General features: G+C 37.5%; 3 protein-coding genes across 5 annotated transcripts; 1 reads left to right on the top strand and 2 right to left on the bottom strand.

Annotated features, from left to right (window-relative positions):
* Positions 1 to 2207: 2207 nt before the first annotated feature.
* Positions 2208 to 46537, bottom strand: LIN7A (lin-7 homolog A, crumbs cell polarity complex component). Its single transcript, XM_050907230.1, has 6 exons — positions 46258 to 46537; positions 26596 to 26714; positions 12157 to 12228; positions 9585 to 9794; positions 4685 to 4893; positions 2208 to 2804 (listed from the first exon to the last, which is right to left on the bottom strand). The coding sequence occupies exons 1-6, from the start codon at positions 46535 to 46537 to the stop codon at positions 2762 to 2764; spliced, it is 933 nt and encodes a 310-aa protein (XP_050763187.1). The 3' UTR covers positions 2208 to 2761.
* A 51741-nt stretch (positions 46538 to 98278) lies between these two features.
* Positions 98279 to 195815, top strand: ACSS3 (acyl-CoA synthetase short chain family member 3). Its single transcript, XM_050899937.1, has 16 exons — positions 98279 to 98637; positions 105831 to 105975; positions 116395 to 116583; positions 124702 to 124836; positions 125111 to 125251; positions 130085 to 130165; positions 130250 to 130345; positions 142701 to 142852; positions 150614 to 150717; positions 171695 to 171790; positions 176064 to 176127; positions 188699 to 188780; positions 189758 to 189880; positions 194369 to 194468; positions 194548 to 194723; positions 195022 to 195815. The coding sequence occupies exons 1-16, from the start codon at positions 98324 to 98326 to the stop codon at positions 195085 to 195087; spliced, it is 2064 nt and encodes a 687-aa protein (XP_050755894.1). The 5' UTR covers positions 98279 to 98323; the 3' UTR covers positions 195088 to 195815.
* Positions 195816 to 204204: 8389 nt separating this feature from the next.
* PPFIA2 (PTPRF interacting protein alpha 2) lies at positions 204205 to 537352 on the bottom strand. 3 transcript variants are annotated; one of them, XM_050915641.1, is made up of 30 exons: positions 537104 to 537352; positions 329190 to 329291; positions 318948 to 319112; positions 307888 to 307962; positions 281895 to 282011; positions 270274 to 270495; positions 267883 to 268029; positions 265815 to 265949; positions 256683 to 256766; positions 256191 to 256322; positions 255160 to 255222; positions 252757 to 252848; positions 249009 to 249144; positions 248294 to 248514; positions 245299 to 245536; positions 242573 to 242602; positions 241547 to 241677; positions 240819 to 240973; positions 235934 to 236027; positions 226718 to 226726; positions 219677 to 219758; positions 215708 to 215908; positions 213512 to 213574; positions 212034 to 212063; positions 210205 to 210380; positions 209253 to 209350; positions 207238 to 207413; positions 207075 to 207143; positions 205957 to 206116; positions 204205 to 204263 (listed from the first exon to the last, which is right to left on the bottom strand). In XM_050915641.1, the coding sequence occupies exons 1-30, from the start codon at positions 537350 to 537352 to the stop codon at positions 204205 to 204207; spliced, it is 3711 nt and encodes a 1236-aa protein (XP_050771598.1). The 3 variants fall into 3 exon arrangements, with proteins under 3 accessions (XP_050771598.1, XP_050771604.1, XP_050771612.1); XM_050915647.1 differs by lacking the exons at positions 213512 to 213574; positions 226718 to 226726; positions 537104 to 537352 and adding an exon at positions 438125 to 438205; XM_050915655.1 differs by lacking the exons at positions 226718 to 226726; positions 307888 to 307962; positions 537104 to 537352 and adding an exon at positions 438125 to 438205.
* Between the last annotated feature and the right edge of the window lie 39364 nt (positions 537353 to 576716).

Below are 576716 nucleotides of genomic sequence, written 5' to 3'. Positions count from 1 at the left end.
AACAGAAAAACTACGGCTAGCACAGCAGATCCATCAACGTAGGAAGTAAATGCCACCAACCCTGAATCTCTATTATTATTAGATCTCACATCTGGATCTTTGGCATAAGTGAACATGATGCAAGACCTTGTAAAAATCACGTGGCACCCCTTTGGTTACTGTAATGAAGAGACAGAAAAGACTTGTTGGATCTCCTACCTCTGTTTGCTGCCAGTGCAGAGAGACATGAGGGAGCCCCAAGGGTAAAGGTGAGCAATAAAACTCACGAAGTTGACTGAAGGAATATCAGTTCAGTGTAGTGAAACATGAAATGTCAGGAGACCAATCAGTTAAAATATGATGCACAAGTACTTGCAGACCTGCACGTGGAAAGTATTGTCCTCTCTGCACCTCTTTTGGGTCCTAATTCAGCAATGCACATGTGGAAGTGCCTTACTGCATCAGGACCAAAGACATTTAAATTACAAATGAAAAGACTGTCTACAACTAAACGCAGATGATAGGTTTAGGGACACAGGTTATTCTGTGGTGAAGTGGCTATATGTTTTATTGATCAGTAAGGGGCATGAAAAGTGACCCTTAAAAAGTTATTTCTTCCTGCTTCCACTTCAAATTCATTGACAGTTGTATTTTACTTACATTTTTCTTTCATCTTATTGTTGATGTTAAATGTTGGCAAAGACTAGAATGTTAATTTTAGTGAGTATAAATAATTTATTGAGTAATAATATATGAAAATGAATTTGATATGCTTCTCTAGAATGACACTCTATTACTGAAATTTATTAATCAGCACATTCCACTCCATCAAACCTAAATTTTTTGAGGAAGAGGAGGGGAGGAGGTGGAGAGGCGGTTTGGAAAAATGCAGTACAGTGGGCTGACTAAATCTGAATACTTGGTCTCTGAAAATGCAGCTATCTGTAATTCAAATCATACTGATGAGATACAGAACAGTTATATGCAGTCATAATAACAATTTATATACTGTCAATATTAATAGCAGTGTCTGTTTGAGAATACAGTATTAAAATAGGTACGTACAATTTTATTAAGTATAAAAAGACACCGTGCAGAGCACAATACAATATATTTCATCTTTAATTCTGGTAGTTCTCAAACTCCACTCTCTTAATTGATATTGTCACCAATGACCACTGGATAGAATTACTTCTCTGTATAAAATGAGGCTTCTCTGGATGAATTCATGCTGTTTGGTTTTAAAAATACAGTAATTTCCTTTCAATGGCTACTTACACTAATCAAACACTGTCAAGACTGTTGGCTAGCCTGCATTTGGTTTTTAACATATGCTATGATACTGCCAATTTCCCCTGTTTTGCTTTGCCTCTCCCTGTTTGAGAATAGATCCTTCAAAATATTGTTTCTGACTTTGTTCCAAGTTCACAACCAGAACACTGGTTCAGACCATTTCTACATTCCTCACGTTACTAAACCTGCACTGACATCAGCTGGAGTTTTCAACATACACGGGTTCTCCCCTAAGCTCCTTTTCTCCCCCAGTCTTTTCTAATGAAGCATAGAAGGCATGCTGAAAATGATTATATTTTAGAATTTGGGGGTTCCATTTTCTTATTTTCTTGAAAGTAGATGACATTTATAGCCTTCCAGCTTTGACTATTTTCTTTGGAAAAGCAGACATGTAAACTTAAGAACTTAGTTATATATTTTGTTTGCACATTCCAATTTGGTTTGATTAAAAAAAAAAGTCAGAACTCTAACTTCAAATTGATTTAAATGATAATGTGCGAGTCTTAAAAGAAACAACTTACACTTCCTCCTCTCTAAAATATATTAACATTAGACTGGAAAATAAATTAAAGAATACAGAAAAGCCGAGATTATGCTATCACAGTAATATCTGCCAAACAAAGCTTGGTCTTTTGCTAACATTAGCTTACGACATTTGCAATACATGCTAAGCAAAGACCCTACTTCTCTAACAGGTACATTCAGACAATATATATTTTATGGAATAAATATATAATATATCCAGTTATAGATTTCTGAATAGTAACTATAATAGATACAAGCAATACCTACGTTTAAAAATACAGTTCTAGGATTCCCTAACTTTACTACTAATAAAATTAAAATTGACCTAAAACTTCCTCACTCTGTTGATGCATAATAAAATATATGGAAACACCAAGAGTAAAAAGCCAATTGCTTCTACAAATGGAATACTTTATAAATATAGTAAATTGCTATTTCCAGAGGGAAAATTGAAAATTATAAACAGGAAGTTAGGTTAAAACAGCTCTACAATATATAGTACAAAGTGGCTATGAAGCGTGACGTATGAGTTTGATGTCTGTGGCAAAATTTTGAACTGATGTAGTTGTTCATTTCTGGAGATAACTGTAGAGAAAGATTCTGTCCCCAAAAGCAGCCAATCTTGATCTCCTTAAAACAAAACTTTCAGACTAGAGAAAGCCAACTGGCCAATTTGTCAGAGTAAGGAGTGCAAGATTAGGTCAAACAGAATTATTTGGAAGCCCTGGACTTCTCTGTTTCATAGGGTTTACCTATCATGCTGTTCTCATTAGGAACAGAGTCACAGAAGTACTATGTATCTGTGACTGCCATGTGCTGAAAAGTCTTATCATGAAGGTACCCTCCCTATGGCTGTCCTAACTACATTATTCTTGCACTGTACATTCTCCAGATGAATTCTGTTTCATGTTCCTGTAGTTGTTTCCTTTTGCTGGAATACTGCAGTACAGCTCTAGTTGCTTGATTACTGAACTCTTGATCGAGGCTTTTTTTTCCTTGAGAATAACCTAGAATTAAAGAAACACATTTCTCAGAGCAAGCACAAGGAATTGAGGAATTAAATTGCTGGCTGTCTCTGCCTCCCTTTCTTCCCATTCAGTTTAAAGAAAAATTTAAAATCAGTAAAAATGCCTTACTTGCTAATGAAAAGATTTAGGTAACTGAAAAAATGAAAAACTTCACGTGAGACTGTGCTGTTTGTATGTCTCGTGCCATGCCCCTATTTTACACAGAAACCCAAAACTTATTTCATGAAATACTACTGTTTATACCTCCTGCCTGAGGTGAGGCCCTGACATGGGATTCAGATCCCACTCAGAGCCTTTGTATCAACAAAGCTGGAATTCTGGTGGTCACAGGACAGGGGGTCTACAAGGTGGGTGTTTTCCCCTAAATATCAACAGAGGTCAGTGCCAACATTAATACCAATGAAACCATCACTGCGAGCTTCAGTTTCTGACCATTTAGGGACCTTCTGAGTCACTTCTAGACTTTTACTGGTACAAACATCCTGTTTTGGAAACACCTGGTGTGAGATGTGGAGGATTGGCATGTAAATCATTGGGACATGCTTCCTACTTGATTTCATTTGGCCAAATGGAGCATATCTAGAAAAGTATTCATGTGTCCTGGTTTCGGCTGGGACAGAGTTAACTCTCTTCTTAGTAGCTGGTACAGTGCTGTGTTTTGGATTTAGGGTGAGAATGATGTTGATAACACTCTGTACCAGCTACTAAGAAGAGAGTTAACTCTGTCCCAGCCGAAACCAGGACATCATGTCACAAACTCTCACTGATTTCAGAAAAACTGCATATATGGAGAATCTCTGTACCTCACATGCCATGTGTTTTGACTACACTGGGAAACTTGCAAGCCTCTTGGAAGCTATTGTAATATTGAATATCAGTCAAGAGTGAATGAAATACTTCCTACCAAACTGGAGATGAGAAGTAAGCACTTGTAGGTTCCCTGCAGAGTAACCAGAGAGTGAAGTTTGGGTTCCCTGTAGCAGGGAAGGGACTAGGAAGGCTTTTCTTCACGTACCAGCAGCAAATCTCGATGTTCTGTTGCAGAGTGGTAACAGACTAGTTGAAAATACATTAAACTGTGTCTAAATCTGGTAGCATATTCTTGTCACAAATGCTCTGGTTTTTAATTAAAAAATGTTCCCAGGAACTACAGACTTCCTATGCAGTCTTGCTTGCAGATAAGCCGGAGCTGCACAGTGGCTATTGATCTCGGGGTTATTAGTTGGAAATTGGCTCCGGAATTTGTCAGGGCCTTTCACCTATTTTTAAAACTCATTTTTACTGGGACAGACCATGTGGAAATGCAACGAAGAATGAACTCTCCTCATCCTCACCACAGTAAGTGCTTGCTGGGGCCCCGAGGGTACCTCCAGCCCCCTGACCGTCCCCTTCGAGGCTCCCCCCACCCTGCCCACAGCCCAGGACCCCGTGTCAGCCCCTCGGGGCTCCCCTCACCCTGCCCACAGCCAAGGACCCCGTGTCAGCCCCTCGCGGCTCCCCTCACCCTGCCCACAGCCCAAGACCCCAGGTCAGCTCCCTGGGGCTGTCAGCCCCTGCCCCCAGCAAACACCACAGCAGGGCCAGTCTCCAGCTCCCCGCAGCCCTGCCCTGTCTGGCCATGGGCCCCACCAAGCCAGGCCCACCCGCGGGCCCACATCCCGGCCCGGCCCTGTCCCCAGGGAGGTGCCCAATGCTCAGGGCTGGGGCTGCCCCGGTGCCCCTTGGCTGCACCGCTCTTGGCTGGGACGGGCCCTGGTGCCAGGCCCTGCCCCGATGGACCCCTGGACCTCCAGAGCTGCTGGCGCAGGCAGGGTGCCATCAGTGGGCTTTAGGGAAGACCAATGAATCCTCTCACCTACGACATATGGTTTTGCTGTGTAGTTTGCTGCTGTTGCTGCTGCTGAATGAGCAATTGCTGCTGTTGCCGGCGCCGGGCTGTTCTCAGTTTTTCAAAGCGAGCCTCCATCTCGTCCAGCACCTTGGGAGTGTAGCGTACCACCAGCTTGACGCTGTCCTTAGCCGCCTTCAGTAGCTCCACCGCCTTCTCGTGGTGTTCTCCTTCCACGCTCTGGGAGCAGGGAGAACAGATTTAATAACGAAAATGCTGCTTTGATCTAGAGCTCTGTCCTCTCTTTCATACGGAAAGGCTGTTGGGGTTTTAGGAAGTTTCCACACCTTAAATTTTTCAAGAGACCATTAAGGGAAAGTGTTGAGTTAAGTAAGATTTATGCACTGCTTGGAATGTATTCATTTTCATATTTTAAATAACCCAAATCTGGTTTAGGTTGCATTACAAACCGAATTTCTGATCTGCATGAAAAGGAGGGGAAATACTCAACAAGCTTTATGCAAACAAAAATAACGTTAAAAAAACCTCAAACCCTGCAGTAAAAACCCAAACAAACTGTCTGCAAGGTACAAAAATAAAATCCTATTTAAATGTTGGTAAGAAATGAAGAAATTGCAAGTTTGAAATGGTAATTCCTTTCTTACACCCTGGCCCTGTTTGGATCCCACGGGGAACGACATGTGGTGATTAAGCAGTCGCTGAGCTGCAGGCGAAGGAGCATGCCCCCTGCTCCCGGGGACAACCTGCATCTTAGAGAGTTAATGGCATTGCTCACATGTTTAACATTTATGTGATATGGGTTCTCTACTGGAAATAAAATAGTCTTTATCTGGTTAGTTGTAAGCAATCAAACACTAACAACTGAAACATTGCAAGTTCTTGCTGAAGGAATATATATTTTCCCTCCCTTTCTGGAAAATGTTTTATAGTAAGATGATATCTGCTGTGAAATCAAAAGTATTCCCAAAGGAGCTCAAGCTCTGATTTCTGTGCTAACATTGTTTGAAACAGTGAATTTCCAAAAGGGGAAGGTGACTTGGCTGTGAAAAGAGTATTTAATTTCTACCATTAAGTGGACTGACCAGAGTGCTTTTCAGGCATGTGGATTGTTCCACATCTTAAGAGAAAGGAAGAAATTTTCTAATGGTGTATGATTGCCCACGTATGTTGTAGGCTATATTCCAACAAACAGAAGTATCTCTGCACAGAAAAAACAAGCCCGCACAACTGAGATCTTCACATGTATTTTTTACCATTTAAAAATAAGTAATTTTCTTCCCACATAAAATAAATCAAAGTTTTACTACATGCTGTGTTTTAACAGTCTTATGTATACCATGCTATTTAAAATGAAACTATACCCATAGGCTTCCAAAAAGAAGCAGCAGCATTCAAAATATTTGAAGTTCAATTCATGCTAAAAGAATAACTCAGCGTCATTATAGCAACTGTCAGAAGAAAATTCTTTCTATTTTCATCTCTCCTATTTGACTGAGCAGCATTGTGCAAGAACAGTGAGTAAGAACTACTTCTGCTGTGGCACACTATGAGCTAGAAATAATGAGTTAAGTATTAATACAAACAATTATTTCATGTCTGGGTCAACTGACTGGACTCAAGAGTTTCTACAGAAACATTAAGATGCTTCGAAAATATTAATGCAACTTGAATAGTAATGATACAGAATTAAGCTTAAAGCTCTGTACCATTACCAAAGAGGGAAAAATAACAAAGGCAAAGTAAAAGACAGTGCTGCTAAATACGAATCCTACTTTCCAAATGTACCTAACTCAGGTCTTAACAACTACAGTTTTCAGCTGCTATTAAAATGATTGCTATACTTGCTCTTAATGTCTTCATTGCTGCTTGCACTCATATTTCTAAGGCATTACAAATGCTTCACCTGCATAGCGGTAGCTGCACACCTGAAATAGCAGAGCACCTTGGAGTAGGGAAAAGGGCTTATACCAGCAAAGGAAGTTGTTTTGCTGTTTGAATTCTTCCGCCTCTGCAAACCTCTGAGGCTGTGCTGGCAAAGGACTCCTGCTGGTATCAGTCATGCCTGTACAAGGGATTTTGCTGACTGGATTATACTGGTTGGGGACATTGTGATGATCTGACACTAATGTTACTTTAGAACCACTCATCAAACATGGGATTTAATACATTTGTTTTGGAATGTATATCTTTATTTAATATGTAATTTTTTAATTTTAATTTTTTTTAATTTAAAAAAATTTTTTTTACATTTTAAATATGTAATTTAATATGTAACTTTTTATTACATATATCTATATATACTTATGCCTTTATTTCCATCATTGCATTTTTGATTTTGCATCAAAAAGAAGGATGCAAAATACTCTAAAGACAAGAACAGCTGAAAGAACTGCAGATATGGTGTGGGAAACACCAACCATTACTGTATCCAGGTTCACAGACTTGTCGTAGATATAAAATAAAAAACCCACACTCTCTTGCAGACAAAAAAGAGAATCTGACTGTTACCCCACAAGTTGAGAAACTGAGGAGAATATTTCTATTAGGTATCTGTAAACAAATGCTTGGGTGACAGATTAGCCATTATAAACCTGTTTTGCATCCCTTTCTGTATCTGACTCACACCAGGTATCTGACAAATGCAGAATCTTTGCCAGATATGAAGAGCCACCAGCAAGTGCCTATGCTGAGCCATCTGCAGGGCTTACTGCTTTCAATTTCCTTTACTTTTAGGGTGTGTGGGACAAAAGTATGTAACAAAATCCCCAGCATAATGAGAAAACACTTTTTTTAACATCCGGTGAAACAGCTCAAGGAACAGTCATCCTAGTCATGCTGAGATAACGAATCTGGATTCTGAACACACGGCTCTAATTTTATGTTGATAATTATAAAGTTGGATAACCACCAACTGCTGAGCACAAACAAGTTACAGATATTTCATTTTCATTTCGTGTTCCACTGCTGAGCCGTCTGTTGTATTGTACATACTGTATATTATTTGCTTTTCTCCAGCTAAATTAAGAGAAGCACAGAGTGAACTAGTCCCAGTGAACAATGTTAAATTTAGACCTTTTTCCTCCTGTCTCAAGCTGTCTGCAAACAAATTACCACTTCTATAATTTTGCCTTTTTATGAATTATATCGTATGGGCTTAATTCATCCCAAGATTGGTTTATGAACAGTTGCTCATAGGCATTATTTCAAGTATGCAAATGCAATTCAAACTTCAAATTCTGTTGTTTAGACTCTGAAAACAAAAATATTTCTGTTGCATCTCTGAATCAACTTTCTCATGTGCCTACATGCAATTGGGAATTTTATATTGTGTTCTTTTGCTACATCAGCTTAATATATATTCTAGAGCACATTAATGAAATTTTTTGAACAGAGTATCATGAAATAGAGGTGACAACAGAGTCAAATTCAATGTATCTTGACATCTGAAGGTTCACCCCTCTTATCCCCGGTATTTGGCTAGACGCTGTTGACAGTAAAAGGATTTTTCAATAACCGTCCATCAATTAGTGAATATAAACTCTTTTTATCTGCCTTTTTATTCACATGTTGAAAGAAGTGCTGAACAACAACAAAATTATTTGATCTACTTCCAATCAGTGAAGTTCAGGCAATTTACTTTATTAGATGTTCAGCTGATTCCTTCTTCCCTGAGACCAAATAATCTTTTCAGTGGGTTTTCTTTTTTTTTTTTTTGTCTTTTTTTCTCATTGTGTACTGGGGCAAGCAAGCTTCCAGACCTATTATTTCTCTTTTGAGAACATGATGGTTGATAGAAGAAGTGGTAAAAAGTCTGTCTGAAGTGTTGCACTGATATTTTGTTTCAAGAGAAAGGGAATAGCTATTGTTGAGAGAAACAGATGACACAACATGAAAGCATGTAGAAAACAGCCTTTTTTTCATTCTTTATGGGCTTGCAACAAAGAAGAAATTTAAGTTGGAAAGCCGTATATTTATGACTGGATTCAGGAATTGCTCCTACGTGCCCTTGGTGCATTTAAATACGAGGTTTATATGGAGGTTTTGCATGAAAAAGGATTATGTTTTCATTAAGAGCAGTGTAGGGTTATATGAATGAGTATGCTTACCTTTTCAGTACTTTACATTCCCTTGTAAAAGGGAACAAAAAGCAAAATGAAAGGCAGAATTTATGAATGAAAGACATATGTAGTCGGAGCCTTGTTTTTCCTCTCTATTCCAACAGCCCTTTTATTTTTACCTCCATATTGACATTCACAGCGAAACTACTGAAAACACTCCACCCTGAACTATTGACTTATATGAAAAATGACTACGTAAAAAATGTACCTTTTTACTGAGAATACATGCTCCCTGTATGTATACATTTGTACAGCTGATTTCTCTGACAAAGACATCATAGCTGGATGAATGTCACTGAAAGAAACCTGGAATGTACCTTCCATTGCAAATCAGCACTAAATGTGCTTAGCAAATTTCTTCTGATTTTACGTTCAAAGGCTCTGAAGGTGACAAGACTACACAAGTGCCACTGACGCATCACTGTGCTTGGAAAGGGCTGTGTGCCTCAGAGGCTATGAAGTGCAAGAACGACAAAGTCTGTTACTATGCTTTTACTGCAAAAGGAATTTGCAGAATTATCAGCTAAGAAAGACATAGCTTCCTTGGAAATTAAGCATGTGGTGTGGATTTGAAATGAAGCTCTTCAAGCACCCTCCATTACAACAGAAATTCTACTGGCAGAAAGTTGTCGATGCAGCTTTGCCTCACTGCACCACAAATGCACACTGAAGGTCTCTCACAGAGCTAATTCTTTTTGTTTCATGTGGCTGCATTTTGAACCGCAGTATTAGAACAGCTGTGAAAAATGAAAATCCAGATGAAAATGAAAGCTCTATCAAATTTCCACATACCACTCCATTAACCGAAAGCAGCTGGTCCCCCCGTTTGAGCCCTCCATGCCTTTCTGCCACTCCTCCAGGAATAATGCGAGAAATATAAATAGGTGAATTTTGTTCCTTTCCTCCCATGACATTAAAGCCCAGGCCTTCATCAGTCTTTGGCAGCTCCACCACTCGCGGGTGTGAATGGCCTTCGCTTGCAGCAAAAGCAGCAACTGTTGCCTGGAAGAAAAAAATGAGTGATTTGGCTATGTAGGGAGAACACTGATATACACTCTGTTGTTCATTTGCAGGAAGAATTCATTCCTGTGAAAACATTTCAGTATCTTACTCTGACTTTTTCTGATTATCTGAAACCGTTTTAAAAATATTAAGTTGCATGCTTTTGAAAGAAAGGAATAAGCAGAGGAATAGAGAGTTTAGGTGACTTGTCAAAGATAACGTAGAAAGTTAGCAGCAGAGCCAGAAGTAGGCACCAGGAAGCCTGATTGTGTGGTGGTGAACACTTATGATCACTAGTGCATTTCTTCTTTGCCTTTTCACAGCGAGAAAATTTATTACTGTGGGATAAGATAATGTGAACTCTACTGTTTTCCTAGTTGAAATAAAGTGGATGAACTGAATTGTTAACTCTCTGCTTTCAGAGGTACAGAATTATTTATTTTATTCTCTGGGCACAGAAAAAAATCCTAAAAGGATATTCTTATTTTAAAAAGTTTAATTTATAATCTTTATGAAATCTTGCAAACTAAATAACTCCTGAAACAGGAATATGAGTTTTTATAATATAACTGGATCAAAACTTTTATTGAAAAATTAAATCTTAAGACAATGGATTTATAAATCAATTAGAAAAATCCTAGACTGTTAATTTTACTTTAGCAAAAAAACCCACGTAACAAACTGTAAAGCTTGCATCCAGCAAAATATTCCATCTTATACTTCATTTTTCACTACAAGTATTTTCCTACTTACAGATCTTAGTAAGTCATTAAATAAACATTAAGAAAATCTTTTATCCTTTTCAACGTGTGTCTGTAGTCCAAACTGCTTGAACAATTCTGCATTACACTAATGTTTTTTGAGCATCCTAATAATGCTTATGCTTAATAGAAGCTAGTGGATGATGTGACATAATGGATCATTCTCAGTTACATGTTTTTGCACATGCAGACCTTGTCATCATGCATACGTTTTATGTCAGATGTGAATGCACTAGGAGAATGCAATGCAGACAGCCCAGAAATAACCAGGAATATTGCGATATTGAAACATTGCTCTGTAACCCTGCTGTTCTATATGAATAAGAAATGAGAATGGCAAGCACTAATTGGATTTCTCCCCATTTACTATACAGCACAGCAATAATTTCTATGTATACCTGCAGTGTAGACAAATCAGGATTTCATATACACATTTCCCTATATAGAACCATAGACCTTACAAATTTACATTGCCCATTAACTTTCAATTAGAAGAAGGTTAAAAACAGAACAGCCTACAGAAAAGAACGTTCTATTTAGTAAGGAAAATACACTGCAATTTAGTGTATATTAGGTTATTTGCTGGCTACTATACAGCTTGCTTCTCTAAAATACGGTAGAAATCATTTTGTAACACACTCCCAACCTCCATCTTCTGATACAGCTTTAAATTAAAATCTCTTAACATATATACATAACAGCAAGATCTTAGTTCCATTAGGATTTCAGGGAGTTTTATCACTAACTTCACAGGAGTTGGACCATAAAGAAATATCTCTAAAAAGATTCATGGCTTTTGCAGGCTTACCTGTTTTGCATAGTATCTGCTTACAACCCAGAAGATAGTGTTGAGTACAAAATGATAATGGGAAAATGAAAGCCATGGCGGATCTCCCTGTTTGGAAGCATCTATCTTTGTGCATGTTATGAAAATACAGAGCATATTTCATACTGGCACATAGAATGGGTTCTTTCATGGTTGTGTGAATTCCCTCAGAAAATTATCATTTTAGTAGTAACAGTAATGTAGCTGTCATGGTCTAAGGATATGAGAAAGGCAGATCCACATGGACAAAGAAACTATTTTATTAAAATAGGTAACGCATCAGAAAAAATGGGCTTGCGTTTGGCTGTGGAGTCTCTTGATCAGGCCACTTCTGTCCCTGTTCATCCTCACCACTTGCTTAGTACCTACAGTTCCCATTAGTTAAAAGTGGAATTTTGACTGTTTAGTTTCTATCTCCCAAATCATTGTGTCCTCTCTGGATGAGCTGTATGGGAAAATAGTCCATTAAAATATTGGTTGTTGCAGGCAGACTTCTACAGAATGAACCAGTAGACTTGCTTTTGCAAAGCAACTTTTCAAAAAGCATCAAATTCCATAAAATCATTCTCTTTTCTTAAGCTACAGAAGCAGCATAAAGGTTGAAATTTTCCATTATGATTGTTACCTGGGAAGTAGCACTGGTTCTAGACTCTGGGCTGCCACTGATGTCTAAATTTTCTTACAGTGTACACACGAATACCTGCAACACACACGCGCACAGTCAATTACTAGGTCACTTTGGTAACACGTATTTCAACAGTTGCACGTATCCTACCTTTGCAGTGGCCCTGGCTCGGAATTCGGGGCAGCCATTAACAGTTATGGTTTCATGCATGTATTGATACACCTAAAATGTTCATGAAAATAAAATGAAATTAATTATAGAAGCAAAACAAGGACTTTATATTAACCCAGACAGGACAGTCCCTTTCCCTCATAAGAGTATGTTTCATTAATGCTGTATTCATGCAATCACATAGTCAAGTGTCTGCTAAACTTGTGCATGCTTAGGTTTAGAGAGAACATCAATCCGTGTTTCTCATGACACTTTGCAAACTGAACTGTACATCTTCCAACACGATTCCCTTCCCACCTCTAGCACGTCATTTCCCAAAACCAGGACAGTTAGGTTCTATGTTATCAAAAATTGGTGTCTCCAGGCAACTGATTTGAATGCAAATGATCTGATCTGATTTGAGTGGTGTCTTAGCCTCCAACAATGGCTTCTTTGTTCTCTGAACTTTCCTATGAACTAAAGACTTAGGAGACTGATGTTAAAAAAATATGTAAGTTGCTCAGCATACAGATGCTGAAGAATGGAAGTGAAAATTAAATTTTGGAGAAAGGTCACAGTACTGGTTTCCATCAACCATAGCTAGGAACGGCAAAAAGGGCTGACAGTCTGGTAGGTCAGACATGGACAATGGGTAAGATTATCCTTTAGAAAGAAATTGTACATTCACATAAATGGCATAAAATCAACATTGCCAGTATGTACAACTTTCTGTCTGTTGTTTTTTTCTTGTATACACTCTTGGCCCGCTTTCTCTGGTCCGAAACTCCCTTTTAAATATCTTCAGTAAGGAGAAAGGAAAAGGCTCTCTCACACTGCCTTTGTTCTCTAGATTTGTCACACTCTTAGATGAAAAATATCAAAAAATGCCTTGATACTAGCCAGTGATTTTGAAAGCAAACTTAAAAAATAAAAATATTTGTATGCAACATATGGAAATTTTTTTTAAAAGACAAAGGTGAATGCAAACAAACAAAACATTCTATTTGTTTTTCTTATAAAACCACCAAATCTAAAAAAATGTTCCTATATGCCACTGATTTACTATGGGCATTTTCTTGACCTACTTCATCAGGAATTTTGTCTTTTCATGTGCTTTATATCTCAGGCTACACTCCTCAGAGAGAACCTTTGCTGGTAAAGTACATTAGGTTTTACAGCAATCTCTTCCTTAGGGTCCTTGAGGAGTGCAGATTCAACTGTACTTTCCAAAATATATTTACCTTTCACTGATTTGGTGATACTTTAGCAGGAGTGCCAAAACTTCCCTCTTTGGTAATGTAAATGTTACTTTGGCAGAGAAGGTGTCAGGTCCTTGACCTGCCCCTGGAGGTATTTAAAAGACGTGTAGACGTGGCGCTTAGGGACATGGTTTAGTGGTGGACTTGGCAGTGTTAGGTTTGTGGTTGGACTCAATGATCCTAAAGGTCTTTTCCAACCTAAATGATTCTATGATTCTACAAACAACAGCTTGTCCCATTGATAGGTAAAACTTCCCTGTCCCGATGACTTGTTATGCAGTATCATCATGATGTATCTCTCCCCATTGAGCCTGTTATTATAAAACTTATACACTGACGAACATATCGCTACAAACATCTAAATGGAATTAAGATGTGTGGCTTATTTCTGATCTCAGTGGACAGACATAGTGATAATCAAACACTCTTGAGCAGTAAAATGTTTGGGATGACTGATCCCCAAACCTTTTTTGAGGGACATCGTACACACAGGAAAGGCAAAAAAGGAAAGGAGATAACAAATGCAATCCATTTTAGAGATCTAAAATATGCTAAACACTTTCAAAGTACAGCAAAAAGATTATTTGCCTTGACTACTGTCAGCACATAAGTCATTCTAGGACTTAATTCAGAAAAATTTGGGCCAGTGAAGAAAACTGAGACAAGGGGAGCACGCTGAAAAGTTTCCTGCCTTCTCCATTTGAAATGAAATCTTGTTTCTATTGGTAAAACTGACGTTGACCTCAGCAGAGGCCAGGATTTTGCCCTTAATTTTAAAAATATGGAAAAAGCAAGCTCTTTTATAGCCTCTAGAGGATCTCTGGTTTGTTCTATCTTTGTACTGGATGAGGCCATCATAAAAATGGGTTGAGTCTACATACTCAGCATTATCCCACACGGATCAGTTCAATGTTTATTGTATTCTGTTGTAGGACATATTCTTATATAAGAACAACTACTGCATTATATAAGAATACTGTGTAATTGCAGTAATGAATCATTAAAGGCTTGTTACTTCAAAACTCATACTGTATTGAACCACTGATAATGCTGTATTTTCTTGATATCTGCAGGTTCCCCTTCACCTTAAAGCATGAGAGCAGATTGTACATATCGTTTTTGCTTGCCCAGCTATAAATGCTGTGGCTGGCTATGATGTCTGAAAGCATATATTTGATTGTTGAACTATTATGACATTAAATTGTTTTGAAAGCAGGTCACAATATTTCAGATCTAGGAACAGTTACTAAGAAGTTCTTTAAAATATTCTTTACTAAAGCAGAATATCACAAAGGTGAGCTGATAATGATATATTCATGTGATTATTTGCTAGGTTTGATGTCATAAAACTCCATATTGTCTGCATCCTACCAGTATCTAGCTGGTAGGCTTCATAATATCCAATATCCTGCTAGCTAATTTGTATACTGGTGAAAGAACAAACTCACTAGTGTGTGATTAAACTAACATGTTAAAAAAGAATCAACCGACTCAAAAACTTGTGAAAAATATGATCAATAATGTCATATAATCCTTGGGATCATTTGTAAATTCTCAATGGCAACAGATTTAAAATGGTGTTCTGCAAAGAGTTATCAGTGATCATAGTATCTATAGCACAGTTCTTAGGAAAAGAAGCCTTGCATGTCAAATCTCACTCTCTATAAGCAACAGATGCGACCAGTCTTGAATATTTGCTTGAGCCATTCGTAAATCTAATTCTCCCATCTAACTGTTACATAATGTTTAATGTAATTTGAGTTTAAGAAGCATACACCTATATAACTTTCTTATTATTAAGTCGGTTTAACAACCAAACACAGATTAACCGTACCTGTTCCACCAAGCCCCTTAAACTCTTTGTAGGGTTCAGATCTAATCATTGCTCATTCTAGAAATGCACAAAAAGCACACTGAAGTCCATAAATAATCATTGTTTGCCCGTAGCCACACTAACCCCTTTATCTACGCTGTTCTCAGAACCACCTTAGCCATGATTTGTGCACAACGAATCCATTCTGCTGCCTCTTCTATGTACACAGAACAGATAAACTGAAAATCTCTTTGTTCTCAAACTAAATAAGGTGGCATTTAAATCCTCCCATAGTGGAATATAGCTTCTTGTTCAATCCATTGTACATGACAAGTAATTGAAATGGTTCTATAAAATCTTCCCTTTCAATGCCTACTATTATCTGTACATCTGATTACATTTTTAACATATAGCGATTGTCCTGAATCTAACAATGTCATCCTTAAGATGTCCTTATAAGATCTTCTGTAGATTTCCTTATTTGGACAAAATATCACTCAGTACAGAAGAAGACAAAGGTGCAGAATTTAATTATAAGTATTTGAAAAGCTCCTTTAGGATATTTACTAAAGAAGTCTTTTAAAACAGTGACCTTTGGTGACCATGACAGATGAATCATTTCAAAAGACACCGTTGTGTAATATGAATGAGTTGAAGAAAGACAATTAACATATCACAGAATCACAGACTGGTTGAGGTTGGAAGGGACCTCTGGAGGGCATCTTGTCCAACCCCCTTGCTCAAGCAGGGCCACCTAGAGCCGGTTGCCCAGGCCAGTATCTAGACACTCTATGTTACTAATTTGAAAAAGAGCTGCATATCTATTTTTGTACGTACAGCTATTTCTTTTTAGACTGTCTAAAAGACTACATGGGTGTTTAGTATTATTATTTGCTGACAGACTCCACACACAGTCTGATGGTCTAGTGCCTAGGGAAAAGAGTTTCCACAATTCATTAATAATAGAGATTAAATTACAGGTGAAATGTCAATGTTTCAAGACGCAAGGCTGCAGCTGTAACATAAATGGTAATGTTTCAGATAATTTTCCCCCACAGCGATTTCTACCAAGATTGTCAGTGTCTGTATGCTGAACGTTCATCGGGTAAAAGTGTGCTGCAGGCAGGGATTTGTTCACACAGCTCTCATTTGTGCTGTGGAGCTAGACGTACTCAGCTTTGTTTTCTCTTTCCCATGGTGCAGAGAATACAACATTCCCATCAAGAAATACTCCTGAAAGCATGAATATATATCTCAGACTTTTTCAGCTTCTGCAGGTAGTCTCCTTAGACACCATAATCTAAAGTTATTCTCCCACAGTACTCAAAAAATACAAAAAGAGTGAGGAAAATTACAACTAGAAAATCTGAACTTGGAAGTGAATCCTTGTACTGTGGCAGCTCTTGCTGGCACAGAGAAAGGTACATTTTATTACTTCTCCCAGCAGGAGCTGTAGTGAGTCAGATGCAGCAGGTATAATTGTTATGACGATGGTCCTCGTCCCCACGCATTCAGCTGGGAGGCAAAGCAGCTGGTTTAGCATTACTGTAGCACAGGAAGGGGGACTGCCTTACAGGTACTTTAGGAGCTAGCTTCTTAACAAAAAATTACTCCATACGGACTCATAACAAAGCAGCACATACTGGGCTGGCCTGTTTAAGTCAATGCGAAGCTTTAGGAGGAGGTCCAGAAGTAACAGTGCACTTAGCAGCCTGTTTTATAAAGGTGGCTAGAAGCAGCGTTCTGTTTACAGCCTGAATGATGCAGCATCTTTTCTGCTGAATTCTCAAAGTTACAATTTAATTAAACAGATTTTGTTCCATTAACTTCTGTAAGAGGTATTCAATGCTTCATCCCCTGATGAAATATTATGTAATTCTAAGTGCAACTGTACCTACAATAATGATGCTGTATCGACTTTAGGACAACTTGGTCTGAACATCAGAAGAGAAGAGGCATGAGGCAGAAATCATTTTACAGCAATGAACAAGTGTTCAAAAAAACCCACAAACAAAACCCAAGACAGAGTACATTGCAATTCAGACCTGTGAAGTAGCAGGCCCAGATGAACATGTTACTTCCTGCAGCTACTGAATTTGAACAACTCGTAGAAAAAACTGCTTTGTGACAACTAGTCTGTATTAATGAGCTATTTATATCTGACAGAATGTGGTCATTCAAGATTGCTGGCATTCTGTATATTTTTAAAACTGTTGGTGTCTATTTTCAAAACCAAACACCTGTATCATTTTCACAATTGTCATAACAATTTCTTTCCATGAAGTAACGCTGCATGGATGTTGCCACATGCAGTAGGGATGCTAACCCATTAAAAAGCTCAAACCTATAAATGAAACTCAGTCTCGTTTGACAACCTGAGGAGATGAGACAGTTTTAATTTCAGAACATGTGGAAGAAATATGAATGTTGGCGTTTACATTTTCGTAGAGGCTATTTTATTTAAAAATGTCCTTCTTTGGGGGGTGGGGGTTATGGAGGAAACTAGGTCAGTTTTACCAAAGTGAAAAAAATGATCCTAATCTTGATGCATTATTAAGCTGTCCTTAGGCAGCAGGAAAAAAACAGCACAGGCCTGAAACATTGTTAAAAATAAATGAAGCGTAATCACTGTAAGGGTATAATATTTTAATTTAGGGTGGAATACATTATGGAGGCTCTAGTTAAAATGCCAAAATATTACTTGCTCCGGCATTTTTTCATTTTTTGTGTGGAAAAGGGTGGTGCTCACTCTGCTCTGACAGTATCTGTGTTGTTGTCTGAAAGCTGAACCAAGTTTTGGTCCCTGAGTTCTTGCCATATGAGGCTGTGCCTGTCCAAGAAACAACCCAACAGGGGTTACAGGCTGGGGCCAGAATCTCTTTCCTCCCTCCTGTGCGAGCAGAAGAACATAGCAGATGTACCAGGAAATGCATGCTGTCACATCCTCTGCACATATTGGATGAGTCAGTTGAAATACTCCTGGTGTTGCTGTTAGGACACACAAGACCTCTGTGTGCCCCCTCTTCTTCCCTCCAATGTCGATTCTGTCTGGAAACATCACCCTGACACTGTAAAGTCAATAGGAAGTTGCTTGGCACCCTCTTAAGAATAATGAAAAACAGACTTTTATTTGCAAATAGAAATTATATGTGAGGAACAATAAAAATATGATTGGGTCATTTAGTTTGTTTCATGTCCCTTACACACTGTTCTATACTCTGCTCTAAGTCAATGGCAACTATGATCTGGTGTCTTTGAAGACAATGTTACAGGTGTCTCAGAACTCATATGCTTTGCAATCACTAAATCTTAGCAAAATACTGTCCTAAGTGTCTCTTTTGCTGCTTCTACTGCAATACACTGGGATCAAAAGAAATAGCAACATGTGTGATTAGTTAATTCCCATAAGACCACTTGGAATTCATAGCTTATAATTTCTCTCTTAGCCCTCACTGCCAGTTACTTTTGAGTTCAAAAATATGCCAAGCATTAATAAACACTAATTTCCTCCACTTTATCAGTAAGTCTGTATATGCTGTTGGGGCTGCCGTATGCAATAGCCATATTCCAAACTTTAACAGATTTGGCAAAACCTTGCCAAAACCAGCACCTGGATGAAACATGACGTAAACTGAGCCCATCATGCAAGTTCATCTCAAGTGTTCCTATCGAGCTGTGAAGGCAGGGAGAAGGAAGGAAAGTGCTCACGTTTCTTGTTTTAAATACCAACAAAAAATGTAGCTAAAATGGAGTTTTGAAACAGTTTCACAATTTCTTTTCTTTTCTGAAGGCACAATTAAAAAATGGAGATTGAGCAGCATTTCTCAGGAGTCTCATCAGTGACATCAGTTAAGCAGAAGCAGGGGGATACTGAGGCTCCATCAAGGCAGAAACAGGGGTGCTTCCAACAACCTGTCAGCATAAATATTCCTTGGTAGTTCACCTTGCTGCTGATTTCTCTCAAGAGGAAGAAGCAGGCTTGAGATGAACTGCAGCAGAGGCTATTCTGTTTATTCTTAACAGTTTTATGAAATCAAATATCATACTGCAACAATAAACTAAAATGATAACGTGAGGAAAACAAAAAAGATGCTGAGATGCACCCCCCATGTTCCACTGGAGTCACCTTCTGCAGCACACGCAACTGCAGCCGTGTGCAGAACTAAGAACATCACCTGAGCACCACTCATCAGAGTGTTTTAGTAAATACGGTACAGCTATCCAGATAAACTGTAACATGAACAAGATATGTCATTGCTTTGCTTCTATACGTGGCAGGACTCTTGCAGCACTAAAATATTTATCTTTTGTGAAAGGCATAATTACGCAAGCAGAGCACAAATGTGAGTAGATATATAGCCATCAGCCAACTCTGAAAATTGATCTTTCATCAAAACCAATGGGAGAAAGCACTGATTAAAGACCAGTGATATGGTCTGGCCTCAGATTCCGGGGTACTACATCTGTGAAATCAATGTATTTAGCTCTAGGCAGCTAAAAAAAAAGTGACAACAGCAGCTGTTTTAAATCTCCTGCAGTGAAGTCATGGAAGTCGTAGGGACTTAGTAATTGCACAGAGACTTAATAATGCCTTCTCTCAGATAATGCTTGGGCAGCTTGGTAAATTCATATAATTGCCATTAATGAAGGCCATCTGCTGACTGACAAGGTAATCATTCCAAAAGTTCTCATTCATGCCATCCAGGGCTTGCAAGCAACAGAGCAATGCTTCAATCACTTATGGTAAAGTGGTAAATGAAACTTCATTGTTTTTCAAAATTTCTGTAATTTCTGGTTACATACACCCTAAAAAATAGCACGTATTTTAACACAGTAGGGTAATTTTATTAAAAAAAATATTTTCTGTGTTTACTGCTAACTTACGCTTTTCTGCTGAACTTTCTCAATGCCTAATACAGCATGGTGGCAAGACAAAAAGCAGGCAGTCCATCTTCTGAAATTTGATTCTTTTCTGCCCTAATTTACGTACATTACAAATCCTTCTCTCAACTCATCATTATAGATACAGTACTGGTGGGAGAGGGAAAGCACAACTCTGTAAAACATGAAAACGTTACTACTTTGCCAGACCGTCATCTTTGAATGAAGCTAAGTAATGCCCTTTCCAAACAGTGATGGAGGAACTCATTAAGTGGAAATTTTTATCACTATTTTACGTGGCTTTTCATTGCTGGGACAATGGTAATGGAAAAGGGACGGAAAGGTACAGCAAAAGATTCTTGCAAATGCTACACAGCTCCAGAATTCAGGTAAGCTGGACTGGTTCAGCTGACATTATAATCCACCCCAATATCTAAAAAAAGATAAAAAGCTGAAACTTTACAATTAGCATCCAGGAATGCAAATCTTAATGAAAAGGTACAAATCAATCCATGCATAAGCATGTGAAAATCTGAATGAATTTGGTCACTTCGCACAATTCTGTATTTGCTACTGCATGAGTGCTGCTGCTAAATTAATGGTGCAGTAATTCTGAATAAACTATCTGGAATACCAGAACAAGGCATAACAAGGTATCAGATTAGCCTAAGGAGAACTTAGCTTCCCAGCCAGTCTAATGGGGCATCATGCTAACATAACCATACTGCTTTTATGACCTGAGTTATAAATCTGAGCTGATAAATCTTGCTCGCTTTACTCCTATGAGTTGTCCTATTGCCCTTTTGTTTACTAATTGCCTTATTAGTAAGTCCAACGTACCGCTTTTGCTTAATCCTGACCAACACCTCCGTTTGCACAGGTAAATGTGACAGTAGGGGACTTCAGATGTCAGGCTTCCTACTGGGCCTTAATCACAGCTCTGTGCTGAGAATTATAGCAGTAAATCTTCTCGATACATTTTTTTTTTTTTTTCCCCGAAGTTGCATCTTATAATTTAAAAACATCAAAAGCTGGGCTCACCCTGTGGAGATGAGAGACTGACTGGGATTGTACTTCTCCTCCTGTAACAAATACTCAGCTCCCAGCAAAAAGAAAGAGCAACGCAGGGCAGGATTTGAACTCTGGGGCTGCCTTCGGTGCCAACCAAGAGAGTTTGGCCTGGTGAACCTCTATTTTACCAGGGAATGGAATTCATCAGACAGAAAACAATGGAACTCTGCTTTCAGAGGCTAGGTCTGGGAGGTGGAGGAACAGCATTATATTGCAAATTGAACAAACAAATCCCGAGACTCTTGAAACACAATGAAACCAGGACTTTAAATGACTCCTACGTTAAAATCCTAAATGAATCATTTTAATAAAAGAATTAATGAGAAGTTTCGCCCGAGTCCAGCTAATACCCAGATTGTTATATTTAGTACAGCCCTTTAAAATGGAGTACACCACCGTAGTGGGATATCTGAAGTGAACAGCTAAGGGTTCCAGCCAACCTCCTGCTGTCACACACTGCATCACAGTAAAGTAATGAGTACAGTATCACCAGACTCAGCTTTCACCACCCAGCAGCCTTCTTCTGGTTCCCTAATATTTGCAAAGACATATATCAGGGTTAATAACAAAAAGTGCAGGCAGGCAGCTTGAGGAAATGACCAGATAATAACACATTGCATATTAGCAGTGCTGGGATTCCAGGTGTTCAGATTGCTAAGGCACGAAAATGAAAATTATTAATTAAAGGAACTAATTCCAACATACTGACTAGGCTTGCTGAACTATCCTACCTATCATATAGTGAAACTATGTTTTTAATATTATAGAACATAATCAAATATATCTCTAAAGTAACTGGGGGGCATCCAGACCTCATCAGAAACGGGTCAGTGTTCTGCCACTGCCATTTTTTTTTCCTGTAAGTCACCAGTGGTCTTTAAATGTCCAGGATGCTCTGCCCACAACATAAGTTTAAAAGTTTTAAACTACTGAAGTAGAAACTGAACTATTTTCAAAGACAACATGCTGTTCCACAGACTAATTTCATACAAAACACACAACAGAGAGTATTTTGTGTTGACTGCTCCTCCTTTTAAGAAATGATTGTCAGTGACCTAGTCCTGCAAAAGTGCTCTTCTGTGATGACCTGGTATTTTGGTGGGAGTCATAAAACAACAGAATGAAATAATGGTTATTTTTCTGTGTCTGGTTGCCACACCACATTTTTATAAAGACTTTCTGATCTGATTACTTTTGGTATTGATAAATGTTTCACCATAAGTATTTACCAGTCAGATTTTCTTTTAAGTAATATCCACGCAGAAAAACATTAGATTTAATCTTGAAATGGAAAATGGAATAGCGAAGGAAGGCTGGGAGGAAAGCGAGATACAGCTAAATTTTACATATTTAACGTACAGAAATAGAAACTTCAGAATCAACCTGAAAGAAAACTTCCACTCATCAGGAGATGCATGGGTTTATCAAGCTGTATCGTTACTCTCCTGGCGTTTCAGTACCGACTACCAGATCTTAACAGTAAATGAAATTCTCATAATCTGCTAAGGCATGCCACATCTTCTTGTTGATGATTCAGTGTTTTGCTCAACTGTTTATTCTATCTTCTATGCCTACAGCTCTTTAAGGTTTCTTGCCAGACCAGAAGTTCACCTTATCTTACAGTTCTCATAACGTCCTTTTTACTGACTTACAACAATTAAAGTAACTTTATCAATTCAGGTTGCCTAGTTTTATGTTGCACGTGAACAGATCTTCTCAGTAGTTCAATTATGCATTCACTTTCACAGCCTTGCCCTTCATCTATTCCAGTAACCCCCTGGGGAATCAGAAGACTATAACATAGCAACAGCTTTGAATAAACAGCAAAAACACATGGAAGGGTAAAGGACTTAATGGTATAATGGACAAGATTCATGCATGTTTTGCCAGGTGACAAGGCTGTAGAAGGCTAATTAATCTTCATGTAGCTAGGGAGCTTTTGAAACAAGTAATTTTAAAACAGAGTTAATTTTTTTTTCAAAACTCAATTTTAATGTGATCAGACTTAGGTTAACTTGTTTTCTGGTCTAGGGGTCTTCAGGTGAAAAGGAAATACTGAGACCATTACATACTTCAATTATTTCCATTATTTTCAGAGCTAATACGTATTCTTGCCTAGTGCCAGACAGTATTTCAGTTGGTGGTACTTATATTTAGCTAAGTGAGAACCATTAATCACCATTTCCTGACATAGCATCCTAGAAAAATGCCGAAGTACTTCTATTTAAATTTCATTCATTCAGTCACTTTAAAAAGATTTTATTTCTATGGGATATTAGTGTGGGGATTTGAACTGGCAGGTTGATTTACTAAATAAGTTCCCATAAATACAATTCATTACAGCCATTTAATAGATTCCTACACATTAGATTGGAATGTATGCCATCTAATAAAATATCTCATACTTTTAAAGGCTAATTGATCATAAAAGTGACCTCCTGCTTCTGTAGTTAAAGAATTCCTACTTGTAGAAGGGACAAGTCGCATTCATTCAATACTGTGTGGATTATATTTTATCTTTGATCCTTTCACCTGCACTCAGCCTAATATTGAGTTTCTCTGGGACATATTTTAACAATCAAACTCACTGGATAGTTAAGTGTCCACAATTTCTTAGACTGGAAAAGAAAAATGTTTAGTTTCCAAAGCTCCTCCATTATGGAGTTTATAGGACTACAGGAGTCAGCCTTAACCTCTTTTACTAGACTTTCTGATGAAAGAAAGTTAGGCTCAGATCTTGCATTACACAATGAACACACCACACTGCAGATCTGAATCTCTGCATACATACAATAAGCAGCCTCTTCTAGAATTTGCATACTAATACAAAGCCTGCCACTGCTCCTCATCCCATTTCGATTACTCCTACCTACTGCTCACACTTGGTCTGCTTCTCTGTGTTCTCCAGGAAGGCTCTTGTGTTCCAAACAACTCCCACTTTTCTCGTTACTTCCAACTGACTGTCATGCCTTCTCTTGTCAGGTCAACAACTTTTCTCCTCTAGTCTATGTAGGTGCTAAGAGAGGGAATTAAAAGCTAGTCGCCACACTCTCACATCTTGCACTTGGGATAAGAGAAGATAAACAATGGGAGGGAGCATTTGCAGGGAGATTTCTGTCTAGCCTCAGCTATCTCAAGCTTAAATATGCTCAGAAAAAACTGTGCTGTTCAATAAAGTAGCTATCAGTCTTTCTTAAACTCCAGTGTACACGAAGGACATGCAAGAAGGGCATCCCTGATTAACGGCAAGACCCAGCTCAGATATCCTCCAAGCCCTTGCTGCAGTGCTTGGAAATGTCTAACAATGTAACGTGACCAAAATATTCCATGCTTTTCTTATTAGCTTTTTTAAAAAATGGAAGAAATTATTTTCTGCAATTTTCCAACAACTCCCCAACCAGTGGGGAAAAAGAGAATTAGTCTAAATATTTGCCAAGGGCTTAATGTAAGTAACTGAAAAGAGGAGCGACATGTTGAACAACCTTAAGTCCCAGCAACGTATATATGTCAATTCTCCCACTCTCCCTAAATGAAAAGATTTGTTACTGGGCCTTTTCTATTTGAAGATTTCTTCTAAGAAAAGATTTACATACATAGTGGTGAATGGTATTAATAATTTTTTTGGGTGTAGAAATTTTGTTCTCTGATAGTGATATATTAGATAGATAGGTTATACTATATATAAAATGCATTAAGTATTTAAAAAGAAATAAATGTTTTTGTTTATGAAATTGGTAGAACTGATCTAACCGCTCATTCATCATCACTCAATTCTTGTGTAACAACTAGCTCCAGGCTTCTTAAAGTGGCTATTATTTGGTTGTAAGAATCTAACAGTAATTAGATAGTCTGTCACGTGCAGGTTGTCTTTACACAACACTCTATAAAGACCTTTTGTGCCACTGAGAAGATATTGTCAAAATCTACTTTCAGTTGACTGAACTGAGAGTGCATTTGTCTAAGCCATTTTCCTACTTCCTAGGCTGTGTACCTGTTTCAACAAGCTTTGTGTTTGCTTCTGCTAAGACTATTTTCCAGACATGAATATGAATTTGGTAAGATTTCACTCATGATGCTGCAAAGATTGAAAGTTGCCTTTAACAACTGGAGTACCAGGCTCTGCTATCTGAAAAAAAAACCCCCAACCCCACAACTTTTCAATGCTCCGTGGTCAATTAAAGAAGCATTTAGTCAGTTAAATGAAAGGGCTAGTCAGAATATCAGCTTTTCAGGGTACATAGTGTCATTATTTATTGTCATGGAACACTATTCCCTTTAAAAAGCCTTGAAAACTGCCATTTAATTAAGTGGAAGCCTCTCTCTGTTTCTCACATTGAAGAATATATTCCATAAAACAAAAGAGTGTGTTGCATTTTGCTTATTAAACTAATGTCTGTTCCTCTCTTCCTTCCTTCCAGCCACCCAGCAGTCCACTCAATCAATATGCTGCTGTTGCCTAGTTATCAGGAGTTCAATTCTGCTACCATCGAGGGAACATTAGATTCCCCATTGATTTCAGCGAGGGAGGATTAGTTCCACGCAGTAGACAGATAAACTGAAACAGAAGTTCTTACAGATTTTCTGCTGAAAAGATGTTGCCTTCATTAGGGCATTTAGAGCTGCTTCTGTCTGACAGGCTAACAGCACTCAGTTTAGTAGGTAAGAAGTCTGACACAATGTTGTATTAACTCATGGTTTCTGTCTAAGAAACTTTTAACACAAGTATTTGTAATTTAACTGCTTTAAAGGTACTGCCTGTATGCATGTGGGAAGTGGGGTGCTTCTTCTCTAGCTTGACTAGAAGAAAACAATCATCATTTATCTACTGTTGGGCAGATCTTAGGAAGGCCCTGACCATGGCTGACTAATGATCACAGTTCTTAGCAATCTGACAAGGATTTCTGACACGTGGAGCAAGGCCCACTGGGACCTGACCACTGACTTCAACAGCAAGATCCTTGTCAGCTTCAGTTAACTTCAGCGCTTGCACCGTTTCTCTCTCACAGCATTCTGATTTTATCAGCACATCCCCATCACACACCTGAGCTCAAAGGAGAGGCATTTAAGCTTGCACTGACCCAACTTGGCATGTCCCCATACCCCAGCACAGTGCTGTGCAGGTTAGCACAGACCCTGAAACAGCATGAGCAGAATACTAAAGTCCTAATTAATCATCCTTTCTCCTTAGCAAGGCTAATTGCCTCAGGCTTGATGCCTTGCTGATGCAACTGTTCTGTGTTTGCTTTTCAGTAACTTCAGCATTCTGCATGGTAGCAGGCAGCTACAGACACATCTCACATCCATCATCCTTTATACAAGGTACTCCTGCTTCTCCAGCACTGCAAGGCAAATATACTTTTCTTTTCAGGAGACGGGTGTTATTCTAAGAAATAACTAAAAATCTCAATGTCATACCTCTCTGATAGCTGTACAAAACTCACTCTGCAGCACCTTCTTTAGGGACTGTAGCTTGTGTACTGGTACTTCTCCAGATTCTTGCAGTTTCTCCAGTAACTCAATTGCTCTCGCAACATCTGAGTAGGGAAAAAACAAGGAATACAGATCAGTATAAACAGTGACTAAGAAGTGACTAAAAGGGGCACACTGATGGTCATTTTAAATTTAAATTCAGCTTTACCAACACATACTGTATTAATCTTGTGTTATACCAGCCTCAGTTAGGCAACAACACTGCTGTTCAAAGACCCAAATCCCGAAGTATGGACAAACCGTGCATGCAGACGTACAACAGACACACACACAGAGGTTCAGTCTTAGTTGTAAGCACTCTTTGGAACAAAGCTACCCATTCAAAGCGGCTAATCCATATTAGCAGACCTAAAATATTTCTTACTTTCTCCATAAGAGAAAGTAGCACTGGAACAGTATGGGGCCTACTTTCTGAAAGTCTGAAAGAATGAAGCTGAGTCCTTATGTAAGCACCCTCAGGATGACAACACCTAAGAAAAATATTTGATCTTTTTTTCTCATAAATCTAAATCTAATCTCAACTACTGATAAAGAAAGTCTTCTAGAGATAAGTAAAGTCTGCTAGGGAAGAATGGGAAGTCTGCTAGAGAAGAGTAAATGTGTAAGGCTCTTGTCTAGGTCTCCAAAGACCTGATCTGCCACACAAAATCTGTATGACCCACAGAAATACATGGAATAATATTTTTGGTGGCCTGAATTCTCCTTAAGCACCTGTGTATTGTCAAGGGAAAGATCAAAGTGTCTCTGAAGAGCAATCCAGAGGGCTTAAGTGAGTAGCCACATAGAGGGGTGAGTGGGAATTTGGTCCAGTTGAACAGTGCCCATACCCTCATTCTCATAATATTTTTCCTCTTTAACACTAGTTCCTAATTTACACAGTTATTACTAAGATACATACATACAAAAAAACCCCCAACCCATGAATGCCCAACAATCCTTTATGGCTAGGGACACAGGGGCACAAGAAATAGTGGCCAGTCTCATGGAGTCTAGCCTAGACAAGCAAGGGACACACTGACTTACACGCAGGAGTGAACTGAGTGATACGTATCCTAGTCAGTCTTCAGGATGATAGAGCTTAAATAGAGGGTTTTCTCCTCCTGTGTCATTTAATGCTACCCTGCAGCTTTTCCTGTAAATTTGCTGGTATAGTTGAACCTGGCAATGCTATTGTCTTGACTGTGTGGTCATTCTCACATCTTCTAGCATCTTTTGCATAGCTACTAGAGCCACTACTGGCCAGTTACACCACTCTACTAAATATAGGTCCGCATCCTACTGATGAAATGAATGCATAGTACTAAATGATAAAACAATATTTGAGGCATTTTAAGCTGCGCTTTAACTGCACAAAAAAAGAAATAAACACCCTCCCCCCAACCACATAACTCCAAAATTACTACAATAGCTAGAAGCAACCTTATATAATTCTCCTTTCTGATGACAAAGATTGTACTGTTTGTGACTGGAAGATTATGCTAATTGAAACAGTTCTTACAATCCTCGGCTTGTAGCTGAGCTATACTGACCAGATGTCTTATACAACAAAGACATGAGAGGTTTTCTGGAAATAGAAAAGAGATGACAGTAGATGAGCTGCAATAGGAAAAAATCATAATCATATATTTGCATATATAAAAAATAATTATTATCCAGCTGCATCAGTGTTAGGAAAAGAGAAGATGACACCTCAAAAAATTTACAATTTAATTAAAAGAGGCAGGCAACTGGTCAGCATGGTAGGTTGTACCCTAGTAGATTAACACTCAAATAATTCTCAAGCTTTTTTATAGACATCTGCCAAAAGACAGCTCTAAGTATGAGAGGAAGCATGGCAGAAAGCACGCAATGTTTCTTTCAGAAGGATGTTTCCACTTACTGGGCTGTAGTTTGCATCACAGAGCAGTCTTGGAGCTCGTGAACTTTCAGATGAAACTAACCCTAACCCCATGTTCAAAGACTGCACCTGTGCTTTTGCTCCAAGCAGCGCTTCAATCATTAGTGGGCACCCAGTCCACGTTACTAGATCACAGCTAGTCTGAAATGACCTCTCTGCACAATGCGCACAATGTGGGCATGAGCTGATCTGCCCCTGTTTCTCCACTCCACACTATCTGCTGGTAGAGACAGAGCCAGTATCGTTCAAAAGGGATCATCTGAGACAGAGACCTTGGTGTGACGGGAAAGAGAAGGTCTGGATTAATGAAGCAGGTTTGTGAGCTGCATGTACAGAGACAGCAGTTGAAGCTGTATTTGCAAATAAAAAGGGAAGAGATGATGTGGAGGTGTTCCAAGAAAGATCCCTCTAAAGTACTTACTGAAGTGATGATCAGAAAGCTAAGAGGAGATCTGGCAAATAATAAGGCCATGGAAACCAAGAAAAAATGAGATTCTAGAAAGAAGAATATGATTGATGGCAACTAATACATCAAAGAGGATGGTTTTGATATTTAAGGAGAGGTAAGTACACTCTTTAGCAAGAACCATTTCAATGGAGCACAAAAGAATGGCAATGCATTAAATAAAATATGATGCAACAGACAAACACAATTTTTAATGTTCTCAATAATGATAATGTCACAATGATTTTCTAACAAAACTATCAAATCATTTACCTTGGAATTTTCTTTTAAAGTCTGTATCTGCCACCCAAGACTTGCAATTAGCTAAATACTAAACTCACACTCCCCAGTTATCAGTACCAGTTGGTGCAAACTGGTATGTCAGACAGCACAAAGCAATTAGACGATTTATTCTGAAGAAGCTTCAACAGCCTACCATAAGAGATCAGATAAGACCTCTGAAATTCATGTGATACACGATAGCTATTCAGATATTCTAAATCAGACTGGGGTCTTTTCCAGTGCCAGTTCAGGTAACTTTTGAACTGTCTTTCCCTCTGACCAGCTATACTTGTAGAAGGTCAGTGCCACACATGACAGATTGGTTGCTATTTTGCAGTTGCTTAGAAGTTTGATCACCACACCTGAAAAGTCTGTGAATCACCCCACATTTGCTATGGTCCTGAACTAAACGATATTCAATGAAAAATTTGTACTGATTGAGAAATCTGTTCTGATCCAGAAGGAAACATAAATAGCTTTAGGTACATTAATCAACCTAAAGGAGTTAAGTACAGGTCTAAACATTTCCCTAGGGCATGGACTAGACTCTAGATGATAATCACTTCTAAAGTGACGAGTGTTACAATACAAATGATAAATTCATATTCTGGTTGAAAAGTCTGGCATGGGTGTTTAGTATGTATTCTCATAGGCAAAACTGGGCACTAAGCTGTTGTTTGCCAATACTAGATTACTTAACTTTGTGATTAAGAAGTGGTTGGGGGTAAAGAAAAAATAGATTATCCCAAGAGCATTCTGATTTTCCACACTTCCAAATTCATCCAACATGCTAAAATACATGAATGCTCTTGCCCAAGTTCTTGCTTTGATTTATTATTCACCTATCATATCTGTTAACAATAAGCAGTCTTTCTCGTCACAATTAAGCCCATAGCTGGCTCAATTTGGGAATGACTTGTGGGATATTGCTCACAGTAGAGAGAATACAGAATAATAAAGAGCTTCATGGCATAAAAGTACAGAATGAAAATGAGGCATGTGTTTAGGGCCAAAGCCGTTTGTTACCAGCTGATGCTTTGTCAGGAGCAAAACATAGCAGTTGGTACAAAACAGAAGATTTTGAGCAGACTAAAAATGTATGAACATGAGCATATAAAATATGACCTCATGAAATAGGCTGTATTTCCTTCCGTTAATAACTCTGAAGGGCAGACGTGAACAAACAATTGCTTTAGGACAGGTTAAAAAGTTAAATTTATCAGTGCACGAGAACTTAAGTGATGCATAGGCTTTTTGCTGATGGTTCACTCAAGGTGAGTTCCAGCTAAAACTAAAGTAAGTACTTGCTCAAAGAAGTGATATGACTGGCAATGAGGAAGATTTCAAAGTTACGTTGAAAAAAAAGCATATAGCAGGGAATCCACCCCTGTTGAAGTCAATTAGAGTATTGTCATATGTTTGAGAAGGACTGGTATTCCTCTGCTGGGATAATTTTCTTGTCCCCAATCCTCCTTTGATTACAAATCTAACTAGCTTTGCTTGTAAATGTTATCACCAAGGAATTGTTCTTAAATACCATTTTCTTACATACTTGTGGAAAGTGCAATTTGATGAAAAGAGTGTGTGTGTGTATTTATATAGATACATGTTAAAAAAATTCCTGGAATTATGTTAAAAACAGTTAAGTTCTATGTAAATAAAATACCCTTGCTTTTTATTTCTGATTTGTCCTTCCTTTAAGCAAAGATATTTTTTAAACACAGCTTCCGAAAAGGATGGTTTTGCCTACTCTCAAACATTTTCCAAAATATGAACTCCATTACACTAAGATTAAACTTATGCTAATGTCATCGAAATCTGTCTTCATTTCCCACATTCATATCCCACAGAAATTGGTGGGAATTTTGAGTAACGATGTGGGTAGAATTATTCCTCTGTATTCTATGATGCATACACTTTAAAAGGCATATGCACTTATTTCCCCCCCTATCCTATCCAACTCTAATCACACCTTTTTTTTCTTTACCATTTTTTTCTGATTTCCTCATACATATGCACAATTCCTTTCTCTCCCATTCTGTTTAACATTCAATTCCCTTTTTGTCTTCTCATCATCATGCTTGCCTACAGCCTTTCAGGAAATAATACTATTTCAGTGTGGTGGGTCACATTATCAGTGAAACACAGAGAAGGCAGGGGGCTGTGGGTGGGTGGAACACATTTTATCAAGTGCACTCATCAAAAGAAAAGCATGACTCTCAGAAAAAAGTCTCATTTCAAGTGTTCTTTCTGTATTTTCATTTGAATGAAGTTTCATTTGCATTGCTAGTAGGACACAAGCAGGAGGTTACTATATAAACCCTAAGCAAGAGAAGAATCACTACAACATAGAACTAGCAAGATACCATCCTGTGATACAAGTAGAACATTCCCATGCTATACTAAACAAAGTTGAATCATGTATATATAACCATATAGCACAGTGCAGTTGAAAAAAAGGTTGTCTGGCTTAGTTATCACTTTGTTCTGTTATATATTGTTTTCACTTGCTGATTTTTGTTCAAATAGCTAGCAATGCACAACGTAGACTGATCTGTTTAATTTGCTGGATGTTTTGAAAAGTAAACGCTATTTCCAATACTCTGCAATTCAGCTTTTACAACTCGAAAGCAAATTATGAATCCACGGAAAGAATCCTGGCTGGTCTGAACTTGGTGCTCTTTCACATTACTGTTAAAATTGGGTAGACCAGGCTTCAGCATTTTGTGAAAGCTGTCCAGTCTGGGGTTTCACTCTGGTAGATTTTATGCAGGGTTTATGTTTGTTACAGTTTAGTCAGATAGATAGGTTGAAAATTATTAGCAAAAATGTAGCAAATGATTTCAGCATGCTACATGTGTCCCATTTAATACCAGAGTGACTCTTGAAAAAGAATGTATGTGCATGCTTTATACTGCAAAATGTGAAAACTGTTGTATATATACCAGTGTCTAACCTTCCTCTCTTGTGTTACTCTATGAGTGAGTTGGTTTGCAGACCTTAAAATAAATATATTATCCTCTGACTTAAGAGACTATTAGGCAGTTAAATAGTAGCTACAATGCTGTGTAATGCTAGCTTGGGTTCAAAGAGTAATTAGTCAGAAACATAGTATTTCTTTACTCTGGTAACTACTCTAGAATCATGTTGTTGGGTTGTTCCCAAAGCCAAAATACAGTGACCACTTGTTTATTAACAAGATATTAGAGAACAGGTTTCTCATCTTCTTGAGGTCTTTCTATGCCTCATTCCTGTTAATTCTGGAGACCTTCACTGCATTAGTATGCTGGTTACCAGGAAAAGTAAATGTGCTGCATAAACACCACCCTTTGGTACCTCAGAGAGGTGGAACATCACTACAAATTGACAGCAAGGATACTCAGTAAGTCTCTAAAATATTCACTAGCTTCACCATGGCATTACAGAATTATAATCCCGGCAATTTTCAAGCTCTGTTCCGTCGTACCTGAAGACCTTTAATCAGGTTGAAGGTGAAGAATTTGCATGACATAACAGGTCCTTATAATTGTCAGTAGTTTTTCATTCCTCCAATACTGTCGTTCAGGTTTATTTATTCCTTCAAGCTCATGAGAATACATTCCAGAATTCTTAATGTTATTCTGTCAACTTTTTATCATAATTCCCAAAGCCTACATGAGATGCTTTATTATATTTAGCAATCTTTTCCAAACACTATCAAATGACAGCAGGCAATCAATGGCTGAGCAATCAGAATTCTGAGGTGATTAGCAAAGTTCATTCATAATTCATAGCCAGTAGCCCTAGTACATTGTATCAAACTATTTATGTGACTTCATGGTTAAAGCACCAGCTTTGGAAAATTTTCAGTGTGTATCTTTTGAAAATTTTCTGTATTACTAGAGCTCGGCTGTCAGTCGCTGCTTTGTACAACATGGCAATTCTTACTCTGATGTCAAATACCAGACTGTGCAGTATGGTTCCATTCACCTCTTTGGTTCTTTACTATGAGCACAGTGCTCTCCTGAAATACAAAAGCTCTTCCATTAATTTAACATATTTATTTAATCTAACCTGCAGAGTTCAGAAACATTGAGGCAAAAAGCAGCCTTTTTTTTCCCAAAATTTCATGCTAACCAGTAAACGTAAAGGTGTACTTCACCATGGTATATCAGACTCAATGTGCAGGGAGCAATGAACTAAGCTGTTAGAAAACAGCAATATTATTCAACAGTTTATAGTGTGTATCTGTGAGGTCTATTCAAATTAATTATAGCAAGAATAATACTACCAGTGCTTTCATACTTTAGTTTAGATGATATGGGTAGCAGTTACAGATTTAATGCAGTGTCACTTTACACTCCTGTGGTTAAACATTACTATGAATGCACAAATAAATATAACAAAGAACAACCATACAGAGCTCTCATGATTCATCTTGTGGTGAGGGTTTCAAGCTGCCACACTTCTGATGTAGACATCGACAGCTCAGCGACTCACCCTGGACTGCTGTTACAGTCAATGAGGAAAAACAGACACTTTGCGGCTACAATTCCTCTGACCTATTTTAGATGAGATGAATCATACTCTGGGAGTGCCTGTTCCCTTTGTTGACTATAAAGGGAGACTAGATGATTAGCTCAGATGTAAATGCCTGCATCCTACGTATTAGACATCTACATCAGTATGATGAAACCCACGCTTACTGTCCAGATATATAGTCAGTGACTCATGGAAATTTATCTCCATGTCGTCCAGGAGACACCATACTTCAGAGCAGTTCCAGTTGACAAGAACAGTGTCGTTAGCAGGCAGGCCAATGCGTTTTTTAAAGCTTTTAAAAATGCCTTAACCAATGATTTTATGGATTTTTTTCTTCTTAATGTATGAGAAAAATCAACCATGAAATATGATTGAGTATATCTCTGTCTCATTTGGCCTGATGTGAGACAACTGCCCCCAATGACATTAATGGCATATCCCCATGGGTTTCTACGTACATTCCCCCACTGCCTGGGGCAGGCTCATCTTCTTTGGCTACTCATCAGACCGTGTTTTGGTCTGTATGTTTCTACATGTTTGAGCTGCACCCAGGTTCTGTCTGGCTCTAGCTTCTCAGGCACACCGCAGGCATCCAAGTTCTCTGCTTCGCTCCATTTCTCAGACACAGAGCCTGTGACCCAGCTGTTGCACACCCCAAGGCAGTGTTATATACCATGAGTTTTCCCAGCAGCTTTGGCAGGAACACCTGAATATGACAGCAAAGGTCTGAGATGTTTTGCAAAATAACTTATAGAAAGGACACAGTTTATTGGCAGGGAAAGCAGTGCCACCTGTGATCCAAATACAGACAGCAAACTGTGTGGAGACCCCTCCATCCAGCATCCTCAACACCAAAAAAGCCCTTCAGGGCTCTCTTCAGCAATTTCAGTCACTTTTGCTGTTTCAGGCATTCTGCCTGAAATACTGCCATTTCAGGCATACTGCTCCTGAATACTCTGCTTAGCTTGTCCAAATGCAACATTCAAAAGGTTCTCTTAAATGAAAAAATATGCTCCTCTGTGTTCTCTGAACCTCACAATGTCTACAATGCCTTGAGTAATCTCCCTCCCCTTCCCACTCTCCTAAGTTTTAACTAGTGATTCCTGTTCTTCTCCTCAGCTATGGATTTTCATAGCCTTAACCTACCATGAAGGCCTACTGGGAGAACTGGATTTGCTTTACTTTGGTCAATCTTCTTAGCATATTCATTACTGTACATAGATAGAACCAGTCCTCAATTTTTTCCTTGAAGCCTGCACATAACTGATGTACGTCACAGGAGCATCTTTGTCAGCAATTTTCAGATTTTGTTTGCTTGTGTGTGTGTGTGTGTGTGTGTGTGTGTGTGATCGATCTATAGAGTTCCTAAAACTATTAAGAGTTCATCAGATACTTAGAGAAAGTGGCTTGATACTGTCACATTTCCATTGTTGCTTTTTAAGGGAATAACAATAAATCACAAAACAGTAAAGACTGAATTAATGGGTAATTCAGGATCATCTCAATAAGATGAGTTTCACTGGCTTAATTCGAGGCCTGAAGAGTAATAATGCAATTCAGAATTTTCAAAGATGGGCATTTAAAATTAACCTTAAAACCTAATCATTTTTAAACACTGATATAATTTTTATTCTTCCAAATTATTAGTTTCATTGCAATTTCTAAAGCAATCAGGATGAGGAGGTGCATAAATATGAGTTCAAAAATTTTCACCAGAAGATTTTGCCATCTGTGAGAAATCAAGAAATTGCAGATACACCAACCCTTTACATTTGACAGCACCCACTGCTTTTGTATAGAAGGCATTGATCATAGCATCAGTGTGAAAACAAGTTACCAAACTATCCTTTAAGAGAAAAGATTAAAAAATAAAGCTGAAAATGCCAACAATGGAAGAGCATTGAAAACTATGGTATTTTCTAACACAGTACTTAAAACAATGTCATGATTTTCCCCCTGCATTAGCTGTAGAGAAAAGGGAAGTGAAGGTAAAATTCTGTTTCTTCCCTTTTTATATAGTTTTGACTTTATATTGCTTAATCATACCTGCTCTTTGTGATCATAACTATGATTTATAGCTAGCCACTCACTGTTGAACAGAACAGATGAGACATGATTCTGGTCTTTTTTTTGACTAGGGACAGTCAGCTACAAATATGATACAAAAAGACAACAGTTTTTTTAAAGTTTATTTTGTATTCAAATAAATATATATTATATATATAATGAATATATAAGTATATATTCATTCCCTAAATAAAAAAAATTAACCCTTGTTTCCTGCAGGAAGCAGGATATTTTGTAGTTTCAGACTTTGTGTTATTTATTTTAATTCTCAGTCTTTCTGTAAGTATTTTTTTTAAAAAAAGAGAAATCTCAGGTGTTTAAAGCAGTTATTTGCCTACACAGGACATGTAAAATGGTGTTCTGTCTGACTTCCTGAAACTATGAAATGACAAAAAGAAAATTCTTTGAAGCAAAGCTGTAAGTCCCTGAGAAATTCAGTATGGTGAATAGACCTGGCCTTAATTAAGTTCCTACAAGCTGAACTATGTGAAAGCAAGGAAGCTGTCTACTGCCTCCTGTAGCCATAGATATCTTGTAAAGAGATGCCTTGATAACTGTCCACCAGCCTCATCTGTCTCCTAATCACAACATCACTTGATCTTGTAGGATCAGTTCCGCCTCAGCAGACACCGCTCACCATGCTGGAGTGGAGCTGCTTTAAACACTAGACAAAAGCACACTGGACACTTTGCTGAAACTGCAAACGTAAACACTTTAGAGGTTCTGATCCCAGATTAAAAGAAAAAAAGGCCAGTACATTAACATACCCCAAGGACCCCACTTTACTTAACAGAATACTTGCTTTTGTGTTTTAAACCACAAGCATATAGAGAAAAACATTAAAATCAGTGAAGGAATTCAAAATTTGACTAAGCTAGAGAAGTAGAAAATGGAAATAATTACAAGGAATAAGCTTGCCTGAACAAAGAAAAACAGGATGAAAACCAACACACTTTTCTCTTAGCTGAAATCCATTCCCTCGCTCCTCTGTCTAAGCAAAAGCAAGTATTTATGTGTCCTATGTGTACATCACAATACAAAAGTTTTGGCCATATGGGCAACCTCATGCCTTTCTCACACTGATACTTTCAGCGTATGTTTTTAATTTCCATCAGAGAGATTTTTATTGGCAGGGAAAAAGACAGGAAGAGAGAAAAAAAGGCCCCAACAGGTGTCTCGCAAAGGGAGGTAAGGTTAACTTAGGGATGCTAATTCTCCTTCACAACAGGCACCGTGTTTGAGCCAAAGCAGTAACTCTCACTTTCTTCTCTGCTCATATGTCATTACTAGAGTCTCCTGCTGCCTCTCCTCAGTTCTTATCTCTCCAGCTAATCTTAGTCTTAAATCTTTTTCTGTTATTACCAGAAAGATGAGAAAGATGGCTGTGGGCTACTGGCAATTGTACATAGTGACAATACAAACTGTCACTTGAAGCCTAGCATCATGATTTTATCTTCTGTTTTCCTAGCTGGTTTGAGACTCCGGTGAGACAACAGTGAAAAGATGGCATTTGTGCAATACAATGGTTGCGACGTAGTTGTTACGTACACATACCTAACATGACTTTATCTGTAGGCTCTGGTAACAAGAAGAGAGTTAATATTTTCTCTTCAATTTTAGTGGATTTAAGGATATTGGTTTTTGCAGATTGAATTCCTCTGGTAGCTGGCTACATAGTAGTCATTTCTCAGGAAAGGAAAAAACCTGTTCTTTGAAAGCATGTATGTGAAAAGCTACAACAGCAAGAAGAAAGCAATATAAATAAAATCCTTTGTTAATAAATCCCTGCAAAACTACGTAGTGCAGATATGCTGCTGGTAGATGTCAACAACTGACCACTGTTAACTTTCAACTTTGAAACAAGTATGATCTTAGAAGAAAGCTGTGACTATGCTGAATTGCTGCTGCAAGTTACGAACAAAACTTTGAAACAGAAAACCCCTGTGAGAAACAGAGAGCTCACTGTCACCTTTGCAGTCCTGCTGCTTGGTGTCCTACGTGTTGAACGATGCTGAGAATAGAAGCAGGAGAACTGGAACCCATCTCGGGTTGCAGCCTGTTTTCACAAGGTATCTACCTAAGATACGAGGGACACACCTCGCATACTTTGACATGGTTGTACCGTTAGGATGCAAAAGGTGCTGTATAAATTAGTAGAAACTCCAGAGCTGTTACTATTGGGTTACAAGACTATCAGGCTACAGAGGGGATCAAACATACAACCACCTGTTTTTCCAAAGACTGCTTCATAGATTTTAAAGCCATCATGCCCTTTTCAAGTTTCTCCGGTCTCGCTCTGTATAACAAAGAACAGTTCCTGTGCTGATTCAGTAAATACCATTTGGCAAAAACACTGCTGCCAAATCTATTGAAAAGTGAAGAGATGATGGTACATAAATTTCTGAGGGCTAAAACTGCTGCTGATGGCCATGGTCATCCACCTAATCTATTTCAAGTACATTCTTCCCCAATGCTTAACTGATTGTAGAGGGATTGATACCTTAAGGTCTAGGAGATTTAGTCTTTTTCAGAAAACATGGTTGAGAAAGAAAATTAAAGAGTTAGTGGATGTGAAGGATTAGTGATTAAACATGGGCTTTTATTGAAAAGAACCAGCAAAAAAGTAATTTTGGTTCAGAAGAAATAAATTAAGAGCCTGTTTTGGGCAACATTCTTCCTTATACAATTATCCATGTTTACACAGAAACAATTAAAATCAATGCTTTGATGCTCTGTGTATTCATGAATACTTCATTGTTCCATCTTTTAAATAATAAAGAAAAATGCTCCTCCAATCTCTTCTTGAGACACAGTTTTCTGATCAAGATTTTTTCTCTCTTTTTCTTACAATTATTAGTAAAGTAGCACTAGGGTAACAATGCATTATGAGAAGCTGTATGCATTTCCTGGTAACTTAACTGAGTTGCATTTGAGAAATTTGGGGTTTATTTAACCACTCTGTTTTGGACCCCGGTGAAACAAGTTCCCAAATATGTACGTACATCTCCCTCTGTATTTAACATATGTAAGATCCAAGTTTGTGGTTTAAATATTCAGGAAACTATTGTTAGCATGTAAATGTGCATTTCTGAATCAAATCTTCTCATCTGAATAGAGAATTAACAGTTGAATATTTCTCATTCAGAAGCTGACTCTCCAGCAAATGTCTCAAAAGAAGATTAAGCTGCCTGAGATTAACTTTGAAAATGCCTGGATTTATACATACATGTACAGTTTACAGCACATTAGTAAGTATTACTTTTAAAATGTCAAAAATGCATCATGTGAAACAAATTAACTGTGTGTGATGGAAGGCAGACTTAAAAATTTACAGTTACATGCTTCTCAAAACACTATCTATCTGCCTTTGCTTGGTTTCCTCTTAAATCCTCAACTTCTCATTATTTGTGCATCTAATGAGTAACTAAAATCAATAGTTTTACATAATTCATATTTCAGATTCTATTGCATTACCTACAAGAACGTTATCTTGTATCTGAGTAACACAGGTCAGCCAAAAGCTTGTATTTATATCTTTTTTCACTTACATGAGTGTCATCTTTGTTAAGGAGAGATGTGCATGTATGTGTCTGGAAACAGCAAACTTAAAGGACAAATTATCTTCTGCACAAAGCTGATGACTTCAGTAATTTGTTGCATTTTTAAAAAAAGTTTCTGTCTGATAACATCATCAGAGGGGTCCAACTCAAGCAATAGGATGGAATTAAGCAAATTGTTTACTTACAATTACATTAAGAGGTTAATCCTTTTTTCTGTAGTTACACAAATGTCTCTCGGACATCAGTGTGAAACTGAAGTTTGTAGGATCCAGCATAGGGATGTTATTTATAAAGCAAATCCTTCTTTTTCAACATTATCTGTAGATAGAGAGTATACATTTACTACATACAAAAATAGCATCCCTTGTGCTTTCTAATCATTAACACTCTTGTAACTTGGTGCAAATGGTGAATCCTGTACCTATGCAGGGACTTGTCAAAGCCTCCATCCACTTTCACCCAGCTGCAGAAGCAGGTCCCCTTTGAAGGACCAGAAGCAGGACACATACAGGCAAGCTCAGCTTACCACTTAGCTCTACACAGGATAAATTCAGATAGACTAAAATGATTACTTCCCTGCTACCATGTCTAAAGAATATTTTCAGCCTGACAGAGCAGGAGGAACACAAGGACCCTGCATAGCCATCAGTCGGCCATGAGCCCGGTTACTCTTTCAAAGGTGCCTCACAAACATTTCCTGACCGCGCATCCAGCTTCTGCAGAGATACACCTTATTATCAGTTACGTGTTTCTGAAGGAAACGTGACTGGAAATTTAAGATATTCCCCCTCTACACTCCACAAAGGTGACAATGTTAAAAGATGCCATGACTTTTGTAGAAGACATTTCCATGTGTCTCTGTACAGGCGCAGCTCTCTCTTAATTTCCACATCACCGTGAGTTGCTTTCGGCTGGAGGTCGGGGCCCTCTCTGGGAGGGCGAGGCCGGCCGAAGGGGTACGCTTCCATGGGCGCCTGGCCCACCTCAGGCGCGTCCAGCCTGGCACAGAGCTCCCATGTCGCCATGTGCCCCAGCACGTCTTCAGGTCAGGCCTGTACTGCCAGAGACATTTAAGCTGGACATGTGCATTCAACTTTTCAAACCATATATTTTTACACTGCTCATGAAAACCAAAGATGACATGTAGGTAGGTACTTGCTCCTACTCCAGCTCCGGAGCTCCAGGAGGCACGGCTGAACTGCACACTTAACTAACTAACACTTCAACTGCACAGATCCTCACAAAATGTCCCAGTCATCACCCATAAATCACCAGTTCAATCCGCTTACCTTACTCCATCACTTCATAAAAATGCATTTAAAAAAATCAAATAAATGTTGACACACTGATGTAAAAAACCCCCAAACATTTCAGTCTGTGACTAGAATTGTCACTTTTTTCTGTTCCTACAAACAACAGGGCTTTTTTTTTTTCTTGGAAGAATGAATTTGGTTATTTATATGTCCTCAGTTGGCATACCAAACAGAGAAATGTTAGACTTAAAGTGTGCAGCACTTGCAGAAGTATTTTTCAATTTTAGCATGGTAGACTGAAGAGCAAGAGAAGACATCCCCGTGACAGACAGGGAACCAGGCGGGAAGCAGCACATCGCTTAGCACTGCTCCACAGGGCTTCACCCTGTGCGAGAGAGATTCGGCCTTACGCTGCTCCTCTGTCAAGGACTGTATTTCACACTTTATGAATCTGTTTTTCTCTTCCTGATGAGTACGTTATATATTTTTTCCCAAGATAATATACATTATACTAATATATGCACAGTCTACTGCAACTTATGTTTGATACAATTTGTTATATACATATATATGGGCACAGATGGGAAAAAATCCCCATTTATGTAGGCTATGAGGATGTAATGAAAAGAAAATTGACAAAAGGAGGAGAGGAGGAAGGAAGGAGGAGTACTCTAGCAAGTACCGATGTATATTAATGGTCAGGCGCCATCTGGTACCACATCTGACAGAATTTGTCTACCACCTCTAACAGCCGACGGCAATTCCAAGCCCATTCGTATTCTTATTTATCGACACCGAACATGGTGCTTTATAAAGGATTTTCAGGAAGTTTTAGGACACTCACTCCACTGGAAAAATATTTGCTTGAATTCATAAAAAACCAACAGAACTCAGTTATGCGTTACAGCCAAACAGCAAGAAGCCTTTCCAGTTTCCAAGGATATGTTTGAAAGCAAGAGAAATTTGCTTGTCAATAGCCAATAGCCATGACCTTGTTATGAAACTTCACAAGGATTAAAATATCAGCACTGTATATTCAGTCTATTCAAATTTCTTCTTTTATCCTCAGTCACATGAAGAAGTGAAACCATTAGTGACACGAACACTAACTATATAAGGAAAAGCATAATAGGACACGGATTATTAACAAAAGACAGTTGAAAGCCCCCCTTCACATGAAAAGATATTCCCTTGCTCTTAACCATGAGATGGTCTTTGCACAGGCTAATTGTATAATATCTTCAAAAACAAGAAGAACTTTTGAAAAGTGCCCTTTGAAAGCTGCCACTTTCATGGTCCTATGCAGAGAGGAACCGGGACTGAGGTTTTGCAGCAATCTGAGCAAATACATGGTCAGTTTTCTTTCAAAGCAGATATTCGTCTTGGAAGGAAGAGCACAAGTAAAATTCAAAGTAAGATAAGCTTTATGAAAAATTTGCCAGACGTTTAGCAAAATAAAAAAGTTCAGATAGAGAGGAACATCTATTATGCATAGCTAGAAAGATGTCTGCTTCAATTTGCAGGCTTCCACATGACCACTCCTAAAATGAGTGCCAAGGGAAGCACAGAAATGTATTCCATCCCAACATATTTCTGGGAGCATAATGGTACTTGCAGAAAATGCTACCATCAGACTGTGCTAACACAACCTTTAAGTGATCCCACCCACAACAAGCTTCCTTTAATTTCCAATTGCTCACAATGTGTACCTGCGGTACACAGGAACTCACAGGAGGTCCTCGGAGAACCACGAGGAGGTTAAGGTGGCTGGGGGAGATGACACCGCACTTGGAGAAAAGCAGAACATTGCCGCTGGATGCGTATGCAGCATTTGAGACAATGTCAAGCTGGTGAGGTGCCGACGGTCATGGGACAGCAGAATAACAGAGGATTAGAGGAGGAAATTGGGTTGCTGAATAGTGAAAATGCATAAGGGTTACAGGCAATGCACAGAGCGATGGAGTTAACTGCATTGAGGCTTTGAGAGGAGCAAGGCAACAGAAGACGGCATGCAAGGGAGACATGGGGCTCTGGATAACAAAGAGGAAGGCAGCAACTGCTGGTCATGGGGCAGGCTGAGGCAATGCCTCTGTGGAAGACAAAGGATATTGAGAGGAGAGGCAAAGGCAGCACTGCCTGTCCCATACAGAGAAGGACGAGATGCAAGATGTGACAAGTGGTATGCCAATGCAAATAAATACTGTTGGAAAATGCCAACTAACTGCAACCAGAGCTCTCTGTAACCAAAATCAGTGTCAACCAAGTTCTTACTAAAGATACACCGGTGGAAGAAGTAAAATATAATTGTATAGGTGTTTTTAAACATTTCCCTTTTGGTTTGGAGTGACCACTTTGGTTTTTTTAATGGAGGTAAATTAAGCTGGGAATGTACTTAGAAATCCATAACCTTGAACATAAAATGAAAAAAAAGAAAAAAAAATCCCAACCTTACTTTTTTTGCTTGTCATTTTATGAAAGACAGCACTGTAACTTTCTGTCTCAACCTGGAACAAGGTATAGTTCCCTACACCTTCAGGGTTTAAGCTTTGAATTGGCCTAAAAAATTCCCTCAGTTAGCTCTGATGGACACCGGAGATTACTGATGGGGTGATATGGATTCAGGATGTAAGACATTTGCAATAAAGACAGGAAGGGTGCACTTTTTTACAGAAAAGACTTACTTGGCTGTTGGAAGATGCCTGGCAAGCAGGCTCTTCCCCCTCCCAAAGCTCCCAAACACTGGGGCCACCCTCCTTAAGCTCCCTAAGTAGCACCCACACATAGATCCACTGCTTTACATTTCCTCCCTGAAACAGTTGCTGATTCCTTCCCCTCCTCCCAGCAGAGCACCACACAAAGGTCAGGCAAAAGCCTTTGAGATTAAATTGTAAGTGATTAAAATTTCCATTATTTTGTGAACTTGTTCCACATATTAAAGAGCCCTAATGGAACTTGCACACATTTGTGCAGGTAGAAAGGCACATGATGACAGGAATTAAGGAAATTAATTCCTGTGCTTTGGACTGAAGTAATCTTCCACAATGTAATTGGCTTTCAATCATTCACACACAACATGCCCTTCACCTTTAAATGGTAATTCATTTTACCATACAGGTTTTGAATTCCATTTAGGTCAGGCTTTAAGAAAGTTCCCATCTCCGTACTAGAATACAGTGTATATGTTTTGTCCAGGAGGAGACCACGTCAGAGTGTAATTCAGATTTCTGATGTATGTATCTATATGATGTTTTACCATTTCGGTGACCCTTAGCAGGGGGAAATGCAGAACACTTCCTGGCGAGAGATCAAGCAGCAATTCCCTCAGCAATGCAAGGTTATTAATGCCACCTCTCCTGAAATGCTCGCTATTTTCTCGCTGCGCTGAGCTCTCCGTGGGACATGGCAAAGCGGATATGAGTGCGAAAGGCTTTTCAGGGCTGCACCTAGATCACAGCAGAGCTGTGCAAAGCATAGTGACAGTAAACATAGCTGCGTCTGCTTTAATAAAAGCAACAGAAATCTGGAAAATCTCACCATGTAGCACTTTCCTTCTTCCATGGCTGTGAAAGAAAGACTACAGAGGAAATATCTGGAAGCACTGGGTTTGGTCTAGTTGCTTCTGGGGTTGCTTCAGCCCACCCTCTTCAGTTGATGTAGCAGCAACATGTTATAGGTGACTAAGTGTATCCCTCTGATGAAATGGCCTTCTGCAGGCCAGGTGCAGTATTTAAATCTATTTCTTCTTGTCTGTATTTTCCTTTTGCACATCACATCCTATCATTCTGTGATGTTTTATCTCACTCACACTAATATCAGCCCTGGCTGACAACCAAGGAGACTGTACTGTTGGCACCCCTGCCAAATGGTTAGGCATATCCTGGACACAGACAACAGATGCTTATATTTAAATTGGGACTAATTTGCATTTTTGTGTATTGTGGATTTTTTAAAGCATAGTTTTAGTAATGAAAAAGAATGTGTAATTCTGAAATAGTAATACTTTCCTTTGAAAAGCCAGGTTTGCTAATGGATTGCCATCTGTTCAACCCTTTGCCAGGAAATAGATCTGTCCTGCTTACTGAAAACAGTATTAGGGTGAAACTGTAGATTACACAGTGGATTTCTGAGCAATTTAATTTAAAGTGCATGCTAGCACTTTGTTATTTCAGTAAAAATAACTTTAGATTCTCCTTTTCTACTAATGTTGGAATTTAAGCCATCCAGCAAACTGTGTTTAGAGTAGTTTGTGGGTTGTTTTGCTCTCACTTGGGTTCCAGAGAAGGTGCCTACCTCTCCTTTATCATTTTGAAACCAAGTTCATCAGGTTTCTTTTGCATAGGATTTACAGCAAGAAGCTCTCTATCTTGCTTTGAAAGCCCATCTTAATCCTCTGGAAAAAACACTGAAAAAACCAAGGCACTGGCCTCAATCATGCTTTCAAGAGTGCAAGATTTATATGTGCCTCACAGAGCCTCTGGATGCAAGTTAGGAAGAAGGACATCTCAGCAATTCAGGATGCTGTATCAGGAGTTGTTGGACCTCTCTAACCAATGGAGCCAAAGGAGCAAAACAAATTGGAACGGTAAGTTACTCTCTTGTGTAACCCACAGAAATCTAGTAACGTTTCTGCTGAGCTTTGTTATGGGCACAAATGCACTGTGAGGGAGAGGTCCAATTTTTACAGCCTGGAGGCAAAAGTTGAATTTTAACATAACTTCAAGATTTCAGCACCCTCTTACATCACCTCGGTAAGGTTACTGACACAGTCTCAAGGCTAGCAAAACACCAACCGCTCTCCCTACCCGGACCGAGTAGCTGTCTACAGGAATACGCAGACGCGCTGTTTTGTCGGGCAACATCATTTAACGCCAGCGAACAGAGAAGTTGCAATCAGACTCCTTCCCCGCACCCCCCCACCCCCCCGCCCCCGCCAGCCCCCCAAAACGCCGCATTTTGCCAACAAACGACTGTCTCCTCGGGAGGTGCGAGCTCCCAACTCGCTGCCGGGAACGGCCGGCCGGAGCCGCAGCCCCCACCACGGAGCACCCCTCGCCGAGCCACCTGCAGGGGCGGCGGCGGCGGCACAGGGGGGGGGCCCTCGGAGCCGAGCCACGGGGGCGGGCGCCCAAGGGGGAGCCCCGCAGGGCGGAGGCGGCGGAGCGGCAGCCGGGAGCGTCGCCGGCGGAGCGGCGCGGAGCGAAGCGAAGCGCTGGCCGCGGAGCCACATCCCGCGCCTGCGGCACCGCCGCGCTCCCGCCGGCGGGATGCCAGCCCTGCCCCCGCCCCCCTGCCCGGACAAAGTTTTATTTCCTCCATTTCAGCCCTTCTCCTGCCTCCCACCTGAGCCCCGCAGGGAGGCGCCTCCCCACCGCCCTCCGCCACAGCCGGCGGCGCCGGCCCCACGCACCGCGGGGCCGGGAGAGCCGTCGCGCCGGGGCTGCGGGGGAAGACCCCGCGCTCCGCCGCGGCTGACCCCCGGGCAGGGCGTAGGGCGGCGGGGCGGCCGGGGCGGCGCGGGCGGGGAGCGGCGGCAGGGCGGCGAGCGGCGGCAGCCGCGCTTACCTCTGTCCAGCGTGAGCGGCTGGACCGCTGTCAGTGTCGCCATGTCTGCGGCGGGGCTGCAGCCCGAGTGACGCGCGGCTCCGGCACCGGCGTGGAGTGCGGGGAAGGGCGGGGAGGAGGCTGGCAGGGAGAGGGGGCGGAGGAGGAGGGTGGCTCCGTGGGAGGAGGAGGCGAGCGGGGCGGAGAGGGTGCCCAGGGGAGGGCGGCTCGCCACTGACGGGGCGCCGCGATGCTGCGGGCGCAGGGCGGCCCGGCGCGGCCCGGCACGGGCTGCCGGCATGGCTGCGTCTCCGGAGCCGTGCCTGGCGGGAGGCCCCCGCCTCACCGCGCTCGCCTCAGGGCGGAGTCCCGGGGCCCGCAGGGGCCGGAGCTGCCCGGGCCGTGCGCGGGGGTGGGAGGCGGGTCGCCGCCGGTCCCGCCGCCGCGGGGATGCCGCAGCGGCCGGCGGAGAGGGGAGGGAGAGAGAGGGGTGAGGGCGGGGAGCTCCGCAGCGCCGCGGGGCGGGGAGGACGGGCGGGAGCCGGATCCGGCGGCCCGGCCTCGCCTGGGCTGGGGCGGCGCGGCGGGCGGGCCGTGCCGCCCCGTCCCGGGGCTGGGGGTCTGGTCAGAGGCAGGGGGGGACGGTGTGTCTGGGTGGGCCCTGCTCTGAGGACTGGCCGCAGGGGATGAAAATCCGCATGCGAAGCCGGGAGAGGAGGTACCTGGCCCCTGTGCAGGGCCTCGGCCGAAGGGACGTGTCCCGTAGCGGCCCTTTCGGATGGCCCAAACTGTCGGCCTCGCCATCAGTCCGGCCATCACCTCTTCTCTAACTGCTGGGTGCAGCCCGGCCATCCTCAAGAAACCCAGCATCCTCTCATAAAGCACACCCAACACGTCTCCACAGCGTGGGGTTGAGTCCTCACATTTGCAGAGCGAGAGGGTGGTCACAGGCGTGTGGCGGCCGCCTCTTGCAGGTCAGCTGCAGCATGTGTGAGCTTGGAGGCCTTCGCAGAAGACCATCCGCGAAGGTGGAATTTCACACTGGAGCTCTGCGACGTTTGCTGGCAGCACTCTGGTTGTCTGCCCTCGTCGTTCGCACGAAGTCAAAGGAACTCGGTCAGCTGCCATCCGAGAAAGGTGTGGCAGAGTCCCACAGAGTTTCTGCTGCCTTCCCTACGGTGGACAACAGTGTAGAGGAATGGCTGAGTGAAGAATGGCATCCCCGTTAACTATTGCCCTGTGTAATACCTGTGGTCTTGTGTTTGCCCAAGGAGTGCTGGGATGGGGTGGAGCGTGACTCCAAAGGGGAAGGTAGCACTCTTCTCCTCACCCACCGGGGATCTGACAAACCACAGGGGACTTGAAAGTACAGCAGTTCAAGTTTGCACATCAAAAAAAGCTTTCAACTGCAAGGGTATTTAAGCACTAGTATAGATAATTAGGGAAGCTGTGGAAATTTTGCCATTAAAAGTTTTCAGAGCAGATTAAAAATACATTCAGCCGTTTTAAAATTAGAGAAGTTTAAATAATATATATGAACCACCCACTTCTTCTGATAAACTGAACTCAGCACAAATTTGTCTAATTAATTAACAATAAACAGTAGCCCATTTGGGTATCTTGACAAGAAAATGTTTCAATTGGCTAAAATATCAAAGTCGAGAAATCAGTTCCTGGCAAGCAGTCAGTTTTTAAAATCAAAATTAACATAAGGATTTTTATTATGCAGATTTTATGTACTTGCATAGCAGCTGGATTGACATAAAGTGTAACAGCTCCTCTTAAGTAGTCACATTACGGTATATTGGATTCATAGTCCTCAACAGAGAAGTACACATTTGGAGCTATAACTACGTAATGTGACAACTCTCCAACTGTTATGACACTTGAAAAAAATCTATTACAGATATAAATGTGTGTTTAAATAATATTAAAAGCAAGGTGTCAAGTTAATTAGCCAATCAAGTTGCGTTCCATATAGGACTTCATAACCCTCAGACTTGCTCATTTAAACTGCCATCTTGCAAACAGACATTTTGAAGCAACGTACAGTTATAACAGTAACTTTTCTATCAATAAATATGTAGTGTTAATGCCAACTATGTAACTTTTTAGAAACACACAACTTTAGAAAAATCAATGTTTGGGCTTGAGCAGGGTGCCCGTGGAAAGCAATAAGCTTATTCTGGGTTTATTCTTTTTTATCTACCGCTGGTCCGATTTCGTGTGCTCTGCCACAGGGGCTAATTGGCACTTGGATGAGAGACTTGAATGGGAGTATTAGCTGCACTCAAGGAAGATGAAAAGCAGCATTTGCTGAAATTAAACATTTCCTAATCAGCATAGCTGCATAGTTAATGCTCAAGAACGTTAAAGACCTAGCTGAGGAATACTTTAAGCGGCTGAACTGGGAAAATTGCAGAAGTTGTCCAGCTGAATTCAGCAACTGGAGAAAGGGGGTGGAATGAGGCAAGGGAGCTGTGCAGTGGCTCTTGCTTTGCCAACTCCCAGGAGAAAGAGTGGACTCTAATAGCAAAAGTTAGCAGTCAAAAAGAATGAGTGCCAGCCAGCCTGCTGTCTTGGAAGGTGGATCTTTTTAGACAGAAGCAACTGGTCTGACTCTCAGTCTTCTTGTTGATTCCCTGGGCTGTATTGGAGCTTTTAATTCAATGTCACATGATGTTTACCGAACCAATGAAACTAGACTGAATTAACAGATTTTATATTGTATGGACTGGAAACTGGCTTACTGACACATCTTTAACATGTAGTCAGTGGTCAGGTGCCCATGAACAAGGCTATGGCTAATAAGATGCCTGTAGACTTTTTCTGGCTATATTTTAAAACAAAATTTAGTATTTTGTTCAAAGATCTAAAATGTGGATATAAAGGCTTCAGTGGCTATGCTTTCACATAACACAGGTTATTAAAAAAAAAAAATCACCATGAAAGTGGGTAAACCTTGAAAGATGTTGTCCAGAGAGGCTGTGAAATCTCCATCCTTCAAGATTTTCAAATCTGACTGGGAAAGGACCTGGGCAACCTGCTCTTACTGTGAATTTAGCCTAGCTTTGAGCAAGAGGTTGGACTGGGTATTTCTCAGGTCCTTTTCAACCTAAATTATTCTATGGTTCTGTAATAAACTGTCCAAATTACTGGTAAGAATTATCTGAATAGCTGGATTAAATTGTTACATTTAAAAAATAATGTGTTTTAATGCTGCTGCAAGCAAGCGATGAAGAACGCAATGGTTACTTCCAGGACTGGAGATTGTTTTGGGGAGGGGTGTTCTTACGTAGCAGGCTCAGTGTAAGTTCTTGGTGTGATGTTGCCAAAAGGGCTAATGCAGTCCTTGAATACGTAAACAAGGAATGACAAATACAACTAGGGAAAAGATCTGTCTTGTGTACTTAGCATCCATAAAACAACTGACTGGAATATTGTGTCCAGATCTGGTGTTTGCCTTTCAAGATGGAAAATCAGCTTTGACTTGAGGTTTAAGGACCTCAGTCAAAGCTTATGAAAGAAAAGGGTAAGAAGGAACTGAATCACTGTGTGTAGGTCCATATATATGGAAGAAGTGTAATAGTGGAGGGATTTATAGTCTTTAAATTTATAGTCTTATGACATAAGGTGATCCCGTGACTGGAAGTTTAACAAATTCAATCTTGAGTAAGATGTACTATTGTAGCGATAAGGATAACATAGGGACCAATTACTCACTGTTGCTTTAAATCTTAACGAAAATCAGAGGTCTTTCTAAAAGGCTTGCTTTGATCTAACTTCTAAAGAAAAATAGAATGGTTGAGGTATTCAGGAGGTTAGATGAGATAATGATTGTGATCTATTACTCTCATGACTTTTATGATCCTTTGGCTTCTCTCAAGAATTCGTGCTACAAGGGCCAGAGAATTATTTCTACACAGCACAGTGCAATGCAATGTGGGAAAACCCAGTACCACTCTGAATGCACTCATTGACTGCCAGAATAGCACATCTCCCCTTGGCCTAAGCTTTGCATGGGATAATTAATTAAGATGCTGCCCCATGACTGGAATACTGTGGTAAATGCAGCTTTTCGCCTCAGTACCAGAGCCACCCCTACCAGAGGTGGAAGTCCTGTTTATGGTGGCTACAGAGGTGTGTGGCAAGAGGTCATACCACAGTGGCACAGCTAAATCTGTGTTTGGGTTACACAGCACTGTAGCCTTATATTAGCTGTATTCTGGATATTAGTCATTGGACTAGATGTCTTGTCAGGGCTAAATTTCACCTTGGGTACTTACATTTGGGTTCCTACCTACGTTTCCCATGAAATTTCAGTTTGCTGCAGGGATTTTCACATCCAGCTTTACATTGGAAAGTTTGTTGGGCAGCTGCTTTATTTCACCCCGAGGTGAAATATTTTTTATTATATGATATAGTTATATCTTGTTTATGCCCCTTTTTGTTAAATGCAACCTGTTATTCCGCTGTTCTTGTATTGACTTGATGGCTGTGGGGAATGCCACACACTCAATTTGCAGGATGATCAGCTGTGTCAGTCATTCCCCCATTAAACATAGTTTCGTTATGTTTGCAGATTGCGTGAAACTCCAGGTTATTTCAGAGAAGATTCCAGGTACAGAGAACATTCAAGACCCTAGATCACCTCTTAGGACTGATTCAGAACATGCATTCAGCATTTTCTCTTTTTTGTGTTTCACTTGTGCCTTGCACTTCAGCACAACTAAAAGCAGAGATGGTGGTAGTGTTGTAATACGGGCTGTGAATTCTCAGAAGACTGAGGATTTTTGTCATCATTCAGATTTGCTTTTTGAGTGGCATTTTGCATCTACAGGGGAAAGAATCCTTCCTTTTTTAAAATCCATCGGTTATTTCCATGCAGTTTCCATGGCAGAACTTGCTATTTGAGCAATCTAATGGTTTAACAGTAGTTTGTTTATTGGGCAAAGAACTGCATCAGTTACCCGTAAGAAATGTGATTTAGTGCTTTCTGAGAACTATATGCATTACTCACAGGTACAGTTCCTTTTGTCCCAGGAGAGCCATGCCATCTCAAATAATATTTCAGGTGAGCTAGAAGGTCCTACTATGGGTGCATAGCAGTGTATAGTTCAGTATTTCTCCACTATACTACCCTGTACCACAGGACTGTACTTTCCTACAGGACTCATTTTCCATTCTAATATCGTGTAATGGATTACTTTTTGTAAATAGTGCAATTACTGTTTTCCCAAACACTGAAACCAATTTGGCCTTTAAAAATACTTTCTTTTTTCTGGTTTTGTTAAAGATTCAACTGCAGTTGATAATAGGGAGAACAGGATCAAGCTTTGTTGAAATTCTCCTTGGGCTACGTTGAAATTCAGGTGGTGGAGGGTCTGCTCAGTCCAGTGAGTTTCTATCTATAGTCTATAGAAGCCTGTAAGTCTATGTAGTCTCTTTAAAGATAACTACTGCAAAAGCTAAGAAAAGCAAACCTGTTGCTGGTAGGCTTACGTTTGCTGTTTGGAGAAGTGGGCTGTGCCTTGGTGGGCAGGGTCCACCCTTTCTTTTAGGCAGCGAGGCAGTTTAAAAGCAGTTACAAATCAGACCTTCAATCCATGATCACCTTTGGATACCCTTGAAATCTGAAACTTGAATCTATTTCCCTTTGTTACCATGACTTACTTATTTTGACTGTTTTAAGGATCGGATCTCGACTTAAAGTTTGTCAGTACTGAGGACCTTTGAGAAGAGTGCAAGTTATCCTCTGTGAGGCCACAGACATCTTCAGTTAGCTAGTTTAATGCCAGTTCAGGCTTCATCTGCAAGCACTGTACCTGTAGTCTTAACATACCCATAATGCATGAATTCACAGTGTTTTTAGTTACTTGAACAACTGAACAAAAGCATTGATGTGCTCTTCTCATAGACCAGCATAATGAATCATCCACCTACCTTCTTTGTCCAGTCTATTAATATACATTTTGGATAGAATTTTTGGATCAATGTGATTTCTTAACAATAACCCTTTGGAAAAAAAAAGAAAAAAAAAGTAGACTTGTCCATGGGAATATGTTTATTGATTGTGCTTCACTGGGTTTCTCATTGTTTCCATCAAAACATCCCTATACAGAATGATGACAGAGAAAGAATATGTGGTTGTGAAATAGACACTTACCTTCAAAGGAAGTTAAAATGGCAGAACATACAATTTTAAATAGTTTTAGAATTTTCAGTGGTGAACTAATAGTGATAGTTACAAGGAGGTGCATAGTCAAGTATGTAGGCGTAGGGAAAAAAAAGAAGTGCAAGGACAAACCACAGTTCCATAAAGTTGCCACAGCTAATTAATTTGGGAGTGTGAACAGTGCAACAGATGACACTATCAGCCTTGTATTTCCTGAAACTGTTAGTCCTGTGTTAATTTTCATGTGAGATCAGTGACATTATGATATGCATCTGAAGATGAGTGGGACCTTGATTGCAAGGAGTTACTGTAATTAACTCTGATTTTAGTATACTCTGTAAGTACCTTTTTGAGCCATAAAAATTAAAATATGATTAAAAAGTCCTTTTGGGATCTAGAGTGCATTTTCAGATTTTAATTGGGAAGTGAAAAAAAGCAAGCTGCTTGCAAAGCTGATGTGTTTATAGACATATGAGGTTTAAGTTAAGCTTAAGTATTATCTGAAATCATCGATTACCTGATTAAGCTACACAGATAACCAGGTTTGTCAATCTGAGGATTAAAAAGCACAAACAAACCAGTGAAGAATAAAAAACCGACAACTTGGAGAAAAAGTGTTGTGACTAAAATGAAACTCAGCAATATTTGTGTTTCAGTCCTGCTCTTTATTAAAAAATAAAGGGAAAAGATTAATTTTATTTTAGCTTTCAGAAGACAGATAATGATTGTACTGAAGCTTTCCTCTGCTTTTTTAGTGACATGCTCACAAGACATGACAGTATTTAAGTACTGCTGGGGACCAGAATGTCAGGGCTACTGATGATTGTTGTTGAGAATAATACTTTGTCTTCAGAATGAGAGAGATCCAAGGGGAAATATCGTTAAGTTGTCTTGGTCTAAGAAGTTTAATGGTCATCGCTGCATCTCCAATCAACATAACTTCAGAGCTGATCTGTGTGTCATTGTGAACAATTAAATCACATCTGGTCACTGCAATGCAGTCACGCTCACTTGCCAAGTTATTCTATTTCCTTGTGCATCCCAGAGGCAAAACGAGCTTCAGGGCATGTGTGCGTTTTAGATGCGTACAGATGCTGATATGACTGTGTGTAGTCCCAGTACTCTAGTAAACTTGTTTGTCTAGAGGCAGTTTGAAGTCTTAGTTCCTGAGCTGGAGAGTCTGCAAGACTAATCCTGCAAACATCTAGGCATACTCTATCTTTGCTCTCATGGCAAACTTACTTGCTTCAGTGCAGTTAACTAATATGAGAACACGTGCCTGAGTCAGTTCAGAATCTAATTAAATGACACATGCAATATTTTCCTCATGGAAGACCTTCAGGGAAGCCTGAAATGTACAGATTCAAGGTTCTTGGCTGATTTTTTGGATAACTTATTTTTAATATTCAGAGGAACATTTCCTTTTGGCACTATACTAACAGTATTCTCCAACACTTGCTGTTGTCCAACTGCTGAGAGCCTTCACATGACACCATTCTGGTAAATTTGCTCTTCATTCACATTCAAAGCCATCAAATTTGCCTTCAAGTTGACCCATGTTCCATTCCAGGTCAGAGAACAAATTCTCAATTTTTTTCACTCTAATGGCTGCAGCACTGTCAACAGTTTATGTCTAACTTTTTAAAGAAAAACTATTTAAAGAAATGGACAAGTACTGCTGGGATTAACACCAGGTCACAGGGGTCTTCTGCCCTGCTTTCTCCACAGCCACTGATGATGAACAAGGCCCACTGTAGCAGCACTCCTGTCACATCAACAGCTATCAAGAAACAATGAGACTCCAGTTTTTCTGCAGGTCTGTCTCAGTTGCTGCAGCGATGGTCAGAACTATCTTACCTAGTCAGTGGCTACAATGAGTCTGTAAGTGCTTCATACTGAAGCTCTGATGGTACCATCTCCCTGCACTGGCACAAGAAGCCACCTTTTGTTGCATCTCTTTGCCTAGTCAAGCAATTCCCCTCATGGACATATAGTTAATTGTGCCCTACGAGCAGCCCTTGGAGGCAGTGGCTCTGAGCATAGTGACCACTGGACAGTTGCGAGCTTGTTCCTGATGATAATTCATGTGAGGGCATTCCAGAACGCACACTGTTTGTATCTCTCCCAAGAACCTGCTCACTCTGGCAGATTCCCAGGCCTCTTCAGCGTCTTTCCAGTAATGCCCTTCTGCTGTGACCTACTGTGAAACTCTAGATTCCTGACACTACCTATATTGAGACATAGGAGACAAGGCAGTCACTCCTAACTAAGTTGGTGTTACGTGAGTTGGGGAATTGTACTGGACTCAAGTGTGGGCATAGGGACCAACTTAGCTTTACCTTGTGGTCTGTTCCCTGCAGTAGCATAGGAAAGTAAGAGTATCCTTAACCAAGATCTTCTTCTTTGCCAGAGAGTGAGGTGGCAGGGTAGGGGAGAGAAATTATCAGAGAGAAATCATGTCCTGGCTTGATTCTGCTCTGCTTATTTTTTCTGAATCCAACTTTGTCCTTTGACTTAAGTAATACTTGTTTCTGTACAATGCCCTCCTGTACCTTTACCCTGGCCAGTATATGCACTTCATGTACTGAATTGCCCTAGATGCGTTGAGGATCTGTCCTAAGTGGTTGATTACATATTACATTATGCAAAGATAGCTGAATCTACTTCTGCTGGTCCAGCCATGAAGCTAATAAAATTAGCTAATAAAATCAGCAAAGGAACAGGACTGATTATATGGTAGGGGAATGACTCCTCACAATCCTCGAAAGGATTCGTCTGAGGAGAAGCAGAAGTGCTGCTGATCTTTATTGTCACCTTTTCTTTACCTGGAAAATTTCATACCCTGAGAGCAAGCCTTTCATATCTAGCTCTTGTCCAGCACCCTTCCTGCAGTTACACTTGCATTTCACTCATCTGCATCAGCGGACTACATTTAGTTTCCCTGTCCAGAATCCTCTCCACTAGATACACCCATTGACCTCATCTGCTATCTGCCAGTGAGTACTGGAGGTGCACCGCTGAAAATGTGGCAGGATGAGGCCCCATATGCAATAACATGCAGCTACAAGACACCTGCACCAGCCTAATACTGTTACTATAGCGTATTACTGCAGTTCCTCCTCTTATCATGTAAGCTGTTCTTTTTATCACTTGATGATATCTCATGTGCTAGGAGAGAGGGAAGAACTTGATAAGTCTGGGTGATGAGAATAAGTTTGGGTCCAGCAGCTCTACCTCCTGTCTCCGGATCCAGTTCAGCCGTGCCAGCTGGGGAATGTCCCCTGACCTTCCCTACCGTTCTGAGTTACTAACCAGAATGGAGCATGAGACCTGTACGATGTTTGTCATTTACTAAGACTGAACTAAATAAGCTTTGCTGAACCCAGGAGGGCTTCATAGGGTTGAACATCTCTGTGTTGCACTCTCCAGTGCTGTGTGTGAAATCTGCATGGGCAGTCAGGGTTTGACTTGGTTATGCATCACTAAGGCAATGTCAGTGGATTTCAGATGGGGAGAACTGGGTATCAGAACACTGGACAGCCCAGAAACTAAGTGAGGACAATAGCAAGACAAGGGCACTGCTATCAGCAGGCTGTGGGATGGGAATTTGCTAGACTTGTCATTTTTTCTTTTCCTCTCTGCCTGCAAAAGGTCTCAGTTTTGCAGTTTATTCATTTTTTTTCTCCTCCTGAAGTGAGACTGAACAGAGTATTTTGAGCTCGAGTTCTCTGGCAGCAAGAAGGGAAACTCTTTATCTCACAGATGGGCCAGTGAGGGATTTAAAGTCTGTTTTCTTTTTTCCCTCCAGAGATACCTGTGGATTCTTAGTATCCATGCAAAAGAAAAGCTGTGTCTGTTTTCCTAGCTTGCGAGGGATTTCGGAACTGTCTTTATGTAAAACTGCTGAACCTGGCTGTACTCCAGGGTATTTCCAAGAGAACAGGACTATTATTATGAACAGATAACAATTTCAGAAGAGCAGGGGATTTCAGGATCTTGATTCAGATTCATCTTCTGGTGCGGGATTAGAACCATAAGGTGTGGAGCTGGAAGGATTTTCCCCTCTATATCCAGACCTTGCAACACCATCCCCCATCAATTATGTGTGCTTTACATTTTCACTCTGTGTAGCTGTTGAAGGAGAAGCTTTTCCCACAACACACTGCTCATCTTCCAGGCCGATAATGTAGAAGCAGAGCTGGCTTCAAGCATAACCAACTTGGGCAACAAAATAAAGAGAGCAGAGCAGCACACAGCGTATCCCTGCCCTATGGCTGCCTTCCTGAACTCCACCGTCATGCCGAAGGTGAGCACTCCCTGCTTGCGGGGAACACTGCCACGCAGTGAGAGACAGCAGTCCTGACAGGGCTCTGACAGCCCCTATCTGTGTTATATGACAAAATGCTGTCTGCTGGCAGGGCAGATCCTTCCTTTATTTAGTAGGAGAAGAAAGTGTGGGACCTCATCACCTACCCACAGCCCCTGGAAGCGTTCCTGGCCACTTGGACCTGCACTGGCCCTGTCCACTTCTGTGGCTGTTGCTCTGCTAGTGCTGTAAAACTGAATACTGTTGCAACGCTGGGGGCTGCAGACACCAAAATTATTTTTTTTTCAGCTGTGAGCAAGCTCTGTATTGAAGGAAATGGCTTGATACAGCGTAACATGGTAGCCAGTATATGGTCATACCGTACGGCTGTATGCACAAGGGGGCAGAGCTGAGCTGCGGTGGGACCCCTTGCTTTTGGTTCTCATTAGGAGCATCCTAAAATTAAAGGAGAATGTCCCTAAACAATTAGGGAAAGCCCGCAGGAGTAATGAAGCAAGCTAAATTGCTGTGTCATAGATCACAGAGGCTCCTCAGCTGGTCCTGGCTGAGGAGCCCAAAAAGCAGTAATATCCTCTTTGCTCTATGAGATGACACCTTTTCACTTCCTGAGACCATGCTGCTCAAAATTCATGTGTTGGCTGGCCTTCCCCTTTGAAGGGGATTCCCACCAGGAAGGAAGAGGGCTATTAGTTATCTCCTTCTCTTTCTGCTGAATCATGTTTCTGGGCTGAGGAGTAGGATGGTCTACAGCTGGTCTGGGCATTTGATACGACGTTTGATAAAACAGGTACGTGTTTGTCCTGGTTTCGGCTGGGACAGAGTTAACTTTCTTTTTAGTAGCTGGTACGGTGCTGTGTTTTGGATTTAGTGTGAGAATGATGTTGATTGATAACACTCTGAAGTTTTAGCTGTTGCTAAGTAGCGCTTATCTTAAGCCAAGGACTTTTTCAGTTTCCCATGCTCTGCCAGCAAGCAGGTGTGCAAGAAGCTGGGAGGCAGCATAGCTGGGACAGCTGACCTGAACTAGCCAAAGGGGTATTCCATACCATGGAACATCATGCCCAGTATATCAACAGGGGGGAGTTGGCTGGGAGGTGGGGATTGTGGCTTGGGAACTAGCTGGGCATTGGTCAGTGGGTGGTGAGCAATTGCATTGTGCATCACTAGTTTTTTTCTTCCCCCCCTTTTTTTTTGTTGCATTCCTTTTCATTACTATTATTATTATATTTCATTATTACTATTGTTAGTATTATATTTTACTTTAGTTATTAAACTGTTCTTATCTCAACCCATGAGTTTTACTTTTTTTTCTTTCCTTTCCTCCTCCTCACCCCACTGGGAGGGGGAGGGGGAAGCGGCTGTGTGGTGCTGAGTTGCTGACTGGGGTTAAACCATGACACTGTTAAACCTTGAAACATTTTGCAGGTTGGAAAATGGCTATGGTTTAAAAGGTCTGGCAACAACAAGTGAGCTTAAAAACAAATGCTTTCTTATAAAGAAGTAAATTCTTCATCTGTTTTTGTGTCACAATAAATATCCTTTGGCTAGCTCTGTCAGGTCTGACGACTTCATGCAGTACGACTGTCTCTCTGGAGACAGACTATGAAAGTTTGATACCCCCCCCCCCAGTTTCTTTGATAGTCAAGCTATTATTCCTTGCTCCCCCCACTTCAGTTAAAATACCATGTTTGATATACCTAGAGGTCTCAATGCTACTGTTCTTAATGCCTGTGTTGGTATTTCTGATAAAGGCTAAAGGATATTTACATCCATAAATCTACTATAGTGTATTCAATAGAGTAATTAAGTGGATTTTGTGCTGTGAGACAGGTCTGCTATGGGACTTTGTTAATAATAAGTGCAGAAAATGCTTTTTAACTGTGTTTCTATGGCATTCAACCCCTGAGAAATGAAGTCTAAAACCACTTTCAGTGATACATGCAGGAACTGAGTCTCTGTGTACATATATACTCAACAAATGAATTGCAGTGAGGCGTGAAGGGTATTTTAGGATCCAGTGCTGCACGATATTGAGCTGTGCTAATTCCCTGGAAAGTTGAGTAGGGGAATGCTTCCATGGAGAACTCTTGGGCTTTTGAACTTGCATTATTCAAAGCCATTCCTCCTGTTCCCCCATGCAAATACAGATTACATGGAGTGCAGCTAAAGGAAATACAACAGGCATTATTTTACAGGCTAGCTAAACAAAACAGCATTGTGGACAAGTGAAGATGAACAATTAGCCTTTATGCTGAGCATAGCAAGTACTATTTGAGACATAGTTTATCAATTGCATTCATTAGTTTATAGGGTTGATGTTATTAGTAATGGATTACATTATTAGCATCCACAAGGACAGAAGAAGCACTGAAGAAATCAAAGAGACAAGGCAAAGCAAAGCAGTGTTTTGCTCATCAGTGGGTTGGTAAGTATTTAAATACAGAGATGGTCAATACTCTAGGGCAAAGCAGAACTGCAGGTGTTGAGAATCTCCTGGATGAGGCTTCCATCACCAGCTGTTAGGCATTTTAAAGGCATTACTTCATTTTTCACTAACCCCAAAACAAAATGTAGCTGGCACTGGAAGGCATTTTAGCTTTGCATCACTGAGAATTAAAAAAAGAGAAGAATGATTGTTTTGTTCAGACCAAAATGAATGTTGTGGAGCCTTCTTAAGCCAAGCTTCAATTATCTCAAAAATGGGAATTTAAATATTTCTACCAGTGCAATGTCAGGACACTGCAGGCATTAAACGATATTCATTAGGGACTTGGTTTCAGTCATGTAGAACAGCATAAACAAAGATGGGCACATTCAAGATGTTAGATGTAGCAATTTAAAAGTGAAAGGGTTCCCACCCCCATTTTTATTAAGACTACTTTCCTAATATAATGAAGTAATTTCAGGGAGTGGGATTATGAGTCAGCTACAAAGCTGGCCTTGTTGCTTAGACACGTGCAGAATATAAATATTGTAAAGCTTTAGAGAGCAGATGGCCAGAGATTTCAGAAATGATAAACATCAGCTTTCTGCTTTGGACTGGTCAGTGTTAGGCCTAAAGGTCACATTCAAGCTGCTCTGAGTTTTCCTGCAATATTTGGATCTAGCATGACTCTTCAGTCTCATAGGATTTCCTGTAAGGATCCATCCTTGGTCATTCAGCAATCCAATGGAGCACCATGACTATCTAGTTACAGGAAAGCGTTGCTGCAGAGGGCTCCAGCACATCACTAGCAAAGGAATGAGACAGCTGTACCGAGATGAATTTTGCTTACTTTGGGCCTTTGTTTCTACCTGGGTTGCAGGGATGAGGCTTGGTTATCCTGATTGTTGGCATCACTGTGTCAATGATAGATCACACTTGATTACAACCTTCTGATTACTCATACTTTTTTTTTTTCCCCCTGACTGATATTTGGGGATCAAGAAACACTGAATGAATCCAAAAGAATTTTTTGGGTGCAGACAGACTTAAAATATGACAGGAGAGATCATCAATATTGGAGGATGTTTCAAAGGAAGCAAATTCTTCGGCACTATTTCCTCTTCTTTTACTCCTCTCTGAACACAGCAGAGCTTCAGCTTTAGCCAACTGCTGTAACATTTGAGACTGTCAGACTTTGGGATGTATCAAGAAACATGAATTATACTGCTGTCTTCACATAGCTTATGGGAAGCAAGGAATGTCTATGTGAACTGCTATGTATTTCATCCTGTCAGCAGTCCGACAAGGTTCCAGAAATGTGAGACTGGTTGGGGAAAAGTTGAGCAAAGACTTAAGAAACTGCATGGATGAGAGCTTTGGAAGTGAAGGGATCACTCAGGGTTCATTCTGAAAGGATCTGAGTAATTTCTGAAGTCTCCCAGAGGAAAAAAGAGAAGTATCTTGTGACCTGTTACAGCAAAAATTGCAAGGAAATGCTTGTGGGGCCTTCTCTAATTGTCTTTGGAGTGTCTATTAGCAACATACATATGTTCACAATCTCAGGCAATAGCAGACTGATTGGGTATATGCACCTTTAAAACATATTTCGTGTTTGTAGCCTTTTAGCACTGGATGATGTCATCTTACATGTGGCTTGTGACAGCAGCTACCTGAATTGGTGTGTTTTCTTTCATGCTCTGATCTGTTTTCCACAGGCAAGAGAGATTCATCATAATTAGAAATTTAAGTCACTGCTCTCACTAACCACTCACAAGATTAGAAAAGACAGCAACAAAGACATAAATTATTTAACCATAATTTACCTTATTGTGTCCAGAAGAGCTAACTACAAAGAAAATGCCATTTATTTTTCAGTAACACACAGAATAATTTATGCATTGCATTTGAAGTGTGTGAACTGCAGTGATAAGTTAACATAAATATTCAGCATTTGAGGAGCCAGGAATCCCAGCAAAGGAACAAACTCCTTGTCCCTACCTTTCACTGCCTGTAATCAGTTCTCCTTGCTGGGTGACTGCTGCTATTCTCAGTGATTGGCAGAGCAGGCTGTAAGGCTGACTGTCAGCAAAATGACACGAATTATATTATCACCTCTCCCTTTCTTACAGACCCCTTTTTATATCTTATCTTTTATATCTTAGTTTTGAATGTTGTTACTAGGCCTGATGTTTTTCTCTTCTCCAGATCTTGAAGAAAAGGGTACTTGTTACTTTGGCACACTGTATAACAGTGTGTGTATCCTTAATACAGGGATATATACGTAAAAATTTCTTTAAAATATGTTTATATAAGTAATAAAAGTTATTTCTATAAGTTTGAAAATGGCCAGCTATACTTTTCTTCCTTTTAATCTGTGATGGTGCATTGATGCAATTTATCTTTCTTCCAGCCATTCACCCTTTTGCAATCTCAAACTGTCTCAATCTGTTCCCAATCTGTTGCATCTGAGTTACAGAATAGGTCCTTGAAGTCCCACCAACTTGTTACACTCAAAATCTTGTTATGGGAAAAAGGGAAGACCTCACAGGCAAAGCCAAGAAGAACTTACTGTTAATCTAATTGAAGTCTTAACAGTCCAATCAGCAAGGTATCAGCATCCCAGGTCTTCTCATAGGATGAGTATGATGCTGATGTTAATGGCTTCTTTCTTCTCACTCCTGGGCTCATTTTCATGTGTTTGCTAACACACACTACACCTTGCTTTTTCTTCATTAATCTCCAATGTGGCATTACATCTGGGTTTGCAATATATGTTGGGGTTTACATATGCTGGATATGCATAAGTTTTGTTAAGCCTAACGCTGGTTTTGCACAGCTCCCAAGGTTGCATTCCTTCAATAACCAGTAGCTGACTGCTGATGAGTTGTTTATAGCCCTGGGGCCTCCAGTATCATCCTGTGCCTACACTTTCCCTGCTGTCATCTCATGCTTGTACTCCTCCATACTAGATCATTTTAGTATAAAAAGTAGTTCACCCCCTACAGTAACTATTTGTTATTATCATCTATTAGTTACAGAAATATATGAGAAATATATGAGAGTATTTCACCACACAATTGTACAATTGTTGCACCAGGGGAGGTTTAGTTTGGATATTCGGAAAAATTTCTTCACTGAAAGTGTTGTGAGGCATTGGAACAGGCTGCCCAGGGAAAAGGTTGAGTCACCATCCCTGGAGGTATTTAGGCACTTAGGGATATGGTTTAGTGGTGGACTTGGCAGTGTTAGGTTAATGGTTGGACTTGATGATCTTAAGGGTCTTTTCCAACCTAAATTATTCTATGATTCTATGAAATCTTAGCAAAAACTAGAAGAATAGTAGTCACCTGTTGTTCAATAATTGCTGTTACAGCTAAACAAACTAAAACATGGCTCCAGACAGTCCAGGAGAAGACCAAAGCCTCACAAGACCTGAGGTCTCTGTCGGTAGCTTAGCATGATGACTGTGGTCTACAAGCAGGGGGAATCCCATATTTCATGGCCTACAAGGCTGCAGACCTGCTCCCAGAAGTTGAGAATAGAGCCACAAGGAAATCATATCCTACTCCAGAAAGGTAAAAGCAGTGTTTGGGCATCATGAAATGCTTAAAGTCCCAGTTCTGTTGAACCTTTCAGGTGCCCAAGCCTCTGCTACTTATCCTCAACATGGCTATACGTGTGCTGTTGCTGCCTCGCTGCTCAGAACACGTCTGAGACCTGAGAGGGATCTCAGATCAGGTGTGGGTCAACCTCTTGCTTCCCAGGTCCAGTTCTGCATGTGTGTTTTGAGAATATCTACCAGATTGGGTGTCAAGCCAAAGACAAGTGAGAAAATCCAGTTTAGGATGTGGGGAGGACTGACTGGATAGCTTGATCTGTATGTTACAGGATTGCATATGTGTGCCCGATTCCTGCATGATTTTAAGTCCCATTTAATCTGCCATTTGTAAACGTCTTCCCTGATTGTAGAAGTCTTTGTTAACAACAAACAAACACAGCTATTCTAAAATGTCTGGATCATAAAATAACTGGATCTCTTGCATAGTGTATTGGGGTATTATTTCATAGTGTAAGGTGGATCTTGCATGAGGTTTAAACTAGAAGTTCAATGGTACATTGGTTGTGGTTGTGCAGGTTAATGTGTTCTTTCTCACGTGGTAAAGCAAAGTACAAAAGACTGGAACTAGTTCTAATTTTCTTTCAAATGTCATTTTTTCATTAATATATATTTATTAAAAATAATAACATATTTAATATTTACTGCTTGCTAACTTTCCCTCAGCTTTCAATATGATTTACTTTTAGGATCAAAGTTACTGCTTTTCCTTTTATTGTCAATTCTGGAAATAGAAATTTGGTAGCTTTACCTTTTCTGTATTCACTGAATATAGGTCCCTCTAAGTCCTGATCTGCAATTCAGTTCCTGTTATGAGGGAGCAAAATGTCATCTCCTTATTGGTCCTATTTATATTATTTTCTCATAACAAGTACTTGTATTAATTATTGTGGTGTTTTTAATCTTGGGTATTTCAGATGAATGCTTCGTTGAACTATTCCATTACCAAAGTATTTAATTTTTAAAAGTAAAGGAACTTGTAATATAAAACCTCTGTATGCTGTCTCTGCTTAACATTCAGATCCTGCCTGATCATTTCCTGGCAGAATTTATTATTATATTAAAAATTAGTGGTTTTTTAAGTTATTTTATTAATATAATCAATGCAAAGTAGCAAATATCTGAAGAAAACCTTCTGATAGCAGGGAATTTTCTGATAACAGGATGAGTCCTATGTATATTTGCATGGCCCTGAAATCAGTATGAATAAACTGCTAGTAAGCTTGTCTCTTGAATATATCAAAATTTTGTGTTCCATCAAACATTTATCTCATATAGAACTGATGTAATAAAGAACATCCGTTCACCACAGACAGGTTGATGCAGTACGTATTTAAAAATAAAACATTGACAGATGTTTAATCTGAAATATATAAAATTCCAGTTTTACCCATTGCTATATTTACTGACACATTGCTGATAAAGTTTTATCTCGGTGATCTAAATGTGATAAAAATCAGCAAAGCATTTTTGAGAATTCTGAAGGTACCTGTCAGCTTAAGTGTTTGCAGATGGCAGGAGGATATTGAAACCCTGATTCATCATTTGAGGGTGGTTACATTTAAGTGCATATCATGACCATTTGCCTGGGCACTTATTAAATGACATAGATGCCTGACAGCAGTCCTCAAAGAAAAAAGTCTCAATGTTGTTTGTTTTTCAGATCACTTACTTCCTGAGAATTGCATAACACTCACAGGGCTTCCTTTGGTGGTTGTTTGTGGAAAGGGTTAAGCTTTCTTTGTACACAAGGCATATATTATTTTACTTGTTTGCTTACATGTTAATCTTGCAACCCTTTTTAAATTGTGTCCAAGAATTATGAAGAGACCTCTGCTGGGCTATGCAAGTGTGAAAGAGAAGATATTCAAACTCAAGTAAGTACATGATTTTATGGATCAGCGGAAAAAAAATCTTACAGGTCTCTCATAGACCATTCCTTGAAGTTCAAGAAGCATGGTTAAATAGAAACAGCTGCTGGAGAATGTATATACCTGAAGATGATTTAAGTAGTTACTGGCATGAATCTTCTCTAAAATTAAGAAATCCAAGAAGTAAATGTCAGGAAAAAAGTCTTTACAGAAGGAGAGACAAGGGAAATGATATGCATGGTTGTCATGAGCACTGGGTAAGAAAATAAAATTACTTCTCCAGATAAGAAGAGTTACAAGGACCATAGCTGTCTGTCAGATGAGAATAGCAGCATAAGTGAAAGTTCCAACAGTGAAAAGTATAGTGTTGAATTATTTAACAAAGACTTAAACCCTATGGTAACATAGACGAAGCTGAGACTCTGCATAAAATGATACTAAATTTAGCATAACTGGGGTCTTCTGAATATCTCTTTCCTGTATGAAATATAGATGTGTACGTACGCACAGTTGCACGTAATAGGTGAATATACCACACAGTCTGTTTTATTAAAATAATTGCTGTCAGTGTATCTAGTACAGTAATTGAAAAATAATTTAGAAATACTGGTCCTGAGACCTGGAAGTACCAAAACAACTTCAGAAAGTGCCGGTATATGTTTGAAGTGTAAAGTACTGTATAGTGGCACATTTCTCCTCTACTCAGTACTGGTGAGGCCATACCCGGATTACTGTGTCCAGTTCTGGGCTTCCTAGTACAAAAGAGACATGGACATACTGGAGAGAGTCCAGTGAAGGGCCACTAAGATGATTAAGGGACTGGAACATCTCTCCTATAAGGGAAAGGCTGAGGCTGTTCAGCCCGGAGAAAAGACGGCTCGGGGATCTCATCATGATGGGAGGGTCTAAAGAAGATGGAGCCAGGCTCCTTTCAGTGATGCCCGGTGACAAGACCAGAGGCAAACTGAAACACATGAGGCTCCCTCTGAACATCAGGAAACACTTTTTTACTGTGAGGGTGATGGAGCACTGGCACAGGCTGCCCAGAGAGGTTGTGGAGTCTCCATCCTCGGAGATATTCAAAAGCCACCTGGACATGGTCCTGGGCAACCGGCTCTAGGTGGCCCTGCATGAGCAGGGGGGTTGGACCAGATCCCCTCCAGAGGTCCCTTCCAACCTCAACCAGTCCGTGATTCTACCAGTTAAGCATAGCTATACGTGCATATCTTTGTGAATTTGCATATATTCCCCTGCAGAGTATGTTAATAGTAATGCTAATGCCAATTTGACTAGTTTTGCACTGTTGAAGACACAAAGAACATTCAAAGGAAGACTTCGCAACTGGTAGTCAAGAATTATGAAGAGGATGCAGTGTAATTTAATACATACACTAGGAGTGTTTTGAAGGACATTTATATGTGATTACATGAGAGGACAAGTAAGAGGAGACATGTCTGATGTTTTTTAACTTTCTAAACAAGGCAAACCAAGGAATTATATTAGAAGATGACAATAAAATCATTGCATTAGAAGACATCCATTTGAAAAAAAATATTCTTCATACAGCCAACTGTCTCACTGATTTGTCATCTAACCTTTAAATAACTAGATTATGGTATATTCAGCAATAGGCTTCTGAAGTCCATAAGGCCCTCGGAAACCATGGTAATTTTCCTGAACTGTGAAAGAGACACACCTACCTGTCTTTATTATTAATAGGCATTTGCATGTCTGATCTGTCTTGCATTGTGCTGAGATTTCACTCTACTGGAGTGGCAAAGTGTAAAACCTAACTGTATTTTGGAAGAAAGATTCTAAGGTTGATCTGGCAACTCAACTAAATTCTTTCAGCTTCTGAGTAAGAGGCTCAGCCTGATCCCAAAGGCTGCATTTCAATCTTTTGATTAGCAGAGCTTGAGAGCACTTCTTGGCTGGCAAATTAAGCCACCATGGAGCAAACTTTGCATTTTGACTCATAAAGGCTCTTTGCAAATATCATTAACAGGCTCTGGAATAAATCCTGCCTTCATTTTTTTGTTGTATTTTTTTAACCCCAAAAAGCATTTAACACAGCAAGACATTTTGTACACCTTATCAGTTGTTTGATGTGGATAATTTCTTATGGGACACAACTATCATGCTATATCCGGTCAGTTTTTTGAATAAATTTCTAAATTTAGAAAAATTGTATGCACTGGAAAGGTTAGTTTTCAATGTCTTTTTTTCATTTATGGTACAGCACAACTGCAAATCTGCTGACCTGAGTACTGCAGGGAGACCTGAATACTGCACAGGAGACCTGTGCCATGGGCAACACTATTTACGGCACATGCTAAGTTTAGAAACCTAACAGTATCAAACACAATCAAACTATATAATGAACACAATTAAAGGTGAATGCTGTAGGACTGACAGATTGGTAGACTTAATTAAATACATGCAGATTCCTGCCTGCTTCATTATGTTCTATACAACTGTTAAGTCATATGGAAAAATACAATTCTGCTTAAAAGCACTCCTCTTCATTGCAAATCCAAGGACAGCTTTGCAAATTCTGGGTAATAGAGAATGAAGCACTTGTATAGATAAACACCGTAATTAATATTTATTTAATGGAGAAAGAGTAAAGTAATAAATAAAAAAAAGCTACTCTTGACAATAAAGCACTAGTTTTGTGCTGGGAGTTATGAATTTCATTAATTTCCTGTCAGGATTTTATTTTTGTAGTAGTCATTTTTACTCATGAGTGGGTGGCTTTTAAGATGAACAGCTGAAACAATTTAACTGAGAACCTTGAGCTGGAAATTTCAAGTGTAAACTATAAAAGAAGTTGATAGGGAGCAAGAGTTCACCAGAAGTGCTGCTTTGACACACAACCCCTTTGAATTCAGGGTAGTCAAGTTTTTTATCTGTGGTAAGTGGCTTGTTTTGTTTCTAAAGGAAAAACTAGAAAAAAAATCACATGAAGATGGTAGTTAAGTACAGGTTAGGCCTCTAGCTGCTTTTGACACTGTAATTATTCATGCAAATTGTCTTTGCTAACCTGTGCAGTCAGGAAGATAGGGTTACAATCTATTGTGAGTAGTACTGTGAACCGTCATGTTATACACTCAGGTTGGGTGACTGTCATAGGAAAATGGCAGTCCTGATCAGTAGCTGAAGGAAAACAAAAAATAAAACACACAGGCAAAAAATAATGACATATACTTCCACTTAATGTTCCCGCTTAATCTTCCTGTTTGGAAGGTTGGAATGGCCTTTTAATAACAGTAATGTTAGGTGGACAGATGCTAATAATAAAACCCTAGACCACCCCAGTCATACTGCACATACTGGTCTGCTGCCAAACTAAATAACACAGAGCAGGAAAGCAACCTTGTTTTCTAGTCTTCCAGAAGAAAGATAGAGGAGTTTCCCATAACATGCTCAGGGGTTCTGTCTTCATTTCCCATCTTGTTTGTATTCAACCTCCCTTTTTATGGGTTTCTACTTCCAGATCACAATATTCTTAAAATCTAGCTGACTATTTAAAAATTCTTGTCATGGAAAAAATCCAGATAAAATTATTTTGTTCACTGTTTATTTTTTCTTGAAATTCAGCATCTGTAATGTGTTTGTCTCTTCTTTATCAGAGTATCACTTATGCTTTTGTTTTATATTGTCTCAAACCTATTTATTGTTCACTGCAATAGTAATCAAGGTGTGACTGCATTTGTATTGACATGGAACAGGTAAGAAAGAGAGAATTTAGTATCTGACCTGCTCATTGCACTAAATGCTGTTACCTTGTTGTCCTGGTTTCGGCTGGGATAGAGTTAATTCTCTTCTTAGTAGCTGGTACAGTGCTGTGTTTTGGATTTAGTGTGAGAATAATGTTGATAACACGCTGATGTTTTAGTTGTTGCTAAGTAGCGCTTACCCTAAGTTAAGGATTTTTCAGTTTCCCATGCTCTGCCAGCAAGCAGGTGTGCAAGAAGCTGGGAGGGAGCAGAGCCAGGGCAGCTGACCCGAACTAGCCAAAGGGATATTCCATACCATAGAACATCATGCCCAGTATATAAACTGGGGGGAGTTGGCCGGGAGGGGCAGATCGCGGCTCTGGCGTCAGTCAGTGCGTGGTGAGCAATTGCATTGTGCATCACTGTTTTTTTTTCTCTTTTTTTTCCCCTCTTCTTTTTTTTTGTTATATTCCTTTTCATTACTATTATTATTATATTTCATTAGTATTATTGTTAGTATTACATTTTACTTTAGTTATTAAACCGTTCTTATCTCAACCCACGAGTTTTACCTTCTTTCCCGATTCTCCTCCCCATCCCCTTAGGAGCAGGGGGGGAGTGAGGGAGCAGCTGCGTGGTGCTTAGCTGCTGGCTGGGGTTAAACCACGACACTTGTCTATCCATAGAAAATGCTGTTTCCTTACAGCCTTTCTCACTGTCATTCTCCCTGTCCTTCACATCCTTGGTAACTGGGAAAGCAGAGGCTTCTTTTTCTCTACTAGAAATGCATTCTGGTGATGCTCAGACATAGCAATGGCCTTTGTGCCCACTCAATCCCCATGTTACTGTATATGTTGCACAGATTATAATGCTGTGCTCTCCTTTATATGTCTGTTTCATGTTCCTCTCTAAGAATTTCAGTGGAAAAGCTGAGTAAGCATTTTTTTGTCAGTACTATGCTACTTGTAACAACTTTCTAAGAGATGCTTTCACAGATACTGTATTGACCTTTCTCTGCAGAATCTGATGAGAAAGACCCACCGAGGACAGGCTAGTATGATGTCCAAAGTAGGCAAAGTTGGCCTTTTGCAATGGGCAATGTTCCTTTCATGCACCATGCCTAGACTAGAACTCAACCCCTTAAAAGTGTGACAGGGAAGTGAATATTTCATCTCTGTGCAGATCTGGTTCTGAGGTAAAGAAGGTGTATACATCACATGCTATTCTGCAGTAGCCATTTTGGTTTGGTACTTCTTGAGTATAAATGTAACAACACTGGGTTACAATGTTTTCTCAATGAATAGGGATATTCCTGCTGTAATGTATGTGATCAGTAAAATAATACTGCCTAAATCATCTGGAACTGCTGTAGACATGTCACACCCAAGATCTTAGGTTACAAGACTCAAAAGAGCACTCAGTAATACGGAAGAGCCAGAAAATAAAAAGCAAAAAGAATAGATGATAAACAATGGGTGTGATTTCTGACTTAATGCAAACAGGGGAAATCTCTGGCACAAAATTCTTATCGAAGTCTAAACTAAGATCTAAAAAATAGAGAGAAGAAATGCATTATTTGAAAAATCTCTGTTTCCACTCGAAGAATACGGCAAATCTCTGCTTACTGGACACTTCTGCAACTGAATGCATGAAATAATTTGACAGATTGATAGGTTGACATACTGTTACGACCCGGACCGGACAGACCAGAGGGTCGTAGAGGTTCTGGGATCCCCCCGGGCTAAATTAAGGTGAAACGACACCAAACGATCACTTTGAACGCTTTATTCGAACAATCCAAACTGTGGAAGGCATAACGGTGGGCAGCGTGGGTTGCAGCAAAACGTTCACAAGAAGAGAGAGAAGAGAGGAATAAGGAAAAAAAGAAAGGGGGGGGAGAAAGAAAAGAGATAGTCACCACCCTTGGATCCCGCGGTGTCGGCGACGAGCGTGGCAATCCTCCGGTGATGGGCGCGCGCAACGTGGCTCTTTGCAATTGTGTCTTTTATAGTCTACATCTCCGTCCACAGTCACGCCTCTTGAAGACTTATATGGGTTCATTCGAGACAGTTCTCAACATATATAGTAGTGTTCCAGAGAGTTCTTTATCTACTGAGCATGTGCGGCTTGCTGGGGCGGTGGTCTTAGGGACTTTCCAAGGAGCTACAAGCCCCCTCCTCAAATAAGCTTTGTGTGGCCTCTGGCCATATGTGGTGGGTCACCAGGCTGGTTCTGCCAGAACACAGGACTGCACACCCTCCGGCACACCCCCTGTGTCCAAGCCAGCCAACTTCTTGCTAATGGCCCTCTTTGTTATGCAGACCGCACCTTGGTTGCTGCAATGTTTGAGACATTGACAGACGTTAACTCTTTCAGTCCCTCACACATACAGATAACTTTGCACTGATACAGAATTTTAAATGAGTTCAATATTCACAGTCATAGGAATAAAGTGAAAGCCATTTATGTGGTTCTCAGCAGAAGTGAAAAGCAAAACAGAGAGCATTTTCTGATAGTAATTTTTGAACTCACAGAACTAGTACGAGTAACGGAATCAAAAACAAAGTTGTAATTGCTGTCCTTGAAAATGGCCCAAAACAGTCAGATATTTGAAGCACAAGAGGAAAATATATTGTCACTACCTGAGGCAAACTCTGGCGTATAACACGCCTTCATGCCCTTTCATCTTTATGATTCAAGATTTTTCTAATTAGAAATGAAGTCATGAAAGTTATTGTAGTGGAAGAAGAAATTTCATGCAAAATTTTAAATTTCCTGCATTTATACTTTTTTGTAGCCTCATATTGAGTTTATGATCTGTTGTGCTCCATCATCGGGAACTGCCAGACCCAGCAGTAAGGAAATACTATCTCTGAATAAAGCAACTTTTAATATTTCAGGGATCTGTCTAAGATTATTATTGATTTTGGAGCTTTTCACTTTGAAACAATGTTCAGAAATCCTAGAAATTAAGTAACTTGATGTATTCAGGTCATTAAAGGGAGTTATGGTGGGGATAGAAGCACCCAACTGTTGATCTGGAGCTGAAAAAGTCTGCCTGTATCATCGTAGATTTGTCTAGACAAATGGATGACTAAGCATTTGGTGTGAGGTACTGAGTTATCTAGCACTTCTCAGCAGCAGTGCAATTTCTCCCTTTAATACATTAACAAGGAATATTACTTTTTGTTCATCATGAATACACTTCCTATCTAGGCTGACCTCATAACTGTAGCCTAGATTGAAAATGGTCCCTGAACAGCTGGAGAAAGGTAAGCTTTGCTGCCCTGAATAGGCACTGCTTAAAATGTTTCTCTTCCATACGCAGGCTGAGGAACAGGCACAATTGAGCTTGATGAGAGTCTTTCCATGAGTTTACTCTGCAAGCTGAAAAAAAGTATGTAATGAAAATTTTAGGAACTAGTATGCACTTTGCCCAGTGGCCTCCTTGAACCTTTCTTTTCATCTTTGCATCACCTACACACTTCCATTTTCCTTGTTTCAGTGAGAGAACAGAAGGGTCTTGACTGAGTTACAAAATCTTCCAGCTTCACATCTGTGTGGCAGGGCCTGAGTGCTTTAAAAGACCACTTAATGTTAGTTCTAGATGCTTGAAGTGGAAATACCAATCTTTAGGGAAAAATGGTTTCATTTTCTTTTAATTTCAAAACAAATGAATGTCGTTTAGTCAGTCCCCTTTCAACACTCCTTATATCATTACTACATCATATTGCCTTCTGTGAAAGGACTGAAATTCTTTTTGATGTGTATTGTGGTGTTTGAAATTCTTTCTTTCAGTGAGTGAATGAAAATTCAGTACTTTCTTGTTCGTTTGTTTTGCAGAAATTTGCTTTCCTGATAGTCTTGTAGTAGGATGCCAGAAATTACCTAAAGGTTATCTTAGTACTGCAAAAATATTTAAAAGATTCAGGTGTTTGAGTATTAGTAAGATAAACTGACAATACAGAAACAGCAGAATGAAGTAACTCAACTTATTGTGTTTTTGATTGAAAGGTACTATCCTGTGCTTGAATTTTATTATTAAAAGTATCCAGTCTGTATAAGCCTGTCACTTTTGCATAAATCCCACAGAACAGTGATAGCAGCAAATACATTAGACTGCCATTTCAGCCTACACCCCATGTTAGCCATCAAAATCCTTTAGTAGGTCTGTGCTATTGCTCCTGTCTAAACGTTCTCTTCCATTCACTCTGTATTTGATACCTATATGCTCAAATAGACCTAAAGCTGTTCATGGAAAGCCTCCATAATGAAACATGAATAGGTTTTGGGGGAGAAAATCTATGTTACAATTCCATTTTCTCTTTTTCCAGCTGAGAACATCTATAAGCAATACTCTTGTTGGTGCTATTACAGATATCTAGATTCAAAAGAAGCGATCTTGCTTGTCCTGCTTTTCTCCCTTATGCTTTTGATTTTAATAACTTGTATTCCTGCATGGGCAATAGTGATACTGAGGTTGCAAAATGTTTTCTGCTTTAAAACCTGATTTCAAATAATGATTTTGTGACTCATTAGCTCTTGGGTTGTAATTTTCTATTTCTGGTTTCTAAGCAAAGAAGAATCTTGTCAGTCTGCATTGAAGGAGTTCAATTATTTTTGAGTCAAGACCATGTATACAAAAATACTGTCCCAAAATATAAAAATCCTTCTAGTCTTCAACAGGTGCTACCGGGGGAGACCAATGTACTATCACAGCGTAAATATGATAACTGTATGAGACTGTTGAAAATACAGAAATGAGCTTTCTTTTGGGGTTCCTTTTTTTCAATTCTTTAACAAAACTGGAGATGTCCATCTAAAGAGTGTTATGGTTGAGAGGTATGTGAAGCAAGGTGAACAATGAAATACCTGGTCCTCAGGCCAGCTGTAATTTGATCAAGTTGCTCTACAGGATTGGATGAAAGGGTCCCTTGTGCTGTTACTGTTGCTTGCCACAGAAAGAGCTCTCAGATCAGGTGCAGCGGGCAGCCCTTTCACTGCTAAATCTTTCATTGTAGTCTTGGAGCTAATGGTGATGTGTAGGTGTGTGGATGGGCAGAACTGAGATAAAGTATCAAAAAACTGGCTTTGCAAGAGCATGTGAAAAACAGATATATCATAGGACTTTTTCCATCCTGGAAAAACTGTCCTTATGAAGGGGTCAGAATGAAAAGGATCCTTAACAAGATAGGTGTTTTCTTTCATTTTCAACACTTATTAACTACCTTTATACTCTGAGAGTGTACATAGGAGCATCTAAGTGACCTACTTACACTATCCATTCTCTTCTATACTTCTAACAATTTTCTTTCTTTTCTTTCTCTTTGAATTATACAATTCATATCTTTTTAGTATTACATCATATGGCACTCTGCATTCATTTCTAGTATCTTTTGATGCTGCTGATATTGCAGGTGAAAGTGTATGTTTTAATTTACATAATGCCATTTCATTCGTAGTATTTTCTTTAATATTTTCTATGTATTTTTATACATGCTAGTACAACACATGCTGACCTTGTTTCCTGACTCTGCTAAATATATGTTGAGACTTAAGTTGCAGGACCCCTGCCACTAGACTCAACCAACAAAAAAAGGGAAAAAAAAAAAGCTATTCCATTCCTTATTTCACTTTGCTATTGATTAAAGAATCACACATGCTACTTTTCCATTTTCTGTTTGTGTAAGTTTTCTGACATCTTTTTCAACAGCAGAAGTTCAATGGCTAATACACAAATCTACACCCAATAAGAACAAACTTTGGGCCTGTTTCTGTAATGCTTATCTTCTCAGCAGTACTACAGAATTTGCTGGACAAATCCACATTTTCTCTGTTTGACATAAAGATATCCTTGTGTTTTGCAAAATTGCAGCCATGTCTTTTCTATGAATTTATTTATTGTGGTACCTGACAAACTCTAAGTGCTAAACTAAACAGAGAACCCATATTCTGAACTTTAAAAACAAGAATAACATTTGCAATTCTATTACCAGGACAACTGATTACTTTTACCTGGGTGTCTGGCCATTCTTAGACCTCTGAAAGGACAGAAACTTAGTGGAGCTCAAGTTGTTAAGAGAGCAAGTGAATTCTTTCTTAGTCCAGCTGAATACTTATTTTGATTTCTTTTTTGTCACTACAAAGCAAAAGGAAAAAATGCACACATTTCTGAATCCTTCACCCTACCACAGTAAAAATACTGGGCAAAAGTGATAAATAAGAAAGTGGATTTTCTGATTTTTCTCTACAGGCAGGAAAGACCATCCCATGTATGTGTTCAGTGAGATAAAAGCATTGTGGATAAAGGTGATGCCAAGCTCTTTCCTAGGAGATGCTTCAGGAGGTCTATTAAGCTTACTCACCTAGGTGAATGAATGAGAGCATGATGAATGGGAGGCCATGGCAGCTTCTGAAAAGTTGGCTTGGGGGCTCACATAGAGTATTATTTTGATAAAGCTAGAGAAATGGTCTGAAATCAACAGTGCAAAGATGAGTGTCCTTCATTATATTGGCAGCCTTGCAGAAGACATTGTATTTGAGGAGTTAGTGATCTTGACTAGGCCACGTCTGCTCTGTTGGGTCCTGTGCTTAAGGCTGGAGCAGCCCATACATTAGCATGAGCAGCTGCTGTAAGGAAATCTGCTGGAGTGCCCCATACCAGCCTGTGCTGCATGCTAGTGGATGTTATGACAGAGATAACAGTCCAGCCTGTCAGGAGAAGATGCATGGTTTTGCTTGTTACACAAATTTAAAGGCACTGCAGCATGGGAGGGGGGAGGAACCTACCCATGGACAGGATCTGTGCAATGTGCTGGGGGAAAATCCATCTGCAGTCTGTCTGATGCTGTGTGAAAGTGGGCTTCCCAGCATCTGATGGGATGCAAGATTTACTCACTGTCTATACTCCTCTTTTTATTCTATCTTATTAAAGCAGCTATGTTATTATGCCATTTTTTGTTGGGCCTTTTTTACTAAGATCCCACAAAAAGCCCTTCACCATCTCTCTCTGCCCTCCCCACCCCTGGTGCAGAACATTCACATTTGTAAAGTATGACTTCTCTAAAACAAAATCCTACTTTCAGACAGGGAATGGAAAATAATTGACCAAGTACTGTACAAAAGAATCAGACTATGAATTACTGTATGATATTGATGCAAAGAAGAAGGGAAAAAAGACATGGATGATAAATATTTTGCCCTGCTTGATACAAGGAAGTAGTCCTCACCTGCTCATCTGAAATGCTGTAACTAGTTTAGACATGTAAACTGAAGAGAGTTTAAAACAGGCCAACAAGAATAAAAGGATTATAAAACATGAAAACAGGTTGAAAGAGTTGGACTTTTAGTTTTGAAACCAGAAACCTGTGAGAAGATGTAAGAGCTGTCTTCAAATACGTGGAAAGTTGTTCCAATGAAGACAGCGGTCATACATTCTGTATGTCTGCTAGCACGGTGAACAATAATGAGCTCAGCTTGCCATAAAGAAGTTGTAAGCAGGATACGAGGGAAAGCTCATTAGCTATGGAGAACAGGAGGGGAGCACAGGGGGAAATCCTGGAGCCAGTGGTGGTGGACGTTCTGCAGAGCAGCCTAACAAGCTGTGTCTCAGGTTCAGGCACACTCAGTAGTCTTTGTGGTGAAGGGATGTGTGACTTGCTGAGGTCTTGGTTGTCATTACATTTCCATGCTCAAGACTTCCCTCCCCCAAGGCTCTGGATTGCAGTGTTGTATGTAGCAGGGAGCAAAAGGGAAAAGCTAGCATACCAGAATATGTAAGCTGCAGCAACAGTCCTGTTATTCTGTAGAGTATTACATCCACCATTCCCAGGAGGGAAACTGAGACACTTTGAGCAATTCTTGTCTTTACTGTCCTACCCTAATTCTCAGGAACTGTCTGTGATGGAAAGGAAATATACATTTTTTATATTAAAATATATTAAAATATATATTTTTAACAAATTTTAGTTCAGCAAATTAAATAACAGAGTGGAGATGAATATTAAACCAGGTTAGTTTTTGTACTGGGTTTGCATGGCAAGGTTTTGGTAGCGGGGGGGGGGGGGCTACAGGGCTGGCTTCTGTGAGAAGCTGCTAGAAGTTTCCCCTATGTCCGACAAAGTTAATGCCAGCGGGTTCCAAGACGGACCCACCGCTGGTCAAGGCCGAGCCCATCAGCAACAGTGGTAGCACCTCCGTGATAACATATTTAAGAAAGGGAAAAGAAGTTACAGGGGAGTAGCAGTTGCAGCGAGAGAGAGGAGTGAGAAGATGTGAGAGGAACAACTCCACAGACACCAAGGTCAGTGAAGAAGGAGGGGGAGGAGGTGCTCCAGGCACTGGAGGAGAGATTCCCCTGTAGCCCCCGGTGAAGACCATGGTGAGGCAGGCTGTCCCCCTGCAGCCCATGGAGGTCCACGGTGGAGCGGAGGTCCATGGTGGAGCAGATATCCACCCGCAGCCCGTGGAGGACCCCACGCCGGAGCAGATGGATGCCCGAAGGACGATGTGACCCCGTGGGAAACCCGCGCTGGAGCAGGTTTGCTGGCAGGACTTGTGACCCCGTGGGGGACCCACGCTGGAGCAATCTGTTCCTGAAGGACTGCACCCCGTGGATGGGACGCATGCTGGAGCAGTTTGTGAAGAACTGTAGCCTGTGGGAAGGACTCACGTTGGAGAAGTTTGTGAAGGACTGTCTCCCATGGGAGGGACCCCACGCTGGAGCAGGGGAAGAGTGTGAGGAGTCCTCCCCCTGAGGAGGAAGGAGCGGCAGAAACGACGTGTGATGAACTGACCCAAACCCCCATTCCCTGTCCCCCTGCGCTGCTTGGGGCGGGGAGGAGATAGAGAAAATCGGGAGTAAAGTTAAGCCCGGGAAGAAGGGAGTGGTGGGGGGAAGGTGTTTTAAGATTTAGTTTTATTTCTCATTATTCTGCTCTGATTTGACTAGTAATAAATTAAACTAATTTTTCCCCAAGTCGAGTCTGTTTTGCCCATGAAAGTAATTGGTGAGTGATCTCCCTGTCCTTATCTCAACCCACGAGCCTTTCGTTTTATTTTCTCTCCCCTGTCCAGTTGAGGAGGGGGAGTGATAGAGTAGCTTTGGTGGGCACCTGGCATCCAGCCAGGGTCAACCCACTACAGTTTTGAATGAAGAAAAATATGTTTGAATTGTCTGAGTTGTAGTACTTGCACTCTTGATGGAGGGATTCGGTCATTATATATGCATTTCTGGGCTTTGTGTTTCTATCTTAGATTTTTCCATAGCAAGACCATCTGATGTTTTGTCAAAGAAACTCAACCAAACCAAACCAAAATAACCCCCCCAAAAACCTCCCCTAAATTTCAGTGCAATGGAATTGTTAGGAAATTTGAAAATGAGACTAACAAAAATCAAGAGGGTCAATTTTTGCTGACGAGTGTTTACGCATCGCAAGTGAATCAGAAGGCATGAACCACTGCATCTCTATTCCAGAAAGATTTTTAGAAAATATTGTTTGAATCTGACAAATATTGCTGCTATGCTGTACTCATAAAATAAGGCAAAGAGCATAAATAACTAGAAAATGACAAACCCAAATAGGGCATCTTGCTATTTTTCTGATGGCCTTAAATAAAAGTTTTCAGACACTCATCTCTGTAAAAAGAACATGGAGAGAGTGCAGCACGGGAGCTTATAATTAGGACAAATAAGTCACCAGCAAAACATAATACACAAGAATTAGAAAAAAACAGGAAGAAAACAAATATGAATTTGTCCAATACCACTGAATAGAAATGAAGTACAGTATTATGAAGTCAGTTTACTTTGACCTTTCTTTAATGATTTGAGAAAATACTCTCAAATAATTTCTATATTACTTTTCTTGTAAGTCTTTCTGGATAATGGACTATATTTTAGAAATAAGCCAAGGCTATTTTTAAATTTTGATTTGTTTTCCTCTTTAATGCTGTGTTATATTATAAAAAATCTCCTGCATTAAATTAAAATCGCAATATTTTTTTTTTAAGTTATTATACCATTAGTTTTAGAGAAAAACAAGTAAATTTTTAAGGCTTGAGTTTTGATAATTCTGTGAATAAGTAGCAGCAATACCAAAGCAGCAGGCCACTCCATCCTTAGAAACACTTCAAGAATTTCAAATGAGAAAAACAGTATCTCAAAAGTTTTTATTCTTTTTAAATGCAAATAAATGAAAATCTAATTAAAGATGTATGGTTTGTTGACACTTCTTATTTCAAAGTTAGGGTTTATGCTATTTTTAAATTAAAATCTTAAATAATGCCTGGTCTTTGAGATAACTTCATTTTTTCATATGGAGAATGATGATTATACTTGTATTGATTTGGTATGTGACAGTTTTCTATTTAAAATAGGAAAGGAAAAGTGCATTTTTTATATTATTAAAAATGTTGTAAACTAATTTTGATAGAAGTTTGTATATGACAATTCTTTTTAAAGGATCTACAGCTGTACAACATTTACTTTTAAAAGGAGCTACTCCAAATCCCTTCCTGTATCCTGATTACCCTAAATAGCAAGGACTGAAGGGCTTCTGCCAGCAAGGATGTTACAGTGTTTCTACTCCCCTCTGTCCACCATGCATGCATCCTATTCTTGTGCTGAACCAAATCTAATATATTTATTTCACTGATTTGAAAATAGACTCTATGGATCATTACTGGTGTAGGATGGTCCTATGTAGGCAGATGGTCTTCTGTAGGCAAGACTCTCATTGACGCAAACGAGCAAGACCAAAATCATAGGTGACCCACCTGTGTGTCTTGCATACATCTACAAGTAGATCAAATGCAGCTCCCGTAACTGGCAGTGGCACTATGGTAACTGAGAAGCTGCTGAATACTCTGAACCCCCAGGTGAGCATCCAATGGCTGATATTGGTTGCCCTAAGACCCTACTGCTCAGTTCTGTCCCAGCTCTTAGTGGAGCAATGGGCTCTATGGTCCTCACTCACTCATGTGCAACTCTGAGTTTTCTCTCCTCAGATCTCCAACATATGAAGTATACGTTTTATGATTAATTGACCATAAATTTTTTGGTTTGTGGTTCAGAAAGCTTCACACATTCATTAGAAGTGCTCCTATCAAAATTATCATGAGAATCAGTGATTTTTAACTGAGACAATGCAATATATTGCCATGAAATGATGAAGGATGCTCAAAGAAAAAAACAATAGGAGATCTAATTTGGTGAGAAAGGCACAATAACATCTCATTTTCACACTGGCAGAACTCTACAAAGTAGTATCCTATATACTGCTAGTGCTGTGGCCATAAAAGTGAGCAAGCTGGAATGCATTAACAGTTTTGACCATTAGTAATGGGTGATAGAAAGTGGACCTCTATGGCTAGCACAGTGCACCGTAAGTATTGCTGGGGAAGTGAGTTAGTGCCTTGGAAAGTGCTCAGCTTTTAAGTTGGGTCTGAGAGATGAGAGGAAAGATTGTGACCTCTCATTCCTCATGTTATGGAGAAATGTGAACTTTTTGCAGCTATGGGCTCCACAGAAGTCTTGTGTTTACTGACTACTAGGACTCACCTTACATTTGAATGTCATGTCCAAAGTAGAAAAAGAGATTACTTTTTGTAGACGGGCAGGCTTTGCATTTCTTATATTTGGATTAAATGAAATCTTGCAGATACTAGCCAAAAGCAAGCTTGATTACATAAATATTCTCCTGGCCACATCACTTCATCAGGACTTTTTTTAGGGATTATAAATGTTTCCAAGATAGCCTACAAAAATGCCACGTAGAAAAAAACAACAGCAGATGATTTAATGTGAGTGAAATAATTGCCATGATTGGCTATAAAGCTATCTTAATATAACATTCAATTTTGCAGTTAAGCATTTCCCTCACAAATAGGAATCAAATTACATCAGCTTAGACACTAAAATCATAGTTTGCAACAAAAAAGTCATTTCTACAAAGAATTATTTGAAGTTTATCTTTCTATTTGAAAGTGTGTTTCAGAAAAAAGATCTATTTCTGATTGCGCTAATTTTCATTGTGGTTGGACAAATTTTTGTGGTACGTGCTGAAGGGCGACTAAATTTCTACTCCTTTCTTTGCTCTTAGGAAGGGAAGTCAGATGTGCTGCCTCTGATTGCCTCTTGTTCATATCTGCACAAGATTCACCAAGTTTCTCCTCTGTATCAGTCCAACTCAATATATTCAGTTATCTGTTCTCTTAATTACTGACTTCTTGAGCTTTAGCTGCCTGATTTGTCAGAAAAAGTTCTGTTTCTCGCTTCTTTGCCACTTTCTTTTGTTCTTCCATCAGAACTAGAAGGGATCAACATCTCTTGTTTCTTGCATCGTTATCAACACTAGGGCAGCTATCAAATGCTCTGTTACTGAAAAGAGCACTGGGTGATATAAAAACAGCTTAGTATTAGTAAGCAAGAGGAAAGTGATTAATAAATTAAAACCACAGGAAGAAACTGCCTTTTGTTATCATCAGTCTCCTTTTAAAGAAGTGCACTGAAATAAGACTTTTATTTACTAGTATTGTAATTCATGTTAAACAAATAACAGAAAATGCACGCTTTAAAATTAACAGCTGTTTTTTCTTTTGTTTGTCAACCAGAAAAGTATTTCTTAAGAAATCAGTACATTTCAAGGCAGTGTGCCTTCTCACGTTGCACATTTGAGCAGTGACTGAGCACCAGTTGGCCAGTAGTGCATTTAGCCGTGGTTCCTGGCCTTGGGAAGCACTTCTGTTCTGTTAGAGAGAGGAGGTAGGCTGGTACCACAAAACCTTTAAAGACCTTATTTTAACATTTTATGCAAAGCCACAGTGTGACGTTCAAAACTTCTGTAACATGTTCAGAAAGAAATTCAGCGTGACATATTCTGTGACAATCAATTTCTGGAATTTCACATGACAGACCAGACCTTGGGCAGGCAAGTGGAATTCCCTTCAGATGATGATAAAGCAGAAGATGTGCTCCAAGGTGCACTTAATGCATTTCAGCTGTTAATAGCAATTTAATGCTTGGGATCAGATTAAAGGGAATCCAAAGTAAGATTTCTTAAAAAAATGTGTATTTTAGCCATTAAGGTTCTAAGCACCAACTTTTTCCTTCTATATATCCATTCCCATTGTGCCCCATGACTTGCTAATTTAAATATAACCTCTATTGCCCAAGACAGGTTGTCCTAGAAACTATTGTAATAATGCATTACTGTTCGGGATATTTATATGTATAGCCCTGCACACATCTTATGGCTGGTTGCCTCTATAATTAAAACAATTGTGATTATAGGTTATGTTTATAATTTATCATGTGACTTATAAATATCCGTTTAATATCTGTTAAAACTTCCTGCTTCCCAGATGAGAAATAGAAAAGAATTTTGGAGTGAAGCTTCATGTAGAAGTTTTCCTGGGCTGTGCAAGGAGAAGGCTGTGTTCTTGTGACACTCACCATATTCTGACTATTTTTCACTTCCTGTTATTTAATACAGCTGCTTCTGAGGAAAGCGATGGACCTGCCATCTAGCTTGTGATTGAATCTTCTTGACTTAGATTTTTTGTTGATTGCATTAAATGTATGCAGAAGCAAAAGCCAGTTAATATGACAACTGAGAAATCACTTGTCATTACAGTTATCCCCAAGTCTGGCTGCATTGTTGTGAGTAGCGTGGAAGGAGGGGGGAAATCGTGTATCAGAAAGCACTATTGATATAAAACCAGCATGAAGATAGAAAGCAAAGCAGCCAGACGTGTCTTAACTTTTAGCATGAACTTATTCAAATAGTCCTGATGTCAGTGGCCCACGGTAACTAGGGGAAGTGGCAAAGAAACTCAGGATGTTGAAATCTGTAGATAGAGGGCACAGGGATCGCCATGCTGCTGCACAGAAGCAATGGTTAATAACTCAGCTATTACCAATTGATCTGAAAACACTTTCAAGGGAGATAACTGTCAAGACTGCATTTTATAGAGGAAGAGGCTAAAGCACAGAGTTTAAATGACTTGCTAGCAGCTCAGGGGTAAACATTGGTCTCTTGAGTCCTATCAATTGTCTGTTTGTTATACTACTGATATTGCCATGTCTCTTCTGGAGCTCTCCAAAGGCTTACCACAGTGTAGGAATCCATGACAAAGTTTTTAGATGTAAGTCTGGTAATAAAAAACCCTTTTCAGGAATGCATCTCACACAGTTCTTTTCATAACCACTTCCAACAATGGTAAGGGGCCCTGGGGCTTGAAATCTTTGTATTCCCCCACACAGTGCAGGAAGTCCTTCAAAAGTCATTCATCTGGGTTTGGATGAGGGGGAAGTATCAGAAATTCAAAAGCATGGTAGATGCATGACATTCCTCTGTGGATGGCTATTAGCTTGCTAGCAATTTTGTGAGAATAATTCAGCTTGTGGATTCTACGGCCCTGGATTCATTTTATGTGGCCATATATAGCAATCCTGCAGTGGCAATAGATGGAAGTAGCACCCCTGCTGCCAGCTTTCTTCCACAACTAGAAAACTGGCATTCTGTTCTGAAAGCATCTTTTCACAGAGATCTTAACTTTTTTGGGGGGACTGTGAATGGATCACTGTACAAATACTGTACAAATCCAGCCTGTAAATTACCCAGCAAATGGGGTAGTGGATAGGACCCTCCATGTTGTGCTTTTCTGTTGCTAAGCTTTGGCTATGGTGCCTCTGCTATACCTTTATCTATAGAGCAACACGAGCTTTTCCAGATCTACTTAAAATGGGAGGTGACAGATTATATGACACGTATGTCATTACTTAAACTGATTTTCTTTATGTTCACTTATGTGAGTTATTTTTGTTGGATCAATATAATTATGATATGGAATAAAGGCCTTTCTCTGCTGCCTCTAGATGCATAAATATCCAAACCCTTATTATTGGCCAGAAAAGATGTGGTGAAAGTAGCACATTAGATCTTTTATCAGACTCAAGTGTTAGCCAAAACTTCAATTTTTTCTTCCAGCTTTTCATGACATTGTTTCTTTCAGATGCATAATGCCTGCCCCTGCTGTGCAAGGGGGAAAGAAGTATTCAGTGACCCAGGACAAGGGATAGGGTAGCCTCAATCTCAAGGTGTTTTACTGAAGGATTAGAGAATGCAAGAAAGACCGTGTTAAAATAAGAAGAGGTAGGCAATGAAATCAACAGGTGGTGGATGAGAACATTGTATATATGATTCCATTCTGTTCATTTTTGTTCATTTGCAAAATTGTGGGTCAAAAGAAAACAGGAGAAACTGCAGCGAATTTAAGAAGAGCTGAAGATACAGCATGCACTGTGAAGCTTTTTGTCTAGCAGTCAGTGGAGATAAACTTTACATTTCAAAGACAGCAGGATGAGAGGCCAGATTAACAGCAGAGGAAGTGAAAAAAATTTTTTTTGAGCCTTCAATAATGCAGGATCAGAAGAGTTTGCTGTGATAGCATATTTAACATACTTTAGAAGCCAATTGCAGGATACTTTGTGGCACTACCGAGATTAGAGAAGACTTCAGGAATCCTAGAGGAGAGCAGAAATAGAAAAAACTTCAAGAAATCTCAAAATCCTTGTAGGTGAGTGAGAGAAGGAATTAAACATGAAATATAAACCACTGGTGCGAATATGTAGATTTTAGTTTTGTGGCAAATTGGACACCCTGATTTTGCATTTTTTAGCCAAAAAAAGTTATTGAGCTCTGTGAAAACACAATTAGATAAAATGTTGTGAAGATTAATTATAAATTTAGCACTGGGAGAAACAATAGGCATATTTTACCAAAAGAAATAAGTAGCTAAGTGAAATCTGTGTTTTTCTGAATAAAAACAATTGAAGCAAACAAATTATGGGATTATGCGTCTAATTCAAACATGAATATGGCAATATTGGATTTCATTGTGGCAGTTGTCCATTGTCAATAGGAGTCACTATGCTGAAACAGCTGAATTTTCTGAGTCAAAACGTGAAACAGAAGAGCCTGCTAATACATGGAGCTGTTACATGTAAAAGATTCAGGGTAGGGGCAACCATCTCAGTTTTAGGGTGTGCTTTGTTGAAATGCTTATCTACAGTGTGGTTCATTTAGAAAGACATTAGGTAAGGAGACACTGTACAATTAGGAATAAAGGTATCCTATTAAAAATGAGGTACATCATGGGAGGACTGTCTATTATCATAGGCTTGGATGATAAGTTTTAGCTAGAGTCTTACATTAGTATTCAGGCACTTGTTTTATATTTTTCCTGTTTTTACAGTGCTATCCCCTTGAAACTCATTAAAACTTTTTCCGCAGTAGGCTAGCCACTCAGGCATGAATAATCTAAGGGGTAAACAGAATATTGTTATAAATACACAAGTGTCCATTACAAGAAGGAGTAAATTTAAAGATGATTAAAAAGCAACAACAAAGCACAAATACCCTCTCAAGCACAGACAGCTATAACATAACCAGTATGTGTTTTTCTTGTAAAGGATTCATTAGAACATAAGTCTTAGAATTTAGTGAAATAAATAACTCGGCCTGATTAATGAGCTACCATTAATCATCTCTAGATCACAAGTTCAAAAACAAAAAAGAGGATTATTGCTTTGTGCTTTATGTTATCATGAGATCCGTGCAAAACAGGTGTAAAAATGCTGTACTGTGTATAAATGAGGACACATTCTAACATGACTGTGTTGTACACCTTTTTACAAGGCTGTTAAGAGTTCCTGTTCAACAGACCATCTAAACATACATCCCCCTATTTAAAAGTCCTCAGGTTCAACTGACTGAAGTGCAACTACATAAGGGCTATACGGGTTTAAAAAATTGAAAAAAAGTTTGAGATGTCTAAATCAATGTTTAGGTAGATGAGTGTCGTGGTTTAACCCCAGTCAGCAACTCAGCACCACACAGCCGCTTCCCCCTCCCCCTCCCAGTGGGGTGAGGAGGAGGAAAGGAAAAAAAAGTAAAACTCATGGGTTGAGATAAGAACATTTTAATAACTAAAGTAAAATTTAATACTAAAAATAGTAATAATGAAATATAATAATAATAATAGTTATGAAAAGGACTATAACAAAAAAAGGAAGGGGGGGGAAGAAAAAAAACCCAGTGATGCACAATGCAATTGCTCACCACCTGCTGACTAATGCCCAGTTAGTTCCTGAGCCACAATCCACACCTCCCAGCCAACTCCCCCCTGTTTATATACTGGGCATGATGTTCCATGGTATGGAATACCCCTTTGGCTAGTTCAGGTAAGCTGCCCCGGCTCTGCTCCTTCCCAGCTTCTTGCACACCTGCTTGCTGGCAGAGCATGGGAAACTGAAAAAGTCCTTGGCTTAAGATAAGCGCTACTTAGCAACAACTAAAACATCAGAGTGTTATCAATCAACATCATTCTCACCCTAAATCCAAAACACAGCACTGTACCAGCTACTAAGAAGAGAGTTAACTCTGTCCCAGCTGAAACCAGGACAATGAGGCAATTAACTCCAAACCTGCAGTCTGAACTTCCTCTGTTTAAAGGCTGGGGGAACACTGCAGGTGGTGTAATTTGCAAAGTGAACCAAGAACCTCCAGCATGGGTCTCATACACATGAGTGTGTCTTTTGTGGGCAAGGCAGCAGGTGAGGAATGGCTTTGTCCCTTTTCCCTTTTGTGGATTTTATATAAAACCCATAGAATAAACCCAGAAATCTCCTCCTCCAAGCTCAAGAGAGTTCTAGCCCAAAGAATATCAAGGCACGCAAAAATGCCAAGAAGCCTGTGTGGATAAACAAGGAACTCCTGGCCAAACTCAAAACACAAAAGGAAGCATATAGAGGGTGGAAGGAAGGACAGGTAACATGGGAGGAATACAGAAACATTGTCCCAGCATCCAGGGATGAAGTTTGTAAGGCTAAAGCCCAAATGTAATTGAATCTGGCCAGGGATGTCAAAGACAACAAGAAAGGCTTCTGGAAATACGTAAGTGACAAAAGGAAGACTAGGGAAAATGTAGGCCCATTGCTCAACGAGACAGGGGATCTGGTTACACAGAGCATGGAAAGGACTGAGGTACTAAATGCCTTCTTTGTCTCAGTCTTTACTAGCAAGACCGTCCTTTAGGAATCCCAGGTTCCAGATACCATGGGAAAAGTCTGGAGCAAGGAAGATGGACCCTTGGTGGAAGAGGATCAGGTCAGAGAATACTTAAGCCAACTGGACATACCTAAGTCCATGGGCCCTGATGGGATGCACTCACAAGTGCTGAGGGAGCTCATTGATGTCACTGTGAGGCCACTCTCGATAATTTTTGATCAGTCACGGCAACTGGGAGAAGTGCCCGAAGACTGGAGGAAAGCAAATGTCACTTGTATCTTCAAGAAGGGCAGGAAGGAGGACCCAGGGAACTACAGGCTCATCAGTCTCACCTCCACCCCTGGGAAGGTGATGAAACCATTTCCAGGGTCATCAAGGACAAGAAAATCATGAGAAGTAATCAGCATGGTTTCACCAATGGGAAGTCATGCTTGACCAACTTGATAAAATTCTGTGATGAAATGACTGGCCTGGTAGACGAGGGGCTAGCAGTGGATATTGTCTATCTGGACTTCAGTAAGGCATTTGACGCTGTCTCTCATAAGATCCTCAAAGACAAGCTGTTGATGGGTGAATGGGCTGAATAAGCAGACAGTGAGGTGGACTGAAAACTGGATGAATGGCTGAGCCCAGAGGGCGGTGATCAGCAATGCAAAATCTAGTTGGAGGCCAGTAACTAGCAGTGTACACCAGGGGTCAATACATCTTCATTAGTGGTCTGGATGATGGGGCAGAATGTACCCTCAGCAAGTTTGTGGATGACACCAAACCAGGAGGAATGGCTGATATGCCGGAGGGTCGTGCTGCCATCTGGAGGGACCTCAACAGGCTGGAGAAATGGGCTGACAGGAACCTCATGAAATTCAACAAGGGGAAGTGTAAAATTCTGCACCTGGAGAGGAACAATCTCATGTACCAGTACATTCTGGGGACCACTGAGCTGGAAAGCAGCTTGGCAGAAAAGGACCTGGGGTCCTGGTGGACACCAAATTGAACATGAGCCAGCAATGTGCCCTTGTGGCCAAGAAGGCTAATGGTGTCCTGGGCTGCCAGCAGGTCGACGGAGGTGATCCTTCCCCTCTCCTCAGCCCTGGTGAGGCCACACCTGGAGTGCTGTGTCCAGTTCTGGGCTCCTCAGTACAAAAGAGACATGGACGTACTGGAGGGAGTCCAACGAAGGGCCACTAAGATAATTAAGGGGCTGGAACATCTCTCCTCTGAGGAAAGGCTGGGAGAGCTGGGGCTGTTGAGCCTGCAGAAGAGAAGGCTCAGGGAGGATCTCATCAATGTATATAAATACCTGAAGGAAGAGTGTATAGAGGATGGAGCCAGGTTCTTTTCAGTGGTGCCCAGTGACAGGACAAGAGGCAATGAGCACAAACTGAAACACAGGAGGTTCCTTCTGAACATAAGAAAACACTTTTTTAATGTGAAAGTGACAGAGCACTGGTACATCATTGGAGATATTCAAAAGCTATCTGGACATAGTCCTGGTCTACTGGCTCCAGGTGGCCCTGCTTGAGCAGGAGGGTTGGGCCAGTTTCCCTCCAGACATCCCTTCCAACCTCAACCATTCTGTAATTCTGTGAAATAACCCTGAGAGCTAAGCCTGGAATGCAAACCCAGCTCCTATCTCCAAGTCACTGTCCCCTGGACAACATAATGAGGCTTCTTCTTCCTCCTGTCCCGACTCCCCTTTGCATTGCACAGGTTAGCTATGGCAATTAGGAGAGAGGAGGTATGGGCTGGAGCCGCTTCAGACTGACAAAGGACTACTTTAGTTATTTTTGATTTACAGAAAATCAGGCTTCTTTAAGTGACAAAGATTTTCCTTCGTACTTATATCTTTACTTTCTTCAGACAACGACAACAACAAAACAGGTTCCTACAGAGAACCAAAAGGAAATAATGAGTAGAAACCTGTGTGTGAATTCCCTTTCCCGCCCTGCTCCTGGTATTTAGGCACCCAGGTCAAGGTTGTGGCTTGATGCTGCCATTGTTTTTTAACCCTTGAATCTTGTCTTGAAAAATCAATGTGTGCAAAAGTTCTTTCAAGTAACTGAAGAGGCCTCACTGTTTGCTGTTAACAGTGGAAGACGAGGAGGTGGTAGTATTGTCTGCAGCCTGGTTGTGTCTGATTAGCCTGCTTATACAGCAGGAGATAAAATTAGGGAGCAATTCAGATGCCCAACTTAGGTTACCCAGTGCCTTTGAGAAGGGTCTAGGTATCCCATATGTTCGGTGTCATCAGTAACCATACTGGGCAATGTGGTAGCATAGTTTACAGTGCCTCAGGGCTTTCTTTGATTGCTCTCTTGAATTTAGATGCAGAGATTCTGCCTAAATATTTATTTGGATACATAACTAAATGCTTGCTTAGACATAAGCCTTCCTGTTTGATTTTGGCTAAGGAGCAGTGCCCGACTTGTTTTAGTTTGTGATGGTTGTAAATTGGGAAAAAAAATCATGGCTAGTGGAGCTATATTCATATAACCCTGGAGTATTTAATGTTTTACTTTACCCTAGGGTAAAGGTGGTTCTAATGCATACTAACTCACAGGGTTACTGAGAAAATAAATTCATTAATGTTTATAGGATGGTTGTGGTCCTCAAATGAAGGCATTCAAAATGCAAAGTTATTATCTAAGAGAATCTTGACATTTAAAATTCAGCTGGCAATATTTTGACATGTCAAATATGCAGTTAATTTTGCATATATGGGAAGTGTTCACAGGCATATTCAAGCCTTTGTATTTTTCTCCACACTGCAATGATGACCATTTGCAACACATCAAAAGTCAGAGCTCCAGAAGTGAAACTGACTCATGGAAACCAAAAAAGAAGAAAACAGTTTGGACTTGACCATGAAATGCTCTAAAGAATAGTGTATATACTAGCTCAATGAAAATGAGGTGGTCTTTAAACCCTCAGAGGACAAGAAAATAATGCCAAAACTGAACTCTGTCAGAAGAGAAGACCCAAAAGGTTAGGGTAGCTGGAAAAAAATGGAAGATTAATAACTGAATGGGTGAAATTGGATCATAAACAATTCTGTCATAGGGAGCTTTCTGTCCATAGCTTCAAAGATGTAAGGAACATGGAAAGTGGAATTGGCATCTCTTTGCTTTGTTGCTAAGTTTGTGACAGAGAATGAAATTTCGAGTTAGGATATCTTGTTAAATTGAAGTTATACTAGAGTCTGCTTTTTATTTTTTTTAATTGTTACGTGACACTACCTAATCCTTTTGATATAGAAGTACAGAAAGAAACCAAAATTTGATGGCAAATATCTGTGAAGACATGTTATACTGGAGTAATTCTTCCTTTGGCTAAGATGCAAACAAGTTATTAAGAAAAGTAATGCTTGTGATTTTGTCACTTGTTTGTATTCTATGTATTACAACACCTTTTTTCCCTCATCAAAACATGCTTTTGCAAAATGTTCATAGATCTAGAGGTAACCTTGCAAAAATTCCAAAAGCCTTGAAAATGTATGCCAGAAATATTCAGCATATGAAGAGGAAGAATTTTTTTTTTTTCCCAAAATATCGTCATTGAAATTACAATGGAATTATCAGGAGCCTTTTTACTGAGGAGTAAGGCTGAGCATAATGATTGGTTTTCAGCTGTTTAGTCTAGGCAAGCCTGTTGCTTGAATTGGCACTACAGGTATTGAGACAGAAATCAGAGGGGATTGATCCTTACCCTAATCTGACATCCTTGATCTGACAGCTGGAAATAAATCTATTGGTTGATATTGAGACTGTGATTTTGTTCTTATGTTTGGAGCTGCTAGGAAAATAAGACTGTTACTGCCACAAATTATCAGACAAAGTTTATGAAGAAGTATTTGTTTCTTGGATTAATTTATTTTAAATGAATTTAGTTCTTTAAATTCATCCATATATTTTACTATCCTTTGTGTTTAGTCAGGCTGTTTTGTTACTAAAATGTAAAGAAATGTGTATGATTGGAATGTTTTCCTATACAGGGGGATCCTTGGATCTGAAGATTTTTAAGACTGGTAAAACCCTGTAACAAACTAGGTAGTGATGATACAGAAAACCACCCTGTAGTTGTCCTAAAAAAGTTAAGCATGCTGTTAGCTTTGGAAGGACAGATGATTTGGTATTCATCATTTTTCCTAGTGTTCAAAACTCTTGATTGCCAGACATAGAAAGTAAGGGCTGATCAAATTAGACTTGGAAAATATCCACAATAGTTTCATACTCTTTATAACAAGTTCTTTCTTACAATTTAAAAAGTAGTTCAGGTTGGTCAGAGACTGTGTAGCTCACAGGGTCTAGATTGTTTGTATAGGTATTAATACTGAACCCTGTGATATTTGGTTATGGTGCAGTTAGCAAGCAGAAATAGCAAGCTTTTCTATTTTATTCATGATGTTTTATCTCCTGTCACGTCTTTGTTAGTGCCAGAATGAGAAGGGATAGGTTTTTAGCTTTTGTTTTCCACATTTACCTATTATTAACTAAAAGGAAAGAAGACCTTTAGTAGCAAACCACAAATGGTGTAAAAAGGGAGCAAATATTGTTATTGGGAAAACAGAATCCCGTGAGTTCATTTTTCATTAAATATGTTAACTGTCAAGAAAATAGGTCAACTTTTTGGGAATTGAATTTTACAGAAGATGCCATCTGGCTTTTCCAATTATTACAAAGAAGGATGCTTTTTTGTTTGTTTTGTATGAAATATGATAGTGTTCTATAGAGGGAGAGCAGAAATATTGAGTATAAGCCTCCTAAAGCTATTACTGAAAAATAAATCCTGAAGAGCCAATATTGTGCACTATCTAAAACATATACCTAGAAGTCATTGACTACTTTCCTTTAACAGGAGTGAGCAAATATTTGAATATGCAGTGTGCATGTTGAAATTCCTTCCTTTGACCCTGAAAAAGCAGAACTGTATAGGTACTTTGAGTAAACCTCAGAGTGCTTGGAGAAGGAAAAATAGGACATCGGTGATAAGGCAAATGACCAGGTTTCAATTTGGGATGTCTGCCTCATTGAATTCCACTTCTGTGACACTGATTTGACAGAGAAATTGGTTTTCCTGCCTTTTTTCACTTCCAGAGAGCTTACTTAAATAGGTTATCTCATGGCAGAAGATTCTTCACTGCCTTTTACCTTGAATTTCTCCTTGATGTGTGAAAAGTAGCATAAGTGTCCATGAATCTGTTATACTCATTTTACACTAGTATAAATAACTATAGAGACTGTAAATTAATAAAAAACAGTATCTTGAGGGTGGGCATGTAGCCTCTGCTCTGTTATAGTCAATGACTTTTGGCCTCTAGATTTAGCAAGTCTAAAATTTTACCTTGCAATCTAAAATCCCCATAGCCATGAAATTTAATTCAGGAATTGTATTTCTGAGGGTGCAAATGTAAATGTCTGGCAGCCTAGTTCAGCACCATAAGAGAGTGAGGCCATGAGAAAATGTGGACTTGAATGTACAACTGAATGTATTTGGCCATATGGTTTTGCTGCTGGCTTACCAGTAAGAGTTTTTCTGCTTCATATAATGATTCTTGGGCCTGAATTCATGCCTATTTTTCTTATTTAGATTCTTCCAGAATCCTGTGACATGCTAATTTGCATGATGAGCTATAGAAAAAGCTATTTCCAGAGATTATTACTGATGTTATTTGGGGCAAACTGAGTGACAACTACTATTTCTTCCCTAAGCTGCTGTGAAATTTCATCCATTCTTCACCAGTCTGAGCTGCTCGAAACTGGGATCATTCAAGAAATTCACAGAATTATTTGTTGTATGGCTCTGGATGAACTTGCATTCTTAAAAATATAGCACACATTAATAAATGACTGTTGTAATGAAATATGCTATTGACTTTGCACTTAGTCAATTTAGGTGTTAATTTCTTGTTTGCTTGCAAGATAATTCTGCAGATGAACTAAACCAGCACATTGCCACAGTGTTTGAACATTAGCTTTTCTTGTCATGCAGTGAATATAGTTATGTATTGGAATAAGGATCATGAAATATGTCACAAGGACAAAATCCAGCAACTGTTGAGAATGGGATTGCAAGAATGAAACTTTGGGAGATAACCAGAAATGGAGCAGACGAAGCCAATGTCAGTTATACAAAAGGAGGCCCTTCAGTATCTGGCAATATGCTGAGCCATAAGTTGCCATGGGGCAGGCTCCTAGGCAAGTTTACTGCTCTTGCAATATGACTGATAGCTTCTTGCAGAGGGATGTGACAGGCGACGAGATAAATACTAAAGCTGTGCCAACTAACTCTGTGCTCCTAGGAGTGTCCTAGGAGTCTTTAGCCCAGCCAATAATGCAAATTCTGCACTCCTCATGCACCCAGAGCTCTTGTGTGAAACGCAGAGCTTTGAGTGCAAAAGCAGCCCAGTACTAGATTTTAGGTATTGTTTTGAAAATCTCAAGCATATGTCTTTTTCTTTCCATCTTCAGCTACATACAAGCCATATCCCCCTCACCCTCCTCAACCCCTCCAAAACAGGAGACAGAATCTCTGTACCTTAGACCCAGGCAAGTCTGGATATTCTGGGAAAAATCAGCTTTCCTGTTTTATCTTAGGCAAGGAAGGTTGAAAATAGGACTTAGAGTCATTGCAATTTTTAAGCATAGAGTTCCTCCAGTACTGGCTAACTTCTTCATACTTCTTGGGCTGTATTCTCAATTTGAGAAAGTGTTGCTGATAAGAAACATTGATATACTAGGTAATTTTAAAATTACTTTATTTTTATGCCAATAGTGACATTAACACTTAGGTTGAGGGCTAATGGAATCTTTCGTAGTTCTGTGAAAAAGACAACTTTCTGGGTAAAAAAGCAGTTGCAAAATCCATGGTTATTTTTGTTATCAAGTTCAAAAGGAACATCAATAAGAATGCCAGCGCCTGAAGTCCTTTTGTCCCCTTCAAAGAATATGTATTGCATGTTGAAGGTTTTGTAATAACAGTGCTTGTGCCTGTGATGGTTCTGATGCAGTGATCTGGAAAACAGTGGTAGAGGCGTATCAAAGAAACGGGAATAGCTTTGGATAAAACAGCAGATTTTACTCTTGTAGAGACAAATAGTCAATAATCCGCAATTTCAGGAAGCTGGGCAGCTCAGGGACATGGGTTACCTAAAAATCAAAGTTCAATGACAGTCTTTATACCATTACATCATCAAGTTTGTAAGTTAAATCCACAACAGCAGAAATGCAAAGTAGAAGCTAAAATTCTACTTGTCCTCCATGGAATTTACCATGGACTCTTTTCCTCAAGTGTGCCTAAATACTGAAGAACATATCATAAATTTTGCTTTGGCATGAAAGTATTTTGCTTTCATGTTCTTGATTTGTTAGGTGGTGTGTTGGCTTTTTTAGTGTTTTTTAAAAATTAAGAAATCCTCCTTTTTTCATTGAGGTTTTGTTTGAAAACAATCCTGGTTTTGCTTCTCACATTTTCAAAGTCTTCTTAGAACTTAAAAGTATGAAAGTTCATTGCCCAGCAGAGTTTTATCAAAGTTGTCTGGATATTTGACTCAGATTTAGCAGGGTCTGATGTGAGTAAGATTACTTACATGAATAAAGCTCAGCATACGCCCGAGAAGCTTTCTGAAACAAACTTAGATCTGGAAAAATATGGATGAAATACAGGTTGTCCTGAACTGTAAGACCTCCTTGGGGAGGAATCAAATGATAACATCAGTAATAATTGATACTAAAATCACATTTTCATCCCAGAGGATCTCTAACTCATTGTCACCTGGATTGAGTCAGACTTTCATTTCATTTCAGCACTTTCCAGAGGTCTGTAAAAAGTGGCGTCTGCCTGCAGAGACAGATATTTTAGCATTTTTGTAAGTTCTTATCATTTGTCTCCCAGCACACCACATACTCATTTCCAGAAGGCAGAAATAAACAGAAGGTCATGAATTCCCAGCACTTCAGCGGGCAGATGGGTGGTCCACCATGGACACATTGATTTCAGCACTGCATCACTATTCTGAGTGCTGCAAAAACTAAGTATACCTAAGACCTCTGACATGAAGGCACCTTTAGGCTTGAAGGTAGCAGTCAAACAAAGAAGAGTGGTGAGTACAGGTATTTGTGGGGTTTTTTGTTTTGTTTTTGTTTGCTTGATTTGGTTTGGTTTGGTTTTCCCTATGACCAGGTCTTACTATTGCAGAACAAACCATGCCATCTTTTATATTCACTAAAAATAGTCAAAATAGCTACTTGAAAAGTTCTATCAAAATATGATTTTTTCAAGTAATAATTGAATTATTTTGAATTTTGTACAAGATTTTTAGTGGATTCCAAGTAAAGCTGCGATATGTTTAATATTCTAAGACTGGATATTAAACTGGAAGAATAATTATATCTACTAATGTACCTTAGAAGGTGCCGGTTACTACTACTACTTCCATCACTTTTCAGGAAAATGGAAAAGTTTATTTTGACTTGAACTTAACTCTGCACACTACTGCATATTGTAGAAAACTGTGACTGCCTCTATTTTTTAGACATCAATGCTATACAGGACTGTGAAACTTATTCATACAAGACTGGCAGTTCTTTGGGATAAATACAGTCCTAAGAGTTGGACAAAAGGTGGTATAGAACCATAGCAAAGTGATTTAACATATGTACTAATTCGTTAACTACAGTTTTACTTTGTGCTTACAAAAGGACTCTGACTGAAATTTGAATTACCAAAGTTTGGAAGTCTTGTACACTCGGACAGTCAGAGCATTTTGTATACAGATGATATTTGTAATACTTTTCTGCTAATCTTTTTTCAACATACATGTATCTTCAAACATGCATGCCTTACACTAAAGGATACAGTTGCAGAAAAAATGCTTTTTTAAATGAAAGAAAGGCTTCAGATAAATTATTTTGCAATTGCGGAAGTACCCAGGCCATGTTTCACAGTTTGTTCTTTGCTAGATCTATGTCTAGAAACATACATATGTTTTTCAATGAAGTCTACAGCTACAAGGGTAATTGCTACACGGATCACTTGACATTATTTCAAAATTCTTTGTTGAGTGTGAATTTCAGGAGCATCAAGTTTTGCAAAAAAGAAAAAAATCCTTAGAGGGAAAATTCATCAGTTCAGAAATCTGCTATAATGGCATTTGTAAGTGAACCTTAAATTACTAGCATGCAATTGGGAGAACTAGCAATCCCTTCTTTACTCTTTTAGCTATCAGTATGGGCTGTGATGAGTTTAATCAATGATGTATGTTCCACAGATACTCATTAGAAACATTCCTTCAGGAAACAGATATTAGGATGTTAGCTAAAATAGGAATTTAATGCATTTCATGTTCCGATTAAGTTCATTTGTATCCCATACACCTCTGGTGTATAATTTCTAGCAGGACGTATATTCAAAATGAATACCAGAGCATTTACTGTTGCAATGCAAATTCCTTTGCCAAATGCTTATACCTTCACATTAAACACACACTATGGACAGAGTGGAAAAATGGTTAGCATTGCTCTTCAACACCACAAGAAACGTTAGGCATCACCAGACACAACCCATTAGGTGTTTAAATCTCAGGATACTTCTTTCAGTGTTAGTGCCTACAACTAACACCTTACAGAATACACATACTTAAATATTTTAGCTAGCCTGGCCTCGACAGTTTTCTCCCCGGTAGGAAAAAGGGAGATGTTGTTCCAGCTCAGAAACAGGTTGCTATCACCACCCAGAGGCTGGCTGCATCCAATTGCTATAGGTCCCTTCCTAACTAGACAGGCATCAAAGCGTCGGTGATCCAAAGAAGGTACCTTGTCAGGCAATTAATGTGAAGAGTTACTCCTCGGCAGTGGACATAATGTACCTCTAACAACTTGATTTGGGGGAATGGGCTTCACAAATCGGGCTGAGGCAATTGATACCTCTCGTTAAGTCCACCAGTTGCATGCCTCAGGTAGACAGTCCTTGCACTGGATTCAGCCACACAGTGGGCTTGCGAACACCCTCAAGTCTAAGGCTGCGTGTGCCGATTTCTGAGCAGGCACCAAAAAAAATTATTCATGTTTCCACAACAATTTTCAGTCAGAATGGTTCTCTTAAGTCAAAAGTAGCCTAGCCATCGTAAAGGTCGGAAATAAAAGATACAGTTCTGGGAATATTTTTAAAATTCTAAGATCAACTATACGTGACCTGACCGGGAAGTTGTGTTCTTCAGGCACATTTGTACAATGCATGCAATACTAGCAGGCATCCAGCAATGGCATCTGATTTCAGGGCTGTCATGGTGTCACAGTGTTTACAGTCTCTGCAAGCTTCTCTATTTTTATTTATTTATTTATTTTTTAAATTTTGGCTAGTGGACTCTATTGACAGCAATTGTCCTGTCACAGTGGTGAAAGTGTGTGAGAAAGTGATGTTCTCAAATGTAATCATAAAATTATTACATTTGAGAACATGTATTTTTTTTCTTTTTTTATGAGAAATGTATTCTTTATTTTCTTGCTTTGTTGGCATGCTGTAGCCTTTACCCTTGCAGTAGGGAAGTTTTCATAAAATGTCCACTTAGTCCTTCAGGTGTTTTAGGTTTTGGGGATATTAACTTCTTTTTAGAAATAAGTCTCTGATCCTTAACTTGGACATTTTAGAAATCACATTATACTACTCAGGGCTGTATGTTATTGTGGCACTGATGGGGAGGAAAGAGAGGTGAACTGCAGTGCAGTGCGGGACAGGTAGTTCATACAGCACTGGGCAATGCTAATGGCCTCTGCAAGCCATGGGAAACTCTCAGTGAGCTAATTATATTTGCCTCAGAAACAGAAGCAGCAGCGAGTCTTTATGCTGAGACTATTAGTGATTTTGAAGGTGACCTAGAAGTTCTGATGAACTTGAACTCTACAGGCCAAATCCTCCACCCCTCTTGTTTTTTGAGCCAGGATAAAAAATTGATTTCATTTATTAAACCTACTGCAGTGTGTAAACAGTCTAGTTCTTCTCATCCCCTTATTCCTTTACATGCAATGTGATATATTGTTATGTTCCTATTGCACTAATTCAAGAACAGTTGGGCAACAGATGCCTAAGTTAACCATGAATATAAAACATTATAGCGTTCCCCTTAGCCATATGACATTTTTATAATGTGTTTGTAGGAAGAATTTCCTGAGAGACCTGTAATGGATAGACCTATTATAGCACTAAAATAATTTCATAAGGGACAAAATAACATCTTTGAAGCTGGTGTATGTCTTAGCTGACTTGTGTATTATAATACTTTGAAACATTACCACCGAAACTCAGGACGGTTTCTAAATATATGCCAAGATGTGCAAAACAAAAGATCCACTACAGATGATGAAGGTCTTCTGGAAAAGAGAACAAACTTTTCTTCCGGGTACAAACAGTATGCCTCATTTATCACAGGGAAGTTTTCTCAAAGCAGGAATGTCTTTCAAAATAAATACTTGAGGAGCATTATGGCTACATCTCATGCAACTCATCAAGTCAAAAATAATCCGCGGTTTTCGGTCTTTCCTTTTTCGGTCTCTCTCCGCCGTCTGTCGCAGCCAGGCGCTGACAGGGCCGGGCACCCCGACACGGCACCTGCCCCGACCCTCCCGCAGCTCACGGGGCGCAGCAGCGGCCGCCGGCCCCGACTCTCCGCCTTGCTCCGAGCCGCTTCCGCGCCCCCTGGCCGAGGGGAGCCGGCATCCGGGGGCAGCGCCGGACGCGGGGCGGGGGCGGTTCGGCCTGCGGCGGGGACAGCCCCGCCGTGCCCCGCTGGCCCCGCGGAGCTGCCGCCGCCGCTCTGTCTTGTGCCGTCCGAGGGCTTTTTGGAGCCTTAACGAAGCCTGTGCGGCTCCTCTCCCCTGAAGGCCGCGGAAAATGGGTTTCCTGGGCAGGCTGGCGGCGCTGCCAAAACTTGTTGGGGCGGCGGCGGGCCGGGGCGGCGGCGGTGCCTGGCGGCGGCCGGGACGGCCCTGCGCGGAGAGCCCGCTCCCGGGCTGGGCCGCCGCTGCCCGCCGCCCGCCGCCCGGCGGCCGCGCCGCCTCCTCCCGGGCGCTGGGCGGGTACGAGGAAGTTTTCAGGTCCTCCGTGGCGGAGCCCGAGAAGGTCTGGGGAGCCGCCGCCGAGCACATCCACTGGTACAAGCCCTGGGCCCGGGCCCTGGAGAGGGGCCGCCCGGGGACCGCCTCCTGGTGAGTCTGCCTGTGTCCGCCCGGTGCGGTGGAGGAGCCGAGGCCGGGGCCGGGGCCGGACGGGCCCTCGCGGGGCGCGGGAGAGCACAGCTCAGCTGTAACCGGGAGGGCTGCCTGCCGAGGGGGCTGCGGGTGTGCTGGGTGTGGAGGTCGTGTGGTTAACACAAAACTACCCCAGCACGTATTTGGGGTGGTCAGTGTGCCGTAGCTGATGAAGGAGGTGGCTGCGGAGCAGGGAGGAGTTTAATGATTACACTCGGTTAAGCTTAATGATTAAAAGCAGCGTGGATGAGTGTGTTGGGGTGCGAGGGGAGTTAGCCTGCACTGTGACAGGTGTGACATACACGTGTGTCAGTCTGTGTGTGTCTGGGTGAGGCGGGTGAGTGCGCCTCATGCTGCCCCATCTGACCCCTTTTGGGCCTGGATTGGAAACAGGCTGCTGTGAGCACCGGGAACCGGGCATCAGGTGCCAGGGGAGGCAGGTGCATGAAAACATGGGAACAGTGGCTTTCAGAGTTGTTTAATCTTATAAACTATCTAAGTAGGTCGTAATTTAGAGGATGTGGTTAAGGTAATGTTTGGCAAAAGCATTGGCATTGTAATATATACATATCCATGTGGTGAATGGCAAACTGCCCTGAGACAGAATACGTTAGCTGCCTTATAAATTACCGGATAGGATTTTCAGTACTTTCTCAGTGGCAATTTACCTGTTAAAATTTTGTGTTGAGCACCATCACCTCTTTTTCAGCAAGTTTACATCATGCTCTTTGATCTTTTCTCAAGGAGAAGCTGATATAGAATAAAAAAGGCAACGCAGGATGAGGGTCATCTTTGGTACATTGAGATTCTTTGCCATTTTTATATTTTTCTGGTTTGATTTTACTTTAAAAATAATTCTAAAAATATAATTAAAAATATTAATCATTCTCAAATCTGCCTGAATAAAGAGATACAGAACCAGTAGAGTGGAGCTTGCTTTCTTATTGGTGTCTGATGTTATTGTTTGGCACCTCTAGTAGTGAAAATTGTTTATATGTCTTAAGCTGAATGTTAAACAGCACCCAGCCAGGATAAATCTCTTTAAGTCAGCAGGGCTGTAGAACAGTCAGAAGTCCTAAAATGGATGGATAGGGTCCACTGACCTTGATTTCTAGGTCATGGCACTATTCAAAAAGGGCAGGTAGGATTGCCTGCATAATTAGGGTCTAGAGAGCAAGTCCTATGAGGAGTGGCTGAGGGAAGTGGGGTTGGTTATTCTGGAGAAAAGGAGGCTCAGAGGAGACCTAATCACTCTCTACAAGTACTTGAAAGGAGGTTGTAGCAAGGTGGGTGTCGGTCTCTTCTCCCAACTAACAAGTGATAGGAGGAGAGGAAACGGCCTCAAGTTGCGCCAGGGGAGGTTTAGATTGGATATTAGGAAAAAATTTCTTCACTGAAGGGGTTATCAAGCATTGGAACAGGCTGCCCAGGGAAGTGGTTGAGTCACCATCCCTGGAGGTATTTAAAAGGCGTGTAGACATGGCGCTTAGGGGCATGGTTTAGTGGTGGACTTGGCAGTGTTAGGTTAATGGTTGGACTTGATGATCTTAAAGGTCTTTTCCAACCTAAATGATTCTATGATTCTATGATTAAAGACCAGTAAAGCTCACTGGCTCTGGCATTCCTGAACAGAATAATGAAGAAGTCAATACAATGGTTACTTTTTAAGAACTAAGGAATGAGAATATAATACATGCCAGTGAGCATGGGTTTGCTATCAGATTCTGTCAAACAAATGTGGTTTCATTTGCTGAGCGTGATAAGCTTGCTTGCTGAAAGTAACATGGTTAGGTCTTTGTAAAGCATTGTGACTGCTCAGGTGGAAGTTATTTGGCCTTACAACAGGGAAAACTGGATAAAGCTTCATGGGCTGAAGTCAGACTTATCTTCCAGGAGTCTTTTCTGGCCTCACTTCTCACTTGCATCTTTCTCCCTCTGGGGATGCAGATTGCTGCAGACTGAAATTATCTCGTTAATGTGGGCAAATACCTGAAGGGAAGGTGTACAGAAGATGGAGCCAGGCTCTTTTCAGTGGTGCCCAGTGACAGGACCAGAGGCAATGGGCACAAACTGAAACACAGGAGGTTCCCTCTGAACATCAGGAAACACTTTTTTAATGTGAGGGTGACTGAGCACTGGCACAGAGTTGGTTGTGGGGTCTCCATCCCTGGAGATATTCAAAAGCCATCTGGACATGGTCCTGGTCTACTGGCTCCAGTGGACCTGCTTGAGCAGGGGTGTTGGACCAGTTTCCCTCCAGAGGTCCCTTCCAACCTCAACCGGTCTGTGATTCTGTGGGATTATACAAAGATGCAAGTCGCTGAAGACTCAACATCAGGCCCTAATTATTGTTTGGATGTCAGGTATCTGTTGCTCTGTTGTGGATAATAAAACATTAAGCAATTCAAATTTGTGTAATCCTCTTTAATGTCTTAATGTGCAACATGCAGTTTTATTTCTTTTTTTATTTAAGTTCACCTTAAGTGATAACAGGCTGTGTGTGATACTAGTGTAGTACTATAATGCCTCTGAAGTCCCAGATGGTTACCAGCATTCAGTGTGCTCAGCAGGATGACAGATAGATAAGTTCTTTGAGGAAAAGAATGAATATAAGAGAGAGAGAGAGGATACAAGAGGCGCTTTCAGAGGACATGCTGAAGAGAAAACAAAGATGGAACATAACTGAGGAAGAGGCGAGGCTTCCAAGAAAAACATAGCTTGCTGGTCTAACAGCGTAAAGATGTAGTTCTAGTTCTGAGGTTTCCCTAGGAAGCAGTTTATGGAGACCTTAAAAATAGAGTTAAGAAGTTCGTGTATGTGCTTCTTGAGTTAGAATTTGTCTCCTGTTTCAGAGACATATTATTAGGTCAATTAATAAATATCCATTTTTTCCCGTATCTTTGTTTTTGGTTGCTAAACCTGAGACTTACAGAAACAGATACTTCTCATATATTTTCCAGTCTCATTTACTTCGGTTGAAGAAGTTGAAGGAGGTGGTTAACATATTTAAAATGTAGCTATAAGGCAAATGGCTATTCGTCCTCTCTAAATACTGTAAGAGCATGAAAGAAATATGCAGCATGCCCTTGTGCGTTTTCTTTAGTCTCTGCCATTGGAAATACCAGTATTATGTCAGTGAGATGCAAAATGATTTCCAAAAGGTATGTGATCAGTGTCACCATCCCCTGGCTGTTTTGTTGAAGGAGTAATCTCAGGTACCATTGACTGTTCTAACCTGCATCAGTGGCTGGTACAGTGCAAAACATCATCTGGCTTTGCCCACATCAAAAATAATGAGAACAGCAAAAAAGCATGATTGGTCAAGAAAAGGATGAAGGAATTGAAATTGTTTGGTGTAGAAGCCAAAAAGGAGACCTAAGTTTTAAAACACGTAGAATTTGGCTACAAAGTTGAAGGAAAAACTGTTCTCCGAGTTTGCTTTGAAGGGGTCAAAACTGGAAGTCTTAAATTGTAACAAGGGAGATGTAGATTTTAGATGTTAGAAAGAAAAATCTTTTTAATGCTAAAGATAGTGAAATATTTGAACAGATTATTTTGAGATCTTGTGGAATTCCTGTTAGAAAGGTAAAAGCAAGTACTTCTTTAGGAATGTGGAAACAGTTTTTCCTAACGTGCAGGCAGAGGGCAATTTTGCAAGTTATGTTTTTTCTCTGACTCTAAGACATAAGTGCAATATAAAATCCCCTTTGAACTTTAGGGATGTTGCACAGATTGCTATTCAAATGTTGCTTACAGTTTTAAAAAATATGACTGGATCAATTAACATAATATTATCGTGGTTTTGTCTAACGTTTTATTCAGCGTCTGTTCTCACTTCATCTAGAAAAATTAAAAAAAATCCAGTTGATTCCTGGGAACCCAGCTTGGAGAAGTGTATGTACCCTGCATGACATAAAAGGATTTTAGCAATATGCTTTTTTTACAGTAATGGTGCAAAATAATTTTAATGTAGTTTTTTGTTTTGCATCTATGCCAGCTTTATTCAGAGCCTTTACTTTCTTTTTTTATTCTTAATTATCTTTGCTTCTGAGCTGTTGAATGAAGACTGAAAATTGTCTCTGAATATAGCTACTTTGATTCTTAAGATAGCAGATAGTGTTGGAAATTAAAGCATAACTTTTGAATATTTGAGTGAATTAAGGCATAATTATGTGTTGCCTTCTTCACTACTATACTTATTTCATTACTAGCAAGTAGGCTGTTGTCACGTCCAAAAAAATACTGACTACAGTAAAAAAAAATTCCAGGCCGTAGATGGTAGATATTAAGCTGTATGTAACAGGAGTCCTGCTATGGAAGACCTAACTAACTGACTTGCCAAGAGTAAAACATGAACAGAAGATCAGTGCTTTCGTGCCCTCTTCTACCCTTAAAAGGTTAATAAAGTAGTCATTTTAAAGTATGATTAAAGAGGTAAGTGCATGTGCTTGAGATTCCTGTTTGTGAAAAAACAGAAATTCTGTGACACCTCAGGGCCAAGGTGAGATGGGAGGTGCAGAGCCCCAGTCACGAAGAGGCAGTAAGTCCTAGGTGGCTGCTGTAGGCAGCTTTAAAGAGGCTCAGGGGGGTCCTAATGTGGGTAACCACACTCAAATTATTAAAAAGATGCCTTATTAGATCTAAGTTATGCATAATGTGGATTATCAAAGGCTGCTGCGTTCATGCACGTATGGGAAAAAAGACTTATCAAAAGGACAGGTAGATATTGTCAGAATATTGGTTTAAAATGTTGCTATGAAGCAAGCTGTGTTGCTATTATAACCAGTTTTAAATTCTGTGATTTTTGACAGGAAGAACCCTGTCATTTTTTTTCCACCATAGCACCAGTGGATGGTAGATGAGCTCTTCAAAGAGACTGCTAGTGAACTGAATGCAGTTTCTTTTATGTATTAGAGTTGTTACTGTTTACTTTTTGTTTTACTCTTCCTCTGCTCCATTTGTTGAATGTTACTAATTTCTCAGCATTAGGAACACAGCCTAAAATAAGGTTCTTCAGACTTGGATGCAGTTGGCCAGCCGCGTTGAGATAATTGTCTGGTTAGCAACAGATTAGCATTTTACAGTCCTGCTTATTATGGCAAGATTTACTGGCAGCTCTTACAAACATCCTGCAGATCCTCTGATCTTTCTGCAGTCTATTGGAATATTTTCTTTTTGATTCTAGACCTCTGTTTTAAATAGGAGCATCTCATTGATGTCCTTATTCCAAGACTGGGTACTGGTTTCATGCTGCTGTTTCTTTCCAACTAAAGCTTATTCAAGCAAATCAAAGTTCTTCACAGGTATTCAGCTCCTTGAGAATCACTGGGTCAACAGAATTTTGCAGCGGCACAGGGCACCTTTTCGAAGCCAAGCACCTTTTATTTGTCAGCCGGAATGAGGTATTTGAGCATGTCCTTGGGTGACAGTAGGGGAAGCGAAAGTCTTGCAGTTGTGGTCATGTTAGGTGCATCTCTGCTCCTCTGATCCCGTAAGAGCCTGCCTCCTTCTGAATGGGGTAGCAGAGCTTTCATCACACTATCCAGATAGTCTTGTTTTTTGTTTCAACCTGCAGTCACACCTTTTTCACATACTTGTTCACAAGCGATTGTTAAAAATTTATGTGGCAGTGTTGATGATGCCATGTATCTTTAGAAGAATCAAAGCTCTGGTGCTTGCTTGTGTTTTGACCATTCTTAAGTGGTTATGCATAGTAGCCCAGGTACTGCGCTCCCTTGTTCCCTTATTCATATCGTCCTACAGTGATTTGATATAAAATCAATGGATGACCTGAATCCTACACAACTTTTATGACGGTAATACAGAGTTTCTCTATGTTACATGAAACAACTCCCAATCCTTTATTGTTCATACAGTTCTTCTTTTATGGACTGGAGTTTGTAGTACAGAATGTTTTTGTTACTTTCCTGGTCCCCCACTTTCTCCTTATTAATGGCATTGTAAAGGAGTCGCAATAAAAGATAGCTGCATCCTAAACATCCTAGCTGGTTTTGGTTTAATAATTGCCATTCTTTGACAGTAAAGACTATCCCATGGCATCTGTGCATATGGATATATGAATAATATATAAAATATCCTAATTTAGAGCAGTCCTTTACTAGACAGGAAAGGTGAAGAAGGAAATACTTTTTTATCTAGTAGTGGGTTACTTTAGGCCATCTGTTTTTATTTCTAGTTACATTATAACAATACATTATCACAGTAGAGCATCCCCATAGAACTTTTTGGAAACTCTCAACTGTGTTTTTTCTGTGTGTTGCTCTTCTTTTTGCTGTAGAGAGATACAGGCAGATAGAAAAACAAACACAGAGAGCATTATTTAGTGTGAACTTTAATTTTTAGATTCTGTGTCATCTTTCAGTTAGTAGAGTCATCTTTGTATCTGGTACCTTCTGTATTTTCTTGAGGATTATGCTGCACTTGAATTTTCTTTTTTGGGGTAAATGACAATAAAAATGAAACCTGAGTTTGTGAAGTGTTGTTCTTTAATTAAAAGATGAGAATTTTCTGTAAATGTCTGGCTGTTGAAGAGGCTGTGACTCATCGCTTTACAGGGGATTTTGAGTCACTGATGTAAAACACGGTAATGTCAAATGCATTATGAATGTCAGACAAATTTATGATTTTATAACTGTTGGGATCAGTTTCATTTAGATACAGATGCTTGTATGCTTAACTGTTATTGCCAAGAGATGAATAAGAATATTTTGAGTCCTGAACCTGTTCTTCGTAAAAAGGATATGTGTGCATGCCAATACAAAGTAGTATAATAACATATTTTCATAATGTCAGATTATTTTATGTGAATGTATGCTTTTTCCGTGAAACCTTAGCTATAAAAATCAGAATGATTGATGCAAAGTAAGTTAAATCAAGACCAAGTTTAGCAGATTCTTAGTTAAGTCAATTAAGGTACAGTACTTTCACTATTTTCACTAATAGGCTTATTTAGCTTTTTGAGTAAATTGTGAGGTTATAGAATAAAAAATGACTTCCTGAACTGAGCATAATGTTTTATGAGCTATATTTTAATTGAATGCTGTCATTCCTTAAAAAAAACATAAAATGCAAAAAAATAGTCTTATTAGTTTGGAAGGCTGGCTGTTACATGCTTCCAACTTCTTTTTTAGGTTTGTAGGTGGAGAGCTGAATATCTGTTACAATGCTGTAGATCGTCATGTTGAGAATGGACGAGGAGACCAAATTGCCATTATTTATGACAGTCCTGTAACAAATACCAAAGAGAAAATAACATATAAGGAACTTCTTGAACAGGTATGTTTGAGAATAACCTTGTTACTGAAAACAGGCAGTAAATATTGCACAGCAGATAGATACTAGAGAGGTAGAAATGGTCTGCCTTGCTAGTTCATTCCTTTTGCTGTGCTCAGTATTGATTTATAAGCTTCACTACCTGTACCCAATTGTACTGCATCTAAGAGGTTTTGATCTTCCTCTAGTTCTTCTCTTTCTTCTGCAGTTTAATAACTTTTTTCCTGGCTGGTTAAATTTTGAACTTTTCTGTATTGGATTTCTTTTCCCCTCCCAAACAGTTCTTATTTCATATTTCAAAGGTAAAGCGAAGTATTAGTCAAGTCACTTGACAGTTGCTATGATGAACAAAAATACAGTTCCGTAGAAATGAAGACGTGTACCTTGGCTACTGCTGCACATAATTGAGTGTAAAACCAAGTGAAATTTAACAAGGAGGAGCTCTAAAGAAAGCTGTGTCGCCTGCCCCATTGTAGGCGGTAGTGGGGGTGCTGGTGGCCCTGAACTAGTTTTCTGTTTGGAAAGTCTGTGGCTTTTGACTTACCTGTCGGCTGAGGTAGCTTCCCTGCAGCTGGGGTCTTGGATACCCGGTTCTGCATCAGCCCATTCAGGTTTACTCAGTGCCTGACTGCAGGTTGCTGCCACCATGGGTGTTTGCAGTCTTCCCCATTCAAGGTTCTCCTCTTTTCACAGCTGTCAGCTGGTGGTTTGCCCTCACGCTGCTCCTCTGTTTAGCTGGCTTTTTTCTTCCAGTTATGTGTAGCAGTTGCACTTAACACTGAGTACAAAGAAATGTCGGAGTCAGACTCATATTCTTCCTTAATGTATTTCAATGTGCAAGATGCATTACAGTGAATGGAACACACTCACTCTACTTCAGATATGCACGTAGTGTCTGGAGTAATGTGAACCTACGGTTTAAAATGTGAAATGACATTCACAATACAGTAATTCAGTTTGTGAGGGTTTTATTCCACTGTTGCAAGAAAAGAGAAGTCATACAGCTACAAAAAATAGTAAACCTGTACTGCACTCTACCTTTTAAGGAAAATAGAGAAAACGTTTACGCCTCACCAGTTTTCTGTTGATTTACCAAGTCCAAAAAAACCCTTGGAAGTTACCATACAGTATGCTGGAGCTAGAACAACTAGCTTCAGTATTTTAAGAAATCAGAAGACTTCAGAAACGCCCAGCTCCTTATCTAATTTTATTTATTATTTTATATATATATATTTTATATCTATATTATATATAAAATTATAATTTTGTATATACAATTTTATGTGTCATGTGCCATATATAAATATAGTATACACATAATATATACACATATATATGTATATATGAAATCAATTTATACATAAATATACGTATAAAAATACATACTTGTTTTATTTTAATGGAGCAATACGACATTTTAATGTAAATTATCTTCAGTGGACTCTCTCTGTAGAAATTTCCTCTGAAAAGCACTTGAAAAGTAGCCTTTGTTTTGCTTTTTAAGATTGATGTTGGTATTAAGTCTCCTAAGTTTGTGTGTCTCTGTTCTCTGTAAGTGTATTAAATGTTCTAGGATGTGGCAGATTTGTGCAGAATGAGAAAATTTTGCTAGTTGACATACACATCCTTTCCTCCACGTTTCCTCTTACAGGAGCTTTACCAAACTGAATGGAAGAACTGGTTTAAGTTTTCTGGGGGTATGTAGCAGAACTCATTCAGAAGTTCATTATAATCTTGCTGGTAGCTGAGTCCTATCTAAATACTGTTTTTGAATTCTCTACAGTTTGCTCTTCTTAATCAAAAGGGAATATAAGTGAAAGGCAGGATTTGAGATTAATATCTTGTCTGTTGAAGCTTTCTAGTCCACTCTTGTGGAATAAATTTAACTTGGTTTACCTGGTAACTACTGGACACCTGATAACAAAGGTATTCACAAAGAGAACTGCTGAAAATGGGAGACACGTGGGCTGGTGTATTTTGTGTCATGGATCTTGTAGGCGCTAGGAGAGACTTTGAGAAAAGGCCTACGAAAACCACTATGGAGTGTGAGTGATGACGTTTGGCTCACAGCCCTCAGTCACTGCTTGTCACTGTGTTCTCAGTCTGCTCAGTGTAAGCTAAAAGTACTATATCTTGTCATTTTAAAATAGACTTTCAGTGCTCTGAATGTTTCATTATAGATCAGTGTGAGTGCAGATCAGACAGATGACCAAAGTTGATGAACCTCCTGGCAGGGAAAGAAGCCTTTTGCCTTGTTTCCTGAGTTCCTTTCCCAATTTAAAATAGTCTGACAGTGTGTATCTGCGTTCAGACTGTTGTTTGGACTGTCCGCATCAAACGAATGTTTAGTAATCTGTCTGGCCAGTAAGCTGATAGTGTAATGAGGGTGTCTTTTCAAAGAGGCTGCTTGTTCAAAACGTCTCTACAAGAGATCAGCACTTGAAGTGGTGGAATTCTTTCTGGCTTTTGGTAATAAAAGTGGAGTTTATAGATGGATTCACCAGAAGTTATGTAGGATAACTGTGGGTCACAGGATGGGAAGATACAGAGTTTTGTAGCAGGTTGGATCATTTGTTCCAGGATCAAACTCATGGTAAGGATGAAAAAAATGACATAGGTTCTTGGCCGGAGATAATAAGGCTCCTTAGGGAGGGTAGGATAGCTTGAGCGATGTACTCAGGAAGCCTGTTGTTTTCAGATTATCCCTATCCTTTTTACTTATTGCACTGCTGTTCAGATCTAAGAGCTACAGTGATGCTGCAATTTTGAAGTTAAGCACCACTAAACTACAAATAATTGAGAGAAATGTTGGAAGCCTGTGGATGTTTAGTGCCCAACCTGTGGGAAACTTTTTTTTTGGCAGAACTGGAATAGAAGGATTGCAGGACAATTTCAGCAATTCTTTATTGATGTGAATAATGGCAAGATCAGTTTGTGTTGATATTCTGTACAACTATACTGTCTTCACACTTGGAAAGTCTTGAGAATTACAGTTAGTTAAAGTGAAGTTGTACGTCGTGCATACAGTTACATTTTAAGCGTGTTATTTATATGTTGTTACAAATGAAGTCTTCCAAATGCAGAGAGAAGGAATTTGGCAAATTTAAGACATAACAGTCTTCCAGAATGTACTGATTGGACTTTTTTCTTTACTGGTGCCTGTTATAGGCCTTTAAATGAGGATTACAATGTTGGACTGAAGTCAGTGAAATGAGGATGTAGGTGAAAGTTTTGAGTATGCCTTGGGAGATTCTCTAATTCCAGTAGTGAGATGGCGGGAAAAGATAAGGGAGACACATATTCTGTTAGAAATATTACTGAATCTGTGCAGTATTAGGGAAATATAAAGATACTCAGAAGAAATAAGGAGCAATGGCTTCTGCTTGTTTAAAAACAAATTTTCTGATTGTGTTGGAAAATACTACCATTTTCAAGTTAAGGCAAAGGTTGTTAGGTAGGTGAAAAAACCCTTCTGTTTACATCATTGGGTGTATTCTCTAGAATACCTCACTTGCTAAAAAGAAGTCTCAAGAATTTGAGAGTCGTATTATTTGCACTTGTTGATGCTTGACAGATCATGTACACAAAAGCAGTATGATTTCTCTCTGTGATTCTTTTCAATAACAATGCACAGTTAACATGTTGAATTCAGTGCTGTAATAAATAATTTCTGAGTGCGGTAATGTGACGGGATTAGTAAAACCAACCCCCGCCCCAAACCTCTGACAGCACTGAATGTTACAAAAACATGAATGAGAAAGAAGGGCTTGAGGTTATCAACAATGGGCTAGGATGTAATTTCTTCTGTAGGAAGTTTTTTTCCATAATTACCCACCATAAAAGCATCTTCTTCCAAAATAGCTGTATTAGCCATAGTCAGTTTGGATTTGTGTGTGTATCTGTCTTGCTCTGCTCATATCTACTGTGTATGACGAGGAATTGCCCAGACTGTTCTGTTTCTAGTAGTCTTTCTCATTCTTCATGCTTTATTCCATCTTCTTTCTTTGCCTTCTGCCTTGAAAAATGACCAGTTCCTTCTTAGCTAGAAATAGTGACTTTCATTTCAAGATATTTTTTCTCAGAGTTGATTTAGAATCAAAATTAGAATACAGACAGAAAATCCTACTCAGACTGACAACCCAACTTTTTAATCCTCTTTGTCTGGTAAAGCAACATTATCTTGATAAAACTATGTATTAGACTTCTTTAATGCTGGTTTTCCTTATCTTATTTAAATCTCAAGTGGCATTCTTCAGTGCATGTCCTAGAAAGATTTAACTGCGATGTCACTGGGGTAGCTCTTCAAAAATAACGATATTACTATTCTTGAAAGGATGAGACTAATCAGGAATTTACAAAGAGTGGTGTCTTGGGTTTTTCACATTCCACACAAAAGACTTCCAAATGACACTAAAAATCTGAAGAAGCAGCTGGAACTTGATCTCCCCTGACTGAAGATAGTTATACTGCAGCATGTAAACGTCAGCGATGTCTACAGTAATGTATAATTTGGTGCAGCTTGGACAGATGAGTGAAGCAAAGCCATGCTGAATTAACTGCTGAGGCTCCTGACATTTCCACTATATGTGGTTTGTGAGTTTTACTTTGGACTAGGTTTAGTTTCATCCTTTGAACTGAATGTCCCATAGCTCACTTCAAAGCCTCCTGAACATAGCTATCCCATAAATCTGTGCTTCCTTGACTTGTGGATTCCTTTAGGAAGTGCCATGCTCACCCTTCATCTGTCTCACTGCTGCTTGATTTCTCTCCCCACTCTGAGTGGATGTTGCCCAAACACTGGCCTTTTAGGGGAACATATATGCTGTAGGGGTTGTGCATAACACTATGGGCTATCCTTCACAAGTACCAGAAATTCCTTCTGAGGCAAACGGTTGTCTGGAACCCATCTCTTCTGTGGAGTGAATGCCATGGCATCACTTCTGATCAGCTTGGCATGGATTTAATGTTTGATAAGTATTACAGAATCCCCATCTCCTCCCGGTCCCTCCTTGGAGACACACAGTCCACAGCCGATATCCCAAACCAGGAAGGAAAATGGCCCTTCCTAAAAATCCCCAGCTTCCTCTCAATCCAAAGAACTTCTTGGCATCTGAAAGAAGGAAGGAGAAATTACTGCAACTAACTGCAATCCCAGCAGCTGTCTGGCTGTATGAGAAAGAAATATATATCATCCTGATTTATATTTTCTCTTGTTATTTGTAGAAGAGTGTACCAGCACCACTAACCACCACTGGGTATGTCCTTTATACACTGCATTGAGACAGTGTGGCTGAGTTTTTGTGCAGAAGCCTGGGAGGGCTGTGTTATCAAGGCATGCCATGTCCACGACTTGTGGTTTACAGGACTGTGCCTGGCACACAGGCAGAGCTGGGATGGAGATGTATGGAGCAACAGCTTGTTAATCCACAGAACTTCCCTCACAGCTCACGGCCCCTGGGGAATTGTCTCTCAAGGCATAGCAGCTCTCACAGTCAATCTAGAGACTCATAGTGCCTTTCCACAGCTCTGCGACCAGTGCCCTAATTCTACCAGAAACCTCCTAAACACAGTCCCACGCTCAATACATGTACAGGAAAGGAGTATGCACGCTTACTCAGGCGGGCATCTGGACCACTGATTTTGCAGTTCCCATTGCCTGCCATGGCAGAGAGCGGGCCAAGGGGATGTTCCTGCATGTTGTTTCGCAGGGGTCCTCTGGAGGTTGCAGGCATGTAGACATGTGCAGCATCATTGCCATGGTTTTCCCTAGACTGTGTCCCAGGACTACTGATCCTGGGACCAAGGGCATGGATGTCGTTGGATGTCTGTGGATGTCCTTGGATGTCTGTAGATGAGCAGTGGGCTTGGTGGAGTGCTCTCCCCTCCCCTGACGATCTGTTCAAGATCTGTGTGGTAGGGGCACACACACTGTGCCACCTCTGAAGCATGGTTTTGCCACCTCATCAAGAACATGGTCTTCATCTATTTGAAATGAATGCAGCACCACTTGTCAGTCCTCTCCCACTTGGCAGCAGGCTTGACATTAGCAACAAGGTGGTGCATCTGCTGGAGAAGCTTTTGCAGCAGTAGGAAAAGGAGGAAACAATAAATAAGAAGAGTAATAGAAGAGTGAAGAGGCTGATCAAGGGGTGAGGGGGAGTAGGAAGGAGTATTTTCTTTAGTAGTATTGGAAGAACGACACAGTGGAGAAGCTAAAGAGCATAAGGCAACTTGCTGTTTTTGGCTTAGAGGAATGCATATGTGACATGGCTCTTTTTACATCATGAGATGCACTTCAGGATGTTTCAGGAGCTCTTGGTATTTGAAGAATCCTTTTGTGTTTAGCTTGCATTGAAGGACTGGACACTGGTGAGACACAGTCTTTGTTCAACCCAGGAAGGTTTGAAATTCCTCTTTTGAGCGTTTTGAGTGGAATTTCTGTTGTACTATCTTCTAAGAAGATTTTTTTTTTGGCATGGACCAAAACTGCTTCTTGTAACTACTAGGGACAGCCAGGTGATTTACTTCAGAACTGCAGTACTTCTCCAAACCTGAACTGCTAATACAAATATAGTATTTGTTTGGTGGCTGGGTAAAAATAAAGCCATGCTCACTGGGGGCTTGCATTTGATAGAAGTGTAATTTAAGCCCAGATCTTCAAAGCTGAAAGCCTACTTGAGTTTCTTATTATATCACTTGGTCTCAAGTGATTTTATTACTGAAGTGTCAAATATATTAAAGTGATAGAGCAATCTTAAACTTGAAGAAAAGCGGAGAAATAGCATGCTGGTAGGAAAATAACAACTGTAAAATCTTGAGTGATAAAGTACTCTGTCTTAGTGTAAACCATAAATGACAACACACTGTTACAAAGTGGAAGGTTTCATGGCTTTTAACAGTTTAATGAAATGTCACTACTCACTCTTCCCCTCTCCCTCCCTTTTTTAGAAAGACTGATTGCTTGGATGTTTCAGGGTTTCCACATCAATCTTAAGGGCAATGTAAACCTGCTTTATGATGTTCCCTAGTCTTCCAAATAGTTGCAGATAGAGACAGTGTTTTATTATGTAGTCCAAATGTTCCCTGGCTGTTAGAAGGATGAGGGAAAGGGCATAAGGAAAATCACAGATACCCATGTATTGTATTGGCTTATTGTCTTCAGTGACATTAAACTCTCTAGGGTGAGGAGGTTAAGTGCAGACAAGTGATTACTGGGTTTGCATGGAAGACCTGTGGTTCCTGTCTGCAGCATGCTACATATATTCTGCTTTAAGTACAATTTACCTATGATAGGTTTCAATAAAAATGACTTAAGTACATGCAGATCTCTTCATTGTCTCCCTCCTATGCGCAAGTACCGAAGTTATATAGCTTGTTTACAGGCACTGGGAGTCTTCTATTACAGAATTACTAATTATGATCTTTAAATGATGCCTTTTTCCTTTAGCAGGCAAACATTGCCTTTTTCATCATCATTAGTAATTATAAAATAATAATGAATAATAATACTTATCCATTGTGTTTAACTACTTATTGCCTACTATCCACACTCACACTGACCATAACGTTACTCATTAAGTGTTGTTTTTCATGGTCTCTGGCCCTTTTGTCACCACTCTGCTTGAGAGTCTCACAAGCAGCAAAGATAAGGATTAGTTTTCTCAGTTCTTTGAGATAAGGTGATATTAGCTCTGTGTTACAATGAGTTTGCAGATTTTAATGTTTTCACAGTAGGAAGTGTAGAAGAGGAATTTACCTTTGGAAGTAGAGTTGTTATCCTTACTTACAATTACTTTCACCAGTCCTATCTAGAAATGACTGTAAATGCCAGTGGTATGGCAATAAATTCTAGATGTGTACATGTCCAGGCCCTGTAGATTTTTGTTGGGTTTTGATAGCGTATGTCAGTTTCATAGAGTATTGATAGGTATTAATAGGTCTAGAATTAAAGATGTTATCTTTTGATAATCAGTAACATTTAATATAAGAGGTCTGTTACAAATAAATCATATACATACCTTAGTTTGTGTGAGTTTTCAGCTTGGTATGGTGATGACTTTGCCTTTTAAACATATTTTCTCTTGCGGTTGAAAATAACAGCACGGATTTATGAAATGTTTATAAAAAATGGAAGCTATGCTGTTATCTTCTCATGCAAGCATGCATGCTTGGGGCTTATATGTTTCCATTTTCTTAAATCTTCAGGCAGAAGTGTAGAAATATGCATAGTTTGATTGTGGATGAGCGTGTATCTAATGCAAACACAAGTCAGATGCATCTGGAGCTTCTGGATGTTACTGTCTCAGGTTGCTTGAAGTCTGAACATGTGTTCCCACTAAAGAGAGAAGCAGTGAGTAATGCTATATTATCCTCCTCAGTACATGTATCAGATAGGCTTCTAGGATTGGATGTAATTGCCCCAAGTTTTCTTGAATATGACCATAAAAGAAAGAGCCTAATGCCTACAAATCTTGGAAAGTAACAGTGGTACTAGAATTTGAAATATTGAACTGGAATAAGGTGACTCTTTAAATAGAGAAAACTAAAATTTGTTGAATAATATAAATGAAAGGAAAACATTTCAAACAAAATCTACCCTCCTGACTAGCTCATCCTTGAAAAAGAGGGTCCTTCCCTCCTGTCCTGCTTGCACAATGTGTATTATTGGCCTAGGCTGCTCCCATTGCTTGCATTATTTGCTGGGTCACTGAGAACATCTCTTACTGCTTCAGAAGCTTGAGTATTTTCTGTTCTACAGGCAACATCCCTCTGCTGCTCTCCAGAGTTTGTCTCCCCTTTCCTTTCTCTCCAGTCTGATAGTACCTGAAGAAAAGAGTCTTTCACGAGACTAAATTTTACTTGAAACCTTATCTATGTGATATAATGAATAAATAAGGAATAATGCAGTACAGGTAAGATGTGAGGAATTCATATATGAGTAGATTCATGTTACATTGATAGTGAAAGAAATTAGAATGTTTAAACTTCTTACGTTTATTGTAGTATTTTCAAGTGAATGGCTACCTCTTAAAGAAGAGTTTTGCTACTGTAGGTAAGAAGAGTTCCCCAGTAAGACAGAGCAACTCCTTTGTTCTGAACTTAGGTTTATGTGTCTTCAGATATCCCAAGAACTTCCTAGAGAATTTAACTTTTTAGTCTTATCACTAATGTAGAACTATTGCAAGCAAAACTCCTGTTCTTAGGTCTGACAGACATGTAACCATGCTTATGGAGTATTCCAGCTCACGCCTTCCTGGGATGTTTCTACTTCCATCCTGTTTCCTATTAGCTTATTAGTCTACTTTGTTTCTTCTTAGTCTACAGTTTTTCCTGTTAACCTATTAGCCTATGTTTTGTGCACAGTTACATGCAGTTTTACCTCTATTACTTAAGCACCTCTGCACACTGATGTCTAATTGAAAAATTTGAAGGCAGTGAGCAGCTTTAGATACTGAGTGTTACACAACTGTCAGCCCCTGGAACTTGAGAAACCTCTGACAGCTGAGTTCATTCAGTTGCTCTTGGGGAATTAGTAATTTGCTTTTCCTTCAGAAGATGCCACATTTCCATGCCGCAACAAGCAGGTCAGGACAAGTGCACAGTGCTTATCACAGGCTCCCATGCTCACTCTAACAGAACTTACTATGTGGTAAATTGTCCATCCTGGTGTACTAATGAAATATTCAATACTAGTTTTGTGACAGAATACTGTACACTGTCGAGGTAATAAATATTTTCTCATGGTGATACAGATGGCTGACATTGCTGCTGATCTATTACATTTCTTGAGTTCCAGTCCTTTGCTGCCATGCATCATCTGTCTTCAGGCTTCTGCATACCAAAAATGAAAATCAGAAAATGAGAGGAAAAATGACTTCGTAAATCTAAATGTGTTTCTCTGAATTTGTATTTGCATTTGGTTCAGTGTGTGAGATTTCTTGTCTCAGATTCCAAGAAGTTTACAACACTGTGGTAGAGAAAATATTACTATATATTGATTTGTGTTTCAAACTTAGCTAGTTAGGACAGAATTTGTGTTATGAAATGCCCTGTTTACATCCATTCTTAAAAGCTAAAATTGAGAAATACAAGCAGTTATCTGGATAAAAGAACTAGTGGCGAGAGTGTAATTTAACAATTTGCAAAACGTTGCTATTGATTTTTTTTTGTTTAATATGTAAAATAATTAGCTTCAGTCCATTCTCATTTTACAAAAGAAAAATGTATTACAGTGTTTTTTTGCAAAAAGGAAATTGTCCTAAATTTATTAAACCTGGATTACATTGTTCATCAACTTTCCATATCATACTGGCTTGTCTCCTTAATGTCCTGCAACTGTTGATTGTGTGAAAGTTGTTTTTTATGGGGCAACAGCAGATCTGGAGAAACTTTTGATGAGTTGTGAATGTTTTGTCAGTACAGGTCTCCAAGTTAGCTGATGTCATGGTCAGACATGGTGTGAAGAAAGGAGATCGTGTGGTCATCTACATGCCCATGATTCCACAGACAGTGTACTGTATGCTGGCTTGTGCAAGAATAGGAGCCATCCATAGCCTGATTTTTGGTGGATTTGCGTCTAAAGAGCTTTCTGTTCGCATTGATCATGCAAAGGTAATACGTATTTGTAACAACAAACACCACAGCAGTAGTTACTCATATAAGTCAATGTCAAAAACCTGGTTTTTTTTCTGGAGGGGATAACAACATTTCTCTTTGTGTGGCATGCAGTCTCAATTTGTTTATAATACCTGACATTGCAATATGAACAAAGTTTGACTTCTCTTAAAAAAGCAGGATTTTAACACACTGCTGTCTGTTTAGAGCATACTTTCTTCTCCCATTTGTCAATCTTTTTCTACAAAGCATGACCTTAAAATTGGCTTTTCGCCCAGCATTTTCCTCAAGTGTATGAGGAAAATGCTGCCAACCCTAAATGACTTCATTGGTTTACTTGATGTTTAGGCATATTTAGTAGTATATTTTTTCAGCTATAAATCTACTTCATCTGATTTCTACATGAATCAAGACAGCTAGGGAACCAGTTGCCTTAAGTAAGTGACTCTGCAGAGAACATAATTAATTGAGGTGAATGCTTTAAAGGCTTCCAAGTTCGGCAGAAGTTGAGCTTGTTTATGAAGCATTATGTAAGTCTTTGCAACTGAAAATGCAAATAGTACTTTAATAGTCTACTTAGTAGCTTATATGTGCATATTAGTAGCTTGTGTATGCATTAGTTTCAAACCAGTTAACAACGTTTGCACTGGAAGTTTCTGTTCTTGTTTTCTACCAGTGAATAAGACAAAAGTCTTCGTCATCTCAATCAGTCACCTGGATCATTCAGACCATCTGTGGTAGCCATCTATCACTGAATCACGTTGGTTAGATGTATAAGCCAAAACATTATGCAGGGTAAAGTCCACAGGATTTGTGGAACTTTTACTTAGATTTTTGTGTACAGAAGTGCTTTTCAGATCACCAAGGCTTGAATTTTATGAATATCTGTAAATAGAAAGTTGAATGCATCCCCGCTCCCTGCCTTGATGTTTTAACAAAGAAGTTGTTAAAATGGTTGAAATGCTTTGTTGGAATTGTGAAAAAAACCTGGGGGAAGGCTAACAACAGCTCCTTAGTTTTCCCTGTCTTTCTTCCCACTCCCCCACTTTTTTAACAAGCTATAAAAATTAATTTTAACTCATAGAATTAGGGAAAAATAATGTAGAAGAAAAAATTATAAACTTTTAAAATGAAGGTTGCTACAATACAAATCATCTAGCATATTTACTTTTAGAGTATTTTGCAAATATTAACTAATTAATCCCAATGGATTTTCTCTGAGGAACAAAGGGAGACAACACAGTAATCATAGTCCTTGCTTTATGCATTAAAAAGAAAACAGAAAAAGTTTAAGTGATTTACCCAAGGTCACATAGCAAGTCTTTCGAAGGGTTAGCTATAGAATTACTAGCTGCAGGCCATGGATTAAATCCTAATTTACATTGCTTTTTTGTTTCTTTAAAAGGCAGATTAAATATTGTGGATGTCTTTTGGTCCATCTGATGTGTAATGAAAGTGTAAGTAAAGAGGAAAGGCACATCCTCAATCTAAATTTCAAAACGTCCCAATTTTGCAACACAGTAAAGCTTTCTTGATAAGTGAATTGCATACCACTGAGATTATCTTTAAGATATGTATATAAGTAGCTGTGATAGATGGTATTCTGCTGAACTCAGAAGTTAATTGAAGCTGTCTCAAAAAACCCTAACCTTTCTATTAGGCTTTTATATGAGTTTGTTTCGATGCTGCAGTACAGGACCTAATGTTGGTAAGATTAATTAGAAGGAGTTAAAGATATGCAATGGAAAGCTGGCTGTGAGATGCCCTTGTGGAAGAAAGGTCAAACTTAACATTTTATTGGAAGATCTAAGTGAAAGAAATAACAAGCGCTTTCTAGTGACTATGGGAAGGTACATATACTTTACCAGCTTACCTTAATTTATCTTGAATTTTAAATAGGTCTGGGAACACTGCAAAGTCCTGCAGCTGATAATTTCTACTCTTGTCAGGTATTGGCAGTTACAGACATTCTGTGATGGATTGTGATGAGGTGATACAGTGCATGAGAACAAGCATTTCTTGTCATCTTTCCTTTCACCTGCATCTGGGAATATATATTTTGCAATATCAAAACAATAGATACTTTCATAGAATCATACAATAGTTTGGGTTGGAAGGGACCTTTAAAGGTCATCTAGTCCAACCCCCCCTGCCATGAGCAGGGACATCTTCAACTAGATCAGGTTGCTCAGAGCCCCGTCCAACCTGACCTTGAATGTTTCCAGGGATGGGGCATCTACCACCTCTCTGGGCAACCTGTTCCAGTGTTTCACCACCCTCATTGTAAAAAATTTCTTCCTTATATCTAGATTAAATCTACCCTTTTTTAGTTTAAAGCCATTACCTCTTGTCCTGTCGCTACAGGCCCTGGTAAAAAGTTGTCATCGTTTAACCCCAGCTGGCAACTAAGCACCACACAGCTGCTCGCACATTCCCCCCTGGTGGGATGGGGGAGAGAATCAGAAGGGTAAAAGTGAGAAAACTCGTGGGTTGAGATAAAGACAGTTTAATAGGTAAAGCAAAAGCCGCGCGTGCAAGCAAAGCAAAACAAGAAATTCATTCGCTACTTCCCATCGGCAGGCGATTGTCCAGCCATCTCCAGGAAAGCAGGGCTCCATCATGCGTAACAGTTACTTGGGAACACAAACGCCATCACTCCGAACATCCCCCCCCCTTCCTTCTTCTTCCCCCAGCTTTATATGCTGAGCATGATGTCGTATAGTGTGAAATATCCCTTTGGTCAGTTGGGGTCAGCTGTCCCAGCTGTGTCCCCTCCCAACTTCTTGTGCACCCCCAGCCTCCTTGCTGGTGGGGTGAGGTGAGAAGCAGCAGAGGCCTTGACTCTGTGTAAGCACTGCTCAGCAATAACGAAAACATCCCTGTATTATCAACACTCTTTTCAGCACAAATCCAAAACATAGCCCCATACTAGCTACTGTGAAGAAAATTAACTCTGTCCCAGCCAAGACCAGCACAAAAGTCTCTCTCCATCTTTCTTATAAGCCCTCTTTATATACTGAAAGGCCGCAATAAGGTCTCCCCAGAGCTTTCTCTTCTCCAGGCTGAACAACCCCAACTCTCTCAGCGTTTCTTCATAGGAGAGGTGTTCCATCCCTTTGATCATTTTTCTGGCCCTCCTCTGGACCCTCTCCAACAGGTCCATGTCTTTCCTATGCTGGGGACCCCAGAGCTGGATGCAGTATTCCAGGTGGGGTCTCACAAGAGCAGAGCAGAGGGGCAGAATCACCTCCCTTGACCTACTGGCCACGCTTCTTTTGATGCGGCCCAGGATATCGTTGGCTTTCTGCGCTGCAAGTGCACATTGCTGGCTGATGTCCAGCTTTTCATCCACCAGTACCCCTAAGTCCTTCTCTGCAGAGACTCTCTCTGCTTTCAATCCCTTCATCCCCCAGCCTGTATTGATACCGGGGGTTGCCCTGACCCGTGTGCAGGACTTTGCACTTAGCCTTGTTGAACTTCATGAGGTTCACATGGGCCCACTTCTCGAGCTTGTCCAGGTCCCTCTGGATGGCATCCTGTCCCTCAGGCATGTCAGCTGCGCTGCTCAGCTTGGTGTCATCGGCAAACTTGCTGAGAGTGCACTTGATCCCACTGTCTATGTCATTGATGAAGATATTAAACAGTACTGGTCCCAATACTGACCTCTGAGGAACGCCACTCATCACTGATCTCCATCCAGACACTGAGCCGTTGACCACTACTCTGTGGATGTGACCATCCAGCCAGTTCCTGGTCCACTGAAAGTCCACCCATCAAATCCATATCTCTCCAATGTAGAGAGAAGGGTGTTGTGGGGGACTATGTCAAAGGCCTTACAGAAGTTCGTATAGATGACATCCGTAGCTCTTCCCTTGTCCACTGATGTAGTCACTCCATCCTAGAAGGCCACTAGGTTGGTCAGGCAGGACTTGCCCTTGGTGAAGCCATGCTGGCTGTCTAGAATCACCTCCCTGTCTTCCATGTGCCTTAGCATAGCTTCTAGGAGGATCTGTTCCATGATCTTCCCGGGCACAGAAGTGAGGCTGATAGTTCGGTAGTGCCCAGGGTCCTCCTTTCTGCCCTTTTTAAAAATGGGTGCAATGTTTCCCTTTTTCCAGTCACCAGGGACTTCACCTGACTGCCATGATTTTTCAAATATCATGAAGAGTGGCTTGGCAACTACATCAGCCAGTTCCCTCAGGACTCTAGGATGTATCGTATCAGGTCCCATAGACATATGTATGTTCAGGTTCCTCAGGTGGCCACAAACCTGATCTTCTCTTACAGGGACTTAGCTCCCCCAATCCCTGTCTTGCGGTCCGTCCACTGGAGAGGTGTGGGAAGTGAGGTTGCCAGTGAAGTCTGAGGCAAAAGGTTATTGAGTACCTCAGCCTTCTCCTCGTCCGTTGTTACCAGTTTGCCAGTCTTGTTCATCGGGGGGATACGCTTTCTTTGACCTTCCTTTTCTGGCTGACATACCTGTAGAAGCCCTTCTTACTCTTTGCATCCCTTGCCAAGTTCATCTCCAGCCACACCTTGGCCTTCCTGATCCCATCCCTACACAACTGGGCAGCATCCCTATACTCTTCCCAGGATACCTGTCCCTGGTTCCACTGCCTGTGCATTTCCTTCTTGCCCTTTAGTTTGACCAGCAGGTCTCGACTCAGCCATGCCGGTCTCTTGCCTTCCTTTCCTGATTTCTTACACCTGGGGATCAAGAGCTCTTGTGCTCTATGGAAAGCATCCTTAAAGATCTGCCAGCTCTGTTCTGCTTCCTTGCCCCTGAGGGCAGTTTCCCAGGGGGTCCTATTGACTAACTCCTTGAACAGCTGGAAGTTTGCTTTCCTAAAATTCAGGGTCCTGACTTTACTCTTTGCCTGAGACATATCCCTCAGGACTGCAAACTCCAGTGCATGATCGCTGCAGTCCACGCTGCCTCCAATCTTGACGTCACCAATTAGCTCACTTGCGTTGGTCACCAACAGGTCCAGTATCGCATCCGCTCTGGTAGGGCTGTCTATTACCTGGCTTAAGAAGTTATCCTCAATGCATTCCAGGAGTCTCCTGGATTGCCTATAGCTTGCAGTGCTACTTTTCCAGCAGATGGAAAAGGACATTATCTGTATTTTGAGAAATTAACATGACATCTGTTTAAACACTTCATCTTAGTAAAATAGGAAAACTGAGGAGGCTACTTAAGAACAACATTATACACCTGTTTAATAGGGTAGTTGCTATGTCTTCAACAATCAAATTTTCTCGTGTTTTTTGAATCACAGTAATTGTATAGCAATTCCAGAGGACTTTTTAGATTTTAAGTCCAAACTCTGTAAAATAAAATGCAAGTAATGGAGTTTTTCAGACGTGTTTTTTGAAGATGCTTCACCAAAGCAGTATTATGATTTGCAAGTGCACAACAATTCTTTGAAATACAAAATGTACGAGACACCCAAGTTACTCAAAACTGTTACTATTTTTCATTGAGGCCAGAAATACTGTATTCCTCACTTATTTACTGTTGACACATTTGGAAATTTTAATAAGACCTCCTTGAAAAAATGAGCTTATATTTTGTAATAGTTTATTCTGAATAAGACATGGTTCCTCTGTACAGGTATGGTTATGAATGGTTACCTGTACTCATCAGAAGATGATCAAACCTTTTGAGTGATTAGGCAGCAAGTTCAGCTGCTGATACTTAAGACACACAATTACCTTTTAATAGTTGCAGTCGGGTCTTTTCTTGTCTTGCACTGTTTATTTTTGGAATATGTATTGTAGATTAGAAGGCACTGTCTTGTGTTTTATTTTTAACTACTTGTATGGTATGATTCCAGTCTCTTTCTTTAGAGCACTGTATAATATCTGGCAGAACTTAATGTGCATGGCAGTCTGACATGGAACATCTAACCACAAAGCCAGTGCAGTACCAGCAGGTGCAGCAGAGCTATATAATGACTGCATAAGCACTGGATTTCTTTAAAATGCTTGTCACTTTTTTTAAGGAGGAGTGAGGCACAACAAAAGTGCAGTAAGTTTGAGCATAGGCTTGTGATCAGATGTGTGGCTGGGGCATGAAGAGGAAACAGCTTTGTGTGTTGAATAATGAGGGCCTGAGTGCTGGATCTCTCAGTAAACATCTTCATGACGCTCCTGACATTTTGTGCCCCAAAGCTAGCTGGTTTTCAGTTTGGGCTTTTTGCAGCTTTATTAGCTGGCGCAATAAAATGTATTTATTGCTTTTTCTAAACTTTGCCTTGTATGCTAATAGAGACTAAAGAAGAATTTGTAGGAGGAGTCTTTACAACAGAATGAAATTGTTGGTCTGATACTATTAAGCCTTGCTTTATCTCAGTTCTACTTCTTCATATTTTATTTTTTTCTACAGCTCACTATCGCTGGCATTTCTTCTCCAGCAAATCTTTGAACTTTCCTGGTTTTCCTTCAAAGTAGTTATATTTCTATCTAATCTTATCGTGCAGAACTACATGAAGCCACAGAAGAGGTGGGAAATGGGTGTATAAAAGCAATATGGGAGCAGAAATGCAGGGGAAGTAATGTCAGTAGGCAGAGAGGTAAAACGCTAGAAAACAGCAGTTAAAGCCAGTAATGGACCTTTGATTTGCACAGAGTGATCCATGATGCTTCCAAGTAGCAACCCTCACTTGGGAAATACATCACCGTAGCCAATTTAGTATTGGTTATTTTTAGACTTCCTTACTGCATACAAAGCAGTTGATGAGCAGAGGTGGCACCATTTACAAATGACTGTAAACCTGGTGTTGACAACAGTCTTTCATCTTAACAATTGAATAGAACTGTGTTAATATCTTACATTAATTACAGTCTAATTTCAGGGTAGCCTCCAGATGAATTTTCAGTTTAACTGCATTGTATTGTATCATCTTTTATTAAAATCAGTGCATCCCAAAAGAGAAAGATGACAATGCTGAAATTTTAAAGCTCGTCTGAAATCTTTGTTTTGAATACAGACTAATTACCAAACTTCCTTGAATAGCAGATTTGGACAGGAAACATTTTATTATTGCAGAAGAAAACAACTTAATCTGTGCTTTCTGTGCTGAGTTTAATGCAGCCTTAACTGTGGCATTGTATTTTGTGCCTACTTAATGAGATTTATGCTAATGCATACAATTAGTAAACTAGCTTGATCAAACTGAGGGGCATAAGATAAATACACCTCTAAAACTCCAAAAGCAAGGAGATTGAAGATTCATTCTTCTCCAATTAAAATGTGTTCTAACACATAATTTCTTTGGTGCTACCTTTTATTTCCTGAAATACAAGAAGTAAAAGTACTGATCTTGGGACCTAAGTCAAAATAGTTTGTATGCAGATTTCTTGACTTAGGAAATCTTACATAAAACCTGAGGTTAATTTAATAACAAAGATGCTAAATCCACTTTTGGAAATAGAAATTATTCTAAAAAACCCCAGAACTATGGAAATCTGATTTTTAGTGGTTTTGTGTCCTGAATCCTGCAACCATTACTTGAAAGACTCTAGCTTTACTTCCCTCATGCGCCTTATGACTTCAGCTTATTCTCTTCCTGTATTTCTAGTTTCCTGTCATCTCTGTTTGCCTTCTTTTTCCTCCTTCTCCTATTTCCCTCCTGTGCCATTTAATTGCAGGCTGGAAAAGAGCCAGCAAAGTGCTACAGCTAGTTTTGAAATATGCCGTTGGGTGCAGGCAGATAATTAGAAAGCAAGCTAAACAGGACAGATAATTGTTGACATCACTGTACCAGTTTTCCTCAATGGAGGGGCTAAGATGGAGATGGGTTTTTTTCTCTGTTCATTAGTTTTTGTGCAACTTACAAGAACTTAACACTGTTAAATTTGGTTGAAAATGGTGAAGAGTGTCAGAAGTTATTAGTGTGCTCCTGAAAAAAAACCAGATGCTTGTACAGTAAGATCACACAAGCTTGATTTCCTTAGAAAACTGATCTAAACCCCTGTTTATGATTATGTGAAGATAGATTTTATACATTGGGCATCATTAATCAAAGAATTTCATGGAAAACATGTTATTAGGTTACATATATAAAATATATTGCAAACGTATATATTAACAATCTAACTTCTTTATTTTAGCCCAAACTTATTGTAACAGCAAGTTTTGGAGTAGAACCGAAAAGGAAAGTGGAATACCTATCCCTCCTAGAAGGAGCACTGGCAAGGGTACAGAGCAAACCTGATAAAGTTCTCGTTTACAAGCGACCTAATTTGGTGGGTGTACAGTTGTGCCTTTATGTTAACTTTCAGATTTGTATGTAGTGCACGTGCCTTTTATCTTTTACAAGTAAAAGTTTTAGTGTATCTGTTGTAGTTTGTTTTTGAATTTTATGGGAGAACTTTATATTCATAAGGTTTAAATAGTAAATAGAACTAACACAGCAGAGAGATTACTGTACAGCAAATTGAATAGTACTGCACAAAAAAATTGAATAGTACATGTTTTTTGACCCAATTCCATTTATTCCATCTGTTTTTCAATGGGCAGGGCCATGTTCCTCTTGCCCCAGGTCGTGATCTTGACTGGGAAGAAGAGCTTGCAAAAGCACAGTGTTATAAATGTGTCTCCGTTCCCTCAGACCATCCACTTTATATTCTGTATACATCTGGAACAACAGGCTTGCCCAAGGTAAAGGACTGTCTGTAGTCTAAGTGTCTGTGACCAGCCTATTTGCAGTTCCACTTGAGAAAATATTTAATTGAAAAGGTTGAAAATGTTTGCTAGAGCTCAGTGCTATAAATGATAAGCATTGCTAGAAATGGTTTAATCTCATTTATTCACATTTCACTACTTTAAAGTCAGTGTCTAGGAATAAATCATGTTTGTTTAGTTAAACAGTAGTAATATAAAGATAAACTGCATTTACTTCAAAATGTTTGTACGGTATAAACTTTTGAGGACAGCAGAATGTCCTTTATCCTTTAATATCTTCTGTGTTTTAACTGTTTTAGATAAGCATAGTATAGTCACTTAATGGCACGATTAGTTAATATATCGCTTGTGTGATAGCATTTATTGCTGAATAGTCTTTGCTTATTAATTATTTACATATTAGCTAATCTTCCCATAGATGAGATGTAGTGAATGACATTATAGATTAAATGGAATTAAGCATGTTCTGAAGGCTTGTGTTACTGAACAGTTCTGAGAACATAATTCCAATGAAAATGAAAGTTCAGATTGAGTAAGTGAAAATTAACATAGGGCATTCTTTGTTTGCTTTCAAATGTCAATTAGTCTTAATGATTTATTTTTAAAAGATCTTATTTTAAAAGCAAACTCTTTGAGTGTTTGCTTCGTACTTGTGCAGTTCTCTTTTAAAGTGTAGAAGGCAAGCTGAATATAATTTTCTGGCGGTGGTCTTACCACTACAAATTCAGAGACAGTATCACACATCCCTGGATATGGCAGTGCTTAGACTACTACTAGAAAATTATTTAATGATGTGGCCTATAAAGTTCAGAATCTATGGGGAGGTAAGGAAAACAAACATCAGTTTTGCTGAGAAAAATGTCTTCTGCTTTTGTCTTGAATGTGGGCACTTTAAAGCAACATACATAGCTTGAATTATTTAATTATATTGTCAAAAGGTCCGAGATAAGATCCTTTGTTACAACAGGTATTTTCCTTGACTGTTAGTTTCAAAGTATAGTATCTCGGAGATAAAAGTTCTCAGAAGTTTACTTCACTGTGTTGGCTCTCCAGAGAAACGGTCACCTTGAATGAATTACCCTTATAAGAGGGAGATTGTCAACTAGCGCTAAGGTACAATGAGTAACTTAATGAATAAAATACCTTTTTTATTCATTGAAGGAACTTGCTTTTAAATGGTCATGCAAGTAAAATTACTCAGTTATGACCTTCATAACAAAACTTTTGTTAATCTCAGAGCAGGGACTAAGTTAGAAGCTGAGACTAACAAAGGCAACCTGCTTTCTGAAATTCATGAACCATTCTCTGCTGTGGCAATCTCCATTTTAATGAGTTAATATGTCTCCACAGTCCCTCATTTCTTGGACAAGGCCTGAAAGTGCCTGTTTCATTCTATTAACTACATAAGAGAATGTATGGTGCCTAGCACAGACAGATAGCTGCATTGTAATGTCTGCACTGTAGACATTTGTTTGGTCCGATGAATCTCATCGGAATTTTAGTTTGGGACATCAGGACATAGTTTACTTAATTCTTTCTTCTAGAAACAGTGTACTCATGGGGGGCTTCAACCATCCTGATATCTTTTAGAGGAACAGCACAGCAGAGCATAAGCAATCCAGAAGGTTCCTGGAATGCATTGATGACAACTTCCTTCTCCAAGTGATGGAGGAGCCAACAAGGAGAGGTGCTATGCTGGACCTTGTTCTCACCAACAAGGAGGGGCTGGTGGGGAATGTGAAGCTCAAGGGCAGCCTTGGCTGCAGCGACCATGAAATGGAGGAGTTCAAGATCCTTAGGGCAGCGAGGAGGGCGCACAGCAAGCTCGTTACCCTGGGCTTCAGGAGAGCAGACTTTGGCCTCTTCAGGGATCTGCTTGGTAGAGTACCATGGGATAAGGTCCTGGGAGGAAGAGGGGCCCAAGGAAGCTGGTCAATATTCAAGGATCACCTCCTCCAAGCTCAGGAGCAATGCATCCCAACAAAGAGGAGGTCAGGCAAAAACACCAAAAGGCCTGCGTGGATGAACAAGGAGCTCCTGGACAAACTCAAGCACAAAAAGGAAGCCTACAGAGGATGGAAGCAAGGACAGGTAGCCTGGAAGGAATACAAAGAAATTGTCCTAGCAGCCAGGGATCAGGTTAGGAAAGCTAAAGCCCTGATAGAATTAAATCTGGCCAGGACATCAAGGGTAACAAGAAAAGCTTCTATAGGTACATTGGTGATAAAAGGAAGACTAGGGAAAATGTGGGCCCTCTCCAGAAGGAAACGGGAGACCTTGTTACCTGGGACATGGAGAAGGCTGAGGCACTCAACGACTTTTTTGCCTCAGTTTTCACTGACAAGTGGTCCAGCCACACCGCCCAGGATGCAGAAAGCAAAGGCAGGGACTGGGAGAATGAAGAACTGCCCACCATGGGATAAGATCACGTTCAAGACCATCTAAGGAACCTGAAGGTGCACAAGTGCATGGGACCTGATGAGATGCATCTGCGGCTCCTGAGGGAACTGGTACATGAAATTGCTAAGCCACTCTCCATCATGTTTGAGAAGTCGTGGCAGTCTGGGGAAGTTCCCACTGACTGGAAAAGGGGAAACATAACCCTCATTTTTAAAAAGGGAAAAAAGGAAGACCCGGAGAACTACAGGCCAGTCAGTCTCACCTCTGGGCCCAGCAAGATCATGGAGCAGATCTTCCTGGAAATTATGCTAAGGCACATGGAAAATAAGGAGGTGATTGGTGACAGCCAACATGGCTTCACTAAGTGCAAATCGTGCCTGACAAATTTGGTGGCCTTCTATGACGGATTTACAGTGTTGGTGGATAAGGGAAGAGCAACTGACGTTGTCTACCTGGACTTGTGCAAAGCATTTGACACTGTCCCGCACGACATCCTTGTCTCTAAATTGGAGAGACATGGACTTGACGGATGGACCACTCGGTGGATAAGGAATTGGCTGGATGGTCGCACTCAAAGAGCTGTGGTCAACGGCTCGATGTCCAAGTGGAGAGCAGTGACGAGTGGTGTTCCTCAGGGGTTGGTGTGGGAACCAGCACTGTTTAACATCTTTGTCGGTGACATGGACAGTGGGATTGAGTGCACCCTCAGCAAGTTTGCCGATGACACCAAGCTGTGTGGTGCGGTTGACACACTGGAGGGAAAGGATGCCATCCAGAGGGACCTTGACAGGTTTGAGAGGTGGGCCTATGTGAACCACATGAAGTTCAACAAGGCCAAGTGCAAGGTCCTGCACATGGGTCAGGGCAATCCCAAGCACAAATACAGGCTGGGCGATGAGTGGGTTGAGAGCAGCTCTGAGGAGAAGGACTTGGGGGTGTTGGTTGACAAGAAGCTCAACATGACCTGGCAATGTGCATCTGCAGCCCAGAAAGCCAACCGTATCCTGGGCTGCATCAAAAGAAGCGTAACCAGCAGGTCGAGAGAGGTGATTCTCCCCCTCTACTCTGCTCTCATGAGACCCTACCTGGAGTACTGCGTTCAGCTCTGGGGCCCCCAACACAAGAAGGACATGGACCTGTTGGAGCGAGTCAAGAGGAGGGCCACGAAGATGATCAGAGGGCTGGAGCACCTTTCCTATGAAGACAGGCTGAGAGAGTTGGGTTTGTTCAGCCTGGAGAAGAGAAGGCTCTGGGGAGACCTTATAGCAGCCTTCCAGTACCTAAAGGGGGCCTACAAGAAAGCTGGAGAGGGACTTTGTACAAGGGCATGTAGTGATAGGACAAGGGGTAATGGCTTTAAACTGAAAGAGGGTAGATTTGGATTAGATGTAATGAAGAAGTTCTTCACTGTGAGGGTGGTGAGGCACTGGAACAGGTTGCCCAGAGAGGTTGTGGATGCCCCAACCCTGGCAGTGTTCAAGGCCAGGTTGGATGGGGCTTTGAGCAACCTGGCCTAGTGGAAGGTGTCCCTGCTCATGGCAGGGGGCTTGGAACTAGATGATCTTTAAGGTCCCTTCCAACCCAAACCTTTTTATGATTCTATGATTCTATGAAATGTGTATTAAACATACAAATATTACAAAATATTTCAAAATTTTTCCTCTAAACTGTGTTCCAGAGCCGGTTTTTGGCTTACCAACATGCATGATGCTATTGATACTCTCATTCTAATTTTCAAATCCCTCTTTTAGACTAAGACTGGGATGTTCTTTGTTTTGCATTCATATATATACTTCAGGCTAGATATTAAACCTTTCAAAAATAGACATCTGATTTAAGCCAATTTTCTGACATCTTTAAAAAGTGTCAGTGCAGAAAGAGGGGTACATTTCAGGGAGTAATTCACCCCAGTTATTTTGGAGATCAGCTACTCCACAGGTGCTCCTCTTTTCCAGTGATGATACAGAGAGACTAGGCAATGAATTTAAAACATGCCTAGCATTTAGATGGCCACAGTTTAGGTGAGGTAAATACTCAATCTCTTATTTTTTGTCAGCATATGTTGACTAAATATTTGTATATCTAATTTTAATGAGAGAATTCTAGTTTTATTAGTTATCTTCTGAAAACCATTGTCATCTAGGCCTTGGGTTGGGTTTTTATGTTTGTTTTATTGTATGTTTTGTTTTATTGTATGTTTTGTTTATTTGTTTGTTTTCCAAAATTACTTCTTCAGTGGGAATGCTAGCATAAGCATGTACTTGTTGGAATGAATCCTTTTCTTAAGTGAGGAGTATTGGAATTAGACAACTTTGAGTCTATTGCTGCTAAAACCCCAAAATTTCATTGAAGACAGGAATATTATTACATCCTTCAAATGATCTTAAATATTCAAATTTTCTCATTTAGGGGGTTGTCAGGCCAACAGGTGGCTATGCAGTTATGCTGAACTGGACAATGTCAGCTGTATATGGACTCAAACCTGGTGAGGTAATTCTGTTTAAATGTCACGTAAATGTTTTTGAACTCCTCTTAAAAACTCCTCACTATATTTATGTTTTTATTTCATTTTAGGTGTGGTGGGCAGCTTCTGATTTAGGCTGGGTTGTTGGTCATTCCTACATTTGCTATGGGCCTCTCCTTCATGGCAATACTACAGTTTTGTATGAGGTATGATCCATTCTAAAAAGCCAGCTTTTGAAAAGGCAGCATCTCCTCCAGTTGATGATCCTGATGATCCTGTTTATGCCTGTCTATTCTTCATGCCACATGTTTAAATTATGCATATATCTTCAGTGTTTATACTCTCCCGTCTATTACAGTAATTCTTAAGGAAAGCTTACTTCACTGTCATTCAAACTTGTCTACTTCGTCTGTGTGCCTGGTGATGGTCAGCAGGGCAAGGAACTCCAAAACAACAGACCTATAAATGGCAGATGGTGGCGTGTACCTGTGTTGCTTCAGCTGCAGGCCGTTAGACTACCTTTATTACGGATCTAGGAGATGATGTTGTGTTTTGTGTGTCTGGAGATGACAAATTCTTACGGGATCTGAGTTGGAGGCAATTGGAAGCTCTATGGTTGGAGCCAGAACTTTTAAGGAGACTTGTCTCTTCTTTCCTCCCTCTACCACTCAAGGCACCTGAAGCCAAGGCTCAGATGACATTCACGGCTTGGTCCTTCTCCTTGGGGGATGAAACTCAGTGGGATGGAGAGGAGAGTAGTCCAATCCGAGTGGCTTGCTGCATCCTAACTTTGGTGCTCAAAAAAGCAATGAAGCTGCCTTACATTGTTATTTTTTTCAGAAGTTGGTTCTCTAATCACCAGGCAAGAAGATACAGTGTTGCTTGAGCCATCTTTTTTTTTCTTCAGGGAGTGAATCCAGTATCCATCAGTGACAATGAAAGACATTCTGTGTAAAAGCACCGACATTGTTATCTCTTAAGCATGCTGAGACTTGGTTGTCTGCATTCACCTGACTTTAGGAATTCTGGGTATATCCCAACTTCTCTGACACTGTGCAGCATGACGCCTAGTAATTGTTCTGTCTTTTTCAACGGTCCTAGAGGCAGAAGTTGTTTTAGCTCTGCCATCGTGGCATGCTGATCACCTCTCTTGATTTGTAGTGGTAATTAGAAACATGTGAACAATTAAGGGAAATCCAGTGGTAGCCCAGAGCATGCAAGAACTGCAAAAGTATAGTGAATGTACTGGATACTGAGGGCATGAAAAAGCACATGAAACAAGCTTTGATGACATTGTGAATATAGCAATTGTTAGAGCACCATCTGTACCCAGTGCTTCTGGAGCAGGGGAGTCAGCATGACATGGTGGAAACATACAGACCATCATAGGTGCAGAAGTTCTGCATAAGGAAATGGGTATTACAATTAAACTTGCTCCATCTTCCTGCTATTACACTGTACAACTGAAGATGACCATACTAGAACAGAAATGGGTTGTTACTGTTTTCAGGTACAAGCATTACCAAAACAATCCTTTGGTGTTTGCACAACCATTTAAGTTGGTATTGGTTGAGACGTGCTTCACTGTTATGAACTTACACACTGCTGTTGGTGGGTAGCTGGTGCTGGTACCTGAATCTTGAGTAAGTATGTTTCTGAATCCTGGGGATACTGAAGAAGCATGGACAGTTGTAGTAAGGTGAGGTTGCCTCCAAAATTGTTTGGATGCCGCTGCATCACACTACAGAACTGACTATGGCTTGCTGCATCCTGTTTTGGAAGTTAGAAGTATACTTCACTGCTCAAAGTTCACTCTCTTTATAAACTTATAAGTGAGATTCTCACAAGCAGAAGGCGCCTCTCGAAGCGGGTCAAGAATCCTCAAGTCCAGAAAAGCGATGGTCATTAGGGTTGCATCTACTTGATATTTCAAATCACAGCAGTAGTGCATTTCTGAAATAAGTCCTCTGATTGTCCTTGCTTATTGATTTGGTTCACAGAGTGGTTTTAGATATATGAATGACATCTTTACAGAGAAAGCTAAGACAGAAGCTTTGCCACTTGGGATAAAAGGGAAGGATCCAATGAGTGGGACTGCACTGAAGTTTTCACTGTTCTGAAAACTGAAGTTTTCCAGAACAAATGAAAAGTACATGTACCAACAGAAAGCTTTAAAACTGCCAAGAGCTCCCACCTTATTCTGAAGTACTTCTCATGCTATGCAAAAGGGCCAGATGCTATGTGCCACTTCATATTTGCTAATGACCGCCAGATATCTGCTTGTTCTGACTTTCAGCTGCTCCTTTATTTCTCCCAAGCTTTTGCTTCTGTCCTCTTCACCAGCCCTATTTCTTTTGCTCTTCCTCCTTTATGAACAACATCGTTCTTATAACCTTATTAAAATTATTCCTCCTTTCCTACTGCTGCATTTTGCAATAGTGACAACTGTTGCATTGGCCTCCCAGAATATTGAGTAAGGGGCAACCTGGAGCTTGACAGCATGTGCTCTGAAAGGCCCAAAAGTTTCTCCAGCAAATGCACCACCCTGTTGCTAATGTCAAGCCTGCTGCAGAGTGGGAGGGGACTGACAAGCAGTGCTGCATTCATTTCAAGTAGATGAAGACCATGTTCTTGATGAGGTGGGAAGACCGTGCTTCAGAGGTGGTACGATGCATGTGCCACTACCACAGAGATCTTGAACAGGTCTTCAGGGGAGGGGAGAGCACTCCACCAAGCTCATGAGGACATCCATGCCCTTAGTCCTGGGACCAACAGTCTGCGAGAAAAGTCCAGGGAAAAGTGTGCCTACAGTGCTGCACACATCTGCATGCCTGCAACCCCTGGAGGAGCCCCGCAAGACAACGTGCAGGAGCACCCCTCTCTGCCATGGCAGGCTATGAGAACTGCAAAATCAGTGGTCCAGATGCCTGCCTGAGTAAGTGTGTATACTCTTTTCCTATACATGTATTGAGCATGGGACTGTATTTAAGAGGTTTCTGGTAGAGTTAGGGCACTGGTCGCAGAGCTGTGGAAAGGGCTGCTATGCCTTGAGAGACAATTCCCCAGGGCCCGTGAGCTGTGAGGGAAGTTCTGTGGATTAACAAGCTGCATCAGAGACCACCTGACCTGCCCCAGCTCTGCCTGTGTGCCAGGCACAATCCTGGCAACCACCTAAGTCGTGGACATGGCATGCCTTGATAACACAGCTCTCCTAGGCTTCCGCACAAAACCCCAGCCACGCTGTCTCTTCCTTTCGTCAAATGCAGTGTATAAAGGACCTACCTTGTGTTGGTAGTGGTGCTGGTACTGCTGGCCACATGTCAGATCCTGTCCCTGCCCTGCAATCAGCTGCTTGTACAACAAATACCATTCAGGATGATACCATTTATTTCAAATGCAGCGGTTAAAGTAGTGGTTGTTGGCAATATATTGTCTCTTCCTCTGCCCCAAGTCACACTCGGGAAAGGCCGTAAAGGGAAGGGCAGTGCAAGCTGGGGTAAGGCATAGTTGAATTAGCCAGGTTTACCCAAAACAAATGGATTGAATGCAGCAAGGGAGTGTGTGAAGCACACAAGTGTGGAGGATGGGAAAACTGAGGACAGGGAGAAGTACTGAGAATCAGTTCCTTTTTAATCATTGTATAGCGTTTGCCAGATTGAAGGATATTGATGTCCAGTGGTATTCCTCCCATCCCACTCCATGCACTCCTGAATGCTCAGTGGGTTGATGACTGCCTTCAGTGAAGGAGCAGACAAAATCCTGACGCAAGTGCATTGCTGGATGCCCCACTTACGACAAAGAGAGCAGACAACTGTGCATACAGGTACTGCAGAAGCTGTGGTCAGTGTTTCACTCTGAAGGAAGGTCTCTCAGATGTCCTCACAGATGGTTCAGACTAAAAGTGTGTCGTGGTTTAACCCCAGCCAGCAACTAAGCACCACGCAGCCGCTTCCCCCTTCCCCCTCCCAGTGGGGTGAGGAGGAGGAAAGAGGGGGAAAAAAAAAAGTAAAACTCGTGGGTTGAGATAAGAACAGTTTAATAACTAAAGTAACATATAATACTAACAATAGTAATAATGAAATATAATAATAATAATAGTAATGAAAAGGAATATAACAAAAAAGGAGGGGGAGGAAGGGAAAAAAACAAACAAACAAACAAACAAAAAAACCCACCAGTGATGCACAATGCAATTGCTCACCACCCGCTGACCGATGCCCAGTTAGTTCCCGAGCCACGATCCGCCCTCCCAGTTAACTCCCCCCAGTTTATATACTGGGCATGATGTCATATGGTATGGAATAGCTCTTTGGCCAGTTTGGGTCAGCTGTCCTGATGGTGTCCCCTCCCAGCTTCTTGTGCCCCTCCAGCCTTCTTGCTGGCTGGGCACGAGAAGCTGAGAAATCCTTGATTTAGTATAAACACTACTTAGCAACAACTGAAAACATCACTGTGTTATCAACATTCTTTTCCTACTAAATCCAAAACACAGCACTATACCAGCTACTAGGAAGAAAATTAACTCTGTCCTAGCCGAAACCAGGACAAAGTGATACCCTGAATTTGGAAGGTCTTGGGAACATTTGCACAGTGTCTGTCCCACATAGCCCAGTGTCTTTCAGATGACCAAATGTAGATTGCAGTTCCGTTATGCATTCAGTAAAAGCACAATTAAATTGGGCCTGTGCTGCACCATTGTCAGAGTGTACCTTATGGTGTGGGGCACAAGGATATGCAGCATCTCTCATGATGCTCATTGGCATTGAGGACATCATGAATAATCCTGTCCCTTCTTGGCAAGAAGGCACTGGCATATGTTTTGGTTCTGTGAGCAGAGATATGAAAGATAGGGGATCTAGAAACTTTATGGTGGAGCCTACTGGCTATGTGTGAACTGACATGCTACTGTCATCTGCATGAAACAGATGAAAGGGACAGCATGACACTTCCTAGAAGACAAGTCTCTTCAGTCAGGGGAGCAAAGATCTGTAGGATAGCTTTCCGTCAGAAAACTCTGAGCTGCATTTTTGGTCCAGTGAACAAGGCTAAGCCTAGTCTAAAATAAACCTCAAATAACAACTAATGGAAGAGGTAAAGAGCATTGGCATTAAATGGTTTGATCTACTAATCTGCTCTAATTCACCTCACTTGATATGTAAACAAAATCTGTGACACCATATGTGCTCACATTCATGTTTCATGTTATTATTTCACATGGTACTAAGTTTATTTTTACCAGTGCATGTAGTAGGAAGAAGATTGATAATCTCTTGTAGAACAGCAGATTGTGCCTAGGTGACACCTGTGTATGTTGCTTTGTACAAAACCCTGTTGTTTATAATTTTTGTAATAGAAAAATGTAAAATAAGAAACAAAATGCAATGTTTAAAAGCAGAGCAAATCTTGAGGTCTTAAAAATGTGTTTTGGAATGTGTTCCTGTCTGTGGTTAACCTTTAACTTTGTGGTTAACTTTTAAAAGTGTTAACTTTTTCTTCTTTTCATGGAAAGGCTGTGGGTAGTGTGTTAAGTTGTTCTATGAAATAGAAAATGGGCTTTTCTCAGGATGTTTTTCTTCCACATCATTTTGTGATCTGTAGGATCTGAGGCAAATAACTTTGTTTTTTAGCTTCTAGGCATTGGATTGATTTTTCAATAATCTCTCAAAAAAGCAGGTTTGCAAAACAAGAATTTTTTATTAAATATTAAAGTACACAAAGTGACAACAACAAGCACAAGGGTTTTTTTTCCCTAAATGGCTAAGACAGAGAAGCTCATATGCCTTAATGCTCCCAGCCAATGATTGCAGCAGCTGGAGAAAACTTAAACGAATGGTTATTCTTAATTTGAATCTCAGTGTACCTTCTGCCCAGATAAAGTTTACTGACTTGCTTACTTTCAGTGTTCAGCATGAAAGCTTGCAATGAATGCGTTATTGAAATACATGATGGAGAGAGTATCTACAGTGCAACTATGGCAATAAAAATCAGCCATTCGTTTGGGTATTGCTTATGCTTAGCTCTTTTTTGAAGAGTCTCCGATGTGCTAATCTGGTGGAATCCACGTGCTTCTGTGAATTTACAAACCAGCTCACTGTGGAACTTCTGAAAGCTTTTGAGTCAATAACAAGTGTCAGCTTGCTGATTGCAGGAGTGACGCTTGGTTCTTAGTGCTCGTACAAGTTCTGAGGGACATTAGGAAGCAAGGTTATTTATAGAACATTGCAAATTAAAAGTAATCAAGTAGTTTTAAAAAAAGGAGGAAGGCCTTTGTTTAAAAGCAGTAGGGCAAAATCCTAGGAAAAGAAAAAAAGGCAGAATTCAAGAGGTACAGGTAAGTGAGAGAATGTGTTAAATTCGTGAGGTAGACTCTTTTGCAGAAAGGATTCCTTAGTAACTAAATATATCTTTATGTGGAAAAGGGAGTACAGTAAATTTACCGCAGTTCATATATTCAAATACATACATTTGTATAGATGGATAAAAATGTCCAGGAGAACTAGCACTATATACTTGTGTGCTTGAACTTGCAAATAACTCCAGATGCAGAGATGGATTCGTGGTATTTTGTAGTACATGTGCACATACTGTACAGCTGTCCTATACCTTTTGCTCATCCCAGAGGTCATGCTTGTCAGATTCTTCCTGTGTGGTGTTCGTTTATGTAAGGCAAGCATGGATGCATCTGCGAGAACTTCTAAAGGTTCACTAAATAACTGGGGGATTGATTTTAGTATCTTGAGTTAAGTCATGTAGGCTCTCAATTAACTACTTTTGAAAGAAAGAGATCACTGCAATGTTCTTTCTATTGCGTGTATATATAGATAATTTTTCCTGTGAAGAAGAGCAACAGTCCAGACACTCTTCTGCATTATTGTGGTGGCAGAAGAGACCACTGTGAACAAGAGAAACAAGCTTTAGCTCTGAAAAATTACCTGAAGTATGCATGACTTTGCATACTGAGGTATTCAGTGTGCATTTTTCACTTGCCTTTTCCTGAGGTGAAAGGGTGAGGAAGAACAGTCTGTGTGCTGCACTTAAATCTCACAAGACTCCATTTGTCCCTCTTCTGTCAGGTGGTAACAATCTTTGCTGTTACATTAAAATTGTTGCCTGAGTTTGGCAGAAGAGAATCACTAAAATAAATACTGCAATGAAGAGGTTTCATTCTAGCAAGTGTAGAGTAAGACAAGAAGGAACGGGGAGGAAAGTGATGAGTTCCTTCAGCAGTCTCTGTTACATAGTCGTCTTACAGTGAAGTTTTATCTCTGTGTGAATGTGTGGGGATGAAGATGGTTATTGTCATTATAAAGGCACCTCTGAATTTAAAATGTGTTGGTTTTGGAAAATAAGAAGAGTAAAAATCCTATTTCTTTAACAGGGAGTGTTAAAGAAAAATCAGAGTTAATATCTGGTTGACCTACATGTCTGCTTTGTGATTTTTGCTCTTGGTGAGAACATTATTAAACATTAATAGTACATTTCCCATTTTTCTTTCTCTGAGATGCCGCCAGTCGAGTCTTCAGACAGTGTTCATGACATCAGTGTCATCTTTTTGAGGATTAAAAATGGGAAGAAGAGGAAGGCTTCTGTACATACAGGGAGAAAAATAATGTTTACAAAGAGGAATAGTGTATAATTTTTCCTCTGCTCAGAAGACTGTCTTAACGGTGAATATTCATAAACTTGTAGTCAAAGTTTTTCCTAAATGATTGCCTCATGATGGGTTTTGGGTTAGGGAGTATCAGTATGCTGTTTAGGTATGGGGAAGGAACAGCTCATCCCCTTTGCCTAGGGACAACCACTATTGAATATAAACTGTGCTGACTTCATACCCTCACTTCTTAAAGTGATTTGTTTATTTTTAGATTACTTAGTAGGTGACAACATGTCATTTTAACAATTGCTATGGAAACTGCATGCTTTCAATTTTCACTTGCTGTAACACCATTGTCAGGAATGTGAAAACAGTAATGAATTCCTTTGAATACAGCAAGGTTTGTTTCATTTTTTTATAATCTGTCCTGGATTGTTTTTCTCCAAGGCATGACAAACTTCAGCTATAAATAAGCTAGTTGAAGTCTCACAGCCCACTCTGGGTTGCTCTTGCTAAGGGGATAGCAAGCTGTAAGCAACAGGGCAGCATGAAGAGAAAGTCTAGCTACTACCTGTGATGTCAGGAAAAAGGCAGCATTGTAGTTCCAGTGCTTGGGACTTCGAGTTGGAGCTAGGGTAAGGAGGAGGATGCCCACACTTGCCAAGAAGCCATGCATTAAGGACTTCATTTCAGTGGTCTAGGACAGAGAAGGAGATATTGTCCCACACAGAGCTGTAGCAAAACATTGCTGTACATGTGGAGCCTTCCTCACAACACTCACTGGGGTCCTTCCAGTCCCTGCTGTTGCAACAAATCTGCAGGGTACACAACAGCAGCAGCAGGTTTAAAATTACTCTCATTTGGCACAGTTCTTGGAGGCATCCAGCCTTTCTACAGTTCTTGTAAGCCATTATCATCAGCTTACAAAGCAAGCACTGTCTCTGAAGTTTGCTGGTTTTGTGATCTTTCTGCCATCATCCATACTGATTGTATATGTGGAGTGAATTCAGTAGGACGTATCATCTCAACTCCTTAGTGGAGGTTTGGCAGCAGGGTCAGCAGCAGAAGGATGAATACCTCTATGAACATATTCTTTTGAATCCTGATATGTCAGGATTTTGTGTGTGCTTTGGCGTCAGCACGTTTTAGTGGCAATGAGTTCCAAGTATAACATTTGCTATGCAGAGAGAATTTCCTCCTCGTAATTTTGAATTTATCTTTAATTGAAGAACTCCTCATTGTTAGGAGTCAGACAGAAGGGGAATTGCTGCACTGTTACTGATGCATTGTTGGTTATTTTATTATAGCTCCTCTTATATGTCTTTTTCCTTGAGTAATCCATCCTGGTGGCTTCTGACTTTCTGCATAGGAGAACTTTTCTGTCCCCTTGATCATTCTTGCTGCCTGGCTATGAATCTTCTTTCATAATCGTGTATTATCCATCAACACATTCTGCCTCAGGATGTCTGCTCAGCTGGTAGACATCTGATAAATTACATGCTAAATCTGGGTACTTCCAGAAAGATGTTCCTATCTGTCTGTCTGTCTCAGAATCTCGTGGTAGGTTATTAAAAGAAAGTCTTTTCTACTTGAATCCTCCTAGCTGATACAAGAAGTGTCTGTTTCTACTTTTTTTTAAATTAGGTGAGGCAGATCACTTTCTGACTGCCTTGTTCTTGTTTACCATGCTCTCAGTTTCTGCCAACCACAGATATTATTGCCAGTAACTTTTAAAATAAATTTTCATCTCCAGTATTGATGCAGATACTGAATAGCAACAGGTCTTGAACTGATCCCTGCAGAAGTTCAGTGGAAGCATCTCATTTGCTTATAGTCCCCAATTGACTCAGCAATCTGTCAGCATATGCTGAATTCAATTACCCTGTGCTTTATTGTTTATATTGCTAACTCTTTAAAAATAAAAATTGCATGTGCCTCTCATGGCATCTTGCAGTATTTCTTAAAATTTTTGTATAATAAATTAGAACTGTCTTTGGCAATGTTATTTGTAGTTTTTTGGGCTCTGAAATTGATTTGCACTGTCTCAGATTTGTTTTGCTTATGTCAGTTTTTGTTTATGCATTTGCTAAACTGTGAACAGCTGCAGCTGCCAAGGCACCGGGGAAGTTTTTCTGCAGAATCACTAAGAATATTTTACAGCTGGGCCAGATTTTTTTTCCCTAAGTGAGTATTTTAAGTGTTGCCTTATTCTTTGGGTATTATTTCCTATCAACTGTCAGGTGAATTTTCTGTTCCTTTCCTTCCACTGTTTGTGTTTTATTTGTTTTTTTTTCCTAGATCTGAGAACAGTACTTCTCCAAACCAAAGCTGCTGTAGCTTACCTGTGACATCAGTTAAATATCAACCTGTCAGAGCCCTGCATGCCTACCCACGCACTCCTGAAGGTTTAGCTGCTTGTGTTGAAGATGCTCTCAGGCTCAGGCTTGCTGGAGGTGTCAGGCACAGGCACGGCTGTGACGTAGCTCAGGCAGGAACCAAGGGTGAGGGCCTGAGGGTAAATCATCTCCTGAGGAAGGGGAGGCTCCTTTCAGGTCTTCTCACAACTCTGCTGTTTTCCTAGTGGTCTGATCTAAGGTTACACAGCTGTGCCATGGCAAACCTGGCCTTGAGTACCGGCAGCCAGGCCCCTAGAAGGGAGTGGGTGTGCTCAGGGCCAGACACAGCCCTTTTATGGGCTCTGGACATTTCCATTTGGTTAAAAAATAACAGCCTACATTATTACTGGCAGACTAACCGATTTCAGATTGCTCCACAGCTAGGTTTTTTGCTGTCCAAAATGATTGATACCAGTTCAATTACATAATTAGTTAATGAGAAGTTTATGGAAATTTGGAATTTTTCAGAGTCTGAGACCATTTGTTTTAGTGTTAGTTAGTGATGTGGGCTTGAACTCCTAACCAGATGGTTACAGATCTGCAGGTATAGTGAACATTATAGGGAGATGACATCAACTTGAATAAGTAGGTTCATGAACAAATATTGATGAACACATGAAGGTTGTGATGAAGAAGTCTGCAAGGATGATGCTTAAAGACAGTCTGGTGAAAGATTTTTCTTTGGAAACTGTGCGTTATCTGACAGAAAAAAGGACATAACTCACTTTTTCAGCAAGAAAATAGCATTCTTCTGCATTTCTTTTAGGTAATTTAGGATAGGTTATTGGCAAAAAGAGGGTTTTTGGCATTGGTGATGCTCATCCCTGCTACTTGGGCTGGGAACTGTTTCTTTTGTTTATTTTCTCTCTATTTGCTTCTTACCGCCTGCTCCATCCTTTAAGAAGAAAAGGCTTTTCAATTGTGCATTCTGTTTTGTCTTGTTTTTTTTTACTTTTACGGTGATCCTCTGCTCCAGCAGTCCTCTCACCAGCAGTATCTCTCCATAGGGCTGCAAAGCCAATGGTACATATCTGACCTCAGGTGCCCTGCGTTCTTTAAATCTGCCAGATGGTTCATCAGTGGTCTTGCCAGTGTTCAGGCACAGCTGGATGCAGAGCAAGCCTGGGGAAGACTGCAGGGGGGAGGACAGATGGGAGAGAGGGAAAGGGATGAATTCCTGTGAGCCTGCATCACAGTCAGCATGCTGATTTTTATGTTGGGATGGGGCAACTAACTTGATTAGTGTGTGCTTTCATAAAGGCATTTACTGTGTTACTAGTGCCTCATTATCAGAATAAAAATACTGAATTTAGTAAATTCTTCAAGGTATTCAAATGCCTCTGTTCCTTTTGCATCTTGGCAAAATGAAAAGTATTAATTAGAGTTTCGTATACTGTTTTTTTTCCAGTGGACCTATTAATCTACCTATGCTAAATTTGCATTTACAAAAGGATGGTGAAGGTATGAATTTGTCTTGTGACTGGTGAACTGCTGTAAAGATGGTGACACTTCAGTAGTGAAACTTTCTCTGTGTTTGTGGCTTCTTGCATAAAGCATTGACAAAGCTATGTGCAGTATGAAAAGTGTATCTCTCCCCTAACTTGTGTGCTCTGTCAAAGTTCATCTTCCATATGTGGCCTTTCTAGTGAAAAGGTTATGGCAATACCTGTAGAGCTAAAACTCATTCCACATTAACATCATCTTTTCATAATTTCAGAATATGTATGGAGCAGTTCATGCACTGTGGTAATTACATACAGTAAGATTGTGATTGTATGATCCTGTGCCGACCGCTTTTTGTATTTGCAGCACCACAGAAAAGTATTTTTGATTTTTTTTTTTATTATTGTTCTTATTACTTACCATTGGACAATTTGTCACATCTGATTACTTCTGTTTACAGTTCTCTTGACTATGCCCCTTAGCTCAAGACAATGTTTATTTTTAAAAAAAACCCCAACCACAAAGCAGACCACAGTCTGGTAGCACACTAAAACAGAAAAGGGCTTTTCAGCTTCTCTCCAGGCTTCATGTGGGGTAGCAGCACAAAGGTTCCAAGAAGCCAGCTGTGAGCAGCTAAGTGGGAATTTTTCCAGAATTGAGAGGAAATTTCTAGGTAGGAAAAAGCTGGCATTATGTCCCGTAGGCCTGTGCATGGGGATATAGCTGCAGTGCCACTGTGTCCAGAGACTCCTAGTTCAGTGGGACTCTGGGTGTTTTACAGGCTGCTTTGCAATAAGGGTGAATGTAGGCATGACTCCCTCTGCTGCTAGTGTAATAACAGCTCTTTGTGGCTGTCTTTTCATTCACATGTCCATTTGTCCTATTTTTCTAAGTAGCAGCTAGTGTGTGCTGTGTTCATGTGAGAGATTGTACCCAAAGCTCGTGAATTTACTTCTACAAGTGAATATGCTCACAGTATTATTATTTTTAACAAAGCCTTCTTTAAAGTCTTACTTGAAATTACTTCTGTTGCTGTGCTACCACTACTGTTATGTGTTCAAGCCTTGAACTGTCAAGGAATTATGAGGTATTTTTATCCTGTGACATTTTAAATTATTCTCTCCATAGGGGAAGCCTGTGGGAACGCCAGATGCTGGTGCCTATTTCCGTGTGCTAGCAGAGCATGAAGTAGCTGCCTTCTTTACTTCACCAACTGCAATTAGAGCAATCCGTCAGCAGGACCCTGAGGCAGCCTTGGGAAAGCAGTACTCTCTGAAAAGGTGAACTAAGGATACACTGGAAGCAGTTTCTTACAGAAACAGGCTGGATGAACTAAGAATAGCAGAGTGTCTGGGGCTTTGCCCACCTCTGTATAGCAGAATTTAAATGTATTCTTGACAACTTAGGTGTACATGTATTTGCTTGCAAATTTATATTGATAGTTTGGAGGAGAGGAAAGCTGTTAAAAAGATTAAAACTCTAAGGTTAAGAGCTCTTACTGAGTTAGGATTGCTCACTCAACCTTAATTTTACTCCACTGTGCTTATGCTCTGTAATACAGTCTTGGATTACATGATCCTGTACTGTTTTCCCACATGACCTCTCATTTCATTGAGTGCACAGGATCTTTAGGGTTCATTTAATCGGCACCTAGTCAATGTTTTATCTCCACATAACTTAGTTACTGTTTATGGTTATGTGCTCCAAAGACTGAGCTGTTTGCTATCTCGTACTGTTTTTAAGGTGTTTATACTATCAGCATGCTTCAAAATCATGACTGAGTTCATCCTCACAAATCCCCTGTGAGATGAGAGTGGTATTATCTGTATTTTGCAGATGGGAAGCTGAGGCACAGAGAGATTAAGGTCAAAGTCTTCTATTAGTCCGAGCCACTGAACTACCACTATTTCAGAGTTCTTAGCATTATGTGGTTAAAAAGCGTTATTAGCATTATATTAATAAAATGCCTCTCACAGTGACTTGCATCTGTGAGCATTTAGTACTCGTACAGACCAAGTTTCTGTATGTTATGGTAAACATTCTAAAAATGAAAAATATGTGGTTTTGGACCACGTCTAATCTTGAATAATGTGCTCAGCATCAAACAAGGACTGTGACAGACTGTATGGGCAGTATTCAGTCATAAGAACATCTTTTATCACACTTGTCCAAAGAGATGGGGAAGATGCAAAGCCACGTAGCTTCATTAGACCTCCACGTTCTTAATTACTCAGGAAAGTTTTATTTATTAGTAAGTTGGATTTATTCCTGAGGTATTCATTACAAGTTCATCATTACTTTCTTCCATCTGTTTGGAGTGCTATCATCAGTCCTTACCCCTCCTTGAAATAGGAAACAAGCTCATTTGAGACCCTAATGCACTATTCTTTTGTGATGTTTATTGACAAGAAAGTGATTCTGAGGCTAGAAAATTTGATTGCTGTTCCTCTGCATTTTTTAGGCAATGACTAAAAAGACTTAGTCTGTCTTTAGAGTATTCATTTAATGGAAAATCTGCTAACCTGCTCTGTAAGTTGTCACATTTTCTGGCCAAATGAGAATTCCAGATAAGAGTCTTCTTGCTGATATCAGTTGCTCCAGATGTAAAGAGGTATTTCATCATTCCTAGTCAGTGCATAGTTAATGAGCTTCTCCATTTGTCTGCAGATTTAGTTGTCTCGTAATTCACTCAGCTTTGGGCCGTATCATGCCCTGGTACATGACTTCTCTTTACTACACACTCTAGCGCAGCATTTAATATCTAGTAGGTGCAGTTGTTAAGAAATGGAGTCCAACAGGTGATTAAAATTTCCATTCTAGGAAAATCCTTGCTTTTGAGTGTTACTTGGGTGGACTTTTCCATCCAAGGTCAAGTGAATTCTGCCTGTTTCAGTTTGAAATCAGTTTTACTTTTAATTCATTTACTTGATCTATGATGCTTTCTTCTCTGTTATATAGTGCAGAATCTTTGAAGAGAGATGTCTTTCTGCTACCTGGGCTAAGATGTATCCTTACTTACTCTAGAGACTCCAAAACACATGTCCAGAAATGCAGTCCTGAAAGAGGTTTCCACCATGGTACATTTCATTCCTGAAAAATTCTGTTAGAAAACTGATAAAGGTCAATGTCACTTTTTAAAAATCCTGTTAAAAAAGACAATTACTGGTAAGGTACAGAGTTGATAGGCAAAGCCAGCTGCCAGTATACAAGGGAGTGCTTGATTTACAGGAGTAAATTGGATTATAAGCAGGCTTGTGTTCTTTTGAAATGATGTAAGTTAAATAAATTTCTGTTAAGATCTGATGTTGGTGGCATCACTGGCCTCTGCACAAAATTACGTGTGACGTTTCCAAAGGTGTGTATGCTCATGACCAAGGTAAAATCTATTCAGGAAGGAAGCCGACCAAACACATCAATGGAGAAAAATCGGAAGACCTGAAAATATTATTTATTCATTTTACATATTTAAGTGTCTGCAGTCTCCAGGTGCATTAAGAATTAGTAAGAGTTCTTTATTTCCATTTTATGTTAAGAAGTGCGAATGAACCTTCCTCACTGTCTTTTCAGGAAAAAAAGCTTATTTAACATGATGCAGATAGACTTTTTCTTTGCCAGAAAAAAACTGGTGTATGCACTCCAGAATTAAAAACACTTCCGTGATCTTTTACTTTGGAAAAGTGCAGCTCAGATTATTACCCATGTGAACGCTCCTGTTTTGGGGAAATGGTTTGGAGATGTGGTTGCTTTTGTGCTTGGAGTGACACCAAAATGTAAATGCTGTGTTGAACAATTTAGATTGCGTCAGGGCCATTAGGGACCTTGATCTGTCCTCTGTATCAGGTGATACTTCAAGTCCACTCTGCTGGACTCTTGAATAGGGCCTAAAAGCTTGATTACACTGAATTTTATGTTAGGAATGTTGGTTTTCAGAACAACAGCTTAGGACATACATATTTAACAGAGGGGTTTTAAGATTTTTCTTCCCCATTAACAGCACTGCAGTGATAGACGATTGCAGTAACAGGTGCATTGACATGCTTTGAAGTTTTAAGTGGACTGTTAAAAAATTGTTCAGTGGGACATTTTATAACCATTGCCATCTCTCTCTTGCTATACCGTTTGATAGAAGATAATTCCATAGTTCTTATGCTTTGTTAGGCTTGTGCCACTTTGCTCTGATACTCTTTTTGATGGTTTTGTGCTGTAAATTTGCCAAAGAGCTAATCCCTGTCCTTCTCGCAACATAAGGTTGCTCTTGAGCCTGCAGATTATTAAATCTGATTATTAAAGCTGGCAATTCAGAAGAGAGGAATTTTACTTTAGGCTCAGGGGATAACATGATGTCTTAACTTTTTTGTCAAGTCTTTTAAGTTCTTGGTGTTTTAATAGCCATATTTTTAAAACAAGGACACTTAACAGAATTTTTCAGCAGTATATAAAGTTAATGAATTCATAAATTGAATTTTTACATCATAGCTGAAATGTGTTTAACATGCCTAATTACAGAATATTCCATATAAGGCAAATTGAGCAGTGCTTAACAGGAGTGCCCTGCATGTGAACATGAGTCTTAAAAAACTTTCCATAAAATACGTATTTGTGGTTTTTACTTATACAATATTTTGTTCTCTTCTATCATAAACTTCTATCTGTGTTATAACTTCCAGTTACCTGCTAACTGTAATTATCAGCAATGGCTTGTGCTTTACAATAAAAAGCATTCAGGTGCAAGATATTGATTGGGGTCACACTCATTATAATCATTATCTTCTAATGTGGGAGATGTGCTCAAAAAGCAGTTTACCAAAATGATGCTGTGTATTTATGAGTCCAGAAAACTATGCTTATTTGATGTGAAAACTGCTTATAAATTTGACCCCTTGCCTTCTATTCCAAGAAAGAAGCTACTCGAAGCCATCTTGGTGTGTCAGCAAGGAGGGCTGGCCGAAACGCTGTTCTGAAATTAAGGAAGTTAAATTCTTTCATCTGCGTTTTCAAATTCAACATGGTAACATTTTTCAAGATCTTCTGACTTTCATAAGTTTGTAACTAGATGTGCAGTAAATTGATTTTCATATATCAAAGTTTTTATTATGGCTACCTCTATGATTGTTACTTCTACTTAGTTCACAGATGAGACCATTCTCAGGTGGTTGTATTTGGCTGGTGCTGGGGTCCCTACCTTGGTGATTAGAGTTCCGAATATCTCTTGCCTGTGGAAGTTTCTTTTCCTGTGTTCTATCTATGGATCTGTAAATGGATCTAAAAGGCAATAAACTCATCAGATTTTTTATGTCTAGGCCAAGTGTCACTGTGAAAAAAAAACTGTTCAATTTTAGGGCACATGGCTTATTGCACTTCGTGAAGTTTCATCCCATGTTTTACTTATGTTGTCTCCAGATGTAGCTTTACTCTGTACATTCTCCTGCCTTGCATCTACACAGCAAGTAGGTCACTAGTCCTTACACTGTGAGAGGCTCCCTTTTATGCTAACGGGATGTGCCTATCCTCTGGAGAGGAGTGGAGTCTGAATATTTGAAGTATGCTTTTTGGTTTGGGCAGCCTTGTTATGAGATGTCTGTGGCCTCTAGATGAGAGGTCAATCTCTAGGTTCCCTCTTAGACGTATTCCCAGTTCTGTGGTCAGACAGGCCGATCTGTGCGTTTTCTCTTTCTCATTTCTGACACCCTTGAGTTATTGGTCTGATTTTTCTCATAATTTCCTAAATCACTTTCTGGATTTCATCTACATGGAAAGATGAATCTTGTAGTTTTCCTTCTAAATTACATGCCTCTGAAGTGAAATTTTTTCATGCCTACCATATCTAATAATTCTCTTTTTGTGGCCACAAGTCTACAGGTTTTACAAAAACAATGCAGTTTGTGTCCATTGCTGAAGGACAAGTCAAGTCCTTTGTTCAGCAGTTGTCTTCATTCATAATGGACTGTGTGAAGACTTGAAGTGAAATGAAATGTCACTGACATTGATCTGGCTGTGGTAGGGCATGCTGCAATCCTAACAGTTTGGTACATTTTGGAGAAGTATTTTTAATCCCAGGGTCTGATGTTGGGCCACATGAAGCTCCGCTTATATCTTAATTAGGCATTCTGTCATCTCAGAAGCCTTGAGGATTGATGCAGTACTTGGTAGAGTGTCTCTGCAGTTTCTCTTGGCATGGCAGGCAGTTTGTGAAATGTTTAGTCAGTTGTAGTGTGAGTATACCTGTACACTTTCACTCGAAGAAAGAAAGAGGTTACTTGCTAGTAAACAGAGTCCTTCTGATGTGGAGTCTGAATTTGTGTTTGCCTCTTATCTTTCCTCTCTTCCCTCAACTCTTTGAGGTTCCAAACTGCATCTCTGGGTAAAATGAAAGTGCTGTCTTTGTTGGTCATATGCTGAGTAGGGAGGATTTGGGAGATGGCATGAGCCCACCCTGTGCGGATACTACAGAAGGGAAGCAAGTTCTTTGGTCTGTAGCGAGAGGGCATGTGTGTGGCAGCTCTGCATTCGGAATTCACATTATACCTTGTGGCAGGATTGCACCTGGTAGTTACAAACAGGCATTGATGTGGCTAAAATGTTTCAGATTGCCACACCAGCCGTCCAGGGAAGGAAGTGCAGTTTTCCATTGTGATTTATCTGTAAAATGAAACCAGAAATGTTATGTCTTAAATTTCCCTCTGGTTTAGATTTTATTTCTCAAATAGATGATTTCTTTTTCAAAATCTTGCTTAAATAGGAACGTGTTTAAGTGTGCAGCAAAATAAGAATGTCGAAAACTTTCAGACATTCCTGTTGTCCTTTTTCTGAGATTCAGGAACATCCCTTCCAAGTTATAATGCAATAACTTAATAGCTGTGTCTATTGCTATTTTTTTAAACAGTAGCTTAACAAAGTCTCCATACTGTGGCTTAGTCATGTGTTAGTTAGTGTTGCTCTAAGGCCTTGGATTTTGTTTCATTTTGGTTTTCATTTTGTTTTTGTTATGTAAAAAATAAACCTTACTGGTTTGAGTGTCTTAAAGGTAAATTACTCTCTAAAGTTGCCTCTTGTTCTTTGTGGACTATAGAAGAAGCCTAGAGAACTAGTTCAGCATAGATGTATTTTTTGGATAATAAGAGCCAAGTAAGGTAAATACCATGCATTGCTCTCAGTAGAAATAATGCTGTCACAACACAGACTATAAAACGTAATGACAAAGTATTGAATATAAATCAGCAGTTCATCTGAGTATAGTTGGCGGTTCATTTTCATCTGTACACCATGAATCTGAATTAAAAGTTCTGTGTTTCTACCTGAAGAGGATTGCTTATTTCTTTGTTGGAAGTGTGGAGACAAGATCGTAAGTGGTTCTTCTCTTTAGTATCTTCTTATTAGGTGACAGTATCTGGCCAGTGTCATGAGTATCCATGACTATAGAACAGACTAGACTATTTCAGTATATTTCAGAAGGGACCTACAATGATCATCTAGTCCAACTGCCCGACCACTTCAGGGCTGACCAAAAGTTAAAGCATGTTATTAAGGGCATTGTCCAAATGCCTCTTAACCACTGACAGGCTTGGGACATTGACCACCTCTCTAGGAAGCTTGTTCCAGTGTTTGACCACCCTCTCGGTAAAGAAATGCTTCCTAATGACAAGTGTGAACCTCCCCTGGCACAGCTTTGAACCATTCCCATGAGTCCTGTCACTGGATAACAGGGAGAAGAGATCAGCACGTCCCTCTCCACTTCCCCTCCTCAGGAAGCTGTAGAGAGCAATGAGGTCGCCCCTCAGCCTCCTTTTCTCCAAACTAGACAAGCCCAAAGTCCTTAGCTCCTCCTCACAGGACGTTCCTTCCAGCCCTTTCACCAGCTTTGTTGCCCTCCTCTGGATGCGTTTGAGTACCTTAACATCCTTCTTAAATTGTGGGGCCCAGAACTGCACACAGTACTCAAGTGAGGCCGCACCATATGCAATTTAACAGGGTTTTAAATTGCTCGTTAGGAAATAAGTGCAAAAAATCTGCTATGATATGAATAAAGTTACTATGCAGGCGTTAGAAAGATCAAAACCTTAGCAGCATGCAGTAATGTATGGTAATGTCTAGCTTCTGAGTACTGATAGTCATATTTAAGAAAGCTACCGTTGACATAGAGGACCTTATCATTCTAAACAGGGTGTGAAGTGAATTTGTAATGCTTAATGAAGGACGATAAAGTGTGACTAAACATCTGATAAAAGATTCTGAAGTTAGTGTGTGGGTTTAATACCCAGTTATATAGCACTACCTAATTTCATGGTACAAACACGCAGATCACATCTGTCAGGACTGCCAGGCGTTGTATCTCTTCTCTGCCAAAGTTGGCTGTGGAATGTCCACTGAAATGACCTGAAGTCTAGTATTGCGATCAGGGACCCAAGGCTGCTGAATGTTGTTCTGATTGGCATTATCTAGTAGGATTACTTTATTTTTTTTATTTATGTATATATAGCCTGCCTCTCCACAGGAAAATGTCTTTATGTCCCGTTGTTTCCCCCAAAACTCATTTCCAAGTGCCTATAAAAAGACGACTCAACAGTTCAAAAGACACTAAAGTCTGTTTAAATGGAACATTATTAACAACTTAAAACTAAGAATTATGCTACAGGTATTTCCTTTTAGTTCTGTTTATTTCTTTAGTAATTTTTCTCATACCTCTTTCTGACCTTTTTTGGTATTTCATTCTTATGTTTTGCCTAATGGATATCTACCTAGTTCCTGTGTACAGAGCATTTAATTATTTTTTACTTCCATTGACAGTTGGTTGCCTCTGGTCTCCCAAGGTCTTTGCATTCAGAAAATAAAGCTTCTTTTACATGTTGTATTAAGTAGCATAAATTAATATTGCTGAGATTCTAATTGTTACTTGGTAGGAAGGAGCATACAAAGAGTAAGAGTCCTCCCTCCCCTTTTCTCTTTATCTGGGACACTGACCAGAGATATTTATTGAATTTGTTATCTTGTTTTCCTTTCCCCATCCAGATCAAGATATATACTTCTTTCATTTTTATTTAAAGGTTCAGAACGTTATTTGTAGCTGGTGAGCACTGTGATGTGGACACGCTAGAATGGTCAAAAAAGGTCTTCAAGGTACCTGTCTTGGACCACTGGTGGCAAACTGGTGAGTGTTTTAAAATACTGTTTGTAAAATACTGTGAGGAGATATTTTCAGACTTGTTTCCTGAGTCTGCAGGTGGAACTGGTTTCTCTTTCCATGAACATTTAAATAGGCAGGACCAAGTGTGAAAATAAAGCAGGAGGAATTTTTTTTGGAAGTGGTCTGAAATGTGACTTCAGGGTATATTTAAAACACAGCATTTTTAAAAGCTATACAGGAAAAAAAAAAAAGGTATTTTCTGATGCCTGTGTTTTAAAAAAAGAAAGAAAGAAAAAAAAAGTTTGCATCAGTATTTTTTCCAGGTGTATTTTTATATTGTTTGCATGTGTGACTAGTTTGTGACAGAAAATTTGGTATTTAGGGAAGCTTTCAGGTTTAAGTTAAGTTTTTTGTACATATATTTTGTGTAATTAAAAACAAATAATGTGCAGCACAGACTAGACTCCTTGGTCTTTAATATTGTTCTGTATGGATCTCATCCAACTTCTCTTGATTATTTTGGAATGTCTCCCATTTATTTCAATGGAGGAGGATTAGATACTTAGACTGCAATGAAGGAATCAGAGTACCAATCTATGTGGAACTTTGCAAAAATCCCAGTTGAATTCTGGATTAAGGCTTGATCAAATGTATCTCCTTATAACTATGGACTAATATGTTTTTAAATTTCACTATTACAAGGTCAGATTCGGATTTTGCTTCTTACACACATTATTGCTATTTAAGCTAAGGAAGTGTATTACAAAAGCTCCCTCTTCCCCTCCCTCCTTCGCTCGCTTCCAAAAATACCTCTTCTATTTTCTGTGCATCATTGTTTTGAGATGCAGATTTTCTCTGGCCTCTCTCTTTGTGGAGAAAAATGTTTTCATCCCCCATGATGGGTCAGATGGCAGATATACAAGATTAGAATAAAAAGTGGAAAACTCTTTAGTTCATCTATAATATATGTTATGTAATGAAATCAGTTCAGGAGGTTTAAAATGTATCATTTTTATTAAAACCCACAATCTTAGATAAATACTGAGAAAGTACTGGAAGATAGTAGGGTCATTTTTATTTAATCTTGATTTAATCTGCTAATTAATTGATAAATATGAGGGACGAGACCTATATTTTGCTCACTTCTCTATGATCCTAGTGTCTGTAGGCAAGAACAGGCCTCAGTGGTGCAGAATGAGCAATTAACTGAAAAAGGTTAAAAGATCAAATAATGTCTTTACCTACTGAACTGGCAGTAAGCAATATTACTGTATGTAATTTCACGTATGTTTTTATCTGTCTGTGTCTGTGCACATATATATATAATCGCCTATAGCTTTGACGTATATTTAATGCAAAGGTTTAATGTTACTGCGTTCATTCAGATGTATCTCAGGTATCAATGAGAGATCTTAAACAAGCATGTGGATGTAATTGTACTCATAGTGTGTAGAGGTAAGACTGTGTTTGAGAGACTTTTCAAAGAAGACCACGAGTCCAACTCGAGTACAGTACGTTTCTTGATTTTTATATTCATGGCATGCTCTTAAATTAAATTGTAGCAGGACTTAATGAGCTAAGGCCATTTCAAATACAGTGTTTGAGAGCATTTAATAATTTGAGTAGAATGAAGATCCATTTTTATTTCCAAGTGATTTCTGTAGAAATGTGTGCTGTTGAATGTAAGCAAGACATTCAGTCTGATGGAAAAAATTTGCTAAGTCAGAGTTCCTATCAGAGAACTGAATTTCAAGGGATGAGGAGAAAGAAGGAAGGAAGAATCACAGAATCATTGAGGTTGATGAGGACCTCCTGAGGTCAGCTAGTTCAACCCTCCTGCTCAAGTAGGGTCGAAGAGAGAGTTGTGCAGGATCCTGTCCAGTTTTTAATATCTCTGTGGATGGGCATTCCGCAACCTCTCTGGGCAGCCTGTGCCAGTGTTTGACTGCCCTCACAGTAAAAACGCTTTTTCTTGTGCTCAACTGGAATATCATGTGTTTTGGTTTGTGTCTATTGCTTCTTGTCCTGTCAGTGGGCACCACTGAGAAGTCTGGCTGCCTCTTCTTCATTCCCTCCCATCCAGTATTTATACACATTGATAACATCTCCCTTGAGCCTTCTCCAGACTGAACAGTCCTAGCTCTCTCAGCCTCTCCCAATATGAAAGATGTCCCTTTTCCCAGCTGTTCACTGGATTCTCTCCAGTAGGACCATCTCTTGTACTGGGGAACCCAGAACTGGCCCCTTTAGATGTGGCCCCACCAGTCCTGAGTAGAGAAGAAGGGTCATCTCCCTCAACCTGCTGACAACATTCTTCCTTTTGCAGCCCAGGATGCTGTGCGCCTTCTTTGCAGCGAGGATGCATTGCTACCTCATGGTCATTTTGCTGTCCACCAGGATCCTAAGGTCATTCTCTGCAGATTCTTCTCTTTCCAGCTGGCTGGTCTCCAGTGTGCAGTGGTGCCTGGGGTTATTCCTCCCCAAGTGCTGGACTTTGCACTTCCCTTTGTTGAACTTCATGAGGTTCCTGTTGACCTGTTTCTCCAGCCTGTCGAGATGCCTCTGAATGGCAGCACACCCATCTGATATATCAGCTGCTCCTCCTAGTTTTACGTCATCTGCAAACTTGCTGACGGCACAGTGTTTCCCATTGTCCAGGTAATTAGTGAAGGAATTGAATAATATAGGCCTCACTCTCAACCCCTGGGGTACACCACTAGTGATTTGCCTCCAATGGGACTTTGTGCCACTGGTCACAACCCTCGGGGCCTGGCTGTTCAGACAGTTCTCAGTCTACCTCGCTGTCCATTTATCTAACCCATACTTTGTCAACTTATCTATGAGAGTGTTGTAGGAGGCAGTGTCAAAAGCCTTACTAAGGTAGAGGTAAACAACATCCACTGCTCTCCCCTCATCCACAAAGCTAGTCACCTCATTGTAGAAGGCAATCAGGTTGATTAAGCATGATTTCCCCTTCATAAATCCATGCTGGCTATTCCTAATCACCTTCTTGGCCTTTGTGTGTTTGGAAATGCTTTCCAGCATTAGTTGCTTCATCACCTTCCCAGGGACTGAGGTCAGGGTGACCAGCCTGTAGTTCCCTGGATCTCTCTTCTTGCCTTTCTTGAAGAGAGGACTGACATTTGCTCTCTTCCAGTCTTCAAGAGCCTCTCCCAGTCGCCATGACCCTTGTAAGGTAATTGAGAGTGGCATTGCAATAACATCAGCCAGCTCCCTCAACACTCATGGGTGCAACTCATGAGGCCCCATGGGCTTATGTATGTCCAGTTTGTTTAAGTGCTCCCTAACCTGGTCCTCTTCCACCAAGGGTAAATCTTCCTTGCTCCAGACTCCCTCTGATCTCAGGGGTCTGGGAATCCTGAAAGTCAGTCTTACGGTAAAGACTGAGGTGAAGAAGGCATTCAGTACCTCAGTCTTTTCTGTGACCTTTGCCACCAGATCCCCTGTCCTGTTCAGCAGCAGGCTCATGTTTTCCCTACTCTTCCTTTTGCTGTTTATGTACTTGTTAGAATCCTTTCTCATTGTCCTTCATGTCCTTTGCCAGATGCCACTTCAGGTGAGCCTTGGCTTTCCTAACCCCATCCCTGCACAATTGGACGGCATCTTTATACTCCTTCTGGGTCATCTGCTGCTGCTTCCACCTCTTGTACACTTCCTTTCTATGTCTGAGTTCAGTCAAAGCTCCTTGCTCATCCATTCAGGCCTCCTGCCTTTGATTTCCTGTTTGACAGGATGGACTTCTCTTGAGCTTGGAGGAAGTGATCCTTGAATATCAAGCAGCTCTCCTGGAACCCTCTTCTCTCTGTATTCAGTGGGATTCTTCTAAGCAGATCTCTGAAGAGATTAGAGTCTGCTGTCCTGAAAGCCAGGGCTGTGGCCTTGCTTTTGCCTTGCTCCCTCTTTTCAGAATCCTTAACTCCACCATCTCATGGTAACTGCAGCCAAGGCTGCTCCTCACCATTTCTTCCTTGTTTGTAAGCATGAGGTCCAGCAGAGCACCTTTCCTTATTGGCTCCTTGATCACCTTTGTCAGGAAGTTGTCATCAATGCACTGCATAAATCTGGATTGCTTGTGCCCTGCTGTGTTGTCCTTCCAGAAGGTATCAGCGTGGTTAAAGTCCCCCATCAGGACGAAGGCCTGTGAATGTAAGACTTCTTCCCTTTGTTTGAAGAAGGCCTCATCTACAGGCCTCATCCTGATTGGGAGGTCTCCAGTAGATACTCGCTACAGGAGCATGAATGTTGGTTTTCACTCATAAGTTGTTGACTGGCTCCTGACCTGACCTCTAACAAGGCAGAGCCCCTCTCACGTGGAGTGCAACACCCCCTCCTTGCCTCCCAGGCATAGGAAAAAGTGCTTAATAGAATACAAGCTAATAAACTAAATTTGTATAACTTTTAAAATAGAGAACGGTCAGGTCTGGTAAGTGAGATGAAGTAGGAATGTTTCTCCCCACAATGTCCTGTCTTCCTGAACTTCCCTTGAGATCAACATGCTCAGATGCTCAGGTGGAAGAAGCAGGTCCTCCTCCCTCTGAAATGCTTCGCTTGCCCCAGAGCACAGCAGCCAGGGCAGCAGATGAAAGCAGCCTTCCCTTCTGCTGTTCAGTCACCTCTTTTTTAGCAGAATACAAAACGTATCCCATTAACTGTGAAAAAACAAGCAGTTATGTCACATTCAGCTGTGTCTGTCACTTGGTAAAATGTTGTTGAAAATGGATTTCTGTGCTGAAAAAGCCTTTTCAATCCAATAGTACTGGATTTCAGTACACTAGGTTAAAGCTGTATGTGCTGAATGTGAAATATTTTACAGAGTAGATAACTGGCTGTTTCACTTCATATTAGAAATATGCAAGGTTAGTGACTGATGACAGAATAGAGGACCCAAAAATTCAGAAATAACAATTTTCCGAACTATCTCTAAAATAAAAAATGATAACTAAAAGCACAGAAGAAAAAACCCTAATCACTTCTAGCAGGAAGAGGTTGAGACAATTAGCTATTTTATGTAGAGCTACTAAGTTTTTAAAATGGAATTTTTTTATAACAAAATTCAATTCAAAATAACAAAATTATTGAAGTTGAAGAACTACCTTTTTTGTAATTAAATTGCAGCTGAAGTTATAAATTGCTGTTTTGTTATGCCCAAGATTGAAAGCTTCTGACTTACTTCCAGATATGAAAACACTTTTGACCTTTGATAATCTGGCAAATTGTTACTTACTCCCCGATTTGATATTTGTCTGCATTCTTTCAAAACAAGAGCATTGCCAAACTGTGAGAAATGTTGGCATCTTAGTTTTATCTGAATACTGTAGATCTTACTTACGCAGTTATGTCATAGTCGTTGGCTCTTTCAACTGATGCTAAAGCAGAAGATGGAGGAGGAGGGCAATTCAGTATCTGGGTAATTAGTGTTTCTTGTATGATGGGGTAATTTCTATTCCCGTGTTTATGACTGAGAAAAGGAGGGAAAAGATCAGCTTTGTAGAGATGAAGGGTGACTGAGTCATTATTTGGAGATGGAAATGAGTACGAGTGAAGGGAAACAAGAGGCTGACAAACAAAAGTATTATAAAAAGAGTGTAAATCACTTGCTGCTTCAGGTTCAGTAAGGTATCTTCAAAGCTCTTGGCCCCTTTGCCATATATTGAAACTAGAAATAAATGAGTATGGACAAAGAAATGTAGATAGAGTTTTCTTTCATTTTGTCTTTGGAAGATTTGTGGAGTATATGAAATCACTGTGAGCTGAAACAGTACTTTGAAACAGAAGAAAGCTTTCATTAGGGGACTTCAAAACAGCTACACCTGGAAAGCCTGATTGATTAAAACTTTGATTTGTGTCAATACACCTTCATCAATAACACTTACTTTAAATATTAATATTTGTTACAAGTATAGTAAGCACATCTTACAAGCTGTGAAATGAATGTCACAGGATCAATGAGCAGCAAGTAGGATTTGAGGCAGTAAGAACTGATAAGCACTTGCTGTTTTCTTTGGAGAATGGCAATGGATGAAAGAACGGTACTTTCAGCTCCTGTGCTCATCTGTACATGGAGAGAGGATAATCTTGTTTTGGATTTGTGCAGATGTTTAGTTTTTGCTTATATATACGAAATGACACTTAGCATTTAAATATCAATTTTCATCTTCAAAGTAATTGTGCAAACACAAGCAAATGAATTCTTTTAACACCCCTGTGAAGTAAGTAAAGTTATTCCAGTCTTGCAGACATTAAATTGAGAAAGACAAGTATCTTGCCCCAAGCTATCCAGGAAGCCATTGCAAATTCAGTTTTAGAGAACAGAGCTTTTCTTGCTCAGAGATAAATTTTCTTGTCATATTTACATATATTTTGTGATATTTTGTCTGAAAGGGAACAAGAATGCACATTTTGGACCATGTTCTGTCTCTGTGTGTAGTTATGTTTTAAGGAAATGACACAGTGGCTCTGTTTCAGTATTCCAGGTAAGTACGTTACAGGGCACCTTGCCAAATCTATTTGAAATAGCCTAAACAGTGTTTGGGTTGTACCTGCTGTGTCACATCCTTGGAAGAGGCCTCAATACACAAAGAAATGTGAGTTTGGGTTACCTTGGTTTTGGAGCTGGCTTTGAATTCTAGAAGAAAAAAAGGGTAACAGCCATGAGGTTGTGACGAGCTGTGGAAGCACGAAGGCTCTGAAAGCTCATGTTAAACATCGTCAACTGCTTTCATGTTAGCTATTCAGTATTTTGTAGTAAAAAGAAATAAAATGAAACTCTACCACATTGTTTTTGACATTTTAAAAAAAGTTAAGTAGTCAGATTTCCATTTCTTCATAAGTATAGGATGTAAAGAGTTTTTTTCTCTTGATATTTTTAAATAAAACCATTTTGAGACTGTGTCTTTGAGGATGTATAGGAAAATTCAGATGAAACAGAACTGAAACTGAAAATTCAGTGTTAAAATTTGACATGCATAAAATCTCAGTCAAGAGACATGTTTCCATACAACTTTTTTGGTTGTATACTATGGGAATCAAAGTTACAGAGCATGCAAGTGTAGGAGGTTCAAGCAGGAGATATCTGCTGTGTCCTGAGTGTCAGCTCACTAGCAGGCAGACCTATGAGAAGATTGTGCACGTTTTCTGTTTTCATGGAAATAAGCTGCCTTATCCAGTAAGGAATGGGTGTCTGCAGCAGGCATTAGGACAAAAATCACGTAGTGCTTGCTACATTATGGCTGCTGAAAAAGAAGGTTATAGCATGTGCACTTTGTAACAAGATCTTGTTTACTCTGAGACATAGCGTGATAAAATTTACTGGTAGGAATTCCCCAAGTTCTGTAGCACGATTGATGAATATACTCTATCACTTTTAGAATTGTTCTTGTTCCTTCTCTGTGTTTTACCTCTAAAACATGCAAATGCTATGTTGGTAATATTTTTATTAGCACATACTATTATTGTGTAATTCCACTTAGGGGTAATGGTTATACATATCTTTTATTAGGACTATACAAACAAAACAACTGTATCATTGAATTCAGTGTAAAAAATATGAATCGTAGTTAAGTGTACTCACTGTAATATATTTCAGTGAAGTACTTCCTACCACAATCATGTATGGGGAAGAGTTTATTAATGTTGTCTTGAAGCAGCATGATGTGGTCCCCAGTCTTCAGTTTCCATTGTGTTGTCTTGGCAACATTGTGCAGAATCTTCTTCTTGTGAGTATCCGGAAAGATGGATTTTGCAACTCTATTCTGTTAGCTAATCTTTCCAGGTTTCCACTACAGAATTGTTCTTCAGGTGAATTACCTGTCAATCTAGACCTCCATCTCCCCACATTTGGCAAGTGGATTCCAGATTTTGTTCTTCAATCATCTTCTGCTTTGTCCTATTCAAAACTGTGCAGATCAGTCCAGTGCATTCCTTAATATGATGCATTCCAGTCTAGTGCATTCCTTTAATACGGTGAAATTTTCAGACCAAGAGGCAGCAAGAAAAGTAAACTAAACAAAGGGTGCTGTTTAATTTGCAGCAAAAGAGTCAATTCTTGGAATTTTTTTTCTAAGTGCCAGAAATTCAGTTCTGGAGTTACAGAGCCCAAGAATCTGGAGCTGAGATGAAAGAGATGAAACAAATTTCTTCCAAAGTCCAGGCTACTGGTTAAGTTATCAGGTGGTGCCTCAGTGTAGATGCAGTTCATGCTTTTTGAAGACGTGTGTACCCTGTCAAGACTAGGATCATATTTTTTTAGTGGAAGCTAATATCCTGCAGAACAGTTCTACAGAAGTGGGAATTACTCTGCAGAAAATTCTGCAGCTCTGCAGCCCTGAATTAGAGAGTCCTCTCAGCATAATTTTCTGGATAACTGAACTTATAACAGGTGTTCATGTAGAGGAAGAGGAGAAAAGTGGTCATTTATCATGTCTCTACCTGGGGGCTTGCATTCTGTCCTTTAAGGGTATGAACATAAAGATTGTTTCAGCCATCGTTTGTTGCGTAGTGATCAGACTTGTGCAGATGTGGACTGCGTGTCATTCGTTACAGTAGCTTGTCATTCCTTCAATGTCATGTTGGGACACCCAGTTCAAATAGGTTTTTGGTTGTCCTTATTGGAGGAGAGAGAGGAGGAAAATTGTAAGGGGCCATGGGCATTGCCAAGGCAGAGACTGACCTTTCAGTAGTGTGTGGCTGTCTCATGCTGTACAGTGGCTTTTACCATTAGCTTCAGAGAAAGGAAAAAGGACAGAACTTGTATGTATTTTTTTTTATTTGTCTGTTTGGTCAACCTGTGTCAAAATCAAGGAGCTCTTTCCTAACTCGTCCTGATGATTGGCTTCTCTCTTGAGGTTGGAGCATTCATAGTTCTTGCAATTTTTTTCTTATGATAATTTAACATAACTTAAAGGAGTGACATGGATTTAAATTAGGATTTGACACTCCTGTTTTCTAATGAGCCAAGAAGTTTGGACTAAATTGCTTTGGAGGAGCCAACCAGTCTCTTAAACCTGTGAAGAGCAGTTGTGCCTCTCTGTCCCAGTATTTCAGTAATGTTACCACTCAGATGTGGAGGAAGGTGGGGGGAAACCTGCCCCTCCTCAGCGTGGGACATCGGAGCCCTCAGTCTGTGTCTGCATCCCAGGAGCGTGCTGTAATTGCAGACACAAAATCTCCTCAGCCTCATTCTCGTTCCACCTCACCTTTTTTTTTTTTTGTTGAAGGTGTTTCATTATGATATAAACTACTTGGGCCTTTATATGGGCGGTCACAGGGAACATTAGAATTACAGAAGTTTCTTAAATGAGCGTTTATTTGTAAACGTGGTAGAATTGCTTACTTGTGAAAACCTTACCTCGGAGCACCCTGTTTCCAGGCAGGTAAAGAAGAGAGTTAAGCGTTGAAGACTGCCGGTGCTCAGAACTGGGCATTTTATTGGTGTAATCCTTGTTAATCTAATGGTAAAATATTGAATCTCTGCTCATGCTAACACAGTTTAGCATCTCCATCATATATGATTTGTGACATGCCTTAGTAAAATGGGTGACGTTGCTTCCCTGATTGTGTTGCCCTCTGTAGCATTTCAGTCTTACAGTCATCTATCTATACTCATCTTCCAGTCTTGAATTTTTGAGTTTTCTCTGTGGAATCCATGTGAAGAGGATTCTCCTTCAGAAATCTAGGCTGTATCTGCTTAGCTGAGAAATATTTTTTACAAAAATGTCTTGTTTATTACTATGTACTGTTTATGTGTGTGTTGGACACAAAAGAATGTATGTCTGGATTATATACATATTCTCTAAGGTGTTTTTACTTTGAATGAATCATTACAGCTGCACAGGTTTATTGTGGTCTTCGGTGCTGTTCACTGTCTCCCCCATTTCATGAAGCGTGTTTGCTCCCCCAAAAATGTTTCTCTTTTGAGGGTTATTTCAGATGTGCATTTCACATGGCTTTCAGTTCTCTCATGCATTTTGGGAAATGCGCCATGTTGCAAAGATGATACCGGGTCAGAGATGGTAGGAATGTTGTGGCTTGAAAAAAAGATAGATCCCTTTTGTTTTTATTTATGGAATTGATTACAGTTTGGGCATGGTTAAGTGAGTAAGCACACTAGGTCCTTCCAGTAAAAAAAGCATGCACCTCTGTTCTTTAAATTGCTGGGAAGGTTCTCTCTTCCTCCTGGCTATACTCTTTTCTTCCCACTGGTCAGCACCTCCTCTGTGTTGATACAAATTCAGTATCAGCTGTGCCATTGCCACTCTGTCTCATTTGCACTGACATTTTCTAACTTAGAATTGATGGAAAGTATGTATTAAGCTTTTCTGTTCCCATTTGACTTCAGTTTCTCAGTGCTTATTAATCTTAATCTTTTCTGATTGTCTTTCCACATGCAGCTGGGGACATGCATTAATATGAATGAAGTATTATAAATGTTTTCCTCCTTCTAAAAATTTCATTGATGTGGTTTAGATGACTGAAAATAAAAGAACTGTAAAGCAGTCTTAAGTTACGGCGCTTAGCCATGAATGATGTTTAGTGTGCACTGAATAGGCAAATGAAGAAGAAGAGGGGACACCTTTAGGAATGGGTATGTTAAATAAGAATAGTGCAGTCTCATCTGCCTGAAGGAGACAAGCTGTGACAGCACCTCCAGTTTGTATGTGTGTGAAGATGTTACAGGTTGCTGATCTCATTCGTGTCACATGGCAACTGCTTTTTTTGTTGCTCAGAGAATAAAGTCCTCATTAGTGTAAAGCAGATGATTTTCCTGATGATTTAAGAACAGGAGAGCTAGTAGTAAGCCGCATGGATCTAGTGCATGGAAGGAATGATTCTTTGCAGGATTTAAGGCTGCCTAGTGAAGGTAGAAAGAGAGAGAACAGGAGTTTCTAAGATGTTAGACCCTGATACAGAAAAAAATATTTGAATTTCACAGTAGTAATTTTGTCTGTCTTTTCTATCTTGGCAGTATTACTTTGCATACAATATATTAAGATTCCCCAAAATGATTAAACAGTAAATGGTTAGCACTGAGATGTGTAATTACTTTTTATAATCTCCATTTATCTCTTAGCATTTCATCATGTATCAGTTAATGATGTTACAGTAGGAGGAAAATAAAAATTTGAAACTCATTTTTAGTCTGAAAATATATTATAATTCAATGCATTGCCTGACTTAATGCATCTTTAAACATGCCATCTGACATCTTCAAAATATGACCAAAAAGCTTTCTAGTCTCCTCTGATTATCTTGGCTGTCATTTTGCTATAGGCACCTTATAAGATGTACATTATAAATTACCATTTGGAGGCAAAGGAGCCTGGTATACTGTCATGGTTTAACCCCAGCCAGCAACTAAGCCCCACACAGCCGCTCACTCGCTCCCCCCTGGTGGGATGGGGGAGAGAATTGGAAGAGTATAAGTGAGAAAACTCGTGGGTTGAGATAAAGACAGTTTAATAGGTAAAGCAAAAGCCATGCATGCAAGCAAGGCAAAACAAGGAATTCATTCGCCACTTCCCATCGGCAGGCAGGTGTTCAGCCATCTCCAGGAAAGCAGGGCTCCATCACGCGTGACGGTTACTTGGGAAGACGAACACCATCACTCCAAATGTACCCCCCTTCCTTCTTCTTCCCCCAGCTTTATATGCTGAGCATGATGTCATATAGTGTGAAATATCCCTTTGGTCATTTGGGGTCAGCTGTCCCAGCTGTGTCCCCTCCCAACTTCTTGTGCACCCCCAGCCTCCTCGCTGGTGGGGTGGGGTGGGGTGAGAAGCAGCAGAGGCCTTGACTCTGTGTAAGCACTGCTCAGCAATAACGAAAACATCCCTGAATTATCAACACTCTTTTCAGCACAAATCCAAAACACAGCCCCATACTAGCTACTGTGAAGAAAATTAACTCTGTCCCAGCCAAAACCAGCACATATACTTACAAAATGAATGCATGAACTTCTGGTGCTTTATGACTAGCTTGCCAGTTCTTGATAACTGAACTTATTTCCTTCTTTGGTTTTAATATTTGTCATGGCCCACCAACCTTTAACTAAGCTAGTTAGAGCTTCTTTACAGTTACATTTTGTACACTTATTCTGGAGATTTTATTTGGATGTGCTTTGAAATCTTCAGAGGCCTTGTGTATATGTATGATACCACAAACAGCACAGTTTGTAAATCTGTTCTGTGTTTGGATAGGATTGTGAAAGGGAGCCTTGGGGGAATTTTAATGGTTTTGGGGATTGATTTTGTTTTCAAATGAGTGGATTGAATATAGCAATAGAACTGTTATACAAGAGGTATTTGGCTTTCACAAGTGTAATATGTATTCATGGTAATAGATGCATTATGACTACTGGTGCTTTGAAGCATTTAAAAATACTAAAAGAATTGCTGGTTTCTCTTCTGACGTTAAATTCTACGAATAAGCATGGAAACTCAGGTACTTTCAGAAAATATATTACTTTATAAACAAAATGGATTTTATTTTGAGAAACAGGCTTCAGATTTTCAAATACCTTTAGCTTATTTTGTGATTTTTTTTTTCCTGTGCTTCTGTACATTTGCAAGAAATGAGGAAACACTCTGCTTCTGGCTAGCTGTACACAGCTGTTGTTGTACACATATTAATATGGCTCCACAGTCAGGTTAATACTAACATCATAATTCCTAGATTGTGCAAACAAGCTTGAAGCTGTCATTCTCAGTGCTGTATACGTGCATAATAATATGGGAATGCTTGCCCATTTATTTAAATATGAATATACTTTAGTGCAACACTGAATATAATGCAGTATTTTTACTGCATTATTCCAATGCAGTAAATCCAAATCTTTTAAAGACTGGAAATAGTGTCCCAGCTGAGGTGGGAGGCATTCATCGATACCACTGCAGGTTAGGATCTGATATAAAGTTAAACCAATAGAATAACTACATAGATGAGCTTTCAGAAAGCTATTTGTCGCTAAAGCTCTGTTTCAGAAAAATGGCCTGGCTTATGAAAGCACTTAAATGTGTACCTGTGTTGCATTTGACATTTAAAATGTAAAGTGATATCCTAAACCATGAATTAGACTAAATGGACAAATTGATTATGGGGGAGGAAATACTTGTGATACTATTCCTGTTTTAAATGAAACGTACTGAGATAAATGGCTCAGCAGTGGCGGTGTGTAACTGGATGTGTCATTTGTGAACGGTCTAAGCTTATGTAAGTGCAAGCCACCAGTGAAAGAGGGAGTGGAGCATCCCTCCTTCATCTCTGGCACTGCCTTTGTACCCCTGCTCTTAGGCCAGTCCTACCATGCATGTGGCTGCATGGTGAGCAGAATCAGAGCATTGATTTAGGCAAAAACTAACCTGGCTGAAAGAAAGAATAATAATTATTTTAAAAATCTGAATCGGTTCAATCCAATTCCATGTAAAAATGGGGGAAAAGGAAGATGGGAATGTACAGCCAAGGTGTAGAAGGATAATGAGACCACACTTTTTTTTACAGTTTTCTTCACTGATGTGCATTTAAATTAGCTCAAGTCAACTGTTCAGTGTCTAGTTGTGCATTTTAACTACAAAATCATCCTTCTTAATATAATGGATAATGAAAATGAATATTGCTGTCACATCGTTGTCCCTTTTAGCTATTGTCTATGCTGTCTTTCAGACAATAACCACTTTCTGTGGTGTCTGTAGTGTATGGCCCTGTTGTTGATTGAGCACCCTTGGTGCTACTGTACAATAAAGAATATAGAGAATAAGGAGAACTTCAAGTGGAAGTGAGTACCGAACAGCAAGTAGTCATAACCAGAAAAAAAGCAAATTTTTGTGCAATGCGCTGGTCCTGTTGTACAAATACATCTGTACTGGAGAGTCTGTTTAATTAACAGATCTTTCTGCTTTCCTTAGTCACCCTCTAAAAAATGGATTGGTTTATTTCCTATTTATATCTCTCTTCCATGTTTTCTGAGTGAAGCTTCCACATTACAGTTTCCGAGTAGAGAAAGGTAAGCAGTTGAGTAGAAGTTTTTTTAAGGCTCTGTATACAATTTGACCAAGTGAGAAAGGTCAAATTTAATTTCACTTGGATGTGAAGAATAGGTGAAAAACACTGTTGGTTTTCAGTGAGGCTTACAGTTAACTTGTAGAGGTTTTACACTCTTTTGTAGAGTACTAGTGGGATGAATGAACACGTTTTGCAGCCATCCCACCTCAAGGTAACAAATTGTTCTGACCTTCTGCCAAATAAATGTAATCTAAATTGTAAGCAGCCTGATGGACAAGGTCATGCTTTAGATGTGATAGTCTCTCTAAATAATATTCAAGCAAGAAGGTCTTAACTGAAATTCTTTCCATTTGGTTTACTGCATATTCTTTACCCTAGCTTTACTTAAGTTTGTAAGGAGTTGAAAAACTCCTTGTAAGACAAGTATGAAAATCTTGATTACAAATCAGTCAACTCGCATACCTCACCTAAAATTTGATACTTGTGGGTTTTGCTAAGATAGACCCCTGCTACTGACTTACCATATTTTTGCATTCTGTATGCACCTGGTATTTATTGTGTTGATGCTGCATGCGCTTAATTCACAAGAGGAGTAAGTTAAGAATGCAGTCAGATGGAGGAAAAATAAATGGTAATTATCATCACTGTTCAAGAATTTTTCTGCTACATCTGTCATATTCCTCAGAAATAAGGGGTGAAATGAAATACCGAACGATGCATGAGTTTTTGAAGTTTCACTACTAGCCAGCAAAGCCTTTCACAGTTTAGGATGACAGATTGTCTTTAATCTAACCTAATTGTGCATAATGTGTGAATTGGATTTAATTTCACACTTGCTTTCTGACAGTTGGTAAAACCGAATCAGTGGAATCCTTAAGAATTTAGAGTTCTCCAGATTCTTCAGTCATTGTTGTCTCCTTGTGGCTTGTCTCACTTTTCTGTTATAATTTGCTGCAGTACCCTGCTAAATATATTAGAAAATGAAAATTTCAATGAATATAAGCGGTCATTAAATTTTACTTCATTTGATGACAGGCTTAAGCAAAATGAAGAGGAAATGAGTAAAATGGATAGGGAAGTTCATGATATAATTATCATAGATCTGAAAAGTAATTTTCACTAGTCTTTACCCTTAGAAGGCAATAAAAATCACGGCATATCAACATATACTAACAATGTGGGTGCAGCTGTACTGTGGACTTTTGTGGCAGTCTGCCAGCTGACAGCCCAGCATCACGCATTGCATTGCATTGGGATTATCCAACCTGTTCTCCTCTGTGCCCTTTAGTGCCCTGGGATAATAATGGCCAGGTGTCATCTTCTTGTTTTAGTGTTGATGGATAATTAGCATCAGACTGTTTGTAGTTAAATACCCAGCAGTAGGCAGGTGTACTTGGTCTTTGTACACATTAATATTTCATCATGTCTCGTGCACCAATGTGGAGCTGAGCAGAGAACATAGATCTCTTCCAGGGAAGAGATGAAGAAAACTTAATGGCAAAATTATACAGTGGATATTTTTGAGTCTTTGCTGAAGGCATGGCTGAGCTGTACTGTACAGAGGCTAAAACAATTATCTGAAATTATTTTCCAACACCAGTAAACATAAGACTAAAGTGGTGCTTGGGCTACCAGCCTGCAGCATGGCTATCTAGACAGAATTTGTTAGGGTTAACAGTGCTAAATGACAAGTTGTGAGTGAGGCCACCTACTGCTAGTGCAGTCAGAGACTTAGAAACTGGTTTGGGTTTTAGTGATGAAGAACTGACTGGGAAACTGACTTCTTTGCTCTGCACAGTCATATCCTGAAGGATGAAGGAAATTAGGTCTGTATGAATACTTGATGATCTGGCCCCTGAATCTTCAGGACCTTCCCAGTACATATTTCTGTGATGTGTTAGATTTGGTTTTATTATAAGCAAGCAGTATGGTATGCTGTGATGCAGATTTCGAGTGCTATAATTCATCTGGTATTGTGGTTTTCTGTTCCTGGATGCCCAGTAGTTGTTGCCATACTAGAAAGCATGTTGCTGTTACTTTATTGAATTCGTCATTCCACCCTTTCTGGTATAATTAAATGACTACTGTGTGGAGGGAGCATGTGCAAGGAGTCTCATCAGAGCTGCATTCTTGCTGTGTGGATGGATTTGTTATCAGTTGGTGCCCAAGCTTTCTCCCTTCCATAGACCCTGCTCTCCATTTTATCAGTGCTGTCTTCTGCTGTAGTAATTCCTTTGATTCTCCTCAACCAAAATGACAGCTTTGCTAGGAGAATGGCTCAAAACAGCACTGCCACAGTGAGAATTTAGTGTATTATATTTATTGCATTCATTAATGTGTTAGAGGAGCAATTGCTCCTTTTTCTTCTCTTTTTTCTCCTGCTCCATAACAATTTGCCACCTCTTTTGCATGCTTCCAGTGTCTATCCATTGCATCCTAAGAAATTCAAAGCAGACAGCCTTACATTACTCACTTAGTGCAGCCCAAACTCAAATATTAATGTCAGAATGCAGTGTATTTTCCCTAAGTACTTCCTACCAGAAAATACAATATTTCAGCAGTGTGACAGTCTATTATGTTGAGGAACATGAGACACGGTCTAGAAATTATAATGTATCAGGAATGTAAGTGGTACAGGGCATTTTTCATCTTTAAAGTCCCAAGTTATTTCAAAACTGTTTATTTTGATTGAACTTGACTGTTGACTGTGAATGAGCAAGACAATTTTGAGCACGGAACTTACTAGCTGTTGCTCTGCATCATTTGGCAGAGCACAGCTTCTGCAAGTCAGGCACACAAGTCAAGGGAAGCTTTCTGATGACAGACTTCCCTTGCTACTCGTGAGAGTGCACTTTTTGCTTCTGCATCAGCAGCACCTTCTCTGACATAGGAATTTCTTTCAGAGGTGCAAATGCAACAAAAATGCCTGTATCGGACTATTCATTAACTGTCCAATATAGCTCAATAATATTGAAATATCTTTAAAATAAGGTCTTTCACTTACATGTAGAGTGGGACAAAACAAAGAAGGTCACATCTTTGAATTTCGAGCGCTATTTCTTTATATCAGCCCTTATCCTGAAAGTAAAAATGTAAGGAGGGACTTGGGACACTTTAACAGCTATGATTTTAAGACAATCTCTCACTAACTCTCTCTTCCAAGTCTCAGTGAAGTGCTTTTCATTATTCTCAGAGGTATATATATTCATTCCATTATAACTCAGACCAGACATTGTATGTAGTTACCAGATTAGTTGTGAAACATTGCTCTTCTGGTGTAAAACATTGCTCTTCTAAATAGCTGTTTCATTGTCACATTATAAGGTGTTCTGCAAAAAGGAAATTGGTTTTATGACCCAGTTGTCCCTGAAAAGCCTTCCACAGCCGGAGGGCAAGCTAACTTGCTAACGTAGTGAGTGGAAGGTTAGTGCCTAAATGTTTGCAGAAGGGACTGACTGGAAGACAGATCTACTGTTCTGTTCCTTACATTAAAAATATGCAAGTTCCTAAAGACTTCAGCGTTGGGAATCTGTCTAGACGCTGTGCATTAATTTCAGAGAATCTGCAACTATAAACAAGTGAGTGTCAGGTAAGGGATGCCTGTTTGTACATTCAGAAACCTGATGTAAGGGGTAGGTGGAATACAACGTCCATTTGACAAGCGTTATCCTTCAAACTGTTGCTGTTTTAACTTTCAGACCTGTGTCTTGTAACCTGCATATAGGTCCTGACTTGAATTGTGAAGAAACCAACCTTAATTCAAACCAAAGATTCTTAAGCAACTTTACTTATTGAAAATATATAAAAGGGCCACACAGTACTTGTATTACATGTAATTGGTAAGGAAAATTTCTCATGACTTATTTTTCTGTGTTCTTCTGAACAGTGATGATTTCTTTTTAGTAGGATTTTGAATTGAGTTCCACTTCCAAGTCAGACTGTTTTTAATGTGATTAAAAAATGCTGTCCTAGAAAGGGGTTGCAGTTTTCTGATAGGTTTAGGAAATTGGTATTTCAATCCAGCATCCTGTTTGGAAGATACGCATTAATTTTCCAAGAAATGTACAGCACAAAGATTCATGCTATCCTTTGACAGTATTCCTTTGTGCATCTACATTGTAAGGGAATCTTTAGCATTCAGGAACTGTTAACCTAACACAAAGAGCAGATGCTGTTGGGATTCCCTCTCTGAATTAATATCTGGTCCAAGCACCAAAAAAACATATTTTTTTCATGTATATAAAAAGTCTTATTGACCCATGGGAACTGAATGTACAGCTTAGAGATTAGAGCACTGGGTAAATATGAAAATGATGTATCCACTGGTAATTGAGAATATAATAGAAGAAATAGCAGCAATTATAAAGACCTATTCACAAAGTTTTAGAAGTTGTGATTCTTGTTTAGAATAAGCGGACTTTCATTCAGTCTTATTCACTGTTGTCCAAAAAGCAGGGACAAATACAGACAAATTAATGTGATGAAGTTTCCTTTCTAGTTTATATTGTTTTCGTTAGCAGTGTATCAGAGAGTCAAGCAAATCCAAGCTAATTTTCAGAAATTTCAGATTCTCCCTTTCCCCTCAGGGTTTTTTTGATTGAGAGCTCTTGATTAGAAATGTTTGTCAATTCCCAGTTCATGCAAATCTTACTGGTACATCAGGTTAATAGTGATGCTGTGTTTCTCAGTAGCAAACCTAATTACTATGTTTTGGTGATAGGAGAATACTTTTCTTACCTGATCTGTTACAGTATGGTTTTTAGCTCTTGCTGTGCAATATGTAAAGCAAGATATACTCTGTGCTACCACTTCTTTTCCTCCTAACACAGTCAAAAAAGAAACTGTCCCTTCCACTGTCTTTTCCAATTCACTGTTCTCTAAGAAAAATACCATTTTTCATTCTGTTCCGAGGAAAAGAGGAAAAAAAGTCTTCAGTATAGATACTGTGCAAAAGTGAAGCTCCCAAACTGTTGAATAAATTGTGAGTTTCTCTTCCTGAAACTTTCAGTGTGATCACGGGATGGGGTATGTTAGATCATTTTGATACTGTGTCACCACTGTAATTGTAGCTCAGGTGTTCTGCTTGTTGGAAGAAAAGATCAGGATCCGCAATTGTGCGGGGCATGTGCATTATGTAGAAGAAGGAACAGGGAAAGATGGGGAAACAACTAAGCAAACTTTTTAGCCTGTCTTTATTAGCATTGAGGGTTGATAATTCTCATTCTGTGACCCACAGCTGGAGTTAGGCCCTAGCTTAACTATGCTATGTTAATGCTAATTTTCAGCCACTTACTAACACCTAATGTAAAACCACTACAAGTTTCTGTAATTTTGTTCTTGTTCTTGCTTCTTTTAGCACTTGAATAGTCATTTAACAACTTCTGAAGTCACAGATGAATGCTAGGAAGCTGAGAAAATTCACAGCAAAACCAACTGTAATTTCCTAATGCAAGAGAACTGAAAATACTATTGACCATACAGATACAAATATAGAGCTGAAGACAAACCTGGTTCGTTGTGCTGACACTTGAGGGTGGCGTGGACTATGAATTCCAGGACAAGTGACCTGAGACTTGGGACATCTTCAGAATGATAAAGCCATGTTTTTAAAGCAATAGTCTCATACTGTGTTCCTGCTAATATTTACAACCACCTACCCTTTGTTTTCTGTGGCTCGGAGTTACAGCAGCATTTAAAAGTAATTTCTATAGATTTTTTTCTTAGAGGGAAAGAGAAGAGCAACTGGTCTTTTTTGAAACTTAGACTCTGTTATATGACTTGATAGTTTTTATTCCTCTTCTATAATAACAACTCTTGTAGTATAAAAAAGTTATGTGAAGTTGAGCTTTCTTAAGAAAAAGAGGAAGGTGAGGAGGGAGGAACTTCTAGCTGCCTAACTGTGGGGATAGTTAGGAAGGCGTAGGCATTACAGGGGATATTTGTGCTGTCTCATTTGGAAGGTCCGAACAAGGTATTTTACGTTGGCACTTCAGAGGGGATTCCAGACCTGCCTTCTGTGAGCCAGTGTTCAATTCATCTGTTGGCAGTTAGATGAATGAATATCTTGGTAAGATTCAAAAACCAAGAGACATTTGTCTTCTCACATCTCCCCCGCCCTCACCCAAAACCCCACTCCATAATGCTATGGTTAGTAAAATTTTAAGGTTTGTAGGTGGAGGAGGAGAAAACATCTGGATTATGATCACAAAATCTTGCAGCAGTTTGATTGCCATTCCTTTTGAGTTTATTTTGGCAACACTGAAAATTTAGGTCTGACTTTTCTACCCTGTTTCTTTTTGAGCCTTTTTGTTATCTGAAATAGTTCTCACCAAGAAATACTAGTGAGATCTCCAGGATTATAAAGGAGGTATTCCTGACTTCATTATTTACAGTAAATTTTTTTAGGCACTACCTCTTCTCTGATCTTCCTGACCAATACTGTCATGGAGAAGATTTGGCATTTATTCACCTTCCAAACCTCTGAATGTGTAGCTCCAGAATAGAACAGCAGACACTTTGATATTGCTTTGCAGGGATAAGATAATCAACCAAGAATGGATTGATGTTTTTTTCTGGAATTCATTCTTCCCAAGGATATTGACTCATGAAATAACCCTTGAAGTACATCTGCCCTACACAGTACTTCTATCATGGCGTTGCTGTAGGCAGTTTCTTACTGGTGTGGTATAATCTTATATGCATAGCAGAATAAACTACAGGTGTAATGCAGAAAGTGTTTATTTCTGACTGTCTTCTATGGAATGGAAAAAGTTCCCTTTTGAAGAATGCAAATTTCTGTAATGAACTTACATTCATTAGATAATACATAAAAGCTCCTGAATTCTAAATCTTCCATTGCTTGTCTGGAATTTTTATTTTATTTTATTATTTTGATGTGCTGAATTAGAAGCAAAACTTAGAACTAATAAATACTCAGTGACACTAAGAACAACCTTAACTGACAATATTTGTGTTCTCTTAACAGAATCTGGTTCTGCAATTACTGCTTCCTGTATTGGTTTGGGGAACTCTACAACACCTCCACCTGGACAGGCAGGAAAACCAGTGCCAGGATACAATGGTAAGACTGTGCTAAACATGCTACTGGAAAAGGATATTGCTTATATTCCTGAGTAAGTGCTCTTTAATTTTCATACCTCATAGAGAAAGCAAATTACAGTCTTATTGACACATTTTCCTCCTTCCCGTAACAGGAAGCTCTGCTTTTTTGTGTGTTGTGGAATGTGGCTGTGAATAAGAAATTCAGAGTTATGTTCAAGAAAATTGATCAGCTACTCCTACCTTTATTACATGAAAGGGCTAGCACATACTTCTACACTGGATATACAAAGATATTATCATGGTTTAACCCCAGCTGGCAACTAAGCACCAGGCAGCTGCTCGCTTGCTCCCCCAACGCAGTGGGATGAGGGAGAGAATCGGAAAAAAAACCCAACAAACAAACCTCGTGGGTTGAGATAAAGACAGTTTAATAGGACAGAAAGGAAGAAAATAATGATAATAATAATAATAAAAAAATTACAGTAATAATACTAAAAGAATTAGAATATGCAAAACAAGTGATGCACAGTGCAGTTGCTCACCACTTGCCGACCGATACCCAGTTAGCTCCAGAGCAGCGATCTGCCCGTCTCGGCCAACTCCCCCCAGTTTATATACTGGGCATGATGTCATATGGTATAGAATATCCCTTTGGCCAGTTTGGGTCAGCTCTCCTGGCGGTGTCCCCTCCCAGCTTCTTGTGCCCCTCCAGCCTTCTTGCTGGCTGGGCATGAGAAGCTGAAAAATCCTTGACTTAGTATAAACACTACTTAGCAACAATTAAAAACATCAGTGTGTTATCAACATTATTCTCCTACTAAATCCAAAACATAACACTATACTAGCTACTAGGAAGAAAATTAACTCTATCCCAGCTGAAACGAGGACAGATATGAAAAAAATACTGTGCGTTAAGGCTTTATCTACAGTTGCACTGTTTTAAATGAAAGCAGCGGTAAAATTTGTATTGGCAAATTAGGAAGAAGAATGTTAGTAATAACCATCAACAAAAGAGGAAATTATAACTAGACAAATAATTGCTATAACTTGCACTTTGAGTGTTCTGTTGTACCTGTGTGTTCAATTTTCAGAGCCTAAATAGTTTCGGTTTGGGAGATATACATCGAATAATTATGTCTCAGAGACACATTGATTAGATTGAGTAGATTTTCTTTTGGCCCTACAATTTTACATGATAAGTGTTCTGGAGTGCATAAAGAAAATTCTTACTGAGGTCTGTGTCTTCCACAAATACGTCATAGTGAGCTAACAAGCAGCTTGGCAAGGATATAAATCTTCTATTTGAACTCATTTCATACTTTTTTTAAAGAAAATCAAAATCAGTTTTCTGCCTTTTTGTGCAGGTATATGGGCTCATATTTGAGAGACTTGTTAAGCACATTATCTTTCAGTACTTGTGGAGCATTTTTATTTCCAGCTGGGAGAAATGGTAGGCTATGGACCAATATTGAAAGGATGAGCACTCATTGTCTGGAAGGTATTTGCATGCAGAGGGTGCAGCCAAAGGATTAAGAAGGCAAAAATATTTTCATACCTCGGAACCCTGATTTTAACACAGTTTTCAAGAATTACTTGAAGTCCGAAAAATAATTACATTAAAGATCAAACCATCTTCAGGAAAAGTTCTCACATCATTGGGCAGAAAGGGCTAAGCTGTTTTTTCTTCTAATACATACAAGTGGAAGTGAACATTAAAGAAAATAAACATTTTCAGCAGCTCTGGGTTTTGGCATTTACAGTTATGGCATGAAGACAAGCAATAGCTTAAAAACAACATTAAAACAAAGCTGTGAAGTTTGTCTGGAGTTGTAATAAATAGGGAAGAGTGGAAGATAGTAATTGCATCACACATGCTATCAGATGATAGTCAGGCCTAGAAAAAAGTAGGAGTAGCAAGAATATAAAAATTTCCTATGAATTTTTTTTAACATTGGGCCTAGTGTAAGTAAAGAATTTCTTCAGATAGAATGAAGGAATCATCTTTAGCATGCCTTAAAAGGGAAACATAAAATGAGCACTAAAATTCACTAAAGATTTATGAAAGAACTTTACCTCTTTCACTCTTTGGTTTGAGGCCAATTATGTCCTGTAATGGCAGCCATCCATTAAATAGTGGATCTTGAAATTACTCTGTACTGGCAGCTGTCTTGCTGTCACCCACTTCTGTTTTGATGTTGTTTTGCTGCTGTTACTATATTAATTAGAAGAGATCCTTATGCCATTTAGAAGATAGATTCTGTATTTTTAGATGTTACATGCAACGGTTAATGGTTTTGGACGTTGCTGAAGTTATGTTGTATTTATGCTGCAATATAAATAGAAAGTTACAAAATCTACTTCTTTTTTTTTAACAGCCAAATTCTTTCCTGTCACAGTATTGCTAAAATAAACTGATTTCTTTGCTGATTTTTTTAAATATAAAGAATAAAAGCAGTGTTTAGCTATGATATCAAAGTGCAGTGGCACAAATTGCATTTAAAAGTGAATCAAGATACCATATTAATTTCTAGCTCTGTTGCCTTAAATCAGACATTATATTGTGCTTTCCCTTTGATCTACTTGAACCCTTTCCAGATAATTTCATTGCATTGTTTTCAAACTGAAGCAAGTCCTACATTTCGAAGAATTAAGTCAATTCTTCAGTAATTCAGGAGTTAGCTGTATAATCTCTCCCTTCCTCAAATTTTTGTACATTGAAATACACTGCTTGCAAGGAGAAGAATAAATACTGGACTTGCTACCTTGATAAAATAGTTACAATAAACTGATAAGGTTTTACTTTAGTATAATAAAAAGAGGAAAAAATAGGAGAGAAAGCATTGAAAGCTACTTGTGAGTGGGTCTTTTTCGTTGTGTGTTCTGAGCCTAAATTCTCCAAATCTAACGATACTATGTTCTTACACATGTTCTTAGACAATCTAAAAATATATAAGAAAAAAATGTGTTTACAGATTATAAATAGGTTTTATTTATGCCATTCTTGCTGTTTGTCATGTGTCTTCTATGTGTCCATTCATCTTTTGATTTCGTATCCCAGTTACTCCTTCCATGTCACTGATTTGTAAAACTGGCCTGGGGTACTTGCTTGTGTCTGTGTGCTGAGCCATTGCTTTCAGCAGGCTCTTCAGTTACTTAAAAATTGCCATCCTCTTTGAAGGAGTGGCTTCAGGCAGAAACAGTAAATTACAGATGTTGGCATTCTTTGGACAGATAGGATATGATATTACTCATAAGAGTCTTAGCAGAGTTTTAGTCAGAAGTCTGTCATCTTCTTTTCCCGTTTCCTCTGAAACTTTTTAATACAGAATGTAAGATGATTTGTAATAATTTAGATCCAGCTGAACATTGCTTTCTTTGCTTGGGCAGGCTTCAAAAAGCATGTTTTTTAAATCCATGTCAGCCCAGTCTGTCAAAACCTTCCCTCGCTGTTTTTCCATGGTTTAGTCATTTCCCTTTGTTTAATTCCATTTATCACAGGCCAAGTTGATATCTGCCATTCCTTCCTTATGCCCGCACCTTCAGGTGGAATGGGTGGTTGTAGTAGATTTCCCAGATGACTGCACGGAAGAGGCTATTTCAGGTGTTTTTCCTCAGAAACCTCAGTACCAGGATATGATGCTTTCACTGAAGGTGATGGGCCAGTGTCATCCAGGGAAAGGGCTTCTGTTGGGAGGTCTGGATTCTTCGCTGTACTCTAGCATTACCCTGCTATGCGGCTTTGGGTAGTTCACGAGTTACTTTACCTCTTTGTGCTAGACTAGAATAAGCCTTGTCAGCTGGGGAGCGTCTTTCTGGGTCTCCTGAGAGCCTTTGAAAACCAGACACACTTATTTACTGCTAATAGTATTTCTCACATTTACTGGGTTAGCCTCCAGTAATCTTAGTTGTTATTTCTTACTCATGGTACCTGCACATTTTTTCTTGTGTTTATCGTGTATCTGAAGGGCCCTTTGCTATTTGGAAGTTTAGATTTTCCAGTATGAAGGTGTCTTTTAATTTTCAGTTCTATATTTTTCCCTTTTGGAACTTTGTGCTATTTGTACTCCCAAAGCATGAGTATTATTTAAGACTTTTTATACTTAAGACTGATTGTTGTTAAGGTAATGAGATTATCCAGTTTGGTGCTCTCAAATTACTTAATTCCTTTTGTTGCTTGGTGTATTGCCATTCTGAAGTGTGACATAAGTTGATATCCATGAAGAAAGACACTGTCCTCCACCTAAAAATACACTACTTAACAGGAATTCTCTTCCTATATTACTCTTTTACAGTGATGATTCTGGATGAAAATAAGGAACCAGTGAAGGCGAAGACTTTGGGAAATATTGTGGTAAAGTAAGCAAACTAAGTATCTTACAGTTAAGAGAAGCTTCCTACATGGGTTGATTGTCTTTTGACTGAAGATTTTTTTTATGTATATATATATATATAACAACAATTGAAGTAATGAGGGTTCAAAAGCATGTCTGTCTCTGATATTGATACCAAACTGCCAGAACTTTGTATGTCCATTAATGTTTACAAATTGCAGATGAAATTGTGTGAGTGAATGAGTGTGGATTGCTGTTTTTTTTCTTAGACTACAGCAAAGCTTACCATTTTCTTAATTACCAGCCTGTTGGCACAGGGTGAAGCCTTCCTGCTGTGATGTATGAGCAAGATACTGAATTACTCTCTTCACTATTTTATCTTTCAGTTTAGTGAAATAGTACAGCAGTGCAGATTGACATGCTTTGTTTTACAGGTGTGATGCTGCCTCCTCTTTCACTATCTCTGAATCCCAACTGATGCACATTCTTAGAGGGATAATGTGTATTTTCTCTTCTCTGTAAAACCAGCAAGATGTCTGTGTGTGTGTGTTTTGCATGAAACAAACAGTGTTCAGTTGTGGTAGTACTTGGACAAAATACATACAGGAAAAGACTCCAGCAAAAAAAAGAAAGAAAAAAAAAACCCCTGCTGTGCATCATGGAGGTGATTTTTAGTACCATTTATCAGACTCCTGTCAGATGAGTTCCATAAGCTTTAATATTCTTTTTGAAAGTACACCTTTCTTAGCACCTTTTCTTAGATAAAGGGGGCGTCTGTTTAGATAACACTGTGAACATCAGTTACATTTCTCTTGTCTTACCTGCTGCCGTCTCACTGTTGCCAGAACCTTTCCTTGCTTCTGTAAAGCTTGATAGGCTACTGCTCCCCACAGCCCATGCCAGCTCTGGATTCTGGATGTTTCACAGGCTTTTAGGCAAATGGCATTTTTCTCAGACAGATACCTACTTTGTGATTAACATGTTGGCTATAATCTCTGTTTTCAGTCACAGAAAATCCTTCAGTTCTGAACACTTCCTAACAGCCAGCAAATACAAGTCCCAAAAGAAATGCATTCATCCAGTTCAGTTGTGGTAAAATTTAGGAGAGTTGTGATTAACTCACGCTTCACTGCTTGCTTAGATGAATGGAAGGAAATATAAAGATTAGCATTAACCTTCAGTGAACTGAAATTCTGTCAAAAGCCAAAGCCTTGGGACAGATGTACTGAGTTTGATGAGTTGTTAAAGAGGGAAGTTAGCTGAGGATTGAGGCAGTGGCCACGTGAGCTGGAGATGAGACATGCAAGAGCTACAGGCACTGGAGCGTGCTGCAGATGTGCAGCGCTAAAAATGCGGGCGGGCTGGCTGCATAGTGCTTGCTTGGGAGTTGGAGTTGCCGAGGTGTGAAGGTTTTTTCCTCAGCTGTACTACTGACCTAATGTAACTAGACCACTATGGAGACTAAGGTAGTATCACGTTAAGTTCTTGTACTGTGTGACACAGATGTTTGTTTTCAGGATGAAGTCTATACCCTGCCTAATTTTCAGCATCTTAGGCTAGGCCACCAGGACACACAGGCATGTGTTTAAGTCTACACACGATCTCCCCTGAAGCAGCAGACTCATATTTAGACATAGTTTTCCTGTGACAAATGTAAGATTGTGCATTCATTCCATTGCTGAGTATGCATAATTAAAATTACCGCAGCCTTTAACAGACTGTGGCTTACAGTATCAGTAATCCAGGTCAGAGTGGAAGGCTATCTTTTGAAGCTCTGTCCTGGTTTTGGCTGGGATAGAGTTAATTTTCTTCCTAGTAGCTGATATAGTGCTGTGTTTTGGATTTAGTGTGAGAATACTGTTGATAACACACTGATATTTTAGTTGTTGCTAAGTAGCGCTTATCTTAAGCCAAGGACTTTTCAGTTTCCCATGCTCTGCCAGCAAGCAGGTGTGCAAGAAGCTGGGAGGCAGCAGAGCCGGGGCAGCTGACCTGAACTAGCCAAAGGGATATTCCATACCATGGAACGTCATGCTCAGTATAAAAACAGGGGGGAGTTGGCCAGGAGGAGCAGATCGCTGCTCGGGCATCGGTCAGCGGGTGGTGAGCAATTGCATTGTGCATCACTTGTCCTTTCTTGGGTGTTATTTCTTTTTTTTTTTTTTGTTATGTTCCTTTGCATTACAATTATTATTATAATATTACTATTATTGTTCTTAGTAGTGTATTTAATTTGACTTTAGTTATTAAACTGTTCTTATCTCAACCCACGAGTTTGACTTTTTTTTCCCCGATCCTCCTCCTCACCCCACTGGGAGGGGGGAGGGGGAAGCGGCTGTGTGGTGCTTAGCTGCTGGCTGGGGTTAAACCATGACAGCCCCCCCTCCTAGTGGGGTGGGGAGGAGGAGGAAAAAAAAGTCAAACTTGTGGGTTGAGATAAGAGCAGTTTAATAACTAAAGTAAAATAAAATACACTACTAAGATTAATAATAATAATATAATAATTGTAATGAAAAGGAATATAACAAAAAAAAAAGAAATAACACCCAAGAAAGGACAAGTGATGCACAATGCAATTGCTCACCACCTGCTGACCGATGCCCGAGCAGCGATCTGCGCCTCCCGGCCAACTCCCCCCTGTTTATATACTGGGCATGACGTTCCATGGTATAGAATATCCCTTTGGCTAGTTCAGGTCAGCTGCCCCGGCTCTGCTGCCTCCCAGCTTCTTGCACACCTGCTTGCTGGCAGAGCATGGGAAACTGAAAAGTCCTTGGCTTAAGATAAGCACTACTTAGCAACACCTAAAATATCAGTGTGTTATCAACAGTATTCTCACACTAAATCCAAAACACAGCACTGTACCAGCTACTAGGAAGAAAATTAACTATCCCAGCCGAAACCAGGACAAGCTCTCACCTCTGTAGTGCCTAATGCCATAATAAAATGTAAGCTTGTAATCAGTGGAGTGAGAGAAAGGTATTTTGTAAGAAAATTGATCCTAGCTGTCTTAGGCATTTAGCTAGGATGGAATAAATTGCCTGCCAGATGTGTTCATGTCTCTCCACTGACTGCAGGGGTGACACAGCTAGCTTAGGGTAGGTGCTTAGCAAAAGTGAAATGAACTCCATCCTTAGCAACTCTGCCAAACAAGCTGAATGATATCTACTAACAGGTAATGTTGGTAGATGTGTGCACACATTTCTGAGTCATTACTATCTTTAAGTGCCTGTCAGGAGTGGATATTGCAATATTAGAAGAGCCTGTTTGGGGTTATTGTCAAACTCTTAAAGCCAGAATTTATCTTTCCTAATGTGGCCCCACGTTTAGGCATGTATCTTAAGGCATTACAAATGTGTTTATGTATTGATTTTTTTGTTGTTGTTGTTTGATTTGTTTTGTTTTATTTTGACTTCTGCTGCAGTCAAATAAATTGATAGGAAAAAAGGGGGGATTTTTGTTTTGTTTTGGTTTTTTTGCATTGGATCACTCAAGAAAGAGTAATGGCACAGGGACACTATTATTTTATCATGTCCATATGGATTGTACTGTCCCTTCTGAAATAGGGGGGAGAGTAGGGGGCAAAGAAATTACATTGTGTTGTTAACATAATCGATATGAAACCAATTCTGAGGTAGGTTAACTATCACCCCTCTTTCTCTTCCAGCCTTTTTTCTGACTTAATCTTTTGAGACAATAGGATCTCTTAAAATTCGTTCTGCAGCTTAACCAAAAAAACCCCCAACAAAACAAGGCAAAAGTATTGATGAGCTTTAGGAGGCCAATTGTGGATTTTTTAACGCTTCCAACATTTCAGTCTGTGGACTGTTAACAGAAGTTGGTTTTAGGATATTATGGTTCGCAGTGTTTTAATATTTTGTTCCAGGATTCATTCTGGTATTTGCTGCAGTGTTTAGTTGTTTTTTTGATCATAAAAATCTGTGGCCGTTAGGTTAAGGCATCACGTTTTCTATCTTCTGCTTCATTCAGCTAAGCAGTTACTGAGGTGTAAACTTTTTTCATTTTTTTATTAGGGCTAGTTTTCATAAAGCGCTCCTGCAGAGAAGCCTTTCCTCTCTTCATCTCTTCAGCAGCCTTCTACATGTACAGACCCCTTAAAAATAGTGGGGATGATCCTTGTTGCTAGCAGTGTTTGTTTGTCACCCAGGGACATGTCCCCATGCAGCTAGAAGAAAATGGGGGAGTCAGGATAGTTTCGATTATTGCTCTGTCATGCACTCAGCAGCAAAATATGGTGTACCATTTTAGAAAAAAACACAGGTGTTTGCTTTATCTGCAGCGCACGTGAGTTGAGAAATATTCTTCCGTATTTCTTGGAGAGGAGAATGGCCACACACTGCCTACAATACCAGCTGTGCAAAAGCGGTATGCTGCTGCTCTTGGTGATTTTTATCCCAGTCTTAACTCCCAGTAAAGACTGTTGGGGGCTGCTTGAGGCCTGCAGTGCTCATAAGTATAGTTTTTAAAATATCCTTGCAACAGAGTTTTGAACTTTAATTTTATCCTGCAGGAGTCAAATACTTTAGAAAGGTAATTCTTACACCTAATTACTCTATCTTTCTGCCCCAAGTATGTTCTTTTCTTTACTCATCCACCAACTGATACCTGTTTTTTTTTTCATATAACCATCATCTATGCCCTTTGGAAAGATTTTTGCTGTCAAGAACTCTCATACAGGCTAATTTACTTGAACAATGCGATAATCTTTTTGACTTCCCAAGTCTTTCAGGATAAAGTAATCAAATGCAGTGTCACAACATTTGTGATTAAGGGGCAAGGGAAAATGAAGACAACTGCAGCTCATGAGGATAGGCTTGTATGAATTGTTTCTAAATTTACATTTTTTTGAGCTAGAATCTTTGAACATAAAAGATAATTAACTGAGGATTTATTGTGAAGTGAAAATGATAGCAGCAATGACCTCCATTTCCATTAGCAAGACCAGCCTGATTTGGTGACACACTTCTGTTTGCATTGTTCTGACCTGCCTGTAATTAATACACACTGTGTGTATGTGTGTATATGTAATCATGATTAGCCATGAGAATTTTCAAAGTTGTCTGTTCTCATTAGGAACATCAGCAAAGAGAAATCCCATTTAAATTCCAGTGCAATGGGAAACTCAGTTTTGCTCTTGTACATTATAAAGATTGCAAACCTATTATGTTTCTTTTATGAAGCAGTTGTCAGCACTATCTCATTAACTAGCATTATTCTTTATGTTCTCTCACAACAGCAAGAGGACTACATTTGCCATATACTCATTCTATCCAGAGAGTAATGCCTGCCAGTAAATTTCCTGATAGATCCTCGTTACATTTCCTCTAGTGTTTGTATAGTTAATTTTGTGCCATAATAGTGGAGGTTTATGGGATAAGTATTTACAAATTCGTTTTATCAATCTCCACTGCATAGAATCACATAAATATTTCAGTTCCATATTCAGAAAGAGGTGCGACAACATAGTTACATCGTACAGCAATTCTGAACTGCTTTGGTTGCGTTGGTTAAATTGCATTTAAGAATAGTGTGAGAGGCTCTGCAGACCATTCATGTTGTGGGGTTTTTTTCATGAATTTGGGATTAGTGGAGGAAGAGGGAGGAAGGAAAATTATTATGTTCTGTCAATAGTTAAAATGATTCAAATGATGACCCACCCCATTATATAAAGTAAAATCATGCAAAACTTTATGTACAGTGCTGTAAGAGTGTAAGGTATTGAAAAATAACATTTATTCATGAGGTCTTATAAAGAAAGGGTCATGATAAATTTACAGCTTTTTACAATTTTAGATTTTAAGTTAGCTGAATATAAATGTGACAGGACTTTTGAAGCAAATACCATAAAGTTAATATCCTTTGGTAGAAGAGATGTTGTTCAGAAGCAAGCAACCCATTCACAGTTTCACTATTTGTGGTACTGTGTTCAATCTTTATACAGTGTTTATAGACCAAATAGATGTTCAATAAAAAGCTTATTCATTTAATATTTCTTATAATGCATTGAAAAAAAAATCAGTATCTATATGGAAGTCTGAAGCAACCTGAAGCCAGGAATGTAATCATTAAGATGCACAACAGAAATGCTAACCAAAAGAGCCTAAAGGGAAGAAAAGGGAAAGAAAAAGATTTAATCTTTCGTAGCACACTGTAGTATCTTGGTATCCCATTAAAGAAAATAAAGAAAAATCTTTTAAGACTTGATGGATCAACATTGGGGCATTCTAACTTGAGATACGCACATGAGAAAGGTCACAGCTCTCGTTTGTGCTCTTCCCCTTGCCAGGAAGAAAAGGAGGCCGGGAGGCGATTGCAGTGGTTTTAGATGGTGAAAGCAAGGGGAGACTCCATTTGAAGCCGAGAGAGAAGTATATGGCCTTAGCTCAGAAGAAAGACAGTTAGATAGAAGCTACCTGAGATGCCATAATAGCTGCTGAAGATCTTATCGTTACGTAGTGTCTCAGTAATGAACGTTGTCAATTTTTCTCTTTTTTGTAAGTGTGTGACACTATTGCTGTTCTGTGCTTTTAAAAGAATATATTCTTTTATCGTTAACTTTCATCCAATGATAAAAACCAATACTTGATATTCTGAAATTTCCTTCTATGAATGTAATAATCCCCAAAATTCAAGTACTTAGAGAGACATTTCTTAGCATATCTTTCTCATATGTGATTGTGCTAGAGTGTCTGAAGGGGATCAAGCTATGTCTCCATTGCTTGAGTTGTTTTTATTTTTTGTCATTTTAATGATGTGCTTTGCCATTTTGGAAGCGGTGTTTAATGTTTTCCTATTGATTTTATAAATATAGAGTAAACAAATAAAAAATTACATAAGGTAGCAGAAAATGAAAGGCAACCCAACAGAGGACATGTTGCAGACCAGTCTGAGTGTCTTGGCCTTAAGGAAGATTGTTGGAGGGAGAAGTGTTGCTTGTAGAACCGTGTAAAGAAAGTGTGTCATCCTGCATAGACCACTTGCAATATGTTCTTGTAAGTAAAGGTCATACACGTAGGAACAGTGAACATTTGCTAGATTTATAAGATGAAGGACTCTACCCTGGAAAGCAGTGACTTTCAAGGGAGCTTTTTATGTTACAGTGGATAAACCTCTGAATGCACAAGATCTTTGAATGAAGTGTAGCTGCTAGTGTAACTAAGCAGGCAATATGATCCCTTGTTATTCAGTAGGGAAGCTGAAAAGGAGCTATTATTACTATCTGTGGATATGATGTTAGTAAAACCATTAATGCACTATGTTCAGTTCTTATGTCCATATTTCAAAAGGCTATTGAGAAACTGGCTGGGTTTTGGAGAAGATATGAATGAGAGTGACTTGAGTGCTGGAAAACTTGGCTTAAAGAAACTTACAGTTTAACTTGTGGTATGTAGTTTATCCAAGATCAGTTAAGCGATAACTTTATCAAGGTCAGGAAATACCCACAGGACAAAGACATCTCTGAGAGACTGCTGTTTAATCTAGCATAGATTGGAGGCTGAAGCTAGATATAGTCAGATGAGAAGTAAAAGACATTATTTTAACAGTGAAAGTATTAAACCATTGGAACAAATTCTTGGGAATATGGTGGTTTTCTTTGGCACCTCTAGGTCAAACCTGGCTATCTATCTTAAAGATACACTGTTATTTAACCAAAAGTTACGGGCTTGAGACAGGATTTAGTAGATGACAACCTTTAAGCTGTGTTATAAGGGAGGTCAGCTTAGATGATCGTGATGAATCTGTGCAAAAGATTTCTCTCCCTGCCAGCCTCCCACGTTTTTTTTATCAGCTTTGTCTTTTCCCTTTACAAGTGAAACAATGAGTAGGACTTTCAATGTGGGAGCAATTTGGCCAAAGATGGGTTTTCTAACAGATTGCTGGCTGAGTACACGTGAGTAGCATTTGAACTTTCTTTACTTTTAACCTTTTCCAAGCACTTTCACTGGTTTTTGATGCTTTCTCTTTTCCCCACTAAACTATAGGGTTTTTTTTCTGCAAAATCCACACTGAAACCAACTACTTTTGTGACCTCTTTCAGCTAATTAAAGGAATATTTCATGCAGACTGATGAATGTTTGAGATGCTCTCTCTTCTCTTGCCCCTTCTCCACCCTTTTTCCAGTGTTGTTCCAGTGCTCCTATCTGAAAAAGCTTCTAGATTCCAGATGGCTTTCGAACTTGCAATCAAAAATTTTAAGAGTGATGTTTATGCACAGTACCACATAAATGCTGAGTAATAATATAGCTGCCAGTCAAGATGATTTAGCTGCATTCACAAGCCCAAACTCGTTTAACAATGGCTTATACTTGCTTTGACTGGCTGTAATGAACAGCCTGGGAGTACCATTGTCTACCATAAAATAAAAGGACGTCTTTTCTGAAACTCAGCAAGGTAGCATCTCTAATAGTTTTTTGACTTTCATTTGTACTTTCAGAAATCTGCTTTTCTCTGTAAATTATGTTTTGAGTGCTGTGTCTATAATTGCTTTGTTCCATCAACAAGGAATCTTACATCATTTTGATGAGCGGCATCCTGAAAGGATGTGACACACAGAGTCAGATTTTCTTGGGCTAAGCTAAAGGTGGGCTGTTCTGTGTAAGGTCAGCCCCCGTTGTATGAAAAATAAATGAACTGTGAAACAATGCTTAAAAAACAGATAATGATTGTCGTTTAAAATTCTCTAGCAGAAAACAGTTACTGTGAAAGTACTTTAGAGTTTTTTTGTCATGCTGCCAAGCTCACCTAATCTGTCTTAGTCTCTCCAATTTATAATGAAATTACTTTCTTATCTTTGTAAAATGTAACCAGAGTGGATCTTTGTCAAATGAACCCATATAATTTACGTCATTAATTCACACAGTTTACCTAGTTTTCCTGATGCTGTTCTAAATGTATTCAACCTTGAAATGAGAAATGGGCCTGGATCTGTATTCCTGTAGTTCTACAATCGTCATCTTAATTTCACTGGAGTAAATGGGGAATAACATCATTTGTATTGCTGTTGCTGTACCAGTGAAAAATTGGCATGAGTGAGATCAAAATTCAGACCTATACATCTTGTTTGAGATTTGAAATCCAAAGGTAAACTTTTCTCAAGTTTACGTGTTTTGATTCAGCTCAGTGTAGGTTTTTGGCTTGAACCTCAATTTGGGTTTGAAACTGTGCCTGTTCTTTGCTAGTTAAATGGGATGAGTTGACTGTAGTTAGCCTGATCCACTATAGCTGGTAACACATTCATATTTTAGAAAAAAATGTCAAGCTTGTCTTGAATTTGTATTTGTTGAAACTCATGACTGTCTTCTCCAGAAGGAAGAAGCAATGATGAGGTAGAAGACGCTACCAGAGTTATGACCATATGAAAAATCAAAGCAAGAATAGTGTAAGGGAGGGTTTATCTTTGAACTGATAGCAGATGCAAAGGCTCGACACTGGCTGGTTTGTGGCTTGGCATGCAGGATGAGAGAGAGAAGTTAACAGATAGCTAGAGAAATACAGTAAATATGTCCTAAAGGGAAACGAAGCAAAGCAACTTTTTTGTATATTGTGGAAATTATGATGAAGGAACCTACCTCCTCCTGTCTTGGTCTTCTGTGGTCCTGTTGCTTGTGAAAGGAAAGCAGGACCATCTCTGGGGCAATCATGCTTGTTTATGCATACCTGGCATTTTTTGGTCAATATATCCTCTTAATAAAAATAACCCCAAATGGCCTCAAGTATCAACTCGGTGTTTGGACAAAGAAGCAACAGTTTTTAAATATAGAACTTTTGTTGGTGTGTGTTATGTTTCCTAGTGAGAACAGATCCAAACCCAACATCTCAAAATGTCCCTTTTTTTATGGAGGGATTGAGGAAAGGAAGAGATGTTTGCTTTCAGGTTGGTGTTATTTTCTGACTGTCTCATTTTCTCTCTTCTGGCTCCACGCACATAGTTATGATCCAGTTCTGCTCCCTTTGGAATTCATGGCAGCATTCCCACTGACAGCAGTGGGATGGAGGTATTTGTGGCTCTGGGCATTTTAATTCTGATGTCCTGGCAAAATTCCAGTACACGTAATTATGTTCTGGCAAGCTGAATTCTACCTTTATTAATTTCATTAATTATTTGTGTTTGCACAGCACCTAGAAATTCTAGTCAGTCATGATGCTAGGAACTTTACTATCATGGAAGAATTGTATGTGCCCATTGCTCTGGAATTATTTTGCCTGAAAGATGGACACATGGAAGACAGCGTTCAGTTTTTGCTTGGTAGATGGAGTTGGAGTCCTAACTGCAAGTAATCTTTTACAGAAAGTCATGGAAGCACATTTTCAGATTGTGTCTGTCTTGTGCTATGATTTGCACTATAGAGATACCTGCAGTAGCCAGTAGTTTAGCAGTTTGGTTTCCATAGACTCACAAAATATGCACTGTGGATGTACTTATCAATGCAATTTTCCTTTTAAAAAAACCAACCACAAGAAAAACAAACACACCCCACTACCCCCTCAAATAAAAAAAACCCAAACCCCAAACAAAACCAAATGGTGAGAGCAGAGCTTATATTTTTAGTGGTATGTTACATACTTCTGTGTTTAGATTTCTGAACAATTACAGTTACAGAAAGGAAAATGCTTTTCTGATTTCAGCAATAAAATTGGTTTTTCTATTTAACACCTAACTGCAAAGTACTGAATAGAGCTGTGGAGAAATTAAGGACTTTGTCAATATGAATTGTCCTTTCTCTCCCATCATAAGGATGTTTCAGACTGTTAAATAAATTTAAAGTGCAAAATTTGCAATGAGTGAAGCTGTTATGAATTGCTATGCTATTAGCAACCAGGCAACAACCCATAATAACTGCCATTCTCTAGTGGTTTTTCTTGAATCCAAACAAGAGATTTTTCTTTTAAACTCATACATACACAAACACCAGGATTAATATATAGTTTTTCTAAATGTTTTTTTTTTTCAAGGGAAATACTCTATAGGTCATGTTTGTGTATCACAAGGATGCTCACTAAGCTTGAAAGGCTTAAAATAGGCCAGTGAATTCCCTCCAGATGGGCAGAGGCCAGCCTGCCCTCCTGAAGCCTGGGTGACTACCTTGGAAGTGTCTTGGCATTTCTGGCCTTACCTTAACCATACTTTCAGAGAATGTGATTTATAGGACGTGTTGAGCCAGAACCCTCAGAGAAAGTAGTAATATTTATAGTAGTATATTCTGTTATGCTAATCAAGCTGAATTAAGCTGAAAATACCTGGGATTGTAAAAAATCAGGGATTTGACTCATTACTAGATGATATGGCCTTTTCAATGTAGCTTGTACTATTTATACAATATTTAGGTAAAAAAAAGTGTGTGTGTAGAGATATATATATATAAAAAACTATTCTTTTTGTAAATGTAATGTTAGAAATTTACATGTCACTGAGCTGGTAGCACCTGTTCTTGTGACCTGAACATCATAGGAGACTTGTAATGATACCAGTGTTGCTACTTTCATTGCTAGAGATGTTGCCTTCTGGTGTCACACTAGCAGAGCAGAAAATAAAATACCCCTGGCTAAAGATGCTGGTTAGGAATGCAGGCATATGCTAGTAACATCTGTATGAGGCATTTATGATTTTGTCTGTATAAATATGCTTGCTTGCATGATTGTGCTCTCTCTGTTCTAGGGTTAAGCTTCGTAAAACTTGTGTTGATATGCCCGAATAGGTATCTCTTAGGCAGCTCAAGTAGCCTTTGTTTAACTCTGTCAGAGCTTTGAAGGAAGGAACAACCACTTTGTTAGCTGAGACTTCTGTAGCTTCTCTTCTTCTGGTAGATATATATGTGAAGTGTCCCATACTCTGTAATGCCCGTATCCTTGACTGAAGAATGGGTGTATAGTATGCATTGAAAACTCAACTAATAAAGCAATCCAGAATTTTGCAGCTTCACTTCTTAAAAAAATAAAAATAAGTCCAGTTATTTTAGAAAGTTCTAAAAGTGACTTTTATCAATATACTTTCAAAGAACTCTTCCAATAATTCCAATAATATTATGCACAGTTTAAATAAAAAAGAAAAGCATTTTTATTCAGATTCTCATGACTGAAGTCATTTGAGTTATATCTTTTTATAGAAACGGAAGATCTGTGTGTCTAATAATTCAATTTATATGTCTATGCATGTCTGAGTGTGTATGTGTGTTAGAGAAAGAGATACCTATAATAATGAAGTTGTCTATCATAGCATATATGCACACATTTCTGATAGATACTTAATGCTTGGAAATGTTGAAAGCTGAATGCTGATAACATATTTGTAGTACAGTATATAGTGTTTACTAGACCAAACGTTATTTTACTGAATGCCAGAGACGCTTATGTTATATAAAATGTATGGTCTGGATACAGTTCAGAGCTATATGCATGTGATCACAACAAATATACGGTCTTTTTTCATCTGTTACCAGCATATTATTAAGCTGAACTGTTTTCTGATTGTATAGCCAATGATTATTTATCTGAAGATAAAGTATGAGTGGAGAGCATGAGCCGTACTTGTTATATCTGTCTTTCTTACTACTTCCCTCTGCTCTTTTTAATTTAAGGTTGCCTTTGCCTCCTGGAGCATTCTCAGGTCTTTGGGAAAATCAAGAAACATTCCAGAAGTTATATTTCCAAAAATTTCCAGTAAGAATTATGAGATGAATTATATAAACTTTTGGTAATCCTGCAGAACTGAATGATAGTAAACTTAAACTGGATAACATACAAAATCATCATATCTTATTTTAATAGGAGATCTTTGATATATGTGTTATACAATTAAAAACATTTCAAGGTAAAACTTTCTTCATCCATACTTTAAGCTTTTGGGCACAATGTTTTTTTTTAAGATCTGAAACAGAACAAGTAAACCTCAAGCTTCTGAACCTAAAAGTTGTTTTATGTCATTTAATCTAATAAAAGATATAAGCCTCACAACCTTAGACTAGCATAGCTTCAAATATACTACTGCTGTCGACATGCAGTCATTCTAACTTAGTATCAGTCCAAAATATACACTTGCCCACCGTGCACCTAAATACATTGGAGGCTCCTTACTGCATTAGTTGTTTCCATGTCAGATGAACTACCCAAGGACTGGCTTCCTCCTTTCCTTACAGAAATAGATAGATTGGTCCTATGTGAATGTCCAAAATGGAACGTTTGGTTCAATAAAAGTAAATGAGTGAATTAATCTGGTAAATTATTTTTTGTGTGCACTTGCATCATGATGATGATGTATGTTTGGATCCAGCAAACAGGAATATCTTTAGGAGCAATTTGACAACTGTCATTATATTGTAACCATTCCATTCTCCTTGTGTAGATTCAGGCAACATCATTCTCCAAGCTGTCAGTGATCAAAGTAAGCAGAGTTGGAAAAAACCCAGGTTTATGTATTGTCTTCTGTTCTGTCTTAACAAAGACTACAAAACCTTTCTGGAAAGGGAGCTGCGTGGTATATTATGACGTAAGAATGGTGAAAAATATTACAGAATTAAATCTTTCAGGCACCAAAAATGTATTTCATTTGAAACAATCCGTTTTGTTGGTTTCATGGGAGATGAATGGATGTTCCTAGTACTATTTCTGAGTTTATTTTTGATTGTGTTGTATTTTAGGGATATTATGATACTATGGATGCAGGTTATATGGATGAAGACGGCTATTTATACGTCCTGTCTCGAGCTGATGACGTGATCAATGTTGCCGGACACAGAATTTCAGCAGGCGCGATTGAAGAGGTTAGCATTGCCTGACCATAAAATAGAAGAGTGAATGATGAATAAAGAAAGCTGAGACTGAAAGTCTCACAAAATCTCTCATTTTCTTTCTGTTTTTTTTTATTGCATTTCCATTGGTACTTTTAACCAAAACATTAATTGTTTCAGGTCCTTCCTATTAAGGTGCTTTCCAGGACCATAATAAATTTAGTCAACAATAAGCAGTTTGTACCATGGGATTGATAAGACAGGCATGGTTTGACATTTGAAGGTGGGTTTAAGGAGCAATAGGGTAGCACAGGAAGCATTCCTGTAAGCTCTGATAATGTATTTATTTGGGAATACATTAAGATAATGTAGGGTCAGTGTGCCAAGTAGTTTCATCAGCTACTGTAGTTACTTAGGAGTAGAAACTTTTATTCCTAAAATACAGTTTTTAGTTGTGGTTTTTTAAAGTGCTTGGTGTTGGCTGAATTCTTTTCACATAGACTTGCATTCAGTGCATTTTCTTGATTTAAAGTTTCCTTCACAGATTCTTGACAGCTGTTTTGTCTCTTACTGTATGAGCAGTGCTAAATGAACAATGAAAATTTCTGTAAAAAAACCCCTGCTGTTAAATTGAAAGTCATTAATGTAATACCCATGCAACTCAAGAAGTTGAAAATAGTGCAGTTCATAATGGTATCTGAATTTCATATCATTGTTCAATCACCTCTCTGGAACCACTGTGATTGATTGCCAGTTACAAATTTCCCTGATGACATATCAATTGGTTATTCAGGGAGTATAGGAAAAGGTGTGCTGGGCATGTACAAGGGAAAAATACACTTTTAAGAACTCTGAATTTAACTGTTCACTGAATCACAAACTAATCTGTTAGTCATTTTTTGCTTTATAATGTCTGTTAGTGTAATGACTTTTTTAAAAGGCTAAAAAACTTAAAGAAGAACAGAAGAAATTCTGATTACACACAAGTGAACAAATTCAGATGAACACAGGCAATCCTTCAAGCATCGGTCAACCAGGGAGCTGAACCAGCCGCTGCCCTGACTCGGGTCTATGGAGACATAAAGGTGGCTTACAGTCCGCTTAAACCTCTTTCCCTTTGAAGTCAGTTTTTTGTGTTGCTCTACTAAAGCGCAGCAGGGAATCTCATCCCCACCCCTTACTGCTCAGGGGCTGAGCTGGGCATTGTTTCTTCGCTTCAGGCTGAATCTGAAGCTAGTATAACAAATGACGAATTGAATTGCCTCCTTAGCTGTATTACCTTTGTATCCATCATCCCGAGCTTCGTCCAGGCTCAGTGCCTCTGTTTTTCTCCCTGCTAGTTCGGTCTTTCCCCTAGAAACAAAAAATGTTTCATCACTATGAAATTCTAGAAGCTTTTCAATTCACCTTTTGAACAAAGCTGAAAAAGAAGAGTGTTGTTAATGCATGCACAGCAAATTGCTAGTTAAATGGGAAAGGATTAACAAGACCACAATTAGCTCTTCAGTAAGATCAGTAAATACAGAATTAGAGGTTCATTGAATCGGCATCTAATTAAGTGACAGTCACCTTGTTGAGCAAGTATGTTATCTGCATTTACATTATAGCTGCATTACAAGCTTAACAAGTTTTTCCTTAGTGCTTTGACTAAGATTTTCAGCTTTATTATGTTAACATTAGTTAACAATTAGTTTCTTTGTCTAAGGTATCTATTAGTATCATTGGAGCTCCATCTTTACTGCAATGCAGTAGGTGTTACTGTTTACCTTGCCAATCAGTGAATGTTAGCCATTATGGTAACCTCAGCTTGTGTTGATACATCCATCTCTTTCGTCTGTACATCTATGGTGTCCCTGCTTGCCTGGACTCTTTCTGAAAAAGCCCAAATCAAATCTTGCCTATCTGAGGCAACAGACTGGAAATGGAGGAATTTAGCATGAGAAATCCCCTTCCTGATGGTGGGGTTTCTGTCTGCTGCTGCATCCTTGTGCCCAGTGATCATTCCAGGCACGTCATTTCACTTTCTCAAGATTTTGCTTACTTTTAAACAGTTTTTAAATGTCTGGTGCTGATTCTGTTCTTTTTTTTAGCTGTTTTACAAAGTTTGATGATTTTTAAATTAGTATTTACACTTTCAATCATTTGAAATTAGCTGTCCCAAAGTCAAAGGCATGTTGATAGGATTTTGGATAGATTGAAGAAAAATATTACAGTAATTGCAATATTCCAACTTAACATAAGACTTTTATGAACAAATGACAGACTGGATACTACAAAACAAGCTGGCAACACTTAAATCTCCACCATAGGGGTCCTGTTGATGCCTGATAGGTAATTATGGTATTGATGGTAATGTCAGGTTACTGCAGACTTTTGTCCTATGTTTCTGTGGAAGACAATAGTTAGTCTGGTTGTAGACCTTACTAGTCTACTTTTCCATAATTCATTGCCTTTTCTTCTTCTTTTTTTTTTTTTTTTTTTTTGTTATATATGGCAATCAGGTTGCTGTGGTCATGGTCAAGAAGTCAGAGCAGGAAAGAATGGGTATTTGTAGCAGGAAATGGAATGCATTATTGAGGCTCTGGACTAGAAGTGACTAAAGTGCGTAAGTGTATGTGATGCATTGAAATACCATGGAGATTTGGAGTTGCATAAGATTCATTCCTGTATGATTTGTCGGTTTGGATACAATGACTTCTGGACAAAGTAGGCTGCATCTGAATTCAAATGTACTTGTGTATATTTAGCTTCAGTATTTTTGCAGCAGGCTCCTCTGCCCTTCTAGTTCTGGGATGAGCCCAGCCAGAACTAACTCCAGTCTGTTGCACTTGCTGTTCTATACATGGCTTGTGCGCATCCCATTTAATTCCTGTGAAAAATATATGGTTTCAGAAGCTGTGCGTAAATGGTCATGCTTTTGTACTTTGATAGAGCATGCCTCTAAGCTAACTGTTTCCCGTTTGCTTTTTTGTAGCATGGGACATTTCTAGGATCATAGTTTGTGAAATGAGTATAGCTTCTGTCAAACAAAGTATGCAAGAAATGCCTTGTGCAGATTTCTTTTGCTAAAAACTGCTTGGTGTGTGTTGTAGTGACCATGGCACAGAGAGCCAGTTTCTCCTTCCTTTTGGACTACAAATCTTAAGGATGGTGAAATCTGTTTTGAGGATGGGTTATGGGACACCCTTTGAATTGTTCCTTCCACCATCGGTTTCACAACCAGGTCACACGAGAGCCTCCCATTTGTTAATTGGAGCGGCAATGATTCAGCTTTCCATTCCTTCAGGTTTTTTTTCTCCCGTTTTCTCTGTACCTTTCCTGTCTTCTTCCTCATGCTCACGCCATTGTATGAGTAGCTGATGCAAATGTGGTGTTCCTACTTAAAAAAAAAAAAAGCCTTTATTCTTAAAACTTCTTTTAGTTAGTCTTCCTTTCGATCATCCCACTGCCTTTGATTTTGACAACACAGTATGTGAAGATCTGGTATTAGCAAACACATAGCCCTTGTGTGCACAGATAAATTAATATGCCCAGTCACATTATGTGGCCTCTGTGTGGCCTTTGTGTAGGGTCACATTAGGTCCTCTTTGTGGTTGAGTACAGAGGACGTGTTGAAAGCACTGTTGACAGCAGGATGCCCCAAGGGACACTGATACCTACATGAAAAGAGCCAGTTGCTTTGGAAGAGGATTCACAACTGCTGGTATCTTAAGTCCAATTTTGTCTCAGACTTAGTGACACACATCTCAGTATGTCCTGAGACATCTTGGTGACTTTTTCCCAGGAAGTGAGAACTTTAGCTGGCTAATTGGAAAGAAAAGAGAATCTCTCACTTTTTTTCCTAAAAGAAAGTTTGAGATATTAGTGCTACTGTCTATCACTTGTATAATTGTGTAAACGTGTAGTAGGAAGGAGGGGACTCTGGTTTAATTCCCTTTTTTGTCTAAGGAGGCTGAGACCTAATGTTTCCAAGAGAGTTAGCTGAACTAGGCTGGCTGCAAGCTGAGATTGGGCCTGTATTTGGCTTTGGTTGAAACTATGCCTTTGTGCAGCAAAGAACAAAAAAGATAAGAGTCAGAGAGAATGAACCGATATGACTTTATAGCCCTGTAGTAGGAGTGCTTCTGTGGTTTTGGTCCTTACTCCACGCGCTTAACTCCATGTTATTCATAATGTTAGATTAATGTTATTTGTTCCAGCAAAGATCTCACTAACAAAACCAAAGATGTGATACTCTCCCAAAGCTGTAAGGAAAACACCTTTGCTTTGTTCTATATTTGTATCTTGTGCTGCCATAGTTTTTATTTCTTAAGTTTGAAAACTACACGTAAGTGTGTATGAAAGTATACACACATGTGCATCTGCAACGTGTAATGGGAACCCTGAGGTGTACTGACTAAATACTTTTTGCTGTCAAAATATAAGAAATAAGTCTATTTTTTATGTCCATGCCTATGGAATTTTTTCACTGAAATGCCCAGTTATTATTAGCTAAGATTAGTTTTGTTTTCTGTCCCTCAGTGTGTTCTCTTCCATCACGCTGTGGCAGACTGTGCTGTTGTGGGCCAGGAGGATCCTTTAAAAGGACATGTTCCGTTTGCGCTGTGTGTACTGAGAGAAGGTGAGAGCTTGCTGATACTGATGTTACTAAGACTTGCAAAAATCCCAGAAAAGGTAAAGGACATGAACTTCTTCATTAGGTATAAAGACAGAAGAGGAGAAGATTTTGGAAGAGATTGTTAAGCAAGTTCGAATTAACATTGGCCCAGTAGCAGCTTTCCAGAAGGGAGTGTTTGTGAAACAGCTACCAAAAACACGCTCTGGCAAGATACCACGTTCAGCTCTTTCTGCCCTTGTCAGTGGAAAGCCATATAAGGTAAGTTGGAGATGTATGCTTTAATGAATTAGGCACACGTGCACATCCAAAGACACAACATCATGGTTTCGATTCTCTAGACCGTTCTGCAACTGGTCCGTGACTTCAGCTAGTACATTATATTTTATTTCTACTGTAGCTTACCCAAAAGATTTTCATGTTCCAGAGCTTTCCAGATACTTTTTTTCTTGATTGTTTTTGAAGGCTAGATTTAGAAGATTCTCTGAATGAAATTCTGTTTTACTGTTGAAGCACTGCAATCTTCTGTCACTTGCTTCTATATATTCTTCCTTTTCAGATAACACCGACCATTGAAGATGCTAGCGTGTTTAAACACATTGAAGAAGTGCTAAAGAAAAATTAAATGGGATAATACGTTGATAACAAACGTGTCAGTTACTGAAGTATACAAAGAGACTTTCTGTTAGGAAATACCACATTTTAAAAACTAGTAATGATTTGGGACTAATTTTTTTTACTTCAGAAATGTTACTGTGTTCTTTACCATATTGTCACAGCCAATGAAGCATACTAAAGTCTCTGCATGTTGTCATTATATGCTGGATATTAAGATTGCTAAGAATTGCAAATAGAATTTATACATTTCTATAGCCTTAAAGGGAAGGAGTCACTGGATTGTCTATCTCATGTGATGTCATGTAACCTTACATTTCAATCCATTATTGTATAATGTGACCAGTAACTTGAGTTTGGCTAAAACAGCTTACAAAAGGTAAGCCGTGAACTGAGGACAGCAATAAATAGTAATTCTAATGTGAAAATTATTGCAGACATAAATTGTCCTCACTCGTAAATTATGAGTGACTAAAAGATACTTTATGTCTTAGATTTTTATAAATTTTAAAATTTTAAAATTAGTTTTCTTGATGCCACTGATTTTTTTTTTCCTATGTCTTTCTGCTATAAATTAGATTCCTGTAGGTTTTTTACTCAATAACTTTCTGAAGTGTCTTTTTTTGTAGAATGATAGATAATTTCTGGTTTTCAAATCTGTGAAAATCTTTATTTGTCCATAGTAATATTCCATAAAAATCATGTATTTTAAATAAAGGCAGGCATTTATCCTTTGCATTTTCTGATGATTTTGTTGTTGTGGTTTGTATCACTTATAAGGATAACCAGAATGTGCTTTTGCTGACATAATTAGACATTTCAGGCTCACTGAGATATATATAACCAAGAAATTTAGCACATACAGATCTAGGCAGCCCATTCTTGACTTTATAGGCCATTTCAAAATACTTACAGGGTTCTCAACAGGCGATGAAGGATACGCTCTCTAAATGCATTACTTCTCAAGCTGCAGGTTTTTAATTGAACAATAAATGTAAAAATCCTTTTTAAAATATACGTTCACAGGAAAGTTTAAAAACAGAGAAGTTACTCAAACTCAGCAATGCGTTCCAGAGGAAGAAACAGTAAGCAATACGCAAATTCAGATGATGTTGGTATAAAAGAGAGGTTCTGCACTTAGGCTAAGCTAAGGTAGAAGTTAAGTCCAGACATATTTTGCTATGGCAGTGTGTCCTTGAAAGAGTCCAGAAATGCTGTTATCTCCTATTGGGTAGAGGTAAGGATGTTAGCCCTGTTAAGTGATAAAATAAACCAGCAGATTGATGTAGGAGCTAAAAGGTGATAGATAGGTGCTAATTAACATGAGCCATACCCTGATGTTGCCTTATGCCTGTGACCTTTTTTGTAGAGTCAGTGTTACATAGGAAATAAATAAAATGTCCATGTGTTTTTTTCACGAGGGACTGCATGCAGCTGAGCCAACGGTGTTGAACCAGGTCATACAGTCATATCATAAAACAGCCCAGTTTGAGTCTGTGCTCAGACTCATTTGTTTTTTGCCAAATAATTGCATAAGGTAGCCACCCAGCGCAACTATTTGATTCAGCTGAAAAATCACAATCTGAACAGGAAGTAAAAGCATTTAAAGAGTGAGTAAAGGCTAATGATGCTTTATGGTAGATATGCTAACTATACAGGTTAGTAATTTATATGTGGGAGTAATTTTGCTCCTCAGAGATGTCTGATAACTTTCCTGAAATACTCTTATGTAAGTTGCAGTTAGTTGAAGATACTATTTTATTCTGGATGGATTATTCAAGTACCAAGGCTTTAATAGGAGGCCCATGCCAAATAATGGAGTGCCTTGCAGAGGCTGCTGAGTATTTTTCAGTTTCACAATGCTGCAACTTAGCAACCTATGCTGAACAGCTACAGGGCAAGAGAGAGATCTTGGAAGTTATCACTGATGGTTTTTTTTTTTAAATCAGAAACTACAAAGGTCTTATCACAGAGAAACTGTGGCACGTTCACGAGGTGCGTGGCCATTACTTTTTTGTAAAATGAAAGCTGAGATGTTGTGTATGTTTGCTGCTGTTATCCCAGCTGCAGCCATCACGTTGTAATTGCAGAAGCAGGGGAGGGGAACTAATTAGTCAGAGCACAAGCCCTCTAGTAAAGATGCTGCAATAGAATGTAGGAGAAGAGAATTTATTTCCTAGATCTTGTATAGTTTACCCAATGACATCTCATGTTCCTACACCAGTTTCTCCATTTGTAAGGAAAGGTAAGCTGTTTTCTAGTTTGGGGCTCTTTTTTTAAGGAAGAGAGAATTAATGCCAGACTTTTTTTTAAAAAAACCAACATAAGTAATGGATATTTAGGCACTTACCTTTCTGAGGGGCTATTTGCTCATATTAATATTGAAAAGAAACAATTATCTGCCCTCTGAACTGTTTCTGAAGAGCTTGAATAGTTAGTATTCTTAAAGTGTCTCCATGACAAAAATATTTGTAGCAAGTTACTTCTGCTTTCTGAGGAAGTCTGAGCTTTTTTTATTATTATTTTATTTTTTTAATTTTCTTTCTATTTTTTTCTTTTTTCTTTCTGTTTTGGTGGGAATCATTTAAGATCAAGACTGGGATAAAAGAGAGGGGCAGAGTGGTCAGGTGTATTCACTCTGCTACCGCCCTGGTAATGTGGAGGATTCCAGAAATGCCAAATGTCTCATTCATCAGCATTCAGAAAACCCAGACAAAGCAAGCCACCTTATTGCAGCAGTACAGTATGGAAAAATAGTTGTTTCCCGGGCATTGCTTTTGTTTTCCAGAAGAGCCTTTTGCTGAGGAACTGTGATTGCGGAATGCTTTGTCTACAGCTTTAGCTTTGTGCCGAGCTAGAGAAAGGGAGAAAGAGTAGTCATTCTCGTGCACAGCTCTGGTGCTGCCGAGCAACCTGGTTATACCATCAAGGAAGAACAAGTCCATTTAACAAGTGGTAGGAGAGCACTGATTTTCTTAATTTTATTTTTAGAGAGAAGCAGCATGTGGGTAAATTTGAATGGTCAGGGAGGTATTGAAACTTGGCTGGCAGAGGTCGATGTAGTAATTATTCCCAGTGTACTGAAAGCATTGGAGCCAACTAGACAACGTTTAGCATAGCCACGATTTCTAGCTGTTGTGAGTAGAGCTTCAGCTCATATAGGGGAGACAGGCACGTACTGGGAGATTTTATATGTTAGCCTTAGATCAAAACTGAAGTCACAATAATACTCTTTTAAAAATACATTTTTAATTCTTCTAGTCTGTTTTCTTCCACTGTGAAATAAATAATTTGGGGGTGCTGCACTCCTGGAGCAGGATACCTGCAGCTTTGGTCGCAAGATCTTGCTCATTCTTTTCCTCAACACACCTCATTCCCCACCACCCCCTGAATTTGAGCGTGAGCTGTGACAACGCGGGCTGCAAAGGAAATTCTTTAAAATGGGCGCTGGTGTTTACGAGGGGAGGTGTATTCAAATGATACTGCAACCGCTGAAAACGGTGTTTGCATTGCTTTACTTCGTGACATTCTGGACTAAAATAATCCAAAAGGAGATTGAGGGAGGAGAAGAAGGAACATCAGCAATGATGTCGGTTAAGCCCGAGGAACTGTACTTAACAGAGCCATGTCTTTATACAGTTGTGTGCTAACCCAAGCCATCATATCGCACCCATCAGCAAGTTCAGTGCTCCCTCTCGTGGCAGACCCTGACCAGTAAATCCATCGTAACTCACCTGTTAGTGGCAAAATGTGCTTATGCTTAGCTATGAGAAGTATGTGGCATCCAAACTATTTTAATGCCACTACGTAGCAAGCTTAATAGACTTATAAACACAAATAGCACTGAATTCTTTTTTATTGACATTGGGGAGAAAAATCTTTCACCATCTGATTGACTGAAGTTTGCCAAATGAAAATAGACAAAACAAATGTTTATGTACGTGCAAACATTGCAGATCAAACTGCTAAAAGAAATAACTAAAAGACAGGTCTTGAGCTAAGATCAAGCAGCAGAAAAATAGCAAATAGGTAAATGACTATTAAGTAGGTCTTACTTTGAAACTTCCCATTTAAACAAAGAATAAACAACAATAACACCACCAAATAAAGCCACAGCAGGTAATAGTTGCTCTTCTAAACTTTTATACACTATATATTAATCACTCTGTCTTTCAGTTATTTCCTCTGATAAAACTGACTTCTGTGAAGTCTCAGCAAGGCCATCTTGGCTAAAAACAACGTTAGACAGGAGCCTGTCTAATGCCCTGTTATAATGAAGAAATGGTGGGGTTTGGCTTCTCTTTTCTTTCTTTTTCTTTGTTGAATATATCTGGAAACGAGAATCTGATTCTATGCAAATATTAGATTTAATTTTCCAATGCTGGCTGGTGTCTGAAGATCCTGGAACGAAAAGGTGGCTCTTGGTAAAGCAAGATTCTTCTTGGTCCGCAGGTAACATAGAAGAAAGTTTTTGATTTTTTGTATAAATCATGTTTTATTAAATTGCTTTTTTTTTTTTGTAAACAGTTCTTCTGGGTTTATTTGTTTGTTTTTAAGAGGTGAGCCATCATGGTGCTTCTCTGTAGAGATCTAACATTTCCATTTTGTCTTTAGAGGTCCATTTTGGCTCCAATTCCAGGTTATGTCATTCTATTATACATCATCAGAGGCAGGTGTTCAGCTTTAAATATTGACAGATTTTTCTCAGTAGGAACATGTTGAAGCTTCTAACTCTGCTAAACATATTCATTTGACTGTTACAATCCAAAAACTGTAAAAATGGTGGAATGGAAAGATACAAACAGTATTATTGACACTGTATTGTCAAATGTTTGCACTGAGACCCCATGTACCATAGATTTTATTTTTAAAAAATCATATTTATATCCATTTACATAAGACTTACACATTTTAAAAGAAATACATACACAGTAAATACGTAAATGTCTAGTATTTTACAATAAAACAGATGGAACAATGTAAAAATGAGTGGCTTCATTTGATAAAAGCTTTGGATGTGCACTACTGCCAAATTTCTGATGACAGAGATGCTGAGAGGAAAGGGGGAGGTTGTTTTTCTTTTTTTTCCATAGTAATTTAGGTATTTTTTTATTCTTGTTTTAAACTAACCAGTACATGAAAGGAACATCATATCTGTTTGTCTATAAACCTTATGTGTTCTCTTCCCTATTACCCTGTTCTTGCAGAGAGTTTTAATGCTCTTTTTCCTAAGTAGTGGTAGTGCACTTCAGGTAAAGTAGAAGAAAGAGATGACATCTAAGGGAAAAAATAAACAAACATTAATTAGCGAGATTCTTTGATTCTAATTTGGTCTAGGATGCAATGACACCAGAAAATATTATAGCACTAAGCAAGCTGTTGCATGTTTTACTAAAATATGGGTTTTGAGTATCTGAGGGAGACATGCATTTGTTATTTAATTTTAGATCTGCAACATACATCTATTAATAATGCATTTTAATCTTTTACTAATGTATACTGATTTTTGTTCTAGATCAAAACAGACTCCTGCTCATGTTCATTTTATAGTTGTTTTCTTGCTGTTTTGATTCAGCACTGGGGTTAGTTTCCTGCATCTGGAGACCTTTGCCTGTTTGGCACAAGGCTGAACACACATTTTAAGTGTATAGACCTTGTTGATGTACTCTGTGATTCTCCTTGTTCACTGCAGCTCGACAGCATTTGCCTTTTTCACCCTGATGATTTCTTTGCTGTGGACCAGCTGTTTCCAGATTATCATTCACATCTTTTTGGAACTCCTCTTCTCCATCTGTCTTTATCAATGAAGGGTTCCAAAGAGGATTTGTGAAGTACATCATTGATTTTGCCAAATCCCCTTTGACATTTAATTAGAATAAAAGTGAAACTAGTATGTTCTGTTGCCCCAGCCTGTGGCAACGAAACAGTCCTGGCTGAGCCTTCTGACTTGGTGACAAGTATTTCATAAGAGAAAAGTGTTGGGAAAGCTTAGACGGTGTGACTGCCAAATCCACTGGCTGTGTAACGGCATTGCAGATGCTGAGCTGGGCAGCATACAGCCACCACAGCAGAACGCTTGACCTGTCCCACATGCTCTATGGTAAACTTCTTTGCAAGATTAAATGGCCAGACACCTGCAGTCTTAAATGTTCTTAAATTTCTGATCTTGAGAGTGCGCTCAAACTGTGCTGCGCAGAGTATGCTCGTGTAGCTGTTCTGAGAATGTCAGTTCATGGTTGCTGGCAGCTTGTCATAGTAGTTTCAACAAATGTTTAAAAAAATACCTGAAATGCAACTTGAAAGCATATGAATTGAACCCAGCTGTTGTGAAGAAACACCGTAAGACACTGTAAGGTTGTACCCAGTTGGTGGTGTTGGCATAAACTATTTTGAAATATGAGGCACTGACATTCTCTGTAAGAAAGGTGAGTAGCAGAATGCAAGAATCTGCAGCCTGCTGTGATCACAGGCCATCTCATTTGTTCCCTGTGCAAACTGTTTGCAGCTCTCTCTTCAGTCTGCTCCTCATATGTATATTCCCCTTTACAATATTAAAAATTCTTTTATATTGCTATTGTGTGATAGCTCATCCAGCTATCCATCCCCTCTGTTTCTTAGTTAGAATCAGTCCCTGGTTCTATGCATGCGGATAGTTTAGTCACCAGAGTAATACAGCTACTGGTGTATTCTAGGCAGAGTGTTAGAAGCCTGGGTCTCAGTCTGACCTGGATCTGGAAAATTTCAGGAGGCATGTTGTAGTGCGTAGTCTTCCCTTTTGTCCAAGTATCAATCAGTTCCTTCCATGAAGAAGCTGTTACTCAGGAACTGTGATCACAAAATTCTGAAAACTCTTCTGTTGCCCTTCAACCAACTTCACATCCCCCATATGAGCAGTTTTTGTTTATGTGTTCATTCTTGAGGTTCAGGTAATTTGTTTAAGTTTTCAAGTTTGATATAATAATGAAGGAAATCTTGTCCCTGCATATTTTTTGTATAATTTACTGAAATCCAAAATTATTTTAACTTGCTCTTTGGTTTCTAATCTGCATCACAGTTTGAAATTCCACTTATGAACAGTGCATATACTAAAGTTCTAGTTCACACCATCTTGTTGCTTCTTTAAAAGGAGTATATGGTAAGTGAAAAGAAATTGTAGTATATTAGTGTAAGTCATCCTCATACGTTAGCCTTTACAATTTACATGTAAATTTGATATTCTTATAGAGCTCTCAAGCATCTAAGATTAGAATGTAGTTGGCAGAATAGTGGACAAGCAGCAATATGTACCGATATGACACATATCGCTGATACTTGAAACACTAATACTCCTATAAAAATGGAAGTTAACTTGTATAGCTTGTATAACTTTGTATAAACATCTTTTTGCTCAAAATACTTAACTTCCATATACATATAGTGCCAGCAAAGTTTGCTACTTTACTTCTGTTTGTGGATTGCTACTGTTTAGACAGTTTTTGAATACAGTGGGAATAAACAGCTTGGATAATCTTAAGTTAATTTTTGTTAATATACCAATTTTCAATTTCTGCCCTTGTTGCACTCTGCAAACCAAGTGGAAAATATCACCTCATGTGCCTGGCCTATTACTGTTGGCCTAATAGATAGCTTGGTGTTTGAACTTGATTTTTTGGTCATACTTTATTGTTTTCAACAGTGCAATTCTGAAGCATATAGGAGAAAAGATACGCATCTCTGCTATCAGTTTCTACCCCCACTGAACCCACTGAGAGTATTGTCATTAAATTCACTGATATAACACCATACATACGTACACATTAAAAGATTGATATAGTTTACGTGCTTCATCATCATCTTTGTAGGACTAGCTGCTAAACTTACCTATTTTAGAAAAAAAAAATCTCCTGTGCTTATTTTTCAGTGGTGGCATGAAAAGTTCCCTTTTCTACTAGATTAAGATTTTATACTCTTGCAGTCTCCTGAAGATCTGTGAAGTAATGCTCATATCATCAGTAGGATCCCGAGCAATCTACATTTTCCACTGGTAACATTTGCTGTTCCTAAGCACTTTTTGAACCTGCCCAGAATTAGTAAAATCTTGATGGCCCCAAGCCTCTCCCAGTCTCGGGAATCTAAAAAAAGGACTTTCTTGCAGGTCCTGGCATGTCTTGCCTACAATATGTAACAGCTATCAAAGCATGTTTAATGCCTAGTGAGGTGTTGGTGCTATCCAGATATTCTTTCCAGCTCCCCTACAATCCCCTGAGTAACTAAATGGAAAAGAAAACTGTTTTACTGAGAAAATATTAGCATGAAATGGTGCCATATTGATGAAAGCGCTCATCATGTTAGTATTTTTTGCAAAACTTGTGATGTAGCAGAAAACAGTGTATTTCTGCAGAACTCTGGAAGAGTGAATCTGTGAGATTCATAACCATATTCAAAAGTTGTGGTGAGAAATGCAACTTGAATTCCAGTACTAAATGTGATCCAAAGTTGCATCCAGCTCAGAATATCCTTTCTTAGTCACTGGTCAATTCTGAATGATTTGAGAAGTGCAAGAATCTCTGTAATAGATAACTTCGGAAGATTTTCTGTATAGGGGGAGTTTTGTTCTAGCTTTGTGCAGCTACCTGATGTTCTAAATTGAGCCATATCTCTCATTTAAAAAATAAGTAGTAAATCTCTTCTGCTTTACGAGCTTTTTTTTTTTCCCTCTCTCCCTAGCTCCTGGTAGAACTCCTTCAAGTTCTCGTAAAGTAAATTCACTCCCTGTGCCTACTGCTGTCTCCCCAGTTCTAGCTTTAAGTTTGAGAGCATACAAAATACGTTATGGTTGGTGAGCTGTCATCTGAACAAAGTTGTCTGAAAACTTTTGTCTTATCTGCTAAAGTGGTTTCAGCAGAAAGAACCTGCTGTTTGAGATGGGGAAAAGAATAGCGTAGCATCTCCTGGACTGAGCTTGAGACTGTTGTCATGATCAAATGACCACCCTAGTGAGTCTGAGTTAGGTCCTCTCTTCCATGCTGGCTCTTGCTTGAATAATGCCAAGGAATATTGGGTGTTGTGTACAGTTATAAAGAGCTTTCATGATGGCCCCTTATGAATACTCACAACAATTCAGTGCTGGCTTCTTTGCTAGGCCTTGTCAGCATGAGTATGTGCGAACTGTTGAGCTGTCTAACCTCTGCAGTCGTGATGAAGCAACTGCAAATTGCAAAAAAAAGAAACAAACCAGAACCTCTTTAGAATCATGAAGAAAATAAATCAGTCTGTTTCTCACTGGAAGGGTGGCTATTAAATTGCTCTACGGCTTTCTATGAGATGATCTGGGCATGGTCTAGTTCAGAACTCAGAGGTTCTTCAAGTCTGGTGTACTATTGAAATCTGTCTTACGTGAATACAGTTTAAAATTCAGTTTTGTCTTTATATTGTTGGAAGTCCTAATACTGTACCTATCATGCTGTTTAAATACTATAGTGTTCTTAGCACTGGGAGATAGGAAGCCAAGTCCTGGATAAGATGTAGGTCTTCAAAGCTACCTACCTTTAAGTCTACTGAGTTCAGTACCCAGCTCAATAATAAACTGTCTGGAAGACCTCAAGTAAGTCACTAAATCTCCGTTGTGCCTTAGTTCCCCATCTGTAAAATGGGAATAATGTCTTCTACATCATAGTATGGCTAGAAGATGAAATCCATGAATGTTTGTAACGTTCTTTAGCTACTACAGTAATGTGGGCCATGGAAATGCCTAGGGAGCTAGTACATTTATTTGTATGTGGAATTTGCCTTGGAATGGATTCTTGTCTTACAGCTTCATCGTTGCCAAAAAGTGCAGGATTAAAAGCAAAGCGTGCACATGAGCAGTGGAGTCAATGGAATTCAGTGATGCAATCAGTAAATTATTCCATCTGTAACTGCAACTATAAAGTATTGTTTTTAAAGGTGAGAAACTTTAATGGAATTTAGATGGCTTTAATGGAATTTAGATGGCAATATTGTCACACCAAGTTCATTCAACAGTTACAGAATGTAATCACTACAAGCAGTGTATTAAATTACTTCGAGACAAGTCTATTCATAGACCTAAATTCTCTCATGAGGAAATAAACAGCAGTATTTGAAATGGGCCGATCTGTGTACTGGTACTTCTCAGAACTGCAGGCAGGTATACACAGCTTTATCATCCATATACCTGAAGGAACAGCTGCAATGGGATTTGTCCCTTCTCCCTGCCCTCTTACAATGATTTTTAAATTTTACTTATTTTTTAATTATGATCTGCTTGTTACTTTTCCAATCATTGCTGAGTTAGTGCATCTTTTGGAAATTAAAAGGTTTCCAGAGGAAATGAAGACTAGTATACAGTAACTGAATTAGTACCTGAAATTCAGTATTTGCTAACTACACTACACATCTGATTGTGGTTAATTATCAGCAACTTGAGTTATTTGATGGTCAAGGCTAAGCTAGTTAGTTTGGAAGTCAAATAGGAAAGGTGATAGCCCTTTCTAAGTTCATTCTTTAAAATACACTCCACCTGCTAGAGAGGCTAATGAGCTGAAAAATTTGCTTAGATATTATATGCAATCTTAGATGAAAGTCAGTAAATTAATTCCTCTCTTTCTGAATGTTTCCTTTGCAGATCTAGGATGGCTAGATGGCCTTTTTTTTTTTTCCTTTTAATAAACACTGACAGTCTGAAGCAAACCTGAAAAAAATCAATATTGTGCCAAGTCAGTGCTTCTCCATTCCCCAGTTCAACTCTCCCAGACTCCATTCATCCTAGTTATGTGAACACAGCCGTTCCGGCACAAGACAGACATGCACTAAAAGTCAATTTAGCATGCTAGAATAAGCCTCTTGCTTTTCAACAGTAAGTGCAGAAATGACTGCATACCATCAGTCGCCATCTTCCGTGACTGCCCTGATGTTGTGGTTAATCTGAACCCAGCTGGCAGCGTTTCCGAGGAGCCCGGCATCATGCTGATCCCGTGAACCTCACGCGGAGGAAACTGTCGTCGCCAGGAGGGGCCACGTCTGAAGTTCTTGTCATCGCTCTGTCAACACAGAGTTGTATTTGATAAAGCAAAATGAAATTTTTTGATTAATTATGCTGCTGTCTGCCGCCTCTCCCACTGTCAAATGTATTCCACAACAACTACCCTGCTCTGTTGCACTGCCTCTGGTAACTGCAATGTGTTTGAGACACTCTTGTAAAAGTAAATGCTTTAGAAATATTAAATGCTAGAGTGGAAACCTCTTCTTAAATCTCTGGCTCAATATAGTAGAGGGTTTCAGCTAAAGCAGAACTTTCTTAAAAGTCAGATCTCTTCCAAATCCAGTGACAGAAAGTGCAGTGGTTTGTTACTGCATTAGGAGGCTTACATAAAGTGCTAATAAAGAATTAAACACTCATGTGCATGCACAGAATTCATAAGCATCTCACATTTTCAGCAAGTCCTTAAAAGTTTTATTCCTCCTCACGTGCAGAAGTCCAAGGCTTTAACATTTTTGCAGTGGACTCTTACCGTAAGATATTTTTCATAATATCCGATTCCCCATCCTAGATAACTGCCTCAAATCCCACTCTATTACATATGGATTAACTTTGAAGAACCAAAAAAACCCCAAACCCCTCCAAAAATCTACTTTTCTTCTTTCTTCTTTATTTTTAAAGAAAGGGTGTAAGCGTCCTAAAGAATAGGTTGCACAGGCATCCGCCTCCCCGCCACTTGCTCTGGCCCCTGAAACTTCCACTCCTTTCTGCATGTTTCCTCTATGGCAAATGTTCATCTTAAGGTAAGAGTGCAGTGCCAAATTTAGCATCCAAAATGACATGAATATGTAGCCATACTGAGGTTACTTTAAAAACCTTCACTGGCATTTCCTAATTTTTTCTTAAAACGGTATCTGACTCGTTTTAACAATGTGCGAATTAACATGTCTTCATGCATTCAATTTAATGTTTATCTTTTACTGTGATATTTTATAAATACTGAAAATAAAATCAATTACTTCCTCAAGTCGTCTTTCAGTTCCTAGTGCTAAAAGGTTGTTGTATTCTCTCTCAAGGATCTGCCGTGCCTAGAGATACCAAAGTAAAAAATTAAAATGATTGAAGATGAATAAAAGGCAATAATGGGTACAGATTAACCAGAAGTAGCATGAGCAAACTTGCCTGCGTGTTTTGTGTTGGAATCTGTAATAATAAAGCTAAACTGCTGTAATCAAAGTTTTCATCCAGTGCTATAAGTGAACCATGTACACCACTTTCTAGAATATTATTTGCATATTCTCGGAGGCCAATAGCTTGTATCCAGCGTATGACTCGATCATTGCTCCATACCAGCACATCTGTAAGGACATAACACTGGTTCAGTCTCCTGATACCCAATAACGTCCAAACTGTACAGGTGCATGCATGTAGTTGTGTATGCACTGTGGACATCATACTGTTGTATTTCTTAAATGAGGAATGCCAGCAAACTATTCATATAGCTTTAATATCTCCTATTCAAAACCCTGTGTGATTTTAGCTACCTTCAAATTAAATGTTTATTCTAAATAATGTTTCCAAAGGAGAAAGGTGCCTCCAGAGGGCATCTCCAGAAGGCAATTCCTCCCACCTCCTATAGATACCCTTTTCAATTTTTAGGCAGGTTTTTACAGTTTAACAGTGCAAGGGCACGGGAGAAATATCCGTTCCGCAAGGCTTCACTTGAGAGTTTTGTATTAAACATTTTGAGAGTCGGGTCAGCACCTACCATTTTATAACATGCCATAAAGCAAACGATGAGTTCACAGTTTTAGAGACTAAAACTATTTTTAGTTCAGAAAGCTGGTTGAGCTGTTAAGGTCCATGCCAATTATTACAAAGCTAAGGCAACAAAACCATCTAGGAAACCATTTTTGAGGATTTGGCTATTATAAAAAAAGTATCCTATCCTGCCTGTAAGATTAAAAGAAAGGTACTTACACTGATCTTTATACTTGTGAGCGGGAAACGTAATACTGAGTTTTGTGTTGCTAAGTGATGAGGCTTTTTCCTGAACCCGTAGCAGTCCAGCTAATGTAGCTGTTCTGGGAGCAGGCGTTCTCCATCGCCTGACCAAGAGCATCGCAGACTTTGGGGTCAGGAGTGGCTGAAACACAGCATGGCAGCCAGGGATCGCTGCGACCAAATCCCACCTGGGACCGTGTCTAACTGACCGATGCACGACAGGGTGAAGGTTTGGTGAAGGAGGCTATGGGTTATTACCCTTGTCCTAGCAGTGACTAGCATTGAAGCAACACCAGAATTCGAGACCAATACCCAATTCCCCTGCGACAGTCTCCAGCTATGCCCACTCAGGCTGACTGACACTGATGCCTCAATATCCAAGGCAAAGTCTTTGCATTAGTGCATGCCATCATCTGCCTTGAGCAAATGCATGCTTTCACTGTAGCCATTCCCCCTTCTAATTCCCTTTTTTTTTTTTTTAGCTCTTCCAATAAGCATTGTGCTTGAGAAGTGTTAACTGCTGTATTCGCTAGAGCTGGAAATGCTTAAAGGAATCAAAGGATTCACTTCTGATAATGGAAAAAAACCCAATAACCCTAATTGTTATATATAAAAGGAACCGTGCAGTGAGCCTGCAACTGCTCTAGAGAGCTTTACACAGAAAAATACTTTAAAATCGGCTGTTAAATCTTCTAATAAGGCCAGTTCTGTTAGGAACTATTCTTATATACCAACCAACTGCCTCAGTGGCCACCCCTCCAAGCAACGTTTTCTATGATACACATTTTGAAGTAAGAAATCAAAGGCAAAGGTTTTCAAAAACAGGAGCACAGTGTTAGGGTCTGAGTGCTCCCATTTCCCAGTGTTGCCCCCAGCACATCCCATTGATCTGCAGGTTATTTGGCCTCCTGCTTCTGAGACTGAAAGAGGCTAGGATAAGATCTGTCCCCAAAATCCAATTCAGCAAAATATACATATCAAACCGCCGTTCGGAACTGCAGCCCCAATTTAGCAAAGTACTTAACTGTGCCTAATTTAAGGAGATATCTTGTGTTCTGAAGACAGATGGACTTGCGTTAGTTTTACTTAAAGCACATGCTTAAATGCTTTGCTAAAATGGCATGACAAGGGGTTAATAGTGTCAAGCTTCAAAAGAAGAAACATTCCCAGTATTCATTCCCAGGAACTATCACCTTTTATTTCATGCTGACTCATTTCTCTTCGCTTTTCCAGTTCTTTTCTGTCATAATTCAACCTCTTTAAACACATGATTCCATATTGCAAGCTTGTTCTGTTATTTAAAGAGAAACATTTACAGAGTTAATAAAGATAATTTTGAAGATAGCAACATAGGTAGGATATATTTCCTGCATTTCACATGAGGTGTTTCATGGTGCCCATGTAGCAAATCTTGACGACAGAGGGGAGAGCAAAACCATTAAAAAAACTCCACAGACTTAAAAAATGAAATGGACAAAACCAAAATGAGTATGTTTGAATAAATATTCTAGCATAAGAAACCCAAAACATTAAAAATCATATTCAGAAAAGGTCAGCCCTTGTGAGCCGTGAAATGTTTTGTCAAATTAGGCCTCAAAAAAGTGACAAATCAGACAGTACATTAAAAAAAATCCACTTCTTGTCACATAAACATCATTCTCCCTAGAGTCCAAACACCTTTATTTCCTTATTTCCAATTTAGCTTCCTGGCTATATCCCTAGATAACCCGAACAACTGTCAATTTGCTTGTACTGTTAACAGCTTTTATGTGCTACACACAATAGCTTTTCATTATTATGAGATCTCAGGGCTTCAAATCTTAGTCTACCACTTTCTGATACTTTAAACCACTCAATAAGTTATTACTGTTTCTGTATTGTCAAGGCTTTATTTATATATTAATGGTTCCCCGCTCATTACGAAATGTAGCTGTACCAATATCTTAGTTTTGAGAGACATAATTGCAATGCAGTTGCTATTACTAAAGGCATCTCTCTCAATTCAGATTTCTGACACTCAGCACTCACTTTTCTGTGTAGTTTTGCACACTAGAACAGAAAGTAAGTGTTTTTATTCTGTGCAGCACTGAGCACTATGTCAGACACATAAACGTCTTTATAAGTGTAGCCTTTATGCCAACATACCGATGAAAGCTATCCACCATTTTTAAGTGCACACGCAGATCTTTCTTTGTCAGGTGATCTAACATCCTCGCATCTACCAGGCATTCCATAAAATAACTTCGGTACTGAGGTAAACCCAGACTGGGGAGCCATTCGTTACCTATCCATTCGTGGTTCATATCACCATAAGCCAGGGTCTACAGGGGAAAAAAAGAGGGAGAGGGGGAATAAAGTCTTGAGTTTGTTCAAGGTTGCACCACAGACTGAAGACAGAATAGCTGTCTGCTATGCTCATTTCTAGTGAGACTTCCTAGCTTAGAAATCCCATTTAAAAAAAAAAAATTTTTACAACGTTTTGACATTGGAGGTGGAAGCCACTGTGAGATATTTGTTACTGATAGCAGTTTTGCCTGTTATGTCTTGTTTTCTATCTTTGTAAATTTCAAGCAATTTTTTGTAATAAGAAATCGTGGTTTTGAGTTTTAAATACAGCAAACTTATTACACAATCAAAATGTGTTTGTTTCAAAATCTTACTTGCTTTCAGTTGACCACCTAGAATATTTATGCTAGGCAAATCCTACATTGAACTTGGTAATCCAAACATGGCCCCAGGGAATCAACCGAAGTTTGTGTCACTGTTTAGTGAGGGCTAGGATTTCCTAAATAGGATCTAATGACACTTCATGGTTACACACCTGTAGTCCTTTCGAGACTAAAAGTTAATTATTTCAGCTGTTTGTCAGCCAAGCTTACATTCACCATCAGTCTTCACCACCAGTAAGAGCAGGTAACCAAATACATTCTATTAATGAGATATTTTCAGCTGTGAACAGCTTAAACCTAAGTGCAACATATGTGGAGCTCAATAAATTAATTCTTTAAGACAGGAGCAAACCAGATTCCTCCTAGAAGCTAGCATACAGGCATTAAGCTACTTCACTGTTCAGCTGAAATTTCAATAGGGTGAGGAAGAAAGTATACAAAAAACACACATGCATGTTGTGCCATTTTTATATGGGTCGCACAATTAAGATGCAAAATAGATAGATTTTACACCTCACTATTGGCAATTATTTTGTACTACTAAAACTTAACAGAAAAGAGAACTCATAAATTGCAAGATTAACACCTCCTCAACAGGATCGTGCTCAGCTTTGAGCATCACTTTCAAGCCTAACTATCTTTTTGGTTTTATTTTTAATGTCTCCTGTCATTATAGATAAAAAGATAACACAGTGCAAGCCGGATATATTTTCTATGGGGGAAAATATAGTCCCCTCGTCTCTCATTCTTGTGAGATTTTGAAGAGAAAAGGAATGCCATAAGTAAAGACAGTAAGATTGTGTAAGAGTGTGCATATATTAGAGAGAGAGAAAGAAGTTGAAAAATACAAGTAATTGATAGTCTAACTAAAGTGAAAAATTTTGTTCCTAATTATACAAGACTATTTGTAGACTGATACTTGGGTGTGATTTATACAATTGTTCTAAAAAAAAATCTGGTGTAATTTTAGAAATGTGAGATCTCAAACTCTTGGCATATTTTATCAGCCTATTCTCAAAAATGAGGAAAATATTTTTTCTATATTTAGCTGGGAGGTAGAAGATGTCTCTGGAATGTAGCCATTTCTTTTAAGAAAAATATTTACAGCATATGTACCTCTTTGTGCTTTACCTAGCAAACCTGTCCAGAGAATATTTTCTTTGTATTAGAACTCTAAAATGTGTAAATCATAATTCAATCATTAAGATACTGTCACAATACTATACTCCTCTATGCATATTGATACAGTGTTAATTACATTATTATTAGATTTCCGTTCAAAAAAATCATGTGAAAGGGTCATACCTGAGCCCAGCTGCCTTCTTCAGACTCTTTCTGTGTTATCAGCAGGAAGCAATTAGTACAGCAGGTAAAAAGACAATAAAAATGAGTTATAAAAAGATGTGATTTTCATGTGTATGTTAACCGTAGTACAAATGAAAACATACATGTAAAATGTGCCAATAAAATAACTCCAGTCAGTGGCAATGCCTTGGGCTAAACTACCTTTAAAAATTGCAAGAGCAAACCATAAAATCTTAGTAGGGTAAATCTAGTTAAGTTTTCAAGATATAAAATCATTATAGCTTGGTGAAACTTTACAGCATTATCTTAAACACTTTTTATGGTTTCACAATCAAAACACAACCATTTACTTACAAAATTGGGCATTAGAGATGCCATTTTTTGTTTCTAGTTAGATTTTGCAACATTCACAATAAAAAGCTGTCTTCTTGTCAATGTACTGTAAAGGAGCTTTTTATATAACATTTTTTATGGCAAAACTATATTTTTCTGGCTGGCCAGTTAAACAGGAGCAACTCTACTTCTGGTCAGTTGAGTGTTGTTATATTTGTATTTATCTTTACCAACAATAATAAAATTGAAAATGAGCTCAGTTGTAAAAAAAATTATTGATGAGAATCTGCTTCATGAATGTTCATGAAAAAACTTGAAATAGTACAGCAAGCATAAATTTCTATGAAATAAGTCTTTATTACATCAAAATTTAGCTCAGTACCTCCCCCACCATTTATGGATTGGGCTGACTATAAAGAAGTTTTCCAGACTGAAGATAGGTTTTTCAGACATTTCACTGTAGGATTGTATCATGTTTTATAAGCACTGTTATGGAGTTGTTAAGATGTAATGCTAAAAACAAAACCTAAAATAACATATGTTCCAAGTAAAAGAAAAAAGTCAGAACTATTGAATAAAATCTATTAATATTTATTTATGTCCCCCCAAAGCCGGTAGAGGTTTGACAAAAATCAATAAATAAATGACACACTCCATGCACCCTAAATCAAAGAGCATGAATATACAAGTATGGACATGAAAGACTCAGCATTAATGAAAATACTGAGTTGTGCAGTGCACCATTCTCAAGCCTTTTCTTATTTCTTTCTATTTCAGTAGATATAAAACTAGATTTAGAAGAGGCACTAGGGAGTAGAATATAGGGGAAATGTTGCACATGTAACCGTGACAATTTCATTTCACTAAATGAGGTTTCACACTGGCAGTGAAACTATTATGTACTGTAAAACTCCAATACTAGTTTTAGATTCACACAATTTTTGTGATCGCATTACAGTTTGTAATTTCTTTTGCTGAGAAATGACGTAACTGTTCTTTAAATTCAATATCACTACTCCCTGCGACTTTCTAATGGCATGCTTGGGAAGCATCCTACAGAAGAGACGGCATCTGTGTTAAAGCAGATACATCCTAGTTCTCTTTTGAGCATTGAAACCATTTTAAATGGAAGTGGAAAGACTAACCGTTTTAGCTGGAGCAGCAAGATTTTCCATTTCTTCATGGGTCACCCAAACATTGCCTGAGGGCTATGGACAAGGCCCGCAGGAAGGCAGGTGGGATCCACATTAGGTAAGCAGTAGTAAAGAAGAAAGGCAGCACCACTGTAAGTTAACAGCGTATAGCATCACCATCAGCACAACCACGTTCTTGCCTCTACCGAGCTGCAACTAGAGACAACTTTAGACAACTTGTTTTGTATCTTTCGTTAGAGGATTCTGAACAGATGCGATGGAGTATTTCAACTAGAACTGATGGATGAAATCCGGCAGAGCACCGTCACAAAGGAAAGAATAATAATTAAAGCTGCATTTCACACACAAGTGGCAAATACAACCTTTAGCTCATAGCTCTGTCTGGAGGTAAGCTTCAGTTCTCAAAGACTTTCCAGCCTAAATATTCTGCATGCATCACATGCTCATATTGTAATCTAAATAATGATTACTTCCGCCACGTTTCTGTAAATCAAAAATGTCAAGAGAATTCACTTGTAAAACTATTTTTCCTCATCCTATTGTTTTCAGTCAGATTATTACTAGGACAATGAGATGAGGCAAGGAGGGGGTGTGGAAGTCTGCTGTGTTTTCTTGAGAGCTGAAGTAAATTAACTCCTTTCCTGAGAAAGAGAGGAGGCAGAAAGACTTGGGACTCAGAAATGCATTCCAGGGCAGGGCAGCTTTGTGCTGCCAATTACTCAGGGAGAATTAAAAAAACAAGGCAAAATTATTCCCAGTGTTTCTAGCGTGAATGTACTGTTTTCTCATTTCTTAAGTGTCAATGCTTTTATGCTTTGAAATATGCTTTTATACTTTTAAAATCAAAATGAATTTTGTTTAGTAATTCAACTTCATGCTGAGTCTGTACTGCTTTTCTTAGGTGAAATCCATTATGACTCATGGTATTACTATGGTTGTGACATATACAACTGTTCTGAGGGGAGAAAATACCAGATGGGGAACTATAATACTTAAAGAACCTTAGCAACATGAATATAAAAGGCCAATCAATAGGAACATTAGAGTCCTGTTGCCCAGATGCTTATGTAGCTCAGTGGATCTGGTACCCCTCAAAGTTATCTCAATTCTAATTCCACCAAAAGATTCTCCATGAATTCCACGAAGATAAGAGATTACAAAATATAAATATTATTATTAACATCATTATTATTATTATTATTATCTTACTATTAGAAGTCTGGGCTGCACTACTTGAGTAGTAGTCTTTGTCCTTTGCTTCTATGCCATGTTTCCCATCTGATCAAGCCTCTTTTTTTTTCTTCTTTTTTTTTTTTTTGTTACAGTCTCTGTTGCCTCTTTCATAGCCATCATCATCAGCCTCTCAGCATGAAACTCCCTCTTTGTTATCTTGTTTCTTTTTCTCCTCATCAGTTTGGCCTGTTTTTCTTCATTTTCCACTAAAAGGTGCTTTTTATCTATAGCACATACATTCTTACTCTCCCCTAATCTACTTTCTTGCTCTTTTTGATATATTCCCGTTTCCTTTCAGACTTGTATCTCTGTATTTCTTCTTTACTTGCTTCCTTCCCATCTGCTGCCACTCTCTCTCCCCTCCTCACCGAATGCACACGCTCCACTTCTCCCTTCCAGACTCTCCCTTCACACCTCCAATCACTGCTTCTCTTAAAAGCATGAAGAACCTAAAGCCAGCCAACTCAGATTAGATAACAGCTGAAAGGATGCAAAAAAAGGGGAATGGGAACAAGATTCAAAAGAGCTGTGTTCCTACATAACCTCTCCCCTCTCCTGCCTTGCCCCGCCCCCCCCCCAAGAAAAAAAAGAAAAAAAAAGAGAAACAAACAAAGAAGAGAAACACAACCTGATTTGGTTGGGAGAGATGACTCGAAGGAAGAGAAAGGCAAAAATACAGGCAAAATTACAAATAAGATGCTCAATACTGATCATTTAGATAACATCAAGGTTAATCAAAAGCACGACTTAAAAAAAATAAGAATATCTGCTGAAGGAAAAATATCAGTGATCAACAATCAAGCAAGTGATGAACAGGTCCTTCAAAGTCTCTACAGGACAGTTCCCACTGATTGTGAAGTGTGTGTTACCATAGAGCCACTTGTACTACAAAAGTCTTTCTGCAGACTCCTGCAGGGTGAATGGGGAAGAAAAAGTTAGCTGAACAGGACTCACTGTTCTGGATGTTGGAGGTGCTGATGGGCTTGTCAGTGATACCATCTCCTGGATTGCTAATCGGAGCTTTAAGCGATGAAGAGGATTGCTGATTCCAATTTCTCTTTGAATCTCAGTATCGGACAAAGCAGACATAATAGCTCCGCTCTTCACATTGGCACGGCAGGCAGCAACATACCAGGCTGGCATGCCTAGCCAGAGCTGTTGAGAGAAAGGACACAGTCATCCAAAGCATTGCTTCATTTGTCAAACGAAATTAATCATCAAGGCACCTATCAATCTGAATAAGCATAGTAATACACACAAATGAGTATGAATATTATAGTCTTTAATAAAACCTTTCAGAACCTTTGAAATTGCCATGGCTTCATGTGAACTCTTTTTGTTGCTTTTATTGTAACCAGAACTTTAAAGCAAGGGATGCTTTGAATTATTTTTAGAGCTGTGCCTCCATCACCTGGGCTAGTCCTTTCCCAGGCCTTTAATGAGCAAGTAGTGGCACAAGTCAGTGTTATTGCCCATTTGATAGTCTTATCATATTCAGAAAACAATCTAAGAGGAATTGATTAAGTAATTTTTTCACTTTTGTACTAAAATGGCTTTCTCTCTTTTTCCATGTTAGTCCCCATGGTGTACTCATGGGGCACAATCTTACACTTCTCAGCTTTTATTTTCCTGGTAAAAATAAACCAAGCACAGTTCAGATAACCAACCTAGTGAGGACTGAGCTTACTGTAAATTTGGGAACAGTGTGGTATGGTGTCACATCCCACCTAGAAATACTGGTTAGAATTTGCAGCAAAATGTGAGCACAGCTACATCACCTGTGGATTTAGAAGATACGTACTTGCGACTTCACGCTTGCCCTCTCCTTATGTTAGTCTTACCAGCCTAGGTCAGCAACAGCCCCTTGCTTCACCACTTAGTGTTTCCTTGTAAGAGGTACTCTCCACTCCTAGCAGTCTTTCCTGGGACCTACTGAGTATGAATTCTTCTCGGTTTTCTCAGCCTTCTCATTTTGTGCTGCCTCATTAATATGCCTGTCAGTGTCTACAGCTCTTTGCTCCCAAAGGAGATAATTCCATAGCAGGGATACATACATGTGGGAAGTTTTTGCCACAGTATGAAATACATTATGCTACAGCAAAAACTGTGAGAAGGACATAAGCTGTGAATGCTGTAATGTCTGAGAATTTGGGGATAACACAATGGAAAACAAAGACAGACCTAGCTAGGTGCATCTCAAATAGGCCATCAGAATTAGCTGATTTCATTATTTTATTTTTTCTCTTAATAATGGCTTACTAAAAGAGGACACAAGGTCAAAGAAATGAGTGAAAATATGCCATCAGTAAATTCACCAACAAATCTGGCAAGCAGAGACAAATTGCAAGGATTTTTATTTAATTTCTCACAGTACAGGGAAGTACTGTGTGGTTATTAACAAGTCTATACCTCATCTGGGAAATATTTACTTAAAAGACAGCTGTTAGATCACTTTTATGTCACAGAGAAAACAGACTTGAACGTGATTCCAAAAGAGCTCAGTCAGGCTTTTCTGTGCTGACTGCTGATGTATCACAGAGCTTGAGGAATGACTGCATCATGTTTCAAAAAGCCCTTCCACTGATGGGATGAGCCCTCCATCCAATGTTAGTCTGAACCTTAAAAATATGGTCTCATTCCAACTAACTGTGACGAAATACAAAGTTTCATGAAAGTCAAAAAATGAAAACAAAAATTATGTAGATTACACCCAGCTGCGCTTAAACAAAGGGCCATGAGGAAACTACACATTGCCTTAAAATGTATTTAATATTCTCATTTAATTTGACATTAATTTTTTTCATACATGCACTTGAAAAGCAGGAAAGCATAAATACTGGGAGTTATTCACCCTGCAGAAATAGATTCAAATGTTTGCCGCTCATTAGGCAAATGAGTTCTTTAACAAACAGCTGTCTCTACCAGAAAATGCAGTTAGATGAAAACAGTCTCTAAAAAGAGGGCACAGTAACTGTTCTAGGCAGAGAACCCAGATATCAAGATTGATATACTTTTCCAGAATTAGTTAAGAAAACCGACAGTTCTTAAAATATATCTTAACTATGTCTGTGCTATATACAAATGACCAGAATAAATGCTAAGGCTGAAAAGTTAAGCCCTGAAAAGTTTGGAAATGTCGCAACTGCGATCATATATACTTCTTTAATTTGGGCCTTTGTCTCCTTTAATATTAATTTCGGTTTTTAGTCGAAACGTTACATACTATATTTTACCCAAGACAGTATGAAATGCACACAGTGTCCATCTGCTGACTGAATGCACTGATGCTCACCAAATAAATACAGTACTTCTACCCTCATATCTTTTTATCATCAGTATTCAATCTGCACTGAATACTGCAACATAAACTTCCTCATGGGCTTTCTGTGCTACTCTCATCATATTTTCCAAAAAGTTCATAGATATCAATTTGCCTTTACATCCCCTCTCTGAGACAGTGGGAAGCATATTCTATTTTGCAGCTAAGAATCAAGGGAAAAAAAGATTAGGGCTTAACTTGTCAGAAATGTCTTCAAATTTTGGGTTACCCTGGAGGACATCAAGGGCAGATTTTTCTCAGTATTCAGAAATGTGTAGACCTTTGTATGTTCACGTTTCCAGCAAATCAGCTTTGATTGTAATATTGAATATTTCCGACTGATACAAATCTGGTTACAGAACTCTCAAAGTCATATGAAAAAGTCAGGTAGTGGCTAAATTAATGAATGTTCCATATTAACAGGGCTATTTTTTGGGAAGGAAGATACCATGCCATTCTCCCAGGTCATGTGCAAATGCTTGAACTGCCTTTCTGCAGTTTTCGTTTCATCTTTTTCATTAGGTACCTGCAGAAATTCCAATATGAAGTAGAAATTTTGTAGACATTAGCTGCTTTCATTCCTTATCCTTAATTTATTCCCTGAACATATTCCTGTTAAAGCTTTGGAGAGGGACCTTTTTTTTTAATTGAAGGGAAAAACTCTACAAATTCTCTCTGATAATCAATGGATGACACCCAAGGCAGACATGAGAATAGGTGGGAATACACAGAGACGCTTCGTATAGACAAGGAATAGACACCTTGAGCCAACAAAGAGCTTGTATCTCCACTGAAGTGATACAGCCTTGCCATGTAAAAGTGACTATTTGTATAAGAACATCTTTACTTTCTGCCTTTTCCTCCCCTCAGCATCTGGGTAAGTATTTTTTTAATAGTTCCTTCACCTAAAACATTCATTGATTTTTGTCAAAATTGATGGACAGTTCTGCTGAATGTTTCTCCAGATAGGTTCCAAAATCCATTCATTTAGGCTCTCCAAATAAAGGAGAGCTCTCTGCAGATCGGATTTCAGAGATGAAGGCACTGCTTGTCAAATCAGAGAGACTTCAACCTGGATCTCCCACAGCCCAGGTGAAAGTGCCGAGAGGAACACCTCTTTTTCCTGTTCTGAGTGATATCTAGGTAAATCAGTCTTTTCCCATTATATTTTTAGAAGACAGAAAGTTACAATTCTTTAAATTTATTAAAAATTCTGAAGATGTAGCTTCTGTGTTAAGCTCAAATAAAATTTGATAGCTAATTTTTGTTTTCTCCTGAGCACATCATCCTACATAAACTCTGCCTGTGGAGTTCTTAGATATTTAGAGACTGAGAAATTGCAAGATTTCAAAAATTTGGGGTTGGAGTGCATTTGATAAGCCTTTTTTCCGGTCCTCATTCCCCTGTGTAATCCTGTCTTACTTTTATCAGCTCTAGTCTCTGATTTACCCTATCCAGTGTCAAAATCTGCTTAGTGCTCATGGCGCAGTGCACAGGGGAGAGAGGAGGAGACTTTAACAGTCTCTTTTAGAATTTGTAAGGATGAGCACACAGAAGCAGTCTACAAACATGACTCACATTTCCAAGTTATGGCCAACACTTACCTCCAGCCAGGCAACCACAGTTGGCCCATCCCACTGTGCAAAAGGCAAACCCTTTCTCCGAGCTTCTTCCAGAAGTTCATGTCTAAAAATGGATCAAAAAATGTTAAGTATGCAGAGGTATGCGTAGGGACAATATAGATGCAACCGTGCCTTTTTGTTAAGGGTAACAACAGTGAAGCACGATGACAGGCATAGAAAAGGCATAGAAAACATCAGTGAACAATGCAGCTCCTTCCCCTTTTTGAATGTATTCCTTAATCTATTCCCAACTCTTCTTTTTTTTCTTGGTGCATTTTGACATCCCTTTAAACACCTAACATACAAAAGGCGAGGTTTCTTTCTGTTCTTAGCTGAAGCAATACAGAATTGGGATACCCTATATAAAAGGATCACCCATATCATAGAAGACATTGGTGAAGAGAGAAAACTGAGGGATTCCTCCCAAGACTAGCTTAGCTCTGGTCTGATAATGACCCAGAAAGGCCCAAAACTGCCAACTTCTAGACCTGAGCCCAGCATGGATGTAATGCAGCCGGGTCTGAGAGGTCTCTGTGTTTGAAACCCTAAACCCTGCTGGACCAGCTATGCACAATTCTTGGGTTTCTGGACTACAGCTATTCTGCATCTTAAATAACCCATCCGTGGCTAATTAAGAGTTGGTTGCATCTTTAATAGTTCCATGTTAATTCTTTTTTGTTATTTATATACAAAAGAAATCCACGTGGTTTACTGATGCATACATTTTTATAATTACAGAATTGATGTGGTTTCTCAATTTTATACATATATACATAGGTATATTTCTATTGAGTTGATCAGATACCAATCCAACTCCTGCATCTGCAGCTTCTCTGGACTGCAAAGAGTGTGTATGTAAAACACCCTTCTCAAAGCTTAAAATATACTGTTAATACAGCGGTATTAAATATTTGGTAAAGTTATGTATAGGCCAGTCAGCTAGACTATCAGGAAAATGCTCTATATTAAACACGTTCAACCATTTGACCAGACATTTTTAGTCATAGAGCAGGAATAAAGAGCCCACTGTGGTGGTGGCATAGAAAAAGTAGTCCTTCAAAAGTTTTTTTTTCTGGTATTTAACAACATATTTTCAGCTGCCTCCTACTCAGTGAAACACAAAAGAATGCTCTCTGCAACAAGCTGTAGTGAAAAACAAATTAGACAGGGACTATGCTAATGTAGTATTAAAATTTGCTTACATTCCCACATAACAAGGAAATCTTGGAATTATAGCTTCAATTTTGCTCTGTCCTCCTTTATAACTACAGCCTTTGTGGTTCAGTTATCCCTTGGCAATTCTTCACTGCCTTAGCAGTCTTTCAAATATATGTACTACAAAATCACAGCAGATAAAAGCGATAGAGTGATCTTACTTGTAAGGAGTACTCCTTTTGGGATTTTTGCCCTGCCGAGGGGCCAGACTGAGAGAATTTGGCTTCAGTAGAAAATGGATTTCAAATAGTAATTTTGCATACATGTTTAAATCCCTGGCTCTGAATATTAATAGAAAGACAGCTGCTTTACTTTCTATGTTTCTGCTCTAGTAATATATAACACTACAAATACTTGACAGCGTTACTGAAGTTTATCTAGCTTCTCCTCCCACACATCCTTTGCAGCATACCTTATCCTTTGTCACTCAGATGTCCAAAGACATTGTAAAGTTATCCTTGCTTTCTGTGAAAGCAAAATACTCAGTAAAATGAGAAGAAGTTGCTCTCTGGGTACACGAACACCATGTTACCTTCAGTAGCTGGTGAAGGTGCAGGAATCCCATATTCCCAGGGAGACAAGCAGTGAAGGCCAGTAGAGACATACACACTTGGCTGCTTAGGAAAGCAGAATTAAGGCATGGCCAGACACAGCCACCTCCCAGCTACCTGTGGATGAGGTATTTGGGTTGCAGCCTTCCCTCGGAGCTGATTCTGCGGGGTGCCTGGAAGCTACAGCAGCGCTGTACCTCCCTCAGGTGCCACAACGGGGTTGCACGGCTCCTGCTGCCACCAGGGCTGTGAGCTGGCATGGCTGTCCTCAGGGAGAGCCAAGCTTTCACGGATGCCTCCTCCTCACCTGGCCAGTTTTGGTGTCCCATGGCAGAGCATGGACTCTGCAAAACCCTGGGCGACTTGTTCCTTCCCCAAAACCAGCCCAAGCCCAGGGAGCAGCCCCTTCTGCAGCTGGGAGCCCCGTGGAGACACCATCCTTGGAGGAACCTGATCCCAGATTTTTCCTTATCTGGGCTATTCTCTTCACCCATCCCAGCTGAAAGAGCGGGACTGGCTAACACAGTAAGTAAAAAAGGAGATTATGGCTTTGAGGGCCACTGGCCTTCCTTGCTTGTGTTGGTCTCCTGCTCCAAGCAGGAGAGCAGCCGCACATGGTCTACAAGGAGACGGGGAGGAAGTTTTGGCCTATTTCTTTGATGTGGTGTTAAATCCCTATGTGGTCTCAGGAACTGAGGTGCCTGCAGAGGAGGCATTGGCACTTCAAGGTCTCACTTCCATGAAAAACTTAATTCCTTTATGCTGGAATTATAAAGTATGTATTTCTAGGGAGTCTTCTGTGACTTTGCAACATTTGAACTGGCCTGAGGCTTGGTGTGGAGGCTTAGCATTATTCCAGTGCTTCTCAAACAAATATACTCTTCCAGAGTAGGAAAGCACTTCCGTTACTTCAGAGGCAGTCTGGCTCACAGAGCTAAAATATAGTTGTGGTTATTGATTTTGGGTGAAAAAAATGGGGCCAGGCCAGAAATAGGATACCCTATATATATATGCGCTATAGCCAAAGACTACAGTATGATAAACATAATCCAAAGGGTCTTGGCATGTAGAAGGAAAGTGTTTGGGGTTGAAAATATTTTTAGTGTAAAGTTAAAATCCTTTACTTGGACATGCACAGGGAATACAGCCATCATAAGGCCTGTGCCTCACTTATTGATGTGCAATACTAAAAGGATTTTTATAATATTTCTTTCCCTTAAAAAGAATTTTATGCTTCAGAACTTATACTAACTTCCCTTAGATGTTTCGTTTAAACACCTCTCCAATATTAAAGTTTATTTAAATTACATTTTACTTTTTGAACAGTATTCTTTGACTACTTTTTAATACACACTAGGAGATCTGTGGAACCTGAACCTTCAATTTCTAAACCAGAACTAAACCCAGAATTTCTGTTTTTTGACTAAAAGAGATATTCTTCAGTTGGCAGTCAAAGAAAACTCTGGGGTTTTTTTGATATGAACTAGCACTATAGAAAAAACTTTTATCTTTCAAAATAAGTTGTGTCATGTAGGAAAAAACATGTATCATTTTGATCAATAGCGCAAATCATCAGAAAAATTAATCTGGTGATCTACCTATTTTGCAATATAATCCGAATATTTTAGAACAGCCTGAATGTACTAGTGTCCTTGTGGGATAGTCACTGGCTTCCTGAAAACAGAAGGTCCCCAAAGCGAAATATTGGTGACTGCAGTTCAATTTTCCTTATAAAAACATATAACTGATGACAGAAGGAAGAAGAGACCTAAAGCTTGTCACTCCCTTTCATTACAAAGATAAGGTTTGGAGATCGTGAATAGCATTATACAGTTTCTCTAATTTGGAAGATGCTTTGCAGGGGAACATGGGGATTTTCTCCTCCTAAGACTTTGTCAGAAGAGTACTACATGTTGTAATGTGTCCACTTTGCATTGGTAAGGAGGCAGGGAATTAAAATGTAATTATTTCCATGCTCGTTTAGTTTTTTGGCAACATATGAAAACAAGCTGATAAGGAAGAATTGACATTAATTAGGCATTACTATAAACGCTATTATTTTGCAGATAGGGCTTTAAACCACTTACTACCACTGAAATGAATTTCAAATTAAAGCCGTATTTTTAAAGATAACATTATTACTGTTCAAGAATAAAATCCTCTTCCTGGAGACATTATGGGAGTATGGCAATATGCTATTTAAAATATATCATTACCCTGAGCCTGGTTTTGCAAAGTCAGGAAATTTCGTGAACATCAACTGTTTAGCATTCATCCAAAATTTGAGATGCTTGTATTTGTCTGTTTTAGAGGGAGTGCCTCATAAAGTGGGCTGTCTTCACTCTTTTATCAAAGAAAGATAGAAAAGAAAAATCACATCATGTCAAGTTGTGTTGTGGAGTTGTGTGTCAGAGAAGCGGGGCTGCCTCCCTAGCACTGACTTCTGATGTTTAATCCTCCCCAAAATTACTTCCTAAAGATACTGTTACACTGGGCCATTTTCTTTAGCACCATTCTTCTGAGAGCCAAGTACAACTGCCCAAATCCACCTACCAAGCTGAGAGCACAACTGTCTCATACCATGGAGACTATGAATGCTTCAATATCCCTCTGGACAGCAGAGGTACATGGGAGGAAAAGGAAGGGGGAAACGATAAGAGCAAAACTATGTTATTACCCTGCAAATTTTCTATTTCATATATATCCTTCCCTTGCACAGGGAAAATTCTAGCCCTGTATCAGCAGCCCTCACCAACTCATTGCATAAAACTCAATGAACTTTGTTAAAAATAAGAATAATCTTTAAATAGACTTTGTGTGGGAAGTTAACAAGAACTTGATTTAAAGCGTGTCATTCAGTGACATTCAATTTTCTTTACTAAGATGAGGCTCCCTGCCATGAAGCACACAAGAAATAACAGCTTAGGATTTCTGATACACATAATGCAAACACTCTGTGTAGTACACAAAGTCCAGTCGCTGTCTTGATGAAACCTGAACAATGTTTCAACACAGATCTTCATATTTCTGCAAATAATTTACTCTGATAATTCTAGTAGGCTTCACATGGAAAGTCCTCAGGGATATTATATTGCGCATAGTATAATGTCTCTTAGTTAAAATTTAATCATAAATGTGAGATAGATAAATTGAAAAGGAGGCACGGTGAAGTCAAGAGCCAAATAATGTTAGTAAAATACAAGCAGAATTTATTTAAAAATTTTGGCTAATGGGCAATTTAGATCCTATGAAATGGCCTTTACTCATAGACACTTTCTCAAAAGTAACAAAAGAGTGTTTACACCTAGCAGACCCTCTGATTATTATTATTATTACTGATATAATTGGTATCATGATTATTATTATCACGAATACTAAAATGTTTAGTTTACAACAAAATATTATACATGATTGGTTTCTAGAAGAGAAATAGACAGAAACGATGGACCAAATATGCTACATTCATCTGAGTAATCCTATGATTTCAAGTTAAGATTAAACACATCTGCCTCTCGAAAGCTAACATACTCACATTCAAAGACTCCACAATGCAGGAGAGAGGATTTCTAATGAATTAAGGTGGATTTGGATTTTATCTTTTCTATTGTCATCTGCTAAATATTTCAAAGAGCCTAGAATCCTGTAGCTAAGGTCATTGTATGACAAAACAAGGTAGTTGAATTTGTATAAATTAATAATAATATTAAATGTCTAATAAAAAAATATCAAGTTACATTTTATCTATTTATTTTCTCCAAGACTATAAATGTTTTTAAAGTAGGAAGTAGGAAAAAAAAAAAGAGACTCAGCCTTAATATTGCCATATAATGCTGATTTAATTTAACCTGAAAGGATCCATCTGACTTAAAGAGTGCACTAATTAAAAACTGGGTCAGATCTTCTTTCAACTTTGGCACTTAAGTGACCCGACTTTTAAATTATTTGAAATCCTCATTCTTTCTCCTTTTTAATACTTGATACAATAGTCAGACTGAGAACAATGGGCAAAATTCGATTTCCTTTTTTTACAAGATGTTTTATATCCATCTTTAAGGAGTTTTCAGAAAAAATGACTGAAATACAGAAATCAAGATGCAACTAATAAATTAAAGTTTTTAAATCTATGAAACAAAGAAGTATAACTTTAAATTTAACGGCATCCCAGATAACACAGATTAGCAAAGCAGATTTAACAATACTGTAATTATTCTATATAGGTGTATGTTTTAAGTGTATGCAAAGTGGAGGGCAGCATTCTTTTTTCTGAAGACATATATTAAGCTAAATGAAGCATGTTCAGGAATGCTTAATACAGACCCTAGCAAATTAGAGCTGCTGAGAGTTACTATTAAAAAAATAATAAAACACCTGTGAAAAACAGACTTGCATAATACATAGCCTTGCAATCTTGTATGTACTGTACTACATTAGAGACACCCAGAGTTCCCAGGTTCATTAAATGGTATCAAATCTATTTTTATAAAGCCATTTCATAATCACATATTCTAAATTAACATGGTAACCTCTGTTCTCTTTGAGTTTTTTATCCTTACACCTTTAGAAATTATAGCTCATACATGCCTTGAACAGATGAAATTTTCTCCCTAAGTTCCAAAAATTATTCAAGAAAAAATAACATCTGTACGATAGATCAAAGAGGAGATGAAGATTTTAAACTTGATATCAGGTCAACAAAAAAAAAAAACCCATAAAAAAAATGAACTGGTGAAAAAGAAAATAGTAAAATTATATGCGCAAATGAAATATTATTGTACTACTACACAGCATGAGGGCTCACACAGAAAAAAAGAAATTGTGTACTCTGGATTACTAGAGCGTTTACGAGTTTGAGTCCTCTGTGATTTAATTAAACAGAATTTATGCCTTAACAGCATTTGTTAATCTAGGCCTTCACTCTCATGATTTTTTTCACTGACTTAAACTTTCAAATATCTTTATGATTCTGGGCTTTAGACCTCCCAAAATGTGTTTATTTAGAAAAACTGACAGCAGTTATCTCCAAGTAGTTAAACCATTATGTTAAGCCCTGCAGCAGCAAGTCCTGACCTTAATTTGTGTATGTTTTTGAGGTTTACCGTTATTTTGAAGACTCTGAAAGTTTTCATTTCAGTCAGTTTTCTGCATGGATTTGTTACATAAGGTTCACAGAAAAACAAAAAGAAATAAGAATAAAACATAGAAAATAAACATGGTGCTGAAAATGAATATGTTCAGCAGCCATGGTGTTTTAACTTACCCAGATATGCTTTTCATGAGATGGAGAGAGATGAATGGAAAAAAAAAGCACATAAATGTTAATGAACATATAGTAGTCCATTAAAAAAAAAAATCATATGATAGATAAAATAATACCACCATTATAACTATGGAAATCTTTCTAACTGGTCTTTGAATGCTTTAAAGAAGTTAAATGTTCTGGTGAAGAATAGATGCATGTTTCAAAATGAGATTGTCATTAAACTGATGTTGGCTATTTATTAGGTACCACACAGCACAGCACATCTACCATCTACAATACATATTCATGCCAAAGATCTGTAAACACAGTGAATGTGGAATAGATTTTCAAATCAAAGCGTTTTGCCTAGATTTGAATAATTTCATAATGATTTTTGTGTAACACCAAAAATCCTGAAAATCCCAAACCTGAGGATTTAAGCAAATTACTATAGAGACACAGTAAAATTGAGTGGACTACAAACTAAGGTTTACTTTTCTATGTGCACTTTACTAATATTTTAGCAAAATATCTTACAGTAATCATAAATGACCTAGACTCAGGTTTTCGTTGTGTGGGGTTTTTTTAAGTATGCAGATTTCATGCACATTGGTGACTAACATTTGTAATGGTTATTCATGCCATGCAGTATTTTAATTTGAGCAGTCATACTAATACTAGATTAGTAGCAATACTGGTATGAGTGATTTGCCCTCTAGGTAACCTATTCTTGCCAATATAATTGGTAACAGTATCTGTAGGAGAAAGCGGGATGCCATCACCAATAATAAACTTCCTTCAGCATCCTTTAATTGCCATCATAAAAAGAAAATTATATGCCTGAATGAAAACCAGACATCTCAGAATATTATATTTCGATTAACAAATGATTTACAGAGATATAAAAATGCTTGGTAGATGTAGCTGTAGAAAAATTGGGGTGAAAAGCCTGTGCTCTGATTAATTAAGAAGAGGTTGCAGACATTTCAGTGAGTTCAGGAGGGCGCTGGTTTCAAGATCTTAAATTTTGTTTTCATGTGTGTGAGATCAGCAGAACAGCTGGGAGAAAGGAGAGAAAGTGCGATACAGAAAAGTAGATGGAAACAAATGACAAATTTACATACAGAAAGTTTAAGAAAGGAAAATTAAGGAAGGAAAGGACAACGAAGGTATGCAACATAAATAAAGGACTAGAGAACTATTCAATCAATCACCAAATCTGATGGAAGTAGCACTAGAATTGAATATGCATTCATAATTCATGCTCATTTTCTACTGAGCTAACTGTAAAGACTGACTTGAACACATTTGCTGGAAAAGCTTTTAATTTTGGACCTTCCAGAGTTTGTTGAACCAGAACTCCCACTTCTTACATCTTCCTCTGAATAATCCTTTGGGTATGGGTAGAGGGAAATAAACAGGGGGATTAATTGGAATATGAGTAATTTTCGGGCAGCTTTAATGAGTTGGCAGTTTGTAGTCTCTTGGGGATAACTTAGGAGACCTGAAGGCCATTCCAGTCTCCCCCATTATAGAAGCAGAGGATCAAAAGACATTCCTTCACTTCCTGAGCATCTTGTCCACAGAAAAATAAAATACAGCAGAAAAAAATGGATCTTTAAATTTGAGCTTTCACCTTTTCATAAGAACCATTTTATCACCATTTTATTGAAGGAACACAACGATTTTCCTTAGACATATATTAAACTAAAAGTTACGTAGAATTTTTTCCTCTGCTGTGTTTTATCCATTCTTCCCTTAAACCCTAATTCTACAGTTAATCTGACAGGATATTTGCCAGCTGCATGCGTGAGGGTAGATGCTTATGGTAGATCCAGAAATCCCAAATTGCAGTAGATAGGACTATATGTGTAGACAAGGCAGAGACTGGGGCTTTGTTCTGTTTTTGTTTGATTAAAAACTTGCAACTTGTTGATACAAATATCCTTATGTTTTATGAGGAAAAGAATAAAATAAACTTGGCAAAGGATAAAAATATTATTTTTAAAAATACAAGATTTAAAAAAGTATATGAGTTAGATATAGAATAAAACATGTCCTATCAATTTTTTCATCCTCAGAATAATCTGAGTAAGGTTTAATAATCCTCTGCAAGATAAATACCCATATATCCTTACATTTGTAATGCTAAAAAAGCTCCGAGTATCTAATGTAACAGCAAGATACATTTTTAACATTGCAAAAGCTTTGATTGACTAACGATTTGAAAGATTCTTCCAGTAAGTGTTAAAAATGTTTGCTGAAGGAATTAAGTTTTAAAAAAAAATTCATCTTTATGTATGTCTCAAGGATTAGACACCGATCCAGCCAAGAGAAAACCATAGTGAACACAGCAGACAATCCTAAACTGCACATCAGAACACTGAATACCTCTCCTTCCTCCACTGGAATGAGAAAATAGAAAATAATAGCTACTGAACACAGTATTTTTTGCTAGAAAGGGAGGAAGAACTAAATGTCAGTCTGAAAGCTACTAAACAGCATCGAGTAGTTTCTCATAGATGAGGTAGGAAGGGAAGAAATTAAATGCAAAACTTGAATGTTCCTAAAGATTCAGTAAATAAAAGATTGGCGAAAAAAAGGCATCATATTCTTAAGAGCTACTGTAAAAAAATAAATCATGTACGTTTAGGATATAATGGTGTTTAATAAGCATTAAGTATACAGGAACATTAGATGGATGGCACAGAAAAAGACCTTAATACAATTGGATTCATTTTTTCAAAACGTGTGCAATTAAGAAAATCATTAGAAACAGCTATTTGTGTACTGCAGAGGACAGAGATTATTTGTAGTCACAAATACGCTATGTCAAATTCTAATTGCAGTTGCACACATAAAACCTAATTAAAGGGGCATTGTGTGGATTCAAAAGCAACTGAATGACAACTACAGCGTTTTAAACTCTTACTCCACAAAAAGTTCTGCCTAGACATTTTTTCAAGTAGCCCGTTGACAGGGCTCTACAACTTAGATTTGCCCATAAAAAAATGGAAGTCCCAGTGTTCTATTTTCTTTTACTGGTTTTATTTAAATGTGGATTACCACAAGGCCTAATTTTTGTGACTTCTTTCTATCATCTCCCGATTTTTGAAGTATATATACAAATGAAAACCAACAAAAGAAAAGGACTGAAGCATTATTAGGAATTTATCAAATTTATCAAAGGAATTTATCAACATTTATCATTCTTTTTTTTTTTTTCCTAGGTAGAAAGGAAGAAGAGTCAATTAATACAACATGCTCTTCTGTTCCTATGGAAGTTACTGGTGTTTAATATGTACATTACTGTAATCAGCTGAGACTTAACAGCATTGCAGTTCTCTCTGCAATGTTAATTATAATGCTATGAATACTAAGAATTTATTTTTACACTGTAATTTTACCTATAAGAATTACTTAGGTCTTGATTTTACAAGTCTTTATTCATGTATGTAAGCCTATGTACGTGTCCTGGCATAACAAGGCTTTTCTGCAATTCACTTGAAAGCAGGAGGCTATATCTGGCAAACAAAAACCTGTACCTGTGGAGTAAATCTCCCCAAAACTGGTTCACAGGAAAGAATGGTTTACTTTGAATTTCCTTGAAAAATATAAATCTCACATCTTAAGCTTGGTTTGGAAACGTGGAATTAATAGATTCTTGTGCAGAGTCGAATCAAACAAAATTGAAGAAAAAGTGAAGCTAAAGCTCTGCTTGACTCATCCTAACACCGCCAGATGACTAGCGTTACGACACAGTGCAGTTATTTCGTTGGCTATGAGGTAAGTAATGGTTGTTATTCAAACACTCATATTAATAAACTGGGGAATTTATCAGCTTCTGGGCTGGCATCCCATCAGTATGATCCAGGCTAGCTGACTTGCATGTAAATTTTTTTTCATGGAGATAATTTGTATTTGGGATTGCTGAGGAAGCGATGGCATAGGCCAGTCTCAAACTGTACTAGCAGCATGCACAAGGTCAAATCCACCTTCATGTGCCAATCTAGGACTACATAGCACTTAAATGTCTCTCAAACCTTGCCTTATGTTGGTGCCTTGCACAGGATGAAATAAACACATCCTCTGACATATCAGTGATTATGACCAACCATTACATACTTCTATGCAACACAGAAGACATATATGTCTTGTCTGTCTTCAGCATGCTTCCTTCTTCAGGCAGATACTTACTTGCTGCAACATTGCATATTGTTGCAGATCAAATCAAACATTACTGGCACTCAGAGCTATACTGCACTTTGAAAGACAAAGCAAGACTCTTTAGAGCTGTATTTGCCACCAGTGAGGCTTTTGGGTAAGGACGATTTGACATCACTCCTGAGCAAAACTGTGGACAAGGTGAATACAATTGATGTTCACTAGGACAGTTATAGCAAAAAGGGAAGCAAACATGGCTCTATTTGTTGATAACATTTCAAGTTTGGCTGAGTCCATTATTAAAGAAGATTTTTATAAAGGGTTCATCATATGGTATTTTAGTGAAAAGGACAGTAAAACATTTATAGAGCTTCTGTTAAGTGCCTTAATTTGCTACCTGAGATGAGGTCAGTGGGGATATGTGTTTTTAAGGGGGATACAGATTATGTGATTTTAGGCACAGTGTTATCTACTCTTTTTCTGAGGTATGAATTGTCGTGTGGGACACATGCTGATCAACTTCTGCTGCCCCAGAGGACACTATGCCTGTATCCGAACCCTCCACAAACCTTTACGAGTTGTGATAGAAACTGGACTGACCTGAAACTTCCTATGCTGGGTCCCAGCTTGGGCTTATCATGACAACCCTAAATGAATGCCAAGGACAAGTTATTGTGCACCATCATATTATTTGGTGCAAAACCACCCATGAAGGATGATTTTATGTACAGCTGGGACAGTGTATACACAGTCATGGAGAAAAGGTACCTACAAAATTCAGAATTGGAAATTAGGTAACCATTTTTCACAGGGAGGCTGATTACTCACTAGAAAAAAAGTACTAAGAGAAAAGCTCCATTCCAGATTTCAGTGATGGGTGCCTTCTAGAAAGCACATCTTAACCAAATAAAATTTATTATTTAGATGAGTGCAAATTACTTGAATCATTAGGGGACTCAAATTAATGTAATGGCGACATAGAGGGTATCAGCACCATTAATGCTTTTAGTCCTAAACTCTGAGTTTTCTTGAAGAAATTACTCATTAGGCAAACAGGCTCTAAGAGTCAGAAAAAAGGCAGAAGACATTACATACAAAATATTAACAGCTTTTGTACAGAACAAGTGAAGTGGAATATAAATGCTAGTTTAAATAATAAAAATGTAGTGCATTATTCTCTGTCACACCCCAACATCACTTATTTTCACCAAATAATGGAATAACACCCTAAATGCTCTAAATACCCCTGACATTCATTTTTTGTTTTCTAGGAGTGCATGCTCAATTTACAAATAGTAAGACTTAAAAAGTTTTACTATTCACTAGAACTGTCATATATTTAATATCTGAGAGTAAACGTCTGCGGATGATTCAGGCAACTTAAGTTCATCTTTTCAGATGATTTTAGGAACATGTTGGGTCTAATTAAAAAATTCTACACAGCTTCCTTAATTTCTCTTTGATGCCTTAGGAGAAAGACTTGTTCCTAATAAATCTACTGTAATAACCAAATGTTGGATGAATAGAGACTCTTGTTGGAGGTTTATAAATGTCTGGCATATCACTGAGACAAACTGTTAATTACATTTTAATGATGCCTAAGTAGTCAATTGAAATTGAAAGAAATTTTACATCTAAATAGCATCTTCTAAGCAAGAAGCAGGAAAACTTTGAAATTTAGGTTAATGACACTATAATCACCAGAGAGAGAATTGGTCTCCGGAATTATCATATTCTCTCATGAAACTTTTCAGAGTGGAATGTATTATTCAGTAATCTATTCTGTGCATGTAAATTGCGCTAAAATAGTATAACACGCTGCAGTGTGTTTGTAACTCCATGAGGCCAGAGCAGGGTCAATGCACGTGCTTGCTTCTCAGGGAGCAGGTGGCCAGGACACCTGGTGGACCATTAGTACCTACTGGCTGCAGCAGCTGACAATTTGAAACATCATGCTTCTTCATCCCTGGGGCAGGGCCATCCTTGCTGAATTACTGATGAAGTTGAATACATTAAAAAATGCGAAATTAGAATTTTAGCATTTTAAAGTATTTCTCACTTAAGAGAGTAATTCAACTGAAGAAATACCATGGATAACATTTTAACAGGAATTTGTCCTTTTATAATAACTTCTATCCAATTTCAATTTACTAACTCAAAGCTAATTGCAAACTCTGGTGAGTTAATGAGTACTGTGAGAATATGTCGATCGCAGTGATGAATCAGACCTCTGGTTTCATGTCAAGGGGAGAATCCTTGCTTTCCTGCACCAGAACTACCATTGAACTGAAAGAGAAGTTAGCTGAGCTGTTAACAGGGCTGAAAGCCATTTCATTTGACTTATCTGTGTAAGAGAGAAACACAAGTTCAGTATATGGTATTATTCCTGCTTTACAGAAAAGGGATTTAGCTCTGGGATCACTGTTTTATTTTGTTTTTTCTTTCCTAAGGAAGTGAAAAAGCCAGCATAAAGAAAGCTTTCCCAGACCCGAAACGTAATACAAAGGAGTGCTTCCCCGCTTTAGCCTATCCTCTAACTATCCTTCTGGTGGGCCTGGTTCTCTTGGGGTTTTATGTCCTAATCCAAACTAGCCATAGAAATCCTTACAAGGTGAAGTGCTCTGCTCTCTCTGTTCCAGAGACTGGGCTCGCTGTCTCTGCAGGGTTTGTAGGGCCTGTTTAGCAGTGAAAAGGAATCAAATGCTTGGTCTTAAATCTTACTGTTACATCACGAGATAGCAAATGATTCTCAGACTTCTCTTAATAGCTCTTATAAAGACCTCATACACATTATTATCATCCTTAATGTTACACAGCATAGTATTCTCATTTGCACTACCCAGATCAGTAATCTTGCAGCTACTCTATGTATTTGAAGGCTCTACTTCCAGAGGGAGTTATGCGTTGTGAACTGTTGGCAAAAAGGAATCTGACCTACTGAGACAAACTTCATTTAAATGACTTTCTGGACTGTTTCAACTTAATACTTTCCAAGGTAAGACACGCAAATACCTGACTGCATTTTTTACAAGGAAATGTTAATTCTATTACACCCTATTCATAGCTTGGCACCCTGATGACTATCATATACATGAGATTGTACTGAATTATCTCTAACACAAAATGTTACATTTTTCCCATATTACAGTTCCTCTACAACTATATAATATACATATGTAAACTAGCAATGTATGTTAACCTTTCTCTGATAGTAACTTAAGAGGAATCTTAAAAGCAGTTGTAAGGATTCCAAAGTGAGAAGCTATGAAGACAGACAAATCTAAAGGAATTGGGAAAAAATTAAAAATCTTCATGACGTAGGTATATAACATATACTTAGGATAAATAGTATACAGTTCAGACTAGATGAATAGTCATAGCCACAAAGGAAAGATTCCTTTCCTTCCACCAGAGAACATTTTGATTATATCTAATCCATAAAGAACCAAGGACAGACAGACACAGGAGAAAAAAAGGAAAGACTTGAAAAGCAGAAAGCATGGAAAAGTCTAATTGTGTGAGATCAGACAGAAGTCTAATAACAGATTACCTGTACACCTACTATTTCCAGACCCAAAACTTGGTAGCCACTGTCATATATGAAATAGTCATGTCATGTATGCAGTAGTATGTGTCCAGTCTTACGTTATTTTATCCAGTTTAAGGAACTAACATATGAGAAAGTGAACAAAGCAAACACATTTGTCCCTTCAAAGTGATTTCAGTACTGTGGTACCTTCAGTCCTCAGAGCTGGAAGATAAATAGGGACTGCAAAAAATAGGCTGCTGAAAAATCAATGATATTCTTTACAAATGATAATGACAGTCTCAAAGATGCTTTCTAGATTTAGTAAAAAGGCATAGTAATACACTCTTTACATCCATATATTTCTAAATGACTAATGAGTGATAAAAATGTATAGATAAGAAATACAGGGACATGACTCATCAACCGCAATATCCCTGTGAATGTTATTGTGAGTTTCTTAATTGAATTTAAAACGTTTCTTCTCTCTCAGCTAGCACAATGACTGCTTCTCTATCTTTAATTGCTAAATTGAGGCTGATTTAAATGGAACACTTACATTTGTACATTACATGGATGTGTATATTTAAAATTATATTTCATCAGGAGCTTGATATGAAAGTAGTGATTAAAATATTCTACATATAAATTTAAAGAGAAGCTGAAACATTATCCCTAGATTCTTTGGATTAGAATTGCAAATTCTCTTGAAACTTTGCAAAGGAACATTAAAAGACTGAAAGAAACCTGAAAACCCTACAAATTTTAAAAATGAGGCTTTCAGAATCCAAATAATAGTACTAAAATTAATGGTTATAGATGAAAAATAAACCTGTTTGTTTACAGAATGAATTTGCAAAGTCATTTTTAAGTACCAACTTTTTTCTCTGACACCCTCTAATTACACTGGAACTGTGATGCTGCCAAGAGGTTTCTTTTGTGTTTGTAGCTTTATTTTAATAGTTCTCCTTAGCTCCTGGCAGCTGCTATGAGTCAGTGTGCTGGTTTTACAAGGAGGTGCACCGAAGACAGCATTAAATTATTATATAATTTATGCGAACAAAAAGCTAGGTTGCCATTTACTGGCAGGCAAAAAGAAAGTGAAGCTGCTAGGGTTTATGGGGAGCCTTTGACTTTTATAGACAGAAATAATCATGTGTTCAATAGATAATGCAAAAAATCTTTTTTTCCTTTCTGAAAAATCTATGTAGTGAGTCATTAAATGCCTGCCTATTTTTTAAGAATTGCATGGAAGGCAAACGGCACAGAATTAATGACAATGTGAAATAGAAAATGTCTCTTTCTCATAAATCTATGTTCTTTCACAAATGAAACACTATTGTACAATTGACAGACTCTAAATATTTTTCCCTACATTTTATATGCAGCTTTAAAAACTTTTACACTGGAAAAAACCACGCTAAGTGGTAAACTGCCACAGTAGGTGGTCTTGCTTCTCATTACACGTCTGCGTAAAACCAACACAAAAACTGACATTTGAATCAAGTTTGAGCCAATGAAAGTCACACAAAAAAGGTACTCACTTTTTCTTTAGTCTTCGGTCCTTTTCTGCTTGGGTTCCAAGTTTGCCTAATCCCAGAGATTCTTGAGCTGCTGCCTCTGTTTCCATGTAACCTCCTGGAAAACAAAACAAAACAAAACAAAACAAACCCCACTGTATTTTCCCATGGCTCTTTCCTAGTTGTTTCCCTCCTCAACCCTTCAATCCTGCTCCCACCCGCCACCATCATCTATGTTTGTTTCCTTAAGCCATGACATCTGGTGTTTGCGGAGAACATCTATCACCTACAGAAGTAACTTCTGGCAAGTGTGTACTACATGGAAAAGAGTAGAAGTAGAGGCAAAAATTGTTTCCTCCTCCTTGTGCTTAGCAGAAATGTATGAGAAGAGCACCCTGATCTCCTTTGCCTATTTTTCTTTGCGTCCTAAGGCTCAGTCTCATGGTCCTAAGTAAGCAATTCCCTCACCATTTTTTAATCTTAGTTGGGAAATGTACAAATGAAAGTGCCTTCTCAAGAACTGTATCATTATTATTGACATAATGCAGCATCACTTAGTGTCATAACACTAAAGTCTTAATTTTGCTCTTGTAGAGAGTCTCAGAGTCTTTGATGTTGTTATCCCTGCAAATTCCCAAGCCAGAGATGACACAAAGAATCTGTCAGAGAAGTAAAAAGCCTCCTAGGTCTCCCTGGAGGTGTCTTGTAGGCACCTAATTCCTGTCAAAGTCATGGGAACTTGAATAACTTGCATAGAGTGACAAGGGAAGCTTGCAGTAAGCAAGGACACCTGGCCCAAAATAAAATCATATTACAAACTAAGGACATGACTGGTATTGTATGATCCATGCTGATCATACAATATGTCCACTAACGTGACTTTCCTAGTGCAGAATTGGAAAGATGCTCTGACTTTTTTATTGCTGCCTGGATTCAAGGAAGAAGGGACCTGCTCATGGAGCTGTCAGTACAGTCTCCTGGCTCTGGCTCCACGCTGTCCTCTCATTTGCACATGTGTGTGTGCAGACAGAGGGGCTGCAGCACTTCTTTGAAGGCTGCTTTCCTCCTGTGCTGCTATTCAGAACGTGTGTAACTGGCAGAAGAAGGAAGACCACAGTATGGTAAATGTTGGTGCTTGACTCCATTTGGCAATGGCAACTTCTTATTTCTCAGCTACAGACAGTGAACAACTGTAGAGTGGACACTGGCATAATTAAAGCACAGTATAAATGAAAAGATTTATATTCTGATTCATTGATTTTAACCATAAAATAACGCGTAAATGTTATATAGTGAAATATCATCACAGCCTTTTACAAGTCACATTTACATGCACATTAATCAAGTGAGAACAAAACCTACTGCTGTATCGTGTTTATGACATTAACTTAGAAAAGCCTGGTTTTAAGCTGTTCTTTCAAAGCAGGTGTAGTTTTAACACTCCTGCTTGTCTAGACAGAATTTTTCTTTATTTTAAAGAGGATACTACTTCTGCAAGTCTCAGAATGAGAATGATACCTCTAATCACAAATGCAGAAAACAGGAACGTGTACTTTGCTTTACTTCATCTGCCTTTCAAAGTTTTACAGAATATCTCATGAAATGTTTCTTGCTCACTCTGGAGGAAGTTTTTAATTTAGCAAACTGCTGTATGAATATATCACACCTTTCTGAGAGAGCAGCTCGCAGTATGTTAGATAGAGATTGTATGAGTGCAGCGCAATGAGGGTTTATCACAGATTGGAAAGTATTCTTGGCATAACGGACTTCCCCATAAGACAAACACATCTGGCCCTTTGAGTAACCCAGGGTACATTGTATTGGATGTGGTGATTGTGCCTGTCAGTATCTTAGGCATGCAGATGGCCACGATAAATGTTTCCTAACAAGCTGACCTTTGCATACACCATACAGATCAGCTTGCCCGGGCAGAGCTAAAAATCCCTGCAATGTACTGTTTGTTTTAGGGACTAGAATATTTAAAATGTAACATGGGAAGAATATGTAAGTGTCTAGTGTGGTATTCCCCAAGTGAAAGACGACTGGATAAGTTTAAAATCAAACAAATAAATACATTAAAAAAGAAACAAAGGGCACTCGTGCTCCCTGTAACATTTCTATTCCCTTCTCCAATAATTAAAAGAAATCTTGAAGAATCTAGAAATCTTGAATCTTGATTCTAAGAAAGATCTCCTAAGGCATAAATTTGCCTTTGAACAATAACACAAATGGTTTAGCAGAGATGGTAAAAGTAGCAAATTATAAAATAACGAAACTCTGGCAACTTTAGCAGTTGAAAACTAATAATTTCAGAGTTTTGCAGGGAACGCAGAGCAATGAAATCTTTTGGATGATATCCTGGCTCTGTTGAAGTTAGTGATAAAACTTTGGAGGTTCCAATACTGCTTCTTAAACACAAGTATATATTACATGTGATTTTAAAGATATCATAGAATTAGTTACAGAAGTATTATGTGTACTTCCAGTGTGTAATATCACTGGGATCCCTAATATCCTCTGCACTGACATGAACTTTTAAAGTGCTGCTTTAAGCATAATTGTGTGCATGTGCAAATATGCATATAAGAAAACAAATTAATGCTTCTGAGGCTCAAAATTATGTTTATTACCTCTTTAGTATTTGATGTGCTATTGAAGAAAAAGTATTTTCCATATTCAAAAATACAAGAAATATGTATCTATATCAAATTAGAATGTTTAAGCAAGGAATTAAATGAGATTCTTTTATTGATTTTGCATTATAAATTTAGGTTATGAAAACCATACAAATATACTGCAGTGCAGTAATGATAGGACTTACTATCTAGATTTCTGTGGTATAGTATCTTACTATAAATAGAACTATTAATTATATAGCTGCACAAATAGCGTACCTGTCATGGAATTGATTCAAGTTAATTGCTATTTTTAAAATTTTGTTTTGTCTTTAAAGTACTGCCATTGAATGGAAACTGCCACTCAATATTTGTTTTTCTTTTGGTATCTTAAAAATTAAGATGAGAAAAACTACTCTATAATTCAGCTGCTCAATGTCATTTCAATTTCTAAAAATATTTTGCTCCCACTTTTTGGTCAGTTAAGAGTCCCACTGTTAATTTTATACATGCTTGTAAACTTAGTTTGGTTAATTAAAATGTGCACTATACTGAAATCTTTGCTGTTGAGCTAAAGGATGGAAGCCACAAAAAATTTCATTTAATTGCAAAGCTTCACTAATATCTTTTTGCAATTTCATGAGCTAGTGTTGGGAATTACAAATAGGCTTTATCCAATTATACATGTCTTATTAATCATGGTGGGTATTATTGAGAAATCAATCTATTGCCAGATTACATTGCTCTTGAGATAATCTTTAAAGTTGTTATTTTATTTTTGTTCCACATTGCAAGGAACTGCAGGGAAGACCAACACATTTATTACATCTTTGTCCTCTATGTTCCTGAGTTACTGTGAAATCATAGATTATTATGCATAAGCCATCAGGATCAATAAAATTGGTTTTATGGAATGTAAATGTGAATTAATAATGCAGTGTAAAGTTATAAAATTCTCCATCAGGGCAGATGGTGACATGCAGGTGTATTTGAGAGACTCATTTAATAGATTCTGAAATACATTAAACTATGAAAAAGATTGAATAAATCAGTTTTATTCTTCCCATAGTGAGAAAAAAGGGAATTTAAATTGCGATTAGAAATCAGTTATTTTTTTTCAAGAACACAAGGTTCTCACAGGCAGAGAGGAGAAAGGTTGGAGTATAAATGGAGAATGCTCAGTTATTTGATATTTCTCTGAAAATTTCACCTTAATATTACCTTATTTTATTCTGTAAGATGTTAGTGATGGTTTTGTTAGGTGTGATAAAGACATGTTTTAATACGAATTTAGTTTTTTAATTTCAGGCTTACATATTGCTTAAGCATTTACAGTTACTGCAAACCCTTAAAATTCTTTTACAGGTGTTATATGGTCACCATGGCAGTAAAACTTTAGCGCCTCACAAGCTGGTACTATGTGACATCTTCGTGACTAGAAAAGAGCTAGTATTTCTGTTTTACTGACACATCTATACCAACTTGATGCTTGTGTTGGCATGTGTATATATGCTAATCTTAATCTAGCTAAGTCAGATAGCCTAGCAATAGAGACCACAGCTAAGGATGTATTTGCCCATCTGGGCATGCAGACTATGAGCCTTTGCTGAAGACTGTGACTTCACCTTCCATTGCTTATGCTACCTGAGGTAGTTAAATAAAGTTATGCTGTGACTGATTTTTTTTTTTTTTTTTTTTTGCATGTGGTATAGACATATCCTATGGAATACCACAGAGGAAAATTTTTACCAGGAATGAATTAGACTAAGGTCTTGGCAAGGGAAAAGGGCAGAAGTAGGAAGAAAACAAAGCATTGCCGTGAGCATCACAACTAATTGAAAGAGTATGGTGAGAACATTCAGTGATAGGCACTAGCAGACATCTATGGACACACTGAAATCTGAAAAGCAACTACACTTACTTGCAAGGAGCTTTCATATCACATAGTTACACCCCTTATAGTGGTTTATTACTTACTACTTTCTCACCTGCTCTTTATTTTGGTTATTTGAGAACACACTGTTAGCAGTTTTACTGTAATTCAAGAGACTATTGAAGCAATAGGTTCAGTGAAGAAGATGACTCTAGTAATTTGTGCCAGAAGTCTCCTTTCATTTGTGTTACATTTATAGCAAACTCCTGATAAATATAGTGGCTGATAGCAATGAAGTTTAATGGGAAAGTTCTGCCAGACAAAGAAAAATAAGCAAATTGGAAACTGAAAAGCAGCAAAATTAAAAATGGAAAAATGACTGTGAAATGGTGACCTTGGCTTGTTACCACTAATTCCTTACTGAGCTGTCCAAGTCGAGCCTTCTCTTTTTTACCGAACAAACGTCCTATTGAAGACTTGATTCCTTTCTTCTTGGGAGCTTTATGCAGGGAGTCCTGGCTGCTACTGACACTGCCAAGACCAATGCTTTCTGGCTCCAATGAAGCAGGCAAACTACTACAAAATGATAATAAAGAAATGGAATAGATAACGTGTCAACATTTGCATGTCATTTTTTACTTTCTTCTGAGCAGCTCTGCAAACAAATTAATTGATTATACTTCAGTAATGATCTCCGAACAAGTGAAACAATCACATCTTCTTCGTTAAATGATTTAGCAACATGTAGAGCAATACAAGATCACATTTTCTCCATCAGACTGACTGGATCTTATTAAAAAAAAAGGCTGAAAATAAATATTTTTAATTTGCTAAGAACAATTGATGAAAAATACAGGAATCAGCCTGCTGTTTGTCTTTCTAGGATTTGCAATATCACTACTTTTAGTAGTGATCAAAACTGTACCTCAAAACAGAAATATCCAGCATGTATTTTAGCACTGACAAATGTTCTCAGGGTCATGCAAGAGAAAAAGGGTAAGGCTTTCTCTCTCATGGCAGGGGAAACAATTACCAAGAAGAAACAGGAAGAAATCAGGTCATTCTGGAATAGTGAAACAACAACATGATTTAAAAAGAATAATACGTGGTAAAACTGTGAAGTACCAATTCATGTTACAAACATCTTACCTTCTGGCATCATTGTGGTATGAAGAAGGAAGGGTATGAGTCATTCTGATAGCTCTGGGTGTTGGAGGAGGAGAAGTTTCACATTTGATTGTGGCTTTATCTTCACGCCCATCTTCTTCAACTACTGCAATCTGGGGGAGAGAGACTCCATTGAGAGCAGATTAGCTTTTCAAGAAGTTTCAACATATGCTGCACGAATTTGTCAAGTGAACTGAAGCATGTATAGTTTCAAGTGCAATTTTTTTAACAAATTGTAAGGGTTCTTATTTTTCAAAGAGGCTATTGGGAAAGAGTAATTGCCTAACTATGGCAGCTTAAAGTACGTATTTGAAAAGAAGAGAGATTACACTTGGATAAGAAATTCATTCCTTTTATGCCAAACAGGTTGATCCAGTAAAGGTCTAAACATGAAAATAATCTTAGATGTGAGCGGGTCTTTTGCATTAAACAGGATTCTTCAAGTAAAAGTTTCTCAGGGATGTAAGGGAGAAGGTAAATACAGACATAAACAGGACCACTCTCTCCATAGCTTGTTAACCGAATGGTCAGAATGCTTGAAAATAAACATGAACAAAAAGGAATTTTGTCACAGCATATAATGATTTATCTTAAATACCGTCTCCTCTCATGGAAAGATACATCACATATTCAGTGCTACTTCTGTAAACAACTTTATATTGCTCCAGAAGATTTCACGTAATCTGACTCTGGTTCCTCCAGCAAGAAGAATGGCCAAAATACATTTGAAGGTAGTTCTTTTGTATCCAGACTTATTTTTTAACTATTCCTTTAAGTTTGTGCTCTAGAGGCTACTACTCCAAGGTATCACTGGTGGGCCTTGATTCTGTGGCTTAGCTGTGACCCCTGCAAGCCTTTCCAGGTAGGATTAAAATTATTATGTTCAGGAATCGAACAAAAAGGACCGGAGGGGATGCAGTGGCTGGCAAGGAACCTGGTTATCTGAATAGCAGAGGAATATGATAAATGTGCTCTTTCACAATTAAAAAAAAATTTCCAGTATCATACCTTTCTCCGATGTTTCCTTAGGTCGCTTGGCTTAGATTGGTAACAAAAGCAGCAACAACAAAAAAAGAATCATTAATAAATCTTGTCTGAGCATAACAAAATGCCACACATTTGTTCTTCTCACATTCAGAAGTGGGAAGCAGCGATTTCATTAATTTAGTACTATGCATATTATATACTAATTATACACTTGGTGTCATAACATAAGATAACCCCTGACAAATACGCCATTCTGGGAAAGCAGTTATTTTTTCAAAACTTACAATCATCTCCTTCATTTTCATAAGCTTAGCAAAGAATAGGACATTGCAGGCTTGTAGCAGCACTTTTTATTTTTGGAGTTTTCATATAAATCCTTCCACTACCCCCAACACAGAGATTTTTTTTTTTTTTTAATCTAATATTACAAATGCATTGGTGTCTCACCAAGGATAAACACAGAATATCATCAACAAATACCATATCTGAAAAGGGTGTCTTTCTCTCCAGTTGTCCCATATTGAAGTGACTGGCACTTTCAGTCAATTCACCCATCTTCTGTACTGCAGCATTATTTGGCAGCAGAAGGCTGCAAGAATGTGTCTTGTTCGACCCCCTTTTCATTTTTATTTTTGGTAGATGTCTCATTCATTCAACGAAAGCTGAAGATACTCTGCAGAATTTATTTACTGCATGGACCTGGGCTGTGGAAACTCATGCAGTACTGCTCCAGCCAACCCCTACAGGATCATTTGGCAATTTGGGCTCTAGAGACCAGACCTCTACAGAACTCTTCCCAACTCAAAGTTTCCACTTAGAGGATGTCTGATAGCCTGTTGTGTCTGTCCCCAGCCAGTAAGGAGGAGATATTCAACACTGAACTCCCGCTGAAACAGTGCGGGGCAGAAGTGTCCTGAAATGGTTGATGAGGGTGAGCAAAGCTGTGGGCTGTGCTGCTGAGCGTGCGGTGGGGTGCTACTTCTACAGCTTATGATATGTCAAGTTCAACTGCAACTCATACAGACATATCCATCTGAGCTTTAGCACAGGTAGAGCTGGATGCCAGTGAGGCCATGGCAACCTGAAGTGCAGAGGCTATGCTGTCATTTTGGATTTGAATCTGATGAACCTACTGACCCAAAGCTACTGTGTTCAAATCAAGGCAACCAGGCAGTGCAGGTGTCTGCTGGAAGATCAGTTTAATCATTGCCATTTATCTGTAGCCAGATTGCTGGTGAAATGGAGCCAAACTGCATATTTGGGAAGGTGCTGCTTTGGTGAAGTAGGTGGCACCACGGCAGCCTGCACACCCACCTCCTCCACAACGGTCTGTGCCACCGACGTTTTCATTTCTGCTGTTCAGCAGTGGGAACTGGGGGCAGCAAAGAATTGGTGCCGCAGTCTGCCACAACTGCCAGCCCTGACCTCCTCTCTGCTGTCTTTAGTTCCCAAGAAGGCAGCAAACACCATCCTAAACTGGGAGGGGTAGAGGTGGATACAAGTAGTTGTCAGTTCCCAGGAAAAGGGAGTACTCAGCTAGATGATGGTAGGCAAAAGTCCCTACTCCCAGCTGAGCAGAATGAACAGCCAGGCTCCACTCCCAGCTGTTCTTAGCAACCTTCTCGGCTAGGAGAGTTAATTTCTGCTTTCTGGTTGAGATCAAGGGTCATTTCCCTTCTGCTGCGAGGCTCCACAGGGAACCAGTGCTGCTGCTTCCCAGGAATGGGCCACAAGGGGACATTGGTGATGTTACGATTATCAGAGAAATAGCAAATAAAAAATGGGGTTACACATATCCTGTTCTCCTCCCTGTATGCAGAGATCAGCAGAGTGGGCTGCTTTGATTCTCTCCTAGTGCTTAAAGGGATGAATTCACCCAGGCTCCAAACTGGATTGTAGCCCACACTGAACACTGAGCCCTGCGTCTGCACTCTTATCAACATCAGAGCTGTACATCTTGGATACGTTGACACATACTACTTTCACTTGCTTGACTGTTGCACTGTTTCTTTTTGTCCAGGACCAAAATTAAATTTTTTGCAAATCCCTTTTCAAATTAAACCAGACATTTTGGAATATGTCCTCAAAGGTACAGTAATGTTAGAAATGCTTTGCATGATAATTTGATGGCTTGGTATCTATTTATGTGTGCTGCTTGTAATGTTGAAATGTAACAGTTAAATGAATTATTGGAAAACAAAGCACTTATTTCAAGTGCTTGATGTACTGTCATGAAGAATACATACAAAATGCTGCAAGTATAAAAGAGTATACCAAATATGGAAGTATATCCAAATGATCATATATATGAAGCAGCAGAAGGTTTTAATGTCTTCTAGACATTTTCTGGAGGTTTAAACTCAGCAATAGTCCCACAGACTACTGTGTAATAACTGTATTACTTCAGAGCTTTTCATTAGTAAACATTTTTTACATATAAATTGATTACAGTAATTCCAGTGATCAGTTCTGTTTCTTATTAATTCCACTGCTGTGGAATGTGTGCTGTGTGCTGAAGACCCTTGATCCTCAGATCATTATGTCCCTGGTGAATCATGCAATGCTCAAAAACACAATAACAAAACCCCAAACCACCCAAACGTCCACATTCTAGGGAATTTGCTATCTGTATATATGATGAAGAGGTGAATAAAGAAATAGAGAGATGAGCCATTCATACAGTGAAACGATGAAGTATTTAATACTAGAAATATCACACCTAAAACTGGCATCACACAGTTTCTTACCAGCGTCATAACCCCCATTCTGTCCATCTCCCTGGCTGGACTGCGAGGGGTGAGTTTAGGAGTTGAGTGTCCGCTGGGAGGAGATGAGCTTGCAAGTGACGATGCTGTCACCGAGCCAGTAATGGATGTACCTTGGTGGACTCTGGCTAGATTTAAGCCTTCCAGACTCACGCTTGCCACTCTGTTCTCTATCTCTTCGGCACGCAGTTCCGTTGACTCTTTTTCTTCTTGGATTAACCTTATTAAATAAAAGAAGGTGGTTGTATTTGTCTCTGCATACCCCAAAAGCAAAACTAAACAATGTTTCCTTTCAAATGAGATTTGAAAGTAAAAGAAAACAAAGACGAATATCATAGATCAATTCCACAATAATATTGAAAAGGGTATTTTTTAATCACCAGAATTATAAAGTTCTTAATTCCTCCATCCTCAAAAACTGTTTGAAGAATCTGCCCAACAACAAGACTTGACGTATGACATTTCAGGAAGATTGGTTCCTTTGCAAAGGATACAGTATAGGGGAGGGGGGTTAACGATCCGATTTACCATAGGAAACTAATTCCAATCTTAAGTTGGCTTCATCTGATTTTCTGTTGCTAAAGCACAAACACAAATTTAAAGTCAAATGAAATTGGGCCTTTAAGAAGGGAATTGCTAAGATAATCCATATTAATAAAACACGAGAACATGCAAAACAAATTGTCCGTTTCATCCATACAAATTGATGAAAAAATGACAGTTGTTTCTAAAGCATTGAGTTTTTAAGTGAATTTCATTAAAATAGCTCTTTTGTTAGCAACAAATGTAAGCTTCTTAAACATATATAGCCTCAATAGGATGCTTCTACTGGGTTCTTTAGTTTTGGTTTTTAATTGTGATTGCACCTAGAATGAGAAAATGTGTTTAAAATAAAACATTCGTTTGTAAGTCCTTTGCCCATAAACCCATGTTAGAAGGAGTCTTTTTCTGTGAAGAGGAGGAAAAAGTATGAGAGATCAAGGTTAAATGAGAGAATAAAAAGTTTGGGGAGGCTGAAACTGTGAACCAGGCTTTTCTGAGTGAAATGAAGCAAGTACAATAAATGAAACCACAATAGATTGAAAATAGAAGCCTACAAATTCCTGTGCTGTGATAAATCTTCTTCCCTAACATTCATTTCAAAATTTCTATAAAATGTCTACAGTTCTTTCTGAAATGAGGCGTGGCAGAAACTTAAAGGCAAATATTTTGAAAGGGAATTACAACAATCTTTTTCATTTTAGTAATTTAAATTCTGAATCATCCTGTATAATAAAACAAATCTGAGGCAAAATATGTTTTTAATCTCTTTTGATATCTCCAATCATTTGATAAACCCTTATAGTGTTTGTCAAGAAAAAGAAAAAAACCCAAACCAAGAAAATGTGAAATGCAATACAGTTTATAAGACTATCCTTGTAGAACCATTTTTCCTGAAACATATTAAAAAAAAGAATACAAAATTAGTTACCTGGTTCTTTAATGACGACGGTGATGGTAATGAAAGCCTATACTTCAGTATAGCTTAGCAGTAGGGGAAATAAACTACTCTCAGTGGACCTCCAGTAAAAATGGCTGTATACAATGTGCACCCTTGCTTCCTTTTTGAGATAAAACTGTACCTAACATCTAAGTCAAGATCCTGTGTTAAGTAAAACAGTGATCTGATTCAGGGTGGCACAAATAATATCCCACTGTGTCACCTGCAGGTACAATTCCTTGAGAAAACCTTTTACTGTATTACATAATTACTTGTTAAATTGTCAAAATGCTAATATTTTTTAAAAAACCCTATATTTGTTGCTTCTACAGCTTCCTGAATTGGTCACAGTGCTGACTTCTTTGTAATACCAGAAAATATGGATAAGGTTCTGTCTTTTACATACTGTTATAGGTATATGTTATAGTTATACTGTTATAGGTAGATTTACCTTCCCAACAACAAAATTTCTCTTTGACTCTCTATCTTGACAAATGTAATAAGAGGTTTGAGAAAATCGCATCCGAATGAAGAAATTCTGGGATTAGTGAAAATGCAAAGCTGTAGATCTATAACAAAAAGTCTACCCCTGAACAGAAAAGTTATTAAAATTCAATATATTCCAATAGAGTTCTACCTTTAAAGTTACCTTGCTCAGAGAAAGACTGAGATCTGGCAAAAGGTAATCTGGTTTTGATTATATTTTTAACCACAGTCTTTCTGTCTACAGTATTACCAGGAAGTCACTAATACATTTAGTAACATCTCCTTCATCTCCTAGAGAAACAGTCACTGAGAGGATGTTTTTCATACACCAAGTTTTTTTAAAGTTACCCTTCCTGAAAAACATGTAGGAATGCTTTAAGCCTAAAGTATGGTTTCATTTGTAAAAAACACTTAATTAAAATATGTCATTGGATTCTCTATCACTCCATTAAATTTGCACAGAAATTATTAAGATACATTCAATTCACCACCTATTTCCAAGCACTACAACCTAACTTGGAGCATGAAAAATCACATTCTATGCCTCCATAGAAAATCAAACCCATGTCTTAGAAAACGTCGCTTATATGAGATGTAACATAGAATCAATTACCAGAAGAAAGCATGAAGAGCACTGAGATAAAATATTTCTGATAGGAGATCATTAGTAAGTGGAGTCATGCAGAACAGTGTAAAAGACCTTGAAAAGAGAACTATGAATAGTGATCTGTCAAATTTGCCATGTGCTAGCCTTCTCTAATGCATTTCTCTTTAATTGGCCAGCAGTTCTTCACTTGGAACATTTTTTGAAAGAAATTTCTATGGTTAGGAAATGAAGATGCCATTGTTATCTTCACACAATCAATAACTCATATGAAAAGCAGACACATTATCAATCCTTTAAATGTACAAGTGGTTTCCTGATTGTTATGAATGGTACCTGAAGTCATGCACTAAAAGAAGCTTGAAGTTGTAACCATAGGTGCATCACAGCTGCCTCAGGCTCCATACCTGATTTCTTTATTGATTGCATCTAGCTGCTCCTGAAGCATCATGGCCAGAGTCTGGGCATCGGAATGGCCGCTTGGTGACAGGAGGTCCATGGAGCTGAAAAGTGTTTCTCTATCATCGTCATCAATATCGGACATTTCAGTGTCGCTTTCAAATGGATGGCTGCTCAATACTCCAATCTGCTGGGTCCTATTCCACTCATGATCTCCAAGTGATTTTACCTGAGCAGGAATTAGGATGTATATGGCTTATTCCATGGAAAACAACTGCAAAGTTGAACTTCTATAAAATGGGAAAGGAAAGCAACTAACATTTAAGAATATTTATTCAATTATTAATTCTCCATTAATACTTGCAATATTACCATAAATGATGTAAAGTATTTTCACATAATTTCTAATGCTGTGTAAAATTAAGCATCAGGAAAATTTTCATAAACAAATACCCAGAAAAAACGGATAGTCTAGTATGTTTGAACTTTGTTATCTGAACTTCAATCTTTTCTGCCTTCATTTTAGTACAACAGTACTTTTGTTTGAGCATGTATAGAGCATAAATAGAAAAATCCTGCTATTTGGATTGGGTTTTCTTGTTTGGTGGGTTGTTGGTTTTGTTGTTGTTGTTGTTGTTTTCTGGAAATATGCAAACTGTAAACTTAACAGCCTGAAATACATTCTCTTTTCAGGGTATATACGAGAAGAAATTGGGGATTAACCTTTGGTTCATCTCTGCGTACTCCCATCCGGCCTCTTCTAGGTCGCCTTATCACTTTAGTTGACCGATAGTCAGACTGGCTATCAACCAGGGAGCCCACAGAATACCTCAGCTCTGCTGATGTGTCAAGGTGAGGCCTATAAAAAGAACCACATAAGTAGACTGAGAAAGTAATAGTAATAACAACAACAACAATCCAATGACCTTCAGTCTAGGAACACAGATTTCTTTTTTTAAACAAACAAACTATTATGTATCACATAATAAATGACAAAAACACATCACAAAATATAATTTAAAAGTGAAAACTTGAAATCATGTTATGAGAAAACTGAGGAAGAAAACAAATAAAACCTTTGATTTTACAAAATTAAGGACTTGCATAGTAAAACTTATCATCCAAAACTTTAACATGAAAAAACAAGCAGATTTCAGGATAATTAACAGAACTGGCTGCTGACTGTACTATCCTGTATATTTTCCTTCCATTACTCTCCTGAATAAATACTCCTGAGGTTACTGTGAGCATGTTACATGTTCATGAGTGAGGATATCTATAACACTTTCCTACTGTAAGTCTGTGCTCTACATTATGAAAATATTAGTGAACTGCCCTGCAATATATAACATCAGTTATGAATGATTCATGTTTATTCGATGATGCTTTTGAGAGTTTTAACCCTCAATTTTTCCTGTAGTCCTGGTAAGCCTTGGGACATTGTGGTGAGGCATATATGTGATGACTTCAGCATATCTTTTCTTGGCTGCAGACAATGGTCCCTGGTCTTTCTGTCCTTGGTCAAACAGCAGGAGTAAAAGTTCCCTGCATGGTGCAATAGAAGCATTCTGCCCACCGGCCGTGGAGTTGAGTCAGAAGAGCAAAGGCTCCATGCACCATTTGAGCATTCAGCCACAGCAGTGGAGACCTGAACAATTTCTAGTTCTTAATACATAAGCAATCTCCACATAAAAATATATGAATAGCATGATTACAGTAGAAAAATGAAATGTAACAAATACTATACTAATAAGACAACCAAGTATGTATTTGTTTATAGCAACTCCTAAAATATGTTTGACATTTCACTATCTATAAGAGCATAAAATGAGAGTTTAATGTCATATTTAAATTTTATTTTTTTTAAACTTGGGAAACATGCTTGCAATCACCTACAGACAATTTATAGGGTTCACAGCGATGTTAGTAATCAGTTTTGGGACACAAAATAGGACTAAGTTTTGTTCTTCAACACTTCTCTCACTTTGAAAAGAATGCTGTTCAAGAAAATGATCCTTTAATCCTAGACATAAAAAAGCTAAGAGAATTTCTGCTTTCCAAAATGAAGGAAATAATTCAGAAAACCACATATATCTATGCTGAAAACTGCAGGCTGTAAGCGTGACTGTTTTCCTGGGCTCTAGTTCTGTGTCTGTTTCTAAACATAGAGATCCACTTTTCCTTGAGAAGAATTTAATTTGAATTAAAACATACTCATACTTGGAAGACTGAAGCATTGGTCTCAAATTTCAAACATCACTAATAAAGTAAAAGTGAAAGATACAATATTACAACTGTGATGCCTGTATATTGATAAATGGAAAATGCGAAAACATCATGATAAAACATGAAAGCCCTAGTACAAGCTACTTTGACAGAGTGGAATAAAGAAACGTAATTACTGTCTGGTATTATAAGTAATGTGAAAAATCTAAAATAATAATGGAAGGATTTCAAGCACTAATACAGTTTCTTTTATAAAAAATAAATATCATAAGAAAACAAATAAAAAAAAGAAGTACCGGGATTCCTGAAATGTGAGTATGTGCCACAGTAATCAAATCAGATCCATAAAAATGTCACAGATACTGAATAATGTTTTAGAACTTAGTTTTGGGTAGAGCATACATCAGAGCTCATACCATTGTCGTAAATGTCCTTTTCTGAACAACCATCAGTTTATCTTCTCTTACGCTTCCTGTCATGCCTGGTAGGAACTTCCATAATATTAGAAAAATTATGATTTTACCTTTTAAAAAATTCTCTAAAACTCACTTTTTTCATTATACCAATAAGAACACTTGACAATAGTTGGGCTACAAATGTCCTAAGCCCTCCATCTACAGCACCAGACAATAATCTTTTGGGGTTTTTGGATGTTTAGTTTATCTGTATATGTATCATCTGTTGTATAGTAAACCCTCTAGGGCAGTGACTGTTTTTTATTTTCTGTGTACAGCATTTGCTGTAATAGAACTTTGCTCTGATAATTGATAATACTTAGTACTCGTGCAGCAAGTTGGCAGGAAAAAAGAAATAGCCCACGTTCCAGTCTCTGGCAGCAAATATCAATCTGCTGACCAGCTTCATTATTCTGCTGAAAGAACAAACTCCTGCAAATACAGAACTGAATTTGGGCTGTGAACAATAAGTATTTAATGCTGATACCTCCCTATTCCTGAGAGGGCTGGTAGCTTCATGTGATGAGGTCATGGAAGGGGGAGTATACTGTTTTAGGGGAACCTGCTGAATTCCCAAAACATTTAGACAGCTTATCAAGTTCAAACACCCCTTTGACAAGGGCTAATCAAACTCCTATTTACAGAGCACAAGTTAATGATACCCATCTACCCAACAAGAGAGGCTGCTTTTCACCAAGGGTGGCTGCTCCAAAAATATCTCTGCTGTTTGTTGCAGTAGTTCAATAGCCTGTGTCCTCGCAAGCACTCTCAAAAAAGTGTTGTGTGTGCCTGTAGTCACACTTACACTCCCAAAGGAACAAAAATTCAAACAGTTACAAGCATCACATTCTGAATTTCATCAATTTACACTTCTCCACGTATAGAAAAATATTATTCCAAGAGATAGTAAAAGGTTGAGGGAGAAACCATGTCCAGGTACTGAGCAAGATGTCTGAGGAAACAATGGGCAGACAATACCTGATGCAAGCAAAAAAATTATCCAACAAGAATAACTTTAGAGGATTACAGTGCTCTGAATTTAGTCTCGGTCCATGAGCTTCGGCTGGCAGGTTTTAAAAGTTAACATGTTGCTTGTTATGAAAACAGGACATGGCACGCAATTATCAATGCAGTAACAATTTTATTTTGAGGGATACTTTTAGGCAAGAAGGAATTCCTAGAATTATAAATTCATTTCAACTGTTAGTAGCTATTTTTATGGTATCTGTCTCACTATTGTTCCCATACTGCTTTTCCGCCAAAAAGAGGCATAATGTTTAACATCCTGTATATGATATTTTCAGATCTCTCTGAATACTGCCTTCATCTTTAGCTGAAGATCTGTGGTCTTATGCTACACACTAAGCAAATCTGAGTTATTTCTTGCTAATAAAAAAATAATTATTAGATATAATTGATAGAATAAATAAATACGATCATAAAGATGCTGATCAGTTTCAGCATTAAAGACGATGGTTTCAACTTTACTTTTAAAGTCTCCTGGGAAAAAAAGTGGTATTTGCATATACTTTTGAAAACATTCCATAATTTAAAAGACTTTCCTTAATCTCAGTAATATTTCATTGTATACTCACTGCTATAAGGCCCTATTTACCTGTGAAAAAAGTGAAAAGCAACAGTAATAATTATTGCACAGATTTTACATTTTTAAAGAAATACATGACTATTTTTATGCATGGTCTGAACACATCCCTGTTGTAAAGGCTTGACACTTATATTTATGTTCTGTTTCAACTCAAAGTGAGGAAACTTTTGTCATTAAATATTACCTTGACAAGGTGGGTTCGATTAAAGAACCAGCCCTCAATTTCATTTGATCCAGTTCAGATCTCAGTTTCTCAATTTCTTCAGCAAGTCTTTCCTGGAAATGAGAATAGTAAGATATACTTACTTGTGATACAAAATACATTTAATTTATGTGATATTACTGTTGTAAAGCTAAACGAGTAAGATAAGATACGCTGAATGTAGCACTGACTATAATAAAAGGCAGTGAACTCATTCAAGTCTCATTATTGCTAATAAGACATATGCATCAAGAGGAGGTTGTATAGCACTCTACTGTTTTTCCACTAGCTGGAAGTGATGGCAGGACAGGTTTGTCCTTGAAACTTATTTTTTTCTTCCTATACAGCTAGGATGAGGAAAAGAACCAGCACTGATTTGTGCACTAACTGCACTCTCCGTGCCAGGCATAGTTCAGTGTGTGACACTCCATTTGCCCTTTAGAGACCAAGATTGCGTCCTGGCCTTTTTATTTACTGATAGAGACACAGACTTAGAGACAGCCACATTTTAGGTGACTTGTTGAACCGCAGCTTTACAGCTCGCTCCTGGAAGTTGATGAAACTCCAATATGAGGTGTTGCTGGTGAAAAATGACAGTGTGCCACAAAAATTGGATTTTTGGAACCAACTAACAAAAAGACTATTGCTAGCAACCACTAGAGAAAATAGCGCTGTTCCCAAATTGTACAAATAATTACCATCTACTAATAAAATGAAATCAAAGAATTTTAAAAGAAATTAAGAGAGAATATGGGATGAAGACGCAACACTGCTGTTCCTAGAGCTTAAAATGTTTAGGATTCCAAAACGCTAGGAAGGAAAAGGATCTGCACTTAAGTAATATCAGATTCAGTAATTCTTATTACAGTATTTTTACATTATTTCTTGGTTGAGTAGAATTACTGAGATGACTTGGTGGTCACTCTGCTTGTATCATTTGCTAGTTATTTAGAGATTATTAATATCTGCTGTTATGTCCATCTATCTGAAATTGCTTCATCAGTTTCTTCATCAAAGTGGAACAAATAAACCCTTCAAAGCGGGAACTTAGAAGCCCTGGAGTCAGATGTATGTGGTTGTGTGTGAAGAGAACTCATCCCCTATTGCACAGAGTGGTAGCAGAGGTGTTCTATTTATTTCACTACCCACCCTTAAGCAAGAATCAATAAATATAATAAATAAAAATATCTTTGAAAAAATACTTTTGATACAAATGTAGATTTTTATACCAGATTTTTTATCTTTGTCAAGAGTTGATATGTACATTCAAGCCACAAAAACAGACTGAAAAAGAATTAGCCACTGTATTCACTTCCACTCTAACACTATTAAAACAATAAAGTTATGTTGGAGATAACATTGGAAAAATACCTTATTTACACAGACAAAATTGGTATCCATAATTCAGGTTTAGATTCTCTGGTAGCAAAATGATAGAAACTTTTGTTTCAATTGACACAGCTTTAGAAATGTCCTTTTTGTTACCTAACTTGATGATGAAGTATGATCCTGATTTTGTGATGGCTGAATCACCTTATAACTGTGTTAGTACAGCACAGAAATTTTATTTATTTAAAAAGCACTACAAGCTCCTTTTTGGGACTTAAATCTCGCTGTCTTTTTACAAGGTTATCTGAATGTAGATGAAAATAACAGTTTATTTGAACAGATACTTCTTTTGTTATTTTTCTCAAAGTTCTTCATTTTGGATGTCATATGATATAATTATATTAGTATCGAATGGAGCTATGTTTTTTTAAATTCTATACAATCGCTTTTAAATGGATTTGATACATTACAAAGACACTTCTGTGAATCTGAATGCAGATACATAGGTGTATCCTACTGTTCTCAAGGCCAGTATAACCTCAAAACGAGATCCTAACATTTGGGATTGGAACAAATATTTATACTTAATTTGACTGATTCACTAAACAGTGTTAGGGGTTAATTTGCAATGAACTAAGAAAGGCCACTTTCAGCTATATTTAGCATAATGCCACTGCACCTGTTAAGAAGAATTGCATCAAATCAAGCAATTACATTCTTCACTATGAAAGTGTAACTAGTTATGCATACATCTCTGTTAAACAAGACTTTTTCAGAATTAAAACTGATAGAACAAAAATTCCAGAGCCAGTGAAATCAGTATGAATTTTAGTACTGACTTCCTGAGGCTAGGATCTCAACCATGAACTTAGCTCAGAACAATTGTTAGAGGCCCTCGAAGGCTGGCTAAGACATCTGGGTGATTAAAGGAATTATCATTGATGCCAGGAAGATTTTACATGCTAATTGGGTAATTAATATACCATACACATATTTCCAAATAATAAATATATAACTTCTGATAAAAACAGATAAAATCACAGAGTCTTATAGTACCTTGTCATGTAAAGACTCTTCCAGATTTTTTCTGAAACTTTCAGATTCTTGAATCAAAACATTCTAGAAATAAAAAGAAGAAATAAAAATGAGAAAGAAATTAGAGATATGTTAAATATCAGCTATCACCATACACATGTAGCCTCCATGTACAAGTTAGCGAAGTCCATATACACTGGACTTTAAAATTAAAATCCTTTAATGCTTCAGTTTGAGTATATATTAAATTTTAAACACTGGAAATAATCCAAACATGTAGGACCATGTTTTTTCAAGAACAGGAAAAACTTTGCATCTTCCTTGAACCAAGCAACTGTCACAGTCTTACACAACTATTTATCCCACGTTCTTCTTTTGGCAAGCCTATTCCTTGCTTTGTACAACTTTTTTTTTCAATTATATAAACCAGAAGTACACCCTCTGAGAGGTTCTGAAATATTCTTCTGAAAGACACTGAAAGATTTCCCTCAGATCAAACTGAAGGTGAGTAAGTAGAAGAGGGAGGGATTAAGGAGGGTGAATATAAAGGTCATGGGATTTGAATTTTGCAGGCCCACTGTCTCTCACATCATGGAAAACCCATAAATAACATTCCCTCTCCAAGGGTAGATGCTCCTTCTCCTGTGGTGACAGCATTTTACTCTTTCCAGAGGAAGAAGTGAGGTAAAATCAGCAGGTTAAAATACAGGAATGACATCACATCTGAAACGTGGCCATTCCTCAGTTCTCATCCAGTTTCTCGCACTGCCTCATTCCATGTCGTGCACTGGTCCTTTACAAGCTCTTCATCAGACTCCCCACTGATAAAACAGAGACTCATAATATTCCAGCATACCCAGTTCACAGTAGTTCTGGAAAGATGCTTCAGTGCACTCTCGAATTAAGAGTTGAATGTGTAAGTTAGACCATATTTGTGGTAATATTTGGTAATACAAAATCAGCATGATGCCTCCATCCTGATAAAAGCAGAACACGTTTCATACAGGAGAATCTTTATTAAGCTGAACTTTATACTGCTCTTTGCACTGTACCTTTTCTTCAAGTGCTGCCATTCTCTCTTTTAAGTGTAGCTGCAGACGCTCATTGGATTCTGTCAAAAGTCTGTCTACGGTATCTGATAATCTTTTGTTGTGCTCCTCATTCATTTTTTCTCTTTGCCTCGCCTTTAATGTAGAATAGAAGAGACAGATTGGTAGGGTCCAAAATTAATCAGTACAGACTTGTATCATTAACACATAAAAAAAATTATGGTAACTGTAGCCATTTAAAGAAATTCCACAGGAAATGTAGTTACAGTTACTGATTAATGCACGTTCATTTTTGTATCAGAATACTTTGAATGCTGCAACTAGATGTAAACTAGTATATTAAGGTGGTTAAGTAAAGTGGGAAGATCCTGTCATCACTGCTATAAATAAAACATTTACCAGTAGATAGATTTGTGTGCTGGAGTGAGTAATGCAATGCTATATTGATAAATTAAAAGAAGAAAAGTGCACAGAAATTGTCTGCAATACACATACTCTTTGAAGTTCCTGATTCTTCTCTTCAAGCTGAGCTTCTAAGTGTCTCATACGTTCCTCAATGTTTCCATGTCTTTCTTCTGCCTGTAAAAAAATAGAAAGACTCTTTCTGTAATTTAAGTGGCTTCATAAGTTTTTATCTCAGTAAAGTTTAAACAAAACATAAAGCAAGCTACTACTAACTGCAAACTTAGTTTTCCGAAAAGAAACTTTATTTAAACAGGCAGCTGAACAGCATTGCTTGAAATGTGTCAGCTACAAAGGCCTGTTACATCCAAGCATCAGCAAAACATTGGAGTTATTCATGAGCAATGAAATCAGCCAAATGTAACATGCAGACTGTGCATGGTTTGAACACAAACCTGCCATCGTAAAATTGTAAGCTCCTGAAGCACTGAACTGCACGATGGTCGATTATCAATAAAAAAAAATAAAATAAGTTAAAGAAAATGAAAACAAATCAGATGGATTCTATTTAGCAATAGAAAGTAAAGTCCAGTAGGACTACCTTCCTACGTATGGAGATCATTTCTTGTAGTTTAGCTTCCATAACATATTGATAATCATCAGATGAGGTAGAAGAGGTTGGATCAGACTAACAAGTCAAGGAAAAGGAGAGGGACAAAATTGAAAAATCAGAACTAAAGACACTGACACTGAACAGAACACAGCACAGAATGCTTAAAAGAAAAGTGTGACTGAAAATTTAATACTTTTAACTGACAGATTTTTACGTGGAATAAACTACACTGATACTTGGTGAATATGATGCAGTTGATGTGGAGAAACTGAAAATAATGGAATGCTAAAAAAGCTATCAACCTACACATGGAGGTTCAAGGTTAGTGATGGCTGGCTGATGACATATTACTACAGAGTGGATTCAAAGCAATACTGTCTAATCTAATGGTTTTTTTTGAATTATGGCAAACTAAACACCAGAACAGGACGCTGCAAGGCCAATGTCACAAAGGCCTTTATAATTCTTCTATCATTTTCTAGGAATGAAAACAATGCATAAATACTAAATTAATGGAGCGGTCAGTTATAGAACTGTGCAATGTTATGGTACATTCCCTGATTTCTAGAAAACAGAAAGAACGTCAGAAGAGACAAGGCTCAAGCTTTAGTATTCCATTTTAGAATACACTACATAAGCCCTTTCATCCAAATAAACAATATCGTTTTCGTCCCTTTGAAAGGATCCACCCTGGTGGATCTCTTTGGAAGATCAAGGTGATCAGATAAAAGAACCTATAAATAAAAATTCATTAATAGGAATGAAGAGTCATTACTGAGTATAGAAATGGTAATCCATCCAAAGATTCATTACTGTTTCTGACAGAAGTTGACCTTAATTAGGTCATTTGTTGCAAAACATGAATATTCATGTTATTGTCATATCAAACAAGTCTACGTTATCATTCAAAATGAAAAAAAAGCCCTTAAAGAAAGGGAAATGCTATATTGGATTTGTTGCTATAGAAACAGGAAAGTGCATAAGGCGTGTAGACAGTGCTACTGATGACTTTGAGTTGTGAGCTCACGCTTGTCAAATGCTACTTCACTGTCAGATTTACCCTCTCTCAAAAAGAGATCCTGAACTCCATCTTCAGATGAGCAAACTTTAATATGTACAAGAAATACTAATTTTACAACTGTATTTTTCTAGTGAGACTGTTTTTCGTACTGTTATCTACTAATGTTTTATCAGAATAATTAGGAATAGATACCAAAGTAATTCCAGAGGTACATCATAACTTAAAATTACCCATAACTTAAAATCAGTAGTATTATCAGGACCAAAAGATCAGACAGAAAACAAGCCTATGATCTAGAGATTTACAAATATAAACTGCAGCTTTTGACATGAAGACATCCATATGAGAAAATCTTGCTCTGTTGTATGTATGTATACATACAAGAACAATGCTTAACTTTGAAGATCACTACTATTCTTTTCAGAGTAAGTATATTCACAAAACTCAGAGTCCTGCAAAATTTAAGGGAAAGTCAGTATACTTTGTAACTAAGCTCATTTAATAAGTGCAGTTATTGTTTCTGATCATGAAGCAGGTGTATTGTAATGTATTTGAACTTATTGATTATCTGAAACTATTTTTTCTGTTTATTATGACTTGGGTCAGTGACATTCCCTTTATGGTTTTCTTTATCTTCTATTTTAGTCTTACATATTAGTTTGTTTCAGCACACAAGTGCTAATGCACTGCTTCTTCTCCCAATTGGATAAATAGAAAGATAGGGTTGAAAAAGTTAAGTCCCTGTGATTGCAGAAAACCAGGTCATGCTGTCCCTTCCACAAAGTGACCAAGCTTTATCCTCCTCTGTAGAAGATGGACTTTTCCCCTTTTTGAGTCTTGGCTGCACTATTGGTTCAAGGCCTTCCCTTAATGCGTCTCCAAGGATCAGGAGAAGATTTGAAATCATCAAAGCTCTGAGCTGATGATGGAGAAGGCTTAAGTAATTCTACCTCTTTTGAAACCATTTTCATTGAGGGAGATATAGAACCCATTGGGGGTATCATCCTACACATTAAACTACTTAGAAGATTCATTAGCTGACTGCAAACTTTAAATGCAAGTTACTTAATCTTCACTGCTTCTATACACTTAATTGCAGGTTAATGCAAAATATGAAGATAACCAAACTAATAATTCTAGGTTCAAAGGGGATCTCATTTAAGTCTTCTGAAATGTGGTGTTGTCTGTCATAATTAGTCCTTGAGAAGCCGATCTAGCCAGCTATATGATTTACATTCATTTTTCAAACTAAAAAATAGATTTTAAGTCCAAACCATGACATACCTTATTCCTTAGCAGGAAACAGTGTTTTCAATGCATAAAATTGTGGTATTAGGCCTAACTATTATTTGGAAGAGGAGGAGGAATAAAATTATTGTCAGAATTATGTATGTTATCTGAATTCTTCTGTAGAAAACATTCTTGCAAGAACATGATGTTCTCTTAAGATTCTTATAGCTATCTAATTCTGTTATTTCATAACTACCTACTGCTTTAATAATTCAGTAAGGTATATGTTTAAGATATATATAAATCTTTTTGCATGATAGTTTTCAGTTATTTCACTAAGAATCTTAAAATGTTGATAGGTACATCCTTGTTAAAAATCTTCCTGAATGTGGCTCAGAGTACCTGTACTTCACTTTCCAGCATAAAAGAAAACAGAGCTGATCTCCACATTCATCTCCCTTTACATCGCCTTGGTAGGATAAAGAGACATTAAAATTCAATATGCCTTAGAATCAAAATAAATATCATTATTCTAAACACTTAAAATGTATTTGAATATTTTATGTTTCCCTTATGTACGTGCATTTCATTTGTTTGTTCCTAAAGTGATATTCTGTATGACTCTAAAAGAACCAAATTACTTTATAAATGAGACATTAAACAATTAGGCTCAGCTGCTTGTCTGGCAGAGAGCAAGCACAGGTGCGCAGCCTTAGTACCTACCCTGGGCTCTAATGCTATTTAGGCATTTTAACTACTGCTTATTACGTGCCAGATGCATGAGCAGCTCCTGCAGCAGGGACATGAATCAAAAGGGTGTCCTCTGTAAGGGCTAGGGAGACAGAACCACACATACATACTCCCTTTTTCTCTCACTTGCAGAAATCCACATGTAGACAAAGAGCTGCAGTAGGAAAGAGGAGCCCCTCCATCTTCTGGTACGCCTAGCTGGAACATACTCCCAAAATGAGGGTTGCAACACCTCTCATTGCCCTTTACGCTGAGCAAGGCCCCAACCTAGGTCTCAAAGAGACCCTTCCAGACAAAAAGACCTAGCAATTTAGCTATTCCCTACAGGATTTGCAAATGCCTCCTGCACAGACTTCCCCAGGCCATACTGTTAGGATTGACACATCTGTGGCAGCTACACTTTTTTGTTGTCCATGTGTGTTAATTCCCACTGGATTAGGCTCTTTGAGAGACTTGGGAGCCTACCATAAAAATATTGAATGTCTCTGTCTCTGCCTTGTGGTTTGAGGCACGAGGCAGAAGCTGAGACACTAGCGTTAGTCATGTTCCCATAGCAGAATTTCAGATACACGTGTGACAGAAGGGACAACTGTGGACTCTAAGGTTCGTAAACAGAAGTTGGATTTCTTCTGACTTGCTTTGCTAAGAGTTAATTGAGTTAAAAACTTTCTAAAGTGGAACTTGCATGACTACTTGCTTGGCAGACCTTACCCTACATTCTTCTTTTTAATATGACTTGCATGCCTATTCGCTAGTTCTCTGTACAGGAGGATTAGTAAGACACATGGTGCGGTATTCAGCAACTAGCATTTCAAGCATTTAGCCAGCACATTCAGTTATAAATAGATTTATGAAATTGTGCATCTTAGACTGGATTAAAAATATATGGACAAAAACTAACAATGTCTGACCCCTATGAGATACCAGCATGAGTCTTAATGCCCACTTTGCACTCTATGCTTTGCTATGAAACAGCAAAGAAATAGCCAGTATAAGCCAGTAATAGGAAAATTTTGCTTTGAGGGAATACCGAAGCAGCTAGTATTATTGCTCTCTAACCCTGTTAAAACTCTGCTGCTGCTCCTGCTGCTAATGTGCCCACAAAAAAAATATTGCTTTCACATCATCTGTTACTGTTGGCACTGCACATTTTCTAGGTCTTTGCACCTTAGTTGGAAAAAAAAAAAAATCCAATTTCAGAGGCAGAAAGCACCTGTACAGTACAGGTGCTATAATTTTTCTTCCTCTTGCTGAGATGCAGGAACAAATCTAAACTTTTCTAATGGTACAAGCCAATTTCCACAGTTTTGAGACCTTGACTTTTGAACACCTGCTGTCTCCAGATTTTCTACTGGCTTCTTACGGCACACATTCCTTTGGCTATCCTTTGAATGAGTTATTCAAGAATAAAGAATGCATTATTGCATCGAGCTATGCAATTGAAGGTGAAAATAGGCGATCATGGTGACTGAGTAACAACAGCTCACAAAGTTACCAGCTACTTGTTCACATGCTTACTTCTAACCCGTTACAAATGTGACAAAATACGTTCGCTTAAGTCACCCCTTTTTCTGAAACCCAACCTTTCAGTCACTAGATATCCACACATTCTTGCCCCTCCTTCATTTCCCCACTACCTTCTACATCTCGTAGGTTTAGTAAGCAACTCCTTCCATTTAGCTCTGTCAAACTTGCTTCTTTCATTTCTTCCTCCTATCAGGACAAAATCTTCTGTGGAAAGGGAAGCACAAGAAGAGGGGTGGTTTGAGAAGACAGTAATGTGTTGAAAATGTGGAGTTTTCTTAGGCTTCCCTCCCCATAGAGGATTTTATCTTTTTTTTTTCCAGAAGAAGATTTATCAACTTCCTTCTCCAACTAACACATCATCTTCTCTCTCTCCCTTGTTCTCAGAGAGGTTTCTGTCTTGACCACATCCACTTCTTGCAGGAGAACTTTTCCCCCCTTGCATCCTTTCCACTGTAGACCACCTCCTTTCACTTTCTTGCAACTTCTTCCCTACTTAATGCAAACCAGATCCCCACATTGTCACAAAACAAGCACTGTGTCCCACTTGCCTCCAACTTTCAAGTCATTTTTTATCACCTTTAAAATAAGCTGAAGGTGTTACTATGCTAAATGTGGTTTATTATGATTATGGTTTCCTCTGCTCCATCTCAGTGCTTCTCTGATGCAGCTAAAAAGCACTGTTGGTATTTCTGGTGACCTGCACACAGGAATGATGGAGTAAAATACTGACTGCTGTCCTGTGATCAGAGAAGTGACACAGTACCTCTGCTGCACAAGCACCTGAGGGGGAGAATGACTACTAGTGGGAGTGAGTGAATGGGTGCTGGTTATCTCCACTAGACCCCTCCTTGAATACATGCAAGGAGAAACCGTGTTTGACAGACTAACCATCTGAAGAGTCTGGACGCTCCAATGTCTGTCCCTTCTGAGGAAAATAAACATCTTACAGGATAAAGAAAGGTTTAGTTAATATTGGAGGGAGGTTCTTTCTACTACCAATTGCCTCTTCTCCAGGGCAGGCAAACAGACCAATACTGTGAGAGTGAGTACAAGGTGGCTCAATGAGTCATGGCAGTCTAAATCTTGGGATAAACACCGAGAGCTGTGCTACTTGTCATGACCAGACAGATACCAGTGCGACGGCCAGGCAGGACGGCACAGTACATGGGATCATGCTGTTCCAGGTTAGCCTGCCATAGGCTGACTAACCCTCCAGTTGCTCACCCAATGGGCAGAACACAGTGAAAACAAAACCAAAGAAAAGTTCAAATGATTCAGGTAAATTTATGGGTACTTATCTGAGTTCACTGTATAGTCCAAACTTTTGGAAGTTCACTCCTTATGAACTAGTTTGGGCACGGAAAAGTAGCAAAAGACATTCACTAGCCCATACATATAAAAAAAGAAAAACAACTCATTTTAAAAACTGACACCATAGAAGGATCTCACTCTACATCCTTCTTTTGCAGAATCCCAACCCAGATTTGTTATGAGGAAGCATATTAAATTGAATGCTATGAGGAAGAGTATAATAAATTGAATGCAGAATTGTAACATGCACATTTTAAACTTGAGGGGGGGAGCGGAAAAAAATCACATCTAAATCCAGAACATGTTTGTTCTGTTTTATCTCCACATGTAAATAATTGGTCTTATATTTCACCCACAGTGAAGCAGTCATGGTTTCCAGTTATCCCATACTACTTTCCTTTAAAAACATGTAAAACATATTAGGCTTAACTCACCTCTTTCATATGATTGTAACCCCATTAATCTCAGAGAAGCCACTTTCATTGAGGTAGTACAAAAGAAAGGAGAATCTGTTTTGACTTTTTTGCAGTGCAGAAAGACTAGCTGATTCAGGGGGCTCATCTTTTACTTAGTATACATGGACATGCAGTGACCATAGCTCAGGTAGGCAGACTTAAGGTTTAAGGTAGTCTGAAGCAAGCTAATTTGAGCCCTACTGACAATGTGTATGCTGGCACAAAGCTCAACAATGGCAAAATTAATTAAGCATTATTCAGCCCCTTAGGTAGGTCTTGCAGCTTTCATTGAATAGTTAGTATGGTAACAGTATACCAGCTAGCTAATTTGAAACTACTTAAGTAAGCTGCAGTGACTACAGCGTGGTCCTTGGTTCCAAGCTACATTTATGTGATCCATGAAAAGTACTGGACTTTAAACTTCAGAGCTGTCAAACCAGCACTTTAATAAGCTCTACAGTTTGTAAAGACATCATATAGAAGACATATAAAACACAGGCTTATTTGGCCTATTGGCCAAATTCTGACATTCTTCTTCATGTCATGTGTTCCAAGACACAATTTTAAATAAAATAAATTTCTTCAGTTTTTCATGTTAATCACAGAGAAATGAATAGAACTGGCATTACAGTCTAATATACTTCTTTCAGTTTCCTGCTTGGCAAAAACTTTGAGAAAGTACATCAAAGTGAAATGGGGTGGAGCGTCAGCTCTGTTCACAGGTCTCTAGCCACATCCCATGAAATAATGTAAGAAGACAAACGGAGATGTATACTGCAGCTTTATGGTCACGATAACAACAGTATCTCATGGAAGTCCCTGAGTGCTCTGCATGGTTGAAATGGGATTTCTTCTTACAATATTTGTCATTAATATATGTTCAAGGAAAAATGCAGTTGCAAGAAAAGACATGCTTTAGACTGCAAAATACTTACTGGTGCCTAATTGCTGGAGAAATTATTCAGGAAAAATCCTCTTAAAATAGAAAACAATATTTTTAAGCTACTGAGGGCATTAGAATATGTGATTATTTGTTGAATCAGAAACAACTGAAAAAAATGTTAAAATGCCAAGGGATTGCTCTTATGTGCACCTGAGTTTTTTATTAAAATGCAATGATATTTGTCTGGTATTTCATGTAGCTCTCTTTTTGCTGATTCTTCTTTTTTTCCACCATTTTCAGTCTCTCTTTCAGATTCCCACCCAGTCATATAACCCTAAAGTGGACAGCACAAAATCTTGATAAAATAAAAAAAAAAACCCACAACACAAATCCCCTCAAAGCCTCTTTTTCTTTCTTTCTACTTCTTAACTAAATTACTTAAAAATCAGATTTTATTAATGAGCTGCTCAGCACTTAAGGCTTCCCTATAAATGGAAACACATGAGAATTGAAAAAAATCCATCAAATTTAAAAACAGCTAGGCACATAAATAGCTGGAAACATTCCTTGGCAATAGAGAAAGGAAAGCTTAGATAAATCAGAATGATATGTAATACAATCTCTTAAATGCATTTTTCTTTATTTGTTTGATTTTAAGAGACGAAGAATAAACATATTATCATTATATGTCTTTATGAAGCTGATAATACCTGAGCTCTACTATTAACTACATGCACACCTGAAAGTATTAAAGGTCAAATATGAAAACCACACTGCTGAAAATTTATTTTTATCTTCTTATTTTTCTGCAAGAAAGCTGCCATAGAATAAATTTATCAGAAAAACCCGTTTGAAGTCCTCTCAGGGTTTCACATTTGTCTTTCTTGGCAGATATATGATACAAAGAATCATTCAAAACAAACCTTGTAAGTATGTACTGCAAGTTGTCTTCATTTGTGTTGTACAAATGATCCCAGGTGCCACTAAGATTTGATTTTACAGCACTTATTGGAATGAAAATAATTGCTGTTTCATATGCATGGTGTATGAAAAAGTCCAGAAGAACTAAGTAAGTGTAGGAATGGGACTTCCCCCCACCCCTCTCCCCTTAAATTAGAAACTCTTACACAGTAAAATGAATCCTCCTACGATAATAATGCTCACATGTATTGGAAATATATACAACTTCTTTGTAAATATAGTCTAGGGTAACTTACAGATAACTACTTTTCCTATTACCAAAATGCTAAGAATTACAAACACAGCATTGAGACCATTCCTGGATAAACTTGTGGCACATACTTATCAGGAAACGTTTTCTTCTTTCACATCAGCTTGATACTACTTTTGTTTTGTCCTTGAGGTGAGGAATCAGGGTGCAAATCAACATTAAACAACGGGGCTTCTGAAGTGAACCTATTTCTCAGGGCAGTACCTTAGTCAGAGCTGCAATTCTCTGAGCCAGTTCAGCCTCCACTTCGGGTAAAGTTTCAGCCTTCCTCATCGTCTGCTGCAGCTTCTGCTCAGCCAGCTCTAGACGCTCTTGCAGCTGTCTGTTTTTGTCTTCCAACTGAAGGCCAAAGACAGATAAACAGGTATAAAAAAAAATAATCAGAATTAAGATTTTTCCTTCAGTTTCTTAGGTACTGGGGAGGCCATCAAAACTCACTACATCATAGGCACAGATACTCCACAACCTGGGACAGCTTATTGGAGAGGTATTAACTCAAGCATGGAACAGTGTAGGCCGCCAGTCTTACTAATGATGAGTGATTTGAGGCTCAAGGGTCATAAGAAGGTGAAGAAAAGGAATTGTAAAATGGCACTAATGAAGATGAACAAAAAGCTCCCCTGATCGATGTGTTGTTTATCTGAGCGAAATAAAAGTATTGGTGCCAGTAAAATGAGAATTTGCTAAATGGAAATATTGAGTCCATCTCACAGAAAAGTTTATGTATGAGCTAAAACGGGAAAGAAGTAAAATTCCAAAAGGATAGAATTCCCAGCAAAGTTTCTGAACAAATTGCTAAATGCAATTTTCTGAACAAATGCCAATCATATATTAGGAAATGTTAAAACTGACATTTCATTCATGATCATAACCTGGTTGCTATTTGCTTAAGGATGCAGTGATATTGTTCATTGTGAACCTACAATTAAGTCTCATTTTACAGAGATGAAATTGATTAATCTGTAATAACCATTAAAGAGAAACAGGAGGACTTTTGATAACTGCAGTATTTTCTGGCCTACTGAGATGCACCACATGATTAAGAATTTTTTAATGGCTTGATAAGTGTTTCCTGCTTTCCTGTTCATTCCAGCTAATAGAAGACATAATGAAAAAAGGAGTGTGCTTTTAGATTCTTTTTTAATCCTTCAAAAGCATGAAAAGGTAGCCTTTTCACATCACAATGCTGCAAATCAACTTTAAGTCTGCGTGTATATATTCTAAGCCTAGTTCTATTGATCACTGCTTTGAGTAGATAGACCTCTGCAGCACAGCATGACTTACATTGGCAGCAATAAAAACTCAGATGCAGGTACCTTACTTTTCCATTGTTGGGTGTTTCTTTTTTTCCTAACAATTGAAGATAACTCTTAAAATAGTCAAAGGAAGCTGGCAGAAGCTGGAGAGTTTGAGTCCTGATGCTTTAATTTCCCTGAAGAGGTAGTCACGTACATATATATACACACATACAGAGGGATATGTGCACGTGTGTCTAAATATATCTGCATATAATCATAGAAGCAGAGATTATCAGATCATACAGGCTTATTTCCCATATAGTATTTTATATTGTTTGAAGATACGATAGGTGAAAAAAATAAAGAAGTCTGATACTGAGGCTGAAGAGCAATTTCATCTTTTACAGTTTGAATTATATTCATTTCATTTTAGGTTTCAGTTCACATTGTATTCTTCAAATTACAAACAACTGTTTTCTGTTCACTTTACACTTCAGCTTTTGGAACCGTCGTGGAAACAAAGTACCATGAGAGAAAGCTGCACAATCATGTTATACTCTTTTTTAAAACATATTCACGGATAGTTTAGCTTTGTAAAATTTTATTTACACACTACTAATAGGTGAAATCATTAGATTATATTGTATGCAAATTTTGATCTTTACTGCAGAAGGGAATTTCTTTTGCTTATACTAATTTTTTTTTTTAAATAAAATTCAGAAAATTGTTACATAAGAAGCAAAGATAATCCTCTACTTAGGGGATATGACTGTGTGCATTTATGCAAGACACTATCAGAAAACAGTTATTTTCCACAGTTGAATGTACATGTTGATTTGGTGTTCACGGTTGTAGTAGCCGATATGAAGCTTGGAGATGCTGAACAACTTAGCGTTTTTTTTAGATTAACTGATCTGTTGATTAAAAATGAACAGATTAACCTAATGGAAACCTCCTACTGTAGATCTGTCCCCTTTTTTGCATTAATTCTCATTGTGTATGAAGAAAGCAACTGACTAATGCAGATACTGCACCTGACGTAAGATGGCTTCCTTGTTTGCCAGTTCATTTTCCAGCTTATCGTTCATGTCATGTATGGAGGTGGATTCTCTCTGTGCACTGAGGTAGCGCTTCTCCAGTGTAGTTATCCTTTCTTCCATATCTTCCTTTTGTGCCATTGCCTAATGTGAAAAAAAACCCATCAAGAACCATGCAATTAAAATGCTACATAATTTTATACCCGTTTAATTTTCATGCTAACAGTAGACAGGGATGTAAGGTATGCTCAGCAGTAATTTCTCTGTTTTAAAGAGAATTTATTTCCTTTGGGATTTCTTGTGAATACGATATTTAAAGTGGTAGATGTTGAGTAGAGCAAACAGAAACAATCCTCACCTTTTGCGTATTTTTCTAGTTTCTATACTTTTCAATGCAAAAAACCATAGCAAACACAGCTCACATTTACTTGCTTGCTTCTTAAACAACAGCAGGCTTGATCAGAAAATAGAAAAACTGATATAGTTACATAATAGTAGAAACATAGCGCAGTGGTGTGGGGGAAAAAAAACGTATATGCACATTTCTACTTTCATTCCTGGGTCCTGCTAAAATTTTCTGCCAAAGTACACATAGCAGACAGGCCATGACATGTCCTGAAATTTCACAAAAACGCGTGACCACAATGTTGGATACATAACATAACCATAACATATGGGTATGTTATCCATATATGTTATGGATAAGGATTTCTTCAAAATCTTGAGCTGTTTTTATTCATGTATTACAAGCTGGCCTCACTGAAGTCAATAGCTGTAATTTAGATAGATTATTCATTAGTCTGTCTACTACAATGTTTATTTCTCTTCAATTAATTTTAGTGAAAGCAGAAAATTTTATTATTTTAAACTTGTGTCTGGCTCTTGAGAAGACTTAAATGTTGCCATGTAATCTTCACAATGAAAATATTTACTGATGAGCATGTCTTGCTGTTTGTGTTATATCACATTATGAAAGCAGTGTTGAAGTAAGTGAGATTATTTTTCAAGTAAGTCACAATGAACATATAAATGGATCCAAATAGCTAGTCCTAAAATGGACCATATCCAGGTGATCCTTTTACATATTGCTGGAAAAAAACCCATAAAAATAGTAATTACGTATGTAATACATTAAAAATACACAGAAAAAAATCCAATAATTTATCCAAGTTACACAATACTAAACTACCCTTCTTGTTGCAGGTATTTCATTTTCTGCATTGGGAAGACTATTTTTTGTGACAGTATGAAATAATGAAGACAGGCACTTCCACCTTTACAAATACCTTTCGAAGCAGATTTTGCACTGACATTTGTTAATTATTCTACATGCAAATGTATTAGTGGCCACTTTGCTTAGGAAGCGAAGGGCTGAAAGCAAGTAAGCCTGTAGTTGGTGTAATATGGTATTTAAGAGAGAAACAGCAAGTGGCAATCAAGTGTCCGTGAGACAGCAATATTTGTCAAAAGGCAAATGAGAGTGGAGATATTAGAGACCCCTAGTGATATAACATAGCAGCGGTGGAAAAGGAGAAACATATCAGTGCAAACTATTCTTTATAACTGGATAAAAATGATACAATACTTAAAAGAGGCAGAGTACAAAGATGTGAAGACACTTTGAGGCTGTATCAGGCATCAGAAGTTCTGAAGGAACATTTCTTCCAGAATACTAGAAATAACAGGTTAAATATATACATACAAATGCATATACAGACAGACAGACACACAGAAATCCATATGAAATACCTATATTGTAGGAAGCAGTGTAACAGAAAGATAACTACCCTAATTTCAAAATACTAAAATAGATTCTAGAAGCCAACCGTCCACACATATTGAGAACATCCACGTAAGAGAAGATACTCTGGAGAGTACTAAGGAGCACCACAAATTTAAGAGGAGGAAAGAAAAGGAAACTTGAATTTTATTTCTATTTATTGAGAGAAAGGAATAGCATATTATAACAGGGGTAATGAATTTACCACACGAGTAAATATTATAATTGATTATATAAATAAAACCATTTTATAAAACAGCCCAGGAGTTTACAAAAAAGTACTTTAGACTATCTACATGACCAGCATCTCTATTTAACAGAGTTCATCTTAAAAACTGGAAATAGCTGAAAACTTGCCAGAATGCACTCTAGTAATGCTAAACCACAAAGGAGTTGGCCTTCGTCCTATTAGAGTTGCACATACACACACCCACTTTTATGAACACGGTTTTATAAAGAGATTTCTAATACTATTTCTTAATGTAAATTTTGTGTTTCCTATGTACCAGGGCTTTTATCAGTGCTCAACTTTTGCTGCCCATATTCACTGGCCTCTATCACAGGAACAACAGTCAAGAAATATGAGGTGAGTGTGGTGAACTCCTTACCTCTCTAATGTCTCTCTGATATTTAGTGTTCATTTCCTCTGTTTTAATGAGCTCCTTTCTGGCAGTCTCTGCTTCCTGCTCTACCTCTCCCACCCGGGAAGACAGCGCAGCCAAACGCTCCTTCATTTGTGCCATTTCATAGTTTTGCTTTTCCAGTAGTTCCTGAAGTTCAACAACTTGACTGGCTTCATCAGTTGAGTCTATGGAGCCATTTGATAGGCGCTGTTAACGGAGAAGTGACATTATTTATTAATTATTGTTTAATGTGGACTCTATCTAAAGAATTTCTAAAACAAAGATTATTTTTAAAATGACAAAAGCAACTAGGAAGAGAAAAACACAATAATTTTCATGGTAGATAAGACAGGTGTAGTTATGAAAAAATTGCAAAAGATTAGTATTCATTCATATGAAGGGATTCCAGAATGTAACATCACATAGAGAAGTAAATGTCTGCACTAAAAGCAGAATACTATACAAAAATAGCTTTAGTTTGACATTATGACTATTCAAGTACAAACTGCAACAATACTACTCCTAAGAAGCACGGAATTGCATGCATACGTCTTACCTAAACTTACACAGCATTCAAACTTAATCAAAGTCTATTTCATTTGCAAAATAGGCCACGCTGCAGACAGGAAGCAACACTAATAAATCACAAATTCAGTGTACCAGAAAGTGCTTAGAGTCTGGACAACATATTGGTTAGGTCTACAATAGAAACAAGTTCTGCTGAAGTAATTTGTGTGCTGCTGAAAGCCCTGGTATGAACATAGTTATAAAGAAAAAAACCAAAAAATCAGAGTCCAGAACTCACATTGCATTTGGAATATGATCTCAGGAATATGATTTATATTGCAAATAAATGATTTCAGGAAAGAAGTGCATTCACTAGCAGGACTTGCTGGCATTGCCTCATTATAATAAATAGTCACACTAACCTTTTCCAGCATAGGCTAAGCTATGGTTTCATACAAATTTAATTATCTCATGTCAAAAAAATAGGCAAAAAGAACAAACAAAACTAAAATGATTTGATTTTGACCTATAACATGAAAAAATAAAACCGAAGTAGTCCAACCTGTCATTAACTTTCTTGATTAGGTGCAATTTTATTGGTTAAATTCATATTATGCAGTATGGGAACAAAGTATTTCACTGTAACTGTAATTTTAAATAGGTTATGGATCTCAAAGAGCATCATACAGGAATATTGGTCCTAAAAGGTGCTTGTTGTCCTTCAGATGGTAGGGTATATAGCAATGTGTATATGAAATATTCCTAGCAAAATGTGAGAGGAAACCAAGCTTGCTTTCATTAGCACTTCTGTATTATTATTGTCAAAATATATTTATACAGAAATCTTCCAGAAAATTCAAAGAAAATTACTTTGCTTAATGGCTTTAACAACATTCTTTCCCCAATCAGCCATAAAACGAACCCAGATCAAGACCACCTGCCCCTCTGTGGATCACTGAATAAAATTATTTTACTCTAAAAATTCATTACATCGAATAACTCAGTTCCAAAATTGCTTTCTTTGTAGTAGTTAATTATATTATCTTGACATTTTATGTTAGCTGCTGAACCGTCATTGATCTACTTTCAGGACAATAAAATGACAATAGCAATTTAAAAACTTATTTACACTCAGTTTGTTGTTTCGAAAGTGTTCAGTTAGTCTACTTGAATCAAAATCCCATTAATATGCAGCAATCACATACGTAAACAAAACAGTACTCAAACAGGATAAAACATTCTAACCATCATATTTTATTCCATTGTGTAAATTTGAGATAACTTTTTTATCTATGATAATTATAATCTGTTTTACAGTTTTAATCTCATACAGCAATTTTAGCAGTTGTCACAGATGAACAAATTTTACCTTGCATTGAATTTGACCTACGGCTCTCTAAATAGTGGTCCAGGAATTGCTGCGAGGTTGTAATAAGCCAAATACCAAATCTGAAAAGCAATAAATGGCATGTGATCATGCCATATGGGTACATCACATGGAGTAATCACTCCAAAAGACCACAGGTAGAAAGTAATTAAGCATTAATTCAAGGAGTAACTGACATAACATTCCTCAGGTTCTCTGGAGAGTTTTTACCAACAGTTTTATGGTCATATTTTCCCCTCTCTCCCAAACAAAAAAAGTTTGAACAAGAATGTGAAAATATGCTATGCCGGTAGAAGCAAAAGGCATCCTGTAGATGACACTGATTCAAATGCATTTTCTGAATTAGTGAGAGGAGCAGGCACCTCCCATGCCCCAGAGGAATTCCCTATGCAATAAGCTGGGGGACAGAACTGCAGCATCTTCTCTGTTACTGGTTTTGTGAAGAATGTCTATGTCCCTCATCTTTTTTTTTTAATTTTTTTTTTTTTTAATCTGGCTGAATTTTTTTTTTACCTGGCTGAATTTGTTGTGTTGAAATATTTCCTGGTACTCAAAGTGTTTCCTGTTGATGATGCTGCGTATTAATCGCAATCCATTTGTAAATAAACAATTAGTCGAATGCTTATAATAATGAAATCTACATTTTGAATAGATCTCTGTTAATTATTACCTGAAGCACTAAGGGAAATCTTCTCAAAAGAGCATGCACAGAAAAAGTTTCAAAGTAGACATTCTTAACTGTCGCATTCCTGTGCTACCCAAAATCCCCAATATATGCAAGAAATAGTGTCAAATTAGTACGGGGGGGGGGGGGGGAAGAAAGTACCGAAAGTAAGCTGAAACAATGGGGAAGTCTTTAAAGGAGGGCAGGAACATTAAAGAAAACTTTCCAAAAAAAATGTACAGGGTCCCCAGATCCAGCTTACAAGTTAATTATCCAGATAAAGTCTTCAACAAATTTCATGATGCTGTCTATCAAATGTGGTCGTGAAAAAGCTACGTATGGACACATTCCTTACTTTCAATAATTTCACATAAAAGTATCTACTAGCAATGGCTATTTTTCCTTGAAAAAAGAAATGTGGCAAATAGCTTATATGCTCCAATGCTTCGCTTTTTTTTACTAACTAGTTTATCCAATAAAAGATAGTCCATCTGTTTCTATCAATCACATTTACTTATTTAGACCACAATGCTGCAGAAATGGTATCATCATATATTCTTGACTTCATCTTTTTTGCTTTCTACAGACACAACAGGCACGCACAGCTGCAGTGCATGCATGACTGCTACACACGCCATAAGGGTCTCTGCCCTCTCCCCCTGCCCCCTTCCACGGGTTTTCAGCCAGATGAGAAATCTAGTTGGCATCAGCCTGAAAGACCTAATACAACCTCAGATGTCTTTGCTTGGGCTAGTTCAGAGCAAACAAAGGTAAATGAGCAACTACATCTGTACTCAGCAATGTAGCACTTGCTTTCCTCATCACTGGGAAGAGTGAGGGAAAGAGCAACAGCAAGAGGAAGGCCTGCTGCGGGTTTCTGGAGGTTTTTTTTGTGATATATCACCACATACCAGATAAATAACTGAGAAATCACAGTCTATATTAAGGGTTTCAGAGATACTCTTACTTCATAAAGAAAGCTTTTACACTCCCCCAAATATAGCAAAATGAGCTAGGAGGAGAAACAGAAAGGAGATGAAATAATCATCAAGTAAATCTGATGACAGTGATGGTATTAACTACAACAGAGGTGGCATACTGCAGAGGTAATCAAAGTTCAAAAAATATCCTGTAGGACTGAGTGCCATAAAGGGTAATATGGATTAAACAAGAAATGTCTGGGGGAAAAAAAATCTTGGAATTGCTTATGGTCCATGGAAATGGAGGGAAATAAATGTTCATGTTCCCTACTGCTGAACCATATGAAAAGGAAACCAATATCCCTGGTATCAGGTTTTCTTTCTTTCAAAATCCAAAAAGCACAGCAGTAAGGCAATCTGCTGCTTGTATAGGAGTGTCAGCAGGGAGAAGGACAGCAAATTGGAGCATTACACATAACAATAAATCTCCCCTAGATCGTTGCTTCTCTCCCCTACTCTCTCTGCCATGAAATAATAAAAGGAAAACCAGCCACAGACTGGTTTACTAGTAAAAAACAAGAACAATGGTAAAAGGAACACCGGGAGAAAGTGTAAAACAAGACTAACCCAGAATATTGTAGCCTCTGTTAATCCATGTCATATTGCCTTTTCAATTAAGCCTTAGCAATAATACTGAAGGCAAACTGAGTGAAGGTACACTTAAGTTGGAAAAAAAGAGTAAGGACACCAGACTACAGCAGTGGGCAAAGAAACTGTAAAATTGTCCCAGGCTAATGATTGCAAAGTACTTCTCCACTTTATTTTGTAGAAAGAACCTTACAGTCAACTACATATGTAGCAAAATATACACAGGAACCTAATTTTATAAAGGCAAACCCCAAGAACAATAAAAAGCACCTCCAAGTGATATTTTCTCCCCAGTTGTAAAACACCTGACACAGATATGTTTGGTCTAAATACTATCAACCAGTAATTAATTATGTATTTTGTGCTAGAATTTAACCTCAGAGAGTGGTGAGAAGGAAAAAAAGAATCTCTTACAGGGTTACCTCTGAATAATTAGCAGTGGAGATAGGATTCATTTCCTTGATGGAACTCCTCATCAGTGCCTCCCAGTTTGTGGTAGTAAGAGTGCAGATGGTTCACATGATGCCCATGTGCATAAGCATCTCCATGCCTGAGGACTAAATTAAACTCTGTCTAACCACAAGGTATCTTTGAATAATTGAAAGTAATCTTAAAGTTCAGAAGTCTGGTCTTTTAGAATTCCTAGAACAAACTAGTATTTTTATGGTGTAAGCACAGGGGGTTTTTTTTGTGTGTGTGTTTTTGTTTTTTAAACCTTAAAAGTGTGTGCCTTATGTCCACTCTTTACTAAGACACTCTCTCAATTCTTTTTTTAAAGGAGTACTGGCAAGTTCATTGCACCATAAATCCCCAGTGTCAAAATTGAAGTCCTCACCATGTTCTCAAGTCAGTATAATGTCATTGTGGGTTTTGAGAGTTCACACTGAACAAATTTCTCTCAGGCTTTCCTCCTAATATTCAAGGCAACTGTCTGTTAGTTAGGCTGGCTACCTTTGGCAAATAGTATAAGCCAGAAGACTTCTGACACTATGTTACACTAGAGTTATGTCAGAATTGAGTTATCTTTAAAAACATGAAAACTTTTGTTAAAAACACCCTTTTGATTATACATATTTTTCTTGACATGCAACATAAAATCTAATATTAAAAAGGCTTTTCAAAGGTCTGCATGTAGTAAGTTCTATTTGCTAACTATGTGAAGGTTCATTTGCCCATATAAATATTGTAAATATATGTAAGCAAAGAACACAAGTTTATGCAAGTTCTCTCTGAACCTTATAACATGCCAAATCACGGCATTTTATTTTTTCTTTTTTTGCCAGTATGAAGTTGGACAGGAAAGCCATGATCTAAAGCATACATAAAAAAATAAAGCAATGGATACAAGCTAAGGTTCAGCAAGGAATTGTTTTCAGAAAAATCACAATATTTAGAAAAGGCTTTAAAAATAAGACAGAATTGTTTCTAAAGAACAGAATGTCATTGCTGCAGAAGCTCTTGGAGACTGGAATGTACTGTTACCTGCCTCCAGTTGACATACCCTCATATCTGCCATAAGCCTGTGACCCTAATGCTCATGGTGACTGGACTTCAAGATACCCCTTTTTCACTCTCTATTATTCTAGGATGGCATCTCAACCTAAAGAAACATCACTGACTCACTTCATTTTGTGAGACTTCTCCCTTCATCTTCTACTAAGGCAGGTGCCAGCTGTTGCTCTATAAAATACGGATATATTTGGTCAGTTGCTCTGACTTTTGGTCAGTCAACTGCTGATATGGCAGCTGAGATATGAAAGCTTTCCTGTACTTCATGTGCAATATACAGAATTTCGATGGTATAAATCACTTTAGAAATATTTTGGAAATACAACATGATCAGTAGTAGTACCAATTTTAAAACCTAAGTTATGTTTAGACTCTCTTTGACCCAAGATAATTCCTACAAATAATACATATATAGAAAATTCAACATGAGGAAGAGTAGGAAAGAAATGCCATATAAAGTTTAAAAGCTTTAAAAATGGGTGGTGTTTTGGGTTTTTTTTAAAGCTTTTAAAACAGTTAGGCAGACAAATTTGAAAATTTTGTCCCAAATCCCAGAGAAAAAAAGATTATTTTTAGCTCTATAGTGGTGGAGATGTTCCTTCCGACTTAGAAAAGCTGGCCATGAAGGCCAGATCATCAGGGGAGAGACAGAAATACTGTATATTTCTCAGGTCAAATAAACTTGTCTGAATTCTGTAGTATAGAAATACTAAAAAGGAAGTAAAAAAATCACTAAAGGAAGCTAAATTATACATGTCACTTGACTTTATGAAAGTAAGAGTAAAATTTAATACTGCAAAGAGTAATGTTTACTGATGCTGTTTGAGATGTAAGAATAAATGAATAACAAGTTACCAGAAGATGCTTTTTACTATAGTGTAGAGTTCTTCCACCTCTATTCCATTCAAATGCCTCATGCAAAAGGTTTAAAAGAAAGTAAATGATATTAACACAGATACATAGCTATGCGATAGCCCAGTCACAAGTGACAACAAGCAAAAGCAATATGATCATCATTCATATAATCAGCACACAAAAGAGAATGTGAAAAGCTATGCCAAAAATAATAGCATTACACCTAAGCTGTCAAAGTCATTTCTAAGTGGTTGGTTGCCTCTTTATGTTTGAAGGCTATGCCACTTCTCTTGGTTGTTCCACATCTTTTGGCCTGTGTCAGGCAGTAATCTCATAATCATTAGAGGTCTTCTCTTCAGTTACTCTGAATTTTCTCCAACCTCTAATCAACTATCAAAGCCAATGTGCTTTGAAACTGAAATAGTTCTTCCTCACCCCAATACTGATGTAAAAACAGCTACCTTCTCCAGCACTTTACTCTCCAAACATCCTCACTTTCTTGCTCTATCTACCAAGCCATCAAAAGACTCCAGATTTTACTACTACTTTAAAGGTCTGGAATAACTCTGCTTCCTGATCAGCTTTCAGCTCTTATTCTTCTTTCTGACACCTGTAATCACCTGTCATACTTTACTCATTTTGCAAAATGGGGTAGGGGTAAAAAAAAAAAAAAGGTTTACTTGATGGGTGGGCATTTTTCTTCTTGTTGCTGGTCTCTTCCAGAATGCCTGCCTATTTCTCTTTTATACTATTAGAAGAGTTTCTGAGATCTTACACAGGAGAGAGAAATCAGTTCCTGCTTCTTTATTATAAGGGCTAGTTAGCTGGCCAAACCAAATTATGCATGCAAACCCTGCCCCCATCTCCCTTGACTAACTCCTTTTTCTTAGTGGTCTCACCAGCCTGCCATTTGAAATGACTGGCCTGGTGACTCCTCGCAGTAAATCATCCAGCAAAGGTCAGTCAGCCAATGCTGTCAGCTAGCACAGTGCTTGAAGTGTAAAATTCCCCTGCAAAGGTAATGAGACTTTTAAAGCAGTGTTTTAACAGGCTTCATATGTAGAAGTATATAGGGGTTTCTATTAGGTAAAAAGGAAAAGAAGTTTGTATGACTGAAAGACAAATTAATTTATACGCAACAGACAAAGAGCTGATTTCTTGAAAAATTAAAGATCTGACTGAGAAGTCTATTGATTTATCATGTAAATAATGCATAAGTAATGCAGCTTTTCAGTATAATAAAATCCCTATGCTACAGTATTGAGCACTAAGTATTCATAGTCATGCAGACATACTAAACTATTAAGTAGAACAGTACGTACAAAATATTTGCCTAGACTCTTTCAGAGAGAATATTGCATACCCTCCCAGACTTATTCCTTAGATTCATGAAGACTTCTAATCCCAGCTGCAGCTTTTATCCATATTTCCTTTCACTCTGAAAACTCCTCGCCTCCCCAGGTGTGTCAAGCCATCAATCTTCATTAAGTTCCCCTCAGCACACGCTTCTCTAATTAGCTTTATCAATATTAATCCAGAAAGAGATGATTAGAAAGCCAGAAAGATATCAGCACTGCTTGGAAACAAACTCATCATCTGATTATCAAACATATTTTGTGTCTGAAGTGTATTATTTCTCTAATTCAGAATGTGAATGCTTTGGGGCAAGGATCACGTCTCCCACTATTTTTTATACATCATGTGTTTTGACTGCACTCAGTAAACAGCAAAACAAAAAGTCCTTACAACAAACTTTCTCTAAGTTACAACCACCCCTTTGATAGTTGGTGTTCAATCCTTACTAAGTCCTCTTTTAAACTGGTGCTTCTGGTGAGGCTCCACGTGTCCTGCCTTCACTCCTTTCTCTGCCATTCCACTATGCTGCCAGTTAAAAGGAAAGATTTTTTATCTATTAATTCAAAACAAAGGAGCACATGTTAAGTAAACACTGAAACTGAAAGTTTTCTTCTCCAGTTTTCTAATACCCATGCAGTGATCAGAAAATCCAAAAATAGTCAAGTCCAAAAATGGAATAGATTCTGATAATTGCTCTGAAAGAGACCTGTTACTTTCATTACATTATTTCATTTTAATTGTATTTGATCTGCACTCTGAACATTTTAGCCCACTGTGTTTGCTTTGGCAAAACACCTTTTACTTCTACAGGATACAATGTCTATAATTGTTGTCAAAGTTTTAACAGATTTTAGTATTTATAAACTACTGGCATTTGATTTAATTATTGGAATATGTTAGTGTTATGAGTAAGAAGAAAAAATGTGATCCTTAAATAAGCTGAATGTGACTGTCTGAGGTATATTATAAAGCAAAACACCCCCAGCTGTTTAATACATGTAAAAAGTAATTATATGCAGCTCTGAGTTCCTCATAAAATGTAGCATTATTTATTTAGGAGAAAAAGGTCTTTGTTGTACCAGAACGATTGAACTGTTTTACCTATCCTGGTATATATATCTGTTTCCATGTGCCTAAAATATTCTGGTTTATTATTCTGAGGGGAAGGGAACAGCTATGCTGGTAAAACTGCCCTTACTACGGATAGAACCAATGTGGTATACTCGTTAGAAAAAGTAGGTAAAACCACAAAACCAGTTAATGAGTTTTAATGGTACAGTTATGGATCTTAGAATAAGGAAGAGTTCCCTATTAGCAGGTTATAGGTATCATAGTGACGTATGAAATATTAAAAAAAATAAAGGCACCAAATAGAGACAAACAGGTTTTGTATTTTACTAGTATTTACATGTTGCAGTTGCAAATGTCAGCAATAAAGTGTAAAAATAGAAACAGTGCGCTTCCAAGGAGAAACACCCTGATTTACACTGCACTGAAATGCTTAGCTTTCATGTCTTTCTAGCCTCTTATGAAATCACCTAAAAGTATAAAATAACTTCTTTTAGCACCTATTCTAAGCATTGAAGTAATACAAAATATTTCCGTATGGCTGTGAAATGCAGTCAGATTATCTTTTTTTTTCCCCCAAGAGTATAGTAATCATTCAGTACTGATGCTACAAATGAGCTGAAATCTATGTTGACATCTTTTTCCTAAATACACAAGAAGTTATTCCAGCTTCGGAACGGATGTTAACTTTGACACACCTAAATCTCAGAAAACAGTCCAGTCTTCATGTTTTCCATGTTAGCCATGCTCGCTAACTCTTTCTGTAGGTAACTTTACCTGAGGAATCCTCTAATTGCCTATACCGGTTTGGGACTACCTGTTCTGGGAACCTAGGCAAGCTCTACTTCGATGTCTGCGTAGACTTTACCATGTCTGTATCTCCTGGGAAGTCCAAGAAGATAGACACGATTAATATGGTGACTTCCTGAAGGTACTGCTTAAGTTTTACGTATATAATTGTTGTCACTATCAGCCACGAAGTCGAAACCTAAAATGTAGGATCTACTCAGATTGACTGAAACTGAACCTTGATCTCCTGTATAATAAGAGGGTGCAAACCATTACCTCATAGCTTATTGTTCTCCATCCCTACTGCTGAAGTTGAAGGAATATTTTCTAAATGGGTGCTTAAAGTCTGAGCTTAAGCTGAAGTATCTTACAAAGTGGGGACTTCTCTTCACAAAATAAGAAGGAATTGATGGTGGGCAGTAAGGTAATAGTAGAAAGGTAGGGACCAGCTAGTGCAGAGGATGTGAATTAGAGTGCACTGGTTGATCTGGTGTCAATATAGCCTCCTGTTAACTCCCTAGCCAGTATGTTTTCATTACTATAAGGAGCAAAAATTAGTAAGCACAAGCCTTTAACTGAGCTTAACAAGACCAACTTAAATTGTTTTGATTAGGAAGCATAGAAGTTTTCTAGAAACATTCCACAGAAAATGATAGTAATGTGTTACTTTGGCTTTCATTTCTCTTTCATTAATGTTTAAATATGCAGATTTCTTAAAGGACAGATAGTCTTATTTCCACGTAGTTCTGCTTATAAGTAACGAGCCCAATGGCTCAAATCAGAAGACATAGCTTGCAAAGAAAGTGGAAAATTAGAGATTTTCAGCTAAGCAGTGTGGTCGTATTTAGAAGCACAAGTAAGTGGGATGTTCACTGTTTTAACAAAATTTCACAGATGTGTCAAAGAGTAAGATTTTGCAAGGAAGAGGAGAGTAGCCGAACAGTATTTGTTTACTGTATGTTTCTCAACCGCATAGATTACTCAAAGAAAAATACACACATAAAATAAACCGCAAAACATGTAAAATTAATGCTTGCAGTGCAAGTGTGTCCTTGTAAATTGGATTGCCTATAAAATAAATAAGTAATGATGAGTGTTATTTTTTATAAGTGTGATTTATGCCACTGTTCATCACATGCCATTAGACAAAAATGCACAATTAGAGATCCAAGCAGCAGCTCTACTCATTTCAACTGTCTGCCAAATGTTATGTTATGCTTGCATTTCAATTTAATAACTGTGAAGCAAGAGAGGAAGATATGCAACTTGGTTTTTATCAATCTGGAAAACTAAGGCTTAGCAGAAAACCCTGTTTCTAAATCAGATATTCTCTACCTTTTTTTCTCTTTCAGCCTTAAGCAGCAAATACTTAGCCTAAATTCTATATACCTATTTCTTATTGAAGGAGTGCTAAGCAAGTAAAATGTTCTTCACTTCTCTCTATATGAACATGGACATGAATTTGAAGAGTATCTATAGGTAGCACAGAGGAAAATGACTTTTTCTAGTTTTTAGTTTTCTGTCATCCCCTTATGGACTATTTTGGAAGCAGTTTTTGCACATATACCTTTCACATATAGGTACCACTACACTTTGCTCTTCTGTATGTGATGTACAGAGGATCACTCTGCAGGATATAGCATCCTTAATTGTAGCATTATAAAAAAAATTCCAAGAAAAGTTTGTTATAAGCTGTGGGTCTAACTCAATACCCAACCAAAGAGCAAGGACCTGCCCATTTGCATTTCCTTTCCATTTAAACAAGCTTATTTTTTGATACTGGTTTCAGTAGGCAGACAACATTCTAAAGGGACGTCCCATAAAATATTCACATTACAAAAATCTAACACCTGATTATTTCTCATATTGATTGTGTGATCCAATGAAAACTAACATTTTATACCTTTTCATGAACCTTTTGCCCTGGCTCCATTCCTTCAATATGCTCTGATTCGGCAGGCCCTTCACCAGCTGCCATTTTCCTTTGAATGTGTGCATTTTGTTCACGCAAAGCTACAATCTGCAAAAGAAAGAAGATAAGCGTTCAATATACATAAGAAACCGAAAAACTACTGAGCAGACAATTTGTTAAATCTATTAACCTTTCGATCCTATATTGGCCATTTGTATAATTTGCAAAATTATGTCTGTACATGTGTCTGTAAAAAACAAACATATTAATAATGACGAAAGGCCATTAAGGATACAAAGGAATCGATAAATGACAGGATAGTCAACATTGTCTTGTTTTATCTTCTATCCTCACTTTGTGCTAGAGTGCTTTTTTTTTTTTAGCTTGGAAGATGAAAGAGCTGCTAGGCATTGAATTTGTAACGCTGCAAGAACAAGACACATAGACACATTCTTTCATATAGAACACAATGGATGCCAAACTGGTGTTATAGGAAAACAGTGCCAAAAGGCTATGAATCAAAACCAAGTGATGTAAAACGAAGTGCTAGCTTTCTGTCAACTTCCCATCTGTTAGTAACTGCAACATACGTTTTAAGTGTTTTTTGTTAAGAAAAACATGTACGTAAAATTCTTCTACTGTGGTATTCATTGACTATTTTAGTGCTTATACAAGTAGGCTTTATTGTATTAAAAGTATTGTTTTATTTATTAAAAATCCCATGCAGCTACTGGAAAATAAGCTGCTTTCTCTCCGACTTTGTAGCTTACTCTCAGACAAGACACAGGATGGAAAGATTCAGGTCCTAAAAAACTTCTACATGGTATACTGTAAGTTGGAAGATCTGACTAATATAAAACTTATTTATTTTGATAAATTGCACAGTTAGATCTCTCTGTACTGTTCTGCTTCCATGAGCACATATAATAAATGATTTATTGAATGGATAACATTGTGTATTAAATGCAGTAGAACACTAATAGGACATATAGATGCTGTTTTTGGAAAGCTGGTGTAAATTTAAAGGCTTCTGTCACTGTATTGTATCTGCATAACAACTCCTGTGTCAGAAACACCCTAAACAACTGTCCTCTCCTAGAATACAAAAGCATGGGGTAGGAGGGAAGATTTAAGGCAGTAGTACCTGGTAAGCGTGTACAGCAGCCAAGATTTTGTGGGATATTTAATTTAATTCAATTTAATTTAATTTAATTTAATTTACATTAAGAATATATTTACTTTGATCTGAATAATTTAGTTTGGGAAAAAAAGGTTTTTTCAAATGTATTTTTTAACTTATGTTTAAGTTCTGATTGTAAAGACCATTTGAATCAGCTCTGACCAGCATTTGAGATCTCAGGGACACACCACTTTTAAACAACTTTTCCTTAATATAAATGTTGAAAACTGTTGTGATATGAGTCAGGCTGATTCACTGCTCACTAAATTCCAAGTTGCAGCCCTTGTAGAACTCATGTGACTCCCACTGATTTCAGTGCCAAGACTGAGACTTAAGGGCAACATTTCAGCCAAAGCAATTATAGGAAAATATAAAAGAGTGGGAATTAAAACTGTCTGAGACAATCTGTGACTTTTGGGGTTGTACAAATACACTGAGCTGTAAAATGTTTTGCTTAAATAAGAGAATTAGATCTGTCTTAAATAACAGAAAAAGGTCTTTATAATCTCATTAGCATAGACTCCCTTTGTACACAGTAATCAATAATTTAATAACTTTTTTTTCTGAATAGCTTCACTCATTTCTTTTTGTTTACAGTTCAAATGGTTCTCAAATCTAAACTACAGAAATTATGGTTCCCACCAAGCAAAATTAGCCATCAATTAGTGCTAAAAATGACCTTCAGGTAGATTAAGGGAGATACTTCAATGTATATATTATAAAGTTATTATTTATGGAGAGTAATTATACATCATGTGAAACAAATGTAAAATCACAGGATATGTTAACTGGCAGCCAACAATAGATCTAGATTTTCATATGATAGTCTTTCATTGATCCATTAAAATGCAGACTTCACTATGCCTTCATTTTGAATTATCACCTGTGTCTAATACAAATCCTTAATCGCCCTTTAGCTCAATAAGAACACTGTATAAACACTACTGCAAAATTTTATCATTTCATCACATAGTCCACAATAGTTTATTTTTTCTTAGCCTCTGCTGGTCTTTAGATACCCTAGGATCACCACTTTCTAAGTAAGTAAGTAAATAAATAAATAAAATTCAATTATCCCTTCAAAGTGAAAGGCAAATAAAAGAATACAATATAGTGTATCATTATTTTGGGGGATTCACTTGATTTTTGAATGTTTGGGAACAATTTCTTTGCCAAAAATCCATCATTGTTAAAGCTTATTGTTTCAATGTTTTTATTATTGTAATGAATGCAGAGTAACTATACACAGGAACAACATGGAGTTTGAAGTCTGGCACGTCTTAAAAGTTTCAGCTCTAGGGTAGTCATCAGATAACAGATCTAAGTTGTGAAGAACCACACAGCTAACTTGTTTTCATGCTTGTTCTCTCTTCGTGATTTAAAGAATAAATTAAGGCAGAATTAACGCTCCTAAGGAAGCATGGAAACGCTCCTGTGTCTTACAAATAAACATGAATTTTTACTTTTCAGTTTGTTGAAGCAAAAGGTTTTTAATTGCTATCACACTCTTGTTTATTACTTATTTCTTATTTAACTTGAACTTCCAATTATGTGCAAATTATTTGCAAATGTGCTAATTTAAACACTGAACAATTTGTGTAACTTTCTACACAGGTAGCCAAAACATGGCTGAACGGATGATGATGATGAAATAGGTGAAGACACAGACAACTCTAAATTTTTTCCTAGGTAGGCTCTGAATCTTCTTAAATTCTAATAATCATTGCAACAGCAGACAGTGATAATAGCACAGATCTAGGTAAGAAACTGATTGTTCAACATAGATAAAACTCAGTAATATTACTTTTGAGAAATGCCTATTTCTTATATTGATGCTTTTATGTTTATGATATCCAGCTTAACATATCTACCACAAAACATGTCTACAGACAGCTTTCCAAGTACCTACATACTATTTAACCCTCTAAAGTTAAATTCTTAATGGTTTTCACGCTAAGTTCTCTTTTGAAAAAGTAAAAGGTAGTATTCTTGAGGATGGAGTCATATCTGCTAAAACCAAACCAAATGAAAATAAAAAAATTTAAGAGATAGATTAAGAGAAAATCAATATGGATAAATACCATTGTTGTACCCAAAACTGGACAATCAACCTAAACATTCATTCCAAATAATACCTGCTAAAATATGATCAAACATATCACATATTTTTTCCTTATCAGCTTCTGATTGTGGACCTCAAATGATTAGATTCCTTTTCTAAATTGCTATCACAGACATTGTTTTCCTATTTAGCAGACTTGTCAAGATTTGACCTGGACCACAGCAACACATTTCAACGTGACTCTCATCTAAAGTGAGTGTAAAATTGCAGAGATGCTAGTCTCTCCGTAGTTAAGTCTAAAGATAGCTTCCTGTCGCAAGTCTAAATTTGACTCCCTGCTAACTTCGCCAAACTCAGTCAGCTGAACTGAAAAGTTGGTTTTTGACTGAGAAAAATGAAACAACGGTTGTGAATTTAAGAATATTAAAATGTAGAGTATTACTTTTCTAGTTGGACCTTTCTAACTTTTATGGCTTAAGCCCATGAAAATATCCTATAACCTGAAGAAACATTCCTTTAGTTAGCTTGTTCTCTTCTCACAGGCATGTTGATCTTCAACAATCTTCTCACTTTTGTAGTCAGTTTTTATGACTGACAAGGGACAATTTTATAACATTGAAACTTTAAAGAACTTCCATCAATTTAGATTCTGTCTTCTGGATTTCAAAGGTACATAGAAACAAATGGCACAATTTCTAAAGCCCGACTCTGTCATAATCATTCTGAACATATCCTTACACAACTTTTACCTTTTTGTCTCAACTCTAAAATATTTTCAACTTTCCTAAAGCCCAGCTTTTTGAATTACAATTTTGGTAAATATCTCTACTATATTACCCATATAAATTCCCTCCAAAATCTTAGCAGAATTTGTGTCCATTATCTATAGACATCACTGAATCATATGTTCTTTATGAAGTTAGGATTCAACAATTCAGATTCAAAATTACAACTGATCTTCATTTCCATAAATGACCAAATCTACATCTCATGCCTGTACATTTGAAAATAATAGTCTGAATTCAGGTGTTAAGGGAGTATTCATTTCAAATATTAAAATACACCATAGAACAGAACATCAATACACAAGCCAGAACTGATCTGAAGAAGTACCTGATGTTATAGAACCATATCCATCAGCCATGCTGGTGAAAATGACAATGTAATAAGACAATAATTTCACAATGAATAAAGACTACTCAAGACTATAAATCAGCAAGCAATAACATAAATTCTATCTATTTAGCAAGGGAAACAGTCTGATTACTATCTGTAGCAGGACACTAAGACATACAAATGAAAGAAATAAAAGATTCACACTGTAGTTGCAAAAACTACGAAACTGTGAAGGATAACCAAAAAGGAAAGGGAAAATCAGCACACAAAAATGGTAACACTTGAACTAGGCTCATTGGACAAAATAAAAATAAACTGGAACACACAAACTATACATGAAGATGCAACGGATTTATTCACAGTGCAAAGTCTCTCACAAGACACAAAACGAAGCAGGAAAAGCATTTCCTCTACATGTTTACTTTGGGTATTTTACAAAATAATTTATTTAAAATTGAGAGGTGTGAGATCAGAATCCATTTCTAAACATACAAAATCCTAAATGACTGGGTACCTCTGCTGCTGAAACTTAATCAGTTCTCTACTTCCAATTGTTTGATTGGCCATTCGTTACCTCATTATAGTTTCAGGCTTCAGGTAATTAACTTTACTATGAATACTTAATATAGTTACCTATAACAGCAATTGAAAGGAACTACCAACTTATTACATTTTTGTTATTAACGGTTCCCTACTATAGATTCATTTTTTAATTACGCACTTGTTGGTCTGTGCAGTCTGATTTAATTCAAAAATCTGTCTTACATTTACAGAACGTTGGTCTTGTCTATTTACTACTGTACGCATATCTTGAGCATCAATGGAAAAGCTTTTATTAGATTTCCTAGGAGCAGTAATTGTCTCACTGCCAGACTTTCCCTCAAAGCACCAGCATTCTTCCACCTCTTATGGTTTTGTTCAGAGATGTATGACATTTTGGCTGCTTTTTGTCCTGTGTTTTGGTGTTCTGGGCCTTTTTGTGAGCGCATACTAAAAGAAAGATGACTGCTACTTTGCAACCAGATGTGTAAGAACAAACCTGAATTAATTTCTTATTTTCTTGATCAAATTACTTTAAATCCAGTAAGAAAACAGCACATAACCTACAAAACACCAAGAAACTTGTCAGATATGGTTTAGATATAAGATATAAAAATGTAAGAAAATATTTCCCTGTTCAAATATTAAGTTGAAATCCCTCCAGGCTGGTGGAAGGGAACTAAATGTATTCCTTTTTCTGTTATGAATCATGGTGATATTTGGTCCATAAGTAGTTCTGACAACTCCAGGAAGGAAGAATGATAACTTTAGACAGGAAGAATGATTTCGTAGTTGAAAGCTCAGTGGGGCTCAGGATTTGGAAGTCTGACATGATCGCTGGTGGTGTTACCTGATAAGATTTGGGGTAAATCAGAGAATATTGACCAGTTAGGGACCAGACAAAATAACGACCTCGACACTAGGCTTTCCCTGTAAGTGTTCTGACATCCTCAGGGAGAAGCTGTTCTTACGATCAATGTATATCATATACTGTAAATTAGAAGGATGGTATTCTGGGTACTTTTTCTACCCATAACAATTTCTTTTGCTTGAAGTCTTGGCCCCTGAGGCCTTGTTCCCAGTGCTGCTGTTCTGTAAAGAGCGAGCACTCAATATCTGACCCCAGCATAGAGCATGGTCTACTTAGAGCAAAAATGCTAAGTTTCAGCCTTTGGCATTCTGTATCACCCAGTGACTTAAGGCAGAATTACAGTAACTGAGCTGAAAATCTTGAACTCATCTGGCTGACACAGAGCAGCATAACTGAAAAGCCAAAATGTTGAATGCTTAGATTAAAGTGGTTATCTGATTCCTTCTATAAACGTTGGAAACATCGCCAGTGGGTCTTCTATGTCTGAAATAGGTGGGATGAATGACATGCATATATTTCTCCTGAATGAAAGGAAAACAGATGTTTATCTTAAACTAGAGGCTCCCATTATAATGGTTAAATTTAAGCAAAATAAATACCATCAAAGGACTGAAGAAATTCCAGAAATAAGTTATGAAGTAAAAAACATACCTGTAATATGGTATTATACACTAACCCGGTCCTGCCCACTTCTCAGACACAGTGGGGAAAACTGTTCCAGTTACCTTATGGATGCATACTTCCCTTCTCACAGTGTGTATACAGTACAGACTACTGTACACTGTATAGTACGGAGAAAAAAAATAATTTAGTTATATGTTTTCAAAAGTATATGGTCTCCATGTAGGCTAAATAAAATCCTATTCTAATTTTTAAAATAGTTGCATAATCAATTTCTCTATTGACTTTTTCTTTAATGTTTTTGCTATTTAAATTGTATTTAAAACCATCCGCCAGTAAAGGATTTAAATGTAATTACTGTAATAATCTTGATTTAATTTTGCTTTCCATTGAATAAATTATTACAGTATGTAGAGAAATAAAGATATTTAATTAATAAATAAACATATAAGGCCAAATGTTTACAGAGGTTTCTTTTTGTAGGATTCTTTCTAATATTTAAAACAGTAGGAAATTTTTTTTTACTTAATTATTTCAATTTTTCTACTTCAAATGTATTTAATTTATCATTAATTTAAATAGTTTTAGAACAAGTTAAATATACTCTTTTGTTGTTAACAGAGGCTCTAAACACACATATATAATGTTAGACAGTCCCCTAAAACCAGTAAGAACCTGGATCACTTAAAAAATGTAAGGCATTAAAGGAAGACAATTATTTTAAGCTTTTGAAAAGCTGTTTTTTATAAACTTGCCCTACCATAAACCACTGAACTCGTTTCTTTGATCTTCCAACATTGAAACAAATCTGTCCTAGGCAATTAAGCTCACTGATAACCATGTTTTACTTTGCCACAGCTGACAGATCTAGAAGGCTTTTTGTTTAATCTCCTCTTATCAAGAAGGTGTTTCTTTTTACATGGATAGTATGCTAAACCAAACTTCTTGTGACCATACTGTGTCAGTTTTCCATCCAGCTCATATTTATGTAAGTCTTTCAGAGAACAGTGAAATTGCCTACTTGGATGTCCTCCTACATTATTCTATCATAACAGTCTATATTTAAACAGTGTTAAATATCAGATTTTATCAGTCTACTGAGAACATAATTCAGACTCCTGGTCCACCTTCTGACTTCGCTTTAATTTTGACAAGGATAGCTTGTGTCTATCATTTTATATGGTAAATATTAAGTGTAGCACAGGGAATAAAGGATGCTTAGAGACTAGAGGTGATTTCCTTCTGCTTCAATGGAAATTTAAATCCTGATTCATAAACATAAATATAGCCTTTTCCACTTATATTTCTAATTTATGTTAACCTCATCACAGCCTTTCAGAAGCTACCGGTTAGAGAGTTCAGAGATATTTAAATAGGGTGATTGAAATTGTTTCAATTGTACAATAAATTTGTCATTATTAATATTTTATTTTAGTTACAGGGCCAGAAATGCACATACATTTTCTTGACATTTTGTATGTAACTTTTGAAAGGAATTATAATGGTAATCAGCCTTTTGTATTATCAAGATCTTGTATAAACAATACACTATATTTCTTTCACTCTTTGGTAGAGGAAAAACACAGCATGGGATGCACACTTGCAAAACATTTTAATGAAAAACAAATTGATCCTTTTTTGAATCTGAGTAAAAAACAGGTATTATAAAAGGAGATTTTTTTCATGAGGGGAAGGACATTTTAACCAAACTAAGACAATTATGTGAGATTTTATGTACTCCTGAGGGTAGGTTTAGGAAGGATGCATCTCATTCAGTAGGGGTCACCTGGATGCCTGCTGTGAATTGTAAGAACAGGACTTACATAAAAACCTCGGATATGTCAAAATATTAATTTTAATTGTATTTCTCCATTAGTAAAAAGGAATCTTTTAATAATCCTGTTCAAAAGATACTTTCAATATTTAATTAGAATCCCACTGGTTTCAGCTTTTACTGCAATTTTAATGACTCTGTCAGTTGAGGTGTGACAGATTTAGCTGCAGTACTTCAAGACATTTGTGCCTCCATCCTCTCAGTCTATCAGCAGAATATCAGAAGAAGCATGAGTAAGTACCCAGGAGTTGCTGGTCACAAGTTTCCACTTCAATACAGTTTCATACAGGATGCAAAACTAGGAACTGTGGAACCCAAGGTGCAGAAATGCATTCTCTGTTATAGGGGTACCGGATGTTATACAAGTACAGAGAAAAATCTACTGGGGATTTGAAATTTCTTAGCAGATTCCTCCAGTCTACAAAGTTAATGCAATTAGCAAACCAAAGGCAAAACAAATTGTCACAGTGGTGTCTGAAAGTCTTTCCATCCCCCACTTTCCAGCTTATATTCCTTCTTGTCCCACTGCTTTGTAATCATTTGCAGCCTCATGATTGCCAAATTAAAACAATTCCAGCACAGTATAGTATTGTATACACTTACCTGCATATGTTTTCACACATATTCACATCACTGAATAAATCACTGATAAATTTGCACAACAGATCACTCAGGAAATCACGGACAAGAACTCTGCATAGGTGTTATAATGTGATGGTTCAGAAGTAGTCAAACTAGTATGAAAAGATTTGAATAGAAATCTGTTTTTACACTATTCAAGTTTTTTGAATGAACAATTAAATTTTGCCTGAAAGTAGATACATTATTAATTTGTTCTGGCAAGAAGATTAGCCATTTCTAGGCTTTAAACATATTCCAATTGAACAGTCCTATTTTCAAACATGCCTAAAATATACAACCTGAAGAACTGGCGGAAACCCCTACATTCATACATATGAGTATTGCACATGTCCCTGCATATTTGTTTATGTTGTATTACATGCTCTGGAACAAGATAAGAAACCAGGCAGGAAAGGCAAAATCATGACACGGCACCTTTTGGCACAATAAATCACATTTTGCATGAAAGAAACCACTTCTAAGTTACATCACGCTGTCACTGTTTGCAGGATCCCAGAGGAAGCCTTGCACCTGCCAAGCTACAGGGCCTTCCAGTAAATAGCACAAAAGTGGATGTAACCACAGGCCCCGCAGGACAGTGGTTGGATCACAAGCTCTCACGGTGAGAAGCAGAGGTACCAATTGAGCGCTAGCTGTCCTGAAGAGGCACGCTTGGAACACTACAAAGGATCTCAGGATGAGCAGCTTGATTGCACTGCAACAAGACCTATTTGAATTTCAATACATAAAGCAGTGCACTGGCGTAGGTGGTTCTGGCAGATTTCATCCTGACACCTGCCGTTTAAACTGTCACAAGACTTCTTTCTCCCAATAAAAACTTATATACCAATCAACATGACCAAACCAACACTATTTAGTCATCCACTAATGATGACTTTCTTAGCCTGTCATAAAGATCAACAATGTTTTAATTATTTCCAGCAATCAATGGGATTGAGTCACAAATTCTGATTGGCTTAATTTTCTACATTGGTCAAAGGAAGAGCCCAAGTAGGGAGCTTGCCTCGTCTTTGAATGACAGTGATGAAACACGTACTAGTGAGATGGTCCAGTAATAAGGCCACCAAAATGTTCCTGAAAACCCAGGGGGAGAGGTGGTGTGTGTGGCTCAACCGCCTTCTCAACATTCTTTCCTAGACAACAGCAGATGAAAGTCTAAGATTCACAAACTTGTCTAATAATGTAAATTCCTTCTCATCTACCGAAGTGTCTGACTTTGGTAGATGGGATAAAGAAGGGATTAAGGCAAGAAACAGATTTTTTATTTTTTTTTTTTACAACAGACAAGCAAATACAGAATTTTGGAGCTATCCATGTATAAAATGAAATTAATAAATACACATAGAAAAGTGAGGTGTTGGCTTGCGGTGGGGGGGAACTTTCTTCCCAGAGTGGTGGCTAAGATCTCAGTACGTTTCAGTATCATGATCAAATGAACTGCATAGGATTGATGACTGGCTATATATATAGCATTTGAGAGAGTGAATGCAAGATGCTCTTTAGGCTATATCACAAATGCACATTCTGACTTCATAAATCAAACTTCTCATAAATCCATACAGAGTCTTTTAAAACAACAGATAAAAATTAATGTCCCTGAAGATGGCTTCAGTACTGAAATGCTTTAATTTTTCCATTCAGCAATGCAGGTTCTGAGCTTTGCAACCAGTTATATTTAAAAGCGCAAATATGGACTTAGAGATTTATTTTCACAACACGTAGGAGTTAAAATAACTATGGACCATACAGCATTGTAATCAACATTAGCCACACTTTGAGAGAACAAAAGAAAAGAAAAAAAGCCTTTTCAGACTGTAAAAATAACTTTGAAAGGCAGGGAATGAAACCTTCAGCACTAACTATGCACTTTGGGCTCACTTTGGGGGAAGAAAAAAACTCAAAAGTTTTGCTTTTCTTTAACTTAACACTTTGTCTTCTCTCCCATTCAACTACTTAAAACAAAAAGAATCAGACAAATTTGCAAGTAGGGCTTTTGTGGCATTCTGAAAATTCACTTGTAAACTAAGTGTTCATGTGTGACTGACAACCTCAGCTAGGTTTATTTTATATTTGCCTAGATTCCAGAGTATTTTATTGCTATTTAAGTGGTGAGCTTTCCAGAAACTTCCTGCAATTGAGCCCTTTAAAATCTGTCCTGACATGTCAAGAAAAATACTACTTTATTCAAAGAAAAAACCTGTAGGAGTTATGAGTAATACATATTTTCAACATTTTTACATCATAAATTCTTCTCTTCCTTCCTTTTGAGATTGTTGACCTTTTATTAATATTGCTGTTTAGCTTTCATTGCTATGGAGAAATACCCATTAAGGTGAAATCATCCTCGTGAGGGAGTCTTTATATCCCTTGGAGATTAGACAGTAGTAGGCCTAATGAAAACAAATCTTGTACGCTTGCGCTATATGGAGTTTAAGTAAGTGGAAATTGAAATAGAATCTCTACACTCTTATTCCTTAATGGCCAAGAAGTGTTGCCTTATCAGTACTAGAAATCCAACATTTGATAGCAAGCTCTGCAGGAGAACGTACATTCAGATTTACAGCAACACTTTTTAAGCTGATCAGAGGAGCATTGTAAAAGACAGTTGACTTAAAGAGTCAGAGGGTCTTTACCTTGTGGCAAAAGAGGGAGTTAGTACACAGACCTCCAGCCCTCGGTTACAGTTCTTTTATGGTTTAAGTAAGTCTTTACCTTCTATGCTTCAAGTTCTGTCAAAGAAAGCTAAAACATCTTGCTTCTGCAGCTTCTGGTATGTCTTGATTATTTTATTCCTATAATCTTGACGTAGGCACTGCTCTCTGCCACCCTGCTTGTGTGGTGGCTAGCACTTTCAGACTCTGCTTTATTGTCACGGAAGTGCAAATAATGAATGACAACATGCAAAGAATACTGGAGATGCTCTGAATCTGTGGCAGATTCATAATTTTAACTGGAAAACATGAAAATACTAACCGCACGTGATCTTTTACTGTTGGTGGCCTGTGCTCGTGACAACTATTGACAGGTCCTGGCTATCAGTGTTTTATTGACGTGCCTACGAAGGTCGCTTCTGTTCGTGACAAGGGTACTGTGGTCCAGGGGTAGCCCGCAGCTGCGGCTGGCTGCCGCAGGGGACTGCTTGCAGGACCTCCTGCTGTCCATTCACACCATCACCGAGCCCTGACTCCTTCTGAACACTGAGTGCATAGATCAGCAGTCATTTTTATACTTTAAATGTAATAATACACTAACGTTTTAGGCTGGTAATAAGGCAATAGAGTTTATTATTCTCCTTCACTTCATTATGAATTCTGAACCAAATTAAGTGTTACTGTGTAAATAACTGTCTTGTGCTATTGCTTGTAGTCTAGAGCATGCACCATTTATTTCTATGGTGTACTGGCAACACTCCGTGAACAGAATAGGAGTCATTTAAAGCAATTGTGCAGTTGCTATTATGAAAAAGAATATCTGCCAAGATTTTTCACAGAAGATTACCAGGTACATTTCAGTACACTTTCTTCAGAAACCCTTACCTAAGTAAACAAAAATATACTACTTTAAATTTGTCACAAAAATTGTATGAAATATGATACAGTGAAAGAACTGTCTTTTACAGAGACTAGCACAATGGAAAAATAATAACAAGTATCAATTACATGGTTGCATTATAGTGTGTATTTGACACCTGCTGACTAATTTATCTTGCTTTTTTTTTCCTAACCAAGCTCAACAAAACAGTAGCAAAATTATTATTCTTTCATTATTACTCTCACACAGACACTAGTAACGTACCCAAACCAGGATACAAAAGCCCTAGAGTTCGTTGGTAGTACATGGTCTGATTTCCAGCTGGTCAGAGCTGAGGACGGATTTGGCAGAAACATTATGATCTTCATTGTTTTCAACAATATATGAGTGACTGAAATATATATACACTGTGTGTGTATATATATGATATATATGATAATACATAGACACATATTTATATAATTATATACGCCCTGTGTATATTATTATATATGGATATATATGTTTATGCATAAAAACATATTTTTAGTATCCAGGACATTGACTATAAATAAAATAATGTGCCTCCAGGGCTTTATGTAGTTGTTTTTAGTACATAAGCATTTAATTGAAAACTACCCATGCTTAAGGTATATAATTTGGTTTGAAAAATCCTGCTCAGGTTAAAATGAAGTATTTAGCTATATCTACACTGCAAATCCATTTTCCTCTTCTGATTACATTAATATATTTCCTTCCGAGTAAAAAGTCTTCCCCAAATGAAATTTTGTATTATTTGTCTGCATATTGTCACCTAGAGACTTTGAGATTGTTTAGATTTATTTTGACTGGACACATCTGTTATGAAAACACCACTATTCTGCATGTGTAGTCTGTTTTATTAGATTTTCCTATAGGGTGTATATCTGTATTAAAATCATCATCTGTGTTACTGATTGTACAAAACGTGAAAATACAACTGATAGATAGGATATGAGTAAAAATCCAGAAAGGAAATGAACCTTACCCCAGAACTACACTTAAAGACTATCAAAGCCCTGATCTGCATGCACAAACTGAAGAAATCCCAACTTAAACCTAACTCCCAGTCTGTTGAAATCAAAAGCACAGTAGAGTGAATTAAAGTCTATATTTCAAATATTAAACCAAATATACCCATTTAATTTTAATCAAGATCTTAATACTTTTCAATGACATTCTTACTGGGAGTCATTTTTTTCCACAGATTTCTCTAGTGAAAATCAAGGATATGGTCCTCACTGATACAATTTTTATATATTTTTTAATGATAAAGAACATTCTTCATAAGTGGAACTTTTAAAATAATGTTTTTATCCTAGCATTACTGCAGAAAAGAATCTAACATGATAGCCATTTTCTAGTGCAAAGGAATTATACATATGGTTTCTTTTTTTTCTTCTTTTTTGTAACCATGGATTCTACATGATTAAGGTGTCCAAACCACACTCTCCAGGTGCAATATCAAGGAAGCTGGATCATTTCTTATGGATTGAACCAAGTAAAACAAGCCCTCTACAGCTCCTCTTGGAATAATTCCACCTATACATTCATAGTCCCTATTAATATTAATGAAGATTATTTAATACTTCCTAATGCTGACATTTTCCAATCAAGATCCCAAAGAAGTATGAGTATCTAATTTTGCCCCATGAAACCGAAAATATTTTTTACATTTTTGGATCCCAAGTAAAATTATTTCTATATTTATTTCTATGACAGACATATGATGGGAACTTTTTTGCACTAAATTAAAAAACCTGATTTTAAAAATCTCCTGATATAATTACTTAGGTAAGCATTTACCAAGATACATCTATCCCTTGCATATCCCCAGCACAGTCTCTGTTCCTATTTTTCTCACAAATATTTTATCACTAAGTTGTTTTATCAGCGTTAGCAGACCAGTAGCAAAATGGCAATAATTTTCTTCATAGTCTATCAGTAACAAATGTGGAATCGATTTGTCGCGCTTGTGGACCTTGCTGTGCCCTGTTGTCAATGGAGGGCCAATACAGACCTCTGAGTGGCAAATTACTCTTGATTCATGTTATTGCTGACACTGCTTACAGACGTTAGTTTTTACTGTCTTGCTAGTTAACTACATTATGAATTTGCAGAATACTCTTAGAGCTGCATGTGCACTGTTGGGTTGAGGTGATCTAATATGAAAACACAAATGATACATTTTCTGGTTCATATGTTAATGGGAATATTAATTAATAAATATGAACCTATTGAAGCTTAAAGTTCATTTTATTTATTGACTCGTGTCATTAATTTAAATCTTTTATTCAAATGCAGCATGTAAGGCCTATTCATACATTAAAAATTGATTATGGAGAGTAATACTGTGATCTTGTTATACTATTTAAAATCTGGTTTGAGAGTTAGTGGATGTAAATGTTCTTAACAAATCATGTAATATTTAACAAATATACACAAGATTGCGTGATCATTCCAAAGAAGCACATTAAACAAATGTTAAAACAATATATTGTTCCAGTAGATTAAAAACAAAGGATAATGGGTGCGTGTTGTGCATTTTCATCAAGATGGATACGCAAGAAGATTGTTAATGATAAAGAATCAACAAGACTGATTCTTACAGTGAAATTATCTTGATCCGCATGAACATCTCATTTGACAAATGTCAAATGACCCTGAAGCTGATGATACAGACAGAAAGATAATCAACTACATTCTTAAACCTGAATTTATACCTCCAGTGCAGGATAAAATGGCATACATTTCAAAGTTTATGAATCCCAAAGTAACAGATCAAAGAGAAGTGATGTATTCTTTCTGATGTCTCATGAAAGGCACTCTGTGCATACTGTGAGCAAATTAAACATTAGACATTAAAATTTTCACTGATATCCTTTGTACAAGTAATAGTGAGCTCTACAATGCAAATCAGCTAAGCATACCTTTAAATATATGCTATATGTTCTTTACTTTAGCAAGTTGGTGTGTTTAAAGTAAGGCATTTGCTAACATAACCTTAGGAAACTAGGGCCGGTGAGAGTTGTATTCCATTGATTTGTTAAGCTCCCTAAACAGGCTGCCAAATATATGACGTTAAATCCAATCTGAAATTATTCCAGTGTCTAATCTCATGCTGACTACGAACAATCCCTAAGCTAACCATATACAAATAACCTTCCAGCTTCATTAATCTCCTGGAGTTTTCAGGTGTGTAGGCAAACAATTGTGAAATATGCTAAGCCACACATCTGGCTCCTGCCATCCCTGTGTTCTTCTCTCAGCTTGTATTTCCTTGGCTGTCATCCCATCTCCTCTTTCTCCCTTTCTTCTACTTTGGGTGAGGAATATGTGGTAAATAAGAAATCCACGAAACCTGTGCTAGAAACTCAGAGCTTTCCTATTCTGTAATTCTCTGGAATAAAGTAGAGAAGATATCTGAAGATCCATTTATCACTCTCTGAGACGTGTTCTTCAGCTTCACAGCTCTGTGTATCAAATATTCATATATTTGTTTGCTGTTGTGCAGAAATGTCAGGCATGCTCTGTGATCCCTGTTTACTGATGAATATAAAACATTGTACAGACCCCCAAAATAACTCCAATAACTCAACCTCATGAGATCCAGAAAACGGAAACTTTCCATACATGCTGATTAATTGCAGAGCAGTTGTGTTATATAGTGAGCCCTGAAAACTGTGTCCTACAGTTATAGACTCAGGACCTCATGGAAAGCACTGTTGTTCCCTCCCTGCCTGCAGCCCCAGCCTCTCTTCCATTAAAAAAATAGGCACAGAGCTGGGGTGAGGGCATGTGCTCAGTATTTAACTCCCAAGCATGGAGTTATGACGCCATGAGCATGCAAGGATTCATGTAGCGTACCAGGATTTATGCAGTGTACCAGGACAACAGTTGTGTGGCAGACTGCGCACCTGAGTAGATGCCACTACAGCCATCAGCTGTCAAAAATCAAGTTACGCAACTTAGCCAAGTTCATCTATCAATACTTACAAAGTCAATCATTGCACCCATGAATTCTATTGGATTGCATCCTACTTTTTCCGCTGTAGGAACAGTCAACCAGTCACCCCAGTTAAAATAACCACGATGCTTTTAGGAGCAAGAATATTCAAAAAGGACCAGATTAGCCTGAGTCCTGTGAGTGATATTCGCAGAGCTCCTATGATAGTAAAAAGGGTAAGTGATGACCACCACATGTATTGCACAGGTCACTGTGCTACCTTGGCTTTACAGTAATGCTCTCTGTTCCACAGCTGTATGAGCAATGGACACTACAAGGCAAATTTATACTATAAATGCTATGGAGCAGGAACCATGTTTTAATATTTTTTTTTACAACAAAATGGAGTCCTGGTCCTTTGCTGGAGCTCTGTTGGGAGTGTAGTAATGCAATAATAATCATAGTAAAAATATGCAAGGAAAGCACTCCAATATAAATGTGAAGATGGAATATATTACTACCAAATGTACCAATAAATATTTATATTTCTGCAGCACTCTAAGGTGTAATTAAGATTGGGCCACATTTTTTAATGCAAATAGAAATACAGTTTCACCCCAAAGGCAAAAGTCTGAAGACTTAGGCCACAGGTATTATAAAAATGAGAATATAACATTCAAACAAAAGAATAGTATGAATATTTGTCATAGATTTCCTAGCTACTTTTCTGTATTTGGACCAAAGAGTTGGAAAAAAGAAAAGATATGAAAGACTAAAAATTTGTCATCACTTGCTTAACAATAATCAGTAGTGAAGGTGACAGGAATGATGTTTAGGGAGTGATATAAAGAAGTGTTATTCAAAACTTTTCTAACGCTTTTCTAATGTGAAGCAACAGGTAAGAAAACACTGCAAAGCTGAGAGGGGAAACTGGAGCGTAGGAGAACTCATGTGGTAAGGACTGAAATGAGTGACATCACTGAAAACTTTTAGGTAAGTGTGAGATTGTAAAAGCAAAGTTAAGCCTCTCTCTGCTTTCACAAAAAGTGAATAAGGAGAAACTCAGTAGACCCAGCAGATGGAAGATGTAGTCAGAGCAACAAGGTAGGAAGAGGATCTCCACAAATTCTTGCAGGAAATGTTCACATTAAATTGTTATACAGTAATGAATTTAGTACATGCCAGTACATTTAGTTTGCCAGAAAGTGCAGCAAAGGAAGATTACATTTTTACATTAAAGTAGTAGCCCCTAATTTGTTTTCAGAATGAGCATCCTAGAAATGTTTTTTAAAACACACACACAAGAGAATACACCAGATTAGGTTTATGCTCATTTTGATGAGGGTGCTAATTTTATGGAGAGTTTGTACTGCAAGGTTTAGAGGAAACAACTGGGAATTTTTAATCTCCAGTCATCATTTATTCAGAGATAAAACCAAAGCATTAAACCACCCATGTTTCTAATCATGGGGGACCAAGGTTTCATTAAGTCAAATGTTTGTCAGACAAAAAAATGAAGTAGATTTGAAGAGATTTCCAAAATATATTTCAAACATCTAGCTGTCTGCTCTTTTAATGTATATTTAAACAATTGCTTCATAGCTGCGCAGCAGGTTTAGGGGAACAGTAAAGAAAGAGGATCAGTTTTACATAGCATTTTTATGTTTTGCCATGTTCCTTTAAGCATTATCTTACAAAACTTAGATTTTTCTTTTCTTCAGAAAGTGCAATTAACAGTTCATAGCAGTTTAAGAGTAATGCATGTATGCTTATTGATACATAGGGATGTGCCATAGCAGAAAATTCAGAGGTGCAATAGATCTCAGGCTGTTTTGTGACTAATTGGAGTAAAACTAAACTCTACTCTTCAATGATAAATCTGTGACACTGGGATTCACTCCAGTCACAAAACTTTATATAACAAATCCCATTAAAAATTTCACAAGTAAATAAAGTGAAGGAGAAGTATTAGCCGTGACACAAGGTTCTAAGAAAAACATCAAAATTGCAGTGGAGATGCTTAGTAGCCTGAATCTATCATTTCAGTAGAAGAATCTGACTCCTTCCTTAACAGCAGTAACATCCTGAGGCACCCTAATCCATTCATATTTGGGATCTTAGAATATTTGGGAAATAAAAATAGAAAGTAATTGTCTTTATGACATGATATTGAAAGGAGAGTAGTATACACAACTTATCAAGCACTCGAGATCAAAGATTTTATTAGAACTATTAATCACACTGCATTCGTGAAGGAATAAAAAGTCTCTCCCTTCAGGTACGTTTTTCCTCAAGAAGCTCTCCACGAACACATGAGCACAGATCACGCATCCTTTCTGTTAATCACAGTCTTTCTTACAAATTGGTTTCTTCTAAAGAATACATGGGAGGCATTCAAATTAGATAGAAAGTCAATGCAAAATTTGAACATACCATCAGTATTTTAGGTTTTGTTACAGGTGGCTACAGGCTAAATGGAGGGGTAAGAGAACACAGCATTTCAGGATGTCTTTTGAAAATACCCTAAGACATTTGGGCAGCTACACAATTCTGCTCTACAAAACCATTTCAGTGAAGACCAAAGTTGCTGAATTTACTTAACATATATTACAGGGTTGCCAACACTACACTGTGGCCAACACATAAATAGCCCTAAGTCACTAAGGAAAGTTATAAAAGGGGAAATTAAATCTACAAGCATTTTTTATCAAGATTCTTGTATAACAATACTAAAATATCTGAAAAATCATTATCTGCTGTCACTGTAGAAAATATATGTTCTTTTTGTACTCAAAATTGGAAAATTTTTCTCTGTGGTAGAAATTTATGGAAATTATACTGAGAAACCACTTTTGCAAGTGGAATAGTGATGTTCATCTCAAATATGTCAATAGAAATTAATGTTCTTAAGTGACTATCTGAAAAACGCATTGAATTTTAGACCTATTCTGCCCTGAATTTAGTGAAAAATGCTTTTGATGGCAATGCAAAAAACAGCCCTGCTGGCCTCAATATCCACAAAGAATTCTAGTGTTTTTTTCCTCTGAGAACTTAGATTAGAATTAGTTGAGGCCATAAAATGAAATAGCTATAGCAACTTAACTGACCATTTCTTGTGCTTATTTCTTTTTGACTTTGTAAAAAAATAAGGCAATGAAGGATGTAGTGCTGCTGTAGTAATTTTCAACTTCTCCAGCTGCCATGCCACACATCCTAATTCAAATGTGTAGAGACAGAAATTAATGCTGTGGAACATGGAGTATGAGAAACATCCACAAAGAAAATCATCGTTTTGCTTCATTGCCGCATTTAAAACTTAAGGGCAACAATAATTTTTTGCAGAGTTAACATTTAACTAGATGGTTAAGGTTAAAGGCAGAATGAAAAGCAATTACATATAGCACATAAAGATTACATTTCAAACCAAGATAGTTTTAATTATGTGCAACTTTGCAGAAAAGATATAATTTGTTACAATTACATAGACATTTAAAATTAAAGTTCAGACCACAAAGAAGGTCTCTCCACAGCTAGACCTGTGTAAATTTATAGCATTAAAAAAAAAAAAAAAAAAAAAGTAGGAGAGAGTTTACAAAGCAATAACTTTCAGTTACACCATTCTGAGAAAATATGGTAAAACGAGGTACTATAGATGCAGACTGTTTCACATTTTTTGCAAAAAAGTATACTTAAAGTCACCAGAAATAGGTATAAGCCATCTACCTGGCCTTCTTCAGAAAAAAAAGTCAATGAATTTCACCCAGTTTCATCCAGAGATTTGATATCCATCATTTCTGAATTTCGGATTGATGAAATTCTGTGTATATTATACGTTCAAGAAATGCATATGCTATTTTTCTCAGCAAACTATTCCTTCAACAACATTTCTACTCCAAAAATCACTTTGCATTGTATTTACATACAAAGGCTAAGGCCACCAAGAAACTCCTGTAACAAAAAGTGCCTTAAGCTAATAGGACCTGAAACAGCTGGGGATAAAAATATGTTTTCACATGCAACCATAGAACACACCATAGTCAGCTGAGGTTTCACTTTAAAATACATATATATTAAATATTACAGAATATTTCACTAGCAGTGATGATACTACAATCTTGTCTGCAGCATCCCTCATGGTCAGAGTCAAAACTGTCCTCAACTGTTAAAAGTATCTGCATTTTTTACTGGTTTCTTGACCTGCCCTGCATAGCAAAAGTTAGGCAATTAACATGGTATTTGAAAGTTCTTTGGTGAATAAGGGCTACATTTTCTGGTGTTTTTGGTATAGAATACAAAGAATCATAAATCGCAAATCATCCTTTCTCTTCAGGGATGTAAATAATTTTTGAATGCTTTCATGGATGCTATAAAAAATAGCGTTAGGGCACCCTAATGAATAAACTAACCTACTGTCAGGAAGAAACCCACTGCCCAAATAGGAGAATGCATGCAGTTGTATGAAGCAGAGATCCATGGTCCAAAACTCCTGCAAGCTCTCTGATAGCTCCAGGAGTTAAATTTAGGCTCAAAGTTGAGTGAAATTCTGTAGAAGCAAATGGAAATTGTAACAATGAGGTTTTAAAAGGAAGCCTGAGTGTTTTAAGTATAATCTATGTGTCAATTGACAGAAGCAATGCAATGTTTGGCATTTGCAAACAGCATTGGCATTTTCAACAAATGCTGAAGAAAAGCGTATGGTAGTACAGTGATATATAAACTCAAACCAGTAATTTCTCTAATTTCATATTCTACACAGTTCCAGTGTTTTCTGGGTTCCTAAAGTATATCTTTGAGATAATAAATGTAATTAAAGCTGTATTTTCCATGTCACATTTTCTACTAATGAGGAAAGATGGAAAAGCCAGCATGTTAACCAGAAACAAAAAAAGGTTTTGGAATGCCACTTATCATATGATTCTTATTAACACAGGACGATTTTTCAAGGGCTGGATAAATGTTTAAGATGGGCAGGAGAAAATTCATGTGCAAAATAAGCGCAGCCATTGAAAAAATTACTTTTTCCCAGTATAGTATTAACTAAGTATAGAACTTAATTTTACATACAAGCCTTGGAAAAAAGCTCTAAAGGTCATTTTTTGGGAAACTATTTGTTGAGAGTTCTGGGAAACAGTGAAATCTGTTAATAGAAATTGCAACAGTTGTCATTTAACACTGCACATTGCAGCAGAAATGGATTTAAAAGCATTACTATGGGCCGTGGTCTATAATCTATGTATCCTTCCTCTGTGGAAGCCACTAGAGCTTGAGTTCCTGGTGATATATGGCGCTAACGAAATATCTTAGTGTGTTGTTTGCACGTGCTGTAGTTTAGCATACTTTTAATAAAGACTCACACTCGTAACGCTAATAAGATCTCAAAAGCTGTGGAAGAAAAGTGGTTATCTTGTCAGTAATTTCAGTATTAAAGTTAATTTCCATGAAGATCATAAATGACAAAACTGGGAAGGAAAATTCGCATCCCACTTCCTTTGCAAATGAGACTCATACTTCACAAATTAGTGTGTAAAAAGGAAGCTGGTTAGCAGAACCTTGTTGGAATTTGAAAATGTTCATATACTCACTGAAAAACATCACATTTGCCTTCAAAATGTTCAGACAGACACTATTGTAACACTGAGCTTTGGTATTGGATGTACCACTTGCAGCTTGTCTAATTGCTAACTGCAAATTATAACCTTCAGCGTCAAAACTATTTGGTGAGACCATGGGTTATGTGGAACCAGATGAAAAACAGCATCATTTTAAAAGCACCTGAGGGGTAAGCAAATATAGCTATGTTTTACAGTAATTTTAACTAAAAACTGGAAGTAAATTTTTCAGAAAATTATTAAAAATATCTACTATTCATCTTAGCTGCAACAGACACAATGAATAGGACATCTACCAGTTGCGAACGAATAATGGCTTCCAGTGTAGGCATAAAAGAAAAAAATGTGATAATTTTGGGTACATCATGTGATAACTGCTGATAAAAAGCAAATATTATAAGGATGACTATGGAATTTAGCTACTGCAGACAGTTATCTTGCCCCAGTCTGCATGAAAACTCACTAACAGCAATTCAGATTGCTGTTATGTTTAAAGGTCCCTTCCACTGTCACTAATCAGCTGCAGCAAAATAAAATATATAGTCAAATAACTTTTTCCCCTAGTAAAACACATGTTTAAAGAATTTTCAGTCCAGTCTTTAAATATAACATAGGCCCATTTTGTATCTATCTATCTCCCCCGTATCTAGAAGCCCACTGCCTGATTCAGAGACCTTCTGCTGTTTTTAAGGAGTAAGACACCTAAATTTAGCTGTCTATGCATTAAGTGTCTACATATGAGCTTGTTGTGAGAATCAGTTACCTAACACAAGCATTTGGTGTCATTGTAGTGACAAGGGGTATTCCTTCCCCACATCTAGCTCCAGACAGACACAGCTCTCCTGTCAATTTTGTGTTGTATCTGGCAGCCCTGGCAGATTAACCGCCAGGTTGGCTGGCTGACTGGATTTACTAGAGCTCCACAGCCTCCAGTCAAATTTTAGATACCAGCTTACATGTAGACACTCAAATTCAAGTGTCCTAATTCTGAGCTGAATCCTGTGCTCTGTAAGATACAGTATAATGTTTAGTGTTTGTAAACACGTTTTAATAAGGACCTGATGTACCCTGTAAGTATCCTCCAGCTTGACACAATTTAAAACCAAAACTTCATATTCAGTAGAACAGTTAATGTAACTGATTTGGTTAATTCTACCCCTATAACATTGTTGTTAAACCTGTAGTAAACAAGGATTCCCTTGACAATTTGATGTATATTTTATACTGTAATTTATAGAGAGAATTGACTTTTTGAAAACTTTACAAATTGCTAGCATATTGAAAATATTACATAAAATCAAAATAATTTCTGTGTAGCATTTATGTGAAGAGGAAATAAACTACATATTCACTTTTTTATAGAAACTATTGCCTTCACAGAATCACAACAGCAATGAATCATTTGGTGGACATTCTTGTTTCTGAAAAGTTCAACTGAACCAACGACAGTGACTTATGCCGTATCAATAGTCGCTGTTGGAGCTGTAGACCAAAGTCCTTCTCTATTACCCTTGTGTGATTGCATATAAATATTAGCTGCACAAGCTAAGTTCCCCCAACGGGTCCAACTGTTCATCTCGATTGCCCCTGCAGTTTAAAGTCAATGTGTGTTACTATTCCCTATCAAATATGAAGTTCTTTGTCAGGTGGTGTTGGCAACTAGAGCCAAAATCCACTTTGCCAGAGTTACAGATGTTTTCACTTCCTTTGGTATGTATGTAATATGCTACAAAGACTGTTAAATGAGAGCTTATTTACCATCTAATGATGGAAAGCTATAGTCTCTCTCTCTCAATTTTTCTCTTTTATATAAGGGTATTTCCAATAAGTACTCATGGGTGTCCACAGTTTCTCATTGTTGCTGTGTCAGAGCCACAGCCATAAGCTTTCAGAGAAAGGGGCTATCTTAACATACACATTTCTACTATTTTTTATCCCTGAATCTGATACTTGTTATATACCTAATCATATACTCATTTAATCAGGGGACCAATTGACTGTCATCATTTTACGTTTAGATATAGTCCTGAATATGTAGTACACTCTTAGAATCAGTATGAGAAAATGGCTATGAAAGAAAATATTAATTCTCTTGGGAGAACAGACACTGAGTGACAGGAATACAGAAATTACTGAAAAACTTATATTCAATGCCCTTGGAAACTTGGCCCATTTATTTTCATATTTAGTATAATAAATTTTTAAAGTCTTTTATTGCCTGTGTATTCACTGTGGAATCTAGTATAAAAACAGGCTTATATATTGCAGTTCTCTAATTAATTTTGTCTTGTTTAAATAACTAATTGTGTGAACATTATCTGAACTCTTGTTCAAATTGCATTAACTGTTTGAAAATAATCCACTCATTCTCTTCCACATCTCTTCCCATCTAGCTCTTTTTTCATTATTATTTAATTGAATTTCCATTTTTCAGCTTTAACAGTTCCTCACAGGAAACTGGAATAACAGTATTCAGATTGTGTTAATGGTCATGTTATGCTTGGTTGACAAAATATCCTTCTAAAAGTTTTTAGTATCACAAAGTTTGTACAACATTTCTAAGGATTTGGGGCAAGAAAGGCTATGAAAGACCTATTTCAATTTGATTTCATTGTGTATGTTTTTACTCCTTACTGTCAATACAAGTTTCAGTAATTTTTTTAAAACTTCAGATGACAAGGCAATGCTCTAAAGACCTGATCCCATGCCCGGTGAAGTGAACTTGGATTTGACTGGATCATGAATGGGAGGGATTAGAGGAGTGCAATGCATCTCAGTTGGCTTGACTGACCAAAAGGATTGCTTTCTATTTAATAAACACTAGTGCAAATAACAGATTACACAACATAGTGTAACTAAATCATTTGAACCCAAGTATTCTGGACATGATGCAATGGAAGAATAAAAGACGGATTTTATTTTTGCACAGATAAAGTGCAGTTACTTGAGAGAAGAAAGAGATGATTCAAAATAGCTAGTTCATTGTTTATAAAGAGGAAGTACTAATATCTTAATTGCAGATCCTATTTTTAAGAAGTTACTTTAAGAAAGTAACTTTTCTAGCTTAATATTGGAAAAAAACTACTTTAGGAATCTCTACTTTACATTATCACACCTTATTCTGAATTACAAGTATTCCATTTTTCCAGAATTATTTGATAGTACTTTGTCTGTTGCTGTTTTCAGTTTCTGTCTTAAGCTTGAGTAAAATGACATCAGTAAATGGACATAACCCAAAATAGCTTTAATCCAACTCTATTGCTTGTCTGACATTTTTAAGTGTGAGAAGCAAACATCAGGTGGCGATTCAGAACATGATGGGAGTGGCAAAGTCACCAGCAGACTCCATTATTTATATTTTCTGGCCTCAGAATCATCTCTCTGGGGTGCAAAATTCCTTTCTATATGCGTGTGCAGTTGTGTATGTGCAATACAATTATGTGTTGCTGTTCACCCTTTCAAACAGAAGAGAACAGTCTGAAAACTACTGTACAGGAAAAAAAATTGCTTGTCCAAGTTCACAATAGTTATATGGCACCACAGTTCACCATGATACACTGCAATTAAAAGGGAAGAGACAAACCTAAATTTCAAGGTCATCCATAATCCTTCCTCCATCAATGCTAACATTTATATAATGTGTGTGTATATATATGTGTGTGTTTTACTTGATTTTATAATAAAATGGAAATTCAGATTATTAAATTATTTATAGTATCTGACATATTCGCTGGTTCACTCCTTTTTCATGTCCAACAACAAATTTGGGAATCTGTCACTAGCTCTTGGATTTTGGCTTGCTCACAAGGGAATAGAAGAAGGGAATAAATCAGTAAACAGAAGGTTGTATTAATCTTACAACCACCTTAAACAAGCCACACTGAGCAGCTTACTCAGAATGTAATCTATCTTTTTTTTTTTTTTCTGACAGTTTTAAGAAAAGTGACAGGGAACACATGGGACAGAGTATTAGAGAAACTGAACCTCAAAAGGGGAGAAAGTGTTTTATGTTACCTCCTGGTTAGCAGCAGCTAGTTCTTCTTCCAGTGCAGAGACTCTTTCTAAAGAAACCCTCAGTCGTTCCCTTACCTAGAAGAAAAATCAAAATATGTGCAGTAACGTAATTTCTATCAGTCTTTAAAGATTATATAATCTGCCATATGCACTAATGTATGCCCTGCCAGTCTGTTTGCAGGCATGTGTGTTGCATCCTTTCATGAGACATACCGTGTAGTAAACATTTAAACCTAACTGTAGGAAGACTTAACCCACAAAAATAGGTGTCAAACTTTAAATGCCATACTGCTGTTCCACAGTTTGCCTATAATTTTATGGAATACACAGCAAATGCAAATATTCTAAGACCACATTAGGCATAGAAATAAAATGATGTTCACAAGCATCTTTTACAAAGGATAAGGAAAAAAACTTTTGCAGATGTTTTAAATCCACTCCATGGAAGATAACTAATCTGTTCATATTAATTGAATGCAACAAATTCATTGAAAAACTAACTTGCAGCATTGTCTTCAGTCACACATACTAAAGATTTTTTATATCATCATGCAGTTTGTTTGGGTTTTGCAAGAAGTCATAAACAAGATACTCTCATAAGCAGAAAAGACTGCTGTGTTTGTACCAGTTTCATAGATGACCTATTCTGTTCTAAGGATGTCTATGATCTACTCAATCATTATTATTATTACTATTGTAGTTATTACTAAATATTAATTATTATTAAATAATAATGATTTAATACCTCTGAAGACATATTTACTGTTGTTTGAGTGCTCTGGCTCCGCATCAGCTCATGTAGCGATAGACAACCTAAGCTGGCAATGTAGTTGCCAGTCTCCCAATATGACCAAAGGCAAATTAGACCTAAAGTGATCTTCAATGCTGTGTGTAGGTGACTCTCTCTCCTGACTATGAAAGGACGCTATGGCAACTCCTCTCCTTATCTACACAACTTCATTAGGCACCTCACATTAAATGACTTTACAACCTGGCTAATCAGTCAACACTCAGGATATATTTCTATACACATTCCAGCTACGCTGCGGCAATGCTGTTCCAGCTACACTGTGGTCATGCTGTTCCAGCTGATGATCCGAGGATGTTTAAGGCTATTAGCAATGTTTGTAGGGAAAGTTAGCATATTCTATTAGACCAAGAGATGTAGCTGGAAAACAAAGCAAAACAAAAATCAATCTTTCACATACAATGGAACATTGTACATTTTCATGTACATACAATTGTTTTCATGTCCTTGACAAATACAGGAGATCCCTGAAAAGGTTGTGTATGTCCTAATGCTTTCATACTTTTTCCAGTGATACCTCTTAGTCTAATAAATATTACGTTTCCTTACATACTTTATTTTCCATTACTACTGATGGAAGTGAAATTTTGCAAATAGACTCATTACATCCCAAGAATGGCTTAGACTTTAATAGATGAAAATTACTTAGCAAAACTATAACATAGCATGTTCACTAAACTTTAAAACTAAATCTAAAGATCCAATACATATTCAGGAAATGAACACTAAAAAAGAAAACTATTCAGCCTTTCTAACGAATGCAAATATAGTTGCTTATGCAGTACTTTGAGTTTTTTGGTCCTCTTTACATACTTCAGCTTTATTAAAAGAAACAAAAATTGAAAATGTATTTCATGTATTCACATAAATTATTTGAATGCTCTTGGGTAACTATAATTTTACTCTACACTAAACAAGTTTTACTATACACTAAACAATATTGCTAGCCTTAACAGAACGGAAATCACAAGTGATTTGCTCAAAGGAGCAAAAGAAAAGTGAGTTGAAGAGTGTTAAGGTATAAGAAATATTAAGACGTTCTCAAGATTAGAAAGAATTCTCAATTTTTTTGTCCAATTTCTGATTTATTAATTTCCTTCTATTCCTTCAGCAGTATAAGACTGAAAAAAATCAACCGTTAATGTTCCTAAAGATGCATGTTGTAGCTTAAACAGACATTTCCTATAGGGTGTGACTACGTAATCAATAGCTGAGCTGCAGTAACTGACTGTGCCTGTTCCTTACCTGATATAAACGAAGTTTAAGCCATCTTGAAGTTGCAGTGACTGAGCCATCTCTGAGTGGCAGTGATAAGAGTGAAAATTACTACAAATTTTCATGACTGTTTCAACTGTTTTCAAACACCAGAACAACAGAATGCAGTGAAAACATGCAATGGAAGCCAAAATGTTTTTGCTATTTATTAAATTTTTGTACTATTTTTCATCAAAGATGTATGTAAAAATCTTTAATCATAAAGCTTGTTTTCCAAAATGAGCTACATAATTCCTGGAAAACATCCTCATAAAGCTTTAGATTTATGGTAGTACATAAGCTATCATCACAGTCATTTTATAGATTTTTTTTGTATTCAATTCTAACACACTTGGAATATGTAAAATTAATTTGAAATATTATATTTACTAATTCTAATTTATTCATAATTTCCATCTAATTCTATTTTTCATAAAAATACTTCACACCAAATGTATAATGCATCAATTATTCTGGCTGTAATTGAAAATCTTGAATTGTTTAATTAGCTGAAAAAGTATTTCTTACTTCATTTGCCTTTCCTTTTTCCTATTTTTTAAATCCTATTCTGCTTGAAAAACAGTGTTATTTCTCCAGTTCTTCTACCAGCTTCCAAGGGCTGCTCAATGACCTGTTTCCCTATCCAGATGGATAAAAAGTCCAAGGCAGTATGAGTCCACTACCTGGTACTCACATCTTTTCTCTCTCTCTCCTCCTACAATGCTCTTTGCTTTCCTAGAGGTTCCCCCGATTCCTCTGTGGATCCTGAAACTCTCTTTCTGTGTCATGCTTCTCTTCCCAACACCATTTCTGTCTCTCACTAGCTCTCCACTATTAAAGTCCATGTCCTACCAGTGAGGGGTGTAGTCCTGTCTTCAAGAGGCCTGATTTCAATCTCTTTAACAATTTCTTAATGGAAATCTCAGCTTAGATGTAAAAAATACATGGAAAAATGACAGTCATCTTTCTGGCTTCCGTCCTGTTGGCTGTAAGCACTGCCGAGGGACAAGATGATTGAGAGAAAATTCACAAGAGAGCAGCTGTTAATAGCTGAAATGAAATGCAATGAGTTGGTAACTCTACTTTAAATTTTCATAAGTTTCCTGAAACCTCCATGTATTCAAGCCTAAGTGAGAATGCATGTTTAAAAAATATAAGATGTCTAACACTGGCATTCACTCTGAATAGTGTTAGAATTTGCAAACCAACTAGGCCACATTACTGAGGAGGTCACAGCTCCACAAGGAGCTGGAATTAGAAAAATTATCCTTAACCTTTACACACTGTGGCACTGTAGAACTGAATCCTAGTGGGTTTTATATGGACATTTTAAAGCCTGAAAACAACACTCCCTGGAAATAATAGGCATTTGTTTCAAAGAAAATTTAGGAGACATTTTTTACATGGCACTTCAGAAAAAATAGGTAGAGAATTAATGTTTTTATTCTGAATATCAAGCTATTTTATTAAAATCCAATTTTTTTCATTCTTGGCCTATTGTCAGTAACAACATGGAACAGTACCAGTGTGACACAGAGCAACAGTTGGAAGTTGTTTCCTTTGCCTTGCCTTGCCTTCCCTCCCTTCTATGTACACAGTTAATGCACTGCATTTTTTATAATGACCTAACCAAAATTGCAGTCTGATGGCCCTTATTTGTTCTCTGAATATAAGAGTTGCTAAAGGAACTGAAAGCAACTCTGCCTTGGCACAGAAGACTTCTTTTTTCCTTTCATCTGACCAGTGAACAACTAATTCAGATTCACATTTGCCAGGGTGACATTGGAAATGTTGCAACTAATTCTTCATGTTCAAGCACATACATAGTGGCTGTTAAAGTTGAGGGAAATCTTTGATTCTATCAGTGAAAACGAGGAAAAGCGCTACATCAGTGCTCTGATCTGAAGGAGAAATCTGCTCTGGTTTACAGCCCAGAAACTGTAACTTTATTTCTCACTTCAAATTTCTTTCTCAGTCTTCAATTGATTTCAAAATAAACTCCAGGAAGAACACAAAAGCTGAATAAAGGTTTCAGGTTTGGTCATTCACATTCCAGGAAAGAATATAGGCTACAAATGCCATACTAACGTATGTAGTACACATATATTTTGAAGAAGATTTTACTCTGGGCAACATTTACCAGTTAGTAATTGTATTAATGTTTTCCTGAACTTCGTAAGTTCATATTGAATAACCTTTGAATCTAAATAAGAGGCAACAGCCAAAGCCTCTGAAAAGCCATATACAAATTTATTGCAAAGAATTTTGTACTCGATTCCCTCTTCAAATTTATGTTACAGCAAACAAAAAAACCAGAACCATCCTCATTTCTGAGAGGTGCAGGAAAGGATGTTGTTCCTGGTCACTATCTTGTTAGAGAAAAAGGAGCTGGAACAAATGCAAACTGTTTTTATTTGATAATTCGGTTTTCTTCATGTGATGAATGCAAATTAATGATTAGAATATTACATTGTTTTGTCTTTTCTGGAAGTCAAAGACAGTGAGTAACTATAGTTCATAGAAGTAAGCATTATCTTAGATTGTGTTAATCACTTCAGAAATAACATACTACTTAATTTTCATATGGTCCTTCAACATCTTTCTGTTTTCTTGGGCACTAGATAAAGCTTTACTAAATAAGGTTTCACAAAGGAAGACTAATCAGATGTCACCTGATCTATCAGAACGTGCTATAATATGCATTTTTAAAGAACAGATTCCCATTACAGTGCCACAGACACAGCAGAAAATGGTTGCTCTCTCCATGTTAGAGGGTGTATCCAACATGTGCCCAGATGACTGGGTATTCCTCTGGCTTTTAAATGCAACCAAATTACCTTGAAATGTAACATAGTCAATGTCATGTTAGCACTGCTGTCGGTGCAAAATATCACCCATCTTTCTCTGTCTCCTAGCAACTGCTTCCCACTTTTTTCCTTGCTGTCAAATTCTTTCTTCATTCTCTCCAGATCTGCAGCCCACAAAGAGCTTTTAAAAAACACTTGCACATGCTAGAATTGAATCACATCTTTTTCATGAACAGTCTATTGAATAAAAGCTCTCCTAGCTACCTGCTAAGGAATAAAAAGATAGTGATAATGTTGACATGAATAGATTGTTTTTATTTGCAAGAATATTAGGTATACTTTTCTGCCGTGAATTAATCTTAAGAGAACCAGTGGTTTTTGAATCTTAGCTAGGACAATAACACCTCGTAGTTGCTTTCCTCTGTGAAGATCAACTGGACACTTTTCTTAAAAAATTGACAAAAAAATGGGTTTGGAGAAGTTGCTTCAAACAGTTTCTGCTTTCCAAATGCACATTTTAAATGTTGAATCCAAAGTTTAAAGCAAAATAGGAAAAACATCTGCAGGAAAATAAACATGTTCAGATAGATATTAGAAGTCAATTATAGCTATAGAATGGTATAAATAAAATAACAATTTTTCTAGTTTTTGTTCTTCCTGAATTGCATATAAGGAATATGTACTTCCTGACCTACTCTATACTCAATGTCTATTCTAACCATGAAGTTAATCTGAGATTCTATTTTCTATTCAACTCTAATGATGTCTAGTAAATCTCATCTTCATTTGCCGTATTATAAACCGTTCTGTGTATATTCATATATAATATCCCAAAATATTTCATAGTGCTGTCTTACGTTAATTCTACAACTTTCATTGCATGAAATAAAACAAAGAAAGATATCAGCTACTTAGCAGCAGTAAAAGAAGTCTTTGAGATCAGAAGCATTAAGAAGGTCCGGGGTGATTAACTGAAGAAAGTGAAGTTTCCACACAGACTATCTTCCCTATGAATACAGCTGCAAATTTCAAGTGACTTACGCAATAGCAAAGGCTATCAGAAACGTTAAGTCAGAATTTCACATCGGTCCCAGTAATAATCAGTCCTAACCTGTAGTGTTTAAAACTTTCCATTTTTTTAACAATGCTCAGTGTGTGTGGGACATAACCTAATCTTACACATAGAAAAAACAATCACTGAATTTAATTTTGAACATGAAGAAAATCCAGAATTGGTAGCAGAACTGCCCATGTCCCGTGTTTTCAGATTTCTAAAAATTTTAGCATAATTAGATATATAAAGATGTTTGAAAATATGTATAACTTCTGTCAAATTTTCTAAATAATAATACAGTTAGTGCAGCACCAATTTCATTTGCTCTGACACAACACACTTACCAAAGGAGACACAATGAGATTTCTTTGAGATACTCATAAAATAGTAAATATTTATAAACTAAATTAACTCTTTCATTATCCCATGCCCTAAAGTGAAAATTCTCACAAAATACACTACAACTATGCAAGAACAGACTATGAAGATTGTTGTTTGGCACTGCTAGGATCTCATATGGATAATGGGGTAAGAATAACAGCATACTCTTACTACCTTCTACTCACTAGGATGTACGTATTGGGTTCAGCCAAACAGGACTGGCCTTCTAACATGGGAAGCTCGTGACAAGCTTTTATTGTACAGGGCGTGAAGGGATGCTGAAGGAGCTGTGAGACACTGAAATAACTGTCAATGACAGTCATGCTTTCTCTGAATAATGCAATCATGGCCGTGATCTCTTTATGGTGGACTATCTTTTGAACAAAAGGTAAAGGCAAAGCCCAGGCTTCATGTAACATATAGGGAGCCAATAGGCTTTCTGAAATAAGTTAAGGTGTTATTCCTGGTTCTCCTTATACTTAACCAGGCCTCCCTGGACATATGAATCCTGAATTGATATGTTTTATTTTCCACCTTCCAGCCTATTTTGTATTTTTCATTGCATTTTGTTGTAGTAATAAGGATGTTTTTGTAGTTCTTGTACTGTGTACATAGCAATCCTTGCATGACCAGTCAAGTTTTGTGGCAGAGCTTGTTACAACACCTCAAGATGTTTTAGTGTAGGAAGTGAAAACATGAAAGAAAATTTGCATTTAGGAAGAATGTAAAGACTTTCTTGGGATTTCTGTAAGTTTAAAAGGCAAACATTTTCATGAAAATATCTTGTTATGCTTTTTCAAGGGTGTAAAATCTAAATTACTGGTTTCAATGTCAACACTTTTTGTGAAGAAAAAGATTAAAGAAAAGTTTCCATTATTCATTTGCAAAGGGTCATGATACATTTTCAATGCACTTTTGACAGTTTTCATTACTCTCTATCCATTAACCTGCTTCGGTTTTGGGTGCATTTTCTGATGGGGCAGTGTTTATTTCCTGTGACATCAGTATATCATATATCATGGTTTTTTGCCTCAACATTTACTGCAAAGTTCTGCCCTCAGGCCTCCCTGAGCATAGCAGCAGAGTCTGTGGGAGTGAAGCATAACCCACAATACAGGGGGACAAGACATACCTAAGTCAAAGGGAGTAGATTGGCTGCATCCAAGGGTGCTGAGAGACTTGATTAACGCATCATAGTGAGGCCTTTTTCATCTTTGAAAGGTAATGGCAGTCAGGGGAGATTTCTGATGAGTGGAAAACCCACAAATGTTGTGTCCACCATCGTGAAAGGCAGGAATTATCCTGGGAAGATCCAGGGAAGTACAAGCTGGGAAGGTTATGGAGCTTCCTGGAATCTTCCTGGAAATCTTCCTGGAAGCCATTTCCAGGCACATAAAGGACAAGATGGTGATTGGGAAGAGCCAGTATGACTTTGTCAAAGGCAAATGACATCTGGCCAACCTTATTGCTTTGTGTGATGAGATGACTGGCTCCGTGGATGAGGGGAGAACAGTGAATATTTTTTACTTTGTCTTTACCAAAGCTTTATGCAAGATCTTCCATTTACCCCTAGAGAAAAGGGTGAGATATGAATTGGGTAAGTGGATTATACAGTGCATAGAAAATTGGCTGAATTGTAAGGCTTAGAGGTTTGTGATCAGTGACACAAAGTCCAAGTGGCATCCCATTACTATGAATGGAATAACCCCAGGCAACAGGACAGGCTTGGGGAACAGAAAGCAGTTTTGCAGAAAAGACCTAGGGGGGAATAAGGCCAGACACACAGTTCAGTCAGCAGGTTGAGGGAAATGATTATACCCCTTTGGACTTTTGAGACTGCATCTGGTTTTGGGCTCCCCGGTACAAGAAAGACACTGACAGACTTCAATGAAGGCCCACCAAGTTGGTCATGGGCTGGAGCACATGGCATATCAGAAGAGGCTGAGAGAGCTGGGTTTGGTCAAACTTAAGAAGGGACGGTTCATGGGAGACCTTATTGCTGTCTACAACTAGCTAACCAGAAGATGTGGAGAAAACAAAGCCAGCTTCTTCTTGGAGATGCAGAGTGACAGGACAAGAGGGAACAGGTGCAAGACTCAACAACGGAAACTCCAGCTAGGTATTATGGAAAAAAAATTACAATGGGGGTACTGAAACACCAGAATAGGTTTTCTCCCTGGAGATATTCAGAAGTTGATTAGACAGGACCCTAAGCAACCTGAAACAGTTGGCCCTGCTTTGAGCAGGAGGTTGGGCCAGATGACCTCTAGGAGGTCCAACATACATTATTCTACTAGTCTCTGAATAACTTCAATGAATTTTCATAGGTGGATTAATATCTTATTTCTGAAGGGTCTGAAACAAATCTAACACATAATTTTTCTGTCAAAGAAAGTGTAGAATAGATGACTTACATGCCGTAAAGGTTTTTTAGCACATTTGGGTGTATGCAGTCTTTTTTACTTCCATTATTTTTGAATAAAAATCACAATAATGCTAACAATGTGTGGTATAATGTGATAGCTAGCATTATATTATCAATTATCTGGATGATATATAAAATGTCTTTGATCCAATCCTTCTAAAGAGAGACACTATAACATAAACACATAATTTTATACAGGATTTGTACCTGAAAATAATGTGTGCTAGGTTTATAACAAATTATTTTAAAATCATTTACTAAACTGTTTCCTTGATTGATCTTGGATTGTTTTATAATAAAAATATGATTTATTATATCAAAATAAAAAAGATTCAATGCACAGATGAATAGCACATAGGAAAAAGTAATTTTCGCCAATCAATTTTAAAACTTCTTTTATAATGTTAAAAATCTCCTGTTAATATGATTGCAGATGGCTGATTTTTCTACACTGATAACTATCATTACCACTGGGACAGAGACCCATTATATACATAAGATGTGTACCTGTGTCACTCCAAAATTTTTAAATTAACTGAATAGTGATTTTAACCTGTTACATTAAAAAAATATAAAAATAGAATTTTCAAGAATATAGGTCAAAATATTATATTTAGCTTCAATCTAATTCTGTACAATAATTTTCAAAATGAGATGTAAAATAAACTGTGTAGTACCTAAACACTAAAACATTCACAAAAGAAAATGTGTAAGAAGTACATAACTGCTGAATAATCAGAATCTATTTAAAGTTTAGTTATTATTTCTCATATTTATCCAGCACAGTGTCAAAAAGTATAAAAGCAGGAGAGCTCCCTACTTTATAGTTTTATCAGTGTTTAAAATGTTGGATAAAAGATCAAAGCTCAGACCATAAACCCTATCAATCCTCAAAAGATATTTCTAATAATACAGGATTTTGTAAGTCTTAATGACATCCAAAAGCTTATTACAATTAATTGCTTACAGTGGCTAGAAGTCATTATATTCCCTTTTTGTAGATTTTCTTTAAATATGTTTTCATGATATGTGACTGAATGGAACATATAACTAAAGAGATATACCTAAACACAAAATAAATTTTGATTTGGCATAGGTTCCTTAAATTCATTTAACTTTGAACCTGATGGTTAACCCAGTATGACTCATAACCCACAGTGTTTCACACCTTCATTACCAATGAAAAATAAATATTACCATATAACTACAGCTACCTTTTTCATAAAGCTGTTTCTTTTAATAACAGTTCCTTAAATATAGTCAACTTTCTGAGTATATTTCTGAATTTAAAAAAGTTAAATTTATTACTGTGAGACCATTGAACTGGTTCTACACAACACAGTTCAACTGTGCAGTCAACGGTTTCAGATGCTGTGCTGCACAACGTCTCCCCTGCTTACCCAACCATCTCAAACAGAGAAGCGACTCAGCCACAGTGATGAGCCCAAGCAAATCAGCCAAGACAGACCCCACAAAGAACTAGGTTCTTTGCTCGTGAGCAACAGTTCTCACGTGCTCCCTGCATGTGTAGTTTTGAGGCATTTACTAATTCGGACACATCATCTTCTGAGCATATTGTTTCTAGACATGAACTGGATATCTGAATTCACGTAAGCAATGCTCAAGGTGATACCTCATAGTTGTACAAAGTTTCATTCACACAAAAGAGTCTTTCCAGCACAGGACACATGAGGAATCCAGTGGAAAGACCCTCTTAATTAGCATGACTAGATGCAGTTATCATCAGTAGTTTTTATCTTGATTCTGCAAGCTCTTCATTACCTCTGATAATGAAGGATCTACTACTTATTTTAGGTTACCCTACTTGTAGAGGGAACACTATGCTTACGTAGTAATTGCTAAAAACATCTCTAAAACTTAGGAGGTTTTCCTCCTAAAAGTATTTAAGAGGCAAGTTCCTTTATGTAGTTAGAAACATCTCATTCTGCCTTTTTACTCTGTTTGTGTGTTTTTAAAATTTGAGATACCTACATTTTCTCAACAATAACTTAAAAGCATATTGTACAGACAATAAATTCCATGGTGTCATCTTTATTTAGTGCTAAATAGGAGAAATATGTCTGGTAGGGGTGAGATTTGCTTATTTTGAAAAGTCAGTACTATTGTCTACGAAAGATAGCTAAAGTGACCTGAAGTGCATTACAGCTATTGGTCATACATTCTTATGGATTTCTCTGGACACGTGTAAATGCTGTAAGTACAGGACATATTCCAAGAAGTAAATAAACAATACTGTTGCTCTGCTGCATCATAAGGCACAGTTAAGTAAGTTAAAGAGTGTATTTAGGAAGCTTTTTTTCCATACTGTACCTTTTCATCCAAAGCCTTGTGGTGCTCAAACAGAGATTTCAGAGCTTTGAGGACCTCAACTTCACTGGAAACTCCTGAGGGAGACTGTGCTTGCCGTTTCACCACTGTCATCCTCAGTGACCTTTCGTGTCTTGAGACAAGGCACTCCAAATGCTCCAGTAACAGCTATTGGATTTGATATAAAAGTTTATTAATTTTTGTGCACCTAAATGCCATGGAAATACTAACTACAAATTGCATGGTACCAAATGGCAATTTTCTTGGCAACCTCATAGTCAGAGAGGCTGCTGGAATTATTGACAACATTTCATGATTCTAAATCAGATGGAATAAATAGAAAAACAGGAAATCTACTCATGATCTCACTTAAAACTCTGCTATGAAAAGCAAGAACAAATCACTCAGCATAGGGTCACTATTTAACTAAATTAAGTATATATTTAGACTATCAGTGATAGTAACTGATGAGCATTAACAACCAAATAACAACCAAAGCCAGTCTAAAGCATCATGCAAAAATACTAAAGAAGTTTATAATTAATTCACCTGAACTGTAATATATTTTCAATTTATACTGAAAGTTATTTAACAAAATATGTAAAAGTAAACAGTATATTTTATTAATTTTTTAAGACTACTCATTCTAAATGCCACAGCTAATGACATTTGTCACTAGCATATGCTCTAAAATGTTCATTGTCTCTGTTGTATTACAAACATGATGGAAGACAAAAAGGTCCATAAAGAGAAATTTCAGGCTATTGTAAATATCTGTATAATAACCTGTAAATAACCTATTGTAAAAACATATGATAATTATTTTCATTATTACTCTGAGGTTAAATAAAAAATTAAAACAGTATGTTGATGTTGTATAGAAAATTTCCCATTTGTCTATACTTTCATAGGGCTACCATTGCTGTTCTTACTGTCTGAACATAAAGCTGTAAGGTTAAAGCAGGGTAGCTAAATTCAGGAATCACAATGCATGTTAAACGCATTGTAATTACAACATACAATTATATCTAAGTCATTGAACTGGAAATCTGAAAGTTACATGGATAATTGTTTATTATTTCTCCTTCGATGTGGTTCTTAATATAGCTACTATTAATAAAGATATATTTTTATCTGTAATCCATAGTTATTCTCAGTCACATAATGACCTTTATTGTTACATGAATTAATAAACATAGAAGAGCAAAACCAGAATGTAATCACATTATAGTTGTAATATATTGCTATTAAGTCAGGAATGATTAGGGCTTGATGTTATCTTTGCTTCAAACATGGTTCTCATGTCTGGATTTACACCTGGTTATTATGTTACAACAACTGTATTATTCACAAAAAATAGTGAACACATACACAAACAATGTTAGTATGTTAAGAATTGTAATGACTCCACGCAGTTCAAGAAAGGAGGGTATTTCTACCGTTTCTGAATTCAAGTGATGGCCTGTATTTATCAAAAGCAAATGAGCAAGAAATTCACGAGCTTTGTCATCCGATCCCCGTAGGGCTGACAAGAGATACAGGTGGATTCTAATTATTTGAGGCAGTCCAAAGTAACAGGCAAATTTGAAGAGACCTCTTCATCACAGAGCCATCAGGAACTTGGTACAGGGCTGTGGTAAGGTTGTAACTCAAATGAGATCAGAATAGCTTCCAAATACTTACAGAGTATTTCTGTTCATAGCAGTACTTAAACACACAGTTAATTGCTATCATGAATAGAACTGAATTTCTGAATTTTGGTCTAAATTCATATATCTTCATGATTTTTCTAGGCTACCTAGTTTATCTAGGACATAGCTGGAGGAAAGTAAGTCAATAGTTGATTTCTAATGCTACAACCTACTCTCTGCCCCATCTCTCCAAAGAGACTCTGCAGCTGCAACATTTCCTTCACTCTGCAGCCAGACTCTGCCCCACTCTGTGGCCCTGGGGAGTAGCCAGACTCTGACTCTAATCTGTGCTGTGGACTTACATTTCTCCACAGTCATTCCCACTTGCTGGCTGATCCTGTTAGAGCCTGGCTCAGCCTGCTCTGTTGTCTGTCTTGTCTGCCTTTCTTCATGCAGAAACTTTTCAATGCATCATAGCTACCTCTGGAACAGTCTAAATCCTGTCAAAATGCTATAATTTCTGGAGAAATTGGGTAAAAAAAGGAAAATGTTGAACCACAGTTGAGCTTTTGGCATGGCCATTCCTTCCATAAGCCTGTAGTTGTCTGAAGCTCAAACTGACACCCACTAAAACAGTCCAGAATAATAAAACCTTGGTAACTGTTTTTTGGCCTAAGGCTGAGCAAATTTATCATATTTGGTGCCCTACTACCCTAAACAACTTATCACCCAGACAAACGCTGTTATGATCGGAAAGGAGAGTTCTGAGAGCCTGTATGCAAGTCTTAGTTGGAAGGGAAAATGAGAAAATCTAGTTTAGGAGAGAAGAAAAATGATAATAATGCAGAATTCTTGACATGGAAAAAACTTTCATGACAGAAGGAACTATGCATAACCTATAGCACAGAAATAAATAAGAAACACAGGAAAAAACCTAATATACATCCAGAACCTCATTTTGAACTGTCATAGACAGACTATCTCGACAGGGAATTTGAAGTCAGTATGGACAGAAGAAAGACAAAATCCTTACTAAGAGAAGGAATAATGGAGATCGAAGAGAGTGATGAAGAGAGAAAAAAAAGCTAGACCAGGTTTCCAAGTATAAGAAGAGAGCAGAGTGGTGGGAACTCAGAATTTCTAATGGGGTGATCATGGAGGAGTTTACTATGTGGGATGAACAGTGCAGTACCCTAGCCCTTTGTAGAGCAGCAGATAACATATTTAACTTTAGGTTAAGTTACTGTCGTGTTAGAAACGTGCATAATATATAAAACTAAACCAATGAAAGTCATCCATTTAATATACACAAAAGCTAATTTTGCCTTTAGCTTAGAATTACCATTTTAGAGGTGACAAAACCATATTTCAATGTCTGCATATATTTCATAGCCGTTAAATAAATCAAGTGCAAAATATTGTGTTGCCTATTTTACTATATAAAGACAGATGAGCTGATGTCACAGCTAAGTGTCAAAATACTCATGGAGAATTGCTGCACTACTTGTGAACATTTCACGCTTTTTCTTTCTGTTCTTATTCACTCAAGCTACTCAGTTTGCAGTGGTTCATTTTTCTGGAAACTACCTCTGAACACTGCAATTTTCCTTACCATCAGCCCTAAGAATGCTCAAGAAGGCATGCTGACATAGGTTTCTGGCTTGTAAAAATTTCTTATTTTTGCTTTTCAACAAAAGTCAACTCTATTTCTCCACAAATTCTGTGAGCACTGCTTACAGCAAATCCAGCTGAGCAGAGAGTATTATTAACCAGGTCTCCCAGTGTCACGTTACTGCCAGCCATGCTGAAAGGGAAGAATAACCCAAGGGTTAGAACATCTGACTGTGACTGAGCATCTGATGGCAAATCCTTGCCCCCTGCTCTGCTGAAATGATACTGCTCTTTTATCCATCTTTGCCCTAACTACAATTATATTAAAAAAAAGGGTAATAGATCTTCCCTACTTCCCTGGGAAGAGCAAACAGAACTACACTGACAGAACTATGAAGTGTCCCCATTGCTGCAATGATGGGGGAAGGGACATATAAACATACAAAATTGACATTGAAGATAATGGTGTGTCCAAGCAATGTTTAAGTTTAATGACTGAAGGAAATCACAATAACTTGTGGGCATGGGGGCATGTTGAGGACTTTCCCCCCTGTATAATTCAAGAATTACTATTCCAAATATTTGTGAGAACACTGCAAGATTTCATGTCGAAATAACATTGTAACAATATTGGTAGTTCCTTTAAACTACAAAAGAATTGTTAGAAACAGCTTTAGGTATTTGAGTATGTTGCAATTAAACTCTGGCATTAATAAAGATCATGGGCTGCTGAGCATTTTCTGCTCCCTCACACTGTGTCAAGCTGCTACAGTTGTCGAGCACTCGGACAGGCAGCTTGCAGAGAAAAGAAGATGAAGATCAACAGCAGCAGGCGGGACAGCATCACCCACGCATCATTGCTATGCTTTTCCTACTGGAAAGCATAAGCTTGACAATGAATTATGAAACAATCTGACAAGTGAATTTTACTCTTATGCTAGGCAAATTTTAGGATGCTCAAGATGCTGTGCTGATAATTGTATCTTAGCTAAACGGCATGAAGGTTTCTGGAGCTCTGGACTCTTCATGAGCATAAAGGATGTTTAAAAATAATCATTTAAAGACTGAAAAATGCTCTAGTGCATATTTTGTGAGTGAATGAAGCATCTTTAAAATGTTAATTAGAACTAAATCAACAAGAATAAAGAAAATTGTTAGAATATACCCAGCTTCCTGTATTTCTCAAATCACTTCCAAAGCACTTATGGAAGTGATTGATTTCTGTGAAATGGAAATGCATGGTTAAATTTAACGATATAAACTACATTGGTGTAGGTTATCACCTACCTATATTATACTATACCATCATTACTACATGGACACTGATTTACATATGGAAAATGAAAAAAGTTAAAACATTCTTTTTTAGGAATGATGACTCAGTAAGTTGAAATTAGTGTGACTCAGTAGAGTTTGTATTACTACAGGACCTGGATTTTAATCAATATAAAATATTTTATCTTAACTTTCTTTATTTTCAACAAACCTGTTTGTAAAAAAAAAGTTCACAGCAAGATAATAAATGGAGAAATTAAAGAATCAGGAGAGGATGATGGAGAGAAAAGGAGAGGCATAAATAATGGAATACAGGGAAAAAAATATAAAAGAGAAGGGATTTACTACAATGAGACAGACTTAGCTTAAGGGATTCCTTAGAGGAATGGGGCAACCCACTAAGAAGACAAGTCTCTTTCGAGGTCCAGCTTAAAATTCCTCACCAGCACAGGCAAAATTGAATTTCCTTTCAGTCTATATTTAGAATGCACATTGTTCAGTGAATCTCCATCTCTGGTGCAAGCAAAGACGACAAGTAAAATAAGCAGATGTAGGGTTGAAGATTATCTCTAAAACCAGTCACAAAATCAGTCATTTTCTTCAGCATTGTTCCACAGTGGTGGAAACCAATTTGCACCCATGGTCAGCTGGGGTGACCTCAAATAGCTATACTGGTAAATTACTGGTGAAAATCTTTCTTTGAAAAAACAAAGTTACAGCCTAACTACAGCATATGTCCCATGTCTGTCTTTCTGTACATCCAAGACAGAAAAGAAAATACTGGCAACCTAAAACCTTAATGGAAACACACATATGTGAAGAAAAAGTATGAAAGAAAATTCAATAATCAGGATAATGATACAAAATAATAGAAAGGAAGAAAAGGGTTTTTACGAGAATAATGAATACAAATATAATAACTACTAGATTATACAGTGTCTGAAAATACAGGTATTGAATTACTACATATTACATTTACTGTCTATTGTCACCCTGATTTCTGTGACAGAAGTTCTTATTTTGAAAGAAGAAACACATGAGTCTAGAAGATAGATCATAATATTGAGGCAAAAATAATGAAAATTACTGTCATTTACATTACTGAAATAATGCTTTTGCCTTTACAGAACTTTAGGAAACAGTTATACTTATTTTCATGTATACAGTGCTTTCAGGCTGTAAGAATTCACGTGATCAGGTTTAAAAAAGGAAATAGTTTAGATTTAGTTTCAGCACCTATCAAACTGATGTAAGTAAAAGGACCTCTAAGAAAATGAGCTAAATAAAGGAGTTAAAACTATACTTTAAGAGATATTCTTAGTGTTTTCCAACACAATAAAAGGGAAATTTAATCATAAAATATAGGGTTAAATTCTGATCTATAGGTATTATGAGAATGCAGTGCCTAATTGAAGATGTTTCATAAACCAATCACTAAGGAATTGAGAAAATAAAATATGAATAAAATTAAATCTAACTCAGCTTTGTTCACTTTAATAAATGCTTCAGCTCCTGAGGTATTAAGTGAAAGAAAGACGATGACACTGTCTTTGTCACTGCTGTTTCATTCATGAACATAGGTTTAATTCTTCTTGTTCCTAAAACTGCTTGAACTAAAATATTTCAGACCAATTTAAGTAACATTTTATGCTATATACAAAAAGCATATGTACGTGTCTGTTTTTTTGTTGTAGTGAAAAAAACACAATCAGATTAATCATCTGTACCAGTATTGTAATAGATTTTGTTTCAGCTGCCAAACCAAACCCCAAACTTTCTCATAATCATATTCTGATTGAATATGTTAATCCTACTAACTTTTTCTACTTTTAAAGAATACAGATTAAGATAAAAATAACTTTCAATTTTAATTTAAACTTAGCACAGCCAAATTACTGTTATTTTATAATTTCCATTAAAAAATATGCTAGATCACATTGACCTGTGTTCCAGCTTCAGAAAAGATGCTGTCTTTCCACATGCTATAGGTGATCATTCTAGCTAGAGAATATCCAGAGAAATAACTGTAACAGTTTCTATTAAGATATTTTTGTATATGTTTTCAAAGTCCCATGCAATGATTTTCCAGAGAGAACCTGTTTGTCTTCCTGTCAGCAATGCCACATCAATCAATACATATACATATGCTCCTGCATTTTCTATTTTGCCTCATGTACTGACAGATTAAGTTGCCAGCTAAGTTCCTGACATGAAAATATTTCTACTGTAATATGTCAGAAAAAGTTAATTATTGTAGGCAGCAAAAATACATACTCAACAGCAAAAGGTCAGTAGGAAGATTTGCTTAAGAATAGCTAGAAAGGTTGAGTAGGAACTTGATTAAATATTGGGGTAAGGTTTAAACCCTGGTATTTTGGCTGAGACCTGGAGTGTACAGGTCCCAGAGAATGTAATTCCATCATGGTCTCTCTCTAATAAATGTTACTGTCAGGGTCTGCTACTGCAGATTTGTATAGAGTGGCAAATCATGATACGTGCTGTTGTTGTGTTGTTTTGGATTTTTTGTTTGTTTGTTTTTGTGGAGATTGGCAAAAACTGTATGAGGCTGTTGCCAAGAAATAAACAAATACATAGGTGTGGGTCTAGAATAAAGAAAAAACTGCCAGTTAGGCATAACTGAAAATGTAAAAGGGAGCTAGAAGGCTAATGTGTACTCAGAATCCGATAGAGCTGCCACTTTTATTTCTTCTTGCTGATCTTCAGTTTGAAGCAGTAGGTACTTCCAACAGTATCTTTATGCTGTTACCCGAGGCAGATAAAAGATTGGATTACAAAATTCAGAAACAACAGTCTAAGAATTTGGAATTGAGCCTCCTTATTTAAAAGTAGTAGGAAGTGCTACTTGGGACAAAAGTGGTTGTAGTGAGTAGTTCCACTATGTGTGGTTATGCATGAGCATGTCCTGGGAGGGCGGGTAAGCCTTGCTAGCATAGCCAAGCTAGAGCTGGGTTAAGTGTGAACACTAGCAGGCTGGAAGAAAGAAGCATTAGTTGGACTAACTTTATATATTAGAAAAGACATTTAATTTCCTCATTGCAAAAGTGTATCAGTTGTCCTCCAAATATTATTACTTTATCAGAATCTTTGCTTAATTAACGGAAAAAATGTGGAGCAACTTTTTGTTACAAAATATTAATGCTGTTTCGCATTAATAAGAGCATAAAACTGAGTTCGCAAAAGTGCCTCTTTATAGGCAATGCCTTCTCAATGAATGTTGCTAGAAATCTCACCACTAGCACGTCAAGATTGTATTCTGAAGACAACAGCTTTGTATCAAAAATGCTGGTCTTTCCCTATAAAAGAAGTGTACAGGAGCCTATAGAGGACAGCATGACTATTATAGCAAACTCTGGCAACGAAGGTAGTATATGGCAGCTTTGAGCCTGACAAGAACATATATATGACATGATGGGGTGATAACTTATTAATGAAAATGCTAGAGGTCAGGGTAAGGTGTATCTCTGAATTTTTTCTCTCTCCTTCCCCATTAATACTTGGACTATATCTTCCCCTCTTGTTTACTGTAACATCTCCTGCATTTCCTATATTTTTTCATAGCCTAAATCTTTGCATCTCCAATACCTACCTTCATCCTCATTCTGCAAACACACTGGTAGAGTTTACTAATTTTAACTGCAAGGACTTCTCGCAAGGATTATCACACTTCGTAACTCTCATTTGTTGGTATTAGTTCTCCTGGAAAATCTTTTACCAATTTTTCTTTTACATAACACAAGAAACATAAGAATGGATGATCTTTAAGCTTCTTGGTTTGCAAAGAAAGTGACTATGACAGAGTTCAGTTTGACTTAGGTGATGACTTGCAGTTGACTCATCTTCCTTTTCTCTCACAGTTGTTTGGCAAGTGACTATCTTTGGCTACTAGGCTGTCTTGGGATTTTTGCTAGTCTGCAACTGCTTCTATCAGACCCACAGTAGGTATTGGTACACTGCTGTTTTAATATACCAAAGTTGGTGTTCAATGGGCTTTGTAGTGAAATGGATAAAGCATTGTGCTAGGCAGTTTTGTGCACATACTTATGAAGAACTTAGGACAACTGAGAAGATGACATTGCAAATTTAGTTTATATGGTATTTTTTCTGTACAGAAAGGCAAATGGATATATGTTCCGTGCAGGAATGGGTATATGTAGATTATTGAATAGGTACAATTGAGTGTATATTTTAACTACATCTCTGTATTCAAAAGTTTGTGCTGGAAATTAACACAAAGTATTCTTTCTTCTATGTAAATTATTTTCTTAATTGACTTTCCTATTTTTACCTTAAATACTAAAATAACCAATACATGTAGCAGTTACTGATAATTTAAGCAGCTTTAGAAAGTCTTCAGATTTGTAGTTGAGATGGTTTGCTAAACCTAAAGACTGCAGTGCAATTCCTATATGCTTCTCCACTAATTAATTCTATTTTTGTGGGAGTAATTTTGGACTGTTTAGAATGTATGAGAGTCATGGGAGAAAAAGTAGGTCTCACCTATGTCTCCCATCACATTTCCCAAACCCATCACCCCTAAGACTTCTATGCTAAATGTGATCATCTCCTGCGCTGCCAAGCTAGCATGGAGGTAGATGGGGCAGCTTTGCCTCTTTGTAGGCATCTGTATCATCTGTCCTTCCTTGGATTTCTGAACTCTGTGGCACCCTGGTGCTACGGCTGGACAGAAGAAAGGAGGGAGAAAGACCTTCTCTCAGTTCTTTTGTCATGTACATTGTTAGATTTCCTTCAGTATGCCAATTAACTGACCAAGGAAAGATGTTATCTGAGCAGCCAAAGTGCTCTTAGTTTAGTGAGAGGAGGAAAACAGGAGAAGTTACCCAGACCACAGAAGAATGAAATATGTATATGAGAAAACATCCTTGGTGTTCAATCTCTCTGAGATCTATTCCATATGTTCATTACCAGCCTGACTCCTGTCTGATTTGGGACTACTCCATCTCTTTTCTCACACCCTTCCACACCCCATAAAGCCTCCTCTGTTGCCCTCTTCCATTTCTTGATCAATTCTGCCTTTGCCCAGACGCTTGCATGTGCAAATTATTTTATTCTGAAAACCATTCTGTACACCATGTGAGAATTTTCACATATCACATATTCTTGTTCCCAGACACAATAACATCTTCTGATTGAAGTAAAACATGGTAAATTTAAGGGTGAAATCTTGTCCTCACTCAGCTGTACGGCAAATGACATTTACTTCAAGGGTCACATGGCTGCATCTAGATTAAACAACAGACTGACTGTGATATGTGTGGCAGCCTTCATCTCATCTTTATTCAGATCAAATCCAAGGCACAAGGGAAAGCTGGGTCTGTTGTAACCTTGCCTTTTGCCTTGATAAGAGAGGAGGATATGTGCAGGCTACTTAGGCAGGCCCTGGGGCTTGGAAGGCTGCATGAGTCCCTTGCTTTAGAAAACATTTAAATTGAATATACTTACCACATTATATACAAAATCTGCTATTTTTGTAATATATCTTGCTAACATACACACTAACATATTCTTCCAGGACTGTAGCATGGTAGATACGTCCTATTACTTAGAATCTTACAAGTCTCATGTCCTTATTAAAAGGCTGAAATTTTGTCTTCTTATTTATACAAATGAAGATCTAAATTTATATATAAGTATATTCCTCCTGCTTTACACATACATGATATCCAGAAAAGGTCTGCTGTGTACTTACTCTTGTGTTGTTTCTTTCAGCTTTCAGTTCTGAAATCTCCTCCTCTTTTTCAAGCAGCTGTTCCCTGCATGCATTTAATTCTTTTGTCAGTGCAGCAAATTCCTGTGGAATAAAATTATATATGAAGTTACTCAAGATGTAAGCACTAGAATAATCAAATCCATATGCATTCTAGAGTTTGAGGATTTAGATAATATTTAGAAATCATCAACACAAACTAAAATAGCATATGTAAGCATCAGGATCTACCAAAACCATTTAAAGTCTAGGCATATCTAATAAAAAGCACCTATGGAAAACATTGATTTAAGTTTAGAAACAAAAGAAGGTTCAAGGTGATGGCAACATCCCTCATACATAAGCTATTAGAACCACACCAGAAGAAGAACAGAACTGGCCTATTTCATAGCAACAGAGACACCACATTTCACCCATAATGAGGCTCAACTCAACATATCTGCTTAGTGAGTGTTCTTGTCTCTCTGTAAGGCACCGTTGCAATATGGCATGGGAGAAAAAAGGTATTCACTGATCAAAATCTATCTAATATCTGATTACCGTAAGTAATACATGCATTGTGAAAAATATACTTTCATTATTTTTACTTGATATTTGAATTTAACTACTAAAATATATTTGGGCATTATAGTGAAAGGCTGTGATGAGTCAGAGCAATATTCATGTTTGTTAGTTTGGAGTGAGGTTCCTATGAAATAACAACATAAAATGAAACTGGATTTTAAGTGGCTCCTGATGTTAAGTTTTATACATGCAACTAATAGGTTTTCTGAAAAACACATTTTTCAGTTGTCAAAATTCCTATTAAAATGTCTTGATTTTACCATTGCTGTTACTCTTCAACAATAGACACAAATTTTTGTCTATACAAAGGGCAGTCACAGATTTGTCATTCATTTCAATAATGAAAAGGTTTCACTCCATATGTGTTTATTTTTGACAGGCACTACATATACTAAGCTGCAGTGGTTAATTTTATCCTTTACAGCAAAAAGATGTTACAGAAAAAAAAGATGTCTTGATGAATAGCATCGCTGCTTAACAAAGATATATACATATTTTTAAATATTAAGTTAATTTTAGTTTGGCCAAAATAGTCAGTGCTTAAGAGCACCCAGAGTTAAACTGAAATCACTCCTAATTCCGCACTGCCCCGCCCCCCCAAGAAAGCAGTTTAAGAAAAAAACATGTCCAGGTGGTTTATCTTATTAGCCAGTAGGATGAAGCTGAGACTAAATCTGCTTATTTAAGACAAAAGCTAGCAATGATCTCAAAAGGGCTTCTTTTGCTGCTTCCCCTCAAGTTGCTGAAAGCAGCTTTTATCTGAACTAAAGTGCTGTTCAACAGAAGTTTGGTAGGTATTCCTAGGCTCATTCTGTTTTAATCAAGGTTCTAAATAGTTAATGTTATATGGTATTATTAATAATATATTAAAAAGTATTCAAATAGATTTCAAGTGATATTCTGACAATGTGTAACTAAGGAGGGTTTTTTTTGTTGGTTTTTTTTTTTTTTCATTTTTTCAGCAGCTGGAACTGGATTCACAGTAAACCTCCATGCAAATTGCATGGTAGTAAGGAAAGTGTTGTTCTGATATCCTCAGTGGATTTTGTTTTAGAGATCAGTTACTGATCACATGAACCATGTAGTGATGTCTTGTGTCATACCTCCTAATCAGTATTTTCATTTTACACCCTACTGGTCAAGAACTTGCAGGGCTACGTAGCATACTTTGATGTTAAAGCCCTTAACTTAGCTTTGAAAATGAGACTTAAATTTTAAAACTCCTCTCTCACTTTTCAAAAGTATCATTAAAACTTCCACCTGTAGGTCTTACTCTAGGATTCACTGGAGTCCAGCAGTGTTATTCTGTCCAGAATTTTGTTTAAAAAACTCCTGTCCTTAAGGTTATAACTAATGTTACATACCAAATGAAAATTATCATATTTAATAGAAAGACAACGATCTCAAGTCAGATTGAATCAGAATTTTGAAGCACAAAACCACACATACACACATATTTTTTTCTTCATATTCCTCTAAAAGAAACTTTATAGCACTACAGGGCGGAACTCTTGTTACTAATTTACATACAGTTTATATATATGGATAAGTGTCTATAGTACTTTCAGAATTCCACAGAATACACTTTCTGTGTAATCTGTGTAATATGTTGTTATTATTTATGTTTTCTCATTTCTTTGTATTGTTTCAGTTGGAATTAAAATAGACATTTTGGCATATGCTGGGGTATCCAGATGGGTGACAGGTGCTGAAAAGGATAACAAGTATCAGCTGGTGACTTACAGTTCCAGTTCCTACCTACAGTAAGGCAAAGCAGTCTGATAACATGCTTTTGTTGCTTTCCTTGGAAACAGAAAAAGATACGAGTTTATAAAATTGTACATTCTTTGCTGTGCCAAGGCAAGCCTGCTACCAGCAGTACAGTCCCTAATGCTTTGGTCAATATAATCTCAAATAATTAAGGGATGGAGTTCCTACTAGTTTGCTGAGCAGCATGGAGCTTATTCTTAGGGAAATTTTGTTTGGTCATCAGCTTAAGTTTTCCCTTGCTTAAAACCAAATCATTACTCAAAATTCTGCTCCCAGAGAGTCCCATAACTAACACAGAGTCCTCTCAGCCTCAAAATATCTTCAGCTTATATTCATAATAACTATTAGCGTCCACTTTAGCTGGGCTACCTGTGTCCAGTATTTTAGACCTTTTTACTTGAGTCACTCACACAGCCCCTTCAAGCCTTTTAATTATTCATTTGCTGCTGCTCTCTGAAATTCCTCTGTGCTTTTGACATATCTGCAGTAATAGCATTTACAACAAGAAGTCACCTCTTCATACCTCTGGAGCTAAAGCAGCCAACTTTCTCTCTTCATCTGAAGTACTAGAGACTGCTCAGTTGTCAAGAGCTTTGACTCCTCTGAATCGAATGATGACAGAAAGAACATTTTTTTTCTTGGTGTTTATATCATAAGCCTTTTACAGGGAAAGTCTCAAAGTAAAATTGAGTTTGCCCTAGAGCTTTACAAATGATTACTTCTGTCACACCTGCTTTGATGAATTAGTAACTAGGATAAAACCTCATAATTTGTTTTTCAACTCATGCTTCCAAAACACAAGTAAAACTCATTTTAAATATACCCTTTTCATCCAAGGTATCCCTGAGATACAACAAAGTAATGCTCCAAAGAACGTGTTTCTCCCATAGGTTAGAAGCAAAGCAAAGCATATTTTTGTTTTACCCAGTTATGTAATAAATAACACGTGATGATAACGACCTCTGCTCGTGCAATTCCCTCCTATATATACAGGGATCAAGGGAATACTGTCATCTGGAGTTATTATTTGCAACAGAAATCTTGCATGGTCAGTCATACTTTGGGAGCCCTGAAGGTAGTATCTGTTGCATAACTAATATGATTTGACAGGCACAACTGCACTCTTAAAGCTTATGTAGAAGTTGTGTGGCTATAAAGCTAATTAAGAACTGAAGTGAATTAAAACCGTATGAAAATTATTCAGTTGATTGCACTGTTTTTACACTATGACATCATGACACTAACAAATTTTTTTCATGATAAACAACGCAAGAAAGAGCATTTTTTTTTTTTGCCATCTGACTAAACATAATCTCAGAGCCTATCTTATCTGCTCTTTCTCTTTTTGTCTTAATATTTGGGCCATAACACTCAGTCTGACTGAAAAATAGCTGACTCAGAATGACAGTTCTTCATTTATCCCATGTTTATCTTTGAAGAGAGGGCAGCAGTCTTGAAAACAAATTCAACAGAAATTTGTAGCCACCAAAAGGACCGCCGGGCGTTACAAATAAGAAAAAGTCAAGGACTTCCCCTGGTGAAGCAGCTGAGATACAGTCAGAGCAGAGGCTGAAGGGTGCCCAGGAGAGTGGGAGGCCATCGGGACAGGCAGGCCGACAGTGCTGCCAGATGTGTTGGCAGCAGGACTGTGCAGGGGAGGCATTCCACAGCTCTCTTACCATTAAATCTCTGCCTCTAGGGGCTGGCTTAACAAATGCTGCTTTCTTTGCTTATTGTTCCCAGGAAAGGCCTGCGAGGTTTATTTTTTATGACCAAATATGCAGAAAATGCATATAACTAGTCTCCAAGCTGAGGGTATGCCACAGAAATTATGAGACCTCATAGCTGCAACGCTCAACTGTTCAGCATGTGTATACAGTCCAGTACAGAGTGAGCTGAAATTAAAATACAAACTCATCATCATCCCCACAATCTCTCATCATCCCCACAAAAAAATAACTACTGAAAGAAAGGAGAAATTTTGTAAGACAAAAAAACCCAAATCCACAAAATTCAGTTTCAGAGACACTGGGGAGATTCAGCTTAAAATCTCCTCCTCTGTTTTTTCCATCTTTGAACCACAGTTCATTTCAGGAATCAATGAGTGAACTAATCTCTGCATGGAGAAAGAATGGTAAGGCTTGATCATTTTTATGTTACATTCAACACAAGCTACGTCAACTGATTTGCTTTCCTACAAATTTAGATGTAACTCATTTAATATAGGAAGTTACTATCTACTACAATTCCCTCAGAGTTTTAACCTTTCATTTATTATGTTTTCATCCAATCCAATTTTGTAAAACAAATTTCTTTTCTCATTATTCCTTCATTGGAAATATTGTTGGAAATTCTCCACACTTTTTAAATGACCAAGGATTTATTTTAGCAATTTTGCCATTACCAGCACACAGATTTCAACCTTGTTGACTCCTATTAACACGACAAACCACTACAAAATTCTGAATGTAATTCACTGTTTATCTTCTTACTACAGAAGAGCCGTAATAACAGTCCTTGATTCTAGATTAGGTTGAATGCAAGATTTAAATATGTGGGTTTGGTGTCAATGTTCTGAAATGTTTATTGTTACATTTCTGCTCAAAATGAGAGTTCATTTGCACACAAGTTTTAGGTTGGAAAAGATGTACCCTGAAATATTGTACTGCAACAGGACCCAGGTAAAAACAGGAAATCTGTTTGGGTCTCAGGAATAAAATTTTGGTCTCTTCATACATAAAAAAAGTCATACTTTCAAAATTGTAGAGTAGTTTCTGAATTAGTCTTTTATCAGATCAGTTTGCACTGTGATGCTGTTCGCATGGAGAGTTTCCTGTAGTTCTCCACAAATAAATGTAAACAAAATTGATTCAGTCTCCCTTTTCCCCATTTTTATGCAGTGGGCTTTTTTTTTTTTTTTTACCCCTTCAAGAAAATTGGACACTAGTAGTAAATTAGATAATAAATCATATGATGTGGGTGGGCCACATCATGTTGAACTACTGAATCTCTAATTTGAACTGAGTGTTACTTTGTTTGATTCACACCATGCTTTCACAGACAGGGAGTAAGGTGTTTCTCTCCAGGTGTGATCTTAGTGGCTCTTACATAACCACTAAACATACTTCAAACTATCAAGGAATTATCAACACTAGTTTGGGTTATTTATTGATCTGCAAGACATCTAAAATGTGGAAAGTGTGATTAAATGTGACAATGTGTGAGTTCATTAATTCACAGAGAAAAATGAAGATGATGAGATTTCTGTTACGTAAGAGAGAGAACTAACTCAGTAACACAGTGGACGTGTGACTCCGCACTATTTTTTTTTTTTTTCCTTCAGAAATGTGGGCACTGACTGAAATTTTGAAATATGTAGACACTTACCCACACATAAGTATACAGTCAATGCTCCTTGGAAGAAAAAAGAAAAAAAAAAACCTGTTCAGAGGCTCAGAGACCACGTTAACATCTACAAGAATTAATAATCCCAATACTTTCACTGAAAAGAAAATTGGACAAATGGAGAACTGCTGTATAGCTTTCCATGAAGAAAGAATTCCTTCTTTAAATACTCAGTTGAATCTACATCAGATTTTGAACTGTCTTGCAAATATTTACTTATTCAGCCATCCCTTTCTGGGTAGAAGAAATCATCTCAAACTAGTGTAGCCTCTCTGTGGATGGCCTACTATTGTGAATGAATTATTTACCATTATGACTGTGGTCCCAAATGAAAAGAGATATAATTGTTTTTTCTGAGCAAAAAGAAAATCACCCAAATTCTCTTTCAGTACCTTAAAAAAACCAAAACCACTTGCTTCTAGAAAAGACCTGAAAAGAATAATAGAGAACTAAGGATTATACTAGATGAAATTTATATATCTGATTAAGGCCATTGAACATATTGGATGAATGTGGATATACATATTTTGGTTTAGCTTTGCAGCATATGCAACCTGACTTTTATATAAATGTCATCTAAATTCAACAGCTGTATCATGTTACTTTCATGATTTTTTAGAAGAACAAGAGTACCAAAAGTATTCAAAATTATATTTCAAAAGTCAACCAAAAAGAAACTTTAAATGTCATCTCTTTAAATGTTAGTCCATGTGATAATACTTCTAGATAAATTTAAAGATAATGGGAAGAATGTACCACTGTCAGGACTTGTGATGTAATCTGCCTAATTTTCCTGCTGTAGTACACACTTGCCATATGAAGATTAATTCCCACAGATTTTTGAAGCCCAAGCAAATCTCCCCAGCAACATGAGTGTTATCACAATGGCTCAATTTTTGGCAATGATTTTCTCATACAGGATTACTTCAGGAAGAAATCTGACAGTACGCACAGAAGACATGGGCACAAATCTGCCATGATAGTTTTCACTTGAAACTAGGGCAATAATAATATGAATGTAAGTCACGTGGGTTTAGAATCATTGTTAAAAAGTAGCACAGCCACAAGCAATGACCCACGTATAGCTCTCTAATCAGTACCAAACAGCCAAACACGAACCTGTGTTCCATTATTTTCCAAATTAGCCTGCAAAATTGTCATGTAAAAACGTAGATTTTACACGACACCAGCTAAAAAGTGTCCAGTTGACTTTCCTGTTTTTTTCACAGTCAACTTCTCTTTAATGGAAAACTGCTGAATAAAGTATGCGATCTGCTGTTTTAATAATGTTTTTCCACTCCCTCTATTTTTAAATAATTTAGATTTGGTGCTCTGTATTATCTGTTGTATTCTGATCACTAAAATTTATGCTTTCTGAAGCATAATGTCCACCCAGTGGGTATTGGTCTGTTAAAACAAAGCCTAGGTTTCACACTTACAGTAACAATAAAACAGAAGGACAAGGGAAAAAGGGCATGATAATATCGACAACAGATTTTTACTTTTTTACCTAAAATTTCCTGTGTTCTGTGAGACTCTTCAGAATATGATAGCAGATGTGAGTTCACAAAAGCTTAAAAAAACCGATCTCAAGCACAAGGCAGTAGATGCTAAAAATTCAACAGCACAAGGCAGTAGATGCTAAAAATTCAACGTTCCTTATTTGTCATCCTTAGTATCAAGCTATAAAGCTTGAGGTTTCAAAGGACTTGACAGCCTCCATCCATAAAAAAGTAAATTTTAAAGATTATAAAAATATAGCCTACTTTTTAATTTTTTAAAATTATTATAATGTAGCAAATCCAATTATACCAAACTAGAGTCATTCTCCTGTACTTATGAACAAGAATGAAATTAAAGTCTTTTTTCTTTCCCCTAAAAAAAGGCAAATAGAAAATTTAAAGGTCTCTTGTTTTGCAGTTCATGTTAACTAGATTGGTTCAATTTGGAATAGATATCACCCTGAAGGACAGCATACTCTGTTACTCTGAAAATAACAATTGTGTCTTCAGTGCTTTGCTCCTGACTGATGGGAACACTGAGGCACAGAGGATCTATAACCAAATTAAACAGCTGTTGGATTATTACTGATATGGGATGGGATAAAACATCACTCATATAAACATCTGTAAACATAATAAAGCTGAATTTGTAATTCAGGTGGGTGACTTTTAAACAGCTCATAATATTATAGATAGTGTAGGATGAAACTGCAGACTGGCTTACAATGTGTTTTAATTAGTCATATTTCAGAATGTTCTACTATACATACTGTACTCTATTTTGTAGAAGTATTACTTGTGTAAGACACTATGGCAGCACACTTTTCAGAAGTGGGATGAAAGTGTTGTTAGTTGGGGCTGTAGTGATTTTTTTCTTCAAATCACGCTACTGAAGTATGGAAGTGAATCAGCTATATAATAAGGGAAATTGCACCATCAACTTTTTTTCCATTTAATAATCAATGCCTTTGTTTTACAGATATTCGTATTCACTTCTTCTAAAAGTACATAAATAATTTGCAGATATAGTTATGTTGCAGACTAGAGTATATTATTATTTTCAAGTGACACTTTAACATAAAAGATATTTATATCAGTATGTCTTGATTGATTAAATATTGTACTGCATCAAAACTGATGACAATTTACTACTCCACACTTAGAAATTTATCATCTATCAATAAAGAGCAAAATATGGTCTAAAATAGCAGACTATGACTAATTTATAAAATAATTTTGTGGAAAATGGGATTGATTTTATCCCAATTCATCAGAAGTATATTTTTCGAGATATTTAAATATTAAATACATGAAATGGTCACAGAGCAGTAGCATAAGCAAAGAATAAATTGCTGTATTGAATTACAAGACTACAACCTCCCATCGCCAGAACAGAGTTTTATTTTATGCTTATCATCCTACATTTTTTTTTGCAAAATTAAAATAAACACAAAGTTATAAAGGGAATCACCCTGGACAATATGCAAATTATTGAAGTGCTTTACAGACTGTACAATGGCTTCAGCACATACACACATACATACAACTCTCACTATAAGGCAGATTGAGGTCAGTGCATGGCCCTGAGAAATAACCTAAAATAAATCCTGATAGAGAGGATATATGAAAGGTGACTGTAAGAAGCAACACATACTTACCACTAAATGGAACAGGCCTTGTCTTACAATGTTGGTAAGGAATGTGCAGCTTATTTTGGTGCCAATTCCAGTTTACAAGTCTGGTTGATTTTTACCATGTCTGACTCACTTTTCAAACTCTACTTCTCTAGCTTCGACTTCTTTCTCTGCACAGCATCTTGTTTTCTTCCAGGCAAACTTGACAAAATACAGCGTGACCTTTCCTTCTCCCTCATTTGGGGGAACACATACTGTTCTGACACTTGTCTCCTTCTCTTTTTCCTCAGCATTGTCTCTGGGTAAATTTTATCCATGATCACTCATGCAGTTATTAATAATAGGTCAACAAGTCTGCTGTTCTGATTCAGAACACATCCTTCCTTCCACAGCAAAATCATATTTTTTCCCCTTTCAGAATTTGAAACAGCATACTAAATAACTGACATTAAATCATTTAATATTTTAAATATACTTAAAAATTAAAAAAAAAAAATTTCATCACTTTATAAAATCAAGTGAAAAGTATCTGATAATTTTGACTGTTTTCCACTGTTTCCTATTTTTTCATGAATTTGCTCAGTATGTAAAAAATTATAGAAAAGGAGGACAGAGAAAATGTAAACATGCTTAATTCTATTGTTTTGAATAACAACCCCCAAACTTCAGAATATTATACATACTTGGTTCTAACAAAAAATCATTAAATTAAAAAGTTGGGTTTTTTCTTCTTTTTATCAGAAAAAGATTTGTGAAGCTAAAAGGAGAATCAAGTCTACTAACTGACCTCATCCATCAACTGATCTCTTCACATAAACCATATTTGATCTTTTTCCTGGCAAGAATAGGTGCTAATTGATGCTTGAGTATGCAAATATTAGATTTTCTGGGTTGGATTTATCTCACCTAATTTGAAAGGTATGTTGTATTAAAATCTATATCCAAGCTGATCACCCAAAAGCAGCAAAGGGGAATAAAGGTACTTTTAGGATGTGATTGACCCAACATGCTATAGATATCTCTTTTGAGTTGAAAAGAACTGCACCTTTGAATTTCTTATTTTTCTATATAGGGCTTCTATAAAGGCAATTGGGAAAACTCTCTCTTCTACACTATAGATGTCTGCTTCTGGTCTGACCAGTCCCAGCCTAACTAAAGCTTGTTTGAGAGAAGTAAATAAAATTCCCAACTTTAGCTATCAGGGATCACCTTACCGTTGGTATCACTGGTGACAACCACCCACCCCCCCCCCCGCCCCCAAAAACAAAATTGTGGAAATAACAAATATACATTGGTAGTAATTATCCTATTCCTTCTAGGTGCTAATATTCAACTGGAGCAGTATGGGGTGGTTTGGTTTTTGGGGAAGACAAGAAGACAAGTGACCAGAGTCAGGAGGAATACCACGAAGTTCAAATGAGAATATAATGAAATGTAGGGGAGAGGGCATCTGCAAGATGGTTTAAAAAGGACAGATTGTTTTCTCTAGAAATGAGAAGTTTAACTGGGGATGAAGTAATGTTGCTCCAAGAAGCAAAAGGTTGTTTGTTATAATGACAAGAGTGATTATTCTCTGTGTGCACGAAGAGTGGGGCACAAATAATCAGGTTAAATTGCAGCTAAGGCAGTTCAGGGCGGTATTAGGAAAACCCTTTATAAGAATAGTTAAGCAACAAAGCTGGCTATACAGGAATTGTGTAGTGACATGCTTTCAGTGACAATTCAGACAAATATCTGTGAGGGTTTATGGTCTTGTCTCAAAGAATGAAGATGGAATAAATCACATTTGGAACTTCAATTTTTTGAGTCCATGACAATGAATCCATATATACAGTTTCACTACTGTGAATTCTACTTTACTTTCCATTGGTGGATCCTTTAATTTAGATGACTACAGTATATATTGACTTCTATGATGAAACTGCATTTACACATAGCACTTTCTTGGTGTCTCTGTTGGAGTTAATTTAAGCCATGGATTTCACTAACTTGCCTTCTGTTTGATAAGAAATCTAAGATATAAGTGGTTTGTTTTGTAGAAATGTTTTATTGATCCTTACACTGAAAACAAATGACTTTTTCTTCTTATGTGGATTTGCTCTTTCCAGTTAGTCTAAACAGTTATCTAATATCCACAAAGTACAAATACGTACCCCAAGAAGGAATCCCAATTTTGCTCTTTCCAGCAATCTAATAGAACATTTGGCTTTTTTATGTACAATAGAAGTAACGTTAAAGTTTGCTCAAACCTTGTTTTATATACTGAGATTTTTAACAGTAATCTTTTATTTGGTCTGTGCTATTACAATGAACTTTAAAATAATTAGTTGCAGACATTCTTCATCAAGAAATATGATGAATTGGTAATTACTGACATAGACTTTGTCCTGAGAAAAAATATACAATGTACTTACAGATGCCAAGAACACCAAATTAAGGAATGACATCTTCTATATAAGAAATCCCATAACCAACAAAGATCTGACTAGCCTCTGTGCCTCACATATTAAAGATAAAGGAATAATAAAACATCTTAACATGATGTTAACATTCAGACACTGGCAATTTCATCCATATGCTGTCACCCACTACCAAAGTCTTTTAAAGCTTTTTCTTTTTTTTCTTTTTTTTTTTTAAGAATACGGATAATTGATGTAAAACACATAGCAGTTTTTCAATTCTGAAAATGTAGTGAGTAAACATATCTTTTTCTCTCTAAAGAAAGAAGTTGATAAAGCCCGGTAGTTAATAGTGATACTAATAAAAATATTTGTTATCCTAAAGAACTTTATTTATTTTGAGTCAGCAAAAACAATAGAATGAGTCTTGCTGATTTCAGAAACACAGGACACTAAATTAGAAATTTTGATGAAAGGGCGTTTTCACTGATGTTCAATAATGTGCTGCGTTCATGAAAGGAGAAAAAAATTATAAATTATATCTTCCATACAGAGCTTACTCTTGGGTATGAGAAGTAGTTCAATATATAAGAAAAAATACTGCTTATCAAGAGCTCTGCAGGTCTCTGGTGATTGCATTCAATAAATAAGAAATTTACATCAAAATAAGGCCTCATTAGCTATAAATTTTTGAGCTGTCCACTGGACAGGTGGTCCAGAGGCTGATTCTGCTCAGGGCCCAGGCAATTTGTGCCTCTCTGTCCACATCTTGTTATTTAGACCTTCAGGCTTGGGTAGTGCCTGTGCAACACTGGAGAACAGCATGACTACTGGCAGGACAGTACCCCAAAATTGGGACCTAGGCCGTGACTTCTAAAAAGTGGTGTGGTATCTGTTCTGATGACAAATGTATGCACATTCCTGAGTTTTGTTGCACGTCTTGCCAGAACTACTCACGTATGCATATGATTACCTCACATAAACTTTACACAACATATGAACTAGAAGAAAGTTTTGTTTATTTAGTTATATAACTTAGATGACTCCACCTAACACTGTCCGTGTTTCTCCATAAAAAGGAAAAATTCAGAAATGGGCAGAGGTGGTTTTTTTTTTTTTAAGTTACGTTTGAAATATTTACTACAAGCGTGTGTCACAGGTTTGCTACCTGATCTTCACACAGACACTTCAGAAGCAGTTGGGCTTGTTTGAAGTGTGACTGTCACTTTGAAAACTAAATCAGATTTGCTGATCCAGATCTAGCGCTCTAAATGAAAGTTACACTTCAAACAAGCCCAGTTGCCTTTGTAGAGCTACTGTTTCTGTTTGAAGTTCATTTCCTACTACATTACTACCAATTCAACATTACATCTGTCCCCTCTTACTACATTGTGTCTGCAGATAACTAAATAAACACAGATGATAACCTTCAGGACAGAGTATACGTGACAGCTTTGAGCTCTTCTATTCAGGAAAGCTCAGTTTAGGATTACAGCTATCACCACAAGATCTGAAACAGTCATATGAAGGGGAGAGGAAATAAAAATTACCCTTCTAAGGTAGTGTTTTAGTGAAATAAATACATGCACACCCACAAATGCAGACATACAGACTATTAAATACTTTTGCCAGATATGTCAAAATCTCATAATCCACTAGACTCAGACTATAATTTAGCCCTTCTTTATCACTCTGCATTCGCAGTAGCTAACATCAAGAGAAATGGAAAACATGATTTTAATAATACTGATTCTCAGAAATCTTGGTGTCATTGCAACTTAAACAAACCATGTTTATATTATGCATCCCCTGTGAAATAGAATGCATACAGACTCATTCCTACCTGCCTATAGATAATGTCTGTCAGATTCACTGCATAGAAATGCTTCACAAACTTCTTGCATTTTACTCTATAATATTCAGTTAATGCTTTGTATTTCTCCAAGATGTGCTAACCTCAAAGGTTCAGAAATTAAAAAAAGCCAATCCAAACCAAACGTGTAAGATGTAGCTAACATGTAAAAAAGTGTATGTTAAATACATTTTTTCCCCTGGGTATATTTATTTACAGTATATTTCCAGAAACAAGACCATTATAAAAATGACAAGTAAACATCCAAACAAAGGCAAACACCAGAAATCCAACAGAAGTGGAACACTTGTTTCAGAGCATGCTCATAATTGCCAGCTGGGTTGAAATGCATTAGTACTGTAACCTCACAAATCTTTGCAAAGTTGTTTGCATAACTATATATTATCATGCAATATTGCTAAATCAGATAACGTTCTATCTTTCCTAAATTGGCTGTTTATATTTCTCATGACAACCACAAGATAGCAACCACAATATACAACTAGACATGTGCTGAAGCTTAGGGTCCCATAGCAGTTCAGAATGCTTCAAAACCTTATGGCTATGTTCTCCTTTTACCCTGGTACCCCTCTTCCTGAAGCCTGTGGATGCAAAGAAATCAAACTCAATCACACCAGTGGAAAAACTTTGAAGGATTTAACTTCTGAAAAGCCAGTCCCTAGGCCCAGCCCATCAATTCTGTGAAGCCAATTTATAATTCAAAAGCATATTAACTTAAGAGGAAAATTTTTAATGTAGCTGAGCAGAAAGCCACAGTTCGAGCCCATGAGCTTACGGGCAGCTCTCACCCAGGCACTCTTTCCTCCACCTCTAGCCAGGATGACTTACTCTGGTACCTTTCCCAGCCGGTAGCAGTGGATGAAATCATGATGCCACAACATGACTCTAAGTGCCAGCACTCACAAATGAGATTAAGATTGTTAGGTTTAAGTATCACCAAAGTATCCATGATGGTAGCCCCATATTAAACTCTGTGCTTGCCCTGATAAACTGATAAGCAATTAATAGCTAATAGCAATTAACTTGCTCAAACAGCTTATTCTGTCAGGTTTCTGAATGCGGCTAATGCTTTCTTTGATGGGCAACTGGGCAAAAGGAGGAGATATATTTGTAAATAATTATCTGGAAGTATCTCTTCAATAAAAAAGAAAGCAAATAAAAGTAAATAAAGTAAATAAAGGAACCTCCCTTCACTCATCAACTATTTATCTATGAAAAAAAATAGTCATCATGTGAGAAAGCTGAGAAAAAAGTGATCATTGCAGTCAAGAGGATACTAAAATTCAGTGAAAAGCAAAACTTAATAGATGACAGTCTTTCCAGAAAATAATTTCTTGTACTAGTTTAAAGTTGGTAAAACTGAACAGTTGCTTGCTTGCATAAATTACCAACAAAAGTCTATAGTAAGCCGTTTATGCTAAACATTTACCTTTTAGTTCTTTAGTAAAAGGGGAAAATTTCTTATAATTGTAGAGAAATATTTCAATCAAGACAAATGGGATTTGGTACTTTTGATATTGTCCTTGTTTCGGCTTGGATAAAGTTAATTTTCTTCTTAGTTGTTGCTAAGCAGTGTTTATACTAAGTCAAGAATTTTTCAGCTTCTCATGCCCAGCCAGCAAGAAGGCTGGAGGGGCACAAGGAGCTGGGAGAGGACACAGCCAGGACAGCTGACCCAAACTGGCCAAAGGAATATTCCATACCATATGACGTCATGCCCAGTATCTAAACTGAGGTGAGTTGGCTGGGAGGGGCAGATCCCTGCTCAGGAACTAACTGGGCATCGGTCGGTGAGTGGTGAGCAATTGCATTGTGCATCACTTGTTTTGTATATTCTTTTAGTATTATTATTGTCTTATTATTATCATTATTATTATTTTCCTCCTTTCTGTCCTATTAAACTGTCTTTATCTCAACCCACGAGTTTTACATTTTTCGAGTGGGGGGAGTGAGCGAGCGGCTGCGTGGTGCTTAGCTGCTGTCTGGGGTTAAACCACTACAGATATGGAAAACAGTAGGTAATGAATTAAGGCTACAGCATTGCATCATGCCACTCATATATGAAAATAAATTTCCCTGTCATAAAAGCAAGATTTTTCTAAACAGGAAGAACATAAATCGTGCAGAAAATGATACCTCACTAGTTCCTCATTCTCTAGAGAATGTATGTGCTTTGCTACTTGTAAAAAAAGCAGTGGGACTCAGTTAAGTGTAGTGAAGATAACTGGTAATTACAGCAATCATATTATACTACGCTTTGTAAACTTTCATTTAGAGACATGCAATTCCCTCATTTTGAAGCCCTGAAATCTCTATCATCACAAAAAGGTAGTTGCCTGGAATAGATTTAGTATATAGCCATCACCCATTAATTTACAAAAAATCTTGAATATATCTGTTTCAGGCAGACATCTAGTTTAGCACTTCTGAGTTTATATTGTTTAACAAAGGCTGTGATGAGGATGAAGTAAAAAATTAAAGAATCCCAGGCATCAGAAATAAACCAGAAGTCAACTCCAGAGATTCTTGTTACATGCCAAAGTCTACATCCTATCTGCCCATAAAACACTGTCCCAGGTGTGGCCATGCAGCCCGCAACTCATCCCACCTTCAGCTCTCTCACAGGTACCGTAGGTATCTCACAGTGTGTCTGTAAACTGTCTGCAGGTAACCTGGCAGGCAAAATCCCTGCCTGGGTGCTAAACCACCTAACAGTCTGGAAAGGTAATGTCTCAGTATACCTGGGCAGAGCACCCTGTCTGTGTCTTGACCTGCTTCATGAAATCTGACTTCTTTGTCAGCCAAAAGGCTAGCTGCCTGCACTATATTTAGTATATAATCATCACATACGCATTTACTAAAAGTCTTGAAGATACCTACGTAGGTAGACATCTATTTTAGCACTACTGGAATGCAAGAAGGTGGCACCTCGAGGCACCTCTTTTCCTTCTCATCTTTTTTGAATCAATCGGATTTCAATACTCCGTAAAGCTGTGTGTTATCTAACATTTCCATTTCCAGTCTCTATTATTCAAAATTTTATTACCAACTTTATGAATAAGCCACTGAGCTATAGTATAAGTTAATACAATATTTTTATTTAAAGTGAAATACATATGCCTTATACACTAAGAAAGCAATGTATTCTAATGTGGGACAGAGTAAATGGACATCTAAGAAAAGTACATTTCCTTCTTTAAATTTTGGAGTTATTTTTCAACTGCATTCAGTGGCCAAAAATAACAAGACTAAATGAATTAAAATGAAGTGACAACATTTCAGTGTTCATTAGCCCCTTTTAGACCTTTTTGGAAACAAAACAACAAAAACCAAACAAACCAAAACCCCAAGCATTGCAATCGTATCAAAAGACTTTCTCAACAGGAAAAAATAAAATATGAGAAATGAACGAGGCCACTTTGCAAAAATAAAGGGGATAATAAAAGCTATCCTTTTTTGCACTTCATATACATAGACATACAAGCCCATATCTGCTGAAATAGAAATACTTGAAAATGTCCTTCCCCTCTGATCATGCTGAGCTTTGCATAAAGTTGTATCTTCTGTTTTGCCTCAGGAAGCCTATTCAACTTGATTTGCTCTTTTTCTACAAATTACGCTGAGATTTAAATAATTTTATTTCTCTGTTATTAGGTAGCTTATGTAAAACCGTATGAACATGTGCATGCAATCTTTACTAGATCTTCAAACAACAGTTTGCATAAGAACTTACATGTATCTTAATTTTTAAATATAAATGAAAAGTTTTATTTCTTCTAAATTATTCTCTAAAGGCCTTGTCCGTAATAACTGGATAGTATTTCATAGATAGCTTTATAAAACATTTAAAAACAAATCTTTTAGTATCAGAATTAATTATGTAATAAAAAGAATTATTCATATGACTGATGTCATCTTCACCTTTCCTATGTGCAGTATCATATTTCTGTTTGTCTATTGATGAAATTTCCATATTAGGACTTCTGTATTCCAGAAGACTTGACCAAAAAGATGAATTTGACAAACTTCAGCTTTATTATCTGAATATGGTCATTTGGACTTGTTAAGGAAAGAGGGAGATGCACGTACAAACCGCTTAACATGTTCTTTTTGTTCTTCCAAGAATATTTGCTGTGATTTGCAATATTGCTGATTCTATGTGATCGATCAATGAACCCCTACAATGAAATAAAGCTCAGAGAAGAGAGACAAGGATGATGTGCTCATGAAGCTCAGAAAAGAATGTTGGAAGTGGCCATAGCTATCATAAAGGAAGCTGAACTTATCTCAACACCAAGGAGACCAGAGGGTGGCCTTTATTGTAGATAAATGGCTGTATCAGTTGAGTGGGTCAACTGGTTATGTAAATGGCCTTCTCTAAAATAATCAATAGAAAGCATTATCTTCCCGAGCCAGACAGACCAGCATGGGGGAGCTGTACATGTGGCTCAGCCCAACAAAGAGTATAAATCCTGAGCAAACAGCAAAAGTGACTTTGAAGAGAGCAACAGGTTTGAGCTGGCTTCAACCTATGTATTCCTTCCCAGCAACTAGGTATGCCCAGTGCCATGACAGTTAGCATATAGAGAACGGTAATGGGAATTACGTTCATTATGTGACTTCACTGTATAGTGCGATTGCTATATTGTGCTTGCCTTGCGATTTCAGAATATTGCTGTATCACTTTTCTAAATCGAAATCCCAGGTAATGTAAAATATCTTCAAATAAGTAAATTTGGTATTAAACATTAAACCTTCCTCATATGTAATATCTAAAAGAACCTGGTCAGAGAGTATTGGGCTCTGATATTCTGAAAACTCAGCAGTAGAAATTCAATTGCTCTCTCAGATTTCTTCACTTCTTTAGAAATTGTTGATATTATGTAGGCATGTGTGGAGAATGTTAGTTTATATGTTGGGGTTCTACTAAAAGGACAGACCACAGGACCACACTGTGGATACAGCCAGAGTTTCAAAGCATCTGAATAAAACTACTGCTCCAAGGGACTGCAAAATGTTTCCAGAAGTCTCGTCTGCATTGGCAAACCTCTTAGGAGTAACACATATGAATGACTCAGACTCAAAAGCTTTTTCCATGAATTGAATTTCTGTTGAGTTGAAATAGGTTTCTATGGCAGCAGTAATGTCATAAATGATTCCCCATGGCTTAAAAGTACCAGGCGGCAATGCCTCTAGCACCTACTGCACTATTTTCAATCAAGAAAAAAAATCATGCTGGGACCCAGATGAGAGATGTGCATCATCAGCCATACCCTCCATCGGATCTGTTAATGTGGCAAGGCTAACCACGTCAGAAAGTTAGCCCCTTGCAGTAGATCTTGCTAAACTAGATCCCAAGAATGCCTTAATATTTTGGAAAGTTTTAATTCCAAAAAGTAATCTGCATCTTGATACCTAAGTCCAATGGATGGATTCTTCCTCAAGGATGGAGTTATCGATTTATATAGTTGGGATTCCTCTACCCTGACTTAGGAGTCTGACTTCAGATGTCTCTCTCAAAAGACAGTCAGGCTTAGAAGTCTAAACCAGTAAACTTCTTTTGAAGGGACAAGAACTAAGCTATCAAAACTTCACAAAGAAAGCTGGTGCTTTTATGTCATTTGGAAATATTAAGAAACCCAAATATATCATCCCATGCATACACAGCTTTGGAAATTTTTGCCACCAGCAGTGCAATACTTGGAAACACTTTCTCATTAAGGTCAAATATGTTGGACGTTGTCTCTGGCTGATTGAAGTGAAAGTAATACAACTTTCCCTTCAGTCCTTATGCTATAACACTCCATACACACAATGAATTTATTTCATATTAAATCATTTTTATAAATTTGCACTAGAAATCCTACCCCAAGGCCTAGTATTTCATCATACTGTGTGGTATGAAAGCAGAGAAAGATATGGTTTCTCTCTGAAGGAACTTGCAATCTAAATATAAAAAAAGAGGCAGTAAATTGCAAGGGACAAGTCAGAGACAATGTGACAACATGACAGATAATTGGCTTCAGCTACATACTGCATGATCAATTTTCCTGATAAATGAACAGAAATGAGAAAGATAGACATCACAGCCACCTGGGCTGACAAACAAACAGTAATCCCAGGGGACAGCTGAATTATACACTTTCATACAGTAGAATCTAGAGCTTGATGGGTCTGTATTGTGTGTGCTCTCCTTCAGTGCTTTGATTGCTAACTCTTCCCTTAAAGAATTGTGGGCCAGCAACATGGGCCATGCTACCTTTTGACACAGCTCACTTTTCAGTGGGAGCTCTCATTTCCATTCTCTTTCTCATCTTTATGTCAAAATAACATTGTGAGTGTAAACACAGGAAATACATTCCTTCTTTTCCTGATTAACAGTAAAGTCTTATTTTCAGCAAAATGAAGCAGCTTTGAAAAGTGCATCAAATTGTAAGCGGGAAAGGAAATGAACAAAATAATGGCAGAAATATGAACAATAACTGAAACTGATGGGAACAGAAGTAAAATATGTAAACAGTAGCTAACAGTGTTATAAGTGAAAAAAACCCCAAATGAATCCTAGGATAAGAAATTCAGTAAGACAGAAGTAACCTCCAGATTTCAGTAATCTTCTACAATGGAATGACATAACAATTAATTAAAAATATGTGTAACATTTAAGTAAAAGAATAGTATATAAAAATAGCAGTGAAGAATATCAGAACAACAATCTTATTGCAAGGCACATGGACTTTCTGACAGGCATGAGAATTAACCATGCCTGTCTGTGTTTATGAAGACCTAGGCAACACCAGTACATTCTTCTATAGCCCACCAAAAGCTGCAAATGGAAACTTGATACACTTCAAGGGTAAAGGCAAAATTACAAACTCTGGCCAAACCTATGCTAATCACACTTCCTCAGCCTTCAAAACAAGGTAACTACTGGCAAATTGCTCAGTGGCTTGCTATCTCTGGCTCAGGACAACTCCCAAACCAGATATGGGAATTCCTTTGGGTGATAGCTAGTTGTCCTGGGGATAAATTGTGCTGGGACCATTCTAACAGCTTACAGCTATGGAGGATTACCTCCAGCCACAGGGAATCTCCATGGTGTAGCAGCAGCTTAGAGTCAGGGCTGTCCTTCACTACTGCAGTGTTCCTGGAGACAAATTAAACAAAGACTAGGAGATCCTTGCATCCAAGGATAGAAAAGTATAGGATAGAACAACAAGAAAAAACTGTCCAGTGCTTCCCTTCCCTTCGGGTGCCTTCTGGGATAAGCAGCAGTGTACATTTATGCCAGCTACAGAGGTGTCTGCCTCCACAGCCTGCAATTCCCAGATTGCATCATGAGCTGTCCACATGGCTGGCAGAATAAAAAAACAATCTGCAGATGGCTGTTGTAGCATCTGGTTGAGATTTAAGACTCAAGATGTCCTGCAGTGGCTTACAGTCCCTGACTCCCTGACTGTGCTAGGAATTCCTAAGAGTGTTTGCCATAGCATCGCCACTTCACCCTCCTTCCTAGTCCTGATCTTGGGCAAATGCTTTTGTTCAGGCCAAATAAAGTTCATTTATACAATCAGAACAACCTCATCGCCTCTGCTTACAGCTGGAGAGTGCATGATATCACGAGCTGTGACAGAGAAACAGTCTGAAGAAGACCTCATCCTCAGGTGCAGCTCTAGAGTGAAGAATAAAAGCACACAGTTTGCTAGAGGTCAGATCTTCATAAAAATGTAATTTTCCATGGGACCCTGTACAAACCCTTTTTGTTCCTTAGACACACTAGTAAATGAATAACCACCAAAACATCATAATTTTTGTCATGTGAGAATAGAATATTTTAAGGGGAGACCAAGAAGTGGAGAGAATGACATGCCTTCTGGGATACCTTTGGAGGATTTTGGACTAGCTAAAATATATAGATACAGGTCACACATTTATAGTTACCAAAAAGGAATTATACCACAAGATATTCCCTGAAAACCTGTCTCCTTACCCTGTAAGGCATATTTTCTTTGCAGAAGTAACTAAATCTATTGCGTGCTGAAACTGTGTATGCCACATGGACAGCTGGTCCTGGAGTTGGAGGTTAAATGAGATCTTCAAACTGTACCACTGTAACAGCTCAGACTTGTCCTCAAAGGGATGTAAGAACAGGAAAATTAACAGGGATGTTACGCTGTTTGTGGGCAGGAGGTCATAAGACCAGACTGTCCTATGGAAGAAAAAGGTAAAACAGTATCTAGGAAGTACATGTTTTTTTCCTACAGTAGCTCCCAGGAAGAAATGTTGTTCCTATGTGTGAGCGGTATGCTTGTTTCTGATGACTGTGTAATTCACAGGATTGAAACTCACTATCATTTCCAGTCTTTTCCTGCCTCCTGGGGAAAAAATAGACCTACCATGGACTAATTGTGACTGTAAAATGCAATTTGATACAGGCTATGTCATATAGATCACATTATATATCTCAATTTAGAAATACTAAACAGATTATAACCTCTTAGTCCTATTTCTACCCTTCATCTGCTTTTACCAGCTTCATTTGGATTTGGGTTCTGAGTTAAAACAGGGGTAAACGTGTGAGAAAATAAAAATGAGGAAAGACTACCAGTGTCACTGCATAGCCTCATGTCAGACTTTCCAGCTACAGTGCATGTAATTTATGACAAACGAATATATTCTTTTAAATAGCCAGGCAGGTAATTCACGTATTGATTAATTGGCTCTAATAATAGTAAACAATACATCTTGAGAAACTGCATCTTTTCAAAGATGTTGTTTAAACATACAGTTATCAATCAAAATTGAATCCTTTTCAAGATAAATATTGATGCTTACCCCATATTTTAAAATCAATTGAGCTGAACAAGTGGTTAGTTCTGTATCCATAGACCTGTTGGAGCAGGTCCAGACGAGGGCCACAAAAATGATCAGAGGGCTGGAACACCTCTCCTATGAAGACAGGCTGAGAAAGTTGGGGTTATTCAGCCTGGAGAAGAGAAAGCTCTGGGGAGCTCATTGCAGCCTTTCAGTACTTAAAGGGGGCTTATAAGAAAGATGGGGACAAACATTTTAGTAGGGCCTGTAGTGATACGACAAAAGGTAATGGTTTTAAACTAAAAGAGGGTAGATTCAGACTAGATATAAGGAAGAAATTTTTTACAATGAGGGTGGTGAAACACAGGAACAGGTTGCCTAGAGAGGTGGTAGATGCCCCATCCCTGGAAACATTCAAGGTCAGGTTGGACGGGGCTCTGAGGAACCTGATCTCGTTGAAGATGTCCCTGCTCATTGCAGGGGGGTTGGACGAGATGACCTTTAAAGGTCCCTTCCAACCCAAACCATTCTATGATTCTATGATTTTATTTTCATCGGCTTTAAGAGAAATATCAAAGACACTGTTTATGGAACAAATAAAAATGTATTATGAAATTTGAGGATGATATTTGAAAAAGAAAACTAATTTAAAGGTAACAGTTCCTAATAAAAACTAACTAACTAATAAAAAAAAAACCCAAACAAAATCCTTCTGAAACTAAATGGAAATATAAAACTCCTTTTGCATGACTGCAAGAAGAAATAGATTTCCAGTGTGAGCTTGAGCTAATAGTATTTCAGTAATTTTCCAATTATTTTGCTTTAGCAAAATAGTAGATGAAAGAGACAAAGTGCCAAATTTTCATCTGATGAAAATGAGCAAAATATATTGAAGTCAATAGTAAAGTACTTATTTAATTCACCAGAAAAATTAGACCATTTTAAGAGGTAATTCTATCACTTTTGAAATCCAGTAAGGCTTTTTTTCACAATATACACATGCCATTTTTATTTCTTTGATAATTTTGCAAAGTGGAAACCGTTCTGCTTCTATTCTTAAAATCCTGTAACCAAATACATTCTTGCTCTCCTTCTCCCTCTCCCTGGTAGGGAACATGTCCTTCAAGGGGAGGCACAGAATAAGCTCATGACAAGAAGATATTAAGGACTTATAAGAGGAAACCAGCCTCCCAGCACATGCTCCACATCTAAATCTAACTGGGCATCCATGCTTCAAAGTATCCTCAACTGATTCTTTTTCAATTCTCTCAAAATTAATCTATCTATTCCTCCAATGCAGTACTAGTTGATTCCACAAATCATGACAAAATTAAGAAATTGTTAATAGTTTTTGATCCTCACCTGGAGGATGTGGCTGTAGAGAAGACAGGAGAACTCATTTTACTTTTTATTTTATAAAAATAAAATAAGGTTATTTATTCAAAGATATTTTTAAAATTAGTATTTTAAAAAATGGATAAACTATTCATTTAATGTAAAATTTATTCTGATTTCTCACTATCCAGTTTTCATAATTATGTTAATACTACTCTCAGAACAGAAATTTAAACAGAGTCAGATTAATCCTGAGAAGTTTTTAAAACTAAGATCTGAAAAGGATTCTTTTTCCATTTCTATAAAATTTGAATTAAGTCTAATTGCAAGAATAATAAAGCCAAGAAGTAACTCAATATGCATCAAAATCAAGAAGTCATAGTAGTAAAATTTGTTCATTATTTGTCTGGGTAATAATCTATTCATATGGGAAAAGTATATGTTTAAAAGAGAGAAAGTTTAATATGTTTAGCAGATCACAGGATGCCTTTCTAGAAGTATCTTCATAGGGTTTCTTTCTGCTCAGTTGTCCCTAAATATGTTTCTTTTTGTTCTTTCTGTTTAGTTTTTAAATATTTCTCTTATTTCAAATCATCTGTCTGTTCACACTTCTCCCTTACGCGATAATTATGCCTTAGTGTAATTATGCCTTTTACTATGTAAAATACAAGACAGGGAATAATGGAATAAGAAGCCAGTTTATGCTAATAATTTGATATTGTTGGGTCTCTAAGATGTGTAATACAAAGGGCAGACATATCTAGATCGAAAATAAATACATACATACAAGAATTAGATATAACAAAGATCAGACAACAAATAACTGATGGATGACAAGCTCTTCTAAAGTTTTTTGTGCATGTTTTATTTACCTAGATTAAAATGCATCAACAATTTAATCAGAAAAAGAAGAGTTGTAAAATTCATTGTATCGCTACCCAGGTAATCTTTAATAGGCTTACTACATATGAATGAAAAAGTAATTGTGCAATTCAAAGGTCAGGTGAAACTCAAACTATAGAAGGATCATATTCCCACTTCTATCTTTTTGCAAACATAAACTAATTCACCCTGCAGCAGCATTAGAATGTAAATGTAACATTGGAGGGAGAGTTTCTCTTAATGAATTTCTTTTAATGGTCTGTCATCATGGCTCCTCAGATAAAGAAAATAAATATGCTATATTTGAGATATACAGTTTAGAGTTGTCATAGTATAATTTTTTTCCCTGGCATTTCCTTTGGGAAACTGAAATCAAGTTTAATCCTTGCCTTAGTATTATATTCAATCATTATTGTATAAAGCACTTATGCATTTCCAAGCCAATGACTTCCTTGAGGCACTGAGGAAATTCAAAACATAATCTCTGGTGTAAGCTTTTTCCTCTGATCTGTCACTTGCAATATCGGTATGCTTTCTAATTATTTCTAACTCCAATCTGCTGTAAGCATGAAACAAGTGCTTAAGTGATACTGACCTTTAAAATAGTGCCTTTTCTTTCTTGGGGCATGTTTGTTTCTTCTTAGGAGACAACTATTAGCAATTTAATAAACCAGAACTATTGGCTGGGGAAACAACTACAACAAAATTTCTATCTCACCACTCAAAACCTAATATTTTTGTATGTATATATAATTACAGTAAAAGGACTATATTAGAAGAGTGGAAGAGTGTTATTTAGGTGCCAGTACCAGGATTACGGTTGTCTACAGAAGTGCCTCATGCGCACAAGCCACTATTATACCATCATTCACAGTTTTGTCTATTGGAACTCAGGATACCTTCTGAGGAGGCACCTCTGTCATGCTTTCACCCTCCCTCGGTCTCTAGACCTGAGACATCTTTCCTATAAAACCTGATACATTTACATGAAAAGTTTTTTTTCAATGATCTGCTTTTTCAGTTGGGAGAGCTGTGTCATTGAAAACTTCCTTCTCCACTCTTACTTCTCATCTGTCTCAGTTTGTGTCCCTCCCCCACAGCCACCAGCCCCTATTCCCACTGGTGTCTCTGATCCTCCACCTGCTTCCAGACTCCATGCTTAATGATTCATCATTATTTTCCCCCTTCCAGTCCTTGGCTGCCCTTTTCAGTCTAATCGTTATTTTGTTCTAGTCCAGGATTTTTCCCCTTTGCATGGGAGAGCTTCCTCCTCTGCCTCCCCTTGGTTCCAGCAAAGGTGCCACAGCAGCAAGAGAGAAAGGCTCCCAGGTTCATTAAGCAAAAGCTACACACCAAAAGCAAGACAGACCAGGAGACCCCAACACCAAAAGTACGTTTCAGCATCAATCAACATTAACTATTAGCAGTACTGAAGTCCTAGCTCTAATATGATTATATAATCCATCAAATGTCTTTGGTCTAGAATCTACAGTGATTTTAATTTTAATTATGAGTAGCTCTAAACACTAAGCATAGGAGCAAAGCTTGAGTGGGGTTTTCCGAACATATGTGAGGGTTACATTGTCCTCAAAACTCACGTGTTATTCTCAAACTCTACTCTAGTGCTGTTGTTACAGCTAGCAACCACAATACAGCAGCTACTGCCATTTTCAATGACAGAAGTTTCACATTATGGGATTTAGATTGAAGGAACGCTGTTTTAACCCACTGAAACAACTGATTTGTCTCATTATCTGTCACACATACAATCCCTTCTACCATCTTCTGAGGAATTTAGATGCTTTTACATAGATTATAGCTACATTTTTAGAAACCATTTCTAAATCAACCATTTTAAATCAGATTTGCCTGGCAGCATATTCACCTCAGCTATATCTATGTTGGGGAAAAGATACTCTTTCCAGTTGTGGGGTTGGATGTGCCCCAGGCACATCCCCGTGTAAATCAGAGTGGTTTATATCTGCAACCATTGTTGCCAGAGAGAGCAACACCCCCGCAGGCGGGAAGCGCAATGGGCTCTGATCACAGCCATGAGCAGCAAACAAGAACCACAGGGTGGATGCAATGACCCATCAAACACCTGAAGTGCAATTTCAACATAACCCTTGTGTTCATAGACTTCACAACAGAAATGCACAATTTGCCACTCTATGAAGGTTTAGGACCAGGACAGCAGCACTGAACTGTTGAACATCAATATTAAACATAAGTAGCATGAACATGACTAATACTGACGCTCTATGAACTAATTGTTTACTGTCATTTTGTGGCTGTCCTTTTACACTTTCATTATCCAGTTTAGGCATATATTTTAATTAAAAATAAAGATTTCCACGTAGGTGTGAAAAAAAGTTTTTTTAAACTTTGGCTAAACACATATTAGATTATGACTGTTCATCCTTAATATGTATATATTTAACTTCAGCTTTAAAATGTGTTAGAAGATTCAATCAAAACCTTCATTATCATAATTTGTAAAAAAATAGCATGTCCATGAGTTTATGTAAGCTTAAACACTCATAATTATTAAGATTTTGAGTAATCCCATTTTGAGACTCTGAATGATCTGTTTAGTATAATTAAAACAATTTCAACCTACTGGACATTGATTCTAAAAGTGTATTTTGTACCTTTTAGCACATTATAATATTATAATGAAAAAACTTCTGATTGCTTTGTAAAGTGATATTCCTTGCCATCAAATATTTCAAGATAATAGGAAAGAAGAAAAAATCGTAAGTTGCTGTTGTCAATTAAAACCCCATGAAAATAAGGAATTTCAAGTTTTCATTACTTAGTTTAATGGAAGGATTCCTTGAGATCTAAACATAAAAATAAACTGAAACTGAGCTGATATCTTTTTCACAGGTCCTGGTACTAACTCTTCAGAGCCAGTACACTCATGTTTCTCTCTCAAACCCCTCCTCACTCACTTACCCAGAACCTAACTCAGTACAACTTTCCAAATCTGTAGTGCAGAAAAAGTGCAGAATAGAAACATGTGAACCCGTTTTCAGATACACTGGGAGTGGGCCTGCTATTTGGGTAGATATCATCTTTTAGGAGATTGAAAAGTATTGTAAATGTTGAATAATGTTCTTTTCAAACTGCCAGGAGTCAGTCCACATCTTTAGTAGCTATAAAAATTTACATGTAACCAAAGCAAGAAAGAGTAGTGTTACTGGTTGCAGAAAAGTAAGTCTGTGATTTGATGCACTGATCAAGTTACAAGTAATGAGTTAATTCTTTTTTACTAATATTAGAGCTGAAGATGTTTAGTCAGATACTTCCATTTAATTGAAATATCAGCATATAAACACACAGTATTTAAAACAAACAAACAAGATTATGACTAAAAAACTGCTAGATATCCCAAGTAATCTAAATCCTAGTCTCAGATGACAGTCAATGAGCATTTTATCACAGACTTTCACTGATCATAGTGAGTGGCAATTATCCATGCCTTGAATAGATTAAGAATGACTTTACATTGTAATGCTAACAACATCACAGTACTTGACAACCATGTGGGAAAGACAGATAAATAAAAATGTAAAAGGATTTTCTAAAACCATTTAGGCTCTTATTTGCCAAGAAGCACACTAGTCATCTTTCGAGGACAGTTTCTCCCAATGTTTCATTGATCGGGGGACAGTTTTGACCTTTGCTGGCTTTGTATTCGGTGGGTTTTTTTATAAGGACCAGTAAGAATGCTGGGATGTAAACTTCATTTTGATTCATGATGGTGTCAAAGTGAATACAGCTCCTTGAAACTGAATAAAACTGAGATTACTTTATTAGAAGGGGATGATGACTGAACCTGCTAATGGCTGCAGCAAAGAGTCAAGCTCTCTTTCCAGCCCTCTTAAATCAGCATAAACAGTGTTCGGGAAAGTGTCAGCAAAAGGATGGATGGCGTTCTTTTATTCTTGCAAAGGAATTTGCCAATTGGCCTTTGCCAAATGAGTTATTTCTCAGTTATTAACAGCTGGTGGCTCTTCTGTATCTCTGTTTTCCAAGACAAATGCAAACTCCAGAAAAGTAGTAAATGAAAGTATCTAGGAGCATCACTGTTATCTAGAAAAATTTTTCCCATGCATTAAATCTCTGTCATGGAATGATTTCCTCCCATCTATTTTCTGGTGATATGACTAAGATTTTTCTTAGTAATAATACAGAGGGAAAATGTTACCAAACCTACGAAAATCTGCTCTTCTCCCCATAGGACATCTTTATATGCATAGATTTCCTTTAGAAGTCAGGCAAAGCATAGTTCTTTCCAAATCCAGATCTTCCTTCTGTGGCTTGAAAGCCTCCTTACTTAAGATGTGTCTCAGAAGCAGGGGGGAAACAAAAAAAAAAAAAAAAAAAAAAAAAAGAGAACACCAGTGGGGAAGTCTAGAAGAAAGCAGAAAATGCTAGGTAAGTGCTTCTGTTCTTTTCAGCTCCTTTCTTGAAAGCACATGGAAGCTGGTTTGAGATATGGCATGAGCTGAAGAGGGAGAAAGCCTCTTTTGATGAACTTTTCTTCATTTGCTCTTGCAGATGGTGGCTCATAGAGGAGCCTGAAAGCTGGACATTTTCATCTCTGTTACTAGATGGACATGGGCAGTGCTCATCCCTGTTTGTAGATTTGTGTGTGTGAGGCATGCTCAGAGCATAGCTACACAAGTGTACTGGGTGCAGGTGCCCAGGTGTTGGCAATGGCAGGGCTGCAGGGGCCTCTGTGAGGAGAGGCCGGGGCTGCCCGTGTGGGACACAGCCAGTTCCAGCCAGCTCCAACCGACCCCCCCCACAGGGCACAGCTGAGCCCCTCAGCCAAGATGGCGGCACCTCTGGGAAAGTGTATTTAAGAAAGGGTAAAAAAGTGCCACACAGGCAAAGGAGGAGGGAAAGAAAAAGGGAGTGAGACACCAAGGTCAGAGAAGGAAGAGGAGGAGAAGGTGCTCCAGGAACCGGAGCAGATATCCACACTGCAGCCCATGGAGTACCGCATGCCACAGCAGAGGAAAGTGTGAAGAAGCAGCAGCGGAGAGGAGTTGTTATGGACTGACTGAAAGACGGTAGATTTAGACTAGATGTAAGGAAGAAGTTCTTCACTGTGAGGGTGGTGAGGCACTGGAACAGGTTGCCCAGAGAGGCTGTGGATGCCCCCTCCCTGGCAGTGTTCAAGGCCAGGTTGGATGGGGCTTTGAGCAACCTTGTCTAGTGGAAGGTGTCCCTGCCCATGGCAGGGGTTTGGAACTAGATGATCCCTTAAGGTCCATTCCAACCTAAACCATTTTATGATTCTACCATTCTGTGACCCCAACCCCCATTCTCAATCCCCCTGCACTGCTTGGGCTTGGGAGAATGGAGGAGTTGGGAGTGAAGGGGTGAAGTTGAGCCTGGGAAAAAACGTGAGGTTATGTGGGAGGTGTTATTTTAAATTTTTGTCTTTGTTTCTCACCATTCAAATCTATTTTTATTGGTAATAAATTAAACTAATTTTCCCCAAATGAAGTCTGTTTTGCCCACATGGTAACCCGTATGTGATCTCATCTTTATCTCGACCTATGAGCTTTCTCATCCTATTTTCTCCCCCTGTCCTGTTGAAGAGGGGGAGTGAGGGAGCAGCTGGGTGGGCGTCTGGTTGCTGGCCAAGGTCAGCCCACAACAACAGTTAAGCCTCTCAGTGGGCCACAGAGAGAGGAGTGCCTAGCTTAAGGGTCCTGGGTATTTCACTCCAGTGGATCTGCCTAGTAAAGCTGTCTAGTAACATCTAGTTTCTGTGAGCCCAGGCAAGATTTTTTTCATACAATATGCTTTATCATGATATTGATGTACTGATTTTAAAGTTGCTTCCTCTCCTAGGATGCAACAGATAAGCAACTATAAATTGGCATGCTGTAGTTGAAAACAGAACTAACCATATGGTACTGTGTCCGTTCCCAGTGCATATATAAAAATTAAAATTAAAAGGGTGTGGAACAACTTAGATATCATCTGAGCATTGTTCCTTGCAAATCCCTTGCTAACGCTGCTACAACTACTAATTCCTGATTTCCATTTTGCAATTTTCAACCTTTCAAATGAGTGGAATCAATGCATTGGGCCTGTGTCAGTCCAAATGCCATGGAAAATTGTTGGAGTGCTTGTAAAGCTATGCTGGGACACTGTCACTGTGCACGTAACAGCATTACCATGAGTGTGCAGCCACATACTTGAGGACCAGGACACCACGCTGTTGCTAAGATATACATTTGCCAGTGATACATCTCCCCAGTTGCAGCGCATTGCTGCTATCTCTTTCTACCTTAGGATTTAACACACCTGGCACAGCTGGCCAGGCGGCAGATCTGCCTGTCACGAGGTCTAGAGCAGAGGCAGAAATGTTGAGCTGCACAGTGAGATTTGCTGGCCCTGTGGCAGGGAAATGGGAGATGAGGGCCAAAAGATTAGTGTCATGCTCAAAATATAGGGCTGCACAGTCATTGGCAGTGAGAACGAACTGAAATTGCTTTTCTGTTTGCAAGTTTATTTGTTAATGAAGTAACTCCTGAAGACTTTGAACTATGGAGTTCGGGTAAAACCTTGAGAAAGGAAGTCTCCCTACAACAAATTTTTTCCTTCCATGGACAAAAATAAGACATCTATGTGCCAAGAAGGTCTGACACTTGAAAGTGTCAGATGATCACATAAAATGGGTTTGTAGCTTCAAGAGGCAGGTCACTATTTGGTAAATCCCTGAATCCTATGAAGGTTGAAAAAGAGCTGAAGGAGTTGAGCTGAAAGCTCAGGGAGTTTTCATAGCAACCTGAGAAAGGTTAGAGGTTTGTAATTATGTTTAGGCTTCTGATTTTTTGTTCCTATGTGTAGTAGTTCTGGATTGTTTTTTCCTCTCAATCTCGGAAATATTCCAGGATAGAAAAAATGGTTTCTGCTTCAGCTTACCTGAGAATAAAGGCATTTGGCTTAAACTTAAGGAAAAAAACATGCTCAGCTTATTCACCTGAACAAACTTACAAAAACAAGCTGGATTTAATCTTTTGATAGAAAAAAAAAAATATCTGGAAAGGATAGGAAGTACAGTTCCATTCTCATTCGGGAGAAAAATAAATACACTGATATTTTAAGGTATCTGTATATTACCAAAGCTTTCTCTCTCTCCCTCCCTTACTGTAACCCTCCCAAAACACCTTTTGAAATAGTGTAAAGAATTAAGATTGCTGATGAATGAAAAACAGTAGTTTTATAAGATGCTGCTTAACAGCTGAATTTGATAAAATATAAGCAAATTGCTGTTTTCCTACAGAACTACTGTAGAAAATGTCTCTATATATGCTCTATATCTTGTCTAAAGCCATAAGATAATCAAAAACATTGATGTTAAAAATTTACACACATTAAGCTATGTAATTAATAAGAACATCTACCCAAACAAAATAGCCTGAATCACATAAGGTGGAATTTAAATACCTCTGCCTTTTCAAAGTAATTACTCTAAAACTTGTGACTAGCTCAATGGAGAATTCCTGAAGGGATGTATCCCTTTAGACAGAACAAACGTGGCTTTTCCATGAAAGAGTAGTGGAATAGCTGATGGTGCAATAACAAAATGCATTGGTTTTGCACTTGATTAAAATGAAATAATTAGTTTTCTTTGCAGTTATACGCAGTGAAGTACGTTTTCATTTATTATATAGAGCAATTTTGTTTTAAAAAACCACAGACTTAAGTTCTGCTGTTTCAAATGAAGAAAATACAGCATGTTTAATACCTGCCACCATTTTCTTTTGTATTTTGCTGTTTACATTTTTACTGTGGACCTTAAAGAGCTGTAAAAAAAAGGAGTATTAATACTGCCATTTTGCAGAAGCTCAAGGTCATGCAACCACAGCAACGGGATCTGCATACAAAGTGTCCTGTCTTTGTTCTGACCATTAGCTTGCACTGTTTCCAGCCATCAAGTAATGGCATTGCGATATCAAAGTATGATGGACTGTTCTGTCTAAATGACTCTATATCCATCAGTAATGTCCATCCAGGCATATTAGAACGCATGTATACTTTAAGAGTACATCTACAGAAATTACTTCTTATCAAGAAACAGTGTTTTCAAAGTATACAGCAATTGTAGTGGTTGTTTAAAGACTAATCTATAAAAATAATACATATATATAGAGATGCATTCAAGATTTGGGATATCTTGCATGAAAGACAGCAAACCTAGCAGTTAAGTGCCTCTTATTATCCCACTAAGAAATACGTAAGAGAAGGGAATAAACTGCAATAGCATATTACTATTGTATATAATATCAATTTCTTCACTCAGCTTCTGTTGTGTAAACAATTTATAATAATGAGAAATAGAAAACAGAAAGTTTATGTGGGAATAAAGGTAAATTGAGGCCTGTAATGAAGACTGTGGAGGTGCAAGCTTCACAGAGCAACAGAATGCAAATTAGATTTTTTCATTTGTGGGAAACTGCCCACAAAATTGTACCTTGAAAATCATCATAATATCTGAGTTCTCAATTTTGAATATATTGCAGTTTCTTCTTGAGTTTCAGTTTTATTGCAAGCTTAGCAGTGTATTTCTATTAAGCAAAAAGATACACTATACACTCTTTATATTTAAAAACCTGCTTACATTCATTATTAATAACATTAAGAGATGTTACTCAGACTTAATAAAGCCTTTTTTAATATTTTAGCATATATGTCTCATGAACCATCTATTCTATGTTTCCTGTACAGTTTCAGCATCTCAAACTCTGCTTCTAGATGAGTACTTCTAGAAATATATTTTAGGTCTGAGATTAAGAGCCAGAGAAGCCAAATAAAATGTATTGTGCCTTTTTTTTATTAAATAACTGAGTTTTATAATTAATTATAACTGTATAATTAATGCCACGTAATTAAAATGCTGAACCAGTGCAATATATACTGACTGAAAATTTTATGCTTCTGAGAGCATCCTCCATAGCCATCCCTTTTACAAAAGGCAGAAATACAAAGTTGTGCAATTCACAGTAATTACAAGAAACCAGAAAATGTTTCAGAATAATGTAGCCCAATAATTGAAAAGTTACCATGCATTCAAACAGTTTCAGCTGTAGATTCGACAGCCTTAATGCCAATTATTAAAACTATGGTTCACACAGGTAATTGCGGATTTGGAATTCAATGGATTAAAATAAATGATTTAATTATTTTTCTTTCTCATATATTACAAAATGCATTAAGTTGTTCCTTTAGCAATTTTTTTCTAATTAGCATAAGAACAATCAGTCATAATATAAAAAGACTTTTGTGAAAAAGTCTAAGGACCTGGGTTTTATTCAGTAACGAATAGCTACATAAACAGTTTCCAATCATCAGGAAACCAGAGGATTTAGGAATGAATAAAACACTTTGCAATTTTTCATCAAGTTTTGGATGACTCTTTTCAGTTACAGTACTTCTCTAAACTGAAGCTGGATCTGCTTTTGCAATTGTTACAGTGCCCCAGGAAGATCTTGTGCCAAGAGAAGTACTTGTAAACCAGAACTGCCTTCCCTTCCTACCCTCCCTGCAAGATGCTGGGTGAAAGGGAGATTTCCACTCTTCGCTCTTGCTGCAGGCTTTGTGCCTTTGGATGACATGCAGATGTTGGTAGGGATTATATTCTGTCTCTGAACAGGATTCTTTTGTATCTAACAGGACTTTCAGTCATTATTAATTATAAATTCAAAAATCTGATAAAGCTGAAATTTGAGGAATTCAAGTATAAAAAATCATCTGCATAAGATAAACTTTCATTGAGAATTATTTGGAAGTTTGAAACAGAACAAATACTGTATCTCCTTGTTAAGAGTCTTCAGAGTTAATAATTTGGTTGTTTGCACCTATTTATAAAGTGAGAATCTAAAATTAGGCCTCATGACCACTTGACAATGACTTTGGGTATCAGTAATAATGGCAAGAGCTTGTTTCACACCCTTTGCGACTTAACTGTGTTATTTTCCCCTGGGGAGGAAATAAACAGTAGCTTTTTAAAACATGAAAGTTTTTATTTTTAGTGCATTTACACTAAAAGTGAAATCTAGAATGGGAACTAACTTTTTTATTAAAGACCATTTAAGAGTTCTTTTTAGTTCATGGAGAGATTTCAGAGGGAAATATTAAAGCCTAATCTTTCAACCGAATTACAAGATTTTTCACTGTTATCTACACAGGAATTACATTTTTTTCCAAGTTTCAGCTTTGAGAATGGTCTTTAATGTCTAGGCTAAGCCATTCGCCTAACCTACTGCTTAAGTTAAGAGGAAAAGCCCCCTCAGTGAGAAACCATCCAAGCTATCTTAGGAGAGGGTGATTCTTCAAATGGTACACCTTGTTTTCTTCATTGAAAGCGGCTGCATCACAGCTTAATTGAACACCAGGCTTTCAGGAGCCTACAGTTTGGTGAGGTAATTCTTATCCTAAACATCATCTTAAATTGGGAAAACAGGGTTTGTATTACTTAATTTTAATCACCTATAAGCAAGGTATCTAAGCCAAGATGGCCTTTTAGGTCCCCTTTTTAGTCAATGGAGAAAGACTGATACCTTCAGAGAGCCAACAGGTGAGACTGACTCTAGTCTACGCTGTCTCTAGAGCAGAGACAACAACATTAAATTCAACATTAAACTTTAGACAGGAAAACCAGGAGATGGAGTTAGAAGAGCATTTAATGAATTCTAAATTTTATCCCTTTTCTTGTGGAGGTTGATATATTTCTTTTTGGAGAAAAAAAAATCCTCACAGAAGTCCAAAGAGAAGGAACAAAATTAAAAATGGGGGATAATTAAAAACTGTAGTTTATAATGACAGCTCTTGTGATCTCTAAAGGCAAGAATAAGGATATTCTTCTTCAATGCAGTTAATGAATTTCTTACTGATTTTAGTGGTAACGGCTATAATCCAAAGAATAAAAGGTAACCTCTGAGTTGTTGGTTTATTTTGCTCTTTTAAGAAAGCATCTATTTAGAGCCTGTCTTAATGTACTTTTCAAAAAAAGAAAACAAACTAAAAGACCCCAAACAATTTTGAAGTAATGGTACAGACTTCTATAACTAAATCTGAAATCCTGCATTTTTCCATGCTTGTCAATTCTGTCATATTATTATCTTTCATATTACTATCTTCCATTAAAAATGGTACTATTTGCAGACTGAAATACTAAAATTGCCTTGGAGAAGTTAAAGTCATGTTGAAAATCTGGAAGAGACTGGAGATTAATCATACATTATGTATTGAGGAAGCTTTTTTCGTCTGCATAGAAGCAAGTCTGAAACTGGAATTGAACAGTACAAATCATAGCCAAGAATTTATAATCTTGGTCCATTCAAGGAATGTATTCAGAAATCCATAATGATTCAGATAGTCAGATGCAGTATCTTCTAAGAATGCAGCGTAAAGAATTTCTCTATGTTCCCTTAAGAGCACAAACTTTCCAGAAAAAAGATTGTTTTAAGATGTTGAATTTTTTTCCCAGATAGGGGGACGAACTAACTTCTTTCCAATATTAAGTCACAGTATTTTTTCTCTTAGCTATTAGTTATTTTAACTATATTTTGCTTGTACTTCGATTATTTGTTATATCTTAAAAGAACTTAAGGTGACGGAAGTGTTTTTCCAGAACTCCTTCTGCCAGTTCCCCTATAAACATGATAATCTTTAGCTGAAAAATAAATTATTAAACACATTACATGATAAAAAATAGCTTCTATACAATGCAGAGCCACAGTCTTTTCTCAGTGGTACATCCTAAATTCTCATTAAGGTTTCCCCATTAATGTATAAGAGTTCAATTTTGGCCCAATGACTTCCATTATCTGAATAGTTTTAGTAAAAAAAGATAAATGATCTATTATACTACAAGTGAATAATTTCCTTCTTTTGTTAACAAAATAGATTTCTTATTCTACCTTTCATGACCAATAGTAACTCTTCCCTTCTTCTATTTTAAGTCATGGGATATATTTGTTTAAGCAAGAAAAATGAAATTACCTTCCTTTAAAATTTAGTATTACACATCTTTATATCAAAATCCAATTTAGAACAAGGTTTAGTAGAATAAATATAGCCTTTCACTGCTTTCCTCATTTTACCTATTGCTATTCTACTGATTTCAACTGACAGGAGCATTGAGCTGGGTGGGAAGCAAGGTAAACGCAGAAGGAACTGTGAATATATTATCATTGTCTTTATTTAGCTGCACCATCAAACCATACAGAAAAAAAATGACAGTAATTTGGTAATTTTGATAGGCTGAGACCTCACTTGTAGTACAATATTCATTAACCCTGAAATATATAATATGAAGTAACCTCGAGATGCACAAGCTTCTGTGGGCAACAAAATATCAAATTCACATAAGGAGGCTTCACATTTAAATTACGCAAAAATCCAAGACATTTTGAACATACATTAGGGCAGGATATGGTCCTTTGAATGTTATTCTCAATGCTCGTACCAGCAGCAACCGTCATCTGAAAAAGGGGGCAACAGAGATTCCGCTGAATGGAACAGAATTTTGTACAGTACTACAGTATATTTAAATTACACCATGCTAACAAGATGAATGTTATTATCATTCAAGCAAGCTGATCTAAGAGAACAAAAATGTGGCTCAACTGAAATTCACACAAAAAAATTGAAAGTATTGTTACATCTCCTGGCTCATTAGGCGCTGAGAACAGCCAAATAGTAAGTGACTTCAGTGTTCTGTACTGCATTCACAGAAGTGAACTCTGAAGCACTGTCAAACAGTCAGATAACTATGGAGAAATAATCATAGCTCCATGGCTAACTTGAATCTGAGGTCTCTACATAAAGCAAGAGGTTTACCTGTTTGTAACATTTGAAGAAAGTAGCATCTTCTCCCCCAGATTAAAACATCTTATGGAAAGACATCACAAGAAGTAAACCTATTAAATCATTAGGTAGAATTTACCTAAGAAATTGATAAATTTTTCATGCTGTCTCAGACTTCTCTGTTGCACCACACAATCATAAGAGTGGAAAAATAGTAGGGAAAAAGCTATGTGCAGTGAAAAATCTGGAAGTCCCTTCAACTATCGGAAGAATATATTTTAGCATTGAATGCTATTTTTCCTCCTTTTTCATGACTTTTTCATTTATTTTTGTGGAGCCCAACATATAACATTCTTCTTTAGAAAGACCCCAACTAGTAGGTAATCTGACCAGATGACATTTCTTCAGATCTCAATATTTATTTCAGAGGAAATTAACAGCAGCAATTTTCCAAAAGTTTCAGAAGTACTTTTTGAACCTCTGGTTCAATCTATCCTGACTGCCATTTTAAAAAGCCCCAACAGTTCTACACTAAACCTCTAAACAATTTCTTTCCGTTGTTGAGAGCATATGTAACAATACATACAATGTTCATGCTAATTATAGTTGAGCTTCATCATCTCTCAAAGTAAATATTGACCTAAGCTTTATTTCTGTGACTATTTACTAACTCAATTCAGTAAACCTGGTATTCAGAAGTGACAGACAGTATTTTTGGATTCAAGTATTTTTAATAACAATATAACATTTGGAAAATACAACATATTGCAAGATGTGTTTTATAATGACTTTACTATTATAATTTATGAGGAAGTTAAGCTTAACTGTATATTATTACTTTTGCAGTAAACAAAAATGTGCACATTATCAACATATTTAATAACAGCCATGGGCATGTATCCATGTTCATCTATCTACAAACCACATATTGCCAATGAAATCACATTGTGATTTGTAACAGTTTTTAAATATTTGAAATAGTTTTAAACTTTCAATGTTTTAAAGGAGAATTATGCTATCAGTGGTAACAAAAAGAGTAAATATTGAATTTTAAGCAAAACTCTCCATGTATGCTGGCAAGTTCTTAACTTGCTTGTGTCAGTTTTCCCTTCTTTAGATTTACACCCGTAAATATTTGAAAACATTTTTACAATGCTTTTTTATTGTTTTTTTAAAGGAGATTTCACTTCATACAAAGCAGCTACTTTTGAAAAGAACATTTCCATGCAAAGCAACTTCATGGTCAATTCATGTATCATGTTTAGATGGATCTTTAACACCACTGTTGCTCCAGAATTTTGTAAGGAAAACACAGCCCACATCATGTCAGCATGACACTGTTGTAAATAAACAATATCTCAGCACAAGAAAACATACACATTATAAACTTTATCCATTCATTATTTCAGTCTCACACATCTTTAATAATGGTTTAACGCTTATTAAATTTAATCTCAATGTTTATACATATACAATTACTAAAAAAGGGTTCAAACAAATGCACCTGGATTAATGTGTAAATAGTTTACACATTTTTGCACATTTTTTAATTTACATACATCTCATATATGATGTTTTCTGACAATTTTGCACTTTTGTGTGAAAAGGTAGATCTACTGTATACTTTTGACTGCTGCATCTGAGCTCTGTTAACTAATTAGTCTTTGCTGTCCATCACTGTTAACAGCAGTAATCTCTGAGTAACTTTAGTCTGATTTTTCAAATTATCTTGTAAATAGTTTCCCCCCTCTTTCCTCTTGTAAAACTGTGATTAAAGGTTTATTGATGAAAGGTATAAAATGAACAGTGTTCAATTCTAGCAGCTGACGGGTTTAAGGTCCAGTATTTTGACTCTTCAGGCCTACTATGGGAAACTTTACATAATTGGAAATGAGGGATGCCTGATATTTCAATGCCATAAGGCTATTTCCTTATAGCCAGGGTCATTTCCTATCCAACTGGACTCATAGTACCTAAAATGTCAAGTGTAAGAGAAGAGAAATGAAAGAAAAATATTTAATGAAAAGTGTAAAATTTGTGCATTAATTCTAAAATTGTTTGTCTTCAAACTATGCATTTTAAGGCAAATACTTCGTATTGTCATGAAGATTTTACTGGCAATCATTTGAGATACAAAATCCGTGAATGAGTTATGCAGTGTAAGTAATGCAGCAATTCCCATCTCATGCATGTTGATAAAATATTTATTCCATTCAGGAGTGCATCTAATATTACAGCATCTACTTAGTACTTTGTACCCTAGTAACTATAACCTATCAGAATTAATATTCATGAAACTTTCTATTACGGTTTGGTCTTCCTCCTTGAGAAAATGCATAAGCATTAAAACTTATCAGAGGAGAAAATAGGGTCAACAGGGAGAGAAAATTCTGAAAATGAAGCTCTAGAACATGGATATATTCTTGCCTGGGATGAGCATGTCAGCTACTATTTGCTGTGAACCACATGCACGGGGACAGATTCTCAAGCTGTATCCTAAATGATGGACCCAGAAATGTTTTCAGGCTCCTTCTCTCTCTTTTGGGTTTCCACACAGAAGAGCCTTGTGTAAGGCTGTGGCACATCTGAAAACATTTTCAGAAAATGCATCACCTATGAAAAGCCCTCTAGGTACATACACAGCCAAGCTACACCTCCTGGAGTTTCCAAGACTGCATCAGACAATAATCACGAATAATGGCCCACACATGCACCAAACTGGCCTGCATTTCACAACTAGATGGAAATAGTGACAAAGGATCTATGAGACTACAATTTCAAGCTTCTGTGCAAGCACTAAAATTAAGCAAAGTTTTAGCTAATTCTGTAAAATAACCTACAAGAAATAAGTTAAAATTCCTGAAGTCTAACATCGATATTCCTGAGCTTACACCACGTAGCAACTGCCTTTTTTTTAACTGGTTAGTTACACCAGACTTTCGAGTGATCTTGCTGTTCAGGTCACATGAAACAAGACATATTTTCCTAAATACCAACATCATTATAATCTAAACCTTCTTAGCAAGTCCCCAGCCAAAGCTCTGGTAAAGCAGTAACTCCTGCTCTCAGTTATGATGTGAGCACTAATTTCAAGGCCATATCCAAAATAAGGACATGGAATAAGAAAGTCAGGTTTTATAATCAGTGGTATCCAAAGCTGCTGACAAATTCAAAGATATTCACTGAATAAATCTGATTTGTTGACAGATTGAAGAAACTAGTGCAGAATCTTCCCCAATTCTTTGACTTCTGTAATGTAGGTATCTGACAGGTGGAACCGACTTACTAGAAAAATAATGATACTCCTGCTCCCAGAAATAAAAAATTCTCCCTCAGAGCAATATTTACTGTTTCTCGACAAGAATTTTGTGGTGATCAGTCTTATATCACTCATCACAGTTCAAAATGCTATACAGGTGTTTTAGTCTATTGAAAATTTTATTTACTTACATTAATTAGTGAAACTAGGCAATGTCAGAAAAGAACTGTTTCTTCCCTTATATGTCATCTCTTTGTGGGGGAGCTAACCGAGGTCATGCTTAGCAAGCCATTTGAACTCTTGCCAAGGTAAAAAGCCCCAAAGGAATAGACCCGCCACCTACTTTCTAAAGCCATTCCTGTAGAAAGTATTCTATTTGTTACTTTAGTAGTTGGAGAAAAAAACAAGACAAAACCAAAAAGAACACTTCCACAATATATAGGTACAATATTTCAAGAAGTTTATATTTCATAGTGAACTTCACTGCCTATTCTCTGCACTCAGACTAGGAAAGTGGCTTCAGCTAAGCCTATCCTGAAGTGAAGCCTGTTCCATGTAATATCCTATGCATCTCACATGATTACTTCAACAACCAGTACCTTCAACTCAAGCTGAAATCAGTTTAATCTATATTCTACTGATACACACATGTACACAAATGTACACTATTGCAGAATCCATTGGTTTCGGTTTTTGGGGTTTTTTTAAGTGTGGGCTGGACTAGAAGTAATGCTACAAAACAAATATCCCCTGTTAAAACTGAAGACCATACAGTCATCATGGCATATCATGGTACATTACACCATAGATACAGAAGATACATGTGATATCTGTGATAGTATGAGTCTATTCTACTAACTTTGAGAAGTCATCATGTGAATCCACAGTAACAAAATATATTCTCAGATGCCATTCATGTTGCCTGTTCTAAAGAGAAAGAGAAGTGTGATATCCAGATGTTGGCAAAGGGTACTTTAATAATCTCAAAGGTATATTTAAAATTCACAGACTGCATACTGAATACCTATCTGCAACAATTATCCCACCAACATGTTCTCATTTATGAAAGACCATTTCAAAACTTGGCTGGACAGGACCCTGGGACACCTGATCTAGTTATAAAGTCAGCCAGGCATGGACTAGATGACCTCCAGAGATCACTTCCAACCTGTTATGCTATGATTCTATTATTTTTCAATGCTAAATATTATTTGGTGTTACAGCACATAGGGTTTTCATTATGCTAGTTTTGATACCTATAAACTGAGAAAGACAGAGAGCTCCTAAAATAGAAGAAAACAAAGGATAAAGGATGTGAAGATTTACCACCTTGCCCAGTCTATCCCTAGACAATCTGGACAGAATTTTAATCCCAACAATAGTTCTAGTGACAGCTCTGCACTTGCCTCAAGTTTCAAGTGATGGGAAAGTTTGAAGCTCTTGAGGCTTGCTCTGGATAAATTAAGTCTGTGACAACCAACAAGTGATTTCAGGTTTCACCTCATTGCCAACATCATTACAAACAAACGACATGTCATTCCTCTTCTGCACTCACCTCAGAGACCCACTGGCAGGCTTACAGTCTTAAACCTGTCTCTAAAGGCTGGCTTAAAAAGCAATGCAGCAATGAAGACAAGTTTTGCAGGCCCAGTGAAGACCAAACTTGCCGGTCATATGCAGCATGCTTTTGGGTAAGGGTTGACTGCAGCATCTGGGACACGTTAGAGCCCAATAGTTTGAGACTCACCAGGAAAGCTGAATGCCACCAGGTGGCTCAGACTCACAGCCCACTTATAAGGTAGCCTTCTGAGTGGAAAAGAAGTTGGAAGGCAGACCATGCCACACTTAGATCTGTTGAGGAGGACGCTCCTTCAGTGTAACAGACTCTTAACTAGGGAGGACAAAAAATGTAAAGGATACATTTGAATCTCTCCTGACTACTTAAGTGGAGGACTTAACTGACTAAAGAAGTTGGTATTTATTTTGGAAAATGGGCCCAGCAGGGTGATACACTGAAACTCTGCTCTTCTGGAAATTACATATTAGCATTGGTATCTCAAATTGAAAAAAGTAATATAACTATAATTAATATTTAAATCTCAGTAAAACACACTTCTAGGTATACAGCAAAACCAGAGTTTGTCCCTAACACTGGAACTCAGCCTGTATGAGACTTATATAGCATGCAAGTTCTCAGTAAAATCTGTGAAATCCCATCGCTGTTTCTTCCATGGAAATGCATAGTTATCCCTGAAAAATGAGTTTGACCTCTTAATATAACATCTAAATTAAACAAAAAAAAGGTCACTGTAATTTCTTTTAACATTTGTACTAGAAAACATTAGATATTTTCTTCAAAAAAAATCCAACAAACCCATCAACAATAACCTTTTCACTAAATCTAATGCTTTATATTGCCCCATCTTACTATCAGCTGCCCTTAGTATATCGAAGTTGTCTTTGTGAGGGGCCTCTTATCTGAAGTTGTCAGCTGGTTCTGTGCAGAAAGTGATCTTTTATTGTTGAAGCGAAATATTCATAATGTATTTTTCATCCTCCATCTAAAAAGATCATTTAATATATGATCCTTGTTCTTTAATTATACTTTCTCATTCAGTTAACTATTCAGTTACATGTAATGACATTGTAAATATGGGAAGTAAATTAATGGTCCTAAATTATCAACTTAGTACTTTTAACTCAACAGAGTTCAAAATGTCCATACTCTGAAGTTAAGCAAATCAAGAGGAGTCTCATTTGGATGACCAGAATTGGTGCATCTCTGCATGTGTGTGTACATATAAATATACAATAATTTTGCATACATAAGATGCAATATATACAAAGAAGTATCTAAGGACATTCAGCCTGGAGAAGAGAAAGCTCTGCGGAGACCTTACTGTGGCCTTTCAGTACTTAAAGGGGGCTTATAAGAAATATGGGGACAGACTTTTTAGTAGGGCCTGTAGTGATAGGACAAGGGGTAATGGTTTTAAACTAAAAGAGGGTAGATTCAGACTAGATATAAGGAAGACATTTTTTACAATGAGGGTGGTGAAACACTGGAACAGGTTGCCCAGAGAGGTGGTAGATGCCCCATCCCTGGAAACATTCAAGGTCAGGTTGGACGGGGCTCTGAGGAACCTGATCTCGTTGAAGATGTCCCTGCTCATTGCAGGGGGGTTGGACGAGATGACCTTTAAAGGTCCCTTCCAACCCAAACCATTCTATGATTCTAAGATTTGGTATAAATTGTACATATACACACACACCTGTGTCCATCCACATATATATGTACACACACTATACATAAATTAATAATTATTATATGCTTGATGATAACAGCCTGCAGAAACAGAGTAAAAAGAAGTAACAAAAACCACCCTCTACAACCATCTATATCAATAGTAGCTCTCTGGTTTGTCCATTGACCTGTACACACTTGACTTTGTACATGGGAGTATTCCCACTGAGCTACAGGGAACTTGTTATCACTGCAGAGTTAAATCTACTTGTAAAAATTTGCAAGATCTAGCCCTTAAAACCTAATATGTAGAAAGACAGACCTTGCAGTCTGTACAGCAATCTTCCCACAGTACTGTTACATGATGGTACAAGGAAAGGTAATACATCATTAAGTGAGCGTTTTAAAGAGATAATATGATTCATATTTATTTGTTTACCTGTATCACAGTGACTGAACTGTCTAATTATTTTTTGATTAATTATTTTAAAAATCTTTTGAGATGTGAATGTAGAAAATCACCGTAGTTAAAATAAGCTCTTACATTTACACTATAAAATATTGATTTAAATGTATTGAACTTAGGAGAAATTTATTGTAGCAAATAAAGATTTGGAACAGTGATCACAGAAGCAGAGTTTGAGTTCATATAGCCATTAAAATATCTCAAGATCATGCCTTTGTGTTGTACTGAGGCACAGAAATAATTCAGGCATATATTCCATTAAAAATTTAGTTAATAAAAAGAGTCTAGAAAGGAACTGTCTGAACAGTTCTTCCTCAAAAATGAAAAATATTTCCTTGCTTAATTGTCAGAATTTCATTCGCATAAAGTCTTTTCAAACTACAAGATTTTTTTTATTACAAGTGTAGAAAACAAAGGACATGCTCATTTGATAAGTAAAAATATGAAACTATATGAACATGTTCAAATGTTATGCTAATTGGTTTTCAAACTAGGTCTGTGGAAATCATGCTGACTACTCTTTTGCTCTGTCTAATGAAGCACGAAGAGTCTGATATTTATGTTCCAAGTCCAGTTCCAGGTCATTTTATCCATGACTAGTGGAGAGGAGAGGAGAGGAGAGGAGAGGAGAGGAGAGGAGAGGAGAGGAGAGGAGAGGAGAGGAGAGGAGAGGAGAGGAAAGAAAGAGAAAGAAAGAGAGAAAGAAAGAAAGAGAGAAAGAAAGAGAGAAAGAAAGAGAGAAAGAAAGAAAGAAGGAGAAAGAAAGAAAGAGAAAGAAAGAAAGAAGGAGAAAGAAAAAGAAAGAAAGAAAAAGAAAGAAAGAGGGGTAAAGAAAATGAAAGAGAAAAATAAAAGAAAAAAATAAACCACCAACCAAATACACCTACAGTGCTTTCCAGCACTCCTTGAAATCCTGCTCCTCTAATCACCCAGCTGCCAGACCTGTCCCCAGCCTACAATAATAATCTCTCTTGTCACCAAACCTTAGGCTGTGGGGAACATGTGTGTTCACACGTGTCTACATACTGCCCTGCAATAAGACAAACGTAGTTTAGGAAGGTGTGTTAAGAACGATGCTAAACTGGGCGAGTGGTCGCAGTAGATGAGACCTCTGACAGATCCAGGTTAGATAGAGCTTGAGTGCACCTGAGGAGCCTATACAGGCTTCAGAAACCTCATGGATCTCGTGGGAGAGAGAAATCTCAAAAACAGGACATGGATCACAGGGACTGTCAGAGCTTTGCCAAAGGCAAAATGAAGCCAAAATTCTGAAAACACATTCAAAATACAGTGAATCATGCTTGCTCTAATTTGAAAATTTTGCTTCCTGTAGTCTTATTCTTACTGTATGACTACAGCAGACAGCAAAGCCAAAAGCATGCCTCAATCACTTTCAACAACAGCATACAACTTTGATTGCCCCACAAAAGTCAGGTGAAGCCTATTCAAAATCTGTTCCTGTTCCAATCCTCAGATTTCTACATAGGGAAAAAAATAGGACAGTGAATCACAGTTTTATTTTGTAGTAATAAATATTTCCCTCATTTCCCTGAATGCATGTCCCAGCATGTCAAGCTTCCTGCAAACAGAGGGACAATTTGCCCTCTGGTCTCCTGGCAGCAGGATGAGGCAGAAGAAAACGTGCCCTTGGGTGAGTGCAGAATGCAGCACCTTCTTGCACTCCTGAGAGATGTTCTGCTCTGCCTGGGCTATGGAGGACTCTGGGACATGGCTATTCTGTATGAGTGTCAGCAAACAAAAAGGAGCAACCGGTACGACCCCTCCAGGTACATTAGGGAGGCCCAGAAGGGTATACCTCAACTGTTGATTAACATGTGCAAGGAGAAGGTAAGATGGTAAGGGATAAAGTACAAAAGCCTTCATTCAGGCTTGTGATCACGTCAATCTCCTCAGTGCTCATTTTTCATGTCCTTATCAGGGTACTTTAGGCTGCAGACAGATAGGATTCAGGTTCACAACAGTGTTTTTACATCATTTATTATGTATATATTTTCAGGGAGGATATAGCATAAAGGCTAAATTAAGCTCTTTTTTTATTTTTTGGTAATTTTCCAGTAACAGAACAACTAAAAATAAATCTCACAGCGTGAATATGTGTAATAATGGTGAAAAGTTTCAAAGACAGTCTTGAGGAATTTTGCAACTAAGCATTCCCACTAGGTAAGAGGTGAATGTCTTTTTCCCTGAAGAAGCCAATCAGTGCGTGTACTTTTGATTTAAGCACCACGTTATCTGGCTTCATGGCTAGATAAGTGTTCTTATGACGGGAAAACCATAAAAAAAATTCCCACCACTATCAATTCTCAAACATCAACACTGAGGGCAAGCTAACCGCATTTTAAAAGAAGAGATTTGTGTTTTGCTGTTTCTGCCTTGTGTATTTACTTAGGAAAGTACGAGTTAGGGTACTCTTCAAAGGCACTTAACACACGTTTATTGTTTAACTGTACATACATATACATAAAAGAATTTGTGCTGTGCCTAATCAGTTGAAATATCCTCACCAAGCCAAATCATCAGAATATAGACTGAACTATTCTGACCAACTGCAAACTGGTCCTTCAAAAACAGTCTTCAAGACAAGTCTACATGGAAATTGTAATCACAGATAGCTAAGCTTCAGTAATGGTTTATCCTTCATATCCTTCATATTCAAAAAAGAGCCATAACAGTATAACAATACAACTTGTATTAATTTAAAGTTTCCTAAATCTGTCTAGGAACTTCCTACTGTACCCCCTCTGCAAGTCATTGCCTGCTTCATCACACGTGAGCTTGTACCATCTATGCTATGTTGGTTTATGAATCCCCAATATGCCAGACTTTAAATGTAGACCTGTGACTCCTTCTAGGAAAAATAAGAGAAGACATACGAAGTAATGAGGAGAAGTTCTCTCTTCAGACAGTGAAGTGGAAAACTGCTGTTTTACTCCTCTTACAAAGGAAAAGGGACATAATGTCTTCCCTGAACTCAGTCCCATGGTGCAGGATGAAAAAGAAATGACTTGACACACTCCATTCCCTGCGGCCAGGGAGGCCAGTCACGAAGGACTGACCATACCCCCACCACACCGCTGCATTCAGCGCAGCTGTGTCAAGAGACCTGCACAAACCTAGGGCGAGTTAGTGGAGAAAACTGCTCCAGCCACTACAGGGACAAACCGAGAGCGAGGTTGACTTTGACTCTGCATCCTCCATCCCAGACTCTGCAACACAGCTCAGGGATGGGGGATATAGGAAAGGCCACGTTTAACACTTCTTGGCTGGTTCGTTAAATTTTAAGTATGAAGGATATGAATGCACAGCACAATATAATAACCTTGCACAATTTGAGTGTACAACCAAAAGTTGTCTTGGTATAGCTTTGAAATGTACAGTTACCAGCCTCTCAAACAACAAGCTTCAATCTTAGGTATCATCACATCATTGGTAATTTCTACTAAGACAGACATTTTTTAACATTATCTGAGAAAATACTATACGAAAAGGATTTTAAAAAACATATATTTTCTTCCCTCTCCCCATCTTTGATTTAAATACTTTTTGGAAACGTATCCACAACAAAGAAAGTGCTTCTTTTCATTTATGATGACTTCCCCTTTGGCATTTGGCTACATAGTGATTAAGAGAATTTATTTCTGCTCTGTCTTTCTTTGGAGAATAAGAAAATCTATGTTTTTAAAACTATAGAGTTAGAGAAAGTTAAAGAGGAAAATAAAAAGTATATAAAAACACTCTTTCTCTTGCCTGATGATGCAAGAGGAAGAATGTTTTTTGATTAAAGCTCTGCCATTTCTAATTCCAGCAACAATAGGTCTGCTGAGGTTTTCAGTGTAAATCCTAGACCCCACAAAAAGAATTTCATATTCTATTTTCTGTTTTTATACAAGTACCACTTTGATAACTATAACCTCATTCTACAAGCCCAGTAAATATGGCTAACACTGTTGCACACTGATTTTTCTCATAGTGTGTCCCCTCAGAGAAAAACATGTACAGATACATAGATATCTGCAGTCTGCAAAGTGTTTTGGTAGAACTGTTCTTAGTTTGGTGGGTTTTTTAAAATGTTTATCCTTCTAGAGAAGACATTGCTGAAAAAATACAGCTTGCTTTTGAAGATACAAGTGGGACAGGCATATGATAGTGCTAATTCCTGGGGGATTTAATGCTACTTTGTTGGGCCAGCTTCCAAGCAATCTGGCTCTCTCCCTCCCTGTCTCACTGATGACTGTGCAACATTCTGCAGGTCCTGAATAGGTCAGGGCCATCACATGCATTCCTGCTGTCTTACAGCAATTATTATTGAAAGTAATTTGTATTATAACTAGCCACCATGTTTGCTAGGCACTGTGGAAGTATAGCTCTGAGAATTTTTCTTCTCTGAAAAAAAGCAGAAGGGAACGTTTCATGTGTGTATAAACAATGTATGCTTGGGATACATGTACATTGGTTGGATGCACTTCGCTGGTTTTGCTTTATTTGCTTTTCCTGGTGAGTATAGAAGCCTAAGTCACAGACTTCAGCAGCAGTATTTTTCTTTGCATTTAAAGACACCCCCCCAATCCTTTGAGATACCAAAAGACATCCAAATACCAAACAAATACACAGCAGTGCAGTGATACATTAATGATCTACACACAGTTTCAGGAACTGAGGCTGCTTATGATGTTGCCAAGCAGCAGCAAAGACAAATTAACAGGACTTTGGTCTTTTTCTCAGCTGTTCATAACCCTTTGGGCAACAGCTAGATGTCAGAAATCAGTTCAGCTTCACATTAATGTCATTTGAAAAAGCCATGAGCAGTGGCAGATGCAGGTAGTGAAACTACACCTTGGAAAGACAGCCCAAAGCTGGAGGGTATCAGTGGAGAGAAGGTGGAGACACGTCCACTGAAAATAACAAAGAAGCTGTGAGTGAGGAAGAGGCAAAACAGAAGCCTCTTTTTTACTATCTCCTGAAAGAATCTGAAAAGTAGTATATTATATCTATGTGATAAAATGAAAGATTATTTGCATTAGCCCTCAGATGTAGTTTCATCTGTTGTATTGCACCAGGGCAGGGAAATAATGTGTTCATCCACAGAGTCCAAGGAGTTAAAAAAACCCAAACACAAAAAACCTACACCATCAAAATAAAACAAAATTCATCTGACCTATGTCAGGATCTATTTTAGGATGAAATGCACATAAAACTGGTTATTCCTCTCCATTAACTATAGCTCAAATGTAGATTTCTACACTTGATAACTTGGCTAGGTAGGGGAGGGAGATTACCCAGTCTTTCCACAAAAGCTTTCATGAAAAGCATTATTAAGAAGAGCACATTCAAAAATGAAACTAAATTCTAATTGTAAAGGAAAGAACTGAAACAATTTTGATTTAAATTAAATATGAAACTTTGCAGGTGAACACCAGCAGACTGAGGATTGTGTGTCTTTATGTATTAAACCAGCATGTTTATTCACAAAAGCTTTTTAAAACTCTTTTTCAACTGTCATTTTTGACACTGGTTTATAACTCAACACCGCACTGACTAAAAGCCCAAATCTAAAATGTTCCAAGAAAAAAATAAGCTTTGGGAACTTTTCTTTAAGTAGTTTATTTTCTCCACATGTAATATTCCCTTCAGCTGCTTGAAGCATAAATCAGACCAAATTTCCTAACAGAATACATTGGAAGAGCTATGTCTTTTTAATGAAAATGAACAGAAACAGATGTTGCAAATCCGTTGAAAATAATGACAAAGGTGCTTAAAGTGCCAGGAGACTTGAGGAAAGTGAGCAAGACAGCTGGGCCTGTCCACGAGCCTAGTTTCCTTTGCTATGCTGCTACTAGTCCCTGATGCTGCAGCAGTGACCAAGGAGTGGTCCAGGGAAGAAAAGGTTTCCTGATACCTATGATCTTGCTTCTCTGCATACAGCTATGCTACCTAGCTAAGCACCAGGATTTTAAAGTATAACAATAATTATCATGCCCATATAAAACTGAGACTATAGCACAACTTAAAACGCTAAATTCAAAAGAGCACACTTCACTGACTACAATGAAAAGAATATAATAAAAAGAGTAAAACATTACCCTGGCAACACTTACTCAAACAGCCAAAGAATTAGCATCAAAGCATCACTGGATAAATATTGGCTATATTTTTTCTCAGACTCACCCACACAGCAACATGAAAGACTGCAGATCCAGACAAAAACAATCTTTTTGAGTACATCATAACTGCAGATATAGACAAATGCATATATATAAAATACAGAATCTAGTTTGCAAAACAGAGGCATTTTGTTGATTGGTATAAAAATCCAAATTTAAACCATGAGGGTCTGACAACAACACTAATAACATTTTGTAATTTTAATAAAAAATAGAATTTGTTGAACATTATTTTGGGGCTAGAAAAAAGAAATACAGCTTTCCAATATTTTTAAAAAATCAAAATTTTACATCATATTGTCACTGAAAAGTTGGCAACTGTAACAACCTACTAAATTATCATATGATTTTATCTGTATGTGTACTTCAAGTATTATTTTTATAAGCTAAAAAGTGTTCATAAAACATAACTAGAAAGGAAAAAGAAAGATATGAACTAATAGCCCCCAGAAGAAGAATCCCCATAAAACACGCAGCCAGCCACCATGATGTAATGAAGATCTTAGCTTTGTTAATAGGGCAAGTTTTCTAACATTTGGGAAAGGGCAGATCAAAATACCCAGATCAGTTAAAAAACCAGTCCTACAGAGAAGAAATGGAGAGAGCACAGGTCAATAAAGAGCAACTATGATCCAGAATCTACCAAGAAAGCTGAAATTGAATTATTTGCACATCTCATCTAAATTAAATGTAATTCAGAGTACTTGAAGTTAAAAGCTCAAGATTCCTGACCTGTGAGTGAGAAAAGCAGGTACCTTCAAAGGTGATTCTTAACACCTGAGTGAATTGCCTAAAGTTAGATGGTTTGAATATAGCACAGTCCCCTCTCCTGGCCAAAAAGCCGCCAGCTTTGCTTCCTAAGGAATGCCAAGCATAGAGAAGGCATTTTGTTATTTAATTCCATTTTTCTTGGCAAAATACAATACTTTGCTTTGAAAAGCTGTTTCCTCATCATTGCTGTGTCATCACTGCCCACAGGCAAGCACGGGAAAGGAAAACTTTAGCAGGTGCCAAATACACTGGATTTTCTGGCTGGCGCTGAAGATCACCACATCTCTGTCAGAGGGAAGCTGAGCTGAGCTCCCATTTCAAGCAAAATACAAACGAGTTGCTAACTATTTGTAAAGGATGCATTCAGAGACCAAGAGAATGTCTAGACAATCAGGCTACTGAGGAATGGTGACAGCAATATTTTCTATAAAAAATAAAACACACTGTATTCCTTACAGTGTTATGGGTTTTAACTGTAGCAAACTTATTCCAGCTTGGGAACACTCAAAAACCTCCTAATTTCACTCAATATTACATCCTTCCTCCAAGATGTTCTGTATTTCAGTTGCAAATGGAGTTAGAAGGCTAACTTGAATGTAACCTGCAACATCACAATTCCACATAAAACATAAAGGAAATATGTCTCATAGGTATTAAGATACTGCAGAAAACATTATAATTGCAAATATGCAGATGACAGTAAATTTACCAAAAGAGGCACTGCAGATTGACTGCCTGCTCTTGGCCTGTGGAAAATACGAAGTAATTCGACTTAGTAGAACTTGAAATGATTCAAGTAACTTTTTTTTTTCACTGTGGTCGAAACTAAGTTGCATTAGCTTGCACATACCACCAGTTAACAGTGTGCATAAATAGTCATCCTGGCTAGGCTAACTCACCGGAATGTCTTAAAAGGAATATCTTAAAAGCAGTGTCAACAGCTCATGCATTTGGTAGGGGGAAGGAGGATGGGAAACAGAGGTAATTCTCTTGCAGTTTCTGTTGGTAACTGATGCACAGCTGCCCAGTCCACCCCTTGGGGAGACCCACAGCATGACGCTCCCAAAAGTGGAAAACCAGAAGAAGTGCCAGTTGGGCATGGGACAGTCACATTCCAAAACTCACATGTGCAAGTGTTTCCCAAGCAAGTTGCCTCTGACTACAAGAAAATATCTCAAAGGGTGACAGCTCTCTATAGCCCTGAATGCTGTAAAGAGCTCACTCCTGAAGCTAGTCTTATTGGCATCAACATGAAGGGCTTCGTGCAATGAAGTATCTTATGTAACTAAGAAATATCTTCAGTTAGTATTAACTTAACTGATTTTAAGGTGTATTTTTCTAATCATTATAATTTTTGTGTATATGGAAAAGGTGTGTTGTTGGGATGCACTGTGAATTTTTTCTCACATCCATCTCTCCACCCACCCAGCCACCCACCCACCCATCCATCCACAAGACTTCAAAGTATGATTAATTCCTGATTTTTTTTCCATTTAGTTTTTGCTTGTGCTTTGGTGCATGACATTAATTAAAACAGGACACTACAATTTTTGGAGTTAGACATATTACTTAAAATTGTAGCAGCAGTCACAGGAAATATGCTCAGGAAAAAATGGTTACCCAAAAGATGACATTTAGTCAATACTTTATATTGCAATTTAATATTGCAATTGACTAAATAATGTTTTAAATACAGTATATTATCTTTCAACAATACAAAAAAGCAAACCTATGAAGAATTTCACCATATGTATATTAACTAATGCTCTCTCCAGACAGTGGCGTGGCATATGTACTTGTGTGCATCAAAGGAATACATGATTCACACTGGCAGAAGACATGGTTAATAATATATGACTCAGAAGTGTGGCGGTTTTAATCATTAACACAACATTTGTTGTGGAACAAAGATACATACATTAGAAGTGCATTCATTTGATAGTCTTAGCTATGAGTGTCATGTAACCTTACTTAACGGAGGTACCATCTTTTCTAGCTCAGAAACTCACTCTTTTTATAAACAGCTCTGCCTCTTTTGATGCAGTTTTAACACCTTTATGGTTTTATTCATCCAGCTGTCTCAAATACAATGATGGGATTAATGATAAGTATCTATAAGGAAAAAAAATTAAGACATTTTGCTACCCTCTGTGATACTGAATAATTAAATAGTGTATAGTGAGAGAAATACCCCAATGTTTCTACAATAAGACAAGAATTTTAAGGAAATCATAGCTATGATTTCAGGTCAATCTGTTTTGAAAACGTACTCTGTTTCAACCATCATCTCAGGGAAACTGAGAATAAAACATTTTACATGCCTATTTGTTTAAGAGAGTTTATGTGGTTATGCATCTTCTTCAGTTCCATATATCTATGCCCATAGTTTTGGTTTTCTGTTAATATTCAAAAGTTTCAATACACTTGAAATCCTGTTAGGAACTACTATATTGTTATTAAAAAAAAAAAAAGTTTCTATATGTGACATTTTAGTGGGAGTTCAGCTAGCACTCAGGCACTAAAGCTGCTGTCCTCCACTGTCACCCTGCAAGAGTATCTCTCTTTTACTTCTGTCTTAATTACTACGAGCATTTCCAATATAAGACAGAGACCCCCATGTCAATGTACAGTATAGCTAAGACAGTCACACTAATAGGGAGGACACTATTGTCAAATTTAGTCTCTACCATTTTCAGAATGTGGATATGAACCAAAGTCTGCTACCGCTCAGGTGAAATGTCCACAAGATTAAGTTCACAAAATATTTGTGACCTTTAATCTCTCCTATTGGAGTTATTCCCCTTTACATATGGTTAACTCCTCCAGAACAGAAAATTGCTTTCAGACTAGTTGGGGCTCTTCCCACAGTAATGGCACACTTGGATTTTCGTCCCTGCCCTACTCGGTTGTCAACAGTTTACACGTGATGGCTCGGTGCCAAGCAGGAGATCAGCACAGGTCAAGGGATAGCCTGGCTGCTGCACCCGCTTCCAGAAGACAGCAGGAGTGGAGACAAATCTTCCCCAGCACAGAAGGAATCTAAAGGCTGCTAGGATTTAATGTCTGATCCTGGATCAATGTCACAGCTACTAAACAACAGGTAAAAAAGAGGACCACATCACACATTCTTAGTTTACTTAAATTACCTATGTAGACTACCAGCTTTGTAGCCAAATACCTCACTTTTTTTCTGACAAAGTTCTTATTAATAGAAAAATTAAAACCTGCACTTACAGCTCTGATGTGAGCAGCCATAAAAGTGACCTGGTTACAAGGGAAAATCACTGAAGAGAAGAAAATGACTGCTGAAATACTGAAAAACAACATGCCTGCCAGCCTGGGAGCTGTTAGCCGGGGAACTAGGCCTGTGAACCAGAAGCATCCCTGAGAAGCGCAGCTGGCATCTTTGAAGTACAGCTGGGTACAGAGAAACCAGAGACATCCTGAGATACCATCGATAAGCACAAAACCAATGAACTGTAACGGCAACTTAGCATCTGAAAGTGTGAAAAATAGTCTGGAAAAAGGGGAAAACCCTGAGAAAGTAAGAATCAGTAACTGCCATGGGCTGCTCGAACTGCAAGAACAGGAAAACAGTCTGGAAAGAAAAAAAAATTGGGGTCGGTTCGTTTTGTCCTCCCACTTCCGGGATGGTTGGGTCCCCTTTTGCGATGGGTTGGTCCTCCCCTCTGGGATGGTTTGGCCGTTTCCAGAATCTGTTTAATGTGCTTGGTACCATGTATATACACATATAAGTAATCTGTCATAAGTATATTTGCAGCTATATTATTGATAAGTTTGCTTCACTAGTTCTAAGTTTGTAGTAATTTATAGTATTACATATATACTTGATTGCTGCTATTATTGGGTGCTGCTATCATTGATTGTTGCTAGTATTGATCGCTGCTATAATATTGAATGCTGATAATTTGTAATAGCTTAAGAGAGAGAGAGAGAGATTTGCTTTATTAATCTTAGGTATACTTGCTAGTGGTGATTTTTGTGGTATTTGTGGTAATCTGTAATAAAGTAGAGATTTAGAGGACAAAGCCTCCGTGTCCTACGAACCCACAGTTGCGATCTCTACACACCCACAGGCCAGGTAACCCTTTAGGCTGTGACAAGGTCAGAGTGGAATGGTTATCCTCTTCCATTTTTGCATCATGCTGCCAAACAAAAAGATCAATTATTCCTTGTCATTATAACAGTGATTCTGAGGTGATGAGATGCTGCAGTGATAGGCTGGTGTGAGAGCCAGAATAAATGAAACCTTCTGCCTTTCAGTGTCCTGAGGAATTAAAATTAACCCTTTTCACTTTTCCAGTTTGTGTAAGTCTCATAAATTTATCTTCATATTTGAACTTCCTAACAGAATTTTCCCAAGAGGATGAGATACAGAAACAGTGCAACTGGAGCATTTAATGAAAATCTGGCTTTTACATACATGCCTGGTTGGGTCTGTTACTCCAGTGATTTTATGGTTGTAAGTTTCAAAGACTGAGTGTCAATGAATAGATGTGGGCTCCTCTGTAGCTATCTATTTTTAATTCCATCAGAGAGGCTTAGTGTTAAACATGTGATGGAAGAAATGTTAGTCAGAGGAAAGCAGATGGGATAGCTAATTTTTCTTTCACAGTGTTTACACATTGCTGAAATTTTGTTAACTCTCACAGCAGAAAAACAAAAATACCCTGCTCACATATAGCAGTATTCATCAGCAGGCTTTAGAGAGGAAATTGCTAAGTTTTGATCTGTTTTTATCACTAGGTAGCCTGGCAATAGTATGTACCAGTAAAGGCTTGTAGCTGTCGCCAGTACCAGCAGCCCCCCAAGCTTCAGGTGCTGCTCAGCTCTCCAGGCCGACTACACTTCAGGGTGCTCATCTGGAGCCTCCTGCTCTCTCGGTGTATGTGCAAGTTGCTCACAGAACAAAAAGTACATTTTATGACTTATTCCTTATAAGCATAGGCAAAGAGTAAGAGTCAAAAAGAAGACCAGCCCTGACTGTACCAACCAGACACAGAAACTAAACAAAATATGCCAGCAATTTAAAAAAAAAAAGGGAGGGGTGGGATTTTTAAGCAAACTGGAACCATTTCAAAATCTACAGTGCAAAGAACAGAGTCTGTAAGCATGGCTATGCTGTGCAATAGAAGACCCCTGAATTAGTCCTCAATGACCTAACTCCAGAACGGGAAGCAGGGCAGTCATACCAGTGGGGCATGATGCTTATGAAGAAGGAGCGCTCAGTAACCCAGGAACAACAACAAAATAACACCCTGCTTTTGCATACAAAGCAGTCGTTTCTACGCTGCTCTGTGCGATGCTCTGCTGAGGCGTTAGCTCCCTTGGAACTGCAGTGAGCTGTATAAACTCACAGGGCTCCGAAAGAGAAGATTAAATGGTTCACACCTCATATTAGTTGTTTCTAAGATCTCTGATGACTCAGTTGACTCTTATAACCTTCACAACTAAAAAAGACAGAAACTTGCATTTAAAAAATGTAGGCAGACATTCCTAAGTAAAGCTTTTCAAAAAAATGTCAGCACTGCAAACATAGTACACCAAGTCCTTAGATTTTAAACATTCGCTTTATCAGGTTTCCAGCATTGCTTCTTAGGGTTGTATATCGTATACTATATTAGAAAATATACTACAACTCATATTATCACTGAGATTATTAGTATAAATACTATTGACTAATCCAATGAGAAATCAAACGCAATGGTGTTTTTCACCTATATATGTAGGCTTATATTTGTTTTTAAGCACAGGGCTTCAGTTTTAACCATTTCATTTCAATAATGATAGCATTAACTGTTGCAAATTAATGTTCTATTTGCACATATTGCTCTAGCTAAGAAATAATCCCTACAGCTGTCAGAAGAACAAAAGAATCTATTGCTCTGAACCAGTTCTGCTGAACTTAAAGTCATATGGAATATGAACACTAAATCCTTGCATGCTGTGTAGAACAAAACCATGTCACCCAAGTGAGAAAGCTGCTCCAAATGCGCTCAATTCAAAATGTAGGTAAGACAATCAAGCCAACTACTTCAAAGTATGTGATTTGAGTACTTGAACTTCAGTAAAGAGGCAGATGCAGACTGCAACTTCTCAAAACCACGTTGCTTATGTATGAAAAGCTCCCTGTAACACTTTGAACATACATCAAAAAACTGGCTTTAAGGCTTCCAAGATTTTCCTTTTACCATTACTGGATGCATATTGAGAAACCAAAAGAACAACCCGACCTAACAGATTTGTCTGTTGTATCAACAGAAATGCAAAATAAATGGAAAAAACATGAATGAAGCTCAGGCATTTTTCACATTCAAGACCAGCAGGAGCAAGTTCACCAGTTCTGGAGAAGTGAAACAAGAAACTCTTAGTAACTTCAGGAATATTATGAATGAACTATTATCAGAGCTCCTGCCTCAGATTTTTATCTATTTCCAATCATATAAGAGACAGACAAACGGCAATTTTTACTTCTTGATAAGTATCTTTTAAGATTACTCTTGTAAATGTGTTCTGAAACCTGATTTCCAGCTCTAAGTCAACCTAAATCACAAGAGATGTTCTCAAAATCTTTCAATGGCTGGGGATCATTTTAAGGGAATTTCAGATAAAAAGTATTTAACCTTTCTCCAAAATTTCCAAAATAGAGCTTTGTGAAATATCCAAAATACCTGGGTGATTAAAAGAATAACCCTTAACATTTTAAGCTATCACAAGTGCATACTTTTGCTCAACACATTATTGCAACCAAATGGAGGTACAATAGATATATTCAATACTGCTATTCCACAAAGGCAAATGAAAAGCTGTTAACAAATACCTTCCAAATGGTTGATTTCATAGTCTTTTAGTGCCCAAGATTTATTTAATAGACAAATATCTTGTTAGAACAATCAATCAGCACTACTGCTAGCTCACCTCTTTTTTTTAAGAGAGAGATGAGACTGTCATCACAAGAACTGTAACCAATATATATCCTTCTGTGGAGTTAATACACTATCATTTCCAGACCTCCAAAACTTTCAAAGCTGTCAGTGTGACATGACGAAAAAACCCTCATGTTTCATTTGGATCTGATCTTTTTCCAAACACATGAGGACACTGTGCTGTACTCAGTACTCCAGCATTCTGAAACCACACTTAGGAGAATGTGCTGGTTTAAAACAACAAAATCACTTCCTCACAAGTGAACTCAGACTGAAAAAAATTCAAATATCCCTTTGTGATATCCACAAATTTGCATGCATACTTTTTCCATGTCACTTCCTGACACTAGATGAAAGAACTTGCATGGAAAAATCTACTTATACTTTGAAAGCAAGATGGAGTGATGTCTAGATTTTAACATTTGTTGGATGGGAATGAAGTGTCACATCTTTGCCTGCTCATGTTTTATTATGGTTTTTAATACTTCACTTAAGACTTTCGTTATTCTTTATCTTCTGAACTACATGCTTCTGTCACGGCTGTCTAATAGAATTTTATCTTTCCTGAATTACTATTGAGTATTGAGCTTTTAGAGTACAAATTATAGTTCTAGAAACAGAGACATCCACTGCTGACAAATCCCAACTGTGAAACATGTAAAATGCCTTAAAAACTTGGAAGTTTGCAAACATTATTTGCAAGTACAATAAGCATTACATGTCTTATGCAGTAGCGTATTGTTTTCTGCTTTTACACTTCTGTTCCAGCCTTCCCTTAATTTGGAGTGTCAAATTGTTACACTGTGCGCTTTTTGTAGCCACAACTACATTTCTGCTCTGCCTGGAACAATGGGACCTCACCCTTAATTAGACTTTCTAAGTAGTGTCACCAATATTGAAGAGTGCATACACTACATAGAGCACATAACAGTCCTGATGTTAAAAACAGATGCAATATTTTTGAAGAGTACAAATGTTATATGTCACAATGATGAATGTATAAAAATGTTCTTTATAAATATCATAGTTAGTTCAAGGTCTTTACGTGAGGTATAACCTTATAATAAAACCTTAAAAATGAAAGCCGGCAGGGATGGATTAAGAAGGATCCTGTGGATTAGCGATCTGTAAAATCATGAGGCAGAAGCAGAGCAGCAGGCAGCATTTCTGAACATGGCTGATTACTGCTGGCCAACTGCCCATTTTACAAAACTTCACTTCTGTGTTTCTGCAGGAGTTAAAGAACTGCAAAGCTGAAGAATGAGTTTAGACAGGTGCAAAAAGAGGAAGAGTCCTTTGTATAGGCGTCCAGCTTGGAGATAAGAGTTTCTGCCACTGAAAACCAAAATGCATTGAACTGTAGCCTTTGCATAGTTAGGTTAAACCTGAAAATATGTACTGAATGGTGTCATTTTACTTCACAGAACAAAACACAATGATTTTTATGCAAAAAAAATTGTGAGAGGCATGGGTTCTAAGTGTTTCTCTATTTCTCAAGTACTTTAATAAAAATATCCGCTATGTTATATATATTATGCCTATACTATATCCATCATATCCAGTACCTTCTTTGGGCTCACATACAAAGCTCAGAGGAACTCATAACCAATCTAAACTAAAACCTCATAAACAATGTAAACTAAAGCTTGTATTCTACTTTATTTTATAAATTAAACCCAAAATATTATGTCCAGAATTTCACTGCACCAGGTTTATCTACGTGAACAGAGAGCTATCATCAAAGTGGTAATTTTATTTTACTAAGATAGAGGGGTTTAGGTAGCTATGTCTTTGTTTCATTGCATATGTTCTTGTCGAAATACTCCTAACCTTTTTTCTCATTTCTGATCTGCCAGCAGTTGCTGTTCTGTCATATATCAGTCCACCTTCTCCTCAAATACTATAAATCGTTCTGCCCAGGAACAACTTAAACACCTGAAAAGTCTCCCACTTAGATTCACAGCTCTTACGCATTGGTACTCCTTGCACTTCATATTCTCTTGTAACCTCTAAAAGTCATTGCCTGAAAGGTAGTGTACGCTGCCCGCTTCCCATTATGCTGTTCTTACTGCCTGTTGCCTTTCCTAAGGACTTCGTGTTAACTAACCCCACAATAAATTCTCTAACCTAACTTGCATATGCTTTTGGGTTGTACACACTTTGTGTCCAATACCTAGCACAGCACAACCAAATACTTGACTGGGGACCATAGGAGCATCCAAAGTTCAAGTTAAGGGGAGTCAACATACATACAAACATCACATGCTCTGTGACCGCTTCTCTGTATCCCCTTCTCACAAGCTTCAAGAATGTCACCTTGTTTTAAAACTTTATGCTATAAGATGTTTAGGCATCTCAGCCACTTTTAAAAACCACATCACTTGCTATTTACATTTTTTTTAGAGCAGTAATGGGAAACACACTTCAGACTAAAGGCTTTTTGACAGCTAGCAGTGTCCTGAATTAGTCAGAAAGCATTCATAGTATTTGTTCACAGCCTGTGTTTGATTTAGGGTTTTATATATATATACATGCATATAAATATATATATACACATATAAATCGAAAGAAAAGGGTATTTCTGACATAATCTTCATTGTGCTGATTTGAGTTTTTCTTATTCGAATACACCCACTAAAAAAAAAAAAAATTGCATGTGTAGCATGATGGTGGCCACTAATACCTCACTGAATAAACCCTCGTGCAAATCCCAGCTGTAAATATAGGTTAAGTCTTTATATTGTTAAAAGAGTATCTCCTTAAGTACATATTAGAATTCTGTGTGCATCTGCTTGACTAACATAAAACCCTGTCCATATGCTGTCACAAGAATTTTTAACAGAACAATTTTATTGTGGAATTAAGTCAAACAGACAGACTTTAATAGCAGGGCCATTTTTAATTGAACAGTGCTACTGGCAGCCTACTTAACCCTCTTATGTTTAGAACAAAATGACATAGATTTAGATTTTATATTCAATAACAATCTATTTCTCAGCCATCCTCCTTTTGTAACCGTTTAAGTCTTTCAATTCCATCAGATTTTGAAGGGATAAGCTACTAATGAATGCAGTTTTATATCTCTATTTCATTTAAACACAGAAATAAGTAAGTAAATAGGAATATAGTTACAGGAATTCCCAAGGAAAATCTTTCTGTGGTTTAACTTCTAATCCATTTTTATTTTGGTATTAATGCAGATAGCATTAAAGCATCAAAATAAGAAACAAGCTGCATATTCAGTTCTCTTTCAGGTATTCTAATAAATCAGCATGCAGCTGGAAAAGTAAACACAAAACATTTTCAGGTTGGTGATTGCTTTTGAATTTTTGTGTTTGACTATGAAACTTCTCCAATAGCGGTCTTTCTAAAGATTTCTTTAGAATTTCTGAAGTCTAACAACATGGCAGTGTATCAGCACTACAAAAATAATTGTATGAAAGTCCATAAATACTGAAAACTACTCATATCAATTAAACTATATAGAGTATGTACATATGTGTGGCTACAAACCTTTGCAGCTTTATATACTCAGATGTCATGCATTTCTCATGAAAACTGCTTAAAGAACAAATCCTGAAGAATGATTTTGCCAACAAAAGGGGAAAGATGATGAAAGCTACTTAAAATTCTACTCTCTTCAAAATAAATGCTGGATGGGGGATTTTTCTCTGCACTGATTTCTGAAAAACCACGTAGAAAAGTAACAAAAAATCTCTCCACTAAAGGGACAACAGTTGATATTATGATTACTATTAAAAATTACTGAAAAAGTAATTCTAGTATGAAAAATATACTTCAGTTAAAAGGCACAGAAAAATCCACTGCATGCAGGTTGACACCAGAATCTGAAAGTCAGAAATCGTTATTTTTATCTTGGTCACTGAAAACAATTAACATTTTGGAATTAGAATGGAATCGGTGCTAATGGTGATGATATGCCAGGTGGAATATATTGCACCTCCCTTCCCTAGAGTGCTGTTGATATTAGAATTCTACAGAGGAGAGAAAAACAGAGAAAAAATAGTTGTCCCTGAAGTGCATGTGTATGACTCAGAATGTGTGCAAGAGACAGATCAGTGGAGTGAGAAGATGCTGTTTATACACAGCTCCTTTACAGAGAAGAGATCCTTCAAGATTATTTTAAATTATAACTATAAAAATAAAATGACTGTAATACTGTGAGAGCAAGAGGCCAAATTTAGCTAACGATTTTGGTCCTCATTGTCCCTTTCACTTCCTCAAGCTGCAAGTGTAGAATTTCCTTTTATCTTTCTGCTTAAATAGGTGTGTATTCATATGAGTTTCCTCCCTCAGGAACACGCAATAATACTCTCTAATTATAAATGTGCAAGCATTCAGTGCAATTTGTATGTTTTTAACATACAAAGGCTTTTGTCTAATTTCTTGATCTCTTGGTATCAGGTGCCTGACAACATAGTTAGAAAGTTACGATGTTAACAGGACATTATAAGGCTGAGTCTAATTTTAGGACTCCATTATTCCCTCTGCATTAGTTTCCCCATAATATTCCCCCTTGAGGGAGCTGTATTGCACTTCGCTTGCTCCCATCTCCACATGGAAGATTCTTGATACCAATGATTTGGAGAACTGGAGGAAATAATGGTGTAAAAATAGCTAATCCTATTTTCGCATTATTTGCAGAATTTCTTCTCAGACTGAATGTTTTCTCTTGTTTCAACAAGAGCATAAGTTATTCTTTAATTCAGTAATTGTTTTTAGATGTAATCCATTCTATTAACTAGAAGATACAGGTAATTAGAAGTACTAACAGGGGAAAAGAAAAAGAAAATAACCACTGTAAAATAGTGTTCAAAAGAGGCTTGAGTAAACAATTTTTATTTAATAGCAGATTAAAATCAATTATTTTGTTTTATTGATATAAATTGCTTTTATTTCAGGGGTACTCATTAGGATATACTGTTGATGTCCATGGCACTCTGTTGTATCTAAACTGTGAAGCTAGAAGGGCTTTATTTGGTATTACTGGTCTGAAGTTATACAATTTTCCTCACAGACATTATTTGCCTTTTTGGTTTTCCAAGTTTTTATCATCTGACCTGTGCCAAATAGAAGAATCTGAGCACTAAACAACACTCGACTTGATATATTCAACATCAGATCAAATTTCAGACTGTATAATTCTGCCTCTGGAGCACTTACCCATCACTTGTTGACATCGCCACCACACCTGTCACCAGCTCTTGAACGAATGTCATTTGTACTAATTTTTCCATTAGATGGACTCCACAGTAGTATCCAGCTTTAAACTTTGCATGTCATCTGCAGATTCATACCACCATGGAGAGTCAACTACTGTAGTAACAGAGACGTTGCAGCACAGAAAACCAGGCTGTTGTGCTTTGCGAGTAAGGGCCATAGCCAGCACACAGAGAAAGTCTACAATATTTATGTAGACGTTTCTGCACAATTACATGCACAAATGCATCAGGGAGGAGCAAAAAAGGGACCTTGTTCCTTCCTGTTCAAAGACAGATTAAGGCACTCTTACAGCCAGAGTAAGGTTGCACACTTACAGTCTCCTTGTGCTGCAATCCCAGGTCAGCCTACAACAGTGAAAACTCTCAGGAATTATAAAGTGGGCAGAACACTGTTCTTTGACACATCTGAGATGCTCTGAGTTCAATTGGTGAACTCAAATATGCAATAAGTGCATGCAGTATCAAATTTATTTGGTTTTCCATTCATCATATGTAAGATTTGAAGTTGGCCAGAACTTGCCAGCTCAAGTGGGGCTGAAGGACTGGTCAATTGTCTGGAGTCTCAGAGGAATACTAGAGTTACTAGGGTGTTAGCTACCTAGTAGCCATGACAATATATGATGGAGGTAAACACCATCATTAGGAGCTATAGATCAGCACTTGGTTCTTTCATTCATTTTCCACCTCTGCCGCTTGCTTCCTTATCATTGTTGCCCTTTTTATTGTTGCAAACAAATTCCTAAGCCTGTTTTTTACCTGCTTCTATCTATTGGATTTTCTTTGGCAAGAAGGAAACCAACTCTGTTCAAGAGTTATTTCAAAAAAAGTGCCTCGTTACAGCAAAGTCCTGTTAACTCCAGCACCACACCCAGCATATGATATCTAAACTGGATTTCAGGAATGCATGAAAAAGCTTCCAAAAAGCATCACAAGTTTTTTTAATCTGTCCTTGACTTTCTCTGCACCCCAAGACCAGTTAAAGTCCATTTCAAAGTGAAGATGATTCATGCTCCAGTTCCCTTATCAAATAAATACTCTGACTGAAACCACAATGAGGTACTGACGATGATGAGGACTGGGATACCATTGGCAGAGGTCTTCCAGTGAAATTTAGGACATATCTGGATTACTGGAATCATGCCTGCCCTCTTAGTTATTACTTCTTGCTTTCTGCAAACATTGTTATACTTTAAAGCACTCTTTGTGGTTATTAAAACTAAACCAACTTTTTACTTACAAAAGAGGTTGGCATCTGTATTCATCATGGGACTCTGAGAGCCCGAGTCCTAAACACATTCCTACATTGTGTTTAGCAGAGGCAACTTTCAGCAGATGACACACAAATTCACAATAGCAAAGCTGATAGTTATACTGAGCACCAATTTCCTAAATTTAGCCTTAAGTACATGCTGTGCAGGAAAGAGTATGTGTTTGTGCAGGAAATTTTGAGATGCCTCATTTAAGAAATGTGTTAAAGAAGAAATGTTACCACTATTACAATATTTCCTAAGTCCAATGACACATCCAGTACTCAGAAGTTTTTCTTGCAGTAACACAAATACTGCAAGTGAAATAGGATGGATCATTGACTGAATGCATGCACTGTGAGTCCCTATATAGCCCCCTTCCCTAAGCATTGTCTACCTGCTTGCTGAGGAAGCAGTGGAAGATATGTAACATATGACAATGGTGGATTTAACAGAGCATTTTGCAGGCTACCTGATCAAGCAGATAGATGTGTAGCTTGGAGAGCCAGTACTTAACTTAAAACACGCTTACACTGTTATTTAGAATTGCAAAGGGTAGACTCCCACTCTTTGGTGCTATTTCTACCTCCTCAGCTGAAAGCAAAGAAAATACCTTTGTACAGAAGTCACTACCATAGTCCCTATGTGTTACTTAAGTAACGCAACGTTACTTGAACCACACAACGTTGATGCCGAATATCTTTATATATACAATATAAAGGTATTAACAACAGTATCTAAATATAATTAGAAGAATTAGCACTTCATGTGTATTATGAATGGTATTAACTAAAGGTTATATTATGCTCTAAAATCATCCTGTATCCTTCTGTAGGTTTGTACACAGGCATCACTGAATTCTGTATTGCATCTTTAAACTAATTTAATATATTATTTTTAATATCTAGTTATACCTACTGCTGTGAACGTATTGGTCTTCTACAACAAATGCTTAGCAATAAAAGTGTAAATGTGACTTTCAGAAAAACAACTATATGCCACAGCTAGCAATTGTAAATATGTGGTTAAGAAAGGTAACTTCTTCTAAGAGGAGGCAAGATGTGCAAATGACAGTGGAGCCAAGTTATGGCTGCTTAATGCCTGTCTCCCTACAGCTGGTACAGAGTGCCCACTCTCCCATCTGTCTCAAAACAGATATATCCATTTGGGAGATGTAATCTATAAATATAGACAACACCCCTCTAACAGGAAAAGAAGTGTCATGACAGATCTATTAATGTTCTCATGAGTACATTGTTCTAGTCTAGTCTTAATATCCAAGAGTCCTATTCCCTTTTTATATGTAGCCAGAGTCACTCTTGTAATATAATTTTAATTCTGTGTCCTGGTTTTGGCTAGGATAGAGTTAATTTTCTTCCTAGTAGCTGGTATAGTGCTGTGTTTTGGATTTAGTAGGAAAAGAATGTTGCTAACACACTGATGTTTTTAATTGTTGCTAAGTAGTGTTTACACTAAGTCAAGGATTTTTCAGCTTCTCATGCCCAGCCAGCAAGAAGGCTGGAGGGGCACAAGAAGCTGGGAGGGGATACAGCCAGGACAGCTGACCCAAACTGGCCAAAGGGAATATTCCATACCGTATGACATCACGCCCAGTATCTAAACTGGGGGGAGTTGGTGGGGAGGGGTGGATGGCTGCTCAGGAACTAACCGGGCATCGGTTGGCAAGTGGTGAGCAATTGCATTGTGCATCACTTGTTTTGTATATTCTAATTCTTTTAGTATTGTTATTATCATTTTATTATTATTATCATCATTATTTTCCCTTCCTTTCTGTCCTATTAAACTGTCTTTATCTCAACCCACAGGTTTTTTTTCCTGATTCTCTCCCCCATCCCACTGGGTGGGGGGTGTGAGCGAGCAGCTGCGTGGTGCTTAGTTGCCGGCTGGCGTTAAACCACGACATTCTGTTAAATCTGAACAAGGTGGTAACAATGAAGGAAAGAACGTGATGGCCAAACTATGCCTACTGAAGTTAATAGTAACTACGTTCTACCTTAGACCTTCTATGAAGAAGTAGTACATACCTTTAGTTTGTTCACACTCTATCCACAAATAAAATAAAAGAATGCTAAGGCAACTATTAATAAAAAACATTTGCTTTCATATGCTATTTCAATAAACACATTTCACACGCACTTGTTCCTACCTATTGTTTTCTTATTAGAACATACGGAAGTAATAGGAAGGCCAATAGTGTATTAATGGTACAGACACTGAAACAGAGGAAATGTCAGAATTATTAGCCTAATCTTTAACTATATAATAGCATCAAGATAAAAGAGATTATATAAATTCATGTCTGTCCTCCCATTGTCTTGATAGTTAAGCTACAGCAACACCTACTTCCTACCAGTTCATTTTACCAACACATCAAAAAATACAACTTCAGAATACGAAGAGGTTTGGGGGCAGGAGTGGGGGATAGTATTGGGAAAGGAGGCTGTATCCAATTATTAAGAACTAAAAATATCCCAAATGTAATTTCATATTAGGAGAAAATGGAATCACTGTAATGAAAACTGAACACTAGTTGTTTAGCATGGAAGCACTGCACTGTTGTAGAGTGGGATTTACAAGAGTGCCACTTCATCACGTAACTCACAGTAGTTTAGCAGACAAAAAATCAGCTTTCATTTCAATACAGTTGCATCAGGTCAGATTTCTCAGAGATAAATAAGGTCAAAAATACTATGACTTTGAAATACAAGGAAGCTTGCTGGAGAGCAGCTTGCATTATAACTACACAGTGTCTCTAACATAGTCTCTGAGTAATAGTAGCTTAGTGCAACTGTGTCAATCTGCTATGCAGGTACAGTGAGCACACTCCCTTTCTGATAAAAACTCTCATGACATAGCCAGAAAATAAGCAACAAAATTATTATCACTTCATACATGGGCAGAGAAAGATCTGCCCCTCAGCTTTCTCCTGAAATATAATTTGACCGAAAATTTCACTGTCCAAATCTCTTAGAACTGTGACCTTATCTCAGAATATATTAAAAAAAAAAAAAAAAGGGGGCAAATTATTATGTAACTGCATAAATACTCCATGTATTAATAGTTTAGGACAGAATTTATTTTGCAAAAGAAAATAAAATCTGACTTTGTGCTTACCAATTACAAGTTTCCCTTAAAGCCACTGCAGTGGACTCAATTATTCCAAAACCAATTTAAGAGAAATGCACAGAATGAACACATAGAATGAATTTTACAGTAAGTATTTTCAGATTAAAAAATCAGTTGTTATTTTGACAATTAAAAAAATTGCTGGGATTAATGGAAAATTTCCCTGTGTCCCTGAAGTGTCACCATAACCAATATTTACAACACCTTAGGCTTAAAATTTATTCATGATTCTGAATAATTAATTGGATTTTATACATAGGTGTAACTGACTCTTAGCAGGCTAAGAAAGTATTAGAATAATATTCTATTATTTAAATACTGAAAATGAGAATACAGGCCCTCCAGGCTTTATATTGTGAAATAATCACAAACACGTATACACAGGCAGGTTTGGGGTGTTAGGAAGAGCTAATTATGGAGTATCTGGTTTTATTTGGGAAGAGAAGCTACTGATTTTCTTTGGTCTCATTACATATAGACTGCCAACAGAAAAGGATAGTATTTAGTTATAGAAAGCTTTTTCTTATTCTTTTATTTTTCTATGACTGCCAATTTCCAATGATATTTTTAATATAGGAGGCTGCATTCATGATTTGGCTTGAAACTAAAATATATCTGTTCAAGTTAAGTTGCAAACTAGAAAAGTCTTAGCAGCTTATCTTCTACTAGAAAACATTGATAAACATATAGGAACAAATAAATTACCTTGTACATGGGGAAGACCAACAGAATATTTATATTATCACATTACTTGCAGACCTGTAGATCTGAGTTAGGCAAGGAGATTATTTCATTATTTTACAGACAGGTGCCTCAGAGAGTCTTTTCTTTTAATCTTTAGCCTCTCAGGATACTTGACATTAAAAAAAACCCCAAACCCACAAAACCTCAAAACCCACTGTTCTAAGAATTAATGTAGAGTATAAAAGATATTAGAAGCTGTCTGTATCAGTGTACCATAACTGAAAAAGCTTCAGGTCACGTTTCAGGTCAAGTAAATGCATTATTCATTCACTATTATGAGCTATGTGCTCTTTCTAAATGTAAATTATGCTCTGTAATTATTTTTAAGTTTTAAAGCCAATTAAAATGATGTTGTGATTAAAATAATCAAAATTCCTGTACAACATCCCAGAGGGCAGCTGCAATGACATAATAAATTACACAAGTTTAGCGGTTCAAGACTCTATGTAGATTAGAAAGAGGTCATCAACTTCAGAGAGTGGCAAAGTGCAAGACTGCCAAAGAGAAAATCAAAACAACCTCTTTCACTGATTTTTGGGGTGGGGGGGAATACTAATGCTGCCTAACTGAGGCATGTAGGTTGGAAGCCAAACTGCCCCAGCAGCATCCCCAGCAGACAGTGGGCAGGGTGGATTTCTGCCGGGGCGATTCAGAGTACACTTTCAGGAGACATAACAAGATGACATAAGAGTTTACAGGTTCTGAAAGGGTAGGTCCTATTTCCATATGCTGACCATATGCACTTCTGCAGCTTATTTGACTCCTCTGTGAGATCACTTAACTTAATAAAACAGAAATTTTTAGGGGGGGAAAAAACCCCAAACTGCCATGGGGGTGACTTAAATCATCCAGCGAATGTCCTGGCAATGCAAAGGGGAGGGCAGAACCTTGAGGCCACAACCTGGTACTGGAAGGAGAGAACAGGGGTCCATGACTGCCCCATGGGCAGCAGGCAGCTGGTATGTCAGGTTAGGGGTCTGCATAATCAGTCTCAGGGCAGGTGAGTCCTAAGTTTGGTCTTGTGGAGGAGCATCTCTGTCTCCCTTATCAGGAAAGCTACTGTAAACACCCAATGTAAGCAGTGTAAATACCTTCCCCACTATCTCACCGAAACACTATCAACACGAAGCACTGAGCGAATCAAACCTAAACTCCACCGCCACCAAAACTGGAGAAGCTCATAGTTCTCTGGTATCCATGGAAATCGAACTTATATCAACTCAGTACCTAACTTTCATAGACACAAAATATTCCTAATGAGCTCTGAAATTTCCCTTCTCAGTTCTAATGCCCTTGATGGACCAATGAACTCAGAATTAGCCCCTATTTTGGCAATATTTTTGTAAAACTACTTTGCCAATAATAAACACATTTCAGCTTATGATCTTGCAAGGTTCTCACTGTTATGCCCTTGTTTCAGTAAACTGTTTTTTGTTTTTATTTTAACATAATAATTTTTTTATTTTAACATAATTGGAAGTTTCTTCATAACTTCTGTTACCCTGTGTGTCCAACTGGTGTGACACAAATTAGAAATTTACATAGCTTCTACTTTATAAGAAATATTAATTTGAAAGGAGGTTCTACAGTGAAACATCCTTTGAAATAATTCTGTCTTTCAAAATGGACTGGAGGAGAACACAGGAAAACAGAAAGATGCAAAAGAGCAGCTATCATCTCAGTACATGTCAACTTTTTTTTTTTCTTATCTATGTATCTACCTACCTTCTACCTATCCTCCTACCTGTTTGCAGCAGTTAGGTCATATCCTCACACAGGGAAAGTTTTGAGAATTACTCACAGCTCATGATTTTGAGTTTAGGGAGTTTGCAGGTTTTGCTCTCCCAATAATTATAAGGTTTATAATCTCCCAGATGCTGCATGGTAAAAGCATGAAAACCCCACACAGGATTAAGTACTTATAGGAAAGGTTCTCTTAAGCCTACAAAATTATAGGGGTACTCAGGAGAGGGTCTGCATTTCTGAGCTTTACCTTGTGTCATCTTACTGCTTCTGCAGTAGGCATAAGCATAAACATAGCTCTTACCACTCCATTACTGTGCATCCTTCATTCCTCTGGAAGAATGAAAAAGTGAATTAACTAAATTCTAGTGCAGCTTTTCATTAGAAATACTGCCAATTCTCTGAGGGAGCATGAGACATTTTACAGCTGCTCCTGAGTTGCAGCTTCGGCTCAACCTGGCATGCCTCCTCCAGACCAACAGACAGCTTTGGTGAGAGTAATATACTTGAAACTTTTCTTAGGTAATGCTGAAAGGTCTACAAATTAAAAAAGCCAATGTTATTGGCCAGCATCAGTGTGATTTTTTTAGAAGTCATATTTGATCAAATGAATGTACTCTGCAAAGACTTAAAAGTGACTAAAAGTCACTTAAAAGCACAGGAATATTTTTGTTTGTGTATATTCTAATAGCAGAAATTACCTCTCAGAGTCAACCAATAGCGTGTATAAAATACATTATTTAGGTACTCAAAAGCAACAGGAATGCTCTGTATAATCCCATCTCCTCCCCTTCTTCTTTTTTTTTTTTTTTTGAGTAATAGTGCAAAATAAGACTGTTTTGCTCATTTTGAAGGAGAACACAGCCCTCTGTTATTTCATATCACAGGGACATTTCCCATCAAAAGGTAATTTGTTCCTCACAAGGCTCAAACAAAGCCTCCAAAAACCAAACAAAAAAACGCCACCACAATTACAGTGAATTAGGTTCTCTTTTGCTTTCTGGACCCTTTGTAAAGCTCACACCCAGCACACAGGTGCATCGGTTGGCAGTAGCATGTCTGGAGTCCTGCCAGAACACGTTCTTTCCCTAATTTGGGGATGATATCCAGCTGATAGAAGTTAACAGCTCTAAAATGCATCAAGATACAAAAAAAGCAAAGTCATAATCATTCTCCTAATATTCTCTAATTGCAGTGCACTGACAAAATGAAATTCATTTCAGCAAAGAGCAGAGCCTACTGCTTCATAAATTAAGTACCTTTGTCTTTTCCTTTTCTTTTATTTGTTATACAGAAGTGATTTGTGAAGGGTGAAAACCGTTCTCCTCTGTGAACTCTATAACATTAAAATTGTCACAGACATATTCAACTGTTTATTCATTTGATGAAAAGTACATTTTCTTACAGGTGTTCTGCAGAAATAAAGAAGAGCTATCATTACTGGAAATGGTTTGTGTAACCTACAGCACGGTAATTACCAGGTAGTTTTGGCTAGCTGTGCTGCACTGGATCACTGGAGAAAGTGCCATTAGAGGGCAGCCTTGGGTTTCCCCTGCCTAAGTCTACATGCCAACATGAGTGTCCCAGAAGTTGTGGAGGCTGAAAAAAGGATTTCTGATGGTATGCAGCAAAACTCATTTCAACTTCTTAAAATACAATAAAAACTTTCCAGTATATATTTTTACATTCTGTGAGGAAAAAAAATCCCTTTCAAATTGAGAAATATAGCTGTTTCTGAAGAAGTTAAAACTGTTCAGATATACACTTATAGTTTGCAGCTTCAATCTCACAGTTCTCTCTAGAAAATATAGTTGAACTTCAGTGAAGAAAAACACTTTCATTAATAACTTGAATCTAACCCTGTCAAAATTTAAGAAGCCCTCCCCAACCAATTTTAGTGTCTAGAATCCCAGTGCAATGAAGATGCACAGTATGGTTTGAGCAACTTTGTAATGTATGGGCAGGAGTAGATTATATTTTTTAAAGGCCTTGAGTACCTTTAAAAATGCATAAGTAACCTTTTTCATTATTAAAAATTTCCCTTGGTCATTCCACCTTAAAGTCTGAATAAAATATCACTGGCGGTTAAGTAAGTCCTGCAGTAGTACCTGAATACAGTAAATTCCATGTGAATATATTCACATGGAACTTATTGTAAATTTATTACAAAAAGAGAGGTAAATTAGGATTTCATAATAATCTTCCTAAAATCTATCTGAGATTGGTTTTACTATATGAACGCATACCATTATCTTGATATTTATTTTAGCTACCTAGATAATTTAGCAGCAATTTTTTTCAATTACAGCTTAATCCAATTATCTAATGGATAACATCTTTATATTACTTATAATTAAACAGTGGCATTCCAAAGACATTAGGAAAAATGTTATTTATCACACGTAACAGCTACATTATACTTAGCACATTAAATTTCAGGTAAAATTCTGTGCAAAAATCCTATGCAATTTTTGCTGTAATTTTCTTCATGATACTTTGTAACTCTTCAACACTGCATTGCTTTCCAATTACTCTACTGAAGTACATTTGTCTGAAACATATGTCTAACCTTTTCAGCTATTTGAGGGTTGTTCAGTATGGTAATCTCCATCAGTTTAGTCAACTTAAAAATCCCCACTGATCCCTTCACATAAAAGGTTTAAAGACTTGGAGCTTAGGATCCTCCTCACTGTTAGCAGCAGAAGCTCATTCAAAGCATTCTTTTACTCTAGATGAAGCTAATCCCTTGTCAGAAAGTAAACAAGGAGTTTTGCATTTCATACAACAAAACAAACATGCACAGAACAATAACAGAACACACCAAAACAAAGCCATAAATAACAATCCCAGAGGGCTTCAATCAGATTTCAGCTGAATACATAAGGACTCTGAAAATGCTGAACTGGCCTAGAAACACAAAGCAGCATGACACAAATACAGGGCAAGGCTTAAACGACAAGCCACAGCTCTCTTGAATACACACATGAAATAATAATAACCAGGCATAAGGTGTGCATATCCAGATCTTGATAATAAAAGCACCACTTGTAATTGCATAAACATGTAAGCAAAAAACCTTTAATTCCCTCAGGGATCACACTGGATGTAAGATATCTCATTTGCTGGACCTAAAATTCCTTAACTTTGTTTCCTAATCTCATGGTCCACCAGCCAACTTTTACCTTTGTCTGTTGGTATTTATTCATGAGATTGCACAAGAGCTTGGCAGCTTTTGGGACTTCAAATAGCCTGCCCTGGAGGCCACAACATGGTTGGAGCACTATGATGCTGTCTAATTTTGTAACACCAACAAGAAAGAAAGAAAAAAAAAAAGAAAATCAAGCCAAACCAAAAAAATTCCTAGATGTCTAGTCAGCTTTTGCAGGATTTTTTTTTTTTTTTTAGCTCCTGCTATCAAAGGAACTGTTTATTCCATACCATGACTGCAGCCTCCTAACCACTGACCCCTGTAACACTGGAACTGTCCAGAAACTAAAATCTCACTCCTCTGCCCAATGCAACGAAGAGCTAGGGCAGCATTTACTTGACCTTAAACCAGTCAAATCTCACACTTGACCAACAGGTGGGAGCACTTAAATTTTCAGAACAGTGATTTCTAACTGTTGAGAGGCACCTGAAAACCTTGGTTCTTCTTGGAATTGGCCAAACAGACACTTTTGAAGAAAGAAAGTGGCATGAGTTACTGATTTGTACTTGAACACCAGCAAGGGGGGGGGGGGGGGGGGAATCAAACTACTAAGCCATTGCAGAGCAGAGTGAAAATCCATGCCATGTGCATCAGTCAAGAAAGGAGAAGTGCTTATCCACCCCGCAAAATACAAACATGGCACAGTGCTCCCAGAAAGAGTCAGCACGGAGGACTCGATCTGTTTTTCAAGCAGCCAAATGTCCTTCCTGGGCAAAGGGAACAGACAGTTAATAAGACCAAAATCTCTTCCAAACTACCTGGAAACTGATTGCACAGGAGGAAAGAAAAGGTATTCAGGCTAGTTCTTTAAAGCACCTCTTTCCTCTTTTTGAGTCAAACCACTTGTCTTCAATGCTGGGCATTCTTGATGTCTATAGCATTGTGGCATGAACTATGTAGGTGTTATTCAATGGAGAACAATATATGGAAGATACTGAGTAATTTACTTTCTTGAAAAATCAGAGAAGAATACTTGCAAGTACAGGCTACATAAGAATTATGTCAATATGCAAAGAGAACTTTAATAATACTAAATGAATTTTAAAAAGGGATTTTACTTTTATTGTTCAAATTGTTTTCCTTTATTTTTTATCAACTAGAAGATACTTTAATTGCTTTAGCTTTGGTATTTTATTAAAGAAAAAAAACCCCTATGATACCTGGATTAAAAATACTGAATTTTACCTTGTTTATCTAATGTTTATTCTTTTGTGAAGGTTAATTTCATTCTCTACCAGATGCTTTTTTTAATACTTGTTCAAGTGTCTCATGCTTAGCTCTGCCTTCCTTTTTATAGCCAGAATTTCTATTTTTTTAATGAATTGTTTTGTACACTGATAATGAGTTTAACTTGGATAGGCTTTCTGTAAATTATGTGAAGTAAGTTAGATAAATATCTCAGGTTCATGTAGGATATTCTGTGCTTATCAAAAGTATCATTGCTAAAAATGGAATACTTTTAACAGCTTCTTGACACACTAGACTTATTCCTCTCTCACTTTTTTTATGGGTGCCAACCTTCAAGGTCTCTGACCTTGCAAATTACTAGACCATGTGCTTAATTTTAAGCACAAGGAATCTCATCAGCTTCAGAAGGTCATCACATTCAAGCAAGTTAAGGATGTCTAATGCATTTTGACGAACCTAAAGCTTCAATCTTTGTAATTCATTAACAAAACAGTGGTTTCATTTGTCCAGTCAAAACCATGTGTTGATTAATAAATAGTAAATGTGACTTCACTATGTTATTAAGTAGCCTGAAAAACATTTAAATATTCTTTATGCAGCTGTTTTAGGATTAAAAACCACTAATACAAGCATCATGGAAATATAGCTAATGTATAATTGTCTTCTCCCAGTATTGTAGTTTTTTCTTTTTTTGCTAGTTTTCCCTTGTCTTCACACACACTTCAGTCTTCTTCATTAGTATATTCAGATCAAATAAAACACTACATGATAAAATTAGATTACTAAAGCTATAAGGAATGTTCAAATTAAATTAAGCAGCGGTGGGTTAGTAAATTGCTTTACAGCTGTATTTCTCTTCTTAATCACAGCTGCAGCTGCTTGTAGAGGTGGGTGGGTAGTAACAAGCACTTCCATTAGGAGATACATCTCAGAGTAAGTGACTCTTACAGACTCTGTGGACCACCAAGAAGCTGTGTCTAGTCTAAATATTTTTTTTTTTAATCTGCCTGTATACAGAAATTCAGTTAACTCTTCTCATGCCTTTGGTAGCATACAGTTTTAGCTCTAGCTATCAGTAGAGATTAATTTTACCCATAAAAATAAATACTACCTGCATATACTTTGATTGCACAGCTAGCTTCAAGAAAGCTTTCCAGGCCTCACCAACAGAGTACTGTGGGTTGGTAGAGTGTATTACGCAGATTTTAGAGAGCTTTCCCAGATGTAAGCCTTCTGGTAGTAGTAATCACTCTTACTTCCTTTTAAATGGCACAAAAAGTCACTGTGTTATATTTGAAAATAAATCAGCATAGGCATCCTGATCTGAAGTACAAATGATATAATTTAAAAAAAAAAAAGAAAAAAAGGCAGAACAAGATAACAAAAAGTGGCACTAATTCAGGGAAGCCACCCTATTCACTGGATGCCTGGGATGGTGCTCCTTTGACCCCTGTAAGCCTGCAAGCTTTCAGACACAGCTGATAGCTGTTTTACCAGTAGGATAAAATAAAAAAACCAACCCCCACATCATTGAGATTCTGGTACAGGTATACAAAAGGCACGAACCAGATGTAGAAAGGAAAGATGGGTCTGGTGGCTTGCAAGGTGAAAGTTTCTGATCTTTTGCTTTCCTGAGAAGGCACTGATATGGCCCAAAAGCTGACCTATACTATCTGTGAGCAGCTGAACACAGGGACTTCAGCTAAGAAAGACGACTTGATTCACTAGCAGTATGAAAACCCATCTCTGATCAGCTATGACAAGCACTTATGGACATGCTACAGTGGTTTTTCTGAAGCAGAGTCAAGCCAGAGACAGGATATGAAGATGAGAAAAAGAGACGGGTAAAAATGAAAATGCTTAGCTAAGTGATTAAGAACTACCTTGTATGATACAAAATACAGAAACATATTTTTCTAATACAAATATGTAGCTATACACTTTAACAATATTTCATATAGTATTGTTTAAATATTTCAGTGAAGTAATTTTTTATCGGAAGTAAAGTTAAAGTATGTGCTTGAGATTGTTTGAACAAAGTATTTAAAGATTGCAAGCAGTGGGAAGAATGCGACTTTTTATGACTGTAGACTTTTAAAGAGGTAGATCCATGGCAACCTCCTATAAAAATAATTTTACCATCATGTCATGGGAAAAATAATGGAAGGAACTGGATTTAGTTTTCATTCTAACCGTAACACCAAAAGTCAGAGATTCAGGTCAATATAATGATTTACAAATTTACTTCCATTAGATGACAGATTTTACTAATATTTTTGCTAAATTTTGATGTCTTCAAAATTAATGGAATTTTTATCTCAAAATACTAATTTAGATATTGGAAAAAATCTACGTATTTAACTTTTATGGGACAGTATTTCACACCCGGAAGCGAAATAAAGTACCTGTCTAATGAAATATCTAGTTCAACTTAAAACATATTTTACGTTTCGTTTTCAACTCGCTTTTTGGCAAGAAAAAAGGTAAAACCAATTATTCAGTCTTGCCCTAAGTTGAACATTTTCATCTTTATGGTTCAGTAAGCCAGTAAGATAACCAAAGCCTCCTGGGTTTCACGTTGCATTCTGTATTGAGAAGTCTGCTGGACCTGGCAGCAGTGCTCTAATACACCTCCCTCCTCTTTCAAAATTACCTGTTCCCCTGACAGCCCATGGGTTAGAACTTATGTGCATTTTAATTGGTGGTGAAATTTGATTTGGCATCTGAGTTACAAGCAGGGACCCACGTGATATATTTAATGTTCTTCTCCGTAACCCTTTTTTTCTCCTCTCCTCCTGGACATTTTCTTTATCTTTATGTTCATGATAGTTTTGCCCATTGCAGTAGATACCCCTGATTATTTCAAACGTTAAGAGTCCCAGAATAAGAGGTTTAGGGATTGCAGGGAAGGTGTGCATGTACAAGACCAATTAACTGCATTATGTTTGTATATTGTATGGCTAAATAGCCAGATATTAAGGGACAAAAATTGACCTTCAAAGAAAAATTGACCTTCAAAGGCTGTATTTGTATAGATCTTGCATTCCTATAGCATTCAATTTTCTGATTTCCTCACTTATGTGGTAGTTTGGAAGCCTGTCAGGGTACAAGTGAATAATTCTAACTGATTTGGAGGGCTCTATCACAGGCTGCAAGCCTCATTTGAATGTGGAGACTTATTTGTTTCCTTTTTAACTTCTGTATGAAACAATGATGCAATAGTAATATAATGAAGCTATAAATAGACAATCCTCTGAGTTTAAGGAGTTTTTCAAAACTCAGTGTCAGAGAAGTACGTCAGGCAATAGATACCTAAGGAAGGTGACTGAGTGAAACCAATCAAGAGACTATCTGAAAAAGGTTGAAGCTATAAAGGAAGACTCTCTCCAGTTGTTTAGAATAAGAGAAGAAAAAATCAGTTGCTGAGAAGGGAATGAGGAGATCCATACTGTAAAAAAAAAAAAAAAAAGATGCAGAAAGAAGAAAAGGAAAGAAAGATGTTGGATTTTTAAATCACGAGCCTCCAAGTCCAAAGAATGTCTAATTGGCAGTAATTAACTTCTGTGAGAAAACACATTCAACTCTTGTATTGTTCTGCTTAAATCATTATTTTCTTGGGCTAGCAAAAGTTAGAGACAATCAATGCTGGAATACCTGCATGACTTCTAAGCCTGTGTGCTCAGAGTGATGGATGACTGAGCTGGAGCTGGAGAACCTCTGGAAGCAAGGTCAGGCTTTGCAGGAAGATTACAAATCTTGCTTCCAGAGCTGTGGTTCATATATGCAGGGAGTAGACACGAAAGGCCAAAGCTCAGAGTTGAAACTGGCCAGTATTGTGTCAGATAACAAACATTTCTGGATGAGGGGGCTGTGGGACAGCTTTGGTACCCACGCCAAGGAGGCTGAGCCACTGGAAAGCAGGCATCCAGCTGGGCAAGGACAAGGAGAGAGAGAAAGCTGCAGCCCAATCAACCTGGGGGAAGCTGAATTGAATTTAGGCCAAACATCATAAAACTCAAAGCCGACAGCAGATGCTGGGTGAATGTTCAGGTCAGTCCACTTCACTGAAACACCTTGCTTTTAAAAGTTATACTCAAAGATGGTTTACTGTAGTCACATGGACTCAAAACTAGGAAGCTCAGTAATATTTTTGTTACAGAAGCAGACGGGTTTGTTACATCATGGAAGCCCCATTTGCTGTATTGGTAATATCACACCAGTTGTCAAAATGATAAAACTATTAAGAATGTAGAAGACAAGAAGAGAAGCCTGAATATGAAATAGAAGGTATTAGCTTATTTACAAATGCTTCATATGTTCTGCAATAAACAAGGAATCAAAACAAAACTAAGTACACAGTGCCTTTTAACAGTAATGTATCCTTAAGAAGGTGAAATAAGAGATTTGCTTTGTGAAACATGTAAGTTCTTTGATGTTCTGGTTTTGTAACCTTGATGTATTTTTCCTTAATACAATAAATTCTGATCTATGATCCATGCACAGAGCATCACAAGACTGAGATTTAATTATTCCTGCATATGAAGAGAATTTATTTACAGGATTTGCCTCTGGACTCTTTAAAAACTACTGATGGCTTTGATACAAGTTTCCTCAGAATAAGGAGATAAACATTTGGGCCTAAAAAGAGTTAAATAGAATCCATTAGTACCTGTAGGTATATTACAGATATGTAACTACTATTTTTCTTGCGAATACTATATTGCAGTAACTAAACCATGTTGTATAAAGCTGTAAGGATTAAGTAAGCCATTATTATTTATAATTGGATAAGCTCAGTATAAATAGAAACATTTCAAGATCAAATTATAGTGTCTTTTGTGTGTTATAATGGATTATCTAGGTAATGTATAGTGGAAAGTTGAGTAGTCTAGGAGAAAAAGACTAGATTAATTTAAAAGTAAAATTCAGGAATTGTCAAATATTTCTCACAACTACTTGAAGTAAGGAAGGAAGAAAAAGTATTACAATCAGGAATTGTATTAGGGGATCAAGGCAGTTGTGGAAGACAGAGACGAGGCACATTAAAAACCGTTGCTAATGAGCATACATTGTACACAAGCACAGCAAAAAATAAGCTATAACCGGTATGACACCTCAGATAAATAGATTGATTTTGATCAATAACCTAATTAAAGCACTCACTGGCCAGGTGCTGTTCTCTTTGGTGGGATAGAAAGGATCCTCATTCCTGGTTCTTCTCTCCCTCCTCTTAAAAGGGAGTTCAAAATATTTTGTTTTGCTAGTACTGCACTACCTACATGTTGTTCCTCATTAGCTTCTTCATGCACACGGACAGCACACGATAGGCCTTATCAGAACATGTATTTTTGGCAACACAATGAAGTCATCCTAGTTTTAGTTCACCCAGTCCTGGTTTTGTATCAAAAGCAGTTTCGTTTCAATAAGCTGATAATACCCCCTAAAAATCCTACGTAGCAGTAAAAAGATCCCCCACAGCTGCAACTATCAGCAAGAACAAATCTGTGAATTAGACCATACTAAACTGTGGGTCTGTGTTGGTCTAACCATGTCTGCAGCCAGACTTCGGCAATGTTATAGCTAGTTATGGCAGTGTTTTTAGCTGGGATATTAGAAGGAGGGTAAATGTGTATATACCAGCTAGTCCCATATTTTCCTACTTCCTCAAAAGACAATAATAAAAGTTGATCCATTCTTATTTAAGTCCCAATCCTGATATTTGCTATGCATGGGTTCACTAATGAATTCATGTACAATAAATTCAGGATCAAAATTATGATGTGTAATTTTTCATTTCTAATCCTGTTATTTCTAGTTATCCATGGTAATTACGTTTCTGTTAGCCACTTAGTATTAGACATGCTTTTCATTTAATTGGACACTGCCATCTCCCTCAGGCTTACAGTGGACTTTGAATTCAATTCCTGTGGTAGCAATGCAATTGGATTTATTCATGTAATTCTACCATTTAAAAGAATCACCCACCTTAATTATAATAAACTCACAAGGCGTGATCTGCATACATGAGATGCCAAGCAAGCCTGACATCCCTTGATCTACTCAGCTGTTTGATTATATACATGTACGTGAATGCAATGCTCAGACATCTGTTTTATCTGCTGAAAACTACAAATAAAAATTAACATAGTTCACCATATTTCAAAATCTGATCAATACCCTTTTCTTATATATTTTTTTTAAATGAGCAATTTTTTAATCACAAGATGTAGATCTCTGAAAATTTTATCTAAATATAATCGCACAAAGGAAAAAATGTTTCTATTCAAACTTCTCTTTTTCAGATTTTTTTAAAACTAATTATGGGCTAAAATATGGCAATGACAGTTTGGAGCCAAACAGTAAATGTATAGGCAATCTGCTCCTATTGGTAGCTCTGGAAACAGGAACATTCTCATATGCACAAGATTAAGTCTGTCTTTACCTATTTGAAATCAAATTTTCTCTCAGTTTGTTACCATATTTTTAAATAACTGTTAGGTATTACATACTACGTATTACTCCATGGTGCCAGATTATCCCACATCATTGTGCCCCACTGTTTTTCTAAATTTAGATGCCTATACTGTCTCTCTAATGCACCTTAGAATTGACTGTCCCCTAGAAATTTGTCTCTTTTATTGCATTTCTAAAGCACAGGCTCTAGAGGTTAGTGTATTTTTCCCAGCATCTATTGATACTGAGAGCAATATGAGACATATCTCCAAGTCCATCCAGAGAACGAGAACATTTTCTTTGATAAGTCTTTGTGTACTTCATCCTAAAAATCATCAACAAAAATGTCTCTTCTTTCCAGGAAGTTGGAAAGTGACTTTAAAAATAGGACTGCTACAGTTCTTTTTCTATGCTAGGTTTTGCCATTCTGTCTCATGTCCCCAGAAAAGCCTATATGGAAGAGCATTGTATTTCAGACCTTTTCCTCTGTGCTTTTCTACAAGGAAAATGCCTTGTCTATGACTAACCAAGAAGTCACAAATGAAATTAAGGTTCCTTGGTAGCATTTCCTAAGGAATTTGTCACAGCACAGCGTGGGCAAAGGCAGTCCCTTTAAGTGCGATTAGTTTCACCAAAAACTTGAAAAGGAAAAACCAAGGTTATCAGTTTTAAATGTGACACAGAATGAGGATCACATTTTATAAAATGGTTTTATAGACTTAAAGGATTGATAGTGTCCTTTTGACAGTCTTAATTACACTGGATTATTTATATCCCTGAATTTACAAGCAGTCCATTAATAATACATAGCACTAGTATTGTAACTGACCATATGATACTTCAGTTTCAGGGGGTACATTGCTGTTATCCTGCTTACACAATAGTTGACCTATAATATAAAATGTTACTTTAAAAAAGAAATAACACTTCAAATGATATACAAACTCAATACAAACTTGTATTTAAAAACTATGTTGCTATTAAGACAGGAATAAATTAAAATTGTTCCCTTAAGGATTAATTACTGCAGAGTAATCCATGTTTATTCTGTTCATCCCATATTGGATTCTTCAATCTGACACTCACTATGGCTATCACAGAAATAACTTAGCTGAATTCAGAGAAACTAAATGGAAATTTAAAAAATCTATCTGTCATGTGGGATCACAGCTTTCCCACCTTGCTACATACAGAATTTGTTGGTAAAAAAAATTCAAATAAAAATCTCCCTTTAAATTTTATTGGTCAAACCTGCTAAGATACTGCATGATGTGACATGCTCCCAATAAAATATATCAGATGAGATGTGCCCAGAGACATCTGATGAACTAAGCACGATTATGGTGAAAGATGAAAAATGTCACATAGCAAGAAGCAAAAACATGATCTGCATTCTCAGCCTTACTTGAATTTCCTTTATTGCTTTGTATGAAACTTATCTTTTAAAATAAATAACTGCATTTGCGATCCAAATTAGAAAGTCTCCTTAGGCAGCCTCTATTCTGGTAGGATTTGATCAAACCAGGTGGTTTGATATTTCTTTATCTAAGCAACACCTCCCCTACAGTGTATCGGTGAAGTAGCTTTAACAGGAGTCTTAGGCAGGCAACAAGCTTTGCCTTCCCAGAGGAAATTTGCCAAATCCCTCCACTTCATTATCCTCGAAACCACGAAACATCCTAAGGAGTTTTAGTAGACTGATCCTACTGACATTTTCTCATCTTGAGATGTATGAGAAATACCACTTCATATGTCAAATCGCCTCTGGTTAAATGCTGTACTGAAACTTTATTTTTTGTTTCTGTTATTTATGTTTCAAAAGAAATACTAACAGTCTCAAGAAAAGCAAAACCTAATAGTATTGCTAATGCAGTCATTTTTTTCATGCATCTACAATATGGTTTGTTATTAGAAAATTATGTCAAAAGAAAAAGGAGGAGAATATCTTAAAATTTAAATGAGTAGCATTTCAAAAGCCAAGAATGGCTTTTGAGGCTGACTTTAATTTGAATGTAATGTTTCTTTTCTCAAAAGTAGAACACAGGACAAGTCCACAGGTTCTTTTCAACATGTATTTAGTCTTTATTTGGGAAAACTTCTATTATCTTTAATTATTATGGTGCTTAAAGGCCAAATGTGAGGTTAAGGACCCAGTTAGTACCTTAGTACCATTGAAGTAGGTTGTTAGATTTATAGAAAGCACACTTCATTCGCAAACTGCAAGAAGTCTAAAGGTATTTAAAAGTAAAGCCCCATTCATTATGAAGAACAATACTTGCTCAACAGCCAACCCATCTATCTTTCTCTTGACTCCAGGTGAAAAGAGTGCCCTAAAAGTCACCAAAACCAGACTATCGGAGATAATAATTTGGGGCCATCAGGTCTTTCTGAAGCAGTTTGGCCCTGTCATCAGTCTTTCCCTCCCTCTCTTTCTCATCTTGATGGGTATCTCGTTGCAGCAGCTCTGCTAATTGCATCTTTGGTGCTAGCACATGCGGGGGAAATGTCTCAGGAAGGCTAATTGCAAGTTGTTTCTAAATGAAAATTGGGACATTTAAAGCAATAGAGAAAGTCATGTGGTCAACAGCCTTACTCCCTTCCCCTCACATCTTCAATCTAAACACATCAGATGATCAAGGGATGGGGAAAAGGGCATTTTAATCTCATTTTACACCTGCAGAATGAAGGAAAAGGAAGGTCAAGTAAATTGCCTGAGTCTGAGAAGTTTGTAACGGATTTTCAGGATTGCAGCTCAGTGATTCAATTTAACTGACTCATGAAGTCAGTCTGTTTAAGAAAAACATGAAGTTTGACCTTTTACTAAAGATACATTTGATGCTTTCTCAAAAATATAGAACATTGTACTGTCTGATGTCCCTCAGTTTAGTTTGTGTGCATATTACAACTGAGACCAGCAGCAGCAGCCAGGAGCTTCACGCTCTATATTGTGTTAGAGCTGAGACATGCAATTCCAGATCTCAACAGTACGTTGAGAGTAGGTAATCACCTGAAATAACAATAGTAGTGCCTGATATTTTTTCCAGCAAAATGATGCCCCCCTTTGAGGCCATCCTCAAGAAGTGGAAAAGGCTAATTTTTTCAAACTATATTGCAGTAATGGTAGTTTCTATGGGTGAACAGGGAGATTGAAGAAGGAGTATATGAGACAACATTCAGGCTTTGGATAGACAGGAAGACCGGCTCTTGCATAACAAACTCATTTTTTCCAGTCAGGCTGCTGAAGTGTAATCAAAATCCAGAGTGGCTAATGGTGATTTTTCCATAAACATAACCAAGTTTTAGTTTGAGTCAAAGGTCTTGTTTCAGTAAATGTTGATAAAAGCTCTGAAAAGTGGCAGAAGTGCTGGGCAGATTATCCATGGACAGCTGGATGTTTCCAAGGTAACAGAGCTATCTTGTCTTGAAGGGCATTCTTCAGGTCTAACAATGCAAAATAGCATGAACGGAAATCACTGCTGGCAGAGTTCAATGGGACTCCATGCATAGGTCTATACTTAGTCTGTCTAAGTGTATTTCTTACACCATGGAGCTTTCTTCCTGCAAGTCTTGCATTTCAATCACAGCACATTTAATACACAGGTCCACACTGCACACTGGACTGCATATCTTTCTGAAATGCCTCACCAGTTTTCTGCAAGTCCCTTATTCAAACGATTGAACAGTGCAGAAGAAGGGCAGAGAAGCTGTGGAGCTTTCTCCACTTCCCCGCCTGCTGGTAACACAGACAGGTCAGCTCATGCACATGAAAGAAGCATAAAAGTATAGTAATTTGTCTGTAGAAGATTCCTGCTTCTAAAAGGGGAGGAGGCCAGACAAGGGAAGAAAAGATGGGAAGGAGTGGAACAACCATCTGATATGTATTACTTTCTTCCAAAAAAGGTTGTATAGTTAAAATTTAGAACAAAAGAAACAAAGGCAAAATTACATCATGTGATCTAAACTAGGAAAAAGGAAAAGTGATGAAGAAGTAGGAAATGTTTTTTAAAATTGCTTCTGTTTTTCTAATCTAATACAAGAAAAGGCTTCCTACCTAGAGCTAGGCTTCCAAATGTGGAATAACTTCAGCTTCTTCAAAACATTAGCTTTGTCTCATCAGTCTCATGCCAGCTTAATTTTAACTTAGCTGTAACATCAGTGTCTGGCAATAAAACTTCCTGCTAAGTCCTTCTAAGCCATATTCCCATGGCTAAAAACTTCTAACATTCCCATGCCCTTTCATGGTGGGACCCCACTGAAAATGTTTCATTAGGTAAGTCTAAAGATAACATCCTTTCCAAAATATCTGTTCTTAGGAGAGCATACAAAGAGTGTAGTGGGAAAAATTGGTAAGGTGAATAAAGAAAGTTAGAGGAGATCCGGATTGCTTTGTGCTATTCCCTCAATACAAACCTTATTGAAATTAACACAGTGAAAAGGTTTACATTGAGAGGAACTGGTGAATCTTTTTCCTTCCACAAGATTCAAAGTACTCTCACAGATCAAAGTGTTTATTTTTCTGATAGATTTTTTATTTTATAATTAGTAGTCTGATACTATGCAATGAATTATAATTTTCAAGCCTAAATTAAAATACAAGAGTGATCAAAATTGAGATGAAATTTTTTACTGATTATTCTGGGCAGCTTTGTTGCTGAATTATGTGAAAAAACACGCTTGGTGGTGTGCTTTCAAACTTTCCATGTAAATGTTAGAGAGCTTTTTACTGTTTAAATCAAAGTACTTGTTCACACAGTCTAGAATATAAAAACAATCATCTACTGCAAAAAAATTTTTATTGTATTTCATGTTTCATTAATGTTGCATTTTTAAAAAAATTGTCCTATTTTTTTAAGTCAGGCATATTAGGCCATGACTAAGACATATTTTCTGTGTGCAATTATAAATGTATATTTTAATATAAAGAAAAAAAGTTTCTTAACTCTACAGTTAAAGAAATATATTTTGAAAACTCACCAGAATAAGGAAAATATGGTATACAAAGACAAAATATGCAGAAGTCAGTTACAGAGAGGGAAAAAGAAAAAAATATGGTCTTTCTGGGTCGTTCATCTAAAATACTTTTCATAATACAGCCAAAGTGCTGAAGGAAACTGGACATAAGTTCTGAGCAGGAAAAAATAGCAAGAGAGAGATTCAGTAACCAGAAAAATTTCATGGACTTGTTCTGTAGTCCTATATTGTTATTAAATGCATTATGAAAAGAAATTGGGACTTTGGACTTTGCTTTTTGGGTTAGAGGAGATTAAAAAACCTATCGTTTAATATTTTGTTTTGTATTTATGGCATACAAAACAACAAAACCCTCTCATTGCTCCTGGATCACAAAGGACCCCTAAGGAGAAGTAATCATCTAGTCTGTTCTTAAGACAAGCTTCAGAGAGGGGAAAAAATGACAGCTGAAATCACTGGAAGATGTTTTAAATTCCTAATAAAACATGACAGATGTTTGTAAATTCTTCATCTTGTTGTGTATACTGTCCTTTATGCAATATGAGCTGTGGCAGTCATTACCTTGTATATATGACCACGACTTTTATTTTTTATTTCTTTTTCTATCCATAGGATGCCATCCTTTGGCAGAGTGAAAGTTGGAAGAGGTAGCTAAGAAAGTCAATAAACCACGGATCCATGCCAACTACTTTTTTGGTCTTTTTTCCTGACACTAGCCTGCATTTATTCTCCCTCTCCTGGAAAAGGAAAACTAGCTATTTTGCTTAACAGTTCTAGTACTCTTCAGCTACCAGTAAGCTCCCAACAATGCTGAAAATGAAGTACAGGCCATAGCTGGCTTTGCTTTTTGGCAATAAACAGGAATTTTATTATCCTTCCTATCTTTATATTCCTGTTGTAGTAAAATATGCCTCTAGATTGAATTGCTGACACATTTATATTAAATATCAAGTTGGACCGGAAGAAAACCCAACAGTGTTTAAACCAGATCTAGCCTATTTCTCAAAACCTTTAGAAGAAATATTTAATATTTATGTGTGATTATGATCTGGTAATAGTTGCAGTTACGCTTAATGGCTACATCTCTGCTCACCAGCTCAGCTTGGCTTAGGGAAAAAGATCTTTTGTTCTGTCTAGGTAACATTTGAAAATATTTTGTTCCAAATATATGAAAGAAAAAAATAATTATCAGAGGCTCCAGTTTTTTTCTGTTTTGTTTTTCTCTCTGGATGAAGCATTAAATTGTTAATGTCTTCACTTATATTCTAATAATGACCCAGTTAGTATCAATCTTCAAAAACTAAGTTTGAATTTTATTTTATATATACATGTAATTATACTGTCTTATTGAGGGTTTTCTGTTTGGTGGTGTTTTTTTTTCACTTAAGTGAAGGGTTCAAATAGCTTCTGGAAAGTGTCTGATAGCAAAAGTATTGCTCAACCCACTGACCAGTGTCAAGCATTTTTGTGTTCTTCACACAGGAGACACACCATACACCACACCACAAAGTGTTGCTTTCATTTCTCTAGCAGAAATGTTTGTAAAAGATTAGCACAGTTAGCTAGTATTATGTAGTGTATTCTGAAAGAGACTCTATTAGTCTTCTTTCTGTACATGAATAATGCAAAACACTGAGACATTAAAAATTGTTTGAAAAATAATCATTTGAAATATGATTTTGATAAAACTATGTTTCTGATATAGATCTTAGGGAAAAAAACCTGACTGCCTTTGATAAAAGGCAGTAGACAAATAGTATACAAATTTTAATTATTTTAAATAATATTATATATAAATGTATTTTTATAATATTTAATATTAAGAAAATCTGTGAAAATTACATTCCTTATCATTTTAACATCCTATAAAAGAGTAACAGGAAACTAAATCAAATGTAGCTTTCTTAGCTTAATGTCTTATCTATTTGGTCTTACTGTCTTAAAATAGCACTATTAAACACATAAAAAAGAGCCTATTTTGGAGCTCTTAGAGAACTACTTAAGTCAGTTGCAGTTTTCCACCCAGAAAGATTACAGATAAGATATTTAATCTGATATTCAAAAAAAATGCACCATGGCAACAGAAAATAATAAGGATAATTTCTAATATCTCCAACCAAGTATACGATTAGTGTTGCAGGAATATTGGAAATAGAGGAAAGTTAGAGAACCATTATTTGTTTTTGATATCATACCTTTAGTATTGCTAATTTCCAACAACTGTAAATAGCAGGACAATGGAAATTTTTTAAAGGAAATATATAACAGAAATGAATTAAGAGAATGATATATTTGTGGACCTTTGCAGCTATGGTCTGTCAGCCAAGGTATCTCATACATTTTATAGTTTAGATACAATACTGCCACCAAATTCCAGCATTTCTAAGACTGACAGAGTTAACCCTTAAAGCTTTATAATTTTAAAATACAAAGATACTGACACCAGAATATAATATTTATTTTCATAAAAAGCATACAGATACTATATACTTCAATGTGTATTTGATGAAAATCCAATAACAAATAATTCTTAGGACACTAAATCATGAAATATATTGATACGGTTTCATATAAAATTTTATATTAAAAATATTCAGAAGGAGTTGTAACAAAGTCATTTATCTTATATATTTCCATCAGCTTTCCTATAAACCAGTATTTTTTTGTGTAATATGTCACTTACACAATGAGTAAGCTCCACAAAAGTAGCAAAGCTTTGGGGGCTCGTAGTCTTTGAAAACACTGACAATCTGAACAAGACATGCCAGCCTTTATCATTAATCCTTCCTTTGAGAGATGGAAAAGGTCGGCTCACAAGTTGTTCATTCTGAATACTTGCAACAGAGCTACCCTTACATTGTAGGTAGTAAAACTCTCATTATTATTACCACAGCAGGACTTTGAATGGAAATGTTCTTTCTACCCCACAAAGCACAAGAATGTAAAAAATTTTTAGGCTGTGAAGGAAGCTTAAATTTCTTAAAGTATTTTACCCTTCTATCTCTTAAAAAAAAATTATATGCAAAATTTTAGTTTTTCTTAAGGAAATCAACACACAGGGTAGGCAGAAGGAAGAAAAGAGGAGAAGGAAAGTAAAGAGAATTATATGCCTTCTTGTCACTGCTCTGAACAAAGAAAGAGGAAAAACAATAGTTGATATGAAACAAGATTTGTGTTTAATTAGCAAGTTGAGAAGCACAGAATTCCATGTGTTCTGCTAGGCGCTGCAATAAATACTGCTTCTTGGATTTGTGGATCTACAAACAAAATCATTCTACTTCAATACCTGCTTTGCAAGAACAGACTACTATTTTGTTTTGGAGCCCCCGTTCTCCAGCGTTACTGTTTTCTACAAAAGAACTTCCTTAAACGTTTTCAAAACTACATTAAAGAAAGTGATTTACCTGCTAGCTTGGGAAAAAAACCTAGATAATGACACTGATCAATTTGTCTTTTATCTAATGGCAAGTTCACAAGAAACCTTTCACCTACAGCTTTAATGCACGTAACATTTGATATCGTGGCAGATATTATGAACTCCTGTTCAGTTTTCAACCATTTTCAAGATGCTTGATTTTTATATGGGAGTAAAACTGTATTTGTGAACTAAGGAGTGTCACAGCTACAGATCTTGCTACATGTCTAATTAGCCCCTGAAGTGAGTGTTCAAGTGCTGCCACTCCATGCTGAAGGCAAAGATTATATTTTTACCTACAAACTCCCCTGCACTTTCTTCTGTCTTATATGGATTTCAGACAGTTTTGGCTTTAAGCAAGGAAAATTTAGAGCCAACTGATATTTGGAAACATAAATTCCACAGAACCCCTTTGACAATGAGTTGCGTTTTCTGTCCCTCTGGAAGTCATCCTTGGCTAATGGACTGTGGCACCTTCTGCATCAAATACTCAACCAGCAGATCCTAAAAAATTCCATTCAGAGCAGCTCACTTGAAACACAGGACTTTTAAAATATCTGACATATTGAGAAAAGGTGCAACATTAATGACTAAAAAAAAAAAAGACAAAGAATATATTTTCTTATCTAAAGTAGTACTAGGCCCGTATAATCTCAGACTTTGAAAAGCTGGGGTCAATGTATTTTTTTACTCTGGGAGAGTCACTGACTAGTTCTCCTTCTCTTTCTAGACAGTAGCTCCCTAACTTCTTTACTAATTTGTTGTTCCTAGATTCAGTAGAAGTCCTTAGACCCTGCAGTTATACAGAGATGGTTTCTTTAGAGAACAGTCATTGTTTCCTAGACCTGGTAAAATATTTTCCAGACAGCTGCTTATCTAAAGCCATTGCATTTGTTTGCTACAAACTGCCTAACTACACTACTCTAAAACTAAATCATTAAAGAATTCAAGAACGTAGTAGATCCATAAATATATTACCTTACTATGTAGGTCATAGCATTTGTAAACTGCTGTAGATCAGTGCTATGACCATCACAGATGGCTTGAAATAGTGAAAAAAAGCTGCTGTTCTTTGGTCTTTCTACTTCTACTTAAGGAAAAGCTTACTTTTCAGAGCCAGAGGACAAAAGGAAAGTTGCCTCTCAATCTGTTATGCCTGATGTATGCTTTTATTTATTGGATGTATGCTTTTATTTGATGGATGCACTTGTAGAATTTACTATCTTCTTCCTATGATGGATTTCAGTATGGAATCAAATAGGATGGCAGAAAAGAGCAAATTGGGATAGATTTTAACTTTCAGCCATACTGCATGGTGAAATCTACAATTATTTTTACAATTACACTTTGATAAGAGAGATGATGTTCGTTTTCCAGAATCAAACAGCTCCTTATATAGTTCTTCAACAGATCATTACTTGAATTCTGCAGAAATACCTCTATCACTTTAGAAAAGTGAAAAATTCCATTGAATTTCAGCAATAACATGTCTAATTTTTGTTCTTACAAACCTGAGTGTATTCCTTCAACCAAGCAGAAGGGCTTCATTTTACCTACAGTTGATGTCTGATGTCAAGACAAAATGTACAAAATTTGAACAAGTTCTCCCTTAAACTCTCTGACTTCTTAAAATCGACCTCTATAGTTCCTCTGTTTTTATCCAAAAAGGATCATATAGCATTTAAAAGGGCTGACAATTTGCATATATGGTTCTTATAAAGCATACTATACCATTATTTATTAAGTCATGATTGATCTCTTGATATGTAAACTTTGACATAATTAATTTTGTTTTGCTCTGTCTCTCAATTCTTGACAGATAGGATTATATCAAAACTATTTTGAATATTAAACAGACAGAAATTTCCTTCAGCAATGTAAGCAAAGTAAACATATCGTAGAGAGAGTATTCAAATTTGAAAGCATAGCCAATTCTACTACAAATGTAAGTAAACAGTATTTTTAGATGTGTTCTTTAAAGAAAGATTGATCTAAAACCCCAAACTACATCTGTTCTTCACTGGAAACCCCAGTCTTATCATGGTTATATACATAACATTTGATATAAAAATCAGTGAATGGTGTTTATTTCAGTAGCACAAAGTCTTTTTTCCATGTCTATATCATACTCTCTAAAATAATGTTAAGCAAGAAAGGATCAGAGAACCACACATCAAACCTTGCTATCAGCTTATCTTTATCCATTTTTTCAGAAGGTGATTGGAATATACATTTTTCATATTCAGATTTGCTTTCCTCCAAGTAAGTATACAGTGAACACACACACTAAATTTTCATCAAGAATAACCTACTCCTTCTGAAGTTTTCAAAATGCAAAAATATGAGCTAAGTTTAAAAACAAAACAAATATTCACTCTTAAGCCTCTGGACACAGCAGGTAAGTTTGATTTGACCAAAAGTCAGCATGTAAAAAATCGAAGATAACCATTCTCAACTGCCCTCAGAATCTTAGAAACAGGTACTTTTAGAGTAGTTTGTATCTCTACACAGTGCACAGAAAAGAGGTTGGTGGAATTGCAAGTAGGTTTAGAAGTCTGGGTAGAGCTTCACAGTACAGATACAGAATATCAAGTGAGATGAACCTTGCCCTGAAAGTGAAGGTCAAACTTTTATATTAGAAAGATGAGTCCTCAGAGGACCCCAAAACACAGACAAATGGAGGGAATCTGTATTTCCCTTGACTGCTAATCCAAATTTGTTTCTGAAAAGAGAAAAAGTAGAATTGTACCTTCACTTAGGAAAAAACGGGTCTTAGCTGTGCCCACCCATTTATAAAAATTGTACATATAATTGAAATGATTTTAACTCTCACACATCACACACAAAGACACATATACACTGCAAATAAAATAATGATGACAACAAGCCTGCTAGCTTTCTCCTGGTCAGATAAATTCACAGTTGAGTTTTCTGAAGAATCTCCAACCTTAGTTTAGGAAAAATCTCCAGAGCCGTTAATTAAACCCTGTCAGGAAGTAATGTAACACTGTTATTTGGAAGAAATTAAGTGGAAGAAAATAACGGGTTTGACTTTCCATTCTTACACTGATTTCATGCAAATGTGAGGTGAAAAATCAGAGCTAACATGCCTGGTTTTCCCAAATATGCAGAACATATGGAATGAAAACATTTTTATTATTCCTTCATATCATCCAGTCATACCATACTGTATACTCAGCTGCTATCTGAATGTATATATTTGTCAGGTTCAATGAGATGTTAAACGAACTGTAACTATATCAGAACTGTAAGTGGAATAAAAGGAGACTAAATGGTGATAAACCAGCTGGTACATGAAATGAGTGGGACTTAAATTTGAAAATATCCATATCCTTTTTTGTGTGTGAGAGAAATGCAAACCAATTTGTGATTTGGATCTCACACGCTGCAGCTGCCATAGGAAAGCTTCCAGCATATTCTTCAACCACACTATGAGTCCTTCTCACTTAAGCTTCTCAAGATCAAAATGAATGCTCATTGTCTCCTTGGTAAAATCCTCTCTTTAATAAAAACAATTCATGTCTCTAAATTCTTCCTCTTACGAGAACTGGTGGTCTTCAAAAGACCTAACTCTAGCCCTTTGCTCAATTGTAGAGATCTAGGAGATTTGTTAAGTTTTTGTTTGTTGAACAGGGAATTACCAGGGATGATTTCATAAATGCTGACTTGCCAAAAGCAAACGCATTTGGTCTTGACATATTTATGGAGGGAACTGTGTTGGCTAACATGCCTCACTCCCTTGTTCTGGCTACCCTTGGGGAAAAAAGATAGGCTAAATTAGATTTTCAAGTCTTACAGGTGCTTAATTGTATACTTAATCCAAATTTTGTCTCTGTTGCTTAATTGCAGATTTAGACTTAGAAACAATGGCATTCCTACCTTTTTAGTGAAAGCTGTGAGCCAAAATGAGGGTCATGCCAATATCTCATTGTGAATCTGGCCCTTGGCTCCTCACCTCACAGCTCTGAAATCATTCTTCATTGATGGATGATCAACTAATAGATTTTCTTCCTGAAACTGAAATCAAGTATTCAAAAGTAGTTTTCTGAAATCTGGAATTCTATGAATGAATCACAGAGATGAAACATGCAAACATGTGTGAACTATCAGCTCCTACTGTATGCTGACTTCCCCCAGCTTCCTTAAGGCCAGGAGTCTCCAAGAGGTAAAAGTCTTAAGGTGAAGTTTGCTTCCTTGAGATAATAAATGGGAATGATGAAAAACAATTGCCTGGACAGTCCATTCTTTTCTGGAGATACAGAAGGTAAGCTCTCTCTCTGTTCACCAGTTTTCAATACAGCCTTACCCAGTGATATTCTGAAAGCAGTCAAAAAGCTGAGGAATAAAAAAGTTCTATTTAGAGAGCTCCCAACTAGTTACATAGTGTGGAAAGCAGATCCTGAACTGTGCAAGCATTTCACATATATCATATTCCTACCCACAGGATTAGGGGTATGATAGAGTCCACGATACAAGGCTAAGCTCCTATCCTGGACTCTATTCCAATGACATATCAGACGCTTCACTTATACTTCCACCAGGACATTAGAATTTTATTAGTGTATTATTTTACTCAGAGACCTTATAAGCCTTTAGCTGATTGCACCTATGCAAAGCAAGACTAGATTGCCATACCCTCAAATTTGTCTGGAAAAACACAAAACTTTTTATGAATAGTGTCAGTAATTAAATAATACTCAACACCATATTTATGTGGTCTGTGACAGCTAATGACAGCTGCATAGCTGTAAGAGCTCATGCTTTCTCAGAGATATTTTTAAACTCTGACTGCTGAAATCCCTCAAAATTACCAAAAAACCCCTACTCTTAAGAATTCTTTCAGTGCTCCAAAGATTTCTGATGTCCTGCCATTTATATCAGATTCCAAAGTGCTATTTTTTCATAGTGAAATATATATATATATTTATGCACACATGCACGTATTCAAATTCATGTGTATATATTCAGTTTATATATAATTACTGGGGAAAAGTACTCCAATGAAAAAGTGACTGCATAAGTACTGCCGTAAGAAAGATTTCTCAAGTGCATTTCTCAAATTTTGCAGGGTAAAGCTTTATCAAGACATTTCAGAATAAATGTCAGGAAAAAAAAATCTTCTATAATATCAACTCACAAACATGCTGGAAGTACTGATCTACTTCATATGGCTTACCTTAAAATAAAAAAATATGTATTATTTTTAAAATTCTTGAAGGCATAAATGGATTAATTTACTATTGACCTAGAAACTGCTTCAAAACCCTTGTGTGGGAGTTTCACAACATCATTATGGTATTTCAGGAAAAAAACCCCAAACAATTAAAATAGCAGACAAGTCCTGCAATAAAAGCAGGAAATATTTGAGACCAGCAATGTTTCACTATGCTACTAAGCATAGTGACTATGCAAACTGAGCTACAGGTACACCTGCAAGTGCCACTTCTCTAAATAAGTATCTAAGAGTTGATGAAATAACAATCTTCCTGATTTCACTTAACTTGACATATCATTTTTAGCATAAGCTAGATAGATAGCAAATTTAGGAGGCAGACAGGCTTTGGTCCTGTGAAGATACACAGATGCTTACAGTCATGGATTAGGAATAACTCCCTTGAAATCAATGGTCTGTCATACAGAGAGGGGAGATTTATATTCTTTTACATTTTTTGCAGAGTTAGGATCTTTATTAAGTTAGTATAACAATTGATTTTACAACAGAAATGGACAGCTAACTCCCCCTCTAAACTTTCACTTTAAAAGACTGATAAATAAGAGCATGGATTTTCTCATGAGCATTTCCTTTGAACTTCTGAATTTCCTTTGCTCCTTAAATGCTTACAATACACTAGATATACTATTGTTCTAGTAAAGCCCACCACTGTTACTCTAGAGACAGAGTCACAGATCGTGCTGGAGTCATGATAATTTAATTTGGTGATTCTGATTGACTAGAAGAGTGCAAACTGCTCTTTCTCCAGAAAGTAATAGTTGTTTGAAGAGATAAAGTCACATTCGTTTTAGTTGAGAGATAAGAATTAACCTAAAGGTGTAACTATTAGATCTAATACATCCTGTTTTCAGGGCCACCACATTTCCTTAGCATAGTTTTTAAATTAAAGATGCCCATGCCCACAAATCAGGGGACTATGAGTCCAGAGCTGTTTAGAAAAGTTCTCATTCTATTCCAATGAACATCAATGAGATTCAAACAGGACCAGGAGCTGGTGTCAGAAGACTTCAATAGACATCATATTTCTCTGTTTATACAGCAAAGCAAAGAGCTGATGCAAATTGCAGCAAAATATAGATGAAAGGGGGGAATATATTTGTCTGCTTTGTTTTCCACTTCTAACAATCACATTTAAAAATTCTTACAGATAAGCATTACATTTAAGTAGAAGACACCTACGTTAAGAGGCAAGGGCATTTAAAATTAGATAATCTCATGAAATCCTCCACTTGTTGAATAAAAAAGATTGACTAGTCGCTCAGTTGTTGTTTTACAAAGATTAGAGATTAAATTTGACACTAATACATTACTGATACTATCATACTTCCAGAGGACTAAGCTTCCCTCTAAAAATAGCCTATGAATATTAAAAAATCATGTGTAATGGAAGGAGAGTTGGTTTCAGAGATCTGTTATGAATGTCTTCACAAGCCAAAGGTGAGAGAGAGGATGAAACTTGTCCTGAACCTCAAACCTCCAATGGAGTTTCCTAGAATAGGGAAATAAGACGCAGTCTGTGAAGTGTTGCCATATATTGCTGTTCCTAGAAGAGTAAGAAAGGAAGTGGGGAACTGTGAGAAAGTTCCAACAATAGTTTTGTTGTTGATTGTTTTGTTTCAGGGTTTTGTTTTTGTGGTTTTTTTTTTTTTTTTTTCCCCTCATGGTCCCTGCTGATTTACTCTGAGCTTAAGAATGTAATTCTGCATAAAGACTATTTGGCCTATCTGCTATCTAACTCCCAAAATGATACTTGATGACAACTGCATTCTAATACCTGACCAAAAGTATGTTGCTTTAAACTGTAACTTGAAATTATTAAAAGTCTATGACAAGAAAATGCCCTATAAGAGAGCAGGCTAAAAGTTACGATTATCGGGGAACTTCACCACAAAGCTCGGTGTTTTTAGAAAATCACATAATAAAAGTGTTGAAGATGAATAAGAACTACATAAAGAATCTAATTAAAGGTATCTTTAATAGGTAGCAAAACCAGACTAGGAGTTTTTTAATATTGCGCTAAATGTAAAAAGTGTATCTATTTATTTAATACGTAAACAGCCAAAATACATTACAATTCTAGTCCACCTGGGACATCACCCTCAGGAGCTCTAACTCCAGAAATGCCAAAGGTGCTGTGCACTACGTAGTGTCCTGCTGGGTCTGAAATGCTGGTAGTGAGAGAGTAAAAGCAAAATGCAGTAAAAAATACGAACTTTGCCTTGTCAGGAGAAAACATTCATTTATTTAAAATACTGCTGGACTCATTTGCTACACAAAACCTGAATGAATTCTGTTACTTGATCAAGGCTGATTTTTGTGTCAGTTTGCATCTTTTTATTTTAGAGAGCTACTGGAAAGTAAGATCACTTTTCTAAAGTTCCTTTGGAAAACTGGAATCAGCACCAGTGAACAGTGAATATTGACAAAGCTGAGACTCATTATTGACTTCAGATACGATTTCTTTAGTGGCAGAGCTTTGCAAAAGTGAGAGTTCCTTCAGGGTACGTACAAACTGAGACAGGCTTTCATATTAGTTATGGTAAGTATTGTCTGCCTTCTAGCCACCGAAGATGTGCTGTGCTGTGGTAGAGCACAGTATTGGAAGAAAAGATACTTGTTTCTACTGCATTCAGCAGCAGCTGTATTTTGCATATTATTCACTGAGTCACCCTTAGAAAAAAGGAACACAGTAGAAAATATCTTAACATAACTTTTACATTTTGTTTTCTTACTATTCAAAAAGGATGCAACAACAAATAGTGACTTCTGAGAGAGAGAGGAAAAAAAAAGAAGCCATATTGAGTACTAAACATGATTATACTATGGTAAATGCAAAATCCAATTAAGCTTTAACTAAAAACCATGACTGATGCTTCCAAAATTACTTTGATTAAAAGAGGATAGCTATTCAACTACTTGCCAGCAATCCAACTCCAAGAAGCAATTCAAAGCACTACTCCTCCATAATGAACCCATTACAGCTTCTCATCATACCTCTAGGAATTCTCATAAATCTCTTACAAATGATATCTGTAGAGAAGCTTTGTGTGTGCTTGGAAAGATATCATGTTTAAAATTAGAAGTAAAAAGTAATGTTTCTTGAGGGACGATCTATGTAGACTTGACAGATTCTTTAGTTTAATGGCTAACTTTCAGTTTGGTGTTCGTGCTCCCTACTGACCTGAATTTTTCCTTGGCTCCTTGATTAATAGTTCGTTTAAATGCTTTGAGTTTTATACCATTATCTGAAATTTAAAAAAAAAACCCAACAAACAACAAACTATTTCTGATCATCTCTCTGAGATTGTTCCAAAACTGCTCATTCTTTCTTCATTCACTTATATTTGTATGTGAGCCGTGTTAGTTTTATGTATGTGAGAAACATGATGGTGACCATTATATCCGCTGAAAGGAGAGAGGATTGTTTCTTCTGGTACTAAACTGGAAGCTGATGGAGAATTCCAAATTCAGTTTTAATATCACCCCTTGGTTTACTCAAACTTAAAAATCTTTTGGTTTCTTTTACTGACCAGCTGAAAATTCACAGACCATCTCAAGCAAGCTACAATGTTCCTCGTCTGAGGAGATGAACATACGCACTACTGTCATCAGATCTTTATTTGAGGCACGAAAGTTGATGTTGACAGCTTTACTCCAAGCAATAGATGTGTGTATGTGTGTGTTTAGTGTCAGTTACTAATTCCATTCTTTTGCTGAGCACAGTTTAGCAGATATTTAGCTTTATCCTCCACTGTTCATTACAGTGCTAGCCAAGCCATCCAAGGCTTCAGGCCAACAGAGGCCATGTATGTTTTCAAACCTTACGAGATACATCAAATCTGTCCACTGAGCCAATCTGGAATTCAGGTTCCCAACTACATGAAACAGAGACTCAACTACTAACCTGAAATAATTTTCTGTCTGCCTACTACTAATAGAAAAGCATGATAAAGAAAAGAGGTTTCCATAACTTAATGTAAAAAAATATTTTTCTTTGCTTCATCAAAACTGTATATTAATACTTTTTTGCTTGCTCAGAAATGTAACATCCTAATAATAATTTTCTCCACATAATATTTATTTTAGTAATAGAGTCCTAGAAAAATAATAAAACACACTGCAAATAGCATGCCTTGAAAAGATTCATCTGAAATGACTGTATGACATTAGAAAGTCAACATAGTCTTTATCAATATAGTTATATTGACAGAGATTAGCTCAACATAGGGAGGCTTATCTTTCTGGACTCCTTCAGAGGAATACACTCTCCCATAATATGATTTTGGACTCACAGAACTCGGCTCTTATTCTGAAATGCTGTTTATCAGAGCCTGCCATTGCAGAAATCAAGTCTACATGAGTGTTTTAGTTTGCATCAGGAGGTCTGAAGCAAATTTCCCCATTGTCTCAACTTGCTTTGGTTTGCATGATGAAGTAATTTCAGAGTGCCTGAACTGGATGCCTCCTGGTTAAAATGAAATTGAAAGATGATCTCCAAGACTGCATCTAATGCTTTCCATCCATTTGTGGACGTTCAACCAATGGGACCTTACTAGACCTATTCCAAAATAACCCACCTGGCCCCCAAACATGGATGACACAGACATCAGATCCTCCTCTTTTGCTCTAGAGATTAATTTTTATTCTGCCACATGACTTACTAATGGAGACATAAGCACAGGAATCCAGATCAAGTAGCTTCCCTTACACCTCGGTTAGGCATATAGGACAAGTGTATCTGTACATGTAATCACACCCTCAATGCATTTTCAGTGCCATTGGCATCTCACCACCACTCCGGCTTTGCTCAGAACCAACACTGTTATGGCTGATGGTGTAGACGAAGTCATTCCTCACACTGTGCCACCATCATGCATGCAGTATTAGAATACTTAATTTAAAAAATAATAAAACAAAATCAACTTGTACTTTGTTAGACCTATCACTAGAAAGAAGACATTTCATAGGAACAAGCACTCTTAGTCATGTGAAACTGCATAATTCCTCCTAGTGAAAAAATATAAACAGATCACTTAAATTTCCATGATTCAGTAATTTTAATTCTTTCAGTGGAATTACTGAATCCATATTTTTCTCATTTGTTTACATATTTGAGTCAATCACAATATCAACTGAATTATGTCAGCTGTCATTTCAGAACAATCCTAGCCTCATAGTCCTCCATAAATGTTATGCTAAGCATAACTGCCAACTGAATATTGAACTAGACAGGAATAGATGAGGCGAAATAAAATTTATTTACTGAAATCACTACTAAGGAACGTCGTGATGTATATTAACACTACTCCATTCAAAATGAAAATACAACCTATGAATAAAGGTAAAATTGGAATATTTACTTTAATGCTTCTATCAAAGTAATTTCCCCAAAATAGACGTATCTATAGGCTAATAAGTTCCTCAGCAAAAAAGCTTATTCACATCTCAACTTATTTAAAACCATTAAAATCATGCATTTTATTGTTTGCCTTCAATCACAGGACAGCTCAACATGCCAAGTATTTTGCATTGTTTGTCTTCACCTGCTTTTTTCCTTGCCTTAAGACAGACATAAGAAAAAGAAGAAATTTGCAGGTAGATGACCCACCTGTCAACATCATCAGCTGATGCTGTTGATATTGAAGCCTGTATGAGTAAATGCTACATGAATAACAGGCAAGCAACAGATCCTCTTGCCTTACAAATTTATGAACTATGTACAAAAAGACTGTGAGGACAAAATGCTTTATATAAAATAAAGTGAATATTGTGCTAGTTAGTAATTATACTAATTCCATTTACTTATTTTTTTCCAAATCTAATAAGTTGTTTCTATGCAACTCTTTCTTTCTCTAGACTATATCTTTCTCCAAACGAAAAACATTTTTTTTAAGTGCTGATATACAGTATTTCCAGCTCTTGAAGTATATCTAATTAGCATAGGCTTATCAGCTGATGTAGAGGGCTACATTTATGTTCTTATAGCTGACTAATTCAGGCTTTCAGAGAGTAAAAGCTATACTGAGAAGAATTTTGAAGTTGAAGTTATGCATGGTACTAAAAGCTAGTCAAGACAGCACTAAAAGCTTCCAAATCAAACACCTTCTTTTACTAAATACCAGGAAGTGGTACTGTTCTTTACTTGGTCCAATGTGTAGCAAATCAAGAAGGAGGCAGTATGATCTAGATCTGAGACAATTACTAGGAATATATTTGAAATGTACAATGAAATCAGCAAACTACTTACACTCTCCTCCCAGACAGGGATGGGAAAGCTTCAGCAGTGCTGCACAGCAAGATTGGTAATATTCATCAAGGGAAAAACCATGCCATTTCCAATAGATTATCATCACAATTTATACAGGATGTTCAGGACATCCATCTACAGAGACACAATCTGTGCTCTCAGAACAGGCTATGCCTATATTGTTCTATTTTTCCATATAAGGAAAGCTTACTATCCAAACATTCTGCTATCTCACTCTATACAGCTTGTGTTCAGTTAAGAGAATGGACTAACCAGTATCAAACCAACACACATTATTGTGTAGTAATCCTTAGTATTCTTACTATTCTGGAAAATACCAGTACATTTCTTCCTCTAGTTTTATTTTCTATGCAAATTACGGTAAAAGAAGCCCAGGTTCAGAATCCAACACTGAAGGCACTTCTGAAATTGAGCCAGAAACATGGTTTCTAGCTATGATTCAGAAACCGTACCATGATCCTATTTCTGGAATAGGAGGAAAGCACTCCTATTGCTATTCCTCCTACTGGTCCCCTGCTTTTATTGGTCACATCCACTCAGCTGCAAAAGAAAGAGCAGCTCTGTTTTAGCCCCTGTGCTTCTGGCAGAAAAAGGAAAGGTACTTTCTGACTCTTTACTCCATTACTTTGCAAAGTAGAATTGGCCACACTCTGAATGACAAGAATTCTGCATGGGAAAGGTGCATTAACTGCTCTGCTTGGTTACTGTTCAGTTTCAACACATGAAAAAATGCTATTATGTGGACAAAATATTTTTATATGACAGGTAAAAGAAAAATTTACATGAATATTGACTTAAGACACAAAGCCTTTAAGCTCTTTCTATTTTGTTTTACGTATGTATTTTAAGGTCCTGTATTCTTTGCTTACTCCAATTATCATATTTTTGGAGTAAACAATATAATTTACTAAGTCTCTACAACTGAAAAATACTATAGACAGAATCCTTCTATGCTTGATTATTTTCTTAATTGTTTTTTTGGAAAGCATATGTCTGTATGTGTGCATATGTTTAGTTTTGTCCTGTGGCTTTTGGGGAGAAGGGATTAATTTTCCTGATTTCCACCACCAAATTCATGGTAATTGGGCTTATCTTAGCAGCATAATGTTTCTCATTTCTTCCTTAAGCAATGTGTGTTTCCATCCACAGGAGGATGCAAAATGTATCTATAGATCAAAACAGTCAGTTAATATTCAGTCAAGTCACCCTTCCCAGTTCACTGCATGCAGAACAGCATATTCATAAAAACTATCAGACCATTTTGCTGTCTGGCTGGAAAAAAAACTATGGAAAATCTGGGGCCATGCAGTGCTACTGATCTTTAAGCAGGAAGAGGGTATGTGGTGGCAGTTGGGGCAGCTGTCAGCACGCTTCCAGCTAAAACTCAGAAGCTAACCAGAAAACAAGTAGCTTTTCAAAGATACTCCCTGTGTCACGTGTGTGGACAGGATTGCTGGTGGTGAGGACATTGTCTTTCATGAGCTCTGATGGCCACAAATCACAGTTCTCTGGCACAACAGAATTACGCAAAAAAACCCTTGTGCAAACAAAATTATTTCTCTAGATACTTAAAGCACATTAGATTAAATACTTCACAGTAACACAGTTTTAGGGCTTTTTAGCCGAACACTTAGACAATGTTCTTATTTTCCTGTCAGCCTGAATAATTCTGTTCCATTTTTGGAGTCCAAGTGCCACATTCTCACCAACTTGGTAAAATAATTAAACCTATTAGTTGTCAGTATACCTGGACTGATTAACAAATGCTCACAGTCTTCTCCATTCTACCAAAAAAAAAAAAAAAAAATTAACAGCACTACTAGATGAAACTTATTTAAAGTTTATTTGGTATAACATGTTTTAATGTATAAAATTTTTAAATATTTCTCCTTCAAAATTTTATAATTGTTTGAATACAGAGAACATTAATATTTTGGGGTACATTCAGATTAACACTACATTAACATGTCTGTATTTGAGCAGAAAAGCTTTAAGTTTGTTCTTCACAAAACAGGCAATAAAAATAAATATCACAGAGTAATAATAGTAAGTAAGAATAAATAACACTCACTGGTAATGTAAGACCAGCCTCTATTGCCATTTGTCATTTATTTCTGAGTAAAAGAGCCTGTAAGCATATTCCTCACACTACTCCTCTGAAATTCCTAAATTCCAAAATTATATAAAACCCACTTACATGGCTATAAATATTTCCAAGCTATTTGCAATGCGAATCACTTTATTATTGTCTCCTGCCTTTGACACTGCCCGGACTTTTTAATGATTTTTTTTTTTTTTGGCTACAGGGTAAAGCACTGGTCCAGCATTACTATTTTCTGTCACTGTCAACATGTCAGAAGTCTTTAAAAACACCTCACTGTCAGCCTTTCTGCCACTGTTATTATTTATATTCACTAACATAGCTTTCAAACCTTCTGAAGTCTACAACAACCTACATGACCTGTACCACAACTTTTTGCACACAAACCCAATTATTCCATTGACTCCTGTTATAGTTGGTCTTTTAGTGATGTTTACCGTCATTACTGACAGAAGTTACCAATTGGCTATGGACTTCCAGCTTTCACAAACAACGTGCCTCTAGTACTTTTACATGATGTTTGTAAAAAACCATACCGTGCCAGTGCATTAATTAAGAAGAGAAAAATCTTTATTTAGGCAAAACTAAGGGAGAAATCCCATGCCCAGCAGAGGGCTGCTGGAAGGAGCTGCCCACATTCTCGGCCAGCTGAAGGGTTCGAGATAAGATCAGATTCCACGGTTCTTCTGTGGACCAAGTGACACAGCTCTGAAAGTACACACAAATTTTTGGCCCTATTCTGCATGTTATATATGGTATATTTTCTACACATGCAATTAAGTCTGCATAGAGTAGGAACAGAGACATCAAATACACATTTTACAAGAATCTTGTAGTGGTATGAGTGATCATGTCGGATACAAAGTGACTAATAACCCATCTCCATCACCAAAAATATTTTTTTTTCATAGAACCGGTGATTTCTGTAAAGAAACTCAAAAGCTGTTGTCTTTGATGTTAAATTATATTGCATAGAAATATGCGAGGCAACAAAATAGTCAAAAAGAAAAGTTATGGCCTACTAAACAGAGTAGCAAGGCATACCTGCCCAAAGCATAATCTAATGATAACTGTATGCTAATAAATGCAATTATAAATTTTAACAATATACTTTCTCTTATAGGAGAGGCTTTTTGTTTCATTTACTATTTCCATATACGAAGAAAGAACATGAAAGAACAATAGGATTACTGAAACACTAAAACTACAAGACAGTATAAAACAGAAATTCTGGGTAAGTATACAGTTCATTTAAACTATTAATATAGGAATTAATAGGAAAATTAGTGAGTGCATCTAGTATTTCTTATAGAATATGCTTTTTTTCACACAGCTCAAAGCACATTCTGTACCAGAAAGTAACATTTTTGTTTGCATTCTGTTGTTAATTCACTATCATTGGAGTGTAACATTTAGTTGCTAAGAAATAAAAAACCGTAGTAATCAGTATCATGGTGATAGATGTGTTTTATGTATAGAAACATTTACCAGTTTCCCAGTAACCCAGTTTCAAATCTTTGATCAGCAATGCACTTTTACAGTAGTTCAGAGTGTATTTACATTTTTATATCATACGCATATTTTAGGATTTCTCTGCAGGTTTTGTAAGAAAGTTGTCTAATTTTTTTATAGACCTTCTGATCATCAGATAACCTCCCAAGGTTTCAGAAAAGACCAGCCCTTACTTCACTACTTGTTAGCAAAAAGGAGTATACTCTAGTTGCCCTAAGAGTTCATTTATAAACCACAAATCTCATCTGACTATAAAATGGGTTAGCATTGTTTCCAAATATTTGAAAGTTTGTGTTTAACATTTATGGAAACTGTTACTACATACTGCTGATTTCAAAGCTAAAGATGCAGCAGGATCCCTGAGACCCCGTGTACTGCTGCAATTTCAGTGTGTTTGTCTCTCTCTACTGTACATGCCTAGTTCCTAAGTTCTGCCTATTGGCAACTACTTTTAGCCCTCATTTAGGTCTGTGCTTAGATCTGTGCTTTAGATGTCTGCTTAGCTTAATAACTGAAAGTTACAAGAGTTAAAAATACTGTTCATAGACATACTTCAGGTTTTTTTCTTTTGCAAAGATACTGAAACAGAAAAAAGGCTCTTTCAATTTCAAATTCTGCTGAAATAAACATCATGTACAATGTGAAGATATTTTGAATGTTTAGAAGTTGTGCAAGTTAGTATTCACATGTATGAGTGTAGACAACCAATTTAAGAAAACAAAAAATATTTACTGGATGTGATAAACACCAACGTAAACTTAAGTTGTTTTTAAATGATCAAAGCAGTATTACACAACTTTCAAAAACGAAATCTGAAATGTCAAAATTAAGTTCCTTTGTGCTATGCTTTCATAAAAAAGGAACCACCCTCAAGTTCTCTATAAAAACAGCTTGATTAAAAAATATTTTTTCAGTGCATTAATGTTTCCCATTTTGTAACCAATAACCAAGGTTAAAAATATCTCCTTTCTAATCCAAAGTTTTCCAGCTGTATAATTATTTTATGCAAATAACTGCTAAATACAGTGAAATACAAGACCAACCAGAGAGCAATGCAATGTTACTACTTGGACTGATGTTTACAATGTTCATGAAAGATACATGCTCACTGTGGGACTGCTGGCAAACTAATTTATCCACATAGAGTAGCAGAAATACTACCTTTTTATCAAGCTTGAAGACAAAAAGAAAGAAAACCACTGCTTTCTGTTATATAGCTGCAGAAATCTGCCGAAGTTGGCACAAGCAAACTGAAATGAAACAGAGAGATATTGAAATACAAAGCACTAAACTTTGGTATTGCCTTGGTTATTATAAAACTAAACCTTGTTCATAATAGCGTTACAACTCCTTCCTTTCATACAGTGTATAACTTCTTTATATGACCTCCTCTCATATCGTTTTCTACTTTAATTGCTTTAATCAAGCATAGCCTAGGGATCAAAGCTTAAGCTTCTTTTAATTATAGCAGGTGGTTCAGCAAATATACTGAACCAAATCACGCTTTTAACATTTGCAGAATTTCAGGACAGATTTCCTGAGCAGAACAAAGGTACCAGGAATTTCATAGCTTCTAGATAGTTGCAGATATCGATGTAATTTTCAAATTCAATACTTTTTCTGAACATTAGGTGTCCTGGAGACCAAAGAAGCTAATAAAACACAACAAAGTGGGAGAGAAGGGGGAAGTGAAAAAGCCTGTTTATTCATCCTGTGTCATTGCCGGTGAAAATATAATTTTAAATGTTGCAATTAGTTGTCAAGAAATTCCTTGTTAATTTCATCTACTAAAATAAAGTTCATCAGGCAAGAAAATATCTGAATTTGAAAATGTCTGGCAGACTTCTAATTTCAATTAATGCTCACTTATAAAGTGAACACACTTTATAAAGTTGATTTTAAAGCATACTATTCAAAGCATTTGATTAAGATCTTAATAAATGCTCAGAAACTTGTAGAGATATCCACTAATTATGATTCTCCCCAGCCCAAGTGCTCTGCTAGATGCATCCCTGTATGGCCAGTCTAATTCCTTGGCCAGTAGAGGCCAATTCGGTCTTATTTCCTAAGACATCAGTGAAATGCCGATAACAAAGTTATAACTTGCACACATGCTTTGTGCTTCTTTCAGTACCATTTTTGTTGCTGAAAGAATTAATATGTTGCATTTTTGAATCAATGTACAATTAATTCAGCTGCTTAATCATTACATCAATGTACAATTAATTCAGTAGATTAATCACTCATTACCCTCCATCAGTCAGAGTTCAGGCCCTCATCTCACAATTTTTGTATTTGTTCAGTTTTAAACATGCTAGACATCGGCTTTGCTAAGATTATTTTCACACATTTAGCTTAAATACCAGCATATATATTTCAAATTAGGAACCATTAAGCTGTCCCATAACTTTGCAAGCTATTTAAATGAAAGAGATTCTCTGTCTCAGAGAGATTACAATGTAACATAGTGAAACAATAGAATAGGTAAGAAAGCAAAAGGTGAAAGTAGTTTAAAACAGATCAAAACAATTAACAAGAGTCATATCAAGTCCTTCTCAGCAATTATTACATTTGTAAGCAAAGACTGAAGTAACTCAAGAGGGAAAGAGAAGATACCACAAACATGGTGGTCAAGAGCTAGGAAGCAAGGAACAACAAAGGAAGTGAAGGCAAGAAGTGGAAAGTTGCTTCATATATCTTTCTTTATACTGCACATATGTAAACAAACAAATAGAAAAAATAATTTAAAAAGGGCATCACAGGAAAATATAGGCTTTCTTGTGTCGATTTTTTTAAATTTTTCAGGGATTCTTTTAGCACTGATAACACCAAGCCATTCTAGAACACAACACAGACTGTCCTGAATTAGCAGCTTTACATTCCAAGGTCATTTAACTCTACATTGCTCATTAAAGTATCCAGAATGCAACAGGAAATTGGGTTATATTTCCCCTTTATTTATTGTCCCCTCAGCTTAAAAATCAGTGGAAGAAATAATTTTTAAAAGAGAATTTTTTGTATGTGGGATAATGTCTACAGTAATCACAGAGATTGCTAGTAGCAACAATACGTACTGTAAAAAAATTATATACTTCATTGTTAGTGCTTACTTTCATAAAGTACCACATAATAACATAGTCAATCTGGTATCACAAACAAGCATCCTAATTTTAGTGACTTTTTCAACTCGACACACTCAGAAAGAATACCTGACGTCAGGAACTGTGTTTAAGAGCATAGCTACAGGAGGCTGTACAGAATATTTAGATGTCAGTGTGTGAAAAAAGTAGTCATGCTGTAGAGGAACAGGCCTGGGGCATTCATGTCTCTGAATCACTGCCAGGATCAGCAGATCGTCACTGTTAGGAGGATGCCACTCTTTCTGCACAGCCCTCAACTATCATTTGACATCACTGTAAGAAGGGCAAGACAGTACAATTAAAAGCAATGGATTAAAAGAAGACAAGAATGAAATGCAGTTATTGGACCCAAAGAATGGGGTACCTGTATTTTGTGAAAGAAGTTTGCCATGCATTTTATGATCAACTTTTAATTGCCTCAGCTTGTTTGCTCTGGTAGCATACACAGGTTTTATTACATGTTAAAGACATCACTCTACAACAGCATAAAGTAACCAAAAGACAAAACCATTGTACGATCAGGAATGGGAAGGTTATTTAAATCCTAACTGTATCAGAGGCTGAGCTGAAAAAGCTATTGACACTTCAAGTAGTGGAGTATTTGAATTGCCCTGCAGGGCCGGAGTGCTATAAGGAGCAGCTGGGGCAGGGGGGTTGCGGGATTTTTTTATTATTGTTAAATCTTAATGTAGGATTACATAGTTTTCCAGAGCCAAGGCACTGAAGATTTCTTTTAATTAAATGCTGCTGAAAGATGGTTGTAATTAGACTGGTTTGCACATTAGATTTAGAGCATATAATAAATTCTTACCCTTAGCTAAGCACACAAGCTTATTTACCTCAATGAGGCAAAACTTGGCTTAAAACTGAGAACCTTAATAATCCTAACAATAGATTCTGCTGTTCTATCAATTGCACATGTATGATTACTATCCACATGAATCAAATTAAGCATCAGCTAGCATGAAACTACATTCAGGACTAATATAAAAAAATCCAGACAGGTACAACATACAAAGGTTTTAAAATATTTTTTTGTATTTGGAATTTCTGATAATGCCAACACAGTGCTTATCTGAACTAAACAGACAGACAGTGTGGGTCCATCTAAGGAACTATAAATCTAATGAACTGTAAGATGATATTATTGGGAAAGACAATCAATAGCAAAATCATTGTGAATGCAATTTTATGTTTGCTTAGGAACAATTTACATGCTGATTTTTTTAAGGCAGCAAACTTACTGTGATGATATTGATTTCTTACAGATTTTCCCCTACCAATACAAAACTAATTAAGACATAAGCTTCTTAACCTATTAGCTACTCTTATTCAAAGTTTACCTATCATTTCAGTAGCAAGAAAAATCCTTTCAGTTTTATTAAAGTTCACTTACCTGAAAAGTATAAAACCGGGTCCCATTAGGAAGATGCACTTTAGGAGAGGCAGAGACAGTGTTCATATCCGAGAATATCATTTCTGGTCACACAGACAATACAATCCACAGAGAGCTACAGATGCAGAGTAGAGTGCTAAGCTCGGAGATAAATCCTTTCATATATTTAGGGAGGCAATCGTACAAAATGCAGTCTGCCCCATCCGTTCAGACATACAGTGACAGCGCTTTGAATTCCCCACTCCTACATCTGTGAGCTAAACTGTAAGGTCATCACTCCCTGACCTCTAGCTCAGCTAGCCCTTCAAAATACACACAATGAATAAAAATTGGAAATGCCGAAGAAAAGAGAGCTAGAACCTACAGTACATGGAGCTTGTGCAGAATCTGGCAACGCTTTGGACCTGCCCATCTGTTCTCAGTGATAATCACCTCCCTCCACCACAGCCTTGCAAAGTGATTATGCTAAGCATCCCAGTTAACCAATAACACACAGTTTCATTTCAAGCAAGCATGCACAGTGAAAAACAGAGGACCTCTTCTGACTAACCTGAAGCATGCCTTGTGTTCAGTTTATAGCTGTATTTGATAACAACGGTAATTTTATCATTTCAGTTGCTGACAGCTATGTTAGCACATACCAACTTGCTTTAAATAACACAAAGGTGGGGGTTTTTTGTTTTGACTGTCTTGCCTAGATAAAGGAAACAGTGTATTGCTCTCCAAATTAATATTTTTTATATTTCTTAATTTTTTGGTGCTCCTGCAGACTGCAAATAGTAGGGAAAAATATTTGTGAGACTGTTTACAGAGCTACAGTCAGTTTAAATATAATACATATTATAAGCCTCTTTTCTCATTCTTTTCTAATTCTTTTTTCTCATCTTCAGTCTAAATCTCTCTTTAGGAAAGGTTTACCTAACATCACTAAGTATAAGGTTGAAATTTTATTCTCAGCCTTACTGTGCTTTACAAAGCTATAGACCTACAGCTTACCTCATTAGCTATACACAATATCTTTTAAAAAAGTTATTTTTTAAGGTTGATAATACTTGTGAACACCTGCACTGAACATCCAAAAAGCATTCATTGCATTTTTTCTTCACACACAGATCATTTGAACTACATGAAGACATTAAAGAAAGTAAGATTCAAAGACCTTGACACCTTTTAGCAACAAAAAATAAGTGTTTCATTTACAAAAATTGAAAAGTAGGGTTTCAGTAAAGGGTAAAAAATGTAAAGTGCTTGGAAAACTAACTTTACATGTTCTGTCAAGCACTTTGTATTTTATTCATAGTGTTTAAAAGAGAGACAGAGAAACCACTTAAGAAATGGTACTTTCAAAATGAAACCTGTCAAAAATCGAAAAGCCTGGTGAGTTGCCAGGCTGCCTCTGTTTTTTATTCTGTTTTATCTTAATGCTTTTAGCAACTGAAGATAATACAGCTTCTAAAGTAAAATGACTATGAAAGGAGTTGGGATAGATGCAGAGATGTCTGTCTGTTTAAACGTGTACGCCAGTGTGGCGCATACCACAATAATCATATTTTGTAAGCCAAAGGGAAAAAATCCTCTTAGATCCTAGCTATGGCTAACAATTTCTTATAATTATCATGATATTGCTTCTATAACATCTACTGAATCAAAGCAAAACCACTGTCTGGAACATTTTCTTGAGACCTAGATTTCAGATTACATATTATTCTCCCCTCTTTGAGTTCTTTTCCAGAAGATCTAGATGCCGGTATTAGCAAAGGGGCCCCTCAACTGGTCAAAGGAAAGATGCCAGATTGTTGGTAATCTGGGTATAGAACCTTTTATTCTGAGATGATACTTTCTCCTTTATAATCTACCTACCAAATGTGTGCTATTTCCCCTCAGTGCAATGAATAAAGTTTCTCTTACGGACACTTAAGATCGTTTGCCCTGAAAGATGACAGAAATTTACCTCTTAGTTTCCTCACCAAATGCATAATTTGAAGAATTCATGTTCAAAATCTCATGTACATTTCTCCAATAGACAATTACTTTCACTACTAAATAACTGTACCTATTAGCTTGAACTTCTCTTGCTTTAACTTTCACAACTATTTAATCCTCGTTTCCACCAGGGATATAGGAAACTCAGTTCTTCTTCCCGTATTGTCATTTCCTAAACCTTAAGCCAGTTCATTACTAAAAAAATATTGTCAACATCTCTAAGAAATGGTCAATACCAAAGTTAAATATAACTGCTCTAGTGACAGTCTCAATAATGCCTTCCATGATCATAACACTATTGCTGGATTTTGACTTGCTAGTTCCCTATTTGCTCCTTGTCCTGGTTGCAGCTGGGACAGAGTCAACTCTCTTCTTAGTAGCTGGTACAGTGCTGTGTTTTGGATTTAGTGTGAGAATAATGTTGATAATGCTCTGATGTTTTAGTTGTTGCTAAGTAGCGCTTATCTTAAGGATTTCTGCAGTTTCCCATGCTCTGCTGGCAAGCAGGTGTGCAAGAAGCTGGGAGGAAGCATAGCCAGGACAGCTGACCCGAACTAGCCAAAGGGATATCCCACACCATAGAATGTCATGCCCAGTATATAAACGGGGGGGAGTTGGCTGGGAGGGGCAGGTCGTGGCTCTGGCATCGGTCAGCGAGAGGCGAGCAATTGCATTGTGTGTGGGCCCCTCTCTCAGGGCGAATCCATTCCAGGGAGCCCGGCCCTTCACAAAGAAAAGAGAACTCTCCCCGGGGCTCCCGCCGGCTTCTCTGGGATCAGCTGCATCACCGCACTGGGCGCCACATGGCTGCGTGGTGCTTAGCTGCTGACTGGGGTTAAACCACGACACTCCTCCAATTTGCACATCTTCTTCCAGCTGCAGCCTTCCACTGGGAGCTCTTATTGGGATCACTGTCCACCATGACTTAGCTGCCCATTATTTTGAAAAAATTACTGCTTTTCAAAATACTGCTCCCACTCTTTTACCTGTTGTTTTGGCTTTTCTGCTTAGGTGAAGTAATTTGCACTAAAAAAACCCACCACCACCACCACCAACAAAACCCAACAACCCCTCCCTCTCCCTGTATTTAAGTTCCAATAAACACATCTCCTTAGCTAATCAGTATAGATCAGGAGAGAAGGCATGGCAGTATAACTGTTACTCTATCTCTCCACTAACTTTTACCTCATGTGAAAACGCTCCCAGTAATGACTATAAATTTTCTTTTAGCTCACTGCACAACAGGCCAACACCACATTCTTGCAGGACCCTCATGAAATCAGAATGTAATTTTGATGTAACATTCAAACAGCTTGAAAACATTTGTGTAAAACAGTGTTTTTCTGAAAAATATGAAACCAGCCTCCTCTCAGGAATCAGAGTATAGGTGAATTCAGTAAAGTATGAACTGATGCATGGCAGAATGCGTGCTCACAATTACAGAGAGAGACAGTCACATTTCAGAAAAGCCAGCAGCCCCAAAGCTGGGATTCAGCAATCTCCTCAGAACAAGGAGCTGAAACCAGGTCTCCCATGTCTAATTGAATGCCACAACCACTAAGCTGGGTATCAAGCAACACGGCCTGAAAGCAAGCAGAAAGTGGAACAGAATAAAGGAAACTGAACAAACCCAACAGGACAAGTGGAGAAACAAACCTACAGACCATGACTACAACTCAGTGGTAGAAGTGCTCACAAAGGACGTAATCCCAATTCAAATACTTGCTCCAATGAGTCTTCCAATGAATGATTTAATTATTCCATGAAGTGAGAGAGTTGTAGTGGAGGAAAAAAAATCTATATGAAAAGAAGAGAAAGCCTACATCTTTAAAAGTATGAGACATGGCAATGCTCCTGAGATGGCTTTAGTTCCAATTACTTTTGAATGTATGAGTTACCAAGCTCTGACTCTATATTATATGTGTTATGTTTACTTTGCATTTTAATTACATACCCCTCTCCAAAACGTTCAGTCTGGTATAATTTAAAAAAAAAACAACTAGTGTTCTTCTTTCATGTGTAGCCTACTGTTTTTTATAGTAGATACAAAATGTAGATATATGTTGATATATGTAGATATATAGAGATACATATGTATTAAAAACCCAGTAAGTTACACATCAAAAAAGAAGGAATATATATCTCTGTCTATATATATATATCTCAGACCATTATGTGAAGTACTTTGAAAACTCAGGGACACTAATACAAAAACTTGTATCTCTGATTGCAGAGACAGGATGCACTTTTTTAAATTGACAAACACACTTAGCTTTTTAATATGCTAGTGCTTGTGTGATATAGTTTCTCTTCAAAATATGTAGTGCACTAGAAAAGCAGATGTTTTGAGTTAAGATTTAAATCACCAGCTCTTATTAAATTAGATGAGTAATTATCCAGAAACATAGACTTTATATCACATACTGTTCTCATTTCTGTCTCTATCAGGGAAAACCATGTTGAAGAAACATGCTTTCCTCCAGGAGCAGTGAGAGTGTGTGATTTTCAGAACATTAGAGAGCTTTCACATTAAACCTAGACCACATCACTTTTACTTCACAGACTCACAGAAACCCTACTAAGCTTCCAAAATCTACAATACTGTACTTGTATTGACGTTTCTTTAATATCTGCTGTTGTAGACATCGATATAGAGGGAGTATCATACCATACATTACTCATCTTGCTAAAATTCCCTGAATTTGCTTTAAACTGAAAACTGTTAATGTTTAGAGTTCTGATCTCCAACTATTAATGGCTGAAAAGATGTTAAACCTTTACCACAGTTCAGACAAAAGATATTCAAATTGCATATCAAATTGCAATGAATATCTTCATAAAGTCACATATCACATCTAATCTTTCTCCATATCCAAATTAATTCACAATTCTTTTTAGCTCATTTAATGAAGTTCTACACCAAAAGTATTTCCATTTTTTCCATCAAAAAAGCAACACAAAAACATATTGTCTGACAAATGAATATACTTTAAAGAATATATAAAATTCATACATATCAAGTTTCAGAAACTAACCTTTCCCAGCTGGTATAGCTCCCAGAAAGCGAAGTGGGAGGGAGAACTAAGGAAAATGAAACATAGTACGAGGAAGTTTTTGTTCCCTTTCAGCCTTCTGGTACAAACAGAAAATCCTTTTAGAATGGAAGACTTGTAGAAATAGATCAGCTTATCTTATTGATAAGTAAAGCCTGTTATTCATCCTGTTTCTGTAATTAAGAGCTGATTATCAACATTTTCCATCACTGTTCTTTGTTGCTTTGTGTCTTGAATATACAAATACCAATGCTTGTACAGGGAAGTGTGTCTTACAAGAGCAAGTGCTGGTACCAAGTCAATATGCACTTAGCCTTATTTTAACCTCAAACATAAGGATTTAGGTAACCTATGAAGGCAAGTACAAGGCAGAACAAAATATCTTCTGTTAGCTGTATAAACTGTATGCCAGCAATAGTAAAGGATAAAACATGTCCCAACAGGTCTATTCTGTACGATGGCTTCCCTTTCAAGCACAAGGACAATGACTGAAGCTTTCAGAGAAAATGCAAATACGAACATAATTCCTTTTTGAAGTACCCTTGCTTTGTTGTATATACTGGGACATTTTACCAAGTATTGCAAAAAACAGAGTCAACATTGACTAATCAACTTCAAACTTTCATAACCATTTCTCTTTTAAATGGCAAACTTCAGAATTCATTTTTCTAACACTAACTATCTCTATGCTACAAAAGGTCAATAAATTTAAAATCACTGATCCAATATCTAAGTGAGTTTATGAATACAGGAGCTAATCCAGAATACATTTTCTACAACCTATCAAGTATGCAGTCCATAATCAACAATCAATAAATGCAACCACAATGCAAATAAGTCCAAAAGACACAATGCCTGATCTTGCAATTTGTTTGCTTGGGCAGAAAAAAAATTTCCCTTCCTTTTGTACATTCTGGACAGGCAATTGTTGACCACAGCTAGAACTCTTGTGCAGCAGTGGCCTACAATATTCTGGTCATCACAGGTGTGAGAAATTAATTCTCACACTCTCAAGAATTACTGATTAAATAGTTCTATATCTGACTCCCTTTCCACATGGTTCAACAAAGCTGGGATGAAATATCCAAAGTACCATTCTGTTTTTCTTGAAACACTTCAACTACTCAGCACTGGATCTGTGTTTCCTCTATATAACTTGACCATCAGTAAATCAAGATTGTACGCAGAAGCTTATTAGTAACTGAAATGAACCTGATATAAACACTGGTTTTTTTCTATTTTTAAGTTATGTGTTGATGACAGTGACTCACTGAGTGAATCTAAAAAAGAAACTGAATGAAAACATAATGCTTGAATATAGAGAAGTGTTCTGGACATTAAGCATAACGTGAGAGTTAAAGGAGGAGAGGATGGCAGAGTTGCAAGAATGTGTGATGAAACAACAAAAAATTGAGGGAAGATTTATCTCTGTTCCACTAAGTTGTATCTTACCTGATTTGACAAGATACATACTTTTCTTTTCTCCACGACTCTTGAGCTTCAACTGCCAAAAGCAGAGATACTAAGCTATATTTAGTACACAACCTGTGTCCTCTGCCATTCACTTTTGATGCCAGGAATGACAGCATTTCTGTTTTGTGGCATAACTACATATTTAATGAAAAAGTCTAGAGGCCCTTTGGAATTGAAGACACGTTTTAATGTAGAATCATAGCAGTGACTACATTTATGAGTATTTTTAATAAAATTCCAGTCAAATCTAACATTAACTCTTGATGAATCAAGACCAAAAACTCCAAAATAATGTGATCCCAGATGGTAGCAAAGAAATAATGAAAACAGTCAGCTTGTTATTTCACCCTGCATCATATCACTTAGGTATCACTTTTGTTATTTACATCCTTTAAGTTGTTTATATTGTAACATTATACAGAGTGGTGTCACTGTACTGGCAAAATAAGAGTCATTTCTTATCAGTAAAGGTAGAATCTAAGTCACATAAACTACTGCAAAGGATCACAGTACATTAAGGATGAGAGAAATTATGAAAGAACGTAAGAGATGATAATCAGTGCCTATGTATCATCCTCGGCAGAGAGGCTTTTTCTTTTTAAGTGAACATCTTACATTATGTGCCTCATCATGAGGTTAAAAATAGGAAGAGGGCCTATGATGGAAAAACAAAAGATACAAATTTGAGATAACATGTTCAAGCACTACAGCTTAGCACAGCTCACTATGACAGTATTATTTTATTCATTTTCATTGTATTAATTTATTTTATACTGATTCTGCAATCTTTACATACACTGAGATGTATCCTGTTCCACAAGTATAAAAACTATTCAGAGAGTAAACTACTAATGAAAATGAGGAGCAGAATTATATCTAGAAGATAAAGGCTGTCAGTAAAGCTTGTGCCAAGGCAATTGTCTTTGTCATTTATTTCTACTTCTGCTCCATCTGGAAAATATCTTTTGTCTTAATGAGTGAAGCAAGTTACTAAACTGGTCCTTTGAGTAAGAACTTAAAGAACTGAATCAAAAGCTAAAACTGACAACTGATTAGTCCCATATTTTACATGGGAACTGGGAATATTCATTTGAGTAAGGATTGTGGATATCAGTAGGCCTTTGCAAAAGAAGGTCTGTTTGTTTTCTTTCTCGATTAAAATCTCATAATTTTTCCATGGTGTCAGTGAACATATTTCTGAACGAAATGAACATAAACCGGAGAAACATGAATAACCAGAATAAAACCCATAAAACTGCATAATCATGCCTTCTTTCGTATTGTGCAAGAATTGAAATATGACCGATGTTCTAATAAAATTCCCCAAAGTAGATTTACCCTAGTAGCTTTCTGTGCTGAAGCTAACTAGAGCAATGATTCTGAATGGGATTACAACCCTTGGAACTGGAATCTGCTAAAAGGAACAATATTTACAGTCATAGTTCCAAAAGCAGTAATTAATTTGGTTGTTTAATTGAAGACATCTTTCATCTAATTTTCAAGGATGCTCAGTCTTTGAATAGCCTCTCTAAGTTGCTTAAGCCCTGCTGATGCTGTTATATGCCATTTTGAGCATCAGGTCTCACTGTTGTACACATAACAGGCCAGGTACTTGGAGTGACTGAGCAAGTTTGAAAATGTCAGTCCTGTTGCTCCAACTCTATTCACAAAATGTAGTCTTCTACAGATGATGCAAAATTCCCATTTATGGCTGAAGACAAGCAATCAATCAAACCTTCTAATGCTTTTTTTCTTTAAGTACATACCACAAATCAGTAATAACGTATTAGCTTGAAAAGACTTCAAGACTTTCCTATAGTGCTATAGACATCTCTTCATTGTCATACATACAGCCTTATAAAGATAAGCGGTCATGGTAGACAGCAGAAACAGTGTCTCTTCTGAGAATGTATCCTTTTTCTTCTGCACTTGTCCTTAACCTCTTGATGCCATTTTCCCTTTCAAAAGTGCAGTGGGAGTGTTTGTGTACTGATACTGTCTAAAATCATCTTTCCAACACAGAAAAGATATGGGATTATAAAACAAAACAGTCAATACTGTCCTGAGGGCAAATGGCTGTTCCAGCTCTTGACTCAGCAGACTTTCATTTCCCCTTACAAGCTATTATAAAAATATAGAACGATCCAGCAACTGCATACCTATTAAGTAGAAGCAAACGTTGCATTTTTCTGGGACGAAAATTATGATATACAAATACTGTTGAAAGATACTTTTTCAGCGCTTCAGTGAATTCAAATAAAACTAAATATTTTTTATTTTTTATGTCGTTCGTAATTCAGACTTGGGCAATCATAGAAAGTACTGTGCTGACTGATGCTGATTTCATGTTGATTTTCAATTATCCTATACATCTTTCTGAAAATTCTGAAAAAGTTAAAATGTAACAACATAAAAACACTATTTTCCTAACCGTTGGGCTGAACGGCTTCAAAACATGCTAAATCCCAAAAAAGGAGTTTCTAAGTCTTAGTCTTCACAATAGCCACCTTTATTAGACACATTTGGAAAAAAAAAGTAGGATAGGATATTAAGTAAGTAAGATAGTATTTATAGGACATAGGAAAAATAAAAATATTTTTTATTTCCTTTCTGCATTCAGTCTGGATGACATAAAAAGGGAAAAAAAAATTCCCTTCAATATTCATCATGCAAGTGACTAAGCAGCATTATTCACGATTTATCTTGCCATGCATCTAAAAAGTGCCATAAACTTACAAGCAGTGTAATACATATGTTCTTAACATTCTTATGGCCTAATCTATACCTCCCGCTAGAAAATCGAGATGAAGATGGATCAATAACTAACAAATGTGGGTGCCAATATTAACTGAAGAAAGAACTGTTGTTATTAAAGATCATGGTCTAAAAACATACAATTGGACTGAACAGTCAGGAAAAATAGCTACTTGACAAAAGCATAAAAATGTAGTCAAACCTAAACTAAACACTGTGATACTGACACAGTACAGCTCTCATCTTTACACAAAATCTTGTCCCTTTTGCATGGTAGCAGATGACTACTGCCTGGTGTTCCACACTCATAGCTCATTTTGAAAATGCTGAAAGCTTAGTGGTAAGACTATAAAGATGCTAGATCAAAAGAAGAGCATTATTCATGGACAGAGAGCCTCAGGTGGAGTGATACCAGGTGGGAAGCTGAGAATTATGTGGCTGCTATTGAGCAAGGACTACACCCCCACATTGAAAGCTCCTTGCCAACGTATGTAAGGTAGCTTTTCCATTTCTTTCTTTCAAGGAAGCAATGGCAGGAATGAACATCAGCATCTTCTGGTGGGCTTTATTTGCAGTGTAAGTACCAGTGTCTCTGTGCGTTACCACAGGCTCCCTTTAAAGTCAATAAAGACAGACACTTTCAAGGGGCACTGCTTCTGACCTATTTTAGATGTCTATTTTAGTTTGAGATGAATCACACCACAGAGGTGGGAGGCAGTAAAGACAGAAATGCCTACACTGTAGATGTCTGAAGTTAGGTGCAGTGAATCCTACCCCGAGAGCCTGAACCGAATGTTAAACAAGTCATCAAATTATGACAAGAAAATATTATAATCAAGGACAAAAAACCCCACCGCTAATTAAGTACACCTGAGGGAAATTTACTATTAGAAATAACTATTCCTATAACTATGTGAAACAAAACCAAAACCACACAAACCTGAAAATGGCTTTTCATACTTTCCTAAAACAAATGATGTGAAAAGCAACATCTGCAGCAACAAATTCACAGTCACATCCATATTCAGTCTGCTGTTATAATCACATGCAAGATTAACGTCCCAGACTAAGATACAGAACATTATGGAGCACGGCAAAATTAACTGCAAAATTACTCACATTTTATAAAAGGAAATATTGTGACACAAGCAAGTTAAATCACATCTACAAGGTTAAATAACATAGCTACCTCAGGCCAGGCAGTTTCTAATTCTTAGTACTATATCTGTGCTTATTTCATGTTCACTGCAGCATGAACATGTCTCTTTTGTACATTAAACTAATACAATATACATTTGTTATGATTCAAAGCTCAGAATTTTGTTTAGAATTTCATACAGTATCAAGCAGCTTTAAATTTTGGTAAGTGCCAAGTAGCGGTAATGTTAATTAACATGTTCTTAAGGTGGCATAGGAAATCCTTAAAAAATTGTAGAGCACCAGATACATCATGAACTTAAGATGTATATAAAATATATGCACCTATGGCTAATAGAATAGTAAAATCACAGTATTTCTCATGTGTAGAAAATTTTCCTAATTGAAGTGCATTAGGAAGAATTTTCATTTGGAAAAAAAAAAAATGGCACAAGACAACCACAGATGTAACCTGCATTATCCATATAAAAGTGTAGTCCTTTCTTGAGTCTGACGAAGTATGTATTCTCAGCAATACCTTATGGGAAAGATACCCATGGAAAAATCATACACACAATATAATTTGTTTGACTTCATCAGTTTTAAATTTTTTCATCTTTCAACTTCACCCACTGGCCTCTATTCTGTTAAGAAAATAAATAGATACATTTGGTGTAGCTCATCCATAGCAGTTATATTTTACATAAATATGTCGTGGTTTATTTCTCCTTTAACCAAACAGTGCTAATCCTGGCAGCCTCGCTTCACTTAAAAATTCCTTCTTACCTCTAATCATTTTCACTATCTGTCTCTACATCTCCAGATAGCAGCTTACCATGACAGAATATGTCTTGCTCCTTCTCTGCACATCCAGATGGAAATCAAAAGGAAACATTTTATCTTACTCCTACTCCTGTCCATTTACCAAGACTCCAAACCTTCTTGTTGGCGCATGGAAAACGGCACTGAAATTGCAGTTAACTGTGGTTTGCTAAGATTGAACAACATTACACCTCAGAATAAACAGGTGGCATATGAACCAATTTAGACAAGCACAAACACAAATTGTAACTCAAAGCTTTCGGACACTGACCAATAAAGAAATTTCATTAAACGGCAGAACGGTTTTCTACGTTTGCACTCTCTGTTTAACTGAAAAAACTAAGATGACCATGGATGTGGTTTGACAGACAAGCAAGATAGAACAGTTGGGAAAATAAATCACAGATGAGTCAACAATTTAAATAAAACTTGTGATTTTATTTTTTAAAAATTTCAAATGACTCACTCATGATTATCTCCCCATAATTTTCCATTACATACACTCCGCCTCATAATATCTGAACAGATGAACTTGGTTTCTGTTCAAGCTAAACAAGATATTTTATTGCTTCATATGTCTTTGAACTGCTCACATATTAAATTAACCAGTGAACTCTTCATTTGCTTTACAAGAACCTTGAAAAATTCTCCCTAATTTCTGCAATTTCATTTTTGCAATTAATGCATCTAAAAGGTAAAATGGTAAACAGTCATTAGAGAACAAAATGTCCGTTGTGGAATGCTGAATGCTATAGTTAGATTAAAAATGACATGTTAGATCAAGCTCCATGGTTAAAAATCATCCCTTTTCATGAGGGCTAAAAATAAGCTTTTACTATTATCAATAACTTTCAACAAGCACAAATCTGTTTCATAGATACCCTTTCACAGACTTTTTCAGCTCAGTTGTTTCTTGTTTCAGTTTAGACAAAGATCACCCTCCTAAGCAATCCTATCCCAAACATTACTGTGTTTCACTGTTACTGCCCATCTCCAGAGTTGCTATCTGAGTCACTGGAGACATTACCAGGGCAAGAAAGGGCAGGCATAACCTGTCAAAGCTAAAACAGAAGAGGTAGCAGAGTTGGCATGGAGGCTGTGACACCATTAGAGGGTAAAGGAAAGCTATATTTATAGGAGTAAACTAAATATGCTTGGGAAAGTTCCCAATCGTTGTGGCCAACTGGCACAGAAGAGTACACAAATATGCTAGTCAACACTGAAGTGTCCAAAGAGGCTGCATGCAAACTGCTTATTGGGAATGGTCCCTGCAACAGTCCCATTCCCTCACCGTACTCAGGAATTGCCAGGAAAAAGTGTAAATTAGCGTGAATGAAAAGTGTCCCAGGGTGTGGGCCAACAGATTACTACTACAGATGATTGTGTTTGACCATCCAGGAACATTTCCCAGTACTGTTTGTTTGATTTACTAGCATATAAACATGCCAAGCCTTTCCAGAAGGTTTAAAGTTACGGCACATAATAAAAGATTTCATGCATTTCCAGTCTTGCTGTTGAAAATCATTTGGTGTTTAGGGTAGTATTTAAAGACTGGATATGAATGATCAATATTAATCAACCATTTCTAAAACTTCAATCAAGATAAATCATACTGGATGCAGTGCAGTAGTTGCATTTTTGACTGAAGAATACAACATTGTAATTGGGGAGAGAATGTAGATTGGTACCACACAGATGATGGATACCTTTAATTCATTTCACTCAGTTATCCCTAGCTGTTGATGTAAAACAGCATGTGCTCTGCCTGTATTGTCTATAGAAGATCATTGATTCCTGGCAGCTGTGCTGCCAAGTCTTCAAGGCTCTTTATATGCAAGTCATCTAGAACAAACTTGGCACAAGTTATATTATCTAGATACTGTAATCATGTCTTCCGAATACAGAGTGCACACAGTCTGAAATAAAGCCTGAGAGAATGGGGAGACGTAAGTTGTCAAAACTTTACAATTTGTGGTATGTTTATCCATGTAGAATATTTGGGAGACTCTCCCCAGTTAATAATGAAACAGCACCTGAAAGGTGACTCAAAGATTCCGGCATGAGTTTACCACAAGCAGCAAACAAGGAGAAACACACACAGAGGTCTCAAACTAAAGCACAAAGCACATAATGTGTACAGCACAGTTAAAAAACACATGGGAAACATAACAGAAATATAAAAAATGCAAAGGGACAAAACCCAACAGACAGGCAGGAGAAAAAAACAAACCAAAACAATACAATGCAAGTTATATGGGCACTGTCAAGAACATAGAAAATCTCTTGTATTTCAAGCAAATACTTAGAAACTAATCTATCCTACTAATCTTCAAAAATGAGAAGATAAAGCAGGAAAGGATACAAATTAAAAAGATAATAGAAGATTTTTTCCTGTTAAAGGGAAAACCTGTTTGCAAAGAATCCACAAGAAAAGCCAAATGTAAAAAGATACAAACAAAACATTGCACAAGGTTTACATGTGTCTTGTAATCAGATGACAGAACTCAGGTGAATACAGTTAATGATACATAAATAGAATTGGTCAAAGGAAGTATATATCTTAAAAGTATCTTGAAGTTAGATGCAAGTTTCAGTCCTAGAATACGAGAACAGTAGTTCAGTGTGGAAAATAACTGATCTTGGAGAACGTTCAACTTTTGTAATGTAAGTTACACATAATTTATACAACAATGTGCGTGGTCTAGCTAAGAGGAATCATGTCATAAGCAGACATTCCTAGAAAAGCATACATCTTAGCAATATTAAAAGAGGATGACAGAAAGCTGTTGAAACATGAGAAGAACATGTTTAAAAATGAAAAAGGAAAAAAAAAACTTGAAAACTATTCCATGATAGTTGCATAAGGTACTAGAGAAATGGCTGAAAAATATGTCATTGGAAGACAACATTTGCATCATGTAATAGCCAAGCCAAAGAGCAACACAGCAGATTTGTTGGGCTGGTGGTGGTTGTGTTTTGTTTTATTTTTAAGGTGTTGGGCTCAGTTTTAAAATATCTGACCTTATTCTTAAGGAATGAGAGTTTTCTTGAAATAGAGGAGCTGAATTACTAGATGTGATCAAAACATTTCACATCTTTTCTCAGGCTAAGAAAGTGAAAGATGTTCCTATTCAAGGCATCCTTTGACAACTACTAATGCTTTCAGAATATGTTTGGGTCAAGAAATATCACTTTTTGCAGCATCCTAGACAGTAGAAATAGCCCTGTAGAAGCAAAAGTCTATCTCAGTCCTTGGGAGATGCTTGCAGAATGAAACAAATGTACATATGAATCACAATGTAAGGTTTGAATTCCAAGTTTTGCTATCCTCTTCCATAAAAGATTCCATATAGAATCATAGAATCATTTAGGCTGGAAAAGACCCTTAAGATCGAATCCAACCACAAACCTAACACTGCCAAGTCCACCACTAAACCATGTTCCTAAGCGCCATGTCTACACATCTTTTAAATACCTCCAGGGATGGTGACTCAACCACTTCCCTGGGCAGACTGTTCCAATGCTTGACAACCCTTTCGGTGAAGAAAATTTTCCTAATATCCAATCTAAACCTCCCCTGGCACAACTTGAGGCTGTTTCCTCTTGTCCTATCACTTGTTACTTGGGAAAAGTGACCGACACCCACCTGGCTACAACCTCCTTTCAGGTAGTTGTAGAGAGTGATAAGGTCTCCCCTCAGCCTCCTTTTCTCCAGGCTAGACAATCCCAGTTCCCTCAGCCACTCCTCATAAGACTTGCGCTCTAGACCCTTCATCAGCTTCGCTGCTCTTCTTTGGACACGCTCCAGCACAATGTCTTTCTTGTAGTGAGGGGCCCAAAACTGAACACAGTATTTGAGCTGTGGCATCACCAGTGCCAAGTACAGGGGGACAATCGCTTCCGTAGTCCTGCTGGCCACACTATTTCTGGTACAAGCCAGGATGCTATTGGCCTTCTTGGCCACCTGGGCACACTGCTGGCTCACATTCAGCCGGCTGTCGACCAACACCCCCAGGTCCTTTTCTGCCGGGCAGCTTTCCAGCCACTCTTCCCCAAGCCTGTAGCGTTGCATAGGGTTGTTATGACCCAAGTGCAGAACCCGGCACCTAGCCTTGTTAAACCTCATACAATTGGCCATCGGTCCAGCCTGTCCACGTTTTCCTTCTGACAATTTTTATCCTTTTATGTATTCTATTCTAAGCATTAAATCCGTGTGGTATGGAGGTATTTCTTATCTTCTGGAAATAAGAACGCAGCAGTTGCATAGTACTTTTAGATTGGCTTGTTTTCTTGATTTGGCAGGACAGATCTTCATGAAAAGTTTCTAAATTGAATATATTTCCAGACTTCTTTTAAATTTCCTAAAATTCAGCACAATGAACTACTCTGGATGATGACACTCTTTGTGGTCTGATATCTTTTATTTTCTCCCAACAGGGTTTTAAAAATATTTTCGACATTCTGATGTTGCTCTCTGAATAAGAAGGTATTCAATTGCTTAAGACCTGGCCTCACAATTAACTTAGTCTTGCTAACACCCACCCAGAAAAATCTGTATTTCTCTATATTACCATTGCATCCCAGTGATTCAAAGTCTCACTTCTTTTGTGCAACTTGAGATGAGGTGGTTTTTTACTTTCCAGTATATATCAGTAATTCAGACTGAGTGACATTGGCAAATTGCAGCCAAAAGCGTCAGTTAATTTTACATCTAACATAAAGTAGCTTACACAACTTTCTTCAGCTAACTCAATACTGTATGACCAAAGAAATTTTGTCGTTCTTATTGGGAGTGCTTGAGACCTGCAAACCTTAGATGGTCTCAAGAGTTAAGAATGGAGACCATTTGTCAAGACCAGCTCTTGATTCTCTGTTAAGATTTATGTTTACGTGACTTGACCAAAATCACACGAGTGGTCTGTAGCAGAGGCAGCACAGCATGCTTCAGAGAAGCATTCAACTGCTTTAGCCAGAAGGCAGGCTTTGTCTTATTCTGCTTCCTTGCCACACTCCAGCATCTTAACAGCTGTAATCAGTGGCACAGCAGAGTCCAAAAGACAACATCCTCCTTCACTAAGTGTTCCTGATTTAATCACCAGAGTACAGATCATATTGAATCTTGCAGACGGAAGTACTGCATAAAACTGTAGGCACCTCTGCTTGTAAAAGTTGAGGTTCTTTAACTTAATTTTTTTTTCAGTCTGCTTGTTTCACAAATGATTTCACCCTTCAGCAATATGCAGCTACAAGCAGCTGACTCTGGAGAAGCAATTTTTAATTAAAATCTGTTTTTCCTCCCCCTTTTGTTTCAGTTAATGATTGCCAGGAGGTGTTGCTAAACACAGGCCCTTTCCAGTACATGCTGAGCATCGTAATGTCCTATCACCTTCCACAGAAATGATGGGTGCTCGCCATCTATGATAAGTGAGAGGACATAGATATTTCTCCGGCAGCTGAGCTGTGCTAAATGAAAAATATTCACTGATAAGTTCTTATTTTGTAACCAGTTCTTCATTAAAAAAAATTACTTCCAGTAGTGAATAATATTGCCTTAAAAATTGAGACGTACAGAAGAAAAAGTTCTGCGTCAGTTATAATGGAAAATAACTTTTGACAGGATGTTCACGATTTAACAGTCTTCCGTGTTTCCTAAATCAACTCTTAAAGCTGTAATATATATGCTTTCATAATAATTTACTTCATGATTGGTTGGGGGTTTAGGACCTAAGTTTGAGCTAGGATCATGTGGCTAAATTCAGAGCACTGAATGTTTTTGCTCATTCATTCATTTAAGAAAAGAGCGATTAACTCTTATGTCTTTAAAAGTGCTGCTATCAAAACTACACTGGACCTTTTCCATCAGAAGAGTTATTTTCAAAATAAATATTTTTGTTCTATGGATTTGGTAGGTTACACAATGAAACTCGTCTGGTTTAGGCATTGATACACCTGGGGTTTCTTCCTCTTGTTTATTGGCTTCTTCAGGAATTTGGTGAGCTAGATTTTATAGAAACGATTAACAAAATGTTGCTTTCATTAAAATCTAGTTGGCTCAGACCTCATTTGATGTTTTGTTCTGAAGATGGCAGAACACAGGAGTTGTGTCTATGGCTATTCAGACATGTTACTATCCACAGAAAGTCCAAAATGGTACAACTCCGTGCAGCCCTTTCTGCTCTGTAGATTCTGATGCATCAGCCCTGGAAGCATACACAGAGAAAAGAAAGTACTTTTACTCCCTTTCTCCAGCTGATACAGAAAATATCACTGACCTAAACCCTGCAACAAACACACACACCATGAACACTGCAACTACCAAATGCATCCCCTAATGACTTATAATAAACTGCTAGGCTAGTTAAAATAAATGTTATACTATATGAGTAGGTTTCAAAACTGTTACAAAGCAAAAGCTGCCTCACAGAACAGTGTTTCTGCTAACACAGAATATTGCTGCACAGATATTGCAAAGATGACATAGGGAAAAAAATGTCTTAGATTGGAAGATGAGGAGCTTTTTCAATGAAACTAGGCTACATAAACAAAAGGATGAGGGAATAACAGTGGACTGGTTACACAATTACCACAAAAAAAAAAGACTTCATCTGCCATCTAAGTGAGGACTTATCCCTCTTGCATTGGGTTTTCCCTGCAATTCAGCATACAAGCATCTTAATGTACATGTAGGTGTTCAAAGGAATTGTCTAGCACAATGAATGCTACAAAGCTATGTTTTTTTCTACTTCAGTTAATAAAAAAAGAAGTGGTAGTAGAGCCAGTCTTTTTCCACACTATTCAATTGGCAGAGGGAGGGGTCTCCGAGCAGCACATGAGTACAACAGCGCTGTGTGGGGTGAACAGCAGCCCCTCCCAAGGTTCCAGCCAAAAACCAGAATACTTTTTGGTTTCTTGTTGCTGAAAGATGACATCATTGGAAGAGAAAGCTTTAGGTTTTGGCTTCTCTGCTGATGTAAATTTTGTATCACACTCTTACAAATATTTAAATATTACTCTGTCCCCTATGTCTTGCACTCAGTTTCTGTCACTTGAAGCATTTTAAAAATCAGCCTTCTCTGATAACTATGCAGTGTTGAGAATGTCTTCATAAAGATGAGGATGTTTCTTCAGAAAGAAAGGAAAACAAAGCCAAAAACAAGTAAAAAGGAAGATACTTTAAAGGAATTCACCTTATGTGAAAGAAGCAGCATTCCCACTGCATTGTGGTTGCTTCTAAAACAAAACTAATTATCCCCATATGACTTGCAGTTGCAGATACAAAGAGAACAAATGTGGGTATCAAACTATTCATGCAAAAATAATCTGTGAATCATCCTACCAAAGGTCACATCAAAGTTGCATACTGGCTTTTAAATAAAGGTTTTAGAAAAATGCTTAGGGAAGCTGCTGATATACTTAAAAAGAAGAAAAAACCACTCTATGGTTCAAGAAATTATGTTAAAATATTTATCATCATACAAGTAATTTATTGCAGAATGCACAGATTTAATGCCACACTAATCTCTGCTCAGTATCATGGTTTTCCATATATAGTAAATAGGCAGAGCATGCTATGTATTTGAGATTAGAAAGTGGCCCCTCAGTCACTAAGTAGGCTTTTCTTTAAGTATATGCCTATCCTATTTAAAATGTAAGGGCCCACTTTCTAATCTCCGTCAAGCAGGATGCAGTTAATGGACATCTACAAACATTCAGTATTACAATACATGTGAATCAGGTGATTTCTCAGATACGCAGTGATATATGTCACAAATTTAACAGGGACTTAGGCACTAAATCTTCAGGGTAAGAATAGCCAAGTTGACACTGATGCTCTAGAGGCCTATTTTCATTTTAATGAACATGGAAGTGAGGATTTATGTGCATGATTCATTTTATTCCTAGCCAGAGTTATTTGTTAAATGACATGAGGAAAACAGACATCTTCCCAGCAAAATATAACATCTTACACAGGATTTAAACCTGAAGCGACCATCGATATACGGTAAGATAGAAAGGCATTATAAGGCATTATTTCTAGCTAAAGACACTACATTGAAGCACGAAAACAACCTATTCGTTTTCAGCTCTGAGAAGCCGAAAGGCTGATTTTCTGAAATCAGCCGAAACCCTCTCCTGCACGCCCGCGCTCTCGGTTTGTGTAACACCCCCAAACACCAGCAAAACAAATGGCGACAGCCCGAGCCTCTTCCACTGACTGCCATCTGCTGTCAGGCCTCTCACAGCAGCAGGGGAAGGCCGATCCCGCTGCCTGCAACCGCGTCCCGCGGGCGGCGGCGCCGCTGCCTGCCGCAAGCGCTGCCAGCCGGGGCTGCGGCTGCTGGGGGTGCCGCTCCACGCTTCGGGATGGGACCTCCCCCCGAAGACTCTTCCACAGCAGGCGAGGATCCTTTGAGGATGTTCTTTCAGGACATCAGTAAATGAAAAGGGGGTTGCAAGAGATGGAGACAGACAATAGTTCTGGGGAGACGTAAAGTCTTTCATCGGAACAAGGATAACGTTGGAAAAAATGACGTATGTTGGGGCTTCTCCACCATTCGTCGTTCCCCTGCAAAGTGCTTGCTTCTTGGAAAAGAAATCTATGAACAGCTTAGATAGAGATGGGCGTTTGTTATATAACGCAGATTACTCAATCCGTAATTGTTGGTGGAGATCAAAGAAAAACAGGAAAAAGTTAAGAACATGCGTCCCCGACTCACTGGTGTCAGCATGGCAGCTTTATATTAACTATTAAAGTTTTAACTCGGTCACTGGTCCGTTAACTGTTCCATTGTTACTTTAACAGAGAGGCGATAAATACAAACTACATAAAAAATCAAACTTTTCTGCAAGCTGCATCTTGATTTCTTTTTGTCAAAAAGACATGCCGACATTTAGTTATTTCAAATTTATAGTCCTTCCGCAGCTAATGCACACAGTTATAATAACTTTAGAAACCCTTTGTGTTATGTATTGCTTAAAATTAGTGACAAACAGTTCTAATGGAAGCACAAGACAATTACAGAGGAAGTAAATCGGGGTCCTTTGAAGTGTTATTATGGCTGTTATCAATTAAATGGGTTTGTTGCCTCATTCAAGAGAAAAGGCAGTAAGGTGAACTGTAAACTATTTTTAATACATACATAAAATGTTTCATCTGGAAAAATATGGGACATAATTTTGGATTATTGTTTTCTTAATTTCTGGATATTTTAAAGTTTGGCAAAAAGGCCAGACATTAACACATGATAATTCTCTAGAGTTTCAGTCTTGCAAAGATATTTGCACATAAGCAACTTTGCTCAGCAGTAGTCTGTAGTACGTATTTTAGGTAAACGTTTAAGATGAGCCTTCAAAATCACTGATAGTTAGCTGTACCAAGTACTTCTCATGAAATTTTTCTGAGTTTGTTGTTAGACTACTGAAGTCATTAAAATAGCAAATATAAATTATAGTCTTACTGGAATGAGTTTTAAAGCTCACATGAGTAGGACAAGTATTTGTATCCCTTGTGAAAAATTTGTACAAAACTGTATGTGCTTCTGTTTCATGTAAGATAAACAGTACAAAAGACATAATCACATCTGTTCTCTAGAGGTAGTACCGTGTTACTTGTATATGACATTTGTAACAACACTGCTATAAAGTGCAATGAGGCCGACATTTTCTCAGAATTGTCCCTGCATTAGGAGTATGTTTCAAAATTTTCTCTTTGCAGGAAAAAGTCAGCGCTAACATTTCTTGTTGAATTTATTACTGTGGAGTTATTCAATCATAGAGTATCAAAACATGCAAACTCGGCCATTTGTTGCCAGCAATCTTGATCCTTGGTATGTCCCTACAGTTACCTTAAGCAAAACAATGGACTGGTGATCTGGGAGAACAAGTTTTCTCCTTCTCTGCAAGTGGGTGGCAAAATACCAAGAGAGCGCATGACAAGGAAAGCAAATGCTGGTGGGAGTCACTTCTGCTCTGAGTCATGGGATCACATGGAGCAGTGCCAGCTCTCCGCAGGCGGGGGATCTGCCACAGCACCCCACCAGGCCAAACAGAACTGAGCAAACCTACAGCAACCAAAAAGAAACTCAAAAATCCCCACTCAAGAATGGTAAAAACACTGAAGTAGTAGGATCTCTGCAACTGGGTAATTTGTGTCAGGTGCAGAGTTTCTCTAGACTTCTAGCTGTGTTGGAGCCAGAAGTCATCAACTTATGCACAAAACGGGTATAGATGTGTTGTATTCTACACATATTCTTAAAGTTCTCAAATGCTCACCTGCAAACACAGGCTGCCTGCAGAAGTGGAAGCAAGGAAAAGGACTTGTGGGCACCACTGGAATCTCAGAACTAACTGTGATTTTTAAAAAATTGGGCAAAGATTGCTCCACACAAAAGCGAACTCGGGCAAACTGAAGTTATTGACTCAGGGTTCTAACAAGGAGAAGCAGTAGGCAGCAGCACCAGGGACTGTGCTTGGCAGGGCTGGGACGAATCTACAGAAATTTATCAAAGATAACACACAGTATAGTAGAGAAATTATGGTTTGTTGGCCACACAAAGACTATGACTTAAATTTAAGTAGCTGATGACTGCATTTTTTTTTGTTCGCCAAGTAACAGACAACACCTTAATGTTCACCTCATCGAAACATGCCAGAAAGTTTTACCCAGCTTTTGGGAAGGAAACATTTCCTTATGAGCATATGTAAAAATAAGTGCTTCATGTAGAATGTTTCAACATAGCTTTCCTGTCAGCTTGCATGTAATTGTTTTAATGACCTCTTTGGATGAGTATGAATCCTGACAAATTACATAATACAGGGCTGGATTCTTGAAATGACTTTGATACATGTAATAAAATGGAAGTTAAAAACTACTCCTGGTAGGAATACACATCCCACAGTCTTTTACAAGTTGAGTAACTCTACAAAGCCAGGATCATTACAGAAACCAGAATTTCTTATATTTGGGGAAGGAGGGGAACAAGAAGGGGTTTTTCCTGATTTTGTTTTAATATATTTGCTGTGCACATTGAAATCTCAATATTATGCAGCAACTGCAGAATATATAAAGGAAAAAGAACACAACAGAACAAACCTTCAAGCAGTCTTCTAAATAAGAAATAATGAGGCATGGGAGAAAAAGCCCTCAGACAAAACAAAGATAAAATTACACCACCTTCCTTCCGTCACCAGTAGAGCTGTGGCTGTTAGATTCCAGGCAGATGTATTTAGATGTGTGATTTCAGAAGGAGGCACTCATCACATATACAACCAAAAGAGGAAAAGCTGTTCCTAACACTAAGAAACTTTTCACACATCTTAAACATGAACAGACGTGAGTAAAGGCAATGATTTTCTTGAACTATAGAAAGTGGTATGTATACCCATTTGTAGTATGCTGCCTTTTTCACAAACAGAGATTCACTCACACACATTACGCTTCATAGGCTGCAACATTAGCTCAAACTACTAATAAAAATGATTTGCACTGCTGCACTGGATTGTGATTTGCAGTGGCTGAGATGAAAGTACATCTTCATTTCTGTCAAAACACGAGGTGACCCAGACTGGGGTAGGCATCTCTCACCAAGTAGAGAGGTGACAATATCTGAAGCTGCTGCAGGCATTTGTTTCAGAACATGTTCTGATAGTTTTTTTGACCAAAGTGAAAGATACAACATTCTCCCCAAAACTGCAAAGCGGCAGCAACTAAAGAGGGAAAGGTAACAAATGTCAAATTCATTAGGATAGTCATTCAAAGCCAGAGAATTTAGAATATGTACAGCCTATTTCTGTGAGTTTTCACTTCCAGCAGTTAGTAGGTTTCAAGTTAAAGAATGATCATTTATCTACCTGCACAGAACATTTAGAATTGTAAGATAAAATAAATTTTAAAAAACCCTGGAAAAAATAATAGCTTACCTAAGCGCAAGATGCTAATTTCTACCTTTAATTCAAAATTTTAAAACAAAACAATATCTCTCCAAAAAAACTCACCAACAAAAAGGCAATTCCTATTGTAAATGGAGTGTCCTTCAAAATTTCTTGCATTTTCTGTGGAAGTATGTATCCCTAAGCATGGTTAAAGGGCATACCAGGCTGTTAGATCTCCAGTCTCCTCTACTTGGCAGCACCTGTGTTTTTCTATCATACTTGGTCAAAAAGTCTCACTTACTGATCTCTCAGATGGGAGTGTAATATATAGCTTGTGCTCATTTTGATCTGTGTTCACTGGAGGTAGACACATCAAACTTTAAGGCTTTAATATATGCTTTTATCCTAAATACACACATGGCCATTACCAGAGCACAGACAAAATACACTTACCAGGATAGGAACAAAGGTATCACTGTGATCGGTCACGTTAGCCTGCCCTTCAACAATACTAAGAACAAGCTGCTTTCTAAAAAGAAAACTACAGTTTGAAGTTTTTCAGGAAGCCATTTTTGACTCCTTCAAAAGTTTAAATGGAAATTTTCAGGAAATTTTCTGCCTAAAGAGTGGTTCACATATCAAAGCATGTGTTTCGATTTAGCGCTTGCTTTAAACACACACCATTTGATATGAAATAACAGTAACAATCAATGGCTATATAGGATGGCTAAGATATTTAATGGGAATATAAAAATGATTTTCATGGTTATGAAGTCCACTCTGATGCTATAAAAGGGACTTGTAAGTACTTTTGTAAGTCATTAAGTTATACCCATTTTGAACTGCATTTCCACAAACAAAACAGTTACTGCAAGGTTGTTATATGTTGGAAAGAGACATAAAAATGTAAATCTGTTCACTTATTGAATTCCCAACTTTTGGGAATTATTCTGCAGAGATGTGTATATATATGTATATATCTGAAAATATAAATCTGTATTATATATATGTATGCATATATATAAAATGTTAAAATAATATCAGTGCAACAGAATATTTGTCATAGGAGAATCTCTTCTGCTGTTAAGTGAAGGCACAAGGAATCCTGTATTTAGTTTTGAAGCAAGATACTTTTATGCTCCTATACAAAGGCTTTATTTCTGACATACCAAATGATCAATGTCAGTGTGATGCAGTTGCCTGATGGATGATGGTATTCTTGCTGGGACAACTGTGCAGACTTGATCATGGGCACGCAATACCAGGCCTGATTTGAACAGCTGCTCCATGTTAACAGCTCTATATTAAGAGCCATAGCAACTACACTGGAGGATCTGAGAGTGCCACATACACGTGAAAATAAAGTGCAGTAAAAATGTAAATTTTGAGTGCCGATTTATTTCGATTTTATGTAAATAAGTCATAGCTTGAGTAAACTGATTAGCTTATATAAATAGAGTCAATTTTTCATCTCATTTCCATTTAATGAAGCAGTTCTATTTGACATTTTTATACTTAATGACTCTGGAAAACAAAGCATGAAACCAGCCAGACAGTACAGAGAGGTACAGAGAAATATTAAACATAACAGAAGGTCTAAGAAGACTGCACTTCACCTACAGTGTAATAACATCTAGTATGAAAGTGACTGCTTTACAATGAATGCACTATAGGCTTAAATCCAGGCTCTAATAGCTGGCTCTACTGCAAAGGACAGTACTATGGCTTCCCTTTTAAGGCCATTGCCTTGGTCTAGCAAACAATTATATGAAAGTGTATAGCCTAAACTTACACTCTAAAATAATTTCTGTGCAAGAATCATAAACCTCAAGTTCATGTTCTCAGGAATTAGCCTCAAATCTAGCTTTGTCACTTTGTCATCCTAGAGTATGTATATAAGCATCTCCTTATTTAAAGTTCATCAACTTCAATAAACTCTGAAATTATTTTCATGCTTCTAAATTAGTCTTCATGAATCCTTATGATAATACAAAAGAAATATGTTATCTCATCTTCCTCTTTAATTTTTTCTTATTTCCTTAATTCTCAGTGCTAAAACTGTAACTATAAAGACTGCTGATGCTGAAACTCGCAATGCCCAAGTTTAACTGCATGGCTTTCAGCAGGAGTTTGGCTGTTCAGCCCACTCAGAACACGTACTTCCACAAGATGGTGCTCTTTCTTAAAAAATCCTACTTTAATGTGCCTAACAAGTTAAAATGCCAAGAAACTGTAAGAGGTTCAACTCCATTTTACCTATGCAAGTATTTTCAATGATAAGACGCCGAAGCCTGCACAATAAAACGTTTTGACTAGTAGACAATGAAGAAAAACACTTCAAGAAGACTAATTTCCTTGTGAAAATGGGATTTAAAGCACTGTAGTCTCTGGCCAGTGACCTCCTGGCAATCCAGCTGAGGTCACATTAAAGGCGTCTTGTGTTCACCACGGCAAAGCTATGGGAAGCAGAGGGAGCATGATGCTGGTCCCACAGCAGTGGCAGCGGGTGTCAGGGTGTGGGGCCGGGGTGCTGGGTGTGTGGAGCTGCAGCTGCCTGCCAGGGTGAAGCAGGGAGCAGCCGTAGGCTGCAGGCCGGGAGACACAGCTCCACAGCTCTCGTGTGTCCCGGGGAGTTTCACCCCACACCTTTCACAGGCAACACGGGTCACCTACAGAACTGTGTGATGGAAACAGGTCGCTTGGTTTCAAAGTATCAGACTTGATGTCAGGAGCCTAGAGTTAATTTCCTATTGCTGGTTTTGAACCCATCACTAAGGAGCTGGCTCAGATGGGTTCCAGAAAGATTTAGACGTGCCCTTCAAGCCTGTAACAGCTGTGATTTGTTCTATGAAAAAGCTTCACTGGCAGCAATAGGGTTATTCCCAGAGTCAGGAACTCTACAGGGTAAGCAGAATTGTCAAAACTGAGTTTTTGATCTCTCTTCATTTTGTTTCCTCACTTGGGAAATGCAAGATGATTGCACGTCTGAATCTTGTGAGAATGAGGTTAGCACAAATCCAATAAAGTTGTGATTTACTCATAGGGACAGATAAATAACAAAAACACACATAGTAAAGTAAAACATTAGCAGATAGGTAAAGTTCTGCTTTTGATGAAACAGACAGGCTTCGGTGGGAACTGTGCAAACATCTCCGAAACCTGAACCTCTGGTCCAATGAGGGTTATGTCGTATTTATTGATTTTAGCCCATTTTCGTTAACTTAACCACATTTGCAGATGTTGACATTCATTTTCCTTGAAAAAAAACTTCCTCTTGTGACCTGAACTACCCTTAGCTACATGAAAAATTCTTTTACCAGCAAATAAACTTGAACTGTAATTGGTAAAAAACAGGTACCTTCACACCAGAAAGTCTACCTTTCTGTTAAAGTGCTATGAAAAAGCAAGCTAAATAGCAAATAATATTGCATGACATTGGAAGTAGGTACTGGGCAGAATTAAAAGATACTTTAAGACTTCTCAGCTACATGGGTAAAATATTGCTATAGGAGTGGGAAGTAGAAGTATGCTAGACAGGTAGTGGAGAAGCTAGGCAGACTGGGAGACAAGTGCGCTTTCAGGAGCTCTCTTTCAATTTAAAAAACACTCCCCTCCCTCCACCACCTTCCCCCATGTTATCCTCTTTCCTTACTAACACAGGGCACCCAACTCCTCCCCTTGGGCTGGCAGGAAGGGTTCAGCACAGGACCATCTCCTTCTCCTAGGGTTTATGGGCAGCTGCAAGGACAGAGATTGGGAGTCCGAAAAAAGTCCAGAGACCAACATCTTCCACTTCTGATGCTGCCGAGGATTGGCCACACTTCTCTTCACAGCATCTCCAGTGCCAACAGCAGTAGGAATGTGTGCAGTCGCCTGGAACAAGTAGGGTTGCATCCTCTCTCCCCAGGCACAGGCTGGGGAAACAGAGTTCCCCCTAACCAGACTTGTACCATTTTCTTTGGTCACCTCATACTCATAAAAAATAAAGCAATAGAGATTCACTTGCATCGATGAGCTAAGTAATCAAGAGGATTATGTAATTCAAGAGGATAAATAAAACAGGAAAGCCTCTTTCTACTTTGTTTTTATTGTGATGGCTGTAACTTGCATCAGCTCACAGAAAACACTCAATCTGATCCTTGTATCAGTGGACTCAGCCTAAGGAGAAATACAGATTAAGTTCATTTCACAGGAAACTGCTCCAGGATGCTCTATCCATCATGCATACTGTTTTTCTCTATCTGTGCCCTCTCCCTCCAAAGAAAGTATCCAAAACATGCCAGCATGTGAAGGGATTATCACCTGTCTCCAGCCTTACAAATGCCCACTTGAACATGGAGCGCAACCAGTACCTCCGTGCCCTCAGGAAAGCAGTTTTGCCCCAAGCATCTGCCAGTTCCTGAGAGCTGTCAACTGCCTCTGATGCCACAGGGTGCTATTGGCAGTTTTGCTCTCCCTCCTGCTGGTGAGGGAATCGGGCTTAGGTGGCTCAGCCTTTCTTTTTGAAAGAAATCAGATGTCAGGGAAGCTTATTACAACATCCTTTTCTGATCAATAATGTTCAGGATGACTAATGAGTTGCAGTGTCCCAAATTTCAGCTAACTTAAACTCTTCGTTAGTTCTAAGCTGGCTGGTTCAGTGAACAGAATGACCCAATAATTATTTGAAATTACAGCATTGATGTGGGCCAGGAAGCTAAGGAAGTTTTCTGAGTAGCTGTAAATGTCTCAATAATTAATGCTGCAGGTGGCTGGTTTCCTGCAGCTCTCTCAATTCCAGTACCAAGAGAGCTCAACTGGCGGGAGACTTTCCAACATTGCAGCTACAGCATGCAGAAATATTGGGGGAGAGAAATGGGACTTTATATCCCTGCCACCCCTATCAACCCCCTGACGCTGGGCAGACCCTGCAGGTCTCTCTAGCTGCTTCAGCCCAGGTTCCAGATTTACCAAGATAGAGAAAAATCATACAACCCTTTTGTAAACACGAGTGCTGCCAGCCCCGTGAGAGCATCTTATAGGAATTAGGAGAGGAATTCAAGTTGAGCTGAAGTCTCATACTGAAGGGCCATCCACACCACAAGGTCTATGCTCATTTCCTCCATTCACATCAGAGCTGTGTCCAACTCCATCTACAGACAATCAGCATCAAAATGCTTGCTTAGATTGTAATTTCAATTAATTTTGATTCATAGTAGGTGTAAGCAATAAAATGGGAATTAATCAATGGATAAATTATTAAATCTTCTTGAAAATAAGAATTGAAAGTTCCAATGTGAGGTGGAGAGATTCACACTTCAGGTTTAGTCCCATGTCTTCATGTTACATATGTATATAGCAGCACAGTGGAGTTGAGATGTTTTGCACTACTGAATTGCAAAGATTAATCACAGAAATAATAATTAGCTGTCACTTCCTGCCTTAATCTATGACAGTTTATATAGTTAAATTTTCCTAGTATGCTGGTAACCAGATTTTCCCCTAAGATTATTATACTGTCTGCAATGAGCATTGCTGACGTCTGAGAAACAAGTTTATTGACAAGCAAAAACTTGAAGCAGGAATGTTATTTTATAGACAGGTTTTGGGTATTTTTTCATTTTAAATTACATATAGTAGAAATAAGAAAGCTTTACACAAGCACACAGGACCTTATTGCTTCTCAATAAATTTAAGCAAACATATTCTATGAAATTAAGTTAAATTCATTTCTCTTGAAATACACTATCAATAAAAATATCAATAGTGGAAATAGCTTTGTCTAACATAAATGCTACATTTTAAATGTAATTTCTTTTAGCGTGGATCACAGAATCTCCCAATACAATTATAATTTCAATCTTCTTCTATGAACATGGTTTGGCTCAGCCAGAAAAACCCTCTGGCAATGTGTTAAGACAGTCTCTCTGCAACTTTGCTGCACATATGCAGCAGAAGTTGTTTTCATGAAGCAAATAGGGATTTACGGCAATCTTTTAAAGGAAGTTAATGACAAGTTTTTGAGAGAAACTCTTGTCTCATTTATTTAGTTTCAATACAGTGCTACTGTCTGTATCCTGATTGTGCTATGCTTTAGGCACATATAAGCACAATATGTATCATCATTTAGACAGGATAGAGGGGGAAGTAGAATAAACATCAACATGATACGCTCCCCCATCCTTGTTTTCTTGCTTTTCCACATGTAGGCACAGCAAGGGGAAAAACTGAAAATCCCATCTCCTAATGTTCTCTGAGATTTGTCAATGACAGTTTGCTGTGGCTCTCACGCAAAGCGGAGCAGCAGAGGAGACAACTGCAGAGAGCAAATCAGGAGTGTGAAGCCACAGAGAGCAAAGCCACAGGGACAGGACAATCTCTAAGCAGCTGGGGAGGAGAAAAGGAAACCATTTAAACAGGGAGCAAGGAGAGGGAGTAGGAAGCTACAAGAAGGTAGCACAAACCATTTTTTTCCGCATTTTTGAAGAACAATGGAAACTGAACATGTTTTATTTTTTTAATTGCAGAAATATGGAATAGTCTGAAGCTGTACCAGAAAATACAAACATTTCTTTATTAGCAAAGTATACTCTTGAAATCAAATGCAGGCCCGTGTTGAATGTTAAGATTCCAATTTCATATATTGTTTTCTGGAGGCTTGGAAAACAAAAAAAATAGATGTTATTTTTCTAGGCTGAAAGTAAAAGTTCCATGAACCATTCTCCTTCACTCATACATCTTCTCACTTTCCCTCCTCCTAAAAGTGGAAGTGCCTTTTACAAGGATAAAGTAATTGGATAGATCTATTCCTCCAGGGGCGGTGGGGGGTCCGTGGATTGCTGTATGCCATGATGCACAGGAAATTTTTAATCCTTAAACATCACTTGGGATGCTGTTTTGCATATGATACAATGAGAAGTTACACTGCTCCTAACCATGATGTTTGGTTAGAAGACATCCCAAGACACTGTGATGCAGAATTGGATCCTTTCAAGTCTCACACTACTAGTATCAATTTTATCCTCTGAGATAAAACAGGGACAAAAGCCAGAGAGGACAAGGGAAATCCTACAACTACCATACAGGGAAAATGACAGTACATCTCCTGTGACTTTGGGGTGGCCCTTGCTCTGGAAGAGATAGTAAAAAAATATGGTTCATGTCTCCACAAAGTCCTAGCTATGTTTAGTCAACGGTTCCTAATGATTCTTTCCAAGTCTTTGCCTAATTAAGGACTCTTATTTGATGAGCAGATGGAAAAGTTAATCCAAATTCAGGGTCCAAACATTCTGAGATGGCTATTATTAGCAATAATAATTACTTCAGCAGGGTGACTAATATGCAATGAACAATTATTCTCTCACTTATCTTTATTGCTGTTTTTGAAGTCTGTGAAAAGAAGATTTTTCAGTATTTATTTAATATTGGGTGGGGTTCTAATTATTTTTATGAACAACTCTTGGTTGTTGCTTTTTCTGAAAATGGATGAGTATTCTCATCTGACATCCCTTGTTTTAAATGGAGACATTTACATCTTTACATAACATAAATCAATTTCTGATGCTATCATTCACAATTATAATTACAAAATTCACTTTGCGTAACTAATAAAATTCCTCATATCACTGAACATTCCTGTTAATGAACTCATTTATTAAAAGTCTGTGAAAAGCAAACATGGCCTAGGAAATTTCTATATATTCCCCAGCAAAAATTCAGGGAAAAGTACTTTCAGCACTACTTCCAGATGTTAAAAGCAGCATATTCAAAGTGGAAATACTGTGCAAAGATTTGAGTGTGCTTGTTATGAGCTGCTGGCAGCATGTGGCAGTTTTCTTTACAGAATTTTTGGGTATCTGCCAGTGGTAGTCATAACTGATGCCTTTAAAAAGTTATGTGTTTTCATATTGTTCCTATTGTACTATAGAGTTGCAACAACATTATATAAAACTGTGACTTTTATAGGGTAGATCCTTCACGAATAAAGGAAACATTATGGGAATGGTATCTAAAATGAGATACTGGGAAAGCAGTATTTTATGTGTTTCTCAAAATGAGATGACTAGAAATGAGGGTGTTCTCACAAGGTGCTTAAGGTACGACCAAAAAGGAACAGATTAGAGGATACCCAAAAGCACCTCCATTAGAGCTAGGTACGGACTTGAAAAGCACAGCTCTTTAAACTCAGCCAGAGAGGCAGTCAAAGACATCTCACATTCACTTTTGTATTACAGGCAAGATCCTCACAGCTGAAGTGCCTCAGAGCTCTGCCCTGCTTCTGTCTTCTCTATCATTTCCTCCTGTTCATCATCTCTTCTCTAGCACTGTGTTTTGTTTAGTGTTATTTTTTCTGCAGAAGCAGCTTTGTGCCAAAAGCTTGTGAAATAGTATGTCTTTGTGAACTCAAGCTTGGACAACTTTGAAAATGTATATGAAATTTAACTAAGCATTTTGTTAATTTTAGTTGGGGGGAAAAAAGGGCAAAATCTGAAGATTTTAGATATAAGATATACATTTGCTTCGTTCTTGTCTCTGGCACTGTAGTGTATACACATGAGACTAGAATTAAGATGCAAGAACACTTCTCTGTTTAGAAATTAAAAACCAAAATAACTTACCACAAAATTTGATATAGTCAGTCTGAGTCTCTAAAATGAAGAGGTTTCAGACACTTCACTTCAGACACAATGTACTGCAGTACCTAGGAGGAATTCTATGGGCAGATCTGTGTAGCTGATCTTAGTGGTCCCTTTCTAGCCTTACTTTCTAACAATGTCCTGAATTTGTTATTTCAGAGTGTGAGGCATCTCCCCTTCCTCCCCTCCTTCAAATGATTTATCTGCTAAATCTGAGACTTAATCAGAAAATGGATTATTGGTTTAGTTTTGCCTTTTCACATGATATGAGGAGACAAGATTTAATATATGTAAAGAGGCCCTTGGCAAGCCAGAGAACAGTACTCTTACTTTACAGTCCCTAACTGGTGCAAAATCACGCCACGTATCTATTCAGGCAGTCAGCTCATTCAACAGAACACCAGCCTGCAGAGGGCTTTCCAAATTTAGCTGAGAGATAAACAGCAAGGAAAAAATATCCTGAAAATGGGATGCATATAATAAAACAGCAATCAAAAATGCAGCACATTGGGATTCACCTTATAATTTTTACCACTTCTAGCACAGAAGGGGAAGGGCAACAGAAGTAGCAGGGATGGTAGCAGGAAGACCAAATAACAGACCTCCCTCTGAGTTTTGATTTAACCTACATTTTTTTAAGATGCTTCTGTTTGTGCTGCTGCTTCTTGGTAACCACAGCATGATTTTTTTTTTCCCCCCATTTTATACAGCTACTGAATAACAACAACAAGAGTTGTTTCACTTGGTAGGACAGTTTTCAGAACAACTGATTCTTGACCTTTACTGTAAAGAGCTCTATTTGCCACAGATGGCTACAGATCAAGTACTTTTGATTTTCAGTACCAGCAACCTGGCCTGAATGAATTTCATGAGACTAAATCACATTTTATCAGATTTATCACATACCCAGTGAATCCAAGAATGATTAAGCCTGCCAGTCATAAACATTTCAGAAGCCTGACTGATTTTCCTGTGATACGAACAATAGCTCCTTTATTATCTACAAGAATCCTTATTATTAATAGTGCTTAATTTCAGATGTTTCATGTGGTGTTAACCAAAACCTGTGCTGCATATCTTCAGGCCAGATTTCTATGCAAAGTTTCAACATTCTGTGAAATACTTTTAATTCAAAAGGAGTCACTTTTGAATTCAAGCTTTCATTATCTGTTACTCCCATTAAATCTCTTTAACAATATATTTAAATGAAGGTTGACATACACATTTGCATAGGTTTGACTTATACTACTCTGATTTTTACAATTCTGATTTTTCTAAAGTAAAATAAATCCACTTACAGCTTTTTTGTTTCCTCATGTAAAATTTGTCCAATTTGTTTCTGATCAGGGACTTCTTCACCCTATTGTTTCCTAACATCCAGCTACCTCATGTCACTGGAGATAACACCTTGAAGTTTAACAGTGATTAACTCTCTGTTTTAATGGCTAGACATAAAAAAAAGCATCAGGAGCTTATACAAGTAACTTGGAGGCACCTGGTCACTGGGGTGGAATCCAAAACCCTGTATTAGGCACCAAGGCTTCACAGAGCGCACAGGAAATTAGGTATCTCAGAATAGCATCCATAAATACAGACCTGCTGACTGGGAAGTTGCAAGATCTGTAAAAAGACTGGCTCCTACTTAGTATTAATAATAGGAGTGCAAGGCCGTAAGTGCCCCTTATTATAATGCCACTGAAAGGATTAAATTTAGGAAGAAGAGAATAGGGGATCATTCACAGTCCCTAACCTTAACATTTAGCCAGCCAGTTTTTCTAAGGCTTCCTCTGTAGCTCTTCCTCTGCAGACTGACCTCCAGACTATGTAATTTAAATGAATCATATGCTTAAAGGAGGGTGGTCTAAAGTTGTAGAGAGATAAGCCTATAGGAAGTTCTGATGAACTGGGAAATCTGTTGCAGCCCATCATTTATTAGAACAATGGAGAAAACAGCTCTCGCTTAGTCCTTCAGAGTAGGCTGTTTCATTTCCTATGGTTTATCATAACAGTTCTCTGGGCTGCAAAAGGCCATCATTACTGACCACACACTGCTAACGTACCCTGAGACATCTGTAGTACACATTCCTGAATTTTATTAAGAAAGATTTGGCCTAACATTTTGAGCACAACTGCTTGGGCTTCTCTGGAGGCTGCCTGTTATTTCTGGGATATGGCAAGAAAAAGCAGACAAAAGGGTATTTTGTAAAGTCCTTCTAATCTGCTCTGAGAATATCCAAAATGCATGTATCTTCAAGCTTGGCAAACGGTTTTGAAGCAGCTCTGAAGAACCATCAGGGAAATTGTTTATATCACTCTGACTTGGTTTTGATTCTCTGACAGTTTGCCGTTTCATGGAGGTATATTGTGATGCATTCCAAGGACTCAGCACTTCCTACTGCTTTTTTTCATTATTGGAAGGCCAGATTTCATCTGTAGGTCCCTGAAGAATGTTTAGATGTATCTGAGGTATATGGACAAACAATACACTATCATGATGTGCCTATACTGAATTGAAGTCATGTCCGAATGGTAAAAACACACAGCCTGGGAGGCTGTGAACCAGAGCTCCCAATTCAAGAAGATAGCCTTAACTTCCAGGCAAATGCCTATTCTGTGTGAGAGCTCCTGCCATGGCTCTTGCTGATGCTGGGACTCCAAAACAATACCAGGGTCCAGAAACAAGGCCAGCAAGATGAACCTTGGTACAAAGGCACTGTAAGAATTTAGGGCACTTGGTTGAAAGAAGGTTAGTTCAGTGGTTTTCTATGTGATTCCAGGAGACCAAACACCAGGTGCTGGAACTGCTGGGCTGCCCCTTCCCAGCTGGCTGGTCTCACCAGACTTGTGCTGCACTCCAGCTCACCCTTGTTCCACCTGAGAGGTTCTTGCACTTGTGGCTGCAGAGTAACACAGCTTCCCTGGGCAGGATGCTGAGGGGCCCCACTGACAGCTGCTGGCAGTCTGGTGGCTAGGTCATTAATTTAGGGTGACACAGTTATGGATCCAAGCTGAGAAGAACCAAGACCCCAAATCTCCTATTCTAACCTTTAAACTACTAAATAATAGCCTGTCATCTCAGAAGATAACTGAGTCCTGAAGAATTCTGAGAAGCACTGAGTCACATGTGTGCACAGAAATACCTGACATGTAACATTTCCTACCAGCTGTCTTAAGACTTCCCGGCCAGCATGCAAATGCATCAAATCACTTTACAGAGCAAGACCACTTGTGAAACTAATCTTGAGACTTGGGCTCTTGGTTTAAGCACTTTGGACTGCCCACCTGAAGATTTATACAAATATGTATCCATTGCGCATATGGAGAACTTAGACAATTTAACTAAAAGATTGCATTGGATTACAGCTAGAAAAAACAGCTGACCATTTATAAGGTATATGTGAGGAAGCTTAGGTACACACCTTGGTGATGTTAGCTCTTCTCAAGCTTTTTCTGTCTGTTCTAGACAGCCAACGACACTGGCAACTTCAGCTCAAGTTTTATGGCATGGAGCAAGTGGGAAGGAGAGGAAGAAACACAACAGATTGGCAGAGGCCACCAGCACTGGCATTGTTCAAAGAAAGACCAGCAGTATTTCATAATGGAAACGGATGTTTCTTTAGGACAGCATACACCTAATACTGTTTTTGAGCTATTTATTCTTGTTTTGTTTGATTTTTCCTGGTGGTGGGCCTGAATTTGGTTTTATAATCAATTAATCAGACTAATGTGCCAGTGAAAAAAACAGTTATGAATTATCAGCAAAATTTAAAAAGTTCAGCTCTATCCATGCCCTTACTAGATCAAAAATAGAGTGGATGATTTTATATATATATATATATATAATACTCACTCTATAAACAGGCATTGCTAAGCTTTTTACACTAGAGGGCACTTCGCTTAGTCCCTTACATTTCATGGAATTAGTGCACTATAACCTGTATGGAGTTTTCTACAGTATTTGAACTCCAGAAGCTTTTAGTGTTGTTGGGTTTTTTTTGCAACAAGTACATTAATGTGAATATCAATTTCAGTCAGTACCTATCTGAGATACCCCTGAAGATCTTAAATCGTAGGGGAAAAAAGAGGACAGATGCCCAGTCTAAATCCTTTCAGTGACTTTCAGGGTACTGAAGCCATTGAAACTGAACCGTAATTTTAATTATTTTTGTGCTTATATTGCTATGCTAGTATATACTGGCTGGAAATAAAATAAACATCACAGCATCTCAAATATTTTGTAATGGAAAATTTAAATCATTATTTACTATAACCTAAAAGAGCTTAGCTTGTATTTTGCAGAGTACCACAGCCATCGGGCTCAGAAGATTGACTCCTGTCTACTCTATTGAGAGAAGACCAACATTGACAAACATATACAAGATATTTTCCTCATTTTACTATCTCCTGCAGAGATATGTATATTGCTGTCTATAGATAAGTGTTCATACAATGAGCAAGTCATACCACATAGCAATTCCATTACTACTTTTTGTATGCTGCATTTTTGTGCACCAGATATAAACAAGGCAAGTACTAGGGTCAGACTAATTAAAATTATGTACATGTCCTCACTCATTTCTTGGATGAGAATTATTTTAAGACAGTCTGCTCTCTATGCAACACCTCCTACAGTAAAAAATCAGAGGTCTGTGCATTGACCAATGTCCCCCTGTTTTTCAGCCTCAGGGGCCTGAATACGTGGAGTAGAAGTAGACAGAGAAACCTAACACAACAGACACCATACCAGATTCTCCCCTTGGCCTGGCAGGTTCCACACTTTAAAACATTAAAACTATACTGTTCTTCTCAGAGTTCATAGGAGATAAAACCAAAGAAAGATTCTTTCTTGCCTCGTTTCCATCATATTAGGCCATCCTCTCCTTTTCCTCCCTATTGTTCAGATACTGCTTTGCAATATCTGAGGATAAGTATATAAACCTGAGGAGCTAGCAATTCAAACCTACACCAAAGGAAGGACTTCCTGCAGAAGTGAAGACATTTTCAGGGTTATGCAGGCTTCCACTGAAAGCCATTGTTGCCTGGCATACGTGCCCTACGGCAAGGTTTTGACCTACTTGAGAACAGGCATTATGCCATCCAAACAGATGGGCAAAGGCACAGACAGTCAGGAGACCATGTTTGTACATCAAGCATGGATGACGAGGGCATGATTCTCAGCTGAAAACATTTAAATAATTGTTCATTCAGAGCTTATGCTCCTGTCACAGAAAGTAATGTGTCACCATTAATCAAGCTTGGAGTTCAATGCCCTTTAGGAAAGGCACTGTAATGTAAGGTGGATATAATCACCTAGATAGGATTCTGGGAATGATTGGTCTGCAGCACAATTACAAAAACGGTTGACTTCTAGTCCCACCTCTACTACTAACTTCATAAAAGCGACCTTGAGCAATTCAGCCACGCTGCTTCATTCTCTCTCCTCTTGTTTTACCAACACAAACTTACATACTATACAAGCAACATTGCGGGTATAAATCAATGTGTGCAAAGCATCTACAACAGAAATGGGTACACATCACTATAGCTGCTTTATCATTTGAACCCCTTATGTGAAATTTTGGTACAACAGGTACAAATCTCCATTTGTGGGCGTGACAAATTTCACATGGCTAGACCTCATATTGTTGGCCTTCAGTATCATGGAGATTTTATTTTCTGAAGATTGAAACAGTTAATCTGTGAGCAGAAGTGGATAGAATTGCAAATGCTTCCACTTTGTCATTTACAATTTCGCATGCTTCATTGATTTTCAACATGATCAGCATGCGAAATATAGATGAGTGGGTATAACAAATTATTCCAGACTAATGCCAACATTAATAATAGTCACTATTTATGTACTGATTTGTGCTAAAACTGTTTCGGACAAGAAGCAAATAGAAAAGACATATGTTGTGTACACATTTTTGCAAACCAGACACATAATAAGCAGAATATTAAAAAATTAGGTACTATACAGAAACAATTGGATGTATTAAAATTGGTCCTAAACGCTCATGGCAAATGTCAACCCAGAAATAATGTCTGGGTTATTATTAGAATATAAAGCCCAAATTTCTTTATCAGTGCTTGTAGACATGCAACTCATAAGTCAAGACATAGCTATCTACGAAGTAAGACCTAAGCCTGAATTTCAAAAAAGTATCTACTGATTTAGGACACCCAGTCTGAGAACCTTTTCCTATGTGACTTTCATAAGGTACTTTGTTAGCAATGTCTGAAAGTTAAATCTAGTTGGTTCACTAGTCTCAGTAGCTTGAATGGTACTATTTACCCAATAGGCACTGTGTAATGCCGTGCAGAGTTATTCAGGTATTTTAGCACACTTACAAGCAATCAACTTTTTGAAGAACTCCTCGTGTACTATTAATCTTGTTTCATGCCAATTAGATGCTGATGGAAAGGATAATATCCAAATCCACTGCAAGTTGTTCTGAAATCCATTTAAATTGTACTGGGATAAAGTCAGTTCCCCAAAGCATTTCTCAGAAAAGCTACAATATGTTAAACTGGTTATCACAGTAATTACCTGTTCAAATAAACTGTCCATTAGCAGTTAAGTTTCAAGAAAATATACAGTATTAATTTTAAAATAAGTGCTGTATGATATTTTAAAACAAAGGTGTTGCACAGTCTAAGAACATTTCTAAGAAACCAACGTATTTGCCAACTGATAGCATTGTAGCATTTTCAACGTTTAGTCAAGCTTAACTAATTTCAGGGAAAGGAGTCATCCTTCAAATATATGACATATTTATTATCCAATTCACAAAGGTTTCAGTGCAACAAAGCAGCAATGAGCCTTTATGATGATTAAAATGTCAAAAGAAAATCTAATCAGTCATACTGTGAATTTTCCCCAAATTATAACCACCACTGTTGTACTCTTACAATTCACTGCTGATGACAGAGGAGGTCCAATATGGAGCACATGCTGTGATCTTTTCTGTGTAATTTATATAGTCAGAAGTCATTCTTAGGGCATTGTTAAAAGTAAGGTACACAGTGAGAAGCATAGCTGCAACTACTGGAGCTCTCGGAAGATCACTCGGTTGTAGCACAAATAGGAATGTAGCCTTGCAAACAATGCAAGCCATTAGAGGCAGCAAACTATTTGTCTCCCTCATCACCTTCAGCAGCGGATGACATCTTTCTAAGGGCATTGCTCTAAGCACATTTCCTGTTGAATGAGTTGTTCTTTTTGTCTTTCCCTCCCTGAGGCACAGAATGCCCCTCTGCATTTCCCTTGAGGTAACGTGGCTGTGCTTCTTGCAGTTTGGGTCTGTGTCTTACAGGCACAGCCTTGCTTTCTCTTCATATCTGTATGCAATTAAGCAGTAGGAATGCAAATATAACTGCATTTTACTATCTCCATTCTCCTGAGATGATCAGTTATAAAAATATGATTTTTGCTTTAGGAAGTAATGCAATAATAACACAAGTCCTTTACAAGAAGAAAAGCAAGAGTCAGGAGCTCATAAAGGAAGTAATCAAAAATTTCCTCGAGTTGGGCATATTTTCTCTTTTGATTATTGTTTCTAACATTGCCTTATTCTGTGCTTATGTATTGCAATTACTTTAATAATGACAGGAGACTTCAAGCTGTTCCTAAGTTATTGGTTTAGAAATATAATTGTATTTTTTTAAAAAATACAGATTTAATAAATAATATTAAATTGTTTTTAATAAATGATGTGCCTCTGTGACTACTGTATAAATTCCCCTTATAAGTATGTATTTATAAACATATTCAGATTCAGGAAGATCATATCTAAGTAGGAATATTTTTCATTTCTGTTCAAAAAGAAATACATACCCAGCTCCTGCTGGGAAGTGGGATAACTGAAAAAGTAAAGATTATTGAAACTGTTCTTCATGCATAACATATAAAATATTTACATTCCTTTCTAAATGTACATTAAAATGAATTTGTTTTATTTTTAAGAGAAATGTTAGTCAAATCACTAGCTTGAAGCAAGCACATCACTTTTATCATGCATCATTAGCAGCTTCATAGGGAGTATGGCTTTGGCTCATCACATCTGAGAACAAATCTCTCTCTAAGAAATGAAAAACATCAAAATAAAAAAGCTATAATTATTTTTTAACAATTAAGAATCGTAGCTGAAGCACAGGAACCCAACCTTCCATGTTAACTGAAAAACACCTGAAGTTCCAGTACACTTCGAAAAACTTGGAGAGGATCTGCAAAGGGCCTCCTCCCCTACCATCTTCTCTGGGGCTAATATGATGGACTGCCTTAGAGACTTTCTAAAGCTGCCAACGCGTGGCTGTTGCTGACAGGAACTAACATCCCAGACTCACTGCAGGAGTTATTATCATCTATGTCCCTAGAGGATCTCCCACACTGAATATCTCACACTGCCCTCTTGCATTCACTTCAGAACTCTACTGTTTCACTGGGACAAAGCACAGTGCTCCTAATATATGGAATACTTTATTCCAGACAGTGTAATAACTTAAATATTCCCACCTTCCCCAATACTGTGCATGATTTAGCTGACAGATGCCACAGTGCATGTAGCTGGCCTGGAATGATTACAGAAAAGTATTATGAATTATAGAAGGATTCCAAATTCTGGAGGGCCTATGCAGACCTCGAGATCTTCATAACTGTTAGAGTTTCCTGTGTGAGACATTAAACTTGGCTATTAATTTTACATTTTCATACAAATACATTCACTAACTTAAAACTCCTTATCTACTGTATATTGCAAGTAAACAGTCCTATCACTCTTGGGTGTTGTTGTTTATTCTTTTTAATTAATTATTTTCAGATGAAAGCTCTTAAGCAACATGTTTGTAAAAACTGCTTTCCTTTTAGTGGAATGATAGCTTAGGGCATTAAAACTTTAAATAAAATCTTCAACTTTGTCCTTTTGGTAAGATATACAAAATGGTATCTTCACCAAAGATTCTGTAAAATGAGCAACTGTTTCTCCTCTAATGTGTTTAAAGAATATTTCCCAAGAAAGACTAAAATACATAATTGTTTAAAAAAGTTCTGGTTGGAATTAAACTATTGTACTAGAAAAGGAGAAGGTTCAAAGTTCAAAAGATGGGCTATGGGCTTTCTTTCCATCTGGAGTTTATGGGAGTAACACTTGCTGATCTTTAAATCTCTTCTCCAATATCTACACCTGAATTCCTCTAAAGGGTGAAAAAGTTTGTCACATACAGTGAAGATTTTACACAATGAAGTTTTAACAATAAGGAGATCAGGAGACAGTGCTTACTAACACATCTGGTATTTTCCTGGTTGGAGACCATCAACGTGAAAGAAAAATATGCAGTTAGTTCCTATGTATAGCTAATGCCTTCAAAGGGCATCTCATTTTTTAATTAATTTCTGCTATGCTTGAAGTCCTGAAAGATGGTTGCATCACCTATCCTGCAAATTTGAATGCTATACACTACCATATTTAGCTGTAACGATACAGCTAAATTATTCTGGTATGTCTAGCACTCATAATAATCATAGAATCCTAGAATGGTTTGGGTTGTAAGGGACCTTTAAAGATCATCTACTTCCAACCCCCCCACACCATGGGCAGGGACATCTTTCACTAGATCAGGTTGCTCAAAGTCCTGTGCAACCTGACCTTGAACACTTGCAGGGATGAGGCACTTACTTACAAATTCTCTGGACAACCTGTTTCAGTGTCTCACCAGCCTCATCATAAAAAATTTCTTCCATATATCCAATCTACCCTCATTCAGTTTAAAACCATTGCCCCTTGTCCTGTCACTACAGGCCTTGGTAAAAAGTCTCTCTCCATCTTTCTTATAAGCCTTTATATATTGAAAGGCCGTAATAAGGTCTCCCTGGAGCCTTCTCTTCTCCAGGCTGAACAACCCCAAGTCTCTCAAAAATCTATGGGGCTATTCAGTTATTCAGGCCCTCTCCAGTTCTTAGACACATTGTATATCTCTCTTTCTCTTTGAGCTTTTTGGATACTACTGGAGAGAGGAATGCACAAAAATGGAATGTAAAGATCCATGCTTCAGCTTCTGTGTGCCTTACTCTCCTAACTGATTGGTACCAGTGAATTGCTGTGGGTTTTTAAGGTGTATTATTGCCTACAGGTCGTTTGATTTTTTAATTCACATCACTCACCTTTGATTGATGACAGGAAGTAAGAAATTATACATAACCCTGCAAAACGTTCAATGTTTGGATGTGCTCCTTTCACAGTGACAGAACACTCAGAAGGATCCAGTGCTGTTATTTGCAGGTGACTTAATCCTTTCATGGAGTCTCCTGGAAGTGACACAACCAGAGCAACTTTCCACATCCCCATCCTCTTGACATTTTATCCAGAACACAATTTCCCCGTCACATTCTCTCCTCCCAATCACCTCCTTTCATTTGTCTCCCTCCTACTTCCCTTTTCCTTCTGCTAATATAAAAGCATTTAGCCATAAAGGAACCTCCTAAAATTACACTCTTGTGCTTGTTCAACATATATTTCTGTATTGAATCTATACCCTGTCTCCATTAAAAAAAAAAGCCATGAGGGGGGAATTAATCTGTAACAGACTGTCAGATGATTGAATCAGTGGTGCAAAGATAATCAGGAAGAAGGGGAGAATTTGACAAGGCAGAAATTACCATTATCCCTTTGGACATGGGTTCACATAAGGGAATAGACTGATGAGCACAGAGCAGCTCATCAGCTTCTTGTGTTAGTATTACTGTGAAAAATCCATTTTTCCTCTTTGGCTGCAGGCTGTTTTTGCATACCCTTCTCTAGCTGGCCAGTCAGAGATACGTCCTAATCCTTTTTCAGACTCCTTTTAGGCTGAACTTCATCCAGTAGTTAAACTCCTTGTACACCTCTGAGAGAAACTCCAGGTAACAGTAACAGCAGAAATGCCAGCATAATTTAAAGTAACCTTAGCAGTTCCTTTAACTTGCAGCAAATTTAGCTGGCAACTCATTAACTTTATGCAATTTCAGAGTGCTGTGATTATTTTGGGAGAGATTCTCTCATATTGGGAGCTTAAAAGAGAGCACCAAGAACACTAATATCTCTCCACTAATATCTCTCCTTGGGCAAATGCCCAAGGTAATTTTTATTTGTGTTTCAAAATACAGCCATGGCTCCCAGGAGGTTTCTTTTACAGGTAACTCTACCGCTTACAATGCACAGAATGGGCGCAGATTAAGACAGATGGTTGCAAGAAGAGAGGTTTGTTTAAGCTAGAATGAGGACTTTTCTATACCATCACAATGGACTTTAGTACGGCAGAATAATTAAGGCCAAAGAGATAGGAAATAAGAGCGGTGTTTGCAGATGAAGTGCACAAAGTGTACCTCACACCTCACAGCTGCAAAAAGCGTGCACTACACCTGTAGAGAATAGTGTTATATACACAAGCTACCTAAGTGAAGCACTGACTTACAAGTGAGGTTACTGCGAAGTTTAGAACCCAGCTGCTGATCACTTAAGTGCAAATAAATAATTTCAGTGGAGAAAAATGCAAAGAGCATGTTTGATGGAGTGAGGAAGGTAAAATAAATTGTGAATGTATGTTACATGCCATTGTGCAGATACAAGAACAGAGGCAGTACTGCTCCAGAAGATTAAAAATGTATATTTTTTTCCTTCTCCAGTTAAGTAGAGGGGTTTTTTATAAGAGTTTCTGAGGGATGTTCTTCTGTCCAAAAATGCTGGTTTGTTAAAACAAAACCATTTTATGAACACAGATTTTCAATATTTACTTCACTTGAACTTTAAGCAGAAATGTCACACAGCACTTACTGTTGAAATACTCCATTAACATTTTTCCAAACTAAACATTTTGGATTTCTGTAAAAAAAATTCAAAATATATTTCAGATAAATTTTTAAGTGTGATAAATTCAAATATTTTAATTTTAAAATTGAGCATTTTAATTGACCAATGCTGAAGTACTTGTGTAAGTGTAGATTTGAAAGAAAGATTAAGAATTTAGTCCCTAAAATGTTCAGCTCACAAGAACATTCAGATCTCAAACTTTTCTGTCTGTCAGTGATGTTTTATTTCCTGCACAAGTCTACTCTTCAGGATTTTCCCATCAAGGCTACTAAATGGAGGAGTAAAGGTGTGTTTAACAGAACTATAAATTTCTATTATGAACTCAGGAAATGGAAAGAAAGAGAATTTCTTTTCTGTATAATTTAACTTCCTCAAACCAATCTCAGAGATATTTTTGGAGGCAGTAGGATGTTAAAACAAAAAGTCTAAGGACAAATAATCTGCTTGGAATCACTTTAGTACTCCCTGCCTATTGTAAAACTATGTAGATGCATGAGTAACACACATCCATCCATATTATGGCAGTGACTGAAATTTTTTTTTTCCAGACAACTCTACCTAAATTTGATCTTGAGTATTTTAATTGTTAAGAAGAGGAAGAAACCTAAGGAAGGCCTTACAAGTTGCAAAGCTAAACCAGATGTGTTTCATTATTGTATTTGTCAACATAGAAAGAATATCTGATTTATCTTTATGCAGCATGGCAAATCTAGAGATGGTACTCTTATACTAGTTAAAAGACAAATTCAGGTAAGTTTTTAGGCTGTGAACACATGCAGTTTGATCATTCTTCATATGTATTACTAAGTTAGCACTTGATATTTACCCATCCTGACATTCACTCCAAATACTGTATTTGATAATAGATACAATAGAGAAAATGAACAAGTAGTTAACTTCTAGTGGATTTTGAGACATGCTATAGTTGGCATAAGATATCTCTTATTAACTCATAATCTGCATTTCATCATCACTTCCTAATTACAGACACAAAGCAGGGCGGGCGGGAGAGGAGAAAGTGATTTTCTCTGACAATCTCTTTTACTGAATGCTTAAGACATGCCATATTTTAAGATAAAGTAATCCTTGTTTTCACAGTTTCCTGTAAATGCGTATCACATGGTCTTTGCAGCTTCCACAGAAACACTGTTCTCTCAGACTGTCTTTCTGAAAAGGACAGAAAGATTAAACATATGGTATAGTTAAAATTAACAATACAGACCAAAGTTTGCAGGCACTCTGCCTACTACTTCAAAAGAGAATCTTAAATCACTGTGCAGCCTCATGCCAGTGGGACAGCATCCTCTTGGAGCTGCCAAGAGTTTGGAAGTTCCAAATTCACTAGCTCTATTCACGCTCTTCAGGTTTCACCAACAGACACGATCTACTGGCCAAACATAAATCTCCACTTCAACACCCCTGTGAATCTATCATTAATTAGACTTTGTAGGAGTGTGTTTGAATTACCTGAACTTCTCTTGAATCAGTGGTATGAAAGCAGGACCTGAGTTTTTGTGACAGTCTACAAATAGCAGTTCCTATCTACCAGGTTACCAGGTAGGGAGTATCTGGTTTTCCTAGTAGGTATTTATGATTTTGGTATATAGATTGAATTTATTTCTAATGCTTTACCTCTTCAAGTGTTTTGATTAAAATATTGGCTGTCACTTGCTTGTTGGATCCTAATTTTGTTGTATTTTGGCAACAGCCTGCTTTCAAGCAGAGGATCAGAAATTCGATTTCAGTAGAAGCTGCTTACCTCAACAGCACTTTCCCACTTTTATCAAAAATCACTTCTAAAAACACTACAAATGTATATTATTACCTCATAAAATATGAGATGTTTTTCTCTGTAGAGAAAAGCAGATTTTTTGATTTACCTGAATGGTACAATACAAATTGTCTAATAAAATCCCAGCTGTGAAGAGACCATGTAATATTTAGATATCTAGTCAAACTAAAAAAACCACTTGTCTTTCTCTAAAATATATTGTTTCAGAAGGAACTAACTTGGATATAAATTTCTACTTGAAAAGTATGCTTAAAAGCCTTTCAGGGCACAAAAGAGGTTTCTTGGTTTTTAACTTATGTGTGAATTGGACTGCTTGTAAACTTCTATTCTTTTACAGTGGCAATTTCCTCTATGGCTAGTCACCAACTGCAGTTAAATCTAGTCTAACACATTTTTTCAAAACCAGAAAAGTTCATTGGATAAAAGCCCAGAACGTTAAATAAGGTTGGCAGAACTTTTGAGATGTTGTGTTAAACCTTCTTTACAGGAACTAGTCAGTGCCACAGCTTCTGAAGTAACAAAGATATTGTTCAAAAATTAGAGTTCCAATTTCTTTCTAAATAATTGTTTGCAAAATAATGGTTGCCTCACTGAGGATCAAGAACATGCTATCACCGTAACTTCATCATACATAAGATTACCTTTTGGTAGCTTTTATGCAGAGGCATATTTGTTTACCACAAAGTAATCTTTTTTCACTTGAACAAAATTCAGTACGATGAATACTTCACAAAAATGCCAGATAGTTCAGATGTAAGAATAAGTGTGTCTCTGTATGTGTGTGTATGTGTAAAGTGTCTACTTTTGCCACAATCTCCAGTACTTCACTCTTTAAAAGAAGTAAGCACTACATTTAGAAAAACAGAGTAGAAATCTATATTTTCAGAATTTCAACTGCAGCATATTACTTGTTTGTTCATAATTGAAAGTATCTACTGGGGAAAAAATGAGAGAGAAATATTGTTCCCCATTATGCTCTTCTAAATTGGAGGAAAATTGTTGTTACAAACTGGGAAAGCATTGCTTGCAAGTTAAAGCAGAAAAATATTAACATCTTAAGTAATTTACTATATGTGTATGCACACTAACTGTGATTTTAGAAAAAAAAGGGCATTAACACATTACAAGATTTTGACAGAGCTTACAAAATTCATGCTCAGGTACAAAGATAATTGATTATGATAAAGTAAAACATAAGGCACAGCAAGAGAGATCTATCAACAGTATAAAAGGAGAAATAAAATGCATCCTTCAGCTGTACAAGATTTGCAGGATATGTCTTAAATAGGATAGCAGAATAGAACTTGGAAATATTCCTTCTGGTGCCCTTCAGAAACTAGAAACAGCTCTGAAAAATCAAGTTAGTATGAAATAGCTGAAATTAACACTTTAGATCAGCTCCAAGGCTATTTAATACATTAATATTAATACATAGTATTTAGTTACTATCTGAATCTTAAAATAATCTGTGTTTTTATTTTTTAAATAGAAAATGGGGCCCACAGAGCAAGGAGCAATTTCAGAAGCTTATGTTCTATTTGCTAAATAACGGTGTGTTGAAGAGGACACCAAGTTTTCCATGTGATTATTGCAATCATAATGCTAACAGGAAGGATTTCTGATGTGGTAATAATTTTAACGCTTCTATAAAAGAAAAAATACATGCAAATAAGTAGCAGGTGATGCCCTTCTTTAAAAATCAATCACCTTTGTGTCACAGTAAACATGTAAACATCACCTGCTGTACAAGGCACAGATTTATTTTCTTTAAAAGGTTTGCTGTGTGTGCATAATTCACACAATTCTTACACCTGATTTAAAATATTTAAAAACACTAAATTACCACTTGTGACTTTGCAAAATAGACTGCATTTACTTAGGGAGGGCACATTTCAGACCCCAGTGCATATATAGAGAGATTCACAGAGATTATAGATGGGAATGAAAATGGATATGTTCTGATGGAAATGTACATTTATGAAATACATACATCAAATACATATCAAATACATAAATATTTCTTTCATTTGGCTAAACAAACAAAAAACCCCAAACACATTACAACCTTTGAGGCAAAATACTTTGTGTTTTGCAAGAAGGAGTCTATGGAGGAACATACAGTTCCCACACTCCTCTTTCCCCTGAAATGTTACACCTGTTACAAGAAATAAGTTTCTCAATTTCCCACAAATCACAGTAAAGATTATTAACCTTTCAAAATAAAAAGCCTACCTATATTAATAGTTAACTTTCATGGAAAATACTTTAAACAATGGTTAAACTACCATAATGCAGATTTCTGTATGAAAGCCTTATTTGGCCATTTTCTGGGTGTAAGTGCAACCATCGGACTTAATAAAGCACCATCCCTTTTTGCACACCTTTGATAAAACCAAAAGTTTAGAATAAAATGACAGTAGCAATTTCATTGAAGGTATAGCACAGCAAGAAGTATGATTGCTTTTTAGTAATTTCTATGATCACAGTCCCTTCTTTGCTTCCTTAGATGCAATATTTTTATTCTCCTTTGTCTACTCTGTTTCTTTGATATTTGGGCTTCAATTTTTCAAACGAAAAAGAGGCTGTATAACAATGAGACAAAAGATTTTATTCTGTGTTTTGATTGCTTTTTAACACTGTTTCAACAGTGCAACATGTTCACTGCAGCATGCACAGAATTGCATAGTCTGTCTTTTATCCAAATTGTCTATCTGGAATTTTGTGGTTCCAATCGCTAAAAATACTGAAGTTCTGTTATTATATTTAGTAGTGTGAAAGTTAGTGGAGTTAATAATCCAAAGCAGGCTTAATTTCAGACATAGGAGATGATAATGATTTGTGCTGGTTTTGGCTGGGATAGAGTTAATTTTCTTCACAGTAGCTAGTATGGGGCTATGTTTCGGATTTGTGCTGAAAACAGTGTTGATAATACAGGGATGTTTTAGTTATTGCTGAGCAGTGCTTACACAGAGTCAAGGCCTCTGCTGCTTCTCACCTCACCCCACCCCACCAGCGAGGAGGCTGGGGGTGCACAAGAAGTTGGGAGGGGACACAGCCGGGACAGCTGACCCTAACTGACCAAAGGGATAGTCCATACCATATAACGTCATGCTCAGCATATAAAGCTGGGGGAAGAAGAAGGAAGGGGGGGACGTTTGGAGTGATGGCATTTGTCTTCCCAAGTAACTGTTACACGTGATGGAGCCCTGCTTTCCTGGAGATGGCTGAACACCTGCCTGCCAATGGGAAGTGGTGAATGAATTCCTTGTTTTGCCTTGCTTGCATGTGCGGCTTTTGCTTTACCTATTAAACTGTCTTTATCTCAACCCGCGAGTTTTCTCACTTTTACCCTTCCGATTCTCTCTCCCATCCCACTGTGGGGGAGTGAGCAAGCGGCTGCATGGTGCTTAGTTGCCGGCTGGGGTTAAACCATGACATGGTTAAAACTGTGTAGTCAACTATTTAATCTCTCACAAAATTCTCTGCAATAGTTTTTATTTATACTCTTTTTTCAAGCTTAATAAATAAGAACTATTACACAATAGCCCTAAATAGACTTAATCACATTATACATGCTTTCTCAATTCAAATACTAACAAACAATATCCATTTTAGCATTTTTTTTAATATTTCTAACTTCCAGCCTCATGTTTTTTTCATGGGCATTATTTTTTTAAGTATTGATCTGATCTTCTCTTCTTTCTCTGATGGCAAAAAACAGAAGACAGAAGGAAATAAAAGCAAACACCACCACAATTCCTGGCCCTGAAAAAAGATGACAAAAATTCAACGAGATTACTACGAAGTATGGCACTGCGTAAGATCAGCCTGTGCCAGAAAGACCCATCTCCTAGTGCCAATGAAGACGAACACTTTATAGAACACTTTCTCATAAACTGACCAAGCTCTGTAAAGTGCAGGGTTTTTTTCCCTTTTTTTTTTTTTTCTCCTTCTCATTACATTCTTTAATACTCTCAGAATTACTAGGAAGTGGAACAGACCTTATTTGTCTTCAATGAGTTCTTTACACTTAGTAACCATGCTAAGAACAGCAGTTACTTCTTTTGATGTTTTGCAAAATCAGGCTTTCCACAGCTGGGGGCGGGGAGCGAGTGGGGAAGGAAAAAAAAAAAAAAAAAGGACTCATTCCTCCCAGAAAATGAAGAAACACCAATTCAGGGATGTCTCAAATAATGGTCACCAATTCCAGCTCCATAAGAATTCCTCAAAGGCTACAAAGTATGCAATGCAAAGATCTAATATATTTCCCCATAGCAACCTTGCTGCTTCATGTCCATTCTTATTCCCTTTTCCAATATACCATCATGTTGCTTCAACACATTTACATCATGTTCTATGGTACTATGATATATTAAAAACTTGTCTTTCACATCTCTCATTTAAATTGAAGCATACATGCATTTTCTCACATTAGCAAGAGAGCTGGTGTTGAGCAACTTTACTTAATAATTGCCCTGTTTAATCTCTTTAAGTACCCCTGAGTCTTCCCAAAAATAAACAACACAGATTTGAAAGGCAACGATGTTGGTAATTTATTACTACAGTAAAACTCTGCGTAGAAAATACACACATAGAAAATGAAGAGGAAAAACAGGTAGAACATAAATTGCAACATCCTCTTTTCTTCTTCAAAGCAAAAAATTATCGTCTGAGACTTAGCTGTTATATCTGTGACTAATTTCTGGAGTCAAATGAAAAGAAAAAAAATGTTATACCAAATTAAAAAATGAAAGTGCGTTTTGGGGTTTTTTTTCTTCTTTCTCCAAAAGCTACTGGCAGAAATGTATATCTTCAACAAAACCATTTGTGACACATATGATGCACAAAGTTTTAAATCCTCAGTCAGTTTTCCACATCCATATATCCGTCTACCGGTATTCCCGACAGGCAGTCCCCTGATCTGGGGTAATATACGACATGAATTTCTGACAGTATCCTGTCAATGCCTGGAACTGTCATTCCAGAAGGACATTAAAGAAAACCAACAAACTCCCCCTAATATTTAGGGTTAAACTGCAAGTTGAGCAACAGATCATTAATACCAACATGATACAGTAAAAACAGATTAAGCTTTATGTCATTATTTTTTCATTCAATTAAAAAACCTGACCACACAACTAAAAATACCCTGTATGTTGTAATTCTACTAAAATTCAACACCATGTCCATGTTTAAAAGTTATTGTCAGGATATGGAGAACTTTCGGTGGAAAGTACTGCTTTGCCTACAAAAACTAGACCATATGTGATCTATTCAGACAGAGGATGGCAAGGAAATGGTATCTGGACCATCACATTTTTAGCCTTGCCTGACTGTGAGTTTTTTGATATCTTGAGTAACTCAAGATGTGGCATTTAATTCACCACTTTAGCTGACAAGGTTACAGAGAATTCCTTCGTAATCTCTTCACTCAGTAAGTAAGCGTTTATGTTTCTGCTTTCTGTTGTTGGGCAGATAAAGTAGAAGAGAATTCTATTTTTTAAGCATTCCTCTGTTAAGTGGCATATTCCACAGGCAGACTACTGTTGTATCATTTCCTAATTGCTTTTTCCTCTTGTTTACTTTGGTCAAAAAGTGGCACCTCTGTCTGTGGATGCTGTTACATGTAAGGTATTACACAAGGAAAAGGATGAAAACAAGTAATCCTTTACAGCTGATGATCTCCAATGGATAATAATGCAAGGCTTTTCACAATCAAGGAAATTAGCACTCCCACAGACTTTTGCAGACTAAAAAGCAGAGTGAGGAAATATTTTTTTTAATACTTCCTCATCTGTATAGGAACCATTTATTATAGCCAGGAGGTTGCCTGAGGTAAGAGTTAACTGCATCAACAGAAAGATAACGGAAGGGAGGAAAGGGTGATCAGCAGCAATAGACCAGTAATTTCATATACAGCTCTGCATTTTGAATGGGGATGTGACAGAAAGGGATTTTGAGTGGAGGAAGCAGTAGGGATGGGTTAGCAATGGAAACCCTGCAGCCTTGTGGTAGCAATTAACAAACTAACAGAAGTCATACACCTAAAAATGTAGAAGGAGATTCCCTTGAATATGCAGTGGGAAAACTGATAAGCTGTGTCTCACTACTATGTGCTACAATGATACCATGGGTCATATATAGAATTGCAGTATTTTACAGTCTTTATGTCAATATAATACTCTATCCTCTTTAAAAGAAACAGAGGAGCCTAAATCATGCTGTGAAATAAATTGAATTCTCAATAACATAAAGGGCACTCGGAGGGTTTGAGCATGACAGGATGGGGAAATGCCATAAAGCCATCTTGTTTTAATTGTCTGCCTGCAAACCCTGCAATGGACAATTATCCTCCTAACAAGGAGACTGAGGCATTAGAATAAACTTGCTGGCTCACATTTCCATTAGTACTTTTCTCCTTGTGGCTGTACTAGTTCATTCCTCTGCTCCTTGACTTCATTTTAAACCATGCGCCACTGTCCATATGAATAAGACTATGTGAGGGTCAGTCATTTTGGAGGGAGAGATGGCATTCATCACTATGAGGAGATCCGGGGCTGGAGGTTGTTTATCTCACTGGCTGTAAGTGTACTGTAACATAAACAACGTTACCTGCTTGAAGGCTGTTCCCTCCCCAGGCTCCTCCAACTACGATTCAAGAAAGGGTAAAGGACTGCTCCACCTCAAGCAATGTGGCTGTTCTGAGGTTCACCAAGCCAGACACTGGCTTTCAGAATCATCCTCTGGGGGAGGTCGTGCCTCTTCCCCCCATGACAGCGCTCTTGCTTGTGCTACTGACTGCTGCAATTTGGTGGCAGTGTCTTGATCTGGGCACGACAATGACTCCTATTCCAATAATCCTTTCTCCAGAGGACAATGACATCAAGGACAGCAGCTTGGGACCGAGTTCAAGCTTACAGTTCAGTTCCTTTGCCTGGAATCACCGTGCATGAACTCTCTACCAGCTGGGACTGTTCCAGCTCACGTAGGATGAGCAAGCTCAAATCTGTGGCCAGAAGGTCTCAGCTCCAGAAGCCTTAACTCCTTTTCCGTCACCTCCACCCAGAAAAACACACTTTGATGAAAGCCCATGCTCTTAAGTTATGGTAATTAGGAAAATTTAAAAAGGAAGTAGCAATATGAATGGCTGTATTAAACCCAAAGAGGTATACAACTTTTTCCAGTCTTTAACCTCAGCCTGAATTTTTTTTTTTGGTGAGACATTTCAGGGTTTTTTACTGTACACTAAATAGACTGCTACAGTCTGCCATCTCAAATGACAGCATTTGTAAAATGAGAAGAAATATTTGTATACATTTTTGTGACCATGTTTGCTTTCACCATAAAAAGTGTATTCGAGTCTTACTTTCCCAAATAAGTTCTGAATTTAAAACTGTAACTTAAGTGCTATAAAGCTGTTACTGGTTTTCTTCCAGTTTAATTCAGGTAAGTCTAAATTGTTCCTTGGGTTGAATTTTCTGGTTTCAGGAACCAACATAATTGAGCTATTCCCCTATATCTGGATTAACAGGATGATAACTGAGATATCAATGAAAAGAAAAAATGATCCTTTAAATGCAAAAGTCTCTTCAGGTCTCATGTCTCTGATATAACGCAAAATATTGTATTTATTTTCAAGCTTTTTTCCTACAGTTTACATGTCCTTTCATTTTTCTGTGCCTACTGTACCTCACATCTGATACTTAAAATATTTACCCCATTCCTGCACCTTTGAGAAAGTATTTCTGTACAAGCATAGCACCCTCAATCGCTACAGGAAAGTTTTCAGGGATGGAAAGCACTATATCTGGATATTAAATATGCCGTATTACAGGTAGCTCCAAAATCCCTCTAGCTGTCTTTGCATCTCTGTTTTCTACTGTTTCTCTGTTAGCTACTGTTCTTTCAAAAGGTCTCCAGTACCTCCTGGAAGACACAACTACAAATCTCACAAGTAGCAGGTGCAAAAAGATGAACACCACAAGAGGAAAAATAAAGTCACAGCCTAGACCTCAGATCTTGTAAAACCTCAGGAGTCCTTACTCAAAAGATTTTGGGATGGACCTCATTATACCTTTTGTAAACTACCTAAAATTATTTTTTTACTGAAAAGCACCAGCGTGCACCAAGTCTAGTTCTGCCTCTCAAATGTCTGTACAGTGCTGATGTGACCTTTGTAACAGAAAACACAATAAAAAATGCAGTGTAGCAGCAGTTATTACTACAACAAAATACAGTTTTCCTTCAGTGTAAAGGAAGGTTTTGTGCTCTGTACATGTGAAGATGCCACAGACATTCAGATACAACATGCATTCAAAGCGTTATACAGGGCTCATCTGGTGGAATTCCTGAAAAGAGCCACCATAGAGAGGACTAAAGTACTTAGAGTAGGCTATAAAACTTCTGATTATTAACAAATTGCTCCTAATTAAGGCTAATTAGCAGCCTAGGCCTCATCTTGTGCCTTTCTTCCTGCTAAAACAATCCTCACTGGTCCTACAGTGAAACAGCTTTATCTCACACTGGTGTGAGGGGAGCTCCAGGTATACCTGTCTGGAGTAATAAGCACCAATCAGACAGGAAAAGCCAGTCCATTTGGTTTCATTAAGATCATACGAGGAGCTTTAAAACAAACTACTCTAAAATACCAACTATAGTTAGCTACCCAATTAAATATCTTAATTCCAGAAACATTAATTAGTGTTATCGCATGTTTGCATTCTGAATGAGGTACGGTGAGTACATGGTTAACGTTTTTTCTCTGACATTCAAAATGGCTGTGTAACAAAACTTAGTGAGGTAGGAATCACAGAAACCATTTTTTTTTGTTGTTATTGCACTCATATAAATAAAGGACAGAAATCTTCATTTAAAAAAAATCTGCCTGTCCATTCCTAGTCAGCATTAACCCAAAATTGCGTTAAATTGAAAAAAAAACCAAACTAAAAAATTTAATTTTTTTCAACAAACTTTTGTTTTCAATCAAATTAAGTATTTTTTAATTCATTAAAGGTGAAATACCAAAATTTGAATTTTTGGATGAAAAATCTAGCAGATTAGTTTCAATATAGTCTGAACCAAATATCCTCTCATCCACCATTTCATTGTATACAAACACAAAAGAAATTCAACATTTAACGAGCTCTACTGGATAATGCTTTGTAGTTGATTTTTATCCAAACAGTCCCCTCCCTGTATCAATGCATTAGGCACATTAAGTTCAGGAACATCACATACCTCCTAGCTTTCGTAGAAAAACAATTTTAACAATGCATATCCTGATAGATTCCATCTTTTCTTTTTTTTCTAATAATACTAGCCAGTATTTTTTTTACTAGATACAGAATTATATGAATTAAGACATCCAGACTTGCAGGTGCTGAAATTTAATGCAAATACAAGACTGATTTATGAGAAATATATTCCTTAATTATTATTTTTTACAACATGATTTCTTACAAAAAAGAATGAGGGCTTAGTAACAAGTATCAGTACCTCCCAAAAACTCTTCTCACTTATGTGCCATTATATTAACCACGATAAAAGCAGGCACTGGATGAAAATGGTCTTACATTAGATTTTTATGTTATTAGTATAAACTCTGTTTTTCAGTTTAGCCATTTATACGTGCATTTTTTATAATAAACATGCATATTTGGATGGCTAGTGTCTTATTACAATGTTCATGCTTGAAAATTGATCTCTGAAATGTATATGATAAGGTTTCAGATACCACAGGGATGCATAACTGAGAACATTAATAGTGACGCTAAAAATTTTTGCAGGAGAAAAAGAAAAAAGTGTTTTCTAAGCACAAGGCAAAAAAAGCTTGTCTGAATAGCAAAACTACCAAATCTATTTTAACATGTTTTTACACCAGCCAAACAAGGAATGCTGCTAAAACAAAACATAAGAGAAAGCCATTTGCAATACTGATTTGATAAGACACATACATATACATAGGAAATGACAAAAAACTACAGAAAAAAAATCCAGGTTCGTAACTAATTTAATAATCCTTGAAGTTCAACCATTATAGTATCATGCTGTAGTATCTTCTTCAAAGGAGAAGACAACAGAAACATGGTTATAGATAGAGCTCATCTAAATATGTATGATTTAGAAAGATCTCAAATACTCATGAAAAAATAAACAAATGAAGTGTAGTATAGACACTGAGATTTTCCAGCACTATTCAAAAAAAAAAAAAAAAAGAAAATCCATGTCACTTTTTATGTATTTTTAGAACACACTGTACTACCATTACAGTGTACATACATATTAGTTCATAATTATTTAAAAATATATTTCCATACATAATGAGGGCATACGTATTTTAAAATGTTCTAAATACAAGTGTCACACACAGAGATAGTACACTGCAAAAGCTATTGGAATTTCATAGTTTATGCATAAGTATCTACTTAGATTTTTTTGTAATGTGTCTTTGGCTAAGCATTAAGAGAGTTTTGTAAAGAGCAAAAGAGAAAAAAAAAATCCATTTTTTCACCATAATTCTACAACAAACAACTATTAATTTGATATTACAGAAAAAGTAGAAAAAAGTAGAAATTTCTTCTCTCACTCATCCAACTGTTTCCCCCTAACTTATGATGACATGCAATATTTACAGATAGGATGCATGTTTCACAGGTCCCCACCCCCCCAAATTAAGACATGTAATAACAACCACTTCCTATTAAGAGACAGGTACATCACATGTATGAGGCCTTTCTGAGGCCTTCCACATAAGTACTGAGGTAAATACTACACTAATTTATCAATATGGACTTTAGAGGTATCTTGCATATATACATGTAAACCAAGTTTCGATGGCAGCTATGAAAGGTAGTACTCTCACGTGCATCCTGATCTCTATAAAGCAAGTAGGTGGGAGACTGCTAAAAAACCTGATACAATACTGAAAAGAAGGAAAAAAGGAAAGATATATAAAAGCAAAAAGTAGAATTTTAAAAAAATTACAGATTTAAAATAAACACCAATGTGTATAAAAAGTAAACTGGATTATGGCTGAAGTTGTGGTAATGGGTTGATTGTTGTGACAACGCTGTTAAAGACACGCATTCAAACCAATAGTTAATTTTCTTATCTAATTTGAAAGCAAAATGAATGCAGGCAGACTACCAAAATAAATTCATGCTTCTTTTCATTAAAATATAATATGGTAGATCAATCTATGTGGTATAATCTAGTAAAGCAGCAAATAAAATTACAGTTCTTTTAAAAGTGCATTTTTTTCATTTGCATTTGAAGAAATACAAGCAATGAATGTCTCATGCTGAAACTGAACACAGGACATACCAAAGTAATACAAACGCAGTGAAAATATTACAGTGTCTTAGTAGTAATAGTATTTCTAAGTTACTCACAATGACACAATTGCAGGTGTATTTTCCTGAACTCAAGTAGTATAAAGGCATAGAGCAATCACATCCTGAAGTAATGTGTTTAATGAAGCACCAATTTCCAGGAAAAATACAGCACTATAAAATCCCTAATCATGTGCAATTCTTAGTAATGTCTCCCAATAACTTGGCTATGTATTTATTAGTTATGACCAACTAGCAAATAATGTTTATTTGGAAGAAAACAAAGCATGGTTTTCAGAGTAGCCTAAACATTACATGTTATTAAAAACCACTGGAAGCACAACTTTAAATAGAAATTCATCTCCGTCTGAAAACAAAACCAAAACATTAGCTACAATGAAATCCTACCCTTGAGCATCGTGTCTTGGTATGTCTTTGATTAAGAGAAAGCAATGCAGTTTTGGCACAGCCACAAATTTCACCTAGCCTGTTAGGAAGAGATATTGGTCTTTAGAAGGAACCTCTCCTCCTACATGACAAGGATAACACCCTTCCACTCCATAGTGGTAGACCTGAAGGAAAGGTGCAATTCACTGCCAGTAGTTCCTGCCAATCATTTGCGATGGAAACCCAGCAGATCCTCTTCTGGGTACTGCTAGACAGTGGCTCACTGCATCCCAGGAACTGCTGCTGACAACAAAAGGTTGGAAAGAGACATATCTAAATCACAGTAAATTGGTAACCCACAGCTGGCTTCTGCCGTAACAGCACAGTCACTCATTCCAGATGTTTCACACAATCCACTGAAATCTTTGACTAATACATTTGCTGGACTTAACAGACTCATGGCCAGCTCTCAAAGCCCAGTTTTAGGAGCTGCCAATTCCCCCAACAGATCTGAACTGCTGAAGAAGAAGATATTATTCTTCTTTCAACGAAGGAACTGCCAAGCTACGACCAGAACTGTTCTGAGAAGGAAAAAGAAGTTCCTGGTAACCGCCAGGGAAGGAAGTCAAGCACCCAGTACCTTTCCCAAAGGATCCACCTGAATGCTTATGCAGCAGGGAAGCTACACAGGCTCTCTTGCCTGCAGCTCCTGGCACGATCTAACTACACATGACCAAGAGGTCAGTTTGGTGAAGAGCTGCCTGGGAAATAAGGAAGTCAGCCTTTTCCAGTAAAGGACTATCCAATCAATCAGGAGGAACTTCCATCAAGTGCCAAAAGTTACTTTCCTCAGGAGAAAAAATAAATCCAACACACGACAAACTCTCTGCACACGAGCAGACTGGTGGGGTCATAGTCACAAGGCAACTTGAAAAGACCAAGGGCACAGATGAAGAAGGGACTGTAGCACAGAAGTCTTGGTAAAGTCTTCACTTACAGGAACAATAATTTTAAGTAAGTGATTCAGTGATTCATATGCATCCCATCTTAGCCTATTTACTTTTCATTCATATTATATGAAAGTAGTTGTGAATAATCTAATATTTGTTTACATTGTACAACATTTGAAATCAGAGGCATTAACACAGTGCTTACCCTAGCCAGAAAGTGACAGAATTTCAAAGTAAAGGTTACATTTGAAAAAACTCTGCCTTTCATTAAGAACAACTCTTTTTAAAACAACAATTAGTGCATGGATCTAGGTCTTACTTCAGTTACGTTATGTGTCTTTGGAAAGATCATTTAACCCGTCCATTTCTTCTGCTTTAAAAATCAGAATAACTAAATGATTGCCACTGCAAAAACAGTCTTTATTAGCTTTCACTCACAACACGGTTTGGAGATATAAAGCATTTTTAGTTTTATGTATTTCAAATGAGCCTTGGTAGCTCCTGATATACAAGGATGTAAAGCTTTTTTTCTTTTTTTTTCCCAATGAAACTAATTAAACAGCAGGGAAAAAATTAAAATAAAAAAAAAAAATCAGCCAAAGTATCCAATTTACATAATTCTTATTCACTAAATAATTTGAGAACTCCCTCCGATGAGCTACAGAAATAGTCAAATGTGAGTTTCAAATTATCCAATAACAAATAATTTGTTGAATAATGTCTTTGACAAACAATATTCAACTGTCTCTAATTATAATGCTCTTTCACCCCCTCCCATTTTCATAACTTTGGGAGAAATTAACATTTGTGGTTACATGTTTCCATACTTGCGTTTCTCACCAAAATGTTTTGTTTTGAAAGTGTGTGCTGAAAATCCCTTCAGAAATTTTTGAGTTAATACTTCCAAAGGAGAGCAGGACAGAATGGGATACCTATCTTGCTTCCCATCAATAAAACAAACCAACTCACATTAAATGGTTTGTATTGGAGTATATGCAGTTAAACACGAGAAGCCTCTGCAAGAGCCAAAAGTTCATTAGATGAATCTTTGCTAAGTATCATCCTCACTTGCAAATATCACCAGTAGGAAGCAATGACATTTACAATCCTGCAAAACAATCTACCAAGATACATCCAATTGTCTTGAAGGGTTTCATATATTTGCTTTTACAGTAATATGATAGAAAAATATCACTATCTCCTTTGTAAAGTGGCTATTGCCCAGGTCCCCTCAAAGACAGGTAGGACATTTAACCTCATCTTTAAGTAGTATTTTACTCCAAATTGCCTCTCAGGCAGGACTTCTTGTTTCACTTGTCTCATCAAATATCTTAAATAAGATTGAAAGTTGGCATTTAGTAGATAAAAATTGAGAAGAAATACAAACATATACCAAAGTAAAGAACAAAAGATTAACCCTTGCAAAAACAAAGGTTGAAGAAGGAATTAAAACCTGGTTTGCTTCTATTTGAAACCAACCTGTCCAATTTAGTGAGGTTTTCTGTGATTTTGCATACCCTGGAGGTATGTATGTTCCCCTTTGCAGGTACGTAAATGCGATGACAGGTGGAGCGAAGGGGAGACAGTAATCCTGACTGCACTTCAAGTGCAATCACAATAGATTGGTTCTACTCCTCTCACAGAGATGGCACTTTCCAAAGACTGATCACTTCTCAATATAATTTTTTAAATAACACAGATAGGAGTAAGAATCTTAAGTGTTTAGGATCATACTGCTTCTTTCCTGAAAATCAGCTCAAGTCTTACATATCTACTCCGTATCTACCTTCTTCTTGTAAGTACCCTCCATTTACAGAGAAAATACTAGACTTACCAGTGGAAAGAGAGACATCTCATGTGATAGAAAGTAAACATAAACATATATTCAAAAGTAGACAGCTTTTTAAAAAAAATACTACCTTTGCTTTTAAACTTTTAACATAAATTCCCTGACATACTTTACAGTTTATTCTTCAACTCAGTAATGAGACTGCTTAACATTTCTGAGCCGTACATCACATTTGCTTCACGTTGTTCTAGTGCTTCAGTGAAACACTGCCTGGGACTTAAAAGTCACTTGTATTCTAAGGTCCCTAAGCTTACTATACTCTCAGGACTTGACTTCTCTACTTCTTTGGGAATTTTATGCTGTATTTTCGTAAGAGTAACTGGCATTACACAGGCAGAATACAACAGGCAAAACAGATGGGGCAGAGGGGGCGGGGAGGAAGCAAGTCCACTTGTGGTTCCTGTCCTGGTTTCGGCTGGGACAGAGTTAACTTTCTTTTTAGTAGCTGGTACAGTGCTGTGTTTTGGATTTAGTGTGAGAATGATGTTGATAACACTCCGATGTTTTAGTTGTTGCTAAGTAGCGCTTATCTTAAGCCAAGGACTTTTCAGTCTCCCATGCTCTGCCAGCAAGCAGGTGTGCAAGAAGCTGGGAGGGAGCATAGTTGGGGCAGCTGACCTGAACTAGCCAAAGGGGTATTCCATACCATGGAACGTCATGCCCAGTATATAAACAAGGGGGAGTTGGCTGGGCGGCGCGGATCGTGGCTCGGGAACTAACTGGGCATTGGTCGGCGGGTGGTGAGCAATTGCATTGTGCATCACTGGTGGGTTTTTTTGTTTGTTTGGTTGGTTGGTTTTTTCCCTTCCTCCCCCTCCTTTTTTGTTATATTCCTTTTCATTACTATTATTATTATTATTATATTTCATTATTACTATTGTTAGTATTATATTTTACTTTAGTTATTAAATTGTTCTTATCTCAACCCACGAGTTTTACTTTTTTTTTTTTTCCCCCTCTTTCCTCCTCCTCACCCCACTGGGAGGGGGAAGGGGGAGGCGGCTGCGTGGTGCTTAGTTGCTGGCTGGGGTTAAACCACGACAGTTCCTTAGTCATGGAAGGTTTTTTGTTCTAAAATAATAATCTTTATAACAAAGTTGTCTTCTAGTCAAGAACACATATTATACTGAGGAGGCATAACGACTTAAAAATAGGCATTTCAAAGGTGTTTGGGTTTTTCTTTGGAAAAAAAAAAAAAGGCAAGCTAGATTTTGCCCAGTCATGCACCAATATCATAAGTAATTCAAAGTCATGCAATTTTAAATACTGAAGGATAAATTAATAAGTCCTGAAGTATTTTCCTGTATCATCCTCAAAATATGTACAACAAACTAAACACATCACGTACAGCAATAGTTTGTATTCTCTTTAGTCAAGCCGGACTCTGCGGAAATTATGTTATGTCAAACCGACCGTTTTTGACCACCAGTCCAGTAAGTTGCACTCTCCAGATCATAAATTCTTGATAGATACTTTATTCATACAAGCATGCTTTTCCATCTTGAGGGAACATGACAGAAGTTACAGAGAGTAAGCTTCTCATTTTAATAGCATCTTTAATTATATTTCATGTATCTGCTGAAAGATAATGAGGGACAGGAAAAGAGAGGATATTTTCTCTTAATTTTTCAATGGTAAAAAATATTACAGCCTTCAGATACTGCACTGAATATCTTTTATTAGTGATCCCTCACTCCAGTTCAATGATCAATACAGAAACTCTATTCAAGACCATTTACAAAAATAAGTTCACAGATCTTTAGAAATAAAATAAAATCACAGTCTCAGCATATTTTGCAGTTTTGTTTCAAGGAAGGGCTATAACTGAAGTGGAATAGGTTAAGGAAACTATGACTAGGGTTAAATCACTAAGCTGTGAGAAAATCATTTTACCTCCCTACACCATCTTGCTTCAGACAGGGATAGCAGTATGTTTATTCCAGATTTTCATTTAAAAAAAATTATCTACAAGATTCGGTATGTAATGGTCACTATGTGGCTTTTAGTAAGTGTTCATTTTTATTAATAGATATTACTATCCTGAAGAACTGTAAAGAATTTACTATCTTCCTGTATATACATCAAATGAAGTCAAGTTACATGAACTGTTTTTATTACAAATGACAGTATCAATTTAAATTTTCCAATAAGAGAAGAAAGCTGTATATCTCATGAGAGACATAAAGAATAAACACGTGGTTCTGCCAGCTGTTCTTTTGCTAATGATTCTTTTTTCTCTCTCTTACTCTGCTTAAGTCCTAATATACATGGAGAATTTTGTTTGATTATTTATGGCTGTTTGCCCTTCTAATATAACGTCCTTTCTTTTTCAGTCGGTATGAACATCTATGCTGAGATATTTCAGTGCGCTATGCCTATTCAATTTTTATTACTCACATTTTTGGACAAGTAAAATTGGAGGCAATCTATTCTGATTCTACGTAAAAAGACAGAGAAATCTGAAAAAATGTACAAAATGCAGATGAGTGATAACTCACTAATTAATTACACTTTAATTAAACTTGAAGTTAATTTGAGATTTTTTCCTTGTTCTTTTGAGATTTCTTTTTTGTTTGTAAGCAAAACAAACAAATCTGATCATTGCCTGTTTTAAGACACCATTTCATATCTGCCCCATAGAACGTGTCTGAACTTTCTTTCCTCTGGACAACGGAACGTTGATGAGGAAGTTCCCATAATATTCATTTGTGTTTGGCCTGTCTTCCTTTATTCAAATGAACATTGCTTACAGATACATCAGCAGAACTAAGAAGTCTGGTGAATAAATCCATGTTTATATTTGACAGCATTTGAATAGATTATGGTATTAAGTGATGAGGATGGAGAGCGAAAACAAGTGTAGAGCCTCTACTTCCCAGCCTTAGACCTGCATCACGAGCACCACTAGCTCTCACCAAGGTCAGCTGGTGCCTGTATCAGCTCCAGAAATACAAGGCAATCTCACTGTACGGTATTATTACTGTTTCTGAGAGGCCCAAGGGAGGTGACAGCCAAGGTCGTTGCATGTTCCTAAGTTTGTGCTGCTCCAGTGCTCATAATGGCTTCTGGCACATCTAAGTTACAGCAGGAAATACCTGGCTCCCCTAGGTAGCTGGGCTGTCCAGAGCTGAAGTACAAGAGTTTGTAGCTCCATCGTTCCTGCTCCTGATGCTTTTCCCTACATTAATGCCAAAGTTGCTAAGGCAAAGGAATATTCCACTGAGCCCACTCTGTGGTTAAAAGATTTTTACAACTCTAAAGGACAGACCAAAGATAAGTGTGTCACTAAAAATAACAGAAAGATAGTGTGGGCTTAATTCAAATCTATGGCCAAATTGCAGAAATGCTAATTACAATGTTCTCCAATAGACTGGAATCTGTGTTCATTCAATCTGGCTGTTCTTGCCAGGACATCTCAGAAATGTGACAGGTCACTCAAAAGAGGTCTTGGATCAGGCCCTAAAGCAGATCATTACACATGCAATTCAACTTTCTATCAAATATGACATCTAAATCTCAGTAAGCTTCGTCACTACCTGGCCCAGAAGTTAGAACAGTTTGGCTTTGAAAAGCTGCATGCTATTTAATTCAGGATACAGAAGTGTTTACAGAAACAGAACACCCAGCAGCCTTTAATGTTTAATTCTCTTTGTTGGTCTGCTTAATCATTTCTCTCTCACAACCATACAATAGCATTTGTGAATACAAATTCTCCTTCCTTTTATAAAAATGAACATTGACATCTGTAAGTAAAAAAAAAAAAAACAACTTACGGATTGTCCTTACACTGTATTTTTCCTTCACTTTGAGCTGTAATTTAAGGATATATCAGATATAACTACCTATTTCCATGAGCATGCAGAACTAGGAACTTAGTTCTAGGTTTGCTTCTGAGCTCCATGTCAGGAAAGAATTTGTAATATTCAAATTCCCCTTCCTGTTCTGAGTGTCCATGAGAAACAAATCAAGAAACACACACCAGAAGTGAGCCTCCACCATTTGGCTGGAAATGATTCAGCTATCAAAGAAAAAAAAAAAAAGTTAAGTGTCCCAGAATCAGGAGAAACACTTCTTCCTGAAACTCTCTGAGCATTTCTTGTATGCACAGCAAGCGTATTCAGACAGTTTTCAGTTGAGCCTTCCCACACACACTCACTTCTGAGATGTTTATTGGTGAGAAGTGTCTGAAACACATTGTGAAATTACCATTGGTAAATAAGGTAGCAGGCCCATAATACCAGATATTGAGTTGAAGACTGAATGCAACAGAAAACAATCCATTAAACTGGGCTACAGCAACATAACAGAGACTGCCTAAACCAGGAGGAAAAAAACCCCCAAACTCCCACATCATTTCTCTTGTGCACGTAAGTGTGAAAAGTAGTTGCTTGATTCATGATGCATTTATCTTCCAAAACGAACGATGTTTCTTGACTTCTCTCTCTCTCTCTCTCAAACTACAGTACTAGTAAGAAAGCTAACCAAATTCCTAACTGGAATTCTATGGGGGATTCAATGGGAGCCAACCATTAAGCATACCACTATACAAAACTCTGCTTACTTGTGACGTTCTATAATCTACATCTTTGAGTTTCATCTGAAACTGTTTCTCACTTTTGAAAGGAATTCCCCACAAATTTCTGTGATTTTACTACTCCCTTTCAAATCTACTAATAAAATTCTGTTTTGTTGCAGTAAGAATAAAAACTTGTGCAAGGGCTGATGTGGGCATACCCGGATTACCTTTGTGATCAATATTGTCTTCTGCCAATCAATACTGGCAAGTTAAATTCCTCTTGCTACCTCAACCCACTGTCCTATCTTAATAGCACGTCTTTGGTGTATAAATCACCTCCTTGTTCACTGCAAAGCATCTAGCAAACGTGAGTAGTATCCCTAAATTCCACAGCAGACATTAATGTGTTTTTTAAAAACTTCATAGAACACAATGAACTAACATTACTAAGGACGGGTTTTAAAATACTACAAAGAGATTTTCTTTTTATCTTTTGGATTGAAAATCTGTAGATTTTAAAAAGATGAAGTCTTCTGTATCTAACATTATGAGCTAGATTCCCTACTGCAAGTCTCTTTGTGAGCAATTCCTAACAGCTGTGCAAACATCAGCCACAATGTACAGGCACAATGCCAAATAGAAAATTACCAAATAGATGAAAATATAATCTCTTCGCTGAAATTGTTACTTTCCAGCAAATTCTAAGGTACACACATGAACAGTACCATCTCAATTGTTTAGAGTTCAAAGTGATTGTTTAGTCTTGAGAAGAGAAGGCTCAGGGGGGATTTTACTGATGTGTATAAATACTGAATGGGAGTGTGAAAAGAAGATGGAACCAGACTCTTCTCAGTGATGCACAGTGAATGGACAAGAGGCAATGGGCACAAAGTGGAATACAAAAAATTCTATTTAAACATAAGGGAAAAAAAGCGCTTTTTTACTGTAATGGTGATCAAACACTGGAACGATTAGCTGAGAGGGGTTGAGGAGTCTCTGTCCCTGAAGATACTCAAAACTCAACTGGACATGGTCCTGAGTAACCTGCTCTGGCTGACTCTGCTTTGAGCAGGGTGATTGGACTAGATGGTTGTCTGGGGTCCCTTCTGTCCTCAACCATTCCATGATTTTTGATACCAAGTTCAAAGTGAATCCTTTTTACCATAATTAGTCCTTAACTTTATGAAAAAAATAATTGCTAGGAATCAAACAACAGGTGATCACAGAATGTAGAACCTGAATCTTTAGTCTTCAAAAATCAACTATCGAGTTCTACAGGAAAGCAAAACCTATCAATTTTATAGATGCTTTGATTTTCTATAGGACTTTTTAATAGTGAAACAGATGCAGGATAAGGAAATAAAGACATAATTTTATACTGAAGTAAATAAAACTCACCTTCAAACGTTATGATCTACTTTAAGTATGAAAGAATTACTGCAGCAAATCCATTTCATTTATCAGTGGGGCAATCCACCAATACACACAAAGTACTCAAATTATAGTGGAGCCAACAACTGACAAAGTTGCCATTCTATTCTCCCATAAAATGGAACAATTTACAATGCTGAAAGGCTCATCACAGTAAAGGATGAATACGTAAAACACTTCCAGGTCTGTTACTGGTGAACAAAATCGGCACAGGCATAGAAAAATGCTACAGACACACTGCAGTGTTGCAGCTGTGACTAGGGATCAGACTAACATCAGCAATATCTTAAAGACTGAAATTGTCCTGAATAGTCTCTCAGTAATGGGCCGCCTTTTTTTTTTTTAATTTAGGTAGGCGCACATAGAAAATCAGAATGATGCAGCCATTCCAACTGCTTCCCCCTACAAGTTCCTTACATGAACTGAGGCTGCTTGACTTCAACAATCCTTCTGTGTTTAAGATGGCTTTAAAAAAAATCCTCAGAATTTTCCCTGCCTAATTTGTAGTCTATGCCACATTAAAACTTTTATATTTAACACATTAAGAAGACAGGAATTACATCAGTCTGTTCAAGTCCACGCATATGGTCAGGCAAAACTGACAATAACATCAGTATGTTCTTACAATGTGATAAATATAACGCAGTCAATGCATTTTCCTGACTAAGTATAAGAGGTTGATTTATCTGTAAAACTGGTGTACCAGGAAATGTCAATTAAAGACCAAGAAATACAATAAACATTCAACTCACAGACACATTTTAAAAAAGTGACATTATGAAATGTTTTCCAAGGAAGAAACTCAGTTAGGTTTACACATAATATTAATGAACAAGGCCAGATATAGTCTGAGCCTCCCTCTTTCTCTTCCTCTGCCCAAACTCAGATTTTCTGTATTTCAGCATTCATCAGTGATGAACACTGTCACATAAACTCCTCGTACCACAAAAATGAACTGACAGGACTAGCATTATCTACTGATACACTTCCATTTTGTGTGGCATTTGACATGGCTTGCCTCTGCTTTAGTGCCTTCCTGTTCCTCGTGGGATGAGAGGGGCCTAAGGCAAATTTTTTAAAATCACATAATAAGTAGAAGCAGAGAAGAAAGATTTAAGTAGCTTTTGGAGCAGACGAGTGCTCCTAAAATTCTCTGTGTTTTAAATGAAGCAATTCCCAAACTCATGTTTACTTTTTATCTGAAGCTCACGGAAGAAATATCTAACATAATTATATAGCAATTATTAACTCTATACAATGAAAAATAATGTTTTAATGCTATTTTCAGAAAACTACAACTAAGGAAGCACCATGCAAATTAAGCAAGTTAGTTTCAAATTAAGAGTTCAAACTTTCGTAATTAAGAAAGTTAATTTCAAATGAAGAGTAGATTCTTAATGAGAATTTTTAAATGGGGAGCAGAAGGATAGGACATACACTCTTCCCAATTCCCAACTTACATCCCGTTTCCCAACCACCGTGATTAGGGGATAAATGTTATAACAGATCAACTGGAAAGAAACCATCTTGGAGAATAAAAAAGAGCTACTCAGAGCTCTTAACCCAGCATGTATCATTCACCCACTGGAAAACATGAGAAAGAAGGGTAAGAGCTGAGACTCTGAAGCAGTTAAGGCTGATGTTAATTGATCCAGCAAATTTTAATTGACAAGTATGACTTAGAATTACAAAAGAAAGGCATGAGGAGAGAGCCTGTAGCCATTTCTATGAAAAAAGCAAACCAAAACAAACCCCAAACCCTCAAACTTTTCATAGCTAGGAAAAGTCTTAAGTGTCTCCCATTGTTTAGCAAATGTCTACTGTACACACAAAAGTTCAGGCTTATTTACTATTGCTTTATGAAATCCTGTTTTATGCTATAAACAGTATCTCTTTCTAACATAAAATATAGAACAATTCAATGGGGCGGGGGGGAAGGAGAGAGAGAGTGACATCTGATAAAATTATGGATCTGCCAAGCATTGATAGGGATAAAAGGGATCGATGCAGTTTCCAATTTTTAATTAAACACACTCCTTGAAGAATAAGATGTAGATCAAGAATTTCTGCACAACTGTAGGTTGCAACTGCAGAGGGGGGACAGCTATTTCTTAAAAAATCCAACTGGCAGCATCAAAATCAGCACAAGCAGTGGAGCTGCACATATTGCTCACATATGTATATCATCATCCCTCACGTCCCATTTAGAAGGCAGAACACTGGATCAAACTGAATTCCTACCTATGAGCCAGGAAGCATATAGGCGACTTGGATCTCCGCTTCTGGGTTTGTCAGTGCAATTTATAGTCAAGGAGGGTTAGGGGGAGAAGAATGCAAAGCCAGCATATGACATAGCTGCATTAATTACTTCATCTGCAGTGCAGTTTGCACTGTTTTTATCTTACAGCAGCCATGACGCTTCATTGCTCATTCCTCACCTTCACTGTAAATCTACACCCTTAGACTGAAAGGACCCACACATTAGTTTAGAGTTAGTGTGACTAGACTGGAATGGACTATTGGGTCAGAGCTTCTCTCAATGGCATTACAAACATCGAGTGAGCCTGTCACCTCCCAAATCTGTTACTGGTTCACCAGGAGGTACGTACTACAATGAAGCATGAAGAAGTTCTTGATTAAATGAAATCAAGTCTGAACAGTGCAAAGTGGGAGGCATTGCACTAGATGACCTTTTCTGACCACCACCACCACCCCGCCTCCGTAAGACTGAATTTCTAAGGTCTGTCTGGTAGTCCTATTAGCACCTTACTAATACTGTTCCTCTGGTTAAAACACGTTGACTTCTTTCAGTTTGAAGAGACATACTTACAATAATTTATCTTTATTATTTGTTTGGTAGGTCTGAATCTAAATAGATCTACATCATATTTCCCGGTTGTAGTTAACCCTGTTTTGACTTCCACACACAGAATCTTGTCGCAACCTTCTCTACTAAGTGACTAAACTGGACATGGTGGGCATGTAAATGCTGGCAGGGGGAGAGTAATGATGTGTATGAAATACACTGGCAGTTATCGTTTGTATCCCTTTTACAGAACTTGGTAAGTAAGATGACAACAGGTATCCTGAGTCTCTTAGGCATTCATGATCTGCTTTCCTATATGTCAGTGTACATCACCCTTTAAAATTTTTACACAGAAAATAAGATTTCAAGGGTCATTGCACCTCCAAGATAAAAAGTGTTAGGGATAGGAAGAAATGCTAAACAGAGCAACAACATGAATGATAACTTGTGACAGAGTGGAATGCATTAAAGAAAAAGAACCTAGTAGGAAGTGAGGGAACTCATACACCTGTCAGAAAGTGCTCAGCATTGCGTATTATAAGCGTGCATATTGCAGAGCATCTCCTATGTAAACTTTTTGCTTCCAGCCAGCATAGCGTAACTTGCATATGATTAAATATTTAATGTTTATGCTCTATAGGACTTTAGAATCTATGCAAATACTACGTCAAAATGTATTAATTTCAGAATGTAACAGAAGAACTATGTTGTAATTTGTGTCATTTCAGTGTTGCAAGGAAGCTGGAATTCTTCTTTTATGTAAAAACCCCAGTTGGTTCAACAAACAAACAAACAAAATTGCACTTCTGTGTCATCTGTTTAGACAAGTTCTGGACATGATAATCTATGTTTCATTGTTGACAGACAGACTTAGTGCTTCTAAACTATAATGAAAACCAAGCTATAGTTTAAATGCGCAGGAAGAAGGGAAATATGGCACTTTATATTGCATCACAAAGCTGGTGAAGGGTTTAGAGAACAAGTCCTATGAGGAGCAGCTGAGGGAACTGGGGTTGTTTAGCCTGGAGAAAAGGAGGCTCAGGGGAGACATTATTGCTCTCTATTACTACCTAAAAGGAGGCTGTAGCGAGGTGGGTGTTGGTCTCTTCTCCCAAGTAACAAGCGATAGGATGAGAGGAAACAGCCTCAAGTTGCATCAGGGGAGGTTTAGATTGGATATTGGGAAAAATTTCTTCACTGAAAGGGTTATCAAGCATTGGAACAGTCTGCCCAGGGAAGTGGTTGAGTCACCATCCCTGGAGGTATTTAAAAGACATGTAGACATGGCACTTAGGGACATGGTTTAGTGGTGGACTTGGCAGTGTTAGGTTAACAGTTGGACTCAATGATCTTAAGGGTCTTTTCCAGCCTAAATGATTCTATGATTCTATATTCTGTATTTATCCAGTTGGTTTATTAACTTAAATCACTTTTGGTTTTTAATTTGTTTAGGACGCATTATCAATTTCTAATAATAAAAAATTTTGAGGTCTTTTTAAGTTCAGACCAAAAGTGTCAGACTAACAATGGCCCATCTGATTTGCTTTTATTAAACTGAGGTTTTGATTTAATGTTGACAGCCATGGACTACACAGCACAGTCTGATGACCATTTTCTTCTCTGCAGCCAAAGACTCTCCTATGGAAATAAGTCTGTTGTGCTAGTAGCAATGAGCAGATGACTAAAATACTACTAGATTTGAGGAAGAACACAGTGTACGTTTCCTGATCCAAGTGAAAAAGACAGACAAAGCCAGGCTGTAATTAAATACGTTCAATACGTTCATAGCTGAATAGATATGTCCACAGTAATTCTGATCAGGGCCAGAATTTAAGATATTGCTGTGCATACAGGTAACATATACAAACATACAGGGGCCTTGAAAAAACCCTCCCATAGTTAAAGAAGAAACAGAACAGAGAACAAGAGGATTCCAGACTAGTAAAAAGCCTTAGGTAAAATGCTACTGGTTTTGATTTTGAACACTTTTGAGTGTCCTCAGTTCACTGACATCTAAAAAACCTGATATGCTAGAAAAGCTACCTTGCAGGAGCTGAGGAAAAAATTACCATCCTTTAAGCCCAGTGGTTTTTTTGTTTGTTATTTGTTTTTAAATTATCTTGTTAAAGTAAGAAAGGCAGACAGTTGGAGACAAGATGGTTCAATTTCTTCCTGTTATAAGTTTTGTGGATAGTACATTATTAGAACAAGAATAGTTTAGACAAACTACACATCTCATTGCTTTAATGTAATACACAACAGGGAAAGAATGAAGAAGTCTGTCACTGAAATAGACAATTTGCATTCCCGTGATCATGCAGAACTGACACTGTCTACAGTTGTGCAAATGTACCTAATCTGCACATTAAGACAGACAGTGAAAAATAAAACCTCATTTAGCTGTGAAGTCTAAGACATGCTACCCTCTTGTTTTCTTCCCACTGCCCCACCCCCCCCCAAGGGAGAAATTTCTTGGAGACGGTCCTCCTCAGCAAAAAGTTATCTGCTTTAATAAGAATTGACCATGTTGTTCTTCCCACCCATTCACTGAAAGCAGCAGGATACTATTTGATTCTTTAAATTTTAATGTATTAATGTAGGTTTGGACGTAAATGCACAGGCTGATTTCGTTTAAGAAAACACCTGACATCGCTGAGATTTCTAAGTGTAAAATAATCACAAAGGGAAATCAAAAGTCTTTTCAGAATTGCCTCATCTACCAATAGGAAGCTAAACAAAAAAGCAAAACCAAAAAACATGTAGGCATATACTCACAAACGCATTTTTATTTCATTTTCTGACTGCCTGATAACACACCTGCAGCACGCTGCCTAGCACTAACAATCTTTTAAGTGGTATGTTTCGAGAAGATAGCAAACATGCTACATTCTGAGAGAAAGCTTCATTATCAGAATGCTAGACTCTAATGCAAGTCAATAGAAACATCTTCAACTGCCTAGTTTTACATGGCTAAAAAAAAAAATCCTTAAGAAAAATCTCAGTGTCCTAAATAGAGAACTCTTGGAATTATTAGCCCATTACTTATCACAATGAGGAAGCACAAGAAAAAGGCTGCCAAATCCAAGAGCTCCCTTCAACATTTCTTTAGGTTAATTTTCACTGGACTCTTGCATATAGGTAGCATTGTTACAAACCTACAATTCAGCTCTAGTATTTCTCTTCTTTTGTATTTTTGAAATTCAGCTTCCATAACAAGATATTAGGTGTGCATCAACCTACTACTTTCAGTGGCAGCATGCATGATATTGTCAAAATACAAATCATAGAACAACTTCAATATAAAAATCAGAATTTGCATCCCCCAACATTTCCATTATGAACTAGAGGAACACTAACAGTGATTTGCTTTTTTATTAGAAATACCATCCTAACTTCATCACTTAAAGATTTGTATAGCTATAGCCTGGACAGTAAGAAAGAAAAACTCCTTTCACCAAACTACTACAAAAAGTCATCCTGGTGGTACATTCAACTGAATACAAATTTCTACAACAGACAGATAAAATAAAATGTAACAAAATGACCAGAATTTAAGTTTAGAGTTGTTGGTCTGCATATCAGATTAATCAAGCTTCTTACATTATTTGATTTGGTAATACTAGATTCTTGTAAGTTCAGACAATAATCTATACTGATCTTAAACATAAACAGAAGCTTAAAACATAAAATTTCTCTCCCTTCCATTTGCCCTCTACATTCACTATATCATCATCCAAAGCAGTTTACTTCATGTAAAGGACTTACTGTAATAAAGCTAATTAATGGGGTTGTATAACTTAATGATGATACAGAATGTAATAAACAACTTCAGAGGGCATGGCGTATATTCAAAGATAATACAGCACAAAACTGTAGAATCTGAATCAGCTCCACAAGCACATTGGAGTGCTCATTGAATTATTTCCAGGGAACTAGATACTGAATGTTTTTCTAGAAAAGCACTTGAAACTATGCATCAGTAAGCAAAACCCCAAATACTTAATTCTTTTCAGAAATTCAATGGTAGCATAAACATATGACTACAAAGCTTTAACTTCATCATTTGATATTAAACATTAATACTAATCCGAAATATTAAAAGAGGTGGTATTAGAAAAAATACATGTATTTCTACAGACCATTGGTAGCAGACAGCTGTTATTGCTTGACTAAAATAAGGCACAAAACAAATATATTATGTCCAGATTATGAGAAGAAAATTTAAGGTAACTGAATATGTCCTTTTTGAAGAAAACTGAAAATTAAAAGAGAGCCTAACAGGTTTTGAAAGTAATACAAATTTAAGAGTGTGCAGGTATTCATAGTTATTATTAGAGGCAAGGCTAACAACAGTTCTACAACAGAACAGGAAAAGAAACAGACAGGCCCATCCTGATACTACTTTTCTTTTTCTAATTAAATTCTTTTGTGTGTAGAATAAAGCAATATATTTCTGAATTCACTGCCACCAGTACATAGCCTGGTGTCAGAATTAGACATGTTTTAGACCAACATAATGGAGTGAGATAGCCCTACAGAAGCTACTTTGTCTGGTGATTCCGAACAGAAACGACACTTCATCAAGATTTTGAATCACAAGCTTAACATAAAGAATGGCAAATTATTTGTATGATCAACAAATCACGCAAAAGGGGAGTTGAAATTTAGTTATGGGTAATTTGCCTTCCCCAGGGAAGAAGATAAGAAGTTCTCTCCACAAGTTAGAAGGTCATTTATAAGGTTGACAGAACACAGATACAGATTCTTTTTGGCTTTACAGTAAGGAAGATCAGAATAAAAAGAAGAGCTTTTAAAACATAGTGTTGTGAATTTATACCTGAAAAAATTATGCCTAAGAACTTTTATTAAAAAATTAGAGTAACTATAGTTAAATCAGCATGGAGCACTGTTAAATTAATCTAAGCTAATGAAAACATCAGCATTGCCACAAGAAAGCAAATGAAAGATGAAGCAAAGAGAGCATTAACACAGGGAAGTACTGGGGGAAAAAAAGTCTGAGGCATTAACTACTGAGGCAGAAGTGTGACAATGGGAAAACAGGAAGCCATCTCACCACTTCACCATCCAGTAGTTCACAACGAACTCAACAGATCTCCAGCAACATCTTCCTGCTTTCATGGCAACACCACTCCTGATGCATTACTCAGACTTCAGTAACCAGTCCCATAGGAGCCAGCAGGGAAGCACAAGTTTGCTCTACAACCAAGATGAGAGCAGCTATAACCATTTTTCTACCACTCCCTGTTACTCCTCCTGCTACTTTTATGTAACTTCTTCAAGAAAAATTAACTTCAGGTGCTGCAGAATCCCACTTCGAAGCTCCTTTATCTGCAAGTAGACTGAGGGCAAAACCATCCTGTTGACAGTGGAAACCATCTGATTGTAGGCTCTCTCCAAAGCAGTAACTTGGGCTAGGCCAACTTCCTCCCTGACACAAGGCAGCAGTCTGCAACCAGCCAGCCCACCAAGCCTCTTCCTCCACACAGCTGCATGCCTTGTTTTCTGCTTGCCAGTTGGTTACTGTCTCCCTCCCTGACATCAAACCCACTCAGACGTAGCTAGCCAGCCTTGTGCTTCTTCACCTTTCAAGAACATGCAAACCAAGTGTTTGTTGGATGCAAGAAGTCTGTTTTCTATAAATAAGTAAAAAATAAAAGAAAAAAGCACCTGTGATTTCATTCCAAATCAGTTTCTAACATTGGTTCTTCACTCCATCACCAGCCATTTTTTCATTAATATTAGTTAATTAATACTTCACGGCATTTGCAGATATTGCTTTTCTTATGCAAAGAACTTTCTCTCAAACCAAAACATATAAAAAATTTTATCTGCACTGGAGTATATCTATATATTATGTGCCAGAAGCACTTTTGGGGAAAAAAAACCAAAACAAACATTCAGATATGTATTATTTAAAGGGACCTGGAGGTAACTGTCACACAGCTGTTGATGTGGGCTGAAAGCAATAAATCAACAATCCGACGAAGAAAAGTGCACAATGAGGTTGAGATACAAATCAGTAATGTCAAATATCCCTCTGCTCATTTCTTGATTGCCAGCTACTTCTGCACCCAGTTTTAAAATGAGTAAAATGTATCAAATCAGAAACTTTTTTACTTCCCCAAAAAGCGAAGATAATAATATAAAATGAATAAAATAAACAAACTATCAAAAATTACTCAATTGCCAAAATGCTTCCTTCTAAACTAGGCAATTTTGTGTCTCTGGAATAGGTCACGTTCTCATTCCACAAACAAACAACACGAGGCCAAACACTTCATGCGGCGGCTGTTTCTATTTATACATAGGCCCATGGGATTTGCTTTAAGCATATGTGAAGTACAATGGGATGGCAGGAGCAGGGTTTGTGCGTGAGGCAGACTCTACTGCGTCCCTGTCCCCACACTGTGTTAAAAATATGCTTTAAAGAGAAAAGCTTTATTTTATTAACACTGATACATAATTTATAACAGAGAAACAAAAGGAGCAGAATAGGGAAACATTTGCATGCAGAGTACCGTTATAACACGTTAATAAATTCGGGGCCCTGAAACCAAACTGGTTACAAAGCAACAGCAGAAAGAACCACTGATCCACAAAGGAACCATTTTGCTCATTAGGTTTTTCTATTATTTTTGTTTTGTAATGCTTTAAGTTGTGCCTTTAAGTATCAGTGTGACTTCCTTCCAGTTTGCTTGCTACTTTTACTATCCTCCCCCTGTGGGCCTTTCTCATAGCCATTCCGCTTCACAGTGTACCAACTGAATGTTTGATTTTGTGCCAAGAATTATTACTGATGGACCTTACTTTTGTAAAATCTGTTTTTACAGAAGCCTTACATAGCCTTTTAGAACAACCCACATCATTTTTTATGCAAAACTGTACAGTTCAGATTTTTATGATTTTAAGCAGATGAAGAAATGTAACACAACCTTTTGGAAAGAAGTTCAGATTCATTTTCCTACCCACAATGTATCATCATAAACTATCAAAGAAACAGTTGCACGCCTATCCTGATTTTCACTTATATAGTTGCTAAGATACTAGCTGTATTTTATTGTTATACATGATTTTATATTAAATTCTTTTCAACAGAATATTTGCATTATAGCAGGTTTTTCCATTACATTCAAGATTGACTAAATTTCTTCTATTTGCATGCAGGCTAACTCTCCCATTCTAATTACACACAAAAAACAAATTTTTTTTTTTAAGAACATGCAGTGTTTATGTGCATTCTAAATTTTATGGTTATCTGACTTCTCTAACCTTTTATCTTTTGCAATGTTATCAAGCACTACCATACCACAGGATCCTCTCTACATTTAGAGTTTCTAATGAAAAAAATCATATTTCGTACCATATTACATATTTCACCATCAGTTACAAACTTCATTTGTTACTTCAAAACAGCTTTCCCTTTTCAGTTGTAGTCTTTAGATTTTTATTTTCAGTACTTGAGAATGCATGATGTCATGTTCCATCCTTTCATTGTTAAGTAAACTGTCTTGCAATAAGCCTTTCTTACCTATATGGCCAGTTTACAACTTCATTTGACATAACTTCGTATTATTACATCCTCCTCCTGCTTTCCCAATATTTTTGAGCAATATGCTTTTAACTGCAATGTAAACTTCTATTGAGAAAAACTTGAAAAAGGCTGAAGTCTTCCTTTTCAACAAAAAGCACTTTAACTTAAAAAAATTAGGAATCTACCAAATTCCTTGACAATTTGTCTTACTATCTCAACAATAATGCATTACCATCACTGGCTGTACTCAAAGAATCTTACCTCATGTCCAAATTAGCCTTACCTCAACTTGTAGGTCTTGCTAGGAGACTAGTGAGTCCATTAGAAAGCAGAAATGTTATCCTTGTATCTATTTTTACAGATTAAGGTTAATCTTAATTTATACAATAAATGATTTTTTGCTGTTTAAAATATCCTTTCAGCATCTAAAATACAGATAATTTCAAAAAAATTGAAAATGGGAGGTAGCTTATTAACAGACTACCAATTTTGAAAAAAACAAAAATAAAAAAATTCTCAAAATATTTTTTGACGCATTTCACATCAGCATGTTACTGCATCTGACCTAGTGACTTGAGTTCCTCATCCTAGTCTGGAAAAAAAAGATTTACTAGAGATGCCATTTTAAGATTTTGTTGTCCTGTCTTCTGGTTGACTTTGGTGACCATATCCAGCCTTTAAGAAGCTGATAATGTGTTTCATAAGTTAGATTATCAGTTCAGATTCTATAACCCTCAACTAACAGTTTTTGTAAGCCTAAGTCTATACTTCAAAAACTTTTTAGAAAAACATATTGCTTCACCAGAGCTCTATAACAGTAACAGTCCAGCTGTTAGAGTGTTTCTGTGACAACTGTACACATATATACCATGAGAAGTACCTATATATTCCCGATATAGAGTTCTGCCTCTAAGGAGAAGGAAGACTTACTGAAGACTTGTTGATTACTGATGAGCTAGAATAAGTTTGTTAGTTGTTTTTTTCTTTTCAGTTGTTTCCATTTCATGTGAAATTACTACCAGCCCACAAAATCAGGAAAGCAAATTCAGATGCTACTACTCCCAAAAGTTAGTTTTACTTTACATGCAGCTGCATTCCCTTAGTGAGGCTAGTCACAGAACAAGTGACCTAGACTACAAGCCAAGTCATGATTACAGACTAGAAAAGACCAACTTTCTTTTGAAATAAATCCGCTCAGAAGAAAGATGACAGAGTGCAAAGTTATATATATTTGCATAACTCTGCTTAGAGGAGATGAACAGCCAGCATAATGTACTGTGCTCTTTCTATGACCTCTCTTATACACAATTCAGCATCAGTTTTGAGCAGCCGGAGAAGCCAAAAAATACATACATTCTCAGCCAATTATACTTGGTTGGCCAGCCTGTAGGCAATAAAAAATAACATATGGTACTCTAGAGACCTACATTTTATACCAGGTTTGTATTTTTTAGCACTAAAGCAATGAAGCAAAATTATAGGTTTTTAATTTCCCCCAAAACAGACAATGACTAGATGAGAATCAAGGTTCCTTTTCCAAGAACTTGCAGCAGCATAGGTTGTTGGCTGCAGAGACTGCAGCTGCTAGCCACTCTGAGCTAATTACTGGCACAGTGAGGAGTACTTAACTGAAGCCAGTGGATGTGAAAGTTGAGGTACAGGGCTCACAGAGGAAAACTGGAGGTTTCGATAACAAATCTGGTTGTGCTTAACAGTACATTTGAAGCTTAACCTCTTTGAGGAATCAAAGGCAGTTAGGCAAAAGATACCTTTAAGGATCTGGGCCATTTTTTAAAGTCAGTGAAACTAATAGGGATGCTGCAGATGCCCCAAAGAATGAGGGCAATCTGTCCCACCAGGACACAAAGTCGCCCTACTGATGTATGCCCATCTGACTGCTGTTATGTGGAGCAGCAATGACTGTATGAGCCTGCTAACTAGGTTAATCACCCAGCCTCTCAAGTGATTTAACCTATACCTGTTTTCCAATTTATATTTGGAAGCTGACAATGAATGGGGTATGAACAATCTACTGTGTTAAAAGCATCTTCGACAGTATCACAGAATTTGTTTAACAATCTCCATGAAATTATTCAGAATTACACAACTATTAAAATGCATGGTATTACCACTTAATAGCATCCTGTACCTTTGCAACTTAAATTAGCTAGACAATCTTCACAAGTATAATCACTGAGCTCTTAATGAAATTTTTTATTAATTTCCAGAAGTGACACTTATATAAAATATACATTAAGACTGTATCCCACCAACCTAAAATGCTTTGAAAGGAAGGGCAGTCCTTTGAAAGTGTTAAAGTACACATTAACCATCATTTATAGGGACAATAATACTGTATTTTTCCTTATGATGATTTTCTTCTTCCTTATTAAATGAAGGCCATATAAATGCCCTTTTTTCTGCATGTTAGACAACCACTAAAACTCTGATGTAACAAAGACTGTAAAAATCATATATGGTTTATAAACCTAAGTACATTATATCCCTTCAGTCAAGTAATTACATGAAGTACCTCTGTTATAATAAAAGGAACACCTCCAGATCATTAAGCTCTAAACCACTAGATAAGATCATCTGTGACCAAGTTCACCAGTATATTAATGACTAATTTATATCCCATATGAAGGAATTTCAAGACTCATTTTAGTTGAGAAGTATTTTTGCTTTAAAATCTCAATGAGAATTGTCATCTCTAACAAACCTCAGTTACAACCTAATTGGGTATTGATAACAAATCACACTAATTTACACTGTTTTGTCACTCAGGCATATATAATTAGGCTCATCTTCCTGCTAGCAGAGTTTAAAAAGGCAGCCAAATGATCTTTAAGCCTCTGGGTGACAGAATTTAAGTTTTCTTAAACTTCTAAGAATGTTACCTATCTGCGATCCCCAAAGGCCTGCTGCTTCTTCAGAAGAGCACTGCTCTACCAGCTATCTGAAGACAAATGGGCTGAACAGAAGACCTTACCACTTGTTATAACCTGCAAAATCATAGCTTCTGAATATAACTGTCAGTGTAAAAATTGGATTGGGAAATTCCTTCTGAATTATGTATTTCAAATTTGGGGATAAGTGCACAAAAAAGAAATTCATCACAAAGCATGAGCCATTAATATATGCAAAATAAAGAGGTTTTCACATTTCACAATACATTAGCAATCTTTCATAGCCCACTGCGAGTAGTGGAATCCTATTATTTCATAAACTCACCAGATCACAGTACTATCAACTCCACCCTGGAAAAATACACTGAAGTATTTGTAGATTTTTCTCTTTCCCTTGCAAACGCAATAAATCAGGGCCGCTAGGTCACCACTGGCCCTGACTGTCCCTGACCCCTCCCTGGGGCTCCTCCCACTCACCCACAGCCCAGGACCCCACGTCAGCCCCCACCCCAGCAATACTGCATCAGGGCCAGTCTCCAGCTCCCCACAGCCCTGCCCTGCCCAGCCATGGGCGCCACTGAGCCGGGCGCCCTCGTGAGCCTACATCCCAGCCCAGCCTCGGCCAGTCCCTGACCCCTGGGAGGTGCCTGACACCCAGGGCTGGGTCTGCCCTGGTGCCCCCCAGCTGCCCTGCTCCTGGCTGGGGCTGGGACAGGCCCTGGTGCCAGGCCCTGCCCTGACGGACCCCTGGGTCCCAGGGAGCCGCCAGCTCTTGTAGCACCTTGACACTATATGCCCATATGATAAAAACATCTACAGCATTACTTATTTATATTTTTAAAAAATCATAAAGTGATAAAAATCTACAGTACACACACCACACAACCACACTAAATATGAAGACTGCTAATATTTAAAATACAAAAAATATTGTATAAATGCCACAAGTACATAACTTTGAAAGTTCATCTTATATTTTTTGTATTGCTCTTGAATACTGAGTGAAAGACCATAGAAATCTGACAAGATCGTGTATCAGTAAAATGAATTTGTACGTTAAATGCACCCATTTAATAGCAATGCAAATTATTTTCCCACACAGTTTTGCATTAACCAATGCTGCCAAAGCTTTGCTTTTTATTACAGTTCAACTATTTCAGCATATCATATCTGTGGCTCCTTTTTTATTGCTTTAAGGCAGGTAGAAATTTTACAGACCTAAACTTAAAAGTAAGTGATGTTCAGAAAAGACAGCAAACAGTTCCGTTTTTTTAAGACTATACTCCAAAAATAAGCAGAAAATTAATAGACACCTAAATGGAACAGATAAAAGATGCAAAAAGAAAAGACTTTTGCAAAAAGTCTTCAACACAAGCGGCAATTTTTCTGAGAAAGCTTGATGAAAGGAAGAAAACCTGAAAAGTAACCACCCATACTGGGACACTACAAATGCAAAGATTTACTTGGCCCTACCATAAACTTGAACAGCATCAATGACTGAATCAGTATTAATATGAAGTAGGAATTATATACTGTATAAATTTTCCTGTGGGTATAAAGATGAATTTAAGATGTGTATTAATTTATAAACTGAAATTATTTCATTACCATATATTAATAAAAGATACGTAGCTCCATTCCTTCAGTCACTGCTGCACAAGTATTAAATATTTACTGCAAAACTGAACGTTCCAAAATCTATTGTACATCTTTCAAAACACTCAGCTGTGCTATGAACCAACCAAGGAAGCAATGAAATACAAATCTTGCTTTCTTAGCTATCTCACAAGTAGTTTCCACAACCTGAAACTTACAGTGCTCATTTGCCTGTAGCATAAATCGGAAGTTTCAGCTTCACTTAGTGTCACCCAGAATTGGCATTAAACCTTCCTGGTTGCTCAGGTTATCTTTTTCTATTTGTTAACGCTAATTTGCTCCCCATCTCCCCTTTCAAAAGTAACTTAAAAGCTTTATTATAACAGGTTTCTTGGTAAAACTTTTCTCCTATATTTGAACAAGAAAAGATATTTAAATCTGATAGGAGAATGTCTGCACCGTCTATTCCAAAAGCCAGCTCAAAGTTCTATTTAAAATACTTTTTCAGCCTAGTTCCAAACAGTACAAGTGGATAGCACTCTGCTGTTCTCTTTGAAAGACTACTGTATACCTTAATAGAGCTCAATATTAAGAAACTAGAATAATGTGTATCTTGGTGTATGGAGAGATTGCGTTTTCTTGAGTGACAGAGGAAATGAGTGACCAGTTAGATCAAAGCCTGGGCTATACCTGAGAAACATTAAAAAGGTAAAGAAACAGAAAGGAAACCATTTCAGAGATTTGACGAACAGCAAATTTAAGTGACTGACCTATGGTTTCATAGACCTAAGTACTCCTGAGCTTTTCCAAATCACAGTCCAGTGTCTTGTTTTACAAGACTCATTTTCTTGTGCACTCACATCCCAAATACAGACTCCCAAGCATATAGTTCCACTTTTTTTTTTTTATATTCTAACTGCTTCTTCAGACTGAATGAGTAGAAGTAAATGTGAATACTGCCATTCCTCACTGCTCTATTTAAATTCATCAGTAGGTAGTTCAAAGTACAGTTACATTATCTGTAACTTACCAGAAAGAACTGTGTGTATGCTTTTATCCTGTCAGCACAAGTTACACCTTACAAAGAAGGCTGCTCTTTCAAAATACGGCCACTCTTACTTCTAATTAAAAAAATCCCTGTTTTCTAATTAGGTATCCGTCTTGTTACAATCACTTTAAAAATCAGTGTAATTTAAAAACTAAATAGAAATGATGCAACTATGGTCAATATTTTGATTACTCATATAATACACGAGAGATATAGGCTTTGGGATAGTTAAGATCTTTTTCCTTTAAAAAAAAAATGCACTGCCTCATTGTCTTCAGCTTCACTTTGCAGGAGACAGGAGACAGTTAGTTTAGAACAAGAAAAGCATATCTGCAATCTACAAAGGCAATCTGTTCATCACTGACTGAATGCAGTTGTAAGACGACTCTCAATTTTCCTGCAATGTTTCTACCAGCTGAGTGACCCTGAACAAAGAAAGTAAGAAATGATCTACAGTGGGTTGTCTCCTCGCTCCTTGATGCAATTGCTCCTCAGTCCTGCTGTAGAAATGCAAATTAACTTTTTCAAAACATTTTTAAATTTTTTAATGAAAGTAAGCATGGAAGTGACATCTATCTGTTCGAGATAGGAAAAAAATACAAATTTCTCAGTTTTTCAGAGCAGACAGTTTCATATGAAGGAAAAGAGCCATCTTCTATAGGGGACAGCTAGACAAATGAAGAATTTCGCTGTTTCAGGGGCATTCCTACCAACAAATAGGTTGTAACTTAAAAAAAAAAAAAAATTACATAAACTGCTCTGTAGAAATATCACATTTTAATTTCCATAATGTTTTACCCTGGTATAGAACACTGAAAATGTATGAAACACTGATAAATTAAACTTCATGTTATATTTTGAGATGTAAATTGGCAACCTGCTTCAATTAGTTGAAACTAAACTCTCTACAAAAATGCCATACGGCAAGAATTTAGAGAACATCCTATGTGTTACTCTCAATGTACTCCAACCTCTTTGCTGAAGTTGCAAACCTTTCAACTACAGTCTGTTCTCCTTCCTTCCTCTCCATGTGCTCGGTAATGCCGAGTACCTCATAGTTACTAAATGAGAAATAAGGTTGTCAGTTCCTGCTATGCCCAAAATGTGGAAGGAACTGCAAGGTATTGCTTTAGTTCACTGAACTGCAGATTTACCAAATGTGGTAAAATAAGCTTCAAAAGATCTCTATCCAAAGCTTAATAAGAAAAGCTCCTATGCAGTTCCAGAAGGTCCTAAAGGCCAATTGTCTCTGAAGTCCCAAACAGAATATTAATTAGATTTCCAAGCCAAAAGGTTTGTATATGTCATTTTAGTTGTAGAAAAGACTTCCCATTAGAATTTGACTCAAAAATAAAGTCACTAATGTCAAATGCAGTGCACTAATTACTTTTGGAGACAAAGGGTTAGGAGACTAGACTGGTTAGATGGTAGAGGGCAGAGAAAGCTCCTTAAATAATCCACTGACAGTTTCTTAAATAAACCAGGTGCAAAATATCTAACTATTGGAAATTTATATGGGCATATAGGCTGAGTTCAATTCAAAAAATGGAGAGGAAACATATTTGATTTTAAACCACAGAACAACAACTAATTAAATAGAAGCATGCCCTCTTTATTTTGAAATACTTTGCCTTTAAAAAAGGTAGAATTACAAAGATCAAACCACTCCATAGTATTTCCTCTTCTTTTTCTCTCAAGCTATGAACAGAGACAATCAACTCTACCACTGAATAATGCTAAGTAAAGTTGGCATTGACATGTTTGACCAGGAAGTGTTTTTCAAAAAGAAAGGTAACAAGAGACATAATTGTAGTAGAAGGTAAAATAACCACCATTTGCTGTTTTACTAAAACAGAAGAGAAATGGACAGATAGGAATTTTTACACCTTCATGAAATACCAATCTATTTTATGTCTTATTTAAAATTAAAAAAAAAAAAAGCACATACGTGGCATATCCTCTTAAAGTAACCATTACCAAAAGTGGAATGTGAATGGCTAGCCAGAGTCCTAGCTACTCTTCTTTCTGAAATCATCGTATTTACATAAGTAAGAAGAATTCAGTGAAATAGGCAATGGTAAGTAAGAGAACATATTCATGCTGATTTCACTGCTTTAAAATTAAAGTTTAGCAATTAACTGTTTTTAAAATTTAATTTCTAATAAACTGTTTTTACCTTCTACACTATAGAGGGGTTTTTTCCTGATTTCCTTGATAACAAAAACCAGACAAATCCCCAAAACCTTCTTTTCATTTCAGCTGCAATGTTTTACTCCAGCTGAAGGTAATCTTTTTCTTTTCAAACAGGAATATTCAAAACAGAAGACTATTTCTAAATGAAAACTATAAACATTTCATTAAGGTGTTCAAAAATTTTTCAATGTCTGTAAAAAAATGTCTTCAACTTTTCTAATGTTAGGTTTTTTCTTAATAAAAACAATATCTCAGTCATGACATGCTCTGAAAAATAGGTCTGGCTGTCAAAACAAGAATTTCTAGTGAATAATTTCTTTCTTCATAACATGCAACTTCTGCTCCTAATACAGAATTGTATTTTTTCCCAATAAACTATTTTTTCAAAGATGCATTTATATTAAATGGTTCCAAAATATTCTTCTAAAACTGTGGAAATAAAGACTGCAAATATTTAAAAGAGTTTCTCCTTCATGGAAAATCCAAACTATAATGATTTTAAAAATAATTTTTTAGATAATAAATAAAATTTTACAGGATGATTATGCAATCAGATTAATTTTGGAATTTTTTAAAATAAAAATCAGTAGAAACTTTTGTGCAGTAGCAATTAAATTTTAATAGAAATTCTCAGTTAATTGAACATGTGTATTATTACTGCAAGAACAGCTCCAGCAATTGCAGTGTATCCGAGACTGGGCATGTGCAGCCATCAGTGTTTTATCCATATTCCATGTAAACCTACTCTCATGAGTGATTAAACCTGCTTCCAACAAGTGTGTATACTATAAGGGCAAAAATTGCTTTCAGAAGCAACAAGCTGCAGAAGTTTTGGGGGGAAAAAGATAGGACATAGGGGAAAGGAACCTAAATCTCCAATAGCAGTCTAAATAGATACCAATATCGATTTCACTACTAGAAATTAAAAGAAGGATCCTGAAGGATACTAAAAGTACAACATACATTATATAACTTATACTACTACATTACAAAATGACTACCCTCTCAGAAAAACAAACATATTACTTATCTTCAGCATGTAGAGCATCATCCTTTTCAAACCAGAAGATGTCACAAGCCATTTAAAATTCTGTTAATGTACAACCTTCCATGTGAATATTCTAATAATATCTACTGTGACTTTGACTTGTGTCACAGTTCTTCATACATAGCACACTTTATACTCATAAAATAACTCACTTTTGGAGGACAATGTACAACAATCATGAGTCACAACTGACTCACGGAAAAAGAGGAGGTAGGCAGGTTACATTCTTACTCAAGTATATGTTCTGTGCAAAAATGACAACAGAACAATTTTCAAGTACAATGTATAACGTGCTCTTCCTCTAGTCAGAAGCAGAGTTATTAAGAGAACCCAAAAAGTATTTTGCATTCAACAGTATCCATACCTTTTAATTTTTCCTTCTTACTTGGAGAAAACACTTGCATTGATGAGTGCACTAAATTTAACTTGCTACTGGACTTGGTCACATCAGTTTTCAGATTTTTAAGTGCATCTGGATCAGTAGCTTGCAGTTAATTAATATCATGTATGCATCCATTTATTTCATTGCTTGCATGCAGACAAGCACCTTCATGTACAAGATTGGCATGTTTAAAAATATCTAAATACTTTCTTTGTTGTTGAAAAAGTGATAGCAAGGCTGATTTTTCATATCATTTAGGTCTTGGTGGAGGGGAGGATATCAGCTTGTGATGTCCTAAGTGATAAATTTAACAAAAAACAAAGTAGGTGGAAGTCCATGCTATGATTTTTTTAAATTTTACATGGGCTCAAAAGTGACTGGACCAGTTTTGGAACACAAACACTTTACTTCTATCTTAGGAGTAGCATATAAGCTGAAGTTCAAGTTGAAAACCTGCCCTCAGCTGCAAATGATAGAAGTCTGGGAAAGCATTCTGGAGATCTCACAGTACAGTGCTTGTCCTGTTGTTAATCCTCTCATTATGCCTTTGCTTTGACATCTCTCTGTGAGCAGCTGGTGTGTTTGCACTCTAGAAATGAGCACTACAGACTTATGAACTTGGCAACACTTGCCTATATGTTATGCCCGAGGTCATTCTCCCATCTCTGGAAAAATCAAAGAATTGTAAAGCTAAAACAGTTCTTAATGTATAGGCCTAGAAAACTTCTGCTTTACATTCAGTTCAGTGCCATATGACTTCAAATAAAGTACTTTTGTTTGTTTGTTTAAATAACCAGTGAGAAACAAGAATTTTATTCTCATCTGGAAGACATCTTTAAAATACACCTAAAAACATCTGTAAGTGTAAACTCTTTCTTTGTTAAACTATGAGTAAAAGAAACACTTTTATGGCTTCTTTAAAGGGATTATTAGCATATCATTATCACCATGCAAATTAGGTAATATAGGAAAGTTACTCTGGAAAATAAAGAGACATCATCGTGAAGGACTCAAAAATGCAGCACTGGGTGAGGACAAGCAGCATTTCAGATGTTTCATACCCATCTGCTAGTATTCTTCTAGGAGACAAGTACTTTCTGTTTTATTCTGTCCAGAGCAAAAGCGATTCTTTGCACTTCTCTTTCTATAATGTCTGAAAATACAAATAATGACCAGCAACAAAAAATTTCTTTTTCTGTATCTTCTAACATAGATCAAAACATTGATTTTTTTATTACCTTAAATTGTTACTGATCTTCTTGTAATCCTAGCTAGCATAGCTGTGTAATACGAAAGTAAGAAGCAAAATTATCAAGGATGTATTCAAACAGAAAATAACTGTCAGATTCAAGCATGACTAAATTATAAAGAATTGTAACCAGTTGAAATACTGAAATTAGAAATAGATAGTGATATGGCAAATGTACACATTTTAGCAAGTCTGATTCAGGTTACTTGAGATCTTGTGTAACCATTTGTTTTGGAAGTCAGATTATCAACTTTCAGACTTAAATATAGGTTCCCAAATAATCTTCACTGATCCTTATAAAGCATGCAGAAGTTTCTGTTTGCATGGAAATAAAACCATCTGCCCATGCACAGTATTATTTCTGAAGACTTAATCTGAGAATTTATAAATGCATAGACATGTTCAATTTTGTGAAAAACTGGGCTGCTTCTTGAAAGCATTTTTTGATATTTACAATAAATTTTTTGAAATTACAATTTTCAGTAAACAATATCTCCTCAAATCCACCCATACCATCCAAATATTGAGTCTCTGTAGGGAATCTATACATGTGAGATATTATTAGATTGTGGACGGTATGCTTATAACTGCATGCCACAGTTGAGGCCAGAAGCAGAAGTAGTTCACACTGAAAATGGATCAGTGGGACTACACAAAAATAAATACACATTTCTTTCTTAATACAGGAGTTATACAGTTAAATTTGTATTATAGCTAAGAGCCTAAGTAGAGTAGATGGAAAGGGAAATGAGACACAGAACTTAGTTGAATATTCAATAAAACAGGATAAAGAAATGGGACAAGTCAATTGATTTATTCTCTACATATACAGTGTTAGAATTTTAAATATGTTTTGGCTGACAAAATTTGTGTTAGTTTATAGCAGATATAAACAGCAACTCAAATAATAGTCAGGTATCTGGATCTGATATGAATGTCTATAAATTACTGAACAGTAAGAAATTCTCTATTTTAAAATATTTCATTTTTTCTTGGAATACTTCTGATACCAAGATTTTAATGCTAATGACAAATTACTTGAATAGAGGCAATTACATCTATCTAGCGTTCATTATTTCAGAAGTACTGTCTTCTACACTTCTTTGACCAAAGATGTACAACAACGTGCTTACGTGCCAATTATGTGAGACAGTATTTATTCTTCACCTTTTAGAAAAGAAAACATTGCAAATGTGTTCAGCACTTCTTAGTGTCTTGGGTATTCATTATTTCCATTGTCAATGCAGGATTTGATATTATTAAGCAAAGGAAGTATAATACACAAACTTAGTGTATAAATATAATCTTCAAATTCCATCTCCAAATCACATTTGTCCAGATGGCACTTTTATTCATTAGTACCAAAGAAAGAGTAACTTTTTTTTCAGGAGATCAGAAAATCTATTTTCTGAATGTAGGATTTATCTCAGTGTTCAATGCCTATACAGTATTTGTCTTTATAACAGAAAAAAATACAAAAATCAGAATTTTGCACCACAGACTCAAATACTCTTATGAGCCTTGTTTTGACAGTGAGAATGTCAAGGAGCAGTTTTGATGTGGACACAGTGCAAATATTCACATTTGCTTAGCCAGGCAAGCTAAAAATTAACAATCACAAATGGTCTTGCCCAACCAAAACATCTTCTAGAAGCCCCATCATGCCCAACCAAAATGTTTTCCAGAAGCCCCTGCATATTTCTTCCCTAACTGACTAGGATATGTCTAAAACCGTCCAAAGAACTCCAGAAGTAGCTGCATGCATTTCAAGAAGCACTGCATTCTCATGCATGTGCCCAGTCCTCCGGATAACCCATGAAACTGTAAACGTGTGGGGGGGTATTCAGGCAGAAGATCAGTCTCCAAAGGAATCACAGACAGGAAGGTTGTTCCAAGGTAGGGGATGAATTTCTCCTTATAAAACTGCAGGGTTGTTTTTTATTGTGTGCACTTGTTTAAATGTGTAATGCAATTATTTGATAATGGATGTAACTTCAATGTCAAACAGCTAGTGAAAAAATTATGCAAACAGATTCGCAGCCTCTCTGCCCCTTCGCTCAGCTTGCTCCCTAACTACTTGCTCTTTAAGGACTAGTTCTATCACTGATTGAAATAAATGGAAAAACTTACATACTGCCTTCCATGAACTCTGGCCTAGGGCTTTACTTGCTGTGCAGACTGTCTTTCACTCTATCTTTCTTATTGAGTTCTATCACTTTGATGCAGAAGTATGGTTTATCTACTTGTTCATTACCTTTTCATTATTACTCCTTCCCTTTATTTATCATTATGCTCCCTTCTGCTTAGGAAAAAAAACCCATATGGGAAAAAACAAATCTGTAATTTTGGTTACTTCATAATTTCAAATAAACCAACCTACAACAGAGGACCTCACTGTAGGTCTCCAAGATTTATTTAATATTATCTGTTTTGGCAGATGATTGACTGTCATAACAAATTGACTTTCACAGTATAATTGGGGTTTTTTTAGAACTCATACATGGTAAAGAATGCAGTAGACCAACAATAATTTAAAAAAAAAAAAAAAATCTGATCCTAACTAGGAAAAAAACATACTTAAAGGATAAGATATACTCAGCAAATGATGATTTGGAGCAGATTCTTGAGTAGACTGTAGAAATGTTGTAATATATAAAATAAGGTTACTGCTCTACCTGGCCCTTAACTTCTATCCATAGAAGTTCAGATTCCCGGGGATCATGTGAAAGATACACATTCAACAATACAAGAAAACCTGTTTTCTTCAGAGTCAACAGGAAAACTCCACAGACCAGTGAGAGCTAAATTACGTGTACTTTAGAAAAAATCATGTCCCTAACATAATTTTATGTTTTTGAGCAAATATTTGTTAGTATAGGCAAATATTTGTTAATATAGAAGACAGCCTGAATAAGACACTTCTAAAAGCTGATTCTTAAATATTCTGCATTTTCTTTGCTTTTAATAGAGAAATCATTAAGGAAGAAATATGTATTTTCAAGAAGCTACATTTTTGTCTTGATGTGCTGTTCTTGGATGATGTCTGAGCCTCTACCATCCACTTTCAAGGACATGAGCAAAGAGTATCCCATCAGAGCTAAGCTTTATACAATTGCTTTATTTTTTCCACTTTTTACTCACCATAGAACAGAATAGACTACTTCAGTTGGAAGGGACCTACAACAATCATCTAGTCCAACTGTCTGACCGCTTCAGGGCTGACCAATTTAAATCATATTATTAAGGCCATTGTCCAAATGCCTCTTAAACATTGACAGGCACGACTACAGCTGTTACGACTATAGCTGTTATGAAAACTATGGTGTCTACAATTTTCATGGCAACAGCTTCATTTATAAGGACCTGGATAACCATCTCTGCTCTATTCTGTGGACCAACACCATTGTATTTTTATCTCATATTCAGTCATACGTCTTTATGAGCATTCAGATAATGAGCCATCAATAGTTATGTAGCAGTTGATGTGCTTGGTTCAAGCTAAAATAATTGATAGCAATGTTTATGAAGCAGATACAGAGTGAAACAGGAGTACATAGTCTTGTTGCTAGCTTCAGGCATTCACCACATGCTCCTCCTACTCTAAATATTTATGTTTCTGTCTTTTTTCTCATATCCCAGCTTTTTCTTCTGCTGGACTGTCACATCAGTCTTCTTCAGTCATTGAGTATTTATTACAAAGTCCATAGCTTTTAAGAGAAAATCTCCTGCTTATAAATATTTGCAATATGCTACTGAATAGACAGAACTTCACAAGAGCAAGGAAATAAACTCATACTTGAAAAGAATTCAAGTAATTACTTGTATGTACCAGTATACCTATGATCGTGCTCTGTTGGGAATACACTGGCAGTTTAAAAAAAAGACAGTCTAGAGAGGAGCCAGCTAAAGCATTGTCCTACTTACACCACTGATACAGCCAGTCTGTGTTTTGACAGATTATATTAGTTAGGAGTCGTCAACCATAATAAAATTGGTATTTAATACTATGCAAACAACATCTATTTGCTTTTATGTAGAAAAAGAACAGCCATGTATACATGTTCCGTAAGTAACTGAGGAAGGTAACACTTAGATCTTTCCTAAATGTTTCTAAGGTTGGACACAACTAATATTTCAGCACTGTGTTCCACATAAACCTTTGTAACTTAATAATGCCAAGTTTCCTTTGAATTCCAGATGCTTTGTCTCTCCATCATACATTTAAATCCTTTAACAAAATGTACTTACCTCTATATTTAAACTATTAATAGTTATGTTTAATATCTAGTCTTTTGCATACACATCAATATGCTTCCCTTAATATTCATATCTTGAGATAAACAGTTAAGATAACTAGCAGAAAAAGCATCATTCCAATTTGTTTATGAAAATATTTATGTTCATATTTAGCAATCTAAACTGATTTTGGCAGTCACAAAGACTTGCTACTTGCGCTGACTTTAGTGGGAACTGCATGGGTTCAGAACACCTGAAAAAGACGACATTTTTATTTAGTAGCCTGAACAACTGTTCTCTAAGACAGTGGAAATCCAGCGAGAGCAACAAGCACTGGATTAAGCTTTAATTTTTACGCATCAATACTGAGTGCCTCCCTGGACTTCTGAGACAGAAACTTGGAACTTCTACCTCAGACACATGGGATAGGATCTCCATTTCACTTCTTGGAATTATTTTTAAATTATTCTGTGGAAATGTGAGAAAAAATATTTTATCTTGCAATATAAAGAAAATTGATGGAGACCTTACAAAAGCCCTTTGCACAAGAGAAGGTTTTTAGTACTTCAAAAAAAGTACTGATGATTCATTCAAATATACAGGATGCCATTGGCACTCTATGTTCTTCAGCATAGCCAGAGAGAAATAAAATGGGGAGAAAAGCCATTATTCCATCTTCATCACAAGAACAAGAGCTATTTTAAGAACCATACTGTGGGTCAAACTATTATTTCTACCCAAACAGCAAATACGTGAAACTGCTTAGCAAGTGTCCAATCTTAAATGAACAAAATTTATTTTCAATTATTTAAAAATTTGTTTATTTTTTTCTGGTGGGCTATTTTATTTTTGTATCTATGTCACTATATGTATCTGTATGTATGTCACTATTTTGTATCTATGCACTATATGCACACACATTTAAATAGAAAATACAACCTCAGAATAAGGCCCTACTGACTTACTGTTGTCTTCCTATACCTTTCTTGTCCTTGGCAGTAAAACATTCATTGTTCATCAGTATTGGAAGAAACTGCAAGACTATCAACAAAATTATCTAATCGCAATCCTACTAAAGCTTAATATTGATCAAATTACATAAATTGGTTCAATAAAACAAGGTCATTACATTTCCCTCTTTGGATTTTCTCTTCTATCGTGCCTCCAGTAAGCATTTCTAAATAAGTGGTATCTTATTAGATGAAATAAAACCTTAATGATTACCAGTATATTTCTATTACTGATTTTATTACTGAAATATTGTAGCTAACAATTACAGTTTAGCTGAAATCTATGGGGTACTAGGGGATATCAAAGGATTCTTTTTAGCATTGCAGTCCCACAAGCCAAACAATTCTACTGTCTATATCCAGACAGAACTATAAAAGACATAGCACAGGTGCAGATTCTGATCATCAGAACATGAAAAGAGTTATAGCCATGTAAAAAAAAAAAAAACCTGCTAACATAAATGCTCAGTGAAATCAGAATTTAAACCTTCTTTACAAAAATTCAGCAACTGCCCAGTAAAGGAGATCAAAACACACAAATGGAAGATTTGGTAAATAAAGAATTAGATATTTTATGTATTCTTTAAAGTAACAAAAACTATGTACCAACGTCTTTTACACACTTGAAAACATCAGCATAACTACAGCAATGTCAGTGATGGTATGACATTTCCATCCTCTATGACTTTTCTCTAAAACTAGATTTTTTATTCAAAGACTGAACAAAATCAATGTGTTACTGTAAATATCAAAGCACTAGCCAATGAATGCAGGTCATGATCTACCATTTTCAATTGGAACAATATTTCACCTAGGAAGTTTGCTTTCAAATTGTGATTATCACAGGCTTTTCAGCGTCGCAACAGCATTTCTCTAAGCTCTGTTGGACTCTGAAGTGTAAAAACTCTTTAGCAACACGTAAAATTTTAAAAAGCTGATTTTATGAAATAATCACAAAAATTCCAAAAAATTGTTGCAATATCATTGACTTTTAATATTAAAGTAAAAAAAATTATAAAGTTTCAATATTTTATTTTCATGCAAAGGACTTTAAAAGAATTTAATATTTTTATTTAAATTATATAAACATTCAAGTTGAAAATCAAACCATTGTATTTGAAAATTTAATTTGGAATTTATTTTCTCAGAATCACCCACAATATAATTCTGTTATTAGTCCAGATTCAAACTGAAAGTAACTCACTCATCAGAGTGAAAAGATCTTACACATTTTCATCAATCCTTTAATAACGAGCCCAGTGATGTCTAGCTAAATTCCCAGTGCAGGACAGGAGAAAGAGACTGACAATTATAAGAGAAATTGTCCTGACTTTGACAATCATCAGGATCCATTTCAGCATCTTAAAGTCTTATAAAGTGCTCGCAAAGTTGTTCTACTTTATCACCTCGCACAGGCACAGGCCTGGGCCACATTGTTATCCCTGTTTCTGGTAATAAAGTATTCAAGAGGCAATGGGCACAACCTGAAACACAGGGGGTTCCCTCTGAACATCAAGAAACACTTTTTACTCTAAGGGTGACTGAGCACTGGCACAGGTTGCCCAGAGAGGTTGTGGAGTCTACCCTCAGAGATATTCAAAAGCCATCTGGACAGCCTGTTCTTAGTAATCCTGCTGGAGCAGAAGGGTTGGACAAGGTGACCTCCAGAGGTCCCTTCCAACCTCAACCATTCTGTGATTCTGTGAATATTAGATTAATTTCTAAGTAAATCACTGAGCAAGTACATTATTAATGAACAAAATACACATATTTGACTAGAGAGTGATGACCTATGAACATCTTCATATAAATAATACCTCAGCATCTTACATATCTTGAAACTTATTTTTGAAAGACTAAAAGAAACAATAAAACCATAAAACAAGCCTAGTTCAGCACTGTTTATCAGAGGACATTTATAGTTATTATAACTCTTATGATTCTTATGATTCATTTTAAGTCTTACAATGACATAAATTGTATTTTTTCAATGTTTGTTTACAAGGCAACTAATATAGGTGACATTTTCTAGCCAATTTAGCTTAGAGAAGATTATGGTGAAATTTGTTTGAGAAAGTTGTAACTGAACATTTTCCTCTTCTTACCACTCAAAACAGGAATTACAGTTTCTAACTACAGTTACTAACCTTTTTAGTAGAGCACTTTTCTATGCTACAGTAAAAGACCTAGTTTTACTCCAATAAAATAAAAACATACTGTTAAGTACTTAGATCCTATGCTTCCCCATTACAGTAGAGTTGTATTGTATTTAGCAATTTTTTTTTTTTTTCTGGACTCAGGAGTCATGACCTAAATACAATAAATTCCTGTTGTAAGGGAACATGCAGTGCAGACCCAAATACACTTTCCTTAGAGGCTTCCGCTGTCAACCGGCAGCTTTGGGAAGAATAAACAAGACCCCTTGTGAACTAGATTCTTAATATCAGAAGACCTACTAGGCACAGAACACTTCTCAACTTAACTGTACTATCATGTAATTCTAATAGTTTTAGTAAAAATATTCAGACTCATGTTTCATTCTTTGTGTGAATGATCCCACACAAAGTAGAATCTCTCCACAGTAAAGTCTGAAATAAGGAACAGGAAGGGGTGTTCTGGGTCAAGTTCAGAGGTTAACCAAAGGTACCATGATATATGTCTTTCACACCAGCTTCATCTTGAAAAGTTTGGGGTTTTCACTCTGTCTTTGTCTAAGAAAGATGTATTCTGAATCTCATTCCTTGATAATTCAAGATCTTCTTCTGATAAATGATGTATCTTTATTCATGGTACCCTATATTCATTTTTTTCCTCCATCAACATTATTTTTTCCTTAAACCATTTCTTTCATCTTTACCTAGTCGCTGCATCTTCCTGCCTCTCCAAGAAAATTTATGGAATCACTCATATTGTCTCTCAACTCAGTTTTCTCCAGAAGTAAGAAAACTTCAATTAGTCTTTTCATGCAGAAGATGTTATTGCCTCTTTGCTCTAGCAGTCTTTTTCTGAATCTCTTCTAACTTGAGGTTGGCTTTCAATCACTACTGAGCCAAACCCCAGACAATAAGGTTCAAACCACCCCTTGGTTTAACTGCATTAATACTTAACCTACTTCCAATAGAAATCTCTTACATAATACATTTCAGAATGATATTCGCCTTTTTTACACCCACCTCCCATTAGCTGCCTACAACCATTGTATATTTTCCCTCTCTACTACTGCTACCTAAAAGGTCAGAACATAATTTTTTTGTTATTAACTGCTAGATATAGGGCCCTCATCTTTGTACTGTGCAATATCATCCCACCTCTGTTACTCTTGTTCTTGTGTACTATCATACTCATTCCCTTAGTTGACTGTTCAACTCCATTTTGTCATCTAAAATTTCCACTAGCATGCTCCTCCTTCTTGTGCTGAAATTAACAAAAATTGATCCCAAAACACATTCTTAATCAACTACTACTACTAGCCTCCTTCCATCCTGTCCATGTCTACTGTAAGTGAAAATTTTTCCTCTCTCTCTTTTATTACTTATCTGTCCTCGTTTCAGCTAGGATAGAGTTAATTTTCTTCCTAGTAGCTGGTATAGTGTTATGTTTTGGATTTAGTAGGAAAATAATGTTGATAACACACTGATGTTTTTAGTTGTTGCTAAGCAGTGTTTATACTAAGTCAATAATTTTTCAGCTTCTCATGCCCAGCCAGCAAGAAGGCTGGAGGGGCACAAGGAGTTGGGAGGGGACACAGCCAGGACAGCTGACCCAAACTGGCCAAAGGGAATATTCCATACCATATGACATCATGCCCAGTATATAAACTGGGGGCAGTTGGCTGGGAGGGGTGGATCCCCGCTCAGGAACTAACTGGGCATTGGTCGGTGAGTGGTGAGCAATTGCATTGTGCATCACTTGTTTTGTATATTCTAATTCTTTTAGTATTATTATTGTCATTCTTTTATTATTATTACCACCATTCTTTTTCCTTCCTTTCTGTCCTATTAAACTGTCTTTATCTCAACCCACGAGTTTTACTTTTTTTCAGTTGTCCCCCCCATACCACTGGGTGGGGGGAGTGAGCGAGCAGCTGTGTGGTGCTTAGTTGCCAGCTGGGGTTAAACCACGACATTACCTCACTAATTATCTTACTACTTCTTACTCACTTCACATCTACTAGTAATTTAAATGAGGCCACTTCAAAAGATATCTATTTTAGGGATATCATAGTTCCCTAGTCTAACAATTCTGGTACCAAAGAGTGATGTTGAGTTATTCTGTATAAAGATAATTTTGGTAAACCCTTGTCATATTTTTAAGTTAACTTTTTGACTTATTATTAGTTTTTCCTCCAAAATAAGTTTTAAAGTCTTCTCTATTATTACATTTAGTCTAACTGGTCTGTAATTGCCTGCTCACTTTTTCCCTCCTTCCTTAAACATAGATGTTCATAAACTTAAGACTGCTAATCTAATGGAAATAAAAATTACTTCAACAATAGCAATTAGCAAGACAACTATATTTCTGAAACTCAAATTTGAAAGATGTAATTAACTATACATTGTTCTGTTGCAGTATAGATCAATATAAAAACGTAGAGCCATCTACAGTCATACTTCGCATTTTGGCTACAGCATTAACAGCTGTAGCTGTAACAGCATTAACTAATATCTCAAGCTTCATATTTAATGTTATTAATTATTTCCTATTTCCAGTAAGACAAGAGTTTTCAATGGCTCATTCATTACCCTAGTTTTCATGTGGGTTCTTTTTGTTCAGATTCTATTTATGAAAAGTGCAGTGATTTTTCCAGATCATATTTTTAACTGTTTAAGACAATAAAAAAAAGCAGTGTCCTAACAAAAATGCTTCAGAATGTAGCTATGTCAATACACACTTTCTACATGCAAAGCACTATTAAATGCTAAGAAATAACTGAATTTCAAAAACCACTCAAGAAATCAAGAGCTAAAAGAAAGATATTCTGATAAAGCAAGACTCATTAGATGTCACATTATAACTAAATAATAATTATCATATAGTTATCATATATTTATGTATTCTTCTCTTAAATTGAGTGAACACAGAATTCTTCCTCTCCACGACAAAAGTACTGGGTAGCATTTTGTCATAGGGATATGTCAGGCAGCTAGCAATGCCAGCTTGCCATTCATAAAACTGTAAACAAAAAAGAAAACGATAAAAGTACTATGTAGAATACCTCAAGTCCAGAAAGGAAGCTAAATAGTACGGCAGTCATATGGAAGTTATTTTCTTGGAAGGCTGTATTACTAGAATGTTGTATTACTAGGCCAGTGTTCTGTACTTATAGAAACAGATTTCTACAGAATTGAATTACTTACATGAAGATCTAGACAACCTAACTGATGGGAAAAAAATCTGGTTCTGCTTTAACGTGTAAGCAGTATGTCACACAGTTTCTCATACAGGAAACCCACATCTCTACTTATATATATATGGATGAATGCTACCTGAAATACACATTCTTAATGGTACATGGTAGTGCAAAGTGTTCACCTGACAAATCAATTACTTTTAGGGGGTGTACAGCTATCATTCAAAAACACACAACATCAACATTTACGAGAAGAAATAAAGATTAAAATCATATCATGATCCAGTTCCTTAGAATTTCTGTTTCGTTTAGGCTCTGTATCACATTTATGCTGCATATTATTTTCCTTGGCTAGTCTCCTGCATTTTAGCAGGAATTTTGCTTATGTGAGACACAGAAACATTAAGGCTTAGACACCTGCTAGTGCTCAACAGAAATACCTCACTATGGGCTGAGTGGAGAGCGCGTCTGTTCTAAGTAAGTGGCACACCAAATGGGGGTTCACAGATGCAGAACCTCCTCTCTTCTTCAGATTTCTAGCAATAGATCTTTGAATAAAGGATCTATGCTGTCTTTCACTTATTCTTTTACGCTCTTCTATGAAAAGACACCAGTGGAAACGAAGCTCAAATGCCCACAAATTAGAGAAAAACAAAAAAACCCCTTGATTTTACTGTGTATCAAGATCATTGCTACTCCTTTCTGTTTGACCCAAGCCAAGTGTAGTCATTCTTACTGCCCGGAGCTAATGCTGAAGTTGCTAATGCTATTCTTCAAATGATTACAGTCTCTCTCTCTTTTTCAGCTCTATCCCAAGATATTCCAATAACCTGCTGGGGTTAGCCCTTAAGCAACTGCTTCTGTTCCCTACTCCAGTGGGTGCCTTTTTCCTTTTCTATCTTTAAGAACTTTCTCACTCATTTGATTCATCCTTACCACCTCCTTATTCCAATCACACAGCTGAATTTGTCTTCCTTCTTCTCTAACCACTAATAGGTATACAACTTTGCCCAGGCAAGTATGCCCAGACCCTCATGGCTACAATCAAATTCTCTAGTAAGTGACGGTTGGGAGACACAAAGAAAATAATATGGAGAAAAACTGTGTTTTGAATCATGGTATATTTCAAACCTCTGGCCAAATATACAGACTGAACTAAGATGTCTCTTTGCTTTTAATTCTAGTATATTGAAAAATAATGTTATATTGATATAAAATATTGAAATATAACATAATATTATTATTTTAACTGAAGTAAGTCATTTTACAGTTCCTAAAAAAGGTAATTTTAGATAATGAAATTTATGTAATTATTTAAAAATAAATTAATAAAAATATTAAGGTATCAGTTGTTTTTGTGGTTTTGTGTAGTACCTTATTTAACCTACATAAGCTAGTTTTATTTGTTGTAATGCTAGTTAGAAACTCTTATCTGGAATAGAGTCTGTAGGAAAGATCCTAATTCATTTTTCCTCATTCCCACCATTAGATCTTTAATTTAAATGATCTCTCATCTGTTGTAAATGCTAGAGCAACAGCCAAAAGAACCAGTAGCTACAGGCCTTCATCTTGCTCTCCTTGAAGTCAACAGCATTACTCCTACTCTTAACTTCAAAGAGAAGACAAGTCCCAAAGAGGACAAACCAGGTACCATTAAATCAATAGGAGTTCTGCAGCCACCCTCAACGGGAGCAGAATTTGGACCTCAAAGAATAAATGCTGATTAGGGTTAAAGTAAGTGGCATTAAGTAGAAAATTGGTGAACGTAAAAAACAATCTTTATAACCTACATACCTGAGGCAGTGCTGAGTTAAGCTGTCGCTGGAGGGAGTCTCTGTCATAGATGACATCCTGTAGGCGTTGCTGTGCAAGTGACAAGCTTTCCTGTGTCTCCCGAAGAGTATCAAGGAGACGGTCCCTTTCATCCAGCATGTTCACCATCAGCTGCTCAAAGTGAGAATCCGAGTCCGAGCCGCTGCTTTGGGACCCCCGTTGACTCATCGGGGTGTCCTCGTTTATCGTTGGCATCACTTCACACATCATTTCTTTAAAAAAACACAAATCAAGGAAAAGCTCTTCAGTAGAAAAACATTTTAGGGGATTTCATAAGAGGAATTAACTCTGTCATATGGACACAGTTAGTAGATTATTGCATTGTTCCCTCTTTCAACTTTGTGCTTTCAATGTTAATCAGATGGTCGATAGACAGGGATTAAATACAGTGACTAATTTCACACAGCAAAGACTTGGAATGTGCTTCCTAAACTGAGAGAAGAATGACTGGAAGGAGATGGAGGGTAACAGAATATTTTAAATTAATAGTTTTGCAAATAATGTTCTCTTAAAATGACAAAAAAAATACTTCCTCTGCTATTGTAGTCTCCTATATCGTTGATTTTCTCCTCTCTCTTACTTAATGTCATTGTTGAATTGTTGGTATTGATGTCAATAGTTGCCATTAATTGCCAGATTTTGTCCTGCTCTAGGCATTTCTACAGTACAGCTCAGGCTAACCATTGATCCAGTATCATGCTGCCTTAACAATGCCAGGTTAATCTATTTTTCTATCCAGTTATTCCCACCCTCAGGGGAAATTATTCTCCAGTGAGCTCGTTCAGTAAGAGGTCAAGAACTAGAAACTCTCTGTTAATTACCACCCCTGTGGTATCTTGTGCAAATTGAATTACCAGGGACAGAATCACTGTTGTTTGTTTCCTAAAAACAGTCCTGAGCAGAGCAAATAATATCACCTAGTCCCATTCTTCACTTATAAAGCTTCTTATGTAAATCTCAAAACCTCAGTTCGTGTATGGGGAGAAGCTTATGGTATGAGATACTGGGTTCAGCAGATGGAAAAAAAAAAACAACCCAAAGATATGACAGGTCTCAAAGCTCATATTGTTTTTAAAAAATAAAAGACTGTGTTAATAATAGATGACATCTACCCAATGACAGTCACCCAAAGAATCAGAAATTGTTTTTCTAGTATGACTGAAGAAATACAGCAGACATAACTTTATACACAGTTAGGGGTTAATTTCTGGAAATTCTGTTATTGTAGTAACTATTGGAAGCCTTTTATCTCAGCAAGTGGGACCAAGATGCTTTTGGTTCATCTATTGGAAGTTAAAATATTTTACTTAGGAGTTTGCTATGGACCTTCTGGACCTGAACTTTGTCTACAACACATGTGGTTGACACACTTCCACTGTTAAGTGTGCCATCATGTAACATTCTCACCATTTCAGTCTCAATACTATGATGGACTAGCTCTACATATTCTTAAAACTGGACTGCTTTCCAAAGTAGGAAAATGGAACTTGTGAAAGTGGAATTTATGAAAAATGGAAAATGTAGCTGTTACCGAATGTAACTTAAAGACAGGCCATACACCAGGGAACAAAAAAGCTAAGACACCTGTACTTAATTCATTAAACCCAACTCCTCCTACTATCAGTAAGTCACAAGCAATCCTTGTGCTAACACTGCTTGCTGCTAAGATTTACTGGGAAAATTACATAGCTTCGCTACGATTAGCTGGCCTTGATCATATTCTGAATGTTCATACAGAATTTAGTATTCTTAATTTTCACTTTTTCAGCAGATGTGATAACTAGCAAAGTTGGCACCAAACATTAGTATTTCAGCATGAATTATCAGCTACTACTATGTAGCTTTCATAGGCAATAGCTTCACTACTGAGGTTTCAGGTAGCTCTTGATCCTGTTTCTAAAGCGTCTGGACTGGAGGCAAGGTAAAGGTTGCTTGTGGCTATTATCCACTTAGTAATTAATTAGGTGCAAGAGAAGCAGTTAATAGCTTGAAGTGATAGATACTGAAAAGTTCCTCACATCTCCAATATATTTAGGTCAGGTATATTTACTCAGGATTATCTGATTCAATGCTGCATATCTCCATTACTCATGAGGTTCAAAACTTTCTATTCCAGAAACCTCTGCCTCTCCTAAACTACAGGCTCCACTAGGAAGCACCACAATGTCCTTTCATATTGAGATGACGTTAATACATCAGTGCCTCCATCGCCATAAAAAACTTCAAGTTTAAAAATATTTGCATCATTACCAACTGACCTTCATGGTACCTACCACTTCTTCTTCTGAGTATGGACAGTGTGTACTGCAAGGCACCACAGATGGGGAGTGACTAAACTCTGCAGCTGCACCAGCAGAAGGACAGTTTGAATAAACAAATACTCATACTTCAATTTCCCTGCAGAAGCAGAACAGCTTTTGGGGAGTTCTTGCTGAGTAACTGCTTTGCCCACCATCCACAGGTATCTTGGGATGTGGGACTACCCGCAGGGGGGAGCCACTGTCTTGCCTCCACGATCCTCTCACAACATTGTGGGAGTACATTTCACTCGGCAAGCGGCCATCACTCTGTGGAGTGTCTCCACCCAGGTCTCACCTGTGGCTAACCAGTTTGGGATGGTCAAGTTCACAGTGAGCAAAGGGATAACTAAAATATCCAAGGCCATCTGCCACTTGGTCAGTTTAATCATAACTTTTCAGTATGCAGCAGGTGGCCAGAGACCAAGGTCTCTGCATGCCCATTCAAGACCAAAGAAAACTATTCAGATTGTCACTGAACCTTTCCTGCCTCATGATCATCAACATCTCATGGGGCACGCTTCCTGCCCCAGGGGATTCTCATCGGTGAACCTTCATCATTCAAGAAATTACTTCCAATGTCCTGCACATGCAGATCAAGTTTATGGTCTGAACGGGACAGCATACACTACCACTGCTCACAGGCAGTGGCAGAGTGAGAGTGGTGCAATTTTTCACGCATGCTGGTGTGTGTGTGGGAACAGGTAGGGAAACCTCTGTGCAGACAGCTGTTGCTACCATAGCACCTTGTATTCAAACTAGATAGAAAACCTCCTCCTATAGTCATTATGCGGATGTGGGAAGCCATATATATAAGTGGTTGTGGGGCAGCAACGGAATCCATGGGTTGAATGCTCATGGCACTATTACCACGTCTTCTCCCTCTAAGCTGCTGCATGCAGGGAGGAGAGTGAACCATGCAGCGTGCTTATTTTGAAAGCCTGGGCTGCATTATCCTGACATGGCACAAGTAACAAACTTGGGCTATGAGTAAGACCGCAGAGAAGGCAGGGAACAGGTATGCAGTTCCTGATGTAGGCAGTTGCTATTTGGAAGTTTCCTCCCACAGCTCACAGGCTCAGGTGAATCTTTAAAAGGTACAGCAGTTCTTGCAGTCAGACTGGCGATGTACATTGCTTTCTGGCATTTCAGAGATCAGTGCCATTATTCCATTGGAACCACATGCATCCTCTCCCTTTCCCCACCCTCAGCTTGGTGACAAATATAGAAAAACAGTATGTTAACCTGGGCCAGATCAGAAATGCTGGTACGGCCTGCCAGAAAGGGATGCATTCATACTTGCAACAGTGAGGAGCAGGGGAAAAGAGAATCCTGGGCCATGTCCTCACATGGATCTTTTGTGGGAGCCAACAACAAGGACGCCGGAACAACTCTGAAGGGAACTTGGCTTCTCAGGGTGTTCCTGGGTCATCAACCCAGAAAAAAGCAATAAAATTTCAAACAACTGCAGGTTTATTGTGGGGCTCCCAAAGAAAGATTTCTTATAGCTCTTTGTGAAAGACATATATGCCATGCTGTTCTGATTTACTATGATTTGTGTCTTCTTGCCTTTAGAAAAGCATTCTTTTTCTTCTTTTTTTTAAACTTTATCTGGTATTTATCACTCTTATACCTGCCAGCAGATGGGATGGTTTCAGTGTCCCAAGGCTGCCACCATTTAACACTGTTCCCAAGAAATGCTGGCCTTCCTCCGGCACATGTTCAAGAACAGAGCCACTTCCCCAGGACCTTATTGCACCCTTTATGAATTTTCTGCTTGATAGCACGAAGGAAGCAAAATACTGAGAATATGTGAAGAATTTTAAAAGGAAGAAAAAAAAAGGAAAAAAGAAAAGGGAGGTTCATCCAGAGGGGCTGCAACAAAAGCTAGGGCAGGTAAAGCAGAGAAAGGACTTCAACAAAAGCAGAGTAAGGGTGTCAGCAAAGAGACCAATCGCAATTTAGTAGTAGAAGATTGGCAGCTGAGGACAAACAGGAGGGCACATATGCATTTGGATCTTTATGTAGGAAGTGAATCACGTCAGAGAGTTACAGTTCTTGAAGCTTCCAGAGCCTTCTGATGGTGTGCATGTATTAGATAACCCTTGGTTAAACACATGATGATGTGGTTCACACATGGGGTCAGGACATTAGATTTAAGAGTAAGCTTCCAGTTTAATTATAGCTGAAAGGAATTTAGTTTGCACACACCAAAGGCACACAGAGAACCAAGCCAACACAATGCAGCTGGAAACAACTGAGAGATTCACATTAAAACATAAAAATAGCACTGCTATGAACAATTAGGTCTGACTGGTAATGTGGTCATACCTTGAGTAATTTTAATTATATTTTTAAATCCAACGGGGGAAGAGGACAACTTCTGATTTTCCTTCTATGTAACTTTGAATTTTAAACTTAATTTTGGTGATTAAAAAAACCACCAAATCCCCAACAATTTTTACTCTGGTTTCATAATACAATCAACTGAAATATTTCATACACTGAAATCAGAAGGAATCACTGTAACTACCTACTCTTGCCCCACTAATCGCAAACCATAGATCTGTGTTAAGCTAAAGTATATTTTACACGGAAGGATTTCAACCATTAGACACTGAAAGTGATCTCTCTAGTAAAATAACCAGAATTACTCATTCTTTCTATGAAAAATATATGGCTTTTTCAATTGTATTTATAGGGGAGACACAGCCACATTCAATGCTGCAGTTCTTAAAGGCTCAGAATAAGGCTATTGGCAGGCCCACTTCTATTACATTTTAGACCTACCATGCCACACACGTTTTTGTGGCTGATCTGTGAGTTTACAGAACTTTTGATACCTCTCAGATACATTTCACTATATATGCATGAATCAATTTTCATATAGACAGGCCAGATGCATCCTGGACTTACTGGATATATATACAGCTCAGGAATAACAGATCCATGCATATGTGGCAGGTATTTGTCTCAAGTACACAGTTCTCATTAATTCATGTAGATATCAATTCTACTGAGAGCAGAACTCAGCAAGATAAATAATGGACCATCTTTAAACTTCCTTTTTGTCCTCCATTCTTACTGCTTCAAAGCCTAGTTAGGCTCATAGGACTTGATTATCTAAACCATAACTTTTGGATAGACCAAATACAGTCATAAACTGACATCTGGATAGTCCATGTTTTCTAATTGTGTTTATCAGCCAATGGTTTGAGATCCTGCTCCCCTGTCACACAATTGACTGTATATAACTATATAACCAGAGACAGCTCCAAAAGATCAAAGATCAGGATGAAGTTTCCCAGCCCTCTACTCTTCTGAATTGGTCTTATATAGTGTAACAGGCTGTTAGTTCCTCATTCAACTCCATGTGCACACTGAAATTCAGATGCAAAAATATGTTCTTTGAGTCTGTGCATATATTTTAATCTCTCCATTCAGTCTGTATGTGCCAGCTCCTATGTTAAGATTTTTGTTATCCCAGGGTAGTACTCCTTTCACTAATCAACACATTCCTATCAACTACTACAAGGTAATTACAGTTACATATCTTTGATGAGTCCTATTAGGGAAAAAGAATTCAGAGCTGACAGTAACAGTAAAGAAAGGATGAGCGAAGACAAACAACAATGTGCATGAAGCATCAGAATCCCCTCTCTGAAGTTTACAACAGAAAGCTTCAACTGCATTGCCACAATTCTAAACTGCAAAGTAACTTCTCTTATAATTTTCAGGTAATGTGACAAAATAGAAGCAAAATTGAAGTGTATAAATATCTGCCTTAAACTTCAGAAATTTACAGTGATCGCTGAATCTTCTTTTTATTTTCCAAACCTGCACTGAGCAACCTGATCTTATTTTGCAGTTGGCCCAGCATTGGGCAAGGGGTTGGCACAGATGACCTCCAAAGGTCCCTTCCACACTGAATAATTCCATGTATCTGGAGAGAGCTTTAAGTTCAAAGAATTCATTCATTTACCACAGAGATTCTGAAATTTAATATACATTTAAATAAGGCTGAAGAGAAATTTAAAATAAAAAAAACCAAAACCCCACATTGTGTCTCATCCCATTGCATTCATACAAAAAAAAACCCCCAAAAAACAAACAAAAAAAAAACCCCCAAAACGCACCACACTGATTTTATTAGGATGGCCTGCCTTTTGGAGAATTTGGGGCTCTGTATACTTGGAACACTTCTACAAAAAGTAAAGAAAATTGTCATTAAAAAATAAAAAATAAACCTCAGTTATACTTGATTACAAGTATGGCCACATTTTCAGATATTGTTATTTACACTAAACATCCTAATCTCTGAGTGACATTTAAAAAAAAAAAAAAAAAAAACCACCCCAAAAAACCCACAAACCAGAGAAAATGGAAAAAATAACCACATGAGGATGGGAATCGTACATGTACTTTTTAGACATCCAAATCTGTGCTTATTTTTGGAAATGCAGGCAATTACTCTTTGTCAGAAAATATACACAAAAAAATAAACTAAAATATTATATTGGATGATAAAATGCCACGTCTCAGAACATTTTAAATTTAAAAGTTTGAAAAGTCTTCTAACTCAACTTTTATGGCCTCACTTATATTCTGGCTTTACTTATCATTCAAATGGTTCAAACAAAAGAAAGGTTTGAAGAAAGATTTTAATGCTTTATATTTTTTCACCTAGCCAGTGAAACACAGTAAAGCAAATAACAAAAAAATATTTTTAGAATAAAGATTGAAAAGCTGCTGAAGCCTAGCTTGGCAGAGGAACACATATGTATGGTATGACAGTAGTTAAGTGGTATATGCTCCTTCTAGAATCTGAAGGGAAGAAACAGTAAATATAAATAAATACTTTTCCTCAAAATTCTAACACTGAAGTTGTTCATATTCAAGGTCATAATGTGTTATCAAGTCAATGTTTACAACATATGTAAAGGCATGAGGTGCTTCGTACATTTAGGAAGTTTTCTGACTATGCCATTAATGAGAAATAAAAATATGAACACATCATATTCTCAGCGGGGGGGGGGGGGGGAAAGCTTTCCTAACACCATCCTCTCAAAAAACAATCAATCCATCAATCAATCAATCAATCAACCAAACCAACCCCCAAACAAACCCAAGAACCAAGAAACACACATTTGCTTTCTTCTCAAAAGAAAGACACATGGTGTTGAATTGAGTAAACTCAGAAATCTGTAACCAGCTATCAGGAGTCGCCTTTGCAGAGACTGAGTAAATTCCCACTGAAGTAATTTACTAAGGATTTCTTTACCAAGACTCTGGTCACATGAAAGAAGGAGAAAAAGATGAAGAAGCAGTACTTCAGGCATCCAACTTGGTTTCCTAATTTGATACCTCAAATCCTACTTAATTATACCAGTGGTGCCCAACCATGCATCTAGCAAGTCCATGCAGCTCTTTGTGCTGCTAGATGAGAACTGCAGGCTACTGCACCCAGAAAACTGAGTCAGAAAAGGAGTTGGGGGAGGAATGGAAGAGGAGAGGGAACAGATAATGAAGACCTTCATTAACCATCCTGGACCTCAGGAGTAACTGAGGAACAGGCCAGATAACTACAGTAGCAGCAACCCACTACTAAGTGGCAGCCATCTTGCTCTGTCAGGATATGACTGAAAGCACGCTGAGTTACACATGAGGGAACACAGGCATCCAAGAAAGAACATTGAGGGAGCTGGAATTTCTTTCAGTGGGTGTTAGGAACTGCAAGTGCTGGATTAAACAGCTCTGTCCCCTATTGTCAAGACCACAGAAGTCGAGGATAACAGAATAAGCCCTCACGTACATTATTCTGTCCAATACTTCCCATAGAGCCAAGACGGCAAAGAAGGGGAAGGAGTGGAGGTAAAGGGCTTAAAAAGGTGACATATGCTTCGTTAATACCTAAACATGCATTATATACTTCTTTATTCAAAGGAAAAAAAAGAGAACTTTTGTGTTCCTTTGCCAGAAAAAGGCTGACTTGTCCTGTAGTAATACAACTTAATTAAAGCTGTGCTTCGCTGATCTAAGTCAACAAAAGTAAGACTTTTTACATGTGTTTCTCCTTCTTTAAAAAGAAAAACAAAAGCTCCATTGATACTGAACTTAGTATCTCTACAGTAAAAAGTTTACCACTTTACCCGGTATTCTGAACATAAATAAAGCAATCCCTCAATGAAATATGTATTTACTTTAAGTCACCAGCATTTTACTGTTAATACACACTTTCTTAGATTCATCAGGAGCCACAGAGCAGACATTACAATTCCCTTGCTCAGGGAGCACACGAAGTGCCCAAAACTCTCAAAGACTGCAACCGATAGTGAACTTGTGTAGCACCTTACGACTATCCCAAACCCTCTCAGAGGGTCTGAACGGGGAGCAGGATACTGACAAATTACTGCTTCCCTTAAAAATCCATGTAGCACATACATGCTCCCTAGAAAAAGACTTTTAGGCAATATAATAACTTTAGAATTCTTCTAATTTGAAACAAAGCCTAAGCACTTCTTTTAATAGTAGTTCTAAACCTGAAGTGCTCGGGTATCATAGCCATACATAATGGCAGCCTGTGAAACAGCACACTGAAGTTCTCTAAATACATTCTCTTGCTTGTCCATTGTATATCTGCTACACCATCTACTGCAAAATCTATTCCAGGTTGATTGGTTCCTGGTTCAGTGTTTTCTCCAATCATTTGCATGGAGCCTAATCCAACAACTGCTTAAATTCATGGAAATTCTATCACGGACTTCAGTGGGTTTGGATCAGCGTAGATGGTTGGAAAAGTCACTAACAAAGGCAAGCCAACCACCTCCTGTCATTTTACTACCCCCAAACAGGAGCATAAAAATCACAAATGTATGTTATGCATGACTAGGGAGCACGCTGGATGTTATGTGACCATTGCCTACAATATTACGAGAAATCATGAACAGGTTTCCCGTCTAAATACACACATTTAACTGGCAAAAAGCAACAACTGTTTAAAGTGATCTGTTCTATGAGAGGAGGAAAGAATGTGGTCCATTGTCATTGCGTTAAAGATTTTTCAGGTTGTATGAAAAAATGTCATAGCAAATCTATAGCATTGGCTGCATTATGTGTCCATCAAGAGTGAACGCAACATTAGCTCAATTAGGAATTCTGCAGCTCAGTTTAGACATCCAGATGAGTGAATGGACAGAAATTGCAACAAACAGCACAGGATATGCCCACCCTCGGTTAAGAGTTATATAAAGCTCCTTTTCAGGAGCTACTCCATTAACAACTAAATTGATAGAAATTCTCTTATATTATCTTCTATCTACAGATGCTGATAATCATGTACAGACCAGGTGTGAAAGTGCGTTCTCAATACTGACTTTTTCTAAAACCACTTGAAATTTCTGTGGTACATATCCTATAAAGGTGGAAAATGAAAAAGTTGTCATCTTTCTTCTCATTGGACCCCACCCTATTTGACATCTTCTGTTATCTCGATTGTCCAAGAGTCTTGGAATTATTTATTTTTTTAAAGTGAATGTTGTAACAAACACCTCTGCAATCTCATGTAGCCTGGGAATAATTTACCAGCTGGACTTCTTTCACTTGGGCAAGCTCTGGGAATGAGAAGACGGAATACTACTTGGCTTCTGCCTGACAAAGGCTCTTAGACAAGCATTCATTTTGCTCACCTTGAAGGCTACCACCTTAGATGTGAATCTAATTTTATTCCCTCACCTTTCTGTCCATAACTGGTTTTAAAAGCTTGTTTTCTCTATACTCAGATGTTTCATTTGCACACCAAGGTTGAGGAGTCATTTCAAGTTACTTGTAATTTTGCTGCAGGAAAAAGAAGTAGAAATCTAACTACCATACATTCTAGCCTGTCCACAGTGACATCAGCTTGCAAACTCATTTCATTGGATCATTCCGGATATTTTGCATTTACAAGCTATTTTTTTTCAAATCGTAAAATAGATATAGTGACTGATAAAACCAGTTCTTACTGCAATTATGTCTTTTCAGATGTTCTCAGCAAGATGATTGCTTTTAGGCAGCACAGTCTAATTCTATAAGGAAAATCCTTCCTATTGTCTGAGTTGCATTACATGCATATTCCTCCTCCTAGTTAACTCCTTACCTGCCAGTCTCCACTAAACTATGATATCACCTTTAACAGAAGCATCCTGCACTCCTTCCACACAGGAGGGGTGATCAACACAGTACCTTAAAAAAAGGACTCATTCCAACTGTTTCTTCTTTATGCCATCCCTCTGGCCTCTTATCTCCCTCAACCGCACCAAAAAAAAGAAGTTGGCTTCACGTTTTTTAGTCTGAAATTCCCCAACTCCCAACTCCCATTACAGAAATGCATTTAAATACCACACAAGTACTACAGCAAGAGGCAGACAGCAAGATTTTGCATTTGCACCTCACCTCCCGGAGGGTATCGGGGCTAAGGAGGGAATGTCTAACTCAGAAGGTTCAGTACCTAGTGGCTTTTATTTCGGCGTCTGCTATTTCACTTGATCAATAACAACCGCAGTCTCCACCGGCTTCGAGCGGGGACTCACACAGCCGAGCACTGCTGGACCATCTTCCTAGCAATGGTGACACAGGCGTTGCTCCGAGGAACCCCAAGCCCCCGCACCCGTCCTCCGGCAAGACTGGCTGGTCGGCACCTCAGCATTTTCTTCGGTCACTTCGTCAGCAGCCAAGAGGAGAAGCATCCATGGGAAAAATGGCATATTACAAATTTTGCTTTGGGAAGCAGAGCTCGGCTCAGACCATTGTCGGGAGCAGGAGGGGGGGGAGCGGCTCTTAAAGCTCCAGCAGCCCCTTTCGAGCAACAGCATCTTTGCAGCTGGAGGCAAGCGATTACAGGGGGGAGGGGCCAGGGCAAAAGCATCTTTCTTTTATTTCTCATCTTTTGTTAAACTTAACTGAGCGATATCTGGCTGCTCTGGTTCTTCAATACCTCCCAGGCTAATTATGCCTCTGTGCGTGACTGAACTCCACGCGCACGCACGACTGCCTGCATGACCAAAAGCAAACGCGGTTTTCTGCTTTACAGAAAGAAATCCTCTGCCTGGCAGGCACCGTACAGAGGCTGATCGCAGCGATACAGAGCAGGAGCCGTGGGGCCGGAGTCGCGGCAGTGGGAGCTGGGAGAGCCCCGGCAGGTCACCCACGGCACGTGCGCCGCGCCGCGCACCAGCCTGCGCGTCCCGGGCGCCTCCGCTCCGCGGGGCAGAACCAGCTACACCCGGGGCACCGCCACCGGCTCCCCGCCACGAGCCAGGGACTGCCGTCCCCCTCACCGCTGCACTGCCCTAGTCCTGGCTGATTCCGCGGTGATGCCTGTGTTGAAAGCGGTACGAGAGCTCTAAACTACTATATTCTGTAATTTAAAGAGTTCAGGCAAACGGCAGTACACCTCACCTAACCGGATATATAGTGTAATAAAACGTATCATCTGCTGTAATCCGACCATGACAAAGCAGTGGTAAAATCTGCTATAATCTGAATAGTCCAAGCGTGTAATTAATATTACGCATTTCGAAACGCTAGGCGTTGGCAAGCGCCCTCTCCCCGCGTCCGAAGCCTGGGCGGGCGGCACCGCCGGGCGCTGGAGGGCGGGCGGTAGCGGGCGAGGCAGAGGCGGGGGCGGAGGCGGAGGGAGCGGCTACGGGCGCTGCTGGGCTCAGCGCCCTCCTCGTCGGCGGGGACTTCCCCTGGAAGCCGCTGCAGTGGTTTCCACCAGTCCTTAAATAAATTCTGAAGTAATCACGTCTGCTCTCCCTGCCTCACGCACACGGCTCCCCAGGAGCAGCTGCTGCTTCTGCTTCGCGGCTCGCACGGCGCTAATTCCCTCACGCCCGCTCCTTCTAAAAAAAAAAAAAGGACCCCAGGGCGCGATCCTCACCGGAGCGCGGCGCTTCCTCCCCTCTCCTGAGCGCCACCGCTCCTCTCTCGCCGTTAGAAAGGGCGGGAGGGCGCGTGCCCGTCCGTTGGGCGCCCTCCGCCCCCGCCGCTCCCCACCCGCCCGGCTCCGCGCGGGACCCCGCTCCCCCCCACCCCTACCCGTCCCAACGGCTGTGTCGCGCGCGGGCGCGGCCCCCGGGAGAGGAGGCCGGCGGGCGGCTCAAGCAAGCCCCGCGGAGCCGGCGGCGCGGAGGCGCCTGGGGGGGCGAGGGGATTGCGGGGCCTTAGCCGCTAAACGCCACCGTCGCCTGGCGTGGCGGCCTGCTGCCCCCGGAGATGCCCCTTCAGCCTCCCGTCCTGCGCCCCTCCTCGCCCGTCAGCGCTGGCCCACGCGGCCCGAGGCGGGCGGGTAGACAAGGGATCGGGAGACGGGACACTGGCGGGGGTTCTTGGAGGAACTGGGTGTCGTGAATAAATGAGTACCAGAAAACGATTCAAAGTTGGGGTTTTCCGAGTGTTCGTTAGTGATTAAGTTCATCCCAGTTGGAGGACGATGTGCTGGTATCGACTACGCAAACTTCACTCTTGCAAGAAACATTTCGGTATTTGTATTTCTTCCACATGCGGAAAAAGAAGTTTCATCCGTGAAGGATTGGCTGTGTTGCTTCAGAAGCCTGAAGTCACTTCATCCACTTTGAAAGGTGCTGGAGAGGCGGGGGAGCCACAGCCAGCAGCGGGTTCAGGCTCAGCGATGCTTGCTGCTGTGGTGGCTTCGCAGTAGGTTTGACGCTGTATTGTGGTAACTAAATGAACTAAATGCACAGAGGATGCACGTGTACGGTAGAAGGCAAATAGCTGAGAAGAGTTGCCAACATGGACATTTCAAAAACAAGTGCAAAGAAAGTACTGGTGCCATCCCAGAGTTTGTTGCCAGAGCTTGGCCTTTCAGCACAATGCATGGGTTAAAAGAGCCAAAATAAAATAACTCTCCCTCCAACTGTGCCACTATTCCGAGCGGCTTTTTGTCACTTTTCTTGGCCGTTTCAGATCCTTATCCTGACTTAATTTATCTTCAGCGTACAAACCATTAGAGCAGTTGCCTGACAATCATACTGTAGCTGATGGTAAGATCCATCATCCGTCAGAGACTATACGCATGGCTATCACAACAAATCTGAGCTTTGAGTTAGGTGAGTGAGGAAAAACTAAGCAGCTCAAAAAGCACTCGTGAGAGCAAGCATGTTCAGCAGGCAGCCACATAGGCTGGCTAGTATGAACTTCTTCAAAGAAGGGCATACCTGATGAAGTTTTTTTCATTATTTGTTTGGATTTTTTTTTTTTCCTTTCTTTGGAGTTAAAGCACATTACTCTCTGTACAATAAGGTACGTAGGTCAGATCAGGATTTGCAGCTTCAAAGTCTCTAGAACTCAGCACTTATCTGTATGCATGGAAGTATCACTCTTTTCTAAGTATTGATAAAGATGAGTGTCATTGATGACATCCTTCTTTCTTCCCTTCTTTCAAACAGCAACTTACTGATTAAAGCATTTGCCACGGATGTGGTAGATCTGAGCTTACTGTCCATGTTCACCCAAGGTGGTTGTTTTCAGCACTTACCTTGGAAAAGATTCCAGTCCCTGTTCCATGGACTGGAGGAGTCAATTGTTTGCAAAGCTGTATAGCAGGCAGACCTTCTTCATAATAATTCAATTTATAACCATTTGTGGAATACTTTGGGAAGTCTGTTGGCCCCTCCACTCCTCATGCCCATCCCCTCTACTGCCTTTCAATCATTAAAGCAAAAACCCAGCACAGAAAGACTATTATTGCTACTCATAGTATTGTCCTAGTTGGCCTGCTGCCCTTAGCTTCTGTTGCCAGATTCACAGAGGAGTAAGTGGCTGAAGTATCCTGTTTCACAGTGCTGAGGTTACTGCATAGTGCAGAAGCTGCCAACTAGTACCTGTGCTTTGTGGTACCAATTTAAACAGGAGCCTTCTTCTGTTCAAGCATGTAGGCTTTTGAGGTCAGTGAGATGGAAGAAGAAGGAAAAACTCTGAAGAATGGAAAATTAAGAACTATGGAAGAACCACAAAAACTGGGATAGAGCAAGTCCTTTGGGCTTTGTCATAATAAGGGAATGCTCCCTACAGTAGAGGGCATCTTTCGGTAAAACTTAACTGCATGGATAATTTTGATCAAAAGCGTAAAAGCATAATGATATATTTTATGGAAACTTCAGTAGTGAAAGGTACTGAATGTACTATTTAATTATGAGCTTAAACTTCCCTTGAACGGAATTTGACCATCAGATCTCCAAAACATAGTTTTGCTTATCTAAGCTCCAAGTATGCCAACCAAATCTATTAATTACCCCAGAAGTATGAAATGCCCAATCTCTCTGTCAGCTGGCTCTGTTTCATCTGGTATTTCAGCACATGGAACTTATAGGAGATAAATTAAGTGGGTAAAGATGGGTAGGAAGAGTACAGTGAGACTGTACTCTTTATTACCATAGGAAGTCCTCCTTACCATTTGCCAGGTTATTTCAAAAAAGAAAATAGAATCTTATGTCAGAAAGAATACTTTAAAGACACATCTGAAAGCTGGCTTCCTCCCCTGTGTAAGTCTCTCCACGGGTCTTTCTCACATGCTGTCTCCACCAAAGATAAAGTGGAGACTTATGAAATGTTTTGCTATGAACAGGGTAAAAGAGGGAACCAACACCACCATACTCTCAAGAAATAGCTGATCGTACAGGGAGGTGAAGAACCAACTTGGAACAGATTTGCCTTTACTTTCAAGACATATAGTGCCAACTGAGGAGCAGGTAATGGTTGCAAAGATACGTGATGTAGTTAAAGCAATAAGGGAAAGTGATTCCTGTAGCCCTGTTTTGAATAATATTGATGATGCAGCACTTCATTTGTTAAAGCCTGCTAACAGCTACTACAGCATGATGAAGGCCTGCATAAGATTTTTAGATGAAGATGGAGAAGGGAGAACCTGTCTTAGGAATGTTACATAGGAAAAAAAAAAGCAGCAATATTTAGAGCTAGTCTTCACTTGATAAAGAAGCCATTAGAGACTAAGAAAGGAGTGCAAAAATAAAGTTCAGAGGATCTTGGCTGAGACAGGAAAAAAGAAATGTAATATTGTGTGAATAAATTACATTCCAATGTAATTGGACTTATAATTCGAATTGTACTTTACAATTACATTCATGCTTATTTCCCAAAGGTTCTCTGCATATTATCATAGCTTTAAGGGTTCCTCTGTAGTTCCTCACTTTAAATTTCTTACCTATTTCAGCTGTGGGTTCTACCTTCCATAACTTAATTGCTGTGTTTCACTAGAAGACTGTTATAAACCTGGTTTTCTCACACAAAAAAACATTCCACATGTAGCCTCAAAAATCATCACGGTAACCTTAAAAATCTCTCATTGCAGACATTTGATGGGGGAGAGAAAGTTTAGAACAGGGACATAAGTTTAGCTTAGATGTGACTTGTTCAAAGCCAACTAAAGACCAATAAAAAACAAGCCTGAGAGTTTGATAGCATAGTTAGCGCCTTTCAGTACAGCTGGAAGTCCTCAGCTGGGAAAGGACAGCTTTTATCTCTGTCTCAGTTAGTCTGATCTGGAGAGCAGGCTTTAGTTCCCAGCTACGGAATAGTTGATTGGACTGGAATCTTCTGGTCTTATTACACTCCTTCAGGGTGCTTTTTCTGGAGACATGATTTAAGGGGTGATAAAGACCTGCTTGAAAATCCCAGTTACTCACATACTGTTTTATATGAGACCTGAAAACTGAAGGGGGACTTTTTTTTTTGTGATCTGAGATTGGGAACATTGTTTAAGAGCAGTCATTCTGCTCTTTTTCCACTCTGTCTCATGTTACTCAGCTGAGGTGTTGCTTGCATCTAAAGTGGCATAAGATGCGAGTAAACAATTTAATTCAGTCTGCTATTGAAACACCTAAGGTGTAATAGAATATTTTACTCTTACCATGATTACCATAAAAAATGAAAAATGGCCTTCAGCTGTATTGAGAGTAGCTAGCTGTGCTATCAGATTCTCAGACTACGATTTAATTATTATTTTAATTATCTTTAACATATAGGTGCAAGCAAAAACCTGCATGAAGGCAAGAAAAAAATTCTTCAATTTCTGATGTAATTTTTCCTTTTTGTCTAGTTTTAGGTTTTTTACAAATTGCTCTAAATTGGTCTTTGCCAATGGCATGGAACAGATCTGAGTGGGTAACAGCAATGTTTTTAAAAGCCACTGAAATCCAGGCACATGAGAGAGAAATTTGTGTCCTATGCACGTTGCTCAGCCGAGGAGCTTCCTTTTCATCCATGGAAATGTAAAAAACATGCAGACCATCCAAATAGCAACTGTGGTCAAGAAACAATCATCGTGATTTTAAAAATACTTAAAACATTTAAAGTTTGTGATCATAAAGCATTTGTTAAAAGTCATTCAATTCATAATCCACTTCCTTACATAGTGTGAGTTAAAGAAGGAGGAACTAATTCCAAAGCCAAGCATGGGGACCACAAAGTAGATGTTGACCAGCGGAATTAGCAAAGAATAACATGAGCCGTAACTGATACTGATGAAAGATCTTATCATTAAGAAACAATCCAATCTATAACACCATTGGCAATGAAACAGACATCCTAGCCAGCATCACAACAAAATAACTGACACCATTAGTCTACCTTTCCACCCCAAGATTCTTGCTCCATCACAAACCTGAAAAAGATAAGAAGGTAAAGATCGATGACCTCTCTGTCTGAAAATGCCAAGACATTGAGGCATCTCACAAGTGTTTCAGGTCATGCTTAGCTCCTTCACACCCAAATAAATCAAACCTGTTTACACTAAACTCATGCAAAGCAGTATTCAAATTAAAATTTCCATCATTAGATTGCCAGTAAACTCTCAGTGTAACGTCAATGAGATAACTTCGACTACTTAGACTTCTGTAATCTTTCAGCTTTGCTACAAAAGTGCTAGTCATCTGGATAAAAATCCTTCAATGATCAGGAAACTGCAAGTACTGCACTGTGGTGCAATGTGGCTCCTCAACTAGACAGGTTACTCAGAGAAAGCCAAAATATACACTCCACTCCTTCTAGATTTTAAACACAGGGACATGGAATTTTAAAACAAGTTCTGATTCTCAATACTTTCAAATATTCCATGGGGTTTTTGGATGTCTGTAGTTTAGATTAATTAAAGTTTGGGGTTTGACAGTTATGTTCTTTCATTATAACAGAATGTTTCATTATTGGGAAAAATCTCATCTGCTCAGCAAAAATAATAAAATGAAGGACCCTCATAGGATTTTCTTAGCTGCTGGGCTGAATGTAGCAGTGTATAAACATGCCAAAATAAAGACACACAAGAAAACATGCTGAAGTAAGACACTTCTTTGTAGACCTTCTGCCTGTGGCAAGATAAAGAAAAAAATGCATGAGAGATGCTAGTTAAAACAGATGTTAGTGAAAATACTTTGTGAATTACTTTGAAAGTATATGAATATTATGCTAGAGAATGGCATATAAGGAACCATACAGGTTGAATGCCTTACCTGGAATGTTAAACAGATTTTCACAAAAAATGATGTATTTATCTTTACTTTAATTAGTTTCCCCACCTTTCAGCCATTCACTTTCATGTGTAGCCAAAGCATGTCCACTTCCGTGCAGTTAAGAGAATGGTAAGTTCTGGTGCTAGCAAAGAACTTCATAAGATATTCGGTTGCCAGCAGAATAAAGCCTTGCTTTGTCAATAGACAAAGTCAATAGTTTAGGAGATTCCAGCACTGCATTTCAATATCTGCTGTTGTTCATTCCTATCTGCTGTTGTTCATTCCTACTGTGTGTAAAAAGCTTCAAAGAATGCTGATTTGTTTATGGGGCTGTGTTATGACTGGGAAATCTTCATCACAGATGTGCAAAATAACATTTTTAAATATTTTTTAAAATAAATAATTCATATGCTTACAGTACAAAAATTAACAATACAGTTTTAAATCTTTCTCCATCAAGGTATTTTTTTAGCTTTACCATATACATGTACTGGCTCTTTCTCAGTGTTTTAAGGTTTGCGTTTGGTTTTTTTTTCTTTTTTTTTTTTGTGCAAATTGTTGGTTAAAGGAATTACATGAAAGCAAAAGCAAGTAGTTTTCTTGCTTTCTGGACAATGTAAATTCATTTTGTTTAGTACATGGGGCCAATTATGAGATCAGACTTCTAAAAGGGAAAAAAAGGGAGAACAAGACTGTGGAGTCTAACAGCCCTGTTAACAACCAGGTACTTTGGAGGGGTTTCCAGTTTCGTTTCCAGAAAAAGGAGAGGGACTGCGGGAGTTTCATCTGGACAAAGTATTTTCTTAATTAATGTAAAACTGAGAAAGAGAAGCCAGTATATGAACCATACATCTTTATGGCACAAGCTTAGGTTCACAATCATCAGTAAGAGAAAAACAGTGGAAGGTGCGGGACTACAAAAAGCCAAAACTAGTTGCTTGTTTTCGAAGTTCATGTACTCACATGTGTCTTCATACACAAACCATTTTATTATGTACCTGTTGAGTTTGCTGCCCACAAAATATACCTGACAAAGAATCTCAAAGAGTAATCAAACAAATGACAGACAAGAATGGAAAAAAGAGAAAAAGAGAGAGAGAAATTAGAAGTGGCTTGCATGCTACTGTTCTTGCAACCAGAAAAGCATATTTCAGAATGTGGCCCGACAGCATTAACTACATATTGTAACAGGGTTGGTAGTTTTCAGCCTCTCCCCTTGTCAGACTGCACACCAACGCAGGGTTCTTAGGTTTGCTCTTTTCTGTACATCTCTATACACTTACACAGTAACATGAATAATCAGCCATCCACGAACAAAGAACTATGAGTGCTTGTTGTGTCATTAAACATAAAGCAGTACAAATTTAAATTTACATAAAACCCAGTAATGTTGAGCCTACTCTTTATTTTACTGTCTATGTGTTAGATTGTTATGGATTATGTTAGACAAAAGGTAAGCTATTCTAGAGGACACTTGGCATAATATATTATTGTCAAATATGTTACTTTTGCTTATAATTTTTATTGCTATTTAATGCTATTTAATTATACTTAATGAAAAATATAAAAATGTTAATTCTACTTTTTTCAATTATCTGAATAAAAATTCACAGTAGAAAGTAGTAATGGACTAGAAATTCAGTAGTAGGGAGAAATGCATGTATTTGCAATATTTCTAAGTTTTACCCTTTAAGTGAGTCATATTTTCTGCTAATTATGTGCATTGCTGCGAGCAATTTATTTTGTTACTTTCAAACTATTTTCAGTCATGGCAAAGATTTCTTAACATCTGTATGCATTACAAGATTCACACTTCTCCTACCATTAGTTAACAGAAGAAGGAAAGGAAGGAAAGGGAAGCAGAAAAGCAGAGATGAACAAAAAGTCATTGTTTGCAGAACTAAAGATCCCAGCTGAAGGAGACTTGTCACATTTCATGCACACACACATACTTGCGCACACACACATACTTGCGTACACACCTACCAACAGATCCCCAAGAGAATTTAAAAAAAAAATCATGCCTACAAAATCTCAGTGCAGTAAGAATTCTCCAGAAAATTACCAGATAAATTTATCAAACCCCCAAATATTATTTAAGTATTTTTTTCAATATTAATCATAGGAAAATGAGCAAATCTTACTATAAAATGTGACCAATAGAAGTTCCATTTTAGAATGACATTTTTACACACCTAAGAAATTATCTTTTGTTCACATTCTACTTCTCCATGTCTCCTTTATATCCTGGAGATTTTTTTTTGTTCCTACTTTTTTAGCATTCGTTTCATTTTGTAAGAATAATTTTCCAGTTTATTACTGGAAAGCTGAAGATAACCATTAACAGCTATTATTGATTATTAATCTTTTTTTTAAAAAGCAACTCTACCTTTTTGCTTCCAGGTAGTCCATTTCTGTCTGTCTTCATTTGTTGAGATAAAAGCAAATCAATTCTAATACACATAGATAACTATTACAAAAAATAAAAATCTTTCAAATGATAGGAAAAAGACCATCAGAAATTTGCAAAGGAGAAAAATAGGCAGTTTGAAGTAAAAAATAAACTCTGCACAAATAGGAATTACTTCAAACACCAGACACGAAAGTAAGAAAGATATGTAGTTAACCAATGAGTGCATCTTACCTAGCATTCCCAGAAAGAAAAAACAACCATTATCATTCATAGGGTGATTAATACAATTAGTCAGTTATTTTCCAGTTACATTGGAGCTGTGTTAAAAAGATGACTGTCATAACTCTCATTCTGCTAGGGAGAGGGAGAAGAGTGAAGACAATGACTACCACTAGCATCAGAGTTCAGTGGTCAAAGCACTGACAAAGTACAGGATGCTCTTTTCCCATCCCCTGATTTAATAAATATTTATTGACAGGCCTCACCCCATGATGCTGTATGGCCCCCTTAGAATACTAGACTAAACCCTGTTTACCTTCAGAGCATCTCCTACTGTTTGGCATAGACAAACTGTCCTTAGCTCATTTTCTTGTGTGAATCTCATCAGAAGCAACAGGATACCTCTTCGCTTAACACTTAACTCAGACCTAAAGAGTATGGTGGGGCCAATCAGGTCTTACAAAGCTGAGAACTTCGCTGCTATGGATCTTCAATGCTACAGATGCACATGGGGAAAAACATTCAAGTGTACTCTTGCCAGGAAAAAGATTAAAGAAAACTGAGTTTGGCATAGAAAATATTTTACTGATAAAGGAAAACCTATACATGTGGAACACAAAAACCCATGGACTCTTAATGCTAACCAATAGTAAATCATATACTTAAGCATGGAGAAAGTTTCTGCAGATTTTGAACTTAAAAATACGTTGAGTGTTTTACCAAACAGTTTCCAGGTAGTGAAAGCTCCCCAACAACTCTCTTCCCCCTGCATTTATTATTTAAGATCTAACTAATAAATATCTGAACAAAAAAGCCCATTTACTTGCCTTAAAAATCAAACCTATTGAGTTTAACTAAATAAAGTAAGAATGTTTTGTAGGCTTGCTAGTTTTCTTGAGATAGTTTTTAATACGGAATGACAACACCACAAAGAGACTACATCGTGTGCTAGATATTGGTGTAAAGAACTGGGATGAAATTCTGGCTCTACATAGGCATGGGTTTTAGCCTCGACGGACTTTGGATTTCACAGTGTTTAGATGTTCAAATGAATCATTCATTATGTCTGTTTAATTTTTTAATGACAATTACAAAAACAATTGCTATTCTCTTTTCTTCATGTGTTTGAACAACTTGGTATGTTGACTCCCATATTAATTTCTGAGTGTAGAAAATGATTATTGTTTTCTGAGTCTTTATGGAATTTTAACAAGTGGTGAATCTAAGTAGAAAGTTACCAGCATTTTTTAATAGCTGCTGTCAGGGCCCTCAGGCCCCAAATATATTATAAAATATTTGCAATCTTCTGTAGCCCAGTGCAAGTAGTGGAAACTTATTATTTCATAAACTCATCAGATCACAATACTATCAACTCCACCCTGGAAAAATATACTGAAGGTTTCTTTCTGTGAATTATAGAATATCAGTTACAGATTTTCTTTTCTTAAAGGTTAAAATGGTACTGTTTGTAGATATTTCTCTCTCCCTTGAAAGCTCAATAAACCAGGGCGCCAAGGGCATCATCAGCCCTGACTGTCCCTGACCTCTCCCTGGGCTCTCTCACCCTGCCCATGGCTCAGGACCCCATGTCAGCCCCCAGGGTTGTCAGCCCCTGCCCCAGCAACACGGCAGCAGGGCCAGTCTCCAGCTCCCCACAGCCCTGCCCTGCCCGGCCATGGGTCCTGCTGAGCCAGACCCACCCAGGGGCCCACATCCCAGCCCATCCCCAGGGAGGTGCCCCACACCCGGGGCTGGGGCTGCCCCGGTGCCCCTCGGCTGCCTTGCTCCTGGCTGGGGCTGGGACGGGCCCTGGTGCCAGGCCCTGCCCTGCCACCCCAGGGCAGTCCCTGCCACCCCAGCCCCGGCCCCTGCTGTGCCCTGACAGTCGCTCTGTGTGTTCTTCCCTACAAGGCATTTTCAAAGAATCTTTACTGTTTAATTTTATCATTTTTCTTGAAGTACTATGTTGCATGAAATGTTAAACATATTATAATGTAAGAAATGAAATTTTATGGCAGCTCTCCTAAAGCACTCAACAGATTGTCTATATTTTAAACTGTACTTGTCTGCCAATTTACCACACATTATTTTTACAAATAACTTTATACTGACTGTACACAAAGACTGAACGCTTTAAATAGTGAGCCACATAAATGGGGAACAAACTAAAGAATAAGAGACTGAAGTACATGCAACTTTCTTGCTTTTTTTTTTGTTGTTGTTTTAAAGTGAGGGTGCATTTGAGGTGACTGAGCTTTATCTGGAAGAAGTGTACATTGGTATGCTGCGGCAAGTGAGGTGTCACCGAGCGTGTATGTCAGCCTGTGATCCCAGCACTGATCTTTTCAGCCAGTGCTCAGTGCTTCGTTATGGCTACCCTCTGTGGCCTTGACATGCAACGCAAGTCAACGGCTCTTGAAGGACACCTCTCAGGGCAAGCCAGTCATTTGCTCGGGGATGTTTCTCTGCCTTTCACCTCCAGAGAGGCATCTTATCTTCTGTCACCGCTGCCACACTGTCGCTAGGTCCCCGTGCAGCTAGCGCTAGCAGTATACTGAGCTGAAGGGATGCAAATCCATGGTAAGAGCTCTCGGGAGCACTGCCACAAGTGTGGCGTGGCAGAGGGCACAGGGCTGTGAGGTCCACGCTCTCCTCTCTGGCTGTATCTGATTGTGACAGATTTCAGAAGCTGGATTTCAGGTTTTCTGCACATATTGCTGTATTTGTTACATTTGGTTGCATTTTCAAGACTTCTTTTGCAATGTAATGGAACCCAAGAGTTTCATATTTTGTTTAAAAATAAAATTACTCTCATGCAATCTTATGACTCTGGGATTTGAAGTGATAGGCATTTCAAACCTGTAGTTTAACCAGGACTTCTGAGTAGAGAGGAGGAAAGAGACAGAATAAGGACAACTAGAGTGATGCTTGTGAAAAAAATCGTTTAGTACATAAGCGTCTTCTTTCATATTGTTTTGTTTTCCTTCTAAACGTGGGTCAGTGCTTCATAACCCCGGTGAAACTGTACCAAGGAGATTGAAATTGCAATCTCAACCTGGGAGAATTAGGGAAGAAAGTAAAAATAGCATGAGAAATAGTTAAGCCTTTGTCCTGACTTCTCCATATGAACAGTAAACTCCACAGCAGGTAGACTGGCCTAAGATATATCATCTATGTGTTGTTAAACACCACCTCCAAAATGCAAGTGTTAAAATCAAGACACCACTGTCTGTCTGTCTGTCTGTCTGTGTGTCAGCAGTTCTGAGGCTCATGTAAGCTGTTTGTCTCACAGCCCAGATCTCTTCTTCAGATGATAAACAAACTCCTATGTGACTTTCTGAACACTTACATTGCTTTGGTAGAGTCTGTCATGACTTTCATTGGTATATATATAAAGGGATAAAACTTTCCTACTAAGTTACTACTCTGACCCTATTTGATTTCAGAGAGTTGAGTCTTTTGACCCATTATATTTATAGGTAACTCATAAAGGGGATTTTAAAAATCCAGAATAGTAAATTATAGCTGTGCTAATACTCTCTCTGTTTTTTCTGTCTTTATGTTGGGAATTTCTTGCCATCTGAGTGCTTGAATTTTCAGCCTTCTTACTATATTAAGTTTAATTATCTTGTAGTCAGTATTTCTAGGAAATAGAGATGCCTTCATGTGTGTTTATTTTTCTTCTGACAACTTCCCTCACTGGTTTTTACTTTTCATTTTGTATTACATTAATCCTTGCCATTATATCTGAAGTAGATATCAAATGTGGCGATTAAAGATGTAGTGTTCCAAGTTTCAGATAAAATTTCAAGAGGAACAGAAATATCTTCCAAATGTATTAATATGACTTGCTATAAAATGTCTATTTGGGAATGAATGTAGTTTAAATTCATTAAATTAATCCAAAACTGCTTGTTAGATCAAATGACTGAAAGAAAATATTTGATGAGTATATACAATACTAATAATCATACTAGAAACTATCTGCATATATTGTCCTATTTTAGCTTTTCGCTGCATGATGCAGTCTTCATAATTTCAGAGCATTCTACAAAGTATTAGGAAATCAGTTAAGGCATATTATAGTGTTTTCAAGCATGTGATTTTTTTTCAGTAATTCAGGAATGTTCTGGCAATAATGAGAACTATAATACACTCCCCTAAGTCTTGTGTCTTCCTTATGTAAGAAATTCTGTCATGTTGGATTCAAATCTATCTTGCTATCAGAAAGACCTGCAGTTTTCCAGTTTGCCTTTAAAATGGTGTACTAACAATAGGAGTAATCACTGATGAAACCATGGTTACAGTGGAAATAAATAAGTTGTATCTATCTGCATCACTGTGAATTCCTTTTCGTTTTTGTTGTGTCCTTCATTGTAGGCATGTATCCAGCATCTCAAGTAGTAGCAGTTGCTCTGGTATTTAGAAAAAGAGAGGGAGGGAGGGAGGGAGGGAAGGAAGGAGGGAGCAAGAGAGATCATTCAGATACCTAGCTATGGTCTTCTTTTGAGAAAAAGAGTTCAAGAAAGAGTTCTCAAACTTCAGAAGTCTAAATATGCCCTTGTGACTCTTCAGCAAGTGGGAGAAGAGCAGAAAGAAACATGCTGACTTGACATCACTTCTTTTCAAATGACATATCAGTTGTCCTTCCTTCTGCATCACTGATGTAAAGCAAAACCAAATCAGAACACATACTAGGCACTTTTCTCCCTGGACTCAGGGCCAGGCCAAAAATCAATGAAACTGTTCTCAAAGTAAAATACTAATCAGCAGGAGCTTAAATGTGTCAGAATATGATTCTAGATGGTCAGCAAATAAAGCATCGGATGTATCACTTTTCAAAACAAATTAATCATCTCTTCCCAGTATATTTATATCTTCTGCACCAAGACAGCAAATAGAGCAGAAAATGAAATCTTTCATATTCAAATTTTGCTGAACACAGGATGACATTTACAGCTACAGGGCTTGAATTTCATTTGCCTGTACTCTTATATCACACTTGCCTCTTTCTTGGACTGTGCTTGGACATTGTTTTTCAGTAACTACTGTGGCACTCCTCTTGAAGATGATAAGTCTAATTGTGGATTAATGGCATGTTCAGAACATGTAGTGGTATCAAAATTCATTCTTTTAGAAACAACTTGTTTTAGTTGTGTGAAGTTTGGGAGTAGGTTGGTCTGTTTAGCGGTTTTTATGCAGAGGAAAACAGAACGTTCATTATCACTTCTAATTTTTACATGATACCATATTTTCCCCTATGAAGTAGTTTATGCAGTACACTAAGACAAAACCAAACCAAATTAAAACAAGAAAACCCCAAACAGTTTCCAACACAGATAAAGATAGCATTCTGTACAAGGAGCAGATTCCTCATCTCGAAAAACTTGAATGATCAAGCCCCTCAAAAGAGTGACTTCAGACTTGACCAAAAAGAGTTTTGGATAATTGCGGAGTGCTGCTGTACCTGTGGGAAATATGTATGTGTCTATTCCTCTTCATTTTTCAAAAGTAGCATTACAATTTTAATTACACATCTTTATTCAGCATGCCTTAATGAGTGGTGTGCACTGTACTAGAGCATAGCACTAGAGGTATTTTGATCACCTGAAAACCACCAGGACAGTAATGCAAGCTTGTACAGATTTCCTCTTTGTGATGTTTTTAACTTTCTCAAACTTTATAATGAAATTTAACAATTTGCAGAATGATGTCCTCTCTTTTGGGAGAGAAGGTTACATACTGAATAGAAAAATTTTAGTATGGATTGGGAAAACCAATTTCAAGTAATCACAAACAATCCAAATCCATCCTTATCATGTCTGCAAAAAAAGCAAACAAGTTTTCTGTCTAGTGTGAATATTTCTGCCTTTTCTTCTAGCTCCTGTTTTGTGCTGATATGTATTGAGTTGTATAAGTGCTGACTTGGGCTGTGGAGACAACAGCGTCACCTTTCTTGTTGCTACATCTGCAGAACTCAGCTTTGGATGACACCAACTCTGTGTAGCTTTCTGGTGACTAGAGGATGGACTGAGAACAGAACTGAAGGATAAAAGCAGGATGCAAAAAGAGATAATCATTAGAATATAAAAAATATAGAAGTGAATTGCACAGCTGAAAAAGACATGAAGTAAAAATGGACAAAAGAAAGAAAAACGGAAGAAGCTCTAACAAAGGAAAGAAGAAACAAATTAGTGTGACAACATGAGAAGGCCTGTTTCCTAATGCAGCCTAGCAATAAAGATGTTGGAGCACTGAGCTAGGATATTTTACTTCAAGAAAGTACCGGCTCATTCTTTTTAAAATCATAAATCTTTAGACAAGATAATTTGGGCATATACAGAAAAGGTAAAAAAAGTTCAATGCATTTTATTTTCTGTCTGAGGTGTTTTAGGGTTACTTATTTTCTGTAGTCTAATATAAATGAAGTATTTACATCCCAAAATGGGTCTTTTTTTCCCTATGCACCAAAGAAAAGCTTTTTAGTTATCATTGTGGTCATTGAAGAGTGCAGCCTCTGTTGCTCTGTGATGTTTTATTCCCTTGGGAAGATAGAGCCTTAGGTTGGAGGTATGAAGAATGGTGTTCGTCTTTAAACCCAACATCGATCAAATATCTGCAGACTTTTTTATTTCTTTTTCTACTCCGTACATGCAGGGAGACATTTGATCTCAAGCTCTGGAGAAAATTTGGAAAGAGCGCTAAAGGAAAGGTTCCATCTTTGGAATATCTGTGTAAATATTTCCTGGCTGTAAGTTCCTTGAGGAAAAATTGAATTTACACTGGGAAAGCGGCAAAAAAATGGATTCAGAATAGCAAACAAATAGCAGTAAAACTAAAACAGTCTCATGAAAAATATATTTATTGAAAATAGTATCATTCCAGCAAGAACAATAAAAGGAAATGTAAAAGCAAATGAAATTGTTAGAAATAAATACGTGATCTAATAACCTGTAATTCAGCCAAATTTTGTGACCTGTTAAGAAATGACCAATGGTCTTGGAAATACCTCTGTAAAAATAACATTATGGATATTACATTTCTTGTCACTACTTAATATCCCATGTCAAATGAGCAATGCTTGAAAACTAGAAAGTCTTAGATACGGCTGGAAGGAGAAAGAGAAAGCATGAATGTTCTCACTTGGAATTATAAGCAAGCAGTGCTATGTCCTTGAGTCGTACTATTACCAATAATAAATATTTAACGGCTGGAATATAGGCTATAGGAATATCTTGTCTAGATATAAAATTTGCACTGGTTTAACTAAAATTATATCTTATGTCTTCAGCTGAACCACATCAAAAATGAGATCATATGAAGGGCTCTTAACACTTGTGGCTGTAACAAGACTGGATCTAAGAATAAATTTTGAAAGCAATCTGAAACAAAGAAGGAACTATACCTGTATTAAAGGGGGAAAATGTTTCCATATTTAAACTCTATAATGCAGAGTTTTTTCATGGCTTCAGAAAAAAAAAAATATTAAATTAATGGGTTAGGAGATAAACTTTTAGGTTTAAGTAAGTTTCATTACTAAATATGTTGAAGTAAATTATTCTCTTAGCCATGTTGATATACCTTAGAATTGGCACCAGGAACGGAAGTTTTATTCAGTAGGTAACTCCCTTACGTTAGCAAGAGTTGCAATAAAAAGAAATTTGGCTCCATGTGGCTCATGTGCAGCTGGAAGAAATATAAATCCTAGTATCTTCTGCAGTTCAAAAAATACAGCAGGCTCCTTGTAAGTGTGTGGGAGTGATCTGGAATAGAAATCAGGACTGCTTAGTAGATTTTTTAATCACAGGAAAACTGTTATTTATTTCAAGAGCAAATTGCTTTCTACAGTGTTTCATGAATCGTACAAATGGTTTTATTTGGACGTGTTTGGTTGTCATTTTTTGTTGCTTTGGGGAATGTGAACAGCGGATGGTAGCAGAGCTGAAAAAAACTCCTTTTATTATTTGCAGCGGTTTTAAGAAATTTCACATTATTATTATTATTTCATTGTATTGGGAGAAGGTGATAAATTCTGCTTAGACAACTCAATTTGGTGGACAGGAATCCAAAAATCCAGTTCCAATTAAATTAGTTTTGCAACTCTCCCACACAAAAAGGCATATAACTCCCCCCAAAAATTAATTTTACTAAATTTATATTACAATGTTTAAGGAGAAAGTTGCATGCAAGGCCATACCTGCAGAACATTTAAGGATCAAAGAAAGAAAGTGTCCGATAAGTGGAAGGGCGTAATATGTCCTCTATATATTATCTTAATAGAACTTCTTATGTTTTATATATGTTCTAATATATTCTACTGCGGCAACACCATTCACATTGATTAAAAGTGTATTTCATATTATTTTCATCAAACTCTAAACAGAGATGAAGAGATGGAAAAAAGTCCTCTGAAATCCCTGTCCTCTGCAAGCCCAGGAATAATTTCAATTTATGGATGAGATTTACAAAAAACTTAAGATCTAATCTACCTTTCAAAGTCCCTAGCTCCACCTCTGACGTATGCACCAGTGGCTATATGTCATTGAGCAGATGGAAGGATACCTAAACACTGATGCTGTCCCACAGCCAATTAAATGAAACTGACGGCATAGCTTAGGAACCTCTGAGGACCAGAGCCCTGTCCTGCCAGGACTTTGTGTCAGACCTCTTATTCGTGAAATGTAACATATACAACAGAAAGCTGCTGGGCAAAAGCCTGCAACTGTTATGAGCCCATTTGAGATGAGAGATTTTGGATCAGATTCCTAGTCTGCCTGACATAAGGTAGTGACCTGAACCTGTATTTTGGGCAAATGCCCTATGTTGAACATCAATGGGAAGGTGGAGAATCTCAGTCCTTCATGTTGAAATTCTTCCATATTCTGTAACCAACGAAGTATTGTTTGGACCAGTACTATACCTTAGAGGCTAGAGGTGGTGTATGTAACTCAGACCCAAATACCTTTTTCAGGTATAAGTATTTAAAAACACTAGACTTCAAGAAGAAAGACCTCTGAAAGAGGGTTGTGCTATTCAGATCGCCGATGATTTTAGCACAAATTTGGGTGATGAAGTCCCTGCTTCAAATTGGATGCAATAGGATTTTGACACTGACTTTCACATTACTTAGCTGAGGAACTTTAACTGCTAAGATATTGGCTATTCTGTTACACATAATGTTGTTTTCGTCTTAACAGAAAACTAATCTCTGGACAATTAATAGGAGAGGATTCCTACCGATATATCTCGGTCAGAAAGAATCACCTATCTGGCTAGATTGAGACATTGATCTTTAATAAAGAGTAGATGCTTGAGTTCCTCTCAGTTTTTCAGCATTCCAATTCATGATTGGCTTAGGCAGATAAATCATTACTTCTAGATTTTCCCTTTAGGCATGTTGATGCATAGTTTGGCAGGCCTGCACACTTAAATCAGAGATGGCAATTCTGTGAGATGGCAGGAGGTTTGAGATCATGGTACTCAGAATTGCAATAATTGCATTTGTTTGAGTGCTTAAGTATAAGCTGTAAGTTTCTTTAATAGCAAACATTTTCCAGTCAAAGCTACCTGAACCCTTATGACAAAGCCTGAATCTTGGCCTGCTTTTGCTGATATTTAGGAAACCAGATTTTAAATCATATCCACAGCTAGTTACAGACTTATAGGCAGGCTGAATGGTAAGCAGGGAACAAACAGGCCTGAAGACCTGTATTAGATAGATAGGAGTTCAATGCAATTTTGCAAGATACCTAGCAATGATGCTATATTATACAATTTAGTATTATTACTGCAATGCTGAATAATTTAGAAGACTTGTTAAGACATTGTGAAAAATGATAAACTGCTAAGGGAAGAAGTGTAAATCACAGTAAAAAATACTCTCACAGTAACATCGGTTTCTGTAATACATTTTAACATTTTTTATTTGTATAATTAACATATATAGTTAGCATAGATATATAAATACATCTAATCAAAGATAACACTTCTGAAATTCGTAATGAGAGAAGGAGTACAGATAGAAGTAACTCTGAAAAGGAAATGTCTCAACATAGTGTTATTGGGAGGAAAATTCTTCAGAATGCTGTTTACCACTATCACGCCTTTCTTTCTCAGGACTCAATAGGGGTTGTCTAAGTAAGTAGTGTATATTGGGATTTAGTCATGTGCTAAATCCTGCCTAAATTAGGAATTAGGTCCGTTTCAAAATTCTCTTCATTCTAAGTAGCAATGCAGTCCATCTACTTTCCAGGACTCTCCCTAATTTTTTAATAGTTCCCTTGCAACTTAGCATTAGTCATTGATACTTAAAGGTGGCTGTGATCGCCTGTCTCACGAGTAGAGCTCTACTGATATTGAGATTTAAGCAAAAACCATGTTGACTGCATCTGCAGTGTAGCCATTTAAAAAAAGAAAGCAGCTATGTTAGATGGACTGGATCTGTCTCTGTAGGTCTTCAGAGGTGCTTCTTTCTCTCTGTTGACTGGGAATTCAGGCAAACTGGATCAATATCTTCCTGGAGCAGTCATCTGTAATTCTGGTGAGACAGTACCTGTGTTAGTTCCCAGATGAGATGGGAAGATTGTAGTGCATCTGCAGATACTGATAATTTATATTGATTCTTTTCCTCTGTCAAGTGTTACTGTGCTTTTGTGTTGTCATGATTTTGTACCAAAATTTATTTTATTTCCCAAGCTTTTGTCTCACTTGTGTGACTCAGGTCCTCAATAACCTTTCTGTTGTAACACTGAATGAAATAATAAAGTACCATGGTAAATTCTAAGAGATTGCTTAATTAATATACTGTCATGGTTTGACCCCAGCCAGCAGCTAAGCACCACGCAGCTGCTCACCCCTCCCCCCTCCCAGTGGGAGGAGGAGGAGGATCAGAAGAAAAAAATAAAACTCATGGGTTGAGATAAGAACAGTTTAATAACTAAAGTAAAATAAAACATAATACTAACTAATAATAATAAAAATATAATAATAATAATAATAATTGTAATGAAAAGGAATATAACCAAAAAAAAGAGAAATAAAACCCAAGAAAAGACAAGTGATGCACAATGCAATTGCTCACCACCTGCTGACCGATGCCCCAGCAGCGATCCACCCCTCCCGGCCAACTCCCCCGAGTTTGTATACTGAGCATGATGTTCTATGGTATGGAATACCCCTTTGGCTAGTTCAGGTCAGCTGCCCTGGCTCTGCTCCCTCCCAGCTTCTTGCACACCTGCTTGCTGGTGGAGCATGGGAAACTGAAAAATCCTTAACTTAGGGTAAGTGCTACTTAGCAACAACTAAAACATCAGCGTGTTATCAACATTATTCTCACACTAAATCCAAAACACAGCATTGTACCAGCTACTAGGAAGAAAAGTAACTCTATCCCAGCTGAAATCAGGACATATAGTCAATGCAAACTACAGGCTATTTTCTAGGATCCTGTGGTGGACAGGAATGGTTGTGCTAGGCTGAAGTCAAGAAAAATTTCTGGAACTTGTATTTACTGTAATTCACTAAGTAAAAGTCAGATATAACCCTAGCAAACCAAACTTATCACATTTCATGCCCTTCACCTTCCCACTCTGAAATAGATAATATTTTCCACTATTCGTTCCGACAAATAAAGCATCAAAGGCTTTTGCATGTCTCAAGCTTTTATAGCACCAGAGTATTTGCCAGCTTTGTCAGATGCTAGTAGTGAAAGTCAAGTGGATTTATCTGGGCATCCAAAGCAAATCTTTCCTGTGCTGTACTTTCTTTCAATTATAGCTCCAGTTGACTGATTGTAGTGTTGTGCCATTTTTTCCATCAAAAATGAATCAGTCATGCTTAGAGGTAATGAGCCAAACTGTGTGGGTGTGTCCTCACCAGCAGACAGGGCAGAAACCAAAATAAGCTTATCATAGCATCCTGTTTTACATGTTTCCTGTCTTGCCAGCCACAAGTTAAAAGAAACAGCATATAGATCCACTACTAGGAAAAGTACTACTTACGTTTATTTCTCTTCTCATATCATTTGGATTGCAGTACAAAATCTATACAATTTTTAACCACTGCTGCTAATGTAGGGGCAGATTAGACTGGTATCTTTACAAATTGGTGTATACTATTGATAAAGGATTGTATATATGTATATATATTTTATCAGTTTGAAAGATGACTCATTGCCTAGTGTCAGTTTTGTTTCATATACATAAAAATTACTGTTATATTCCAGTTGAGTTTAGAGTGCTCAGTAGCAGGACAGATAGTACCTTGGTAGGAATCTGCATCACAAGCCTATCCACGTACTTCTATAGCTTCCAGAACTGAAGCATTGTTTCTTTAGTAAACTGATTGCTATATTAAAACAAAAATGAAGAAGTAAAGGTTTCTACTGCATTAGGCAAAAAAAGGAAACTATGCCCTTAACTAGCTATAGTGCACCAATAAGCATTATAATAAATAACTCTGCCTGAGGTGGGTGGAATCAATGCCAAGATTGCATGCAGTCAAATATTCCCACAGTAGCAGGATCTCCACTTACTCAAAAATATGTCATTTTTTAAAAATAACTTGCCTACAGAATGGTTTAGATCTTCTGAGAGAACATCTTTGTCTTTCCTTATAAGAGCACACTCAGGATACACATAAATATTGATCGTTTATTTTTAATGTATGAGTCATAACTAAAAAAGATTAAATGAAAACCTAAAAGAAGATAAGACAGTTTGGTCATTGTATTCATCAGTAAAACAAAAATAAAGTGCAAACATGACACTTTGTGATATTTTAATCTATTCTTAGTTTAGCCCCAAATTTAGAAACATTGCTTAAAAAAAGTAACACTACCCTAAGTGAGAAGAGCAGAAAATATATTGTTATTTAAGCTAAATTACTGTAGAGATCATGAAAGGCTATTAGCAGGAAAAGTGAAAGAGTGACTTTGATAGCACCAGAACCCCAATGTTACATTTTGTTTTGCTCAGGATAAGAATCTGCAGACCGAAAGAATCAATGGGAAAAAAGATTCAACCTACAAAAAAAAGAAAAGGACCAACAGGTGTCCCAGTATAATATTTAGACTGTGGTAAAAAGGCTATCATTTTGTCCTGATGACAACTGGAAACTTCAAAATGAAATTCTGTCTACGTAAGGGCTTGAGGGAAAGCCAACAGTAAGAGTATATACACATAGAGATCTGTTAGTTTTAATTCTTTTCTCTGAGTGCTGTAAATCAGAGGCTGTTTGGAAGAAATGCTGTAACATTGAGCCCTATTGCTGTTCACAAGTCATGAAAGCAAATTTTTGCAGGGCTAAGGACTAGTTTGATGAGTGGCTAAATAGAACACAGACATTCAGTCAAAAGGAACGAGGTGAATAAATGAAGAGGCATGGTCTGGAGGAAGGGATACATCTGAGGAGTTGGAAAACTTCAGAATTCAGTGCAGTATATCCAGGAATATAAGACTTTTTCTGCAATGCATTATTAAAGCTAGGGCACTTATTACAAAAACAAAGATAATTTTGCAGTTTGTATTCTTCTGTAATTTCTCTCTCTGCCATTAACTTCCTCTGTCACCTTTGGAAATCACTGAAGCCCAGATCATCAAATATGTTTTTGGGACCCATACATTTTGGTAAGTCACTGACACATTTCTTCAGGAATCTCAGTATTATTAGGACACACAATTCTCTACTTAGCACGAAGAGTTCATGATAATATTAAAGGTAATTCTGTGAATTAGCTCCAGGAACATAGGTGTGAATGGAAGATACACAAGGTTCTCAATGGTAAGGCTTGGATCAGGCAAATACGGAAAGAAGTCTTTCATAGGATGGTTCTTTGTGAGGACAAGTTGTAAGAGAAGGGTTGGCAACAGCTGAGTCGGTCTCAAATGCGCTACATAAGCTAGGGACTCTTGGACAAAGGTAGTAGGACACTATGTGCATTAAGTTTAATGAGGGAGGCGTGAGCATAGAGGAGACCAGGATTTGAAAGTTCTAGGAAGGAAGAACTTGGGGGTAAGCTCTGGAGCAGAAGGTGTGAAGTTCTGGGAGAGCTGGAGGCTCCTGAGGCAGGAAGTACTAGAAGCTACTACAGACCCTGCATGGGATCTGTGGGTGAGGATAAGCATATACTCCCCCTGTCCTCCTTGTAGATCCCTCTCCCCACTTTATCCTCTCTTTTGTTATTTAGGATGAGCTCATTGACTCAGGCATGGGTCTGTGCTGTCAGGTCTCCATGGCTTCCAGACCTTGCTGGTGCAGTCCAGCTGGCTCAGAGCATGTGTGCAATGAGCCCATCGCATTCTACATCTACCTGCATAGACTCATACCCTTAAATTGAAACCAACACAGAATATCCATGCTGTTCATTTCCTCTAAGCTCTTTCTTTTACTAAATTGTGATAATTTTACAGAGGACCAAGTCATGTCCTCTGTGGAAATTTGGTTTCTTCACAAAACATCCAGGCGATCCTAAGGAAGCCACAGACAGATGATACTTTGGTATCAGTGTTAATATATCTACAACTCTGGCTAATATCCATCTTCCCGAGGTGTTGTGTTTGGTGCTGGTACTTAGATTAAGCACCAGCATTTTTAAAAGAATTGACATTTCTAAAAGAATTGGTAGTGAAGAACAATATTTTACCAGTGCAAGATGGCAACACCTGTACGACCCTAGCTGGTGTTTGAAAGTACATGAAACTACATACACAAAATTGTTCATAAATAGCTTTGAATAACTGTAGGTAGCTAATTTCTTTCAAAGAGCAGAGTGCTTCTTACTAATTCATTTTTTCTTCCAGTGAGAGGAATTTTTATGAATTTAACTACTAGGCAAAGTGACCTAGTATGATATTAAAAAGTCCATAGTGCTCTGTGAGTCTCATTCAGTCTGAGTAAAGCCAGATGATTTCCACTGACTTCAGAAGATAATGGATCAGACCCCTGCTAAACATGACATAACAACATATTTCACCTTGGGCATGTGGAAGGAATATTTTTGTCTTGTTTAGTTTATTCATTATTTCTTATCACTTTATCATCCTGTATGAATTGGTGTGTGTTAAAACATACCTCCTTTTTAGTGGTTCTAGATGCCTAATAACTGTGAACTTCTGCAGTCAGGGAGAACGCACTGGCACATAGAGAGTGTATTTTAGATTTTAAGCTGGATGAATGAACACTTTAGACTACTTTTAGCCTGAAGTGCTGTCTCACAAAAGGGGTCACAAGGCTTTTATACCCCATGCCATCCAATTTTGAACTAAAATAAAGAGGGTGTTCTAGCTTAATCTATCAAAGAGGTATCTTACTAATATACATCTGTCGTACAGTTGTAGTAAATATTAGGTAGTAATTAGGAGCAGACTGTTATCAACTTAGTTTTTGTTCTTTGAACTTCTCAAGTATATTTTACTAGCCTCACATTTTTGTCTGTAATAAGTACGAGAAAAATGTGTGAAACAAGAAAATAGTGTAACATTTTATAACCTGTCACTGAAAACAGTGAAGAAATCTATTATATTCCATTATAAATTCTTATATTCATTACAGAAGGATTTTTTGCATGTGTTGTACTGCTCTCTGTGTAATTAGAGAAAGGAAATGTAAAATATATTGTATTAGTGCCAGTAATAGGTATAACTGCACAAATTAATGTGACTATAAACCTAATCATAGTGGCAGATATGTTTATGCATTTTGTGGCATGAAAAATCATTGAGTCAAATCATTCAGATTTCTGTTGAGGACAAAAGTCACGGAAAGAAAAGACACTTTTCCCTAGCTCTCTTTTCAAGATGAAGTATAAAATTGCACAGATGATTTGATCTGTAGCTGTCTGAAAGTGTTGTTTTAGATTAGTTTCTTGTTTTAACATCTCTTCTTGTAATTTAAAATAACTTCTTATCCTTGTTTTCCCTTTTGCAGAGAGAACTGGTGTAGCACAGCAGAAGAGCTTATATCATGTTGAAGCAGCAGTCCTACTGTGCAAATTTTATAATTGTAAATTACCTGAAACATATCTGAGAAACCAAATGTATTTGACTTTCAGAGTTTGATTTATCTCTCCACAGGAGGTCTTACGTTATGTCTACATTGCAACTGGGGGCATGATTGCAGCAACTATAACTATACTTAAACTTGCTTTCATCTAGCTAGCTGAAGCATTCATTCCACGAAAGTCATACCTGTAGTTCAGTTTCTGAAAGTATGTTCTCATAGGCCCATACTGAAACTTGAGCTGCTAACTTTTGATTGCTTTACCCTGCTAAATGTAAGCTGTATTAGGTATATCTTTTTAGGCTGCACTCATGCCTCCCGTGTGAAGGGTCAGCATGATCTTAGATATATACACAGATCCTGAGAACACTGGCCTGAGGGCAGTTTTACACAGGCTTATTTTGTAGCCATAGTATCTGTGTTTGTTACCATCAGAACGGAGGTAAGATGGGTAAGAGAGAAATTTTTTTAAGTTTTGAAAAAAGAGGCTCACACTTTAGAAAACTATAGTCTATGTCACTGCTACTATAATAATCATACTACTATAGGAAGAGCTGCTTCAGCAAAGGCATTTTTTTCAAACCAGAAAAAAGATGTTGGGGGAGTTGTCTTGAAAGGTTATTTGAGGAGGTGATGACTTTTTAATTTCCAGTCAAGTTTTAGCATTACTCTGCAGTATAACTTGGAAGAATGACATGTAGTGACTACTGCAATGGTTATTTTCTCTGCTGAAGATACTTATTAAGACGTTTATGATACAAATAAGTTATTTTCATATACTACATCAATCGTGTTAATATATTATGATGTATATCCTTCTTAAAGCAATGGCTTTTGGGACATCCAGTCTCTTCATCAGAAATATTTTAATTGTCCCTTTCAGGACCAAAACCAGATTCTTTTATTGTTTTTACCATTAATAATGCAATTTTTTCTCTTTCAAAGTTTAAAAGGAATGTAAACAGGGAGATTGGAATTGAAAGGTATTATTTTCAAAAGCCATGATTTTTTTCAAACTGAACACCTGAGTTCCCATCATGTTTAGCATTCCTTTCTAAGAATAATGTATTTGTAAACCCAGGATTTTTCATCGCAGTGATCAATCTAATAGGGGAAAAATCTTCAAAATACTTCTCAACTTTCTCCCATTAATACGTCAGTAAAGCTTTTCACTTAATTATTTTAAAATATATTTATGAATGATTTTTTTTACATTCAAATAATGTTATTTTATAATAACTAGTTAAGACTCTTTCTACTCTTGGTACCTCCACTTGCCTTCTCTAAAAGAACCTGTAGGTGTTTTACTTCTGTTATTTAAACTACAGTTAGTTATCACAGTAGCACATCAATCTACAATCCAATACTATGAATATAATTTAGAGAACTATCAATAACAGTATAGAGAACTATTAGTTATTCTAATCTTAGTTCTGCTGCTACTAATAACATCATTTTTCTGTAAAATAAAATCTCTACAGGCAGGTGAATTTCTGTATTTCCACTTGTTCAAGTGTTGTAAGAAGTGACATCATGACTTCACTACATATAGTCACATTTTAAAAAATATCCATTTATTAAAAAAGTTCTCCTTTACATAAGTTGGGTATTTAGTTTTACATACCAGAATTAATATGTCAGTTAAAACTATTTGGGAAATAGTTATTAGTCTAGGACAAGTATAATGCTTTTGAGAGAAGCAGTAGTACTGTTTCATTAAGAAAACTTAATTTTCTGTTGGCAGGAAATTCTGGTGGAAAAATTCTCTACCACTTCCTAATGTGGGCACTTTCATAATTGTTACCATCGGTTCAGTTTATGTGGTTACTGAGTGATTTGGTTGAACATCCCTGTGCAGAAATTTCCGTAGCTGCATGCACAGTGCGTCACTGCTTAGGCTGCTAGTTAAGCTGCTGTCTCTGCCTCCTGGCAGGTGCCAAAGTGCACTCAACCACCTGCCCACCACAACTCCGTGTTAAACAACCCCCTGTCTCCCCAGGGAACCTGACTCTCTGACCGTCTCCTTTCCAAATGTCTTCCCTGCTGCCACATGACCTCCCTTGCCTCCCAACCTGTTACTCGCTTAAGAGAAGGAAGCAGAACATCAAATCACCGTTAGCAGATTTAAGCCCTCTGCAAATCTATTATTGCTCAGCCATTTCATCACACAACAGGCTGGCATTGAGTGTGTGCATGCATGTGTGCGCAACACTGGGCAGTCACTGTTGTCAGCGCATTTAGAGGGAGCATGCCTCAAGCCCCAGAGAATTCGTGCCTCATGTAAATTAAGAAACAGATTTTACTAGGCTGCTTGATCTACTTGGGAGACAAAATTAAAATGTGACAGGCAAAAAGCCATATTTTGCTAGAGCCAAGCAGTACCCAAAGTCCACTCTCAAATATTTCACATTTGCAGGTATGAAATGCAGAGATACTCACAAAATTTCTAACGGAAAGACAGAGACATATTAATTTGAAAAGAGAGGCATATTTGTTTCTTCCCAGATATTTCCAGAAGTAGGACTTGGATGCTTCTATGAAAAGAAATCAGAGGAATTTTGGAAATTAGAATTTTGAAAAGACAAAAGCTTAGAAAATCTAGAAAAATAATTAAAGATCTTCATCAACATCTTTAGTAGGACAATACACAAACATATGAATCAATGTAGCTAATACACTCTGAAATGGGAGCAACTGTTAAAATTAATGTATAAATTGTAGAAATTACTTCTGAGGAGGCTCCTTGGGGAAATTAATGTTCAGTCTTGTCCTAGAATGAAAAAATATTTGTCTCCCTGCTTCCCCTTCTTGATATTACTAATGGTGAGGTTGTGAAATGAAGCCCATTTTTAACACCCCCCCCCCCAAAGATTATTAAATGACCAAAATTCTTTTGCATCTTTTCTGTGTATACATTATTCTCACATATTCAAAATCAATGCACTTTACAATAAACCTGATAATCATTTTTAATAACTAGAATTTCTAAAACTAAATGATCCTTCTTCAGTGATGGAAAACAAAGAAACTGAGTTGCTCTTTTCTCAAATGTAGGTCTCATCTGAGGAAGCAAGAGACTGTCTTTGCTCTGATAGTCGATTTATTATTTGCTGTTGAAATCTAGCAAA

This window comes from Gymnogyps californianus, chromosome 1, assembly GCF_018139145.2.
Source record: "Gymnogyps californianus isolate 813 chromosome 1, ASM1813914v2, whole genome shotgun sequence".
In the NCBI taxonomy this organism is placed as follows: domain Eukaryota; kingdom Metazoa; phylum Chordata; class Aves; order Accipitriformes; family Cathartidae; genus Gymnogyps; species Gymnogyps californianus.
The sequence above is the reverse complement of the archived record's forward strand: the minus strand, read 5'-3'. Positions and strand labels throughout refer to the sequence as shown.

Coding starts and splice junctions, on each gene's coding strand:
- LIN7A (XM_050907230.1), bottom strand. CDS start 46,537: ATGCCGGCAGCCCGTGCCGGGCCGCGCCGGGCCGCCCTGCGCCCGCAG. Junction 9,795..12,156: donor GAGCCAGGGCCACTGCAAAG/GTAGGATACGTG, acceptor TTTTTCTTCCAG/GCAACAGTTGCTGCTTTTGC. Junction 2,805..4,684: donor ACACAGCAAAACCATATGTC/GTAGGTGAGAGG, acceptor CTTTAATTCTAG/GTTATTCTCAAGGAAAAAAA.
- ACSS3 (XM_050899937.1), top strand. CDS start 98,324: ATGGGTTTCCTGGGCAGGCTGGCGGCGCTGCCAAAACTTGTTGGGGCG. Junction 130,166..130,249: donor ATGGACTCAAACCTGGTGAG/GTAATTCTGTTT, acceptor ATTTCATTTTAG/GTGTGGTGGGCAGCTTCTGA. Junction 150,718..171,694: donor GGACCACTGGTGGCAAACTG/GTGAGTGTTTTA, acceptor TTCTCTTAACAG/AATCTGGTTCTGCAATTACT.
- PPFIA2 (XM_050915641.1), bottom strand. CDS start 537,352: ATGATGTGTGAAGTGATGCCAACGATAAACGAGGACACCCCGATGAGT. Junction 256,767..265,814: donor GAATTGCAGCTCTGACTAAG/GTACTGCCCTGA, acceptor ATTTTTTTACAG/GCAGAAGAAAGACATGGAAA. Junction 209,351..210,204: donor ATGGTGGATAGCTTTCATCG/GTATGTTGGCAT, acceptor TTTAAATAACAG/AACAAGCTTGCAATATGGAA.